General features: G+C 50.4%; 10 protein-coding genes across 53 annotated transcripts; 6 read left to right on the forward strand and 4 right to left on the reverse strand.

The window, feature by feature from the left end:
• Positions 1-6,609: 6,609 nt before the first annotated feature.
• On the forward strand, positions 6,610-363,202 carry KIRREL3 (kirre like nephrin family adhesion molecule 3). 4 transcript variants are annotated; one of them, XM_074848917.1, is made up of 17 exons: positions 6,610-6,802; positions 227,893-227,970; positions 253,797-253,946; positions 256,379-256,528; positions 298,383-298,540; positions 302,731-302,881; positions 311,103-311,208; positions 333,337-333,485; positions 333,898-334,025; positions 337,710-337,836; positions 343,509-343,609; positions 343,712-343,910; positions 345,025-345,060; positions 349,050-349,157; positions 353,449-353,558; positions 361,641-361,727; positions 362,622-363,202. In XM_074848917.1, exons 1-17 carry the CDS (start codon positions 6,742-6,744, stop codon positions 363,063-363,065), a joined length of 2,343 nt encoding a protein of 780 aa, XP_074705018.1. In that variant the 5' UTR covers positions 6,610-6,741; the 3' UTR covers positions 363,066-363,202. The 4 variants fall into 4 exon arrangements, with proteins under 4 accessions (XP_074705018.1, XP_074705020.1, XP_074705022.1 ...); XM_074848921.1 differs by lacking the exon at positions 6,610-6,802 and adding an exon at positions 7,451-7,705; XM_074848920.1 differs by lacking the exon at positions 6,610-6,802 and adding an exon at positions 102,535-102,566.
• Positions 363,203-364,193: 991 nt separating this feature from the next.
• ST3GAL4 (ST3 beta-galactoside alpha-2,3-sialyltransferase 4) lies at positions 364,194-388,670 on the reverse strand. Of its 11 annotated transcripts, none has more exons than XM_074848748.1 (13): positions 388,602-388,668; positions 378,153-378,222; positions 369,526-369,657; positions 368,919-368,997; positions 368,313-368,394; positions 367,747-367,827; positions 367,532-367,629; positions 367,067-367,127; positions 366,722-366,817; positions 366,431-366,620; positions 366,185-366,328; positions 365,910-366,053; positions 364,194-365,031 (listed from the first exon to the last, which is right to left on the reverse strand). In XM_074848748.1, exons 3-13 carry the CDS (start codon positions 369,556-369,558, stop codon positions 364,945-364,947), a joined length of 1,095 nt encoding a protein of 364 aa, XP_074704849.1. In that variant the 5' UTR covers positions 369,559-369,657; positions 378,153-378,222; positions 388,602-388,668; the 3' UTR covers positions 364,194-364,944. The 11 variants fall into 11 exon arrangements, with proteins under 11 accessions (XP_074704849.1, XP_074704843.1, XP_074704842.1 ...); XM_074848742.1 differs by lacking the exon at positions 388,602-388,668 and adding an exon at positions 384,180-384,651 and having other exon boundaries at positions 368,325-368,394; XM_074848741.1 differs by lacking the exon at positions 388,602-388,668 and adding an exon at positions 384,180-384,651.
• A 4,457-nt stretch (positions 388,671-393,127) lies between these two features.
• DCPS (decapping enzyme, scavenger) lies at positions 393,128-414,718 on the reverse strand. Of its 5 annotated transcripts, none has more exons than XM_074848758.1 (7): positions 413,913-414,302; positions 412,317-412,485; positions 404,516-404,661; positions 400,257-400,370; positions 395,717-395,827; positions 394,031-394,307; positions 393,128-393,175 (listed from the first exon to the last, which is right to left on the reverse strand). In XM_074848758.1, exons 1-6 carry the CDS (start codon positions 414,075-414,077, stop codon positions 394,041-394,043), a joined length of 972 nt encoding a protein of 323 aa, XP_074704859.1. In that variant the 5' UTR covers positions 414,078-414,302; the 3' UTR covers positions 393,128-393,175; positions 394,031-394,040. The 5 variants fall into 5 exon arrangements, 4 of the variants coding, with proteins under 4 accessions (XP_074704859.1, XP_074704860.1, XP_074704858.1 ...); XR_012626210.1 differs by lacking the exon at positions 393,128-393,175 and adding an exon at positions 394,389-394,655 and having other exon boundaries at positions 394,188-394,307; XM_074848759.1 differs by lacking the exons at positions 393,128-393,175; positions 413,913-414,302 and adding an exon at positions 414,595-414,718 and having other exon boundaries at positions 393,841-394,307.
• On the reverse strand, positions 414,387-420,217 carry TIRAP (TIR domain containing adaptor protein). 22 transcript variants are annotated; one of them, XM_074848774.1, is made up of 8 exons: positions 420,130-420,217; positions 418,741-418,843; positions 418,002-418,122; positions 416,933-417,015; positions 416,427-416,513; positions 416,125-416,179; positions 415,232-415,837; positions 414,387-414,907 (listed from the first exon to the last, which is right to left on the reverse strand). In XM_074848774.1, the coding sequence occupies exons 4-8, from the start codon at positions 416,969-416,971 to the stop codon at positions 414,864-414,866; spliced, it is 831 nt and encodes a 276-aa protein (XP_074704875.1). In that variant the 5' UTR covers positions 416,972-417,015; positions 418,002-418,122; positions 418,741-418,843; positions 420,130-420,217; the 3' UTR covers positions 414,387-414,863. The 22 variants fall into 22 exon arrangements, with proteins under 22 accessions (XP_074704875.1, XP_074704874.1, XP_074704873.1 ...); XM_074848773.1 differs by lacking the exon at positions 420,130-420,217 and adding an exon at positions 419,306-419,329; XM_074848772.1 differs by lacking the exon at positions 420,130-420,217 and adding an exon at positions 419,274-419,323.
• On the forward strand, positions 419,520-430,966 carry FAM118B (family with sequence similarity 118 member B). Of its 4 annotated transcripts, none has more exons than XM_074848755.1 (9): positions 419,520-419,586; positions 419,962-420,007; positions 424,079-424,156; positions 426,254-426,506; positions 427,482-427,709; positions 428,990-429,118; positions 429,508-429,793; positions 430,363-430,422; positions 430,505-430,966. In XM_074848755.1, the coding sequence occupies exons 3-9, from the start codon at positions 424,086-424,088 to the stop codon at positions 430,516-430,518; spliced, it is 1,041 nt and encodes a 346-aa protein (XP_074704856.1). In that variant the 5' UTR covers positions 419,520-419,586; positions 419,962-420,007; positions 424,079-424,085; the 3' UTR covers positions 430,519-430,966. The 4 variants fall into 4 exon arrangements, with proteins under 4 accessions (XP_074704856.1, XP_074704854.1, XP_074704855.1 ...); XM_074848753.1 differs by having other exon boundaries at positions 419,535-419,586; positions 419,962-421,507; XM_074848754.1 differs by having other exon boundaries at positions 419,535-419,586; positions 419,962-421,507; positions 429,589-429,793.
• An 885-nt stretch (positions 430,967-431,851) lies between these two features.
• SRPRA (SRP receptor subunit alpha) lies at positions 431,852-437,932 on the reverse strand. Its single transcript, XM_074848740.1, has 14 exons — positions 437,755-437,932; positions 437,304-437,387; positions 435,957-436,120; positions 435,687-435,847; positions 435,402-435,555; positions 434,797-434,950; positions 434,401-434,507; positions 434,093-434,211; positions 433,749-433,835; positions 433,484-433,656; positions 432,914-433,127; positions 432,674-432,837; positions 432,448-432,546; positions 431,852-432,128 (listed from the first exon to the last, which is right to left on the reverse strand). The coding sequence occupies exons 1-14, from the start codon at positions 437,878-437,880 to the stop codon at positions 432,000-432,002; spliced, it is 1,935 nt and encodes a 644-aa protein (XP_074704841.1). The 5' UTR covers positions 437,881-437,932; the 3' UTR covers positions 431,852-431,999.
• A 189-nt stretch (positions 437,933-438,121) lies between these two features.
• Positions 438,122-442,173, forward strand: FOXRED1 (FAD dependent oxidoreductase domain containing 1). Its single transcript, XM_074848956.1, has 10 exons — positions 438,122-438,228; positions 439,005-439,243; positions 439,335-439,445; positions 439,526-439,644; positions 439,748-439,842; positions 440,076-440,177; positions 440,269-440,345; positions 440,452-440,600; positions 441,491-441,620; positions 441,700-442,173. The coding sequence occupies exons 2-10, from the start codon at positions 439,028-439,030 to the stop codon at positions 442,057-442,059; spliced, it is 1,359 nt and encodes a 452-aa protein (XP_074705057.1). The 5' UTR covers positions 438,122-438,228; positions 439,005-439,027; the 3' UTR covers positions 442,060-442,173.
• An 883-nt stretch (positions 442,174-443,056) lies between these two features.
• Positions 443,057-451,391, forward strand: EI24 (EI24 autophagy associated transmembrane protein). The gene is made up of 11 exons (XM_074848865.1): positions 443,057-443,151; positions 444,973-445,120; positions 446,547-446,692; positions 448,296-448,356; positions 448,912-448,978; positions 449,454-449,578; positions 449,832-449,951; positions 450,087-450,198; positions 450,368-450,479; positions 450,602-450,676; positions 450,776-451,391. The coding sequence occupies exons 2-11, from the start codon at positions 445,079-445,081 to the stop codon at positions 450,942-450,944; spliced, it is 1,029 nt and encodes a 342-aa protein (XP_074704966.1). The 5' UTR covers positions 443,057-443,151; positions 444,973-445,078; the 3' UTR covers positions 450,945-451,391.
• Positions 451,392-451,823: 432 nt separating this feature from the next.
• On the forward strand, positions 451,824-462,049 carry STT3A (STT3 oligosaccharyltransferase complex catalytic subunit A). 2 transcript variants are annotated; one of them, XM_074848855.1, is made up of 19 exons: positions 451,824-451,892; positions 453,230-453,317; positions 453,477-453,600; positions 453,908-453,968; positions 454,565-454,686; positions 454,954-455,099; positions 456,147-456,237; positions 456,943-457,049; positions 457,459-457,623; positions 458,181-458,361; positions 458,912-459,067; positions 459,268-459,359; positions 460,042-460,197; positions 460,296-460,484; positions 460,564-460,680; positions 460,762-460,864; positions 461,185-461,373; positions 461,492-461,607; positions 461,698-462,049. In XM_074848855.1, exons 3-19 carry the CDS (start codon positions 453,513-453,515, stop codon positions 461,734-461,736), a joined length of 2,118 nt encoding a protein of 705 aa, XP_074704956.1. In that variant the 5' UTR covers positions 451,824-451,892; positions 453,230-453,317; positions 453,477-453,512; the 3' UTR covers positions 461,737-462,049. The 2 variants fall into 2 exon arrangements, with proteins under 2 accessions (XP_074704956.1, XP_074704957.1); XM_074848856.1 differs by lacking the exon at positions 451,824-451,892 and adding an exon at positions 452,951-452,968.
• A 166-nt stretch (positions 462,050-462,215) lies between these two features.
• CHEK1 (checkpoint kinase 1) lies at positions 462,216-469,248 on the forward strand. Of its 2 annotated transcripts, XM_074848959.1 has the most exons (12): positions 462,216-462,352; positions 464,248-464,471; positions 464,579-464,643; positions 464,717-464,786; positions 465,788-465,976; positions 466,338-466,442; positions 466,537-466,632; positions 466,714-466,822; positions 467,457-467,634; positions 468,512-468,643; positions 468,777-468,878; positions 469,009-469,248. In XM_074848959.1, exons 1-12 carry the CDS (start codon positions 462,288-462,290, stop codon positions 469,102-469,104), a joined length of 1,431 nt encoding a protein of 476 aa, XP_074705060.1. In that variant the 5' UTR covers positions 462,216-462,287; the 3' UTR covers positions 469,105-469,248. The 2 variants fall into 2 exon arrangements, with proteins under 2 accessions (XP_074705060.1, XP_074705059.1); XM_074848958.1 differs by having other exon boundaries at positions 466,537-466,822.
• Positions 469,249-481,507: the final 12,259 nt, after the last annotated feature.

Below are 481,507 nucleotides of genomic sequence, written 5' to 3' on the forward strand. Positions count from 1 at the left end.
GCTTTTGCAAGCTTTCTGGGAAAAAAAAAGAAAAGATGGGGCTGAATATTGACTCACGGCTCTTGCTCATCCCCCTGTAACAGCAGCCAGCTCGGAGAGGTGGGAGGAAGGATTTGACTATATGTTGGTGAATGGTTTTTTTTTCCCCTATACTGCAGATTTTGGGGATTCATGGCATGGGAGAAAGGGAAGGAGCTGCAGGATTACCCAGAGCTTTTCCTTTTTACAGCTGAAAGCACCAAAAGCAGTGCAGAACAATCATGTTTTTTCAGTAATTTTTTTTTTCTCTTCTTCAGCAGATAAAATGACCCTTATTTCCCACAAAGAAGTAATTTTCCAAGAAGGTCAGGAACTGGAAATCTCCAGCATCCCATTTACCACCCTTTCGCTGGGCTTGGAGTTGTCGTTTATAGCTGGGTGTAAAACCCTGCTCAGTCCCATTTCTCTGCTCGTCTCATTTAAGTTTTCGGATGTAGCTAGATTTAGGTGTAGGCATTGTAATCTGGGCACATTATTTACCAGTAGCGCTTATCTGAAGCCAGTCTCGGGAGATTCACCGGGTGGCTGGGAGCTGCGAGCTGGAGCTACAGCCTCCATGCAGTGAAATAGAAGAAAAAGAGGGAAATTGCCTTATAAAAAACACAAGGACTTTTGGCTCTCTTCTTTTTGCTGGAGCTCTTAAATTCAAGGCTGGTTTTCGAGCCTGCTCAGTCCTTGTCTTGTTCCTGGCAGACTTGAGAGACAGAACTTTTCTTCCTTATTCTTCTTAGCATAACAATCCCTTGTTAACATAATAAGATTAATTCTTGTGCTGCAATCGGGAAGCCACACTTTCTCCAAGCCCTAAATAATATCATTCCCTTGCCATGTATATAAGGTAGTGGGGTTTTTTTTCTTTTTTTTTCCCTTTGCATTGAAAAAAAATGGAAATCTTGTAATCTTGAGATAAATATAACGGTGTGGAAGCTTCCCATTCTCCTCTAATCTGATTGCAGTGGCAGGAAAAGGACATGGGCCTAATTAAAGTGCCAATCAAGCAAAAATGGGATTCATTGTTTTTATACAAATGTTCTATTTAACCCTTTGAGACTCCTTCATAATTTTGTACATGCACCTTTTTATTCCTTAGCAAAAAAGTCCAAGTCAGATTTCATAAAGAGCCTGTGGGATGAAAAATCTCCAAAAAGGAGATTAAAAACCACGTAACTGATGAAGAGGACAGGGTCTGTCTGTGTCCAGCAGTCTCATCACATACTTTCCTTTACATTTTTCTGCAGCCAGCTCCTCTGTTGCAGACCACGGGAGGAGCTGTGGAGCTCTCTCCTTTCCTCCAAGGTCCCTGTTGAGCTGGAAAGTTTGATGAGACCTGGAAAAAATCAGGATCAGATGGCAATTCTTAGCAATCACTAACCCAGTCCAGTGTTTATCGTGTTCAGACACGTGAATAACACCCTAATCCAGAGGGCTGGTAGTTTTTCAGTGGATTGAGACAATTTGCCCAGCTCTGAATGCCCCATAGCACCTAAGGGCGAGTGATGGAGGGTGAAATCTGGTTCCAATTCTCCTGTAACACACACCAGCTCAACAGAAAGATGATTCCCAAACACATCTGGGCAGTGAAACAGGAGCTGAAAATTTTACAGGAATGGGTTTGCTTCAAGGTTCACCGGTGGTCCTTATACCTGTTCAGATCAACGAGCGCTCACATGGTGGCAACTGTCTCTTGATCCCAGGAAATACCTTGTGGAGCTTCACGCCAGAGTTTGGAATCAACAGTGCCCCACAAACCCCCTAACCTCCAGAGACAGGCTGAGATGCATCCAGCCCATCCATGCACTAAATTGCATCAGGTTGAACTCAGCTATTTTAACCTTGCGTCGCAGGGATGGCTGACATAAAAGCAGACAATCAGCTGAATGCAAAGCACAACATTAAAATAACTTAGCATTAAAAGACCTGCATGAAAGGCTGCATCAAAGCATCCATGGGATGGTTGGGGGACTGAGCTTGATCAAGTTAGGAAGGCCTAACGAGAAACCAATCAGTGATGGTGTTTGGCCATTTTTACAACTTTAATCCATCTCCATGGCAGTGTTCCCCCAGAAATACAGCCAGTTCTAGCTGCAATGGCACATGGCTATGAGCACCGAGCAGGGTGGCTATGTGAAACCACAGGAGGAACTGGGGAAGGGGTGTCTAATGAGGACTTGTGTACTAACCAGAGGCACTCTTCCAGTCTCGGGTTATTGCTTGGCAGCAGCGGTGCATGGCGGAGAGGTCCCAATTGCATCTCTGCTCCTGCCTGCTGCTTGACATCCAGCTCCAGCCTTCCCTTGGGGCTGGTCCCTTAGAAAAGGGGTTGCTGGGTTGGTGTAGAAAGCCAAGCTGCCTTGTTAGGCCCACCTGAAACCAAAATGGAGTCCAAGTGCTTTTATTTTTCATCTTTAACCCTTGAAGCCTCAATGCCTTTCTCCCCCCGCGGCTCTCTCCAGGCCCAGCCTATCTCTGCCCGTATTGCTCCCAGACCTGCTGTACAAGAGCTTTATCAAGTGCCACAAGCTGAGATTTTTTGGCAGCTGTCCATACAGCCGGGAGAAAAAGGAGATGAGGAGAAAAGAGAGCTGAGGCACTCCCCCCTGATCTGCTTCCCTGGCCTCTGCCTGGGTTGTTTTCAAAGAGGGTCCAGTGGGAGATGTGGAAAGGGATTGGCACTTTTTGGCTGGGGTTGCATTGAAAACCAGGGCAGCGTGAGAGCTGGAGTGCTGCAAATCCCCCTTGTGCCCCGGGTGGAGGAGCTGGCATAGCTGGTGGCTTTTTGAAGACATCTGACTTTACTTTTGCATGGGAAAGCAGTGGCGGCCATGCCTACCTGTTGCCAAACTCCCTGCGTTTTCTTGCAGGAAGCATCCCAGGAAGAGATCGGCTTCCTGCCCCGATGCCCCTGGCTTGCTGGTGGGAAAAAAGAGTCCCAAATGTCTCCCCAAAATCTCAGAGGCACCTCAACCAGCTTCACTGTATCCTGCCATCTCCAAGGATTCCCCTTGGCTTCTCCATGACATCTCTTGGCCCCAACCCCACAGCGAGGTTCCCCAATGTGTAACAAGCACTGTGCATCACTGCTATTATTTGAAGACACAACTGCTCCTTCCTCCATTTCATTATCTAAATAATTCTTCTTTCCAGTTAGGAGACAGCTCATGCTTTGAAGCATTTGTCTTGCAAACAGGCAAGAAAGGTGAGCGGCACTTCACAGAGGGGGAAACTGAGGCACCGCGGGATGAATTTCCCTAAGGCATTGGGGAAAACTCTGCAGCAAGAGCAAGAAAAGCCTCCGAGTCCCAGTTTAGTGTTTTTACAGCAGGACTGTACAGCTTTCACTTGTCATATGTATTTTTAAATGACAAGGAAAAGATTTTATAAACCAGGGAAACGTGTGGTTATTTTCCTCTCTCTCTCTTCCAGGTGCTTGGCTTAGCTTTGTAATACACAAGAATGAAATCCATCTGAGCTGCTGTTGTCCTGCTGTTTAAAACTCCATTTTCTGTCAATATTGCTTCATTTTTATCAGGTTGCTTACATGTTTTATATTATTCTCTTCCCCCCCCCCCCCCATTTTTCTGCAGCGTTTCAGAACATTTTGTTTCTTGCACTTCTGGGTAAATAGCCTGGAAGTAAGAGAGTCAAAGGCATGTGGAAAGTATTCGCTCTCATTGTTATGATGCTTCATATCTATTGCACTTGTCAATGTGAAATACCAAAAAAAAATAAGGGAAAAAAAGGGAAAAAAATAGAGAGAAAGGTGCCTGGTTTATCCCCCTTGCTTCAGAAGAAAGGGAGAAGTTTATCAGCTGGTCTTTCTAGATTCTAGCATTGCTCTTTGCTACTAAATATTGCACGGGGCAGGCATGCAAACCCCAAATTACACGGGGAGACGCAGTTGTGTTCCCACCAAAGTCAAAGTCTGGAAGCAGGGTGATGCAAAGGAACCCAGCGTGGGGTTCCCACCTGCAAACACAAACCTCTCCCGCAGACGAGGGTAGGTCCGCTCAGCATCGGCTTAATATTCCTCCCCAAAGGCCATTTCACCCAGCTCCATGATTTTCTCAGTTTTTTAATTGCAATGATTCATTTCCTTCCACAAAGCACAGCAGATTTAAATGAGATACCCAAGAAAAGCATTTAATAATCAGTTTGCACTTGATTTTGTCTCTTGTAATAACGCGGTCGTGCAGGTAGAGGAAAGATAGCCTTGCAGGACAATGCTCAGAGCTGCAGCCCTCCTTCAGCTCCAGCAAGCCAAAATTATGTCAGAAACCTGATTTTTTTTTACATGCACAGTACAACTGTCTAGTCCTCTAAATCAAATTTGACTACCAATGTAGTCAAAACCGCAGAGGTAATCAGTTAATAAAACTTCGCACTTACATGCTACTTTCATTCAAGGATTTAAAGCCCTTTGCAAAGGTCAGTATTACAATGATGAGAATTTTCCAGCTGAAATGTTTTCACAGGAAGGAGAAAAAATGTAAAATATTCCCTTTTCCTAGAAGTTAGAAAATTCTGCTGGTTTTAATGCAGGCAAGAAATAATATTCTTTGCAGGGAAAAAAAAAGAAAAGAAGAAATTGCATGAAAATGTTAATGGTGTTTTGAAGCTTCACAGAAAAGTCTTACTTGTGTAGCCGCTTTAATATACATTAGTACCCCTAGTCTGCAAGCAAACAACATTTTGCAGAATAAACTAAAACACAACGGGGAAGGTCTCCAAATTATTTAGAAATCTAATTCCCACTGAAATCAGGCATTGAGCATTTTATTCAATATGCATTTAAATCAGTGCTGCTGCCAGAAAAAATACACCACCTGTAACCTCTCCCCAGTCCTGCCTTGCAGGGTAGCCACAGAAATATCTTTGTGGCCGTGGCCACTACCAAGATGCCTCCAAGGGTGGGAGCTGATGTGACTTGCCCCGGGCAAGCTGGTGGCAGAGGGAAAATACAGTCCAGGAGTGTCACTGTCCCTTATAGCCCCAGCGGAAAATGCAGGAATATGATAATTGCAAGCCACTGTCCCCACTTTTGCACTGTTCTCTCCCAAATTGGTTGACAGGTACGCAAGCTGGTGAGGATGGGAAAACCAGCATGCACAGACAGAATCAAAAAAGCTTTGTTTCCTAAGGGATGCAAGCTAAAAATGAAAAAAAAAAAACCCCGCTCTTCATTTCTAGGGTGACTACCCCTCCGCAGAGAGCAAAGCATGCCTGCGCCAGCCTGAGACACTCGTGTTTCAGGCAATAAATCTCAGTCCACCATCAATCCTAAATCAGGTTTAACCCACCCGGCATTGGTTTAGCTTGTTAGCACAAGTACACCTGGGGGAGGTATCCCGCTTAGCTAAACCAGTGCAGTAGCCACGAAGCCAAGCTCCCGCCAAGGTGAGTAGGCACCTGCAGAAGCTGTAGCAGCCCCCTTTGAAGTTCACCTTTCTGCGCAGCAGTAAGTAATTAGAGTCCAGAGCTGTAATTACTTTGTAATGCTCCGTTTTATAATTGCGCTCAGCGGCCCCCACATGCCCCTTCGGACTCGGAGGTGAGGGAGTCCCTGGCCTTAGGGGCTGTGCGCAGTGTGGTGGCAAGAAATGCCTTTATTTTTATTTTTGGGTCCCTCTGGTCTGTCCCTAAACTCTCACTGGGCAAAAAGGAAACTGGAAGGGGGAAGAAAAAAAAAAAAAGTAACCCCAAAAGCTGAAAAAAAGAGCAGGCTGCACGGGGGTGCATCGGCCTGGCCAAATCGCGTGTTCCCGCCCTCTGCGCGCGGCGATGCTGGGCGGGAAGCGCTCGCGCAGGGGCCGCTCCCTCACCCCGCTCCCCTCCTCAAAAAAACTTTATTTATTTATAGTGGATTTTTCTCCTCCCGGGTCCGGAGGAGTTTTTTTAGGGGGGGTGGGTCTGTGAGGAGCCGCTGCCCCTCATGGAGGGGTGAGGCTGTAACTGGGGGGGCACTGGACGACACACACCCCCCACCCCCCACCCCCCCCCTTCAGGACCTGCGCGGGGCCGCCGGCTGTGAGGATGTAACTCACCCGGGGGACGGGAGGGGCGCGTTCATTTTTGCCCCCCTCCCCTGACTGAACTTCGGGGTGAAGCCCCTCCAAAATCCCGGAGAGCTGCGGGAGAGCGCGGGCCGCCCCGCGGGCGACGACGGTGCCTGAGGGTGGATGGCGGGCAGCAAGCTCTTCCCCCCCCCGCCCCGCAATTTAAGATATCTGAGGGGGGAAGCCATGCTTGTGACGCTCCATTTGCCCTGGGGGGGTGTGTGGGGGGGGCATCCCTTCCTTCCCAGGGACTGATGCAGAAGTGGCAGCGCCCAATCTCCCCCTATTCCCCCCCCCTTTTTTTGGCCGTGCGCCATGCGGGGGGGGTGGTATTTGTGCACCCCATCCCGCGCTGGCAGGCTGGGCCATCCCCCGGCTGCGCGCAAGTTACTCCCCCTTTAACCATCACTTTCCTTCTCTCCCTCCCCTTTCTCCCCCCCCCCCCCCCCCCCCCCCTCCTCAAAAAGCCAGGCTGCGCCGGCGAGGCTCGCTCCGCCAGTCAAGGCAGCGCTGCCGGGGGAGGAGCTGGGGGGGCGGCGGCGATGGAGCCGGGCGAGCGGAGCCGGCGGGCGGCGGCGGCGGCCTGAAGCCCCCCGCCGGCGGCGGCAGCGGAGCCCCCCTACCCCCGGCGCCGAGCCCACCCTGAGGAATGAGCGCTTTCCAGGCAGACCTCCTCCTCCTCCTCCTCGGGTGCTTCCTGCTCAGCCACGGTAGGACCCGGCGCCGCACTTAGTTTCCGAGCGGGGCGGACGGGAGGAGCTGGGGGGGGGGTGGATGGGGGGGAGGCTGCGTGTGCTTTTTGCTCCTTGCACAAGGGGGGGGGGAAAAGGTGGGGGGGAGAGAGAGAGGATTGCAGAGTTTTTCATGCATCTCTGGTGAGGCAGCTTGCCTTTTTTTTTTTTTTTTTAAAAAAAAATCTTTAGCATGCAAATGAGTTCTTTCAGCTCTGGCTCCGTTAATTAGATCGTGTTTGTGTGTAAACACGGCTTTGCTCAACAACAGCCCCCCCCCCCCTCCTCCCCTCAATCGCCGCCCGGTTCTTTCGCCGGTACTGGGGAGGCGATGGCTGGTTCAATTTTGGGGGGGGGGTGGGAGGTGAAGCCTCCCGGGCTGGCGGCAGAGGCCGGCTCCAGCCCGGGGGGGAGCCCGCTGCCTGCGCAGAGAAGCCTGCGGTTGCAGAGCCGGGGTAGGGAGCGATTTGCTCCTGGGGGGGTGGGGAAAGAGTTGCTTTGAATGCAGCCAGCCGAGGGGGGAGGTGGGGAGCCCCTGCGGTAGTGTTGGGGGGTGTCACAGCCGGATTCCCCCCACCCCCGACAGCACGGGAGCCGGGGCAGGAGCGTGGCAATCTGGAGGAATTTGCCTTGTAACTTTGCTACCTGCTTGTCTCCCCTCCTCAAATAAAAAATAAAGGAGGATTGGGGGGGTGGGGAGGGATTTAGGAGGCTGTGTTTGATATGCTGCTGTGTGTCTGGTCCCTGGACTGTCACCTGTGGAGGACGCTGAGCTCCAGCCAGACCCAAGCTTTGCCTATCTACTGCTCATCCCCTCGCAACGCCGGTGTCAAATACCATCTGTGTCACGCCGCCGTGGTCCCGAAGCCAGCTTTTGTGAGGGTAGGGCTTGGGGTTGCTTAAAAAAAAAAAAAAGGGAAAAAAAAAATCCAAACCCACGCAGCTAGTCCATCTGTTGATTAAATGAAGGATAAAACTTTTGGAGAGAGTAGTGCTTCTCAACGGGCAGCTGTTTTTTTGCTCAGCCAGACATTATTGCTGAACATCCCCCACCATACGCTGCGGTTCCACCTATTCCCCAAGCAGGGACGCCGTGTTTAGAGGTGGCTGCGCTTCTGGTTGCCCTTACCTCTCCTTTTCCTGGGCTCGCATGTGATGTTGGGCTCCCACGCCACCCTCCCTTCCCCTTTTCTCTTTCCCTCTCTCTGCTTGTACTAATATTCCTTCAGGGAGAAAGCTGTGTTTGCATTCGCCTTTGCTTCTGCACAAAAGAAACCCACTGTGTCTTCCGTGTAGATTTCTGGCTGAACAAATTTGAACTCTCCCTGGTGCAGCAGGGCAGCAGCGGGTCCGGGGATATCGGCGATTTGGGAGCTGATCCTGGCCTTCTCGCATCTCTCCCCGCTCCCACAAACCTCTCGCCTCCCTGCAGGTCAAATGGCAGTTTACTAGCAGAGCTGAATAAGTTTACGTCTGGGATCCAGCGGGGATTTGTTTCTTCCCCCTCCCTTTTGCAGCCATTATTTTTAATCAGGGCTAATGCACTTTTTAATAGCGCTTGTGTTCGAAAGCTGTCGTGGCTCCTCAGCTCTGCTGCGCGTAGCCTGAGCTCAGTTGATTTGTCTCCCCTGTCTGTACCGTCAGGAGTGTGCATCTGGTACCTTGCTTATTCATGCCGGGTTACGAGGCAGAGAGATAGTGTCTTGCAGAGCGTTTTCGGCTGTTTTCTCCCGTAGGATGAACTGAATGCGTTTCTGTGGAGCTGCTTGCTCACGGTACATGAGAAAGGGGCTGTTGGCAGCATCGTGGCCTTCCCCTTTGGGGTGAAACATTGCAAAGGATCCCTAATAGGATTTCATGCAAAGGATTCCTCAAACCACATGGTACTTTGGGGGAGGAAAGGCCTGGATGTAGGAACTGAAGCTTATTTTCCAGCATATGTTGTGTTTGCCTCCCGTCGAGCAGCTGCTGTGGTTGTTCTGGCGCGTGCAGATGCGGCGGTGTTTGCTTCCCATGGGTGAAGGTGCTCCTAAAGACTGGCGGGCCATGGGGATGGGGTGTTACGTGTGTGCCCAGAGGGCAGTCATCTTGCTCTGGAGGGGGCTGGTGGGCCAAAACTCACTTGAAGGAACAATTCAAATCACTTGACCCTGCCCGTCAGGAGTTTCAGTGGCTCCTTTTTGCAGGCAGAGGGGCAGGCAGGCTGCGTTTGCTTGCCTGCAGCACCAAAATGGCTTGAAGGGGTTTGCCATAATAAGGCAGGCAGAACTGAAATTTCCCTGAACCAAGGGATGGGAGGATCACCTCTGCTGAAAACCTCACTTGGGATCTGTGGTCTGGATTCTAGTTTTAAAAATAATAAAGCCCCCTTACACAAAAGCCTCACTGAAAAGGCACTTTCCATCGCCGGATCTGTACACCTATGCCCTTGGGTTTGTACTTGGTGGGCCCTGTGCCTCCTTGTGGCATGCTGGCGTCCTGCTGCTTCTGCAAACCGTGCAGGCTCAAACTTGGGCTCCCAGCTGAGCTTGCAGGAGGAGGGTGCTTGTTGCTCCCTGTCCGGGGCCACGCAGCACCTGGGTGCACGCAGGCGTTGCTCAGCCGAGGAGGAGGAGGATCTCTTGCAGCTGACTTCTGTGCTTCTCTTGAGGTGAACTAGGAAGAACAAATTGCCTTCCCTTGAGCATCCTCTGTCTTTCACCCTTGCAAATGGTCTGAAACAGCCTGCGTTTTCTCTTTCTGAAAGTCGATAGGTCAGTGTTTCCTCTTCAGGGCTGTTTTTCCCCTGGTATTGCGTCGCTCTTCCACCCGCCCCCTCGAAAGCTGTCAGGACCACAGCTCTGGTGGAAGGCGAGATAAAGTCGCAGCACGATTTGCCTCCCGCGGAGACTAGATGTGTGGTGCCCCTTGGTGGGAAGAAATTGATGCTGCCATGAAACTAGCTGCCTTTTCTGCCTGGTGAATAGCTTACCCCTCCCTCTTCTGCTCCAGTGTCAGACAAACTGGGTGAGGCTGGAAGCAACTGGGGAAAGTGCTTGGGGCTGTGGGAAGGAGCAGCACTGAAGATGTACCTACAACCGCTGCCTCCTCTTACTGGCCTGTAGTGTAACAACCTAGATAAATTTGGCAGGCTACGAAATTTACCTTGGATGGGAAGATTTCTGCTTGTCTGGGGCTCTCTTTCCAAAGGCATGTTTGCTTTCCCTCAGGGTGATGAATACCAAGTTCTCTGGGTGTCGCAGGGTATGTTTTTCTCCTTCACAGTTCACTTGGTTCCTCCCTGGAAGCAAATGCTTTGCAATCTTCTGTCAGAGGGGCCCGGTATTAGCTGCGGTGGCTCAACTTCCCGGTGGGGGAAGTTGAGCTGCTTGTCATCAGCCCCCAGGTGGGGAAGGGTGAAATTATGCTGATGAGAGAAACCAGGCCAATTCCACCCACCACCACTGGTTAGGACTGGAGGATGAGGATTTTGGCATCTCGGGGGAGGTTAGTGGGGGACAGGGAGCAAAAATGCAAGCTTACGGAGTGCTGGGAGGTGTGTGTACAGGGGCTGGTGACTCTTCTCCTCTTTGCCTCTCACCGGGTGCAAGGGGCACTTGTGGGTTGCTGCGTCTGGCAACCCTGAGCCTGCTAATGAGAAGCCTGAAAATCTGTGGTCATGATCCCTTTTGAAATTTAATTCCTCCTGCCATGTAGAGAGCAGGGTGTAGCTTTGCAAGAGAAACGTGTTGGGCTGTTTCCTAAACCCATCAGGTGAATCTCAGCACTGGGGAGCTGTTTGGGAAGTACGAGGAGTGCATATGGTGCTGCAAAATGAGCAAGTGTTAATGGGCTTTAAAAATTAAGCCAAGGAGAGTGCTAGCAGCACAAGAAGTTACAAGTAAAAATGGGTGAGTAGAAGACAGGAGTGGTTTGGACGGGTGCTTGGTGAAGATGGAAGGTGCTGCTGGTGGGAAGGTGTGGGTTTGGCAGGGACACAGGAGTTAACAACTGAGCTGCCTGGGAGGGAAACCGAAATAAACCTCCAGTTAGAGGTGGTGTTGTCCAGTCTGTGCTATCCTGGGGGAACAGTGCAGGATTGCCTCCTCCAACGTCTGTTTTAACACAATTTAGATTTCTGCATGCTTCCCCATCTTCAGTCAGGACCTCCTGCAGTGAGATCCTCATGAGGACCGAAGATGACTTTGCTCAAACTGGCTTGCAAGGTTTCAGTTCTTTGAGAAGAACAAGAGGGAGGAGCTGCAGTTTTGTTCAGGTGCCCTTTGCCAGAGGGAGGAAAGTGAGGAGAAACACCTGCCCTCATGCTAACGCTGCATCCCTGCCGGCCTCCCCCTTCCAAGGTTAGGCAGAGGTCCCTGGGCAGTTTATGCACAGCACATCTCGGGCAGATGTCGATTACTTCTGTGCTTTCCTCTTGTTTTAGGGGACGCCAACTGGAGTAGAAACGTGCACAGAAATCCCTGACAGGTTACCAGCAGTGTTACGAGCTCCCAGTCTCTAGTTGGACTGTGTATGTTAGAATAAAAAGACTCAATGCTCTTCTTTCTTTTGTAGCAGTAAATAAAGGGGAGAGGCCTATGTGCCCCTTCAGGTTGTGAATTCACTGAGGATCAAGGTCTTTAAATAACCCATTTTCCTATGAGCAGTCTGTGATGGAGAGTGCGGCTCACTTCAAACCTCCGATTTAATGATTGGTTTTGCAAGTTTGTATGGTGCTCCTAGCTTTCAGCTCCTCAGTGTGCTGGAGGGCACTTTATGAAAATGCTGCTTACATCATTTCCAGGATCCTTCCAGTAGGATTAACCAGCTTTTTTTTTTCCTTTCATTTATTTTAAAGACCAGCAAATTTATAACAACTTATGAAAGCCTTAATTTAGCTTCTGTTCAGGAGCAATACAAGTCCTTTCCTTCGACTTCATTGGGAGCTACCTCTGGCCAAAGAGAGAGACGGAGCCATAGTGACTGTGTACAAGCTTATTTTATAAATCAATAGGTAGTGAAACAAATTGGTTGTAAATCAGTCTCTTATTTGCTGAGATTTAAGGCAGTTGGTGGAGTTTTTAAGGCGGTCTGCCCTGCCTTCGGGGCTGGCAATTGTCCCAGCTCTTGCAGGGGGTGTGTGAATCCATTGCCTGCAGTATTAATTTCAAACATGCCAGGAAACGTGCAGGATTTCTTTTCTCTTGGCTGGGAAGAAATGAAGTTTAAAACCTTTGCTGCTTTTCCCAGGCAAGGGTTGAATAGCAGGATCCTGATGCTGCTCAAAACTCATGGGTTTCTATTCCTCTACTTCACTGCACCTCAGGGCACATCTATACTCCAGACTTTTTGAAGGGGGAAGAGGAAAATACTCATTTCTGAATTGTGCATTGTGGTAGGACAGAGCAAATGCTGGGTTCTGGTCTTGGAAACTGTGGCCTAACAGATGTCCTGGTTCAATATGCCTTTTGAGTATAGTCGAGGCTGTTTATTCATTGCCTCGCTGGCAAGACCCATGCTCGAGTGTTTGCCTTTCCCTGGTGGCAGCAGCAGCCTCCAAAGTGGAGCAGAAGGAGCTGTAGGTCACTTGGCTGTTGCGTGGCTCTTCCTTTTATTGAGTTGCATTAAACAGCTTAAAATCTAAATGTGCTTTGAGTGTACCTCTTAGCGATGGGCTCTGGGCGTCCTGCCTCTTCTAATGTCACATGCTATGTAAGTAGGAGGTGGAACGCTTGCGATTGTTAAATTCAGATGCTAACTTCAGGATAAGATCCTGTCTTAATGTGTTCATTCAACTCCCCCGCTCGCAACAAAAGCTACAGCAAGCTTTTGGTCTGCTGCGTTTTGGGCTCTCGGGGTGGAGCGGGATGTAATTGTTTTTTGAGGGCTCTGCCATAACTGCTGCTCATTAACCATTGATGCAAACACATCAGACTTTCAGCTAGAATAATAGATGCTTTCTTTTGTTTCCAGTTTGTGTTTGGTGGAATTGTTGCGCCAGTTTGATATGTATGTGGTCAGATGGTGGCTAATTCACCTCTTAAGTGCTAGTGGATTTATGTTCTTGGGTCTGTTGTTGTCATTTTCAATATGGCATGTGGCAAAGCTCTGTACTGTACACCCTGCCTGGGTGTGCCAGGGTCTGATTGGATGCTGCAGCACCTAAAAGCTGAAAATTTCAGGAGCCTTTTGGGTGAGCAACCGTGTCTTTGTGGGAGGGGCAATGCAGAAAATGTTTGATAATGTTTTTTTTCAGAAGCTCGCTGCCCGGTAGGATGCATGCTGCAGGCTGGAGGAGCCTTGCTAATTACAGATGAAATATGCACTGAGACTGGAAGGGATGGACTTTGTCAAGCTTCCTCTTGGATGAAGGATCAAAGCTTTGTGCTGTGGGTCCAATATTACTTTATTTTTCCTCGAGGAGGGAGTGAGTGTGAGAAGCCATTGGGTTTGGAGTCCCACCTTGCATTTTGGGCAGGTATTCACTGATGAACTTAATATTGTCTAACTCCTTCAGAGATCAGAAATTAAGGGCCTGAATCCTTCTCGGGTTTCCCCTCCCCCCCTCCACTAGCATAAATGAGTATTCAAGCTGTATGCTGCCAGTCAGTAAATGTCAATATTGGATAAGTGTTTCCTTTATATCACTGCAATTTAGCATAAGCTGCTTGGAAACAAATGTCTTCCATAAGCATGAGGTGTTTCAGTAAGTACACAGTCAACATTACTATGAGGATTAAATAAATGTCAGCCCCACTTGTATGCTCAGCATCGAGTTAAGACAGCCGAACTTGCATAATGGCCAGCGTGGCAGTAACAACAGGAGGGATTTTGCAAGTCTCTCTGCATAACGTGGGATGGAAGGAGCTGCTTTGGATGGAGGTACTTAGATCCTAAAGGGATGTGGAAACTGGGGGTGCACGAGCACCTTACGGCAGAGGGTAGCTGATGGTATGGGGTGCAAAGGGATTCATGGACCTTCCTTCCGGTGTAGCAGGTCTGCTCTTTCTTTGGTGCTGTCTGGCAACCCAGAAATGAAAACTTGATTCAACCAATGCTGGTTTGAGCATTGGTAGAGTTTGAGCATTGGTAGAGTTGCCGGCTCAGGATGAGCACCCTTCTGCAGATCTGCCCAGGCCACCAGCGCTCGGATGGATCTGCCTCTGCCTTTTCCAGTGCAAACTGGGAGTTGCTTGGGTGCTATTGGCGAGGCCTAGGGAATAGGCTTGGCCATCACCTGCTTTGTGGTGAGGAATGTGTGCTTTGAGAAGTGTCTGTAAGCCCTGAGCTTGCCTACAGCTTCCCAAAGCTGTGGTGATGCAGGCTGTTGTGAAAGAGTGATGTTGGTCCATGCTGGCAAGGCTTATGCACGTGAAGGTGGGCAAAGGGACCTTTGGCTGCTCTGCCTTCAGCTGTCTGAACGAGACTTTCTCTCTGCCAAACAGGCAAGGGCATCTGGCTTTTGTAAAGGGATCTAAATCCAGCCAGCACATCGAGGTGTTGCTCAGTTGTCAGCAGAGGCTTGAATCCTTTCCTCAAGCTGTGTCTGCAGGAAAACCCTGCTCTATACCACCCCTCTCTTTGCATCTTCACGAGTCACCCTGAGATGTTGCTGGGTGTTGTCTTGGTCAGCCCATGGCAAGCTCTGCCAGCGAGCAGAGAAAATCTGGGAGTGTGGTGGGGGGCTGAGCTGGATGTATTTCCATTCCCAACGATGCAAAACTGCTGCTTTCTCCCCAGCTGGCAAGTAGCTGACTGTAGCCACTTGTTCCCAGCTGCACAAAAATAACTGTAGACAAAATCGTTAGCAGTCAGATGAGCCTTATCAGCTCCTCTAATGCCTGTTCCTGCCTCTGGTCTTTGTGGAGTTGTTACCCTGCAGAGTGTGTATTTTAATGACTGGCCATTGCTGTTCCAGGTGACTTGAGCAGAGCATCCCAGTCGAGTCTAGCAGCCCCTGCGAGCAGTCAGAGGGTTTTGCAGCTCGTTTGTAGACCGGAGTCTAAGTGCGGCTCTCGCCTCGTTAGGCTGTGCATTTACAGCGCTGAAGAAACAGCTTGCGGACATGTGGGGTGTCTTAATAATTCAGACCGGAGAAAGGGAGCACTGGGGGTGCACGGGGGAAGGAATACCCGAGTATTTGGAATCTCAAACCAGGTCACCTGGCAGCGCTAATGCAGTTTTTCTCCTCACTTTTTCGGTTCAGCCTGGCGGTGGCAGCAGCAGCGCTTGCATGGAGCCGAGCGGTCCGCTCCCACCTGCCGGTGTCGGGCTCCTTTGGAGAGGCACACGGCGACCTGCTGGGCTCCAGCTCTGCGAGGAGTCTGGCAACACCAAGCCTGAGGTTTGGGGTTCAGCAACCAAGGCCGTTCCCCCTCCTGTGCTGCAGAGAGGTTGAGATGTGTGGAGAAGAGTTGGGGGCCTTCTGAAGTTCCCACCCCTCTCCTGAGAAGCAGGGGGTCACCCCATTGCATGGCTGGACACATCTCTAAGGCAGTGGGCAGATCTTGAGCTGACCTTGCCAGGGAGCACATCGCAGGGTGCAAATGCCATGGGCTTGCTCAGAAAGGGTGAGGGTGTAGGAGGGGAATGTGGGGCTGTGTCTGACCCACTGCTTCTCACCCCCCCAGTGATAAACGTGTGTAAGTTTGGCAGTGCCGTATGCAAAGGTGATGAACCCCTTGCGGGGCGCGGGGTAACTTGCAGCAGGGAATGGATGCATTGCTGGGCAGCGGTGCCTCGCTGGGTTGTTTCTTGCTCTCTCCCACAAGCTAATCCCTGGAGTGTGATTTAACACTCCTCTCTATTGCTTCTGGCTGTGTCTTTAATAAGCTGGGAGTGATGGGGCCACCCCCCCACCACCCGCAAGTGCTGAAGAAACAGAACCACCAGATGCTAAAATTAGGCACAGCTGTTTGCAGTGTTTTGTCCTCACGATCACAGAGTCTGACACTGTCTATGCTTATTCTTCATCTTGTCCAGAGACTGAAAAGGTTTAAGATATCAAAGCTTTGAGTGGCTGTAAATTAACTCCTTCTGTCTAAGCTGAAGCTTGACTTGCAGATGGCAGATTTCTTGTGATTTCCTTTATTTCCACTTATAATAATTGCCAGGTAATCTCAAGACAGGCATCTTCTTTCTGTAATTGGGAGACAATACTGCTTGTTTTCCTTTGCTCATGAACTTCCCCACCAGAGACCAAGGGAAACATCTTCAGCCCTGCTGTCCCTCAGCCTTTATGTGCCTAAACCCAGTTCTGAAGCACAGCTTAGGTAACCTCTGCAGTCCATCTCAGTCTCTGCATGCCTAAAGTTGTCCTGATCCAGCACCACGTCCTGGATATTGCGATCTGCTCTCGCTTTGGCGAGGTGGAAGATTTACTGAGTGCTTTTGCTTGCTTAGTATTCAGACTTAGCATTCGTGGTTTGCTCATTGGGGTGGGTATCACCCCATGCGGCTGCTCTTCCTCCTCTGTCTGGGGTGTGTTTGCTCCTGGCAGTGAAGGTAGGAGGCTTTTTAAGAGTTGATGGCTGTCTCCGTTGCCTGCCACCCCTTAGAAAACGTTCATTCCCCTTCACTTGGGTTGCAGCATAGGGGCTGGGTGTCAATGATGTGGAGATGTACACTTCAGAAAGGGCAGAGGGGGAAACTTCATGGGAGAGCAGAAGTGCCTTTTGCTGTCAAGCCCAAACCAGTGTAAATGTCGCCTCCTGACAGATCTGCGATGATAGCAGCAGCAGTGCTGTTGGGCTGGATGTGAGTCAGGGTCTTGCGTGGTGTTGTAAGTCTGAGTGATCTTTTTTTTTTTTTTCTTTGCCTCTTGTGCGAGTGTCTATCTCCTGCGGCAGGAACAGTTTCTGAAGATTCCTCTTGCTCCGGTCATGCTTAAAAGGATAATATTGGTTTAAGATAGACACTTGCGATAAACTAGGAAACACGACGCCCTTTGAAATCTTCAAAGCTCTCTTCCATCAAATGGGCTGGCTAGAAAGGCAACTGCCAGGGCATTCAGATTGCCACGCTTCGGATGCTAACCTCCTCCTAAGGTTGCGTTGTCTTTTAAGGAGCTGATGCCTCTCACCTTCCTCCCCTTCTTCTCTGGGAGGTGCTGACTGCATCAAGGTGGTACCCGCTAACACTTGTTCAGCATCTTTGAACAGCTTTTTGTGTACTACCTGTGATCTCCCAAATTTGTGGTTTTTTTTTTTTTTTAGCCTTTCTGTGATGGAAGCAAACCAGAAGGGGAAGTGCTAACCAGGCAAAGCAGGTTTTTCCTGGGAGTAGGGATGGGGGGGAGGAGAGTGGGGGAAGAGTGAAATGTCTTTTCTCAAGAAAGAGTAAGGACTGTGTGCAGTTGCCATATGGCTGATGTCCCTTGATGTCTTTACCGTGGTGGTTGTAGCAAACTTTTCATCCAGCATACTGATTTTCTTCTGCAGCAGGTAGGTTTCTCTCCATGGTTTGGCTTTTGCCCAAGCATATACAGAAATCTGTGTAGTGCTCTTAACCTGTGCAAGTTGCTGCTGACTTGAGCAGATCAGAGTTGCTGTCCCAGTGGAAGCATATTGTTCAAAATCAGGAAGAAAAGTTGAACTTTTGAAACTTGTTGTGGAGCAGGAAGCATCCAAGAATTATGAATTGGAAACTTTGAAGTGAACTTGCCAAAACAGCATATTTTGATAATTTGCAGTTTTTAACATTGAGTTCAGGAGGGTGGGTTTTTTTGCGCACGGAGGATAGCAAGTACCACTGTCCTCTGGTGGATGGGGGGCTGCTGGGAAGCTGTTGTAGAAGCTGACTATCAGTTGTGGGTCATCCTTCTCTGGGGCTTGGAAACGGGATGCAGATCTCTTCCTGCCTTTAACCTGGCTGATGAAATCACCATGATGGCTCTCGCAGTGTGCCAATTTGTCACAGTATATTTAATTCTAAAACGGTGTTAACCTCATCTATGTGTCCGTAAAGCATCCTGTGGTAGGTTCGATGCAATTATGTTATATTGTCTAACACACAGTTTGTTTCTCTTGGTCTGGTTGTATGCTTTTATTACCTGTTCTCCTGTACACCATGAGAACACAGTATGCCAGCGTGCATCTTACTTTTCCCTGAAAGCACCCTTAAAATTGGCTTATAATTATTGGAAAATATGGAAAGATTATAAAGGTGCCAATGATATTCATCTGGCTCTGGTGCATCGAGCAGGTAAAGAAGGGACTTAAGAGGCAATTGAAGAGATTGATGGGCAGTAATGGGTATAATAGTAATTTTTGTCCTGTGTTTTTAATAAAGTGATTAATGACAAATGCAGCTGGAGCCCCCGTGCGGAGACCAAGAGATGCAGTTAAATTACAGAGGCTTCTTAACTTAATGAGGCCGTGTAATAAAAATGAGGCATAATGAGCAAAGTATAATAGTACTATTATGCTTGCGAGTGCTCTAGCAGAGGGCTGAGCAGGCAGTGCCTAGATGTGCTTGGGGGATGATCTCGTGATCTCTCTGGGAGGAAGCACTTTCCTGATTGGGATGAAGATGAGGAGTCTGGGACACATTTGGGACACTTAGGAAAATTATTGGCTAACCAAGTGACATGTTTACCCGTTACCTGATGGGAACGAACGAGTGGTTGGAACACCAGACATGGTTGATTCCCCATGCTTTTGGTTTTGTTTGTAAGGTTTTGGGCAAGTCTCTGCTCTGGGTTTTATTCATTTTATGTAACCTTGGGGAAGTCCCTGCGAGCCTCCTTGCTACACAGATGAAATTGTGAGGGGGTCAGATTTTGTGATACGAAGGTAAAGCAATAGGATTTTTTAACAGCCTGGAGGCAGGACGTGCAGGGAATTGATGGGCAGGCTCTGAGAGGTCGGCCAGGGCTGCAGCAGGTTTGTGTGCCAGCACCTTGATTTGGAGACTGGGTGCTGAGCTGCGTTAGCTGGATTGGGGCCTTTGTGGGGGTGGAGGTGGGAAGTGGATTAGTGTCTGCAGAACAGTAACATCTCTGCTGCTGTTAAATGTAGTTAAACTTGAGCGACTTCTAATCTAATAATGAAAGGAAGAGAAATAAGTGTTCTCAGTGATGCATGCCCCTCACGGTAAGTACTAATTGAAAACAGATATTTACTTTAAAATGAAAATGTAATACAATAAATGGTGGGTTGTGAATTTTGTGCACGTAGGAGGGAGGAGTGAACGCACACAGCCTCGCATCTCCTCTGCCCAAGCTTTGTGTCCAACTAGGAGCAGGATCTCCCATGCCATGGGGCTGGTGGGCCAGGAAGCCTGGGGAAAGGACCTGGGGCTTGTGTTGGAGCAGAGCTCAGAGCCTTAGTTTGCTAAAATCGGGTGCATTGGGATTCTCTTTGTCTGACCTTAGTCTGCAAAGGACCTTCCAAGCTGGGTTTGTTTTTCCTCCCATACCTTGCAGATCTTTCCCAGGCAAAGTTCCATGGGAAGGAGAGGTTAAGCCTTTTAAGACTGAGGAAGCGTCACCTCCCTTGTCACTAAGATGGTGGGGCCGGACAGTGGTGGTGACCCTCTTGCTGGTGGTCTGTGCTGCTTGAGACCTGCCTTGCTGTGCTGAGCTGGATGCCCTGGCTTGATAGGCGAATTGGCCACTGCTGGAGAAATGCTGGCCAATGCTGCCTTTGGGGGCTGCCGGAGGAGCATTGTGGGTATCTCTGGTCCCCTCGGGCCAATCCGAATGGGTGTTGATTCCCTGGGGGGACCCTTGGCTGCAAGTGCCGAGGTTATAGCACCCCTTCCCTACTGGCCTCGGTTTGTCCATCCTCCTCCTGCTTCTGCAACCTGTCTCAAACAAGTCATCGCTTCAGGAGCTGAAGCCAGAGTCACAGCTTTTTTTAAAGTAGTTTGTAGGCAAAGCTCAGTGCTGCATGACTGGTGACCATTAAAGGATGCTCCCTGACAAAGCCCCCCCCCTGCCCCAGCACTGTAATCTTCGGAGGGAAGCAGCCTGGCCCTAATCCCTTTGTGCAGAGTTCCTGCTTGTTTCTTCATATGGGTGCATTTGTATAATTTGCATTTTGCACTCTGATCGTATGCATAGAATTCAAATTGAAATGGGGGCTTGAATAGATTTGCATGCTAATAAGGCAGTGGCTTTATTTATTTATTTGGAGCCCTCTCAAGCAGGCAGCAGTCTGTTGGAAAGCAACTCGGGCAGCTCAGTTGATGACAGAGCTCTCCGGCGTCACAAGGACCCTCGCTTTTCCCCGAGACCCACTTGCCCCCTGTGCGTAAGTGGTTGAAACTGGTGGTCTCTGTTCCAGCAGCTCTTGGCTCAGTCCTGAACCCTCTTCGAGTCAACTATCTGTGGAGATCAAAGGATACTTTCAGCCCACCTTAACTAACCAGAGATGCCTCTTTGAGGTTATACTGGTGCTAACTGAGTCTGGATGTGGATTTGCCACATGGAGAAGTGAAAACCCTACTGTGTTAGAGCTGGTTAGAGCCAGTATGAGCCACTTCATGCTGAATGCAGCGGTCCGTGGGCAAAATAATCAGAGCGTGCCCCCATTCTCTCCTTGACTTTGCGTGGCATCTTGCTGGACGCAGCTACCTGCGTCCCTCATCAGACCACGACCCTTCCCTTCATCGTGGGGCTGCTATTTCTGGTGCCTTTCAGCAGCTGACCTTGGGACGTTGCATGTGGGCTTTGGTTGTGATGCCCATCAATCCTGCTCTGCCGCAGCATGCGGTGTTGCTGAGGCCAGCTTCCTTTGGTGCTGCTGTGGTCTACCCATGCTGTTTTCCCTCGACGGGAGCCTTTTGGCCTCTTTCAAAGTCATGAATAGAGAAGAAAGTTTGGAAATGCTGAGAAAGTGTCAGATAGAGAAGGGGAAGCCAAGGGCTGGGAGAAAACCTGTTCCCAAAACTCTGCGCCGTTACTGGCAAGGAAAAAAAAGACACCGAAGCCCAGGTGCTTCATTGAATTGCAGCACCATATCCCTTTGCATTCATGCTCCCTGCCCCATATCTACAGCAGATACACCCAGCATATAGCTTAATGCTCAGTCCTTCCTTGCCAGCTCTCCCTCCCCAGATGACTTCTGCTGCAGCTGAGTTCATTGCTGGCGTGCTGAAAAACGGCCAAGTGAGGGCTTCTGAAATGGCAGCAGGAATTGGGTCACATCGCACTGCCCCGGGAGAGCGAGTTTCTCTCAGCAGTCTGGCTTCCAGTTATTATTTTACAGGGGATGTTAGAGGTTGATAAGGGAGCTGTTCTGACTGCCAGTGGGGCTTATTTGGGGCTTATTGTATGCTCCAGTTTATATTTTAATATAGTCAAAGGTGACTTACAACTTTAATATTAATTTTAAAACTGATTGCTCAAGGTTTTTTTTATCTATGTGAAACCAGATTAATCTCAGCCTTCCTTGATCCTGCTGGTAGCTTTTCTTTCCCTGGCTGGAGACACATGTGGTCTGTGTTGCACCAACAAAAGACGAGAAGGAAGATGTTTGCGTGGTGATAAATAATTGTCACGGGGTCTGCTTTTCTTCCAGAGAAATCTTTGCTCTACAAGCTCGACAATGGCATCAGTGGGAGCTCTTGCTTTTGTACGAGGTTCTCCGCTTGGCTTGCGGAGTGGGGCTTTGCTGAACAATGTCCGGCTTTGTGCTTCCCATAGAAACCTCATTTTTTGTTGTTGTGTTTCTCCCCGGTTTTGCAGGCTCTCCATAATACATCTCCTTCCTCACCGCTTTGTGCTGCTGGCATTACAATTTCTCGCATGCTCACTGTGCTGCTTGCAAGATGTTTTGTGCCCAAGGCGACAGTATTTCGTGGGGTGAGAAGGTGGCCTTGTGGCAGGGTGGGCCACGGGGAGATGGAGTTGAATCGTTGTCCTGCTTCTGGCTCCTTGAGCATCCTTGGGCGGGTATGCTAGGCTGGAGGATCCAACAGCTGCCAGAGCCTGGCGATGCTTCTGCCTCTGGGCACCTCATTCATGGTGTTTCAAGCCACCTTTAATGCTGGGTGTTTGCCCGATACTTTGAGTAAACAGCCTGCCTTCTAAGATGACCAAAGTTGAGTACCCAAAACTGAGATGCTTTTGGCAAAATCCAGCATTAATGCTAGGCTGCTGGGTTGCCTCTGGAAGTGGAGACTGGTGCTCTCTAACGCTTTCATATGTAATGATCTCAAATCTTGTGGTTTAAGTGAATTCCCTTGGCTTAGCTCTAGGACATCAGTGGCTAGTTGTGTTGCTGTAGATGCTCTGAGTCTCGGAGCAGCCTTGCTGGTGCTGCCGGTCTGAAGCATCAGTGGGTGGTTGGTTTAGGTAATCGGAAGAAAAGGATCAGAGTTGTGGCTCTGGAGACCTGTGGTCATGAATCTTCTTGTCTTGAGCATGGGTCAGCCTGTATACCAGTGGTACTTGTTAAATTTACCCCAAATAATGAGTTTACGATGTGCTGTACTGGGAGGATTCTCTGTACCTCAGTGAATGATTGTTAGAGTCAAATGCTCTGTAACCAGCCTTTAGTTTTTCTCTATTTTGTGTGTGGGATAGCATTTCACTGATGGTCCATGTTCTCCAAAATACCTCCCAGAGGCTGCCCGTAGCTTTTCTCATCCCAGCCTTATGAATAAGTGCTTTTCAGAGCTTGCTATTCCATGCACGGTGCAACTTGCTGTCTATAAATATGCTGGATTGATGGGCTGAGGGCTGGGGCTTGCATAAGCTGTGTGAATTTGACAGTGGCAGATGAGGGGAACTGAGGCACAGAAGTCTGCAGCAGAAACCTGTGCTAGTTGGTATCACAACCTGGGAGGGGTGGGGGGAGGAAATAGGAGGGTTTGCTTGCTAGAGCTACCCCCTGTCTGTATTTTCACCACATCGTATTTCAGCCTGGGGTGGGAAACCATCAGGTATTGTGTTGGCTCAGAAGCCAAAGGGAAGCGATCTTAAGACAGTGATGAGACCGAAGAGCCATTAAAGGCAAGACTTGACATTGTGCAAGTGAATGCCAAACAGCAGCCACATAAATCCCATTTGTTTTACATTTCAGAGCTTAATGAGACAGAAATCGCATGGCAATTGTCATATGTGAAGGCAGAGATTGCTAGTTTGCGTTTAACTAAAGCAACTGCCGTATGCGGCACCAGCGCCTGAAACTAAGCCGTGACACCGGCTCGCTGCATTGCTGCTGGGATGGGGAGGGTGCCTCGGGTAGCTGCTGGGTGCCCTGGAAGTCAGCACCCATCGTGTGTGCATATAAACCCCCAGCAGCCACACCACGTTGTCTTGTAGTCTTGGAGGCGTGCAGTAATCAAGTCCAGGAACCCAATTTTTGCCTGATTTCACTAGGACAGGGGTATTAAAAACCTGTGGGATGGCTTTTGGAGTGATTTGTAGGAAGTTGCAAGGAGCGTTGCTCTGGGACAGCTGAATACTGTGGGTCCAGGAGTAGGCTGAAGCCCTGACGTCTGAGCCATCCTGCAGCAATACAAACTATCTGAACTATTTCCAAAGCTCTGCATGCCACTGACTTCTCTGAATATTGCTCTCGGCGGTCTGCACACCAGGTGGAGAGAGATTACAGTGGTACCTTGTGAGACTGCGGCAGTACTTACAGCCACAGCTTTGCACCCTGCTCGGGAGTTGTAAGATCATGCCTGCTTTTCCTAAAGCAGTTGTTTTTTGTAGGAGCGGTGTTTTTTGCCTTGGGCACCTACTCCTGGCAGCCCTGGTTTGAAAAATGCCATGTTAAAATTACCAAAGTAGCACCTTTAGCACAGACTTGTGCCTTGCCCACCAAGGGGTGGAAACACTTCTGGGAATCATCTCAAACGTGTGTAAACCATCAAGTTTTCCTCCATTTTTTTCAGTGTAAACCTATATCTATTTAGGATTAGTTGAACAATAGAAAGATATTAATGTCAAAATGCATTATCTTGGGTAACTTGCTTAATCTCTGCTACTTTGTGCCTTAGCTTTCCAGATAATGTTCATAAATTGCAAAAGCAGTGTTTTAATATTAACATAAGCTACAGTCTTTGACAACTGTTACGAATGGGCTGCGTATGGAGCTCTGAAATTGATATTTTTTTTTCCCCTTGTCTGTCTGAACTGAAAAACTGAAGAAGAAATGCTATATTGGGTTAACTGAAAACAAGACTGAAAATATTTGTTTCAGGTCAAATAAAACATTTCATCTGATGTGCTCTTTGTTCAGACTTAAAAAAACTGTTTTAAAGTAAATTAACTTCAGAGATGTCTTGGGGGAAAAAAAGTCTAAATGTTTCATGTAGAGGGGAAAATGTCTAAATAAAACACTTTCACTTTTGACACCCACTCCCCCCCTTTCAGTCCAAACCACTGAATGGGTTTGATGGGAGTTCATGAATAGCATCTGTTGACCCACATCTGCGTGTTGGAAGTATTATGCCGAAGATGCAGGGGGAAGAGCTAATGAGTCATTTTTCTAATGGGTATCTCGGTAGGTGAGAGAAGTACCGAAATTACATATTTGAAGGAATAATGGCACCCTAGTTAGATGACTAAATCTTATTCTTAATCATCCTGGGGGCGATGAAGAGGGGAAATTGTGAGTTGGATCATCCTGATTAGAGAAGTTGTGGGTGAATAGTATTTTGTGGCTAGCCTAGAGATTTTCAGGGGGAAGAGGGGGAACCAAAACCAAGCTGACAGCCAGCCCCTGCTGCGTGCATGGCAACAAATCCAGCTGGGTCATCCCTGACATTGAACCTGGGACTTGAGTAGTCTTTTCTGATCAAGAGACATCCCCTTGATGGTACGATTCAGTGACATGCTGGGTCACCGAATCTGCTCTCTGCTGTTGATCATGTTTCACTGTCAGTTCCCTCAAAAGATTAAGTGCCTCCTAGTCCTACAGGCACTGGAGCATTTGGCTTCCTGATGAATTCTTACTAGGATATTTGAGACCTTCTCTGTGCGATGAGAAACTCTCCAGGTCCTTTGTTGCTACTCTAAAGCACTTGGAGAAAGTCCTCTGGAGATCTACTGCCTGTTGCTGTGGTGTCTTAAAGGTGGAGTGAGCAAAGGCTTGCTGGAAAATAATTCAGGTAGGACCTCTGTACTGGTCCAGGTCTTCTTCAGAAGTGATGTGTCTCTGGGCACGTAGGTCTGGATGCATCTCATCTGAGTTTGTGCCTGGGGCGCTGGGAAGGGTGCTATCTGTTTTAGTGGAGTAATTGAGCAATCGCATTGTCCTGGACATAGCAACTAATGATTTTTTCTGTATGATAATGCGTCTTCATTACTCTGGGGAAATCATTTGCTCCTGTGAAGACAGGCCTCTCATTCCTGGGTTAAGGGGGAAGAGACTAATGGCTTAATTAAAAGGTTGGAGAGAAAAATCTGTCTTAACCCTTTTTTTTTTTTTTTTTGTATTTTAAAGAGTGCTGTGGGTAGGAAGATTACACATGAAGGCACGGCACAGCCCAGCCGTGTCTAGTGGAGCTATTTGGTGCCATTGCATCAAACGAGGGACACAAATGTCAGGTCTTCAATCCGTCACCCGTGTCTCCTGTAAGCCATCTGCCCACTGGAGTAGACTGGCGTAGGCATGTGCTGCGTTTCTTTGTGAAAAGCGCTGAGATTTATTCTGTGTGAAAGGGGAACGTTATTTAAATCTGCACATTTTGCAGGATGTGAAAGCAGCTCCACGTAATATACAGCCTTCCTCTCCGCTGGGACCACTCTATTAACATCTTTCATTTGTGTAGTTGGATGCTTTGCAGTGCCTTTTAGCGGTGATAATCCAGCAAAGACCTCTGTGTTGTTCACACTGCAATATTTATGGAGCCAGCCTTCCTTTTAATTTCCATGCCGAGTTTGGCCATATGCAGAGATATAATACAAACAGCGGCTTTAGTCACACAATAGTTCAGGCTTTTCCCTTGGTGGGATGTAGGGCTTTTCAGTGACTCATTTGGAGCCGACTGAGTATCCTTTTGGAAAAGGAATAGAAAGGTTTGAGTGTGTCTGACAGCGATTGTGCTCTCCCAGGCTGCCTCCAAAGACAAATAGTGGTGGAAAGCCCTTTATTGGGAATGGGTAAACAACTTTAAGTAGAGTCAGCAGGACCAATGGGTCAACCACTGGGATTTTTAGGGTGGCGGGGACCTGCCTGTATGTATCCTTCCATCCAAGCCTTTGAACAAAGGAGTGCAGGACATCTCTCTGTGAATGAGAAAAGCCAACCTGCAAATGAGCAGTGCTGTACCTCCTTTACAAGCCAAACGTTTTTGCGTAATACAGAGGGGGAAGGAGTGCTGATGCTTATGAGTGTTTCTGTGCTGGGATTTGGATGCCAATAGTTTTCTTATACATGAGGTTGGATGGAGCCTGTGGCTTGGTTGAGGCAGCCTAGGTCCCACGAAGCTGGATTTTCACATATGTGTCTCCATGACTGCTGCACGTGGTGCCTTTCCCTTTGCCTGCTCTGCCTGCAGTGCGTCCCTCCACGTTGTGCTCTCTCAAAGCAGAGGAGAGACTACATCCTCCTCTGCTGGGGAGGAGAGCAGGAGGGAGCCTGGCAGCAGTCAGTGTGATGGGTGCAGCTAAGCCGGGCCTCTCAAGGTTGGTACTTTGGCTCGTTTAGGTGCTCGGCTTGGCATGGAGGCACCAGAGCACCCGGCACGCATGTGCACCTCTATCTGCAGCTCTGATTCCCCAGCTTCTTGCTCTTCATTTTGCACAATTAAATATTAAAGCCAGTAAACACTTTAGTTTGTCTGCACGGCACTGGCTGCCCAGTTATCCTGCAGGGCTGTCATCTTGTGCCAGTTCCTTCCCTGGGTGCTGGCAGCCTTTACCCTACATGCCAGTCATTGCTACGAGGATAACCCCTGCTCTCCAAACCTTCTGCCCACCTCTGTCTGCAGCTCTTCACTGCCTTGGGGTTACCTTGGTGTGAGATCCCAAGGCAGCATTGGACTGTCTGAGTCTTTGCACAGGGCCAGAAAGAGCTGTTTGTTCTTCTAAAGCTGTTTTGCAGGTATTGACTAGGGCAGGGATTCTCAACCTTCCCTTCACCATGGATCCCCTTTAAATATCTTTTGTGGCCACGGACCACCAAGACTTAATTCAAGATTTAAAGCACTGGACTGCATCAAATGTTTATTTCAACTTTCTCACGAAGGGTCTTCAAATTTGGAGAGAAAGGGAAATAAGTTAATCTGTTAATGCACACACTCCTATTATAATATCTTTATTGCAGTGATTCCATATGAATTTAAAATAATAGCATCAACACTCTTCTTGCTCAAATGGCCCATTTTATGGTATTTTAACGTGCTAATTCTGAATTTTATGTGAATTTTTACCTTAAAATTTGATGAAAATTTTTTACATTTCTTCTCATCTCCCCCCTTGTTTCTCTGTGTCCAGCCACCAGATATTTTTGTTCACGGGTCCAGGGCCACCACTTGGAGGAACAGACTTCAGCCCCAGTGTGGCCCTAAAGAGGGCCTTTGGGTTAAGAAAATGTCTTTAAGAGAAAAACCACCTAGTTAAAGTGGGTCCCACCAGCTAGATTAGCACTGAATATACTAGCTTGTCAGGGCGGGGGGCTTGAGTTTGAGGGGAGGGGACTGTGGGAGAAGGAGGTGCAGTGCTTGCCACGGGACAGACCAAATGTTTCAGGGCTGGATGTTCCCCACCCCTGCTTTAAGCCTTCGTGGACCCTGTGTGATGACATCACAGCCCCCGGAACACAGGTTAGAACCGCTGGACTAGGTAATAAAGGGAGAGTTTAGGTGATGGCTACCTAGAAACCTGTAAACATAGGTCAGACCTGTTGTACCGCAAAGCACAGAAGCGGCTCTTCACTCCCCAGAGCTACAGGACGGCACCTCTGCGCTTTGGTCCCGGCAGGCGTCGGCGCTTTGTGTGGGTCTGCAGCACCTCGGCAATCCTTGCTGCTTCCCTGAAGCAGCGAGCGTGGTTGAAGGTGAGATTTTGCTGCTTCCAAAATACGGGAGTTAAGGCATTGGCTTCTCAACTTTAGAAATGTGGTGTTGAATTTCTCCTCAGTCCCTATCCCAATATTGAGGATGCCATTCTGGTAACTTAAACCCCTTTTTGTATTTTTATACAGCCAGTGAAGTGAGATTCTGCTGACAAAAAAGGGGAAATTGCTGCAACCAACTCTCCCAGCCTCAGTCAAGCAGAGCTGGTTTTTTGTTGTTTTCTTTTCTTGGTCTTGCCTTTCAGGGCCTTGATATTTAGTGGAGTCCATTTCCAAGAGGGATGGGACACCATGATTTTACTGTGGTTTCAAAAGACATTTTAAGCGCTTGAACTCCTGCCATCACTGAGTTACATGCCTGAATCTGGCCTTGACTGTGCGGGCTGAATTTCTTGCTATGATTTTCAAGGTAGTCTGTATTAGCAGCTTGTCCTCTGCCAGACAGATCAGTGTTAACAGCTAATAGGGTTTCTCTTTTCATTCACTCAGCGGTGATGTGCTGTCCCAGACCTTGGCATCTGAGATGGTCAGTGTGAATAATAGTGAGGAGTCTCTGGCTTGCTCCTGGGCTGTGGTAATCAGCATGTGCAGATTTTTGCCGCAGAACAAAATTCAGATTGGAATTTTTTCCAATCTCCATTAAAACTTATTACCCATTGGAACTGCTATCAACTAGGCTCTCTTGTCAGTTAGTATTTCCTTCCTGGATCGATAAATCTTGGTATTGATTTCAAAATAAGTTGGTATCTTAGAAGTACAGTGGTGCTGGCTCCAGCAGGCAGCTCGGGGCTCCACTGCTGCTTGAGATCTGAATCTCAGTTCCCTGCAGGTTATATTTGTGGGTTGCCACTTCTGCTACAGTCAGCTGTAGGATTTTGTGTCTGTATCTCAAACCCAACCTCTCCCTCCGGAGATGAGACTTGGAAGTACTTTAGCTGAAGAGAACAGTCCTTTTGGATGGCTGCATTTTGTCTCGCAGGTCAAGGACTCCCGTTTACTCTTTAAAGTCCCCTACGGTGCAATCCCATCTCTGCACGGCACCAGCTTGCAGTGCTGGCTGCTGGAGGTAACCACAGTGCTGTGCATCTTCCTCGCGTTTTTTGGGATGGGTCCCAGCCCTCCTGGCTGTTGGAGGATGCTGCCTGCCGGGGTGCCAGCTGCAGGCTCTTTGGAGCAGGGAAGAAAAACTGTTCCTTCAGTCTTCTGTAAATCTTTCATGGCACGTTACAGCTGTACAAACACCTTCAGGGTTCCTCAGGTCTTTGGAAACCTAGTGCTACTTTTTGTGTCTTTCTGTAATGCTACTCTGACTGTAGCCATCCTCAGTTATTTCTTTTTCCCCAGATGTCTGGCAGGGCAGAAGCTGTTCTTCTCTGTGCAGCGCATGTTGTTCTCACCTATCCCTGGTTTGTAGAGCTGTTGAACTGACCAGCAACTCTGGCCGTCCTCGTCCCCTTTACATGCTTCATTCCCCAGCACCTTGGTTTCCAGCCCAAGGAGACTTCTTGGAAAGCCAGTTAGTAATGCATGAATTTCTCTAGGCTTGATGAACTTGTCCCTGTGGTGGCTTCTGTCCTGTATGAGATGTTTCCGAAGAAGCTTTGCTGTTTTATACCAGCACCAGATCTTCCAGGCTTAGCTGGCTTAGAAGCAGCTGAGGCATCAGGCAGGATCCCTTATGAAATCTGTTGGGAGTAATGAACCACAGATGACTCTGTTTTCTGAATCGATATTGAGCTGCTGTTTCTAGAAAGCTGCCAACCACACGAATGTGAGGTTAGCAATGGAAGAGCGCTTTCACGGGGGAGTCGGGAAAGCTGTTGGTACTATCAAATGTCTGTGCTTTCCACCCAAGAGGCTTCTGTATTTCTGTCTTGGGCGAAGTGTCTGTTTCTGTTTTCTGCCTTGTTCCTTCCAGATACTGTGAGGCTTAGTGCAGTTTGTGCTTGCAGAGCACTTGGATAAAGCATGCTTGAAAAGTGCAAAGTATTTATTATTATTTGCATAGCAGCCCCTGACCTGCTGTGAAGAAGCAGCCTTTCAGCTCCGCTGAGTAAATATACCTTCATTAAAAAAACTGCCTGTACTGCATTGAACCACTCTGTCTCATGTTCATCTGCTTTTTCATGTGTAAAAGTCTTGGGAGTATTTGACTTTAATGAATTTTGAGCATGCAAAGTGCCTACTTGGACCCACACAGTGCAGCATCTTGACCCTGACAACGCTGGTGACAGATATGAATAGCATCCAGGTGGACCGCTGAGAAATTATTTACTTAAGGAGTACCTCTGCAGGCAGTTTCAAAGTTGCCTTATGGCTGGAAACCTGCAGGCTTCTGTTGAAGCCCAAGTACCAGTTTAGGGTGGTGTGTGGGTGATTCCCAGCTTGGTTTGCTGGAAAGGTGCGTATAGTTGCAGAGCTCCTTGTTGAAAATGCTGCCAGCTCTAGCCCTGCTTCTGGAGCATCACACCCACACTTAAAAGCTACTGTAGTCCTGCTAGTGCAAAGCTGTTTGGATTGCAAATGGGATGCCAAGGTTTTAGATGCTCTCAGTGGCCCATAAAATCTTCTTGAGCTTTACATGACGTTAAAGCTTGAAGAGTCACTGTTTAAAGCAGAGTGTTTTCACAAGTGCTTGAGGTTGGCTTAGAGCTGCTGTTGTTGCTGTTGATTCAAGTCTAGTTCAAACAAACTTTGTTCGACACTGAGCACTCTGAAAATATTTCCCCCTCCTTCCCCCCAGAGGAAGGCAGGCAGATAGCTGTATTAGAAGAGTATTTGGAAAGCTCTGGGTCTTGCTTTATAACACAGCAGGCTACAGCCATTTTCAGTCTGACTGCTGGAGATGTGGAGGACAGAAAACATTGGCCATGATCCTTCAGGTTCCTGGCCTTGGCAGATTTGGTAATTCAGATGCTAGGTAATATTGGGTGTTAAAGGGAGGGGTTATTTCTGCTTTATATTTCACTGATCATCATACAGGTTCAAGTGGGAAGCTGCTTTACCTTCAGCATCTTTCTTAAAGTTGCACAGCTCAACAGATTTCCTTGATAAATTCCTGGAGCGTACCCTAATCCTTCCCTCTTGTCATCTGACAAATGAGGGTTTTGTGTAGCATTCCTTATTGACTTATTTGCTTTTAATAGAATTGTGTCACAGAGAACAAAGAACCCAGGCAGCAGGAGTGTCTTACTTGTAACTTGGGGGTCTTATTTTTAATTTAGGAACAGGGGTGCTTTCTTGTGGTTCTTCACAGTGCCGGTTTCATTTGGGGCTTTGTTGCAGATTAAAAGCTCAATTTGCAAAAGATGCCCACTTGTCTTCCTCATCAGTCAACTCGTGGTGCCTACGGTCACACTTCTGGACCCAGACTTGTGTGCCTGTACCCATTGACCTTTGCTTCCCTCTATTCAAGTGCTTTATAACTGTGAAAGCCAGATTGGGACCATGAGGACTGTGTTCATAGCTGTTGTAGGTAGAGAGTCTGGTGAAGCTTCCTCAAACCCCAAGAATATGCAAGTGATAGAGAATAAACAGCAGATGCTGCAGCATCAGTAATAAAACTGAAAAAGCATAATCCAGCTATATATGCAAGATGCATCCCATCTGCATTTTCCTTCCCATGGTGGTCAGCAGTAGTCTTGAGGGCTGTGCAGCTACACATGCAAGTTCTTGGTACTTCTACCCAAAATGGGATGCCATGAAGGATTTGTGCTTCTGCTTGGCTTTCTCATTAATCTGCCAAAACTGGCATTTGCCAAAAGACCTAAAGTTCAGCTGGCTTGCAATAAGATTAGAGCTCCTAAAGAGGCGAGGATTTTAAAAAGCTGGTGTTACCATCACCTCTGTCTTGGAGCAGGCAGTCTAGGTGTCTGTTGGAGTAATTTGGATGTAGGTCCATTTCCTTTTTGTTTTCCTTTTTGGTGTCCCAGTGTGTCTCATACTGAACCACCTTTAAGAGAAGATAACTTCGTTTGTTCATATGGAGCACAGCAACTGTCATCCTCGCATCCTGCCACATCTCTTACCAGTTTATGACAGGTGGAGAAGAATTAAAACCCAGGAGGATTATAAGCAAGCAAAATGCAATTACTTAGGGAGAAATCCACTAGGATTTTGCTGAATACCATGTCTTAAAGGGACTTTTGGGGCTGCTTAGCTGTCTGGAAGCTTTGGGATCTGCTAAGACTGTACTTTGAGAAAAGTAGTCTTAAGTCTGCAGCACCAGGGAGAAGCTTGCTGCATTGGAGGTGATGTCATGAGCGTTCTTCATTTGGACGTGAAGTTCAGACACTGAAATTCAGGGCAGTCCGTGTTGCCATGATGGCTTTGGTGGCTTTCTACACCAGGGGAACACTGTCGAGCCAATGCTTGAGTGTGTTGTAGCCCGCCTGACTCTAACCCACTCTGTGGGGGGGAGTTTGTCCCCCTGGAGAAGTGTATACCTTCCAGGGTAGGGGAGAGATGGGCTGTGCCTTTGTTCCACCATGTGCTAGCACATCTGCGCGTGGCTGGTGGCCACCCAGGGTCTGCTGACTGCAAAGTAGGGGGCTGGAATAGAGGTGCAAAGCAGGATCAGCCTTTCCTGTTAGAGAAACCCTCAAAAGGTGCAATTTCCTCTGGCAAACAACTAGCTACTGGGGGTGAGTTGAAGGAACTGAAGAGTGTAGTGGACCAACTTTCTCCAGGAGCATCCTTTTCAGCAGCATCCTTCACTGTCCAGTCTTCTTCCATGACCTTCCCTAGCATTTTGCCTGGTTGCTAACTGTATTGCTTTTCCGTCTTCCTCCTGCTTGAGCGATGTTCCCTCCCCCAAGTCCCAGCACCATATGTCATTAAAATGCTTAGACATGTGGAAAAGGCCTTGACAGAGATTCAAGGAGACAAGGGAGACGTGGACGAGCGGAGACTTTGTCAGATGGAATGATTCTGACATTAGCGACGCTAACCCGAAGAGAAAGATATAGCTATAGGAGGGGGATGAATGGGTCGGGGGACACGAATTGACAGAGGCATGGAGACGGGCGTCGTGGGTGAGGGAGACTGAGACAGAGGAAAAACCAGAGCAATTTCCAGTAGCAAATGAAGTGAAAAGTGGTGGGGATGGAGGACTTGAGCATCGTCTCAGTTTCATTGTACAGGGCAGTTTGAGACCCTGCCTTACCTTAAGTTTGGGAATGTTTAGGTCTGAGATCAGCAGAGCAGGATTTTTTTTTTTTTTTCCTTCTCCACCCTTTGGCATGCCAGGAGCTTGTTCGGGAGCCTTTCCTCCCTGGCTGTTGTCCCACAGCCCTGTGAGTAAAGCTGTTTGCTAGCTCCAGCCTCCACCCATACCAGGTGAAGGTGGAAAAATAACCCTGTGAGCATCTCAGAAAGCTCTTTACGTTAGTTCTGTCTTGGGTGAGTCCATCTTCTTCTGTCACCTGCTGCTCTTTGCCCAGGTGTAGGGTGCAGGATTCCCCCTGCTATCTGCCGCTTGCATGGATCCTCCTTAAAAAGACAAGGCAGTGCTGTTTTGCTGGTTGTTTATCATGTTTTGAAGGTAATTTTTGCCTGCAGAGAACACCTCTGAATTTCTTTGTGATCCTGGAAAGAAAACAAATGAAACTAAGCCTACCCCGCTCCCATTAATAGGAAGAATTCAAGCATCCATGTAGGTGGCAAGCGTGGATGTACGGCCCTGTGCATTTGATATTCAGGGCAGGAAGCTGGTGGGGAAAACCCAGCAAAGAATTCCTTGTATTGTTAATGCAAATATGCCTATGGTTCAGAAAAACCAAACAAATGAAACACTTAAAGCTGGGAGAGGAGAAAAAAGCAATTCCCAAACTATGTTCAACCTGCAACAAAAACACAGCTTCTGTTGTTTAAACAGACTTGGCTAGAAAGTGCCAGGAGGAATACCATCTGCAGCGGGGAGGGGAACAAAGGATCTGACTCCAGGTGATGCAAGTCATTAGTGAGCCAGGGAAGGCAACTGTATTGTAGGGGAAGCTCCTGCATATCCCTCCTCACCATCCCCATGCTGCGTGCTTGGGAGAGGCGATTTTGATTTATTTTTTAAGAGCTGGAGGCCAGGAGTCTCCAACCAGCAAGGGTTAGCTCCAGCTGCGGTTCCGGTGCCCTTTGTGGAAGGACTGGGAGGCTGCTCACCACATCCCTCACTGGAAAACTTTCTTCTCAGATTACCTACTTGGGGAAGGTTATTATGTCCTCTCGGGTGGCTGAATTACAGCATGTCTGAAGATGGGGCATTTCCACTGGTTCCCAAACGCCGTAGTAGTCTCCTGTCCTTATTTTTTTGAGTTTTTACTGTGTTCCTTGAGGGATGTGGTGATCTGCCTTTAAATGTAAGGGCAGATATTTGCTTCTGGGCAGGTGATGCTTTTATAGAGGCTGGGCAATGACAGCTTATATGATTTTCTCTGGTACCTGGACATGATTAACTTTGGTTTAGCAGAGCTTTATAGGGTCTCCCTGATTTCTGGTCTGGTGGCTGGGTTTTTTGAGTGTATTTCTCCTCCTCCTTGTCTTTCAGCACAGTGGTATTTCCTTAGATGAGTCACTCCACAGACAGCCTGTTATTTTTTTTGCAAGTAGCCTATATAGAGCAAAGTTTGTACTCTTAAGTAAGAAGGGAAGCGTTCTTAGGGGAGACGGGCTCAATTTGTTTAACACTGTAATTCACTGTTAGAAATCTCTCTCTTTTGTCACAGACAGTCACAGGATGCGTCAGCCTTTGATCTCAGTGGCTGATCTTCTGCGTCTAAGAAATTTCAGTAACACTTTAAATTATGTGTCTAAGATACCCATTACCAACATGTTGCGCTTAGATTTAGGAAGACTGTTGAGTAGTAGATAAATACTAGATGAGGTGCTTTTTTTAAAATAGTTTGTTTTATTACACCAGTATTTTTCCCTGCGAGATGCTCTTAGGAACTTGAAACTGCATTTCCTCTCCTGCCATTTTAAAAAATGCTCCACAAGCATGAGTTTATGGTACTCTGCCTAATTTGATAGATGTTGATAAATGGCATGTCTTATAACTAGTGGCTTTGGGGCTAAGTAAGCTTTGTGGTTGGATTAAGGTTTGCTTCTTGCTCTGCAATTAATTCCTTAGGTGACCTTGAGCATATTGCTTCAGATCTGTCTCATTTTACTGTATTATCTAGAAATGAAGTCCTTCCATTTAGAGAGTAAAGTCTAAATGAAATCTCTGTTGGCAGCTGGGAGATCACCTGGTTGTGTGCAATGGGTTGCAAAACGGGGTTGCATTTCACCCTCCGGTAACGTGTTGCGGTCTGTTGTGTTACATTGGAGTTAAATCTAGCATTTTGCACTCATCTGTCAGGCTTCTGCGCTAAGGAGATTCACCTTGTTGCTTTTACACAGCTTCAGGTCCCTGTGCTTCACTTAATGGGATTGTCTGTCCAGGAAACAGCTTGGGGAAAATTTAAAGATGTGCTTTCTTCTGCCTCCTGTGTTCTGGCTGTTGCCTACCTAGGAAAATCTATGGGAGAAAATCTCGCAGGGCGCAGCAGGGAGTGCTTAGGAAACACATACTGAGACTTTTAAATCTCCTCTGGAAGTGTCCACCCGAGCGCCAAACGCGTTTTAAAATTGAGTTCCAGACTGAGAGGTTCAAACTTCTCTTCTGTGCATGCGTAAGCTGGAAAAGAGGTGAATCACCAAGATTTTGAAGTAATATTGCCATTGGAGGCATTAAACAAGTACCCCTGGGGCTGGGAGAGGTGGTGGCCAGTTTGGCAAGGCACAGCACTCCAACTCTGAGCTGTCTGAGGACAGGCTGACAACTCCCCTCTCCCTGGTGCCCCAGACTGGGAGCTTTTGGGTCTTGTTCCAGCTGATGACCTGAGATAGCAAGTGGCGGCAGGCAACGCTGTGGGAACAGCTGCTGGTCCTGGAGCCCTTTCTTCTGCACCCACATCTTGGGATGGCTGGAGATGTGGTCGTGGTGGTCGAACCCATTTAATAAACCGCAGCAGCAGAAGGGACTGGTCTCCATTCCTTGACAAATCTGATGGTGTGACAACAGAATGCCGACATTTTTCCAGGGCTAACAGTCTATAGCTGTTGCTAATAGCATAATTTCCAAGCTGGTGTTCTCTTTTGAAATCCTGTGAATGGGATGGGAAGGGTCAAATTTGGAGCTTTTAGCTATTTGACCTCCCACTTTTATTTTAAACAGACTGTGCATGTGTTTTTGTTAGTGGCCAACTGCAAGGGAGAGTGTTAGAAGGCAGCACACGGGAGCATGTGCCTGCACTACTGATATCTCACAAATGGATTTATAGTCAGAGACACTGGTTGCTGTTGTTTAACAGGTGACTGAGTCATTGCTGAATATACTGACTTCAGTACAATGAAGTAAATTTATAAAAAGGTGGGTTGTTTTCTTAAACATGAACTTTTGCTCTGAGCATATTGTATTTTTTTGATCAGAGGAAGGCTGTATGCTTCTGTAGGCAGAGACATATGTAGAAGGGAAAAAAAGAATTTCCTCAGGTGGGCGTTAAGAGCAAAGACACATTGATTGTTGGAAGCAGTGAGGTCTGGTTGGCCACCTACCTGCCTGGGGCCAGTGGTTTTCTACTAGCCTTTGCCTTCTGCATTGAGTTTTCCCCTTTTTGCAGCATGGGCGTAGGAAAGCTTGCTTCCATTTGAAGTGTTTGGAGAGCTGCGGGAGAAAAACAAAAATAGGTGCAAGAATCTTTTCCTGTGGATTCCTATTTGGTGTGTCTAGAAATGCGTCAAGGGGGGATTCAAACCAGACCTTAAGATCTGGGAGCTGATTGTTGGGTGTGATGAGCATACCTGTGTCCAGAATACCTGTAACCATGGCTGCTCTTTAAAGTTTATTATGGATTTATTGCTATTCCCTGCAGCTAACGTAGGGGAATAGCTGCTGGAGCTAGTAATATATTTGAGATAGTGAACTTTTTTAAGTGCAGCTGCTGTACTGTGTCAAGACAGTGCTGCACAGTGCAGGTTAGCAGAGGTCCCTGCGAGGCTTCGTAATGAAACACAGAACCTTTCACCCTTAGCCAAAGCTTCTGTAAATTGCAAACGGGGATTAAAATGGTAGCAAGAGCCCAGGGCCCCGTTTCTTATGGTGCAAGACACATAGTGAATTTTGCTCAAGCTGAATTGAAAAAAAAAAAACCACGGCTAAGAAAACAAGTGTTATGGGGCAAAGGGGAAAGTCTAATGAAACTAACTCTGACCGCATTCCCCAAATTAAATCCAGAGCAGTTGGTTTGCAGAGAACTCATGGCCCCAGTTACTTTTTTATTCTTATTTAATAAAGCAGTCATGTAGTATCTGAAAGAATTGCAGAGATGGAGAATCATTAGGAGGGAGGCGTGCAGGAGGAGGAGATCAAAATGGGTTTGTCAGTGCAAAAATTGCATAGTGCACGACAAAGAGACAGGGAGAAGCAGATCGCGCGGAGGAAAATGAGACTGAGAAACAGCGAAGGTGTCAAAGCAGGTTTGTTGCTGATGGAGCCAACTGGAAGTGAAAGCGTCACAGAGAACTAGAGGCAGATCGAGACTGTCAGGGAGATTTAATTTGTCTGAGGACTGAAAACACTCACAGCCCCATTGTGATTGGAGTGGACAGCAGGGAGAGGCCTGTGGATGCTGGAGATGGTGGAGGGTGGAGGTCCCTGATGAGGTGCCCAGCTTGGGAAGATCATGTGCAGCACCACTGCTGTGGTGCCAGTTGTGATGGCCAAGAGGAGGGAGAATGATTGTGCCCTCTGGCTAGCTTGAGGGTCTTTTGGTATAGTTTCTAATGAACACTCAATTGAAGTCTCAAAAAATAACCTTCTCTCAAACTGAGTAGGAATTGGGGGAAAATTGGTGGCATGTGAGGGACTGGTGGCTGTCTCCATCTGGAGTTTGACTGGGTTCTGAAGGGGGAGCGGTGTGCCCCACCACAGAGTTGCTCTTCTCCCTGCCTCCACTTGCTGGCAAATTCCCTTTTAATATTCCTCCCAGATCCTTTTAATATGACAGCCAGGGCATGCTGCTGTGCTTTATTGCCACCACATTAATGAGAAGGCCATTGTTACTGAGCCTCTTTTTGTGACTTGAAGAAGGATTTCCTCTTAAGGTGGGTCAAATGAGCCATCCTCATCCGCATGTACATAAGAAATGGTGAAAGATGGCTGGGGCTGGAGCATATTTTGCTGGGTGGCTGCCATTCCTCTGCCTGACGACTTCTTTAAAATCCCAAAGACAGCCCCTTCTTGTCAAGCGCTGGTATGGATGGCACAGGATGGATATGGATTCTTGAGAGTCAGGGCACTAAGGACCTCATTAAAGATGGGGAGGAACAAACCCTTTGCTGTTGGGGATCCAGAAGAAGGTCTCTTTCTGATGCCACGGATGCTGAAACCTGTGCCCACGATTGCATCGTCTCCCCTGGTCCTCATGCAGGCAGGGCTGCTACACCTCCCAATGGCACTGAATGAGGTGATTAAGCCTTGCAAGCTGAGGAGCTCTGCAGACTTCTGCTTCCCAATGCATTGCTGGGGATGTAAATATTGCGGAGGAGACACTGGTGCCAGAGCGTGTCTCATCATGGTGCTGGGGAGCCCTGGGTTGCTGCCATCCACATCTGTGATAAAGCCACAACTCTCGTGCCTCCTTCCACCCAGATCTAGGTGTTGGGGCAGCTCTCCAACCAGAGTTTGTGGCAGTTTTTCCTCTCCAGCTTTTCCAGTATGGTTTTCTTTCCTTCTGGCTCTTCCAGCATGTATCTGAAGTGTCCCAGACCACTGGGCAGACAATACTCCATGGGGATCGTTAGGTGACATTTTGCAGCATAAGCAAAAAAGAAACTAGTACGATGTGTAGCAGTGCACTCTCTCCCTTTTAATACCAGGGAGAGGAGCTTCAAAAAGATGCAGGGGAATGATGCTGTGGCAGCGTTTAAGCAAATGAAGGGTCAGTCAAGGAGGCCTCTGAATATTATGCGTTTCCCAGGTTTCAGTATAAGGTGGCAAGTTTGGGGTCACAGTGCGATCAAATATAGGGCAGAGACTTGGGAAGAAGTTGAAGCGGCGTTGAGTCCAAGAGAGATGTGCCTGCCAAGAGTTTGGCCCCTTACTACTGGATTTGATGCATCTTTTTCATTTTTGCACATTTCTACTGCAGAGAAGCTGGGTTTAAAAAATAGGGAGGGGGAAAGTTTCCTATCTGTTTTAAATTAAAATAAATCCAGAGCAGAGAAGGCCTTTTGTAAGGTCTGCTGAGTTAATGGATTCATAATGACTTTTAAAGCTTCACTTGGGTAAGAAATACTGTTCATTTCATAATTGCATATAAATATACTTTCTCATAATCCAGGACAGCATAGCAAAAAGAAATCTACTGGCTTAATTATAAATCTTTTTATTAGCTGGAACCCCGCTGGAATAAAAAAAAAAGCCACATATTGTTTTTATCTATGAGGAAAAGCATGGGGAAAGGCGGGGGGGGAGTGTCTTGGAAATGAGTTATGAGGAATTAAACAGGAAAGAAAACAACTCAGAGTACTGAGGACTGTAGGGTAGCAATGCAGCTACCAAGGGCTTATGTGAGCACTTCTCTCTGTATCGATCTGTGGGCATTCAGCGTGCCTACCCCGGGTTCCCCGGGTGTTTGGAGCTAGCACAGAGGATCAATTCAATATCCAGTCGGTGGCTTCTCAAACATGTATTTTTTATCACTTTGACCTACCATGACCTGAGCTGAAGCAGATTTGTCTCCTTAGCTCCCATCCACCTTGCTGGCACAGGCAGATTTCTCTTTTAAAGCTGAGACCTGAGGGCCGGAGCAGAAAGCTTAGGTGGAGGAGTGTCTGGGACGCTGTGGGGCATTTTGTGTAGCCGGGGGAGAGAAGCGGGGGAGATGCCTCCAGTGATGTGCTTTGTTTGGAGGCAGGGTGCCACATCTGTGCTGCGTATGGCACTGGCCGTGAGCAGGGGGATGCTGCGGATGCCTGGGACCAGTTGGTCACTCTAGGGAGTAGTAGAGACAAAGTCCAGTTGTTTGGGGCTCTGCCACCAGTGCAGAGCTCTGGAACCAGAAATTATCTCAGCATGCCTGCGGCTCCTGCCTGCTGGCTGTTCGAGGCTGAAGGATGGGGCTGCTGTGCCCACGCACGCAGCCCATCCATCATGCCCTGCTCCCCGGTTCCAGGGGAATGCAGCACCCAAATGTTGCTTTTAAAAACAAAAAGAAACTAATTAAGTGCTTAAAGGTTGAGCAGCCCATTTGCACCTGATGGAGATGAAGGAGACTACCTCTGTGCCCAGGAAATCTGGCACTCTTCTCCTGCTCCCAGGTGGCTGCTTGCAATTACAGGCTGGCTGCAAACCCCTGGCAGTGCCAGGCACCTGCCTGCTGCTTCCTCTGTTTGCAGGGCCGCCGTGGCCGTGCTGCGCCCGGCATCTGCCTGCTTGACAAATGTGGTGGGAGCAGTCCCTGGGCATCTCTATAAATCCTCCTCACCATGCTTGTGCAGCCCTGGCACCCCACTGCTCTCCTCCGAACAGGCTTCCCCCAACCCAGCTATGATGGTGGTTCATGCACCAAGCAGGCAGCTCCTCACGGCCTGTCCATGGGCTGGTGAGCGCTGCGTTCTTCCCATGCACCTCACAGACATGCATTTCTCTGGTTTAAAGGACCACAAGCAGATCACACCAAGTCTATTTTTTTTTTTTTTTTTTTTTTGGCTATAGGAAGGCCTGGAGCTGCATGGCTGTATGAAAATCCACCCAAGCACCTTCAGCTTGGTGACTGGCTGTATTTCCCTCTAACAGCCCTAAGGTGTTTTTTTCCTCCCAGGCATTTCCAATCCTTCCTTGAACCTGCACAGACTTTGCAGCCGGTGTCCAGTAAGTCTCTCACCTCAGTCACGCCTTGACACACATTTCCTCTTAGATCAGCTGTATAAGGCTTGGTTTTCTCCTTGCAAAATACGAAATTCCCAGCTAGACTGTCCAGTTTATGGCTCCTGACTATTCTTCTTCCCTCTGACTGCATTTGGGGAGAACATGTTTATGACACTTTAATCTGCACAACCCAAGAGAAGCACAAGAGCCTCCCACTAGTCCTCCTTGTCTTGCTCCTCTCCTGAATTTGGGTGCTGGCACTCTCTGAGTTGTGTCTAGGGTGAAATACAACTGGCAAGTGTGAATTCTGAGGGGCTACAAGTAATTTCAGCTGAAGGAATATGTAAAACTCTCCCTGTGTCTGGATGTAGCACAGTTCTTTGGGAGGATTTAAAATACCAGGATGGCTGGGCAAATAATTTCCCTGTTTATTTTGCCTTGTGTGTTGAGAGATCTGATGTTAATTTGTTCCTTCTTAGGGAAACCCAGGAATGTCTTATCCAAGCTAAATTGTCAACAGTTTTAGCTAGATCTTCCGTGGGTCCTGTATGTATTGATGGAGGTGAGAGGGAAAGAGAAAGCTACAACAAAACCAGAGAATTAAAGGAAAGCAGAGCAGATCAGGACAGTAATTTGCTTTTGGATTTTTATTTCATGTTTTGAAAAGGAAATAATGGGGTGGGGGGGAAATCTCCCACCCTTCCCTCCAGACCATGGAATTAAATCTATAACTATTAGAGAAACATTTCGACCCAGACATCTTTTTTTTCTCTCCACTCTTTCTCTGTATTCAAAAGCCTCCAAAGTGTCAGCATGTTTCCATGCAGGCGAGATGTGCATAGCATCTAAACAACATAATGTCAGTGTGGTAGAGAAAATTCCCACTGAGGGCCCTGCAGGTCAAAGCAAGCTAATGTATGATGCCCTCCCTTGCACTATTGAGCGTGAGTGGTGCTGATAAGACTCTGTACACTCTGTCTATTGAATCTTGTCTACTGTATAAGCAATGCAGATGTGGAGTTACTTATTTTTTCTGCCTTCCTCCCCCCTTAAATTGTCGTCCTCAAGCAGGGGGGACCTGCTCAGCCACAGGAACTGGCGGTAGCCATCCTATTTGTTTTTATTTTTATTCTATGTTTCTTTTTCACTCTGTGTGACACTGGTAACTTGTGTCTGGTTGCTTTATGCGCTGCTGTGACTTAGCTCTAGGGCCTGTCCTCACGTAGTACCAAGTGGTTCCTCTCTTCCCTGCTGTCAAGGGTGTGAGGTGAGTGCTGGATCCCCTTCGGCTGCTTTGGAAAGTGGCCACAGTAAGCAGCTGATATTTCACTGCTGTTTGAAGGTTTTGACGTGGAACATTTTTCAGGAGAGGTCTGCTTGTTGTGGAGCTGCTGCCCCTTACCCCTGCCTTCCCCATCTTGCAATTGCTCTGTGCCAACAGGGTACCCAGTAGCTGTTTTTCACATTGCTACTGCTCAGCACAGGCATTTTGGTGCGGTTCCTCCATCTTCTGAGTCTTTCCTTATCCCAATTTTGGGGATTACCTGGTCTAGTGACAAATGCATCCTCTCCTCCAGATTGCAACAGAAATGCTTTCAGTTCCAGTCCAAGCCCATTAACCAAGTTTGCACCAGCTTGTTCAGCAAGGAGGGAGAGAGGTCAAACTGTGAAAGCTGCTAAAGTGGGGCTTTTGTAGGAAACTGTTGGAGCCTCTTAGAAAAGAGGCCCTGGGGACTCATTATCTGCTGCCGATGTTGCAGGGAGTGAATTGGCTGTGGATCTACTTTGAAATGTAGAGAGACGCACAGGTCCAGCCTCGTGGGTCTCGTTGTGCCTGCTGCAACTCACCAAGACTGGGGGGTGCTCTGGGAGCAGAAGGGTGGGTGGCCACAGGGAACCTGTAGCTTTTTGGGTGGGAAGGGTTAAGAGCGAGTGAAGAGGGTCCTCTTTTCCATATTTTCCAGGGAACCTGCTGTTCCCTGGGCAAAGAGGATGACTGTGCAGTGAGAGATTTTCACTGCTTGTGCTGTGGGGATAAGGACATGTCTTAGTGGGGTGATGGAGGGTGCCTGTCGTGGAGGAAGAGCAAAAGAAACAGGGGAAGGCAGTGAGATAGACACCTTTAATCCTTCACATTAACTGAGTCTTTTTGCCTGCGGATTTGGGGAAAGCAGCTGGCTCCTGTAGAGCCAGGCTGACGAATGAAAAAAGGGATGATGGGAGATCTCTGATGCTGAGAGTGGATAATGCTTGTAGGGGAGAGTGTTGGGGTGGGGATGAGCAGTGTGGGGGAAATCACCGACATCTGCTCTCACACTCAGCCTTCACACTGATCCCTCCTCAAAATCTGACAATCCGCTCCCCCTAATCCTTAAATCCCAGCGATCTGCTGCAGCCACCCGCCCTAACACTTTGATCTCTGCAATCTGCCTGCCTGCCCAAGCTCTGCTGGCTGGTGGGTTGTCTCTCTGCAGTAGGGCGAGGGAGGCAGCTGCTTTGCATGACACAGTCCAAATGAGACCCTGGCCTTGTTGTCAAACACTGATGACTTTCCCCACCTGGCTGATAGAGGCATAGGCATGAATTAATCAAACAAGCATCAGCTGCTGTGAGGAATAACTCCCATGGCTGCCTGAGAGACAGTGGGCTTCAGCTGGTTTTAGGGTGGTGAGTGGTCAGCCTGCAAATCCAGCCTTCTGTTCCATTGGTAACTACAAAACATACGAGTCAAAATATGGGGAAACCTCTTCCCTGTGGTACTGGTGGTCCAAACACTGTGCTGGGGCTTGACCTGTGCTCTTCTGCAGGTCTTGACCCAGGTTTATGTGGCTTCATCTTTGCTTTCTCAATTACGATACAGTTATTGCTGCTGTGCCTTTTTTAGTAGGCAATGCTGCTTTCTCCTTTGGGAAACAGCAGTCTCTCGAAATCCAAACTTTGAGCAGACACAAAGATTTTGCAAGCAGCCTTTGTCCTTCTGTGCAGGGGTGTGCCACAGGGATGCTGGAGGCTTGTCTTCATCTCCCTGCATCAGGCAGAACAGGAGAATAACGCAGGTTTCCTGCTTGGTAGAAGAGTGCCATTACCCAGAGGAGAGGCATATCTGTGGTTGCTGCAAGGCTGTTTCCATCCCAAGGAACACACATATAATTTCTTGTAAGGTTATAAGCATTTTTGTTTTCAAATGCACACGTGCCACTCTGTGGCTTGCTTAGGTTCCTCAAGACAGTACTTGGAAGCTACCAAGCAAATCACAGGTCAAGGCAGCAGTGCTCAGTGATGGACTGATTTATAGTATATTTCCCCATCTCCCTTAAGGAAATGAGAAGTCTTTTGGGAGGAGGAAAAAAAAAAAAAGCCTCGACTGTCTTTCCATTGAAACCAGACCTGTTGGCTTGGGAAACATGCTGAGATGTCACCCATCATCTCTTTAGCACCTTGTCAGTGATTGAGACCGTATAGCCAACTGAACTGGCTATTACAAAACATCAACTATTTTTTATATTATATCTAGGTTTCTTGGGTGTGATTTCTTTTTTTTTTCCTTAAGATCTTCTCCCCCTTTGTCCTCCTAAAATTAGCTGACTTTGCAGTGTTTAACACAAAAAAAAAAAAAAGATTGGAAAAATACTGCTCAGAGAGGCCTTTTTTAAACCCTTCATGACTACTGGAAACGTGTCCCTGTGCCAAGGAAAGATGGCTACGCTGTCTCTGGGAGCGAAACTAATGTTCATTCCCACTGCTTGTGGACATGTTTATGGTGTTTCAGGCTGGCAGCAATTCTGCTGTTGGGGAAGCACGTAGATGTAGCCTGTCCTGTCCCCTATAAAGGTGTGATCTGGCACCAGTGGAAACCTTCGTGTGCTCTGGGAGTTATACTGATCCTGTCCAGTGCAACAAGAAAAGTGCTCCTGAACTGCATTGGCTTGCCAGATGGAGCAAAGCAGGGTTTGTTTTTTTTGGGGCCATGTCCTAGCTGTTTGCTGGCGTTCTCTTGCACAGGCAGTATGATTTATTGCTGTGGCAAGAGCTGGGAAAAACTTGCCCCAGAACTGATGGTCATTAACTCAGGACATCCTGCACCACAGGTGTCCTGTAGATCCTTGGCTAGCAGGCTGACATCTAGGGATGTGTCACTAATTACTCTAATTACTGTTGCCCAAGACTGCCAAGGTCATGTCTCAGTTGTAGTTCCAGGCTTTGCTGTTCAGGCACAGCCCTGCCAGTTTAGCGGGAGTGATTTAAATGACACTCAAAGACTGCAGGCAGTCAAATGGGATGGGGAGGGAGAGAAAAAAATATGGTCCATGTGTTGCAGAACTGTGCTACCAGAATGCCAAAATTTGGCACTTGCATAATGATGCTCCTTTGGTCTCCAACAGCTTTCTTGGGAGGGAATAGAGGGACTAAAGAGGCATTAGAGCTGAGACTGACCATGCTCATGCTTGCTGTTGGGGTGGCTGTGCTGTGCCCCCCAGCCAGGCAGCCAGAGCCAGAAATAAGTCAGAAATAACGAAAGTGCTGGCTGGCGTCCCAGCCTTGGAGCCAAAGGAAAGATGTCCCTGAGGTGGGCAGCAGGAGCTTGCAACAAAGATGGCATTAAGTGCCAAAGATGGATGCGTACCTTTGTAACCTTGTACCTCGCCTGCTCAAAACATTGGTCAGGACCGAGACGGCAGCGTCGGAGCCTGGATTGCAGGGTTGAGCTTGCAGACGGGAAAGCAGCGAGTGACCAGCTCTGCCCAGCGTGAGCTGCCTGGCTGGGAGCGCCTGCGTGGCACGCTGCCTTGTGCTCGCTGCTTGGAGGTGGCTGAGGAATAGATGACTCTTGTAGATTTTTTGAGGATGGAGGGGTAAAAAAAAAATGTCGCTGACACCAGAATCTTTCCTGAATTTGGCTGTCTGGTTTAAATAAATCATGTTTACAGATGTTACCTCGTCTGTACTTCTCAGCTCTGCTTTGGCTGTGTAGCAGTGAGGCCACAGGTTCTTGCCAAGTCTGGGGAAATCTGAGTCAGTCTTGGTTACGAGGAGCTGTGTGGAGTGGGGTTATCTCATCCCTGCCACTACTTCTTATACAGTTGAAAAGGGGAAAAGGCAACAGGTACCTTTTCCTCTCTCCTCCTTGCCAACAAAAATTGAGGCTCTTCCTTGCTTTGTTGTAGCTTAAATTAGCTTAAGCCTTTCTTTTTGTTTAGGTAACATCCTCTTGTTTTAAGCATATACCCAGCAAGCCGGATTCATCACTTATTAATTTCCAAAGTGGTAAATTTCAAAGCTGTCATAATGCTGAAGTCATGTTCACTTTAGTTATTCTGCATAATTAATTACAAAGTAATAATTTGTACATCATGATATTTTCATTCCAACATGAAAGCGAAAGACGCAGAGCCGTAACAGCCTCGGGCACGAAAGAGGGAAGAAGGAGGCTTACAGACGTGCCTGTGCTGAGGGGAATCTCAATTCAGCCTCACTGACCGCAGTGTTTTGGGGGAGGCTCTTCTTCCTTCTCATTGGAGCGACCTCCTTCTCCGTGCTCCCTTCTGGGCCTGGAGGTAGCTCTCCAAAAAGGTCAGCGTTACTGTGGGCAGGAGTGGAGGTTCACATTTCCCAAAGCTTCCCCTGCACCTTGCTGGCACAACTGGTTTGCACAACTGTTGCGAAGGCTCTCAAATAAACAAGCAACCACCAAAAATTAAAAATTTATTGTCAGCACAATCGGCTAGCCCTCTGCAAATTATGGGTTTGAACGTCAGTGAGAGGAGAACAGAACAACTTCCTAGGGTTTAACAACAATCCAAAACGCAGAACAAAGAACAACTCCTTAGGGTTTAACAACAACCCAAAATGCAGAACAAAGCACCACTCCCTAAGGTTTAGTGACAACCCCAACGCTCTATCACTCACCTAACAAGTGAGGGCTCTCAACCTCGAGGACCTGCTCAGGGCAACGTCCTCAAGGAGTTTCCTTGGGCAGCGTCCCCACCCAAGGGGGGAAGAGTCCTTGACTGCAGCGTGCTCCCCCAGGGGACTCCATTTATACCCAGGCCAAATCTGATCTGTAGTCAATAGTGGCTCCCAACTACCGTGAAGCTCCGGGAACAGAGGCAATCAGTATCTGCTACACTTCAGTAGCCAAGAAGCCCTGTTTTCGTTGGGCGGGTGCACCTGCCACAACCACGCTGCTGCTTAACCTGGTGCTGATCATGACTTGCTGTGCGTTGTGGAGAGCTTTTCGGTCCTCTCTTCGCGGTGGTGCTGTGCTCAGTGGGCTGAACCTGCTGTGATGGTGGCCCAGCCCCTGCCCTAATGCTGCTGCAATGTGAACCTCTGGGCCCCTCTAGAGACAGTGCTACGTGCTGGTGAAGGAGAGCAGGGCGAGTGATGGAGTGGGGTGAGCATATTGCAGAGCGCTGTCGTTTTAGCCAGGATGCTGAAGAAATAAATGTTGATCTGGGTGGGAAGAAATGCCAGTGTCAGAAGAGCTCCACAGGGAACAAACCCCATGATTTTATTGATTTATTCTTTTGATGCTCTTTTTGTTTATAAACAAAAGGAGAAATGGATTCTGTCTGAAATGGCCCAAGACCTGAGCCCTAAGATGCTGAATGCATGTATATAAACATGTCTCCAGGGATGGAACAAGAGCTATTTCCCCTTTGTACAAAACCACACATAAGCTCAGGTTTACATGCGATACTTAGCCCACACCAAGGGTGCTCTTAGTCTTCCTTTCTCCCGATGTTGCTTTGGAGGGGGTTGATTGCATTTCCAAACTCTTCAGCCATGAGAATTAAAACTTCTAAATGACAGCCGAGAGGACTGCACTCGCCTGACCTATGGGTAGAACTTCAAGAGTTCCTAGCAAAACTCCCCGTAAGCTCAGTGGCATTGATTTCACTCCAGACGTAATGAGCCTTAGCAGCTCTGTCAGTTGCACATCTTTGATCTCCATTTTACTACTAGTTTCCTTATCTCTCCAAAAAGCTCTGACTTTTGGTTCCCTGTCAGTTGATTCCTCTGATTTTTAGGTATTCCTGAGAGAAGCATGCCGGTTTTTGAATTGTGCATTTGTAGCTCTCCTGCCCCTTGAGGAGACTTCTGTTGTTAGTCCCCGATCCAGAGACTCTCAGAATGGTTTGGGTTGGAAGGGACCTTAAAGATCGTCTAGTTCCAACCCCCTGCCATCCAGTGCCCCTTTGCAGGCCTGAATGTTTTCACGCCTCCCCACCTTGGTGCTGTTGATCGGTGAGGTCCCAGAGATGAAGTCACCTCAACAGTTTGGATGCACGAGGCTCTGAAGGCCCTTCAGGCAAGAGAACGTGCAAAGGAGGACTTGTACAATATACGTAATGAAAATCCCTTAGCCCTGGGTGCACACCACTGGCAAAAGTTGAATGTGCAACTACAGAAAACACCATGCATGCTCAAGGGCAGTCTGTACTTGCGTTTAATTGCCTGGCAAGCAGTGATGAATGGATCACTTTGGACTTGAACCTTCCCGTGGGAAGCAGGCTTCAGTCCGATGTCACCATCCCGCCAGCCAGATCTTCAGCGGACGATAGGTCACTCGTGTTTTATTGCATGTCTGCCACGTGCCTGGTGGACACCCTCCTCTGCGGAGGAGAGCCTCCGAAGGAAAGGGTAAGGTCATAACTCTCCCACAGCTGAATCACTCCTCTGTGGTTGGAACTGGCTCTGTCGGGAGCGTCACTTACCAATCTTATCATGGAAAAAATATTCCTTCTGACAAGTCTAATTCATTAATTGTGGTTGATGATGTCACACGCAATTGCAACAGCAAGCGACGAAGGGGATGATAACAGTAATGTTGTGAGGATTTCTCAACCGCCGTGCACTTCGTGTCCTTCACCATAGCCAGTTTTGACATCCCATTAGCAGCGAATTGCATTCCTACCGATACAGTAAAGGCTTTTCAACCCTCTGGAAACAGGACTGCAATTTTTATGAAGTCTGCCTATGTTTATTTCGTGAGAAAACAAAAACAAGATATTGAAAGCAAACAGCTTTCAAAAATTGAGTGGTGTGAGGGTAAACTTGTAATTTGGGAATGGTTGTTATACTTACCATTGCAAAGATCAATCTATAGCTTTTGTGAGCTGGTTATTTTGCCCAGTCTGGAGAACTTATTTTAATCACTGGAAGCTAATCTCATTTCCAAGCCTGAAAATGGTCCCAAACATTGAAATTATATGTTAATATACAGAGATTGACAAAAGGAAGCTGGTTGTATCGACTTGGAATTAATGAAGCAATTCAGCGATGAACAATAATGCTGGCAGGAGGTGTTAAGGAGAATTGTTGCAGTTGTTAAATTTTGGCACTGAGAGGTCTCATTGCTCTGAGGAGACGGTCAGATCACAGCAAAATGAAAATTACCTAGGAACTTCGAAGTTATTTAGCTAGCCTGAGTCATTTCACAAAGAGTACAGGAAACAGGAAAATGCTAGTGGAGAGACTCCTATTTATTCACAAGTACTTTACCAAGTTGATGAGGGAAGAGTCCTGTCTGTGTTTCTATGAAATAGTAGAAATAAGCTATTCCTCATCTAGGTCGGGCTGTACCCTACTGCAGCCTGTGATGATTAGCTAAATCTTACTCCGTGTTACAGCAAAGACAACTCTCGAGCAGAATGGTCCTGGCAGTTATTCGTCGTTTGCTGCTATGGATTTGCGCATCCTGAGATAAGGCCCTCGCAAAGCGAAGGCGTCCGTTTATCAGCTGGTTGTGGGTCAGGTGTGTAACCACAGACGGCAGCAAGACCCTGCACAATTTTGCAGGATGGCTGAAAACTTTGCTGTTGCTGTGGATTTTCCCTTTTTGTGGGACGCTTGCTAACCCAAATTGGTTTGGGGCTTCTTGCACGCAGTATACAGCCTATTTTCTAGTTCTGGCTCGGTGCGAAGTGGTGCATGTTTTGTTCGGGCTGCTGACAGCCCGAAAGTGTTTCTTCTTCCTCAGGATCAAATTTGTAAGCAGCTCTGTGATGCTTGGTGGTCAGCAGCATGAGGGCTTGGAAGTGCCTGAACCAGGCTTTGATTCTTCGACCGGCAATCAAGATCAGCCAAGAGACACAAAGCGTAAAGCTTCATGTCAGTAGAAAAGGAAAAGTTGTTAAGAAATAGTTTCTGTTCTTTTTTTGAATAAAATTCTCAAGTAAGACTACAGAAAGATGCCAAGATGTGTTGCTGCTGTTAACATCTCCAGTCTTTGAACTCATACATGCAATACTTGAGAGACCAATTTGAAGAAACTGAATTCAAGGCACAGCAAAAATGCTTTAGAAGCTGCTTACTGACAGTGATAAACATGTGAAAGAGTGAAGTAGTTGCCCAGTGGATTTTGAAGTAGCTGCTAGTGAAACTGTTCCTTCAAGGAAGCCATAGTTGAAAGTTGAAGCATGTTTACCAATTATTGACTTGTTGATTGATGGCTTAGTAAGACAAGCGAGACATAAAAACATCAACACCAGTTTCCTTACAGATGAGGGAGATTCTGCGCACCACTGCAAAAGCAGAACAGAACCGTCAATGGGAGACACAGTCCTCTCTTTTTCTCAGCACCGTGGCTGGAAAACGCATTTTGTTTGTGAACGTGCATCTTCCTAAGCGTCTCAGGAGCAGAGGAATTGATGTCTGTGTCCAGGCTTTTTGCTCATCAGTCTTCAACTTCAAATGGGATTTCACCTTCCCTGGAGTTAACGCATGCTTCACGGCTCTTCTTGTCTGGTAGCAAACCTCATGTGCTACTTCCGTGCATGTTTAGGCTGCAGTGTGCTGGTTTAGGTGAGAAGAAGACTGTCAGAAGTCCTCAGTTTCCCCCCCCCCCCCCCCCCCCCCCCCTCTTTCCTTTACAGGAGGAAGGCTAGGACTGTTTGTGTACCCTGCTGGTAGTTTTTCCCTGAGCACTAAGTGTTAGCGATGGACTTTTCTTGAGGTAAAATGCAGAGCTCTCTGAAATTACAGCCTTTTCCATTTTGGTAGCTGGTTGAGGGTCCCAGAGAGCAGGGGGATCTATTTTGGTTGGATATTAAATATAGGTGGTTTATTTTCACCAAAGCAAAGTGAAGTTTCATGTTATTCTGTCTTGAGTATAATGCAAACAAAATGTTTATTTTTACTATCACAAAGTAACTAAAAATGCAGACAATTTTTTTTTATCTTGCAATAAAAAGAAAAATGCTTGCTGATGGTTGAAAATACTTCCATTTCACGAGCTGAAGAGGTTCTCTGAATGTAACTCAGATTTGCCAAATTACTTCAGCCCTCTCTCTGCCTTTTTATCTGCCAACCCCCCCTCAAAAACCTGATCTCTATGAAAATGTCAGTTTGGGGCAGCACTGCTTTGAATTTCAGGCTGGAGCAAATTCGAAGTCTCCACGTGCGAGGTCCTGATATGCTCCTTTGTCACTGTTCTGGACCTTTGGATTTGGCAAATGTCTCTGCATTCCCTGGATACAAGGTAGCATTATTGTGGTCTTAATGATGGAAAATAATGTGTCTGAGGTCATTGAGTGAATCTGTGACTCAGGTAGGACTTCAGAGCAGCTGTGTTCAAGCCTTGAGTTTTAACAATGAGACCACCTTTCTGCCCTAAGAATTAAGTGAGTTTGGGATCAGAGATGTAACATGGGTTTAAGGTCTACTATAAGGTGTCATTTTTGGTGTAAGGTTTGCCATGGCATCGAAACCTTCACCTAGGGCTTGTTCCCAAGCCCTGGTGTGCTTTCCAGGTGCTGCAGGGCCTGTGGCCAGGAGCAGCATCTCTGCTTCTTGAAAAATTGATATTCTGCACTTTTTTTCTGCTTTGGTATCTGAAAACTCAGCAGGCAGGAGATTTGGATGTCACCAAGATAAAATGCCACATTAAATGCAGATCCATGCCACTGTAGATGTTCTACAAGGTGCAGCTATACCCTGGGAGACGGATGGCTTGCATTGTTTTATTACAATGAGTATTTCTGGTCCTAACAGGCTATCCATTCAGAGGGTGTGACACTGCCCTCTGAAAGGCAAGCTGGTAATTAGTTAAAGCTATGTCAGCACATCAAAGCCTGTGAAGAGGGGGAAAATATGCTCTTAAAGCCAGCCCCAACCTTGGGTGCATAAAAGCAGCCCCACAACTTGCTGGTATCAGGTGCAGTAGTCCAAAAATTGTTTACCCCATGTGCTGGTGAAATAGGTGCCTCTTGGCTGGAGCTGTTGTAATAGATTTCTCTTAATTCAAAACCTTTTGCCAAATCAGTGACAAAGGGCCTGGGTCTTGCTGAGAGCCTGGAGTTTAATCCTGTCCCTATTAGCCCCTCGAGTGGGTTCTGTTGTCTCTTAATTCCGAGCCTCTCAGCTGGCGGGGCTGCTGGCACAGGCTTTCTGCTGAGATCTCGGTGATGGTGAAGATGAGGTTGCTGCATCCGTGCTGGCCCACCTGCGGGGTGCTGCGGGGTGCCTGCAGCGAGGGCGGGACGGCGTGCTCTGGCAGGGCTGCCCACATGCCAGCCTCTCCAGGGAGCCAGCGGTTGGGCTGCGCTCGGATCTCTGAATGGCGTTTCCATCTCTACTGGCACTTAATAGACGTAGCGTGGCCGGGCGAGCCAAAGCGATGGGATTCCCGTTGGATCTGTTGTCCTGCTCCTCGAGCCGGGTGCTAACAGATCTCCTCGGGTGGTGGTGGTGTTGCTGTGCGTGCACATCAGCTTTTGGCTGGGGAGCTCTTGAGCATTGCAAGGCTTCATTTATGAGGAAAGAGATTGTATCTCATGTCTACCATCAGATTTGAAATGGCCTTATCTTATTTTTTTCCTTTCTGTTTTTTTTTTTGTACTAAAAAATAAGTACTGTTAGGGAAAAGGAACAAGAGTCTTAAAAAACTCCAGCAGCTGACAGTGAGGATTAAAAATGGATACAGTTGTGCAACAAGAAGTAATAGGGTCCAAGGTAAGGACAGAGACTGCTAGAAACAGGATATTTTTATTTGCAGTGCCTGTTTGAAACTAATGAAACAGGGAGGGAGGAAACACATTGTTTATTTTTCTTCTCCACAGAAGTTTGCATGTTTAATAACAGTGAGGTGCTGAAATACTTTAGCCAACCCCCCAAACATTGATGTTCTGGGGGCATGTCTGTGTGGTTTTGGAGCTGCACATCTTCCATACATCTTGTATTGTACGTGGAGGGAGCATCACGTGGTTTTGGAGTACAGACCCTTTCCACAGCAGTCACTATTTTGGGGTCAGATTTTGTGCTGGCCTTCAAAATCTCCTTTGCTGTCCAATCTGCTTGCTCATAAATCAGTCCTGAGAGATGCTTTGTTCCTCTCCCCAGGCAGCCCCAGCACAAGATAGCCAGTCTGAGCTGTCTTGGTGCTTTTTTCTCTTCTACTGTGATACTCAGTTCCCCATTTTCTAAGCTTTTTCTTGCTTTTATTTTCAAGTACATAGGCACAACATTGGGCAAGTGTCTTAGCTAGCCTAAAGGTAACAGGTAGTGGATGGAAGATAAAGCTTTTAGGAGTCCTGGGGATAAAATAGAGCAGCTTATCAAAATATCTCTCTCTGGCTAAATGGTTGAGGATTTTTCTGCCTCTTTGACAAAACGAAGTCCAACTAACTTGTCAATGTTTTCATTCTGATGATTCTTTTTTTTGGTGAAAAAAGCCAATCCCTTTCTTTCATGAAAAGCCTGCTTTTCACTCAAAGGCCGGTTTTCAGCAGAAAATGCTAAGAAATTGATCATCCCTATCGAAAACCTGCCTCTGCAGCTTTCTGTCACCAAGGCTCAAATGCATGCGAAGCAGCAGTTGCCCTTCTGTGCTCCCTCAGCCGCTCCAGCGAGATCTTGTTTGCCCCAGGCAGGCACATCACAGCCAAGCGTAATCCGTGTCTCTGCAGCAAAGGATGAGAAATGCCCCCAGTGTCCAGCTGTGATATCTTTGGGTGTTGCTCGGAGTGGTCTTCTGCTGTCAGAAGGGGGAATAGGGTTTGGGCTGGTTGGGGTGAGGAGCTCCAATTATTTGTCAGCTAAGAATCCAGCCTTCTCTACTCACTGCTTAATTAGGCTGTCCAGAAGCTGGGATTAAAGACTTTGCATTATTGGCTGAAGAAAAATAAAGATGGTTTAACGTGACTTCATCAAGCAACCTTCAACAGCATCTGTTATACTGCCCCAAATCCTGTGTGTGTTTTGAACCCGTGGCCCTGAAGCATGGCAGTGAGTTAGTACTTAGAGATTTCTCCTGAACATCTATTCTGAGCGTTCAAGTTGATGGCCGTGAACCTGACTACTGGGGATGCTTTTTCTGTGTCGGGCTTAATCGGTTTGATAGACTGTCCATCATTTATTTTTATTTATTTGTATTTAGGAGAGGGGAAATTTGTTGCACGGACTCTGTTGGACAGCTGAGCGCGGTGGCAGAAAACAGCATCTGTCTTGGAGCTTGCAGGCTCGCAGCAGCCGAAAATAAACCGAGGGGTGTTTAGCACACGGGGTGGGCATGAAGCAAAGCAAAAAGGGCGAGGTGTTTTCCTGTCCCAGCTCAGGCACTGCTCTGTGTTCAACATGGGTCATGCTATGCAGGAAATTTCTCCTGGTTTTAGTGGGGTTTCTGGAGAAAGCGTTCTGCAGGCAAAGACCCCAGTGACTTGTATCCCAGGAGCTGAGACTTGGAAAACACTCTCCTGACTTGAGGTTTAGAGGAACTTCTACCATCTCGAGTGAACCCAAGGCTTCTGCTGCAGGTAAACAACCCTCAGCTGCAAAAGTGCCTGACAGTTGTCTGGTGGGATGGCATCCTGGGGTGGGCACATAATGGATTTGTTCAGCTGCTTCCGAATGGCTGTTGTTCACATAAAGGCTTTTATTGTGATTTTTTTTTTTTTTTTTTAATATATATATATATATATTGGATTTTCAGAACAGGATATTCATAAACAGTTAAGTCAGAGTGGGGTGAACTGGTGGTTTTCTTTCTCACGGTGATTTGCAGGTTACAGTCAGGGCAAAGAGGAGAAAAGCCTCTTCTGTAGCATAGTAATAATAAATAGGAAGCAAGTGTCTAGAGATGTTCAGCATGTTATTGTGCTCCTTAAAATACATATGCCTTGAAGTCTGCCAGGCGTTTTGTTCTACAAAGCATATGGTTTAACAGATAAAATGATTTCTGACCTGGAGACCTGAACTGACAACTTTGGAGACAAACAAAAACCAGGATGGCTCCATCTGTCAGGCCTGTTTCATCTCCATGCTGCTTACTGACATTTATGTGTTTGCATCAGGAAACTGCTTCAGTGCCCCTTTCTCTCCCTTCCCCAGAAATCAGTCAGCATCCACCCTCATGTGTCTTGGCTTGGTGCATCCATTCAACTCCAGGCTTCTGGCCATGACCTCTCCCTTGAAAGGCTTTGCCATCTCTGTGGCTTCCTGCTTTGGCAGTTGCTTGCTGAGGGAGTGGGTTGGTTGCTGAATTCAGTCTGAAGCTTTGAGCAGGATCTGTTCTCAGTCTTGCTGGGGTTCAGGAGCTTGCCACAAGTCTTCACAAGTCAAGTTAGCTCCATCTCCATCTTCATGCCAAAGAGTAATTTGTAGAAGTCATTCTAGTCACGTATTCTTTTGGGTGCTGGGCCTTGTGCTCTGCTTCCATTCCAGTTTGTCCAATCCAAGATCCCCTCTCAGCTTCCTGGCAGTGTTTTGTTTGACAGGACTACCTGGCCATATACTCATAGAGTGTATATCCTAGCAATTTCCTGTCTCATGCAAAGGTTTGTATCCCTTGCAGAGGTGCTTGCTGGATTAACTACTTACATCATTGTTGAATTCAGAAACTGAATGATAGTTTAGAAAGTCCACCTGGCTGCCTCTTGCAGACAATAGTCATTCATCAGCCTTGGCATGGGCACTGCATTTGGGCTTTGATTGCAGTAGGGAGTGCCAGTGCCCAGAATTGGGTAGTGCTCAAAATTGCTTATCTGCCTTCATTCCCTTGGGAGAGAGTAGTGCTCCCTGGGACCAGGCTTCATGCATCCACAACAGCTTTACCTCTGGAGAGGGAGACTGGAAGATAGGACAGTGAGATTGGGGATGTCCCACATACACATGCACGTGCTTTCTAGGTGGGAATGGGTAGCAAGGAGTGGGTGCTGCCAGCTCCGCCATGCTTTGGATGATGAACTTTTCCCGTGTTGCCTTCTAGAACAAACTTTGACTTTCTCCTCCTTGTCTCCTTATTCTCTCAATGTCCCCAGTCTCCCTGTGTACGTTCAGTGGTGGAACAGATGATGGCTTAGGAGAGGGGGATTATTTCTGTTCTTACCAGCAAATACATACCCATGTAGTTATTTAAAGATGAAACTAAAAAGCCAGTAGTGTCTGAGAACAGAAGCTCTGCTAAGAAGTTTTAAGCAAACGTTATTAGATATGACCTCTTATTTATGAAAGACTTTGCAAACGAAAGTCTGTTACCCTCTTATTGCCTCAGCGAAAGACCTATTTCCCAGTCGTCACATCCCCGCCAGCAATCAGTCTGATTAGAGTTTAGGATGATGCAGTAAATATACGAAAGCTCAATTTAACCAACGGCACAGAAGCAAATAATAGTAAGTTGGGGCCTTTGGCAATAAAAATGCAGACGTTTACCTTGAATGTTGACTTAAACCATTTCAATTTTGTGCCAAATGAGGCTTGAAATGTATCACCCAATGTACAGTGTCCAACCAATAAAAATCACCTTAAATATTGTACCTTCCTGCTGGCAGCACGCTACAGAAGTTAAACATCTCTCTCTTTGTTGGGGCTCCCTGGAAGCACTGCAGTAACGGATGGGGTTTGTTTGTTTGTTTATTTTGGGATCTCTGAGCAAACTGTGAATATTCACTGATGCCGTGGAGGCTTTCTGCCGTCACCTGGGCTGTGTGGCAAAGTAAAGCTTTGGTGTTTTTCTGCTGTAAAGTATCCAAGCCTGCAGTTTTAGGTTGAAGGAGCAGGATATGACGAAGGAGGAGTACAGATAAATAAAGCAAAGCCACCGAAATCTTCATCTCTTCGCTTTACTAAGCTTCCTGATTCATTAGCAGGCCTGATTATCCAGTTCCTTGGCTTTAATCTCTAATTAAACACCACCACAGATAGCGTGTTTGTGCCAAGCTGAACATAAGTGGCCTCTTCTTAATAAATGTGTAACTATGATCTCTGTGCTGTTAACCAGAAAAATGTGAGAGCCTGAAGTTCTCGGGGAATGGTAATTGCCAAAGAGCTTCCCCCCGCCCCTTTAAATGCACAGTAGATGACCGTTAGGTTTTCAGTATCTTTTAAATGGTAATTTCTTAAATCAAAAGCTTATTTTAAAAAAATGGAGGGGAGGCCTCTGTATGTGACCATCAGGCAGCCAGGTGGTAATTAATCTGTCTGGAGAAGAGTCCAGGAGCTGGAGGTGCTATCTTTTGTTTCCAGCTCTTGGTCTTTCCCCTGCAGGCTTTCTGTGGGGACCGAAGGATGCTCCAGCAGGTGCCAGTTCCTGACTGCACTGAAATGTTTTGTTGTCTTGGTAATGGATTAAAGTTGTTCAGCGCTGTTTGAATTGCTGTTCTGGTTTTGGGTCAAGCCTGTGTTCGGGTTGTCCATGTGGGAAAATTATTTGGGGGAAGAAATGAGGGTGTGTTTAGGATGGAGTAAGTATCGTATGGTGTATTATTTTACTGGTTTAGCAGCAAACACCTTAGACAGGATCTCACCATCTCTGGAATGGCAGTAGCATCTCAACACCTCAAACCTAATTGCAAAATCACAACACCTCACCACTATGTATGTACAGGCATTTTCTTCAACCTCTTCTAGCACTCTGCCTAAAATGAGAACAACTTTTTACAGAAGAAGGGGACAAAGGTTTGCAGGCGGTACATTGACGCTTACGCATGACACAGGACTAAACCAGTCCTATGTTTTTGTTTACAAAATGTGCATTAGCTAGGAAGCTTTTGGCCAAAACTTTGAAGGCCGTGGTTTAGAGAGGCTGAGGGGTGCGGATGAGGATGCATGTGCAGGTCAAGGTTGCATCCATATGGAGTAGCGTTTGGAAAACTCTGCCATGTGCACAGCTATGCCTGCCTCTATCCATGTTGGCTCTTCCCCTTGTGCTTTTAGCTCTTGCCTCTTAAATACGTGCTTCCTTTCCCTTTTGATAAGTTGTAAAGTTGGGCTTGGGCAGTGGCCAGGAGCCAGACCCCCTGAATCCCTCAGGGCAAGGGGCTGTGGGGTCTAGGTGGAGAAAGGGGGATTGTAACTGCAGAACAAACAGAGGGTATTTTCTCTCTCTTTACTGTGAACCTGCTCCTTTAAAGTCACAGAGGACTCTTCTTTCTCCACACCCCTGGAGCAGTAGTTCAGCTGTGGAGGCTGCAGCAGATGGAGAGGCTGCCCCTGTCGCTGGAGGCATTGCTATAAATTCCCCGTGTCCTCAGAGCTTGATGCTGCACGGTGGACGTCTCCTTCTGGTGCTCCGTGGTGGGGGGACAGGGCTCTGGGTCCAGCCTTTTGCCGCCTCCACGGCGAGATGCAGCACTTGCTCTTCGGGGCTTGGATGGGGAAGGGTGATGCTCTGATTTTTGCAACCTAGTTCCCAGATGTGCTCTGTAGAAGTGCCAATACCTGCAGTTGAAGGGGCCACCTGAGCCCATGCCCCCCCAATTTAGATGAGTCGGTGTGAGGTGAGATCACCCTGCCCGTTTGAGCGCAGTGTGGTACCTCTCAGGCGTTGGGTTTCATAAGGGCTGGGCTTTTTTTAATTAGACATGAGCAATCTGAAGCCTCCCCCCAGCACCACCTCTTTTTTTTTTTTTTTTTTTTCCCTGAGCAGATGTGAAGATGATGCTTTTGTCAGCTTTCCTCCTGCTCAAAAGAGGGAAGAAGAATTTGAAAAGAATATTAAATTCAGGAAGGGTGTGCAGAAGGCATGAGAGCAAGTTTTCCTATTGCACATCAGAGCCGCGTGTCCCACATTCCCCTCCTCAAGGCAGATCTTTTGCCTTGATTTCTCTTCTTTACCTTTTTCTTTTCTTCTGTCATGACTCCTGGAATAATTAGTTACTAGCAACTGTGCATGTGTGGTTTTAAAGGCATCTTTTATATCAGCAGCATGGGTTCCCTTTGCCACAGGTCTCTGCAGTGGCTCATCCCCTTGAAGATATGCAATCAATACTTCTCCTGAACCCACTGATATACTTGGCCATCACTTAAATATCATTACAGGAAAGATTTCAGCGAGATCACTGCACATTATACTTTAAAGTTTGACTTTAAAAGAATGTCTGGACTTTGCTAAAAGGCAGTAGTAATGGGATTCTCTATCTTTGAGCTTAATTTATTCTGAAGAGAAAAAAAGCCATTATCTTAAATCTTTTTTTCCCCTTTTCCTCCTCTTACAAAAAAGAAAAAAGGAAAAAGGAGGCCTCTGAAGTCCAGTACTTACGGCAAAATCATTGTTTAATTACTCTTTTAACCCATTGGAGGAAGGCAAAGTTAAGGGGAGGTGGGAGCCAACCGCATTTTGGTGTCACGTCTCCTGTTGCTCCACTAACAATGCTGGGGTTGGTATATTTGCTAACCCCTCCTTCTCTTTGACCTGCTTTGCTCCAGGATTAGCAAGTTGTGGGCTAATCTCGAGCTATTCATGTTACACAGTGTCATAGCTTTTCTGTGGGCAAAATCCTGGGTTTTTTCAGTGTTAGCCAACAATTGCACGATGGGAACCTCCATCTGAAAGACTTCCTCATGACAGACAAATCCTCCTTTGCAGAGTTCTTGTTAGCTAGGCCAGAAATGAGGCCAGAGGTGAGTACTTGGCTGTGGATGTATTTTATGTGCAGAGACTGTTGGGAACAGCTGTTGGGTTCTTGGGGATTTGATTTCCACCAATACTACCAGAGCAGAGAGTTAGTAACGCTCCTCCTGTTAGTAACGCTCAGCCAACCTTGAATTTTTTTGGTGTGTCCAAAGCCTGCATTATGCTTGTTCTTCAAAACTGAGCAAAAAGCCTTGCCTTGGGTTTAATTCTACCTGAGGATAGATCTTGCCTTGGATTAAAACATACAGAACTCTTGGATTAGGCCAGAACCAGAACCCAAACTCGGCTTTCAGCAGCAGAAGGGTTTTTTGTGAGACTGAGGAGCAAAACCCGGGAAAGCTTATTTTCAATTCAAAGCAAAATGTGGTTCCTGAGCATGCTGGGGTGTGAGCCTTCATTCACATTAGTGTACTTAACTGGGAAATCTGTGGGGCGCTGGAGGAGAGGCTTTGCCCCAGGGCTGTGGGAAGTGTATTAACTCCAGTTGTCCTGCATCTTGGGCTGTGACTCTCCCGTTTTGATTGAATTGGTTTCTGCTGTCTGGGGCCCTTCTGGGTGGAGGCAGGACTCTGTCCCTCAGAGCTATAGCTGCCAGTGCCTGAGTTATCATACGAGCTAAGGATCAATTATACATTAGAGACCTGGTAATGATGAGAATTAAATGAGCTTTTGCTGAAGTGTGCCATGCTTATGTTCACCTTCAAATAGAAACTGCTCCAAAGAGCACCAACATCTGCACAAATAACCTGTCTTCTGGAAAGCGCATTGATCTCCTGTTTACATATGGGAGTGCTCTCCTGTTGTCTCTCCTGGGACAACGAGCTCCACAGGCAAGAATGCGGGATATGATGGTTTTCCAAAGGAGCGTGCCTCGTATATGCACATCATCTCGAGGTCCCAGTTTGGGGAGCATGGAGGCAGCAGGGTCCTGTGCCCAGGGCTCAGCCTCCTTCTAGGCTGCAAGGCTTTGCCATGTAGCAGTGTGGAACACCTATTTGGGTACCTGTGGATGCTCCAGCTGCTCCTTCACAGATCCGTAGGGAGTTGCCAGCTTTTGCCAAAGGTGCAAAATGGTCTTTCTTCTACTGCTTGGTGAACCCAGGAACCGGCCTCCCAGGATCATGGTTTGAGCACCTTTTGTGTTGGCATTTGTCTGTTGTTCCTTCTTTCTCCAACACTTGGGTTAAGTCAACCAAGCTGGCTTTGGCATTTTGCTTGTCCTAGGCCTGGGTGGTTTTAAACGAGGCCATAACTTTGGTCCTAACTCAAGGGTGTGTTGAGTCATTCAAGGTTTCTAGTGCTTTGGATGTTTTCTTATGGTCTTGGTCTTAAGCACGACTTAAATCTAGGTTTCCTGACTTAGACAAGTGTCCCTGGTCATCTGTAGCATACCCTTTAATTTGTGCAACTTGTATAGATTGATGTAGAGTCCTCATGACAGTCCAGTCCAGTGGTTAAAGCAGCATCAGGTACTTTTATTCTGCTATTTGAATCCCTTTGCCTCAGTTTCTTCCTACGTTAAAGCTGTATTAATGATGCTTACCTATTTCAATGCAGTTCTGAAGGTTAATTTATTTTTTCCAAAGCACTTAGCAAACATTAAGTGTTACATAAATCTCAAGTATTATTATCCACAAGATGCATTGATTTGCAGAGTGTGGTCATATTGTCTGGATTTCTTTTTTCCTTTAAAAATTTCAATCCATTAGAAAGAGGGAAGAAAACCCCAAACCAACCCATAGCTCTTATACAAGACCAAATAGTTACATAAACAAAGAGCACAAAATGTCTAATCAATGATAAGGCAAATGGGGCCAATTATGTATCAGCTCCAGCCTCCAATTATGGTTCGTGTGGACTGCGCTGGAGAGTCGGGGCTTGCTGGGATCGATGCTGCTGTGCACAAGTGCGGTGACAAGCTTGCAGTGCCAGTGCTGGGTGGCAGCTCACCAGCTGTGCGCTGCCATATGACATTTTCCCACTTTTTCCTTATTTCCATGCACCGTATGCTACTCTGCTGCCTCCAGTTGCCCTTGGTTATTAAAAGGAGCGGCTCATGCGTCACTGGGAAAATCAAATTCTTCCTGCAGAAAGCAGTATTATTTACACCCATGCCGCTTTTATCTCTCTCAGGACAGGGCAATACAGACTGTCATTTTTGGGGGTACTGAATGCAACTACAGGGAATAAATCATCAGGGAGCAGCAGTGAAGAGCAGGGTTGCTCCTGAGGCTCCTTGATGATGCTGTAATTTACCCTATCAGGAACAGCCGGACAGGAGAGAGAACTAAATACTTCCTGTTAGGGTGGGAGAGCTGACAGAAACGGTGGGGTTTTATTTTTTGGCTGAGTGGTAATGTAATGGCAAGTGTGTTTTTCTCCATTTTTACTTAGAAAGCTGAGCTGGAGTAAGCAGAGACTATCTGTTTTTTAGCCTCTTCAGTGCCATGAAAGGTGTCCCCTCCCCAGCTCCAAATCAATCATAACTCTCTTAGACTCATTGATTTACAGACAGCACGAAACCACCTGCTCCCTACATCTCCAGGTTGGTTTCTTTCTGAATTTTGCATTAGTGCGAGGTAGCAAGAGGCAGGACGGTTGTAAGCAGGGTCTGAGCTGAGCGAGTTGCACCTACCTTGACCTGTTCCTGTGGCTTGCAGAGCCTGGCTCTGGTGTTCCCAACTCACTACTCACATGTGGGCTGAGACCAAGCAAACTTGTTTCATGCAAGCCTATAAAATCGCGTGTATTTGAGTCAATGAGACGGGAGTTGCCGATCCTGGGGGAACCAGCTCTTGCTGGTGGTCTCTAATGCTGGGTCTTCCTTGGGGCAGAGTCGTGCCAGCTCCTGCTTAATCCTCTTAGATGGCTTATTTTCACTGGAGAAAGGGGATGTGTGGTGGTTGCATCAGGCTCTTGGGCTTCTCTGCTGTCGCTTCTTTCGTGTAGGGTAAGCACTTGAATTTTGCCATGGTTTCTCAGACGTGAAAAAGTGAAGAAGCTATTGCTTTTCAGCAAGCCAAGAAGCAAGGCGTTTTTAATTTTGTTTGCTACTGGATGGGATTCATGTTTGCAGAAGTGCTTTGACATTCTAGGCAGATGGACCCGACAGAAGCGCAAAGCACTGCTGTTCTCCTCCAGTGACAAGATGTGGAAGCTGAAGATGCACTTGTAACAAACTTCCCCCAAATCTGAAGCGTGCCACGGGTTTCAAGGCTGATCTGCTCGGCGCCTCTGCTCTTCAGAAGAGTGGTCCTTCTGAGACAGTAGATTACAGCAGTAAGTGTGTACTGCTGAATGGGATCTCTCTCCTGCAGTACACGCTTTCATTGTCCCAACCACATTTTGGTATTTGCCATAAGCCATGCGCTCTTATGAAAAACCATTTGCAAGATAAGTAAAGGAAAATGTAATCCCTGAGTGGAATGAAGGGTGCTTTGAAATGAATGGGGGATAATCCTTTTGTTGTCTGTTACAAATGCACTTTATTTCTGCATTATCTGAGCATGAGAATAGACTGTTCGCTCAGCCAACAAATCCACTGCAGCACCCTCTCCCCAATGCGTCAGACCCAATGGCAGGCGGCAGAGCAGCCTCTAAACTTCCTCAGGTCCGCGGCTTGCAAAAAGGTTTCTTTTGAATTTCAAAATCCTGCTGGCATGACTAGTTTGGCGCTTGTGATGTGCAGAGTCTTGGCTTAAGTCACGCTAAAAGACGTAGGTTGAGATTCACAAAGCGGTCTGAGGGATTTAGCTGTGTACCTGCCCTTGATTTTCCATCAAGATGGGTAGGGAAATCTGCCTAAATTGCTTTTAAAATCACAAAGCCCAATCTCTGCCCTGGGGAGCTTGTAGGCAGGATAAAAGCATTTCTTCCTTCTGCTTTCAGTGTGTTTTGCTTCCTCTTGTTGGCAAATTTCTCATAGCAAGTTCAAGCCCATTGACTTATGCAAGGAGATGCCTCCAGCTTTTGCAGAGCGTGGACGTTTTGACCCGTGTGGCCAGCAGCCAGGTGTGATCCATCCGGCCACACCGGCAAAAAGTAAAGCTCAGAGCTGAGAGAATAAATGCTGCATAGTCTCGAACGGTAGCAGCTATTTTCAGCTAACGTTAAAGTCCTTTAGTTACTGCAGGCATTGATTCTTGGGGCCTGTAAAATGAGTCACAGCATGGCTTCTCCTTGGTTTTTTTTAGCGAGTAACCTAAGTTCAGTAGATATGTCATGAGATATATTTGTTCACTCTGATTTTATTGCCTGCCATACCCAGCCTCCAGCCAGCAATTCAAAACTTCCTTGTATTCTCCCTCCCTCCTAGTTTGATGCATAGTTTCCCATCGTGTCTCCATGGTGTGCCAAAGACAGGATGTGGATTGTGTCAGTTTTGGTTTTGCCTGAGAAAAGTCCTTGGAAGCGAGGGCTGTCCTGGCTTGAACGGTGTTGTTCACCTTGCACCCTGGGCACTGTCTTTTCCAGGGTAAATTGCCATCAGCAGCACTCGATGCTCCAAAGCATGAGATGTAATGAGGTCCCATCAAAACCCAGCTGTGCAGGGACTGTCGTGGTTTTCCCTAATCAGCAGGTCCAAGCCTGAGCTCCCAGCAGTCCCACAGCCTTTAACGTGGATGGTATCAGTCTTGGACTAATCCAGTTGCTTTTAGTAAAACAATTATAGCTGGTAGAATTTGTCTTTGCAGGCATAGTGATTAGGGGAGAATAGGAAATTAATTAAAAAGCTAATTATAAAGCCCATGAATGTTGTTTTTGAATCTTTAAACGAATTTACTTTTGCTAAATGCCACCTTTTCTGATTTATTCGGCTCTGGTGGTGATAGTAGGCGGGGAAACTGAGGGAAACAAAACATTGGTTCTTGACGCGGCGTGATGCCGTGCTGTCTTCTAAGGAGATTATGCCATATATGATCGAAAAGACACAGGAACAGCACTAAGCTGACTGTAAGCCTGTTGTCTTCCAGCTTTTTCCATTATGAAGCACAAAGGAAATTCAAGTTTTCTGCCTCCCGGAGTCTCATGCCATTCTAATCTAAAGCTAATCCCTTCCAACAGGCGTGCCGTCTGCCCTTGGAGCAGGTTTGCCATGGGGTCTTGCTTTCTTGGGAGCTACGAAGCACTGCAATTAATCTGAGTGTTTAGGTGGCTTCTTCTAGACCACGTTGTGCTCGGCAGCAATTTAAACCAAGTGTCCACTGGTAAATGGTAAAAACTACCCAGGGAAAACACGTGATGTTCCCATGCATAGCAAATGCATTCATTAGCATCAAAGCTATTACGCAGAATACCAAAATGACCTTGCAGTCATTAGAAGCTAGGTATGTTATGACTTAAGTTTAGAGGGACTTGCATTACAATGTAAAATCTAATTAGTGTTACCTCTACTAATTGCTGCATATTGCTGAGGTATATAAAAATAAATGCATGATTGATACCAGCTACCATCAATGCCAACGCTAGCGCCCATTTTTAAACAAGAAGAGAAATTTACTGTGATAATGAGGATCAGCAATTTAGTTACCTTCATTGGCACCTTGTTAATGTGTCTCTTCTTGTTGGCCTGAACGTAAAGAAGGTTTTTGTCTGTGAGTTGTGACCGTAGGGTTGGCCAGTGCCCTTCGTAAGGCTGAATCAGACGGCTGGAGTCTGTGGGTAGAGGCAGTGGAGTGAGATGGTGGGGAAGCGTTAGCAGTAATTGGTGGTGGTAGATTTGCCAAAAAGCTGGTCCAAGTGCCTTGCACGAGGCTGTGGCCGTGGATTTGGGGTCAGTGTGCTGCAGACATTAAGTAAAGGGAAATGCTGAAGTTTCTATCCCCAAGTGCCCGTGTGTGTCTTCTCCCGAAAGTTAAAACTTTTGTTCTTGGGGCTAAAGGTCTTGGTATGAAGTCTCTGTGAATAAGCTGAGAATAAGTGATGGGTTGACCAAGGAATAATTTTTGTAGGAGGCTGTGCTCTGTGCAGGCAATGGCTGTATTTCCATGTATACAGGTAATCAATTACTCTTTTAATAAAGAGAACAATTTGCCCTTTGACCTGCCTTGCTGGTGAACAGTACACGTAAGGTAAGGCAAGCTTGGAGTTAAGTGAACAGACCCAACCATAAAGGTGTCAGAAATAGAGTTGATGTGGCCAGGATAGTGCCTTTGTGCACCGGTTGTTTTGTTTCTACCATAATTACAAGTAAAGGGGTGGGTGGGGGGTCAAACACTGGGGGAAGCAACTTGTGAGTATGTTAGAAACAAAACAGCAACCATGAGCAACCGGAGACGCGAGAGCTTCCTGTTGGAAAGGGCTGTGCGCACCTGAATTGCTGACTTCTGAACACTTTTGTTTCTCAGCTTCACAACACTTTTGTTTCCCAGCTGCCTTGGTGGGGTTTTTTAGGTTTTTTTGTTGGTGGTTGTTTTGTGATAACTGGGTTAGGAAAAATTGAACTGCTGATAATTAAAATGAAATCTTTGTTCCGTGTGGTCTCTAGTCCTAGGAAGTCATCATCAGAGCGAGACAGTGATATTTTGATATTCTAGACTTTTTTTTTTGATATCTGGAGGAAAGTTACAAAGCAGGGAAGGACGGCAGGCCTAGCAGTTTTATAATTGCTCTTTCTAATGTGCAGTATCATGGGACGCCTCTTAGATGTCTCCACAGTGGTTTCTGTGTGCTTCAAACACGTGTGCTGTTAAATGCAGAAACCAGCTACTGAATTAATGAATGTGGCTTCAAAGGACCCACCCCCCTTTCCCAAGCTGGAGATCTGAAGGCGATCTCGAAGTGGGTGACATGCCTTTGAAAATTATGCAGCGCAAACAATAAACCTCATTAAATAAAGTCAGCAAAAGCAGCACAGAAATCCAACGTGGAGAACGGACACGGGAGGACTGACGTGGGGCTTCCTAACCAGGTCCAAGGCAGGCAGTAGCAAAAAATGTGTGCGTGCGACTTGGGGAGCTGGAGCGGAGCAGAGTGCATCCGAGAGCCCATCGCTATCAGGTTGTACCATTCCCTCTGACGAGCTTTTGGATGCAGAAGCCAAGCGGAAGGGGCCCGCGTATGATGCCCAGTGGGTCTTGGTCTTGGTCGCAGGAGACACCAGCAGTGCGTGGAGGAGGTTGGATGGGTTTCTTGTCTCCTCTCTACTGAGAAGAAGTTGGGCAGTGCAAGGTGGAGCTGCTTACCTGCTCCTTTTTCACATTGGTGAAGGAAGGGTTTTTCTAAGCAGGATGAAATCAGAGCCTTGATAAGCTGTGGTCGCATTTATACCTGAATGTCTACTAAAGTCTGGTCTACCTCCAATGCGAAGAGCACTCAGCTCCACCACTGCTATCTCCACAGAGGACCCACCCTCCTGCTGGGCATGGGGCCAGCTTGCCTGTCCCGATGCTTTCCCCGTTCTGAAATGAGGATTAATGAGTTCTTCCATCTGATACTTGTTTGAGATTTGCCATTTGGGTTCATTTTAAGCTAATTTTATTCTCCACGTCGCTGGCAATTTATGCAGCAAATGCAATTATTGGAGATGAACGCCTGCCACAGCTGAAGGCTAGAAGTGCCACTTCCTTGGATGCGTGAGGAGCGGAGAGCTGGGGAATTTGGGCGAGGGGGGAGGGAAAGAGAATATTAGAAAAATAATCTTTCCCCACAATACTCTCAGAGCTGATAGGCACACCTTCATAAAAAAGTAATTTAATTTTCCCAGTGCAGCACGAAAAGGAGATCTAATTATCCACTTCTAAATTGCTTTCTTAATTTTTCAAAACACGGCTTTTTGTTTATGCCTTTCCCTGAGCCCTGCTTAGAGGCTGCTGCGCAGCTCACCTCCATATGGAGGTCAGCGATAAAGCCACCTGGAAATGTACTTTCTCATGATAGCAGGTGTCAGAGCTCCTAATGCGCCACGTGGGCCTTTTGTTCGTGGTAACGGTGCTTCTCTGCGGGAGATGTCCTCCATGCGACGGTGCAAAAGGCAGGGCCACGCTGGTAATTTGGGAAGCAGCCCCAGAGCTTGGCTGGCAATGTGCATCAAACTCACAGCGATTATTTTCTCCGGGTTTGCAGGACTTTTGCTGCCTCAAAGCTCTGTGCTTTCGCTGGTTTCTACATTTCTGGGTCTTGTTCGGAAGCGTTTGTACGTCCTTGTTGTGCGTCTCTATCAAAGACTGTAATCCTCTGTAATGAAATTTCTGGCGTCTCCTAGAGATTCCTGCAGGCGCTGCCTTTTAGGCTGTTTATTTACCTTGTACCTGGACAATACCTTCTGAGTCCCCAAAGGCCCGTGCTTCTGTAGGAAGCTCTTGTAAAAATCATCAGCTGGTGTTAGAGCAAGGAGAAGTGTTTGAAAAAAACCAAAACACAACCACTTTGGTTTTGATCATATTGCTTAGCGCCCCTCTCCATGCTTCGTGTGTTCTTCACATGGATTTCCCTAAAGTTCAGCGAACAGGCTTGCCTTCTGAATTTAAAATGATGTACACACACACCTTCTCTAATATTTATAGGATAAATGCTAAGCTGTGCTTTAGTGATTATCATGAGTTCCTGAAAAACAGATTTCAGACGTTGGAGATGACATGACACCTTCAATTATTTACCGGTAACTGTTTCAAACTGCCGGCTACAATTTGTCGGTGTTAAGTTATTCAGAGGCTGGTAAAACCATTCAGATGTTGTCCACATTTTGAGCTTTTTTTTGTGGTGTATCCCACTGTTAAATTCTTCCTGTGTGTGCTCCCCTGCGTTGCTGGGACTGGGCAATAGGTTTTGCACAGAAAGCCACAGGGTGGTTTTTTTAATTCTCTGTTTGTCTCACTGGTGCTGGTGGGGTTTAATTTTTTTTTTTTTACCTCAATTTTTTTCCCAAATGTTAATGGCAGCAAACCACAGCATTTTAGGTTAGCTTGCATCTTACCAGTTTGGGTGTAGCTGGTTGCAACAGGGGATGCACATCTACAGGGTCAGAATTGGTCCCTGCCCTCCCCGGCCGGATGCGTGCAGGTCAAGGACTACCTGGGACCGAGCCATCAGCTGGTTGTGAAGCTCGCCTGCAGAGCCTGCCTGTTCAATAATGCTCTAATTAACTACTGCAAACTTCAGAGGACCCAGCTAACTATAATTGAGACATCAACAGAGGCTGCAATGAAGTTAGATGTGCATACTAATTACTGAATTATCTAACACCTGCTTTTGAGAGCAGCACCAAAATATAAATACATTTTGCATTGTAAGGCCCTTGCTATAAGGAATGCAAGATCTTGTGCGAGCGAGAGATGAAGTGCCTTGTCAGACAGATCTTAGATCCTTTTTAGTGTCTGCAGCTTCCTAGAGGCGGCTGCAAGACCTCATTTGACAAATCTCTATCCTTTATTTTTAGTTAGGGTATTGAGGCTGTCATGTTGCAGGCTCAACCTGCAAGGAGCCAATTAAGCAGTATTCCAAACATTAAATCAGATGCTCCCAAGGTGGTGGTGAAGATGATGATGATGACGTACTTCGCAAGGCCCCGGTGAATTCTTTCGGCACTGCAAGTTTCATGTCAGTGTCCAAATGACACTCAATTTGCTGCCAGCTCCCAAAGCCTCGGGGGGGGGGGGGGGGGAAGTAAAAAAATTAGGATTCATTTTTCAGCTGCTAAAGTGACAAATATAAAGGTTAAATATCCTGGACATTAGTGCAGTGGTCTACTGAAGGTCTGTCACCAATCATTCTTGGCATGGGGAGGAGAAACAAGTGAGAGGAGAGCAAAAGCTGCTTTTTTTTTTTTTTTTTAATTCCTTCTTATTCCATTCTGGTTTTTTTTAATACTGATCTAAGGTGCGATTTCCACATCATCAGCTCAATCAGTCATCACCATCAGCCCTCTGAAGGCAATAATTTTCTGCTAAGCAATTTTGTCACTGTGCTGGAAGGAAAATGAAACTGTTTCAGTGCTTTGTCCAATCTGAAATCAGCATGGGGCACAGTTCACCATCTCCCCCTCAACAAGTGGTTATTCACTTTTCCTCTGCTGAGGATTAAGCCACTTATCATGGAAAATACTTGAGCTTTGCTGTTTTCTTCCCCCCCTCACCACTTTTTTTTTTTTTTCCGGAGTATCATACTTGCTCAAGTGTCATAAGGCTCACTGGCTGTTTTGATGGTTTCTGGTAGTATTGTTTAGGTTTGTTACAGGGCTGGTTGCATGCTTTGCTGTTGATGAGTAAGTATTCCATCCCTCCTGAAATCAGGAGCTCTCCTGAAGCCTCCTGCTCTTGAAACAATGCTTTTAGTCATGATTGTTGTGATGTACAAAGCCTTGAAATCCAGAACTCTTGCATGTATTGAGCTAAAGCCAGGTAGGTGAGCAGGTTGGCAGGGTGATTTTTTTTTCCTTCACAGATGCATGCTTGCAGAGCAATTAATCTCTTCTTTGGAGTCCCATCCTAAACATGATGCTCTTTTTGTTGACCTCCTGGAAAGACAGAGACAACTTGCCCATCACTGCCTTGTCCCAGTGACTCTCTCCTCTTGCTTCTGATCAAACGGCCTCGCGTGGATCCATGCTAGGTGTCTGCGGTATTTAGGAGAAGGGGGTTGTTAGAAATTCTTCTCTCGCTCCTCTTATCAGAAGCAAACCTGGGATTATTGACTGCTTGTGATGCTAAACTTCTCATACGCTGGCCTCAGCCTACTGCTTACTTTGAAAATCTTTTTGTAACCACAGTTGCCAAGCAACTGTCAGCTGTATTTCTAAGATGCTTACCGCCTTCGAGATGTTGGGACCCAAATGCTGCCGTTGTGCTCTCCAAGATTACTGTTTTTCCCCAGGCAGTAGGCTTTGTGAAGGCCAGGTAGTGTTCTTCCAATTTTGTCCTTATCTCCGCTGGCTTTATTAGCGTGCTTTCACAAAGCTCTCTGTCCACCTACCCCACTGATTATCTTGCTGGTTAGGCTCCAAGGGAATGTCTGCCTCTCCCCGTTTGTCCTTCCACCATGTGCTTTGATACCTGGCGTGGTATCGAGTGTGTGGGAGTTGGAAATCCAGGTGTTGCCCCTTATAACTCGTAAAAGCATTCCAGTTGTCATGGTTTTTTTTTTTTAATTCTTACAGAAAAAACCCTGTATTTTTGGTAGGAGCTAAGATAAGAATTTTTCAAAAAAGAGAAGCTGAGTGCATTGTGTCTTGGAGTTGATGCCTGCAGTGCCTCACGGACGATGTAGCTGGGGGTGCTGTTGCCTCTTGATGTGCTGTCGGCTCTTCGGCCAGGCTCCGCTCCTCGCACAGGGAAGCAGGTGCTCCGGGTTGTTTTTGCAGCAGCAGAAGCCTGGTAGCATCTCTTGTGGTCTGCGCAGAATGAGAGGGCCAAGGGGAAATTAGAAGCCCATCAAACTTTGCCTACAGAAGTGCTCATTAACAGACTCCCTCTGTACATGGATATGCATGGTTTATTTCATTTTAGTGCCAGCCTATTCCATTTGGGTTAATAAAAGAAATATCCGTTCTATTAGGTGCATTACAGTGACAAAGCACCAAGGGAGAGAGAAGCTGCGTGCTTGTCAGCCGCCTGAGTATCGGGCTGTCAGTTGTGCCATCAAGCCTTCTTGCTTATTTGCAATTTTATTTTCAGATGTGATTGACATCTGGAGGCTCTGACATTCTCGGCACAAACATACAGCCTGTTATTATGCTTGCATTAACATTTTGATAAACACACAGTGCAGCATTGAAAAAGTAATTACATGTCATCACATCTCTGCCTCATCAAAGAAAACTTTGCTGTGTAATTGCTCCAAGATTTACCCAGGTACAATGTGCTGCTTTCAGTAAAGGCTCCTTTCTATTGAAGAGTTTACATTTACCTTTTAAGATGCACAATATCTTTTCCCCATGGGGCTTTCTTGGGCTAAAATAAACTTGGTGATATAATTTAGCTTTCCATAAATATGCTTGGATATTAGAGTGCGGTACTCTTTGCATAATATTTATTTAATGCTTGATGTAAATATGCTGTGTATTATATGGGCTAAGCTCTCAAGGTAAGTTTCTGACGACTGGGAAAAATAGCACATTGTTAGGTTGGTTTCTGCATTAGCAGAAGGGCCCTTTTGCACTTATATTTATATCGGTACTTCTCACAATGACATCTAATTTTACAATAAAGTGAGCCTAGCTGAAGCGCCTCACTGCAGATTCTAAAATATTGGCTATTTCCTCGCTTGTAAAGGACTTTTCTGATGTGTCTCTGAAAGGAGTATTATATGGAAGAATACAAATAATTTCAAGGTTTTTTTTTTTTCCCCCCTTTCCTTCAGAGTCAAGTAAGGAAGAGAAAATCTCATTGATGTTCAGTCAATAAATCTTGCAAGATAGATACTGAAAGATCTGAATGAAAGGTAGAAAGAAAAAACCAGTGTATGATGATAAAACAGGTGAAAGTGGTCAATTGGACAATTGCTAGCCACAGAGGGTTTTCAGGTTATTTTGTTTAAGATGCTATGTGCTGGACAAGTCAAGATAGTTCCTTGCTGGGTAGCCTGGATAATACAAGCCTGTTTCTACTGCTGGCTGATGGGATTTCAATCCCTTTGCTCAAATAGTGCTCATCTGGACTCAAGAATTACAAGTTTTAAGTTGTGGCCCCGGTGCTGGTGGCATAACGTACTTAACCCTGATATTTCCTACCAGCGGGCAATGTGTTGAATATTTTGTCTGTGCGCTTTAATTCTTACATTGCAAGCTTGTTTTGTTGTCTGTGGCTTGCTGGGGAGATGTGGAGCCTTGTGTCTCACAAAGTGGTTGGTCTGATGCGTCTTCTGGAGTGGAGGATAATTCTCAGGGTTGTTCATGAGAGGAACTTTATGAATAAATCCTTTGAGATGCCTTTTCTCTCTTACTGTATATAGCAGTAGGGACAATAAGTGAGGAATGGCCTTAACAGGCCATTTCTTCTGTCCTCTGCCTTTCATCAGGGCTTCTGTTTTCCAAAGGAGAACATCCCCTTTCCTTCTGCAGGAACAAATTTTCTCTGCTTTCTTCTGGAGATGTGAAGGCAATGATGTCAAGCTTTACCTCCTTGGCCAGCCTGCCTCCAAAGGGGCTCTGAGCCCATCACTGCCATGTAGGATGGGAATTGTGCCAACCTTATGGCTGTCACCACCTGAGCACGTTAGCTTTTCCCAAAAAACAATTCCTTTTTTTCCCAGGACTGGTGCTGACTCTAACAGAGGTGCCTCGCCATTCTGAAGCAAGTCAGCACCTCCTAGGGTCAGGATCTCCCCAAACCCTTCCCCCTCTGGGGAGGGGGATTCTTCCTCCGGGAGATGTCAGCAAGTCGTGGATGGCAAGAGGTGTGTGGGCTCCTGCTCAGGAGCAGCTCGTCGCATGCTCCAGGCAAGAGTGCTGCCATGCGTGTTGGCGAGGAGATCAGCATCGCTGACCTTGTTGGGAGGGTGACTCTTATAATAAGAAGCATTAAAGGCGGGCAGAATGGCGCGCGGTTCCAAGTGTGTTTAATGGTTTGATAATGCGATGTTAGTGTCTACTAATTCTCTAAGGAGATTGGTATTAGCTCAGCTTTATCACTAGACTGAATAAATACGCTAACAGGATGCACCCAAGCTTGTGCCTGGAACATCTGTATCCAACATCTGTATTATTATGATTATAGGCTTGTGGCCTATATACAGTATCTATGAAATTAGATCTGGTATTATACCTTCAGAGCAGCTGGGATAGGTTAATTCCCTCCACTTGCCACCAATGACAGCAGAAATGCTGGAGGAGCAACGCTGGGACTCATGGGGAGGTGTAGGACAGCGCTGGATTAGTCCCACAGGTTTTGCAGCAGCTGGTGGGGAGACAGCAGGCGCTGACCTGCATCTGTTGAAGGCCAAAAACTCTCTGGGCAAGTGAAGTTAAGCAATTACAGCACAGAGAGGTCTTTTTGGCATCGTATTTAACCTTCTGCTTTCTTGCCTTTTGTGGGGAGCGGCTCCCTGGATTTGAATCTTTTCCATCCCAATGGATGCCGTGAGCAAAGAGCCAGGCTGCTTTGTCCAGAAGCTTCAAAGTGTTGTCCCCTAACATGCAGCTTCGTAGCTGTGAGGAGCTGAGGGATTTGGTCAGCTTTGGACCCTGGCTGTGGTTTTCCAAGGGGCTTTGAGCAGGAAGGCAGCCACTCCTACGTATGAACTCTGGAGCGGGGAGGTCCCATGCGTCGTCCCGCCCTATCACAGTTTGTTGCGTTACTTATCCCAAGGAGCCATTGCAAGTGGCTCATGATTCCTATTCATCTTTTCAGCCCTTACCCATTTACTTTCAGAACATTTACATTTAAATGTGTGTTTCTGCAGAAGCTTTACAGGAAAGTAACACTGGACCACAAAAAAAAAAAGTTTAAAATGCATTTTTCATGCTCTTTCATACTCTATTGATTTTGTTTTTCTCATTTTTTTCTTATAAAGAGAAGGTTTTCTAATACATTTTTCAGAACCAAAGGAGTCAGCAGTTCTACCCTCCTAAAGCAATACTTATTCACCTAGATTATAAACAGAATTTGTGAGGGAGGGCTATTTATATAAATTTCCTTTTTCAATAAAATGAATATTGTGAAAAAGCAGGCAGCTCGCAGAGCATGGTTCCCAAGGGGAGAGTTTGGTTGCTGAATTTCTCCCTTGCCTGGACCGCTGGTGATGGGCAACGTGCTTCGCTTTGCCCCCGCGCAAGGAGGGAGCTGGGAGACACTTCTCCCTTCCCTGTGCAAGCACCTTGTAGGCAAAAATCAGTTTCCTCTTATCACAAGGCAAGACTTTTTTGTAAGCGCTGGATTGCTGCGATTTGACACTGTTGATGTCCAGAATTCCAGTTCTCACTTTGAAATGGCTGTTTTCAAATGCTGTTTGTGTTGGTCTTTTCGAAGAAGGCGGGGGGGGGGGGGGGAGAAGACATGCAGCATGTCAAAATTATTGAGAAGAATTGCTGTTGCAGACTTGATTGTCTAGTCTTCCAGGTTTTTTTCCAGTTTTGGACTACTTCTGAAATATCGATAGGGCTGGGGTTGTTTTTTGCATTTTTGAGCATGACTTTCTTGATACCTCAAAAAAAATCATAGAAACTCTCTCGCTGTGTTTTGATGTAGACAACCATGTATCTTGGTTAAGGCCCTAGAGTTTGTGAGAAGCTGCCAATGATAGTCAATAATATGCCCTTTTATATAAAATCTGCCTTCTCGGTTTGGTGGAAAACAAATGGGACCACATATACTAAATGACAAACTTTGGCTCAGAGGCTTAGCACTCTTTTTTTTTTTTTTTTTTTTTTTGTTTGGCTCTGCAAAATTTGAGCCAAGTGGCTGTCAAGTCTCCGTCAGACAAGGGAAGACTGTCTTGCTCTTATGCTCCCACCTCAGGCACTTGCAACTGCAGAGGTTTGGGCAAATAGCACAAAGTTTGAATTAAATCTCTTGTTTTGTGTTTTTTCTCATTTCCCTGCTGTTTCTTCTTTATTAATATTAATTATTACTAATAACAGTATTGCTGCTATTATTATTATTATTATTATTATTGCTTGCTGTGTGACTCGGGAATGTCATCCCTCTTCCTTGCTCTGAACCTCTGCAGTCTCTCACTATTTACTGCAGATGAGCTCTGCCTTCCTGGCTTCTTGCTTAGGGTTATTTCCTCCTCCCCCACTTTTGTGGACCAAAATGTCCTTGCTGGCTGCGGGAACCTCCCCCTTCTATTTATGCTTGTTCTTTGTAATCTCATACAGTGTAGCTTAATCAACCTACTGGTGCTCTGCTGAATCCTGTCTGGGAGACACAAAAGAATTAAAGCATCGGGTGTTGAAAAGCTTTTGCCCTGCCTCTGCAGTTAGCTCTGTGAGAGCAACCCTTGTGCTGAGCGCTGCTGGGGCAGAGCAAGCTGCCCTTGTTGGGTAACCACACCAGCCCAGCCAGAGGGGCTCTGCAAGCCTGCGTTCCTGTATTTCAGATTTCTAGCCCCTAAAATGTGCTCATCAAGCAGCGGCCACCGTGAACCAGAGCTCCTGCAGACCACCAGACTCTCACAGTGAAGAGGAGTGTCTCTCTACCCTGGTTTGTGCAGAGGGCTTGCAGAGAAGGCTGGTGCTGCTTCTGGGCACCTCAGGTGTTTCAGACATAGTGTTGCTTAAGACAGCCCTCCAGAGATGTTCTTCCTGCATGCACTGCTTTCCATCTGTCACTGGGGGAATTATTGGTTTAATTTCATTTCCATCTCCCCTTCCTCCCCTCTTGGTGCTGATCTCAAAGCCTGCCATGCTTTATAATAACTCGTAGTGAAGGGCGTGGAGGTGCCCCATGGGAATATCGCTTTCCTACGTCCCATTGGATTCATTAATAACAACATTATGCTATGATGTTTTCCCCTTGTATTATTCTATAGATCATTTTTATTATGTAGATACAAACCCTTTGATATTGTAATTGTGAAGTACACGTTATGAAGACAAATGTGTTTGGCTTAATGAGAATGGATTGCCAATAAAAGCTGAAATAGAGGAAAGCATTTTTTTTTTTAGTATTAACCCTCATGGAAAGCACTGTCAGACTGAGCATTCAGGAGGAGAGACCCTCAGACGCAAAGAGTATTTTTAGTCTGTTGATAAAGCATTGAATTCCAGAGCATTGTAATTATCTGATTAAAAAGGAAAAGAAAAAACGCCACCTCAGATAGCTGTAAGGCTGTGAAAATTGGTGAAAGGAGGAAGTGTAGCATGGTGTGCAGAGCAGAGGTGGAGCTGGAGCAGTCCTGGTGACCTGCAGGGTAGGAAGTCATTTAGGAGACTCATGGGTACCCCAGCAGAAATGCAGCCGACCGCAGGCTGTATTTGCAGGTCTGTCTAAAGAGGGCTGGGGTTAGAGGGATGTACAGGAAACCAGCAAGCTTGGAGGGTCAGAAGCATGGTCCTGCCACCCCCTCTTGCCAGGGCTGCTGTCTCTCTGCCCTTGTTGACAGTGATTTCAGAGGTAGGCACAGGTAAGAGGAAAACATATTGCTTTGTTCCCAGCGCTGTCTGGCTTTTTGGGACTCCCCCTGTGGTTACCAGGAGGTACGTTTCCTTCCCAAGCCCATAGGGAGGAGAAATGCAGCGCTGCTTATCCCACCGAAACATTTTTTAATGGCACTCAGACCTCTATTGAATCACTGTGCAGTGGGGAGGGGAGCATCCCTATTCCTCCTGCTTTGCTGATGGAAATGGAAACTCTCCTCACATTAAAGGAAGGACCCAGGGTTTCCAAATGTGAAAGGCCTTGCCTCGGTATGGTTTGTACAGCGCAGGTGAGAAACCATCTCATGGCCAGCTGGAGAGGGATCCAGGGATCTCAGCACCCCGAGCTGGGATCAGCATGCTTTTCTACCCCTCCGTTCCTGAGCTCACTGGATAAGAGCTGTTTGCACAGAGGAAGAAGGTATGCCCAAATGCACGTGTCCGGGCACCGGCATGCCTCCCCAAACACGCATCTTCGAGACACTCTCTGCTAACCTGTGGCTGCCAAAGTGAGATAACTCGGTGATACCAGCCAAGGGATTTGCTGGTGAGCTAACAGATGGAAGGAGCCCTCTCCCCATCTGATGCGAGCACAGATTTAATCAGCTCACACTTTCCTTTTCCACCTGGCATAGATGCTGGGAAATGTATCTTGATTTGCGTCCTCCCAGCTCTCCCCATAGACTCTTGACATCTTTGTTTTTTTGCGACTTAACAGCAGCAATTGCAACTGAGGACTTTGCCACCTGTCGCAGGGACAGGCCCGCTCCCTCCCTGGCTGTTGCAAACTGCTTTGTATTTCGGGCTCTGACGGACGGTGGGGAGCAAGGGGAGGCAAGATGGGGATAAAACAGGATGGCAGAGAGAGCTGGTCCAGTGCTGGGGCTGTTTGCTTTTTATGTTGGGTGCCTGGTTCATTTCTGTGCTCCCTGTGTCTTCCCAGCTTTAGAGAAACATTTGGGTTCAACTTTGTTCTAGATACTGCTAAAAGTGGGGCTGTTTCATGCTTGTAGGTGTTGCTGTTGCTTGCAAGTTTCTTAATATTTAATGTCTTGCGTTCTTGAAATCTACCTCTTGGAACTGGTTACTGAATGCAAATCTGTTTTCAGTAAGAGAACGGAAGCAAAAAAAAAAAAAAACCACCAAACCCCAGATGCCCTCAAGCACTGTATTAAAGCTTAAAAAGATTATTTTTTTTTTCTTTGAGATGGGAAAATGAATGAAAGCCCCAGCAAAGGAGTTTTGTTACACGGAAAGAAAGACTCCTGCAAAGCTGTTGGCTACTTCCTTGAACAGATCTCACCAAGGGTCTGTGAGGAGAGAAGTTCTGTTTGTATGGACGGGGAAACTGAGACACAAAAGCAAGTTGATTGAGGAGGAGAGAATCCAAGTCCATCTGCTGTACATGTCAGCCTTTGCACACGCTGTCTGCCTGTTAGAAAGTAGAATAGTTCATGTTGCCTGTACTGAATAAAATGCTAAAAAAAACCAACATGAAAAGTGAGGAGGGGAAGAAGTCACTCCCTGACTGTGATATGTGAGGTATTTGTGTGTCTCAGCAGAGCTGTCAGAGTTAAATCCCAAACACAACCATTGGAGGCGAGTAAACTGAGAAGTGAAAAGTATTTTATTAGTATTCAGGTATTGATTTCTTAATGGCTTTTCTTCCTGGAAACCAGGAAAATATTTACTCTGCTTGTAAGTTGCTTGGGGCAGGGGCTGTCTGCGGGGCAGCAGGGGTCTGGTGTGCGTGAAGGGTGTCTGAGCCTGAGCCCCAACCTGCCACTGGAAAGGAGATGCCCAAAGAAGAAAGTATAGAAACTTTAGCAAGACTGGATTCAGCTTCCATCCTCTGTATGCTCATTCTCCCTTGCACATTTCTATTATTTTAAGCTTTCAGTGCAGCCAGGGAAGAAAAAGGAAAAAAAGACAATCACTTTCCACCTGCAACTGATTATATAAAACACATCACTGCTGTAATGCGAGGTGAGGAATCTGGGATAATAAGAAAAACCTGTAAGGAGGCTCATCAGTTTGCTTTGCCTACCCACAGTCAGTGGGAAAGTGATGCATTAGATGTTGGTCTGTTCGGTCTTGGTTGATACACAGAGCAACTGAGATGCCTGGAAAGCTAAATACCTTGTTTGATCTGCTCTTGACTTCTTATTCTTTTCTCTCTCCACCTAATTTTTTTTTTTTTTTTTCCCGGGACTGTGTTGTATGAATATCCTTGGCTTAATTTGCATTGCATTAGAGTAAAACATTTTAAATTTCTTCACAGCAGAAGTAAATCTGACAGACTTTATGAAGCCATTATACCTGCAGGTATTTTATACTTTTAAAATACATTCTTGTCAAGCTATCTTAATTATATTATTATATGTACTTTTGAACTCAGATCCACTCTTGGGTGATATATTACACTTCTGACAGTGCAGTCCTAAAAAGCTACAATTTATATCAAAGCTCCGTGGCTGAACAAAGATGTATCTATTATGGATTCAGGGGAATTTATTAATTTACTGTTTTGGAACACTTATTCATTGACAAAGCTTGCCAGCTTTACATTTCTAGCGGGTGATTATTATGTGCAGCGTTTACGTGGCTTTTGGGGCTGTTGGGATTGCAATTGAGAATACTGGAGAGCACCTGTAGGTAGTGAACACTGCAGACTTTGCTTGGCGTTTACTGGGGGTCAAAGCTTACAGCATTATCTCATCCCTGCGTGTGTGTCCACATTACGATCCGCTTAGGGTCATCGCCAGCGCTCTTAAAGAGGACCTGCTCCGGCAAAAATGTCTTCAGAGAGTACTCAAGCAAAGCCATTCGGTGCTCGAAATCAATGGGAGTTAAGAACGTGCAAGTTAAGTGCTTTGCTGAATCACAAACCTTGTTTGCAAGAGTGTTTTTGCTCACAGAAATGGGCCCCGTTGGCTGGAGTCGTTTATTTGGCTGTCCCAAGGACTGGGCATCGGGAGGGGACGCGGAGCTGCACATGGAGTTGTTTATCCCCGTGACCGAAGAGCAAAGACCCTGCTCTTCCCGGGCCTCGGTTTTATGGCCTGAAAAAGAGGTTGGTAGTAAATGTTTACCAATTAGTGATTTCCTTGTGGAGCAGGTTGCGCATTACTCTGAACACTTCTTGAATGGTTTTGCTGCAAAGGGAAGCCAGATGCTTGTTTTAAATACCATTGGCTAGCAAAATAGCTCACGGGCATGGAAGGGCTGCATTTCTTGCTGATGTCTGCAAAGAGCAGGGCCAGTGGCCTGGAGAGGTGAAGCTCCCCTCCATCCTTCCTCTTCAAATTCCTCACTGACTCCATGCTGAAGCAAAGGTTTAGTGCTGGCAACAGCAGCATCTCTTCGGGCTCCCCCGGTCTTTTTCCCTCCATTTAACAGCAAGAGACATATGGATCAGCAACACTTCATACCCTCATTAAATTGCTGTCAACTTTTCTGGCTGATCGGCTCCAATAGATGGGAGGTCGTTAGCTAAACTGGCAGCAAGGTGAGGGAAACATCTGCCTCCCTTGTCCGCATTGGCACGTAAGGGTCTCAGCAGCTCCAGAAGAGCTGGCAGTGGAGATGCAGTCAGCCAGGAGTGGTTTCTTCCGTGAACTTCCTCCTCCAGCAACTGTTCTCTTCCCGCCTCTCCTCGGATTAAGAATATGAAGAGAATTGGAGGAGCAGTGTTAGACTTTCTATTCTCAGCTAGCAGTCACTGAAATCCATTCAGAAAGTTTAATTGCTGCAAGTAAAACTTGTAAATACTGACATGGCATAAAGCACAGTCGAGCAGGCAATTTTTTCCTTTGCCTTCTGAGAATTCAGATGATTTTTTTTTTTTAATTCCTTATTGTTGTTTTAGAGGTTTGGAATAGCACTGATTTTTTTTTTTTTTAACATTTTTTTTCCTCTTAAAACCCTGCACTTCCCTCCAAAAACATGTTCCAGCCGGGCTCACTGAAAACATCTTGGTATTGTCAGAAAAATCAGTTTGACTGCTTCATCTTGTAAAACTTTCAAAGCTAAAAATTAACTGACATTTCCAAGTGAAATGTCATTTTGCTCCAAATAAATAAATAAATAAATCAAATGTTTTGACATTTTAAAAGCACTTCTCCCTTGCAAAAGGGAAAGAAGTTCTCTAAATGAAAATTGTGTCAAAACTGACTTTTTTTTTTTTTTCCCTGGGAGAAATTTTGACTTTTATGGATTTCTTTCTGTGAGACAAAATTCAGTGGCTCACCCCTGGGGACTGGCTGGCCCCAAGAGCGACTGGTGGTGGGATTCCATGGGGATCCAGCCAGCATGATGAGGCACCGCAGAACGTCTTGGCTGGTCAACACCACTGGATGGTTATGCATGCCTGGCTGCATATATCACAGGATCATCTCGGTTGGAAAGGACCTTGAAGATCATCTAGTCCAACCGTTAACCCAGCACTGACAGATCCCAACTACACCAGATCCCTCAGTGCTATGTCGACCCGACTCTTAAACCCCTCCAGGGATGGGGACTCCACCACCTCCCTGGGCAGCCCATTCCAACGCCCAACAACCTGTTCTGTAAAGAAATACTTCTTAATATCTAGTCTAATATCTATATATCTATATATGTATTTTTTTAATCTCTAATTTGTGCTGGCTTGGCTGCTCATTTGGAAGCCTTGAGACAAATCTGCAAAGCGGTTGAGCAGCACTATGATTTCGTATGGTGGCCTGGGACACGGCCCCCAGGAAGCATCTCTGTTCTTCCACCAGACTGTAGAAAACGGAAGATGTTTGGTGTTTGGGTCAGCTTTGGAAACAGCAGCTCTTCCCCCTCGCTTTGTTTTGTCTTGTTATGTGGTTGTTAGGATAAAGAACAGCAGCTGAGTTAAAAGCTGGTCTCAACTCCAGCTTGCCCCAAGAGCAGTGCTGTGAAGCAGGCGAGTGTGGGTTTAGCTTGCATTCACCCAGTCCCGTTGGATTTAAGATGTCCCACTTAGAGCTGTACAGGGTGTTTTTTATTATTTTTACATCGATTGATGTGCTACCTGCCTTCAGTGGAAATGGCATGCCTTGCTCAGTAAAGCAGATCTAAGTGTATGAATTCAGACACGTTGTGTGACTCGGAGGGCTCCGGGAAGCACTGCATAGGAGCACAGGTTTAAAGAGGGTGGGCAGGGCTCTCTATAAACAGCAAAGTCTCTGGGATGGGATCCTCAGCTATGGGTTAGCTGCTCCCTTTTGCCTGGAGCGGGCCAGGTCACTTGTGGTAGCTCAGGGCAGGGTTGGGAGATGCCTCTTGGAGAAATTGAGAATAAAAACATCTGTAGCTGTTTCTCTTGCTTTCATATTAGGGAGTTAAATTGATGTTGGTAAATAGCTGCAGTATGTTGTAAATGATGTATGGGGAAACTGATGTATGGAAGGGGAAGAGGGAAAAAAAATAATCCCTTCTTAATGCAGAGAAATGTTCTTTGTTAGGGGGAATTTTTTGCAGACGTTTCCTGTAACAACAGGGCAGAGAAAGCTCTGGGACCAGAAACCTTTGACTCTAAAGCGTTGAAAAAAACACCACCTCTCTTTATTTCCATCTTATTTTCTTTTTAATATATTATTTCCCTGCAAACTGACCCCCCAGATATTCATGGGCCCTCCCCAACCCACCCTTGGGTCAGCCAGACCCTTCAGACACAACCAGTGGTTTTATGCCCCATTTTCCCTGCTGATGAGATTTTCTGAGAGGCTTTAAAGCCAAGCTCCTTTCCTCTCTGGTGGTTTTTTTTTTGGTTTTTGTTTGGTTTTTTTAGAGGGATGGTGGTGTCGGGGGGGGGGGGGTGGGTTTGTTTTGCTTTTTTGCAAGTCCCTGTAGTTCCCGTGCTTGTAACACCTTCCTTCATACCTTTTCTGCGTTGGTCTACAAGCGGTTGAGTATGGAGAGTGGGGGGACGGCGTCAGCAGCCTTTGCAGACACCAAAAGCTGCTGCAAAGCAGAGGGGAATTGTGAGCGAACATGGTGGGGAAGTGTAGTACTCATGTATTTAAATTACAGCGGGGGAGATTTAGCTTGAGCATCAGGAAAATCCTTTTCTCCGTGAGGAGAGTGAAGCCCTGGGGACATATTATGTGGGGAGGATGTGAGCCCTCCATCCCTGGAGGGTTTTAGGGCAGCTTAGACACACATCAGCTGTTTTTATTGGAGGCACGGTTCCTCCCAGTCCTGGAGAAACACAAATAAAAAAAGTGGCTTGAGAGGAGCCAGAGGGATCATGTAACCCATCTTGCTGTAAGTCCTGAGTCAGGCATCACCACACTGGCTTTATCAAGGATCAGAGACCATCAGAGGTCTCATCTGCAGGAGCAGGTTTCTGTAGTTGGTGGAGATGTTCATCCGGGATGCTGGTGAAAGGGTGCTCAAACATTTTGCTGGGCAGGTGCTGTTATTTCTTGCATGAATCCCAACTAGTGCCTGTGAAAGTCCCTCCACTGCTTTTTCAAGGACAAGTTTTGAGGATGGATTGTGCCAAAGGGATGGAGTCTGCCCTGCTGTGAGATGCAGTAGCAGCAGCTAGCTAATGCTGAGAGTAGACTGGCTCATGTTTGTGTCTTGTCTGAATTGCAGCTTGGTATATAAAGTCTTTATATCTCCATACACTTTTAATTGACAGCAACAATCTTTCTTGCTTTCTGCCTTCGTGAGTTGTTGCTTTCCTACAGCCTTGGGTGTTCCTGCCTTGGACTGACTGGTTGCTAGCAACAGGTGAAATGTTTTTCCCATGCAATGTGTACCTGCCACGGGTGTCAGCACTGGAGCTTCTTCTCCCTCTTGTAACTTGGTTATGCAAAAAGTGACCCTCTGGGCTGCTCTTGAGGTCAATGTAGGAAGATACAGGCTGCACAGTGAATTGCAAACCAAAATCTAGGTGGGTGATGTTGCAAACTGCAAATTTGGGGTGCTGGCATCCTTGGTTTAGGAATATACAACTGGTTTCTGCATCTGGCTTTTGTCTCCCACCCGCCCTTGTCTGTGTCCTCCTTCCAGCAGCAACCAGCAGTGGGCTGGCCGGTGCCTGTGTTTCAGGGCAGTGATCGGCAACCCTTTAGCAGTTGTTTCAGAAAAAAAGGAAAGGGCTTTGACTGTTCCTTGGCTGGCATTCAGATCATCTGAGATTGGCCAAAGTGCGAGCTGAAGCCCAGACACAGCCTCAGGCCCGCGGTGAAAACCTGCTATTTTGGGAGGCGTATGAATGCAAGTGGCTATTGGTTATCTGTCAGTGCAGGCGAGCCGGTAAATGAGAGGTAGTCAATGACATAAGAGATGTCAGGTTTTATTTCCAGTAAGAGCCGGTGAAGCTGGGAAAATTGCTCATTAATGCTTTATTGATATTCATGTTACTATTGAAGAAGTCTGGGGTGGGAGGTGGAGGGGGGTGTCCGTGCCCATGTTAATGGGGCCAGGCTGAAAATAGGTTCTTTTATGCCTGGGCAAAGGGTATGCACTGACCACGGGAGGTTTGACTATGTCAGTCTCTCTAAATAGAGAATAGATCAGTTCTGTGGCTGAGCCAAAAGCTTTGGAGGAAAAAACTAATAACGCAGGTCAAACTGTGCCAGAAGCATTGGAGTACTCTCTTCTTCTTTTCACGAAGCAAAATTTAAAGCAGATTGTTGTAAAACTATGCAAAATGTTCATCTGTGGGTTTGGGGACTATTTAACCCTCATGTTTGCTTTAGCATTCTGCTTTTAGAGTAATTTGAATTTAAAATGCTCTATCAAAAGGAATTTATTTCTAAAACGTCAAATTACTTTATTTCAGAAGCGCTGATGCTAAAATGTTTGGATTTTAAAAAACAAAGCAAACTCCATTAGTCGTTTGGCAGTGTTCACATTCACAAATATTTTTTGTGTCTCTGAAACTCCTTAGCCCATGCTTTTTCTCTATCCTGCCTGGTTTTGTAGCTGGGAATCGGGCTGAGCACTGCAGCTCCACAGGGAAAGAGGCCAAACCAGTCAGTTCCCAGCACAGCCCCTGCTCCTGGAGCTGTGGCTGGTTCTCATCCCCTGCACACTCATCCTCCTAGTGTCCTCTCGTAGTGCTCTTTGTGTCAAAAATGAGAAGTAAAGCAAGTTACGCATGTTTGGGAGAGTAGCATTTCCTTTAGGATCGCACAGGATTAGGGTAAAACTCTCCCTGCCTCAGTCTACCTGTGCACTAAAGCAGGAGCCATGGTGCCTTTCCCTGTGATGAATAAATCATGTGAAGGCTTCAAGCTAGGCTGCCAAAACTGCTTCCCGAGCCCGTCCCTGTTTGCTCTGGTTTTGCAGAAAAGCCTCGTGTGTGGCTTGAGCAGGGAGTCCTTGCGGGAGCCTGGCCGGAGGGAAAGCCAGCACCACTCTGCATCTGCGCTCTGCTTGGCCAGAGCAAACCTGCAGTAACTCAATAATTGAGATAGTTTAGAAGGTAAAATACCTCCCGGTATCATGTTTAATAAAGCTCTGCTTCTCATCTGTCATCATGCAGCCTAATTTCCTGGGCTGCAGATCAGCAGGGAGGCAGCCGATTGATGAAGCCCCGTTGGCGCAGCATATCCGTCTCGGAGGTTCTCTGTGCATTATTCCCCCATTTTGTGGAGGTCTGGTGCTTTCTTTTTTTTTTTTTTTTCCCCTGTTCCCATGTGTGTTCACATGCACAGGGATTGTTTGATCCGGGTAGGAGTAGTGGAAGGGCAGGATGTAACAACCTGAAGGCTGAGCTTGGCGCAAGACTCCTTGCTGAACCATGAACCACTCCTTTTGGATGTTATTTTAAGCTCAATATGTTCCCTGGTCTCCTGCATTCGGTCTGATCCTTCTGTCTGCTGGGGCATTGTCTTAATGGAGCATTGGGCATCCCACAGTTGTTAAGAAGCTTATCCTTGTTGTTCCTGGCATATAAAAGCAGAATCGCTCTTCTTGCTTTATCGGTAGAAAAAATCTTCCCTGGTGACATCTCCTGCCAGTCTGCTTTCCCCAGGCAGGAAGGTTTCCCATTAAAGCTGTGTTTCCAGGAACAGTTGCTGGTGAAGGGCTGGGTGTTCCCTTCTTGCAAGACATTGGTGGGGCGCTCAGCAAGATGGAAAGCTGCTTGCAAATACATTTCCCCCATCCCTCAATATGAAGAGAGGGGACTAATCAATGTTTATAGGTGCTGAGGTGACAAAAGATGCTCTAGTGAGGGTTACGGCACTGCTGCTCCTAGACCTAAGCAGAGCATGAGGCCATGGAAGCAATAACACGCAGGATATCACTCTCCATTATTTTATGATCCTTTTCATCACCAGAAAGTTGGTTTGGCTGGAAGTTGATTAAACTTGCAGGGAAAGATAGTGATTTATGCCAAACCAGTCCTCCCAATCACTCTGTGGCCATGGTGTGAATTAAGGCTGATTAAAATCGAGGGCAGGCTCCCTTCTGCCTCGTGTAGGTTTTTTGGATTGGGCTGTCGGGAGCATCCCTCTCTGCTTCTGCTCCACTGGGTCCCTGGCTGCCAGACAGTGATGGGAGAGGAGGGCATGGGCCAAAACACAGGAGCACGGCAGTTATTATTCTAAATGAAAAGCATCTCTTCTCATTAAAGCTGAAAATTATGGTCCGCAGATAACTCTGATGGTGGTTCATGGAATCAATAAAACCCCAGTTTGTTTTGAAAGCCAAGTTGCCGATATGCCAAAATACATATTTTGCAAATTGCTTAATTTACATTTGAAAAGATCAAACCTTACTTCTTCTGAAAGCCGAGAGGTGGGGTGGGGGAAGCGACATGCGCACAGCAATTTAAATCTCCAGTTTGCTATCCTGCAAGATAAATAATTTGGTTGAAATCGATAGCAGTTGAGAAACTTTTATTTTTTTTAAACAACAATAATGCAGGGAAGCTGATGGTCTAAGTTTTCAGGGAGTTTTTACTAATTCTGAAGCAGCCATAGCTAATTTTTCAAAGCAACATTTCTAGCTATGCAGGGTGCCTTCATTTGCAGTGTCTGTCTTTTGGAGGCATCACGTACTCTTGGGGATGCTGATTACTTCTGTCTCAAGTTCTTTACTCTTTCCTAGAAACTTCGTTGACACTGGAAACGCAGGATATAAAAGACTCTCTTAGGTGCAGCAGAGATGCACACTGACAGCAGCGCTGCGACGTGAAGTCATTAAAACCTGCTCAGCAGAGATGAGGTGGAGCTGCAGGCTTGGATGGGGACCCGAAGTGCTGAGCCTGTTGCTTGTTGAGGAGTTTGGTCCCCAGCCGAGTGCACAGACAGGCATCAGCGATGCAGTTGGCATCTGGAGCCTATTTTAGCCCAGCTGTGGGATAGGTGGAGCTGAGCATCCTATCAGCCCCTGTAGCACGTCAATAAAATTTAATTGAATTACCCGCTAACTTGCTCAGAAAGCAGGAGGAAATGTGCTGGGTTAAAGAAGTGGTCTGTAGAAAACAACCCTTTGGTGGTGTTTCCTTAAGCACGGCTCTGGTAAACTCTTCCTTACTGTGGGAAGTAGTGTTTCCATGGATGGCTTGGTAAGGGCGAGGGCTGGTCCCTAAGATGTTTAGGAAGTCTGATAAACTAAACCTGCTGCAAGCTCCTGCTGCAGCTCCGCTCCTCCGTAAAGCCCTGGAGATGTCCCTTCCCTCCTTAGCTTGTGATAATTTACCTGCTGGGTGCCCGCACCCTCCTGATAGATGCCTGTGGCATGCACACACCCTTCTGCCCTGTGCTTCCCCACCCAGGGACTTTTCTTTTTTTCATAACCAGCCTCCCTACCCACTTGAAAAATAAAGATGTATGACTCCCACTTGGGAAGAATAGATTGTTGTTTTCGATTGCTATTCATCTATTATTTTAGAAAGTAAAATGAATAAAACTTATGCAGGTCACAGACATTAAAGAGCGTTTTTATATCAGTTTGTGAGCACTTGTCAGCTTTGATTTATTAAGTAAAGTTCCTAGACTGGCTACTAGTACGTATTGTCAGTCTCTTGATAATGGATAGACCTCACAGCTGAGTGCTCTGTGATTAGACTTCTCAACTATATATTTTTAAATAAAGGCATTGCTTTTTTGGGTTTGCTCATTTCCCTCTCTTAGGCAATTTCATTCATCTTCCCCTGCCCTCCCTCCCTCTGCTGTAAATTTGTTTTTGTTGGAAGCTGTGAGGAAGGTAAATGGGATGCATCTTTAAGGGTTTGGTTTTTTTGTTTTGTTTTGTTTTTTCCCCCCTCCCAAGCTTGCTCCCAAGTTAGCTTGATTGATTAAATGTCATGGGGGGGACAAAACTGGATAAGCAGAAGCTATCTAAACAGCTTTCCAGAGAGACCCATTGCACACTCTGCTCTGCCACGCGCTGCTCTTTTACTACAACTGCATCAGCATTTTTACTATCAAACTGCTCTTCCTTGGGGCTTAGGGATGGAAATTACCAGAGCTGCACAGCGAGGTGGCTGCCTGAGCCCGTGACCTCTCCAAAGAGAGTGTACCAGCCCTGGTACCTCCTTGGTCAGGTTGCTGATTGCTAATGGGGAATGTGAAGCCTTGCATGCCTGAGGAGTGACTCACAGGAAAGTTCAGAGGCACAGTTGTATCTCTGCTAACCACAACACTTTGTTTTCCCTTTAGAGGATGGACCTGTGCTGCCAGGCTGAGCTCAAATCCTGCTTGCTGCAGGAGCCTCTCCGAGGATGTCTCGGCAGCTGCTCGGTCGCAAAGCGCAGGGGATTTGCAGTGCTGGCTTTGAGCTACTGTTACCAGGCATGTGCTGTGATCTTCTCGCAGGGATGGCACCAAACGGGTACTGAAGAAGAGTATCCTGGGCTAAAATCCCCAGCTCGAACTTTAATTATGCTTTCGTAAAGAACTGAGCTGGAACAAGGATGAGATTGTTTCCCCAGGGGCTGAAGGAGCACTGGGACTAATTCATTAGTGTGGAATTGAAACAGTGCAGGTGGGAGGCCACCAAGTACCTTTGGTAAATGAGTCTTGCAGCTCCTTCAGGAAGGGCAAAACTACAACTTTCCCAGGATGCTGGACTGAGACAGCAGCCTCTGTTTTTGTTGTCCAGTGCCTCAGTGTTGGACCAAAGCATGTGAAAATGCAGAATGCACTGAAAAGAAGAAAAGCGCATCCAATCGCACCAATTTCATAAGCCTTTTTGCTCTCATATGACTCTAAAAATCGCTTTTGATTTAAAGGTTAAGATCTGACAAGTCAACAGACCTTAAAGAAAGGTCTTTTCTTCCCCCTCCTCTTTTCCTCACAGTTTCTTTCAGAACTTGAAAGATGGGAACATCTGTATGGGAAGGGAGGGAAGGAATTAATTTGGGAAGCGCTTTCTGCTGCCCCTCCGATACCGTTTCAGGACACGGTAGTTGCACAAGGACTTGGTTTCCCCAGTCTGCATCAGTCCCTGCTCCCTCCTGCAGCAAGATCCCTGCACCTTGATAAGGGGATGAGTGTCCCCTTGGGTAAAGGGTTGGTGGGATGAGGAAGAGGAGTGCAAAGAAAGGACAGTGCAGGGTTTGAAGTCATGGTTTTGGAAGGGCAAGCGCATGTCTGTGGTTATTTGATGTGATTGTTTACTGCTGGCTGCTGGTCCTGTCTCTGGAGCTGGGGTATGCTTGGAGTGATGTCTTCTGCAGTTCATTATGTGTCTCTGTGTTGCTGTTTCTCAGCCTGAAATGGCGTTAGTTGCTTTGCACGTTCCAGTGCCACTGCCATTATCTCCTAATAACACATGCATTAATTATTAAGCCAGCTTATTGTACACCTTTAAATGATAACCCTGCCATACGTGCTTGCATTATATGGAACCCCAGTGTGTTTTGAAATGGCTCATTAGGGGTGTTTTTAGCTTGTCCCTACTAACTATTGTTTCTTAAACTGTCACAGTGACAGGCAGGCGGGAATATCACAGGCAAATAAATGCCAGAGGCTCACCTGCTAGTGGGGTGCCTGCTGCTGGGAAAGGTGGGTTTGCCATCAGGGAGAGGGATCGGCCACCAGACCCTCCACAGGCGCAAAGTGAAGGGTCTGCGCTGAGATGGGGTGACAGGTTGGGGCCAGCCAAACTCCCTTGAAGTCAGCGGAGCTAGTGGGGAGACACCCACCGAGTCCCACTGGCGTGCCCTGACCTTGGCACTGCTGGAGGAAGCTCCTCTCCTAGCCCTTGGCATCAGCAGCTCGTTTCATTGTGCCCACCTTTGGCTGGATGAGGTCCCTGGCCAGGCTTGTAGGTGATGGTGCTTGCTGTTGGGAGATGGTGCTGTGTTTTAGGTGGGAGCTGGGCTGAAGTCTCCCAGAGCTATTTCATAAATGCCTGAGGGCCAACAGTTTGAGCCCTTAATTGCTTTAGACCCAACATGAATACAGGTAAACCTCCATGTCCTACAGCAGAATCCACCTCACCAGGTCCTTCATTCCTTCTTTTTAAAATTTTTTTCCCCTTTCCCAAATAACATTGGCTACGCTTTCTCCAAGGTACCAGGGAAAAACCTGGAGCATTTCTCCCTTTGTCATTTCCTGAGAATGTGTAAAACAGTATTGTTCTGTTTCTCTGTGGAAAGTTGATGGCTCAGTGGTGGTTCTCTCACCACCTGAACGTTGCAAGTTGGTTTTTTGTCCTCTGCCTGCCCATCTCTATCCTTTGAGCCCTATGGGGATTTCATGGGTCATCAGGAGGAGTTAAGACTTCCAGGTTAAAGACAGTGAAGGAATATAGACACGTGCTAGAAGATATTAGTAAATGAAAGCTGCTGTCTGGACCCCCAGCCCTCGTGTTTCCCCCACAACTCCTGCTGGAGCACCAGATGGGGTTTAATCAGGACCGCCACAGTGCCGGAGGGATATTATTAAGAGACATCTAGTTCTGGATGAGAGAAGATTATCCTGGGTTTATTTCCAGCTGATAACACTCTGCCCTTCCATAACACCTTTTATCTGAGGATCTCGGAGCTCTTTACAGACTTCAGTTAATTAAGCCTCCCATTGCCCCCTGGTGTCGTGGGTGAGACCAGGGCTAAGCATCAGCAGAGGAGCAATTAGGAGGGATCTGTCTCTGGCAGGGAGATAAGATAGATGATCTCCTGGCTCTTCTTTGCTATCTTATTTGCATGTTTATCTTCCCTGCGCAGTTGAGAAAAGTGAACCCAGAGATTGCACTGCCCACCCAAAGTCCTCGTTCAGCACCACACCAGGCTATAAACCCGTGGGTCCCCTTTTCCAACCCCACAACATGCTGGATGCAGAAGCACATCAGTGGTGCACAATGCTGACTGCCCTCAAAGTCTCCTTCTTCTCCTTTCCCTCAGTTGGTTTTCCACTGGGCTCCACGCCTTGGCTCCGCTCGACTTTCCTTCCTGCAAACCCTATCTCAAAGTCTGCCTTTGGTAGAAAATAACAGCAAAAAACCGCCTCACAGGCCTCCAGAAAAAGAGCTTTTACTGCCTCTCCCTACAAGGCCAGATTTCTCAATAATGATTTCCCTAGAGAATAGCTGGGCCTGAGGTTTCCTTCCCTTCCTCTTTTCTTTTCTTTACTTTCCCCTAACTAAAAATCAGGAAGCTCTAAAATCCTCTTTGAAGTAACACTGTATGAAGAGGATTTATCCTTGTCCACTTAAATATTCATGACAGCTTGCATTTCTGTTCAAAAAGACACTTGTTTATTTAGATAAGATTTAATTTATTCATAATTTACCTAAATTTGCAGGAGCGTGCATGTACATTTTAGCTTATAAGCAGCGTAATACATAAAACATTATTGAGGCATGCAAATTACACAAATACAGCATTTGAAACTGCCTGCTTGTTTTAGGCAGATAACTAATTTCTTACCCTGAGTAGAGACACAAACACAATTGTATGGGCTTGTTGCCTGGGATTCAGCGTCTCTGAATTATGCTGCCCTTAATGGAAGAGGCACAGCTTTTTAGCAGGGCCGTGGCAAAGCCCACTTTTCTTGGAGCGTGAGCTGTAGTAACGCCGAAGCCCTTTGCTGGCAGCGTTTTTGCAGTCCTCTCCGCAGGGGCTCGAATTGGGTTGGTTGAAGTCTCCAAGTTACTCTTTGTTTCCCCGGGATGGGGTTAGGATTCTTAGCGGGGCATCATTTGTAGCGGGGTCTTGCCAGTGCCTGCGGGCTGGGATGGTGGAGCGAGCAGACGTCCCTGCTCCCACACCATCGATCCGGCCGTGTGGGATCTGCTCTCGCAGTGCATCGAACGGTGGAGTTGCTTGCCCCTAATTAACCTCTGCATCGCTCAGGGTGATATGGCCACTTGTTGCTTTCCTTAGAGCAGCCTCGTAGCCCCAAAACATCCCATTTTCCACTTGCTTCCAGATAATTGCACAAATTGGCATCCACAGAATGTGCTAGGCCATGGAAACCAGGTTTGGCTTCTTCCCAAATCTCGAACACCACGTGCCATAAGGATGGCAGCACAAGGGCTGGAGGCATAGCAGAGGTTTTTTTGCATTTGGCAGCTGGGCATCCGGCACTGACTTAGCACCATGAGAGCTCTCAGCACTGTTAGAGGTTGTTTCTAACAGGTCCCAGTCAGGAATCAGATGTTTGCAGTTGTATATACAAAATCTAGGGTATGTGGATATGAAACTTGTAGCAGGAATATTGTGCAAATCTCCCTGTGTACGGCTGTGTTACCCCACAACCTGCATTAAGATTGTCTGACGCTTCCCATAAGATTCTGCTTTCCCTTGCCTGTAACTGTGCCAAGCTGAAACTTCCGTGGCCAGATGTCCTCCCCAGGCTCGGGGGCTTTGTTTGTTCTGCAGGGAGTGGTGGACAAGGAGGGGTGGGGTCAGCAGAGCTGTTTGGTGCTTTGGGTTTTTGCTATCTGAAATCATAGCCGACATTTTTGATCGTTTCCAAGATTGGGGCTAGTGGGGAAAATACATCTTCCCTGGTTTTGCCTGGTGCAAAAGTGACCTATGAGTAGCTCCAGAGCATGAACACTTCAGGACAGCGCCTGGTGCTCTTGCTGGGGTCATGAAAATACCTTTCTGACCTTGGAAAAAAATCCCTTTCCTGCCTGGGCAGAGTGTTGAGCGTGTGCTGCACTGCGGGTTGATCGGTAGGATAGAAACTGGGAAATCCCTCCACGAGGAGGCAGCTCCTACCGGCTGTGTCCCGTGTGTCCCTTGTCCTCGCAGCCTTAAGGCTGCCAAGTAAACCAGAGCAGGGTCTGCCTTTTTTCCACAGTATCTGCTGGGTCATGCAGTGAGGAGGAGGAGGTGGCCATGACTGAATGCAGTCTGTATTTGTATTAGAAGAGACTTTAATTACAGAGGCTTAATTGTATGATCACAGTGTATTTGTTTTTTCTGCTGGACCATGCCCTCGCTGAGTGCAGCAGGTGGACAGTGTTCAATTAATGAGTTGCTTGACGGAGGCGCTGCAGTGATGAGCACCATAGGAGAGCCCAGGAGAAAACTTAATACACCGTCTCAGAACAGTGCAGCAAAATAAGGCCTGGGGCCACCCATAGAGCAGCAAGGAGAAACCACAATATTAAATGTTTCCTTATTAAAGGAGCTTTGCCTATTGTGTGCACGGTGTAGATCCTGAAATGAAATGGAGTAACAAGTACGCACAGGGAGGGCTCTAGTAGTCTTAGCTTTGGCGATGCTTAATTTAGTATGAATGATCATGTTATCAGACCACAATCTTTCAATTTACGCATCTGTGTCTGCATAAAGGTTTGCATAGGGGGATCAGAGGTATTCTTTATATAGAATTAATCACCGTATTGTCCTTTTTTTTCCACCTGGCCTTGGCTGGCATTCATGCACAGACAGTATTTTTAGGTGGGAATATTGTGGCGGAGCGTGCAGACTCAAAAGAGTTTCGTTATCAGGTGGGGCCTGTTGGAGCTACAGAAATGCAGAAAAATTATATATGTGGTGCTAGGCTATCGCTAATGCCGTATAAATGAAGAAAAACACACCTCAAAAATGAGTGCTAGAGAAGCAGCTGGCTTCACCCATGATTTTGGGAGGGAGCTGAGCTGAGGGAGTGTGTGTGTAGGAGCATGTGTGCGGAGGAGAGTCTCTGAATAAAAACTCGAGGTTTCAAATCATTTCACTTAAATAGCTCATAATTGTGAGCGTTTGAATGACACGATGCTTGCACGGCGCCGAACGGGAAATGCAGTGCTTTGGTACGCACGCGCGCACATTAATAATGTGGAGAGCTGAATATTTACTAACTATCACCGAGCATGGTGTATTGGAAAAGAATAAGCTATTGATCAGAGTTAAAAATAAATAAATAAATAAAAAATCTCGCCTCCCCACCACCTGTAGATGTATTAGGAGAAAATATTGAACTGGGCTCTCCTGGCTCCCATGCAATTGATGCAATTTGTTTTCAATTTGTCAAACGTGGCATTGGAGCAGCAATTGTTTTTGGTGATTTATTAGGAATTTTCTAACCAGGGCACTCTGTCATTGGAGTTACTTCACTTGTGTCCCAGTAGATTTTTGTCTTTCTACAAGAAAAAGCTGTGAACGCAAGAAGGTGGGTTTTTCTTCTTTTTTTTTCTTTCTTTTTTTGTTTTTTTTGAAAACTAAAAGAAAGCCAAAAAGGGAAATGGGGAAAAAGTAGCAGAATTGACATATTTTAAACATGATGACAGGATCGGCTGTTTAAATTGCCTCTGTGAATTGATTTAAAACATGTTGGTAGGCATCTCTATTTCATTAACTGTCTTCCTCCTTCATTTCAGTCACTGGAGCCATTGCCTCTTATTACCTTCCAGGCTCATGATATCCATCCACATGGTTATTTTAGTTATTACTATCTGTATACAGAAAATATAAGAGGCAATTTTGGGACAGAAGCAGCTTGGGAGGGATGTTGGGATAGTGAAATAAATAATTTGAATTCTGTATGACACCCATGATGTAAAGCCATCAGGATAACGATAGCGTTAGTGCTAGGGTGTGCATTTTGGTCAGAACCTGTGGGAAAAGCGAATGGCTTTGTGGTGTCAAATCTGCACCTGGTAATGAAGCATTTTCCCACCTTGAATCACTAATAATGACCCCAAACCAAATTTTCTCCTGGGAATCAGGCGCTCCAATGTGCGCATGGTATTTCTGACCGCTGTGGCGTCAGGAGTATGGGGAGTGCAAAGTGCATTTTCACTTGCCTCCCACTTTGAGATAGAGCGTGGGGAGCAGGAAGACCCTATCGGTGTCCTCAGGGATATTAATGATCTTGTCCCTCCAATACACTGGGAATATTGATGCTCTCCTGAAGTGACAGGGATGGTGTGAGAAGGCGTATGCGATGCACGTAGAGGCTGCTGATTGTTACGGGGTGCACCCTGTGAAGGTCTGCCTGCTAGGACTGGCCGGGAAAAGAAAAAGAGGAAAACTTTTTGGGATGTCTTTCCCAAAGCTCAGCAGCCCAGAATCGAGACATTTCCATTGCTTCTTTTCACACTGAAAAAACCCAGAGTTCCAGATTATTTTCACAGTTTCAAAAATGCTGTAGTTTACAATATTTTTCTCCAGCGCTCTGCAGAGTCATTAGCTTGCTTACAGCACTTAAAAGAAAAATGTGGTGCTTAGGAGACTTAGCTTCTGTTTGCTGTCTTTACCACCAACTAATTGGTTGGATAACGAGCAAATATTTTTCCTCTGTTCCTCAATTTCCCAGCTTTTTGGTTGGATAACGAGCAAATATTTTTCCTCTGTTCCTCAATTTCCTAGCTTTTTGACTTGCAAGTAGGAAGAGAAAAAGCTGCTAGTGGTTGGCAGATAGCAAAGGGAAGCATGTTGTGGTGAGGCAACCAGAGTCACGCTCGAGATGTGATTGCAGCTCTTGCTTCCAGCAGTTGCTCATGCTGCCCCCTCGTTTTGTGCCTCTTCTCCTTTGCTTTTGCATCCTATAGACCTGGTCTTACTCATCATATGGACCTTCAAAGCAGGCGCCCGGAGGGGAAGGGAAGGGGCGAAGCTGTGCAGGAGCCGCGTGGGGGGAACAGCGCGGTGTGACCGGTGGTTACTGTTTGGAAAGGGTCAGAACAAAGCATCCCGGAGGCTTGATAAGAGCACTCAAATGATCCTATTATCAGGGTAACTGCGGTGGGAAGAGACAGCTCCTGGCTGCACATACGAGCATTACCTTGATTTAAAGGCGGTGTTTATGGCTTTAAACTCTGAATTCCCTGGCTTGGCTTGGTTTAATTCAGACCCGAACAAAGCGTGCTTGGTGTGTTGCAAGAGGATGCTATTCACCCGGCTCCCTGTTAAAAAGCGATGTCGCTCCACACGCACGGGCACAATGAAATACACTAGTGGGCTTAATAAAGCACGTTGTAAAGGCGCCGGCTTATTGAAAACGTGGACATCCTGAGCGGCGGGAGGAGAATAGAGAGCTGACCTGACAAGCGAGAGCCGACCTCTTCAAGGAATTGATCCATTGCACGAGGACGCTCTCGCCGTAAACAGCAAAGCTTCCTGAAAACCGTGGACACGAGTTGCAAATCGCTCCTCCAGCCTGAAACCATCACCCGAGCTCTGGGCCTTGGGGAAAGGCGGCCTCTCGCTTGGCTCTTTGCTAACGACGCAGCATCCAGACCCAGCTCCTAGGAGCATCTGGTGCCGAGGTTTTAACCCATCCTCTTTTGCTGCTGAAGTGAACCCACCCCAAAGCGAAGTCTGGTCCTCCCGGCAGCCTGGGAGCTCCCTCCTGCCCTTTTAGTATGTTAAATCACGATGCGTGTTCAGGCCAGCGGTACAATGACGGCTTGGCAGGAGGTTCAGTCTGAGAGCAGCAGCTTGGTACCATCTCTCCTGCCCTTCAGACATCGTTTTGGGAATGGCAGAGGGAGCATGTTCTGTTCTTGTTTATCTCACTGTAGTTGCTTGATAAATTTGGGATAGTTTGTTTATGTTTTAGTAACTCCTCTTTGTCTCTGTATGAAAGGAATACCTATCTTTCTGAGTTTGCAGGACCAGTCTGAAGCTGCAGGAATGCAGAGGTCGCTCTGCTCGAAGAGAGGGCCACGGCTGCTGTTTGCTGGCAGGCAGGAGTCTCTCAGACTTCATTCCTTACCTCTGCATCCACCACCAGTGGCAGCAGACGTGAACCCATTGCCCTGACACCTGTGGAAGGGCTCCAGGAGAAGCCCCCTCCCATTAATTGTGAACGCATCCCTCGCAGCATCCAATTTCCAAGGCCCATCACTTAGAAATGTTAATGCTGTTTACTGTAGCATGTGCCGGATAATGGCATTTCTCAACATCTGTTTTCATTTAAAATTTCCCAGCATTTTTTTGCATGCAGCTTTTGGTAACGATGCCGTCTCGTACTTACTGGGTGGCAGGATGGGAAGCAACGGTCTCCAGCCCAAACAAAGCAGACCCAAAAATTTTATTAATGAAGATTTGCAGCTGCTCCTGGGACTTGGCAACTGCCTGCAAAAGCTGGTGACAGGATTCATCTTGTGAAATGTACCCGTGATAAATATCAAGTGGGAGTGATTAGCAAGAGGTGGTTAATTCATGAGCGGTTTTTGCGTGTTGGCTGGGGAATAATTTGGTTTCCAGTGGCAGCAGAATGTATTATTTTTCATCTCTCTCCCCTAACCTCCTTAAGACGCTGCAGGCCTGACCTTGTAAAGCAGAGACTGTTGCAGCTACTCACCTCATTTACAAGTTAAGGTTGATCAGTTTGGAAAGGAGAAGGACCTGGTGAAGCCTGAAAAACTGGGATGTGCTTGGGGAGGAGAGGGAAGGGTTAAAACCAGGCAGATTTTTTTTTTTTTTTCCCAGGTGAAGGCAGCAGTGATAGTTATGGTAGATAATCATCCTGCTCCATCTGGGCTGAAAAATTTGCTAATTGAGGCAGCACTCATTTCCTGTGGGAGAAATAGCCTCCCTGTTTTCAGGGCATTAACTGCCCCTTACTGCGAGGGTCAGGGCAGACGTCCCTTTGGAGATGCTCCCCGCCTCATCCTAAGACTGGTTTAGCTGAAATAATGTCAACTATTTTCCTCCATCCCTGGCACTTTCCATCTCCACCTTATTACAAGCTTGGCAGGGGGAAGAGGTGGGGGGAAAAGAATACGAAAAAAAATCTTTAATTTCCATTTCCAAAGCTGCGTTTCGACTCCCGAAGAGCAGGCGCGCAGGACTGATGCTCACGGAGCCACCTCTGACAGCTCGATGCCGGGGGAAAACCTGTGCTTCCATTTCCAGCCCTGTCCCCCGCGGGCAGAGCGAGCCGAGCCGAGGAGTTCACGGCGATCAGCGGGGAGAAGGAAAACAATTTGATCAAGGGGCCCTGGAGTCAGGCACATGGAGAAACTGGTCTGGTGGGGTTTTTCAGCTTTAATCAGTGTCAAGTTGATTTTATTTTTAGAGAAATGATGATATTAAAAATAAAAGGAGGGGGAGTGAGTAAAGCACCTACAGGTATATGGGGCAGAGCCCCCATCAGCTATTCAGCTGGCCCTTCCTACGAAGCTCAAAGCTTTTTAGAGCTAATTACATGAGATGTGCATGATGTGTGGGGTTGCAGGTACAATATTTTACCTCCCATCAGCAGTATGCTTCTGGTTTGCAGTATTGGGGCAGGGGGGATCATTTTATGCCATGACCAGCGTGGCTTTGGGGATGGAAAAAATCCCTGGGAAAGCTGTTTCACTCTGTCAATATATTGGGACTGGACTCGGTGCCGGGAGCAGGGCGGACGGTGGTGCTGGTCCCCTCAGCCCTCTCTGCTAAGCTGCCAGGGAGGAGGATGGCAATTAGAGTCAGTTGTGGTACTCTCGAGGAGCTGCCTCTGTGTCCTGTCACTGCCCGTGGCCAGCATTAGGTATTTATAAGAAAGATTGAAGAAAATCCTGCAGCAGGCAGATATGAGGGTCATCTACCCTCCAGACAGGTCCTGTCCTAACTCTTAATTGCTAGAAACTGCTTTAAGACCTGGAGCCTGAAGTTTTTATTGTCTGTCCCAAACTGTTCCTCCCTTTTAGCATCAACTGCCCTCACTCACCCCCATCACCCATATAAACCTTTGATTCTTTCCAAAACCATCCAAAGTCATGTTCTTGCTGACACAGACGCGCTGATAGAAATGAGCTGGTGTTTTGGGGAGATGTGGCCCCTTTTTATAGGCAGTGAATGGAGACTGTCTCCAAACGTGTCCCTCAGGTTTTCGAAACATTTTTCATCTGTGCAGAGAAGGTAAGGAAAACCTGTGGGTGGCAGGCTGTTGCCTGGAGAAGTGCTGCTGTCTTCATCTGCTTTCACTCAGCCCCAAATTCTTCCCTGTTAATGATTGTCATATACGTATATATAGATATGACCATCATGTATATATTTTTTAATTTTTTTTTTTTAGTGATCTGAATTGCCCCCATCAAAGCAATCCTAAAACCAATGTTGAGAGAAGCTGAAAGTTCACTTCTTTCCCTGCCAAAGCACATGTGAAAACGAGAGTTTTCAAACTTCTCTGACTCTTTCCTTTTCTTCTGAGTGAATGGTAGTAGGAAAACAACAAACTAAGGCTCCCAGCCCAGACTCCAGCTGCCAACGGAATTCTTAGGCTTTTTTCAGCCTTGTCTCAATGAGGGCTTTTTTTACATCCCAAGCCAGGAAGGTGAGATGAAACGCTGATGCTTGATGGTGCATAGGCAGGCCTGTCTAAACGCGCAGCTGCAGCCAGCAGTGAAGAGGTCAAGTCATAGGATGCTGTCTTTCCTCCCAGCCTCGCATCAGGCAAAGCAATGAATTTCCATAATTTTACTCCAAGTGCGAAAAAGCGCCTTTGTTGCGGAGATCGCGCTGTTCTTGCAAAGACAATGAGTCTGTGCAGCATAATTGTGACCCTGTGCTGGCAGAAATGCCAGTGTGGTTTAATGAAGAATCCTAAGCAGGGGAAAAAAAAAAAAAACCACCACATTAATGCTTGCTCACAAGCCTGCAGAGGTGAGCATTTCCTCTTGATAGAAGAATGGGTAAAAATTGGTCCATACAGCTCTTATCCTACCTCAGTTAATCAAGATAATGGTCCACTTGCAGTGAGCCACTTTTGCCTTGCTACTTCCCGTGACCTCTTTGAATTTCGTGGCATCGGTGGTGATACAATCATGTGAGTCCTGTGCCTGGAAAGCCCAGGTCTGTGCTGAAAAACAGGAGAGAGTGACCACAGCCATAGCTTTGTGGTCATCCTGGCCAGTTGACGGTGGTGGTGGGCAACAGGTGGCTTAGCCTGATCTTAGCAATCAACAGCTTATTCCTCCTGGCTTCCAGTGTCATGCTCTAGTAAGCAGGCAGCTCTTGTTGCTCATCTAGAAATCCCAATCGAATGCCTTCATTATCACACAGCAGCGTTTCCTTTGTGGATAACAAGTCATACTGCGAGCATTAATGTAACGTCGTATGGATTTGTGTTGTGGGACTGTTGTAAGCTCTGATTGAAGCTTTTCCTGTGATTAGGGTATATATTCAGGTGTGAGAGAGGGAGCCTCTGTTGTCTGGTAAGATCTGAGTTTGCAGTGCATCTCTGAGGGATGTTTATAGGGGCGTACCTCACAAAGTCAAGTTAATAAGCTGCATGTGTGAGATCTCCATCTTCCTTTATCCCATCGTGCGCCTGTCACTGGCATTGCCATCGTCTCTCTGGAGTTTATACACCACCTGTGCAGGAAACCATCATCTAGACACTGCCTGGCATTTTAGCAGCTATCTAAAGGGGGTTGTGGTTGGAGCATCGTCCTCTCTGCAGGGTGTAGAGATCTTCCTGCAGAGGTGGGCTTGTAGATGCACCACAGGAAGGGGAAGGGCATGAGCTCAGCTTCTTGTCCATCCAAGAACAAGAAGGTTCCGTGGGGGCATGAGAAATGGTCTTTCCTTGTTGTGTGGAAGAAACAGGACATCAGGTGGGGTAAGGGCTTCTGGTCCAGCAGCTGCAGGAGTTGAAAGGCAAAGTTGCTCCATCCTAGCTGAAAACAGTGATGCTTTCATTCCTTGAGGAGATCAGTTGCAACTCCTTAATTGGGATGAATGTGTAATTGGGGGAGAGGCTGACTGCACAATCTATCAGTTCTACCAATGAAAAATGATAGGAAGTGGCATCCTCCCACTGTCTGGCAGGCTCCCAGCCTCCTCCACTGCACACCTCATTATCCCCTTTGACTGCTTCATCTGCATAGCATTCATCCTTAATGATGGCGGAGCGATATTAAGTTTCCGCAGTGTTATTTGATTATCACCTACCCACTCCCTGTTCCTTCTGGAGTAGCACGGGGGCATATTTCCAAGACATCGTGGGTTGCTAGATCTGGTTGCAAGATGCGGGAGAAGGATGTCCATACTTAGGGTCCTGCCTGGTATACATAATAGTTCAAATTCAGCCTTTGCATCAGTGTTTTTGGCCAGATTTCTGTTTTCTTGGCTCCAGGAGAAGTTTTAGCTGTGATACCAGCAGCAGGAAGGTGCTCAGTCCTGCCAGGGAGTCGTAGAGCTGAGTTGTGGGTTAGACAGAAAGCCTGGAGGTACAATAAAATGGGCAAAACTTGGTGTTGCAGTACAAATGTGCATTCAGGCCAGACGATAAAGCAGTTAAATTATCCTGTGAGGTGTGGACTATATAAAACCTGCTCCTTCTCCCCTGCCTCCTAGTGAGCCCCATGTAGTATCTCAGAGACAGTCCCTGACCCTGTGAGATGTCCTTGTGGATCTTTTCTTGCACCTGACTTGCTCACTTTCTTTCTCACCATTAGTATTATCCTCATGGGCTGAACTTTGTCAAATACTCCCTGTCCATCTGAGAGATGCATGCCAATTGCAGCTTGCTTGTCCACCGAGTCAAGTAATCTCTTCAAAGACTTCTAACAAGTTAATAAGGATTGATCTGCTTTTCATGAGATCATGTTGACTGTTCTTAATGAACCTGGGCATTTTCAAGCCTTTCATTCCCCTTAAAAATTAACTTCCAAATAAATACTCGTCTTCCAGTCGATGGGCAGCTGATTCTTTCTACATATCCCCAACATGAATTAAGATTTTGATTGAAGGAGGCAGCTCTAGCTTTTGTGATGGTCACATGTTGGTTTTGAAGGGGGTTTTCAGTTAAACAAAAGCTTACACTTGGTCCTAAATAAAGATGGATTTAATTAAAGTTAACTGTCCCACTGAGCGACGGCTTGAGAAAGCAGGTTCAGGCCTGATTTTTCTGAAAGATGTATAAGATATAGTTGCTAGCCATCTGAAAACAGCCAGATCTTGATTTTCTTTTGGAGAGGTGAAGCCTCGAATAGTACAAATAAAGATGGGAAGAGCATTTCAAGAAAAGCCCTCAGAGGAATGACGTTAGTGACTTTTCCCACCAAAACCCCCATTGCTGTTAGCAACTTAGATAATCCACCCTACTGTCTGTAGCAAGGCCAGGAAAGAGATGTCAGAGTAATGGGGTCTTTGAGAGATCACTGGTTCTTCTTGTATAAATGTCCAACTATTTGCACTCTCTGTTCCCTGTCTTACCCGTTTTAAGGGAAATCCGTAGGAGTGAAGGCCTGCTTTGTCATTGCTTCCCCTGTTTGATAAATTCCCTGTGTGCATGTTACCATCTGGTCCCTAATGCTTTGTGTCAGTTTTAAGTTCCCCTAAGCTTTTATTGACCATTTCCTGTGTTATCTGCACACTCCCTAATTCCTCTTCTCCTCTCCCTGGGGATCTGATCCCTGACTTAGGCAAATCCTCATCCTCTTCATTTGCGAACACAGATGCAAAAGTAAATATTCTAAGTGTCAGTGTCAGCTTCTTATCCTCTTCTGCCTCCAATTTCCCTCTGTCACTCTTATCTGCACTGTATCCACTTATCTCCTGTGTATATATAATGGTATTTTCCTTTACTGTTTTCGTAAAAGCCGGGAGATTCTCCATCGTTAACTGTCTTTGCTCCTTTAATTATATACATGTGTGTTTACCTTCCCGAACTGATGCCCCCTACTTCTAACACATCCCTACTTCTAAGCAGGTGAGTTTTCTTTGTATGCCGCTTTGATTAAAGATAGGAACGTACTAAAAATCCCGTGTTTTGAAAACTCAAAACCTTGCGCTGTTTGAAGCTGAACCTGAATTCTGCGTCGAGCCAACGTTCCGCTCTCTGCTTTGAATGCTGCTGTGGCTCTTAGGGTGGTGCGTGTGCAAGATGTGGAATATAACACCATCGCAGCCCTCGTGGCGATGCGCTGTGTGAAATCAAGAATGGGTTTTAGGTCTGCGTGTCTTGATTCTCCTGTCTGGGAGAGGAAGATAGTATTTCCTACAAAGAGAAGAGGAAAGAGTTGTGCGGGTGAAAGCTGCTGCAGAGGGCAGCCGCTGGCAGAAGTGGGAGCTGAGCTGTGCTTTCTGTTGTGATTTTTTTTTTTGTGTGTGGATGCAGGAGTATTTTGGGAGAGACTATAGCTATAGGGCACGTGCAGTTTAAGCCAGAACATGAACGGCAAAACCCCAAAATGTTTTGGAGCATCTTCCTCTTCGGAGAGCTGCGGCCCTGGTGGACGGTCCCTGTTTGTGCTAACATCCATCCCAAGCCTCATGATTTGTGGTGTGATCATCGCTGATGTTATAACCTGCTATGAATCGATTTTTTAACCTGCAAATGCCACACAATAGCGTTTATTACATAACAGTTCCCATCAGGAAAATGTCTTGCTGTATGATGTACAGCAATACTAAACGTTGGCGTTGCGTAAGTGCTCAGCTTTTTGCAAGATGCAGCAGTTTGTAATTTCAAGATCAATATGATGATGTGTTTTTTGAATTTTAATGAATAAACTACACTGGTGTTTGTTGTTTACCTGCTTTCTGATTTTTTAACAAGTGGCTCTAGTGATAATTACTAAAATTCTGTAGTCACAGAAGGAGGGGGGAGTGGGGGGGGGAAACCTGGATCCTTCATAACTATCCAACTGGGCAATTATCTCCATACTGTATGTGCTGCTTTTCTATAAATGTTGAAATTCAGTAATTACCACTAGAGCCAGCCGTGACATTTCGAAAGCAGATACATAACAAATAGGGATGCCATGGAGTCATTAAAATTCAGATATCAAAACAGCACTCCCTATTCTTCTTTGCATGAATCCATCTCTTTGTTTCATGAGGAATTCAGTTGCCAATTAAATACCTTTTCTTTTGCTTCTTTTCTTTTTCTTTTTTTTTTCCTTTTCTCTTTTCCTTTTACAAATGAATTCTAATCTCCATGAAAGGAGCTGAATTGACAGTCGTGACAGTTGGTGCATTAGGAGAAAACATGGCTGAGTTTAGTCCTTCCCAAGGAGCCCAGCCAGCATCTCCCCAGCTTTGGAAATGGTGAGGTTGTACTGAAAATCTAGGGGGGAAGGACTTTTTCTCAAGGATTCCCCTTGTCTGCTTTTGGCACCATTTTTTCTTCTCATCCTGTAAGGGAAAACATTTTTTAGGGTTGCTAATAACTTTGGGAAATCTTTTTTGCCTGTCCCGCCCGGTTTCATCTCCAACAGGAATAGCTCAATTATTTCCCAAATTGTTATTTGCGCTGCGGTCTCATAGCAATCTCTGGCATCTGGCAGTTTGTTTTTTGTGGGTTTGTTTTTGGTTGGTTTCTTTTTTTTTTTTTTTTAAACAATGTTGTCTTGTTTACGGGTTTGACTCTTGGAAGACAGGATTTGATGCCTCCCAATCAGTCCCTAATGAAATGGAGGGATTGACAGCGTGGAATTGATCCTTCCTTTGTAATCCTGTAACAGCGAGACATGTTTGTTTCTGAATCTGTCAGTGGGTTGTATGTAAACCAGGTGTGATGAGCAACCCATGCGCTGAAAACAAGGAGAACAGCGGTTTCATAAACCTCACAAGGAGAAAAACCTGTAGGGTTTCTACGCCTCCTCTCTTCCCATATCTGAGTGCTGCTCGGATATTTTTCCGTGAACGTCTTTTAGAGACAGCAGGATGAATCTGTTCTGAGAGGGGCTGACGTACACAGAGGTAAGCCTGATCCTTAAGCATGGGTAAACACCACGAGCCTAAATAGCGATAACGAAGGGGCTTGGAGAGACCCATGCTCCTCAAGACCCACGGATTTTGTCTTTTATGGCTTTACTTTACACTTTATCTGTATTTTGCCGGTAGCAAAGGTCTCCTCATTTCTTGGACAACACCCTGACCTCTCTATTTCAGGCAGGTTATTTATTGCATCCTTCTTCTAAAAACTAATTCTACTGAGACAGAAAGATTTAATTTCGCCTTACACTAAAGGAGGAGCTGATTAGATTGTACAGTTTTAAGAGGCCTTGAGTCCATCCTTTGGTTACCCAGTAGAGGACAGCTTCATTTACTCCTCCATCAACTCTTCCCTGGGAGCAAAGCCTTCAGTGAAGCCCACTGAAGGAGAGCTTGTCTAAGGTTTATTCTTGAGCCGTATGTGTTAAGGTGAACAGGAATTATATTCACTTCAAGGAGAGATGAGGCCCTTGTGTTGACTACATTATCATTTATACTAACAAAAAGAGCTTAAAATGTTAGCATATTCTTTTGAAAACGGAGCTTTGCATCCTATTACGAGGAAGGAAACACAACCCGCGGCGCATTATATTTCCAAGTGCCTGTCAAGAGACGCTTACGGCTGTCGCCTGCTCACTGAGCATCCAACTATAGGAATAAATTGGGAAGCGCTACCCGTGCACTGATCCCCTAACCAAGAGACAGGAGACACCTTTCAATTAAAATCCAGCCAAACACAAATCTTGGATCTGCGTCGGTCAGAAACTCAGGGAAATGGGGGTTTGAGAACTGCAAAAGTTTGCTCGTGTGGATGGCGCGAGTAGAAACACGTCTTCAGCTTGGTGGTGGAGGGTGGGGGAATTTGCAGCACTGCAGATTTTGGCAGAGTGATTTCTAGCCTGGCTGGAATAGGGAGGAAAACCAAACTTAATTTAGCCTCTTTGATTTGGGAAAAGCACGAAAACATCAAGATTGCATTCTGCTGGTATCAGATGGTTGGTTTAGGTGCAAAGGAGTAAGCTGAAAGTTTTCAGTTCCAGGTGGATGAAAGTTTGATATATATATATATATATATATATATAGCATGTGGCTCTCTTGCAGGTATGTCTGGCGCTAAACTGGCCATGGGGATGGTGCCTCCCATTCCCTAAAGCTGCTCATCCACCCCCTGAGGAAAAGGCAGTAACTTGTGCTGACATCAGTGCAAGCAGAGTCTTTGTTTTAAGGAAAAATGAGAGAAAACCCTAAATCCCAAATGGAAAAGCTCAAAAAGCCCTTCCCCAAGCAGGGCTTTCAGAGATAAGCTGCTGCTTGGCAATTTGCTAACTTGAACTTTTAACACCACTGGTAGTCTTTCTAGAACCAAAATCCACCTTGAGGGGAGGAAACAAGATTGTTAAGCGAGCTGCGTGCAGGAGGTACAGGGTTGCTTCATCGGGCTGCTGAGCCTGACGCTGTGAGTCTTTTACAATTGCATCCTCTGGTTTGGAAGGAAATCGCTCGTGTACCCTTCCCGCTCTTTGCCATCTCTGCCGAGTTGCACAAGGAGATGTGTGCAGCTCCCGTACCAGCTCAAGCTCATTTTTTGAGTGAGAGTGGATGTTTTCATTTGGGCAGGGGCTCAGCACAGCATCCTCGAAGAGCAGCTTTCCTGCGCTGGAAAACCAGAGACAGTTTTTAAAAGGCAACATTTTTATTTCTGTAGAGGTCCCGCAGCTAAATGCGTGTATACGACTGTCTGCTGATGAGCACGTCTGTAAGTTGAGATCTTCAGTTGCTGTAAAGTGTTGCAGATTTGCTTTAGCCAACAGCAAACACAACAAACAGGGTTTGTGTACTGGGCGAAGCACTGGGCATGGCCACATCCTTCCAGAGCTCCGTCATGCACGAGCTGCAGGAGATGAGGCAAGAAATGACATCAGGCAGGCTTTGCTAACAGCCTGGGTGCATCTTTATTGGCATTTGTGTTACCTCAGTGCACGTCCGTACACGCTGACGCGTGCTGCGTCTGTCTCCGCGCGCAGGAGCAGGTGAAATGAAGATGTCTTGCCGTCCTTTCTCATCAACAGGGGTGCACCCAGGAGCCCTCTGATAGGCAGAGCACTGTTCTCTTCCCTGTCCACCTTGATTAATTTGGTGCCTCATTTCTGGAGTCTGTGAATTTGATTTGGTTTTGCTCATCCCCTTGATGCAGAATTTTCTCCCCCTCCTTTTAACCACCATTCTGCTACAAAGCTCTACCCTATCTAGGCTGGCCTGACACAGTGAGACTGGCAGGAGATGATGTGCTAAGTCCCTGGGCGTTACAGAGCACAAAATCCAGCCGTGAATCCTCTTTACAAGACTCCAGAAACCGCTGCTAACACCAGTGCTCCGGCCAGAGAACCGGCAAAATCGCTGCTGCTTTCAGACCCTTCAAACCCCGCGATATCAGGAGGGCTTTGGGCATGCACAAAGTACTTTCAGCTTTAACACAGAGGAGGGAATAAAAGCTCAGCCACACTGAAGTCCGTTGGAAAGGTTTCTTATGTGTGCAGTAAGATAATATATGGTAATGAGGACAGCACCAAGTTGCTGTAAGTTACAAGAACTTATCACTGCTCTCTGCTGTTGCGGCACATTCCCGGGATTCGGTCTCGCCAAAGTAGCATGAATAGATTTATTTTGTATTGTTAGACTGTCAAGCCACTGCAGAGCAACAACTTCCAAATGATAACTTCTCCAGCGTGCAGAAGTTGTGAATTACATGCTTTTAGTCCCCGGCAATCAACTGGGCTGGGTTGACAGCTGCTCTGCAGAACCTTCCTCCCACTCCCTCTCTGTGCTCGCCACGTATGGTCAGCGGCTCAGCATTAGCTCCCTCCTACCAGACCCGGTGAGGCTGTTATTAAGAATTAGATCAATTTATTTCTAGCGGCAGAACATGCCAGAGCAACCGAGCATGTAATCAAGAAGAGGGAAGCGCTTTCTTACTGATCCCTAATGTGATGTTAGTTGGGTTGGTCTGAAGGAGCTGGGTTTGAAGGAGGGGAGGTGGCCCAGGCAAGGAGATGTGTCATAGTGGGACATCTCCTTTTCTTTCTTGATGGATTGACATCTCTTTTCTAGGGCTTTGGCCCCTGTGGCTGTCCCTGGCAATGGAGATGTGAGTTTAGAGCTGTTTGGGGGTGACTTCAGCATGGCAACCATCTAGCTCTGTCCACCACAACCAGGCCACGTGGAGCTGGAGGATGTATGGCAGCAGGCGGGGTTTAACGGTGTCACTCTCTGTAGCTGTAGGTGACACCATGAAAATATACCCATCAAAGGGTACTCTGCAGCGGGCTGGGTAGCTCAGACTTTACACAAGCTGTGTGGGCACAGATAACTCTTGTAAGAGCAGGACCTCCTCTTGGATGTGGAATAAAAGGGAGGGATGGAGAATTGGAGCCACAGAGATGAAACATGTAAGGAGGCTGAGGGGAGAGCCCAGGCTTTGGTATAATTGTTCTCAAGCTTTCATTTAGTCCTGAAAAGGTAAAAATAATGGCTGGTCCTTGGTGTTCACGATTGAATTGCCTTTTTTCCTTTTTTTTTGGCTTTTTTGAGTATCTACAGAAGTTTATTTCTTCTTGTGGTGGGTGTTGCACATGTAGGTCTGGTCCGTGTGCCTTTTTCTGGATGAATACAATTATTGGGTAGGAGTATAACTTCACAGAAACTGGTATTGCAGTGCCGCCTGCCTCGTGGTACAGAGGTGCAGGCACTGGCTTGGGAACACAGAGCACCGTGCAGTAGCGTTCAGGCTGGAAAGTTTTGCTATTGTTTTTTTCATATTCCAGTAGAGCTTGAGACTGTATCAGGAAACTTCTTTGAAAAGGAAATAAACCTGTAAATTATAGCACAGTCTTTGCAGAAAGGCAAAAGGAATACAAGGTTTTTAAATGTATTATTTGCTGACCTTGACAGTTTACTTGTAATGTTATTTAAACATTTGGTTTTGCAGGGCGGTGTTCTTACTTATTTATTTAATAAGCTGCCAGCTTACAAATTGCAAAACTTTTGCAGTTCCTCTTATCTTCTGCAGAACCACTGAGATGGCAAAATATATTCTCTGTCTCAACAATTCAGTCTATATTTGCATGAGGAAATTGGAAAGCAAGTTGTTTTTCTTCGTTTGCATGACAATACCCACAGCGCAATACAATTCACCGTTTAATTTGTGATAGTTAGTGTGCGAGAAGAATGGGCCCAGCAGTTTGGCTCCGTTTTGTTGCTGATGTCGTCGTCGTCGTAATTAAAATTGATTTATAAGTAAAGGCAAAGGAATCTAAACTACCTGTTTATTCAGCATATTGTCGACCTGCAGAGCACAATAGTTGGGGTCACTGAGTTCAGATCTCCTACCGGGGACGCTGGAGGAGTTCTGCTGAATTAAGTTTTCAGGGTTGAGCTTCTAATTAGTCAAATATTTCCAAGTGGATGATGGCGGAAAATATCAGACTCAAAATCGGAGCAGGCAGCAGCAACAGCAGCAGCTGGACCTCCACTGGCTTTGCAGGAGCATGACCCAGGAGTCCGCTGGGACATCCTTACCAGGATGCACGCGCAGGTTTTATAGCATGAAATTTAACGTACCAGGAGTGACTTAATCCTTGACTCATTGCATTCATTTGTCTAGAGCAATACATCTCTGCTGCTAAGAGCTCAGGGCAGTTTTGAAGCACTTGGTTGGATTGGGGAATCCCTTGAATGCAGGAAAAACATCTGAAGTAAAGCTCTGATGTGAGGCATCCCCTGCAGTTTGTTAGTATTTTCTGTCATGCTGATATTACTGAAGACGGTTTAATGTTTCAGGTGAGGTCTAAAATGGTGAGCTGTGAAGCTTGTACTCCCAGGTTTGGTTTTTTTAGTCAATGGAGAGAAACAGGCAACTTCAGCAGATGATTTGTCTCAGCTGAAAATAGGCATTTGAGGAGACTTGCCTGCTAAAAGTGCTCATTTCTCTCTTTTGACTGTAAAAGAAATCTCAGGTGACTGATTCATTCTTCAGTGCCTGACTTGAGATATCTGTCCTGCTTGCTTCAAACAACTTTGAAGCTTTTTGGTGCTTTCTGAGTATTTGAAGAGGAATTGAATTTCCTGACTTTTGCTGTACGTCACTAGATTAATCCTTGAGCTGGAAGCAATCTGTTTCAAGTGAGACAGCGTGATCATAATTATGAAGCTGTTGAGACAACAAGAAGTGTTTTGGACAACTGGTTTGGTCACGAAGGAGTTTTGAAAGGCAGATTTAGGCCGATGCCAAATAGACTTTGAAAATCCCACTATTTACTCTTCAGAATATGCAGACACAGAGATTTTATGAGTAATCCCTGTACTACTTCAACACAAAGAAATATTAACATTAGATAGTGATCATCTGACTTTGTAAAAGAATAAATAAGGCCAGAAAGATTGCTTGGAGAAAACTGTGTAGCAAATGAAAATCCATTTCGCTTACCCTCTACAAGCACAGGCCAAGGTTGGAAAAAGGCTGAAGTATTGGTCTTTTTTAAATATGGGTCACTGTGGAGGAGCTAGAGGAAATACGCATACAAATCCTTGATGACTGTAGTTATTTGAGTGGGGTTTTTAACTTGTGTTCAGGTACTAGGGGTGTCATGGATTGAAAGCTATGTTTTGGGGGGTGAAGCTTATGATGGGAAAGAGAAAAAATAGAATGGCCTAAGAATAAAACACTCTTTTGTGCTGCTTCAGGATGTGAGGCTCAGAGATGCTGTCGTAAGGCTCATAAAAATATTACTAATCTGTGATAAGAGTTCCCCTAAAAGAAGGAATTTCTCCAACAATAGTGCAGCTACTACCAGAAGGACTGCAAGACATGTATTTTATGTTTCCATTAAAAAGCCACCTGTAAGGGTGTCGGAAGTGTCGGGAAGTCGTGGCCACCTCCTCCCCTCCATCCTACAGAAGGGAACTGCCCATCAGACCCAGCTCAAAAAGGGGAGCTCCCAGTGGAGGGAAGGTAGCGAAAAAGCCAAAAGTTTTTTGCATATCTGTACGTAGCAAGCAATGTTTGCCATTTATGATATTTCAGGGGAGACCTGACTTTATAAAGCATTCATGAGCTTGGCCTCCCGCTATGCATTTTTTTTTTTCCCTGGTTATTAGGAAATATTCAAATACTGCAAACAAATGTCAGTCTGTAGAATATTCATGAAGTCTCCTGTTCAAGTTGGTCCCCCAAGTCACTGCTGGCTGGAATACATCAAGCTAATGCTGATTGCGTACATTTAGGGTTGAATAAAGATATTCCACTAAATCAGTGCAGAACTGCTTTTTCTAGTTTTGAGACTCTGGGAATTGAAAAGGCTCAGACAAGTCCCAGTGCCAGAGAGCTACTAATGGATGTTGTTTTTCTATGTGCTTGACCATCTCTTGATATCAGGGGTGAAATTTATCTCTTCTAACTCTGGCCATCTGAAATTCCTCTCGCAACATTTTATCTGGGCTCCCCTCTTTAGTCAAGAACAACAATTACATCCTTGAAACATGACAAAATGCCAACATTTTGAAACACTGTGAAAACATCAGTTAAAAACCAAACCAAAAAAACCCCATCCACCCAAACAAACCACTTCAGCTTGCTTATATTACTTCATTTCAACATATGCAAACCATGCTGTAATGATTCTTGCTTAGTTTGGAAACAACATTTCATTTCAAAAGAAGACAGCCCAAGTTTCTGATATGAAATTGCCAGAAGAGGATGTGCCACCACTTTGAAAATAACTTTGTAAATGCTTTCTGTTTTGGTCAAGCTGGAAATAGTTTTGTAAATGAAGTAAGTGCCTCAGACAAAATAACGTTTCACGGTGGGGAATTATTTGGACCAAAAAAGAAAAAGGAAGAGTTTAGCGCTTGGCCTCCCCAGCTTTTTCTTCCTGCTTCTGACTTTGGATAATATACAGCAGAGATGAGAGAAAGGGACAACTTGATCCCAGGAGAGCAACCCTGGGAAGATGAGTGTTTTGGTTTGGCCGTCAGAGATGTAATAAAACCCAGGAGATGGAAGGTGAAGCTTCCAAAGAAATTCAGGCTAGAAACTAAGTAATACCTTTAATAGGGAGGCTAATTAGTACTCGCACAACATGCCAGGGGTTATGGTAGATTCTTTGTTATTGGCAAAGTTTCAGTGGAAACCAGATGTTTTGCTAACATCCCGGTATTGTAGTTCAAGCAGGCATTAACACGGGGAAGCTCTCATGTGCTGTTGAGGCCAGAGGTCAAAGTAGCTGATCACAGCAGTCCCACAAACCTCAAAAATCTGTGGATCCGGTCTCAGGTAGTTTGTGGACGCTGCTGCAGCGCCCGTTTATGAGAAGAGCTTTGCCATCCCTTTCTGTAACAGCCACTTGCTTTTTAGTAACAGTCTTTAGCATGCAAGCCGCAGGGAGAAATAATTACATTTAATAGAAACGGTGGGTTCCCAATGAAGATGTACGGTGCCTGTACACAGTGTGCTCCTAATGAACAGAAATGTCAGGCCAAAATAATAGATGAGGAGGATTATATTCTCGGAGGTGTATTGTATTATTACCCAGCCTTTTTGTTAGGTTGTCGGGAGATGCCGCACTACAGCTAGAGGCAGGTGTTGGATGGGAAAGACCAATGAGTTGATTGAAAAGAAGGGAATCCCACAATGCTTTTAAGAGCTCCTAATTAAAGGGTTTAATCTAGGTCTGTTTGCTAAGCATCCCAAAGAGGCATCCGGAGTGGCTGGGAGGGGAAGATGCCTTTGTTTGGCCGCCACAATCCGCAAGTGGCGATGGGGAGAACAAGCTCTCCTGGGGCTGATGTGAGACCGTCAGGTGGTGGGAAGGCAGGGCAGGTCTCTGGTGCCATACAGCCCACCTCCCCTTTTTATTGCCCTGGTGTCCCTCGGCTGTGGGAGCTCTCTGGAGCCTGCAGTGGGACTGCGAGCAGCTCTGTGCTTTCTGCAAGGCAGCTCTTCGCAGTCCCTGTGTTTCCTCCTGCTGCCCCCAGATACTGAAGTGCTTCACGTACTCTTCAGCTTATGACCCCGTCTTGCTGAATTTTCATGAGATGCTTTGCGAGCTGCTGTTCTTCAGCCAGTGCACCTTCTCAGAATAAAATGCAAGAGACCTTAAACCTTGCTCCTAATTTTTCATTCCCTGTTAAAATTGCTGCATAAGGATATTTGAAGAAGTCATTGCCCCCTGTGGATGTATTTTTTTTTTTTTCCTCTTAATAAAAGCTGGGCATGAAAGTCACTAGCTGAAAACAACTGTGTCTCGTGCTGCTGGTGTCTCACAACAGTATATTTTAAGATCATAGCTTATAACCACAGGGAGAGGTCTCTGTGGAGGGAGTGAGAAGTAACTTTCTGTTTATAGCCATTTACCTTCGACTGTAATGTATTTAAGAAGGAAAATTGCCACTTACACTTGCAAAGCAAATTGGCTTGTGCTCAGTAATAGCTTTCTAGCGTCTGTCTAGGAAAGGTCATCCTGGAGACTTCTGTGCTCTGCAGAACTTGGTCTTGATGGCAAAGAGGGAAATCATGTGGCCGCAAGCTGTAGTTTCTTCCATATATGAAGACCTCAGCACCACCACACCCAGGTTTGGCGGGTTTCTCCATCATGGTTGCATCCTGGCTGGGATGCAGATTTGTCCTTGGTGTCTCCTTATTAGAGCAGGAGCCCCCCAACACAAAAACCCCCAGCTTGTGTCAGAGACCCAGTGGTCAGCGTTTTTCCCTTCCCTCCATCATCTCCCACTTTGCAGATGCATCAGCCTGGCTGTCCTGCAAAAAGGGCCCATGTTCCATTTTAATGTTATTAGCCATCGCCTTGGCAACAAATATAGATGTTGTGTTTGCAATAGCACCGTTTCACAGGTCCCTGAGGAGTCTTTACCCTTGAGTGCATTTAGTTGATAGCGAAACCAAAGCGAACGTAAAACAAGCAGGTTGGAAAAGAGGCAGTGGCCTTTTTCACTCCAGTCGGGCTTCCGAGTGCAAATTATCAGGTTGGATAATGTAGCCGACTGTCATCCTGTGTGTAAATCTCACCCACTTATCTGTCCTCCAAACTCTAAAACAAGCAGCGTTACCAGCTAGTAAAAGCCACTATTGTGGCAAAGCTGGCAAAGCAATTATCCTAATAACTTAATCAAATAGCAGCAACAGTAATAATACAACTATGTGTGTGTTTGTAAGTATTGTCACCTTTATCAAGGCATCAATTTGGGGGAGCAGCAGGAGGCAGGAGAAGAGGTTTTTGCTTTCAGTGCATGAAGAAAAGCCATCTCCGATAATTGGGGTTTGGAGCGTGGGCATCCGGCCTCCAAATGCAATCCTGAAATCGCTGCTGGCTGCCGGGGCACCTGGTGCAGGGATGTTGAACACCTTGGAAAAGAGACTAAAACACCCCTGAGAGCTGTAAGGCAAGGACAGGAAGGTGATGAGGGTGCTCAAAAACAGACTCTGGCAGATATAATCTTGAGAACAGGGACCAAGTCACGACGGAAGTGGGAAGAGCTCAGATTTAACAGGAGGGCTTGTATTACCATATTAATTGGACAGGAGAAACTTGCTTCCAATGGTCCAGCAATTCATCTCTGCCTTGGGAGAGAGCAGTCTGCTTGTATTTCTCCCTTGTCTTAATGCTGCTTTGCATCTTCCCAGTCCCTTGCTGATTTCCTCTTGTCCCGTGCCATCTACTTCAACCTGGTGAAGCAAAACCTGGCGTTACCTTTTATTTCCATAGTTTCCCTTGCAGTGATGCCCTGATTTTGTCTGCCTGTCTCAGCCCAAACACCAGCCAAAGTGCATTTCCCAAAGCGTGCACTGGCAAACCGTGGGATGGCACCTTCCTTTAGGTGTTTTCTTCCATCAGTGACAGTGCAACAAAAAGATCTCCCTGGTCCTTTGGAGCCCATTGCATCGTTAAACTTGAGCACGACCAGGCCTGTGCAGCCAGAGGCTGGGAAGGAGACCTTCCTGGATGATCCCTGCAAAGCACTGAGGAAATGCCCTTGTCATCAGCCGGAGGAATGAGTGTCACACCAAAGGTTTGCTAATGGACCCTGCTAAAAATATGCCTGGGGCTCATTATAGTAGAAGTAAAACTTGAAGGTCAAAGTGGCACGGAGGGATGTTTTAGGGCTTAAGGAAGAAAAGAAGAAATAAAATGTATCGGAATTGTTTTTCGTCTGTTTTGAGATTCTGGGCACGGCAGGCTCAGAGGGCAGGCTTCTCATAGGAGGCATGTTTCTGATACTCCACCGCAGCTGAATCTTAATCGAGATGATGTTTGTTCCCCCTGGCAGATCTTCCCTATCTGTATTATATTTTCCAAACAAACATCCTAATGAAATTTCTCCATTTATTTCAGTTAAACTTTCTTTTTTGCTGCCCTGTGGCCTATGCTGTGCTTTTGTTGTGAGAAGAACGCTGCCATCTCTCTTCTAATGGGGCGCAGGAATAAGAAAGTTGTACTGAGATGGGGCATATTTTATTTTCTTCAGCTGCAGAGAGAGGGGTCGCTTTCCATCACCCAGTCTCTTTTTATGTCTTGCTTTGTTGTTGTTGATGTTGTGGGGTTTTTTCTTATTTCTTTTTTTCCCTTAATGGTGAGTGTCATCATCCCTTGTCAGGTTTGGTTGAGATTCACCAAGATATTCCAAAGTACTTACGAGACACTGATTGATGGACCAGCAAGGCTGTCAAAACAGCTTTAAGAAAATGAGCCTAAACTTAATGATAATAATTAGTGAAATCGATAAGAAGGAAAGAGGCTCTAAGGCTTTCCAGCTGCGAGACCTAGTAGGGATCATAAAGGCAGTCTGGCACCTGGAGTAAAGACTTAGAAAATGAGCTGAGAGGTCTTCTGCTGAAAACTTTGAGGCAGACAAAGTTTGACATTGTTTTCATCATATGCCAAATACTGTGGGGGGGGAAAAAGGCAGAATATTCCCCTAGAAAAATGCTTTGATTGATGTACCTTGAGAGGTGTCATTCAAATGTACCATACCTCCATTTTCTTCTGTATACGGGTCTTCGGTGCTGGCTTCTCTCTTCTGTAATGCACAGGCTGTCGGTGCTGTTAGGGAGGTAACGCAGAGGCTGAGGGAGCCCCAAATCACCCGGGGATGTGCGGAGTGACGTGTGACTCTGACAGGTACGTTCCTGAGGATGGTTAAAAGGAAAGGTGGTTTTATGTCAGATTTTTTTTCCACCAATTGATTATCTTCTGATCAAGGGATGAAGGAATATGAGATAGCCAAAGGCAATACAGGTTGTTACATCCCCTGCAAGCTGATGTATCTGTGGTTTGTAAAGACCTGGGGAGCCTGCAGCAGATCTGAGCCACGCTTATTCCAGCAAATTTCTTTCTTGGCCAGCTGAGTGTCTCCTGCTCCGTGTGGATGGATAGCAAAAGTCTGCACCTGTCTCATAGATCTGCAAGGTTAAAAGGAATCCAGTAAATGGTACGTGGCCCGAGGGGTGTGAAGTAAGGACCGTTGTAAGCAAAGACAGAGGTGAACTGGCAGTGATAATTAAACGTATGCAGGAGTAAGGATGGACTGGGTGGGGATGGGGTAGCAACATGCCAAAACCAGGAGAGCCCAAAGCCAGGTTTGAGGCCCCGATGCACAGGCAGGGGTCTGCGCAGGCTATTTTGGCATCGCTTCTCCCCTGCAGCACTGATTAATTATTTTGGTTTCTGTGAGCGCTGGACGTGAATACTAAATTCTTGGCAAAGTTTTGTGGGAGGAGCTGCTTCTGCTGTCACGGTGCTGCACGACTCTCACTGGTGGTGGGCACAGGGAAGTAGGTAATGAGTGTGATGGAGTGCCTTTAGGTTTGACACCCGTGTTTATAAATATGTATCTACATGCAGAGGAATTGTCTCAAGCTGGTCAAAACACAATTATTTCATTTTCCTCCTCATTCAGGATTGTTGTTGTTTAGGAATAAATTGCTGCTGCTGATTTACAGGGGCAGGAATGACGGCATGAAATGGGCTCAGTGAAGTGATTCTGAATTTCCACTACAATTACTCTTCTCTTCAACCATATGATTCCCTTTTTCTCGCATGCACCAGCCAGGTCCTGGTTTTGTTTTGCTCACTGCTGTGCGCTGCTGCCCTGGGAGGTTTGCCTGCCCTTACAGCACAGCAAGCCCTGGGGCTGAGCATGCAGAAACTAACTTGAAGTGCTAAATTGTGCTTTATTAAAGGAAGCAGGCAGAGAAGGTACGTCCCAAAATCCCACTGCACTGCACCAAGGGATGTTGATGCTCTCTGGTTTCAGTGGTGCAGTCAAGACCCTGGATTTGTGTATACCTGTGTTATATATACCTGCTAACTACTGGGTGAATTCAGTCTCTTCTTGGTACCTCAATTTGTCCACCATTACACTCTGGATAAGGTCTTCTGGCTCCAGACTGGACTCCTCAACATGATTACACGCTCCTCTTGGTAATCCTCTGAGGAGGCTTTTCAAGTTCAGACAGACGGGTGAGACTTTGTGTGTCAGTATTAAAGCTCTTCATGGCCTGAAGGGCAACTTAGTTATTAAAAAAGGGGCTGTAGGCTTGGTAGAAGTTCATCTCCTGGTGTCTCTTGTGATCTTTTCTGGCTCATTCAGCTTCCCCAGGGTCACATCTGTAAATGGGCTAAAAATCTCATGTTCAGGTTGGCAGGTGGGAGATACTCTCATGGGTACGTACAGTACTGGAAGGGGCAGTTTAAGTGAGCAGAGAAATAATTTGGAGGAATTCAGCTTTCTCTGCTAGTTCTTGGCTTAGTTTGGTGTTGGAGGAGAAGCGTAAAGTGTGACCTTCAGGCTGCGTGTGTCCCTTTGCATCAGCTCCCACCTCCCCCAAGTCTTTCTTTCTCCTTTACCAGTGTCTGCAGGAGCTCTGTAGCCCAAAGCCACCCTCCTGACCCTTCCAGGACACTGAGATTTTTGGATTACATTACTAATTCAGGGCTATTTTCTCCATCTTGCGTTGTTTTATGAAAGGTATGTGCTGGGGACTCCAAAGTTATTAACAAAAACCTGAGCTCTGGTAACATAGTGCTAATACAAAATCACGCCAGCTACGCTGAGCTCTAAATAGTATAATAAATGTGAACATCTTGGGTAATGTGATTTATTATTGGCAGCATGAATAGGAAAATCATAAAACAATATAATGATTCTGCAAGAAAAATGAGGTTTTTTTATTATTATTCATACTTCGAAGCTTGTTTACAAGACAGGAATGAGGTCAGACTCTTAAACAGAGCCACTGATGCCAGATCCTCAACTTTGTGCATATCAGGAGATATAATCCGCTTTCCCCCAAGTTCATTTGCGTGGGGAATTAGGCTCCCCAGTTTCATTATCGCTAATAGACATTGCCTGTTTCCAAGTGGCGCAGTGTATTGGAGTGCCGAATTGATAACTGATGCTGCACAGCTCGACGAGCAAGACGTTTCTCCACGCCTGGTAAAAGGGAGCGATGGTGTTTGGAAGTGGGATTTGTTGGTTTAGCTCAGTAGGGCGGAAGCCTGGGCTTAAGAGATGGGGTTTGGTGGGGAGAGCCAGAGGTAGGAAACGAGGGATATCCGAAATGCCGTAGCACTTGGAATTATTTTGCTGAGAGGGAAACCGAGGCACAAAGGGTTGATGCAGCCGGGCTGTCGGCAGGACCTCGGGCTCCATCCAGGAGTGGTCCATCAGGATGCACAGCCTGGCATGGGTGTTAGTAGGGCAGAGCTGTTGACACTGGCACCCCCGACACCCCCTTTTTCTTTCCCCACCAGTTACCTCAGCCAGTTTTCTAAGATCCTCCTGTTTTCCCAGGGATAAATGAACCCATTTTCTTCCCTCTCTAGTGCACGTTGCATCCTGCAACTTCCCCAAAAAGGCTTCATCTATCTTTTTATTTTGCATTCCACTTCTTGCCCAACACAGCAACATTTAGTGGAGACAGGGCTAAGCAACACTTATTTTCCTCTTTATTTTGCATCAGCCTAGCTGCACTCAAGACCAATTGGATTTTCCATTACTGTGGCAGGTTACGATCCTTTGGTTACTTTTCCTGTAATTTTCATGTTTGCCTTTTAATATTTCTTATGAGATTGAAAGCTTCGGATAAGAGGTGGTAAGCTTTTGCTCAGCATGTTACAGAGGAACTACTTGAATTTGAATGAGGTGCGAGGAGGGTTGAGAGATACCAGGGCTGGCGTCTGCTCTAAGGCTGTACAGATGAAGGGAGGTGATGGAGCTGAGCGCGGGGAGGCTCAGCACACGAAGCAGCATCTAAGAAAAAGCATTTCTTAAGGCCCAGCAGTGCTAAATCTCTGCACCTTTATAATGACAGCTCCTGCTACCATCAACATCTCCCATGTTTTTCGGTAAAGTAATTCTTTTAGGTGCTTCATATATAGACAGATTTTTATATAGAGAGATTTTTTTTTATTTATATAAAAATATATATCTATATCTATTGTCAGCTGGTATTACAAAGAGCATAAAGCACATCTCTGGCTTCTGCGGGTTCAGCTCGGTTAGGATCACATAGCAGGTATGAGAACAGAAATGAGCCCAAACCCACCATTTTCCCTTCATGGGGAGGACTTCTAGGGCACCGGTACAGATCCATTGCTGTTTGAATGGCTGTGGGATACTGCTGGTATCTATGGGATTTCAGGGAATTCCTGGGTGCTTTGCTAGAGAATATGTGTAGCTGAGCATTTATGGCACCTTATTTTCCTCCACATGGGGAAAAAAAAAAAAAAAAAAAAAGAGAGCACTCTGGGCTTTTTTCTTGAATAACTTTTGCTGGAGACTGACAGCTTCCCTGCCTGCACCCCTCTGGAAAACAGGGGCTTGTGGAACTCCTTTTTATCAGAAAGTTAGATAATGCCAATTATCTTACTTCAATGTCATTAAATGCTGCCGATGACACTCAGCTAAACCCACCTCCTGTGGCGTTTCACAGGTGGTGGCAGAGAGCAGCATTTCACTTGCCTGGAGAGACCAAGCCACAGAGAGGTACGGTGCTGGTCTGTAGGAAATCTCTGCCGTGGGACCCAGATGCTGCATTTAGATGTAGTTGCTTTCATTAGCTCCCTACTTTATAGCACTCATCAGTCTTTTTTCCCCTGCCAGGAAGTCTCAAATGTGCTGAGGAATATTCAGGCCTCTTTTGGCAAGCGTCAGAGATAAGTGGATAATAAAACACACCTTGAAAATATTCTCCATCCTATTATTAGCCACTTTCTTATTATACTTGCAAAGAAAAAAAAATGCCACTTATAAAGCAGGACACTTTTCTATATTGTTAGTCCATCGTGTCCAGACGCTTGCAAAGACAGTATTTCAATAATATTCACACTATTGTTTGTTGATTGGCTCCATTAATCAGTTGTTCATAGCCTCAGCTACGTATTTCCATGAGCGTGTGCCGTTTAAATCCCCCTCCCTCCCCGCAGCCTCCTTTTATGCTCCCATGAAACTTTGAAAACGCCTAAACCACCGCTTCAGCAGGAATGAGAGGAGACAGATCTGCAAAGATACCTGCTCTCCTTTTAGAGAGAACAAAAGCTCCCTGGAATAGCAGCTGTTATTTACTCATCTCTCATCAGCAGATTTGACCTAATTTTGGTCTCCCCTAGCCTTTGTTTCAAACACCTGGTTGCGGCATCGCCGGCGGATCCAACTCCTTTATAGTGGCTGGTTTTATTTGATGGGGGAGGTGGGGGGAGACAGGCAGCTCGTGAAAGCAGAGCTGCTGCGATTGCCGTGCGGCTGCTTGTTGGGCTGAAGGAGCGTTGCAGAACAGACCCCACCATTTAGCTTTTGGGGAACTCTGCAAGAGGCTTTCTTTAGCATGTTGGCATGCACGCTTTGCATGTTATAACAGGCAGGTGGCATACATATTTGCCAGTCAGAGAGGGACCTGCGGGGGGGTTGATCGATAGTCGGCTGAACAGGAGCCAGCAGTGTGCCCAGGTGGACAAGAAGGCCAATGGTACCCTGGCTTGTATCAGCACTAGCGTGGCCAGCAGGGACAGGGAAGGGATCTTATCCCTGTGCTCGGCACTGGTGAGGCCGCCACTCGATGAGTGGGTTCAGTTTTGGGCAAAACCTCACTCCGAAAAGGCCATTGAATGACTCGAGCATGTCCAGAGAAGGGCAACGGAGCTGGTGCAGGGTCTGGAGCACAGGTCTGATGGGGAGCGGCTGAGGGAACTGGGGGGGTTTAGTCTGGAGAAGAGGAGGCTGAGGGGAGACCTCCTGGCCCTCTCCAACTCCCTGAAAGGAGGGTGCAGAGAGGGGGGATGAGTCTCTTGAGCCAAGGAACCAGCGCCAGGCCAAGAGGGAATGGCCTCAAGCTGCGCCAGGGCAGGGTCAGACTGGCTCTTAGGAAGGATTTCTTTGCAGAAGGGGTTGTTGGGTGTTGGAATGGGCTGCCCAGGGCAGGGGGGGAGTCCCCATCCCTGGAGGGGTTGAAGAGTCGGGTTGACCCAGTGCTGAGGGATCTGGTGGAGTGAGAACGGTCAGTGTGAGGTTCATGGTTGGACTGGAGGAGCTTCAAGGTCTTTTCCAACCGAGATGATTCTGTGATATGATCGGCTGGTTACTGGTGACAACATCACCTTTTGATATGTCTCATCAAGCTCAGTCTGTCTTAGGTGATGGCACCTTGCTGGCCATCAGCTCCTAAAAAATATCCCCAGAGCACTGTCTCTAGCAAGGCTGGCTAACATAAGAGCTCCATGCCCGCTGCTCCAGCATCAGCTTTTTATCAGCTCACTTGGTAGGACCTATTACTTCACCTCGGAAGCTGACCGGCTCTCTCCAGCACTGCCTGGATGAATGCAGCCACGGGTTTGTTATGGCTTTCCATTTAAAATAGCCTACAGCCCTCCCGTGCTGGTGAGGAGGCAGCCACTAAGGTAGATGCACTGATGAGAAATACAGGGCCCCAAAATTCATTTTTCAAAGATGGCAAGCAAAGCCGGTGATTTATCTGCTGTCACTCCGGTCCCAGCAAACCTTCCCTACCAGGTGAGTGACGTAGGAAGGGTAACTCACCAAACACAAAATACAGTGAAGCCCTGTCAAGCTTCCTCACCTAGAGCTGACTTTTATTTCGAGCCCTGAAAACAACTAACAGCACTGACTTGAAAAAAAATAGAAAGAACCTTCCACCCACGCAGTTTCTTGGGTCTGTTAACCAACTTTCCTACCTGTTTGCCTCGTGCGTTGCCTGTGAGTTTTCATGCTGGTGGCTCCCTCTGTCATCTCTGATTTATTGCCTTCAGAGTGGGACCTTCATCCCCAGGGCTCAGCAGCTCTGAGCTGGCTTTAGAGAGACCTTCAGTGTCATTGGGAAAGACCCACTATCTGGCACAGCGTTGCAGTTTTTGGAAGTATTGGGCCCCGTTGGACTCACCTTCTCCGAGGCAGCCTTCTCCAGAGGTGGCTGGTCGCAAACATTTGTGGCAGACATTTCAGCTGTTTCAGTAGAGTTGCGTGCTGTGGAAGCCACCTCTCCCTTCATCTGTTTGGGAACCGTGTGATATTGTAGTTGGCGCCACCAGGCAATAACTGAGCTTCACCTCTCATTTACGTGGGTCAGCGAGCAGCCCTGCGTGCCCTCGACCACGATATGGGATCAACCTCAAAAGCAGCAAAGCTGGGCTAAGATCCGCAGTCTGCGCAGAGAGGAGGCGCTTTCCTCTCAAATCAGAGGTTTTTTTGGGGGTTACAAAGCCAGGCAAGCATCACGCCATTTGGGAGGCTTAAAAAAGGAGGTTTACAGAAAGGGAGTGCAACAGAAGCAAAACAATGTCTTGTTATGATGCAGATATAGATTGGAGAGGGACTAAAAGGTCCACAGCATGTGCATGCACTTAAGTCTTGTGGCGCAGAGAAATCTGACCTTCTTGGAGGCTTAATTGTGCTTCAACCTTGTTAGATCTGCAGAGGTTGTGCTAATGGCATGCAGAGCGCGGGGTACGGCCTTCCCTCCCCATAGTCCCTCCAGCAGCACTAAAGCTTTTTGCAAGCCGTCCTTGGGCATGATGTGTAAGGAGGGTGAGCCACATCTGGGTGGAGGTTAGCACATTTAATGCACAGCATTTCTGTCCAGCGCTGGTGAGAAGGGAAGGATTAAGGTGTGACTGCACTCTTGTCTAGTTGTAACACTGAATTATGAAGGGATACAGGGTGTTTGGAGGTCATGGCCAATGTACGGGACTTTTAATATTAAAGGGTCTTTTCCAGTTGGTCCCCTGTGCTGGAATTAAGCTCTGACACCCAGTGCCTGGGTGCTTCAGGTTGGGGTCTCCTGTCGGCTTCATTTTCTTAGAGCAATGCAGATAGACCAACTGAGTATCTAGCTGGAAAATAAATGAATAGCTAGCACACACCCAAATAAAACGAGGGGTCTTTGCTCCAACACCGTTACTGTTTTCCAATAAAGCTGCAAACAAACTGTGCTGCCTCCCGGGTCGCTCTTCGTGTACGGAGATCACTCTTTCTTCAGGCAGATTGGATGGGAGCTGCAGGAGCCGGGGCTGCAGCCCTCACTGGGTCACCCCTGGTCAACAGCTTAGCTGGGAAATCAATCAGAAAACTCAAGGTGCTGTCAAACAGGGCTGGTAATTCTCTTATGTCTGTGTTACCTAGCAAATAACGGGAGTTTTTATACATACGTGGTTGGGTTTTTTCAACCAAAAATGAGTTGTGTATGGTGGATGTTTGTGTATGGTTTGAAGGAACCCCTTCCAGAAGATTGAAGATGGTGGCCATGGGCTCTGGTCAAACTTAAAATTATTTTAACTGCATCGCTTTTCCCTAAATCCCTTTTCTTTTTTTGGTGGTTTCAGATGGCTGAGTCGTTCTTGACCTCCTGCCTTGAATTCTCATGGTTTGTTACTGCTCATCGTTAAAGAGCTGCTGTGCTCTACACCAGAATCAATGCAGTTCAGGCCTAGGTAAATGAATCCTGTAGATAGTCAATTATAAGCACTTTGGGACCCTTCTGAGTGTAAAGAAGTTATATAAATGCAGGCAGTTAGCTTGTCATTTAGATAGTGAGATGAATAGGCTATTTAGAAGTACCCAATAGGTATGGATAGTCGTTGCTATTGAAAACCTTCCACCTGATGCTTGGTTTAATTATCAAAATTATTTCAGAAGCAAGTTCCCGAAGACCTCCTTCCTTCCTCCTTAATGGCAACACAACCTGGAATTGGGTTGTGCCGTTACAGCTGAACGCCAGAAATCTTGCTATTCAGTATCATTACATCTGCTGAGAAGGCGACCTGGTGGTACCTATGGGAGGAGCAGCCACGTGTACACCGCATTTGCCCAGATTTAATGGAAATTACAGTTATGAGACCTGATTCTCTCCGCTTTCCCCTTTTCTTGTTGCGTTGGGTACAAAGCCTGCACTACAGTTCGGGTTTCCAAAGCTGATTTTTTTGTCTTTATTACCCCACTCAGTCAAATGTCTTGAACAACCTGCAATTTCTCATTACCTGTAACATAATGAAGTGTGTGAGTTACTTGCTCGTTTATTAATGCTCAGATCACTTCTATTAATGCTTTTAATGTGCCAGCGATGGAGCTAGGACTTTGGGAGAGGGGATTGTTTTTAGATAAAAGGAAGGCGATATTTTACTCTGAAATGAAACACAAACCACTGCGAGACTCGTGATAAATCATGTGCTCAACATCACTGCAGCTGTGATTGAAATTAATGGGAGTTGCAAGGCGAAATTCCTCGTCATCTCTTGCAAATCTCAACTGGAGTTTGTGTTCTCAACCGCCAGCTTCGTGCATTGCTGCGTTGAGTCCATGCTCCTGCGCTCGTTCTTCATGTAAAAAGGGCCCTCCAGCAGGCTGTAAACTTTACTATGTGATGGAACAATCCGGAGCTAAAATGTAAGCTTTTTGTCATCACCAAACGCAGCCACTTCGAGGGCTCGGCAGGGACGATCAACTGCAAAAGGGAAGGAAAGAAAAAGCAGCGAGGTCTTCAGTTACAAAATATGCAGAGCAGCAGAGTCGGTTTGGAGCGAGGCAATAACCTCGGAGTTGCTCTCCTGACTCTAATAACCCAAATGTTCAAGGCACTGGGTTGTATCTCATCAGACACGGAGCTCCTCCAGCAGCACAGCGTGCTCACCACTGTGCTGATGCACTGGAGTCAGTAAAGGTCCTTAATGAAGCATTATTTCATACAGCACTGCTTGCAGAGTCTCCTGGTTGTAAATGAGACAACACGGCATCTATCTAGTTGGAGGACCTTTTTTTTCCCCTTCCTTTTTCTTCTTCTTTTTTCTTTCAGGATGGTACCTTCTTTGCAGGTAACAAATTGATCGCAGGTGGCAAATTGCCAGATCGTGCCATGCCCATGGCTGCTGTAAAAAATTTAAGACGTCAAGTTGCAGAAAACTACCTGTAATGAAACATCCTCACTGTTACCTGCGAGGAATGAGATGCAGGAAGAAGCTTTTTCTCTCTTGCATGCATGTGCATTCCCTTTTTTTGAATTATTCCACAGCATCATTGGGGTTTTTAAGACCGCTTTGATTGTACCTTTCAGAACACGGCTTCTGCTCAGATTTCTTAAAATTTGAAGCAGGCATTGGGTCTCTTACCCAAAGAAACGCCAGCCCTCAAAAGCCATGGAGGTGTGTGAAGCAACATTATATTTTCTCATTGGCTTCTGAAGCCCTTGTAAGGCCAAGCAAAAAGGACTACAAATACAGCAAGAAGAAGTCAGTGGGGAGAGACGTAGGGTCTCAGCCACACATCTTCTCTGCTCAGTTTCTGTAATTGAAAGCAGTTTGGAGGGGAACTAGGTTTCTCTTTTCTGAGATTTCTTTTCACATCTCTCTCTTCTGTAAGTATACTCCGTCTGTACATGGTTGAGTAAACTGCAGCATATGGGATTAGGATTTTTTCCCCCATAGTTGAGTTGATAGCAGATCTTTTTTTTTTTTTTTTCCCCCTCTCCCACAGAAAATAAGTTGGGTTTTTTTTAGCACGGGCTTTTCAGCAGGAACTGTCTGTTTTCGATCAACCATTTGAGCATATCAAAGAAAGAACATATTGCTAATTTTGACCAAAATTTGATGGTTTGTATTTAAACCAAGCATTCCTTGCTCTTGAGACCTACCAGCTTGCAGCAAAACACTTGCAGAAAAAAATGTCGATGTAGTGAAATCCTCAGCGCCTTCATTGCTTTTTGCTGAGCTTTCTCGTGGAAGCACATTTCCCAACTAGCTGTAAACGTTCATTCCTCTTCCCCGTTCATGAATTATCCAGCGCTATTCCAGTGCCTCGTGGCAGAGCTCACTCAGTGAATAGGCACTGTCATGAAACACTCCAGAACTGTAATTAATAGCTCAACCTGCAGAAGGAGCTTAAATTTAGAGCTGCAAACTCTTGTGCACTCCTCTGATGCTCTGCCCGAAGCCCAGACTTCATCTCCTCCACCATCTCTTCTGGGTGACCTGTGCAGTGCAGATTTGCTTTTCTTCCTGGGCAGGATACAGATAAACATTTATACCAACTCACAGCCTGAAAATAGCAAGGGTTTCTATTCAAATTCAAGGAATACAAGGAGTTTGCGCGAGGAGCAGCCAGGGAATAGGATTGAAGTGCTTCCAGGGCCGAAGTTTAGGAGCATCAGGGAATACGGTAGAGCCTTTTGCCGTGGTCTTTTGGGAAAATAAACTGTTTTTCCTAAAAGCTGGGAAGGGGACACACTGGGAAGTGCCCGTAGGCTTCCCAGTTACCTTCACCTTGCAAAATGCCCCTCCCAGACCCCCGTTAGAGGATGAGACCAGTTTGTCAAGCACACGGGGCTGCACCTTTGGAGGTCGGGGTGCCTCTCTCCCTCCCCTCGCCCCGCTGTGCCTTGGCGTGGGAGAACGTGCACTTAATTCAACCAGAGCTGTCCTTGCCAGAGCAGCATCAGCACGTCAGTGTGACAGCACCGGCGCTGGTAACGCATCGTCTGCTGCAGTTTCCCACTGTTTGCAGCTATCCCAAGAGCAGGCGGGATGGAGAAAAGCCTAGGAGAGGGGGTGGAGGTGTTGAGGAGGGACAGGCAGAGGACGACGTCAGCATTTCTCTGAGCTGGCAGTGTCCCGTCCCACGCAACACAGAGGCAGGGCATCCCTCTCCTTCCTCTCCTTCCCTCTCACAGAAGATTCTCCTGTCTCTCTTAAGCCATGGTTCTTGTAATACCCCGTCCATGGTGTCTCAGCAACACTGTACCTCCATCTGGCTTTGTCTTTTGCAGCGTGATGGCTTGGCTGATAGCAGCAAGGAGATAAAACTACACATGGCTTTTTCTTGGGGGGTGGCACCTGGAGACCAAAGACCTAAACATATACTAAATCCCATCTCTGGGAAACTTGCTGTAGCACACCTGGTTTGCTGTCCCCTCCTCATCCTTTGCACTGGCCCCGTCCCCGTTATCTGCTCATCATAAATTGCACCGAAAACATACGGGTGGGGAAATAATCCTTTCACCAGGCCAGCTGAGAAAAACAGCTATAATTAAAAACAATGATGCATTGGGTTTCTAGCATTTGTCTTTATTCCCTGTCAGGCTGCCGAAGACCAGGCCAATTAATCTGTTACAGGTGGGAGTTGGTTTTAATATTGTGTCGCAAGTCAACCGAGCTGTTTGGCTTCTTTTTCCACCATCTGACTTGGTCTTCCTGCCCTCTTGCCTTCATTAGTGAGAGACAGTAAAGAAAATTACAGTATAGCCCACTCAAGGCAGCTGTATGGGAAGGTTTTTTTAAAAAAACAGAAGTAAATAACAGTGACCTGGCAATTACTGGAGCATTGTTTATTCCAGTGCTAAATGCAGAAGCTGCAAACCTGTTAAACTGTAGGAATGGGGAAACCTATTATAAAGAAGATTAAAACCAGCTAGCCTTAGAAATAAGAGTTTGGGGTTTTTAAAGGTGATGCACACAGGATTGTTTCTTCCTTACTGATGCTTTTAACTTTCCCCTCTATAGTATCATACGTGGTTTACATGGAGGGAAAGGGATGCCTGATCTGTGGAGGGACATACCCAGACAATTAGCTTGAAATAACCTTTTCTTTCTGCAACCTCAGGTTGAAATACGCTGAACTGAATAATATTATTAAGTTCTACAAAGCAATTCATTAATGGGCAAATACAGGCTGATGGTGGCTTCTGGTGGCTGGGAGAGGTGGACCGAGGAGCAGGTATGTAGGTTGTGGCTGCCTGTTAAATTTCCTTCAACTGTGGGAGCAGGAGGTGAATCCTGGAAAATACCAAAGTGGAATTTATTCTGACTTAAGTACCTTTTTAATGCTTAAATGCATGAATTATCTTCCCGTTAATTGGAGGATTTGAAATATCAGTGAGCATATGCACAGCTTTACCTTGGTTTTCCCTGGGAAAGGGTAGAGGCAGAAAGGCCCTTGCAGGGAGATGGGGGGATGCAGGGATGGAGGCGGCGCAGGTCAGCTGGAAACGGCGAGGGCTGCGGCGCAGTGCCCGGGCCGGGAGGTGCAGACACCGCGATGGGCGGCAGTGCTCATGCTCTCGGCCTCCCCAGCATCTCTCCGCCGGCCCTGGCTGGCCTCCGAGGCTGGGGAGATGCCTTGGAAAAGTCACCCTTTCCTCCGGGGGCTGCTGATATGGGGAGGTGGGTGAGTAAGGGACCTTGCTGTCTTCTGCAAGCTCTGCGGCTTGAAACTACAGCTTCAGCAGCGTAACTGCAAGAAAAACTCATCTGCAGATTGAAGGGGACTCATTTCCAAGAAGGGAAACCAGGATTTGTCTGACCCTTACATTACCTTCGTGTAGCAACCCTTTTATTCAAGCTCCTGCTAAGGCTTTATTGCTTTGTCTGCTAGGAGGAAAGGAAGACCTCGGTTCCTCCCTTTCCATCCTCCTCACAAAACCCTGCTCCTCCTCCTTGCTGAAAGGAGATGGTTCCTGTGGCCAGAGCAGATGATTTTCCTCTGTTCCCTTTGCTGTGGATGTGTAGCACTACTGGCTTCCCCTGATCTGGGGACGCCCCAGGAGCATTTCCCCATCCACTCCGCTTTCATTACTTGATGTTTCTGCTCAGCAGCTGCAGTGAAAATCAGTTATTAGCAGCACCGTAATCCTTAGTAGCTCACTTGGTTTTACTGGAGTCAGGGCCAGATTTTAATCTTGGTTTTAGTGGTGTAACTCCTCAGTTGGCTTCAGCGGAGTTGATCCAGGCTTTATAATAGTGTGAGCGGGATAAGAGTCCTCTGCTGTCCCTTCCTCCACCCGTGCGCCCAAGCCCTTGGAGAGCCTGAGTCAATATATACTCCCACCCTTGTAAATCTATATATGAACTTGACTGGTATTCCTCTAGGGTAATGCAAATCAATACGGCTTTCCCCGCCCCCACCTGTTCCATTTAACAGGACTCTCAGGAAAATATGAATCTAAGTATTAACTTGAGTTGCCAACCCAGAGGGTATCATATAATCAGGGAGAACGGTCCTGGCGTGCCCTGTTAACCAGGAACGCGCCCCAAAGATCAGGGGAAGCTGAGGTTGGAGGCGGGGAATCAGCTGGCGGTGGTGGTAAGGCTCTGCCGGAGCCAGGCGTTTGCAGATGCACCTACTGCCGCTGAAGCTGGCAGGAGAGTCTTACTTAAAATGCTGATTTAACCAGCGTGAGGGATGCTGTGCACCGGCTCTTTCCTGCGCAGCTCCGAAGAGTGCAGGAAACAGATGCCTGTGGCACATGGATGTGTCACGGGAGAGGTGTGGGGTGGGATAACGCCTCTGTGTGGGGTGGCCTTGCAAAGGGAAATGCACCCAAGGTGGTGGTGGTGTTGGTGATCGTTGGTGAACGTGCTGGAGCCCGGAGGAGGCACAGCGTGATGCTCCTGGTACCTCCTGAGAGAGGCAACCACGAGCCAGGCAGATCTTGGGCTTTGCACTGAGATGGTCAATATTAATTTGCCATCCCAGCTCAGCTGGAGGTCCCAGTGCAGAAAGCAGGATGCCTTAAGATAGGCAGCTCACGACCTGCATGGAGCAAAGAGAGGGGAAGAGACCATTGACACCAAAGATTTCCATCAGTAGCCCTTCCAGTGAACGGCTGCTGTCGTAAAAATCAGAACAGCTCCGATCAGCTCAATTAGGTCGTGCCACCGTCCCTGTTTGGAGTTAGTACAGCAGGAATCAGCACGGCCGAGGAAGGCACTGAAAAGTATGTTTATTTGTTTATTAAAGAACCCATTTCTCCCTTCTTTTGCATGGATTAATGGTTGAACAAAGACCTTGAAAGGTTAAGCGCTTGTATCCCCGTTCATATTTTCTTGCTGTTTAAAAAAAATACCCAGTTCATTCAAGTCGCGGCTTTTTCTGCAGCTAAAGCAGTTTCCCGGAAGAAGTTGTCACACAGGCTCACAGTTATGTAAATGTGATAGTTATTTCTGACACCAGTAAATAATAGTTCTGTATGCACTGACACTGCTTTCTTACCTTATCATACTAGGTCTCAAGCCATGATTTAGATGTTTGCAGCTTATTAGCATTTTTTGGACTGTAGCAAGCAATTTGTACAGTGTGTTTCAATCTTATTTTATGCACACGAAAGGGGAAAAAAGTGATTAGTGCTGTTTGGAAAGAAATGTCTGCTAAATTGCTGTTCTGATCAAGGTAAATCAAGCCATCCGGTGTAATGATCTGGTGTCATCTGTAAGCCAATCATGCCCGAAGCTACCGCACGTTCACAGGAGAATTAAGACCTTGTGGTTTTTGTTTGTTGGGTGTGCTTTTTCATTCCCTTTCTGCTATAGAAAGATCTTTTTCCTGTGAAACACGTTACCTTTCAGCAGGTGATTTCAATGGATGTTAGGGTGCTGAAGTAAGGCTTTGGAGAGAAGTGTCATGTCTCTGCCATGTTCAGATGAAATATAATCCTGGGCTAAGATAAGCTTCGCTCAGTAACACCCGGCACAGGTGAGGTACAGGGCCGAGGAGCCGTGAAGCCTATGCCATTTATTTGGTCTCTTTGCGGTGCTGCCTTTCCAGTGGATGCTCATTTATGCCAAGTTTTTCATGGTTGCACATGGTGGTGGTTCAAGTGAGCAGCAAACACATCGCTGAGTCCATCTGCCTGCTCCAAGGCCAGGACTTCTACACTTTTGCCACCCCTGAAATATTTTTAAGCGGTACTTAACAGCCTGCAGTGATGGAGCCTGTGCAAAGCTATTTTTTAATTTTTTTTTTCAGGAAGTTTTTTCTAATGTCTTTCCTAACTTTTTCTTGCTGCAGTTTAAGCTCATTATTTTTTATCCTATCTGCTGTGGACATGGAGAGTAGCTTTTCTCCCTCCTGCCACTGGCTTTTTATGTGTTTGAAGGTTATTCCTGTAGCTCTCCTCAGTCATCTCTTCTGCAGACAAAACAGCCCCCGTTTGCTCACTTAGTCCGCTTTGGTGGTGTTTCCTCCTCCTCCGGGCGTTGTCACCGCTGTCACCTGGACACTTATCCCCGTCTCCTTTCATGCGCGGTGTTGCAAACCAGGCTGCTGCTTTATCAGAGCTGAGCAGAGGGCAAGGATGGCTTTGAGTCTCTTACAGGTTACTTGGCTGTGTGCAGAGAAAAAGCAAAGTCTTCGTGGCAGGGGAAGATACACTTAATCTATTTCCAGCTTGCACTGGAAAGCATCACGTGCACGGGAGATGGGCGTGAGATTACACAGGCACAGCGCTGGGAAAGACCCCTTGGGGCACATGCGGTCCTCTCCTCTCACAGGCAGCCACAGCTCACGGCTGAGTTTGAGTACTTACCAGTGTTTGGACTACAGCTAATTAAATTCTTCGCTAGCATCACCCGACAGTACTCTCGAGATGCTCTTCCACCACTTCACCCTTGTCACACTTTAAACGCTCTTACAGTTTTCAGCCAAAATTCATTCACGTGGCAGGATAAATCCAGCCGGGGCTGGCTCATGAGCCCCATTGCTTTGCTGAAATTAAAAGACAGTGTGATGGTAATTAAGTACAAGGACTTCTACATCCTATAGCTATATGATCATGCTGATAGACAGGAATGTAAAATTGACTTGTAGCTCTGGCTTGGGCTCATCTCCGGCTCTGCGAGACTCCTCTCCAGCTGGAAAGGAGGAGCTTGGCAGCAATTGTTTGAGATGAGAGCTATTCATGCAACCTGGCTGTCCTGTGAAGTTCAGCTCCCATCCTCTGTCTCCCTTCAAAGCACCCCCACCAGCTTTTTTGTTCATGTTTAGAGCCACCTTGCTCTGACCTCGAGGCAGTTTGCTCAGCTGGCAGCAGAGCTGCCTATTGAAATCGCTACCCTCCGTGCCTCGGGTGCTTGCATGCCCGGCACCCTTTTTGTAATTATCTCCAATCTGACTGCTCATTTCCACCAGAACTTTAAACATTGTTCCTTTTTATGTAGCACGGCTTTTTAATTTCCCTCCCTAACAGAAGCGATTGTTTATGTTGTAAATGCCACATTAGTCCCTGTGAAATGGAGATGGAATTGATTTTCATTTCAGAGATTTCACAGCTTGCCCCAGAACTTTTCTGCTTGATTGCCGGTGCTCAGAGAGGCACAGGGCTCTGAGAGAGTCAGAAACGGCGTGTGCAATGTGGTATATACAAATAGGAGAGTCTTGCTTGAAACGTAGATCCCCCTGCTTTGCTTGCCTGTAACTTGACAGCCATCTCAAAGAGTTTGCATCTTCAAGTCCGCCATATACTGCTCGCCTTTGCAAGCGGTGGTTCAACCCGTGGCTGTCACTGAGTTTTCAGGACTCGTTATCCCACCAGCGGGCAACTCGAGAGGTCAAGGAGCTGCCTGGTGATTTCTTTGTTCTTGAGGGAGATGCTTGGATCAACCTCTCCCTTCCCAACTGTGTTTTTCTGTAACCTGTGAAAATTAAAGTGAGGTGAGCCCAAGTCCATGTGACAACCAGTTCTGCGTGATGCTCACTTAGGCTGTTGTTTTGCTTGGCATACCCAGGACCAAGGGCTTGGTACATTCCATCTATGTGAGTAAGTCTGAAGGAGGATAAGTCTTTTCTTTTTTTTTGCTAGTGGTGTGATGGAAACTCATAGTTCCTTCCACAGAATCACAGAATCACAGAATCATCTTGGTTGGAAAGGACCTTGAAGATCATCTAGTCCAACCGTTAACCCAACACTGACATATCCCAACTCCACCAGATCCCTCAGCGCTGGGTCAACCCGACTCTTGAACACCTCCAGGGATGGGGACTCCACCTGGGCAGCCCATTCCAACGCCCAACAACCCGTTCTGCAAAGAAATGCTTCCTAATATCTAGTCTAAACCTTCCCTGGCACAACTTGAGGCCATTACCTCTTGTCCTATCACTTATTGGTTAAAGAGGCTCATCCCCCCTCTCTGCACCCTCCTTTCAGGGAGTTGGAGAGGGCCAGGAGGTCTCCCCTCAGCCTCCTCTTCTCCACACTAAACCCCCCCAGTTCCCTCAGCCGCTCCCCATCAGACCTGTGCTCCAGACCCTGCACCAGCTCCGTTGCCCTTCTCTGGACACGCTCGAGTCATTCAATGGCCTTTTTGGAGTGAGGGGCCCAAAACTGAACCCACTCATCGAGGGGTGGCCTCACCAGGGCTGAGCACAGGGGAAAGATCCCTTCCCTGTCCCTGCTGGCCACGCTAGTGCTGCTACAAGCCAGGATGCCATTGGCCTTCTTGTCCACCTGGGCACACTGCTGGCTCCTGTTCAGAGAGCTGGCAATCAACCCCCCCAGGTCCCTCTCTGACTGGCAGCTCTCCAGCCAGCTCAGCTCACCTGTGCTTGCAGGATCAGAACAAGTTTTGAGGAAAAAGAAACAGTGGTGTGGTCTCCTTCCTGCTAGGTATCATACAGATGGGATCAGTCCCTATCATTTAGCTGGTGTCACCCAAGCTTGTGAAGACATCTTGGAAGATCCTTGGGGAGGTGGAAGTCACCCATGTAGGGAGCAGGAGGAGCACTACCTGATTTTTACAGGGCTGCAGAGACACTTTTCCCTCTTGTATATTAGCCAGAGTAGTGGGAGTTGTGTGAGGTTGTGGGTGTTTTCTGGTAAGCTGGTCCCCAAGCTGCATGGAAGCTCCTCTCTGTCTGCTGCCATGGCTCTTTCTCCTAATGAAGCACTCATGTTTAATCACTCTGAGCCCATGTATCAAAAGCAGACTCGTTTTGCAAAGGGAACGTGTGTGCCTTCAGCGATATCACAGTGAATCATTTGCGAGCAACCCAAAGGCTGAAATATGTTTGCATCAAACATTTCTCAAAGAATGCTACATAAAAAATCAGTTCATAAATAACTAGGCTTGAGCGCAGAAAGTTCATAAACATCAGAGCCATCAGAACAATTTGCTGCCAATAATTCACTATTTTGGGGTTTTATAGAAGGCAAAGGGGAAAAAAATGCAGAGTTCTCCTCCCTATCACCTTATAAATGAATTAAAAGAAGCTGGAGAATAATCTGTCCTCTTCCTGAAACGTATTTTTGGAGCAGACTTCCTCAATTCCTCTGCAAATGTGAACTCCCCTCTAGGCGATGGAGCAGGATAGAGCTCTGTGCATGCAGAAGGGAGGCAGAGGAGGGTTGCGAGCAAGTGGCATGGAGACAATTTGCTTGGACCGGGGAGGAAGATGCACTCTGACAAGGATGGATGGAATGAGGCTGTTGCCAGAGAAAATCTCGAGGAATTATGAGCCAAGTTGGGGGGGAGCCTTGGATGCAGCGAGCATGCAAATCTTCTTGTGTTTTTTTTTGTTTTGAAGCAGTAGAGGAGCAGGGGAGCCGGGGGGGGGGGGGGGGGGGGAGAAAAATCCAAAGAAGCTTTGTCAAGTCTGACATTCCTTTTGCATCCAAAAGTGGGTATTGATTTTCCACCCGTGACTGCTATAAATGAGAATTTCTGTGTCGCAGCTAAGGCCTGCGCTAGTTGTGTTTCTTATCTCTTTAAATATGATTACCTGCTCTTCATGGTTTCATGGTTAAAATCGTAATGAACTTTGCCAGCCAAGTCAGCCCATCGTCTCGGGCGCGTTTGTGTGCGTGATCAAATGTGTTCTCTCGCCGGTTACTCACAGCTCTATCTCCAGGCTACAGGTTTATTGACTTACCGCTAATTTTCTTGTCAGGATAATTCTTCCAATCAAGATTTAAAACAAACTGGGAGGTTACGAAAGTGCTGAAAATTCAAGCCCTAATGCTTTTTGATTTGATTAAGATACCTCTGAGCGTGGGTATTTATTTTAGGGGGGCAGGAGAGGGAAGTGGACGGGGCTGTGTGTACTTGATTTTGGTTTGGTGCAAAGCTTTTCTTGGAGGGACTGGGTTGTTTGTTTAGAGCAAATCCCTTCTTCCATGCCAACATCTGCTGCTCTGTATTTGCTCGCAGGGGAAACTTTAAAAAAAAAAAAAAAAGAAAGAAAGAAAAAGAAAGAAAGAAATAGATTATTCCCACTGCATCAACCTACAGGCGGCTGCTGGCTGCAATTTTCTTCAATTTCTTGCCGTGAAAGGCAAGACCGTTCATTTTGTAAGTGCTGCTTTTGTGTGTGACCTATATTTTGAAAACTGATGGGGTCACCACCTCCCTCCTCCCAACCTGTTGAACCTAAGTGTGTTTGAGATCTGTCCTAGATTGTATTTATCTCTAAGATTATTTAAAAAGCAAGGTAGCTATTACTAATAAGACAGTGTTCTTCTGGTGGTTTTTGATTTTTTTTTTCCCCCCTTCTCCTTTGCTTTCCTTTGGAAATGAAAATCCTAGCCTGGCTCCACCTGACCAAGAAAGTGCTTTCCTTCATGTCTCTGTCCTTCAAACCTGATTTCGAAAGCACATAATCTTTCTCCATTCATCATCTTCTGACCCTTTTTTATTTTTTTCCCCTGTTGGTCGCTCTTAGGCTAGCTGACAAGTTTAAGGAGATGTCACAGATTGTCAGGTAGTTTTGAAGACATCATATTTGTGCATATGGATACACACAATTTCGGCGCTTGAGTTGTTTAATGACACGTCTCGTTCCCATTTGATTGGAGGTTGAAACCAGTGCAGACAGAGCCAGGTGAGATACAGCAGCCCAGATTCATCCATGTTCAGCACTTCCTTTGGTCTTTATTGAGTTTGGGGTCTTTTTTTTCCCCATCAGAAGTTCCTTTTTTTTTCTCTTCCCTCCCCTTTAATCTCACTTTCTATTAAAAGTCTTCCCAGAGCTAATGTAATAAATTTAGATCCAAAGCCAGATGCATAGCAAAACTTTTGGCAGAGAATACCCTATCAGAAGACATTGCAAATGAAATATGCTTTCCCTTGGGGATTATTCTACAGTTTAATTTAATTTGATATTTCAAATTAAATTAATTCAAATGGTTATGCAGTTTCCAGGGAAAACAGACTTCATTTATGATGTTCTGCCACCAAATTGTTTTGCTCGTATCGTATATCTTATATTGTTAACCAGGAATGATAAGTAATGATAATGTGGGATTTTTTTGTGCCCTTTGTTTTGCAATTCCCATCCTAAAGGGAAGGGAAACATTTCCTCGTGTATGGGCTTCTCTGTGTGGTTAGCCCAACATTTGCACTGAAACCTTTTTTTTGGCTGAAAATTAGATTTTCATCAAAATGTGTTTTAAAAAAAATAATGTCTTTGCTTTGAGAAGGTTTTATTTTTATGGAACTCCTACTTCTTGCTGTTTTTCAATTTGCAGATGAAAAAATAGCAATGCTTTGTTTGGGATTGAGATTTTGATGTACCAGGCTTTATAGCACAGGGAGGACAGACGTCAGGAAATAAACACAGCCTGAGCTGGGTTGCTGGTTTATTCTTTTGGTTTGGGATTCTCAGTTTTTCAGCAGGAAGTAATTTTTTTTTTTTTTTTTTTTGCAAGGACACTGTGGGAGAAATTTCTGCACTGTCCAACCAGGCACAGCTTTTGCCATACACAGAATTGAGGTGGTTGTGTTGCATTTGGAGGGGCTCCCTTACCTTTCATCCTTAATCTGCAGTAGGGAACTTGCTAAATAAAAAAAAAACAAACCCAAAACCTGCATAGTTCTGCTTTTGGTGTGCCCCCATTGCATGGGATTACTGATGTTGTAACAGCCCTAAAATAACTGCTTCCCAAGACCTGTGTGGACTCCCATGGGATTTCTTTATCATCATCTTATACCACTTTTGATGTGACTGATTTATTTAACATGGCTTTTCTCCACTGGCTCTTATTATCCAGAGTCATCAAGGAACTTGCACCAAACTCTGAAGTACATTAAGACAAGGTAATTCAGGGAAGTGTTTGCATCTAGAAATATATGTAAGCACTTTCCTATCTGCTGGCCTGTAGAAAAGCCATTATTCTCGACAGGGGGAAAAAATATTGGTAATATCACAAGAGGCTTTGGAAGAGAACATAAAACTAGTTTCATTTTCCAGTCAACCGAGATCTAATATTTCCTATACAAGATGTTTAGATGTTTTAGAAAAAGGAGCAATGTTTATTTGTCTAAAGCGACACACACACAAAAGTTCTATATTGCGCTTGTGGCTTTTTTCCATTGTAAATGGATTTGTAGGGGGAAATCTTTGTCATCCATCACAGCCAATAGATTAGAGAAATATAAATATCATCTAAAGAGAATGGAGCTGAGTCTACAAACAAATGCATGGGAGAAAAATGAGAAATGTTGCATTCCTGATGGGTTAGGCTGAGTGCTGAGTCAGAGATAGCCTTGTTGTCTCCCCAGCTTCTGGGGATTTATTTGCTTAGACCATCCTAGGACAAGGGTTCCAGTGTGATATTTCTTCTCAGATGTGTGTTTTGGGCTGGTCTAAAACCATTTCATTGAAGCAGTCCATCATCAGCAAAGGAAGATTGGTCAAAACATTATTTTTTTTTTTTTCCTCCCCTGGAAGTGCATTGGGTTTTTTTCAGAATATTTTTCAAGTCCAGCAAGACTTTGTTCCAGAATTACATGTAGCCCTAAAGCACTCCAGGGAGTGTGAGATTTAGATGCCCCCATGGTCTTATTCACAGCCAGGAGCCTGGCAGCCAGGCAGCCTTTTGAGCCATGGCCATTCCCCAACCAGTTTTAGGCATGACGGAGGCAAGTCTTTGCCCTGGAGAGCTCGTGGACAGACAGACTCTGTGTGTGATGGGGACAAAACAAGCAGCTACAGGGCCAGGGCTTGGAGTAAGAGTTGAGCCTCCCCCATCCATTTTGCAGGCTCAGCCCCACCGCTGGGAGCATTGGCATGTCTGACTGCGCTTTGAAGGTTTTAAGTGTCAAGATTTTAATTTTTTTTTCCTTTTTTAACTCTTGTTTATTATTATTTGGGAGCAATTTCCTCCTCAGCGCTTCGCCGGCAGCGAGGAAGGCAGCCAGGAATTCTTAACCTTGAAGCTTCAGTGCTTCGGTTTGATCACGTGCTGCCAGTGGTTTCAGTGCGGAAACCCTGCTAGAGCTGAAGTGACTCTTTGGACATAATCAGGGAAGCAAACCCCAGCTGAATTAGTGCAAGGTTTAACGGGGTGCAGAGCACGCCGCAGCGCCTGATGCTCCGTTGCGTCTCGCCGCTGCCGCTCTTCACGCCGAGACCAAACCCACCTCCCAGCACAGATTTTGCTGTTCTCATCTCGGTGATTTACCTTGCGATCCATCTTCCCTCCCCCCAAAACCACTCTGTCCCCCAGAACGCATCCGAGAGGCTAAACACGTTCTCGCCGGCGCAATGACCTGAGTACGTGTGAGGGGAGAGGACCAGGCAGCCGTGGAAAGCCTCACCGATGGGCGACGGCTGCCGTCTTTTGGCTTGGTTTCCTCTCCTTACAAGCCTTTTCTCTGGCAGTGAGGTGCTGCGTGGACCTGTGGTCTCCTGGGCCACATTTGCAGGGTCAAGCCTTTGGAAAGTAATTGCTGTAAGAGGTCCCTGTTACCCAGCGTTCACGCTGTGAGCAGATGTGCCCATCACCTGTTCTACTGCCACGCACCGGGAAAAACAGGTGCTGGAAATCAAAATGTGCAAGCGACTGCAGGCAGATGCCCTTCTTCAGCCAGCCCTGATCCTACAACCCGTTCGTTTTCTTTGCCCCCTCTTCAGAAAGTTTCTCAGGACACAGTATGCTCTACGATGCCTCTACTTTTATTTTTTTATTTCTTCTGCAGCAGTGTTTTGTCTCTCAACAAAGTCATCGTGTCGAAAAAGAGATTGTTTGAGCCTGATTCTGCTTTTGGCTGGTTTGTTTTCCTCATGTGCCTAAGTAGCATCCGCAAGCAGCCCGCCGCGAGGGGCCGGAGCCCTCCCTGGGTCACCGTGGCAGTGAGCAACGATCTTGGAAGAGCTGATGCTCGTGGGCAGAGAGAAACAGATGAAGGGGCTGTGTTTGGGGGTTTATAGATGGGAAATGGAGTCACAGGCTGCTGGAGGTTTTTCTCAAAGTCATACAGGTGTGCTGGCTGGACTCAAGGCAAGGAGAGATAGCTGTTGTCTGCACGTACCTGCAGAAAAACTATTATGGGATGGGTTTCCCAGGACATCTCTGCTCCAGGGGGTGGACTGGAGTAGGTATCCCTGGGGAACGGCCATTGGGGTGAGAATATTGCTGCCTGATGCCCGTGGTCCAAGCAGCCCACGGTGCTTTTCTTCTTATCTCAGCTGTGGTACAGACTTTCCCTCCTTGCTTTTGGGGTGAATTTTGTCGTGTGTTATTGGGGGTGCATGCTTTGCTCCAAAACGAGCTGTTTGCCACTGAGGTTAATGACCACTGAAAGTAAAGCCTTCAGCTCAGGGCAATGAAGAGTATTTGTCCTGAGCATCCTGGAGTGAGATGCAGCCAAGAGGAAAGGCCCTTGTGCACACCCAAGTCCCCAGAGATGGTTGAGCGGCTGCGTGGGTGGCTGTGGGGAAACCCTGCCCCAAGTGGAGTGTGGTCCCACTGCCCTGACCTCAGGAGCATTGTCTCTTTTTGCTTAAATACATTAGTGCAGCTAAAACCTGCAATCTAGGAGGCCGTTTCATTGCGGCTTCAAAAGTCCTTTGGGGATGATGCTGCTGCCCTTAAGATAGTTTGGGAGTTATTGATGGAGTAACCTTTGGGGACCAAGTCTCGGTTTTCACAGAGGCGAGGGAGAAATTGTTTAAATAACCCCCTGGGGACTGGAACTGGTGGTGACCCAGAAACAGTTTATTTTTTTTATTGCTTTCCATAACTTCCCCAGGCTAAAGCTGTCTCCAGTAAAGGAAAAGCAGGTTGTTACTGGGGGAGTAAGCAAATTAGCAGACAAGGGCAAAAGCTTAACAGAATCGAGCATCCAGGAGGCAGGAGCTGTGACAGCTGAACAGCACTTGTGTCTGTCTCCTTTGTTTTTAATGTCCCACTAATCTGAAGCCCCTTTCCCAAATAATGCATTTATTGTTTAATTTTTCATACCTTTGTTTCAGTAACTCAGGGTAAAAATACGTGTTGACTCTTCACCAGATGGCAATTCCAGTTTCAGCTGATGAGATGCTTGGTGGAAGCCAAACTGATTTCCCCACCCACTGAAGGATGTTATCAGGAGCTTTATTATTCTGTATTATTTTGGCCACTGTGTGGTTGCTCACTGGCCATGCAGGTATCTCCCAGCCCAGGTACCTGCTACTGCTGGGAACTGTTGGAGGTAGGAGTGAGAAGGGGTAAATATGCTCTTATTTACTCATCACTTGACATAAGTAGAGACCGCCACCATCTCTAATTATCACAGGGTTGAATTTGGGGTTGCATTGAATTTGGGGGCATCAATCTGCCCATTAGCCTCTGGACCAAGACCTTCATGCTTGTTTTGCTGGAGCTGCTCATCACCCGTGGGATGTACCAACTCCCAGCCCGACCCTGCTGGTAGCTTGGCCAGCACAAAGGGGTTTGTTCACTCGTTTTGCTAATTGGATTTTGCACCGAAGTTTGCTGTTTCGACTCCACGTAACTGCCCCCCCTGCCCCAGCCAAAATCATCAGCGTGGAGTTGACCCTGGGCTATCAGTACTAAAAGCACAAGCCGTAGCTTGGCGGGCTCCGGGAGAAACCTTGTCATATCCTATCAGTATGAGCCCTCACACTCTCCTGAGCACCAGCCACAAGCACAAAACGTGACAAATGCAGTAGTAGCACAGATGTAGAGAATAAACAAGCCTTTGCCCACATTATTGGATTGCTAATGAGGAGAGACCTCATCAACAGCCCAGCCATCTAATTTCTCTTGGCTACTATTACAGCCGGTCAGGAACCACACGAGGCACAACATTTTCTGACACAAAACAGTTCAGGGAGAGAGACAATTCCAATGGGAAAATGGCCAATTCCCCCTTTCCCCGCCTCGACTTTGATACTGGAAATTTCCCTTGAACTCCACGTTTTCTGGTGAAAGAAAAAAAGTGCAATCCTGCTGCTTGTCTCAATCGAGCTCCTGAATTTCCCAGCACCTCCCACGGCTGCAGCACCGTGTGCCTCCAGCAGCGTGCCAAGCCGCCGTGGGATGGGAAGCCGGAGAGACTTAAATCCTCACCCTGCAGTCCTCGTTTCAAGCACCGCACGATCAAACCCAGAGCATTTGGGTTGTTTTTTTCACAGTGACCTCACCTCTGTCTGAACAGAGTTGTCTCGGAGTTCGGCCACGGAGCTGAATTCGCCACAGCCCCTTCCAAAACTCGAACAGCAGCTCCATCCCTCTTCCAGGAGTTTTCCTCCTCCCTCCACCACCTTGCAAAATCCGAGGTGTCCCATGCTACAAACTGGCTGCAGCCCCCACGGCTTTGCATGTGCTTCCGGCACCGGTTGTGTTGCATGGAGATCTATTGCTTGCCCAGCGGTGTCTCGACTCACAAACTAATTAAAGTTCATGTCACACCGGGAAGATGCAAAATGCTCTCTGAGTGCTAGATGTTATTATTTTAAGCTTCTCTTCTTTTTCCTGAGGCGCAGCAACTCCCCGAATCCCAGCTGGCACACCACATCCAGCCACAAAACACCGCTAATTGGGTGTTTCTCCTGTTGACCTCATTTCTCAAGCAGGCTTTGGCTGGGTTTATTTCCGTGGGTTTTTTATTTTTTTTGCCAAGAGGGCTCAGAAACTAGATAAACAGAAGCCAGCCACTTGATGAACGTCATGGCCAATCTTTGGTCGTACCTGTCCTCAAGACTCTGCTCTGTTTCAGGGCATGATAATGCTGCTCTTCCCCCATTGTCATCCATTTTACACATCTAAGGAAATAAGGGCTGGAGGGAGATGGGAAGGGATCAAGGGTGGAGTGATGTTTCTGGAAGAGGTTTCATTTGGAAGAGGTCTCAGACAGGCAGGACCTAGACTGTTGCTCCTTCCCATCAGCAAGGTGTTATCAGGTCTACTATCCTTAATGTTTTACTGCAACAAGATTCGGATGCTGAAGGGTGTCTTTTCTTGCCGATTCTCCTTCAAAAGATGAGGTGACTTGTGCTATTAACAATGTAAAGCTCAGCCAGTCTCTCCTGGTACGACTCCCGCTGCCTGACGAATGCACCAGGTTCATTAGAGCCAGCTTTGTTCAAGTCTCCCCGACCTGGTTCGCCTCCCAAAGAATCAAGTAGCATCCCATTAATTCCCTAATTGCCTGACGTCATTGGGAAGGTGCCTCCTCCAGCAAAGGCTTGGTGTCACCTTGCAGAGGTGACAGGTGGAAACGTCTCCCTGATGTTCTTGAGGTGGCTTCTTTTTTTCTTTTGCACTGGTATTTATGAAAATATATTTTACTCTGTGTCTTGGATTCTGCCCCATCTGCCTTCCCTGGCATTAATCAGTTGTGCTGTTTCCCCCGTACCGTTCATTACCTCCTTAAAAATGAATGCAGAAAGAAAACACAATTAGATGCTGCTTTGGTTAAATAATACCTTGAAAAAAGCAGAACAATGGCCTTAAAAATAAGGAGAGAGTGAAGATCGCACAGTTTGAACTAATGATGGAAATTACCTCAGGTTAAGTTGGATTTTAAATCAGAGGTTTGGGGGGATTTTATTTTTTTCTTTTCTTTCCAGTGAATTATGACAAATATAGAGGCCTGCTGGATGGATGATTAGATTTTTTTTTCCTCTCCCATCCACATTGAAAAATGAAATATTTCTGTAATATTAAATCCGTCAAATTGATCAAAGTGCGGTGTCAAAAAATGTTGTAAGCGCTTCTTCTCATCCAATCCCCTCAGCAACTGCAAACCAGAGACCTTTTCATATCCCTCTCTGGAGGAGGCTGGAGGTTACCTCTACTGAAAGAGTCTGTGCAAGAAATGAGTCTGTATTTCTCCATCTAATTCCCACAGTGGGGACTCACAAAGGGCTGTGGATTTGGCACACGAAACTAAAACATGTGGTCCTCAGCTTTGTGGTTTTGTCTCTACGTCCGTCCGTAATCTGTCCTAATACCGTACTTTCCCTCCTGCATAATGATGGGGTCAGGACTAGGGTGTGTACGGCCAGAAAAGGGGGTGATAGAGGGAAGTTTTTACTTCTCTGGTACAGCTTAATGTCTAAATGCTGGGAGATTTATTGGTATTTCCCTTCCCTTCATATTTTTCTTTCCCCTGCTTACTTCTGTTGGAGAACAAGAAACCCAAACAAACCAGAAACCTCAAGTATTTGGTAACTGTTTGAGGAAGCTAACACGGAGTGTATCCAAACATTTGGAGAGGTGGTGGTCTGGGGCATTGCCGGCAGGATAAATGCAAAGCGTGTCCAGAAAAGAAACGTTTTTTGGAATGCTGTCAACGAAGAGAAGCTGAGAGGGTTGGGGGTTGCTAAGTCGAAGAAATAAGGGATGGTCTTCTTCAAGGAAAGAGGCTGTTATAGGTAAAATGCTGAACAGTTGTCTCCCGTTCAGAGCAGTGAATAGATGAGAAGAAATCAGCTTGGTTTCAGCAAGAAGGCTGGGAGAGGAATAAAAAACCCACCTTCTGCTGGGGTATGGGAACAGGTAATTTGGGGTGATTTGGACTCTCCTTCATTGGCAGACAAATATCTGGCGAGGTTGCTTACGTGCCCTTGACATGTCCCTGGGGAGGCGTGGGGCAGAGAGTGACCTGACATCCCTTTTATTTCTATAAAGCTGCTTTCACAAGCGTGTGCCAGCTGCTTCTATCGCTGTTAGTTCTGCTGTGCCGTTCAACATGAAACTCCTGTCATCTTCAAAGAAGAACACCAGGAAATAAAAGGACACGGCTCTTGCATATGCTTGCGTATAGGGGAAGCGTGTTGGCTCGCTCTGGGAGGACGTATTTATTTCTGGGGCTGCATGGAGATGTGCTCTGAACTTCCATAAAAATGTGCAAAGAGCAGCAAGTTTTGTCTCATCTCTCGATGAATAGGCAGCGCTTTCGATGTGCAAAGCAAGGAGTGAAAGGCTCCCATTCTCTTCCTGGGTCCTTTTACTGCATTGTGCCTCTGTCCCTCAGCTTCTTCTGTATGTGCATTTGAGATCAAAAGATGAAAATCTCCGCTCTCCCAGACATTGATTACTTTGCTTTAGGAGCTCTTTGTGCTATCGAATAACCCTCTCAAGGGAAAATAAGCATTTTCCTTACGTACACAAATGGAGAAACAGGTGTAAAAGAGATGAAGTCATTTTTCAGAAAGTCACCAAGAGCAATGAGAGAAAGTTAGAGCCCTCCTTCCCTGGCACAGCCTCTGGTGAGTAGATGCTCTGGTTAACCCAGAGGAGGGTCTCAAACAACCCTACAGAAATGCAGCAAAGAGATGGATTGCTGCAACTCTGCTGCTTACCAAATTAGAAACAATTTAAGGATTTAAGGATTAAGTACCATTAATTACTGCCCAACAAATGCTGAACTACAATGGAGCACTTGTGGAAATGGAGAGAGAAGTTCTGCGTGAATACTAAATGGCTTCATTAATGCTCAGTGCAATTTCATTGAGTGATAAATTAATTCGCTTGATGCTTCAAGAATTGCTGAGCGGGACCGTGGGCACATGTGGTGCAGGGAGAGCATGAGCCCAGCTTCCCCCTGCCTCTGCAGAGCAAGTCTGCAGGTGTGGGACGCTCCAGAACCCTCGAGTAAAGAGAAAGTGAGGAAATTGGTTTAATGAGTGTGGAAAAACCCAAAATGCTGCTCTGCCCTCATCTGGAAAACACTAGAGGATTTGGAGATTAGGATGAGAGCAGGGAGGTCAAGGTCATTATCTTCCTCTTGCCTGTGGAGATGATGCTACACCCTCCTGCTCTTCTGCCGACGGTGGGCCAGCTGGACATCAGCCCTGGTTTGCTGTAATGCTCCTTGTATTTCTGTTCCCTCCTTCCTTTCCGCTGCAGCTGCAGCCATGGGGCTGAATAGACTTTTCCAGCCCATGGTTTTCCTTTGGCCTCTGGCTCTGTGGCTCATGCTAGGTGGTCCTCCCGTCCAGTACTGGATGAGCGAGCTTGGACTTTGCATCCTCTTTATCTGATGCTTATAGCGTGTTTACCTGGGCCTGGAGAAAATCTTTGTGTTTCTAAAATCTGGGGGAGCCACGTCTGGCGTGGCAGCCCAGCAAAGCAGTGACAGCTTGAAATGGAGTCTGCTTCCCTGGCAGCAATTTCCCCCAGAAGAAGTGGAGAAAGGAGGAGGGAGAAGCATCCAGCCAGGATGTCTTGCGGTGAGTAATTCCAGTTTCTCTTCTGGCTGTCATGGCATGACAGCTGCCTGGGCAGAGCCTCGCCGCCTCCCTTTAGTACATGTTACCTGGAGTTCAGCATCGGTTTTCTGTCCCTCAAGACTTTTTAGCCTTCCGTTGCGTTGCAGCGTTATTGATTGCTCACCCGGCCGTGGCCTGGAGCCTGTATTAGGTATGAACAAAGCGCTGCCCCCACAGGCCTGCAGTACAGGGCAGGAGGTTCTGAGGTTTGTTTTGCCATTGGTCTTTTTTAAGCTCTTTTCTGCGTTGTCCTTTGGTTGCCTCCTGGGCCTTGCTCTTTCCGAGCAAATTTACAGTGACTGTAGAGGACGGGTGGTTTCGTGGCTCGACGCAGGTTCCTTTTTGCCCCGTGGTTTAGGGTCCCTCAGATCATTTGGTTTGCAGTCTCACTGCTGAAGGCGGAGAGTGGGAAATGGCAGAGGGAGACTATTCCCTCCCTGCCAAGGGGAGATTTAACAGTGAGGGCATCTCTGCCCCACGGATGACACCACAGCTCTCCACTTCCCTCTGCATTTTTCCTCTCCCAACCCCTGCAAGACAGCCCATCTTGAGGGCACCAGGGCTCATCTCTTCCTATCATGAGACATTAGGACCCTTGTCTTGGTGCAGCTAAATGAGCCTTCAAGATATAACCCAAATATGCCAGATCTGCCTTGGCCAAGAGCGATGGGTGTCCAGCATGCCTACGTGGAGGAACACAGCTGGATGTGGAGACTTCTACCTGCTCTCCGAGACAGGCAGGTTTCCTCCACCCCGCCAGCGCAGTGCTCTGCCTGAGCACACTTACGGGCCCTGCGTGGCTCCCAGTCCAGCCCTGGCTCACATCTGGGCGGCTCAGAAATGAGTGGAGATACTTGCATCCCCCCCGCACCTGCCCATGAAGACGCGTCCTAGATTGGCCATTAAAGAACGGAGGAAGAATATCTAATTAACAACCCTAATGCTAGCAACCCAGACCAAAGTTTTCCTAGCGTAATGAGCTGATATAAAAGCAGCCAGAGGGAGACATCGTCAGCTTTATTGGGCTGGCAAACCCAGGCAACAGAGCTGCGCATTCTTGAGTGCCATCTTCTGGCACCTTGTATGTGAACTAGTTGCATGTCTGTGTGGCTGGAGCAATCTGGGAACGCAGAGCTGCTGCCAGGCACAAGGAGCGAAGCAGATTTTCTGCATTTCCCAATGCATCCTTGAAAGATGCATGGGGAGTAGACGCTTTTTTTTTTTTTTCTTGCATCCTACCATCCCTTTGGCTGTTGAGTACCTGCCTCTGCCAGCACAAGGAGCCGTGCATCTGCCAGTCGGCCTCTGCGTGTAGTTGATATCAGCTCCGCACGCCAGCTTGGGAAGCATCTGTTTACTGGTTTATTTATCCCCTCTGCAATCACCACGGGAGGATAATCTCAGTGACATGCCACATCTCGTTTATAGCCGGCCCCTGAAAAGTTAGAAGTACAAGTTGTGGGGTGGGGAGAAGGCGGGGGAAGACGTGGAGTCATGCACACTGGGGACAGAAAGAGGAGTTGGGGAAATGTATAAAATATTAAACGACATCGTGGCAAGACACAGACAGGGGTAGAACAATAATTAAAGTAAACAGCACATCAAAAGCCTGGCTAAAATTCGCATTTAAATTGCAAGTCAGTGCAGAAACAGCTCATGTAGCCATGTATAAATGTGTTTCCAGGAACCTTTTAAGAATATTAATGATGATGGAAGCAGAACAGCAATGATTCAGACTTTATGGTATGTGACAATCCAGGAGGCCACCAGACTCGTGCTTGGCTGTTAGCATAAGGAGGCTGATGAGAGCTTGGATCTTGCCAGAAGAGCAGGTTTCTTTCCAGGGAGATTTTAGGAGGGAGAGATCCTGAAGTGAGCAAGGATGGAGCCTTTTCTCTTGCCAGGGCTGCGTAGGGTTTTCCTTTCGCCCCGCAGTGGGACGGCACCCCTGTAAAGTCGGTGGCAGGGGCTTCCAAGATTTCCTTCCCTACAGCCGATCCGAGGTTGTCTCCTGCTGTTTCCTTCCCCAGGCTTTGCCCTAATTAGTTTTAAATGACCCAGGTCAGGTTCTCGTGTGTTCTTGCTTGGGATCCTCCAGCACATGTCACCGTTGGCACCGCCTTCTTGGTCTTCCTTTTGCATGCAGCTGCCTGCTGCTCCATTTCTAGTCTGGAGCACGCTCGCTCCCCCCCGTGCCATCACCACGCCCAGCGCCTGAATAGAGCAGAGAACCCATCGCATAATTGGAAAACTCAGGTCAGGACTGAGGCCGTGCAAAACAAGCTGAGCAGCAGCATCGTGGGTGCCTCGCTCCTTCCCCGAGATGGGAGATGACACAGCACCTTCCCTCCCCGGCTCTGCTCGCCGTCAGCAGAACAGCACGGTTTGAATTAAGGGCCAGAAATCAGTGTCAGATTTGTCTTGACTCCCACGCTGAACACCTTTGGGCTATAGAGCAAATCTCTTAATTATTCCCCGTGCCATTTGCCCTCTCCTGTACAAGGACTACAATAGCTCTGTCCTTGGGGAGGGCGAATTCTCCTTAGTCCTGATAATACTGTGATTTAGAGGATTTCCCTGACTAGCCTTCAGGGCACAGTGTTACCTAATGGAAGCAATTAAAAAGCATTGGGAAGTGACCCCCTGAAAGTTCAGGCAGCTACAGATGAAACGGGGGAATTAAGAGGAGGACTGTGCAGAGATACAAGAGCGTGTGGTTGCCTTCACCCCGCGCCGCAGCGGGTACGTGTGGTCGGAGTGGGGTGTCCTGGTGGGCACCAGGAAGGGGGATGCAGCCTGAGGGGCTGAACAGGAAAATTGCAGGTGGAGTATTTTTTCACTTGCCTGTGTATTTTCATAAGGGGCTTTTTGGATATTTCAAGCTTGAGAGGTCCTTCCCAGGGGACTGCATGAAGGTTTAACTTCCCACAAGGTTCAATTTTCCAGAAGTTTAAGTTTCCAGATTTTCCAGTTGTCTCGTAACAGTCGTGAATTCTTTTGCATCCTTCCAGGCTGCAGCTCTTAAGCTGCTGTTTAAAGGAGAGCATTAAGCCCTGCTTTATATATGAGGAAACTGAGGCACGGCAACAAGTCTAAAGGGGACAGTGCCCAAGCCCAGGGTCTCCCAGGCTGGGCAGGGAGTCCTGCTGCTCTCTAAGCAGGCAAGAAACACCCTGGGCAGCAGTGCTGGCAGCAGGGGTCAGCCTCACGGCGGCTTTACCAGTGGAATATCTGTATTGCTGCTCCTTCCCAGGGCAGTCGAGAGCAGCCGGCAATCAGAGACCTCCGTCTCCAGCGCCAGACGGACAGCCCTAACAGTTTCCAAGTGCGATTGCCTTCAAAATATTCCAGTCACTCCTGGGCAATTTGCAGCCTTGGCAGCCCGATGGTGTTTTGTCCCTGTCAAAGTGATGACGGCTGCGCCGGAGTCGAGGGCCGCCAAGGCAGGGTCTGACCTTCCACTTGGGAGGGTCCGGGGACACCGTCCATCAGCGGCCACGTAGAGCAACCCTAGTTCAAGGGAGGGTGGTCCCATCTCCCAAGGACAAGTGTCACCTGGACCAAAGACCTCTCCCCATTGCTGCACATTTACCACCCCAACAAGAGCAGCATTTTAAACACAACTGGGATCTTCGGGGATGGGCAAGACCCACTCACAAGCTATCCTGAAATATCGCTGGTGCAAACATTTGGGAGGGTGACAGGGTTTCCCTCTTCTCCCCCTCACAAATAGAGTGGCTGAAAGCCTCCTATCAGGATTTTCCCAGCATGCAGATGTTGTTTTGACCTAAATGTTTATGCATTCGATAACTGCTGAAGTTTTGCATTTAGAGGTCTTAAGAGTTTGTATCATGGGCTGTGTGGAAAGCTCTGAAAGGGAAAAAAATACTGAGGGCAGCTCACGAGTTGCGAAGGAAAACCGATTTGACGTTATTATGCTTCCGTTTATTGGCAGCCCACAATGAGCTGTAAAGAAATGTCAAAAAATCCCATGTGCACGTTGGTTTGGTTCAGGAAAAAATTGCTGTTTGCCTCTGCCCAGAGGCTACGAGTCACTCTGCTAATGCAGAAGGCACTAAAATGACCCCTTTGTTTTTCTTATGATCACTTCTGATAGCGCGCTCTGCCAGAGATATCATATCTTTGATCTCTCAGTGCTGATGTTAAGTCTCTCTTGAGTTCAGTAGCATCTCCTTGAGATTAATACTTCATGGCATTCTCAGCACCAAGCTGTCCTAACCCATACATCACAAGATGTCACGCTTCGCACTCGCCTCCTGCCTCAATGACTTCATGCTGGCACAATAAATAACCCTTGGCCAGCTCCGCTCTCCCTGGTTTGTTGTGTACAGAGAGTTTAACGAGGAATCCTCTGGAAGCGAGGAGGGACGGGGTGCTCCTGCGGTTGGAGCGGGCACAGGGACGGCCCTGCTTCCCTCTCTGGAGGGAGGAGGCTGCTGAGGTTTTGCGAGGGTTATTCCTCTTCCCTCTCCTGGGTGGAGGGAGGGAAGATGCACGGCGGTTTCTCTGCGACGCCTTATAGGGAGTGACAAACCGATGTACCCGTAGGGTACCCATCTGCCAGCTAGCTCGTTTCACATCCCGGCCGTTAGGCAAATGAGTTAGGAAAATCACTTTCTGCTTTGGCTTTTACTTTGACGCCTGCCTCTTCGTTTGCTCGCTTGTTTTCCAAGGCAAGCAGACCGGGCTCCTTTTGCAGGATGGGCCAGGTGTAAAAACACCTTCCGTTTTCTTTTGTGGGGTGAGTGAAGCCGGCTGTCAAACCACGATGCTGCAACCTTGCGTGAGGACCGCAAAATTCCGACGGGGCTGACTTTCAGAGCCCTCTGCATCCCCCTGACCCAGGGGGCTGCTACTGGGTGCAAAGCCCCCACTTTGCCCAGGGGAAGAGGGAGTTTTAAGGGAACTTAAAACATTACGTCCATCGGGAGTTGAGTTTGTGCAGGTGAACATCCACACCCATCAATCACTGTTTAATCCTGAAACGTCCGATGCTGAGCAGATACCGGCAACGCAGGGCAGGGTCCAGGCTGCTGTGGCCTTGATGTTCTCAGGCTTGAAACAAGGTCACGTCTGTGCTGCAGCCAGGGAGCAATGGAAGTCCTGGTCTTGGAGATGCTTGAACATGAGCTTTAGATGTTCCCAGGGGATTCAATCTGCTGTTGTCTGCGTGGTTCGGAGTGAAGAGGACTTCACAAGATATTTTTTTTTTCGTTAGGCAGGGGTCCAGCACTTACATCTTGAGCATTTCTGTGGTTTTGCTGGTGCTGCTGAAGCATAATGCACCTTTCACATTGCAAACCACCTTGGGCTTCATGTCTTCTACCTCAGAGGCACTCTGCAAACTCAAAGGGAAGAAAGATCCCCCGTTAAGTCGCACCCGCACAGCCTCCCTCCTCTCCCTCGGTGCATTTGGCCGGGGGAAATGAACCTGAAGGACCTACCCAAGCGTTGCATTAACGCCGCGCCTGCCTGGCAGCGCTGCGGGCGCGATGCGGCGCTGCACCACGGCTGATGCGCTGGGCCGAGGGCCGAGCTGCTGACCGACCTTGAGTCCCCCGCTCGAGGAGGGCGTCCCTGTCGTTTTTGCACAGCACGGGGTTACTGAGGAAAAAAATCCTTCAGCTCCCTCGCTGCTGATTTTATGAAGATAATTGAAAGGAAGAAGTTAAACTCTCAGGGGAAGCAGTGAAAACCCCAACGCTAGACAGTGCTAAAATGAGGTGTCCTGCAGTCTGTGACCCTCCTGTTTGCAGGCAGATGGGCTGTGCATCCCTTCCCGCTGCTCAGGGTCCCCCCAGGGTGCCAGTTGCAGCTCCCCTATTGACAAAGGGGCTGTTTCCTCTCATTTCTGCTATAATCTTTAATGCACATTTAAGGCTTGGAGCACCACCTGCTCAGAGCCAAAAGGTACCTGGCCCGAAGAGCACCCACCAAATAGATGCAAGAAGGGATGCTTTCCCAAAAGAAGAGGATGAGGACACGCTGCAAGGTGTTTTCTCAAAAAAAAAAAAAAAAAAGGGCTATGGGGGGGGGGGGGAGTGCAATTGGCTGGATTAGCCATTTCTGCATCAAAGTGCAGATGCAAAGCACAGACTGTGCTGAATCTCTGCTGCTCCGTCCAGTACTAACGTCCAGTACTAACCCACAAATACCCTTGCGCTGATAAACCCGCCTCTAATGAGAGTGTGATGCTAGTGGGGTCCAGCAGACTGGGGAGCGCAGGTATGGCATGTGCCTTGCGGGCTGGGTGGCTGGTAACGAGAAGGGATGATGCAATTAGAGAAACCCCCTTCTCTTCTTTTTTTTTTCCACAGGCCTCTGGGAAAAAGGGTTTCAATTTTTTAAGTTTTGTCACAACAGGTTAGGGTATTAGCAATCATGGTTCACTGCCATCTGTATTTGTTCCATTTGTGGCATTTATGATGGTTATCCACATTAATTATTTCGCTGCTAAAGTCCCTTCTAATTTCAGAACACTGTTATTTCTAAGAAAGATGGATATTAAATATGCCACACATCAGCACGGGGTGGCATTACACCATGCTATTAAGTTCTGATGCGAAGGCTTGGCAAAAAATAACTTTGCTATTTGTAATCACCGTGAAGTGTTTTAGTGTTGCAGCTTGGAATAAGAAATAAAGATGATGACAGGAACTGATTTCTTATTAGGACACGGTGCAGGAGTTTACATAAATCAGGAAGGAAATAACAAGGTAACCCTTGGCTGGCCAAATCCACGTGGGTACCTGTTGCCCACAGTCTGATGGGGAGTCGGCTGGGTACAAAGTTTTTGAGGGCATCTCCACCCAGCACCCAGGTGCCCCGGGGAGGAGGAGGTGAGATCCTGGCTGGGTGGAGTGAACCATCACTCTGGGAAGGATGGACAGATCCCTCAATCCCAAGGAGGGAGCTGAAGCCCCCAGGGTGTTTCGGGGCTGGCGTGTGATGATGCAGAGACTTGGCTGCGCTTTTCCTTGGGCAGAAGGAGCCTTTCACATGCACATGGGGCTACATTTTGCGTGCACAACCCTTTTGCCCTCTCTATTGTTGCTTATAGATACGTCAGGCTTTTTGGAAGCCGCTGCATTCCCATGGCTGACAGGTGCTACCCGCTTTCTAACGCAAGAGTGAAGCCCTTGTAGACCATCCTGCAAGGGTCATGCGCTCCTGGGAGAGCAAAGGAGAGGGGCTTTTTACCCATGAGGAGGAAATGAATCCCCCCATCACCCCTGTGTCTCTTAAGGATGCTGTATCTGCGCCCGAGCGATGCGGGGGGACAGCTGGAGGGCCGGGTCAGACGCGGGTTGTAGCTGGCATTAAACATCCGAGTTCTGCAGCGGCAGCAGGCCGTGTTGCACGCTCTTGCCAAAGCAGCCCTCTAAATAGGGCTTGGTCCACAAAATGACCCTCCGTTATCCCGCCAGCGAGGGAGGAAGGAGGTGATGCACTCCCATTTTTGGCAGTGGTGTTGAACCCCGGGTGAATTTGGCTTCAGCCAAACGAGGTGTAGAGGTAAAGGTCAAGGGCACCTAGGAAAAGGGAAAAGGAATTGCATGAGTAACTGCTTTGCAGGTTGCTAGAGGTTGTAGCAACAGCTGGGGATGAGGTTAGGGAGCAATTTGCCTTGGGTTGAGCCTAAGGAAAATTCTTTGTGATTTTCAGCAAACTAGTCAAAAAAAAAAAAAAAAAAGAGGTTGAGATCAAATGCAACATTTTGCTCAACTCCCGGATGAAATGTTCCCTCTTAGCAACGCTTGTTTGTGTACAGTTCTTGCTAAGAGTGAGGGATAATTTGAAATGAAAAGTAAACTAAAGGGGGAGAAAGCCCCCGTTATTTTTTCTTCAAGTGTCAAAACAAATCTCTCTCATTCCTTGGGGGTTTTTGTTTATTTTTGGCTGCTGTGGTTTTAGTTCCTCAAGCCCTGGAAAATTTGGCAAGGCTCTGATGAGCATTCCAACATCTCCAGAGAATTGTCTGTGCCCTGGAGAGGTGCTGCAGAGTGCAGAAACTTGAGCTGCATCCACTCGGGTACCTTGGCTCCCAGGAGCGCTTCAGACCATCCTTCTGCCCTGAGTTTGGCGGCAGTAGCAGGTGCCCGGCAGCTTGCAGACCGAGATGTTGAAAGCAAATCTTTCCACCCCAGACAGGTCCTGAGTCCCGCTCTGCTTTGTGTCTCAGCTCCCCAGCAGCTCGTGCCGATACAGAAGGCTGCACCAACCTTTCTCAACTTGTTATTGTCTATTAATTAAATGCAAATTAATTATTAAAAGGGTATTTATTGAGATTTAACAAGTCTGCAGCTAAAAAATAAGAAAAAAAACCTGGTGGTGACAGGTGTTACATTCCAGTAATTAGGTTCTTAATAATCAATTGGCATTTGTTTGACTTAGAATAACATTCTTATTAAATCTAAATCAACTCTTTACTTGAGACACTTAATTACATGTGGTTATTTTTTTTTCCCGACGCATTTCCTTGGCGCGGTGGGAGTTCCCAGCCCGCGTCTCCAGGCGTAGATGGAGGAGGCTGTGCCTTAATAAATATGAAAGGTGATGGTTATTCATCGAGAGTGCCACTTAAGGAACGATTTCCCTGGGCTCCTATCCACACTCATGCTAACAGGAGCTTTAAGGGCTCATTCGCTTTTCATTAGGAAAGCTGGCGCGCTCGCGAGAGCTGCTTGAGTTGTACCAGCCCCGTGTCCATCCCAGGGCAGCCGCTGCCACCGAGCACCCTCCTCCCCCGAGGTAGAGAGGGAATTACCAGCCTCACCTTTCTCTTGATTATTTATTGGAAATCACACTTAGCATTGAGAAAAGTTGCTAGTATAGCTGGAAACCCACAGGAGGGGAAAAATAAAAATCCCTCCAAGCATCTGTGTGACCATGGTACCCTGTGGAGAAGCAAGAGCCTCGCAGAAAGCCACGGCAATTGCTCTGGCTGAAGTTTTGTGTCGCTGATGCGAAGGCGAAAGGCTCTCTACTCCATTATCCAGACAGTTCGGTTCCTCCAGGGTCAGCGTCGTCTTTTAAAATGTCGTCGCTGGGTACATTTTCGGCTTGCAAGGAAATGGGAGGCCGGGCAGGGGAGCAACTGCTGGCTTTAATCGAAATTTAATTACTTCCCCTTTTAATGCGTCTTCTAAAAAGGAAACAAGGATCCCAACCGGGTGCTCTTTTAGCACAAACAACAACAGGAGAAAAAAAACAGAAAAAGTAACCGACAGCAACAAACAATCTGTGCTATTAGAGGATCATTATTCTGATATTATTTATTTCAGACTTTTTGATACTCTCCAATGCTTGACTTCACAGACTCATTTAGTTCCTTTCAAAAGCAAGGCAGCGCTGCAATTTGCCAGGAAAAAATGTGATAAACATTATCAAGGGGGGAAGGCAAAAACCCAGCAACTGTAGGGATAAATATATATATTTATGGGCTGGGGAGACGTGTGGGCACATGGAGAGCGTCATTCATGGCTTCAGAGCCACAGGATGGGGCACACCACCTGGGGCAGAGGATGCAGAGGTTCAAGTGATGGTCATTCCAGCTGCCTCTCAAGATTAAAAAGTGCTTCCCTGCGTCTTGCCTGGGAAGACAGTGGCGGGCATGAATATTTTTCTCCATCTCCTTCGACGCATTTGCAGTTGTGAAACCCTCGCATCGGCGGGATGAGCTCTGAGGCTCCGTTTGAGAAGTGCTGGGCACTGAACGAATGGGGCAGGTTGCTCTCAGGGTGCTGGCAAGGGGGAAGAAATGCTGCAATCCCCATATCTCCAACCCAACTGAAAAATTACCTGTTACCCTGGTGTAAAATCCACTTTATTTCCCCCGTGCCCAACTCGGTGTGCCAGGGTGATGTGTATTACTGTTTACACAAGGACTGCTCTAGGAGATTGAAAATATCCACGTGTAATTTATATCTCAGAGGCTGGTTTGCTTTGCACGAGCAGCATGGCGGAGCTGCACAGAGGGATGCTAAAGCGCATCAAGGCAGTGGTAGGTTAACGGGTCCCCTCAGCCCCTGGCGAGAGAGTTGGGAGGTAGATGATGTTTTGTGAGGTTATCCAAAAATGAGAGAGCTGGGGTCTATCCCAGCTTCATGGGAGCGCAGGTCAAGGGGAGGAATAAGCTGCTGTGTCTAGAAAGAGTCTTGAGCATCCCTGAAAGTTTGGGAGCTCCTGGGCGTTGCTGCCAGAAAGAGTTAGATCATGGTATCATTAAATCACTAGACTCTGCCTGGGTTATTATTGATAGTCAGTGAGAGCTGTTGCATCCAATTAGTTGTATGGATGAAGAGATGCCCTTCTGAAGTTTGCTATCCCAGGAAAAAAAAAAAAAAAAAAAAAAAAAGAAAAAAGCCTGAATAAACTGGTTAAGATGTAAAGAAAGCCCAGTCATAGTGGGGGGGACTCTGTCAAGTCATTGTGGGAGTGCAGTCACCTTCGAAGGTAAAATGAGTGGATTCTGGAAGACTTCAGTTAAAGCCAAGTTGGTAAAAAATGTATTTTCTTCCAGTCCTGCTATTTTCCTGGACATCTTCAAACCGACTTACTGCCATGCTTTATTCCCCACTTGCAACACAGCAGCCAGAATATTATTGCATTGATTTAGCCAAGTCAGTTTGGGGAAAAAGAGACCAGATTTTGGCACACACCTACCTATTGATCGCAGAGCCCTGATGGGAGATGGTCCTGCCCTGTGGGAAGGTGCACTGTGGGGCTACCACTGCTCAGTTTGTGCTTGCCAAATTGGGTTTGAAGCAATCCTTCATCACCCCGGCTGGTTTGCCCTGATGACTCAAACTAATAGTGGGTTTTGTCCACAGCCTAATTTCAAGCGGAATTTGCCTTTCCTAGGCTCTTTTTTCCTTCTTTTTTCCTGGAATGCAGGTGTGTTGCACGATGACAACTTGGTGTTTGGGTGGATAGGCGGGTGGATAACTTTTGTCATGCATCATCCAGAAATTCCTCTTGAAAGGGAGTCTAGAAAAAAACCCACCCCAAATCATTTATCGTCAAAAGGACCATGATATTGAAAAATGAGCCTTGATGTTGCAAAATGATTGAAATGCATGGAGATAATTTAACTTTAGCTACCTTGTTCAAACAGCCCTTTTATGCTCAGTGCAGTGTGGGTTTATATATATGTATGTATTTTTATTTTTTTATTTGCAAAGAGACACCCTGACACACACCACTGCTTTCAAAGGCTCTTTCAGGATGCATGTGGCCTTTGTTGGGTTATCTCTAACCGTGGCCGACCTGAACCCTCTCTGCTGGGATTTGTCAGAAGTTTGTGGGTTGCAAAGCTGCATCGAGCCCCACAGTTTCCCACCTCACCTGGATTTCCCATGGGAAGGGGACTAGAGGGAACTCCGCGGTGCCAAACCTCCCCTGTTAGATCATCCTCACCTGCTTATCGTTGGAAAGGGGCAGGAGAAGGGGGAAAAATCAACCCAGCCACACCATACCTGCAAAGTAACCCTCCTGGACTCTCTGCCTTACACCTACAAAGTGCTAACACTCCCATGGGTGTTTTTATCTCAGCTCACGCAACAGCCAGTGGCGCGTAGCTGTTGTAGAGCAGCCAAATTTACTGGGAATGAATTAAGAAAGGAGGATTTCCTAAAGAAAAAACAAAACCAAACCCTAAAGCAACAGCAAACTGATGAAAACAAACCAGACCCCTCCGCTCCTCCTGCTTTGGCACCGTAACGGAGCTCGTAGCCATTATATGACTTTTTTTTTTAATAGAGTCTGAGCCGGCCTGGGAGAGGGATTTGCTCTCCCCAGGGCCTTGGCTTTGGGACGCGTGTCAGAAGCATCCTTAAATCTTAAAAAAAAACCCCAACTCTCGTCTGGCTGCGAGGATGAGAGCCCGGCTGCCATAAGGAGCTGTAAAAAACCTGCTGATAGACAGATGGAGCGGTGTAATTATACACGGGGAGGGGTGTGGGGGGGAAGTGCTTGCTGAAATTATTAGTGTGGGCAGACAATTAGAGGCTTTTCCAGAAGATTACCCTCTCCCTCCCATCTGCGCTCTGTGGAGGAGTTTTTACGCTGGCGAGGCTGTTTCCATCCTCAGCCATTTGCCGTTTTGCCCAAATTACAGCTTCGCGTTTGTTCGGACTTTACCAGCATCGCTAAAGCATCCCCCTATTTTTAGGAGGAGGGAGAGATGCTGATGGGGCTTTTGCAGGGGTTCTGGTGGGGGTGCAAGCTCTCCCCACGTGGGTGGGGATACCCAGGGGGGCACTGCGGGTTTCCCAGGACATCAGCACTCAGGAGGCTGATCCTGGGTGAGATTTGGCAATTTCTGGGCTTCTCCAGCTCACCAGGGACATTTTCAAGTGTGTTTGCTAGCAGGGGGGAGCACGGACGACAGCAGCAAAGGGAATGGCTAATTGTAACCCAATTTCACAGAATCACAGAATCGTCTAGGTTGGAAAACACCTTGAAGATCATCCAGTCCAACCATATTTCAACTAAAATCATTATTTTCACGTTGATTGGGGGTTTATTTTCAATATTTGATGTGCTGAGGAGTAAAACAGGAATTATTTTGGGTGGCTCACACCTTTTTTTTTCCCCTTTTTTTTTTACAAACCAAGTTAGCACATTTCATTTCAGCGTTGAGGGGTTATTTCTCAACAGTTTATTTTTCACATTACAGTCGCTTCGTTTTGAAAACATTGCCACTGGCCATTTGTTGAGTTTTCTGAATTAGGAAAAAAAACATATATATCTGAAAACAGAGTACTGTGATGATTCACGAAGTCCTGCGTCAGCTTTTATTTTCCTCGGAAAGAAGAAGATAAATTGGATGAAAACTTTCACCCAGCTCCCATGATAACACTGGAGATGGTGCTAGTGGGGAGCACGAGCCAGTCTGAACCGATAACCGAGTATTTCCTAAGGTACCGCATCCTCCTTTCTCTCTCCCTGGCTCTTTACAAACTCACAGCAAGGTGGGATGGCAGCACCTTTTGAATGAAAATCACTTTTGACGCACAAGCCTGGGTTTGGGGTTATATGTATATATGTTGATTTTCCCTCCTACTGTTCCTTAAAAGCCCTGTCAAAATCCTTTGCTTCAACCCCAGCCAGACTTTAAGAAGCGACCTGAAGCCTGAGGACTCCTTTCTATCCCCTAAATATGAATATGCAGAGAGACGCACAAATAAGAATTCAGTAAACTGCATGGTCTAAATTAACACCAAAATACACGGGCTGCAAGCAAAATATGGAAAGTGGGAGCAATAAGTAAGACATGGGAAGGGAATTAAATAATTTCTGAACATCGCTTGATTAAATCCCCTACAAAGGCTGTTTGCAGGGTAGGGGCAACCTTTTACCCTTCACAGTGAGCTGCTGCTGCTGCAAGGGACCCTCATATTTCTTTTGCTCCTTCCTTTACAGATCAGAGGAACCAAACCGCCACTTTTCAGGGCAGGATTTGCTGTTTGGGGGTGCTCGGGCTCCTGGAGGTCAGAATTATGTAGCGGTACCAAAAATTGACGTCTCTCCATTGCATCCTCCATTTTGTTTTCCACCTTCTTGGTTGGGAAACTCCTGAGCGAGTCGCTGTCTGCAAACCCCCTGGGCGCAAAACCCCCATCGCTCTGCCCCTCGCCGTGGAGGGGATGCCCTGAGCATCGTGGGGCTGGCGGGGGAAGAAGCACCGGGGGTTTAACCGACTCCGTCTCCCAAGCTGGTTTTCTAAGGTGCTGCCCCTGTTTGCAGTTAAGGGCTGTCTTTCTCCTCACCCTACCTGCTGAAGGGACGGGGGATGCACAGGAAAAACTGGGAGACGATGCCCTTGGTGCTTTCCCTGCCAGTCCCGGGGTTACAAAGGCAAAAAGTGGGTGGCTGCGCTGATGCCCAGCAGTGAGGGGTGCCACCAGCAGTGGCTCAGCCTCACAAAACCTCTCCCATCCTCCCTGGTCTGCTTCGACACGTTGGCATCATTTTGAGGCCGCGATGAGCGCGCACTGGTGTATCTGACGTTCTGGGGACAGCAGCGTGGACGTGGGCAGCTCTCAGACCTCGCCAAGCCGTTCGCATCTCCTCTCCTCACAAAAGATGCCCTCCAAGCGAGCGGAGAAACGGCCATCCGCATCTTATTTCAGAGCTGGCTTGTTTTGGCGTGATCTGCTCTGGCACCGCTCAGCTCCCGTTCGCATCCAAGCCGTGCAGAGGGAACGTGGGAGGGTGTGTTTGTTTATTTGCTCTGCGCGGCAGACTGCAGCGCCCGCTGGGAAGAAGATGCTCGCGCACCAACCCCGATGCTCTTTAAGCGGTCCTTGATGGAAAAAAGCTTTGGAGGCTGTGAAGGGGGATTTAGTGCCACTTCCCACCCCTCCTCTCGCCGCTGGGAGCCCTGGCAGGAGTTCCCCCGGCAGCGATCTCCTCTCACCTCCCTGCTTCAGCCTCCCGGTGCCAACACTGCCGGCAGCTCCGGGAGCATCGCGGTGCTCGTCCCCCCACCCCCTCACCTGCCCCCCAGCCACTTACATTCTCACTTCTTTCTTTCAGAGCTGAATTACAACCTCTCTCTGCAATTTAATTGCGATTAAATGCATGAGTGGTGCTGCCAGATAAGGCTAGAGAGGCAGTCAAAGATGTGTTCACCCCACCGATCATTTCAACCGCAGTTTGTTTATATTTTTTTTCTCCTGTTTAATTTTTTCCCCTCCTTTCTATTTTTTTCCCTCCCTGCTTGTTGTCATTTCCCCCAACGCCACCATAAATGAGCTGTTGACAGCAGGAGAAAGATCCCCCACAAAATTGCTACTTCCAGATAAATCCACGAGGCTCTTTGTTTTCATTTTTCTGAATATATTTCCCCACCCTTGCCCCTGGTTCCACTCCCTCCTCTTTTTTCCCCATTTTCCTCATTCCACCTGAGCATTGCCAACCTTTAGCAGTTGATACCCTTTACGTCATGTCACATTAGAAATGGGAAAAGGAGAATTTATTGAAGATCTTTAAATGGGGAGAGGGATTTTCTCTGAGAAAGAAAAAGCGCAGCTTGCAGCCTGAGTTTGGAAGAACTTTGACAAGGCAGCTCAGAAGGTGGAGAGAGGGGTATGAACGATTTCTCCCCGCTCCCCTAATTTACAGATGTGACAATACAATGCTGTTAGTGCGCATCCATCTTCATGTATAAAGGGGAAAAAAAAATCAAAATAATAAAAAAAAAGTCATTACGTGCCTTTCAGCATTGACCAGCCCGAGGAGACGGGAGTTATTCTTGAGAAAGTCATGTATCTTCTTTACTTTGGCATCAACATAAATAAAATTATATATCTCTCAAATTTAAATGCTCTGCACCTTTAGCAGGCAATAAATTCTTCTCTCCTGTCCCTTTATGTATTTATTTCTCACTCCATCCTTCACTGCTGAATATGAAACTGCAGCTTCCCTCCGCGCTCAGGGCAGGGGGAGGACCCCGAAGTTTCCTCCATCCCTCCCACGCGCGTTGGCCTCGGGGAAGGATGAGCGATACCGGAGCGATGCGTGGTCCCTCCCCGCATCCAGCCGCGCTTTTCCCCACCGCCATGAGCCCCGCTGGGGCTGACAGGTCTGTTAACTTCCCTGTGCGATGGGTCAGCCCTGACATTTCATCATTTGAGTATTAATTGCTGCTCGGGATGGCAGCTGACAGCATGCGATGCCCGGCCTGGGGTTGGGGGGGGGACCCTATTGATGCTGTTGATGCTCCTGGTCTGCTGTCAGCACTTTTCTCTTGCCTGACATCTTTAATCAGAAGGGTTGATGGCGTGCCAGGGTTGACAGCGGAGAGGCATGGGAAGCAGGGAACACACACAAAAAAAGACAGACCTCATAAACATTGCATCCCATCTTGCTTTCTGCTTCTCTCTCTCCTTGGTGCTTTATATGGCACGATCAACTTCTGCTTCACTTTGCTTTCACTCCTGGATTTAAAACGGAAATAAAACAGTAATAATAATCATCGTCTTGCAAATCAATGTGTATTCTTGCAACGGCGAAATCATAAAGATTTTAATAGCAACCTCGATATTACTGTCTGTCTTGCGTAGCGCTGTGAGTTACGATGGCTATTACGTGCCGGGTGCCTGAGTGGGCTCGTGGTCAGTGCTGCAGCTGAGAGGCGAGATGGCAGGACAGGCTCCCTGCTTGGCTCTGCAAGACCTTGGGCAATGTCAAGCGACTCTAGGGGGGACAGGCATCCAGGGGTCTTCTGGACATCGTGATGGGGCAGCGAGGGATGGCTGAGATAACCCCTAAGCCAAGCTTACTATGTGTGATGTGGCTAGTTACTCTTCGGACCCAACTTTGTGCCGCAGGCTGATGCCAACTGTTGTGTAGGAACTCTTTGTAGACTTGGCCTTCAAGCCCTCGGTTGGGTCTACAGTGCTGCAGGCAAAAGAGGTGGTGAAGGGCTCAGAAAGCTGGATGGGGAGCTGTGCCAGCACCACAGGGAGGCATTGCAGGAGTGTCAAGGGTGCCCAGACCTGTTTTTGGGGGAGAAGATCCAAGATGCTCCTTCAAGGTGAAGTTGTTTCCACAGGAACTGCCCAGGAATGGCTCAGATCTGCACCAAGAGCGGGCAAACAGCGTCCCCATATGGGGCATCCCATCAGCACCCCCCTGGTTTTTAGCAGGCAAAATAAATCCAGCTGAAAACCCCACATTCTCCCCAGAAGAAACTTCAAGCAGAAGAATCTTAGTCCCAGGATGTCTTTTGGTGGGAAGATTTTTGCTCTTGCTGTGGGAAATCTGAAGGGGTTTGGGATGAATGGTTTTGTCTCAGGATCATATGTAAAAATACGATAGCAAACAGTCACTTCACCTGGACTTATTTTTTTAAATTTAGAGTCCATGTTTTCCAAAGCTTTCTCTCTCTTCCCCAACCAAAAATAACCTAGCAGCAATGACATTTTAACAGGAAATTAAATGAAAACATTTATTTTGAATTGACATTTTGACTTGAAATGTTGATTTGTTCTGGCTTTTTAAGCCAGAGAGCAGCATCACACTGTTGTTGCAAATGAGGAAAAAATGAGATTGTCTTGAAAAATAGCCATAGACTCTCGGGACATGGTGGGGATGGAGAGGGGACGCTTTGCTCCTGGCGAGTCGCAAGGTCTCTGCATCAGCTCTGTGGAGAGGGACACAGGAGCCAGCTACTCAGCTTCTGCAAGTGAGGAGTTACTTTGGCATCTTATTAAAACCAAGCAAAAAAAAAAGGCAGTTTTCTGTTTTCACGAGAAAGCTAGAAATTTTTGCAAGGCGGGGAGAGGGAGAATCAATTTTTCCCATCAGCCGTTCTTTGCCACCGTTAGGAGGATACTTTAGATGCGTTGAGGTTTCACCTTCTTTAAATATCACTGGTATTTATTTTCATTGCTCGCTCTTAATTGTAATGAAGCTGAAGTCTCCTCTGTGCCCTGGTGGGGAATTTATCCCAAAAAGCATCTAGAAACATTCCGTTTCTTGGTCTGCAAACATCCTTTCATCTCTCCAGCATCCCATCTGTCTGTCTCGCTGCTCCTCCACCACTTCCTCCCCATTCCTTGTGATCACAGCCACCAAGACCTGTTAAATGAACATTTTCACAAAATCTTCGTTTGCATTTCAAACGAGACAAAGGCACAAAAACCCACAGGGAAGGAGGGGGAAAAGCCAACTTTGCTTTCCTGATTCCTCCCCATTTCTCACATCTGAAGAAATTATTAAACTTGTCTAAAGGTAAAAATCTCAACCCTTCCCCATGTGCCTCCAAAGGAAATTATTTCCCTTGGTTGTTCTCTTCCTGCCATCCTCTTTTGGTGTGGGTTGGGTGGGTTTTTTTGATGTTACGATGAATTTGTGCGATGTTGCCCTCTAATGGCTGAAGAACGGGAAAGCTATGAGACCTGCCCAGGAAATCGTCCTTTATTATTCCCTGGGAGAAATGGGGTTATTTTGGGAGATAAAGGGTCAGGGGGGTTTGCTCTGTACCCAACAGAGGGGAATGAGAAATGCATCCTAAGCTCTCATAATGTTGCCTCTCCAAACCCCTTGTCATTCATCCTTCTATCCCCTATATAGAAATAACCAGAATTAAGTATTTGTGAAGGTGTTTTTTTCCCCAAAAAGCCCTTTCTTGGCTGCCTCCACCCTGCAGGAGATGCCTTGAGGACCTCAGCAAATAGCTCCCCAGCATCGCAGCCTCGCAGATGGGAGCTCCTCCAGTCATTTACTTTTTTGAACGAGTGAAAACATTTTGACTTGAACTTTCATACATAATGATGAGGGTTAGTTACCAAAATCCACACATTTTCTTTAGTCATTTTCATTTACTACTGTTTTAAATTATTTCACAGCCTTGCAAATCTCCTTCTGACAGCCAGAGCCCAGGCAGGGAAAGCAAAAGAGAGAAAAAAAAAAAACCCTACTGAGTGTTCATTTTTCACATAATATATTCCAATCCTGTTAGGTCGTGCTGGTGAAGGTAATATTTCTGGCATTCATTTAATGAAATTGACAGTGATGAATGGTTAATTATACAAATTACATTCTTATTAAATCCCCTGGAATCACTGCCTTAGAAAGTCTTAGCTATGGACTTCTCGCGCTATATACATATTTTTTTAGGAGCATCTTTACTGCTGGCTGCTGCAAAACCGTCTTCCAGAAAACCTTGAAAAGCATTAAAAATCCCCTAGTTAAGTCAATTACTGCAGATAAGTTAATCTTAATGGGATGCTTAAACCCCTGTCCTTGCATAAGTTTACTTTTCATCCCTCTCTCTCAGCTCTAGAGGCGCTGGAGAGAAAAGTTTTCCGGCAATTGTTGTGACAAATGGATTAAGAGTGGATAAATAGGGTTGGATGCAAAATTTCCATCAAAACCGGTTTTCAGCAGAATTTTGTCCTTGAGTTTGCGCAGAAATTTCCCATTTTGGGGTGGGAGGCAGCAGGATGCCCGTGTGTCCCCCAACCTGCATCAGTTGCTGGGGGAGGAAGCAATGACCCAGGGAAGTGTGGTGCAGTTATATCAGCACCGAACTCCCCACCGTGGCGCGATCCCTCTGTAATGGGGGGAAAAAAACCAGCAACGGACAAACATCATTTTCTAAGCAGCGCTGTTGGGAAGGGTAAGCGCTGCCCGGGGCCTTGTGGCACCAGCCTTTAACCTCTGCTGATTCCTGGGGCGTTAAACCCCGCTCCCAACTGTGCCAGGTCCTCCCGCTGCAAGCACAGTGCAGTAGTTTTAATTGCCCAGCACGGGATGAACTTGCAGATATTAGCCAGGCCATGTATGCTCAGGGAATAAATGTAATAAATAGACTATTAAGTTAAGCAAGTTTTCAGCTTCAGCAGTGAAAGTGCCCATCTATCTTGCGTGGCTTTCTGCATGCTTCATTACCGCATGTAACCACATTGAAAAAATATGCTTTATCCTTTATAATTAGATGATAAGTTCCCTAAGATATACGATAGCGCTGCCAACCACCTGACACTCCGCAGCAGCGCAGAGTTGCCCGCTTCCAGCAGCTTCTAATGAAATTTATTACCGAGCCTCATATTAGACTAAGTTAACATCACTTAATCTTCTTACTTGACAGAGTTATGTACGAGGCACTCCAGGATATATTGGCCGGGATTTAGGGACTGTGAAGGGAGTGAGCTGTGCCAGGGGGGTAGAGGTGGGTGCAAGGAGGGGTTGAGGGCCCTGGCAGGTGATCCTGTGGGATCAGGCTGCCCTTATTTCCCCATCCCGTTATTTCAGCTGATACCCCGAAGGGACAGAGCATCTTCTGTAGCTTCTCTTCATTTTTTTTAACTAAACTGCAGGCAGGTTTTGCCTTGCTTAATACAGATAACAGCAGCAGTTAATGATTAAGACACGAGCACGACCTCTTCAAACAGGGAGGAGGGCATGCAGTGCTGTTTGACACAGGCAGAGTGTCACCAAAAATCAAAAATACTTCCCTCTAATGATGTAGGCTGGAGGAAAGTGTCCGCTGGGTGCAAAAATTGTCACCTCATCACTATCTGGTCATAGCGTCTCTGTGCCATGGTCCTGGTGTAGTCCTAAGTGCTGCAAGTCTTTCAGCCAAGGGCAGAAGGGGGTTTGTTTTCTTTCCAAATTCTTTCTCCTAATTTTCAAGGGAGGTTGGAGTTACACAGACGTTGCAGGGAGTTTTCACAAATGAACTACTTGTTTGGCTTTGGATTTGGGGCTTCATCCATCTCTTCCCTCCCTTCTCCCCAGCTTCTTTGTCTTGACAGAAAAATGTTGAACCCCTGGTGCCTGCTAGAGCCTTGAATAAGCCAAAGGCAGGAGAAATTGTAGAGCTGCCATCACATCTCCCTCTTTTTACTCAATAAGCTTCATAATCTCTGTATAACTACCTATATCACAAAAAGACAGGAGAAGCAGGGGGAACTTTATGAGCTGGTTAGAGCAAGCAACTCCATCACTAGCCGTGACTATTATTATAAAATATTCTGGAAGTTAACTCAATAAAAAAACTAATAATGAGAGGAACCATCTCTGCCTTTGTTTATAGCTTCTTTAAGCGTATAAATGAGCATGAGGTGATTAATGAGGGTGATCTGAGAGAGAAAGATTTGCATGCACAGTGCTTGAATTATTTCCTTATTGCATGTGCTTCCCGGTCCCTCTGTTTATTGTGCTGCTCGACGCTATTTAATACAGAATGACTAAAGTTATGAGATCCTATTTATTCCACCTGACATTGTCCCCTCTGCCAGCTCAGCCCCTGGGACAGATAGCGCATGCACAATGAATTCAGAAAATATATTAAAAAGCAATTATAAACTCCCTGCCTTCAGTGTCCTGGTCTTATTCTTCACAGTGCTCCCTGAGAATTAGCATAATGTCTACAGGCTCTCATGGAGTTATCAAAACATGATGATTCTCTATCTTATTTTCAAGAGCTGATGGATTTAGGAGTTAAAGGTTGCCAAAGGTGCATTCGTATGCTCCTCCTCCGCGCCCTGGTAAGTGTTACTGGTGCCAGTAGCACGTTTCCCCAGCCACCAGCCTCCCCAGGAGATGGTGACAGCCTAAATCTTGCCAGCTCAGCACATGTTTCTTGCATTAAGCATTATGCTTTGCTCTTCCCACCATGGTGGCTCTGATATTAGAATTTCATTATGTTTCTGGGCTGCTTTCCCCACCGTTTCCTGGTTTATAGACTTCTAAAAGCCTCTCCGAGGGATGGGAAAGATATCAGAACGAGCCATTCTTGCCTCTCAGACATTGCAGGGTCAGATCACATTGACTGCAAGCTGGATTTCACCATTTCTCCTCTCTCACGCTTTCTGCAGAGCTCTTAACCCAGATATTGGATGTGCTCTCAGCCAGGAGGGTGTTGATGTGGCAGTGGGAGCATCCTGCTTGCCCAGGGCCAGTGGGCTGCCACGCCGAGGCATGAACCCACCAGGTCAAACACCATTTACCCTGGTCAGCCCTGCAAGGGTGACAGACATCAAATGGCCAGGCAGGTGAAAAAAAGCATAATTTAGGGGCTTTTTGAAATTGCAACAGCACCTCGGGTAGCTTACGTGTAATTTTGGGTTAAAATGCCAGTGAAACTGGGCTGTTTCACCACTTCATAACTGGAGAGAACCAGCAAAGCCACGACAAAATCTATGCAACTTTGTCAGGTTGCACTGGAAAAAGCTTCTCACCTGGATATTGCACTGTTTTATTATTTATGTCTTCTCTTATGCATAATAATACATATATATGTTGCAAATCCGAGGTAGCGTTGAACCGGCTGGCACCGTGCGTCTCCATCTAGATACAGTCTTTTGGGTTTCGTTCCAGCTCTGCCATAATTCTCTCCCGCAAACCTCGCGCAGGATTTTAACTCACTCCTGGCACAAAACGCTTCATCTTTGTTAAAAGCGGGGGTGCGTAGAAATACATTCGCATTTCAGGAAGTACTTGAAGGCTTTCATAGCCTGTCTTTACCCAGCAACTGTTTATCAAGCATCTTAATACAGACCAATTTGTATACCTCAAAAATACATTTATTCTGTAAATTGTTTATAGAAAACCAACAGAGGGAATGGGCTTTGCTGCTATTGAATTCATTAGTAGCATACTGCCTGATTGCTTTTATTCCTTTTAGCCTCCTGTTGGATTTTTTATTCACTTGGAATATTTTATATACCTCAGCGTTGTGCTAAGCTGGACGGATTCTGTGCTGGGGGTTTCAGGGCTGTCCAGGGGGGTTGAATCATCCCCAAATGGAGAGGAATCAGACGGCGTTGCTGCTTTTTACCCCCCATGCTGGTTTTGTTCGAATAGGTAAGAGAAGTCAGTGCCAAATTAAATTATCTTGTTTATCTCATCTCGGGTTGCTCTGAGCGGTCACAGAAAAAAACTATGATCCCCCCCAGGCTTTCCAGGTAAGGGCTGGGAGTGCTGATCGCCTTAAAACGAAGGGCTTGAGGGCTGTCAATCACCTCTCTTGGTGAGGGAATTGGGGTTTCTAGGAGTGTCTTTGCTGCTTTTCCCATGGGGAAACACACCTCAGGAAACGTTAGAGCCCCATGCAAGCGCCGGCCGAGGAGCACCGCTGTTTTATTGGAGTCTTCCCCGACCTGCCCTGGGTGCTTTGCCGGTGTGGTTCATCACATGTGTTCGGCGCTGTGGTGGGGACAAGCCACAGAGGGGTGACAGGACCCTTTCTTATTGATGGAGGTTTCGTGTCGCTGTAGGTTTGCCTCGTGGAGCGCTCCTAAAATCCCTTAATCCTGCCTAGCTGCTCAGACTTCTATTGCTTTTTCAGAAGAGGGGGGAAAAAGCCCTGAGAAAAAACTTCCAAAAGAATTAATTAGAAGAAACTCGTGTCTCCTTGCATCAGCCAGATAGGACCGTTGCCAGAGCAGACGTCGGCGCTGAAGTTGCAGGCACTTGTGGAAGAGCAGAGCTGCGAGGTGCTGTGATGTGCTGATCTAAATTGCCCTAAACAACTGGGTCATTAATGGAAAACTTACTGAAGAAATGCAGCTGCCATTTGATTTCACTGCAGGCTGGCTTTGGGCTTTGCTGAGTATTCTCAGCCCTGTTAATTCCCCACCTCATCACCTTGTCTCGCACGCACCCATACCCAAAGTGGCACTTGCAGAATATCTTTGAGCAGAAATCCTGTGTTTTTACCCACTTATGACAGGTGCTGTGGCTGAATGCCTTGCTCATCTCTGCCCAAAGTCACCCGATCCTTGTCTTAAATACTGTGATCACCTTCTCTCCAGAGCAGTTTCCTTGCAAGCAGCCTTTTCTGGAGAGTGGTTCCAAATCTAAATCACAGAATCACTCAGGTTGGAAAAGACCCTTGGGATCATCGAGTCCAATCATCAGCCCGACTCTGCAAAGTTCTCCCCTACACCATATAAATGCCGCTCTTGGCTACCAGTGGTCGGTGTTTATAAGAAACACACTGGTTTTATGAGCTTAAATGTTGCACACTGTTAAACCGTGCTGAGTAGTTTGTGATAGGGTTTGCCTGCTGGTTAGGATGCTCTTACCTCCAGGGTGTAAGAAGTTAAGGCTCCCTAGAGCTTTGTAGGTAAGAGTCCCCGGAGCCTTATTCTGCTGTCTTGCATTGGGGAATCTAAGGAAGAGATGAGCATAACTGAGTCCCTGGGCTGGAAATGAGCCTAAACCCCCATTTTTGGTGATTCTATAGGAATCCTGGTGCCGCAAAAGAGTAAGCACAGGACCCGCTTTGACCCAGGAGCTGCTCCATCCCTCCTGTGTGTTGGAGCATCTCAGTTCTCGCTCCACGTCTCCTCCATGCCACGCACGCTGGCTTCCCCGGTGTGAAACCTGCGTCGCTCACCCCACGCCGCCGGGCTGGTTTTTAACGTCGTAGACAGGCGTGCTTCTTTTTGATCGCGGCGCTGTGCATCTTTCATCGCACGCAGCAACACCTAGTCTGTGCTGTGCGTGCAAAGGAACAGTTTTAGGAGGAGATCGATGGCTTTGAGTCCGAGAGTCAAAGGAGTCTTTCACCTCCGGGGTCTCCTGAGCAAAGCACCTGGAAAGTCGATCAATCAATTACTTGCATTTCCCCTCGCTTCACTGTACACTTCTCTTTATTTTCTTCTCCTCCGAGGCGTTAAGCTTGGATTTTAGAGCGTGAATAAATAAAATATATACATTCAGCTCCAAAACGTTTTGTGCATAATGTTGAAGGGATGCAGGACAGGGGCAATGCGGTGCGTCCCTTGGCACCTGGCAATTTCCCAATGCAAAGGAGCAGAGAGAGCACCGGGGCGAGATCACGCCCAAAGATCAACAATGCCATAGAAGTGATCCTTCACTCCGACACATCCGAGGGACCCTCAGCTTCTTCCCTCAGCTGCAGAAGCACAGTCCTTCCTTGCAATGGGAGCTGCTTCCCCGTGCTCCTCGTTGGTCCTTTTGGCCTCTTTCTGTGATCAACTTTTGCTGCCGTGGCTGCGGGTTTGGGGGAGGAGAAATGACATGGGGAGAGGGTGCGTTCTCCCTCGATAGGAGACAGCCAGGAGCCACGTTCAAGGGGAGGATGTTGGCTACAGGTTGATGTCGCTGATGCAGGTTTAACGTAATGGAGCCTGTGTGTTTTCCTGATCACACAGACTGCCACGTGCACTTTCATATAGTCCCCCAAATACCAAGTCATCTGCACGCACATGGCCATTATCCCTGCCCACGTCCTGGGTGAGGGGGGTCCGTAGCTCCGGGCTCAGGTATGATCCTTTGCAACATCTTTACCCTCCTTGCAAAAAAATAAGTGGAGAAAGCAGCAGGGAGAGGAGGGAGCGGCCGGGACAGGCTGGTTTCAAAAAAGAAGAAGAGGGAATGAAAGGGAGCAGGATGACTGGGGGGGTGGCATTTCTCAGCAAGTCAGTTTGCATAAAAACAAACAAAGCGTTTGCCAGACCATGAGTCTCCAGTGAGCCCAGGCATTTAGCACTTTGGCAGAACTTATTTGGAAGCCTCCATGTGACCCACTTCGGAGAGCAGTAGCCAGCAGGAGCTTTTTTCCCCTTTCAATAGAAGTAAATGGGAGAAGAAAATAAAAAGGGAAGAAAGAGGGGACCTTGCTTGGGAGGGAGTTTTGACACTGGGAAAAAATATCTCCCTGAAAGGGACTAATTCTCTTTCTTTTTTCCATCCCTTTTATCAAAAAAGCCTCCTCAGCCCTGCCAAACCTGCGCTGCTCCAAAGGGGGGTATGGGCAGAGTGTTTGCACCTGCCTGTTGGTTTGTTGTTCTGCCTCCATCCCTCCTGCACTGTGTCTAGCAAAAACGCAGGTTTTCTGCTCCTCCTCCTTCATTCAAATCCTGAAATGTTCCTGGGGGTCTGGGGCATTTGCTGGGGGTGAGCGGGGGAACCTGGCTGCAAGCAAACCCCTTATTTCCTTCATCCCTGTGTGTAGGGCAAGGCACACCTGTGATTTCACAATCCTACCCAGCAGTGGAACAGCTGAAAGATGTAGGCATGGGGCTTTTTTTCTTTTATACCCCCGTTTCTCCACTCTTTGCATGCTGAGGGCGGAGGGGAGACATAGCAAAGAAAAAGGGTGGATCCACCCTAAAGCTGTGGTCTTGTTTCCCGTCGGGGAGAGACAAAACTTTCTGCTGAGCTCCACTTCAAAGGCAAACGTCGAGCCTTAAGATATTCATTTTAGTAATTCATGTACAGCTGCATTAGTTAGGGGCTTCACAATGTTTTATCCACTTGTCACGATTAGACATTATTATTATTACTGAAAACAGAGATGGCTGAGAGATAATAATTCTTTATGAACCTCCCGTCACAATTAATGTAGGCTCCATACTTGCCCATTTTACTGAGTTTCAGCTAATCATTCCTTATATGTGTTTCAAGCCTTTAGTGAAGTACAAATAATTTGAACTAATTAGCTTATTAAAAGAAGAGAATGAAAACAAATGGCACATGAATGAATTGTGGGATTTCATATGGAATTAATATCTCACTAATACATGTGGATTTGGTAAATTCATTATGCATTCATAATCAGACCTGATGAATCACCTAGCTAATTCAGGAGTAATTAGGCATGAACTACTGACACTTATTTTAAAGTGCGACCAAACTAGTTGGCTTTATCCTAAGGATTCACTTATGGTCTCGGAGGCACAGGGAAGCACTATTGTGTGTCTTGTAAAATCGGCCACTGTTAAACAGGGCTGCGGCGAGCCCCGCTATGATTTCTGATTGTGCTTAAGGAGATCAGAAGTGAGGGCGTCCAGCTTCCAGCCCGGTCGGATGCTGACAGGCCACTGCACCCCGGCCTTGGGAGCAGCAGCCTTGCCAGGCTGCTCACACCAGGAGATCCCTCACGGGAGATATCTGTGGACCCCCTCCCTGAGTTAACAGCTGCCATTGCTACCCTTGTGACTGGCTAATTTTCACCGCTTGGCAGCTCGAGTGCATTAATAAGTCTCGTAATTATTTATTTTTGTATTACCATAATGGCTCACGCAGCACAACATCGTCCTTGTCCAGCATCCCGCTGAACGAGGCGCTGATGCAGAAGCAAAGCAGCCCGCTGGCCCAAACAGCCTCTGAGAGAGGATGGGGGGGATGCAGGCACACGGGGAGACACGAGGATTGAAAGAGGTGACGTGCGGGGGGAATAGTCCCAGCCAGCTGGCATGTCTTGGAGGTGTTGAGACATAAGGGAGAGCTGGAGGAGGCTTTGCTGAGATTTACAGGGAGTGGGAGGGGTGGAAGAAAGCACCAAGGTGTGTTCAAGGGTGTAACAGGAGGGTGGTGCTGGCTGGCATGAAGGAGAGGAGGAACTGGACGTGCATTATGAGGAGAGCAGAGCCTGGCAAGACAGTGATCTTTGCGATAGGATTCAGGCTGGACACCAGCAAAGAGAGTTTGCATTTGCAAAGGCAGAGGAAAGGACCTTGTGGCAATCAGAGAAGGACCTGGGGGTGTTGATCAATAGCGGACTGAACATGAGCCAGCAGTGTGTCCAGGTGGCCAAGAAGGCCAATGGTATCCTGGCTTGTATCAGCACTAGCGTGGCCAGCAGGGACAGGGAGGGGATCTTACCCCTGTACTCAGCACTGGTGAGGCCGCCCCTCGATGAGTGGGTTCAGTTTTGGGCCCCTCACTCCAAAAAGGCCATTGAATGACTCGAGCGTGTCCAGAGAAGGGCAACGGAGCTGGTGCAGGGTCTGGAGCACAGGTCTGATGGGGAGCGGCTGAGGGAACTGGGGGGGTTTAGTCTGGAGAAGAGGAGGCTGAGGGGAGACCTCCTGGCCCTCTCCAACTCCCTGAAAGGAGGGTGCAGAGAGGGGGGGTGAGTCTCTTGAGCCAAGGAACCAGCGGCAGGACAAGAGGGAATGGCCTCAAGCTGCGCCAGGGCAGGGTCAGACTGGCTCTTAGGAAGGATTTCTTTGCAGAAGGGGTTGTTGGGCGTTGGAATGGGCTGCCCAGGGCAGGGGGGGAGTCCCCATCCCTGGAGGGGTTGAAGAGTCGGGTTGAGCCAGCGCTGAGGGATCTGGTGGAGTTGGGAACGGTCAGGGTGAGGTTCATGGTTGGACTGGAGGAGCTTCAAGGTCCTTTCCAGCCGAGATGATTCTGGGATTCTGTGAAGGCTCAGAGCCTGGCTGAGTGCTTGAGCTGGGTGGGTGAAGGAGAAGGAAGGGGAGGATGATGCAAAAAGGCTTTGGGGTAAGAGGACCAGGATGAAGCCGATGCCTGGGTTGCAGCGCGGTGGTGTTGTGCTTGTGGATAGAGAAATGGCCCAAACAAGGTGTGCAACAGCCAGGTTGGGCTTGACCTGATGGTGAGACATCTCCAAGGAGAGGCTGGACAGCAGCTGGGGCTTCTGCTCAGCCAGGTGGGACGGTCCCCACCGCTCCCTCTGTGCCAGATATCTTCCCATCTCTAAACTGAACCTCTGCTGCAGATCTGTGACTCATCTACCTCCAGGTACCGAATTTGTGTTTGCGGATAAGATCATCCAGGGATTAATTGTAGAGGGAGAAGAGAAATGTAGATTAGTCATCCCTTGAGAATAGACATAGATCAACAGCATTTAGAATTACCTTTGGGTGTTTAACAGCCACGGATCACCAGAGTACCTGAATACCTACAATGTAAAATCAACAGTCTCGTTAATTATGAAAAATAATTCATGTCACACCAATCTAAACCCACTAAAATCTCTGCATTCGTTCCAGAGGCAGCTGTATCGCTCCTGCGCTCGCCCCAGGGCCAGAGGCCAGCAGAGTGTCTTTTTTCCGTTTCTTCCCACGCTTTCTCCAAAAAGCCGGGGTGGGAAGGTCTGGGCGGCAGCAAATGCCTCTCCAGCATATTTCTGTGGTGCATTTACCTGCAGCCACCTTCCCTCTTTGCATCAGAGCTGCCCCTGGTCCCACTGCAGCGAGAGAGGCTGGATTTGCCCCCACAAATGGGTGTGTGTCCGCGGCGCTGGCTGATGCTCAGCCCCTGGAGAGGGACCAGAGCTCCGCACCTCCGACGATTCACCCCCCTATTAACGCATAACGAAATCCAGGGACCAGGCTACATAAATTGAGAGCTTTGGTTACGCTTTCCAGAGCACGTGCGTGACAATGCAGTCTTTCCTTACCATGTGCCAACTGGCTTAGGAGCAGAAAAACAAAGTGAGAAATCATATTCTGTGCACGCCGAGAGCTCGAGCTGGCTGCCTGGATCCACCAAGCAGTAGGGCCGGGACCCGCTCCGCTCTTCACTAGGTACTTGCGATGCTGCACGCAGATCCAAAGTGCAGTGCAATCACAAAGAATAAACAGTAGCAATTACTTAATACTTCATGGTGATGGAGTATTGAAAATTAGCACCGGAGTTAAGCACTAATAAGACGCATAACACTCCGTAAGCCTGCAGAATTTTATATAGTAGAATCAAGAGTAAATAAAATTACAATTTAAACAAAGGCAGATAATTTAATTATCTTGTAGGCACAGTACTAAAATTTGGAGTGATTGGCTAATCAATACACTATTACAAAATGCAACAATGCAACCCACCTGTGAGGTTGTAGGCGATGGGTGCTTGGGGCTGACAGTGAGTTGCTGGGCTTGGGTAGCTGGAGCCGACAGCGCCGGTCGCTGGGCAGGTCGCTCTGGCAGGGCTGTCTGGAGGAGCATCCTTAACATTCAGACGGTATTTGTTGCAGCAGAGATGAACCAAACTCCAGAGGCTCGGAGTTGCAGAAAGCAGTAACATCAGGTGCTTTCACAGTTCCCTTCGTGTGGTTTTCTGACTCTCAACTTTCACTGCTTTTGTTATTTAAATTGGATTTCCTGGAAATGAGTAAAATGCGGGAAATGGGCACAGCTCTAAGAGCAGCGAAGGAACAGCCACCTACAAATACGTGTGGAAAACCCTTCCCCAGGGCAGCAACTCAGACTCGATGCAGGACCCTGTGCAGCCATTGTCTATCCAATGCAAAACTGCCCTGAAAGGTCTAATGCTGACCTTCGCGATCAAAACTTTTGCAAGATATTTGGAGCTCTCAAGTCTGGCTCCTGCCTGGGCTGGCCTTCCAGATTAGGGGACAAGTCGTGTTTTCTCTGGCTGTTCCTTTGTATTAAGCCTTGAGGTCTGTTCTCCATCCCTGACATCTTCCAGGGGCGATGAGGAAGTGCCGCTTCTCAAGACCATCTGAGCTCACAACCCTTTTACCTTTTACACCCAGAGATTTCAACCTCTCGCGCTCCCAAATACCCGTCTATAGAGGAGATAAGCAGGGCAGCGTTGTTCCCTCCCAGGGACACATCTCCCCCATTAGCAATTTGCACGACGAGTGCTTTGCTGGACGGATCCTCAGCTGGCAGGAGCTGGCATCACCATGCTGGGGGGGGGGGGGCGGGGGGGGGGCCACGCCAAGTTGCACCACCTGAGGATTTGGCCACTGCACGCAGCCGACTGAGATTGGTGACGAGCAATAGTCTGCTGCATCCCAGCGTGAAATGCCCTCCTTTGGTTCCACACCGATGCCAATCTTCTAAGGAAAAGCAGATCTTCTTTCCAGCCCATTGTATTTCGCTAATTTAATTCCATTCTGTACGTCAAATCGCATTATATATTCACACCAACAGAAGATCTGTTTTTTTCTTTATTAATATTAAGACATTTATTTGTCATTTTTTAACAAAATTGAAAAGGAATCAAAACCTCATTTTCTGGAAAAGCGGCGTTCTTGGCGTGCGTGTGCGATTGCAGCTGTCTCTCTGTGTGCCAGCTTGGGTTTCTCTGCATTTTTTTTTCTCCCATTTGCAAAAACCAGCTTTTGCACGTAACTCCCCTACCCCTCACCGGGCCTCGGCGGGACTTCACGTAGCAAAACCCCCTCCTCTATGGGGCACGAGCCCCGATTCAGAGGGACCAGCGAGGAGTGCAGTGGGCAGCCAGGGTGCAAATGTTGCTTTCTGCTGCCAGCCCTGCTGCAGGTTGGGGGGCAGCCCCTCGCCCCACGGCACGGAGGTCTTTAGCCATGAGGGACGATGCTGAGCGGAGCGACTAGCAGAGGGGAGGTGGGTTGTCCCATGAAAATCAGGTTGTTCCCTCCTGCAGCTCTGCCGCAGGCGGCTGCGGCACTTGGTGCTGGTGCAGCAGCAAGATGCAAATCCCACCTCTCACAAGGACATGAGATCCCACCGTTTGTTTTGTAACTTGCCCTCCTAGGAATTCCACTCCAGGCTGCAGAGAGGGGGTTCAGAGCGAGCGATGGGAGCCCGGGGGTCCTTGCAGCCTCTGCAGCGCTCAACTCTTTGTTAGGATTGTCCCTGGGATTCAGTAAACGGGAGCAGGAGATGGGCTGGGTATGCAACGAGGTGGTGAGCTCTGCATTTGGAAATTACAGTTTGAAAAGTGTTTTGGTCCAGCAAGACTTGAGTTACAGGGAGTATAGTGCACTCCTCGTACTTGTTTTACTGAGACGAGCCTGAGACAGCACGGAAAACTTCCTTCAGTGACCTTGGTGCGAAGCAGATGGCTTCTCTAGCTGCTGTAAAACAATTTTAATGGTGTTTCAGGGAGAGGATTATGATTTGAGCTGCCAAAGGACTGAGAAACTCTCGTATTTTGTGGAAGACTCCATTTTTCTGTAAAAGCCCTTTGATCGGCAGTTGGAGAAATGGAGTGAGAAGTGGTAGCGGCCATCTGAAGTGCACAGGAGCTGGAGCTGGGAGCGTTATCCCTCCAGCTGCCTGCCTGGTGCTTTGTTCCCCTTTGCCCAAGCAGCATTGTCCCCGTCATCTCTGGTTTTCTTCTACCTTTGAGCTGAACTCAAACAGGTTGTCGGTTTGGGGTTTTTTTTTTTTGAAGTACAATTATTCCACGCCATGGCCAGGGGGGAGCTCATCATGTTGTACAAGGTGCTGAGCTCCTCTTTCTACTCTGGCATCCAAGAGCTGCACGATTTGGGGTTTTTTTTCTTTCTGTTTTGAAGCTCTTTGAGGGCAGGTTCTTTAGAGAATCAAATCGCTTGAAAAAACCTTGTTCAGCTCAGGCTGCCATGGACCTGAGCTGTGGGTTTGTCACTCATCCTCCAACACGAGGGTTGATGGATTTAAGCACTTAAACCAGAATTAAAGCTGGTGTGGAAGGGACACGCCTGCCCTGTCCGTGCAGGTTCATATAGCACGGTGGCCGGCTATAAAGAGGTCGGGTGAGTTTATGGCATCTTTGGCTAATGAAGCACGTATCTGCATTGCAGTAATTGCCGTGAGGGGTGGAGATATCAGAGGTGGTTTTGCAGGGAGCGGTAGCGGAGCCGAGGCAGAAGAGGGAGCACCACGGGGACACTTGCCTAGGCTGAGTCTCTTGGACCCGAGCTGTACCAGCGCTGATAACTCTGTAGCCCCGCAGCAGTCGGCTGCCCAGCGAGTGGAGGCTCAGGCAAGGCTGTCGCTCCCTGGCCCTGTGTGGCTTCTGTCACGTCCCACTCAGATGAGGGAGACGAGTGACTCAGATTCGCAAATCCCCAACGGAGCGGACAACGGTGAGACAAGTCTCAAAGTCCAAACATTTGTTAACTACCCACAATGTACTAATTGTACACACTGTAATTGGCTAAGTATGTAGCGAGTGTGGCAAGCAATACAGTGTGCCTGGCATTGCTTAATGGTAGTGAAGGACAAAGGGGAAAAAGGAAATGAGGGAGGTAGAGGGAATAAGGGAATAGAGATCACCGGTCTGGGTTTCTGCATTGATCCCACCAGTGAGGGTTCCAGGAGGCATCTCTCTTCTCCACTTCACTGCACTCTCTCTGGGCCTCCCACCCCACTTTCCACCCCCCTCTTTCCCCCCCCTCGATTTATACACACTTTCCTTGGGTCCATCCCCTAGGTCAACCCACATATCCCCTGTATGGGGTAGGGTAAGGTGTTTCATGGGATGATGTAATTAACATGATCATGTTAGTCTTCGTTAGCATATTGAGGGATGTTAACTTTAATATGCGTTTCGTGGATAATGAAGCAAAGGTCATTCACCAGACAGATGCTCTTGGAACTTGACCAGGTGCCCCAGAGCAGAACCATCCTGTCCCCACAGGGCTCCCCCCTCCAGCTGAACCCTGTGTTATTGGGGCAGCCTTATCAGCTTCGACCTCCACACCATCCACCCCATGACTAGAGTTTCATCTTGCGAGTGTTTGAGGCATTCCTTAGCTTGGAGGCCCTCAACTTTTATGTCTTTCTCAGGCTGTTTTTCTCAGTCCGTGTTTCTCGCAGGCCTGGTTTTTCGTCTCTCACAGCTTCCCAGCAGCAGCCGTGGTCAGTTGTACACTCCTCCATCACGCGCTGCCTTGGGCATGATCCCAGAGGGCTTGTGCTTGGCTCCCCTGAGTCTCTCAGCCGATAACCCTTTGTGATCTCCAAACTTTGCTTCACTCTTGCAAGAGAGATGGTGCCAGTGAGGCGCAGCCACTCCCCGTGTTGTTCTCTCCCCACCAGTTTTTCTTCATCCTTTCTGCTGGTTTGTGGAGCAGCCCATCAGCTCTGCCCACCGGTGAGGTGCCACCACTTGTCTTCTTCCCGGAGCTCAGTCGACCAGCTGGAGCAAGCAACTGGCATTTATTTTTCTATAGGATACTCCAACACAGCACAGTTCACCTGAGCGGGGTGGGCGTGTTGATCTGCTCGAGGGTAGGGAGGCTCTGCAGAGAGATCTGGCCAGGCTGGAGCGATGGGCTGAGGCCAACTGTAGGAGTTTCAATAAGGCCAAATGCCGGGTGCTGCCCTTGGGCCACAACAACCCCCAGCAGCGCTCCAGGCTTGGGGAGGAGTGGCTGGAGAGCTGCCAGTCAGAGAGGGACCTGGGGGGGGGGGATTGATAATGAGCCAGCAGTGTGCCCAAGTAGCCTAGAAGGCCAATGGCATCCTGGCTTGTAGCAGCACTAGCGTGGCCAGCAGGGACAGGGAAGGGATCTCACCCCTGGACTCGGCACTGGTGAGGCCGCCCCTCGATGAGTGGGTTCAGTTTTGGGCAAAACCTCACTCCAAAAAGGCCATTGAATGACTCGAGCGTGTCCAGAGAAGGGCAACGGAGCTGGTGCAGGGTCTGGAGCACAGGTCTGATGGGGAGCGGCTGAGGGAACTGGGGGGGTTTAGTCTGGAGAAGAGGAGGCTGAGGGGAGACCTCCTGGCCCTCTGCAACTCCCTGAAAGGAGGGTGCAGAGAGGGGGGAGGAGTCTCTTGAGCCAAGGAACCAGCGGCAGGCCAAGAGGGAATGGCCTCAAGCTGCGCCAGGGCAGGGTCAGACTGGCTCTTAGGAAGGATTTCTTTGCAGAAGGGGTTGTTGGGCGTTGGAATGGGCTGCCCAGGGCAGGGGGGGAGTCCCCATCCCTGGAGGGGTTGAAGAGTCGGGTTGACCCAGCGCTGAGGGATCTGGTGTGGTTGGGAACTGTCATTGTTAGGTTAATGGTTGGACTGGATGATCTTCAAGGGCTTTTCCAACCGAGATGATTCTGTGATTCTGTGAGCTGCAAGGAAAGCCAGCATTTCTTGCAAAACCAAATAGTTTTTAGAAGAAAGAGAAAACAACCCAATCCCACAGTTGTTTTCCTGCTGTATCAACAGCCCCTGATAGAAACCCGTTCCTTTGATGAGGTCTGTGTGTTTCCTTTCTGGTTTATAGTATCATATGATTATAAAGTTGAAACAATAAAAGCAAATCAAAGCCCTTTGATATCATGAAAATGAAATGTTTGAGGTTTGGCTAAAATGAAATATATTGCTGAAGCTGCATTGAAGTGCTTGGATTTTAAGGACCTTCTTGTGGAGCTTTCTGAAAAAAAGCTTTACATTAAATTTAGGTAAATTTTAAAAGCAACCATCATTTCAAACAAGAGAAAAAAGTCCTAATGTTTTGCTTTGAGAAAGCAGAGACAAAATCTTCCTAATTTTCCCATGGAAGAAGAGTGAGTATTTCCAATTAGAAGTGTTTCAAGCTGGTTGCCAACAATTTTGGGGCATTATCTGACTCTTCAGTTTTCAGCAAATGAGGTTTCTGATTGGAAGGAACTTGCCCATCTGTAGGAGAGTGTCCTATATACAGGACTAATAATGTTGGCATGAATAATTCATTGATCTTTATTACATAGAAAGGTATGTGTGGAGTGTGATGCACACACGCTTTCATCAAAGAAAAGCATATTCAGTTAAAAAATAATCAGTGTTACTGTAGATTTTTAGAGTGCTTGCATTAGACTCTGTCTTTGCAGATTAACTCCTGTCCAGCAAATCAGCCTCCAAACTTGACTTTTGTTTGTCTCTACCCGATCTGTAGGGAGATTATTAATATCATGTAACATTCAGTTAATAGGTCAGATGTGAGACCTTATTACAGATCTAGGATAAATTGCCTCTCCGGTAGCATATAGCTTGACCTTCACGGACTTCAGAGTTCAGTATTCAGCCTTCATACATTCAGCCTTAATTACTGTGTGCACGGGCATTAGCACCACCACAAAAGGTCCAAGTTCATTTAGCTGGGACCCTGCTCTGCATCATCACTTTGCGCGCTGCCGGGCCAGGAAAGGACACGGCAGCGTCTTTTTCAAGGGGCAGGTCTAGACCCAGGGTCTTGTTCATGTCTAGTCCCTCTTTTAGTTGTTTTTCACCCAGGAGCTGGAGCTGGGGTCTGCGGGATTGAGGGAATATGGTACCTTTCTGCCCTGTTGCCCTGAATTTTAGGGATGCATTTGCAGGGTCTTTTTTTTAACGCTCCCCAAAGCACCCAGGAGCAGGTTCTCAGCTCTGCAGAGCAGCAGTTGCACAAGACAACTGTAAAGGCAGAGCTGGTTTCCCCCAGAATCCCAGCAGGGCTGGAGGAACATCAGGGATTTGCACAGGAGGGCTATTGGGCTTTTCCTTCTCCTAGGAGCAGCAGGGATTATTTGCGGTGGTGTCTCTAATTGAGGACGGATGAGAGTGAGGGTGGTTGTTGGCCAAGAAACATGGGTGTGGAGACAGATTTGATGATCCAACCTGTGTCCTTCCCTGGTCCAGCAGTGTGAATGGAGAGCAACCAGCGTGGTTGGAGGGTGGTCCCCAAGAAAAAGCTTCAGAGAGTCCTCAGAGATACCTTCCCTGGAAATGCACCTTTTCAGTTTTACTAAATTCTGCTCGTTTCTCTGGGGGAAAGTCAATGGCCTTCATTACGAGTCAGAGCAGGTGACATAATTCTCCTTCTGCGCTTTCAAATCTATGAACACATGAACTTAATATTAGCAACACAGATACAAATAGCATTTTAACACAGTATTTATCACCGCTCTTTCTCAGGAGAAAATCTATCAAAGCTTTAAATCTAAAACTCTCCCATTCTTCTCGAGCAACAAGATCAATTCATTAATATTTGGAAAGCTCTCAGTGTTATTAATCATGTGTTATTATTTTATTTATGTACCTCTTAGTAAGAAAAAGCGGACGAACCAAGGCTGGTCTCACTGATTACATTTTTTAGCTTGGGAGAATGGAGGGGAGAGGGATGGGAGCGATTTTATTGGGTGAAAAAATATTCTTCGTGTTTGCGTTTGCATGGCAGAGGTAATAAAAGATGCTGCAAGTCATCTAAAGGCTAAGAAAGGTAGTAGGTTAATTGTCTTACCATTATGAATTCGCTTCATATTCATGGTCACAGTACAGAACATAGATGAATTTATTCAGTATTCACGCAGACAGCACAGCACCTTCCTTCCGTAGGTGGTGTGTTGCAATATAATAAACACCCGTATCACCGGGGTGGCAGTTCGGGAGGTGGTTTTAGCCCGGGCTGGAGTGGACGGACCAGAGGAGTTATTAAACCGTTCTGCCGATCAGCTAGGCAGAGAGGTCAACCCCCTAAATGAGTTTAGCTCCTTCCCTGAGTCTATCTCATAAGAGCGCCCACAGCTCGAAAATAAGTTTCTAATTGACTGATCCAGACAGATGAGTTTGGGAAGAGGTGATTGATGTCAGCAATATATTTGAATGCAATCAGCCTGGCCGAGAATACTAATTTTACAGCCTTTAGAAGCACAGACCTGCTGCTCAAACACACTTTGGGTAAGTAGATCAGGTTGCTGGTGTCCAACCCAACTATCGCCCTGGGCTTCTGGTTTTTTATGCCTCGAGAAGCGGTGTGGGATCGGGACTTGCAAAGTCTGTTGTGTTTTATTGGCACTAATCTGCATTTAGCTCTTGAGGTCTAGATGCCCCCGAGCTTTTCAGCATGTGCTTACCTTTAAGCTTGTGAGTAGTTGGGCTGATCTCAGAAGGAGTAATCCGCCCCAAAATGTCAGGAACGTGCGAGGACTGTGCTAAATCAGGCCAGATGCAGGACTGGGAAGTTAAGCGTGCGCTGGGAAGCTGGAGGCAGTGGGGCCTGCAAGCTTAAGGGATTTAGACAGACTCGTGCAGAATAACAGCCTTCTGCGCACCTCGGTCGTGGGAAGCCTTTTGCTAAGCCGCACGTTTAAATGGCAGAGAGACAAACTCCAGGATTATCACCAAGGTTGTTATCGGTATCAGGACATGGACTGTCGATGCTTTCCATGGAATAGGGCTGTGAGCAGCAACCTCTTGGTCACCGGAGCTGCGTCCAACCAGGGCTCCTCTGCAGCGGCTGAACCTCAGGTCCCCAGGTGGATCCCCAGGGGCTGCCACCCTCTCCGGGTCACAGCAGGCTTGGGAAAGGTCTGGGAAGTCAAGGTGGCTCAACTAAAGCAAAGCCTCCTGTTCCCTGGGGCCTGGAAAGGGGTGAATGGCAACGGTAGGATGGATAAACAAGAAAATCCGTGTTTCGCCACTCTTGTGCTTTTCATAACCACAGCAATAACTCAGACAAAATCACGGTTTAGTTGCTGTGCTGCAAGACCAAAATTAAGTGCTGGTGATTCTTCACCTTGAGAAGCAGCGTAAAGGAGCCTTTCCCTTTATATTTTCTGGATAATTAGATTAATGGTGCACTCTGGGTGAGTTTTAATGTATGAAGGCTATGTTAGATCACTGTAATTCGTTGCTTTGCCAGCTAAAGTGCTGCGAGCCTGGGATGCATGTGGGTAAGTTCAGGGCTATAGCCTGTCTCCCTTGAATAAAAGTGGCAAAGGTCTTTATACAGCAGTTGCTAGAAGATGCATAAATGCCATGGGCAACGCCTACACGAGCTCCCTCGGCAGGACAAAGCCCACCCAGCTAAAACCTAGCCAAGAGGGTTCGTTGCCCCGTGATGCAGCGCGGTGGCACGGTGACAAAACACACTCAGGCAGCACCGTTGGGAGTTCGGTGCAGATCCTGAGATGGGGGCATCGCTTAAGGGCTTAGTTTTGCCTTTCTTTTCTTTTAAAAAGCTAAGCGATAAAGCATCTGGCATGGAGGGGGGATTTTCAGAGTTAACCACTCACTTCCCATTCAAACTGGTACTAAACCCCTTGCCCGGAATGGAAATCTCTGCCTCTGCATTGACTCTGAACGCCAACCAGTGCCTGCAGAGGCACTTACTGGATGTCTGAGTTACTAGAAAGCTCGTCTGTAGAGAAGGCACATCTGAAGATTTACAAAATGCCATTTTTTTTTTCTTTTTCTCCTCCTGATAAATACAGGAGGTTGATAATTGGCATCTACTCGAGCCAGGAGTCAGCACAGGTTTGTTCTGTGTAGCAGGATGCCAGCAGACAGAGATCTTCGCCGGTTGCCATCTTGTAGGGGCAAACTCCTTGGTGCTGTTTGGGTCTCTGTGCTAGCTCAAATCCGAGTTAATTTTTGGATAGTTTCCCACTTATGTCCAATGGAAATGATCATGGCATTTCTCCCAGACCTTATGTTGTTTGGAAACACCTTATTTCTCTGCGTTACCCTACAAAAGAACCCGCAGGAGCAGCAGAAAGCAGGGTCGGCTCCGCAGGGAGGCTTGCAGGGGGTCGGGGTACAGGGGGACGGGGTTTCCCCCCCTTCCCCAGCCTGTTGCAGTTGCAGTGTAGCATCTCGCCTCTGCCTCGCCCAGCGCCCTGGCTGACATGCCCGAGTGATGAGCAGTGTCGTGCTGAGCTGCCTTCATCTGTCCACAGCCTGAAAACGCCGGTTTTATGGCTCCGTTGCCCGTGGTAATGGCCTCGCTGAGCAGCATCAATCGGTGCGACGGCTGTCGGGGGAGATGAGCATTTTTATTTCTTTATCAACTACTTCATTGCTAACCTTCGGCTGACACGGGATCTTTGAATCGTGTGTGCGGGTAACGCCTGTTGTCTCATTTCTTCTCCCACCTCCGTGTCCTGCTTCGGGCCGGGGCTGGGATGTCCCCGGGACACCAGGCACAAGCTGTCAGGCGTCGCTCGCGCCGTGACCGGCTGTCCCAGGCACGTGCTTTTCCATCGGCGATGTGTTTCGTCGACGAGCTGACCTTCCCAGGGCGTAATTACCACCCCAGATCCTGGTGCAGGAAGGCAGTTTCCTTCCCCTGCCCTCTTGGTCCTTCCCAGCTCGGCAGCCGGGACAGGTCCCTCCTGCCTGTCCTACCCGCTCCGAGCTCTCAAATCCTCTGCAGTGTTTGCAGTCCCTCCAAGCCTATCTCCACCCAAAGGGGCTGGTGCTACCTTCATCTCTGCACCTCTTTAACTCTTCACTCTTTATGCCTTGTCTTCCTTGCTGGCAGGATATGAAAAAGCCACAGAAATCGAATCCCATTTAAAGGCATCCACCAAGAGAGGATTTTTTTTTTTTTTTTAATCCTCCTTCCCCTTCTCTCCTCCTTGAAATGAAGTTTCTTACACTGCTCATTAGATGATAAGTGAATGTAGAAAAACCTTTGAGCGAAGGTAATTCCTGGCGTGCGGAAGAGGGCTGTGGTGCTGGCTGCACATTTATGAATGCAAACGAGTCCGGGCGTCCTGTGGGGATGCTTTGTCAGTGCTTTTATCTCCAAAACCAAAGTTCAAACCGACTTCCTGAGTCAAGAACCATAAAATTATTCTGCTGAAAGAATTCTCAAATGCCATCTGCGGAGGGAGGGGGCAGACCTTCATTTATCAGCCTCTGAACTGGTCTGTGCATGCGCGGGGGAAATGAAAGAGCCCCTCATTATCAGGGTCCTATTCAGCTTCGTGCTGCTCTCCTATAATTGATGGAATATATTATGCTCCAACAGGGAAGGTCCTGGTGACTCAAATGGAAATCCATAATAACCCAGTGTACTCCTGTAGCCCATTTTGTCTCCAGATCTCAATGTACTTTTGAGACAATTAACCAAGACCCACCAAAATCCTTGTGAAACCGGGAAGCCTTTAACACAAAATTTGCCTTTATTGTAGATCGAATGTGAGTTGTAACTTGAGGGTTGTGCCTTCACCAGAGCACCGTCAGCACCCCAAGTCCATGTAGTGTGGGAACACGTGTAACTCCTAACAGATTCATGCTTATCGGCTGAAATTCAAGTGAGTGGTATGTATTAGGTGCCAAGACAACCATGACATGGGCTAAAGCTGCCCAGGTGCCTGCTCATGCTTCTCTGGGGTATTTTGGGGAGCGTTTCCAGGAACTGCCATTAAAGAGCTGCAAATGTAGGACTGGGGCACTTGCATGTGATTTTGGAGTGGTTAATCTCTGGGCTGACCCTGGAGCACCGTCCCTGTGCCCGGGGCTGAGCTTCCTTCGGGGTACAGGCGACCCCAAAAGCAGTCGCACGTGCCGCATCGGAGATAAACCCATTATACAGGTCGCGTGTTTCGGCTGGGATGGGTAAAGACGTGTAAAAACACGTGCACAGAAATACCAAAGCCTGGATAAATAAAACAGAGGAGACCACGCGGCAGGGAAACGACACCAGAGAAGGAGAAATACAACTCGTGTGACTGCCAACACACCCGTCCCAGTTACTTCCCACCAAGGAGAAACAACAACGCCACATTGCTGACACCTTCCTTGTTACAAGCTACTCTGCCAAATATTGTGAGTGTTCTGGAGGTTTGAATTTAATTGCAGCACCAATTAATAATCCGGTTTACAGGCAGTTTGCTGGATATTTTTTTTTTTTTTTGTGGGTTTTAAATTTCATCATGTTTTTAGTAGCTCTTCCTGCAGAGACAAATTGCTGCGGTGGTGTTGGGGACCAGAATAGCTGTGTGTGCCGTACTCCTGATGCCTATTTAGCTGAGTGCCAGAGTGACAAAGACATCTTTGCCCGCACGGTTCAGCTGTGATCTAAATCCCACTGGTGTCAACGCAATGCTCAAGCTCAGCTCCTGAATACGGCTCACCTGGAGCAGATGGAAACCTTCTGGGGGCTGAAAGAAGAGCTCTGTTCCCTTTTAATCTGTGGTTCTTTGTGTTGCCAAGCAGGATGCGGCCAGGGTAGGGCACTGGGCAATCCAAGATGAAGCTGAGAGGTCCACATTGCTTTGACAGCTCCATGCCAATGTGGAGCAAGAACTCCTCTTCCCGTCCAACCCTCCCTCCAGCTGGTCTCTTCCACCATCTCCCAGCACTGCCTAAAGGTGGAGGACCCAATTTAATTAAGTAATGAGAATTGAATATGATAGCTACAAGCATCGGCTAATTAAAAGGAGGGAAACTGCAAATGAGAAGTGCCATGAATTCAGTAAAAATCAATCAAATTAGAGCGTCTCATCATCCCTTCAAATGGGCCTGATCTTCTCCCTCCTTTTCACTGCTTAACCCTTTGTACCACCTGATTTTGCTTGGTGTTAGGGAAGGATGCTGAAGAGACACACGATGGGGGACAAAGTGGCATTTGGCACTCCAAAGGCACATGGCCACTCTGGTGTCTTAATCTTCTTACAAGCACGGCTGGCCCTGTGTTTTCCTTTCTGCTCTGCAGGTACTCACCTGACGACTGGCAGGGCCCTTCTTCCTTTAAATCTTTACCAAAGAGTACGATGGCAGCACCCACCAGAAGAGGAGGAAGAAAAATCCAACTTAATCAAAGAGAATATTAAAGCTGAGCTTTTTGTACAGCAATGGGCCTCAGATTGAGAAATCCCCTCCCTCAGCGGGGGGAAGAGCATGGGAGAGGGAAGGAGATAAAAAGGCATCAGAGTTTTAATTAAAAAGCTGCATCCGGCTTCAGTTGTGGCTTGTTTCCGGATCCCTTCATTAGGCTTCACTCTTTAAATGCTCGTTATCAAAGATGTATAAATTCCATTGCCTCGGTGCATGCGTTTGCTTGAAAATGCCCCTTCCCCTGCGGGTTGGGTTCCCAATGTGACAAACCAGCCCCGCCGGGTGGGACAGCGGCTGCTCGCTGGGCCAGCAGCAGAAGGAAGAAGCAGAAATCGTTGTCTCGGGGGGAGAAGCATCCTGACCCCAGTGATTTTCTTCCATCGGTTTTGCTGCCAAGCTGGCTAACGACCTTCGAAACTGCCACGACACGCGCTCCAGCGAGGCGGTTTCTATGTGGGGTTGCTCGTGAGCTTGCAGGAGACAAAAAGCTAAAATAAGGTGTGTGCTCATTAAATGCATGTTTGTTGGAGAGGGCTAATTTGGCCACCCAGTTCTTGCTAGGGTCTCTCAGGGACTGCAGCTCCCATCACGCGTTGCTCTGACAGGAGGGAGTGTTTCCAGTGGAGCTTTAGGGCTGCTTAGTTTTGGCTGAGCCCGTGAGCATCTTGCAGTGAATATCCTTGTCCATGCTCCTGGCGTTGCAAGGAGCTCCGTGCCTGATCCCCACAAACTGCGGCAGGGCGGGCTTTGGCCAGTGCCACGGTCCCAAAACCACCTTCTTCTAAGTGCCACGGGACCTTTCGCGGCCACCGGTCCGTGCTTTAGTTTCAATTAAGTGCTAATGATCCCTTCCTAATTGGGCTGCATAGAAGCATGCTGTTTTCAACCCAAGGAAGCCAGATGCACTTTAGGATCCCAAATAAAAAGAGAGCCTATAATGTGGGTTAAAAAAAAATCCCTCATTCCCTGCCTTTCCCCCCTTTTGGCTGCTTTTTGCAGGGGGCTGGCTGTGGCGCTGGGCTGGGGAGGGGTACATGGCAGCTCGAGCCGGGGGCCAGCAGCCGGGCTGCGTACAACCGCGGTCTCCAGCAGTGCTAAATGTTTAATCCCAAGAAGAGCCAAGAGGCCAGGACACCTGGGTTCGACGCTCGTGCTTGCCAAGCTGTCTTGCCTAATAATTAGCGGAGCGGCAGGAGTCAGGCTGCACAAGTTCGGTTCCTGAATGCGTCAAACCTCTTTCCTTTTGTGCCCGATGCTGGGGACCAAAAACTCGGAGCCTCCGGGGTGACGGGTGACCTTGAGCCAGATTCCTCCTCCCATCTCAGAGGAGCTTTCTCCATCCCTGGTGCAGGGCTGCCGGGGGACCTAAATTTCATTTCTATTCGCAAAGCACTCGGCTGCCTCTGCTCTGAGAGCGCGTTGCTCTGAAGCTCAGCTGCCGAACGAGCACAGGATGCTGCTTTTGTCTTGTTGCAAGATGAGGATGAGATGGCAAAACTTGCTTTCCTCTTGCCACCCAGCCCTTGTGCTAGGAGCCCAGGTGGCCACCAGGGTCAAAGCCACCGTCATCTTGCAGTCCTGAATTTAGGACCATGCTCTGTCCTTTCCCCCTTAAATAAAATCTTCAATATAGAGACTTGCTGCCTAACCAGGCGGCCCCGGTCCCTCTGCTGGGTCCCAGTGACAGCTGCTGGAAGCGTGTTACTGCAGCCAACTGCCGGACCTGACAAGATGCGTTAATTAGGATGTGATGTACCACGATATGACACATCTAAAGCACAGCAGAATTGGCAGCGTCAGTCACAGCACGGAGAGGGGGGCACGCACGCCGCTTTTAATTAAAGGGAAGCGTGTGCTGACAGCGAGGTGTCAGCGCCAGCGCCGAGGCCCTGCTCACTCCGGTGAGGGTCTGGCTTGTTCAAGGTCTGCGGCTGTTGTCCCCAGGCTGGTCCAGAGGGACCTTCCCTGCCTGGGAGCAAACTTAGACATCGGGTTTCTGCTTTCTGTCTTTCCTGTAGGAAGGGCAAAGCCAGACACCAGCTTATAGGGCGACTTTGGCGTTGCTCAGACATGGGTATCTCATTTAGGTCCAGCATCTCCTGAGGTGGGAGGGTTTGGCTTATAGCAGTGTCACGTCCTCTGCCTTCACCTAGGACATGCTTTTGGCCGTCCTTGGATCCTCTGCCTCGATAGGAACCTGTGCTGAGGTGGGGACTTGGGTGATCTGGAGAAAACATGGGCTGCAGACCCACGCATCTACTCGCAGCTCCTGCCATCCCTGGCCATGCGGGAGGACCCCACTGTGACGCCCGGACATGAGGGGTCAGGTCCCCCTTGGTAGGGTGGCTGCCATCAACCCAAGCTGTGAGTGTCCTACAGGCCATGAAGAGCTGGGGCAGGAGACCTGTGAGGACCACTCGCTGCTCCATGCTGCGTGCATCACCTCGTTACTCACAACCTCATCAAGGGACTAGTAAAGCTTTTAGGGTGACTTAACTAACACCTTCAGTAGTTTATCTCTGGGGAAAACTACTGCCTTAGCCCTGGACATGGGGCTCCTTTTCCTGATTTTAAGCCAGGTTGTTTCTGGATTTACACTGGAAACATCTTCGTCTTCGGCGTAACTGCACCCAAGTAAATTGGGGAAGAATCGGGCTCTTTTTTGGTGCAGCTATGAAACCCTGGGTCTGGTCCCAATGCAATATCTGTCTCCTTGACTCCTGGTAGCAATGTGCTTCTGAATCGATGGAAGTTATTTCCCAGTACGCCCCAGACGATACACACGGGCCCAGTTAGACAGGTGAATGGTATAGCTTGTACGTTGTTGTGCTATAATTGTCATTGCTCTACAAGGGCGCTTCAGATGTATCTCAAGTGGAAATAATAACCCTAGTTTTATAGGAATGTAGAAATATATACCCAGGCCTAATTCCATACAAGGGCAGAGCAGCCTCCCCCACCTACCATGTATGTGATTGCTTTTTTCAGCTCCAAGGGAGCTTTTCTTGAACAAATGATACATATTCCCATTTCCGTGCAATGGGCTTCAGGGAAAAGGCAAAAGAAAGACCCAGGTTTTCATGAGTCATCAGTGAAGCCTTTCCAGGGGAAATCTCTCCAAGGTGTAGTGCTTGGCATGTCTTCATTTGTCTCCTGTTGGCTCTCCAGACCCATGAGACCCCTGGAAGGTGTACTTGAGAAAGGGGCCTAGTTCTTAGTATTTTATTTTCCATGTTTATATGGAAGTAAAGACCCCAAAAGAGACCACTGCTACGCTTTGGGTCAGAAACTGTGCACATGCATATGAAAACACTCAGCCTGACAGACTTAATGATCCTTATAGAAGACACGGTCTCAAGCAGTTTGGAGATGCTTCCCCGGTGAGATTAGTGGTTAAAACATGAGTTGGATCCACATTTGGAAGAGCCAAGGGGGAGGTTTCTCCTGGAGAGCCTGGCCCCTGCTTTACCCCAAGCCCTGTCCGTCTTGGCTCCATGCCCCCACTCTGATTGATGGCATGTGGATCTCTGGGCTCCGCTTTCTGTGCATTGCCCTTGGATTTCCCTGATTCCTTGGATTTCCTCCCAAAATACCAAGGTGGTGTTTGGGACTTTGGACCTGGTGTGTCCTTCCTGTATCCCGTGCTGGACCTCAATGAATTGATGACACTTTCTGGTCTTCATGCAGGCTTGTGCCCATCACTGATTGAAAAACTTCGGTGTCAGCTCTCTCCTCCCACTTCTCACCTCGTCCTTTGCCTACCCATGGTCTCTTCCACATCCTACAAATGTCCCTGTTGCCTACCTCTCCACCCCAGTGTTCGTGGACCACCTTCCATCAAACAAAAGCAGAGGATGGTAGTAGCTGGGGCTTCCTCCTTTCGTTGCCAATGCATTTAAAAATAAAAAATAAAAGACTCTTGTGATTTGGGCTAGGAAATAAAATGTGGGGGGGAGAGAGAAAAAGTATTTCTCAACATAATGAAAACACAAATGGACAAGATAATTATCTTCATAAGGGTTTGGATCCATGACAGTACATCTCATTTTATAAAGCCCATTAGAGTTGGAATTTTATGCAAAACGCTAAAAGAAATCTAAAAATATAAGGCAATAGAGTCAAAGCAATGGGGATTATTAAAGGGGGGGGGAGTGTTATATTGGAGGCAATAAACCCTGGAAGAACCAGGAAAACAATGTTCTAGTAAAACCATAATAAATGACTGTGGTTTAATCACTTGGTAAATAACTAAGATATTTCTGCAGGTTTTATAGTGTCACTAAAAAAAAAATCCCAAACCCTTGAACATTAAGGATTCAGCCAAGATGATTTTTCTGGAGACAGAATTGCAGAAGAGTGTCATTTTAGCAATTCACTTTTTTAAATAATAGTATATTATTTTCTGCATGGATCCACTTTTTCAGCCTCTCTCATGCTTTTAAGATATCATTTACCATTAGTTGGTTCTTTTCCCTTTCCCCACTCAGCATACTCTTGAGTCTTTGAACACACAAAATTATATTATTCTGAGCAATCTTCCCCACCACAGCAAAAAGCAAACACTTAGGGAAACTCCTGGAGGGTCTCAATTTTAATAATGATCTTTCATGTTCTTGGACCCTAATTGCAAGATATTATATGGGTGGTTTAGGAAATATAAGCACATTTTGCATGACTTTCTCTTTACCTATTAAATAGCTGGAATCAAAAGAGTGGCTGTTCTTCCTCCTCCCCCCCCCTCCAAGTAGTGCATTATATTAAAATGAAGTGCTTTAATTTAATAACCTTTTCTTTCTTCTAAATCACTCCCATGAAGCTGAATGAAACCCAGATCTCAATTTAATTTTTAAGTAGGTGGGTTAAGTGCGGGGAGGAGGTGCCCAAATCACGTGCCTGCCCCTATCACCGGCGTGCTGCCCGCCAGCCCCGCGTGCTGATACCACTCCTGGGCAAAATCTACCCGTCCGTGGCAGCAAACACCTCGCTCGTGATCTCATGAGCTTTACCCAGTCCTTGCTGCTGCAGTGCCGAAGGTGGGGAGCTGAAGTGAAACCCTCCCTGGCAGAGGCAGACATCCACCCCCTGCGGTGACGGGCGCTGCCCGACGCTGGGATACATGAGCTGACGTGGGGTTTTGCCTTTGAACATCTCAATTCCCTTCCCGCGGGACTGACATCTTTAGGGCCTAACCTTCATGCTGGAGTCTCTTTAATTCCCCTGTAATATTTCCTCAGCCTTCAGCGCTCAAGCCTTTGCAAGGAGAGCTGTGATCAAAAGCCCCCCGCCGCATTTTCTAAACAGCCTATTAATGCAGTAAAACTGTAACGGGGCGTCGCTGTAAGAAACTCAAAGCTGTGTTCATCAGGAAAACCAGCCACGCATTTTACTCCCTCTTACTCGTTCCGTGTCTCGCAGCGAGCAGACCCCTGTGCCATTGTGTGGTTTTAATCCTCCTGGCAACGTTGGTGCTCTCGGGACACACACACCAGCTCCGTCAGCGTCACCGGGAGATGCAGTAGGGGAGCTCGGACAAGGGAGACTGAGAAATCAGCCAGCAGGTCACCCCAACTCCTGCTGAAAAGTAAACAGGGTGATTATTTGGTGTAAACCAAGCAGCTTTTTGTCTCATTTATTATTAAGCATGGAGCTAAATGTACCCAACATACCGTGCTGTGCTTTGCTGCGCTGACTGCCACCGTGACGGGGCTTCGCTGAGATCGGTGCTGGGAGAGGCTGAATTTAAGACCCAACATACGTGTGCATCAGACCCAAGACTGATGCGGTTCCTATGTGGCCCCAGGGAAATTTGCATCAGGCTAGAGGTATAATTGCAAAAGCTTTGAGTGTCTCCACACCTCAATTCCTCCTGTGCATTCAGTTTAGCTAGAGGAGCCCTTGCTGCGTTGCCTGTTTTGGGGGAGAGCGTTGCTCTGAGCTGTGAAACACCCGTCTGTCCTACCCCAGACCTGGCTGCACTTCCATGGTGCTCAAGCAGTGCAACGTCCACTCTGCAAAAAAAACTGTAGCCCGTTTGCTGCAGAGATTCAGCTTGAGAGTATCTGTGCAATTAAAAAGAGCTTGTTTGCCTGGAAGTGGCATGATAAAGGGAGATTTATGAACACCCCAGGCCTCGTGGTTTTGGCATCCTCCTTAAATATTAATTCTGCTGCGAGCAGCTGTTAATCATTCCTGGTGCTGGGACCCAGGGTGACCTTGTAGACAGGAGCAGGCCCAGAGGTGGCCTTAGAGCAGGGGCTTGATGGGCTTTTCCGTGTGACCCCGCTTCTGCCACGTCCCATCTGTAAAACGAGGCGTTTGGGCTGATGTTTTGGTCTGTCCCCACAGGTCACACCTCCAGGAGATGGGGTCAACCTGCATCTTCCCATTGGTGGACCCACCTTTCCCATCAGGAAAAGCCCCATCAGCCCCTACCTGCCATCATCTGAAAATCCCCGGAGCTGTGTAAATAAGAGGGATAAGCGTCATCCTCAAAAGTTTTGGTCTCCCACAGTTGCAGAGAGAAGGCTTTAAAATATGACCCCTTAAAAGCTCAAGGCTCAGAAGGGAAATAGAAAGAAAACACTAAAATTTACTTGTTTTAAAAGTGCCCGGGCTTTTTTATTTTTTATTTTTAAGCTGGTCCCATGAGGTGGAGCATAAATCATGGTTTTATTTGAACTCTTGGGTTGGGAAATGCTTCTCTTTCTTTCTCCTCGGAGCCATAGAGCAATGGATGCTTAAAGCTTGTAAAGTCCCTTAAAATGTACTTCTCCATCTAACATAGTGCGGCTCATAGAGTCTAGATCCAAGCAGCCCTTGCAGGAGTCTGGCCATTGCCTAAATTCCCATAATTTTCTCTTTTCTTCGAGCAGCCTGACCCCTTCCGTACCAGCCCCTGCATTTCCAGCAGCAGAACACACTCTGTTTCCTGCACGGACCTTATTCTGCAAAAAAAAAAAAAGGATCTCTGCCGTAAATCAAAAGCCGAAAGCAGTTCTTAAAAGCAAATTTAAAGTCCTGAACACAGGCCTTTTAAAAAAAAAATTTAAAATCAAACCTACTATGTTTACTCCCTAGCTGGCAGGGAAGGGAAATAAATATATAAAGGCTTGAATTAAAATTCCAGGGAAGTCATCCAAAATAAATACGCAATATTTTCCTGCAAAAGACCATAATATTATTTTTATTTTTCACTCCCAATATGATCAGACTACTTTAAATTTTAATAAATGCATAGTTTTGAAGGGGAAAATAGTATTGCTTTGATACGGCAAAGATTATTTGATCAAATAACATATTAGAACTTTTCAGGACTGCATTATGAAGGGAAAATGTTTGTTTCTTTGCAGTATTCGTCTATCTAATGGGCAACGATTGCAAACAAATAATTATATGCTGGAACAAATGGGGAAAAATTAAGGTTATCTGGCATGGAACAGCACAAAAAAAATCCAGTAAGATAACAATAAGGGAGTAATGTATAGCTAAGTGTTTTGGAGATAATTGCATATCAATTGGCTGATTGCAGAGTGGGTTGCAAAATTATGACGGCTGATTGTGTGGCAGACGAGGTCTCCGTCCTCTTGCTCGCACGACAAAAACATCACCCGCCATGTCCTGCTGGGCGGCTTCTCCTCCTCCAGAGCAGCCCGAAATCTGCAGGAGAAGCTCTTGATTGCAGCGATAGCCTCTTCCTGCCAAATTTTCCCCTGTGGTCCCACTCAGCTTAGGAGCCGGGGTGCAGCGATGCAGAGAGGATGGGTATTTTGTGTGGTTTGTGTATTTTATGTCATCCTCCAGCCGTCTCGTTCCCAGGGATGCTCAGCTGGGGAGCGCCTCGATTTATCTTGTCAAAGATATGAAGCGAGAAGATCGCCAAAACCGTGGTGAGCATCCCTTGGAGATGCCTTGTCTAAACTCTTTGGCCACTGCTGAGGGTCAAGGGCAGGTAGAGGTTGCAGGTTCCTAATGAATACCGTGTGTAATGAATCTCTTTTGCTTTAGTGAGGAGCGAAAGAACAAAAATAATGATTGCAATTGCTCTTTGCCTGCTTTTCCAAAGTGTGCCCAGCTGGTTACATGCGCCGGGCTCGGTGTGAACCCAGCTCTTGTAAATAGCCTGTGAAACTGCCAGGTTTACAGCTCCTCCAGGGCAGCCAGGGAAGGGGAAATGGCTGGGATGAAGTCCCAAAATCATTAAAATCACAAGCACTGAAATATATAGAGGCAAGATACAGAGTAATAACTGGCATTCAGCTGTGCAGCCCAGCGGGTGAGGAGGTCACCCCAGGCGGGCTGCAGGGCTGTCCCTCCCGATGGCAACTATTGGGGGTCACCAAGAGCAGATTTTTTTTGTTGCTTCATCTCCCTCATCACATTGCTGAAGGCCTGAGGGCAGGGAATGAGTCCGCTTCCCTTTGCTGCCATCTCTGTGCACACACCGGGCTCCGAGGAAGCATCACAAGCATCAGGGACAACTCGACGCCGCTGTTTTTCGCCGCCGACGTGTGCGTGCAGGGCTGTGCGTGAGATCAAGGCTCCTTCTAGCTGGAAGCGGGAGGAAAAGCAACCCAGCAAGCGCTCGGCAGGTACCCGGGCTCCTTCTCATCACCAGGCAGAGGTGCTAAGAGCGGGATGAAGATGAAAGCGTGAACAGCGTTGCTGATTTTAATGAGCTCACCCATGGGTTGATAGCTATGAGCTGGTAGGAAGACACGTCTGTACTTCAGGGGGAGGGAGAGAAAAACCCTGTGTCTGATTCTCCTGCTTTTTGTTGATCCTGGATGAAAATACGTCAGGTCTCCTCACAGGGTGCTGTGGAAATGACATCGGTGGGTTTGACTACACTGATTTAAGACTCCCCTCAGCAAACGTGGTGCATCTTCATGGACTTTACTACGAGGCCGACATTTATCCCACCTAAATTTTGCTGCCCATCTGTCGTAGGTAGGATGCGTCACCTGACAGAGGCACTGCTCTGTCTGTGTTGAGGAGAAAGAGCCTGGACAAGCCCATGAGACGTAGACAGTCACCTATTCAACAACTGAAATTATACAGAGCGAAGCGCATCCCAGCGTACTTATTCTGCCACCCGAAGCTCCTCTTTCCCACCATCCAACCCCCCTCTCACATGCCGTGTGTGAACAGCCTTTTCCTGCACGGCACAGAGCAATTCTCGCTTTCCCTTTGCAGCCTGCCTTCCATAATCCACTTAGAATTTGCAGCTTTTTTCTTTTTTGTAAGCCTCCCTTTAAACTCTTGATGTAGCTCTTTTTCCATCTGTTTCTGCCTATGCATCTTTTCTGCGCTCTGCCTAATGACTTACTCTCGCTAGGAAGAGACTGTATATTAATATTATCATTATAATTCTTCTTTCCACCACTTCAGATCTTGTGAGGAATGTAATTGCTAAAGCAGATTTTAAGTTACATCATGATAACCGAGCAAGTTACGGGGGAGGTTAGACTATCACTTTGCTCAGTAGTTTCAATTTCCCTTCAGTGTTACTTTCTGAAGGACCCCAATTGCACAGTGAAGGCAAATCCCACACTAGCGAATTCATTATTAACATTGTTATTACTGACATTATTAAGTTAGTGCCTGGCAGTCCCAATTACGGGCTGAGGTCCTGTTGTGCTAGGGGGCTTGTTTCCCATATAACTCCTCTTCTGTCGGGTGTGTTGCAGGTCCTTTAGCTAATTCCACATCCCAGAATTTTTCTCTTGTTTCAGTCCACGTGTTCCCAGGGAGAGTATTTTCCTCTGCCTATTGCTCTTTCCCCAGAGGACCAGAGGATGAGGTTCCTGTGCAGATAATGTGCACTGAGATGTTTATTCCACTCCATTGCGATGGAGTTAATAGTCTCGGTGGGTTTAATACCTGCCTAAAATTAATCTTCATTTTGCGCTAGGGTGAGGAAACCTAGGGAAGTGGCTTTGCTTTCACCCTCAGAGCGGGTTCCTGCAGGTTCGAAGTTAATGGGATGCGAACGAGGCAACACACCCGGTGCAGGACTTTGCACCATCCCAGCCTTCAGCGTGAGCTTCTCCGGTGCCACCCACTGCCTAATCTCTCTGTACCCGCCATAGCAGGGCTCCCATCTTCCCAGGGGCCACGCTCACAGCGGGAACACACGTAAATAACACGAGTAATCGCGCTGTCGGGGGACTTGGTGAGTACTCTGGAGAGGCTGGGGTTAATTTGGAGATGGACAGGAGGAAAGGATGCTCTCCTCTGCCCATCTCATGGTTTACCTCCAGGCTGCTAATGCATCTGCCCCCTCAGCTGCCTTTCCACTAACGAGCTTCCCCGGTGCTGACGGGGTCACCTGCGTCGGAGCGCTAAGCCTGCCCAGCGCTGCTGCCGAAAACCCCCGTGTTAGGTAGATTGATGGCTTGGGAGTGCATTGTACTTATTAAGTGGAACAGACTATTTTCATTAAGAGACGCTGACATTATTAAGGCCAGTTAAATGTCTCCTGGAGATGGTGTGCCCAGTGTGTGCTCAGTACAGTGTGTTCTCCAGTTTGGCTGGGACACCCGAAATTCATCCATCAGCCCTTGACTCGTTTCTGCCCGTTATCCCTCAGCTGCTGAGTTTCGTTTGGACAGTCCTGCTCTCTTCCTCCTCTAATGCAGTTCCAGGGACTCAGGTGGATTGAGAGCTGGGGACTGAGAGACTTTCATTATTCACATTGCGTGCACCTGAAAATTGCATTGCCTGCTGGCTTCCAAATTGAGTACATTAAATACAATGCATTAAACCTCCGAAATATGGAAATATCCAGGGAGGGCCTCAGATTTAAGACATTACCCGGCGGAGTCCCAATTTTAGAGACTAGCGAGCTCAGTTAATAGACGGGCGCGTTGTTGGTGTGGAGCCAGGGAGGAGAGGAGGGGAAGCTGGCTGCAGCGGGGTGGAAGGAGGTGAGCCAGCTGGGGTCCTGGTCAAAGAGGAGATGCTGCATGGGAACCTGGCGAAGAGGAAGAGTCGGGCTGGATTAAAATGCAGCAAAAACCAGGCTTCATCCCCTGCCCAGCCGTATGTTCAGTTGGCTTTTGTGTTGGCCATTACCTGTGATGTTAGGTGTTACTGAGAGTGGGCTGAGGGGGTCTGAGCTGTGCGAAGTCCTCAACTAACCCTGTGTATCAGAGCTGCTGGTGAGATGCTTGGCTGGGCATGCAGAAGACCCACTTTTTCCTCACTGCTCTGCTTGGGCACCGCATTAAGTTCATGTGTGAAAAGTGGAGCTGGTTACTCTGGCTGAGGAATGCTCAGGGAGTGCTAAACACGGTCCCTTTGGCCCTTCTCCGTGCCTATGAAAGGGCTTCACCATCATTCAGCAATTAAATGTTGACAATGGGAGGTTGTTGCTGTTTGTTTTGTAGGTGGGGAAACAGGCAGAGCAAGGAAAATAATTCCTTGTCCAAGGTCAAGAGCCTCAGTAGCAGAGCATGGAGCAAAACCCAGGCATCTTGCGTTCCCCACATGGAAATCAGGTTGGGCTTTATACCCACCACTCATCTGACCCAGTTATCTCAGCATTATTCACTCTGTTACTCTTAATGACATGCCAGTATCTCCCTGAAACACATATTTTTTCATTAAAGACGGCAAAAATGAAGCAGGAGCGCTGCTATTCAGATAAGATGTTCAAACTGCCTTTGGATTTATGTAGCCCATTTCACCGCTCCCTTGTGATGGATCTCTCCGTGCCTCACAAGCTTCACGAATGGATTTCACAGCCACCACACACACAGACCCACGTGCAGTCCCTTGGAGAAGCTTCCTGCCCACGTCCCACACTGAGGTTTTCTCCGGACCACATTGTACAACAGCGCAGCCGTGCAGGTCAGGAAATGAATAAGGTGAAAATATTGAGTTTCAACTGGGAATTTAATTAACTGGGATTTGATTTAGATAGTGGATTTCCACTTCTGTGATTAGAAAAGCACTGCGGGGTCTTCGGTGACCAATAGTGATCGAGACTTTGATTGAAGATTTCATCTTGAGGGAGGAGCCCTTGATAATTTAGCAGCCCTTAGCAAGAGGCACCGTTCAGAAGAGGACAGCCGTTTCCAGCAGCACTGAGAGAGGCTCCCATTATAAAAATAACATCTAACCTCTGTCTTGTTGACAAAATCTGTCTGCTTCTTGCTTGACCTCCACCACAGGGCCCCTAAGCAAAGTGGAAAGGCACCTCTGCTTCTAAACAGACCCTTTTCATCAAGGGAAAAGCCTCCTGTTCCCAATGCTTCTGGTTTAGAGAGAGGCCAAACCCAAATCCAGATTTTCTCCTCATCTCCAGGTTGTTCCAGTCTTGGGTTTTGCTTTCGCTGTCTCTGGCTGAGCTGCCAAGTTTCACCTCCGTTAAAGCCAGTCCCGGTCAGCGTGTTTCCCATCTCCTGGCTGGAAGGGCATCGTGCAGCGCCGCCTCCCACTCCCCCACGCCGCCCTGGGCTCCCACATTAATTGAATAGTATATTTTAACGCCAGGCCTGGCAGCTTGCTCTAAGTGATTGTAAACAGGGAGTCTTACATAAAAGGAGAGACTGCAAACATAAAATTTTATGGCTTAATACTAGCAATTAGAGGGGGACACAGATATATTTTGGAGCAAAGGTTCCTGCTCCCTCTCTTTAGAGGGTCTTCTTTATTTGCACGGCATTTCTGGATGCCTCTCCTCCCTCGGCGGCGTTATTCCCGCCTCGTCGCACGCCTGGATCCAGCCCCGGGGATGCCCGGGGCAGCGCAGGTGGCGGCGGCCGGGCGCACCTGGCTGCGAGGGAGGACGAGCCCGGCGTGGCGGCTGCCGGGAGCTTGGCAGGAGGAGGCGAGCGGCAGCAGATGCAGACTGTCAAAAGGAGCAGATGCCTCATTAGCCACAGCGCCATGCAGCAACAACCCAGCAACAGCCCAGCTGTGCGGAGGGGGCGGCCGGCAGCCCTCATGCACAAAATGAAGTTGTTGAGTGCTTGCTCTTGCTCGCCTCTCTCCACTTCTCTCATATCCTTCTCCTGCTTTCCCCACACTGCTGTCCTCGGCTTGTACAACAGCTTCTTGCACCCTTCCTCTCCATTCTCATCCCATCCCTGTTGCAACCATCCTGATTTACCCCCCGAGCATCATCCCTTGTTGCATAAAGGGGAAAATATACGGAGAAATGTGTCAAATTCCTGCCAGCACCCAACAAAGTGGGTCCCCCCAGGAGGGGGAGCAGCTTTTCGGGAGCAGTGTTGGGTGGCCAGGGGGGTTTGGCACTGAACTTGTCGTCTCCGACCTTATTTCACTGTGAGCTGGATAGTCAAGTGAGAGCCATCGCTCATCGGCTTAAACAAAGTGTAGTACAAGACAATTCAATTAACTGCGAGCGGAAGTCAATAGCGCGGCACGGTTTGCACGGTGTTTCCCGAGCCAGGGGAAATCAAACCGCTGCGCTGACGCCTCTTAGCCAAGGGATGCGATCCTGGTGTGGGGGAAAGGGATGCTGGAGGGAAAATCGCCGCCTGGAGCATCCCCTGGAGTCAAGAGACAGGCTTGCTTGCGGAGGAATGCTGGAGCCTGGGTTTCTCCATCTGCATCCCAGGTCGTCTCCTGGGATAAAACAGAGGAAAGGGGAAGATCTGGATGATGTTACTAATGAGGGAGAACCAGGTGGAGAGTCAAAACTGAATTTGTGGTAAAGATACACCTCGATGACTGGGTTCAGTTTTGGGCCCCTCACTACCAAAAGGCCATTGAATGACTCGAGCATGTCCAGAGATGGAGCTGGTGCAGGGTCTGGAGCACAGGTGTGATGGGGAGCGGCTGAGGGAACTGGGGGGGTTTAGTCTGGAGAAGAGGAGGCTGAGGGGAGACCTCCTGGCCCTCTGCAACTCCCTGAAAGGAGGGTGCAGAGAGGGGGGATGAGTCTCTTGAGCCAAGGAACCAGCGGCAGGCCAAGAGGGAATGGCCTCAAGCTGCGCCAGGGCAGGGTCAGACTGGCTCTTAGGAAGGATTTCTTTGCAGAAGGGGTTGTTGGGCGTTGGAATGGGCTGCCCAGGGCAGGGGGGGAGTCCCCATCCCTGGAGGGGTTGAAGAGTCGGGTTGAGCCAGCGCTGAGGGATCTGGTGGAGTTGGGAACGGTCAGTGTGAGGTTCATGGCTGGATTGGAGGATCTTTAAGGTGTTTTCCAACCGAGATGATTCTGTGATATGTAGGAAGGGTGGTGGCAGTGGGATTTTGTGGAGAAACAGCTCCTTATTTCCCAACAGCAGGCCCAGGACAGATCCTTGCTGAGCTGGTATTATCCGTGGGGACCTCACAGCCTTGGCAGCTGGCACTGCTCTTCATTGCTGCTCATTAGCTGATGCCAGCCAGCAAGCAGGCTGGGGCTCTCCACACTTTGTCCACCTTGCTTTTGAGCACAATCTGCCTTCTCTCTTTACAGACCCACTTCTCTTATCAAACCACTGGAAATATGCAGGGAGCCTCTGCTTTCGCATCTCTGCCCATACTTGTATTCTCCCGCATCTCCCCTGAGCTTCGCTAACGATTCCCCCTCCGATGTACTTGTAATGCTATTCCCGTGTTTCCTGGGGTTTGCTTGTGTTTGACGAAAAGACCTCATCATTCCAGATTTGTCTTGCGTGAGCTATCACAGGATTAGCGAACTGGAAATCTTTCAGAGTTTTCTTTCAGAAGCTAGTCCCTCGGGAGCATCGCTTTAGTAAGTGATTTTTCTGTTCTAGCCCAAGGAATTGGATCCGCATCCGGTAGCCAAATTGAATTCATTCGGGCAAGGTTAAGAGCCATTTGATACACTTTTAGATTAGGTGAAGGCAGCCATATATATTTCATATTCTGCACTAACTGCTGCACAGTTACCAGGGATGGGCCAGCATAGTGCTTATTGACTGCTCCCCAGTGATCCCGCTGTTACAAATGGATGTTGCTAAACAAGGGAATAGATCCTAAATCTTTCCCTGCTGAAAGGTAGTGGAAACAAGACAGAGTGATAGGCAAAGGGAATGGCTCGACACCTAATAACAGGTTGGTGTGCCTGTCGGGTTGGTTGTGGGCAGCCAGCAAGAGCTTTCGCCTCGGGTGAGGGGCGTCTGTTTGCGTTTCTCCCGTTGGCTTGAGCTCTTTCCAAGAGCTGTGCAGGACTGCGTGGGACCCTTATAGAAAAGTATTGCTGTAGTCAACAGCGTGGTACCGAGCGGCGCTGCTGTGTTACCGTAGTAACACGGCGGTGTTTGGGATCCTTTGTGCTGTACACTCACCTTCCTGGGCTTGCAGATAGCTGAAGTGAAGCAACGTAGGTTTGTCGGGAAGGCTGATTTGTGTCAGCCAAGAGCATAGACATGGGTTTGAATAGTAGGACAAATGAGTTTCTCTGTTTTCTTAAGGTGAGCCCATCCATAATCGTAGCGATGCCTGAAATGCTCATGTGCAGTCGCCATCTGCTCCCCACTGGAACGATCTCAGGAATGGTATTCCCTGGGGCTGGAGCCCTTCTTCTGTGCACTTGGCCTGTTGCAGGAAAAAAAGGGAAAAGAAATTGCTCTGAGGTCTGCAGAGAGTTACTGCTCAGGCTGTGAGACATGTACGAAGGCACAGGGGTCTGGGTGTCTCTGAGGTAGCACCCCGATGCATCGATCCACAGCCAGGGAAAGCCGGGGGAGAAATCTCTCATCAGTGCAGGAGAGCAGTGCCTGTGGCACAAGCCACGCTGAGCCTGACTGATGAAACAGGACTTTGAAAAGGAAGCAAGTTATATTTAGGATAACTAAAAGTCCCTTTTGAAGGATCCTAAGGCAAAGGACAGTAAAGGCCCATAAAATTCTGTGCTTATTCATAAATCTTGCCAGTACTCAAGAACATCAGTCCCACGACGTTTATTTATATTTTCTAAAGGCCCCAGCTCCTGGGGTCATGACATGAATTGAGGAGCTCAGCTTCTCTTGCCTTTTGACTGTTTGGTCTTTACTGTAGCAGGGAAAATTTGGAAAACATAACCTTTATATTCTGCAGAGCCAGGGAGCAAATAAAAAGGACATCAAAGTAGTTTGCTATTTATTTCTATTTCTGAAAAATCTCGTAGTTTCTTTTTTTTGAAAGCACCTTGGTCTCTCACGCCTTTTTTAACTGCTTGGAGTGGAGATGTGTAAATAATGACAGGGTTTAGGCCTTTTTCTGCATCTTCTGAGCTGCTCCTTATCTGTTAGAAACAAGGCAAACAAGAACTAGGGAAAGGAAAAGATGCCTAGAGATCTGACAGAGCGTGAGGTGAGCACAGGTCCTCTCCTAGGAGTGAAGGGAACCGGTGTGAAGTGAGAATGCTTGAACCGAACCCTCGTGTCACACAAAGAGAGCTCTTCAAAGCAGGAGATAGCAGAGAAGTGCTCTTCACCTTTGTGGCAGCAGAAGTGGTTCTAGAAACAGTGTTCGGTAGCAGAAGTGGTTCTAGAAACAGTGTTCGGTGTCAATTCCCACTCCACCTTGTCCACAGGACGTTTGTCGAGGCTCCTTCTGGGTGGTTTTGTTAACCAGAGTCCCGGGAGTCGGGGACCTGTGACTGTGTGAAGGTGGCATCAAGAGCCAAAGCAGGGGCAGGCCCTCACGGCAGGACACAGGGCACTGCCACAAGTGCCTGTGGGTTGCTGCAGGAGATGATGTGACGTTTTATCACCCGTTTATCTGTCTTTTGTCAGTAGAAGCCTTCCTCCACCTCCTTCTCCTCCACCCGTGTTCATCACCCAAAGCACCACTGTGAAATTTAGGGTTTCTTTGATCCTTCCCCTGTGACTACCATCACCTTACAGGCTTTGCTGTGCCTCCCGTTCCCTGTGCTAAGTCCATGATGCCTCCTCCCATGAGGCTTTCACATCTTGTTTTCCTCACCATAAACCTGTTTCTCCCCATTTTCCCCATGTATTTACCCTCGTGTAAAAATAGCCATAGGACTGGCAGGGAACATGGGCAGTCTTCTTCTTGTTTGAATGAGGGAAAAAACGTACTCCCGATTCAAAATCCCTCCTCAAAAAATTCCTCTGTCATCATTGTTTGGTTTGTTTTTCTAATAAAACAGTTCAAAACTACAAGGGTTTTTTTTATTATTTTGGTTAGAAATGAGCGCAATCCAGGTAGAAATGTTTTAGCTTGGGGGATTTTCCAACCTAAAAAGAAAAAGCAGAGAAGGAAGCGTGGAGGAAACAAAGCTCAAATAACACAGCGCTATGAATCCCACTGAACTGGGAATTAAACACTGTTCCTTTTCAATCGTTTCCTCAGAGAAGACCAGCCACTGTGAACAGTTTTGACAAATGTGTTTATATTGTTTGATGGAAATCTTCTAGTCAGTACTAAAATATAATATTGCAGGGCAGGATGGGGAGGGAAAGCTGTACATTTATCTGTCCTGAAAGCGAACAGCACACGTTAGGATTTACATGGATACGGGTGTATCAGGACTTATTGGACAGTAGCCGCAGGTCTTTAATTTAGGATATTTGATGGCTGTGTATCCAGTAGTGTAAATGCAAGGGAGAGCATTTCCCTGTCGGCATCTGCATAGACCACGGCGATAAATTCACGATGAAACATGGCACTCATCACTGCGATATCCTAAAGGGACGGCCGGGGACAGAGATGGAGAATGGTGTCTCACCAGGCAGGGCTCTGTGCTCCTCACCCCTGCCTGCAGCAGCGGAGGCATAGGCAGGAGCTGAGCCTGGCAGGAAGGAGCCTTGCTTCCTCCCAGAGCCGACCTGGACTCAGAAAAAAACCAGTTTTGCTCCTCTTCAGAATTCATCCTTTTTTCCAGGGTCCCAATTTCATATCATTTGGAGGAGGAGGCAGGCTTTGGTGCTGACTCTGGATGTCTCCCTAGGCCAGCTTCAGAGGAGGCTGTGTCATCTCCAACCTTTCAAGGAACCCACAAGGGCTTAATTAAAAACTAAACTCGAGCACCGTTATTCAGATGAGACTGTCGGCTCCTCTGCTGATGGCAGCTCAAACTTGTCACTTCGCTCGTGCAGGCAGATCTGTGCTGTAAGGTAGGAAATTTCAGCTGAGAGACAGACCCTGGGCTGGCGTGGGCTGAACCCTTCTGCCGTAATCCTCAGGCTGGCAAGAGCAAGTTGGGGTGACAGCAGCATCCCTGTAAGGGCAGGGAGCAATCAATCAATGAGACTTCATTAAAAGAAGCATTGAAGGCAGTTGCTTGACAGAGCTAGTCTGCAGAGGTGACACAGACCTGACTCCAGTCACTAGTACTTCAGGGAGAAGAAAAATCTGCATTTCCTAATCACGTTACTTTGGTCAGAAGTCTCTTGTTTTCGGCTCCATTCTGGGCAATTGCACGCTTGGAAGGGAAAATGTAATATTAACCATCGCCTCCATCACTGAAGAGTCAGTGGTGACATAAAGAGGAGCAACTAGAGAGGGAGATGGGTTTGGGGGGATGTGAGAGACCCAGAGGTATGTGAAGTCAGAGAATGGCTTAAAAGCAGTATGGAAAATACAGCACATCAGTACAATAATAACTTGTGATTTCCAGCAAAACCAGAAACCAGGTACTGAAAAGGGGTGTTATTTGTGAAATATGCTTAGTCCTGTGTGTGGCTAGACCATGCAAGCTTCTTGTCTGCGTGTAGAGCGTGGTAGGTGTGTTCATGGAGGTACCACGCCTGTATGATAGGCAGTGTCACGTCTGCACACCAGGAACATGTGTAGGAGGTATATCTCTGTGTGTGCTCACATCCATGTCTGAACGTGGAATTGTACCAGCACTAGCGTGGCCAGCAGGGACAGGGAAGGGATCTTAACCCTGTGCTCGGCACTGGTGAGGCCACACCTCGATGACTGGGTTCAGTTTTGGGCCCCTCACTCCAAAAAGGCCGTTGAATGACTCGAGCGTGTCCAGAGAAGGGCAGCGGAGCTGGTGCAGGGTCTGGAGCACAGGTCTGATGGGGAGCGGCTGAGGGAACTGGGGGGGTTTAGTCTGGAGAAGAGAAGGCTGAGGGGAGACCTCCTGGCCCTCTCCAACTCCCTGAAAGGAGGGTGCAGAGAGGGGGGATGAGTCTCTTGAGCCAAGGAACCAGCGCCAGGCCAAGAGGGAATGGCCTCAAGCTGCGCCAGGGCAGGGTCAGACTGGCTCTTAGGAAGGATTTCTTTGCAGAAGGGGTTGTTGGGCGTTGGAATGGGCTGCCCAGGGCAGGGGGGGAGTCCCCATCCCTGGAGGGGTTGAAAAGTCGGGTTGAGCCAGCGCTGAGGGATCTGGTGGAGTTGGGAATGGTCAGTGTGAGGTTCATGGTTGGACTGGAGGAGCTTCAAGGGCTTTTCCAACCCAGATGATTCTGTGATTCTGTGGCAGTGATGCAGTGTGTGTTGTCCTGCAGGCATGCGCTGTGCAGGCACGGGGACATAATGTGGCATAGAGCCATGCTCTTGCTGTTTGCACAGCAGAAGCTACGCTGTGGAAGAAGTGGTCATCGCCTGTCTCCTGGAAGAGGGGGAGCAGTTTAGGAACCATGATCTGAGTCGTAGCCACCATCCTAGAGATCATGGAGAGGCTGTAGAGACCACGGTGAGGTTGGTCGCCCTCTTGGCCCCATAAACCCCCTGGATCTCTGCTTTGCAGAAGGATTCTTGTTCCCAGGAGTGTGCAAACAATACTGTCCACACCCTCAAGGCTTTTATTTGCAAACTCTGGAACCTGTAGAGCAATGGGCAAAAGACACTGAGCTAAGTGTAAAGTGACAGCTAAATTTAGACTGTCTCAGGGAGGAAATAAGAAAGAAAACACACCAAAAAATAAAACCTTTGTGAAAAAATCACTGTCCTTAAAAAATGAGAGCGAGAGAAGAAAGGCCAAGAAAGAGATGAAACAGCTAAGGCAGAGAAAATAAAGTGAGAGTTTTATTTACTCCCTCAAAGAGCTGAGACCTGCCAGAGGAGCTTTTGAGTAACTGATCTCAGTTTTTCCATTTTGTGGCTGCTCATAGCCAGAGTTGAGTGCCACACTGTCCTGAGGCACCCTTGGGTGATGCTGGCGTAGGCCAGCCGTGCTGGCACCGCCACTGATGTTGGCAAGGGACAAAGGGCTTTGTGAGACTGTGCTCAGACAGAGAGACACTCAGATGGGCAAACTCGTTCCAGATTGAATTAGGACCAGGAAGGTGGATGCTGGGCAGGTTGCAGAGCTGCCAGCAGGAATCCCCCGTAAATGCAGGACGAAGGCATGGGGATGGTGTACCACTTCTGCCTGGGGTCCTCAGGAGATGCTGTCGGAGCTGGTCCCATCAAGAGGCCACCAGCAGTTCCCACATCCCTCTGATTTCCAACAGTGCCCCTGTGCCACACAGATCCCACGATCACTTGCACTGGGGAGTAGCTGTAGGTATTTTCTACACTGTTGCTCAAATGGTGGAAAATAGGTTGGACCTTGCTCAGGTGCTTCAGGAACAAGGGTGATAAAGAGCATCCAGTACCACATCCTGGTGAACGTGATGGACAAAATGGACACCCAGAGCAGGAAAATGAGCACTCCTGCCTTGGTGGGTCCTGTCCAGGGTGATGCAGTGTGTGCGCACACATCCTTGCCCCTCCAGCCTGCTGCTACTCCATCTCTTTCCAAGGAGATCCCAGCTGCTCTCAGCGCTCCATCTGCAGCCTTCAAACAGTCGCTGCGAGGGGGAAAAAATAAAAATAAAAAATTGAGTTTTGAGGGGGGAGTGAAAAACAATTTAAAAATAAAAATAATCAGTTCTTCTGGCATCCCATAAATCTCAATTTACTTGTCCCTTTCTTTTTATACAAGCGTGAAGGGAAGCAAAGCCAACGTGTCTCTGCTGAGGGTGGCGGTGTGTGGAGAGCCTCCCTGGGAACCCTCACAACATGGCAGGGGACATTCAAGGCAAGATGCCTTCAGCCCCCAGCCACCTGCAACAAGAGGAAGGGAAGTTGTTGATTTTAATTTCATTTTTTTCCTCAGGTGTTTTTATGGTGTTGTTATTCAGAGGTGACTTTTGCCTCCGGAGCGGAAGGTGCTGGAATGTGCCCAGTGGATGTGGGGGTGCCCAGGATGCTAATTAGGGCCCCGAGGGAGCTCCTTCTGCCAGCTCCTCCTGTCATTCTCCTCTGCTTTGCTGAGGGAGAAGTTGCTCGGGGTGGTTGTGGCCGTGTTGGGGGTGATATTTTGGTGAGACAAGGAGATAAGATGGGCACTCTGGTGAGGAGACAAGATGGCTGCTGCAGCGGGAAGCCCAGAGCGTGTGACAGAGGACAGGTACTGCTCTCCCGCCTGGCTGCAAAATACTGTGTGGAAATAGTGAGTGTTCTCCCTTTAAAAGCCCTCAAGGAAGGGTATTAATGGGTATTTTAGTGCAAAAGTCATGTGGTCTCTCTGGTTTCCAAGTCCTGAGGTGTGGTGGTTGGGGTGATGCTGCCTCATGGCTGCCTTTCCTCAGGGGGGTATTTCAGCGCACCCCCACCCCGGGCCTTGCTTGCAGGCTGCCAGAGTGGAAACACCTCTTGCGAGTCAACATCTCTTTTTGTGGCTTGTTGCTGAAACTGCAGTGGAGGGGTTTTAGGGTTGTTTGGCGTTGGTTGGGAGTGGGGGGGTGTTTGCTGCTCAGAGGCGATGGCTCTGATTTTCCAGAGCTCTCAGCAGGATTTGCTTAGGAGTTTGCCCTCCACAGCCCCTGGATTTGATACGCCGTGTACCCGCAGAGAGGTGGGCTTCGGGTCGCTTCCAACATCGGGTTGTCTTGCAGGATCGCAAGGGTTTGCTGCAGTCAGCTCTGTAATCTCTCAAAAGCTCTTGTTGAACCTTGCTGGAGCTGCTTAGGCTGCACAGAGAAGGTTCAAGAAGGGCATTGCAGGTCCGTGTGAGCACAGCCGAGAGCAGGCAACGGGCGCTGCTTCCCATAACCACGAGGACACCAGCGCTTCAGCTGTTGTGCAGCATCTCCCATGCGCAGGTGATGGTCATAGCCTGGTAACTTTTCCCTCCACATAGTGGGAGGTGGTAAGGACTGTTTGACATCCCTCCTTCCCTCTCTTCCCACAGCACTTGTATCTAAGTCTTCATTTTTCCTGGGCTAGGACATTTGCAACTTGTGAGCAGTAGTACAGCAGTAATTACACTCTTCATCACTTTCCCATCAAGAAATAAATGGAAGAAAATCACTTCCCAAAGTACCAGCACTGACCTTCATTTCAGAAGGTTAGTCACAGTCAGCTGGGCTATAATCTAGCCCTAAATTTACCCGAGACCTTGCTGTTCCCTCGGGCTTATCACGTGCTGGAACGTGGGGCAGCTGCTAGAACTCGCAAGGCTGACAGGGGAAGCACAAGTGCTGGGGCAGCCATTTTCTGTAGGAGAAGGTGTCTGTGAGGAGAGGCTCGGGGTGGCTTTTTGGGGACGCAGGGAGGGGAGAAGCACGCCATCTGCAACAGATGTCAACACAGGTACCTGCCCATGTTCTTCACTCTGTTAGTGGCTTAGAGAGCTCCAATACCTTTATTGGGGTCCCCCTGAGGTCAGACATTTGAAGTTCATTAAACCTGTTCTCTTCTGTGGCCCAGCAGAGCTGTGACGCTGCCTGTATCTCCCTGAAATGTCATCTTCTCCTTATGTGAACTGATAAATTTCTTTTCTAAGACTTTCCCTAAGGTGTGATGCTTGACGTTGCTTTAAAAGAATATATTCTTCCTTCCCTCAGTGCCACGTAGCTCTGAACGATGAAAATCTTCTGCCAGGGTTGGCAGTACCGAGATGAACCTCAGGAAAGGCCAGCACGTCTGTCTGGTCCCTCCAACCTCTTTGTTGTTACGTGTGCTGCTGGATCATGCCCTGACAAGTCTCACCATCCTGCTGCTGGCATATTCATAGAATCACAGGATGGTTTGGGTTGGAAGGGACCTTAAAGATCACTCAGTCCCATCCCCCTGCCCCGGGCAAGGACACCTTGCACTAGCCCAGGTTGCCCAAAGCCCCGTCCAACCTGGCCTTGAACCCTTCCAGCCACAGATTCTTTGGGCAACCTGTGCCAGGGCCTCACCACCCTCACAGGGAAAAATTTCCTAGTTCCCCTGCCTGTAGCATGCCAGTGGGACCTCCAGGAATGTGGTCACCCATTTGTTTCCCACCCTGTCACCTTTAAATTTATTTAAAGACAGCTTGGGGGATATCTGGTTTAAGGTTATAGAGTTCAGGATGCCACGGTGTAGTGTCCTGTAGCCCAGGGCAAGCCTTCTCCTTCTCTGGTCTGCTATGATGCTGTGATGGGGCGTGATCCAATGTTGCTGAATATTCCTTAGGGAAACTACCAGCCCTCCTGTTACAAAGCATCTCTGTCTCCTCCCTTCCAAAGCTGTCCTGGTGTTGTGCTGCCCAAGAGGGCGGCTGTGGGGTCTGTGTGGAGGGGACAGCCATCCTCTGTACCCCTGTCTTTGGTAAGCTGTCCTGCGGGTGAGGGGACATCTCCCCGTGCTGTAGAAGAGGGGCTTCTCTGGGAGGATGTTTAAGGAACACTGTGGGGAAAGAAAATGTCTTCATCCCTGGGATCTACAGCTGCGTTCCTGGGCCTCAGCTGCCCTTACACAAGATGCAGAGCAAGAACTGAACCCTGCTGTCTTTATTCTTCCTCTAGACTTGCTCTACGCCTCCCACTTGCTGTCTTGCGTTCGAAAGACAAGAGGGAGAAAATAGATGGCAATAAGAATTGTGTTCAGCTATTTTATTTAAGTCATAATAATTTCTAATCTAAATGTTCAGGAACTGTATTACATAGCCTAATCAGTCACATATATTGTACTGCGTTTTCAGTTTAGTTAAAAGTAAAAGCCATCTAGAAGGCAGCAATATGTTAAATGAGCATCTCTGAGGCTGTGCACCTTTTTTAATGGATGGAACAGCCCGGGTATCTTAGTTTCCGTGGTTTATGCAAACCAGTCCTGCAGGGTAGGGATGCATGCCTGGGGCACGAATGGTGGAGGGAACAGACTGGTGTGTGGAGTACCGACTTGCTCCGAGTCTAGATGGAGGTGGGCAACCTCCTGTCCTTGGTGCAGGCAGGGGGTGACAGTACAGTCCCCCATGGGGTACCACACAGCTGGAGGAGTTTCCTCAGGCAGCAAGTGTCCCTCAGACAAGGGTATTTTATGTGGGCAGATTGAAGTGTGTGTGCGTGGCCTGAAAAGCTGCTTTTCTCTTCCCGTGTGAGCCCCACAGCAGCGCCAGGTGCAGCAGCATCAGTGGGATCCATTCACAGAATCCCAGAATCATCTCAGATGGAAAAGACCTTGAAGCTCCTCCAGTCCAACCATGAACCTCACCCTGACCGTTCCCAACTCCACCAGATCCCTCAGCGCTGGGTCAACCTGACTCTTCAACCCCTCCAGGGATGGGGACTCCCCCCCTGCCCTGGGCAGCCCATTCCAATGCCCAACAGCCCCTTCTGCAAAGAAATCCTTCCTAAGAGCCAGTCTGACCCTGCCCTGGCGCAGCTTGAGGCCATTCCCTCTTGGCCTGGCACTGGTTCCTTGGCTCAAGAGACTCATCCCCCCTCTCTGCACCCTCCTTTCAGGGAGTTGTAGAGGGCCAGGAGGTCTCCCCTCAGCCTCCTCTTCTCCAGACTAAACCCCCCCAGTTCCCTCAGCTGCTCCCCATCAGACCTGTGCTCCAGATCCTGCACCAGCTCCGTTGCCCTTCTCTGGACGCGCTCGAGTCATTCAATGGCCTTTTTGGAGTGAGGTTTTGCCCAAAACTGAACGCAGTCATGGAGGTGCAGCCTCACCAGTGCCGAGCACAGGGGTCAGATGCTTTCCCTGTCCCTGCTGGCCATGCTAGTGCTGATACAATTCCTCATCATTTAGAGCAGGACTGAGGAAATTGGGGCAGCAGGTTTTCCAGTTGTGCCCTTGAGCCTCTGCATGCTTGTCTCATACTTTAATACAGATTGTTGTCTCTCTTCCCACCCCAGGAGGGCTGAGTCCCCTCAGTGAGGGGATTTACATGCCCCAAGAGTCTGCCGGGTGTGATATGAGAGGCCTGATGTGCTGCAGGACTCTCCTGTGGGAAGTCCCTGAGCTGGCGAAAGGGAGGGACGCTATTAGGGAAGCTGGAACCCCTCCAGCTTCTCTGATCGTATCATGTTTGTTCCCTCCATGTTTGCCAAAAGCACCCTTATTTATTTCATCAGCTAAATGCTGAAAACCAGATGCCTGGCTTCCATCAAGGCATTTAATGATGATGATCATCGCTTCCTCTAATGTGGTGTCTTCTAGTGAGGGACGATGCCAAAGCAGCGCACAGCTGTTGACCAATGGGTGCCTGTCTGTTTTCTTCAGTATTTTAGGGTACTTATTTATTTTTGTGCTAGGGCTCTTTTTTTTTTTTTCTCTTTTTGGGTTTTTTGCTGAATTGCAGGAAGTGCTGAGGTGGAACATGGCAGCTGTTTAATAGCACGCAGGATCCTGGTTGAGGCAGATGAGCTCAGGGAGCGAGGAGAATCTCCTGCTCCTCTGTAGTACTTCACAATGCCTTGTGCGTGCTAAAAACGTGGTCCCTGCATCCTCTCAGAAGCAGGCAATAGATGCTGATGCTCTTTCCCAGCTAAGCTATGAGTAGATAACACAGATGAGGAGGTTTGGGCAGAACCAGGAGGAAAGATGCTTGCCTCAGAGGTTTGTTTGTGGTGCAGAGCCATGTTTTCCCTTTTCTTGAAACGGAAGTACCAAGTTGAGCTTGAGAGGACACTAGGGAGGGTGCACATGTTAGGAAAGGCACGGGCACCGGCCATGCTGGGATAACCTGGCAGAGGAAAGCTGCTCAGACCTTGTATTTACACAGGCGTGTACCTGAATGTTCTTCTAAACTGCTCCACCCGTTAAGAATATGGATCAAGAACTTGGCTTGAAAAAGTTCTCGGCTTGAACAAGCCAAGTTGCTTCATTTTGTCTGGTGCCCTGCTCCCACCTTCCAGGTGAAGCCCACGTCCTCGCGTCCCAAGGTGTTTCAGGATGAACATGCTGCAGGCGGCTGTCGAGACAGGCAAAGGCGCTTCGGTGGTGCTGTTCTGAAAGGTGTCAGGAGACCTTTAGGCTGTCACCATCCTATAGAAAGCGTACGGGATTGTTAGATTTAACTGTGGTGGTGCTTTCCTTCTGGGAAGCGCTATGCAACTTCTGGAGGTATGCTAAGATCTTTTAAGAGACAATTCTGAATTTCAGTATTGTTTTGATATTTGTTGAACAAAATGTTGACACAACACACCAGGCCTCTCAGACTTGTTCTAACTTGCAGTTTAGACTTAAAAAAAAAAGAGTATGAAATGAATTAGCAAATTATTTTGATTGCTTTGTTCCTTTTTCTAGCAAGAAAGCTACCCACCTGGAAAATACTGGCTGGCTGCAGGCAGGAGAATTTATTTCCTGAGATAAATGGATCTGGGATAAAAGTCCTCTTTATTTTTTCATTTTAGCTGCAAAGGTTGATATGCTTCTGTTCTGCTCTTTGTGCTGAAGATCAAATAAGAAGGAACTTTGCATAGGTGTGCCAATGCCTTTCAAGGAAAAGTTTCTTCCCCCACCCCAACCTTTTCCTCCTAGAAGCAGCACCTCGGACTTGAGATGAGAGCAATATTTAATGTTCCTTTCACAATAATGCCGGCATGACTCTGAATCCCAGTGCTGACATTCTTATTCTGTTTTCTGTTCCATGTGCACAGTCTCTGATCTCTCTACCTTGGCCTTGTTTTATTCTTTCTTTCTTTCTTTTCTTTCTTTCTTTCTTTCTTTCTTTCTTTCTTTCTTTCTTTCTTTCTTTCTTTCTTTCTTTCTTTCTTTCTTTCTTTCTTTCTTTCTTTCTTTCTTTCTTTTCTTTCTTTTCTTTCTTTCTTTTTCTTTTTCTTTCTTTCTTTCTTTCTTTCTTTCTTTCTTTCTTTCTTTCTTTCTTTCTTTCTTTCTTTCTTTCTTTCTTTCTTCCTTTTTCCTTCCTTCCTTCCTTCCTTCCTTCCTTCCTTCCTTCCTTCCTTCCTTCCTTCCTTCCTTCCTTCCTTCCTTCCTTCCTTCCTTCCTTCCTTCCTTTCCTTCCTTTCTTCCTTTCCTTCCTTTCTTTCCTTTCTTTCCTTTCTTTCCTTTCTTTCCTTCCCTTTCCTCTTTCTTTCCCCATTTCTCTCATGAAGATAGCTTTCTGGAGGAAGCATTGTTTCATTTTCCTGGAGGACAGCTGGCAGATCTCACATGCACTGTCTCAGCTACATTAAATGAACACACTCAGGTCACAGTAAATCCCTATTTACACATAATAAACATGAGGATATAAAACATAGAAGAAATAATACATTATTGATTACAACAATGGCGTGTAGTGTCCTTTGAAAGGCAGGTGGTGCATGCCCATCCATCAGCACTCTAATGCGGAGCTTCTTGCTCCTTGGCAATGCTCTGCCACACTCTGACTTAAGTGTGGGGAGAGGAGGGGCAGACCCCCATGGTTGGTGAAAGGTGGATTACAGCCTGATGTTATCAGAAGACGTCTGGAGATAGAATAGCAGCATGGGATATTTCTTTGGGTGACCTGAAGCCCCTGTTGGGCATGTTTGGATTTTTGTTAAGCAAGCAAATGCTCAAGAGAAATTTTTCTATGAGTGGAACCAGAGCATTCAAATATCCTTGGCTTTTCCTCAAAGAGCAGGTGGATCTCTTCCATTCTGTTTAGGCTGCACCAAAAGGAGCATTTTGTGTGCAGGATCCCCTAGTCACATCTTTTATGTGAGCAAAACTAAAGCGTGGTGTGACATTTGAGGGGTGCAAAGTCAGTGAGCTATTTTTCGTGTGCACGGGCGGAGAAGAGGACCTGTAGCGGTTGAGAAGGATGGCTTACAAGCCCTAACAATACTGTTCTGGCTATAAGTAGGATGCACTCCAAAACAAAGTGTGTGGGGTTTTATTCTGTGTGGGGTTTTTCTGGTTTGGTTTGGTTTTTGCTTTTTTAAAAAATGGTGATCTAAAATGCTTGTCATCTGAGGTGCCTTATCGGCAACACCGGCCAGGTACTTGTGTTGCCGTGATGAAGAACAATGTTTTGATGGTTGCTGAACTTGTAGCTGATGATTTCTTCTCTTTCTCAACAGCAGGCACCATCCCTAATTTCCCGTGCAATACATGAAATTCATTCCCTTGTTTTATCTCCAGCTCAGGTTGCAGGAAAGTCAGGTCCCTGAGGCTTGACAGGCAATTGGAATAGGTTTTGTTTGGTTTAAATGAGTTGAGAGCTCAAACCCAGCCAGGTAATGGAGCGGTTCTCCCCCCCTTGTTCACTTTTAGGAGATTGCAGATCTGGCTGCTCCTCGCAGTGTTGGCTCGAAGGCCAACTGCCTGGGTCATAAGAATTTCAAGGTACAGCCAGCTAACAAGAAAGAGCATCTTTGTGAAAACTGGATAACTTGAATCGGCACATGGGGAAAGCTCCGCACCCCCCCAGCCGCCCCTGACCTCGAATCTGAGCTGTTTGCTCACTCGTGTGAACTCTGCAGTGAAAACATATTAAAGTTCCCTTTTCCTGCGGCTTTTTTCCTCCAGGTATTTAATCTTAGTTTACAGATGAAATGTGCAGTGGAGAAAAAGATGCTAATCACACAGTAGCTGCACTCTGCTCCAGCCACTGAAAAATTTATTACCATCTGTCCTGGATTGGACAGGGCTGTGAGCATCAAGACGTTAACGTTTTTGAAGCAGCGGCAGATCGACTCGGCGTTGCAGCGGGGCACGGCATCGAGTCCAGGGAGGCCACGCGCGGAGCTTGCAGGGGTTTGGTACAGGAGACGGGCGCTTTGTAGTCTCTTTGCTAAGGTCAGAGGCAAGAAAAGTCTCTGTTGCGCTCAAAACTTCCATCACTTGGCTGTAAGTGTCATCTCAGCAACTTTCTGGTGTTTTATAGTGGGGGGAGTTTTCTCTTTTTCTCAACCATTTAACTAGTCAGCTCTTCCCAACTGTTTTTTGGCCAGGTATTGAGATGACTGCTGTTATTTCATTGTCCTTATGTCATTATGTGCATGGGTCCCTTCCCTAGCTGTAAGTGGGGCACATGGCTTTATATGGTCAAGTTCTGCCAGGCTTTTATGAAACCAGAGCAGAAGGTGAGGTCAGAAATCAGACCAGAATCGGAATTTCTCAAGCTCCCATGGAAAGGTGTTCGGCTGCGCGGCTTTCTGAGCATGTCGTAATATCAAACTGCCTTGGAAGCTAAGTGGTTTGATTTTTGGCTTCTCTCTGCCCTCGGTATATTATTGGACTTACAGTTCAGAAGTACTTAAACTACAGCTCCTGTGATGCATCTTAAATATATGATTTGATATATGATTTGTGCTTGGCTTTCTGCAAGAGCTGTGTTTCTCCCCGGCAAGCTCTTCCTACAACTGTACTTTCCCTCCAGCACCAGCAAGACCAGCTGAATCTTGGAACACGCAACGGTTTCATAAAGTACCTCTCCCGTGGCTGTTTGCATATGTTTCTTCTTTTTTGAAAGAACTTAGACTATTTTTGTAAAACCTCACCCCTTGAAAAACCAAAAATTGCTGAGCAAGGAAATAATTGTCCGTGGTGCAAGGAGTACTTGTGTCTCTCCTGCAGCAATTAGCAATCCTAAAGCAGGCTTGGCTGTCTTTCCAATTAAACTCTGGCAAGCTGGAATACATGATGTGATAATGAAGCAGAGAGTTTTGGAGCTACTCTGCTTGCTATTTTGAGGATATGGGAGCTTTAGGCTGTCTGGCTCAAACTAAGCCGTTGAAAGTAATGGGCTGGACAATCTCACCCCATTACTTTTAATGGGATTGAGAGAGCGCGCGCTCGGGAGCAGCCGCTGACACTGGGGGAAGCAGGGGAGCTGTTTTCACATATCATTCAAGTTATGGCCAACACTGGGAAAACGGCCCCCTGGCAGTGGAAGCCAAGCTGCTTGCAATAAGTTGTAGGGTTTGGCAGCAGATAGGAGGAGGAGTAGCAGGGAAGGTACATAAAGGCCATATCTTGGCATCAGCTGTGAGCTGGGGCTTAATTTGGTCAAGGCATGTCGTGGGGGGTTTATAAGAGATCCCTGCTGCCTGTGTGTAAGGGCAAGAGCCCGGTGCCAAGTCCCTCCCTTATACGGATCTTCCCTGGTTTATCTTCCTACCTCTCACCTGTGATAACTGCATCTGTGGAGGTGGAGGAAGTATTTAACGTTGTGTGAGCTACTAGCCTGGTTTTGCTGAAGCTGGTGAGCACCGCTAGCAAAGCGTGAAGATCCAACCAGTTGCAGAAATTGTGAGTTTTCAGGTCAAACAGGAAACCAGTAATGCTCTAAAAGGGGAGTGGGGATGGTCAGGAAGCAAAATATTGCAGGATTAAAGATTTCGGCTCAATGCTGCAACCGGTGTTGTGGATGCTGGGTGTCTTCTCTGGCCCCGGGCGAGGTGGCTGGCGCCGACTCGAACAGAAGTACCACAGCGCTGCTGTAGCGGGATGCCTGCATGGCCTAACAGTCTGGGGGGTGGATTTATTCCTCATGGTGGGACCAAATCTGCTGCCACATTGAAGGAACGTGGTCCAGACAGGGCAGCAATCAGCCTCCCGCTGCCTGAAATGTGCCCACTCACTTTCCTTTCTCCTACTGCTGAGCATGGCCAAAGCCCTCCCTGCCAGTGCACTGTAAAGCTTCAATACCTCAATCAAAGCAGACTTCCTGCAAAAAGGGATGGAAATGTAATGATTAGATAATCCCTTAAATCTTGTGGCTTTCTCCCCTTTCCTGTAATTGGTGCCTTGTTCGTTGGCGGAGGGTAGGGACCTCTTTTCCTGCTGCCCCTTCCATCTTAGCACTGTGCGCTCTTCAAGCAAGTTTTAACAGAAGGGAAAGAGCAGGGACTGCTAGGTTAACGGTTGGACTAGATGATCTTCAAGGTCCTTTCCAACCTAGATGATTCTGTGATTCTGTGAAACACACCTCTGGCCAGGGTTAATCTTGAATTGCTGCTCCCTTGGCCACGTTAGTCATCCATGAGGGTTTGGTAACACTACCATAAGTGAGATTCCACAAGCTATTTAGGTACCTTCACTCCCATTCCAGTTGCTGGGAGGTTTAATATCTAAGGAGAAAATAGAGATTAACCTGTGTACGTGGGTCTGGGCCAAGAGAACTTGTCCACATCCCTGGTCTCCTTCATCTTGGGACTGGGGGGTGACCCAAGAGGACAGGCCTAGCGTGGAGTGGTGCTGCACAGCAGGTCTCCTACCCACCCCTCACCTCGCAAGCGGGAAGGCAGCTTAAAGAGTTTTCTGAAATTGCTGAGAGTTGGTGAGGAGGGGAAAAATAAAATAGAAGCTGAAGATCAGAAATTTAAAAAAAAAAACAACCTCAGATGCACAAGAATTGCAGCCGTGCTGTGAGGTAACCGGCAAATACAATTTAATTATAAGATACAAAGAAGTAATGGCGTCTGCGAGGCTGGAGCGTGATTTCCCAGTAATAGAAGGACCGCAGGGTTCCCTGCCGCTGGCTGTCGTGTCATCTTCAAATGAGAGCACACGACTGTGCTTCAGTGCTTTCCCTGCCTTCCGAGGGGATTAAAGGGCCACAGCTACGTGGGTCTTGGAGGAGCCAGGGCAGTTGCCGAGGGTGTCCAGCACGGGAAGGATTTGGAGCAGCTTGGCAATGGGCTTTGCAGGATTTGAGGCAGGAGGAGCTGATGGATCTGGGGCAGATGGGCCTGAAGACAGTGACAGTGATTTCCTAGGTCAGGAGGAGGATGCTGGATGTTTCCAAGGGTAGAAGTGGTTTGTGATTTCTTGTACTGTCCCCTGCCTTGCTAGACTTGTAAAATGGATGGCTTAACCAGAAACACTTACAAGGCAAGAGGTGTGAGAAGCCGTTGTTGATCCAGAGCGCTCCAATAGATGTGACCTTTACAGTGCTGTGGGTTTATTTTTATTACATTTTTTTTTTCCTCCAGTGTGTCCACAATCAGTCAGAGTAGTGTGGGGACTTCCAGGGCTCATGGCACGGTGTTCCCATTGCCACGTTCTCCTCATAGTTGAGCAGAGGTGTTACAGGGTAGTCTGAGTGGGGTCTGAGGCTGGTACTACTCCTACTTTATGCATTGCCCAGACCTGCATGTACATGTGGCACTCTGTGTGCCAGGGGAGCACAGAATGTGTTATTTATTCCAACATGAGATGCTCCCACCAGGCTTCAGGATAATGTCACTCTGTGTGTGTGGCTAATGTTGCTTGGCTTGCGAGGGGATGTGCAGGGCTCCTACAAGCAGGAGCAAGGGACCGTGCAGTGGCTTCTGAGGAAATGAGAAACCAGAGTGTTTGGTGATGAACTCCGGACTTGAGAGAAACCACTGTGTTCTTAAGGAATCAAAATACGTGGATCTATTATCTTTTCCTCTCTGTTTTGTTCTGAGCTTTTTCATTCAGATTTTAGAGCATCTTAGAGCCTAACAATTCCTCCTGTAGAAAGCCCTCCTGGTATGTATGATGCCAGTGGATCACTGGAGATGGAGCAGGAAGGCTTGCCCCAGCTTAGACTGGCCCAATCCATCTTCCAACCCCCCCTCCCCTTGCAGCCCCCCTCCCCATTTCACACAGACCCCATGTGCTGTGGTATCTGGGGCTTTTCCAGTCTCTGGGGCATGTCTTCATAAAGGCATTTTGGTTCCCTGGAGAACTTGTTTCATCAAGTGCCGTGGAAGAGGTGCTGCAGAAAGGTGTGCTGGGTTTCATACGTGTCCTCCACCCTTTCCTCTCTGGTGGGACAGTGTTATTTTTCTGCTATATGAGTTAAATACGCAGCTCCTGGTTTGGGGAAGGGTAGAAGGGGAGATGGCGGGACGGGGAGACACAAGTAATGCAGCGTCGGTGCCACCGCAGACCTTGTCAGGCAGCTCCCCAAGCGACTGCAAGTTTGGGTCTGAGCTGCCAAGCGGAGTGTGGGGTAAGTGACAGACAGCCCAGGGCCATCCAAGCCCTCGGCTTGCGAGAGGAAATTCCTGGGGGAGGCAGAGTGGACAGCCAAAGCGAGGGACAAGGCTCAGAGTGCCTGTTAGCCTCGCCTGCCCTCGCCGTTCATGCCCCGGTGGACACGAGAAGCTCCGTAGGGTACGTGTAGGCTGTGTCGGCTGGTGCAGCGCAACAACTGGAGTGGACCAAGACAGATGTGCCCATCACCTGGTTGTCCTGGCCCTGGCTGCCCTGCCGACTCCTCGGAGTTGGCAAAGATGGTCTCATCAGTGCACGATGGGATGATGTGGACAGGGATGTGTCACGGTGTCGGGGGCTGACCTGGGGAAGCATCAAGGAGAGACTGGGGGATGCACGGGGAGGTACTCGCATTTTGCTTAAATTTCTCTCAAAGCCTTGTTCCTGACCTTCCCGCAGCAGCTTGCTGCTTTGAAACAGGAGATGCATTTTGTGGTTTGAATGGAGCAGCACGTACAATGGGCTGTAGTCAAAGGCAGATTAAATCCCCAGGAAGTCCTTGAAGTGCAGGTCAAATCCACCAGCGAGGTGAATTGGCCGTAGCCCCACCGAACAATACAAACGTCCTCCCAGGGAGGGTCCGAGCTCCAGGGCTGTAGGAATCCGAGGAGCTTCAGAGGGTCAGAGCTAAGCGAGATGAACAGCAGCAACAGCTCTTGCAAAATACTGTCGAAATCATGTAAATTGGGGAGAAATGCTTGAGCTATGCCTGCATGCTGTGAGACTGTAAAATGAAACGTAGACCCTGCAGGGGTGGAGAGGGCCTGGAGGTGTTGCTGTGGCCAGTCGGCTGCACATCTCTTCTTGGTGAAACCTTCAGAAGTAGGGTGTGGAGAGAGCAAGTGGTGACCTGAAGTTGCAGGTGTGTTTCTTGCCAATACTGCCCAAGGATTTGTGATTGTGGGCAGCCCCGCCAGCCTTTCCCAGTGCCTGTGTGTGTTTTTGGCAAGATTCTGTGGAAGTGTCTGGTTGTGTGGTGAAGAGAACAGACTCTGTTTCTGCATAAGCTTTTATTTGTTTTTCTTTCAAATAAAACATTGTGTGAAAGTTATGACTTTTACAACAGGAAATACAGGAAAAATACTTTTCCCTGCATGGGAGGTGTAGTTAAGCTGTGGAACTTGATGCCATAAGACCGTAGCAAAGCATTTCAGATGATTTGACCAGTGTAAACACGTACCTGTGCATACAAAGGTATGAAAGGTTCAAGTACTGAAGGCCACCTTACTCTGGGGTAAATTGTTTTTCCCATAGCAGCTCCTTCAGACTTCTTTACTTCAAGGGAAAGAAAAAAAAAATTGACTGGAGGTTTGTGAGGATTCTCCTTCACTTGCTGGATGTTCCCCAAACAGAACATGTTTGTAAGAGGTTCAGAAAAAGTGCACCAGCCGTGAAGGGCTGGGGAGGGGCGTGGGGAATGCAGGCAGATTCATAGTAAACTTTAGGGACCAAAGGCTCTGTGTTGCCACTAGAGAAAAAAAGTTCTTCAAAACACTTCAGTGCTGAGTTACAACTTAGAGGTGCCTCTTTTCCCCTCATTAGCCAGGGAACACAGGGAAGTCATTCTCTTTGCTCAGCAGCATGAATCCCTCTTCTTTCCCTTTCCGCCAGTTGTGTTTCCTGACAAGAAGCAACTTTCATTGTCTGGTACCAGGGCAGAGCTCATTCTTGGGGAGAGCTGCTTACTGCACAGTTGCTCCAGTCTTCCCTTGAAGCTTTTGGTGCTGATGCCTTTCAAGGCATCTTGAAGAGCTGGATGCCAGTGTACTACGATATTTCAAGGCATGTGCCTGTCCAAGTCTGTTTATCCTGGAGAACCTCCTCCTGGGTCATGGGTTTTTTCACTGGGTTGAAACGGGCTCAGTGAAAATAAGCACACCCAAGCTTTCCTGTCATTTTCCATTATGGTTTTTAACCCAAAAGAAGGTTTGGTAGAAGTTTTAAGGACCTCCAGACCTTCACCCTTCAGCACCAGAAACTACCCTCAGGGAAAACAGCGCTGGGGCTGGCTTGTTTTGGTGATGCTGGTGTTTCCAAGCTGCAGATACGTGCCTCTCCAGCATCATTTAAGGCAAATTTAGGTCTTAACAGAGGTACTTCACAAGGTTTCAATTTCAGGGAATTCTCCGTTGCCATGCAGAGTTGAGCTGTCCTCCCCAAGGTGGGCTTCACCCCTGTGCGGCGGCAAAGGAGGAGACTTTGCTGCTCTGAAGTCTTCAAGCAGAACTGTCTCCTGAACGGGGGCCTGCTGTCTGCAAGCTCTGGTGTATGGGGCTTCTCTCTTTAATACGAACAGGACTTCCAGGTCTGTGAGCCGTCAGAGAATAGCCCTTCTGCACAGTTGCGTTTTACATCTCGGAGCAATGAGCTGGCAAACACCTCTGCTCCATCTGTTTTCCTTCATTGATGGATTCTTTAAAGTCAGATTGTGGTCCCACAGGAGCCCACTCAACTAATCCTCTGCTTTTAAGATTTTATTTGTGCAATAAATGGATGACAAGGTGGTTTGCAAGTACATAACACAATAAATGGGTTTTATAAATGCAACTTTTCTGCAGAGCGCTATAGAATAAAATACAATATCACTACAGCATTTAACACTGATCTCTGGTTCATTCATATTTCAAACAGTAATGTGCCCATTTTCTCATCTGGGAAGCCTCTTAGGTTTTTTAATACATTTTTATAAATTAACCGGGCACAGATTTAATAATAACTTGCATTTGTATTGCTTTTTTCATCTCCGAGGATCTTAGATTGCTCTGCAGACTTAACGGTGTAATATAGAAATGACGTGCCGAAGGATCCATTTGCTCTCTGCCGAAATGCGGCAGTGCTTTGGATCGCTCAGCAACGCTCCTGGATGCAAACGACATCGAGGGAGGAAGCTTGAATCCAGCGCTCATGGCAGAAGGAGAACCTGGAGGGGAAGGATGCAGAGCAACATCCTCTGAAGAAGAGGTCACAGGGATGTTTAGGAAATCTGCATGAGAAAAGCAAGAAGATTACTGAGTCTGGAAACCAGGATGCTGAAAAACAAAGAAAATGCTCCTTCGTGCATTTCTTGTAACTTTTGGGCTAGACATGGTGAAGCCAAGAGCATGGAAAGACTCAGGAGACTGGGCTTTTCTGTCCGTAATGAGCTTCTTTAGCAAGATATCCAACAGCAGACAGCGTTATCCATCAGGACAAGGAACTTCTAAGCAGAAGCATTAGGTTTCTCAATCCAAGTGTTCAATTGATCAAAACCTCTTGCATTTGGTGACGTAGGATCTTCTCATATCACCCTTGCTGGCCAACTTGGAAACAAAGCAGAAGGTGTTGAGCGTCTTTCATTGAGACTTTCATGCTCTTCCAAGAACTCCCACTCAAGTGCTTTGTTTCTGAGATCCCCAGTGAGATGGGGCTTTTCCAACCCTCTCTCTTCCCCAGGCAGCACGTTTTGGTGTCGCTGACGCTAGGATGTCTGGCGTAGACGTCACCCATTCCCCATCCCGGAAAGAAAAAGTAGAATGAAGTTCATGCATGTAACATGCAATTGGAAAAAAATATTTACAGATAGCAAATTGCCATCTCTGTAGAAGGAAAACACGAGAAAATGGAAACGTGATATTTATGTTAATACAAAGTTTTTAAAATTTTTAATTTAAGAGACCAGCTGTTTCTGCTTCTCTTATAAGAGCTTAATTGGTATATAATAGCATAGTTAATTAAATACAAATCAATAGTTTAAAACATCTAATTGATATTTAATATGTATGGGAAAATATAACTTAGTTGTAATATAATTAACTCAATATTAAATAAGCAATGGAATTGCAATTATGCCTTTACAACGATTATAAAGTTTATCGTTCTTTAATAAACTTGCAATTAGACAGGATGAGCTGAAAAATTATTAAACAGGTATTATTGGGCGATTAAACATTTATTATCATTCCTGGTGGAATACAGCTACACAATAGTACACATTATGATTGCGTTAATAAACCTTTATTACTGCTTTGCAGCTTTAGCCTTTACTGCACCGGTTGATCGGAAATTTAGTTCCCTCCCTGAGTCATCAGTGGAGGCATTGCCTTGAAAAATTGAGTAAGGAGATCCCAAACGATGGGAGAATAGTTTGGGCAAGCAAAGAGAAATCTCTTTCAAAGGAAACTCGCTCAGTCTGTGCATAAAGATCCCTTTCTGGAAGACCCTGAACTCTTGTTTCTTTTAATTGGCTTTTGCTTCGTTGTCACGGGCTGCCACTAATGCTGGCAACGAGCGGTTTGAACTTGCTTATGCTTTGAGTGGCTCTTCTGCCAGATGTGAATTAATGCAGGTACTTTTGAGCGAGTCAAAACATGCTGCTGCCATGTATTTTCCAAACAAGCTACTTACGTTCACACTTCTTCAAAGCGCCTGGGATGATAAACTTCAACTGTAACTAGTTTTGCTCTGCTGGGAAAAATCAGTTGCGGTTGCAAGGAAATGGATGGGATTTGTTTTGGGGGTGGGGGACACGTATGGGTTAAAATGTTCTGGTTTCAGTGGTATGTCAGCAGCCCCCCTAAAGCCAAAACATTTAAATGCTGGGTATCTGCTTAACTATTTTAGCTTTAGGTAGCCACTAAAAGCCATGAAGTGGTGAGAGATCCTTAGGCATCAGAGTCATCTTGAAGTATTTTACCCTTTTAAAAGCCCTCTCAAGTGTTTAAAGGCGCCTTTAGCTATAAAGAATTTTGCATGTTCTCACAAAATTATGGTATGAATTATTATAATGTAGTGCTGTTGTATAGCTCCTTTCATCATGGGATATCAAAGTGGTTTATAAGCATTAATTATAGCACCCCTCAGGGAGGCAAATGGAAGATAGACACCCATACCGGTGTGCACTGATCCAGCCTCTAGACGGGTAATAACCCCGATCTCATCTGGATCCAGCCCATGTGGCTCAGCCCTGACAATCCCTCCCTCCTCTCGGGGATAAGTTGTGACCGGGACCTCTTGGGTAGCAGAGTCGTTGCCTTGCCGCAGACTTTCTTCTTGGGAGGATTTTGCTCCCTGCGACTGGGAGATGAAAGCTGGGTGTCTGCGTGGTGGGACATTGATCCCCCAAGAAGGCTGCAGCTCTCGCTGCCTCCATCACTGCTCGGTTCAGGATGCTCTTGGTCGTGGTCCGTGGAGAACATGGCAGCCCCTGTCACGCCAGGACCATGTGTTCAGGAAAAACCCAGCCAGCACCCACAAACAGGCCCACGTGTGCGTGCGGGGATGTACCATGCGGGTCTGAATTAGTAAGACAGGAACACTGGCTTGCTCAACTCCGCTGTGGGCTGCGCTGCCTTGTGTGATGCTAATCTAATTGTGTTGGTTTAATTACTCTTTGATACCTTGGTGCTTGTTGAAGGCTCAGTAGGAATCGATGCAGTTTTGCTTTCCTATCAATAAAGACATAAATGCCTCTTGCCTGCTTTGCAGGCTCAGTGTAAACAGCCCCGGAGGCTTGGGAGGCTACCGGCAGGCTCACAGCCGTCCGGCCACGTGCACCGTGTCTGCCTTCACAAGCGTCATGGAAACCACTCAAAGTTCAGCAAGGTCTTGCTGGTACTAGTTATCAGACAGTGCGAAAGGAGGCAACCTGTGCTGAATGTCGCGTGGCCAGCAGGGACAGGGAAGGGATCTTACCCCTGTACTCGGCACTGGTGAGGCCGCTCCTTGATGACTGGGTTCAGTTTTGGGCAAAACCTCACTCCAAAAAGGCCATTGAATGACTCGACCGTGTCCAGAGAAGGACAAAGGAGCTGGTGCAGGGTCTGGAGCACAGGTCTGATGGGGAGCGGCTGAGGGAACTGGGGGGGTTTAGTCTGGAGAAGAGGAGGCTGAGGGGAGACCTCCTGGCCCTCTCCAACTCCCTGAAAGGAGGGTGCAGAGAGGGGGGATGAGTCTCTTGAGCCAAGGAACCAGCGGCAGGCCAAGAGGGAATGGCCTCAAGCTGCGCCAGGGCAGGGTCAGACTGGCTCTTAGGAAGGATTTCTTTGCAGAAGGGGTTGTTGGGCGTTGGAATGGGCTGCCCAGGGCAGGGGGGGAGTCCCCATCCCTGGAGGGGTTGAAGAGTCGGGTTGAGCCAGCGCTGAGGGATCTGGTGGAGTTGGGAACGGTCAGTGTGAGGTTCATGGTTGGACTGGAGGATCTTCAAGGGCTTTTCCAACCGAGATGATTCTGTGATTCTATGATTCTGTGAATGTTCTTCAGCTAAAACCAGCAGCAGTCAGGAGTATTAGAGGCATCTAGTGCTCTGCAAGTCAGCCCCTTTTTCAGTGTATTTGCGGTGGTTGTGTACTTTGTGGAGGTCACAGTAGATCATGGTGCCTCTCTACTGTGGAGCAAGAGGGCTGGTTTGTTTTGCATCAGAGAAGGGAGATGGTTGCTGTTTACCTCTTCCTCTTAATTAGGACTCTGATTCAAGAAACCTCTGAGGTTGAGTCATCTGCCCTGATTTGTCTAATCTTTAGACATCTACATCTGAGTTAGTCACCACCTTTTATGGCCAGCGAGAGAGTTGCAAGCACCCCCAAAGTCATGCCGGGTAGGTGAAGTCACTTTCTGGAGATGCCGATTTCTCCCTGGGGCATTACCTAAGGGTAGCAATGTGGATTTAGGGGAGCAATTAAATTTTAGCTTACTCTAAGCATCTCAAGAAACTTAGTTTTGTCTGAGCATCAACTTCAGTGGGATTACACGTGATTTATTTTGGATAGATGGTGATGTCCTCCCTGCTGGGAGCCTTAGGACCAGGAGCCTCTTGCAAGGTGGAGCCCTGTTTAATGTTAACGAAAGTGCTTTAATTAGTCTTGTGTGTACCCTGTGTGTCCTGGGGTCAAAAGTTGTGATTTTTTCTGGATTTAGGCTCTGATTCTGCTTCACACTGTGCGCAAGAGGAGGATGCTAATCCCTCTGCTAGCAGCATTAGGGAGGGAACCTGTATATCTGGGTATAGGCCTGTAGAAATCTGGGTGTCTTCCCTGCACATCACCTCACACTGCAGTGAGTGACTTTCCTCTTCCTCTGGGCACGGTCCGGATCTGCCATTCAAACCCAAGTTTGCATCATGGCACTAAAAGCCAAGGCTGCCGGGCAGTGCTCGCTCTGCTCTAAAGCTGTCACTGTGCTCTCACCCCTCCTGCTTCGCTGCCTTCCCCTCTCGCATGCAGCACAACTTCATGACAATCCCGAGCGCTCCTTCCTCAGCAGAGGGGGGCTCTAAAGAGTCCACAGCCACATTAAGTAAACATCAAAGGGGCTTTGATCAGCAGGGCTCTGCAGAGCACAGAAGCCCCCGAGGAGCTCTGCAGGTCCGCAGGCAGCATCGGGGACATGGTACCTTAATTTTCTCCACTGTGACACAGGAGAATTTGTTTGAAGAACTAGAGCTTTTTGCTGCTCTGCGATGCGCACAGGGAGAGCACGCATGCACGCAGCCTACTTCTGGAAAAACCCGTGTTCAGATCTCCCTCTGTTTGTTACCAATAGTCAGAAAGCCCCATTAAGAAATCGAGGCATCAAAGGCGTGCGCCTCCTCAGACTCTGGCACTTTACTGCTTGTAGGGTCACTTGCTTCTGAAAGAGCAAGACGCCTCAAGTCAGACTCATCTTCCCTTCTGAGGGCCGTTTCCCATTTTACTCTGCTGCTGCTAAGGGAGAAAGGGATAAAAGAGTCCATATGGTTGCAACACGCTGATGTGGAGGATGATGCAGCTTGTTCCCTCTGCTTGGTATAGAGGAGCGCTTCAGAAACAGGCAAGGGAGGGAACGGTGACCCTCCCGTCTCTCCATGTACAGAGCAGCACAGCAGCAGCTGGAAGCAGTTGGTTTGGGACCCCCAGCAAAGCTCAGCTCAGTGAGGCTGACCAAAGACTTCAGCTCCATGCCTGCCTCGCTGGCGCTTTACCTGACCAGTGTAACCGGCAGGATTTGCTCCCTGCGGCATCCCCGTGTGTTTGCTCTTGTCCCCAGCCTGGTCTTCTAACATCGCTCTCTCTTCTCTTGCAGAACTGGGGCTCCCAGGAAGAGGATGCTGCCTAGTACTGGGGTTCATGTACAAGGAGAAGTACCGCAGGATGACTGAAGGTGAGCAGTTCCCTCACCTCCCATTCTTCCTTCCTCTTTAGCAATCTCGTTACAAGGGATGTGGATGCGCTACTGCTAGGAATGTGCTAGGTTCTTGGTCACACTGAGGAGAAAATCCTGCTTCCCTTGGGATCTCTGAAACATCTTAGTGGGCATGGATGGGGGAAGTCCCCTGCATGAAGCTGCAGGAGAAGAGCAGGAAGTTATTAGTTCCACGCATCCAAAATCGGCTGTCTTTTCCTCTGGAAAGGATTTGTCACATGGGAAGCTCTTTCAGCAATTGCTGTGTCTAGTCTTTTTATTCTAGTTGGGTGGTAGTGCCTTACCGTGACACTTCCAGAGTACCAGTTTTCAGTGTCTTTGCACCTCTCAGAGGCACCGTTCTGTTGCTCATCAAACCCCTACGCTCCGGCAGAGATTTTGCGAAATTTTCCCTCTTTTATATTCCAGTCATCCCCCAAGTACTTTACGAGCATTGATTAACCCATAGAAATATCATAAATAATTATGAAGCATAATAACTAAACAAAAACTATTTATGCTCGGAAGATTTGGCATCCTTGCTTCTGGTAGCTTCGTCGCTTGGCTTCTCTTTCTGGAGCAGACCCTGGTGCAGCACTGTCTCTGATGGAGGCTGGATGAGAGAAGGATTAAAGGTTCTGGAGCGCTGCGAGATGGGAGGGTCCTGAGGGTGTGTCAGGGAGAGCTTGGCTGCTGTGAGGTTGGGGAGCGCAAACTTGCTCCAAACATGGATTTAATCCCTTTCGGGGGCTTTGGTTGGAACTGATCGGATGAAGGGTGCGATCGCTTGCCCCGCTGCACTTCCTTTTGCTTGCGTGGGATGGTGCATTGCCCAGCCGTTAGCCACGACCCTTGCAGGAAGCCTTGTCTTCACGGGAGTAAAAGGTGCATTAGCTTCCTTGGGGTAAAACTCTCCTGAAGGCAAGTTTATGGCTCAGATATCAACTAGAAGATCAAAGGTTCCTTCAGGTTCCCAGGAGTCCTGATACTGAGCTGATAACATGGGGAAAGTACTTCACAAGACTTCACCTCGTGCTTGTTAATTACCACATGCTTTTTAAACATTGATTAGAGTACGTTTTTAACGGGAAGGGGGTGCCCTTTGGGAGAATGGATGGCAGAGTCTCGTCCGAGTGCTGTGAGAAGGTGCAGTCTCTCTCACAATACCTTCTTGTCCCTCAAGCCTCTTGGAGAGGCTGCCTGTGGCTGTGCTCGGACGGGCAGGAGCACCCTGGGGATGCTCGCGGGGTGTCTGAGGGCCGGCAGGACTGTGGGCACACCTGGACATCCTACAAATCCCAAAGGATCGTCCACAGAAGCTCCTGTCCCCAGGTGGATTCAAAGCCTGCCTCTGCCTACGAAGTGAGCCCCCTTTTCAGGCTGAACATGGCTTTGTGTGGAGAGAACAAAGAAACATGAAAGGCCAAGAGTAAAGCTTTTGTGTGGGAAAGAGAACAAAGTGTGCCTGCCTGATGCTGTGCAGCCAGCGAGTTGCTGGCCCCCGCAGGCTGCAGGACCATTACGTTTAAAGGTACAATCTGCCAAAAAACACAGTTAGGGGATTTCCATGGCTACAAAGACCGCCTAGGACCCGTGTTTTCACTGGAGGCGGTTCCAGATGACAATCGCAGGCCTCCAACCTCCTGGGTTTTTGGTGGATTTCAGTGCAGATCCACGCTGTATGGCGTGTGAGCCAAGTGGGGTTTCAGATGTCTGGTCATCTACAGAGGTACAGCGAAGGTATTTCCTGCCCAAAGTGCCTGAGCCAGGCTCTTTGGGCCAGTTACCTTGCAGGGATAAGGAGAGAGACAGCTTCCCTTTTATAGTTTTGCCAAGTGAGAACTTTTCCTCTCTTTATTGCATGATGGTGCTAATGAATAGCCCTATTAATAATTACAGGGTAGCTGAAGGAACTGAAAGCAGAGGTAGGTAGTGGGGCAATGGGATAATTATGAGGTGTGGGGTCTCCATCGTAGTGGAAATGGGTAATTACAGGGATCATTAGAACCTTGCTGTCACTTAACAGAGACATCTACGAAATGCGCTTGGAGGTAGAGAAGCGCAAGAGGACTTAGATGGAGGACGGAGGCCTTGTCAGCGTGGAGGAATCACTTTGTGGTGGGAAAGCGTTTCTCTTGGTTATCCCCATGAAGAAGATCTAGGCTGGGCACTTGCAGACCAGCGTGGCAACCTCTCCCAGCAGGGTAAAATAAATGTTGTGGCTTACAGATGCTCTGTGGCCATGCCCAGCAAGGGTCTTTGGTAGCATTATGTTGTTTGTTTACCAGCTGGCAAGGGATGGATGTCCCTTAACACAACGGACTGCAGATGCGGGCTCTTCTGGATGAGCTGGTCTCCAGAAATAAGCGTCCAAGAACTTGCCTCTGTCAGTGTTAGTTAACAAATACCAGTTCCTCATATATATCAACCCACGTCACAAAAAAACAGGTCTGGGTGAGGTGTTGGTGTCTCTCCCAGCTGTAAGCCCGGGCTGCTGCTGGCACCGCTGGTGATGTGCAAGGCAAAAATGATTTGGACTCTCTCCTTGCAGCTGGCGTTGCCACAGCGGGTGCGATTGCCTCTTGCTCCGTTGCCGCTGTGGAGCCCGCGCCAGGAAAGGTGCTGGATTTGGGCACCGTTTGGGCGTGTGTATGGGCTGGGGAGCGGGGAGACGCTGCTCCAGCGCGGCAGCTAGATGCTTATCCCGTTGCTGTGATTGACAATTGCCTTGTCTGTGTGCTGGGATCGCTGTTCGGCGTGCGGCTGGGAGTTGTAGGGTGAAATTAAGCTGCTGACAGTTGTAGACAGAGGGAGAGAGAGGTAGAGCTGTCTGTAATGACGGCCTTGCAATAAAGACTCTTTAGAGTTAATCCTCCACCATCTGTCTTCATTCTGCTAATAACCCACTCAATCAGATGCTGCCGACTGTTTGTTAACATTCAGAAACAGATACATAATCAGGAGGAGCATGCTGTTTTCTCACCAGGGGCTGGATTTCATTTTGGGAACAACTCTCCCCCGGCAACGGCGAGGGTCCGGTGGGAGCCACGGCTTGTGGAGTGGGTGTCCCACGGCACGTGCCGTGTGGTGGCAGTGATGCTGAGGCTGGCGGTGAGCTGAGTTACCCTGCTTTCCCCAGGGCTTGTGCTGCCCTGGCTCAACGTGATTTTGGAGTAGGAAGATGGTATCTGTGAGCTGGGTCACCTTCATCCTCCAAGAACAAGGATCTTGAACTAACCTGAAAATTGGGGCTTGTTTTTCTATTCCCTCTTCCCCTTCACATTCAGTTCTCTTCCCTCCCCAAGAGCTATGCTGTAAAATCCCTCCCTGCTCACCTATCGTGCTTGGTCCCTGCCTGTCAATAGCTGCAGGTCCCAAGCTGGGCTTGCTCCGCTCTCCTCTGTGGTGGTCAAAGGCAGATGTCAGTCCTGCTATTTTTCTTCTTCTCTCCTGCCTTTGACTTTTTGCCAGATCTAACTCGAGTCATTAGCAAGCGTCACTGCAGCAATTATGGCACTTTCTGGCTGCCATTCATAAAGCTACTAACGGGAACGATTAAGCTCTGAGAGGTGTCAGCCTTCTCCTTCACCACCTGTTCGCGCCAGCCGTCGGCTGCTGGAAGGTGCCTACAACGACCTCCCCGTGCGCAGGGTAGCGGGGCAGGGCAGCTCCCTTCCCTCCTCTCGCCTCCCTTCCCGGGCACTTCGCTGGCTCTCGTCTCCTCGCGTGAAGCGGGCAGGAGGCATCTCTGCGGGACGGACCCGGCACTCAGCTTTGTCACTGCGTGGGGGGGAAGGGTGGGCTTCACCCTCGTGTCCAAGATCGTGTGGTCAAAGTAGGAACGGCTGGGAAAAGGGACAGGAGAAGGACTCGGTGCAGCATCCTTCGCCTGGACCAGCTAATGGTTAATGATCTGTGCTCAAGGAAGGCCAGACGCCCCCTCTGCAGCTCTCTGCTTGGCTTCTAGCCCTGCTTTCTGCTTCGCTCGCATCCACGCCGTCAGTTAGGGACGGGCACGAGGCTAAAATCTGTACCTTAATCTGCAGTCTCCTCGGTATCGGCTGCTGTAGATGCAAACACAGGCTGGTGTGCCAGGAGAGGGGCTTGTGCCGGAGTTATCTCTGGCAGCAGCCGCCTCCATTTGCGTCGTGGCTGGAAGCAGAACCTGGTCTCTGTAGTTTTTCTGCATTCAAGGTGTCTCCATCCACTCCACAAAGCACAGCGATACCAGCAGCCATTACTGCAGAGCTGCAGCTCCACATAGCAACGAGCGCTGCTCTGGGTTTAATTGGGAGAGGGTGTTGCTTAGCAAATCATATTTGCTGGGTAATGACTGTAGAAATCTGCTCAGATAAGGGCTGTCCGAATCTGAGGCAGGAGATTGTTCTCTAAATGCCACGTGGATATTGTGGGGCTGTTGGTCAGCGTAAGACAAACCTTGAGTTTTGGGAGTATAAATGATGAGAACTTAGAAGTTTTGTGGTCTGAGCTGTGAATCTCATCGTGAAGGTTTGGGATCTTATTTAAAGGCACTAGACTAACGCAAAGCTCTGCTGTCTCTTGTTGGGGGAAGATGGAGTTCCCAAAAGGGACCTCAACCTACCTCAAATGCAGACAATTCACCCGCCTACCTCAGAGGTGGAAAACAGGCCAGGGTTGGCCCAGAGGGGCAGTGACAGAGGTGGCCTGAGTTGAAGGAGAGCCACCAGCCTGCTCTCTTTGCGATGGTTGCTGCATCCATGCAGCCCTCACAGGCTGCAGATAGTAGGGATGATCCAGATCAGCCCCTGCTGGCCTGGCAGAGCCGGGCAGCTGCCTGTCTCTGGCTTGTGCTATCAGCTGTGGCTTTGCGCTCATCGACTGCAAGCAGCGTAGCTCTGGATGGGGGTTTTTTTTTCTTCAACTTGAGCGTATCTCTAGTCTGCAGATAGGTTTCAGTTCTGCTAGACGTGGGGAAAGAATTGTGTATGCATATGAAAGCTGTTTTTATGGCTTATAATTATCTCGTACCCATCCTTAGAATAATTATAGCTCCTCCATTATTAATAATTGGAATTCCAGTTCTTGTCATAGATCACAAAATGGAGAGGAAGCTCAACCCAGGGTTTGCATAATGTACCTTGGTCTAAATTGAATAATTGGTAAAATGGTGAAAATCGTTATTTTTTTCCCCCATTTCTTGGTGCTGGAATTAGTGAGATATTAGTGCAATTAGCCAGTGCTTCCATTTGAGGCTGCAATCATTTGGTTTGTAATTTAGAATAAATGTAAAAGCCCACTTGTGCTTCTGAAAGGATTATTTGTCCTGTTTAAAAGTATCTAATGGGGTGGCTGTCATCTAAGCAAGATACATTTGACCCATTTCAATTTGTTTCCCTTTTAATCTGCTATCTGTTTTCCTGGATCTTTTTTTAATAAAAACATAAAGAAGTGGGCGAGAGAGACCAAAGAGGGAGAGAATAGAAGCGTTATAGATCTGGAGTTTATCATAAGCCAAAATAACTTGAAATCAAGGCTGCTAAACTGCAGAAAGCAATAAAAAGAAAACACTATTCGGAGATCGTTTAAAGGGCCGAGCGACTTGTCAATGAAAGGTTGCTCTATTCGACCGCTTCTTAATAGCTTCTCAAAGGGAATCTGCAGCTCTTGCAAGAACGAAGGCTGCGGGTGCTTTTGCAGCAGCTCTCCGCTGCGGGAGGGAGATTTAGGCGAGCAGGGTGCTGGGGTGCTGTGGCAGCAGTGCCGAGGCAGGTAAAATCCAACACCAGGAAGGACAGAGCGCAGAGGAGGAAAGGAGAGGGATTTAAACTCAAAGCTGGGTTTAAGCTTTAAAACACGTCCTAAATCCTGAAGTCTTGGATATCCTGGTAGGCACAGAGGCTGGATACATCGCTCTTCTTTGGGCTGCAGACAGATCTGTGCCCAGTTCAGTCCCACCCTGCTTCAGCCACCCCACCGTGCCCTCCTGCTTCTTCAGTGGAGAACAGAGGGACTCTGCCTTTCCCTCCCAAGGGCTGAGCAGCCTTTCTACAACAGTCTGATTCAAGGCTCTTCTCTGTGTCAGGCCCCGTCTTACTGCCTGGAAAGAAGCCAGCTGGGACTCTGGGATGGAGTCCCTGCTGTTTTGGGAAAAATGGCTTGTTCAGAGAAGCTGGCTGTGTCTCTGCTCCAAATGTCTCGCTGCTTGAACACCCCTTCTGCTGCCTGCCGTAGTTCAAAGTGGGTTCAGTGAATGATTCCTGCCAGGAAAACGTCCTATTAGAGTGTGGGACTGAGACGCAGTGACGTATTCATGCCACCCATTAGCAGCCCAGCAAGGCAGTTGCTGCCTCAGAATTGCTTGGATTTATGGGGACACTTAATCTGGATCTTGCAAGTGACTTTTTTACATCTGCAGCAGCACAGGCTGCGCATGAATCTTCCTCGGTCTCAAGGATAAACTGGAGCCAGCCCCTCTTATCCCTGTAAAAAGTGACCTTCCTCCTCTACCAGATGCCAACAGCCTGTGTGCTGCTGGGTGCAGCCTGTGCTGCTGCTGCAGCCTGTGCTGCTGCTGCAGAAGCTCAGCTTCACTCAGTTCTCAGGCCTGACAGTGGAAAGGGTCTGTCCTTTGGGACCAGACCTGTAACATGGTATTTGGTTTAGCTCAAACAGCGTTGGCTCTGCTCAGGCTGCTTCTGCACACAGCAGGGCTCAACAGCCCATAAACGACTTGAGCCTCTTCTCGAGCATCCCAGCATCTTCTTAGTTTGCCCTCTGAGGCGTCGCATCAGTCTGCAACCTGGGAATGAGATTGCTGCAAAGCTTTGCTCAAAGAGACCAGGATCCATGGCACAAAACCTACTGGGCCCTGCTACAGCGGTGAGTCGGTTCTTAGGTGATCTCCAAAGCTTCCCGCGGGATGCGCTGCAAACGCCGCCGCGTTCCTGACTGCTGTCAGCACCAATAAAGGTGCCGCCTCCTCCGGGCCTTGGCAGCTCTTACAGGGAAGCTCGTCTGGCCCCGGGCGTTGTCACTCGTGTCTCCTCGCAAAGACACAATCACAATTGATTAGGGAAGGCATCTCCCATATAAGCTGCATTGAGCCTTTTGTTCTTTATCTGACACACGCGTTTGAGAAGGAAGAGGCGAGTGGATGGAGCAAGCTCCGGAGAAGTTGTTAAAGATGCATTGTTATCAGCAGAGGTCTCATTGATATTTCTGTGATGCTTTGTGTGTCTGTTAGCTAAACAAGGCAGGGACATAAGTGAAACCTGAGGAAAAACCAGCAAACAAGCTGTCTTTTTGTTTAGTGTCAAGGGGAGACTTTGCCTGGGTTGGGTCAGCTGGAAAACTGGGTAAAATGCAGGACCTTGCTGCTGTGAGCCAAGTCCTCGCGGGTGGGTCACACACATTTATCAGGATGCTCCTGAGGGAAGGATCCCGTGTGCTCTGCCCTTCAGGCAGGGTAGGAAACACCTCCCCAGCTTACTACCCCTCTCTGCTCCTTTGGAGAGGGGGAGCAGAGTTTCATCCTTGGTGCTCCAGTAGCCTGCAGAGGTTGCAGTGTGGCTGAGCAACTCTGCTGGTCATAAATCTGATACAAAGCTTGCGAGTTTTATGGTAACGGTGTTGTTGTAGCAGTTAATGGTCTAAGGGTGTAATTTTATCTATTGATTTGAGTAGCGGTCCCCTGTGGAAAGCTATTGCTGCGTGGTCTTAAATAAATGAATACAATACTTCCTCGCTCCTCGAGTACTGGCGTAAGATAATTCAGGAGCTGCTTCTCCTGCTGTTCAGCCTGTGGGAGCGTATGGGAGAACCTGGGATCACGTGGAATCTGCGAACCGTCCCTTTGCAGGGACTGGAGGGCCTGCTAAAGACCCTTCAGGAATCTTAGGCATTCATAAACATGGATCAGTATCTAGAATTTAGACATTTAGAATGTCTTGGCTACTTGAATTCCATTGCCCCTGCACTCCCCGTTAGGACCTTAATGGCAACTGAAATGGGATGTGCACCTAAGGAACAAGCTGTTGGGGAAACTTGTCCCGTAAAATGCACCTGTGGGAGAGTGGAGGTCAGGTTATATACATCACCTTACCCCAGCTGGCCATCTTCTGGTGTTGCTGGCTCTCTTGGGTTTGGGCTGGTTTATTTTTCAAGTGTATCAGGAGGCAGGGGGAACATGAATTAAAGTTGATGCAAGAAGGCTTCTCTCTGAAGACAGTGACTCCGGCTTTCTCATCTCTGCGCTGCCTCCAGGCTACCCTGAGTTTACCTTCAAGCGTGTGTATCTGTTGATAATTTTCCCCTCTCTGCAGAGCTGTTACTGCAGCCCGGGGGTCTGTTATTTAGCTTTCCTCCCTCCGTGAGGACCCTGCCAGGGAGGTTGCTGGCAGGCAGTATTTCATTAGCAGTACAGGTCACACTGCTGACATGGTGTCCACCAGACCAGAACCTGGACATGCATGTCTGGCTGGGCCATTAAGTCAGGTTCTGATGATGCCATAAATCCTCCTGGCATGGACACGATGGCATGATTGTGTGGAAACTTCCAGCTTTTCAAAGTATTTGGAAGTCATTGCTTCCAAGAATATGATCCAGACCTTGTTTCAGGAAGGGGGCAGGAGGGTGATGGCATCTCCCTGCCCAAGGCTGGAGAAAGGAAGAACATCTCTTCTGCCATTTTTGGGGTGATCCTGGGGCACAGCCACCGCAACGCAGTGCTGCTTTTTACAAAGCACTGCAGGCCTACCCACTGCTGCAAGGAAAGACACGGTGTTCCTGCCTGCTCCAGGTCTCTGACCTGCCCCTCCTCAAGGCATCCTCAACCCATGCACCTTTCTGCAGGCGTAACCAGAGTTGGAGCTTCACGGACCGGAGCAGTGGAGCTGTACCAAGTTACCATCACTTAGAATATCAATTAAAGCCTTGTAAATCCCACCCCGAGACACATGCTCTCAATTGATAAACAGCCAGGCTTGCCATTAAAATGGCTCTCAAGCCAGCAGAAATAAATCTACCGTGCGACTGTGAGCAGAAACTTGCCGCAGCTCGAGCGCTTCCAACTATAGCCAGGCTGTGGGGTGGGAGCTGACTAAGATTGTTGTGATGATGAAACCCTTCTGGTGTTACAGGCACAAGAGAGCCTGTGGCTTTGGTATGCTGTGAAAAGGCTTAAATAAATAATTTTGAAGCTCCGCTCCCCACTGGTTTCCCTGTGTGTCATTAGGTCACATAACGTCATCTCTGCTCTGCAGTCCCAACCTGTAACACGAAGGCCCTTACGGGAGCGGTGCAAGACAGCTGTATTTCACAGCTATCATGACAAATCAGAAGAAATTGTGTGTTTCAGGGCAACAAAATGAACCTGTTCCCATTTCTCAGTGAAGTGGGACTTTGCTGGATTTGACTGAAAGATACTGCAAACCACCCAGCAAAGTATCTTGCTTTGTTTGGGCTGGCTTTTTTTAAATCCTTCTAAAAATCCATTCTCATTGTAAGGAAATGGTGAAATATCGTGGTAAAGTATCAAGCTGAACGCTGCAAGTCCTGTTCTTTTTCTTCGCAAGTTATTTGCTGTATCTGGCCAAACCCTGCCATCTGTATTCACTAAATAAAACTGAAGTCCATTAGCAGCCTTCAGGTTGAGGTTGATGAAGACAGAAGGAACAGGCATGGTCAAAAACCTGAAGGATAGGTAGGGAGCATGTGTGAGGGGGAGTGTGAGTGAAATTCCCCTTGGCCAGGCAGCCGATGCAACGGTTATTTAGTAGACAGGGCTGCTACTGTGATCCTTCACAAAAGCAGTGAGCTCAAACCACAAACCTAACAGCTACCTCCAGTGCAGCAGCAGTCTCAGGGCCTGTATATACATGTGCTTTTATGCCCAGTATTTGCTCTCATAGGTATTTACTCAATCTATAAATGTATTAATGGGGCTAATCTTAAAACACATCCAGAGATGTAACTTGAGATGGATTTTTTTTTTTTTCCTTTAACAAAGATGAAGGTTTTATATAGATGGGGGAAAGAGAAGGGAAGTGAAATGTTCAGTGACTAATGATCCTCATCAATATTCATGAGAGACGGTATGCATTTTGAGATTTAAAATAAAGGAAGGAAGAAAGAAAGAAAGGAATTGACTTCTTTAGAAGCTAAATGAAATATTTAGGTTGACCTGGAGATAAGTATGCCAGGTCTTTGTTGCCATCAGCTTAGACCAGCATTCAATCGAGGAGCTTTCAAAGAGAAGCAGGGGGAGCTGAGCTGGTGGTGGAGGTTTCTGGAGATGGCGTGGCAGGGAGCTGCAAGGGTGTTGGCTCCTGTAGCAGCTGAGGGTGAAATCCGTGTTGTGCTCGGTGCTGTACAAACGAGGAGGGAAGCAATCCGTGCCCTGGGAACCGGCACCCTCAGCCAAGCGAAGCGGGGCTGTGGAATAGCAGCGAGGGGGGTTGTCCGCAGCCAGCCAGCGGTGGGGCTGGGATCAGGCTTGGGCTGTCCTGGGGGGTCAGTCCTAGTCTGCGCTGTCGCCAGAAGAGCTTCTGTCTCTGCCACTCCCTGCTGCAAGGCTGCTCTCTCTGGGAAGGGGCAGTTCTAGAGGGGTGGCTTGGAGGACACAGCAGACATTGATGGAGGCAAGGGTTCTGTAGGACTAAGCTGTCCGGCAAGAACTGGCCCTTGCACGAACAAGTGGCTCTATCTATGAATGTCTGTTGATAATGGAGGAGCTGTTTTATTTTTGTGGAAGAGATCTCTTTATCCGTTGTACTGTTCCTACCTGAGCGTTTTCCTTCTTTCCTTCCCTTCCTACCTCTATGTCCCTCCCTGCCCGTGTCTTTGCTACAGTAGAAAATCATCCCAGGTGTACCTAACTTCAAGGGGAAACTTTAACCCCCCACAAATACTTGAAAATAGATGGGGGAGCTCAGAGATGGGATCTCGGACAAGCTCTCATGGCGAGATCCTTCCCCATTTCAGCCTTTTGTTAGCTGGGGTGGGAAGGAGAAGGAAAGTCTCTGCAAAGAAAATACCTGAAATACCATTTTGTCAGAATGATGTTGCTCTAGATGTGGTACTGGAGGACGGAAGGAATGCCAGGATTTTCATAACCAGGTTTAATCGCTGAAAGAGTGTATCAGGCCTGGAAGAAAGGCTTCCCCCCAACCTTCTGCATTTCTCCTCTTCTAAATCTTTTTCCTTTCTTCTTCTGCAAGTTGCCCTTGTCTCCTTCTGCTTCCAAGGATGCTCCTTTTCATTTCCGTGCCATCCCTTCCCTCCTCCGAGTGACAGCTGTCCCACCCCTGCCAAGGTCGTTTGCCCTTGAGACCATCTTTGATCTGTGCCCTGATAGAAGGGCTGAGTATTGACTTTGGCTTCGGCTTCATTAAGAGGCAGCCTCATTTGTCAACTTGTTTGTTTCGATAGCTGCTTGAGAGCCAGCGAGGCACGCAACCCCTCCTCGCCGAGCCGCGGCATTATTCCAGCATTAACTCCCTTTTCAAGGGTTTGTAGGCAAGGTCGTTGTAGGTGGCCCTGCACAGTTCTCTCCTTCTCATTAATCGATGTCACAGAGGTTTTAAGCAAGGTTAGATCCACTGAGTTCGTGGACGGAGACTTCTGCCGAGGCTCTGGGTGCTGCGAGAAGCTGTGTGTAGGTGCATTAATCCGCAGCTGGAAGCACAGGGGTCCCGTCTGCTCGTAGGGAGCTCGGAGACGGGGTCTCGGACAAGCTCTCGTGGTGAGATCCCTGCAGGAGGTTCCCTGGGACTGGCTGCATAAGGATTCCAAGTAATGAAGATTAATTTCTCTTGTCGGTTGTCATCAGGTAACATGTCTGCCCATAATAGGTTCTGGTTTTAATCCAGATGAGGTCAGATGAGGTTAATCAAATAAGTTACCCAAGCTTTTTTTTTCTTTCGTGTTGGTCGGTGAATAATGCATTGACAGGCGATTGCTTGTAGTGTTTGACCTCTCTAGGAATTATCTCCCTGTGCTGCACATCCCCAGGGCGACTGTCCTGTCCCCTGGCAGGGCTGCGACCTCGGTGGTAGGGTGCAGAGATGGCCAAGTGACAGATGCTCTCCATCTGCTGGGCCTCAGAGAGTTTTGATGAAAATACTCTTTTCTTAAAGTCACGTGAAATGACTGAAACTCTAGACATGGGCATTCCCAGGGTTGTTTAGGGATTTGGAGTGGGTTGGCACAACAGCCTTGTGTTCATGGCAATGCAGGAGGAACACCCCTGCCTTAGCTTAGGTTCAGACCGAAGGAAGAAGCTGCGCTGCTGAGGACAGATGGCTGTGGCACAAGGCATTGCCAGACCTGTCTGACCTTGTGCAGGAGAAGCAGATGAAGACAAAAAACCAAAATTCACTGAACTGACAGCTGGGGTCCAGTTTCCTGGAGACCTTAAATTCTCACTGCCCTGGTGGGGAAGGAGCCAGCGATGCTTTTTCTTTACTCCGGAGAAATGCAGTAGCACATACCAAGCCTGTGATGGCCGGGAGGTGTGGAAGCACCAACCCGACCATACAGTTACATGAAGCAGCTCAAAAACCAGAGGTGCTGAGTCTGGATTGTGCTGCAGGGGTTAAAGCTGCTTTTGGTGCTGGCTGCCCTGGGTACCTCTGCACTCCTGACAGCAAGGAGGGAGCTTAGGGAAAGATGTTCCTGGCTATTGCCACGGGCATTTTGCTTCAGCAGATCCTGAGGTAATAAGGCATCACTAATTGTGCAGCTCCACGGGGGCTGTGATGTGACTGGCACCGGAGCCTTGAGTGTGGCACTGGACCTTGCAGCCTGGGGAGCGTGGAGCAGAGCTGGGGAGAATACTAACTGTGGTGGCAGGAATGGCCCAGGGATTAGAGAGCAGGTTGTAAGAGGAGAGACTGGAGGAGGTAAATTTATATAGTCTGGAGGAGGCTCAAGGGGAGACACGACCAGAGTCTATAAATACACACAGCAATAGAAACCAAGGGGGGAAATGAATCAGAAGAAGGGAGGACAAGGAGCAGTGCTGGAAGCGAAAGCAAGAAAAGTTTATGCTGGGCTTTGCGTGGAGGGAGAACGGCCTTCAGCATCAGGCATCTGGCTGAGATGGGGCACGACCGCTGCCAAGCCACCCTGCTGCCTCTCTGCACTCCCCATCCCCTTCTGATGCCTCACGAAGCCGGTTCCTCTCTCTCCTACCCAGCTCTGCTTTGTTTTACAGCAGCCCCACCTCGTTTCTTCCCTGCCAGCCGTTTCACAGGGGTATCTTGCACCGAGCCGCCCCAGCATGCCTTAGAAGGTTTAATAAAACAGATTGAGATGCATTTGGGCTTATGGCTTGACAACTAGTTCCCCTTGGACAGGAACATTTGCCTGCGCTGGGTGACAGTGCTTTGAGCCCGTAGCCTTAGGCGCTGTGGCTCATTGCTAGTCATCTCTCCAATGAATAATACACAGGCCTGAATATCTGCCTGCATACATCTTCCTTTCCTATAGGGTAATTTAATGTTATCTTTGGGCCTCCTGCTCCTGAGATGAAGAGATTACTTCAAACCTGCAGCCCACAACCGCAGCCATTGGTTTCAAACGTCATTAAGTTTCATTATAACAAATAAACACTGCAATGACATTTATAAGTTACCAGAGAGCACAGAAACACAAATATGAAGCAGATAAACTACATTTGATCCAAATAATTACTGCAGGCAATATCGAGCTTAGGCTGAGCTGGCAGCCGCGTGCCGAGTAATTTATAGGAGTCCGTAAGGCACTGTGTTGCACATTGCTTCTTAAAAATTATGATGATGGTTATGTGTCTCTCTATAAAGCCTTAAACAGGTTATGTTCCTGCCTCGCTGAAGGCAGGAAGCTTTTCCTCAAGTCAGAAACAGAGGTGGCACAGGCTAAATGTGCAGTTGCTACTAGTTTGGGGACTTTGCTATACCCATTCCTCAGGATTTTAGCATGAGAAGGGACCTGCATTTGGGGTTTGCTCTGCTTAAGGCTGCAAAAGGGATTTTTTTTTTTAATTTCTTTTTTTTTCCCCCTTGGGGGTTTCTATCCCCAACTGTGGACCCACAAGGTTTCAGGAGGGGGGAATCCTTGGAGAGAGAGATCCTCTGTAAGAGAGTGTAATACTGTAATAAAATTCCTTTCATTTTGACTCCCAGCTTTACACTACCTGCTCTTAACCCTGGGCAAGGAATCCTCTACCAGCAAACCAGATGCATCTCCCCCAGCTGCCCCCCCCAAAACCTGGATGAAGAGGGGTTTTGTTGCTGTGCTGGGTGTGTGAACTCTAACAAATCTTTGCCTCCCTGTGTAGAGCCAGGGGTTTGCCTGCTCGGGTGTGAGAGCACATCATCTCCTAAGTGAGCCCCATGGAGCTTGTCAGGGGATGGAAAGCTTCCTATGTCCTGCAGGCATGGAGGCTCGACCCAGGAGGGGGTTCACAAACAGCTGAGTTTATTGATGAGCATCTCTCATTACCTGCTAATTAACTCAGCAGGCTGGAATGTGCTAATCTTCTCTTGGACTGGGGTTTCGCACAGGCAAGTCATTGACTCTGCAGTGGGGACCATTGAGAAGGAGCGAGTAGCAAAACAAACAGCAAAGTCTTGTGTTTAAATACATTTGAGGCCCCTTCTGACGCCGTCCCTTCTCCTCCAGCAATAAAGCAGAGAAGTCGCTGGCTCTGCTGGCAGCAGTAAGGCACAGCCACATCCCCGTGGCTTCTCCCAAGGGTGCACATGGGCTGATAAAGCAGTTGCAGGGCTATAAATATTGACCGAGTTCCCATTTCCTCTTAGTTTTCATGACTCTTGGATTTATTGGGTAAAATCCAGTGAAAAAGCAGGAGCCAGTTGTTGTAGGCAATGGTGCAGGTCACTGGCCTCCTCAGTAATGGCTGAATACACTTTCTAGACATTTCCTTGGGTCTGTGGATATTGTAGCAGCATTGGTTTTCAGGGGAGAGGAACTTTTATTATGCCTTCGTGTATAGATGGAAAAGTACATGAGTTTTTAAGCGCCTTCCTCAGGTAACGAGGATGGGCATGTGTGTGAAACGGTTCCTGCTCAACCAGTGATCAGCTCCCTGTCTGTTCATCTTAGCATCTCTTACCTCCTCCTGTCTTTTCCCTGCCGCTTCCTTTTTGTGTATTGCATGTGCTTAACTTTAGGCTGTTCTTCAGACTAATTTTTTTTAACTCTAAATATGAATCTTGCATGTAAAAAAAAAAAAGTGAACATATTTACAATAATTTCCACTTGGAAAAATCCAAACAAACAATAATTATAGCAGAAACCTGCTAATTCTCATTCCACTTCATCTTCAGAGTTGATAATTCACGCAACACAACCTGAAGCAATCTCGCCCGGCTTCCCAGCTCGGCTAAACAGCAGGGAGCTGGAGCGAGTCCTCAGCCGCGGCGAGGTCTCGGTGCATCTGTAATATCACGCAGCTGATCTGGCCGGGAGCTCCCCCAGAAGCAACACGGTTGATGTTTCGTGCACACGGTGGCCTCTCAACGTTTCAGGGCAACAGTAAGATTTGTTCCTCCATTTTCCTACCTCGATACGTGCGGTTTGGTGCCCCACCGAGGCGTTTCCCACTTGGGGAAGGTATCTGTTGGAGGGCATCTTGCGTGGTGGCAATTCATGTATCTGCAAAGTTGGAAATAAAGTTCTCTAGAGAGACTTCTTCAACCACTCTTTGTGTGGATTCTCCAGTCTGTACGGTGGGCATGATGTCTCACCAACCAGTAGTGAGACTATTTAAACTCCAAATTATTTTGAGAAGGAGCAGAACTTTCAGTATAGTATTAAATATCTGCATTTTCTGTTCTGAAATGAATCTCCATTTTGATTTCTCTCTGTGACTCAAAGCATGCGATAACAGATTTTGAAAAACGAGGATGGAAGTGAAACATGGCATGACCCAAGGCGAGCTCCTTCGTCTAATTTTCCACCCTGTAGACTGCACAACTTCCAGTTGCCACTCTTCCTGGGAGCAGAGCCAGAACTTTGAAATCTCCAAATCGTTTGTGAAATGGATTATTCATCCTTCTCATTTTCCTACGGATGAGTGTCCTGTGTGCCCTGTAACTCAAAGATGAGCTGAGATTTATAGGACTATATTTCAAAAGAGCAGCCCCGATCTGGGAACGAAGGGTGTGTTGATGCATCCAGACTGAATGTAATCCAGGGCTGTGGGGGATCACCAGAGAGATTTCAGAGAGTCACAAGGGATAAAATCCTTAAGGATTCTATCTGGGAGACTTTGTGGGGGGCAGACTGCTGCGCACTAGTTTGAGCATCAGCCATTGTTTTAGAAAGAAATGTTCCTTGTCCTCTTTTGTGGATTAAAGTGGGTGGTTTTAGGTCCCAGGAGTGTCTGTGCAAGACTCCTGCAGCTGAGGACCCGCCGACCCCTTTCCTAGTGCTGTTTGTCAGCTACAAATAGTTAGCAGGGGAAAAACATCTGTAGTTGCCACGCAGAAAGCTGCCTTGGCTGGAGTTACCGAAGCATCCCCTCTTCTTCCCTCGCGAGCCCGGCAGTCCGGCCGCTGTGGAGCCGTGCCAGGAGAGCTCCGCCTTGACAGACAACCAAATGGTAATTTATTATTCTGCGACAGGTTCCTCGGGAGTGCTGATAACAAAATATTTCTTAAGAGTCATTGGCAATTTTCAGGGGGAGCTGGGGCCTCCAGGTGGATCAATGTGAGGAAATCTCTTCCCCTCTGCTCACGAGAGTGAAGCATCTCCTGTCTCGAGCGAGGGATGCTGCTCAGCGCCATGCCCAGGGTTTCCAGTGCCTTTGAAATAGTTTGTGGTGCTGCTGCCCTCCCTTTCTAGCAAGAACAGGCATCATCCCTGTGCCCCAGGCAGCCCTGGCAGGAGGCTCGGAGCCCGATCACGGGGTAACTGCGGCAGTCCAGGCTTTGGGCCGAGGCCCTGGCCCTTGCCCAGGGTGCAGGGAGGTGCACACACCTCTTCTATCTGCCGTTAGCTTTAGTAACACACTGAGCTTTGCCTCCTGCTGACCCTTCCATTCTGCTGCTGCTCCCCTGCAAAGCCTCGCCTGCTTCTCTGCCGCGGGAGCAGACCCTCATGTGCTGGCTCCTGTGGCAAAACACCACTTAATTCAGTTTGCTGCTTCTATTTCCAACCCAGGAAAAGTCCTGTGAGCCCCAAAGCTCATCTGTTGTTTTTTTTTCTGGCTCTGTCACCTTGTCTAATAAAAGATAATGCTGCTTCCTACGAGCTCGGCTTTATCTGGGCAGCAGGTACACACGAGGTTGTTAAAGCAGAACGGCCAGGAGCCATCCATTGAGTCTGAATATTCAGTGCAGTCCAGTCCGTAAGGTCACTGAAACGCTGCTTTTTGGGGACAGCTTATTTTTTATTTTTGATTCCTTGATGCAGTACATTAGTTTGTTTTCTATCAGTGCAGCTACCGAGAACAGGCATTTAATCTCACAAGAGGTAATTCTCGAAGCTGGTGCTGGGAGGAGGTTGCTAATAAATATCCCACGGTAAGTATACTCTTACACCTTTCCCAATTGGTAGCTAATAACAGAGCAGACGATGACATTTAAGCCCTTTCTGCATGGCTGATCAAACTACTCACAGTGACTTTGAAAGCAGTGCTGGGATTTCGTGTGGGTATCAAAGCAAGTGGAATACTCGATAGTTCAGATCTCTCGCCTGTGTGACTAATAGACAAAAAGATTTCGAAAAGGTCTAATATCTTATTCAAAATTTCCCTGTCTCCCCTTTGAAGCTACTTAGTGGACACAGTGGGATGCTGATGTTTCTTCTCTAAGCAGCGTTAGGAAAATGTCTGACATCACTGTGGGATGAGCTCAGGCGTGCATTGCTCGGAGCCTGTGCGTGGCTGGGAGGCAAAGGGTTATGCAGAGGCCAAGCTTACACTCAGCTCTGACTGTGGGCGCTGCCTTTCTTGGGGTGGTCCCTGCGCCCAGGATCATTTTGGCTTTGGTTTCACTTAAACGCAGCCCACTTCTTCCCCTCCGTAGCTGTGCAGCTGGCTGGAGTTGATAGGGACTGCCAGGCTTCACTTGTTGGGGTGCTTCAAGGGGAAGGTGGGTCCCATCTCCCTCGGTGTTTGTCATGAGCAAGGTACGAGCTCAGCTCCCTGCCTCGCACTAGGAGGGGGGACGCATCCGAGGCCGGGTCACACAGCTAGCTGGTCAGTGAGAAGTAGGCTGCTGCTTGCCTTTCCATACAGCTGATTCATTCCTTGACTGAAGGGTGTTGTGCTTTTTTTGCTTTCAAATTGAATAATTCAGCAGCATCAAGCATACAGAAGCCATGTGAGCTGGACTTACGTAGTCAAACTAAAAAAGGCCAACCTGACATTTTTGTTCAAACAGATATTTTTTTTCCCCCCAAGGAAACAAAATAAAATAATGGAAAGCTTATGCAAGGGACGAACTCAAGCTACCTTTTGTTTTTTCTTCCATGAAGCTGAAAGGAGGTACACGACATGGCTCTGGCCATCACCAACCAGTGACCCTCCCCTGGGGATGCTGCTCCGTGTGGACATCGCTGGTCCAATTCATCTGCTCCTGTCTGGGGAGCCACAGGTCTCTTGCTTCTCCGAAGTGCAAGAAAAGCTTGTCCTTGCCTGGGGAAATCCTTGCTGTGCCCCTGGGGACACTTGGGTGTCCCTTTCCTTTCTGCCTCATGGGCGCTGTGCTCAGCCAGAGCTGGCACATGACCTCAGGGTTGGTCTGGGTGGCATCTCTCGCCGGGGAGGTCATTGGGAGGGAGGCAGGTAATGAGCAGCTGTGCCGCCCGCACGGCTCTTCCCTGCTCCCCCTGTTTGCACTGTGCTTCCCCATGACTGACAATTCCAGAGAGCTTTGTAAATAATGTAACGCTTTTGTCTGCTTGCTTTTCCTAGTCATCTAAAAATCAATGCGGGCGTGTGTTTTCAAGTGCGATGGGCCTTATGCAGGGAGCTCGTTGTCCTTGGCTCAGAGAAGAGGACCCATTTGAATGAGCGCTGAGAACCAGCCCATTTGTCACGGGATCGATAGCAGAAGCTGCGCGGGGTGGTGCGGAAACTAGCCCTCGTCTGTCGGGAAAGTGTGGGCACGCAGCCATCCCTACCCTCCCTTCCCGGTCCTTTCCATGGTCAAGAGATGGCTCCATCTCCAGGCGTCACCTAACGAGAAACCAAGCCTGAGCTGGGCTGAATTGCCATGAGTCACCATCCCTGGGTGTGTTTAAGGGTCGTTTGGATGAGATGTTGGGTGATATGGTGTAGGGGAGAACTTTGTAGAGTAGGGCTGAAGGTTGGACTCGATGATCCCAAGGGTCTTTTTCAACCTGAATGAATGATTCTGTGATTTCACAGCAGGGCTCTTGGTGGTGCGACCTGTTGGTCTGAAGAGGAGCCCTTCTGGAGCGGTGCATAGGCTTAGGTTATCACGCAGCAGCCCCTTGATCATCCTCCTACCCCATGTCATGCCGGCTCCGAGTCGAGGGAAGCATTAGCTCTCTGCATTGAGGGACAAGGAAAATGTCCCACCGCTCTTAATCACTGGGCCTTTCATTTCTGAACAGTAATATTTTTACGAGGAGCTTCATAGTCCTTCTTCGCCACTTCTATCCTCTCCTCGACAAAAAGGACTAATTCTTTTCAGAACACAATGGAAATTCAAAGCTCCACTTACATAAAAGGAGCCACAGTGTCTCCATTTCTAATGAGTCATTGTTCCCTCTGTAAGTCCCTTGCTTCTTACTACAATACTCACTTCTCTTGGGTAATGAAAATTTAACTATCTGCTGTTCCCGGTTGCCTCTTCTCTTCTTGCAGCAAGTTGTCTGCAGGCAGGCTGGTTTTTACACAGGAGGATGCAAGCTGAAATAATTCAGACAAGAACTCATGCAAACACATTTCAGTCTTCAGAGAGCTTAGAAAGCCGGTCGCCGATTCAGGCTTTGGCGATGGAAGGACCGTCAAGGTCCTGCTGCATCGCAGACACCCTGCGTGACCTTGGCAACATTGGCATGTAGGGGCCCTCCCTCCGTTTTCGGGTTGTAAAATGGGGGTTTTGGTCCTTCTCACCATGTGTGGGTGTTGGGACTTCTCTGAAAAGGAATGCTACGGCACTGGCGGCGTGATTTCCCTTGGAAGTCACAAACATAGCAGAGTCTCTGCCTTTGTTTGAAAGAACAAGGCAACATTACAGAGAAACACTGAAAAACTGGAGCCACAGGTGCAAAATCCATTAAGGAAATAAAAAGAGTTCTAAAGTGGTTCTCTCTTTCTTCCTCTTTTTTTTTTCTTAAGCTTTTATGACATGCTTGTGACTTCATAAGGATCCTGCCTGTGATTTTTGAAAGCAGGGTTAGCGTTATTGCCTGCTCGCTGTTCACGGTGGATCCTTTTTTCTCCCATTTTGTTCCTGCCGTTTCGGATTTTAATAGCTGTGAGAAATGCCCCCCACTTTTGTTTTAGAGAGACTTCCTCCAGGACGACAGGAAATCGCAGGGCCAGAAAACAGGTCACGCAGTCGCCTGGCAGTGTAAATAGCTCCTCAGGGAGCGAAGCAAAGCCAGCAACCAGGAGAAGATGAGGCTCTGAGATCAAGAGCCTCTCGCGCCTTCTCTGACACCAACGCCCCCATCTCCAGTAGCAGGTCGACCCGCGGCTGACAACCTGCATTCAGCAGAAGGGCAGCTTGAGAGTGCAGCTAGGACTTTGCCATCGCGCTGGAACATGGCCAAGAGGCATGGTTAGCATCTCATTTGCATAGCCATTTGCTTTTTTTAAATCAACAATGAATTCAGAGTCCTAATATTTGCTTCTGCTTGGTGCGTCTTCCTCTCTGCCAGATGAATCGCGGAAGATGCTCACACGGATGCTCTTGGGGGGACGGAGTTGGTGCCGAGCGGCTCCCAGCGACGCTTGTGAGAAGCCAAGCATCAATTGGGTTATTTCTTTGAAAGTATGCCAAGTCTTGACGCTTGAAAAAAAGGAAAAACGGGGTGTAGAAGTATAAGAGAACTACACTTGGGGAAGGAACGGGACTTGTACGCGGTGCTGCATCTCCCCACCGTTCACGATTGCTGCCACAGGGCAGGGGAACACTTCCCAAAACCAGACCGTGGGTTCCCTTCCTGGGGCTGTGGGAGACGAGAGGAAGGTGGTGGGTGGCTGATGGCTGCTGTGGCTACCTTGCCTGGACTCTTGGCTGGGCTCATGTGGGCTGAACTCTGATCTCTGCAAGGAGTGTTGATCTGCTCAAGGATAGGGAAGCTCTGCAGAGAGACCTGGACAGGCTGGAGCGATGGGCTGAGGCCAACTGTATGAGCTTCACTAAGGCCAAATGCCGGGTGCTGCCCTTGGGCCACAACAACCCCCAGCAGCGCTCCAGGCTTGGGGAGGAGTGGCTGGAGAGCTGCCAGTCAGAGAGGGACCTGGGGGGGTTGAAGGTCAGCCGACTGAACAGGAGCCAGCAGTGTGCCCCAGGTGGACAAGAAGGCCAATGGCATCCTGGCTTGCATCAGCAATAGTGTGGCCAGCAGGGACGGGAAAGGGATCTTACCCCTGGACTCGGCACTGGTGAGGCCGACCCTCGATGAGTGGGTTCAGTTTTGGGCAAAACCTCACTCCAAAAAGGCCATTGAATGACTCGAGCGTGTCCAGAGAAGGGCAACGGAGCTGGTGCAGGGTCTGGAGCACAGGTCTGATGGGGAGCGGCTGAGGGAACTGGGGGGGTTTAGTCTGGAGAAGAGGAGGCTGAGGGGAGACCTCCTGGCCCTCTGCAACTCCCTGAAAGGAGGGTGCAGAGAGGGGGGATGAGTCTCTTGAGCCAAGGAACCAGCGGCAGGCCAAGAGGGAATGGCCTCAAGCTGTGCCAGGGCAGGGTCAGACTGGCTCTTAGGAAGGATTTCTTTGCAGAAGGGGTTGTTGGGCGTTGGAATGGGCTGCCCAGGGCAGGGGGGGAGTCCCCATCCCTGGAGGGGTTGAAGAGTTGGGTTGACCCAGCGCTGAGGGATCTGGTGGAGTGAGAACGGTCAGTGCTGGGTTAACGGTTGGACTAGATGATCTTCAAGGTCCTTTCCAACATAGATGATTCTGTGATTCTGTGATTTGGATTTGGGAAGGCAGGTTATAGTTAAAACTGGATTTTCGGGGGGCTAATACCCTATTTAATGGAAGGGGAGAGAAAAATTCCAGTTGATCGACAATATCTTGTGTGATCATTGAAGTGCTTGTTTTGTTTTGTCCTTGGAGTCAAACCACCCTGCTTTGAAACCAAAGCACCATTTTGTAATGCTGTTGTAAACGTTCATGGGAAAAGTAGCCAATTGATGTGTTTCAGCCCATTTTCTTGTAGCTGAAACCACTCAACCTGCATTTGTAAATCGCTCTCTCCCAATCTCCCTATTTTCAGTTATTTTCTGTCAAGTATCTTATCTCCCTTAAAACTTTTCTGCAAATTACTTGTTACTTTGACATTAAGACATAAGACAGCTGAAAGCTGTAACGTGGACGGGCCTCTGATCTTCCAAACCCAGTTAAACCCAGTAATCAGACTTTAAGCTGATTTGAAAGCTAGTTGAGCTCTGCCTTCAGTACCTTTTTTTTTTTTTTTTTGCTTCTTTTTTATCTGTGATTTAAGGAAAGATGATCCTACCATGGAGCAGGGACTGGGCCAGGTAATGCTCTTAAGGTCCTTACCCCTGTCTCTCCTCTCCTGTGACTGAGTCTGAGCTGTTTGTAGCTGAGATGGAGCCTTGGACAAAAAAAAAACTTGTTTCAAGTGACAATTTTTCACACTGAACAAACAGAGGGAAGGAAAAGACAGGAGACATATGCCATGTTTCTGCTCTGATTTTCCACGGCCATCAACTGCTCTCTAAAACAAATCAAGAAACAAAAAAACAAAAAAACAACTAAAAAAGGGCTTCATTTCCAACAGCAATTACCAAATGAAGCCTCTGCTTAATGGACATTTTCAGAGGGCATGGACACCACTTTGTGCTTCTGCTTTCTCATTACGACTCTTGCAGCTCCCAGCTGACAACCTGATAATTCTCGCCGATAAAACAATCTTTTTGGGTTATTGCCGTGTTCCAGCGCTGTCCCAGCTTGCCTTGAGAATTGTCAAGATTACGGAGTGAGCCGTGAAAACATAGTTAGCGGGTGGAAAATATATATATAAAATAAAATTTAAAAAAAAAAAAAAAAGAAACCCAAGCAAAATGCTCACTTTTTTTTGCTTCCTTTCCTAATTGTCTTTCTCATTGTTTCCCTAGTATCCTAGTAGCGCTTGTCCCTTATGAGTCCAGATAAAATACAGAGCTGATTAATATTCCCTTTGAAACCAAATTTCTGAATCTTAATTCAGCATTGCAAGGGTTTCTGCTGGTATCAGAGGCCACAGGGGCTTCCAGCGAGTCTCTCCCAGCAGAAAGAGCTGGAATCTCCTGGAATAAACGTGTCCTGTTGGGCACACAGCGCCTCACCAAGAGCCATCGCCATGGCCTTGGGGAGCACCTGGGATGAAAATCAGATTTCCTTGCAAGTATGTGGGTGCTGGGAGAGTCAGGACCTCTGAAATACCCGGGAATATGGTGCTCGAGGTGCGCCTGGGTGCTGCAGGGAGATCTGTAAAAATTTCAGCAGGGCTTTTTACCGTGATGTATGTAAACCAGTAGAAATCTAGAAAGGATAGCTCTGCTCTTCCCTGTGCATCTTTAGCTGGATAAGAGCAAATTTAGGTTAAGCTATAATAAATTAAATTGAAATATAAGTGTTCACATGGGGGCATACATTGGTTTAACTGCACAGGTTAGAAAATGATTGAGCTTTGTAGCTTTGCCCTGTAGGCAAGGCCCAACAACTCATTCAGAAACAAGTTTAGTTGCGAGAACTTGTGTCACACTTAACCTTGGTTTAGGATTAATCATCAGTCAATGATTAAATTGAGTTAATGTAAATTAGGATTGAATTGATTTAGGGTGGTTCACCTGGAAACTGTCCTGGTTTAACAAATTGATTTTAAAGAGAAACTTTTTCTTCAGCCCAGTACAATTCTGTGTATTGAGCTGACATTCAGCTGAGGGGTGTGGGCTTTTAATTCTGTGCCTGTTGCAGGGCGATAATTCACACACAGCAAGACTCCTGATCTTTAAATCCCTCAGGTAATATAGCCAGGCACAATCCAGTCGTTCTGCCTTTCTCCCAACTTCTCTCTTTCAGATCTCTCCTATATCCAGAGTAAGAGCAAGACTTTTAAGTGCTGGCAAAGCGATAGCACTATTGAGATGCTCTACAAATAACTAACACAAAGGACCGTTCTCACAAGGTGTCCAGGTATCAGCAGATCAGCCTGAACTGGGACAAGAGGGAATGGCCTCAAGCTGCGCCAGGGCAGGGTCAGACTGGCTCTTAGGAAGGATTTCTTTGCAGAAGGGGTTGTTGGGCGTTGGAATGGGCTGCCCAGGGCAGGGGGGGAGTCCCCATCCCTGGGGGGGTTGAAGAGTTGGGTTGACCCAGCGCTGAGGGATCTGGTGGAGGTGGGAATGGTCAGGGGGAGGTTCATGGTTGGACTGGAGGAGCTTCAAGAGCTTTTCCAACCCAGATGATTCTGTGATTCTGTGACCTTCCAGCATTAGACTGTGGCACTATGAATGTGTGCTCACTTGTAGCACAACGAGCCATCTCTCTCAGATACCCCAGAGGTATATTTGGTTTCGGGGTGCTTTGTCAGCATTTGTTCTTGCTTTTCTATTTTCCTTACAAGCTCAAATCCGAGAGAAGGGAGCAAACTGGCACCACTGAACCCCGGGGACATGCTATATGGGCATCCCAGATTCCCACCGTGCCTGATTGCAAACCAGAGCACACATTTTGGAAAGGGAAAAAAAAAAAAATAGAAGGATTTAACCCTTTGCATGTTTTTCAATCATGGCAAAGCCAAGGAATGATGATGTATTTCAAAGAGTGAAATTAAGACGTAATTCCAGCTCTTGGCAAACTCTGACGTGAAAGAGGTTATACTGCATCAGAGTACTTTCTGTTGGAAATGAGAAGTTTCATCTCACACCTGAGGTGTGAGACATCTCACCATGGCAGGAGATGACCCGAGGGCTTTGAATTGTTATCGTTCAGGGTGGGGAAGGGTGAGGAGAGAGATGAATCACCTCCCTTGGTCCCCCTGTGTCAACCAAGGTGGTAGGTGTCATGCTTAAGAGCTTGGCTCATTAGGGCTGGGTGGCTTGTGAGTTTGATGATGGAATTTGGACAAAAGGCAGTGAGGAACCAGGGCTGTTGCTTCCTTTCATCCCCAGATGTGCGTGAAGCTCCCAGAAAATACCGGTAAGTTACACTCTGGGAGAAAAGAGAAGAGCAGCAGTCAGGTTTTTTCCTGTGTGTTTTGTAGCAGGTTCTTACCTGTGTGTCCTGATTTGAGACTCAGAAGCAGAGGACCAGCATCCTCTTGTATTAGGTATAATACAAAATATTACTGTTTCCTGAGAGCCTGCTGCTTTTCCATCCGTTGATCGTGATGGGTAAAACACTAACAACGCAATTTAGAATAAAATATTTAGAGGAAATGCCTGGCACCTCTTTGCTGTATCATTTTTTTTCCCCAGGGAGGAAAAACGTTGCAAATTTTTGTCTTGAGTGTATGAGGAGGCTGCAAAAAGCTGCACAATTCAGCCTCAGGTTTGTGCCGTGGCAGGAACGGTTTGGGCTGTTGCATCCCAAGGCGCTGCATCGTGCAGAAAACCGCCTGAGGACTGACAGCCTCCTCTTCCTCTCTTCTTCTTCCCCTCTCCAGGTCAAGCATCCTCCTTCACGCAGCAGCCCCAGGACCAGGTGGTGATCGCTGGGCAGCCCGTGACGCTGCTGTGCGCCATCCCCGAGTATAATGGCATTGTGCTGTGGATTAAAGACGGGCTCGCCCTCGGTGTCGGACGGGATCTCTCAAGTAAGTCGTGCTACTGCCCAACCCAACCGAGGAAAACAGGAGCTCTCCCTGCCCAACAGTGCAGGTGCAGCCACAATATTTATTTTTGAGAATAATATTTTCATTTCAACTACAAAACCTTCCAGCCAGCTCAAACATAAGCATTGAAACTTGGAATAAACAGCACCTTTTTTTCACTCTGACTTGAAACAAAACAGTTGGTTTCCCACAGGTGTGACCTGACCCTTTGGAAAGCCTTGCTTTTGTTTCAGCTGACTTTTGGAAACAAATGTCATGTTTCCAAGATGCAGGCTGAAATGTTTTGTAAATGTTGAAAGTGCCTGTTTTGACATTCTCAAAAAAAACCTAAACAAACAAACAAAAAAAACCCAGAAAGTCTCTGTGTGCTTTGGATAAACGTGTTTATTGCGATCCAGCAGAGCCCACAAGTACTTGTGGCTTCCTTAAGCTGCACTTCTGGCAAATTATAGTTTGGTAAGAAAATTCCTCAGACTTCTCGTTACTTAATCCCCGGCACGTATTGTGATTGAGGGTTTATTGCAACTGGTGAAGACTCTGGAACAATAGTGAAGTTGCACAGTTTTATTCTATATATTTTGCTGGGAAATACTGATTTTTTAGTGAAACATTTCACATGACGAAGGGAGGGTGTTTCCTTGAAAGCCAGAAACCCAGGAGGGCACCGAACCCTTCCAGGAGCTGCAGCCCTGTCCCCCCCAGCACAGCAGAGGTTGCACACGTGGGACGGGGCCACTGCTCGACTTGTGCAGAGCACAGGAGGCCTGAGGGGGCTTTTCTCCAAGTCAAGCAGCAGCATTCAGAAACCAGGGGAGGATTCATGTTTCTCGGTCTCCAGGGACCCCGCTCTTCTCTAAAGTGCAATGCCTGCTTTTTCTTTTCCTCTTTCATTTTTAATACATATAATTTCTCATTTCTCAGGCTCACCTGAGTGAGCAGTCCCCTCCTCAGCTGTTTTTCAAAGCTCTGTGCCACAACTTTTACATATATTAGAGAGGTGAGCTTTCCATACAAGACCCTGCAACACGAGCGGGTAACAACAGCTCCACTGAAGTATGTAGCTTATGCGAATGACTTCCACAATTAACGGAGCTGGGGCTGCTTTAAGCAAGAGGAACTGCCAGCTCGCATGATACCAGCTCAGCCAGTCATCTAATTAGCTAACTACAAACAAACCCATCATTTGTATTTCTTGCGGTTCAGGAGAGCAAATCCTGCTGTTGATAGCTTGCGAAACAACAAAAACACAAGAGTGTGCCAGGCTGCCTGTGTTACATAGTGCATTAATCACCAGTGCGGGGAGGGATGCACTGATGGCAGCCTTCCTTCTGTGGTGCATCAGATGTCTCAAAAGAGAGGGCAGGCTGAGCAGGGCTGTCGGTACCCCCGCAGATCCCTGCCCAACCCTTACGCAGACCTTAGAGTGGAGGTATTCCAGGATTTCACCACAAGAATGTGCACTTAAGGAGTTAAGGAAATCCTGTGACTGGTCTTAGAGGAGCCAGAGGTGGTGGAGTTCCTGATGGAAGGGCTTATCCCTTCTAGGGATTTCACAGAATCATCTGGGTTGGAAAAGCCCTTGAAGCTCCTCCAGTCCAACCATGAACCTCACCCTGACCGTTCCCAACTCCATCAGATCCCTCAGCGCTGGGTCAACCCGACTCTTCAACCCCTCCAGGGATGGGGACTCCCCCCCTGCCCTGGGCAGCCCATTCCAACGCCCAACAACCCCTTCTGCAAAGAAATCCTTCCTAAGAGCCAGTCTGACCCTGCCCTGGCACAGCTTGAGGCCATTCCCTCTTGTTCTATCGCTTATTACTTGGCTCAAGAGACTCATCCCCCCTCTCTGCACCCTCCTTTCAGGGAGTTGTAGAGGGCCATGAGGTCTCCCCTCAGCCTCCTCTTCTCCAGACTAAACCCCCCCAGTTCCCTCAGCCGCTCCCCATCAGACCTGTGCTCCAGACCCTGCACCAGCTCCGTTGCCCTTCTCTGGACACGCTCAAGTCATTCAATGACCTTTTTGGAGTGAGGTTTTGCCCAAAACTGAACGCAGTCATGGAGGTGCAGCCTCACCAGTGCCGAGTCCAGGGGTAAGATCCCTTCCCTGTCCCTACTGGCCACGCTATTGCTGATAGAAGCCAGGATACCATTGGCCTTCTTGGCCTCCTGGACACACTGCTAATGCCAATGCTAATTTCAGCTAATGCTCCTTCATCAGCACTTCGTTTTTGAACTCTTAGGGCAGTCTCCTCCATGAATTTGTAAGGCCTCTCTCTGCCAAGGAGGGGAAGAAGCTGCCCTGGCTCCTGGGCATTTGCCGAGGGCTGACTGGGGCTCTGAATCCAAGCTCTATACTCGTCCTCCTCAGGCTCGTGGCTCTAGCTGCCTCCTGACTCGTGTTTTACATTCTGCAGGTTATCCACGTTATCTGGTCGTAGGAGACCACCTGTCTGGAGAACATCACTTGAAAATCCTGAGAGCTGATCTCCAAGATGACGCCGTCTACGAATGTCAGGCCATTCAAGCAGCCATCCGATCCAGACCTGCCCGGCTGACTGTTCTCGGTAAGTCCCATCTCCCCGTCATATTGGATGTTGTTTGCTTCTTTTCTTTTTGTCCTCACGGTCGCACTGAGAGGCTTTTTGACAAAATGTTTTGTTGCTAAATCAAGAGGACTGGCAATTAATCCATCGTGAGAGTGACGGGGGTGCATCTTGATCCTGAGAACGGTAGCAAAGGAAGCTGTTTAGGGAGTACAGCAATTCTGGGATCAGTAACACAGGCACAGAATGTTTGGTACTTCAGCTCTACAAATACACATGCCAATTCAAGAGTGTATGTGCATAAATTTAAGGATATGAAGAGTGTTGGTGCCATCAGTGCGATACACGTTACCCTTGCTGCAGTGCTGTTCTGCAGCAGGACCGGGAGGGCTACACCACTTGAGAAAAAACTGATTTTCATACTGTCTTCATACTCTTTTCAGACATATCTTTTAGTATCGTGCGTTTCTCAGGAATTGATCTTTCCCACACGCAGCACAGGAGGATGCTGCGTGGGACGGCAAACAGGGGACGGCTCCCAACATCTTGTGAAGACCCTTTTTGTGGGAGAGATGGGAGAATGGAAAGGGCTTTGTTGCCAGGCTGGCAAAGAGGTTGTAAATGCTTATTGGGAGCGCTGGGAAAAGGCAGGCTGCCTCAGTGAGACTTCCCTGAATGGGTGTGGCTTCAGAGAAGTCAATCAAAATGGCATTTTTCTTGAAAAGCTCAGACAAAAAACAGTCTGTATTGCTCCCAAATACATCCTGATTATTCAGCCCCCGAAGCGAAGCTATTTACATCTTCAAGTTTGTTTAAATTGAAGTTTGGATTTGTTTTTTCCTTGTTGGGTTTTTTCCTGCTCAATTTTTAGGGAAAACAAGTTCTTAAAAAAAGTTCCAAACCAAGAGTTTTAGTGCTTTTAGTCAGATCAATGCTAATTAGCCTTAAGCAGCCAAGAAAAGTGAATGAAGGTACTAGTTGTGGTTGAAGGTGCACCTCATTGGAGTCTGCACACCACTGCCAAAATGAGTCTCAATTTCCAGCTTGTCATCTCTCCTGCATTTGTTTTCCTCTCCACAACCCTACAAAGTACCCTACCCCCAAACTTACACAACTGCCATCTCTTCCTTCCCTGACCCCGAAGATAATGATGATTTTCTTTTGATCCATCCTTCTGCTCAATCAACCCTTTGCAGCAGCTCAGAGCTCTGACATGTGCCCACACATGAAAGAAGCCTGCAAATGAATCGGAAAGCAGAGCGTGGCTGTCAGGGGGGCTCCCTCGCTTACCGACAACCTCTGCAAGCTGTGTCGCCTTCCCTTCCTTTGCCTGGGCTCCCTCCTTCTGTTGTGAAGGCAGAATATGTTGCTGGAGCCAGACAAAAGAAATAATGTTATTTAATTAGAGCTAAAGATTTCAAAACTAATTTAGTCCCAGGGCGCACGGGCGTACGTCAGAGCTCAGAGCTGCTGCAAAGCGTTGATTGAACAGAGTGATGTTTTTATGGATCAAAAGGAAATCATTATTATCTTTGGGGTTATGGAATGTGTTGAATAGATGGTAGTTAATGTTTATGTGAATATACATGGTAGTTGCTAATTGGTACATTTACCTAAGATGTTCAGCAAGTTATATTTACAGAGTGTTTTCCTTTTAAAAAAAATAAAGTTATAGCGCGTTCAACTTAAACCCGATCGATAAGAAAATGGGTCTTTGCAACCCATCAGTGGCACATCTTTCACTTCCGATGTATTTATGCAGATGTCCTGGGGAAATTTCAGGCTGGTTGGGGAGGAGTGAGTGATAATCCACACCCTGGGAAAGGGGCTGGGAGGTCATTAGCAGTCAGCAGCTCGCACTTTGATACTCTGCAGCAGGATGGTGTGTCCTGCCACACCGGCACCGTAGGCCGATGTTGCCGTGGATGGTCCGTGGCCTGCGTTTTAACCAGCCCAATGGAGGGGAGTAGAAATGGCACGTGAAGAGTAGAAGCCTCCAACACCCCGTGTGTTAAAAGCTAGCACTGGCTCCTGACAGCCGCTTACGGCGTGCAGTGCATCAAGCTAAACTTGGTGTGCGTTAGGGAGGCAGAGCGCGTGTTTGTACAGGAAAATGGAGAGACATCTTCCGTGGTTACAGATGTGTGTTGCCACCAGCTGTGCAAATGTTTCTCCTCTTTGGATCAGTGCGTGCCAACGCAACGAGCCTGCTTTAGTCCTGAGCTAAGCCGCCGTCTCCGGAGGGATGTGGATCTCCCAAATTTCATCTTGCTGGGTTAGGAGGGGATGTGACCGGCCACCTGAGCCACCTCATTTGGAGAATGTGGGGTGTTCCTTCACCCCAGTCTGCCCAGCTTCACCTGAGGCTGCAGGCCTCGCCTAGGCAGGAGAGGATCCCTAAGCTGTGCCCGGATCTGTGTGCAAACCCCGCAGCTCTCGAGGAAACAATTTGTCACAGCCGGAGCAGAGCTGGGAGGCTCTCGTGGCTGGGAGCCCATTGTCTGCTGCTGGGTGTGCCAATGACTCAAGGAGCTCGTCAGCCAGCCGGGGATGTTGGAGGCAGTTCTGGGGAACCTCATCCCACTCTATCACACCCCAGCCTTGTCTCTGGAAAATACCTTGCCTGGCTTCTTATTGCATGAGTCTGTGCTGCCTTGTCTGTTCTTGCCAACTTTTCCACTTCCTTGGTATCAAGAAATCCCCTAATGCCTCCCAATTCAGTTTCCAACTGCTGTCATTCATGTCTGACAACAGCTTTATGGGGCTGATGCCTCCTTCTTCCCTGCTCAGATGCAGAGCTACACCATATTTTAATTAAATATTTAAGGTTTTGTCACATTGTTTTCAAATCTACATGGTTAAATGTAGTGGAACAGATCATTCCATAGCCTTGGAAGTCCAAACATTCAAACAGATGAGCCTATTAGTGTCATCAGTTTTGGGGAAAATCTTTGCTTTGTGGAGTCTCAGGGACAGATACTGCTCAAGAACCTGGCTAACTCATCCCAAAGCTGAAGGACCTTCCTCCAGGTCTCCCTCACCTTCTCTCCTACCACTGCCCAAATTGTCCAGGGAAGGAGCCGCTGCTCTCTCTCCAAGGGTCGTCTGCCCCAGCAGGGAAGGCAGCGGCTGATAAAGGTGATGAGATGGGATTTGGGAGATACAGAGCATCCACGTTTTCTGCAAGCAAAGGATGTCAGGGCAGCAGTTTGGCAGGGGAGCCCAAGCCAGGCAGGCTTTGGGAAACCACTGGAGGGCTATTTACTACCTGATACATCTTTAGTGGCAGGGCTTCTTAATTTATGATCTATTTAACTAAGCCGGGATATTAATTAAATAAAGTAAGAGCCTGATTAGGACTTGGAGAAATTTAAAAATAAAATCAGACAGCAATCGAGTGAAATTGCAAAGCAAACACTTTGGCTGTAACCACTGGAGAGTTCCCTCCAGTCTTCCATCAAAGCTCGGAGCAGGGAGGGCAAATACAAGAGATTATATAGCCAACAGATGTGTGTTGTTAAAATATGCATCTGCCAGCCGTGTAGTTTAAGGAGCCAGAGGGCTAGCTTGTGGATCCTCCTGCACTCGGGGGACCGTGAGTGAATTCGAGGCCCCGCCAGACGAGCTGGGATTTGCAGACACGTTAATTAGTGTTGAGTTCCCAGATCTCGAAGGCAGCCGAGCGAGGAGCAACTTTGAAGAGAGCGTTGGCTTCCCTGGGAGGGAGTGGAGGGGAGGGGAAGGGGGAGACCCGCCTCGCCGAGCTCATCTGGCAGCGGTGGCGTTGCAAAGCTTCAACCCGGGATGGCTGGGGGCAGGCAGGACCCACGGGGCCAGGAGGGGGATCAAGATGGATGGCGAGGTCTCGGGGAAGCTGGGTGGTAGCGTGGTTGCTCCTTCCGTCTTGGCAGGAGCATCCCAAGCCTGTCCTGGTCTGTGGCCCTCCCCAGCATGAGGTGCGATGCCTCCAGCCCCGCCTTGTGCCACGGGCTGTCCCGGCAAGCTCCTGCACACCACTAGCTCTGCAGCTTGGCACAGGGAAAGGGTTGGTCCCAGAGAGATGCTGGTGAGAGCTTGGTGACGACCACAACAAGGGGACCGTGGGGGTGGGAGGGGGGAGGCAGAGGAGCTACTTCCAGAGACTTAAGGTGAATAATTGATAGGCAATTAACTTGTACGTTCACCTTTTATCGTCTAATTCCCTGTCTCCTCCCCCTCCACGGCTTCCTCTAATATTAAGTCTGCCTTCATGTGTGTCCCATTAGAAATAAAGCTTTCTTAAATCAACATGAATTATTTAACACTATAGATTAAGTTAATTTGAAGTGAGAGCTCCTGTCTTTTAAGATGGCAGAAGTCAGGGACAGGAGAAGAGGAGGATCACCTAGGTGTCAAGTGTGTTCACATTCAATCACGACCCTTTTCCTATTTTTATTTGTTTTAATTCCAATGTCTCTTTCTAGCTGAGTCTTTCCAGTCCTCCCCTGCAGAGCAGAGTAAGCTATTTCCATTACCAAAATGATCACTGGCAGCTTGAGACATCTGCATTTCCCAGCTTTCCTGCTCTTTAGCGAAGTTTGATCAGAAAATAAAAAGGCTGTAGCCTGGGAAAGGCCATTTTTCAATATTTGTTTGTAATGCTGAGCTGCAATGAGAAAATGTGGACTAGGTGATGTTTCAAAACCAGAAACAGTTCAGCTTGGAACCATCTCAAGTATTTTTCCCTACTTTTTACAAAATTCAATTCTCTGAATGCAAAATTCAGCCTAAACCAGCCTGTAGAGTCAGGATGTCAATTCAGAACACAAAAAAAAAAAAAGAAAAAGAAGTGATGAAAATGTGATCATTTTCTTCCAGACAGTCTCTTCTCCTTGAAAAAGTTTGGGTCTCCACGAAGCTGCATTTTCTGCTGGGAATATATTCAGTGGCAAAATAGCAACCGAGTCTACTGAGAATGAAACAGAAACATCAAACAATCGAGCACAAATCCCAAATAACCTAAATATTTGATGTCATGTCTGAGCAGCTTAAGTTTACAGCGCTCTGAGCCGGTTCCTTTTGATAGCAGAGGGTGGACGGGTTTCCTTGCTGGCATCCCTGCGTGGCTCCCGGGCTGGGAAGGCGTCTCCGCAGGCTCGACCGTCCCCAGCCAGGTAAACCCGGGGTCTCAGAGGTACTTGGTGCTGTACAAATTCATTGTAAAAGTCAAACTCTGCCTCGTGCGGTCTATAGCTGGAAAAACAGGTCAAAGAGAGGTACCGCGTGCTAAAAACCCAGCTCTGGGCATGGGGCTTCCCACCCCACGGGCGTTGGGAAGTGCTGCTCTTCCCCCATTTCGGAGGGGTTTGCACCTTGCTGTCTGGAGGAGGATGGCAGGGCAGCATCCGCCGGGCTCCGCTCTCCTTACTTGGAAGGAGACAAGCAAAATTGATTCACTTACATCCCCATTAAGCACATCTTAGCTGGCTGCGTGGCGCTGGGGTGAAATCCTGTACGGGACGTGTCCACTGGCCTCAGGCTCTGCTGTAGAATAACGACTTGCTGATGACACAAATGCGGGGAGGGGAAAGGGCTGTGTTTCACATGACAGATATACCTGCTGTTCTGCTGCTTTAGCCGTGCCGTTGTAGAGCTGCTAAGATAAAGTGTAGCTCAGTGTGACCAGTCACCCTGAAAATGTGAACAGCCCCTTCCCTAAGGATCCTGGAGGGAATTTCCCGCTGGTCACTGGAAAACCTGGAGCCTTTGCAAAGGGCAGCCCAGTTCGCACGCTGCTCGTGACAGCACCCTGATGGGCATAAAGCCTGTCCCAGTCCAATAGGCACAGTTAACACGCTACTGTGTGACCAGGAAATTTAAAAATATATGTGTATATTCATCAAATGCATTAAAAATGGTAAATATCCTTCCTAGCAAAACCGGGCTGTACCTGAACAATGTCTGGTGTTTAACCACACGGAGGGAAGTTCATCTGGGCCAGGCCAGCACTGAGCAGATGCTGCCTCTGCTCCCTCAAACCCAGGTCCGGTGTTATCAGCTCACCACTTTATGAGTAGTCTTGCAATATTCGTGTTTTCTTAAAGCCCTGGGCCCCAGGGTTAGGTGATACCACAAGAGTTTTCTTGTTCTGTACGTAAATTAATGGCTAGCCTTCGGCACTGCAGAGCCGGGCTTGAATACTGAAGGAAGATTTGTGTGCCTGGAAGCACATCTGTTTTCTTTGAACTGTATCACTTGGTCTACCAGCAGATACCACCTCTCCCATCAAACTTCACCTTGCTTCTATCCTCAGAGCCGCAACAGCATTCCTGCCTGAATGCTGAAGACTGAAGGACCACAGTGTAAATAGGAAGAGACACGGTTAGAAATGATTAATGTTCGGATTCTTGCACCAATCTGTGATTTCTTGTCTTGATGTGGGGAGGGCCTGACCCGTATTTTTATCAAACAGGAAGCACTTGGCTTCTCTATGCAGAGTCTGCTGGTCTGTACCGAACTGATGGATGCAAAGCACATAGAGCTGATAAAAAGCCTTCCTGATTCTCTGTCATCCCTTCAGATGCAGTGGTGGCTGCATCCCTTCACCCTCTTCCCAGCTCCTCTTGCTGGCTCTGCCCCTCGCACAGGAGCTGTGAGCAATTACTCCTGGCTACGATGGCCGCGAAGTCACCATGAAATGGTGGGGGGGTGCTTGCCGTGTGTCAAAATCCCTCCATCCCGCTGTGCTCATCGCTCGCACCACTGCGTCTGCGCCGCCTCCCGCTCCGGGCACAAACCTCTCTCTGCACGTCGCCCCCAAATCCTCCCTGGTTTGCACGAGGCGGCCGGGAGCCAGCGCTCCCTCCGCATCACACCAGCCTTTCCCCTTCGCATCGTACACTGCATCGAACGGCTCCAGCTCCGCGCAGGGCCTGCGGACGGGGGAGATTATTCTGCTTGATGCCCTTTCGGATCACTGACACCTTGCATTCTGCATCCCACCAACAAACCCCACGCACGTGCAAATCTCTCTTTGCTTTGCACACCTACGCGCGTTTCTCCCTCGTGCCAGTCAAGACAAAACTCCCCCATCTGTATCCTACCCGCGCTTCTCTGTGTCCGCATTGTGCAGCTCCTTTTGTGCCTCTCAGGCACGCGCGCACGAGGCCGTATGGATCGCAGCGCTCTGCGTTGGGGCTGCGCTCGGGGGCTGCTCAGCCGAGGGATCTGTCACCACTGGAAACTTGGTGGGTTGTTAGTGACCTGACAAAAGTATTGACTCCCTCTCCCCTTGTCAGCTGGCAGAGAAGAATGAGGCCCTCGAAGCGTGACATCACCTGAGCGACAGCCCCCGCTTTCTTATCGATCCCCCCTAATGAAAAATGAACCTGAGACTCGGCAGGGGCAGGGCCGGCCACAAAAGCAGAGAAAACGCTTTGGGAGAGGATGCAAAAAGCGGCTGTTGAGGTTTTCAGCTGGAGGCTGCCCACCCACCCCAGCTCTCTGCTTGTGGCCAGCCCGGAGGGATGTGTTTGCTTGGGTCTGAGAGCTTTGCCAGCCCTATCCTGGGTTGTTTTCTTCATGTCTTGCATTTCCCCACCGTCCTTTAAGTGTTGTCCAGCGTTGCACCCGCTGGGCCCGTTTCTGCCAGTCATGATAGAGTTCAGGCTTCCTAGGACAGCTCCCAGCTGCGACCACCGTCCTCCGCAGGTCATGGCAGAGAAAGGCTTGGTGAACCCTGGGCTGAATCTCTCTTCCCGTTACAAATCCATCACAATGCTGGCTGTTCCTGGCGTTCCCGAGCAGCGTTTGCTTTTGAAGCATCTTTCAGCATGTCTGACAAGTGTCATCTTCCCATCCAATGGTAGGACAGGGGTGGCTTTGGGGCTGTGGCATTCCTTTTAGCTCAACGTGGGCTTCAAAACTGGAGAGCCACATCTTAATGACTGACCTGTGGGTGTCCTTTGTAATTGATAGGCAAATAGCCTCCCCTGCCCCAGGACATTCAGCTCATGCTGAGGTGGAGGTTGGACAGATGGCCCTCTGGAAGAGGCTATTACTCTTTTTTGATGTTAAAAGGTGCCTGGCCACGCTCAAATTAGGAGTTGACATCTTAAGTGTGTCTGGGATGACAGCAACCACCCTGCTGCTTCCCAAGAGCCTGTTTTGGGCCGGTGCTTCCTTGCTGGGATGTGCAAAGAGTTCTGGCTGCAGGGTCCATGCGGTCCCTGCCCAGGCTGGTGTTAGAAGCTGCCGGGAGATGAGTATTTCCATAATTCACTAGTCAGTGGCCTGGTTTCGCAGGACTAGGCCATGATGGGGGTGCTGAGCTACGACGGGGTGTGGGAGGCAGTACCCCAGACACTGCCGTAAATGCACAGTACCTAAAGGGATCACTTAGGTGATAAATCACAAACAAAGGACCAGTTTATGTGGCAAAGAGAGGTGGCAAGCATGGACATGGCGTTGAATGAGCCATCCAGGACTCCTCTCTCCAGCCTCCCCCCTGCTCCTGGACATGAGGCTGAGGCTCTCCCCTGGGGACAGGCATGAAGCCGCACTATCGGGTTCCTCTAACATGCTCAACTCTGACCTCCGCGGGGAGAGACAGGGGATTCATGGCAAATTATGGATTTAACACCTATGATGAATCTCCATTACCACGTGAAATGAGAAAGGAAAATGTAGCTAAATGGAAGATCTCCCCTGGGCAGCAAGAGATTGCAACTTATGAGAGGCTGGGGAAAAATGGAAAAAAAAAAAAAAAAAAAAGGAAAAAAAAAGCAGGAGCTAGGAAAAACCTTGTTTCTTTAAATATTGCAAAACCTTTATAAGCCACTGCTTGCAGGCTAGTAGGGACATGGATTAAAGGCAAGGGCTCAGACCTGTGACACATCAGAGGTTTCCAACTCTATCCCTTCCCCTTCTCATGATGAGTGGAAATAAAATATCATTGGGTACTGTTCCTCAGGAGCTCAGGACTGCTGGTCCCCAGCACCTGGGCCCAAGACCCACCCTTCATCACAGCACTGAAGGTAGCCTGGCCCTGCATCAGTTATCTCCCTTCGGGAAACACCAATAGAACATCCTTCCCTGGCAAGCGCACCAGTGCCTTCCACCTTAGACGCGGGCCCTGACTCCCAAACATGTGGCTCCTGGGGTCCCCACGACCGTAGCATCCACCCCTTGCTGCCCACCACTTCAGTGGCTGCTTCCACGGAGTTAATCCCTCTCTTGGGGCACCAGAGCAACCGGCTCTCTGGTAGTGGCAGTGACCCAAGGAGTGACTGATAGTTCCGAGGCTCCTCTTGAGCTGGGTGTGGGAAGCAGAAACTGAAGTGGAAACGTCACACTGGGGATAAAGGAGCTGGAGATGAATTCCCACAGGGAGGAGCTGTCAGTACCTGGTGGCCAGGTGGCTTTGATAGAGATGCAGGAAAGAAGATGGGGTTTAGTGACACAATCTGGGCTTAGCACTGGTGGGAAAACCAGGGAAGGGGCACCCAGCGTGCCACCTGCTTGGCTTGTCCTCCTGGCTGTATGGGCGGGAAGGGAATCCGGTGATTTATGGCCTGGATGGAAACACGAGTCCCAGGTGCTGCCAAAGCCTCCGTGTGCGACCTTGAGCAAGTCCTTCAGGCTCAGATCCCTCCCTTAAAGAAACGGAAAAAGGACCGGGGTGAAGCAGAAACAGGAAACTTTGGGTTATGGACACGATCTGCCTTGTAGCCTGAGTTCGTTGCGGTTACGGCTGTGATGGGGATGACATCCAGGAGGTTTTGTGCAGTCGGTTATTTCTGGGGTTGGGCAGCAGCCAAGCAGAAATGCTGCAGAGTCATAGTTTTGGGGAAAAGTGTCTATATTCTCCTTTGAGTCATAAATCATGTAGGAACTGAACTCTCCTCCCTGTGACCCAGCAGCACACAAGGGATCCTCTTATTGTCCTTAAGTCCAGGCAGCACAGCGGGGATGTACGCCGGACAGCTCGCGATGGGTTCGGATAATCCGGGGAGCATCCGCATGCCCGAGGTGGCTGTTTCTTATTCAGGTTGTTGCTAAGGAAGTCTGCAGAGATTTCTCGTAGTGGGTGAGAAGTGACTTTCAAATCAGAGGCAGCATGAAAAATTGCAATGGGAAAATACGGTCTTTCATGATATCACATTTAATTGCAAACAAAGACAAAAATCCCACCTCTCGCATTTGGTTCACCAGCGAAAGCCCAGATACCAGCTGCCCCGTTATGTGTTTGATTCCAACTGGTAGGTTTAAAAGATGCAGAAGGTATTTAATGATAATGATAATGATTTACATTTATATAGTGCCTTGTATCTACTGGGATCACAAAGTGCTTTATATATCTATGGATAAAAATATACTGGATAACAAGCACTCCATCCATCACCAAATCACAGCCACTTCCCCAGCTAGGCAGCAAGCTGTTCAGGAAAGAGCTGCTGCATTTCCAGAGCCGCTCTCCCTCCTCGCTGCTACGGCACTCGGGGTGCTGTACGGTAATTTTGTAATAAAACCAGGTGATAAAAACACTTTAAAAACAACAGTGTCATAAAAAGAAGAACCCTCGCTGTCATAAAACAGTACGCAGCAGAACAGAGGGGAAACTTGAAAGGGAGAAGGTTATAAATAGGGACTGTCGCTGTCATGGAAATCGGCTCTGGAGGGGAGATGTCTTACAGCTTGGCCAGCAGCGGCAGCTCCAAAGGGCAGGTGGAGTCAGAGCTGGGTGGAGAGGGACCTCCCAAGCTTAGTTTGGAGGTGACAATGCAGGGAAAATTCCTGACACAGGCTTGAAGGATGCTTCTGCCTGCCTGCCCTGCTTCATCCTGCTGCGGAGCAGGTCTCCTGTGGGTTGGGTGTGATCCAGCCGCCGTCCTCCTCCGGCTTCCTGAGCGAGCGAGCTCTGCCGGAGGCACCGGCTGAACACTGGCGTCTCTCCTAGGAGGCGTCGAGCCTCGCTAGCCCAACATCCACCCCCTGAAAGGAGTCGCTTGGTCGAGACCCTTTGGTGGCAGCATCTCGCTCAGCTGGGTCTTGGGAGGCAGGCGAGGGGAGGGGAGGAAGGAAGGGAGAGAGAAATTGAGGCTCTTAGAGATATTCATTCAAAATTCATAGGCGCAAAATTGCAGTCTGCATGGATTTGTTTCCTTTTGGAAATTACAGGAAACTACAGGCACCAACAACTGTTATTCAAATAGCCACTTTAGATGATTAGGGTGGCAGGAGGCTGTACTTACACATGCAGACCCAATATAATCAGACGCGAGGCAGGGTGGGAAGGCAGGGCCAGGCAGAGGGAAGCTGAAGGAGCTTATAAGCGTAAGCAGGCAGCAGGGCGGCTCTGCAGGAAGAGGCACGGGGCCGAATCCAGCTCCGCCGCTGTGGTCTGAAGCAGGAGCATCCCATTAGCTTCCCTGGGTTGGAGAGCTGGCAGGTTGGGGATGATGAGGGAGAGCGCAGAGCTGGGTGATGATTCCTGGAGGAAGTTTCTCCCCCGTCGTGAGCCGGCAGGCTGCAGGCAGGTAGTGCACAGGTCACCACCCTTCCCTCCTGCCTGCAGGCAGGGCTCTCCTCTCCCCTGCACGTGCTCGTGGCCCCGAAATGCACGCTCCTCATCCCCTAGTCCCTCGTCTTCTTGCACAAGCGTGCAGGATGACTCCTCAGCCTGTTATAAATCAAGAGGGAAAGTTTTTACCCACTCTGTATTTATTCAGAAAATAAATAAATAAAACCGCGCGCGCGCGCAAAACCCAGAGCAAATATTGTTTTGAGGATTGGCCTGAGGGTCAGCAACGAAACACAGGCAAAACATCTGAGCCACTGAAGGGTGGAAATTGTATAATAAAAATAGACTCTGCAGCACAAGCGGAGAGGAGAGACTCCCAGCTTTTTATCTGGAGAGCTGTTTCGTTTACTTTTACAATGTTTCTCTGGGATACCAGTGGTGTCGTGCGGTGCAGAGCCGCCAAGAGCATCTCATCCTCTCCCTCGCCGCTCGCGGCAGCATCTCCCGCTCAACCAACCCCTCTCTCCATGAGGCTGAGCCTCCTTCCTGCGGATGGACGGCTTCCAGCAACCTGCCGCGTCTTCGCGAGTCGCTCAAGGTGTTTGTAAATGTTTGCACACAGGCGAGCGTCCCATCTGCGGGTGTGTTGGGCACGCGTTGGCAGCCGCGAAACACGTGGCTTGGCAAGGTTTTAGCTGGAAGCGCCTGCAGCGAGCGGCAGGCACGCGGCACCCAGCGCGTCGCTGCAGGGCTGGACCCGAATACGATCCCTCCGGGGCCCTGGGCTGGCCAGACCCACATCCTCGGCGATGCAAGAGCCCTTCTCTGTGCCCAGCTCCTTTCCCTGGCTACAAGGTCACAGAGGACTCGATGTACTATCAAGCTCTCCTGGCTCATCCTGGCAGGCGAGCCTTGTTCTGAAGCACCTGGGTGCTGGACAAAGGTGGATGGGCATGTCTTGGAAGGGAGGGCGACCTAAAAACCAGAGCAGGAGGTCTTGAAGGGGCTAATTTCCAAGCACAGCCAACTCAGAAGGAAGCTTTGACACCTTCCATGGGTAAGGAGACCTTTGCAAAACCTCTAGGCTCTCCTTAAACGCGGGCAGCAATCAGCTGGACCCCTGCTTCTCCCTCCCTGGTGCTTTTTGGGGTGACCTTGAGAGTGTATTGGCCGGACGCAGATGCTGATGAGCTGCTTTGCACACGCTAGCTTCCCCTTCTTGTCTTTACAAGTGCTTTTCTCTTATCTGGTAGTATTTTGCAAAACTTCACAAGCTTTTAGTGGCAAGACTTTTGCTAAGAGGCTGTTGATAAATCTGGAGTAGACGGCAGGAAGGCTTTAGTGCAGTATTCTCTTCCTTTCCATTGGAAAAAGCCGCTTATCTGCTTTGGAGAATACAGGTTCTTCCTCCTTATCCACGCTGAAATCTTATCTAAACTGGTTCAGGTGGCGGAGCTGAGAGAAGGAAATAATTAAGCAAGAGACGGGTGAAATGCTGACATTATTATTACTTAAATGGCCTAAACCTTTTACCTCGTGTATTTTTTTTTTATTTTACTTTTTTTTACTGCTGGTGACACATAACAAGGAAGAAATCTGTTTTTCCAGGTTATCTTACCCATACACACACATGCAACTTGGCCCCCCTCCTCCCCACCCAAATATAAATCTCGTTTAACTGGTTCTGTTGGCAAGACAGAGAAATAATTAAGGCGAAGGTGGCTGAAATGTTGATGTTATTACTGTAATGCAGAAGCCTGTTTAGTTTCTTTGCCGATGAAATGCAACCAGGGGAAAATCAGTTTTAAAGATTACCTCCCAGAGATGCAAATTGAGGAGCGGAAACCATGTAGTCAGGAAGAAATGGTCTCAAACTAGGAAACATTTCAAAGTCTGTGACAGTCTCTTAGGGGCTTTTAAGACCACAATTTACCTTTTGACTGCATTCTATTTTCTCTGAAATCCTTTATTTCCCTCTTATTTATTGACTGGAGAGACAGCACAAAAACGAGAAAGTGATTCTCCAGCCGCTGGTCTTAAAAATCCATAGAAGAAAATTATTCTCACAAGGGCGGTTTTTTGGTTGTTGTTGGGCTCTTTTTTTTTTTTTTTCGCCTCCACCCACCCGTCTTTTTTAGCACTCTCTGTGAACCAGGGCTTAATTGAATCACTTCGCCACAGAGGGGCCTCAAACTGGAAGGCAGCAAGGTCAGCGCTGTCTGGGAGCGAGAAGCCCTGATTAGAGAGGTGGGAACTGTGGCAATAACGCGGCGGGACGCGCAGTGCGATGAAGGTGGAGGGTCTTCCTCCATCCGCACACGACCAACGTGTCCGGAGCCGGCGGCTGAGTCGCAGTGATGTGCTCGGCTGGGCTTGCTCTCCTTGGGGACAGCACTCTGGATTAAGAAAATGTGTGTCTACGCTGCTTGGATTAGTGTCGCGCTCTTGGATTAGCATCTCTCTCTCTCACGGCAGGAGGGGATTGATGAGCCTCCGTGCCTTGCTGTGCGGTTCGCGCTGTTCATACGCTCTCCCCTTCCACCCGTACGTGTCACAGGGTAGTGATTGAGTCGCTCGCTTGGTGCTGGCAGGGGGAAGCAGGAGCTTCGCCGTGGGACGGGGAGCCAGGCTGGCTCCTAGCAGGGCCGCTCAGGGATCTGCCAAGCACTGGTTCCATAAGAGATGCTTTTCATCAACCCTCGAGCTTACCACGGAATCCCAGAATCATTCAGGTTGGAAAAGACCCTTGGGATCATTGAGTCCAACCCTCAGCCCGACTCTACAAAGTTCTCCCCTACCCCACATCCCCCCACAGCTCATCCAAACGACCCTTAAACACACCCAGGGATGGGGACTCCACCCCATCCCTGGGCAGCCTATTCCACTCTCTGACCACTCTTTCTGGGAAACATTTTTTCCTCATGTCCAGTCTGAACCTCCCCTGTTGCAGTTTAAAGCCATTAAACCATACCAACCAACTGTCCTTCACCCACCCCTTCCCGGGTCTCTCCAAAGCCTCCACCTTCCTCCCAGGAGCACGCACATCTCCATCCTTGCCTCTCTTCCAGCTGGCCTTAGTTGCAAGGCCAGAGCCTGGTCCCAGTCTGGTCTCAGCATCAGATCCCCTTGGCCTTGCCCCTGTCCTGGTGACATCCTGCTCCCTCTTGCTCCTCAACATGGTGGTTCCCCCCCACCACACACCCACGGGTGTCACGCACACGTTTCTGTCTGTGTGTGTTCCCTGCCAGAAATAATACTGAGATGTGCAGGAAAAAAAAAAATCATGAAGAAGTCCCGCAGTGCTGGCCTAGTTAGACTGTACCCAGCTGTGAGCTAACTCTGCTGCCCAAGCGAGCCCCCTGGAGACAGCTCTGCTTGGGAGGAAATAACTAGATTAAAAAATAGTGCATCAGTTTAGGCTAATATGGGCCAGAATCGGTGCAGCCCAGTAATTACAGCCTGGGTTTCAGAGGTGAAATCCTTCTAGGCCATCCAGTCCATCTTTCAGCTAGCTGTCTTTAATTACTCCCAGCTTCTCTTGGCCCTGCCTTCGCAGAAGGGACCACGTTAGGACATCTCCCACTCCTCCATCACTAAGGTTGCCCACTTGTCAACACTTCTTCTGCTTTGTTTCTGAGGTTGCACCAAAAAAGATACAGGCAGATCTGCAGCAAAGTCGCGCCTGACCATGCTGCAAAGGTCGAGCAGCGCGTCGCCTCCTTCCTTCCTTCCTTCCTCCGAAGCACTTTGGGTGCTTCAGTCCTCGACAGGCAGCACGAGGATGTCCGCAGCGGGATGGCGGTGGGGTGGGGAGGACAGAGAGCACCCACTGTTCTGGGTGATGCCTCTGGGAGAGCTGGAAGAGGGATTACAGGCTCGGGAAACCTCCCATTAGATCTGGAGTAAGGATTTTTGTGCACAGGCTCCTCAGCTTGGGCTGCTCCATTTTCTATCTGTGGCTTTCTGTCTCAGCTCCCCAGGCAGGACTGGGAGGTACTTTACTTCCTAGTGCTGTTCAAAGGTACCTTTGACTGGTGCGAAGGCAGCAAGAAGGATGGAAGAGTAAAATTGCAGAGGTTTGAAAAGTTTCCCTTTCAGAATGAAGGATTTTGCTACAACTGAACTGAAAAAAGACTGAGTTGGGCAAGACCTCCACTGGAATGAAACTGTTTCTTTCAAGCCCACCTGCCTTGAAAATTGTCACCCTGGGTGTGCATGTCCCCATTAGCCCCCCTAGACTTAGACATCTCCTGTGCTGCCATGTGGCATCTCCCCTGACGTGCTGCGGTGTGTCTCGGTGGTCGGGAGCCCCGGGCTGTCTCCTGGAGGCAGGAGCTGTATCACAGGAGAGGTCTGGGGGGTTGTGTCCATTAACACGACTGAAGAATGAAATCGGAGCCATTACCACTCATCTCCCAGCTTTCTGTGTAGCCTGTCTCCTATTCTTCCCATCTCCTGTAAACCTTTTCTGATTTCTGCTGCCGTTGCAAACTCCGGGAGGAGGAGCATCCCTGGGGATGTGGGTCCAGGCAGCAGCACCCCTCACCCTGCAAATCCCCCCCCGCCCCCCCAGCACTAGGACACCCCGCTTCCCTCCATTGCTGCGGCGAGAGCACCCTCTCCTGTCTCAGCTCTGCCTCACTGCATTTTTCCCTGCTCCCTTCCCTCACGGAGAAACCAGCGCTGAGTCTTTCCCTCACGTACTGGGGTGAGGACCCAGCAGCCCGGGTGCCAGGCTGGGCACCCCCACCTTGTCCCAGCACCGCGGCGGCGTGCGACCCAGTGTACTCCTGACAGCAGCACCGCGTCTGTTTAGGAGAACTGGGGGAATATTTAAGTGAAAAACAATTTCTAGGAGAGGTCTGTTATAATTACTAATTAGATCTGCTTATAACTATCTCTTTTTGCAATCCCATACCTGCCGCAGAATAGCTCCAGTTCCTCCTAACAATTAACAGAGAAAGTCTTTTATGATACACTGGGTGATTGCATTGCAATTGCAGCTTCCGTGGCTAATGCTGAGTTATTAAAGAAGGGCCGATATTTACAGAAGAACATTGTGATCAAATTAGGCTAAAATTAACTGGAGTAAATTAAGAATACCAGTTTTTTTCATCTGCTTCCCTTTATTTTCTGCCACAGAGTTGCCTCTGGGTTGTTTCATAATGCTCTGTGTTGATTGCGGTACTTGACTGGGCAAAAAGATACAGAAAGCGCCGACAACCCATTTCTCTGGTTTGCCTCTGCGTGAAATCTGCATTCACATCTCCCTCACGCTCATCCACCTCCTCCTGCTCTTATAATGCCGAGCCACAAAACTACAGGGCAAGACCCAAACCTCTGGCGTTCGCAGCCACCCCCAGCTTTAATAAGCTTGCTAAAGGCTCTGCCTGCAAAGCCTCTGCTGCGCTGAAAGCGGCTCAGAGCTCTCATCGTGCGCTTCCTGTTCAGGGCATGGGTTTTCTCAAAGCAATAGCAAGAGGGGTGGATTTCCCCCAGCGATCCTAAACCCAACACTCGCGTGCGCTTCAGGCGCGCCTTAATAAGTCCAAAGCGAAGGCTGGCGCTCAGCGTTAGGAAGAATCACGCAACAAGGACTTTGGAGATTTTTTTAACAGCACTGGGCCAAACAAAATAATCATCAGGTGGTTTGAGGTTTTTTTCTTTCTTTTTTTCAGCACAAACTGAATGACTGGTGAGCGGAGTGTGGTTTCTGGAAGGGCTGACTCTATCTGTAGGTATCCAGAGAGCAGTTGCTGCAGACAAACTTCTGACTGTGGCACTGTGGGGTGGGTTACGTGGACTCTTGCTTTGCTTCTCCCAAGTACGAGGTTCAATCCTAAATAATAGTGTAGCAGAGGATGGTGGAGGTAATAAATGATATAGTCTCCGGGCCAAGTCTTTGGATGTATTATCCTTCCAGTTAAAATTCATTAAGTTGACAGGCTTTGCAAATTGCATCTTATTATGGACTCACCAGCTTCTCCACCGTTACCTGATTGCCTCTTCCCTAATCCTCCAGATCAAAGTCACACGGAACATGGGGTCCCTTATTGCATCTTTAGCAGCTCCTGGTTTTTCCCCTAATCCAGGAGCTCCACCCTAGTTCTGATTTAATGCTCAGTGCCTGCAGGCTGAACCTCCCTCCCGGCAGCTCCAATTTGCACTTAAATTCCCAGTTGGCCCCTAAATCTGCAAAAATTGGCCAAGTGCGGTGACCGGTAGTACTTCTGCAGTGGCCAAGGGTACCACTAATACAGATCATACCATCAGCGTTGGAGGGAGGTGAACACGGGGGTTACTCCAGATGGGCTTTGGGAAGATGCTTTTTAAATATGCAGTGGTTGGGATGAAAGCTTTTGCAATGAACAGGTCAAGGCACACTCTCCTTCCTCCTTTGTTTTGGTGGAAGAAGCTCACATGAAGTCTTTGATAAGGTTTTAGGTTTTGTCCTTTCTTCCACTTCTTTCCTTCAGAGAGGAAGAAGAGAAGTGAGTCAAAACCAGGGGAAAAGCCAAAAGTCTTCTTTTTGCAGGTTTCTCATCATTGGAAAACTGAAAAAAAAAATCCATATTTTCTGCCCAAAATGAAATGTTGGAGTTTATTGTCCTTTCTACGAAAGCACAGTGATCTCCACTGAGCTCTTTTGCCTGCTCTTTCCAGCGACTGCAGAGCTCGCGAGGGGGGTTCCTACCCGCCACTCGCGGGGCCACAGGACAGCAGTGCTGGTCGCTGTGCCCCGTGGTGGCACCTCTGGTCCCTCGGTACGTGCCAGGGTGGAGGTACACGTACCGGAATAGAGAGGTGGAAAGGGCAGAACCCACCCTCTAAGGGTGTCTGTGCTGCTCCATACCTGCACCCCAAGCATTTCCCTGCCCATGGCTCCAGCTTTTCAGAGATGGGGCTGGCGATGGCCGTGTTAGAGGGTTTTCCTCCTGCAGGTCCTACCCTGGGGAATCAGAGAAGGAAAGTGCATGTTTGCTATTCACATCCCACCAGAATATTCACCAGAGCTGTGAATTAGCCAGGGTTGGGACAACAGGGTTGGAACAACAGGGTTGGGACAACATCACCCGGGCTGGGACATCCTTCTGGAGTCCTACCTCATTCCTCCAGCAGCCTTGTTGCAGTGAAGGGGAAAATTATCGATGCTTTTTGCTTGGGGGACAATTTTTTCATGCCAAATCACTTTTGGAAACTGGCAATTGTTGGGGGGAGTTTATTTGCAAAAAGGACGCAGGGGGTTGGGAAGAGGAGGCCATCTCAAGCCAGGTTTCTAAACTGATTTGTACCATCCCAGGCACCACCGGAGGTCTAAAAGAGGAGAAATCAAACCCTCTCCAGGCATGGCAGAGCCGAACCCCTGTGTGAGGTTTTCTCCCTGCCCTGTTTCTCACCCTGCCTTTACATTAGTGCAGCACAACAGAGAGTTAATTGAATTGGTAAAAAAATAAGCCGAGGGCAGAAGCAGCAGCATCCTTTTCTCCATTGTAATGAGTCATATGTTTTCTTAACGTATTCCTGCTCCTTTCGCCGCTCTCCTGACCTCTCCACGTTGCTGCACACCCTGTTCCTGGTTAGGATCTCCAGCCAGTCTTTGTAGTGCATTGTCAGCCTTAATTGCTTTCTGCTTGGGCCTGTAACACGTACGGTTCAGCGAGGCTGCAAGAACAGAGCAAAGGAGGACAGAGGAATCGGTGTTTTAATCCCTGGCTTTGCTGCGGCGCTCGCAGCACTGGGCATCCCCACAGAGTTCACTGACACTCGGCCGCTCCTTGCAAACAAATGGGGACAGCAAAGAGCGGTCAGGGTACACCAGTCCCTTTCTCTTTGGGGATGCAAGACCACGATTTCGTTGGAGGTGAAATCACCAGAGAAAAAGTGACAGGCCAATTACTGACTCGGGTGAAGTGGCAAATCGCAATGTCACGCTGTGGTCCTAATCAGCTCGTGCACAAGTCCCCCAGAGAGGGGCTGGCGGGATCCTGCATGCCCAGGGTGAGCCACGGCCTGGGAAACCACAGGGTAATGCTGGGGGGGCTGCCAGACAGCTTGCCAGGGAGGTGCAGGGGGGACACGGCACATGGGAGGGACCCTGCCAGGACAACTTGTGCATGTGGAGGAAAGGCAGAGGCTTAGAAGGATGCTCTTGTGTTTTCTGTGCTGTAAGCTGACACGGTGCTTGATTCAGCCCTGGAGGGCTGGAGCGTAGTGACCAAATCACAGAATCATCTCAGTTGGAAGAGACCTCGAAGCTCCTCCAGTCCAACCATGAACCTCACACTGACCGTTCCCAACTCCACCAGATCCCTCAGCGCTGGCTCAACACGACTCTTCAACCCCTCCAAGGATGGGGACTCCCCCCCTGCCCTGGGCAGCCCATTCCAACGCCCAACAACCCCTTCTGCAAAGAAATCCTTCCTAAGAGCCAGTCTGACCCTGCCCTGGCGCAGCTTGAGGCCATTCCCTCTTGGCCTGCCGCTGGTTCCTTGGCTCAAGAGACTCACCCCCCCTCTCTGCACCCTCCTTTCAGGGAGTTGGAGAGGGCCAGGAGGTCTCCCCTCAGCCTCCTCTTCTCCAGACTAAACCCCCCCAGTTCCCTCAGCCGCTCCCCATCAGACCTGTGCTCCAGACCCTGCACCAGCTCCGTTGCCCTTCTCTGGACACGCTCGAGTCATTCAATGGCCTTTTTGGGGTGAGGGACCCAAAACTGAACCCACTCATCGAGGTGCGGCCTCACCAGTGCCAAGTCCGGGGGTCAGATCCCTTCCCTGTCCCTGCTGGCCACGCTAGTGCTGATACAAGCCAGGATACCATTGGCCTTCTTAGATGATTTCTTCTGACCAAAATCAGGGCTAAGATGGCAGCTGGCACTGGGTAATATCTCTCCAGCAGGTGAAAGTGGCACATGTTGCCTCAGCATGGTCTGGATATGTGGGTGACTTGTGGCTGTGCCCGTGAGTCCATCGTTCCCGTCCTCTCCCAGGACAGCCCTACTCATACGAACTTGCAGCATAGTCCTGCCCACGGCTCCTCCCAGAGTTGTGCTCCCCAAAATCCAGTGGCAGTCCAAGATTTCCCATGCAGATTAGGCTTTTTCCTCGCTTGGGTGGCTGCAGATGGTGTGAATTTGCCACGTGCCACGGAGCGGTACCTGGGCTGGGATGCGGTGGGGGTAGCAGGCTGAGCAGATGCAGAGACCCTGCAGGCAGCCTCACGTCGGTGACTGCAGTGAGGACATGCCCTAGCCTACAGCTGGGCAGCCCGAAATGAAAAGCTCCTTGGGATTTTTTTTTTTTTTTGTCACAAACAATTCCCCAAACAAGCTCTGATGCAACTAGGGCTGTTTGCAGATGTGTATATATCCCCCTTTTTATTTGAGGCTAGGGTTTGTTTGTGAACCTGCTGCTTCAAGGCACCAGGATGAATGCTGTCACAGGGAGGCTTAGAAACAGCTGCGATGCACAAGAGGCACTCCAGAATCAGATGTCAGGTCCCCAAAGCCTTGAGACTGCGTGAAGAAGTGAAGGAATTTCGAGTGAAAATAAAAAATGCTTTGCTTTTGTTATTGGTGGAGCATGCCAGGGTCATGTTCTGAAGCTTTGCAGTACTGAGGACTAGAAATGTGTTGGTTTTTCTGGGATGAAAGGCTCTGCTCCTCCTCTCTTTGAAAGGATTTAGGATCTGGGCTGTAAGAAAAGTGAGAAATGATGCGACAAGCACACTGCAGCTCCTACGGATTTGGTAATGCTGAGATAGCTGGCAGATGTTTGCTGCCCAGTCCTTCCACCCTGCAGAAGCCAAGCGAGGCACTTCCTCTCTCAAAAGCAATCCAAGACCTCTGGGATATCTTCTGGCAATGCCACAGACCCCATTTCTGGGCAGGGGATGCCTTGTTGGGCGGGCAGCTGTACCCCGCACTTGCTGACCCCTCTCTGGAGTGGGAGGCAGAGCTCAAGGCGGAGGGATCTCCTTGTTTGAGGTCATTTCGCCCAAACTGCGATGCCCAGCATCTGCCAGGTGCCACCAGGCTGGGACCGGCACGGGGCTCCTGCCCACAGGCAATTCAAGAGCCTGTGGTGAGTCAAGCCACCTTCCCCGCCGCAGCCCCCTCCTTTCCATCTGCCCTTCCATGGTCCCCCTCCTCTGGTGTCAACACAAGCTTAATGAAAAAGCAGCAGATGTTCCTTTGATTTCAATTTACTCAAGATTTTAACCTAATGCAAATGGTATTTTGCATCCAGCTGTGACAAGGCAGTTTGGGCTGAGGCCCCGCATCCCTGCTTGCAGACTTCCTACCTGTCTCATCGGCTTGATGGCAGCGACTGACTTTCAGAAATCTTCTACAGGAGGTTGTCTCTGCCAGGTCTTGGGAGCAGCTCTGCCCTGATTCAGGCTGTGCACAAGGATTCACAGACGCACAGCAGCTCCTGCATGCTGGCGGTGGGATCTGCAAGAGAGCATCTTTTTGGCCCAGGTGGAAATTTTTGTGTGTGTTTTGGAGGTGTCTCGTGAAATGGAGTAATAATTGAGAAGGAGAACAGTCAATAGTGAGTAATTCATCTGCCAGATTTAGCTTTACTTTCCCCTTTAGGATTGCCGCAAGCCAACTGTGATTTCCTGACCTTATCTCCTCTCTGAGTGGGTAAACAGCAAACTAACACTTTTGTCTCTGCCTGGAGTGGCTTGAAGATATTCACAAGCAGAGCTGGTTTGTTTGTCACCAGATGGGAAAGACGGGGCTTTCTCCTCTCCCTTGTGTTTTCTCCACTCGAATTCCTCCGTGTGTGGACACAGTTCTCGCAGACTCTCATATGCCGGGGCGTTGCTGTTGCACCGTTGGGTCTGTGACCACCCTCCTAGATGATGCGATGCCGTAGCCACCACCCATGTTGGACACTCAGCAGGTTCTCTGTGCCTAGAGAGCACCAGCAGCTCGCTCCCACCACCGGCTCAGGCAACCCCTCCATCGCCAGCACCACTCGCTCGGCCACCCTCCAACAACCCCCTGCATGGCTACCGGCTCGGGGAGGTGTGGCTGGAGCTGTCTGGAAGAGAAGGATCTGAGGGTTCTAATTGACAAGCAACTGAACATGAGCCAGCAGTGTGCCCAGGTGGCCAAGAAAGCCAACGGCATCCTGGCTTGGATTAGAAATAGTGTGACCAGCAGAAACAGGGAGGTGACAGTCTCCCTGTGCTCTGCACTGGTGAGGCCACACCTGGAGTGTTGTGTCCAGTTTTGGGCACCTCAATACGAGAGAGATCTCGAGGGGCTGGAGCGAGGGCAGAGGAGGGCAACGAGGCTGGGGAAGGGCCTGGAGAATAAATCCTGTGAGGAGAGATTGAAGGAGCTGGGACTGTTCAGTGTGAGGAGGAGAAGGTGAGGGGAGACCTCATCACTCTCTACAGCTCCCTGAAAGGACGTTGTAGAGAGGTTGGTGCTGGTCTCTTCTCCCAGGGGATTAGTGACAGAACAAGAGGGAACGGCTTTAAACTGCAACAGGGGAGGTTCAGACTGGACATGAGGGAAAAATGTTTCCCAGAAAGAGTGGTCAGAGAGTGGAATAGGCTGCCCAGGGAGGGGGTGGAGTCACCATCCTGGGTGTGTTTAAGGGTGGTTTGGATGAGCTGTGGGGGGATGTGGGGTAGGGGAGAACTTTGTAGAGTCAGGCTGAGGGTTGGACTCGATGATCCCGAGGGTCTTTTCCAACCTGAGTGATTCTGTGATTCCCAGCCATCGGGACTAAAGATCTTCAGAGTGGGAGGAATGAGCTCAGGGAAAGCACAAACACATTTCCCGGTCTTTACCTAGGCAAGGCAGGAGGGAAAAAACCCAATTTTTTTCCTGCATAACATGACTATGTGCTCTGCAGAGCCAAAACTATAATTTGCCTCTGCCTGAGCTATTTTTCAGACTGTTATGGTGGTCTGCAGACCAAAAAAGCAGTGGCACTCCAGCCTGCAAATGGTGCTAGTCCATACATCTCCTATTCATGCCTCCCTTCCACTGGAGTCCCGCAAGCCAGTAATGGGATGAGGATGGGCAGGAGAGGAAGGAAAACCCTCACTCACTGGAAAAACACCCCCAAATCCCCCCTGGGGCAAAGCAGGGGAGGAAGAAGCGTGTACGGCGTAGAGCTCATCAGAACCCTCAGCCTCTCCGACACTCAGCCTCATTACGAACGGTGATCCCCTGACATGGAGCGGCAATTTACAGGCACCATTAGCCTACGCCCGAGACAGAGAGACGCTGAGAATGTCCTATTTCCCGCACCTCCTGTATGCCGCACGATTTGCAAAGGATAAAAATAATTAGCTGGAGTGTCTCAGGGATGATTGGCAAGTGCCCGGGGGCTGGGAGTTTCCCTGATGTGCCATCCTCGTCTCCATTGCTTCGAAAGCGAAGGAGGAAACTTTGCTGAGAAGCCAGCTCTGAGCGGCGAGATGCTGCGGGGTCGGTGGGAGCAGGCTGGGCAGAAGGGAGCTCTGCCTGTCACTCCTGCCAAGGAGCTCACTGGGAATTTGTGCGGGGCCCCTGCCTGCACCTATGGGGCTGTTGTGGGATGCTGCCCCTAAACCTGCTGCTGCCGGGGCGGGCTGGTCTTGTGGGGACAAGCCAGGCTTTGGGTCTTCCCACTTGCAACAGGCTCCTGCCATCTCTTCCCTCCACAGCCCTCCCTCATCCACCTCTGAGCAGTCTCTCTGCTTTTGAACCTCATGAATTTTTCAGTTAATTATTAGGCTCGTTAAATTGCACCATCGGGCTGTCATTAATAACAGAGAGGGTCCAGGGATGGGGCTCAGCAGCAGTGCAGTGGGACGGGGACGAGTGGGGAGCGAAGGAAGGAGCTTTGCATCACTCCCCTGCCTCCCGAGCCCACGCACCCAGCCAGGGCCCCATCATTCCCAGCCAGTTTCCCCACCAGCCACCACTTGGGTCCCCCTTTCCCCAGCCTTCTGCCTTTTCTTGCTCTCTCTCCACCATTTAACCCGCCGCCTCTGGGCCATCAGGCCCTGCCTGTCTCTCTGCTCATTAAGGCACAGCTAATCTCAGAATGAGAGCTCATAAATTGATGGAGCCAGTGGCTTTCCAGCACAGCCCTCTTTGGGTCCAGAGCTGGGTGACTTTTTTTCCACCGTTAATAAGTTCACTGGGAGTTATTTGTTGTGTGAGTCAAAGCTGGCAAAGCGTTTCAGCTGGGAAAGGGCAGCAGAGGGATTTGTGTTCCTGAAAGCATTCACACGTGAACCTTTCCAAAATGAAAGGTTAAGCATGGGAAAACCCAAAACGTCCGTTTTGATGTCTTCCAAACACCCCTTTTTGTGCTAACTCAGCACTTCTTATTTAACAAAACCGGCCTAAATTCCTAAGAAACATTCCATTCCCATCCAGCACAGCCTGAGCTTCTCTCCTGCCTTCTCCCTTCAGCCGCCGAGCAGCCATCGCAACAAAACCCTGCACGCCGCGGCTGCTGCCCCTCGGACAAACTGACTTTGTGCTTTCTTATCACTCTCTTCCCTTTCTCTTTCCTTTCTCCCCGTCATCCGACGGCAGCCGGGACCTGAGTGATTAAAACCTCAGAAGGCAGGAGGGGGACTTTGATGGATGCTTTTGGTAATGCCGGTAGCATCTCTATCTGTACACCCTGGCGCGGAAATCCATCTTCTGCCACGCAAGAGCTATTGCGGTGTAACGCGGGGGCTCCCGGCAGCCCTCGGCGTGTGTCCGGCCCTAAGAGGGTTGGTGCCGATGGGACATGCTGAGCATTTTAAGCAGCCTCCCCGCTGCGGTAGGAGGCAGATCCAGCCTTCCTCGCGGCGACGCTGCAATGGGACAGCTCGTGTTCTGTCCCACGGGAGCAGCGTGCACCGGGAATGTCCGACTGCCAGGGGTCCAGGAACACCTCCCAACCCCTCCAGCTCTGCACCAGGCAGTTTCTGCCACCAGAAAAATTAGCTGTGGCCAAAAATGGCCAGGCAGCACCTAGGGCAGCTCGTGCTGCCTTTGGCTGTGTCAGGAAGAGATCCAAACCAGCTCAGAGTCGAGGGGGCTGTAGCATCCCGTGAGCATTGCCCTGGGACTCCAGGCAGGGGTCTGATGCTTGTGTTTATTTTTCTGTTAGCATTTTGTGGTTTTATTGTATGGTTTTATTCTATACTGTTATTAATGCCTTTGGGATCCATTTGTGGTTCAAACTGAATGAGAGCTCCTCACACACCCAGTGGTTTTGGACAGTGGGAATAATGGGAAAGATCTGATAGAGCCCCTCAAAACAGGTCCCCCCCCAAGGAATGAAAAGCTGATATCCCATTAACAAAAATAGCATCGCCTCACAGCTTGTTCTGTGCTCTGGGAGACTTCTTTGCTGTGGCTGACCGGGGTCATTTCTGCTCGGACCTGTGATAAAACCAAGCACAGGCTTGGTGAGAAGATACTGGGTCTGGTGGGAGTTGAGATGTCCTGGCTGGGTTGCTCTGTGCAGGTGTTATCAGGGAATAAACAGTCACGTCTCCGGTCTAAGGAGGACAGACTTAGGGGAGTTGCTGCTTTTCAGCCTATAATGTTTCAGAGACATTAGATGGAGGAAGAATATCTAGAACTGCAAGAAAAGAAATAAAATTAAATTAACCAAAAAATCAGAATTAAATGCACCTATTTCTGCCGCAGTAACTCCTGGGAGTTGTCACTCAGACTCCTTGCGCTCACTCCCCTTCTCTTTCCTCGCCTCATTTCCCAGGTCAGGCCAAACCTGCTCGGATGCACCATCACCCTCATCCTCCAAGAGGAACAAGAGTCCCTGACCAAAATATTTCCCCTGTTGACATGTTGTTGCCTTTTTCACTATTGATTCCTTAATTAAAAAAGAATAAAATTCCACCGAAGCAGACATTTCTCTGAAACACTCCATCAGTCAAAAAAAAAAAAAAAAAGAAAAAGAAAAAAATCAATATCCTATTTAGAAAAAAAAAAAACAACAAACATTTGGGAGCAGATTTTGGAGCAGCCGTAGGTAGTACATCCCCAAGAGTAGCAGCAAAAGAAAGAAACGCCGTGTCCTGCAGCGAGCAGAGGGCTCCTGTACCTAATGAATTGTACATCCTCACCCCAACGAGCCTACGAGCACCTCCTGCATCTCAGTATTTTGCTATTAACAGTTGCCGAGCTGTAAACTGCTCATAAAGCAAAGCATCTTTCACAAGCAATTTATCAGGGGTTGGTAGGAAACCATAACATACCTTTTTCTTCCATGAGCATCAGGGTCTGGCTCGCAGGACGGGCTGGGAGGAGACTGGGTGCTGCAGGGAAGGTGCAATTAGCTCAAGTCTACTCCCTTCTTCTAGCTCAGCTTGATTTGTTAGCTTTCTTCCCATGCTCTCCAGTCCCTTTTCACTGTCTTCCTTTCATCTGGTCTTCTCCCACAAACCCAACCATTTCTATTAAGGGTGTCACCATTTTTAGAGAGCTGGAGCCCAGGGAACCCACCCACTGCCTTGCAAGGTGCCGTACACAGGCATCCCCCTCCCTAAGGATCGGCTGACACCCGTATCTTTGTGCTCCTCGCAGAGAGGAACCCTTGCAAAAACACCAGGACGTAGCAAAATCAAAGCCATTATTCTCAGGATCCCTGTGCCATGGCTTTAAGCAGGCACCAGGAAGGATTCCTGCCATTGCAACCCGATTTTTCTACTACTATATGCAATTTGCAGGCTATCAGGGCACGCTGGATTAATGGCTCTGGCTCTGTGGGGATGCCTTCAAAGAGGGGACCTGAGAGTGAACAGCAGCCTGGGGGAATTCCCTCTGAACAGACATTTAAAGATTTGGGTAATTTATCTTAAAAAGGGGATCTGCTAACGGTTTATGCAAGGATGAATGGTCTCAGGAAAGGCTGCGGGACGGGAGGGCAGACAAGGACATTCAAAGTTTGCGCCTGCAAGGCTGAACCTTTTCCACAGGGCGTGCGATGGAGCTGTGCCACTGCCTGATAACCGGATTCAGGCCGAACCCAGACATGTGTCAATGCTGGGAACATTGTGATTGATCGTGCTCCCTCCTGGAAGGGCTGCTTTTGGTTTCCTTTGAAACATCTGGCCCCGGCCAGCATCAGAGATAAGGCGTTGCAGCACATTGATCAGCCCCCTTCTGATGGTTGCCAGATTCCTCCGTAATGATTTCTCCACCCTTATTGCTGCCACGGCTGAAGGAAGGTCTGCAGAGCCCGTGACCTCTGCGACTTCAGGACACATGTCCCTGGCATTCGACAAGCCCCATCATCTAGATAACGTCATCGGTGGGTCAGCTTGCTTGATTTTTACATGCACAGCACTTAAAATATAGCTGGAGGGGGAATGTTTCTTCTTTGCTGGAGCAGAATATCTGGCTGCAATTACACTTTTACACAAGGAAAGCTGCAACAGGGCTGACCTAGCAGCCGGTTAGCGTGGTGTGCCACGCCACAGCAGTCCTGCAGGTTAGGACCTTCTCCGGCACAGCAGCGGGAGGATTTGGGGTGCGAGAGGCTGCGTAAGAGGCTCAGGCCAGTCTTGTCAAGCAAGAAGTGTATTCTAACATGCTAGAACCCCCGTGCTGGATGCCACAGTGGTTTTGAGTCCAGCTACTTTGCACGGCCGCAGTACTGAGGAGATGGGAGTGAAGAATAGCGCTGACAGATCTGGGACATGGCAGGGGATTAGTCTCTTTCTAAGGCCTTCATTTATTATTTCTGATGGCATCTTACACCCAGGAGAGTTCAGCTGGTACCCAGATCAAAGCTCTCCGCTCCCAGCTTACCCCTGCGTGTGCCGTCCTTTCTCGGTGCTACCACAAGGCAACCATTACGCACCGTATTTCCATCTCCCCAGTGGGTCTCCCTGGCGTGAGCTGCCCTGGATTCCTCCGCAGCAGCACAGCCAGGGATCTGAGCCGGAATCTCCCCTGACAGAGGCGGCAAAGAGCATTGCTCAACACGCTGCGCGGCCCCTTCCCACCTAGGGAGGAGGGATCTCCAAGGGCTTGCAATTGCTGACCTGCGGACAGGGGTATTGCGCTGGTCCGGGCTGGTAGGCGCTGGAAAGGGTTAGATCAGACCTGGCTGTACGTCGGTTCCAACAGCCACAGTGTAGAGATGAGCTGTAGGCCACATCCCACATCCTCATCTGATCCCACGTTAGCCCGTTTCCATCACAGACAGCCGTGCTTTAAGGTCCTGGAAACCTCTCCATCCCTCCAGACTCAATCTGTGCTGAAGTCAGGTGCTCAGCGTTGGGAGCAAGTATTGGTAGCCCAAATACAGAGGGTTGAATCAACCGAGCTTCTCTCAATCTTCTTGTCATTGCTGCCAAGCTGCAAAGGTGAGATAGGAGCGTTGCCGGCGGCTGTTGGGTCTAACCCAACATGTCCATGGAGAGCAGCATGGGCAGCGCTGCCTTCACAGCCCAGACAACAGCTTAAAATCCTTCACGCTACCCTTCCCAGTCACCCCAAGTTAACGGGGGTGAAACATCTTTGTCCTTTCCCTCGGTTTGATTCATTTGCTGTGCGAACAGCAGGGAGGGAGACCACAGGAACAGATGAACAGGCGTCATGCGTCCCTGAAACGGCACTAACAGCTCGCATCCGAGGCTCGAGCAGTGCCAGGGGGATTTTTTCCCAGCCTGGCCTAAGGTCTTGTCTTTTCTCACCCCATTCCTGTTCCCAGTTTCTTCAGTGACAGATCCCAGCAGCCAGATCCAGGCTTTCTGCCTCCTTCTCCAGGCCTGGGCTGGAGCTGAGAAAAGCAGTAATAGCCAACTGCTTTGGGGGGTTGGCATGGCTTAAAGGGGAGCATGTGATAAAGCTGTGGCCTTTAAGGAAAAGAGGAGGAAACAAAGAAAAATCATCCTTTTGCCTTTAAAAAAAAAAAATCAATCCTCCCAGACCCAAAGTAGAAAAAAAAACTTCTTCAAATGGCAGCCTCGGCCTGACAAGGCACACCTGTGATTTCTCAATCAAGTGAGAGAGTGCCCGGCGTGGGTGGGAGCAGGCAGGGCTCCTCTCTGCCATCCAAGGCCAGCTCAGCCAGCTGAAACCAGGTACCTGCAAACCCCAGCTGGGCAAGGCTGAGAAATACCACCTGGGACAGCCCCCAGGACCCAGCGATGGCATCAGCGCCGGGGCCCCGACAGTGAAAATCAGCTACTGAGCTGGAAACCAGGCGGGAGCCTGGAGGATTGAGGCTGGAGATGCAGCAAGGCTCGAAAAACAAACCTCCCCTCACTATCCTCACCTTGCAGGGGGTGAGGAAGGGCTGTGCCCATCCCTGGGGGATCTCCCACCCACCGTCTTTCCTGGATGTAGACTGAGATGGGGAGTTTTTCCTGGTGCTGAGCAGTGGGAGGTGATACCGGGGGAGAGGGATGAGTCCTTCCCCTTCCAGCTCGTTATCTCACACATCTGTTGCTTTGCCGGCGCGCCGGGCTCCCAGCAAAGCCCACCTGAAGGGAAATACAGGATTCAGCTGTGCTGGGTCTCCTGTCCCTGGTAGGGCTCAGCACTTGCTGTTAGGACAGTACGTACCTGTGGCTAATTAACCGAAGAGGCGTTGGCTAATGGAGGTCAAGGCATTTGCAGCCTCAAGATGGATCCAGATAATTAAGCCCCTAATCTTAACGACTGAGTCCCAATCTCCCATTTCTTCCAGCTGTGCTCTGCATCACAGAATTTTTGTGGTACCTCCTGGTTTCTACAGGACCAGCAGCACCCAGGCATCGGGGACACACGCCCAGCAAGCGCGCCAGGACGAGCGCCCAGCGGGCATTTATTTCCAATTTGCTTGAGCACCGTACATTTGCACGGAGCACGGCAGGGACCCTGCGCTCCACAGATGAGACCTGCTCTCGGTAATAGGCGAGCACCCCACGCACAGGTGAGAAGCGGGCAGCGCAGCTCCTCGGATGAGGCTCGGGCCTTTGAACCTCGCCGGAGCAGGCAGAATTTCTCCCATCCCATCCTGCAGAAGATGAGATCTAAGAGCAGCTCCCACCAGCAGCAGCTGGCTGAAGGAGGGGGCCAGCTCATGGGGTTTGCTCCAGAGCGTACTTTCTTCCCTTTATTCTTTCTTTTTTTTTTTTTTTTTAATGAACAGTAATAATCCTCTTCTCTTTTTTTAAACAATTTGAAAATATCTGACATACGAGAAAAATAATGAATTCCATGTTTCGCCTGCATTCTCTGATCTGTCAGTCTGCACCCAGGAGCTGTGCGCAGAGGGGGAGGAGGAGGAGGCAGGGGGTGCTGGCCTACATTGGGTAGATAATTATTTTCCTGCCTATCCCCCCTTCCAGGAGAAGGTTCGGGCATGTCCTACAGTTGAGGGGAGACAGGAGACAGGCTGTGCCACCAGGCCTTTTTGCAGTCTTTTGTTTTGTTTTGGATTTCTGTTTGGGGGAGGGTATCTGAGGTGGCTTGTGGCTGCAGTCAAAGGGATGCACTCAGAGGACCCTTCTGCGGTTTGGCTCTTCCCTGGTGCCCCTGGGGTTGGGGACTTGACCCACCGGGTCCCTGGGCCTTCTCCGTGCCTGTTGGCTGACAAGCCGAGCAGTGTTTGTTGGCTCCGAGACAGATTAACACCAGGCTGTGCCCTTTACTTTTAGCATCGCCCCCAAAAGTATCTTAAACCATAGCTCGGTGTGGGATGACTGAGGATGCTGCAGCTTCCATGGAGTCACGCATGCCCGTGCGGGATGCCCAAACCGCAGCCCCCTGCCCTCCCTCGGAAGAGGAGGGGGGTGGTGCCCAGCTCCCAGCCGCAGGTCTCCGTGCAGGGCAGCTGGGCAGAGCAGTGGGGGTTGCAGGGGAGCAGGGCCAAGGGGCTGATCCAGCTGGGAAAGCCTGGGGTTCACAGTGACTCCCCTTTAAGCAGACCCCGTAGCCTATTTGTGCCTCAGTTTCCCCTCTTTGATACACGCACAGCTCCCTGCATGAATGTGGTTACGGTGGTAGCAAGGCCAGTTGGGCAGATACTTTTTCCTCCCTTCCTATCCCATCCCTCCTGACACATCTGGGAAGCTTTGCCCTGACCTTCCTCCATCCCCTGACAGGCAGAATTGGAGCCATTACTCATGATTGCCACGGGTCACGCGGACGCCTCTTTCCTTAACCGTCAGCAATACCCTTCAGTTTAAGGAGAGCCAGGGCAACTTATCATAGACACAAGCAAAGCAAAACAGCTCCCTCTGAAGACTTCAGCACCAGAATTAGGGCTTGGCAATAGCTGTTGACATGATCCATCCAAACACCTACTTGATTGGGAGAATTAAATGAGGAACTGGCAAAAGCAATATGTTTGCTGGGGTTGTATTTCCCTTTCAAGTGAAAGGGGAAATTTTAAGTTTCTTACTCTTTGCAGAGAGAATATTTCAAGTAAACAATCAATACCTGGCCAGCTACCTGTCCGCGTGCATGCACAGCATCTGGCTGTTTATTAAAGCTTGGAGGGGTTTGCCAAAACTTTTTTTTTTCCCCTTGTATGAAAGGCTTTTCAGTAGAATACAAATGCTCACTTATCCTGTGTCAGATCTGCTCATGTTTTCTCCAAAAATGGATGCTGCCCAGAGCCAGGTCTCACAAAGGATTTCAGAACTTTGAAATGTGGTTTAATCCAATCCAACATGAAAATCAAATATTTAAAGCACTTTCTAGGAAAGAATCTGGGACCAAACCCCCGCTCAGCTTGAAAAAGCAAAGAGTATTACAGTGGTAGTCCTCCACATGACCTGGAGAGGGATTTGGTGGAGGAAGATCAGCCCCTCCTGGGCAGAGAGTGGGAAAGCAGAGCTGAGCTGGCGAGTTGAGGCAGAGCTTTGCTGCAATTAAATGAAACCATCTCTGCAAAGCTTTTCTGGGTGTGAGGAATCTGTATTCTCCAGCAGGACACCATTCCACTGGAGAAATCCAGCCTGCTGACCCAAAGAACCCTAGAACATGTGGGACTTTGGGTGGCTGGATGAAAACAGAGATAAATCATTTGGGGGGGGGGGGGGGGGGGGGGGGGGGGAGATTTTGGGAAATATTAGCAGTTTGCTTCCCGTGAGCTTCTTAATGTGCGGAGGGTCTGTGCATGGTGCTTAGCTGCAGAGACAGACGGACAGGAGGGAAACGGGGATGCGGGTTGCTTTGGGTGCTGAGCCGTCACCCTCCCTGGCTGCCAGGGCAGCATCGCCGTGTCCGCTGAGGATGAAGAGGAGGCCTCATTGCTGGCAACCCACCCGCCCACTCTCCCGCTCAGACACACACACTGAAGTGCCACAAGACAAATAGCACTGAGAAAGAGATGCACTATTTAAACTTTCATCACTATTTTTCTCCCTGCTCCCCTTGTTTCTTTTGATTTATTTTTTAGCATGTTTTCCCCAGGCTGTGCTGTTCGCCTGCATCTGTTTCCTCTCCTTCTTCACTCGGCAGCAGTCAGGCGCCTTTCCGAGGGCACCCGCAGCTGCCCTGCATTTTTCAGGCTGCCCAGGCTCAGCTCCCTTGGGTCAGCGAGAAGAAGGAGGAGGCAGAGCTCCAGCAGCCGAGTGCGATAGATGTAGGCTGGGCGCAGAGGGACAACAGAGGACCTCTAGACATGCCATCCTCCTTCTGCTACCCATCCCTGGCCAAGCAAGAACTCCAGGGCCGTTCGTTAAGACTTGTCTGGAATCCACAGACCGTGCAATTACCGTGCAAGGGCCCCATCTGTCACGGTCCACTCGGTGGACTCGTGATGGTTCATTTACTGCGATCTTGAAAGTGCAAAATTAAGGCGACCAACACCAAAGGGGATAGCATCAATCGAACAGTGAAACTTTATTGTGTTGCTCGTGAAGCGGCAGATGGGTGAAAGAAAGGGGAAAAGTAACATTAAGTTTAGAAAGAAGAGAAAGAGAGGTTATAGCTACCACGGCTGATCTCAAGACGTCCTAATGGTCCCGGGTCCAGCCAGTGCTCTGTCGTCGGTTGTCGTGGTCCTTGGTGGGAAAGATTCAAATGTTCGTTGCCCAGAAGTCATCTTTTATGCTTAGTGACACACCTTGCTCCTCCTCTGCCTCGGGGATCTCCACCCTTCTCCAGTGAGGCTACCACACATGCACAAGGGGGAGTGTCCAAGGCGTGGTTGGTCTTAGAGGCGGGCAGCCTTCAACCAGGAGGTGTGTTTTGGTATTATAATGCAGCAAAGTTTGTCTAAAGTTGATGATTTCTTCATCGTTGTTATGGCAGCAGTTGCGATCCATCTTTTTTGACAGTAGCTATGTGGTCATCTCTAACGGCTGCGGTTAGGCTCAGGTGCTGAACAGCCCTGCACTCTTTGTACCACACAGTTCTGTATTCAGGAGCCTTTGCGTCGCGTTCCGCTCTTGGGATCAGCAACTGTGTTCCAAACAGGCCGTTGGCGGGTACCGTACTGTCCACGTCCCTCATGACAGTGTTGAGACAATCACAGAATCATTCAGGTTGGAAAAGACCCTCGGGATCATCGAGTCCAACCCTCAGCCCGACTCTACAAAGTTCTCCCCTACCCCACATCCCCCCACAGCTCATCCAAACGACCCTCAAACACACCCAGGGATGGGGACTCCACCCCCTCCCTGGGCAGCCTATTCCACACAATGCTGATCTTCTGACCCACTTTTACACCATCCCATTGCCACCCTTCCCAGGGGGGGTGACCCTGCCAGGGCTTGGCATGGGAGCGATGCAGGAAGGGCGCCAGTCGTGCAGGCATCCTCCAAACCACCAGCCCTCCATCCCTCACCAACGTCAGCAGGGCCAGAGGCTGGCAGCACACGGGTGGGGGGCTGCAGGCTCTGAAGCTGTGCCAGAGTCGGCGCCGTAGCCAGCGTGGCCTCTGTAAATTGACAGTGCACAACACAGAATGAATTCTTTTCAGCCTGGCTTATGTAGGGAAGGAGGACACAGGCAGCTTCGCTGATTGTTTTCCTTGCAGAAGAGCTGAGCCTCATCCTGCTGAGCAGCCTGCAGACAGAAATGGTCTCCAGGTTTCAGATGTAGGAGGCAAAGGAAAATCTGGTCAGTCATGCTTGGAGGGGAGAATATTACGAGCTGGAGTCGGGACTCTCAGCCCTGTGACTTGACCCCATTTGCAAATTCAGACCACTTGCTCTGTATTGTCCCTTTTTCCTTACCCGCCACAGCTCCTCATCTGCAGAGGGATTGCAGCAGGAAGGGGAGAGGTAGAACAGCTGCATGTCAGGGGCTTGAGGAGAAGATGCAATCACAGTCCAGAATTAGGTTTCCTCCAGAGCTCAGGTCACTGAACCCCACAGATTTGCCATAAGTCTCCAGTTAGTGCTGCCCTGAAAAACATAACCTGTGACAGCACCCAGGCACAGCAAAATCCCAGCCTTTAAAGTCTTGGACAAAACCTAAGAGCTTGTTTATATCCTTCCTAGCTCTGAAGAACTGCTGGAAATCTGAATCCTAAATGTGTAAAGTCCTGATAAAGAAAAGCTGAACATTCATGGAGCTGTAAGCTGCTCTGCAGTGGTTTAGGCCCTCACAATTTGTAGCCTTCAGGCTTGGTAATACAGTGAGACCCTAGGCAGTCTGCTGGAAAACTACTGCCAGAAACACAATCTCCATAAGGGGATTCTCTTATCCAGTGTAGCAAGCTCCATCCTAAAAGCAGTTTTGTTTTCTAGCCCCTTTTCCTCCTCTTGGGAAGCTATCCTAGATACTTGGTGGAACAGAGAACGTTCTTTCTTCCCCAGTGTCCAAATTTTCCTGCTTTGTTCCCCTTTTCTTCTCCCAACCTTCCCCCAGTTCTTTCACTGCAACCAGTTGTGATCTCCCAGCCTTCATTTTGCCAAATTAAACAAGCCAATCTCTTCTGATCTCACCTGGTAGGAAAGCTGCTCTTTTCCTTTGGTCACAGCCTCTCTCCGAGCCTATCCCCAACTGAGTTCGACATCCGTGAGTGCGACCAGACTCCCCCAAGATCTCAAGAGCATCTCACAGAGCAACACCACGGGCCTCTGCAAAACACCCCCAAAGCTGGCGGGGGAAGCAGATGTTGGCTGCAAAGAGGAGGCAGTTCCCTGCAGTTATCAAGCAGAGAAAAGGATGTGCCAGTCCCAAGTGGAGCACAGAAATGATACAGCAGCTAATTAACTCGTCATTCTGCTGAACATCATTAACACCAAGCTTACTGTCAAAGTTACACCCCACCAGTCTTGCTACATTAACCACTTGCAGAGGGCAAATGCCTGCTCGTTTTTAGAGCAGGACAGGATCTTCCTGGAAAGGTAAGGAGACCTCAGAGGCTGCAGGTTGCATCCTGCTTCTCTCACGAGAAGCCAGCCAGCAAACCTGGACTCAAAACGCCCCAGCGCGGAGCAGAGATTGGATTTTGCAAAGGAAAACGCTTTTTGCAGGGTTTGTATTACAAAAACCTCCACACGGCAATCAGCCCTACGCAGGTCAGGGCAGCTCCTGGGTACAGTCACCCGGAGCAAGTGTACTATGATGCCCTCATAAGCTCGACTCGTCTACGAGAGGCAAACATGCCTCTTTGACAAGCCTGCGATGCAATGGCTGAATACACAAACACTCCGCCGCACCAGAGCACAGCTTCCAGATCCGTCCTCGCTGCTTGAGAGGGTCAGCTGAGCCAGCTGAATCCCTCCAGGCTCTCTCCCTGGGGTTCCCTGCGCTTTCCTTAGTGTAGAGACTAAATACGGGAGCAAACATACCCTTGTTCGACTTGGCTTCATTGTCTCCGTGGGGCCTTGTGTTTGCAGAGAGCTGTCGTGCTGGAAGGTGGCTGGTGCAGCAAATACTGTTAGCAAACTGCTGTAGAGATGCTTTTAGTCTATGCTTAGACTCAGCTTTGGGGGTAGGAAACCTCCCAGCGGTTTGTGATCACCAAGATCTGGTCTTTGCGTTTCCTTAACACCCATGTACGATGAAGCCAGAGCCTTGAGTGCCACGGATCCCGCAGGGAAGATGAGCAGTGCCTCAGCAATGCCTTACCCAGGGGATCTCATTCCTTGGGGGACACTTGGGCCAAGTCTCCCCTCAGCTGGACAGTACTTACAGATACATGGCTCAGAGCGATCCCCGGGGGCTGTTCAGCATCTGCATCATGAGAGAGATCTCGAGGGGCTGGAGCGAGGGCAGAGGAGGGCAACGAGGCTGGGGAAGGGCCTGGAGAATAAATCCTGTGAGGAGAGATTGAAGGAGCTGGGACTGTTCAGTGTGAGGAGGAGAAGGGGAGGGGAGACCTCATCACTCTCTGCAGCTCCCTGAAAGGACGTTGTGGAGAGGTTGGTGCTGGTCTCTTCTCCCAGGGAATTAGTGACAGAACAAGAGGGAACGGCTTTAAACTGCAACAGGGGAGGGTCAGACTGGACATGAGGAAAAACGTTTCCGAGAAAGAGTGGTCAGAGAGTGGAATAGGCTGCCCAGGGAGGGGGTGGAGTCCCCATCCCTGGGTGTGTTTAAGGGCCGTTTGGATGAGCTGTGGGGGGATGTGGGGTAGGGGAGAACTTTGTAGAGTCGGGCTGAGGGTTGGACTCGATGATCCCAAGGGTCTTTTCCAACCTGAACGACTCTGTGATTCTGTGATTCTGCCTCTCCAGCCCAGCAGCTGGGTGGCCCTTCTTCACCCATGACCATTTGGGGTTGAACCTGTTAACACCATCCTGAGAAGATGAGGCTTGTTACACAAACCCAACAGCAAGGAAGCACCAGCCACATCAACAGAGAAAAAAAAAAAAAAAAAAAAAAGCAGTCAGCGTTAATTAGCAAGAAGTGCTGGTGACTGGAGGGCTTTTTGCTTTCTCCACTTCCAGGAGCTGACTCCTGCCTGGAGGATCCTGTTATCTCAATAAATATTGCTAATAATTGAGCCTCTGTCTGCTCACCACAACGCCGTCCAGCTGCTGGGAGCATTTAGAGACATCTATGTTATTTTTTAGCTGCAGTGTTAGCCTGGGGTATTAGTTCAGCGCTGAATAATTCTTCATGGTCTCATTGATTAATCATACAGTTAAGTCTTGCAGCATGGGACCGTATGAAGGAAAGCCTCTAACTAGCCAACTAATTTAAGAAGTTGCTGAATGCACAGCCCAAGAGCAACAGTCATTTATTTGTATTTCTTTATGCTGATGTGCTGTAAAATGTGCTTTTCCCAAAGCACTCCAAAGGGCAAGGAGCAGAGACCCCAAGCTGTCCTTACTCGTCCAAGCAGCCCACAGCTATAGAGAACAGATTAATGCCTGACCAAGGCTGGTTTAAAAATATTCAGCAAGCCCTGTGTTTTGACAGAAAATCAGGGGTTTGATGGGGAGAAGCTTGTCATTGTTTTGTCTGCAGTGAAGTTCTCCAGCTGAGGCCCTGAGCGCAGGGCGAGGAACAGGAGACCTGCTGGGGCGTTCCACCCCCCACCCCAGAAGGTCTCAGTGCGATGTTCATTTGGGGATAATCTGTCTGGATTTCCACCCCATAAGCAGCTGCCTGTCATCCATCTCCCTGGCTTGTTCCTCCTCTTGTGGACTTGAGCCATCATGGATCCCTTCTCTTTCATTCTCTTTTTAAACTTTCCAGGCATGTTAAGGTTAACTCCATTTTCTTGCTGTCAGGAATAAACTACCCCCCCGCCCCAAACAACTCTTCCTATTTATATCCCTGTACTAATCAGAAAGGCTAGTACTTCTACATCTACATGATTAAAAATTAGGAGACCGGATTCTGCAATGGTGCCTTATAATAATAGCCAATCCTGGGAGCACAGGGGATGAATAATGGATCGTGGCTCTATGCTACTGGCTTCTTGCTTTCCCTTCTTCCTTCTTCTCCCCTTTTTATCTTTCATTCTTCTCTTCCTCCTCCTCCTCTCCCAGGCTGGAGTTGGAGTGGGGAAGGAATACATCCATCCTTCATTTTGCAGAAGTTAGAGCTGTTGAGGGACAGCACTGATTCCTATTCATCAGACCTTCTCCTCCCCAACCAGATCCCTGGTCGGTGAGCCTGGAGACCATCAATAATTCATGGCTACGTGAATAACCCGGGGATGATAACCACTTACTTGGGAAGACGTAATCAGGACCCATTCTCTCTCCTTCTCACCTCCTTAAGCAGCTCCCCCAGTCTTGCTGCTAATCCAACAGAGGGAAACAGGAGCAAAACAGTAGGTTAGAAAACAAGATTTTCTGGCGCAGGGAAGACGAGCGCTTCCATGTTTGTCTGCATTAGGTGGTCCCCTGTCCCATGATGTCCCCTAGGTTTCATGGGCAGCTAAGGGACAGGCTGGACTGCTTTGAGGGGATGACGTTAAGCCAGTGGCTGCAAAAAAAAAAAGTCTTCAGATGTCAGCCAGCAGGACCAGCCATTTATAGGACATCAGTCAGGAATATTAAACATCCCACCGTAAAAGTCCCTTCATTTCATTCCAAGATGCTCTTCAGAGAAAGGCTTCTGGGTTGGTTTTTTCCCTGCTCCACAAGATGAATTTCCAATATTTTACAAGCTGAGGTCAAATTCAATTAATAGCTTCAGTGAGGGGGAAAAAAACTATCGAAAAGTATCTGGGTTTTTTAAAAAAAAAAAAAAAACAAACAGTATAAACTCATCCAATGAATGGGTGTTTTTAAAAAAGTGAAAAGAAATACTTCCTTAATAGTTAAATAGCATCAGAATGAAGCAGAATTTTCTACATTTTCATATTTCAGGGGCTGATGCATTTCAACTAACCCATACCACAGATTTTCACGTTTTTTTCACTCTTGTAGCCTGAAAAAAATGTACATTTTGGATCCATGTAGAAAAGCTTTTTTCCCCCAGTCCCTGGGTTCCACCTACTGAGCTGAAAAATCCCATTACTCACAGCGTTTGGCAGATGTGTATGTGACCAGTGTTGTGTGCAACCAGCACATCTGCCTTGCCTACAAATCCTGTGCCGATGCAAGCAGCCACCTTTGAATTGTCAGAGAACATAATCCCTTTCCATCTCCTGAATTCAGCCCAGTGCTGGAGGAGCCAGTGAGGAGTTTTTAAATATTTCTCAGCCAGCTAAAATGTTGGGGCAGCTCAGGAGCAGAAGTGGAGACATACTTGGGGATTTCAGAGAGGGCTTTGGCCAACTTTGACATTCACTTTGCATGGCTCAGCCTGGTGCCAGCCAGCTTGGGGAGGGGGAAACAGCACTGACTTGTAACAAAAGCAGCTCCACTTTGATGGAAAAATTGGCAGGTTTTCCCCAGCTGCATCCCCTTAGTAAGGATGCTGAAGGGTCGGAGGCTTTTGCTACCTGCTTCTGAGCTACGTGTGAAGCAGCAATTTCTTCCTATGTCCTTTCAAGCATGAGCTCTTCTGCTTGGGGAAGAGGGGTGCAACAGGGATGCCTTCTGCTGTGTCCTCTACATTCCTGCTGGCTTCCCGATGCTGCGTGGGCCCCCGGGGCTCCTGAGATGGGATGGCCATGAGATGGGTGGGTGACACATCTATCTGTAGCAAGACCAGCGTTTGGTTTCCCGAAGGATCTGGTTGGGAAGAGCGAGACTGACAGAACTAGCGTGGCCAGCAGGGACAGGGAAGGGATCTGACCCCTGGACTCGGCACTGGTGAGGCCGCACCTCGATGACTGGGTTCAGTTTTGGGCAAAACCTCACCCTAAAAAGGCCATTGAATGACTCGAGCGTGTCCAGAGAAGGGCAACGGAGCTGGTGCAGGGTCTGGAGCACAGGTCTGATGGGGAGCGGCTGAGGGAACTGGGGGGGTTTAGTCTGGAGAAGAGGAGGCTGAGGGGAGACCTCCTGGCCCTCTCCAACTCCCTGAAAGGAGGGTGCAGAGAGGGGGGGTGAGTCTCTTGAGCCAAGGAACCAGCGCCAGGCCAAGAGGGAATGGCCTCAAGCTGCGCCAGGGCAGGGTCAGACTGGCTCTTAGGAAGGATTTCTTTGCAGAAGGGGTTGTTGGGCGTTGGAATGGGCTGCCCAGGGCAGGGGGGGAGTCCCCATCCCTGGAGGGGTTGAAGAGTCGGGTTGAGCCAGCGCTGAGGGATCTGGTGGAGTTGAGAAGGGTCAGTGTGAGGTTCATGGTTGGACTTGGAGGATCTTCAAGAGCTTTTCCAACCGAGATGATTCTGGGATTCTGTGTGACAGCTGGAGAGACCTCTCCACCTTCAGAACAGGTTTTGGCTAGAGCAGACCCAGTCAGGGTAGCAGAGATGAAAGGTCCTCTCTGCAGGATAAAAGGCCAGCCCCCTCTCCAGCTGAATTTGCCATCCCTTACCATGCTGGGGGTTGTTTAGATATGCCAGGCTTCAAGAGCTAGTCACAAAAGAGGAGCCCATGCCCCTTATCTCCCGCTTCCCAGCTTCCATCCCTCCTTCTCTCTGGCATGAAGTGCTTCCCAGCATGAGAAACAGAGATGCCCAGGGGCTGTGTGATACCAGCAAAGCCGCATCCTGTAATGAGGATGCAGCCTCACACAGGCTGTCAGGCTGAGGTGGTTTCAAAGGAAGGTTGAGATCTTAAAGGTCTCCTTGACACCCCCAGCAAAATCTGCTTTCACAGAGGGAGACGCTTAAAAGACTCACCGTGGTAAGAGGGAGTCTGACCGAATGAGAGGCGTTTCGCAACCTTTTGTGCGGCGAGACAGCGGCACAGAGGATGAGTGAAAGCGACAGGGAAATCAAAGCCGAGCAAGGAAGTGCTCAAGGGTTCCTCCATCCCTCCGTGACGAAGGGCTGGTGAGGGAGCCCTCTTCAAAGGCAGGCATCTGGAAACCACACTCCTGATGCCCATAATAAGCTATTTCCCCTGAGTGCAATAGGTCCAAATCCAGCTCCCCTGACCTTCTCCTCCAAATCGCCCTCCCCTACCTTCCAATTTGCAGTCAGAGGAACAGGGGTCAGACCAAAGCCCCTTCAAGCCCCGTGTCCTGTGTCCAGCAACAGCCAGTTATAGTTGCCTGGGGAGGAATAAGAGAGCAGGGCCAGCAAGCAGGGATATTTCTTTCAAATACTCACCATCCTCCCACAGTTTGCAGCTCAGGGACATCCTGGGCCAGGGGTGTTTCTAAGTATTTAGTAGCCCTTGGTGGATTTCTGTACCACCTTCATATTACTGCAGAGCTCAGGCAGCCACCTGGCCCGTGTCCCCTCTAAAACTTCAGCCAGTTTCTGCCGCTGTAGTTCAAATGCGGGGCAGAGCTTTCACACGAGCCGGCTCAAACGTGGTGAGATGAGGTTGCGCGCTGCCGCAGCCACGTCAAAGCCAGCTGCAGAGGTTTGAGAGGTCACAGTCCAGTCCTGGCAGCCCAGACCCCACAGGTAACTCCAGGAGGGTTGGTTTAATGCTAGCAAGTGACATTGTCTCCTCTGTGCTATTCCCTTGCAGTTCCTCCAGATGATCCTGTCATTATGGGGGGGCCCATCATCAGCCTGAGAGCAGGAGACCCCCTCAACTTGACCTGCCACGCGGACAACGCCAAGCCAGCAGCCTCCATCATCTGGATGCGGAGAGGAGAGGTCATCAATGGAGCCACCTACTCCAAGGTGAGGCAGGATGGGGCTGGGAACAAAGGCTGTGCTCTCCCTTGCTTCAAAAAGGGGGGCTAGGCCTTATGCTGCTCTTCACACAGCCCCAAAACACGTAGGGCAGCACCTTCAGCTCTGCAGAGCTGAGACTCTCACCCCACATCACCCCATACAGCCTTCCTGATCGAGACGCTGGGAGGAAAACAGTTAGGAGGGTGCAAGTGAGAAACCACTAACTGTCACCAGAATGGGCTGTGCTCTGAATTTGGCTGGCTTTTTGTACCCTCTCACAGCTGGCATGTCCAATTCTCCCCCCAAAATCCTGCCTGGGTGAGGTGTTAATCTTGTGTACAGCACCACACAGCCAACGCTGACCCGGCCTTGGTTGTAGCAAAACCTCTGGATCAAAAGTTGGTTGTGGTGACATATGTCCCCTTCTCCCAACTGCAATTTTCCATGAAAAATTGTCAGAGTTGTTGGCATTTTTTAATTTAAATGGAAAGACTTTATTGGGTCGTAAAGGAAAACATCAAAGAGCAATCAACAGTGTACTCAGAATGGGTACCCACATGTTCTCCTGTTTATAGATGCCTGATGTCTGGTAAGTGCTAAAGATTCAGTAACACTTGACATTTCTGATGAAAATGTCTAAAGAACAAAATTCGAGACGTAAAATGGGTCAGTTTGCAGCCATTTGTAATGCAAGCGAACTTCAAAGTCAGGAGTCAAAGGCATTCCTCTCAAGCTCCTGAAGATCTTTTAATAAACATTTCACTCTCTGCTGCTGTTGTGAAGCCTCCATCCGTCCAGCCTTTTTCCAGCAACATCCCGAGCCGCTTGGAAAAGCAGAGGAGCCAAAACGCTCCTCTCCTCCCTGTCACTCCGTGGAGCACACCGACACCTCAGCTGACACCGAGCTGCTTCCTTGTAGCTGATGGGTGTGAACAGAGGGGGAAATTGCCCCATCTCAATGCAAGAGGCAGCACTAATTAAAGCCAGAGAGAACTGACCTCTCCCTCTCTCAAATCAAGTGGAATTAATTAAAATCCAGGCCATTGACATGCAGTTGTTTATAACTTCCTCCGTTCACCCCAAGCCTTCCTCTCCGCTGCAGACTGCTGGGGCCTGGCCCTGGGGAGGCAGCATTTAAGTCCTCTCCCTTTCAGAGCCACAAGTAGTGAGTCATGGAGAAGGAAGAATGCCCCTCCTTTATTTTACTTCAAAATATTAAAAAAAAACCCACCTTCCGAAGCAGAGCTTTTCAGGCTGCAGCTCCATCTCACGTGCTGTACAGAGATTTCTGTGGCATTTTAAGCAGCTGTCAGGGATGGTCTGGGGGGGGAAAGCATCTCCCCCTCCTCCTGGGGTCGGGAGAACCTCAGTTTCTGAGGCTGAACCTCAGTTTCTTCTTACTGGAGGTTTCTGCGAGGCCCTTCCAGGAGCACATCCCTGCCACGAGCAGGGAAAAGCGATGCTCCGGGGCCTGGCACGCCCAGGGGGGGTCAGCCAGCACCAGCTGCAACAGCGCTTGTCACCTCAAGTGCCATGGTCCCCATGCATGCACAGGAAACCATAACTTGGTCATTTTTGGGTCTGTCTTAACTTTGTTATATTAAAAAAGAAAAGCAGCCTTCAGAAAAACTTACCAGCCAATTTCAGACATTTTTGGAATGGGAGGTTTTGATTTCTGGGGTCTGAGAAACCTTTCCCTTTTGAAGCTCCCTTTAAGATCATTCCTCAACTTTCCTCTTTTTGCTTTTTCAATAAAACTAAAACCCAGCCCAGATTTCATTTGATCCAGATCTTCCAGCCAACCAAGAAGAAACCCTGTTCAGGTTACTGATTGCCTGAGACCATTTATACCGAGTGATAATTTCTTTGTTTCTCTGAATTTCCAATCCAGCAACTGATTAATATGCAGCCCCCCTGCAGTCACAGCCAGGCAGTATAAAATAGCCAGAGTTGACTGAAAACCCCCATACTTAACCCTGATCCCTATCGAAGGGGACGGGGTATGGTCCCTATAGCCATTGGGGGAATTATAGGATCCTGCAGGGTTTGGAGCCAACCCAGAGGTCAGGGGACTGCTGGGGGGAAGGTCCTGCACAGGCTTAGGGTTCACCACGTCCTCAGAACCAAAAGTGAGGCTGTTTCCCAAGGGAAGGGCACACAGGGTGACAATAAAGCATGCACAGGGCAGCATCCTTCCACCAAGGGCACAGCACCAGCACAGCAGAGCAGGTTTGGTGGTCATAGAAGGGTCAACCACAGCGCAGCAATTTCTGGGATGTCCACAGTGAGGAGGCAGCTCTGAAGTCAAGCCGGGAAATCCAGTCCTCACCACCCCACCCAGAGCAGGCCTTAAGCTAGAGACGGAGCTTAAATACAGCTCCTGGGCCTACGGATGAAGAGCTCTTTGGTGGAGTCCCCAGACGAAGTTTGTCAGGGAAATTAAATACTGTTGGTGCACTCAGGCCCTGACAAATCACATACTAATTGGCCCCTCACTCCAAAAAGGCCATTGAATGACTCGAGCGTGTCCAGAGAAGGGCAACGGAGCTGGTGCAGGGTCTGGAGCACAGGTCTGATGGGGAGCGGCTGAGGGAACTGGGGGGGTTTAGTCTGGAGAAGAGGAGGCTGAGGGGGGACCTCCTGGCCCTCTCCAACTCCCTGAAAGGAGGGTGCAGAGAGGGGGGATGAGTCTCTTGAGCCAAGGAACCAGCGGCAGGCCAAGAGGGAATGGCCTCAAGCTGCGCCAGGGCAGGGTCAGACTGGCTCTTAGGAAGGATTTCTTTGCAGAAGGGGTTGTTGGGCGTTGGAATGGGCTGCCCAGGGCAGGGGGGGAGTCCCCATCCCTGGAGGGGTTGAAGAGTCGGGTTGACCCAGCTCTGAGGGATCTGGTGGAGTTGGGAACGGTCAGGGTGAGGTTCATGGTTGGACTGGAGGAGCTTCAAGGGCTTTTCCAACTGGGATGATTCTGTGATTCTGTGATAGGTCTTGGTCCTGCTTCTCCTCAGCTTTTGAGCTGATTGTAGTGACAATTTCTCAGCATCATTCCTTGCCTGGTGTGCTTGAGAGGCACAAACCTGTACGCATGAACGCAGTGTCACGAACCCAGGTGGGTTGTCTTACACCGTGAGGAGGAAACTTGAAGGATACAGACTTAGAGAGAAAAACTGCCTGGCAGGGTCCAAAGTCCATAGTTACAGGATGAGTGTATCCGTGGACATTTACCACTGTTATCAACGGCTGGGAGAAGCTGTGTTTCTGGCATTTCTGGTCTCTGACTGATGTTGATAAACCAGAGAAAGGTCAGAGGAAAGCCCAGAGAGTGATTAAAAGATTGAAAACCGTGCAACATCTCTGAGGGCTCAATCGGTTTAGTTTACCAAAGACAGGGCTACAGGGTGACGTGACTGTGGTCCGTAAGAACTCCCAGGAGGGTTGGCAGTTTGATAAGGCAGTTTGATAAGGCAGGGCTCCCCAGGGCTCACCAGTACAGGCATGGCAGGGCACCACGGCTGGAAGTCAAAGATAAGTCCAGGGAAGAAACAAGGTGCCAAGGCTGAGCAGATAGAGCTCGTTAACCACTGCTGTAAACCAGGCTCAAGGTTTTGGATCTCCAGCATCCTCAGGTCCCCATCACGGCGATCACCAGCACGGGACAAGCCAGAGTGGTGATGATTTACCTTGGGCTGCTCTGGACCACTGCACAGCAACCAGGGACCCGTGGCCAGGACTGGTCCCGTGATGCTGGCAGCCAGCTTCACCACTTATTGCTACATAAAGTGGCCCAGGCAGCTTTTTTGTGGTCACCTGGCATAGGAACAGAAGGTGACAGCAGGTTCAGGAAGGTGGTTGCCCTGTCTGTCCCCCGGCTCCCTCTTTCCTGGGACGGTGGGTGACGTGTGTCTCGCTGGAGCTGTGATTCCCAGGTCTAGGCACAGCAGGGCTGGAGGGAAGCAGATGGGAGTTAAGTGCCTAATTCCCAGGTAAGTGCAGTGAAATTTGTCTGTGCTATTCCCCTAAGGCTTCTTGGCAGATTCCAGCCAGAGGAACTGTTCTTGCAGAGAGCACTGCTTGGCTGAGAAGCTCGGAGGAGCGAGGGCTAGCTGTGTGTGTGCAGAGCCTGACATGACTCGGCCCGAGGAAGGGGCCCCTCTCCTGTAGGAAACTGCCTTTTCTCATCTCTGTTTCTCACCCCACAGACACTTCTCCGTGATGGCAAGAGGGAGAGTATCATGAGCACCCTTTTCATCGCCCCTTCCGACATTGAGAACGGGGAGAGCATTGTCTGCCGCGCCACCAACAAAGCCATTCCCAGCGGGAAGGAGACCTCCGTCACCATTGATATCCAGCGTGAGTACCCGGCCGGCTGAGCCACCTCTGGGTGCTGTCTGATCCCAGCCTCCCTGCTCTCTCCATCGCTGCCCCACAGCTGCCCACATGCATCTGACTCCAGTCAGGATCAGGATGCTGGGATTTGGGGGTTTCCCATTACTGGGATTTACTGGTACATTGATACAGTGAAGGCAGAGACAGGAGATCTCGTCCTCCCTGATCTCCCTGGGGCACCAGGACACGAGCACCCACGGGGACAGGCTGTTTCCCAGATTTTGTGTTTTGTGTCCGTGGTTTTGAGCAAAGGCATCACCAGCTGCTGTGGGCACTGCACGTGGCCCCACTGTGTGCCCTGATCCAGGCCCTTTGGGGTCTCTCGACCAGGGATTGATCCTAAATGGTTTCAGCTGAGCAAGCAGCGTCTCTTTACGCAGCCAGTAGCAGAGATAAGGCCTGTTAAGATTTCTGCTACCAAAATGCATGTTTCCAGTCTTACAGGCCATTCAGCAGGGAGTTTTTTGCGTTGTTCTGCACTGAGATAGCGTGTTAGACACCTAATGGGCGGGCAGTCTCCCTCCTGTGAAATACAGCTAGTGTCAGTCACCATCTGATGGGGACAGGCGTGTGTCCAGAGCCATATCATCCACCCTTTACCGTAAATCCATGAAGCAAAATCTTCCTTCCTCAAAAATTCATGTTTCACAGATCTCTTCCCTCCTCCTCTGCAATCGCTGTTGATCTCAGGCTCATCCTGACCTCCCTCCAGCCGGGCTTCATTTGCACATACAATTCCTGCAGCTGTATTTACCAACAATTTGCAAATGCAGGTTGTTCAATATTAGCATGCCAGCTGCTTTCCAGAGTCCAATTAAAACTGGCTGAACAAACTCAAGCACAGCAGAAAATTCACCATTTAAGACTTCCAGCTTTTGCTGCCGGAAGATTAACAGGCTCTTGGGTCTCTGGATAGCATGTCCTGACAGAACCGGCCAGATAAAATGAGATAATAGCATGGGTTATTTCACAGCCGGCAAACAGTTACAATAGCTGGAGACACACACGCGTTCTCACAAACAACGCGAAGCCGGAGACATCATTACACTGTGCTGTACAGTGCGGGGCAGGAGACGTGAGCTGAATCCCTGAGCCTGGTGGAATCTGCTTTGAAAAGAGAAAGACCCAATAAAGAACACCAATTTCCACTCCGAGCCATTAAATACTCCATGCTGTGAAAGTAATAATAATAATATCCTATCCAGCTATTAAAAGTATGTTGTTCTTAATGGGGTCTAATGAGGATATCAATTTCCCAGTGCTGGATGGGTGATGGAGGGATAGAAAAATACCAGGATGGATTAACCAGCCTGCGTTGGGGTGGATTTTGTGCCACGTGCTCTAGCTGCTGCCCAGTCCATTAGTTTTCACTCCCAACCTGGTAGGCAATTGGCTGCTTTCACTTTGCAAAGAGCTAAAGGTACTTTTGTTAAGCAAAAATGATCTGGGCCGCTCATTTCTCCTGGGGAACTGTCCTGGGCAAGGTAGGCTGCACCCCCAGCAATGAAAGAGGGTCCTTCCCGTGGGGCTTCTTCCAGCATCTAGCAGAGAAGCAGCACCTTGTGAGGGGGGGAAAAAAAAAAAAAAAAGTGATTTCTGCAAGAATAAGGAAGGAAGCAGCAGTTGTTGGCTGGTGAGTTTTCCCCAGCTTGGCACAACCTGCTGCGTTTCGCCGCACATCTCCACCTCCGCTGTTCACACCGCAGCAAACGTTGCCCAGCTGCACCGTTTGAAAGAGACGGCCTTGCAAAATAATCCCAGAGAACCAAAAATAATCCCTCCCAGGAAGCCACAGCCTGGTAGATCACTCCTCCTGCTTTCATTTTCTTTTGCAACTGAAAAGAACATCAGAAATGCTCACAGGCAGCAAAGAAACGCCAGGGTGGGGGTTATTTCCTATGCAGGGTGTATGCACATGGTGGGAGAGAATATTCTCTTTCAGCTGATGCAAAGTTGAAGTTTGGCTCCCATCAATCTCACGCAGGCGCTGCCTGCCCATCTTAGCAGCAATGAAATAGCTGAGTCATAAAACCCTCCCCTTCCAAAAAAAAAAAAAAAAAAGGGGGGAGGGGGGGAAGGAACTGAGAGAAAAAAAAACCCAGAGCAGGGTCTGTAATGGAAACACTAAGCGACTCCAGCTGGAACATCTGTTCAATGTGATTTCCGTTCCACCAGCCACATCAAAGTCAGCCTCCTGTGAGTTATGCGCCGAACATCACAAGTGGGATTAAAATCATGTTTAATAGTTTGATATGCCATAAACTATTTATACTGCCAGAGCCCAGTGGCTCTATGGAAATGCACATCCAGCGTGCCGGGATGGGGAGGAGCAGGGTTATTGCTTATCCAAAGCCATTCGCTCCAAGCCTCTGCATACACATGTGCAGTTGCTCATTTTTACACCTTTTTTTTTTTTTCATGGCAAGAAGGTATTTGACTGCATCTGTATTTTTGCAGGAGGTGGGAGTAGGAGAAGGAAAGTGGAGGGTCTGTGGACCAGGGCGAAGAGCAAAATGAGGGCTACATCACTATGTTGGAGGGTGTCCTGCTGTGCTTATCCACATAGCGTTGGAGTGTTTGATTCCCTTTTGTGCTTCCCACTGGGGAGTGTGAAAGCCCAGAGCTGAAGAGGCATCTTGAGTCTGCTTCCAGCTCCTCATTCCTCCTCATTTGGCCCACAAGCTGCTTTTGGATTCTGGGCAGAGGTTCGGAAGGGCTTGTCTGGGCATCCGGAGGGGAGAGGAGCACGGAGAGGGGTCTGCACCTGGCAGTGCAAGAGCCTGCAGCCCGGGGAGCTCAGCCCGTGACCCCAGCGATGGTTTCCCAGGGGCTAATTTAAAATAGCGGGAGCGGAGGGGTGTGCTCAGGCGCCTCAGCGGCTGCACGGCCGGCGAGGAGCGACGCTGGTCCCCCGGAGCGAGCGTGCTCACGGGGGTACCTGCGCGTGCGAGCGGTTGCATGCACGCTCTCCTCCCGGCCGCCTGTAGGCTGGCTCTGTCTGATACCATCATTCAAATTAATTACAAGAAGCCAGGCAGGAATTATAATTGTAACCGAGTGGAATTACATTCTGATGAGTTACAATTTGTGTCTTTTTTTTTTTTTTTCTTCAAAATACCCCAAAACACACTCGCACACACTATCCACGGCACCCGCCGCCTCGCGGGGAAGCTCCCGCAATATTAGAAAGCCCGATCCCATTTGTGAAAGGCAAGATCAAAGACTTTAATTCATTTCCTTTGCTCTTTTTTTTTTTTTTCCTTTTTAATCTCCTTTTTTTTTTTTATTTTGAGTGCAGGAGGGAGCCGGGCTGATTTTAATACAAAGAGGCTCCTCTGTAAATCGTAGGCACAGCTACTAAACCATCAAACAATGGGGACGCTACTAAAGAGAAGTGTGATTCATACTTAACAAAGGAAGGTGATTAGCTGTTGTTGTATAACAATAGGGAAGTGTCAGGATGCCTGCAAATGAATTAGGAGCCCACTATATATCTCTGGGCTGTTATGTTGGGGAAGCTCATTTATATTCCCAACTGCGCCCATCTTTATTGTCATTTGAATTGCACATTTTAAAATGAAATTAGGGTAAATTGAAAATACCTATAATTTCCCCGTCATAATTTCCCATCAAGAAGGCAGGTGGCTTTGCTCGCAACAAAGCCTGGGTAAATATCACGGGGCCGGCTGAGGTGGGGACGCAGCGGCAGAGGAGGCACCGCAGCGTGCCAGGGCATGGCAACACAGCGCCTTTCCCTCTCCTGTCTCCCCTGGGCTGCACCCAGCCACGGTCACTGCCGAGGCCACCTCCGAGACACCCCTTTCATCCCCAGCCCCTTGCTGCAAGGGTGACCCCAACCCCTCCTGCACCTCGCAGGCTGGGATAACGCAGGGTTGCTTTGGTTGCTCTCCTGCTTTCTCAGCACACAACAGACTTTCTGCTTTCCTTCCTTCCCCTGCAATTCTGCCCGTGCCAGCCCTTCCCGTGCCTTTGCAGGCAGCGTCGCTTTTTCCTCCTCAGCTCCTCACGCCTGTGGGGTTTCACTGGTCGCCGTTACCTTTGCAAAGTGGTACCCAGCAGAGGGGTGCCAGTCAGGCTGTTCCTGCAGCCCATACCCTCGAGCAGAGGCGCTGAGCAGTTGCCAGAGAGCCAGGTCTCTGCAGCAGGACCCTGACCTGGGTGTGATTAGGGATACATAGTGCTGAGGGATCTGGTGGAGCTGAGAACAGTCAGTGTGAGGTTAATGGTTGGACTGGATGATCTTCAAGGTCTTTTTCAACTGAGATGATTCTGTGGTGGAGGAAGCTGGTGAAGAGAGAAGCCGTCAGGGAAGCTTTCATCCCCGTGAGATGCAACAGCACTCCTTGGGCTTGCCTTCGAGCCACGGCTTCACTGCATCTGAGCAGTAAACCCCTGGGACGCTGACCCCCTTCTCCAGTGCTGGGCTCCCGGTTGCCCACCCACATGTGATGATGCCAAGGGAGGTTCCCCTGAGTCGGTGGGTACCAAACAGCTTCGCTTCCCTCAGTTCAGCAGCGCTGACCCCAAGCTCTGCTCGGGCGCTGAGCAGGAGGGAGGCAGCTCAACTGCAGCCTTTCCTGTTCTCCAGCTGGGAAGGATTACAGGCTGGGGAAGGAGTGGCTGGAGAGCTGCCAGTCAGAGAGGGACCTAGGGCGGTTGATTGATAATGAGCCAGCAGTGTGCCCAGGTGGACAAGAAGGCCAATGGTATCCTGGCTTGTAGCAGCACTAGCGTGGCCAGCAGGGACAGGGAAGGGATCTTACCCCTGGACTCGGCACTGGTGAGGCCGCCCCTCGATTCCTGGGTTCAGTTTTGGGCCCCTCACTCCAAAAAGGCCATTGAATGACTCGAGCGTGTCCAGAGAAGGGCAACGGAGCTGGTGCAGGGTCTGGAGCACAGTTCTGATGGGGAGCGGCTGAGGGAACTGGGGGGGTTTAGTCTGGAGAAGAGGAGGCTGAGGGGAGACCTCATGGCCCTCTCCAACTCCCTGAAAGGAGGGTGCAGGGAGGGGGATGAATCTCTTGAGCCAAGGAACCAGCGGCAGGCCAAGAGGGAATGGCCTCAAGCTGCGCCAGGGCAGGGTCAGACTGGCTCTTAGGAAGGATTTCTTTGCAGAAGGGGTTGTTGGGCGTTGGAATGGGCTGCCCAGGGCAGGGGGGGAGTCCCCATCCCTGGAGGGGTTGAAGAGTCGGGTTGAGCCAGCGCTGAGGGATCTGGTGGAGTTGGGAACGGTCAGGGTGAGGTTCATGGTTGGACTGGAGGATCTTCAAGGTCTTTTCCAACCTTGGTGATTCTGGGATTCTGTGATGTTGCTGAGACATTTAGGAAGAGGAGAGAGGCAGCAGGTACAGGTTAACGCATAACATGTTCTATTTTAGGATGTATTTTTGCATATGTTGCATCAGACTCCCACCTTAAGGCCCCTCAGTTGGATCATGAGGTGGCCTCAGCTCCTCTCTGCAGGCCCAACACAGTCTGCAACAGGACAGCTGGTTCTTCAGGCACCTAGAAAACTTCTCCACAAGGCCATTTCTTTCTGCTTTCTCCCTTGAATGAGGTTCCAATCCTTAAAGTCTAAAGCTGGAGGTCTAACACCCCCTCTCAGACATCATGAAAAATTAAAACCATTCTGGATATTCTTATTCCCCATCTAAACATTGCAGCCTTTTCTCACATGCTTTCATCAGTTCTCTCCTAAATGTTTTTTTGCTGCTGAAGCATTTAGATGCTTATCATGTAAAAAGAAGAAGAGAAAGCGAGCACCAGTTGGAAAGGCCTGTGACACCAATAAGGGCTTGGCAGAGATGATTAGACTGATGAAAGAGCAGAAATGCCACTTTCAAGTTAGTGGATAGACAAAAGATCATCATTACACAGCGAGATATTAAATGGGAGCTTTTCAAAGCAGGCAAGTTTATTTCCTTAAACGGGAATCAGAGCTGGCATTAATGTTTTTGAAGTGAAATGTTACATTGAATGGTGTGCGTGGCTTCCCTTTCTGTCTTATTTACTGAAGCTCTCCAAGACAAGAGCAGTGTTCATGACATGAGCCTGTCTTACAGAGCCCTAAACATTATATCACAGCATCAAGGAGTCTCAGGGATTTTGCCATGTTTTCTTACAACCAAATTTTGCTTTCCAGACTCAGAAGTTTGGCAGACAGCAGGCAAGGGGATGCTGCAGCATGTCCTCAGGTTGCTCATGGGCTTGCTGTCCCAATCCAATGCTGGGGGAGGTTTCCATATGATCCCAAGAGCGAGATCAAGACACAAACGAGGTCAAATGCCATACACCCAAAAGGGGTTTTATTATTAAAAGTGAAGGGGGGTAGCGATAGGGCAGAATGGAAGGAAAAGAGAAATCAAGCAAGCATCTGGAATAGAGTCACAAGAATAGTCACCACCATGGATCCAGCAGCGTCCCCTTGGTCCTCAGTCTTCAGTTCTCTGGTGGTGGGTGCACACACAGCTAAGTGTTGCCTGTTAAGCTCATCTTATCAGCTGACTTGCATGTGTTGCACGAACTCATATCCATGAGAGACGAGGAAAAAGGTGGAGCGTGGGTTCTGTGCATACATTGAGGGGGAATGGGGTGCACCACTGAGTTGGTGGTTGTGCTCACCCTGACCACCTTTGTTTTTGCCTCAGTTCCCACAGATCTGGTGACTTCCTGCTTCTTGAGCAACCATCCAGCTTCTGGGGCAAAAATGATCACCTCTTATCAGTTTTTACCACCTCCTCACTGGTGAAGTCACAAAGCCGTTTGCAAGGCTTGCATGGCATCTGGCATACACAGTAGAGCCACAAAGTGTGGTGAATGGGGTTAAATCCAGTTGGTGGCTGGTCATGAGTGGTGTCCCCCAGGGCTCAGTTTTGGGGCCACTCTTGTTTAAGATCTTTATTGATGATCTAGACGAGGGGATCGAGTGCACCCTCAGTCAGTTTGCAGATGACACCAAGTTGGGTGGGAGTGTTGATCGGCTCGAGGGTAGGGAGGCTCTGCAGAGAGACCTGGCCAGGCTGGAGCGATGGGCTGAGGCCAACTGGGGGAGTTTCACTAAGGCCAAATCCTGGGTGCTGCCCTTGGGCCACAACAACCCCCAGCAGCGCTACAGGCTTGGGGAGGAGTGGCTGGAGAGCTGCCAGTCAGAGAGGGACCTGGGGGTGTTGATTGACAGCCAGTTAAACAGGAGCCAGCAGTGTGCCCAGGTGGACAAGAAGGCCAATGGCATCCTGGCTTGTATCAGAAATAACGTGGCCAGCAGGGACAGGGAAGGGATCTTACCCCTGTGCTCAGCACTGGTGAGGCCGCCCCTCGATGAGTGGGTTCAGTTTTGGGCCCCTCACTCCAAAAAGGCCATTGAATGACTCGAGCGTGTCCAGAGAAGGGCAACGGAGCTGGTGCAGGGTCTGGAGCACAGGTCTGATGGGGAGCGGCTGAGGGACCTGGGGGGGTTTAGTCTGGAGAAGAGGAGGCTGAGGGGGGACCTCCTGGCCCTCTCCAACTCCCTGAAAGGAGGGTGCAGAGAGGGGGGATGAGTCTCTTGAGCCAAGGAACCAGCGGCAGGCCAAGAGGGAATGGCCTCAAGCTGCGCCAGGGCAGGGTCAGACTGGCTCTTAGGAAGGATTTCTTTGCAGAAGGGGTTGTTGGGCGTTGGAATGGGCTGCCCAGGGCAGGGGGGGAGTCCCCATCCCTGGAGGGGTTGAAGAGTCGGGTTGACCCAGTGCTGAGGGATCTGGTGGAGTTGGGAACGGTCAGGGTGAGGTTCATGGTTGGACTGGAGGAGCTTCAAGGGTTTTTCCAACCGAGATGATTCTGTGATTCTGCGAAAGCATCGGGCTCACACAATGGAGCCAGTGATCAGTGATCCTTGTGCTGGATGAGAGACAGACACCTGGTTTCACTCATTCCACGTTTCCCCTCTTTGAGGCTTATCAAGGAGTTTGTCAATACAACTGCAAGGGATGGGAGGGTGCATCCTTCCATACAATCCTGCTTCCTTGGGGAACATTCCTTAGACTAATTCCAAAGGCCACAGCTGGTCCTTGATGAATGTTTGAGGCATTACTGACACCACCCCGTGAATCAAAGCACACACACAAGCAAGCTTTGAGACAACCATTTGACATTTCAGTCTCTCACACTTGCCTCTGTCTCTTTGCAGACCCACCCCTGGTGAACTTGTCCGTGGAGCCGCAGCCCGTCCTGGAGGATAACACTGTGAAGTTCCACTGCTCCGCCAAGGCCAACCCTGCCGTCACCCAGTACAGGTAAGGCGGCCGCCCCGCTCGCCAGCCCCCCACATCTCACTTCAGCCCCCTGCTGAGAGCTTCTCATGTTCCCCTCTCCGTGGAAAGTTACTTCCTTCGGGTCACCCGAGAGCGTTCAGCAGCTCTGGCTGCAGTTTCTGGTGCCTGTTCCACTTGCTCCCGTGTTTATCACGGCTGCAGCATGGGCTTCTTCCCAGCATCCTGGCTCTGATGGCTCCCTGACGCTGCTCTTGCCTCGATGATGTTGTTACACGTTGAGAGGCTCCGATTGCCTCCGCATTAGGCCGTCTGCTACGTTTTGCTGCATGCAGCAAGTCCTCGGTCAGAGATTCATTGGCGCTTTGGAGTGGATTAAGAGGCCTGGCACCGAGCTGGCGGAGCCATCTGTTTGGGGACATAACGAGCAAAGCGCACTGAGTGAAAAGTCTATTATGGGAAAATTCCTTTTTTTTTTTTTTTTTGCATACTCTTTATGATTTGAACAATACGACTCCACTGCTGTCTCCGTGTAACCCTTAAGCAACTGCCATAAGCCTCTCTAACCCCAGCAGCCTGGAGCAGAGCTCAGAAGGGGCCAGAGCAGAGGTGCCCGAGCTGGAAATGTGGGGGTGCAGAGGGGATGGGCCCTCCTTGAGTGGGACATGAGCCTTGAGTGGGTAGGATTGTCGTGGGATCTTCAATCAGGGCACGAGCAGTTGAGGGGCTCAGTTTGGCACTGATGAGGAGGAGAAATTGCATCATTTGCAGCTGCAGTAGGTCAGGGCAGAAGGCCGTGCAGGGGGGTCCCTGCCTGCCCCCCCGACGCTGAGGCAGCACCAACCCTCCCATGGTCACTAGTCACGGGGTTGGATGAGCAAGACAGCAAGCAGGGCCATACCCTGCAGTAGCGAGGCTCGTTGCTCACTGCATTGCATTCAGTCGCTCTCGTTTGCTGCAGAAGGAGAGCAGATGGCTCTGCACCAAGCAAAGTGCCTGCCGTGGGCTCTTGGGTATGGGTATGAGGGCTGCTCGCATCAGAAAACACCCCTTCTCTCAAAGATTTCACAGGCTAAGCAGACAAAAATAGGGGTATGGAAAGCAGGGTGGGTTGTCATCACACTTCGGGAGAAGAGAGGATGGTGCTCAGCCTCCTGGCTCCAGCTCTTGGCCAGGAGGGCCCGTGTCTGAGCCAGCGCTGAGACGTTTCACAGCAACCAGGTACACCCCTGTGCCACTGCTGCAATCAGCCGCTCATCACTCCAGCCTTGAAGTTACGAGTGTGCACGCACAGGCATGCAATCAGTTCTGTTTTTGCAACAGTGTCAGTTGATAATAACAGAGGAGGCACCTCCGGGGACAGGTTACCATGACCCGCCTCCTGTTAGGCTCGTACAGCTTAATTAGTACAATCGAGTTTGCTGGTAGGAATGATTCCTTCCGGCTGGATATCTGCTATCAGCACAACAAAGCAATAATTGCGTTCCTAGTTACACAGAAGAGTTATTAATTTGAGAAGTCAATTAATGTCAAAGATACAAATAGCCCTGTTTTCATATTTACAGTTAGGAGGAAAACGAAGTGCGTGACAAGCTGGGGAAGGATCTGGGCGAACGTCCCACGTGGGTCTTAGGCCGCGATTGATTCTGGTACAGTTGAAGGCAAAACAACCACTTTTGGCCAAGGAACCAGACAGTGGCAAGAGCCTGGCAAAATTTCTGCTCCAAAGACGGGGCATCCAGCCTGCGCCTCATCAACAGCAGCTTTCCCATCGTCCCTGAACTCCCCCTGGGCCCATCCCCTGTACAATGGAGCAGACTTGAAGGCTCCAGTTGGGTTTTCTCCTTCCTCTTGGCTGTTTCCACCCTCTGGGTACGTGGCCAAAGCAATGCTGGATTTCTTTTCTCCACCAAATAGCAGATGGACCCGCCACACTTCTCCCATCTTCAGCACCATCTCGTTAGCGCAGGGTTTTCACTGTCCCCTGTAGCAGCAAATGCCACCCGCAGCCCTTTTCTGTCCTTCTCACCCATCCCAAAGCCACGTGTCTTGTCACCTTTCCTGTTGCCTGAGCATTGGGATTTCTGTTTCGCTGCAAAGTGCTTCGCAACTCATTTGATGATGGACTTTACCATCAAAACTAATTCCACTTTTTTCCAAGTTATGCTTTCTCATAAAAGGGATTGGGGGGGGGGGGGGGGGCAAAAAAAGCATGAAAAATTCAGTCACTTTAGTTTTTTAATTTCTTAAGTTCCCTTAACGTGCTAACATCACAAAGGTTTTTTCCCTACCACCGTGACAAGCAAACAGGATTCAGCAGCGCTCGGTGGGGCTTCCTTCAACTTAATGGCTCTGATTGATTGCGGGGGGGATTCATTTCCCTTCCAAATGATCCCAAAGCTCTTCACTAACCCTGAAAAGGCAGCAGATGTCTCAGCACCAAAGCTTGGAGTCCTCCAGAGCGGGACATCCGAGCAAGGAGCCCCCTGCACCTTGCCTCTGCCTAGGAGGGAAGGTGGGTAAAGGAGTGGGATGGGTAAAGCCCCAGGACTGAGATACTTGGAGGTGTGAAAAGGCAGAACGTGAGCTCAGTGTCATCGCCAGGGCCACTCAGGACCCTGTCACTGGTGAAAATGAACTTATTCTGCCTTAAAAACAAATAATAGAGAGAAAATGTGATTTTTTTTTTTTTCTGTCCAGAGAGAGAACCTTTCTAGTGTATCTCCTATGGCTTCCCTCATCCTCAGATAGAGACACCAGATCTTGGTCTTCAGCCGACATTTATTTTTAATACCTCCCAATGTTTGTCAGTAAACAGCTCTGAACACAAAGGAAAAATGTCTCAACAATATAAATCCCCTTTTCTGGGGATAAATCCACAGCCAGCTCCACAGGGCCATCCTTGCTTCAAATACACGAGCAAGCTGTCACCTTGCTTGAATTTCCAAGGGGTGATAAGTTTTGCATCGGGTTTGCACCCCGGGTTTTTCTGGCTGGGAAAAGCAAGCGAGGTCGAGCATCTCACCCAGAGATTTCACCCAAAGATGCTCAGCTGGGAAGCATCCGTGACCCATTGGCTGCTCGTTAGCAAGACGCTGCTAAGCCAGCCCTGACCTGGGGTTTTAAGCACAGACCCCTCACGCTCTTCATTAGGGTGGTAAGGGAAAAGAATCAAAATTCAACATAATTTCCCAAGAGGCAAAAATCCCCCTCTGCCCCTACCCAAACCCCCCATAGAGAATATAGTTTTGATTAAATCAAAGCAGCTGCTTTTTCCTTAAGAGGTTTTCTTCGTGCTCTCTTATATAATTCATCATATACGTGTGGTTTTTAATGCAAGGAAAACCTGGTTAGAAAGGAGACCTTGGAGCAATCTGCTCCCAGAGCCAGAGTGGAAAGTTACAGCCTGCACTGCATCTTCTCTTCTGGGGGGTGTTTAATGACATTTTGTCAAAATTGACAGGTTTCCATAAAATGTTTGGCCTCAGCGGCATTTTCTAATGGGAGAAAAAGCCAGAACCCTTCTGCCTTAAAATTCACTGGTATGTGATGATGCTGGGGGGCAGGCGGGGCTGGGGCAGGGGCAGGGTATCCTTTGCTGCAGACACAGTTCCTCTGCTCCTTTCCTTCGCTGAGGACACCCTGCAGCTGAAGCTGGAGCTGAAATCCCAACCCTCCTCCCTCCACGGCAGCAACGGTTCCTTGACGAGGAGCATCTTTTTCCCCAGGGAGGTTTGTTCACCCACGATGTCACCTGGGCTGTCACTCGCTTTCGGACATGGGACAGGCCAGTGTCACCAAAAGCAAGCAGAGGGAGTCGGGCGGAGGGCTGGCGAGGCGTCGCAGTGGTGCGTGAGCAGGGTTTTTGTGGCACAGGGATGAATTAAACCTGGCAGCAGGGGTTTTGCTCATTTTCATGTTTTCCCTCTCACGATATAGAGCCATCTTGGCGCAGAGCTATCCTATGTCCTCTATAGGGTTTTATCCCCCACCTAGCCTGGGTTTATCCCACCTCCATGTTCCCTTTGCAGCTAAAGAGCAGCTCAGCCCACCGAAACGCTGCTCCGTGACTCGAGAAAGACTCGGGGGCATCTGCTTTAGCACCGTGGACACGGGGCTGAAAGCCCAAAGAGGCTTCCCGGTGTCCCAGCGATGGCGGGGAGAAGCCATCTCCCTCTCCCCCTTGCCTCGAGCTGCCTGCCCGTGCCAGCTTGTTTGCAGGCAGAGCATCACGCAGCCCCGGTGCCCGGCTGGAGGAGCAGCAGCAGCAAACGGTTCCAGCAGGCAGCGAGCATATGTGCGGGCAAATTGCACCCACCTTGTCTTCCTCTAATAACGTGCTTCCCGTGCGCCTCTGCCTCTCGGTGGACAATTCTGGGATGGGGAGGGGGGAATTTGGGAATTTACTGACTTTCTTTTGCTGCAAGCAAACAGGCAAGAAAGGAAAAGGGAGAGAGAGTAATTAGCTGTCGCCGTTGTTCTGCCACCTGTGATGGCGGGTAAAATTAATGGAAAGCAACAGAAGTCGGGGCTACGTGAACCGACTCACAACCAGGCCTCCTCTTTGCTCACTTCAGATCTCTCTATTTGCCAATCTTCTCTTGGCTTTTGATGTCTGTTGTGTGTCTGTGGGGTGTTTTTTTGCTGTTATTATTTATCACTCGCGGTAAGAAAGGGAATCTTTAAAGTGGCAGAAGAAAATGGGAAAGTTTAATATTGCAAGAGGCAGAGTCCCTCAGCCTTTTGGGCTCCTCTGATGATGATTATTTTTGCAGAGTGATGGGGAGTTGGTACAGGCAGGGCAATAATGCATATCTCACTCTCGCGCATTGATACAGTGCTCTCGCCCCCAAGGCTAGCAGAGACCTTTGCAAATAATGTTATCTTTGTAGTCACGGAGGAGGGACATTTCGAGCCCCCCTGCAGCATCAGCTGCGGTTCTGGGGACTGTTGCGCTTCCAGAACAAGGCGTGGGACTGACAGACAGACAAACATAGATGGAACGAGAGGGCTGTCCCTCCCCAGCTGCTGCAAGGCGTCTGGCTCTGATGTCGAGTCTCTCTAATTGTGTGGGACACAGCAGAAGATCCAGCTGATGCTGCAGCAGAAACAGAAGTCAGGAGGAGCTGGGAGGGATTTATTTAACAGCCACCCAGGGAATGGTGCTACACCACTTCTTCCCCATCCTATAACAGAAGGGCGATTGCGTTGTGTGCGGCCCAAGCAAGCTCCACATGCCCCTGGTGGGCTAAAGCCATAGGTGCCACCTGCCCAAATATTGGGGAAGATCTTCCTGCATCAACGAGCTGCAGGGCAGGGCTTGAGTCATACCATCTTCCCAGACCCCAGGGTGCTTGGGCTGTGCCGGAGCTCGGAGCCAGCCCACAGCATCCCACTATCCTCAGGCCCACTGTCATCGCCGACGCACTGCGTGGCTCGGCTTGCGGTAGGAGCGTTGTTTGTTTGTTCACTCAGTGGGCTCCGGTCTGTCGAAAAGACCTTGTGTGGCAACCACTGTTTTATCTTTGAACTGACAACATGCTCATCAAATATTAATCCAGACTCAACTGCTTCTTGAAGAGATTTTCTTTAAAGGCGGTGGGGCTCGAACACACCTGATGGGAGACAGTGTCCTAGGCTCCCTCTGCCTTTGCGCAGGGGAAAACAAAAAGATGCGACTTGTTGCTGTTGCAAAGGAGCAACAACAGGGAAGAGATCCAGTGCTGGGCCCATTCCTCAAGCCTGCTCCACAGGGCCTTGGCTCTGGTTGGGATGCAGGGTGGGCATTTCCCACCCAGCCTCAGGGAGACGTGTGGATGAAGAGCCCAAGCGCCTTCGGTAGATCTGCTGTCTCCAAGAATCGTACATCGTGCCCAAGTACAGGTCTGTGAGTATTTTGGTGGCTGGTCTTGGGAGAGAAAGTGGCAGGTTTGTTGGGGTTCGGGTAGATATGGAGAAATTGCACCTAATACCAAGGAGCTCTGAGAAGAGAAGGAGAAAATAACAAAACACATCAGCTGTGCTTTGGCCTGCTTGTCTTCCACTGTGCCATCTCAGAGGCATCCATTCCATGGAGACGCATTCCCTCATTTTGTTATAATGAACCCAGAGGAGAAGTTCAAACTCCACAGAGTATTGCTGTTCTTCTTACTTCGGGTCTCGTCATCAGAGTTCTGGGCCCTGCCAGCATCTTACCAGATCTATTCATGAGATGCTTCAGGCTGCCACAGAGAAGTTGTGTGCTCCAAGAGCGCGTGCCCCATGTCCTGCTGGAAACAGCACCGCCACGGCTTGGAAGTTTGCTCAGACACTTGAACCGGCTGCCTCGTGGCTTGGCATTTGCTACATGGCAAAGAGCCCGTGAATAAAATGGGCTGCCCAGGGCAGGGGGGGAGTCCCCATCCCTGGAGGGGTTGAAGAGTCGGGTTGACCCAGCACTGAGGGATCTGGTGGAGTTGGGAACGGTCAGGGTGAGGTTCATGGTTGGGCTGGAGGAGCTTCAGGGTCTTTTCCAACCGAGATGATTCTGTGTGAATAAGTGTGTGCTCATGGGTGATGCTGGGTAGAAGAGAAAGCCAGGAGTATTAGAAGACTGGGAGAGCCTTATCAAAGGGATGGGGACTAGAGGAGGGGATGAGCAGATGGCCAGCCCTCACTTGGCTTGCGTGAATCGTCGCACTTTCGCTTCCCCATTAAACATGTCTGGCTGGGCCCACTGGTAGAAGCACATCCACCACTGGTCAATCAGTCATGGGCTCAGCATGTAGACCCAGCTTCTCCAAAACAAAGCCCCAAGTCAAGAGAAGAGAGCCCCTGCCCTAGCCGTGTGGTTATAGCAGAGGAGGAAGCTCAGAGTGACGGTCAGTGAGTCACTGCTTTGTGTGAGGTACCCAGAGATTCCCATCCCTAAGTCCTCATGCTCACTCCTCAGGGATCCAACCTGTTCCGATGGGGTCCCCCCATGCCAGAGGGCTGCCCCGAGGATGTGTCCAAAGCAGGATTCAAGTGAAAGGAGCCAACCCCCATGTCCAGGTAGTGAGGAGAGCTGGGCTGATAAATGGACACACCCTGCTTCATCTGACCACGATGAAGCCACGTGCTTCATCTGCAGAGCCGAGGAATTCAGGTCTTAGGGAAGGAAGAGTCTTGGGAATTGTTTCCTGCTGCCAGGACCATTGAGCAGAAGGCACTGGGAGCAGATGTCTCCCTTCCAGGTAGCTCTCCATGGCTCCTTCACTTGGTCAGCTGGGCTTCTGGATGTGCACAACGTCTCTGTTCCCAGGTGAAAGGCCAGGGGAAGGCATATTTGAAGTTCACAGAATCGCAGAATCATCAAGGTTGGAAAAGACCTTGAAACTCCTCCAGTCCAACCATGAACCTCACACTGACCATTTCAACTCCACCAGATCCCTCAGCGCTGGGTCAACCCAACTCTTCAACCCCTCCAGGGATGGGGACTCCACCACTGCCCTGGGCAGCCCATTCCAACGCCTCACAAGTTGAATGCTCTTGCATGACATCAAAGTTGTCCCTGCCTCTTCCATTTAGCTGCTGCAGAATGCGTTCACAGATCCATAGGCTGTAAAGTCCAGAAGGAATTATTGGATCATGGAAAGCTGATGAAGAGATTTAGGGCGATGCATTTCATTGGCAACTTTTAACGGAAAAGTGGCAAATGATCCATTTAATGGGCACGCCTGGCGCTCCCTGCAGCTGAGCCATAGCAGTGGCCATTTTCCCTATTCTGGCACTGTAATTCCTGAATATGTATTAATATGAAATTCAGATGGCTTTGAAAAATGTCTCCTGGGAGTTGGTGTGTTTGGTATGTTGCTTGCTTTCTTCTGCCTGTTCATAAAAGGGCCAGAATAAAAGTGAACATCCCCCCCATACTCTGCTTTCCCCAGAGCTTCTGATCACTGAGACCACTACATAATTGGCACTTTTTTTTGTCTCCCCAGCAGTCTCTGCCAAGGAAAGGGGATCTGCAATATTAAGCTCTTATTAAATGACAATCACATCTCTATTAATATTTAAAAGGGCCTGTCAAGGGTTTGAAACTCACTGCAGAGCAGCCAGTGACTGCAGACAAGGTGTGAAGTCCATGGGCACACTCCCCCACGTCCATCAGGCTCGGTGTTACAGGAGAAAAATACCTGGACATCTCCACCGGGGACTGCAAAGGGACCGGCAGCAGCCCCGCAGGGTCCTGCAGAGCCTCGGGGTCACTGCTGGCCCGGGGGCTGCAGAGGGATGATGTGGGCAGCAGCTCACCAGACATGTGGTCCAGGCAAGAGGCATCTCAGCATCTTCAGGCGGAACAGTCATTCTGGTTTTTCAGCCATTTCTTGGCACACTTAGGACCTTCTCCCCCCGAACCAGCTCCCTCCTTCAGTCCAGCTTGGGGAAGAGGCTCGTTTACGCCAGTGTGCAGGCTCTCCTTGGTTTCACTGCCTTCCTCCCCCCTGCTCCCATCTGCTGCCTCCTCCTCCGACGGCCGAGGCTGCCGTCTGTCCAGCGGCAGGATGCTGCGAGTCCATATGCCGTCCCCTGGCAGGGCTGTCACCTCTCCCGCTGCCTCCCGCAGCCAAACTCGGCGAGGGAGGCAAGAGAAGCCGGAGCAGGGAAGGGGCCTGCAGGCATTTCACAGCAGCAACGGAATAAATCTAATTTATAGACATAGCAAAATGCAGCTAAAGCGGGAGTTGAAATGAATGCAAAGCACACAGAGGTCTCAAGTTATCGGCACTGTAACATTTTTCCTGACTATCTCTGTTTTCCTGCCTGGGTTTGTCTTTGTAGCTTCCTCCCAGACAACTGGACCTTTGCTCTGAAGTGAAAATGAAAGCTGAGGAAAGAAAAAAAATAACGGGAAATGAATTCTTCAGATCTCCTTCATGATGCATCAGCCCCATCTGCCAGCTCCCTCTGACAGGGAGCGAAGCGTGGCTGGGTGGCAGGCGGAGAGGGAAAGACAAGCTTTAACAAAAAAAAAAAAAAGTAAATAAAAGGCACAAATATCCCTGCAGCTGGGAAGCGAGGCTGGGCTGCCAGGGGGGCTCCGCCAAGGCACGTGGCTTTGGATGAGACCAGGAAGATGAAGTTCAAAGATCCTCCCTTCGCTCATGGAGTTGTGAGGACGGGGAGGTTTGTCTTCCCGTTCCCTGGCTCATCAGGGTAATGGGAACAAGCGGGTGGGAGATGTTTGGAGGCAGCTTGAACTAATTAGGAGAGAGCATAGAGGAGAGAGAGTCCGATGGCTGGAAAGGGGGAAAAAAATGGGGAGGGAGGAAAGTGCTTTGTACTCTTGAGCGCCGCTCCTTGATTTAGAAATGATTGAAGGTACCAAATTAAATGAGTGATGAAGCAGCCAATCCCAATCCACTCTCCAGTGGAGGGGAGTGGCAGAGGGGTTTTGCTGTCATGTTTCAGGAGGGTTCACTGAAACATGGGGCACACCACGGTTGTGGCCATCCCCATCCTGGGCAGGACCACCAGCATCCCGTTGGGCAGGAGTTGGCAGCCTCACAAGTCTCCCAGACTTTGCTCGTGCACTGCAGTTCCCCAGCGTTGGAGTGAACATGTCCAGAGCATCTCACTTCCAGCAAACTGCACCCAAATCTCCGGGTGCTAGCAAACACTTCACAGTGTTTTCTTCTTTTAAATATCCAGAGGGTTCAGAGAGATCTGAGGGGTGTGTTATCCCAGCCTCACTGGTCACCTCTCCAAGACATGCTCCTGAAGACTGGGAAGGGAACATCACTGACTCCTCTGGCCAGATCTCCTCTCCCTTTGCAAGGAGAGGTGGCAGCTTTTCAAGCCTAATTTAGCAGTCTTTAATCTGAGTTATTCCAAACCACACTTGCCACTTCCTTCATGCATTCCCGCAGGATGATGGGCTGATTTCACAGAAAGAACAGCCTTAAGCAAATCTTGTCACACAAGAAAATTGATTTTTCAAAACTGACTTTTACAAGATTACTGGCGGTTTTTTCCCCTCATCTTTCTTCTATATCGTTCCTTTCCAGTCTCACGAGGTGGCTTCAGATCTAAGGAAATTAGAGATGCTGTGACTAAATTGAAAATGTAAAAAGAGGGAGAAGGAAAAAAAAAAAAAAGACAGCAAACACTCAGCACCTCCTCTCCTGCTGCCTCTGAAGGATACGGCTGCATGTGCTTGTGCTTGTGAAGTAGCAGAGATGCCTCCTTCACCTCTACTACTGCCATAACCTCCTTGAGATGTCAGGGAAGAGTCTGTCAAAGTGTTATGCCAGCATCTCACAGGGAACATCCCCTGATGGACATTCCTTGGTGATCCCAAACTGGATCACAGGGGTTTTTTTCTTTCTCTCCCTCAATCCCTCCATTTTATTTTCTTTCTCAGAAGAAAAAGAGAGTTTTCTCCCACTGCTCATTTCGGAGACATCTCAATGTGTTTTGTTAAAAAAAAAAAGAAGAGAGAGGAAGAGTTGCCTTGAAGTCGTTTCAGACAGCTTAAAATATGCTAAGCTTTTGTGTTTCTGCGATATAAATAATGAATCCTCTTACAGCTTCTGAGTCAGGAAAGACATTGATTTAAGAGGCCTTCAGCTCTGTTTGAGGTTTTTCTGCTTTCACGCCAGAGGGTGGGGAACGTGACCAGGGACAAGCAAGGCATGACTGATGAATCGGCAGGGTGTGCAAGAAGGACCCAGGACGGGGACGGGGACTGCATCCACCTCAGCCCTGGAGGTGCTTTGCTAAAGGATCTCACTTTCTGATTCCCTCTTTGCTCCTTTATTGCAGTTTTCAGGGGTTAGAGGGGGGTATGAATGGAGGACAAAGTTGTTAGTATCTACTTCTCTCCCTGTCATCTTCTCTCCTCCGGTAAACCAGTTGTGATTTGGTGATTGCAGTCAGCATCAGTTATTGTTCATTTGACTGATTCCCCAAGCAGCATCCTTGGAAATGTCTCTGCTTAAAAGACCTGTCAGGATAGCTGCAAAATGTAGGCCAACATGCATGGTGTGAGTTTGAGAAAACCCAGTGGAATTTATGTTCCAAAATAAAGCCATCGGGTCCCATCGCCGCCCAGGAACACGTGTCCCGGTAATTTTCCCAGTACACATGACTGGTCTTGGGCACCGGCAGTCAGAGGGCTCATCCTGCCATATGTAGGCTGTTGGCGTGTGGATCCGCTGCTGAGCTTGGACAAATGTCACACAGGCTTGCTCAGCTGGGAATTCAGGATGGGTTCATCACTGGGAAACAGTAAATCTAGGGGAAAGCAAGGGAAAAGTTGGCACAAGTTGCTGGCAGGAGAATCTTTCCTCCGCAAACCTGGATGACTTTGGTAGCTGTGGTGAGGACGTGCTGTGCATCCTGAGCCTGCTCTCTGCCTGGCATGAAGCTGTCTTGGCATGCTTGTTTGGTGTAGACAGCACCTAGCCTTGCAAAGCCCATCCCAGACAGACCTAAAAGGGATTCTGGTCTCATCCAGCATCAGATCATGGAGTAACTCTGTTAACTTCAGGTCTTGAAGTTCTCCTTGGGTTTCTGTTCCTCTGCAAACTCTCGGGAAGCTGTTGGCAAATACTAAAGCAAAGGAAAAACGCAAGCTGTTGTCTCTGGATTATAAGGCCATTTGTCTCTAAAGCATCGAGCAACGCTTATTGCTCCATTCGGCTTTGCTATTGAAGTGTGTAATTAAGGGCTTAATGGTTTTTACTTTTGGAGACTTCTTTTTTTTTAAATGCTGTTTCTTGCTCTTTTATACAGAAGTCGATAGATAATCGCAAAGCTCTTGCGGGTCAGTCTATTGTACCAGTATGCAACCATGTTTGATTATTTTCTCATCACAGAATCCCAGCATCATCTCAGTTGGAAAAGCCCTTGAAGATCCTCCAGTCCAACCATGAACCTCACACTGACCGTTCCCAACTCCACCAGATCCCTCAGCGCTGGCTCAACCCGACTCTTCAACCCCTCCAGGGATGGGGACTCCCCCCCTGCCCTGGGCAGCCCATTCCAACGCCCAACAACCCCTTCTGCAAAGAAATCCTTCCTAAGAGCCAGTCTGACCCTGCCCTGGCGCAGCTTGAGGCCATTCCCTCTTGTCCTGGCACTGGTTCCTTGATTAAATGACGTGGCTCAGAAGAGCAGTGTTGTTACCAGGGTGGTCTAAGGGGATTCAAGAGGTTTGGCCATGAACAGCGACTTGTTCATGTCTGGGGAGGGAGGGAGGAGTGGATGGTTGGTTGGATTGATGAATGGATTAAAGATGAACAGATCTTTCAGTGAACTTGCAACTTTATTCTACTCCAGCTGTATGCTGTCTGTATTATCTTTGCATCAACGCAACGGGAATGCGTTCCTGGATATGTCATTTATTATTCCTCCTTATGAATTGCCAGATCCTGAAGTTATTTGCCGTTCAGCCAGCAGGAGCCCATGTTGCATTACACAGAAATCACTGCCCTTGGCATCTTCTGCGAGAAGATTCCCACATAATTAGGACTCAACCCATCTTCACCTGGGGTGCACGCCTCTGAGCACAGTTGCCTCCATTGATAATCCTATCGTGAATCATTTGATCTAGACACAGTTCAGCCCTGAATAATTAACTGTTCTGGCAGGACCGGCCAAGGAACCTGCCAGAGAAGGAGCTGTGCCTCACACCAACCTGAGGACATGCCAAAATTCAGACAGATAGAGCCTAAAAAGCGAGCCTGAACAATGGGATGGCAACAGCAACTGTCATGGGGAAGGAAGGGCTTTGGCGGGGGACTTGGTGAGTTTGCTCTGAGCTAGGGCTGGAGTGTTGAAGGGAATTGGCTCAGGTTGGTGGGCACCGTGTCCAAATCAGGGAGCATGGCCTGACTGTTTGGCACGTCCAAGGTTGGTCACGCTCCTTGAAGAGTTAATATAAACCTCTCCCGAGGTTGGTCTCCTTTCCCCATGCCAGCGAGAGGTCAGCCTGGTGTGTGCCCTCTCACACAACAGAAATCAAACCACAAAGCTCTTGAAAACTTCCCAATCCCAAGCCCAGGTCCAAAACTCGGAGGAGCTTTAAGAGTCAGCCAAGAAAGGGAAAACCCTTTGAAAAGCCCCAGCCCCAGCCATTCATGAATCCCGTGTGCCAGAAGGCAGGAGCCATTTCTGCCCTCTGTGCCCATCATTTCTGCCCTGAAGCGTGCGGATTGGGTAGCTTCAGTGATCCAAAACATGCAGTCCCAGCCCAGCATCGGCTTCGGGATCCCCCTGGCTGCAGATTTCTTATGCTGATGAAGAGCTGGGGGTAGCTGTCTCCATTGACAACTGATGGGTTTTTTCCTGCAAACCCCAAAGGAATTGCATGGCGAGGTGTAAAGTTGCAAAGGCCACAAGCACGTGTGGTGGGTTTTAGGTGAAAAATAAGAGCTGTAGTAGAGGAAAAGGCGAGTTTGAACAGCGTCACAGCACAGATTCACTTTGTGCTAAGCAGGAGGATAAACACGTCAGAGAATTAGCGCTTCCCCATGCCAGCATCCACAAATCTGGCTAAAAAAGTTCCGTTATGGGGGTGGAGGGGGGTAGGAAGACCCTAGAAAGGACTAATCCTGTTAAACGATTTGACAAAACACAAACCACGTGATGAAATTGGATTACCCGATCCACGCAAGAAATAATAGTTAAGCTATTAGTCATGTCTATTGTGTGGCAGGATAAGTCAGGACGATGTAGGCAGGAGAAATGAAATGCAGCATCGCCGCCGAAGGGGTAAAATCACCCCGGGAGAGGTGACACCTCCAAGTTCATCCAGGACTAAGGGGTGACTCACATCCCCAGTATTTCCCCAGGATAAGCAGTTTTGGCAGCTGGCTGTCGTAGCCTGCTTCTTCAGACCCATCTGAATGGTTTTAAGCTTCCTCTGCGCTTAGAACAGTCAGGAATTTAATTTCAGTAATTTAACTTGGGAAAAAAAAGTAAAATTTTCATATGATCCCATGACTCCAGAGCAGAGGATTTAAGGAGGGGAGTAATTGCAAAAGAGGGTGGGCTTGTGAAAGGGGATGGGCAGAAAAGCATCCATCCCAGCAAGAGAAGTGCCAAAAGAGGGATTAATGGGGACAGGATTGGTGCACAGCCCTCTTGTGCGAGGGGGTGGAGGAGGAGGGGGGATTTTAAACAGCGGGATTAAAAGAGCGCCAGATCTAAAGCGTCTGCGTTTTGTTTTGATCTGTCAAGAAAACAGCTCGATTTGCAGAAGGAATCACCCAGCCCGCCAAGTTTTGTGCTTTTCCTTTGAAATAGTAATAGCTTTTCCGTCAGCGCGTCTCCAGTTTCCTTCTGGGGGGGGTGAGCAACCTTACCAGCCCCTTGTGCAGGGAAGGAGCCAGCGGTCACAGGTGGGCTGTGCTTTGGCCAACACCTCCCTGCTGCAAAAGCCGATGCCCGTAATCCTCTATGGTCTGCACCGCAGCGCTGAGAGTATGGACAACCTGGGATGTCCCAGCATCCCCCAGGCAAGCCAATCCACGGGGTCCGTGGCCACCTCACATCTCTGGCGTGCACAGAGGTCCACAGAGCACCAGCTGCAAAATGGTCGTGCCCACTCGCAGGGCTGCAGTGCGTAGTGTTACTCCATTGATTATCTGCATGGCTCATCAGCCAGCTTCAACTATTTACTACGGTTGATCAGTCAAGTCATTGACCAAGTTAACAGCTTTGTTTACTTCTCCCCCTCCGCTTCTGCCGCCAATTTGTTCTGATCGCTGTGCTAACTGAAAGGCTATTTTGATTGTTTTCTCACCAAAATGAACCGCAGCTTGTGACACGGCTTTAATTGTGCTGTCTGGGAGAGAAAAACCTTCTCACCCTGGTTTTTACAGGCTCCCGCGCCATGGGCAGGACAGACCTGGCCGCGGGGCGTTCCTGCTCATCTCTGCCCCGGCACCTCAATGCTCTCCGCAAGAGCTGGAGTCCCATTGCACAACTTCAGGAGTGATTTGGGGAGCTCTAAGTAGCCCCTCACTGGTTTTTTCCACCTATGGGACCTGCTGATGGCAAGGAGATGCAAAACCCATGTCCTGAAGACAGTCACCTCCCTTGAAGACTGCAGTTTGATGAGCAATCAGGCTCATCATCAGCCTCATGGCTTAGCAGGAGGGGGAATGCCAAAGCTGAGATTAGATAGGAAATCAAGCCAGAGGTTTCTCCTGCACAGCGAGGTATTATTATTATCATCAAAACCCCAGAGTGTTTAAAAACAATCAAACCCCAGTAGCGGCAACCGGTGTGTCGCAACGAGCGCAATCAGACACCAAACATGTCCTTGTCTGGGATTCAAGTCTGAACTCTTGGAATTCGGGAAAAAGTTGCAATCTTTCTTGCTGTCTGTTTCTGAAGAGAAGCCACGTGGGAAAACAAAATAGGCAGAGAGAGATCAGCAAAGTTGGCATCTCTGCTCCGAGGTGCAGCATCTCCACCGTTAGGACCTGGGGTTCGCTTCGTGGTGGAGCTGAGATGGCCACGTTGGGGATGGAGAGGTTTGGGAAGAGGCCGTTGCTGCAGCAGCCGTGTGGGGATGGAGGTTTGGAAGCTTTTCCTTGAGTATGTTGGGTACCATGGTCTTTGCTCCCCAAGCCTGCGTGCTCGAGGACCGGCCCACCATCGGCAAGGATGCTCAGCGCTTTGCTCAGGGCTCTGCCCTCCTGAACTTGATTAAACCCCAAGCTGGAAGGCCCAGCCTTGTAATTTAGATAGTGGAGAGATTACCTATTGCCTGTGCTGGCTGATAAATGAATCTGCTGCATCAACACGGAGGGAGGACGGCAGACGTGCGGCTGAGGAACCACACAGGGCCCACACATCTTCATTAGGGAGGGAGCAGGCAGGAGAAGAGGAACAATCCCATAGATCACCATTATGGAAATTTACTCTTAATAAAGAAATAATTTGCACGATGCATCATGGCAGAGCCACGCAGGGGGTTAGTGGGACACTGCTCGGGCTGCGTTGCTCGCTCAATCATTTCTCAAAGGATTGTCACTCACAGGAGATGTTCCTGCAAACATGGAGCTGCCAACACGAGCCATCCGCAGTCCTGGCCTGTCTCGGATCTCCAGGGGATGCCAGCACATAATCCGTGAAACACTGTCCTTCTCCATCAGCTCCTCCCCATGGAGGGTGCCAGGGTTATGGGGCAGCGGAGGGGCACGGGGCGGTGCTCGCAGCATCCCGCTGGCAGCCGTCGTGCCTGGGGACGGCTCTCTTCTGAGGATGAGCGCGGGCTGCCACATTACGACACTAGGAATCGAAGGTACTGCTGGCAATAAAGCAGCAAAACCCATTCTCTGAGCAATTTGTAGCAATTAATAGCCATTCCCAGGAATGAAATGTTAATTAATTCATTCCCTGAGCCATGCATTTATTTAAGGTATTTGTGGATGTTCTTGGTACTTTTATTAAGCAATTAAAACGCATCCAAGAAAATATTTATCTATTTTAAGTCATTCTTAGTAAACACAATTTATATGGCAAGCAACTGCTTTATTTTGCATTGTTAATTAAAAATAACGATACACTCCACTTCCCTGGGTTACACGCCATGAGAGCAGTCGATCTGCCGGGAGGTCTGGTTCAAGGAGCGCGCGTGCTGCTGGCAACTGCAAGAAACCTCCTTAGCAAGGATCCACATAGCCTGCAATATGGATTTAAGTAGTGCTTGACGGGACATGACAGATTTCAGAGAGCCCCAGCATCCCTGTGCTGTGGGGCAGGTGCTGGTGATGCCCTCCAGTTGTTCCTGTGCTGCTGGGAGATGCCGGAGACAGCCAAGGCCTGATGAGGAGCTTTACATCAGCACTAGCGTGGCCAGCAGGGACAGGGAAGGGATCTTACCCCTGGACTCGGCACTGGTGAGGCCGCCCCTCGATGACTGGGTTCAGTTTTGGGCCCCTCACTCCAAAAAGGCCATTGAATGACTTGAGCGTGTCCAGAGAAGGGCAACGAAGCTGGTGCAGGGTCTGGAGCACAGGTCTGATGGGGAGCAGCTGAGGGAACTGGGGGGGTTTAGTCTGGAGAAGAGGAGGCTGAGGGGAGACCTCATGGCCCTCTCCAACTCCCTGAAAGGAGGGTGCAGAGAGGGGGGATGAGTCTCTTGAGCCAAGGAACCAGTGCCAGGCCAAGAGGGAATGGCCTCAAGCTGCGCCAGGGCAGGGTCAGACTGGCTCTTAGGAAGGATTTCTTTGCAGAAGGGGCTGTTGGGCGTTGGAATGGGCTGCCCAGGGCAGGGGGGGAGTCCCCATCCCTGGAGGGGTTGAAGAGTCGGGTTGAGCCAGCGCTGAGGGATCTGGTGGAGTTGGGAACGGTCAGGGTGAGGTTCATGGTTGGACTGGAGGAGCTTCAAGGGCTTTTCCAACCGAGATGATTCTGTGATTCTGTGATTCTGTGAGTCCTACAGCCTTCCCAGGGCTGTGAAGTCAATAGCTTGTTCACACACGCTGTTTGTTGAGGAATTACAAGTCCTTGTACCACAGACGGAGGAATTTATTTGTTACGGCAAGCTTGGGCAGCGCTCAGGCAGATGAAGTGCTTGCTAGCGATGCTCTTCTGCGTACCGACACTCTCTAGGCCATGTCATGCTCTTGTTGCAAACATGGTTAGGTCTTTGTGGGCTCCACCAGCCTGGAAGCCCAGAAACAGGGTCCTCAGGGTGGAGCTGATGGGTTTTTACCCCTTTTGGAGAAGACTCAGCTGAGCATTTTCCACCAAGACCCTGGGAGCAATCACGGGCGCTTCATCCCGGCTCTCAGCAGCTTTCCTTTGGAAACCAGAGCAGGTCACTGAAGAAATACTGATGTACGAAAACTGAAACAAAGCCACGGCATTGCTTGTGAGCTAACACATCCCAAACTGTCCTTTCTTATTTGCCTTGTATGAACTCTCAACTGGGAAGCGATCGATGGAGTCAGAAAACTACTATTTCCCTGAAGAATGTCTCCTTAGAAAAGTCCCCCCCTCCCTCTTATCTTTAAGTGTTAAAAGTACCCAGTACAGGTTGGGGTTTTTTTATTCTTTAATCAGTTTTTTCCATGGTTGTCTGTAATAACCTCTTTGAAGCTTGGATCGAAATATCTGTTTCCTGGTTGAAATTTGTTTTCCTCCATTGCCCAGGCCAATTCAATTTCCAGAAGATACTGAATTGGGAGGCACTGGGCACTCCCTCCAGAGAGGCCAGAGAAAAACAAATGCAGGTTAGAAATATGGGGAAAGAAATAACAAAATGAAACTCAGCCCGGGGTGGAAGAAATGCCCATCTGGAGCAACAGGCTGAGACGGTGCGTGGTAAAGAGAAAGGAAGATGAGAAAATGTGCAAAGCCCAAGGATATGAGGGACAGCAGCAGATAGGTCTGCGCTGGCCATACGACATGGATAGCAGGGAGAAATGGTGAATTTGGAGCTGGGTCCTCAAAAGGTGCCTATCAGCAGTAAAGAGCGGGCAGTGAAGGCATCTCACGGCGATGCTGCCACTGTCACCCTACAGAGACCACCCGAGAAGTGCAGGGAGGCTGGGATGGGTCCCATGGTGTCCCCACTCTGCTGTTCCAACCTTTGAGTCCTTCCCCGCGGCGTGGCAAGCCCAAGAAAAACACAGAAACAGGTTCTTTGGGCAGGATGCCCAAGGACAGACCCTCACCCCTCTCCTGGGGCAGGCCCAGCTTGGGGGGGACACAACGATGCTGTGCTCCCCCTGCCCAGACCTGTCCCTACAGCCCCTGCGATATAGTTTGGTTTAGGAAGAAAACCAGCAGTGAAAAATGACAGGTGAGTTAGCGGCTAAGTCATACGAGGAGAGACTAAAAGAGGTAAATTTATATAGTCTGGAAAAGACCCTGGGCGACACGTTTGCGATCTATAAATAGCTTCAAGGTAACAATATAAATGAAAGAAGCCCCTGCTCTCAAGGGTGGTAGGACAAGGAAAGCTGGCTGGGAGCCAGGCTCAATGTAATAAGGCTGGTGAGACATTAGGAAGAAATCATGAAGAGCCAAAGCCGTGGAGGTGGTGGATGTTGCTGCTGGAGCATCCTCCGCCTCTTCTTGGCTCCATTTCATTCGGATTCCGTTTACAAATAATTACTGAAAGGTTAATAGGGGAGTAAGTCATGTTACGGGCTTGTTAAAAACATGAGTAACTTGCCTTCTGGCTGTCCATGAGCACATCACGGGAAGCTTTACAAGAACGTTATCAGCTGTCGTTATTAAAAACCAATTTGACATTATAAAAGATCTATACTGCTTGTTCAGCCACATTGATTTAGCAGTGTTAAGCCTTGGAAAACTGGAGCAAGAACCTTGATCTCTGCTGAAGCACGAAAAATTGCTGTTTGTGACACATCTCCGTGCTCGGGAAATCCAGTTTTGCAGAAGCGATCGGTTACGAACAAATACATAAAGCACCGTGCCACGGTTGTTGGTGTGTGTTTTCCCAAGCCACTGCAAAGTCAGACAACTCTTGGAGACCTTGCCCACCGTTTTGCTTTCTTTTGCAATGTCCAGGAGGATCTCACCTGAAGGCTGCCCAGCTCAAACCCACCTCTGGACACTTCTCCATCTGATTTCCAAGCTCTGGTGCTCAACATGTCTCTTCTGGGAGGAGGAGCTGCAGGCAGGCTGCAAGGACACGACCCACGGAGCTCACAAGTCACTTTTATCTCATCTTGAAACCTCCTTCTTGTCCTTTGCAGAGCAGAGAAGGTGGTTTTGTGCAAAATAACCAGGAAAGCGCCAGGCATAAGAGAAGCGCTGGGTTCCCCCACAGGTTTGGTGTTGCCCTCACCCTGTTGACTGCTGCAAGGAAATGGCTTCATGTACCTGGTGCCTCCCTTGAGCACCTGAGTAGCAGAACAAGACCCTTCAGAGGCTGGAAATCTGCTTGTGATTGGGAGCCTTTATGGGGACAAAGTTGTAAAGGGAGCTTAACCGAGCTCCTGACAAAAAGCACAGGGTATTTCCACATTCACCAGCTGAAGTTTCCCTGTCCCTCTAGCTTTCTGCCTGCCTTTCTTCCTTGTTTTCTTCTATCAAAAGTTGCTGAGATTTGGCTTCGGGCCTTTTTGACCAGCAAACCAAACAATGAGCACGTGTTTCATCTGCACCCCACAACCTGTGCAAAGTTTCAGGGATGAGATCTCGGGGCTCTGGCAGATCCCTCCAGATCTCTCCTGCCGCAGCCAGGGGAGGAGGAGGAGCGTCCCCAAGGGACAAGCTGCTGCCACAGCGCTGGCAGATGCTCTCCACAATGGGCAGCGTCTTTCCTGTGGATCAGGATCCCATCAGGAAGGCAGATCCCATCAGGAAGCAGGGAAATGTGATGCTGAGACCAACCTTGGTGGCCAACCTCTCACAAGCCCCTTGGCTTGGGTTGCAATTCCCTCTGGAAGGAGAAAGGCGTCACCAAAGCGTCACTGACCATTCTAAACCTTCGGAGCAGCATCTGGAAGGTGTCGCTTGTGCTGGTTTTTCCGTACGAGGAAACTCCCTCATTAACACACGAAGCGCAGCCCTGGAAATAAAAGCAGCATCTCCTGATTAATTATTGAAGGGGGGAGTCCAGGGAGGAAGGGAGGGTAGGGAAGCTGAAGTGGCTAGTCAGCATCTGTTAGAGGTGCAAAGATAAATGAAATGAGAGAGCGGGTAAGTGCATACAAATCAGCTCACATCTGTACCACTAATACATCTCCTTCAAAACGCTTGTGTCATCAGATGGTGGGTGAAGCCTTGCAGGTCAGCCATCCTGATTCAATTAGGTTCACGTTAGCAGGCGCTGGGGGGATTTGCTCTAGCAGCACTGTCAGAGCATTTTTCAGCCTGCCGTGGACCGGTGTTTCGCTCTCGCTCCAGCCCCACAGAGGCGCTTGGAAGCCGTCTGTGCCTGCAGCCCTCCTTTGCCTATATGAGTCCGGCGCAGCTCCAGTTGTCTTTGGTTGTCCGCGGGGCAACGTGAGTCTGACATTAAAGCAAGGGGAACCCTGCACGACCCCAGAGCAGGGTCGCAGGGAGCAGCAAAGTCCGCAGCAGGAGACCCGTGGGAGGACCATGAGTAGATGCTGTTCTCCTTGAAGGGGACAACTTCCCCAAAACCACCCCACTGACCCCGTGTGGGAAGCAGCATCATCCCTCTAGAGCCTGGTGGGGCACGTCCAGCTCCCAGCACCTTCCTCTTTCCCCAACCCACCCCATCTTCTCCAAACACCCCAACCCATCCAGTGCAACCAGGACCACAGGGGCAGAGATTCCTCAGGGAAATCCCCTTCCCTCTAGTTTACCTGTCAGTTGTTTTGGGAGGATTATTATTATTTTTTTCCCCAGGCTGCTGCCTGCGCTTTCTTTCCCTTCCCCCAAAGAGCGGCTGGAGTTTCACGCTGCCTGACAGCATCTCCTGTCTTTCCCACCCGTTCCAGAGTGGCAGGTTGCCAGATGGTGCCCCATTAGGTCACATTTGCTCATTGTTTGGCAAACAGCGGCTTAATTCAAGTGCTGAGTTGACAGCTTGTTCTCCAAGACAATTTGCAAGTTGCAGTGTTGCAAATGCCAGCTTGGCTTTTCAGGGTAATGTTATTTCAGCTGCCTTAAAGGGATAAATTTCTCTTTGATTGGAAAAAAAAAAAAAAAAAAAAAAGAAGAAAAGGGTGAAAGTTGGGGGAAGCTGAAAAGGTTTTTAGTGGCTTTGAGTTGGAAGGGCCAGCAGTGTTGGTTGGCAAGTGTTCGGAAAGTCACCATGGTTCTCCACCAGCAGAGACTCCTCATGTCCCATCCCTCCTATCACTGAGGTCTTCCACCCATGCCCCACAATCCTAAGGAATGAGGTGTATTTCCAGTGAAACAGGCTTTCACAGGGAAATAGCAATTTTGATTTATTTCGGAAAGGTTCGGTCGGGTTATACATACACGTCGCTGTGGTGTCGCCTCCACAGCCTGCGGTTATAACCCTGGGGGGTGATGTAGGGATGATGCAGACGCTGCTGAGGATATGTGCACATCCTTCCCAAAGTCACGGGCAGCAGCAGACACCCCATGACCTGCTGCCCCCCAGCACTATGACCTGTGCGCTGAGCGAGCGAGTCTCCACCATCACACGCGTGCGCGACACAGAACAGCACCACCACAATGCTCTTTCTTCTTCGACAGGTGGGCAAAAAAAGGCCAGGTTATAAAGGAAGCATCCGGTGACTTCTACGAAACCATCGTGGACCACACCTTCTTCTTCGAGCCCGTCTCCTGCGAAGTCACTAACGCTCTGGGCAGCACAAACATCAGCAGGACCGTGGACGTCTACTGTAAGTAATCTGTCAGCTTGAGACTGACCTCCCAGGGCTCAGCAGGGCCTGCAGAGCTGCTGAAAATTAACGGTTGGGGGACACAGCTAGATTTGACATGCCCGGGGTGACCAGGACTTGCTGGGCTCTCCTACAGCTCAGACTTTGTAAATGTTCTGATGGTGGGACTCCTGATTTCCTCCTGCCTTCTGAGTGCACAGCTCATGGTGGTGGTCCTTGGGGAGCTGGTCATTCTGAGGTTGGAGCAGGCACCTGTCTCAGGCTTTTCTTTATTCGGGGGTCTTCTGTGGTTGTGACCCATCGGTCCATCAGGACCTACCGCTGCTTCCTCTGACACAGTGACCTCTTTGGTTTGAGGGTTTCTGGTTGACACAGCCTATCTCCGGGAGTAACTCCAGTCTCCTCTGTGCAGTTGGGCCCAGGATGGCAACAGAACCGCAGTCCCTCCTCGTTGACCTGGGCTCAGACGCGGTCTTCAACTGTGCCTGGACTGGGAACCCGTCTCTCACCATCGTCTGGATGAAGAGAGGCTCAGGCGTGGTAAGAATCTCTGCCGGGGCGGTGGGGAATGGCACATTCAGGGCATGAGGTGCTGTGTGATGCTCCCCATGGAGCAAATCCCAGGGCTGGGAGCTCCTGGCTGGACAAATTCTGGACCTATGAGACTCCTCCTAATGCAGGGGACAGCGTGGCGTTGTAGAGCAGTGGTGAGTGTCTCGTTAGTTCAGAGAAGCGCATGAAGCAGTAAAGGCTTCTTTCCCTTTGTAATATTTTGGGTGAAAGTGTGTGTGAAGCCACGAGGCATTTGGATGGCAGACTGGAAAGTCAGGCCTGGAGTCCTGCTTGGGAAAGGCAAAGGGAAAACCAGACTGCTGAAAATCAGAGCCATCGCTGCTGCAGAGGCTGTCTGACCCTGCCCCATCGAGCCACCTTCCAGAGCCCACGCAGCTGTCGCCCACGGGAGGTGTTTGCAAAGGAGGCCTAAGAGAAGGAGAATGGATTCCCATGATGATTCAGGGCATAAGGGTTGAACAGAGGCCAGAGCCTCTTAACCTCTTAACCTCTCTCTCTTAATCATGTAACCTCTGGCTGACGGGTAGCGCTTCTGCAAATCGCCTGTGTTGGCCTTCGTGGGATGGTCCCTTCTGGCCTCCAGACCTGCGAGCTCACATCCCGACGCATTCACCCCAGCTCTCCTCAGCTGTGGCCTGGAGCCTCCTCGAGTGAGGGGAGGCTGGATCTGGCCCAGCAGACTTCTCCACGTCTCTTTTGTCCTGAAAAGCATAAGGAGCTTTGCAAACATTAATCGTGGCTCAGTCAGCCCAGGAAGGCGCGAGATACTTGATCCCCTCTTTACAGACAGGAGGGCTGAGCAAAGCCACATTAAGAAGCTAAAGGAGGGCCCAGACGTGAAACTCATCCAGAAGGCACACGCAGGTTTGGGTTTGAAAAGCATCTTTTGGCTTCGTCTGGGCAGATGTGTCCTGAAGTCGATGAGGCAACGCTGACTTACGCAGCTCTAAGTATTATCTGAGAGCTGGACTTACAGGGGAGTGAGATGGACGGGCTGAGTCGCTCTCCTCACCTCTGCTCCCCAGGCACAGACCGAGGAGGGGAGCAGACATTGAGGCATTAACTGTTGGAGTATTTTTTCCAAACCATAATGACCTCAGTGAAGGCCATCTCCTGTGAAGTAATTATAGACTTGGGAGAGCTGATGGCTCGAATCAGCTACAGAATCCCAGTGGGTCAATAATCCCTGGGTGGTTTCCCATCCCTGCGGTGGTTGTTTCTCTGGGTTATTAGACTGCTGTTTCATTTTCTCAAAGCCGCTGGAGTGTGCAGGGTGGCTGAAAGGAGCCATGTGCAGCGAGGACGAGGGTTCCCTGCCCCTTGTGGTCCAGCCCCAGCCACGCATCAGGGCTTGCCTTCCCTAATCTGCAGCGCGCAGGCTGAGCAGCTTTCTCCATTTTTATTTGGCTCTCTCTAGCTTAGAGCTTGGAGCATCTCAGGGCTCGGGACAGACCTACCAGCTGGTTTAACTGGGCAGAGATGCTTGCACTGGTCAGCAGAGCTGCCTCCATCTTCCCAGAGGGGTGCTGGTTTGTGAACCCAGACCCTGCTTTGTGAAGCCCATCGGTGCCCAGCCGTCACGGTGGGATGTGGGATGAGGGCTGCTTTTTTCTCAGTCTCTCCGCTTCCAGAGCCAGGTCCGGATCCCACAAGATTGCCTTCTTCGCTCCTACTTTCCCAGAAGGAAATCATCAGTATCATCAGTATTGTATCATCAGTAAGTTTGCAGATGACACCAAGCAGGAGTGTTGATCTGCATGAAGACAGGGAGGCTCTACAGAGAGACTTGGATAGATTGGATCGGTGGCCAACGTCGACGGGATGAGCTTCAACAAGGCCAAGTGCCAAGTCCTGCACTTGGGCCACAACAACCCCCTGCATGGCTACAGGCTTGGGGACGTGTGGCTGGAGCTGTCTGGAAGAAAAGGATCTGGGGGTTCTAATTGACAAGCAGCTGAACATGAGCCAGCAGTGTGCCCAGGTGGCCAAGAAAGCCAACGGCATCCTGACTTGTGTTAGAAATAGTGTGACCAGCAGAAGCAGGGAGGTGACAGTCCCCCTGTGCTCTGCACTGGTGAGGCCACACCTGGAGGGTTGTGTCCAGCTTTGGGCACCTCAATCCGAGAGAGATCTCGAGGGGCTGGAGCGAGGGCAGAGGAGGGCAACGAGCTGGGGAAGGGCCTGGAGAATAAATCCTGTGAGGAGAGATTGAAGGAGCTGGGACTGTTCAGTGTGAGGAGGAGAAGGTGAGGGGAGACCTCATCACTCTCTACAGCTCCCTGAAAGGACGTTGTGGAGAGGTTGGTGCTGGTCTCTTCTCCCAGGGGATTAGTGACAGAACAAGAGGGAACGGCTTTAAACTGCAACAGGGGAGGTTCAGACTGGACGTGAGGGGAAAATGTTTCCCAGAAAGAGTGGTCAGAGAGTGGAATAGGCTGCCCAGGGAGAGGGTGGAGTCCCCATCCCTGGGTGTGTTTAAGGGCCGTTTGGATGAGCTGTGGGGGGATGTGGGGTAGGGGAGAACTTTGCAGAGTCGGGCTGAGGGTTGGACTCGATGATCCCGAGGGTCTTTTCCAACCTGAATGATTCTGTGATTCTGTGAAATAAATCAGAGCCTGAAGAGAGGGTGAGGCCAAGTAACCACAGGCATTTGAGTGGATATCTCTGTAATCAGTGCTAAAACAGTGGGTTTAAAAGGGATCTGCAACTCTGTGACTCTGCCTCATGCCAGATTAGGGGTGAGACCCCCCCAATCTTCTTGCTACAGGGAGACCCAGATCCAGGCCTCCAGGGCTTTGCATAAGCACCAATTCCTGGAGGCATCATCTGTGGGAGCAGCAACCAGCAGAGCCAGGGGCTCACGGAGCAAGGAGGAGAGGTGATGGGCTGGCCCCAGCCTGCAAAGTCCTGGGGCAGAGAGGCGAGGGCAGCTGGGGGGAGGTAGCCCCCAGGCATGTGTTTCCAACACAGTAACACATCGCTCCAAAAGCTGCTGTTTGTTTTAGACCTGCCGTGATTTTTTTTAAATACCACCAGTGCCAAGATTCTGCTGACAGCCTCAGCCAGATCCCTCTGCTTCAGCAAATTTTCAAAGTTTAATAAAGCTGCTAATTGCACTGCCGGGGCAGGAGGGCAGCGTGGCTGATGGCCACGTTGCAGCCGGTCTAGAGGGAGGGCTTGCCAAAAGCCGCTGAGATTTCCCTGGCTATCCAGACCCCGTTCCCAGGGGGGCTGCCAGCTCTCCAGGTTGGTCTCCCACCACTTTTGGGTTTGAAATCCCCGAGTCAATCCTGGCAGCCTCCGTGAAGGTAGAAATGCAAGTGTGGGGCGTGGTTCTCTCAATGGCTTTTCTGCTCCGGGTTATAAGGCGGTTGTGTTGCTGCAGCCACCAAAATTTTTCTCTTGTGTCTTGAACTTCTTGAAAACTGGTGTCTGTAAAAATTCAAATGAATAGGAACGGGACTTATATTCCACCCCCCACCACAAAACTGGGTCATTTCTTTATTCCTTGGTCAACAGCAATAAGTGATATTTCCATGCCACATAAGACTTTGGGCTCATCTGCTTTATTTTCTCAGGAGCTTCTAACTCACATCTCTTGTTCTACTTCACATCGCCCCCCCCTGAAAGCAACCCCCTCCTCTCTTCCAGGTCTTGAGCAACGAGAACAAGCTGACCCTGAAGTCCGTCCGCCAGGAAGATGCTGGGAAATACGTGTGCCGAGCTGTGGTCCCGCGGGTCGGTGCAGGGGAGCGGGAGGTGACGCTCACTGTCAATGGTACCTCTTGCTTTCCTGTTGCTATTCCCTCCTGCCATATCACTGCTTTGTTCCAGTTGCTCTGACAGCTTGTGTTGCTGAGTTATCTCCTCAGATATTTGCTTTCAGAGCAAATCCCACCCATGTTTGGATCAGGGATGGTCCTGCCCTGCAGGCAATACGAGTAAATTGGATTTTGCATTCATTTGCCTGGAGAGGCATGGGTTAAAGCAAAAAAAAAAAACCCAAAACCAACATAATCTAAGACCAGCTTGATTCCTTATTATCAACAGAGGTTTATTGAGTAGTTGGGAGCTGGTGTCTTTAAATCTTTAATAGGTTTATCTTGCAAAACCCTTGCAAGGTCGGAGAGCACTGTTGTCTCTGTTGCACAGCCAGAGAGCTGGGAATTGAGCCTGGATCCGAGACCAACAGCCTAATCACTCGCTCCGAGCCCATGTGGGGATACCTGGGAGAGGCAGCACTGCTATATAGCTCCTCCACAGCTGCAGAGGGCTCACCCAGCACCGCCTCAGGATGTGGCCCGGACCCACACCCAAGCTCAGGAGCACTCCAGAGCCCTGGAATTTAATGATGACCTGGCCAGGACCCCGCAGCAGCCGATAACAAATCTCAGTCTAAACAGGGAAGGGAAAAAGCCAGGCAGGCTGCAGATGTATGAATTTTGTCTCTCACCTGCGTGACAAACTGGCAGGAGTCAGTCCCTGCTCACTGTCACAAAGAGAAGAAAAGAAGCGGGAAAGCAGCACAGGCAGCAACAAGCGTTAATTTTAAATGCAGATAATGCAGATGGGTAGATCCTGGAAACATTCAGTGTCAGGTTGCACAGGGCTCTGAGCAACTTGATCTAGTTGAGGATGTCCTTGCTCGTGGCAGGGGGGTTGGAACTAGATGACTTTTAAAGTCATCTTCCAACCCAAACTATTCTGATTCTGTAATGCTAGAAAGGGAAGCCAAGGGCAACACAGCAGGGCACTGAAAACCAACCACTCCCTCGACTTCGACTCAGCTCCTTGGTGCCTGTATGCTCCTTCCCTGGCGGCTGCTGGGTTTTAATTACAATTAAACTAGCTCACAGAAAGCAAAGCAACAAATTAGCACAAAGAACCTGCTCCTTTCCTGACATCTACCAGGCACGCAGCTGCCCTGAACGCAGAGCAAAGCGCTCGCAGGCTCAGGGCCGTTTGGAGCGTGCGGCGTGGAAAAGCTTCTCTCGAGAGCTTTGCAGTTTACTCCGCCTCTGAGCTTTTCACCTCACAGAACTGACAGGGGAGCAAATGAGATCCATGCTGTGAGTTTCGCCGCTCAGCTTTGAATACCTCTTGGGACCCAACCGTCTGCAGCATCCCATCCCTCTTGGCTGTGCTGCGGCGGGGCTCCGCCGCCGGGGTGTGGTGCAACCCTGAGGTGACAACGCTGGGACACGCCGTCGCAGGCATCAGACCCTACACCAAGGCAGAATCCCACACCTCCAGGTCGAGGTGGCCCTCCAAGGTGGGCAAGCCCCCGAGCAGCGTCCACAGGTCCAAGAGCCACCAGGCACCGAGGCTTGGCAACCCATCCTGCAGCTGGAGCCGCGCTCCGACTCCAGGAGCATGGCACGGTGTGTCTAATCCAGCTAATGAATTCTGCTGAAAGCTTTTTCTGCTGTAATTTGAGAGGGAAGTTGAACACCTCGTATTTTCAAGTGATTTTAAATCCAGAGGGCGATACAATTGTCTTGATATTACCAGGTGCCTTTCTCCATGGTTTAGGATTTGTCACAGTAAAATTAGGCGTTTAGAAGTGTCTGTCCTGGGCTGGCTGCATAAACTCTGATCGGTGCACGTGGGCTTCGGGCGGGCTGATCCATCCCACCGCAAGCACAGGGACCCCAACTGAGGGATCTTCATCTGGCCCCGTCTGAGCCTGCAGTCCCACCTGGAGTAGCCCTCCACTCTCAAAACAGTCAGAAATGGCAGCAGCACGATGCTGGGGTGGGGTGGGAGAGCATCCTCCTGCCTTCATGCCATCCGGTCTCGCTGCCCTCCCCACCGGCAGCCTCGCCAGTCAGCTCTGCAGTTGCGGAGCAGGGGGCTGGCAGCCCATCCCCGAGCCGGAGCACGAGGCCACCAGCCTGAAAGGAAGCAGATATGATTCAGAGTCTGGTTAATGGGAAGGAGGATTATGCAAACGAGCAGCATTTGGCAGGGCCGGAGCAGCAGAGGCAAGAAGGAACCGAGGAACTGTTTGTGCCATCATAAATCAGCAGCAGTTGGATTTATGGCCCCCGTGTGAGCAAAGCCTCTCAATGCTCGCAACTGCACGCAAGCCTGATTGCAGCTCCCACCCGAGTAGGAGAAGCACCCCAAGATCACCTTCACAGCACCATTGCCTGCAGTTGACAGGGGCTGCTGAGCAGACACCACCACCGCTGTCCATCTCTCTTGGTGAGAAAAGATTTGTTAGAAGGCCTGGACAGCCCCAGGTGGCTAATTCAGGATTTAATTTGCCTGGGATTCACCCCAACAACCAAGCCAAGCCTGCCAGAGAGCAGGGAGCACGGGAGGGACTAACCTGCCACACTGCTTGATCAGAAGAACATCTTTGTGTCCCCTCAGCCCGCTGAAGGCTTCACCAAGCGGGTCTCCACCGCTCCTTGTGGATGGGGACCTTGGGATGGTCCCTTGTAACAGGGAGCATGAGCCAGCCCAGGGCTTCTGCAGGAAGCAAGGAGTTAAACGAATCTCTCCTGCCAAACCATCTCCAGTGTTGGGAGAGCTTGGGAGGCAAGCTTCAGCTGGACTGGAGCAGGCTGGAGAAGTCAAGGCCATCCTTTCATTCCTCCAAGGCTCCCAAGTCAGCAAGCAGCCTTCCCTTTTGTGCGAGCCGCCAGGACAGCACAAATAAATGGGCACCGCGCGCTAAAAATAACCGCAACCAATAGCTCCATCATTTATATCCATAGCAACATTGTTTAAAGCCCTTTTCCTGCCTGTGGGCTGTCTCACACTTAGCGCTGAATGCCAAGCCGGAGATTGGCAGCTTTCATAAGGAGCCAGAGCCTGGTGGAGAATCAAACGCCGGCCACAAATGTGAAGAGGCTGCAACTTCATGCTATTATTTCTGGGCATGTTCATCTCACAAATGGTCTTTAGTCATACGCTATTATCATGATGATAAGCCTTCGACTCTGAACCCCTGAAGCAATAATAAAACCCAAAGCCGTTGGCATTTGTGCCATTTAAAATCCACTCGCCTTGGGGAAAATGATCCTTTTAATGATTATTAAGCCATTTTTCTCTAGCGTCACCCAGTCTTGGAGCACTTCCAGAATTTGTAAGTAACGTACAACTGTTGAAACAGAAAGAAGATAGTGCTTTTTTTGTATCATTTAGGCCTAGCCTACAGATCCCATCGCTGCATTTGCCTCCATTGGCTTTGGGTTCATCAGTGATCAGGGCAGGCAAGCAGGAGGACCACCTAGCACATGTTTAGCTAGCCAAGAAGCTCATCCTGCATGCCTTGTGCCATCCTTGGAGGAACCAAACAGGTCCCATCCAGGAGGAAAACACCCCAGCACGCGTTTAGGGCCATTTGCCCGTCACCCTTGGCGGTTGGCACAGTTCTGCTCTTGCACCAGACGTGGGGAGGGAAGGCCAAGGCTAGCTGGCGTTGCCACCTTGGGCACGCTTGCAGAGAGCCGTTTCATGAAGGCGAGGTGCCATTTACATCCTCCTGAGACCCCGGCCAGCACTTCTGAAAGATGGGCTCTCAGCAATGGATGAATGAGAATGCACGCCTTCAGAGCATGACTAGAGCATCTCGAAGAAGAGCATTTGGGCACAAAACCACAGCAAAATGTTTTTTTGTCTTTTCCACTAACATACCAGCTATGACCATCACATCAAAACAAATCCTGACTTTCTCCTTCCCGCACAGCTCCTGCTATTACCAATTTTGACGGCGGCTCCCTTTCAGCAGTAATTTTCTGAACTGCTAGAACCATGTGTCTGGTCGCTGGGCAGTGAAACGCACTTCACTGAGCTGATTTTCTGTGCATCTCACCTTGGAATATCACAGGGAAGGAAGGACAGGGCTGTATCTCGGCAGGAAGTCTTTGGGGAATGTGAAAGTTTGATGCAGGAAGGTGTTGCTGGGATAATTCCAATAGGCTACTGTGTGTATGTATGCACCAGGGTGAAGAATTTAGCCTTTTGGTACATTTTTGTGCGTTCTGCAAATTCATAAATGGGTGATTTGGATGAGAATCAGTCAGCAATACCCAGGTAAATCTGTTTCTCCCCACTTTACCCCAAAACCCTGAGATTTTTCTTACAAGGAACACATCAGCTGCAGGGGGAAAAGAAAGAAATGGGAAATGTTTCTCAAATCTGCAGAGGATGAATCAATGGGAGAGAGGATGAGCACAGCAAGCTCTCCCACTCCAACCATCCCCGAGACCTGGGCTCAAGACCCAGCTGAGGTTGTCCCCAGCAGTACGTTGGCCTCTTGTAGCAACTCCTGTTGCAGCTCTTCCACCTTGCACGGCTACTACGGAGCCTGACGGTGTTTGTAGCCTGTTTGCACATCGCTCCGCACACGTGCGCGCGGTGGGGCGTGATGACAGGGCTGTATTATTTTTTGACAAACCTGGTGACAGACTCAAAACCAGGAGTGACAAGCCATCTGAAATAGCCGAGCTGGGGCAGGGGGAGATCTGCCAGCCCCTGCCTCCTCCCTCTCCCTGCCCTGCATTGCCTGCTTACATCCCGCTGCCTGCTGTTTTCTTTTCTGCCAGCAGCAAGCCACTCATAGAAATGCAAATCTGCTTTAATTAAGGAGGCTAATAAACAGCAATTAGGATCCCAGCTCTTGTGCTGCTCCCTTGGGGTGATCCCCTCCTCAGGGGGAGGTGTACCCCCTGCACGGCTGTTGGAAGAGTGGGGAACGAACTGATCCCACCAAGCCATGCTCTCCTCTCCCAGCCGTGTCTTCAGGATGTCCACCAAGGCAAGACAAGGACATTTCCCTCCACAGGCTGGCTCAGCTGGTGCGTTCGGCCTCATATGGCTCAGGGAGAGCTTTTCCCAGCCAGGCTGGGCTCCTTTCGGCATCCGAATGGTGCAGGAGAGCCCAGTTAATGCAGTCCCAAGGCTTTTCCAGCAGAAATTTCTCCCCCGCATCAGGCAGGCTGATTGCAGGTGGCTTTGCAGGTAGCAGCTGCCCGTCAGTGCCTCCTTCTGCCCTCCTACCGCTTCCTTAAGCCCCTGGGGAGCAATTAGTGTAAGGGTTGCTTAACAAATCCAGGAGAGAGCAGAAGAGGAACACCCGGTGGGCTGGGCTTTTGCTTTGCTTCTGGAGCAAACAGCCCTTCTCAGAGGCCAGGTTCACCAAGGTGATTTCTGCCGGGTGATTTAATCACCGTTCCAACACGGGGGATGTGGGAGCAGAGATGGGGAGACTCTGGTGTTTTGGGGGGGGGGGGGGGAGCTTTGCAGAAAACCAGTAAAAAGAAAAGTCTCCACTCTGTGTCCCTCTGCGTCACAGGAGGCAAAGGAGCTATTGCTCCATCCCTCCCCCTCAAAGGGGAAGCCTGATGTCCTTCCGTGGCTCCAATGATGCCCTCCCACATCACCCCCAGTACCTTCAGCCAACATGAGACGCCAGCAGCCCTCTCCTCTCTCTTGCAGGGCCACCCATCATCTCCAGCACCCAGACGCAGCACGCCCTGCATGGCCAGAAAGGGCAGATCAAGTGCTTCATCCGCAGCACCCCACCACCAGACCGAATTGTGAGTAGCATCCCACGGGGGGCACGGTGAGTGCCTCGTCCCCCTTCGGGTGCCCTACGGTGGGCAAACCTACCCCCGGATGACCCCTCTTTTGCTTGGCAGGCTTGGTCCTGGAAGGAGAACGTCCTGGAGTCTGGGACCTCTGGGCGCTACACGGTGGAGACAGTCAGCACGGATGAAGGTGTCATCTCCACGTTGACCATCAGCAACATTGTCCGGGCCGATTTCCAAACCATTTACAACTGCACCGCCTGGAACAGCTTCGGCTCCGACACGGAGATCATCCGGCTCAAAGAGCAAGGTGGGCATTGCTGAGGCAGCGGTGTGGGCTCTTGGGCGGTGGGAATTAGCACCTGGCTGGGCTGTAAGAGCGGGGAGATGCTGTGAGAGGCAGGAGGTGCTCAGAAAAGCTCTTGGGATGTCAAAGAGGAAATGAGGAAGGATGGTGAAAATGCTCCAGCCATGCTAGCTGTGGGATTGCATCCTTAGGTTACCTGGTCCTGGCCAGGAGGTGGGACAAGCTCTGCAAAGTCTCTCCTTGATACGGTATTGCCCTGTTTTCCCTGTCCTGCTGGAGTTGGAGGGTGCAGGCTGATCCTTCACCCCTCACTCCCCACCCCACAGCACAAGGTGCTACCGCTGCCACAGGCTGGAGGATCATTTATAACCTTAGAGAAGCAGGAACGGCTGCTCCTCCCAGACCCCACTGCTCCGTGGTGATGGGAGTGAGCGGGAGGAAGGCGTCTGGGCTGGTGGCAACCCTCCACCCCAGCCACCAGCCATGATGCCAGCACGTGCTTACCTGCCCAGCCTCAAAGGCACCTCGAGCAATTCTCAAGGCATGGCCAGGGGATTTCCACTCTCGGGGCTCTCCATAGCAAGGGAGGGAGATGGCTTTTGTGAGGAACGCTTAGCTCCTGGAGGGACTCCAGTTCTCTTCTATTTTATTAAATGCCAGGGCAGGCAGGTGGATTGTTCTCATTAAGCCGTGATTTATAGGCAAGGCTGCCGTCCAGATTAAATCAGAGCTAAATGAACCCCTTAAAATTAGCCTTGGGCTTCTTCCAATGCAAACAGAGCCAGTGGTTTTTCCAGGTCGTCTGCCAGTCAGCGGGAGCGCTCAGCGGCGAGCCGGCGTCCCAGCAGAGGGTGGCCGGGCAGCCGGGTCCACGGCCAGCTCCACGTCCCAGATGCGCTCGCATCCCTGCTAGGCGATGCAAGGGGACATCCCTGCCCTGGGCAGGGGGACACCGTAGGGTGGCTGAGGATGCCGTAGGGTGGCGGAGGACATCCCCTTCACGGGGACATCCCTGCGCTCGTAGCAGAGAGCGGAGCAGAGGGCTGAGCGCTCAGGAAGGCTGACGTGTGCGCTTGGGCTGTGCAAGGCTGTGGACACTTGCTTTATTTTCAAACAGGTACGGAAATGAAATCAGGAGCTGGTATTCAAGCAGGTATGGAAATCATGAGCTGACGGTGAATGTGAATTGTCCCCAGCCATTACCACACCTGAGGACCTGGCGTCCTCCTCCTGGCCCAGCAGCTTTCCAGCAGGGCCGGGCAGGGCAGGAAAGGGCAGGAAGGGGTGTAGGAAAGCTGCAGAGCGGTGACTGGGGCATGGACTGGGAAGCTGGAGCAGTCCAGACCCTGCTCTGCAAACCAGCAGCGCCTTTCTGTGCCCCAGCAACCCAGCCACTGAGAGGGGGATGGTATTACACAGCCATGTTTTAAAGTGCTGCAAAAGGGACCGCTTAAGTGCTATTATGGGGCAAAAAAAGAGAGAGAAGTACAAGTTTCCAGGGTCGTTTGCAGACATCAGCTTGTCTCAGCATCTTGGGAGAGTGCTGGCCAGCAGCCATTGCAGCCAGAGCAGGGCTGAGTGATATCTGGGCAGATGCTGCAGGATGTGTTGCCCTTGTGCCTTCCTCATCCACCGCACCAGAGCAGGGTTCATGGGGGAGCGCGCAGCCAGCAAACTGCTCCTCGTCAGCTCGCCCTTGTCTTCAGGACACAGTTTGCCATCCCAGCCGCTGGTTCCTGTCACTGCCCTTTTGCAGTTAGGGGTTTTTTTCAGCCCAGGAGAGCCCTGGCCACTTTCCCCACCCTGTTCCCTGCATGATTCTCCATCACCTTCATCACCATCACTACCTGCTTCTCACTGAGATCTGCATTGCAGATCCCACTCCCCCGAAGCTGAGAGCCAGCAAGCACTCCCAGGGACCCTGGGCTCCTGTCTCCTCATCCTATTGCTCCACATTCCCCTGGGAGAGCCAAAAAAATATCCCATAACGAGTTACCACCACTGGCAGGAGCACTCAGGCCACCCGGAGAAGAAAATCCCAGTTTCTTCTTCACAGAATCACAGAATCATCCCAGTTGGAAAAGCCCTTGAAGCTCCTCCAGTCCAACCATGAACCTCACCCTGACCGTTCCCAACTCCACCAGATCCCTCAGCGCTGGCTCAACCCGACTCTTCAACCCCTCCAGGGATGGGGACTCCCCCCCTGCCCTGGGCAGCCCATTCCAACGCCCAACAACCCCTTCTGCAAAGAAATCCTTCCTAAGAGCCAGTCTGACCCTGCCCTGGCGCAGCTTGAGGCCATTCCCTCTTGGCCTGGCGCTGGTTCCTTGGCTCAAGAGACTCATCCCCCCTCTCTGCACCCTCCTTTCAGGGAGTTGGAGAGGGCCAGGAGGTCCCCCCTCAGCCTCCTCTTCTCCAGACTAAACCCCCCCAGTTCCCTCAGCCGCTCCCCATCAGACCTGTGCTCCAGACCCTGCACCAGCTCCGTTGCCCTTCTCTGGACACGCTCGAGTCATTCAATGGCCTTTTTGGAGTGAGGTTTTGCCCAAAACTGAACCCACTCATCGAGGTGCGGCCTCACCAGTGCTGAGTCCAGGGGTGAGATCCCTTCCCTGTCCCTGCTGGCCACGCTAGTGCTGGTACAAGCCAGGATACCATTGGCCTTCTTGGACACCTGGGCAAGGTGGTTCATCTGGCGTACTGGAGGATGCTGGTTTTAGAATGAGTTCCCTGGTGCAGCTGGAAGCGGCTCCAGCATCTGCTACCTAAGCTCCAGCTGGAGGCTGCAGAGCACCCAAGGACTTGCCTTTTCACTGGAGGCCCTGGGGAAACTCTTGCACCACCGTGGTGAGCACTCTCAGCCGTTTTGGCCATCTCCTCAGTGCCGTGCAAGTCATGTCACCAGTGGCCCAGCTCGAGTGACAAGTGACACATCAAGGGACCAGCAGGCCCAGGCAGAAAATGCATGAACAAGACAGAAACTGAAAAGCATCAGCATAAACCACCAACCGAATCACTTGAAACAACAAGCTAAGCAAGGAAGATTAAAGGCTCTTTCTAGATCAAGTGTAAGCAGAAGAGGCTAAACTGAACAAGCATCATTTTTTTTATCACCCTGCAGTTCTCAAAGTAGGGCTCAGGACCCATGAGGCCCCCTGGCCGCTGCCAAAGGGTAACATGAAGTGGCTTTGTAACTCCCCTGTTGCAGCTGGGATTAGATAACAATGAAGAAACCCTTTGCTGACTACACTGGGAAGATGCTGGTGGAACTACAGCTCCCCCAAGTCCCACCGCTAAGGATGTGTGCCCTTTAGGAAGGCTGAAAGGCACAGGCAGGATTTCACAGAATCATCTCGGTTGGAAAAGCCCTTGAAGCTCCTCCAGTCCAACCATGAACCTCACACTGACCGTTCCCAACTCCACCAGATCCCTCAGCGCTGGGTCAACCCGACTCTTCAACCCCTCCAGGGATGGGGACTCCCCCCCTGCCCTGGGCAGCCCATTCCAACGCCCAACAACCCCTTCTGCAAAGAAATCCTTCCTAAGAGCCAGTCTGACCCTGCCCTGGATCTGTGATCTCAGGTCCAGGATGAAATAGGTGGTCACCACCAGCTCCACCCCAGTGGATGATGAGAAATGGTTTCTTTATCACCCAGTCAAGTGGCAGCCATCAGGCTGCCAGGCTTTGCTCAATCACCCATGTGTCCCCATGGTCCAGCATCATTCATCTGCACAGACAAGGAGGAGAGAGGACCACTTCTCTGCATCCGTTTTTCCCTAAATTCATCCCAACCATTTGCAAGGCAGGAGCCCCAAGGAGAAAACATGCATTGGAGGTGTCCAGGAAAGCGGTGGGGACACACTCACCCGGCTTAGCCAGCCATCCTGGAAGGGGTTGCCCCTCTTCTGGCCCACTGTGGGTTCACAAGAGCCTGTGGGATGCTTGGAAAGACCAGGAATGGGGACCTATAGATACCTGCTGCTCTTGGGGAGAGGGTCTTCAGGATGTAGTTTATCATCCCAGCCAGCAAAGGCAGTTTGTGGTACCCACAGCTTTGGTGTCCTGTGAGTGGGAGGTGCTGCCTGTCGCTGCCTGGCAATAATCCAGAGAGCAGGCGCCGACCCAACACTTGCCGTTAAGTAGGAGCTGTGCTTTGAGGGACCGGAGGAACTGAGCAGGGAGATAACAAGGCTCTTGGGCTGCAAATCTGACCCTCTCACCATAAATGTGATTTCATATTCCACCCTCCCCGCACCTCACAAGCTGCTGCCTGGATCTGTGCAAATAAATCAGCTTTGCCGGCTGAGCTGCGGTCTGAAATCCCCGCCGGGAACCCAACTACAAAGTTATTGTAGGCAGAAGGATGTGAGCATGTAACCCCTGCTCTGCGGCGGGCTCTGCTCCTCCCGCAGACCCCTGCCTGCACATCCCCACCCACAGGCCTCGCCCACCGCAGCCGCCCGGCCTCTGCTCATCCCCAGCACGGGCCATCCCTCCTGTCCCAGTCCTTGTAGCACCCTCAGGGGTTCAGGGAAGGATGACAGAGTTGATAAGCCAAGGGAGACGGCAGGAGATTGGGATATAAAACAGGCAGAGGCTGTGAATGATGGCTCTTGGGTTAATTCATCCATATATACTTAACAGCGCCTGCTAAGACAGCTGAGCTACAGCCTCTGGCAGGCAGGCTCAGTGCCTGACTCCATCCCGTCATCCCAGCTCTAACCTCTCTCCCAGACTGCTCTGATGCCATTTCTCTTTGTTAATAATATTAACATGCCGTCTTCTTTCGCACTTTTCATCCTTTAGAGATCCTCGTTCATTAAGCCGCAGGGTGCTATGGAGAGCAGTTGTTAACCTGCTCTCCTGGCTCCCTCCTCTTCTCTCCCTCCCAGGGGAAACTGAGGCACAGGGAGATCAGGGCTTGCACAAATCACAGTGTGCACCAGCGTCCCACGGGCAGCCTGTGCCAGCATCACCTGCTCAGGGACGAGGCAGTGGAGAAGGAGGTCCATTTGGCCCCAAAACCCTCCCCAGGCTCATCACCGAGTCGCTTTCCAGTAGCCGGGGGTGGGTCCCTTGGGGGAAAAGCCACCTCTCCAACCTTCATCCCGGCTTCATGCTCCCTCTCCTTCCTCTTGCAGAGTCGGTGCCGATGGCGGTGATCATCGGAGTGGCCGTGGGGGCCGGCGTGGCGTTCCTGGTGTTGATGGCCACCATCGTCGCCTTCTGCTGCGCCCGCTCCCAGAGGAGTAAGTGTCTCCCCCAGCCCTGCTGCATCCCTTCGGGCAGGGCTGGGGCTTCAAGCCTTGCTGGGGGAGCAAATAGAGCGGGTGACAAAGAAATTAAAGAGTCTGGAATTTACTGACACAGCACCAGCACAATCTGCTCCTCGTCTTGGCCTACCAAATGTTCAGTGCCACTCGGCTGCGAACGGCGGCCCTGCGGGGAGAGGAGAGGGTTTTGGAGCACGTGGGAAAACGTGCCAGGGTAAATGCTAATCCCCGCTGGCAGCCCGGGAGGCAGGCAAGGTGTCCTCAGCAAAGGAACCTGCTCTTAACCCTTCCCTTGGAGAAATCCTGATGTCCAAAAGGGAGAAGCATCCTCGCCGTGCCACGCTGGTGCTTAAAAGCCCCCCTCGGTCTGTGCTTTCTGTTTTAATTTCATTTTTCTTGACATAAAATGCATATTTCCTAGTGGGAAATTACAGCCGGATGAGGGGTTTTACATGGAATGTGGGTTTTGAAGCCTGGCTGCGGTGGGAATACAAGTTAAAACGACGTTAGACACAGGTAGAGGAGAAGGAGGGATAAACAGGGTGGCATCGTGTTGCCTCATTGAAAAGACACCGGGAAATTAAAGGAGGGTTGGTGGCTTCATGAAAAGGCATCAAACCAGGAGGGAGAAGAGCGTGATTGTCTGGAGCATCTCAGGCCACGGGGGAGAAGAGGAGCTAGTCGACGGTGCTCCCTGCTCGGGAGGCACGTGGTATGGATGCTGGGATGCCAAGCTCTCTGTGTGTGTGCCAGAAAACCCAGTTGTTTTTCTTTTCTTTTTATTTTTCCCCCTCTTGATCATTTGCAAAGCAATCAAAGACACCAGGCTCCTCCTGGATTTGGGTATGAACGCGCGGCCTCCCGCAGTAGAAATGTGTTTAATTTTGAGAGCGATAATAATGCCTCTCCCTGTTTTATCCCACGGTTTTTTGAACTCTTGCAGCCTCCATTAGCAAGCGTTAACGAATTCAATGAGGGGCGGTCATTAATCTTGCTTTTTGAGGAAGGATTGCTGATGGACAGGACCCAAAACCAGGCCAATTTGATGTTGTGGAGATCATTCAGCAGTGATGGACGACTCAAGCACCTGAAGAAAACAGGGGCCGAGCCGTGTTAACGTGTCAATGGTTGGACGTAGTCAGCCGTGCTTTCCCCACACCGCATCCTTCGGAGCAGGGAAGAGCATGTGGTTCATTATCCTCCTCTTATTTGATGTAAACAGATGGTGCGGGGTTCTTTACAAGGACATACGATTGAACACTAACGCCATGACAACAGATCAAAGCCTTGGTGCAAGTGCCAGGTTTTAGAGTCCCGCACAAGCTGGAAGCGTGCAGAGGGTGGGCAGGTCTTTGAGGGGGAAAAGCCGGGCTTTTTGGGGGGAAAAAAGCAGGATGCTGTGGTGTTAATGCAGCAAATCCTGGGTGCAGGTGGGATTCCCCAGCCTGAGATTCGAGCAGGGGGTGCTGGTGGTAGTGGGGCTGCTTGGTTCCCCCATCACATGGCTCTAAGAGCCACTTGGAGCTGCCAAAACAAGGTCCCTCCTTGCTTTGGGGGGGAGCTGGGACTATTAGCAGCTAAACCAGCCCCCGAGGGACACTCATGGTGCAAAACCCTGCAGGGGAAGACTTAGCTGGCCCAGGGCAAAGGGCTTTTATCCCAACTTCACAGGTGCTGATGCAAACTGGATGCTGTGGCCACTATCTATCTCCAGTGGCAGGTGAGCGTTAGGAAGGCAGAAACACCAGGCTGAGAAGGTGAGGAAAGGACTTTCATCATGGTTAGCGGTGTGAAATCAGCAGAGGTATTACAGAGATCAGCTCAGGAGTGATGGGACCAGCAGAGCACTTTGATATCAGGAGAGGGACTCATTTCCTACCAGGATGACTGCAGATTCCTCTCCCAGGACAAATACCAGAGCTTTGTTGCATCATTTAAAACAACAGCCTGCAAACAAAACCCATCGGCAGGCTGCTGGGATGGCTCCACAGGGCTCCCAGAGGAGGGGACAAGGTGACCCAGCAGCAACTCTGGAGAAGGCATCTCCTGATGGCTACAACCGGCCACAGCTAATGGCACTGCGGGAGGCAATTCCTGGCCTTGCTTTGGGGAGATGCTGCAAAAAAAATGCACCGGGTGCAGACACACCAAGCCTGGAGGCTCTGGAAAAATTAAAAAAAAAAAAAAAAAAAAAGACTTTACTGCACATCTGTTGTTGTATCTTCGGTGACTTTACGGCCCAGAGTTATTTAATGGGGAACACTCCTGGGAGAGGATGTGCAAGACAGTAATTAGCTTCTCCTTGTGATTAAAGACAGAGACTTCAGCACCAGGAACGTGGGCTCAGCAAGAGAAAAAAAAAAAAAGAAAGAGCAGTAGTAACTCCCCAGCGAACCCCTTTGCCTTGCACCCTGCGACTTGGAGACGTCTGCGGGTGACAGCAGGGCTGCAGATATCAAGAGCACGGGATGCTGAGATGGATTAATTCAAGGCTGGAGCTTCAAGCTGGTCTCAGTTGTGTGATCCGGTTTGGTTTACAGATAAAGTCGTCTCCTCCTGCGTGGTCCAGCCTTTGCTGGACTGACTTGGTACAGTCCTGGCTTGGCAGGGCGCTGCCGGTTCCTTCAGCTGGAGGTAGATCTGACAAGCCCAGCAATTCAAGGCAGTTTTGGGTCCAGGAGGGTTGGCGCAGCCACCCTGGGAGGTGAGAGCCAGCTAAAGCCTGGCTTCAAAGCTGGGAGCTGTTTAGATCTCGCTGTTCAGATTTGCATCCATCTCTGCTTTTCATCTTGGATTCGCCCAGCCGTTTCTGCTCCTGCTGCTCAGTGTCTTTGGTTTAATTTTGCTAAAATGACTTCTTCAAAGCGTGCCTGACACCTTCAGGGAAGGCGGAGAGTCTCTCCAGAAATGTTTCTCTCTGCCCTGCATGAGAACAGGCTGCTTGGAGCAGCAGCCAGGGATGATTTTGTTGTTCCCAAAGCCCTGGCTACGTCTTTTCTCATTGCTCAGCCTTTTCCATATGTGTCTGCCCCCCAAACCTGGGGAAGGCTTTTCTCAGGGGCTCCCCAGTGCCAGGGGAGAGCTAGTACATCCCTCAGGAGCAACATTTCACGTGCTCCCTGAGCAGACGCTGTAGATCAGCAGTCTGGACAAACATCCCACCGTCTGTTCCAGCAGTCCTGCTGCAGCCCAGGCCCTGCGAATAGCACCATGAGTGTGGCAGAGACTTACCAAGCTCCCGAAGAAATGAAAATGGAAATCTGAGCTCCCCAGAGGCAAAGGTTTCACATGCCCATACCTTATGCAATGCAAATATTACAGAATCACAGAATCACTCAGGTTGGAAAAGACCCTCGGGATCATCGAGTCCAACCCTCAGCCCGACTCTACAAAGTTCTCCCCTACCCCACATCCCCCCACAGCTCATCCAAACGACCCTTAAACACACCCAGGATGGGGACTCCACCCCCTCCCTGGGCAGCCTATTCCACTCTCTGACCACTCTTTTTGGGAAAATTTTTTCCTAATGTCCAGTCTGAACCTCCCCTGTTGCAGTTTAAAGCCGTTCCCTCTTGTTCTGTCACTAATCCCCTGTGAGAAGAGACCAGCACCAACCTCTCCACAACGTCCTTTCAGGGAGCTGTAGAGAGTGATGAGGTCTCCCCTCCCCTTCTCCTCCTCACACTGAACAGTCCCAGCTCCTTCAATCTCTCCTCACAGGATTTATTCTCCAGGCCCTTCCCCAGCTCGTTGCCCTCCTCTGCCCTCGCTCCAGCCCCTCGAGATCTCTCTCGTATTGAGGTGCCCAAAACTGGACACAACACTCCAGGTGTGGCCTCACCAGTGCAGAGCACAGGGGGACTGTCACCTCCCTGCTTCTGCTGGTCACACTATTTCTAATCCAAGCCAGGATGCCGTTGGCTTTCTTGGCCACCTGGGCACACTGCTGGCTCATGGTCAGCTGCTTGTCAATGAGAACCCCCAGATCCTTCTCTTCCAGACAGCTCCAGCCACACCTCCCCAAGCCTGTAGCCATGCAGGGGGTTGTTGTGGCCCAAGTGCAGGACCTGGCACTTGGACTCGTTGAAGCTCATCCCGTTGACATTGGCCCACCGATCCAATCTATCCAAGTCATATCCCCCAGTTCTTGCTGAGCCAGGGTTAATTGTACCCGGCGCTGCTGGACATCCTCAGCCATCATCAGGTCCCTGAGGATGCTCCACGGTCACCTTCAGCTAACCCCTTCTCCATCTCGCTCTTTGCCCAGATCTCAAAGGTGTGGTTTCTGCCAAGAACGATATCCGCGTGGAGATCGTACACAAGGAGCCAGCCTCGGGCAGGGAGACGGAAGAGCACCCAACCATCAAGCAGCTGATGGTAAGGATTTACTTCTTCTCCCCCTAAGCAATTACTCTGGGTAAGTGTTTGACGGTAATGAGCCCAGGCACATGGAGCTCAGTGCCGTAATCCCCACTCAAGGCAAAGATGCTCTTCCAAAAATCTTACTCTTGAGATACACATTCTCCTGCCATAAAAGCTCCTCGAGTGAAACTTTGCTAATGAGGAAGGAGAGCTGGGAGAGGTTTATTGCAGTAGCCCAGCTGCCCGCCGGGCTAATTGCAAAGCAAATTTGCCACCTCGTGTGGGGAAAGAGCTGCAAACTGCAAGTAGACACACAATAGGTGAGCACAATATAATAATGAGCTAATTAGCCAGCGAGAACAGCGCTTTCCTGGACGTGCTTTAGAGAGTTATATGTGCAAAAATAATGTCTGTGCACACAGTTGGTTGCAGATTGCTTAACGCTGGGGGTGTGGGGCCAGCCTGGACCTGGGTCTGTAATAACCTGGGAGGTGTCACCTTCCTGAGGCTGCTGCCTTCACTCGAGGGGACCAAACGACGTGGGCAGGGCACGATGCTGATGACTGAGATCCTGGGAAATTCAGCTTCAGCCCCTGGAGTGGCGCATCCGTGCGGCCCGGCCATGGGCTGCTCCTCTCGCTGGTGTCACTGTTCTCAGTGTCTCAGCCCCGACGTGCCTTCGCTTTTTCTTGCTGGTGTCACGTCGTCGGTGACAAATAGAAGCCGAACAAACACAAAGAAAGGCGAGTGGCCGTAAAAGGTGAGAGAAAAGAGCGGATAGGAAAGGGAGAAGGGATTGAAGAGGCTGCTTTCTAGGCTGCTGGGTGGTTTTTTCCTGCTCTAACCCTCCGTTTTTTGGGCAGACCTGTAAGCGTCAGTACGCCCTGCCTGCAAAAGCTGTACGATGAATTACTGGTGGAAAGGCAAGGCTGAGCACTCTAGGGTGGGCAGAACCGATGGCTGCCCGTGCACTTAGACAGCGAGGGAGCCTCAAAATGAGAAGGCAGGAGGAGATGGAGATCTGGAGTGTTATCCCAGCACCAAGCTTTACCCTGAGCAGTCTGCAGATCCACGGTGGGATTTACAAGGCTTCTCTCAGTGGAAGGACAGAGGAGGCCGGGACTCAGGTTTGGAGCAATCTGCTGAGATGAAGGGGAACGAGGAGCTTCCTCTCCGTAGGACCCATCTGTATAGATGGCAATCACCAGCACCAAGCCCAGAGCTGGCTTCCAGAGGAGGGACTGCCCTGAGATGAGCCCAAATGCCGCTCAAGACCGTAACCACCAAGCTGGACGCAGGCACAGAGCCTCAGCGGAGGACAGATACAAGGAACATCTACCCCTGACGAGTTAATGAGGAAGAGGATGGCAGCGGGAGGCCAGGCACAAGATCTTGCAAGACATTGTGGGGACTTTCTTGGGTTATTTGCCAGAGCCAGAAGGTGATTTCACATCGTGTGCCCTTGATGAGGCTGGTACTGGAGCAGAGCTGTGCTGTGCACGTTTCAGTAAGGATGCTGGCAGGATGGGAATGGTGCAGAAAAAAATTACAACATTTATTCGATAGCCGGAAAAAAAATGCCTTACGGGAAGAGGTTACAGAGCTCATGTGTGTTAGCTCATCAGCAAGGCTTCTGAGAGGTGTTTTGGTTACAGCATGGTATAAAGGGGCTATTTAAGTGCAAACAGGGTAGGCAAAGTCGAGCCCTTTCAGATACATGACAGAGGGTCACACGTCAGTTGGAAATAACATCGTTGGGTCAACACTACTCAAGAGGTTGGAAGAGATGGTCCGCAGTTCCTGGCCGGTGCCAAATCCACCCAGCAACCCAGTCAGAGACTATGGACCATCTCTTCCAACCTCCTGAGAAGTGTTGACCCAACGATGTTATTACGATCTCCTATCTGGCAGGGAGGAGACATTAAAGTCCCCTCCCCTGCCCGGACCGGAGCCTCCCCATCCCCATCTGCCCTTGGCAAGAGCATTCCCAGCAAATACTTCTCGATTTCTTCTCTGCTCAGGGTCCCCAGGGACACCAGCTCTCCCTCGTCCCCCTCCTTGCTGTTTCCAACAGCCGGTGTGAGCATCCTCCACCGGCCGTTAGAGCCCCAGGCTCCGGACGCTGAACAGATTCCTAAGAAGAGGCTCCGAGTTTGTCAGCGAAATGATGGATCAAGTTAAAAAAATTCATCCTTGCTAGTGAGCGGTGATGAGCCCTCTCCGGCAGGAGCAGGGGGGCCACGCACAGCACCCTTTGCTTGCTCCCCACCTTCACCCCAAGACTTTCATAGAATCACAGAATCATTCAGGTTGGAAAAGACCCTTGAGATCGTCGAGTCCAACCATCAGCCCGATTCTACAAAGTTCTCCCCTAAAGTTCTCTTTCCTGCTCTCCCTCCTCCCCATACCAGCATTATTTCCCCCGCTGCTTCTTCGTTTGCCTTCCTTAAGCTTCTTGTGATACTTCCAGCCCAGGCTCAACCTCGATGGCATCCTTTGAAACGATCTCCTTGCCCTCAACAATGTTCATAACACCTTGCAGTTTAACATCAACTGTGAATTTCATTAACATGCTGGGGGCTTGCGCGGAGAGATCATTAATGCAGACGTTAACGAAAAGCAGACCGCGCTCGCAAACCCTCTGCTCAACACTTTGCTGCTTCTCACCAGCTTTTTCGCTCCCCAGCCTGGACCCTTGGCCGAGTCCCTGAGGTCCAGCACAGCCCGACCTGCTCCTGCCGAGCTTCGGGAACGGAGATCCACCCTCTGCACCACAGATGGTGCCTTTGCTCCTCGGTTTCCCACGGTGTCTGTGCCTTGCCGGAGCGTTTCTGGCTGCAGAGTGCCAGCATGACTCTTCTTTTCCCCCCGTAAATGCTATTGCATTTGTTATTCTCCAGCCATCTGTGACCTCCGCAGCTCTCCGTGCTTTTCACAAATAATTATTCATGCATCTATAAATTCATTAACACCTTAGGATACACGTCATGCTGTCTGATTTGCATATGTTCACATTGCTCAGCACCGTCTCTCCCCCCCGCCCCCGTTAGCTGTTCTGCCAGGCGCTGCCCTACGGGCAGGGGAAAGGCTGCCAGCCCGCAGGGGCCAGAGAGCAAACAGCAGCCAGTGGCTGGAGGCAAAAGAGCCCGTTAAAGGGTCTGATCCCGGAAAAAAGAAATCACAACAGCAGTTTTCTCTCTCCTGCTGGGTTGCATCGCATCGGCATGTCAGTTTGGCTGAGCCTGGTCTGTGATCAGTGGGTTAAAGAGCATCATCAGCTCAGATGTGGCATAACCTCCTCTGTTGGGTGGCTGGGCTTTATTCCTGGCTGATTAGAGTCCGTGCCTCAGTTTCCTCATCTGTGAAATGGGGCTGATAAGCCTAAAGGAGCCATCCCCGCTGCCAGGAGCAATTGTGATAGAGACTGTCCCAAAGTGATCAGCAGACGGGAGCATCCCAAGTCAAAGGGGGTCCAGTGTGGCTGGGTAGACCCAAGCATCACCTGCGGTTCATATTTAGGATGGAACAGTCAAAATAACCCATCCAGTAGACAGGTTGATGATCTTTTCCTTGCTCACCTTTCTTTCTTGTCCCTGTCTTGAAACCCACCCCTCTGCTCCAAGGGATGTTCCCAGTTTGCCCACAGATCAACACTGGACACATTTTCCACTCAGGAGCGCAGCTCAGATCCCCATGGAAGAGAAAAAATAAAAAAAGCAGAGGTGAAATTCAGGGTGAGGCTCATTTCTACTCGCAGCCCAGCTGTCACAGCATCATTTTCTCTGCCTTTCTCCCTGAGAAATACTCCAAGTGCCCAGCGGCCAGTGCCACTGCAGCCCTGGGAAGCACCAGCCACCCCTGAGCTGGCAGATCCAGGCTTATCTCCACTTACCCCAGGGAAAGTCTCGCTGCGCAAGGTCTGGATCAGAGCTGGGCTGCGCCTCCACGACACCCGACCTGGCCTGGGAGGCTCAGGGCACGTCCCTCCTGCGCAGCCGACACCTTCCACGGGCACCAGCCCTGGCAGCTTGGGCACCAGGCCAGCGCGCCTGTGCTTCCTCCAGCCAGGGAGAAGAATCACAGAATCAGAGAATTATCTCAGTTGGAAAAGCCCTTGAAGCTCCTCCAGTCCAACCATGAACCTCCCCCTGACCGTTCCCAACTCCACCAGATCCCTCAGCGCTGGCTCAACCCGACTCTTCAACCCCTCCAGGGATGGGGACTCCCCCCCTGCCCTGGGCAGCCCATTCCAACGCCCAACAACCCCTTCTGCAAAGAAATCCTTCCTAAGAGCCAGTCTGACCCTGCCCTGGCGCAGCTTGAGGCCATTCCCTCTTGGCCTGCCGCTGGTTCCTTGGCTCAAGAGACTCATCCCCCCTCTCTGCACCCTCCTTTCAGGGAGTTGGAGAGGGCCAGGAGGTCTCCCCTCAAGAATCATTCAGGTTGGAAAAGACCCTTGGGATCATCGAGTCCAAGAAGAGCCACTATGTAAAAAAAAAAATCACCATATAAGTGTTGGTGAGCTTTGCAAGGTCATGGCTTGGGCTTTTCGGGGTCACGGTGAAGCTGGACCAGCAGGAGGTTTGGACATTGCCCAGGACTGAGCTGTCTCAAGGCAGGTAACAGCTTTAGGGGTAACTGGTGCTGGGGTACATCAAGCCAGGCGCTGTTGGAGCACAGAGGAGCTGGCGTCTGCCACAGCAAGCTCCCAAGAAAGGAAGAAGGACGCGAGAAGTACGGCCGGACATACCACAGGCTGGCGTCGCCCCGCCACCGCCTTTGCCCATGCGACAAGCAACGTTTTTGGGGAGAGGTGGGACAAGGGGATGCCGCTTTATCATCAACATTTTGGGGAGAGGTGGGCTGGGCAGCGCAGGCGCTCGGCGGGAGCTCACGTGGCTGGGAGGTGGAGGCAGGAGCTGGCGTTTGAGGGTGATAAACCCTCGGCCGGCTGGGAAAGCCCAGTGGGGTTTTTTTTTATTTGTGTGCTTGTTTCCTCACCGGCAGCCGGTCCCTGCTGGGAGCAGAGGAAGCCGCTGTCTCAGGAATCTATTAAACAACATCTCTCATCCCTGGTAGGGTTTGACCCACACGAGTTTCAAAGTGCTGCTGAGTGGCATCCAATTACCCAACAAGCGGGAAACGTTATAATTAAACACGGTGCGAGGGAGGGGGGGAGGCACCTCGCCCAGGGTGAGGGTCTCGCTCTCAAACCTGCCAGGTCTGGACGGATGCTCAGGGACCTGGCCAGGGGCTCCGGAGAGAGCAGCGTTTTAAAAAACATATTGTCTCCGCTAATGAAAGCAAAGAATTTAATATCCGGTCTGTCGGATTCGACATCCCAGCTGAAAGAGGCTTCATTTGGCGGCGCTAAATCAGGGAGTGCTCCAGCAGGCAGGGGATTAGGAGGCACGGCGCTGGAGCTGGCCGCTATTTTCATAATTTAAACACCGTTTCCTTGCCTTGAGTGACCTTGAGAAGTCACTTTGCTGCGCAGGGATGCGCTGCCTTGGTGGTAGGAGCCAGCACGGTAAAATTGATGCGGTGCTTCGTCATATGAAGGGGGTCACTGCCTTTTGCAGTGGGGGAAACGGAGGCAAGAAGCGGCGGCAATCAATCGGGGATGCGGTTCATCGCGTCCCTTAGCCACATTGAGCCAGGAGGGACCGGCGAGGTTTGGCCACGGGGACCAGGGATGGCTTTTACACAGCCCCGAGGCCCAACTGCAGCATGCACCGGTCCTGGGATGGCACAGGCTGCCCGTGCCCGGCACTGCCAGGCAGGATTAAGTCCTGGCACGACGTTCCCAACATCAGGCCGTGCCCTTGGATCCGGCGGCGCTGGCAGGAGGGGAACGGTGGGCACGCGGCAATAACGGGGCGGCTTTCTCATGGGCCATCTGCATGGCAGCAACGAGGTCGAAGGACTGAAGCGTATTGGTGGTGGAGCCCAAAAAAGCTGTGCACGGTGCTGGAGCATCCCCTGCCTGTGCCAGCATCTGCAAGCGCATCACCTGCTTGTGGCCGCATGCTCGGACATTTTCTGCTCTTTTTTCATGTATTTCCCTCTCCTCCCCTCTCCCCTGCTGCGTCCACATTCATAATCCCCATTAATATTGGTAATGGAGTTAACTTTTGTTAACTTTCATTAGCGCGCTCGTGCTTACCCAGCGATGGCAGAGAGAGGAAGGCGAGCTAACGAGCGTCCCGCCGCCCGCTAATTAACGGCGAAAGATCGCACCGAGGCTCAGCCGCCGCGCAAACTTTAATAAAGGTCGCGTTAATGACCGGCTGTAATGCGGGGCTTGGGAATTAAGCGCGATGGCGCTTTATGGACTGTGCTCTTCGCTTGCGCGGGGGCTCGGTGCCCTCTGACGGCACGTGGGCTCATTGCAGCCCCCAAATCCGCGGGGTGCGGCCCCAAAATCCGCGGGGTGCAGCCGAATCCGCAGCGTCCTGCCAGCCCTGGGGAACAGCAGGGTCCCCCACGGGCCTTGAGGAGCATCCTGGTGCCTGGACCACCCCAATCATCATTGCAAGAGGCGCCATAAAATGCCTTAAAATACCCCATCAAACCCAATTTACTAATTCTAAGGAGGTTTTGCCCCCGGTGGGGCTGTCCCCTTGCTTTTCACCCACTCGTGTCCCCTCTCCAGCTCCAGATCCTGGGTCACCCACATCAAAACTCAGCCAAGGCCAAGGAGAAGTGGTTTCTCCTTTCTGACCCATGAAACCCTTCTGATGGGTTTTACACCACGTGCATCCCCACGCCGTGCCTCTGCAGCGAGGTTTTAGGGGATTTAGGGTGTCGCTGGGGCTGGTGTGCAGCTGGCAAAGAAAGAAAAAAAACAAAAAAACCCCTTCACGTACCATTTTAGCTGTGCTGAATTTAATCCTCGGTGACACTTGTATTTACCCTGGTAAATCAATGGCTGTTACAGGCGGTTTTTTTTCCTAGGAAAACTCAGGTACTTTAATTTATTGCATTTAATAGCCATATCAAAGGCTTTCAGGAGATGAACAGAAAGTGCTGCAGGGTGAATTTCCACAACCACTTACCATTTTAAAAAGGAGAAGAGAACTTGGGCGATAAAAGGGGATTTTCAGGCTGATTTGGGGCTGTGATCAGGGCGGCTGCGATCCCAGCGCCGGGGCAGAGAGCCCACAATCAATACAGGAGAAGATAAAAAAAGCAGCTGAGAATTTAGTTGATAATTATTCTGCTTCTGTACAACCCCACCTTGCTGAAGGAAGGGTAATTAAAGCTGTGGTCTAATTAATGTGTACCTTGTCCCCCCCCCCCGCCACCAATCACAGTCAGCCTTCAAAGGAAAACTAATGAGGCGGAGAGAGATGGGTGAAGGCAGCACGTCGAGGCAGGAGCATCCATCTCCAGGGGTCCACAAAGGAGCAGTGGGAGCAAAAATTGATTCAAATCAAATCAAAAAGAGCTTCTCCAGCCCGTCCATCCCGCCCTGACCCGCTGGGACAGCCCAAGTCCCAGCCACACTGGCAGGGCCGGGTGGGTAAAGCCTCCAGGGTTCAAATCTTCTGAGGAGAGCCAGCATTGAAGGGGGAAAAAAAAATAAAAATAAGGTGTTCATGGTAATTACAGCATCATGGCAATGCCAGAACCTAGCTGGGATTTTGAGATGTTAATGGCCAAGTTCAGCTTAGGAGGAAAGGATGAAAAGAAAGAAGGGAAAAACAAATGAAAAAGGAAATTTGGGGGGTTTGTTTTGGGAAGTTGGGGTGCAGGCCCCAAGAGTCGCCACAGTAGATGTACATAATTTGCTTTCCCCACTATTAAACCCAGCCTTTTTAGTCCTAAACAGCAGGAAAAAACAATTTGTAACCCAGCAACTCGCGGCTTTCGGGCAGCTGCCTGTTCCGCCGCTCTCCGACACTGCCCCGCAGGGTTGTCCCTTGGCAAGTCCTTTAATCCCGCTCATGGCTGAGACTGTCTCCAGGCCATGGGGCTGACAGCGGGCGTGGGGCTCACCCCCCGCAGCGTGGGGCCACGCAACCCTGGGGCGGGGGGACAGGAGGGGGACAGCGGGCGCTCGGGGCGCTGACACCCGCCTGCGTCCTTCCCTAGATGGACCGCGGGGAGTTCCAGCAGGACTCGGTGCTGAAGCAGCTCGAGGTGCTCAAGGAGGAGGAGAAGGAGTTTCAAAACCTGAAGGTGAGCCAGACCCTGGGGACGCGACCCCCTCCATCCCCAGCCCCCGTGGGCAGATGTGGCTCGAAGCCGCCCCCCTGGGTCGCTCCTGCAAGAGGGGCTGTGGCACAGGGGGAGGGATGCTCTGGTACCCCAGTGCTGGTTTTTTTTGTCCCAGCACCTTTTGGGGGATTAAAAAAAAAAGGGGGGGCTGTGGCAGGACAGTGGGGTGCAAGGTGGCTCCCTCTGCCCTGATTTCGGGGGGGGGGGGGTTGAGCTGCACAGGGTGTGCTGCTGGCACAAGGGGAGGGATGCTCTGGTACCCCAGTGCTGTTTTTTTTTTGTCCCAGCGCCTTTTGGGGGGTTAAAAAAAAAAAAAAAAAAGGGCTGGCAGGATAGTGAGGTGCAAGGTGGCTCCCTCTGCCCCAATTTGGGGGGAGGCTGAGCTGCACAAGGGGCTGTGGCACGGGGGGAGGGATGCTCTGGTACCCCAGTGCTGGTTTTTTTGTCCCAGCGCCTTTTGGGGGATTAAAAAAAAAAGGGGGGGGCTTGGCAGGACAGTGGGGTGCAAGGTGGCTCCCTCTGACCTGGTTGGGGGGGCGCTGAGCTGCACAGGGTGTGCTGGTGGCACGAGGGGAGGGATGCTCTGGTACCCCGGTGCTGTTTTTTTTGTCCCAGCGCCTTTTGGGGGGGTTAAAAAAGAAAGGGGGGGTGGCAGGACACTGCCTGATTGGGGGGGGCTGAGCTGCGTGGGGTGCACTGGTGGCCCGAGAGGCTGCTGCGGGCAGGCAGGGTTGGGGTCAAGGGTGTCGTCCCGGGTGGCCAAGCTGGGTGGGTGCCCCCAACACCAGGGCGCGCGGGGCGGGGTGGGCAGCACCAACCTGCCCCCCCTTCCCGGCTTTCCCACTCCCCCCCCAGGACCCCACCAACGGCTACTACAGCGTGAACACCTTCAAGGAGCACCACTCCACCCCCACCATCTCGCTGTCGGGCTGCCCGGCGGACCTGCGCCCCGCCGGCAAGCAGCGGGTGCCCACGGGCATGTCCTTCACCAACATCTACAGCACGTTGAGCGGGCAGAGCCGCCTCTACGACTACAGCCAGCGCTTCGTGCTGGGCATGGGCAGCAGCTCCATCGAGCTGTGCGAGCGCGAGTTCCAGCGCGGCTCCATGAGCGACAGCAGCTCCTTCCTCGACACCCAGTGCGACAGCAGCATCAGCAGCAGCGGCAAGCAGGACGGCTACGTGCAGTTCGACAAGGCCAGCAAGGCCTCGGCCTCCTCTTCCCACCATTCCCAATCTTCTTCCCAAAACTCGGACCCCAGCCGGCCCCTGCAGAGGCGGATGCAGACGCACGTTTGAACCCCGGCGCTGGGGGGACACACACACACACACACACACACACACACACACACACACATGCTCGGGACCCTCCGGGCGGGCGCCGTGGCTTCGTGCCAGGACGGTGGCACCCGCCGGGAGCGGAGATGGGGAGAGGCCGGAGCCAGACCCCCTCCCTTCACCCCCCCTCCAGAGCAGGGCTGCGGGGCAGGGGACCGGCCGAGCATCGCCCCCCACCCCGGTACACACTAAGCACAACCCCGCCGAGGACGCACGGGGCTGGGGACCCCCCCGGCCTTGACCACGCACCCCCGTGTGTGTGTCCCCCCCTTCCTCAGCCGCTCGCCTCTGCTTCTCCTTCCCTTCCTTCTTGGTGTTCAGTGTCCATACTTATAGAGTCCGTTTGGGGGGGGGTTTGGGGGGGTCCCGCCGCGTGGGACAGGACTGGGGGCTGGGGGGGACATCGGTGAGACGGGGACACGCACCCCCCCCCCACCCTGCCCCAGGAAGGGCCTCTCGGCGCTGTACGGCGGGGTCAATACAAGAGGTGTTTCTCGTGGCACGCCTGGGCTGATGGCCGCCCCCCCCCCCCCCGCCCCAGGACACCGGTGGCTCTCGGGGTGACGCTTTGCGCCGCCGTGGACCCAGCATCAGAGTTTCAGGGGTGCCAGGGAGGCTGCAGGGGGAAGGGGTCCCCACCTTGGGGACATGGGGAGCAGAGGGGAAACTGAGGCATGGGGCAGCCTCCGCACGCCCCCCCCTACCCCCCCAGCGCCGGAGCTGAGGTGTCACGCCGGGGAGACGGCAGGTAAGGGCCATCCGCGGGGACACTGGGGGACGTGGGGGTGCAGACTCAGCCCCTTCCCACACTCCCCCCAGTGCTCGCTCACACTCACTCCCCCTCCCCGCACACTCATCCCTTCGCACCCCCAGGCTCACTCACACACACCCCCCCCCCCGCCCCGAGCACCCAGCCCAGCCTCACCAGGACCTTTATTGGGTGCCCACAGGTGCCCCCCACACCCCCACCCACCCTCGTCGTGGGGGACCCAAGACACCCCAAAGCCCCCCTTGGAGATGAGCACCCCCGACCCCCCACCCAAGGTCACTTGTCCCCAACACTAGTGGCACACAGGCCGCGGGGGAGGCTCCACGATAAATAAAACGTTTAAATTAATTAAATTAAACCGCCCCAGCGAACCCCAAGGCCGGGCACCCTGGGGTACCCCCACCCGGGGGGGCTGCAGGGACAAGCCCCCACACCAGCGCTAAGGCACAGGACGGGGCTGCCAAGTAAAAAGAAAATTAAAAAAAAAAAAAAAGGAGGGGCGGGGGGGAATTAAATATTTGGGGGGGGGGGGGGGGGGACACCAGGGCAGGGAGGAGGTGACATGGGCCCCGGAAGGCTCCTGCTTCCTGGGGGGGGGGGGGGGGGGGGCGTGTCCTGGGACCCCCAAGATCAGCCCCTCCATGGGGCCTTCGTCCAAATGTGAGGGAATTAAGGAGAAAGGGAAAGCCCAGGGTAAAGGCTCCTGCCCCCCCCACTTTACCCCCCCCAGGCCCGCTGGGAAGGGAAAACCCCCCACCCCAAAAATCCCCCCCAGGTCCTCTGTAGCTTCAGTGCGTCGGTAGGAAAAGGCACCGGCCGCGATGTCACGGCCCATCCCCGTGGGGCTCCCTGCGCCCCCCCAAGAGCCACCCCCCGGCCAGGGGCCCCACGGTCCAGCGCGGCCACCCCCAGACCCCGGCCCCGCTCCCTCCCGAGAGTCCCAGGGCGAGGGGGCGGCAGTGACAAGGATGCTCTGCCCTCGGCCAGCTCCGGACGTGCCAGCACGGAGTGTCCCCCCCAATCTGTGCGGGGCGGGGGGGACGACGCTGTCCCTGCGCAGCCCCAGTGGCCTCAGAAGTAGGTGAGGTTCCTGACGAGACCCAGCTCCAGCATCCGCTTGATGGCCACCGCCTCGTGCGAGACGTTGTGCTCCGACGCCTGAGGGAGATGGGGAGTGGGGGGTGACACAGGAGCCTTTTCCTTCTGCCCCCACCCCGGCCTTGTCCACCCCACTAGCGTTGAGTTGACCTTGACCTTTAGCTGAAGCCAGGAAGCCCCCCAAAAAGAGGTCACCCCACCCAAGCCCTGAGCCCTTCTGCTCACACATAAACCAGACCCAACTCTCCACCCTGACTACAAAGACGTTGGGCTACAGGGGGAAGTTGGACGATGACCGTCCAAACTCAACACCCACCGTGGAAGGGGGGTGAGGGGTGCCCGTGGGGAGAGCCTCCCACAGAATCATCCCGGTTGGAAAAGCCCTTGAAGCTCCTCCAGTCCAACCATGAACCTCCCCCTGACCGTTCCCAACTCCACCAGATCCCTCAGCGCTGGCTCAACCCGACTCTTCAACCCCTCCAGGGATGGGGACTCCCCCCCTGCCCTGGGCAGCCCATTCCAACGCCCAACAACCCCTTCTGCAAAGAAATCCTTCCTAAGAGCCAGTCTGACCCTGCCCTGGCGCAGCTTGAGGCCATTCCCTCTTGGCCTGGCGCTGGGTCCTTGGGTCAAGAGACTCATCCCCCCTCTCTGCACCCTCCTTTCAGGGAGTTGGAGAGGGCCAGGAGGTCTCCCCTCAGCCTCCTCTTCTCCAGACTAAACCCCCCCAGTTCCCTCAGCCGCTCCCCATCAGACCTGTGCTCCAGACCCTGCACCAGCTCCGTTGCCCTTCTCTGGACACTCGAATCATTCAGTTTTGTAGTCAGGGGCCCAAAACTGGCGTCACCGAACGGAGCAGGGCACCAAGATCCCCCATCCCGGGGGGAAAAATGGAGGGAGGGAACACGGACAAAAAGTGGGGGTAGATAGATCCTTACCGCCATGGACTTGAGCGTGATCTGTTCATAGTAGTGGATGGTTTGCTTCTTGTTGGCCGAGTCAGGGTAGCCAAAGCCCGCGATGTGCACCAGGTCACAGAAGTGCAGTGCCAAGGTGATGGCCAACAACCCCGTGGTGGGCTTCTGGAGGGAGAGGGGGGAGGAGAAGACTTACAAGGAGCCACGGCCTTCAGCGAGCTGCACGGGGACAGCCAGGGGGGAGGACATCACCTCTCAGGGGGGTGCAGGGTGACCGGCCATCCCCCTCCCTTTACCTGTTTGACCTTCCGTGGTTGCTTCATGGGGAGGTTGAGCAGTTTAGCAGCAGTTACTTCCATGTAGTAAGGGTTGAGGATGCGCACACGCTCTGGGTTAGCGTCCCAGATCAACGGGGGCTGTTTCCAAAACCCTTTCCGAACCTGCAAGAGGACAGAGGTGTCCGATGGTGCCCCAGTAAGAAGCCCCAAGGGTGGGGGGGGGATGAGGGTTGGACCCCAGACCCGGTTCCCCCCAACTCGTACCCTCTTCTTGTCATTGAGGATGGCCTCCATCCACTGGAAGTCCATGGGCTTGAAGGGCACCAGCACCAGCAACGTGTCTGCGTTGTTCTCGGTCCTGGGGTTGAAGTGGGCCGACTCCGGGTAGAAGAGGCGCATGGTGGTCTTGGAGCCCACATCCTGCTCGTAACCGTGGACCGGGGCGTTGTTCAACCTTGGAAGGGGTGGGGGTGGAGATGGGGACATCACCCCTGTCAACCCCGTCTGCAGGTGGCACCAGGGAGGGGGGTCAAGGGGACGGCCCCAGGGCTGTACCTGATCACAACGTCGTACGTGTCGATGGTCTCCCCCATGGAGCTGTTGCGGAGCCGGTGGCCGTTGCCCACCACCACACACCTCCGGCACTTCAGGCTGTGAGAGAAAAGCCCCGTCTCAACCAGATCTGCTCTAAACCAAGGTGGTTTTAACCCCCACCGGGGAGGCGGGAGGGGGCGGTGTTTAACCCTGCGTTGTCCACTCTACAAAGCTCCATCCACCATTCCTGGGTTGCAGAGATTCGCTTGGTCAAATCTGGGGCCCACAAGGTGCAAATTTCCCCCACCCAAGAGAGCAACGATGAAGAGAAAGACAGAAAAGCCCCCAAACCCACCCCGGCGTTACCTCTGGATGCTCTCGGGCAGCGAGTAGTGGGTGATCGACAGCAAGCGCAGGAGGACGTCTTCTGCAAAGCGAGGGCGAGGAGAAGGTGAGCAAGGCAGCTCCTGCCTGCTACAACATCCTGGGTGCTGCCCCATCCCTGCCAGATCTCCTCCAGCCGTTAATCCCAGCTCCCCCAAGATCTGGGCAGATAATCCTTGGCTGGGGCTTAGTAAAGCCTGGCCCACCCTAAACCATTTTAGAAGGACCACACGCACCCAGGGCAAGTAGATACACGCCGCGAAGTCTAAAAATCAAGCAAACAACTTGCTAGGGAGGAGAAAAAAAGAAATAGTGTCCCCCCCCAAAAAATAACCCAAAATCAGTGCAGATGTTTTTAATAAGAGGGAAGCTGAAACTCCTGGGGAGCGGCAGCAGGACGGACAGATGGATGGAGGGAACCCCACAGCGAGCGCTGCCGAGGCTTACCGCTTCCTTTCGTGCCGTAGGGCAGCTCGTAGAGCGACGGCGTCTTCACCCAAAAATAGTCCTTCAGCTGCAAGAAGAGCGGGTGGTCCCTCGTGTAGCTGCCGAGGAGCAAAGGGCCGGTGAGACTGGGATGGGGGGACGGCACGGCACGGGGGGGTGGTCCTGGTTTGCGTGTGTGTCCCCCACCCCTCCTTGCTCCCAACCCCGCTACTCACTTCCCGATGAGCTGTGCCGCTTTCTTTTCCACCTCCCCAAGGGGACACGTCGTCTTGTTTTCTTGCACGGGGAAATAAAAGCTGTAAGGAAAGAGGTTTAAAAAAAAAAAAAAAAGTGATGCCTGCTCCTTTGCATCCCCGTCCCAGCGAAGGGGGCTCTGGGGATGTTGCCAGCCAGATTTAAAGCTCTGCTTTGGGTATTTGCTGGGCTTGCAGCCTCGCATCAGAAGAGGTCTCTCTTGCCTTGCTCACAGACCTCACGCTCTCTCCGCTTTCCCTGTTTCCATCAGCATTGCCAGGACTGGGAAGAGAGCGGGGTTTTCCCTCCCTCCCGGGCTCAGAAAAACCCTGGCATTAGCCAAAAAACCCCACAGAGCCCGACCGCCAACACACGCCGAGGGGGAACCGTGTATCGTGTCCCCCCCCTCCTCCAGCAGCAGCACCTCCCCGGTCCCCCAGGATCCAGCGGGAGGATGCTCCCTGTGAAGGACGGGCGGGAGGATGCCGCCTCCAGAGAGCGAAGAAGAGGGCAGGAGGTCCTTTAAATTTTAATAAAAGCCACTCACAGCTGTATGTACCTGTCTTCCCGGTAGATCGAGTACCAAACCATCACCAGAAACAACGCCAGCACCCCGAGTATCTTCCCTCCTGCGTGCCCAGAGAGCAGGGGAAAAGAAAAACACCGTCAAGCCGGTACCCGGAGTTTGGATACCGGGGACCTGCAGCCCCCTGGGGATGTCCTGGGAGATCCAGGATGGCAGAGCTGTCCCCGGCAAAGCCACCTCCCCAGGGAGCAGCGGGGGACTCGCAGTCCCCCCCCACCGACCCAGGAGGAGCAGCTCCAAGATGGAGCCAGGTTGATTTTGTCCCGGGTCCAAAAGCCACTGTGCCGTTTCCTCCCATCCGCCTCGCGTCAAAGCCTGCACAAACATCCCTCATTCCACCTGCCTCCACCCCATTTTTCTACCACAAAGCCCGAGGGCTACCAGGTGCCCGATCCCGGAGGATCAGGGACCCCAAAAATCACCCTCCCCGTTGCAACTTGGCCCGTGATGCCCCAATACTCCATCACCCAGCTGAAGCCGCATCCTACCCCCAAAGCCAGATTTCCAGGATCCCCATCCCTGCTTGGAAAGAGGGAGACGAGACCCCCCCCCACCGTGGGGACTCACGAGACTTGTTGATCATTTTTATCAGCAGGAGAGGCATCAGGCGAGGGCCGGAGCTCTCATCGCGGCTGCCGCTGGTCACCTGGAGCAGGAAAAGAGGGAAAAGCATCGGGATGAGGTTAAAACCCATCGGAGCCATCCCCAAAAACCCTGCCTGAGAGGCATCACCCCCCTGCCTGCCCCATCCACGCCTCCGGACGAGCGGGTGCGAGGGTTCCCCAAGGGATTTATTTCCATTTACATTCACGTTTCACTGCCCCGCAGCCACCAAAGGTTGGGTTTATACAGAGTTTATAAAAGCCAGGCAAGCAGCCGCAGTTCCCCAGGAGCCTCGGCCACGCAGGTTGAACGCCGAAATTCAAAAGGAAACAAATTTAAGAGGAAAAAAATAAGCCCCCAGTGGGGTTTCAACCACAAAAGCCCGAAGCGCCCAAATCGATGCCCGTGGCGATGACTTGGGGGGGGATTTTTAAACCCAGCCCTGGCTCAAGCATCCAACTGGCACCGGCCACCGCAGGTCCGAAGCCAAACGTGCCGAAGCCACCACCACCAAGCCAGGCAGAAAGGAGAGGAGCAGCCGAGTGGGATCAAAGCAAAAAGCATCACGTACTTGGGGAACCTCCAACACCTTCGATTCAACCATCCCGGCCCGGGGAAAGGGGGATGCCACGAGCTTAATGCGCGCGCAAACGCCGACCACGGAAGCGGGGCGACTTTTTTCTTCCTCCGAAACCTCTCGCTCCTGGAATAAGGCAGCAAAGAGCCGTGGTCAGAGTCACCCCGGGACCAGCTCAACCCCATCCCACCACGACACGGCAAGGATGGAAAATTAACTTACCAGGTGGGAGAAGTTTTGGGGTACATGGGAGACTTTGCTCCCTGATAAACTGCTCCCCGAGGATGAATCCTACTCTAAGCCTGGCTCAAAGGCTGGGCTTGGCTTTGCCACCCCACAACCGAGCTGCTCCCCGCTCAGGACTGGCCATGTTTTGGAAGAGGAGAGGATTGAGGAGGTGTTAAATGCCCAGCCAAGAGGAAAGGTGCACGTCCGGGCTGGGCAATGGAAATCCTGTTCTGAAGGGATTAGTCACGTTGTTGGGGAGGAGGAGGGGGGGTGCATCTCAGCACTCCACCCTGCCTAACGAAGTGCTGTTAATGAACCTGCCGTTTTGTGGGTTTGAGGGGAAAAAATATCAAAAATGAGGGGAAATGGGACCAAAGATGGTCCCATGAGAGCCAGGCTCTTCCCTTCCTCATCACCGGCTCCTGAAATTAAAAGGGCAGGAAGGGCAATTAATTAAAAAGGGAATTAAGAACAATTAAACTGCTGCAGGCAACTGGATGGGATACGAAGCAAAGAAAACTGTGTCCGTTTGACAGCAAAGCAGAGGGACGGGGACAGGGACGGGGGAGGTGGTACTGTGGGAAAGGGCCTGCCCCCTGAACCACTTCTCTTCCATAAAACACAGGTATTAAACCCCCTCCCAGTGAATCGAGCCTGGGTTCGGCCCCACCATCACCTGGGGACCCCAGGAAGGGGAAGCACAAGCCCCCCACCCCCCCAATTTACACCCTGGCTCTCACCCTGCATTAGCATTTCTGGCTCTAGGAGTCCCTTCTGGCTTGGGAGGGAAAGGGAAGATTAAACCCAGAACTGCATCTTCAAGGGTCAGAGCAAGCAGGGACGAGGAGCTGGGGGGATCTTGCCCCTTTAGATGTAACATTTGCTTGAAAAAAATAAAATTGTGGGAAGTAAAAAGCAGCTTGTGTTTTCTTGGGGCTGGAGGGGGGGTTCTGAGCAAAACCAGGCACAAAAGTCCCCGAGGGGAAATCTGCCACCGCAGCTGGAGGCTGGCGATGCCCCTTGGGGGCCTGAGCACCCCCATTTGCCCAGGGCTGGGGTGCTGCTGGGCATCGGGACCCGAATTTAGCATCAAATTCCGCCCCCAGCTCTCTCCTTCGGTGCCAAATGACCCAGCAGAGCTTCCCACCGAGCGCGCTTCACCCCTCCCGCTAGCTTAAGACACTGGGAAAATCCGCTCTCACCCCCGGTGTTTGCTTTTACATACCAACTTTTTTTAAATACTTTTTTTTTTTTTTTTAAAGGCTTTATGATCTTTTCCCAGGCTTGTACGCACAAGCTGGGCCTGATGCAAAACTTATCTAAAACAAACAGAGTTAATAATCCCTGAGGAAAACAAACGCTGTTTAGTGAAGCGTTCGGGGAATGTGGAGCAAAACAGAGCACACCCAGGCTGCCCCGTGCCCAAGCCAAGGCAGAGGTGATTTTGGAATAAATTCAAGCTCCCCCCAGCCCTTGTGCTACCAGATCTGCAGCCCAAACCAGCGCGGGTGCTTAAAGCAGGAAGATCTGAGTGCTCCGAGCCATCCTGGGGAAGCAGAGCTGGTAGAGGGAGCGATGTGAAAGGGTCCCTGCAGTGTCCCTGGTCCCACAGCATCCTCAGATCGTGCAGCATCCCTGGTCCCCCGCTGCATCTGCCGGTACCCCAATGCGGCACCCCCCAGCACAGCATCCCCCCGGTGCCCCCCACCACAGCATCCCCAGCTGGGAGGCTGAGATTCATCACTTGCCCCTCTCGTGGAAGGGATCATCAAATCACAGACTGGTTTGGGTTGGAAGGGACCTTAAAGGTCGCTCAGTTCCACCCCCTCCCCCATGCAGGGCCACCTTCCACTAGCCCAGGTTGCCCAAAGCCCCGTCCAACCTGGCCTTGAACCCTTCCAGGGAGGGGGCAGCCACAGCTTCTCTGGGCAACCTGTGCCAGGGCCTCACCCCCCTCACAGGGGAGAATTTCTTCCTCAGATCTCATCTAAATCTCCCCTCTGACAGTTTAAAACTGTCACCCCTCATCCTATCCCCACACCCCTGATCAAGAGTCCCTCCCCCCTTTCCTGTAGCCCCTTTCAGTCCTGGGAGGCCGCTCTAAGGTCTCCCCGGAGCCTTCTCTTCTCCAGCTGAACCCCCCCAACTCTCTCAGCCTGTCCTCACAGGGGGGTGCTCCAGCCCCCCCCAAGCATCTTCGTGGCCTCCTCTGGCCCCGCTCGAGCAGGTCCGTGTCCTTCTGCTGTTGGTGCCCCCAGAGCTGGACCCAGCCCTGCAGGGGGGTCTCCCCAGAGCGGAGCAGAGGGGCAGAAGGGATGCAGGTGCACCTCGACCACCACTCCCGTGGGTTCAGGCCAGGGCATCGTCTCCCCCGCCAAGCCCCGGAGCTGGGGGGAAAGTCCCGGGTGGATTCGGCTCCCCACGCTTGGAAGAAGCAACCAAGAAAGCCCCTCTCTTTGATGTCTGAGCGACGCACCTCCAAAGCACCCCCGGGCTGAATATTATCACTGCATAAATGACTTAAAAGCCCCACCACCACCCCATCTTCACAGCCAGGTCTCCCCTTCCCCAGCCCAGTCCTACAAGAAAGCCCCGTCCGTGGGATGCTGCAAAGGCATCTCATGGTGAAGCTCCTCAACGAGTTTCCCCATCTCCCTCAGAGCCGGAGCAGGGTTCCACCTCCCAGTTTTGCCATGTCCCACCCAGGAAAGCCCCCGGGAGATGCCAGCAACAACCACGGGGACCAACCCTGTGTGGGTGACCTCAGAGGAGCTCGTCCGTACATCTCCATCCACCCCCATCTCCCCACCATGGCCAAGCTCTGGCCAGATCCAGCATCTCCAAATTTAAGTCCTGTGAATCCATAAAGCGGCAGCAGGCACCGGCCAAGCTGCTCCCAGCCCACGTTTGGGGAAAAAAAAAGTGTTTAAAGCCATGGAGCAAGCACAAAAGTGGGAAGTGATTATAAATCCCCCCACCCCATCCCAGCATGGGTGGACAGTGATCCCAGCCACCCACCGCCATCCCGGCAAAGCATCCGCAGACCAGCAGGCCACACAGCAAAAGCTCTTGTACTTTTATGTTTCCATGGTAACCCGTGGATCTGGAAAACGAAGCGTGACACGAGGCGAGGACACCTCTCCTGTGCTCCCACCATCCCCATCCCACGTGTCCGTGGGGGTCCAGCCTCCCCAGGTGAGAATGAGCATCTCTGACAGTTCACCCCCCAAAAAACATGCGTTTATTTTTAACTGAGCTGGATTTGAAGGATCACACCCAAGGAAAGGACGCACCAGCGATCCCTGGGGATTCACTCCCAGCAGTGGGAACCAAAGGGAGACAGAGACGGCCGGGACAGCACAGACCCCTTCGACCCCAGCCAGACCATCTCTCCTGAGCCTTCAAGGCCCACTGAGCCTTGCAGGGCCCGGCAGGACAGATCCTGCGCTCCAGTTTGAGGCCCACAACCAAGATCGACCCCCAAGGAAGCAGTTTACAATCCTGGGATCTTCCAAGCCCCCATCCCACGGGTTTTCTCCACGTGGGAGGGCTGGGATCGCCGGAGGAGCCTGGCAGATGCCAGTTTACCCCCCACGCCGGCTCGGCCGCATCCTGCCTCGGCAAAACCATCGCGTGCTGGAGCCTGAACGCGACCTGGGAGGCGGCCGGGGGCAATCCTCCAGGGAAAGGATCCTGCCAACTTGAGGCACTGCCTGGGCTTGGCAGAGCATCAAAGGTAGCCAGATCCTCAGCCTGGCATCCCAAAGCTTCCTCGCCCTGGCTGCTGCGAGCTCCAGGTGCTCAGGGATTTTATTTTTTTTTTTCCAAGCTGGGAAGGAAATCGAGACCCACAGCAGGGAGAAAAACCTTGCAGGATTGCAAACCATTGCCATCGCAAGCTCACACAGCACCACAAAAATCAATCCTGTGCGACAGCAGACATCGCCCCATCGAGGGCACAGAGAGCCAGTCCGTGCTGCCCATACCCACATTTATCCTATTTTAAGAGCCCTGCGAGTCACTTTAAAGGAATCTTAATTGCCTCTTAATCACAGAACCATAGATTCGTTTAGGTTGGAGAAGACCTGTAAGATCATTGAGTCCAACCGTTAACCCAACACTGCCAAGTCCACCACTAAACCAGGTCCCTAAGTGCCACGTCTACACGTCTTGTAAATACCTCCCGGGATGGTGACTCAACTCCTGCCCTGGGCAGCCTCTTCCAGTGCTTGATAACCCTTCTGGTGAAGAAATTTTTCCTCATATCTAATCTAACCCTGCCCTGGCACAACTTGAGGCCATTCCCTCTTGGCCTGGCGCTGCTTCCTTGGCTCAAGAGACTCATCCCCCCTCTCTGCACCCTCCTTTCAGGGAGTTGGAGAGGGCCAGGAGGTCTCCCCTCAGCCTCCTCTTCTCCAGACTAAACCCCCCCAGGTCCCTCAGCCGCTCCCCATCAGACCTGTGCTCCAGACCCTGCACCAGCTCCGTTGCCCTTCTCTGGACACGCTCGAGTCATTCAATGGCCTTTTTGGAGTGAGGGGCCCAAAACTGAACCCACTCATCGAGGGGCGGCCTCACCAGTGCCGAGTACAGGGGTCAGATCCCTTCCCTGTCCCTGCTGGCCACGCTAGTGCTGCTACAAGCCAGGATACCATTGGCCTTCTTGGCCACCTGGGCACACTGCTGGCTCATATTCCACTGGCTGTCGACCAACACCCCCAGGTCCTTTTCCACCGGGCAGCTCTCCAGCCACTCTTCCCCGAGCCTGTAGCACTGCTGGGGGTTGTTGTGACCCAAGCACAGGACCCGGCACTCAGCCTTGCTGAACCTCATACAATTGGCCTCGGCCCATCGATCCAGCCTGTCCAGATCCCTCTGTAGAGCCTTTCTACCCTCCAGCAGATCAACGCTCTCACCAACTTGGTCTGCAAACTTACTGAGGGTGCCTCGATCCCCTCCTCTAGACCATTGATTAATAAATACAAAACAGAACCTGCCCCAGTACTGAGCCCTGGGGACACCACTCGTGACCGGCCACCAACTAGATTTAACTCTCTTCACCACAATCCTTTGGGCCCAGCCACCCAGCCAGTTTTTTACCTCACGAAGAGTACGCCCTCCAAGCCACGAGCAGGCAGTTTCTCCAGGAGAATGCTGTGAGAAACGGTGTCAAAGGCTTTGCTAAAGTCCAGGTAGACAACATCCACAGCCTTTCCCTCATCCACTACCGGGGTCACCTCGTCATAGACGGAGATCAGGTTTGTCAAGCAGGACCTGCCTTTCATAAACCCACGCTGACTGGGCCTGATCACCTGGTTGTCCTGTACGTGCCACGTGATGACACTCAAGATGATCTGCTCCGTAACCTTCCCCAGCACCGAGGTCAGGCTGACGGGCCTGTAGTTCCCCGGATCCTCTCCCTCTTGTAGATGGGCGTCACATTTGTCAACCTCCAGTCAAGCGGGATCTCCCTGCTTAGCCAGGATGGCTGATAAATGACTGGAAGTGGCTCGGTGAGCACCTCCATCAGCTCCCTCAGCACCCTTGGGTGGATCCCATCCAGCCCCGTAGACCTGTGTGCGTCTAAGTGGTGTAGCAGGTCACTGACCATTTCCCCTGGGATTAAGAGGGCTTCATTCCACTCCCCATCCCTGCCTTCCAGCTCAGGGGGGTGGGTACCCCGAGAACAACTGGTCTTACTATTAAAGACTGAGGCAAAGAAGCCATAAAGTACCTCAGCCTTTTCCTCAGCCTTTGTCACTATGATTCCCCCTGCATCCAATAAAGGATGAAGATTCTCCTTAGCCCTCCTTTTGCTGCTAATGTATTTAGAGAAACTTTTTTTTAATTGTCTTTTACAGCAGTAGCCAGATTAAATTCTAGTTGAGCTTGGGCCCTTCTAATTTTCTCCTTGCATAACCTCACAACATCCTTGTAGTCCTCCTGAGTTGCCTGCCCCTTCTTCCAAAGGTGATAAATTCTTTTTTTCCTGAGTTCCAGCCAAAACTCTGCTCAGCCAGGCCAGTCTTATTCCCCACCGGCTTATCTTTTGGCACACAGGGACGGCCTGCTTCTGTGCTTTGAAGCGTTCCTTCCTGAAGAATGTCCAGCCTTCCTGGACTCCTCTGCCCTTCAAGACTGCCTCCCAACGGCCTCTGTCAACCAGGCCCCTAAACAGGCCAAAGTCTACCCTCCAGAAGCCCAGAGGTTGTTCTGCTGACCCCCCTCTTTACTTCTCCAAGAATCAAAAACTCCACCATTGCGTGATCACTGGGCCCAAGCGATCCATCCAACCATCACATCACCCACAAGTCCTCTGCTCACAAACAACAGGCCCAGCCGCCTTCCCTAGTTGGCTCCCTCTTGCCAAATCCTCTTCCACACACTCCAGGAACCTCCTAGACCGTTTCCTCTCTGCTGTATTGTATTTCCAGCAGACATCTGCTAAGTTGAAGTCCCCCACGAGAACAAGGGCTAGCAATCATGAGACTTCCCCCAGCTGCTTACAGACGATTTCATCTGCCTCTTCACCCTGGTTGGGTGGTCTATAACAGACTCCCACCACAACATCCGCCTTGTTGGCCTTCCCCCTGATTCTTACCCATAAACACTCGACCCTATCAACACCATCATTAAGCTCTAGACAATCAAAACACTCCCTAATATACAGGGAGTGTGGAGAGGCACAGTAGGAGAGGCAGCGCTGTTTCCTGAGCCCATGGTATCCCAGGCATACAACAACCCGGCCAAAGATTTATGATAGGGAAAAAAAACAATCCCGTTGGCATGTAAGCCTTAACAAAACATTTACCCGTGATGAGGGTGCAATTTTGGAGATGGCAACAGCAAATAAACTCAGGTAAGATGACTATTTCCACGGCGGCAGGTCCCCAGAATAAATCCGGGCTGCTCCTGCCCTTCCACGGCGCTGACGGTTTTAACGTGCTCGGGAGCTGAAACCTGACTCAAGCCAGTGCTGTCACCATCCTCTCCTCTCCCACTATTTTTTTTAATCCTTGTAGCAGGAAAAACACAGGGACGGGACCCAAATATTTTCCTACAGCCCTGAAATGCTGGCTGCATGGGTATACCTGAGCATCCCACGCCTCTGGGGTGCCATCAAAGGAGCTACAGGGCTCCTCCTTGGTGGGTTAGGCTACATTATTATAGGTTATACATTATTATTTACATTCTATAGGTTTAATCACTCTTTTCCTGTTTAAAAAAAATAAAATAAAGACCTTTTCTTGTCAGATGTGCCAACCTGGAGGTTATAGCCGAGCCGCCAACCAAGAGCTAAGCCACCCGTGAGGGGACAACCCCACGCTAACGAGACGAGGGCGGGCACCCACCGGTGACAATTTTATACCCATGGGATTTCATCCCTGAGCCCCAGCGTCGCTCCAGCCACCCCCTTCCTCCTACCTGCCCCAGCCAGTCCCCGTTTGTCGCCACGGTCACCCCGTTGCCGTGTTTACTCACTGGCACCTGCATCCTTGGAGACCGTCCAGGGATGCGGGCGGCAACTGCGAGAGCGGCTTTGGCAACACGCTGCAGTCCAACGCCCCCAAAAAGCAGCAGAAAGGGGAAAGCAGCAAGCTAAGGGTGCAGGCAGGGTGAAGGCAGCCTTTCCCTGCTGCCTGCTCCCCCGGGAGCAGCAGGCAAAGCATCCACAGGGAGCACCCGCTCCCTTATAGCAGGGATGTGAACAGTCCAAGGAGGTAAAAAAACAGATCACAGGGATGCTCCAGCCCATCTCCAACCCAAACTCAAGCAATTCCTAGACTCAACCCCAGCTCTCCAGGGGAAAAGGGATGGAAAATTAAGGGATCTCAAGTCCTGGGGCTGAGTTATCCCACAGGCAGCTACTGTCTCCAGTGGCTTCTGACTACAGGGGTTCCCTTTTGGGGGCTCAAAAACCAACAGCTCAGCCACCGTCCCCTCTGCAAGGCTTCAAGTGCCTCCTTAATCCGCCCCCGCCCTGGCAGCCCTGTGGTTTCCCCACCATTTCCTCCTGTTTTGCACCAACGAACGGCCTGGTTTTGGGGCAGCGTAACCCCCAGGTAACCCCACCCAAGTCCTCCAGCCCCAAAGCCTCCAGGATAAAGCAACTGGATGGATTTACCCCCGTGCCCCTATGCCAACACGCTCACGCCACCTCCCCTGATCTTTTGGCCCACGTTAACGGCCACAGAGGAAAACACCTGGAAGACAAACCTGCTTCATCACTTTGCACCCCCGACATGGCCTTGATGCTCTGTTAACCCCATCAGCCACGCTGGGAGGAGGATGTTCATCTCGGCAAAGACCTTTTCCAGCATCCCCAGCAGCAGGAGAGGCTGAAGCTGGTCCCCATCAGGGTGGTGATAAGGGAGGAGGTCATGGCTACTTACGGTCCGTCCTCTTGGTCCAGGCAGAGCAGGCAGGAGCTCGGCGGGATCTACGAGGCCATCCTCTCTTCCCCTAGCAAAGGGAAAAGGAAGAACATCCTTAGGGCTACAGCAACACCCACCAGCAGCGCATGAGGGACGCTTGGCTTAGCAGCCATCCGCCTTCAGAGGATCCACTGGATCCCTCACTGATCCCCGCCCAGGGCAGCTCCGAGCACCGATAAGGAACCAGCCCCAGGGGACCGACAGAAGGGCCCTGACAAGCCATCATATGTCGCAGAGGATGTCTGCGCTCTGCACAAAGCCACTCACCTCTTCCGGCACCAGCAGCACCCGCCACCGGGTTCCAGCCGCTTTTAAGGAGGAGGCGTGGTGGTTCAGAGCCCAGACCTCGCCGCAGGTTTCCCCAACATCTCTTGGCCTTTCCCACCGAAATCCCCTTCCATGACTCAATTTTTAGGAAGTGGGTGATGGATGCCCTTTCCCAGGGAAAGGGGATGCAGCCCTGCTCACCCTGGGATGATCTTCCCACGTGGAGGATGCTCCTTAATCCCACATCTCCAGCATGTCTTCCCCCAAAACTTTCAAAAATTACGCATCCTCGCCTGGTGCTGCAATATCCTTACGATTTGGGGAAGGAAAAACCCTGCTGAGAAGCTGCCGCACACAGAAACCCTTCTGGCATGCTGCTTCCCAAAGAAAAGCCTCTCTGCAGGAATAGCTGCTCTGCATCCAGCTTAATTACTCCAGCTAATGAGCAGCAAGGTGGGGTGAAGTGAACCCACTGCTATCTCAGTTAGCAGTCAGGAGCCAGCTTGGCTCTTCTCCCTGTGCCGGTGGGATGGATGGGGGATGGTGGGAGTCGTGGCTCTCCCCCAAAAAAACATGCAAGGAACAATTTCAGCCCAGTTTGGTGCAAGGAAGGGCGATGCAGATGGGGAAGGGTGGCCCAGCACCACAGTTGGTATTCAAGTCCTGGTAGAGAATCCCAGAATCATCTCGGTTGGAAAAGACCTTGAAGATCCTCCAGTCCAACCATTAAACTCACACTGACCATTCTCAGCTCCACCAGATCCCTCAGCGCTGTGCCAACCCTAAAGAAGAAGCTTCAAAGAAGAAACTTTGAAGGGCAGGAGGTTTCCTTACCTTTCTCCATCTCCTCCAGCTAGGAAAAGGAAAGCTGAGAGATGCTGAGGGCCATCAAGCCGCTGCAAGCCCTCCCCAAAGCACACTTCACTCTTAATGCCCTATTAATGTTAACAAAGAGGGTACGTCCCCATGCAAGGGATGGGGAAGGAAACCACCAAGCGTCTCCAAGATGGTTTCTCTTATCATCGAGGCTGGGCACTTCTCCCCAGGGACCAGGATTTCTGCAGATGCCCTGGGATGACAAGGGATGGCTCCATCCCAGTGCCACACCTTCCCCCTCCAGCCAAAGCAATTCTGCTTTCTTCCACCTCCACCGTTTCCTGAGGGGACCGATTAGACCAGAGGGCTTGGGGCAATCAACAGCCAAACCAGATGCACTTGAGGCCACTTTGCAAGTGCCCAAAAATTCACCTTCCTGCAGCAGGATCTTTCCAGCAGCCCTGAATCCACGGAGCATCCAACGTTGCTGCCGACAAGAAGCCTTTTTATTTAGAGCCATGAATTATAGGATCCTCTAACGAGGTTAAACTCTCCCCGGGGAGCTCGTGCTCAAGCGCTTCGTGGCCGAGCATCAGCCCCTGCCTGTGTAGATGATGAGGATGCCCAGAGCTTCCCCGGGGGTGGGCAAGGGGATGCCTCCTTCCCCACAGCACCCTCCCGGGAGGATGCTGCAGCCCTGGATCAGCAGGACACTACGATTCCTTAAAGCGCATCGGCTTGCCAGGGAGGAGGATCCAAGGTCTTGCCCGAAGCTGGTCTGTCCAGCTCGACCGGGAGAGCCAGGAGCGGGATCGCTGCGGGTCTCCCCAGGATTGTTTTCCAGCCTCCCGAGCTGTCCCCCACCATCCAGCCCAAGGTACAGAAAAAAACCCTATCATGGTTCAGGCGTCTGCCTCCACCACTTGCCACGGGTGGCTCAACCCATCTGGCAACTGATCCTGGCATGAAATGAACATCCCATACCCCAAAGCCCTCAAAACCCCCTTAAACAAGCTGAATTTTGCTCTTTTTCCTCCCCAGGCTCCCAGCCTCAGTTTCCCCTCCTGCCCTATCAGGCTGCATTTAAATAACAATTTCCAAATTTGAGGGGGGAAAAAGGCACCTTGTGCTCACTCCCCGCCGTCCCCCTTCCAGGCTTCAGGTGGAAGAAAACTAAAACCCATCCCTTCCCCTAGTAAAGATTAAAGCCAGCTGGGGTCAGTCCTTTGAGGGGTTCAGCCCCGGTGCAGGAGCACCCCCGGGGAGGGGCATGGGCATTTTTGGGACTTGCATAAGCAAGAGGGGACACGTGCAGGGCAGGGATGAGCCACTGAATCCCTCCCTTCTCCATCATCCTCCCCTTCGAGGACCAGACCCCCCCGGGCAGCTGTTAAAAAAGAGGAGGGGGAGACAGAGACGGTGTTTCTCCTCCTTCCACCAGCCAGACCTGAAGCAAGGCAGCCGTCCGTCCAGCCGTCCGTTGGCGCTCCATCGCAGGCGCCAGTCTCCCTCAATTAAAACTACCTCCCGAGGGAGGGAGAGAGCAAAAGCCGGGCTGGGAGGGGAATAAAATGTAGGGGAGCTCATACTGCTGCTCCTCCTCCAGAGAAAACGCCTCTACTTGGCACGAGCGAGGTGTTTCTGAGCCCGGCACATCCCTCACGTCACCCCAATTGCTACTGCCCCAGGACCAGGAGCTTATTCATTCAGCAGGTATTTAGCAGGAGATAATCCAGCTGCTTCCCCACCATCCTTCGGCCAAGCCGAAGGTGTAATTCCGATGTGGGATGAGATTTTTCGGTAGAGGTTTCCCTGCTGATCCTGACCCCAGCACCCCAGCAGATGCTCACTGGCCAGGAGAGCACGGAAGGAAAAAAAACCAAACCCATCCTCCACTCCAACTTTTAAAAAATCGTATTAATAATTTATTACATTTATTAAATTATTTTATTAAAAAATAAAAATTTCATAAACCTGTTTCTATTAAATCCTCGAGAATGGGAAGAAAAGCAAAGCTGCCCAGCCAAGCCGGATTATCTGAAGCAGCGACCGACCTAAAAATAAACGACCACTATTTAAGGATGAGCCTCCCACAGTAAACACACGCACACACGCACCCCCAAAAAATAAAAGGAAAAAATACACATGAGAAATCGCCGCTGTTTCCAAGCTGGGCTGTTTAGAATCACCCATCAAACCAAAAAAAAGGCCTATTTTGGGTTTATTTCTTAGCAAAACTCTGTGCTTCCAAGAGAAAAGCATCCCCGGGCTTAAAGCTGCTGATTTACAGACACCCCACGCATTTAGGCGAGCCAGGCAAATAAATAATTAAGATTTAAATATGCGTTTGCATAATACATATAATCTGTCAATTTAACTTGTAAATGCAGTCGGAATTAAGCAGCGACTTTGTTAATTAGGTAGCAAAAGGGCCTGGGAAGCCCCAGCTCTGCAGCAGATGCTGAAGGACTATAAGGATGCTAAAGGAAGCTAAAGGCAAATTTGGTTTTATCCTCCCCTCACCCTTACACGGTGCCGGGGCACCAAACCCTTGGGTTCACCCCTATTTTTACTGCAAAAGCCCCCCCAGCTCCTCCAGCCCTTCATCCGGAGCTGCCTGTACCTTCCCGCCCTGCCCGTACCAGCCGGCACCAAAAGCCGCAAGGGCCGCCTTCACCCCACAATAACAAAAAAGCAGCAGAAAAAGAGCCCGGGGTAATATTTTTGAGAGCATATCACATTTTTTTTGTTGCGTAAATAGCATGCTTTGAGAGCCGGGCTCTTGGAAAGCCAGGCTTTTGGCCACCCTTGGCTCTCCCCACCCCAAATACCAGAGCTCGCTACCCAGACCCCGCCTGGGAGGGAACCTGTTGAGCCCATATGTGCATGAACAGACAGTTCTTTGTGATCTTTTTTTTTTTTTTATTTCTATTTTTGTTTTGAAGCAGCACTGGTTATCATACAGGGACGGGCCCAAGGACTTCCCAACCCTTGGCGTGGTTCCTGATGCCTCTTTATCTGCTTTAACACCCTTGTTCTCTGCTCTGCCCCTGCTCCGGGAAGGCACATCGCATTTAACCCCTAAAGCCCTTCGCTCCCTTTCATTTCTGTCACCAGCCCCACATCCCACACCCTGGTCCTCCTTCATCCCCCCAATCCACCTGCATCCCTTCTCTCTGCACTCTTCCCTTATTTCTCACTTTCCACCCCATTTTTCCCCACCGTGCCCCCATGCTCTCCTCTATCCCCAACCCAGGCGGGTCCGGATCCATCCTCACCCCACAAACCCCACACCAGGAGGGTCGGACGAGTCCAACGGCCACGGAGCTGCCGGGACGGAGCTTTAATACCCAGACAGGGATGTTTTATTTTCTGCCGTGGGGACGCTCGGCTGGCGGCGTGCACACAGCATCAGCAAAGCCCCAGAGCAGCAGCTTTGCAGCCTTAAAGCATCCTCAACTCTCACTCAGCACTCTTCTGCCTCAGTTTCCCCCCCGTTTCAGGGAAACTCTGCCCAGTTGGCAGCACAGGCAGGGGATGCGGCAGGGACCCCAGGCCCCAAACTCCAGCCTGGCTTGTATATATAATTTTTTTTTAAAGGAAATTAAAAAACCACCCGATGGAAATGTCGCAAGTGGCTCAAAACCTGACACAGGATGCGACCCGGGGGCTCCGGTTTGTGCAAGGCCACAGGGCGAGTCGCAACCTCTCGCCGCTGGCGTCGCACTCTGGTTAAAAAAAAAAACTGAGGCTTGGCTGACTCAGCCCGGCCGGATATTGGGATGTCAAATCCAGCCGGGAAAACTTCTGCGAGGCTGCCGGGGAGCTGGGGAGACATTTTGCAAGGGGGAAGAGCCGAAGCAGGAACGGCATCTGGAAGCGATCGGAGGCGAGGAGCCTCTCCCAGGCGCAGCGGGGAATTCCAACGTCGTGAGCTCAGGTTAAAGCCTCCTTCACAGACCCAGGATTAAAAAAAAAATTAAAAAATCCAAGCTTCAGCATATATATTTTAAAACTTGCAAATAACGAAGGAAAGGAAGCCAGCTCTCCACGCAGTCCTACCTGGACACGGCTTTGTGATTTAGGTTGATGCTGATTTGCAATAAGAAAAACCCAAACGGCTCCAAAGAAAGGGAGAAATCTCTCCGTACGTTTGTTGATATAATTTTACAGGCATGGTGTCGGGAAGAGACTCCTCTGGCGCTGAGTTGTTTAAAACAGCCTTGCTCACGTTACGCCGCACCCCTGCACCATCCATCCCGGGGGAACCGCCGTACCCCCCCTCCGAGCATCCCTCGCTGCATCCCACACCGGTCCTTGCAATCCCAGGAGCATCCCAGCATCCTTGGGCATGGCACTGAAGAGCTGATGGACGATGCCACCCTAGCTTAGACAGAGTGGTCCTCCGCTGGGGAGACCCCCAGCCCCCTCCAGCCACCCTCCGAGGCTGTGGCACAGGGACCAGCAGCGGAACACCCCGGCAGAGCACGTGCCATGGTGGCACAGGCAAGGCTGCCAATGCCCCCCCCCGCCCCGCTCAGCTCCGCCGTGCCCTTTCGTGTGGCCAACACGTAAATACGCACCTTAAAACCAAAACTACCTGACTGCACGTTAACACCCACATTGATATTATATATATAACTCGCCCATAATTGACATAAACCACCTGCACGGCAGCTTGTGCGCTCAAGAAGTCCCAAGCATCCTGCCAAAGCGACGCTGGCAAACCCGCACCCCGCCTCTCCTCGTGCCAGAGCCATTTATCCACGGGGGATGTGCAGAATCCGGCCCCGACTGCCAGCACCCATCAAATCCCGCTCGCCCAAAATCGCCGCTTCTGCACCGAACGCCCCGAAGCCAGCGCTCGCCCGCTTCCTTCCCACCTCCGTTGCTCCCACCCACCTTCCCGGCGGCTCGGCCGTCACCATCCCGCGCCGAGCACGGCGGAGCTGGGCCAGCCGGGAGCAGCGTCCAGCGGCGATGCCGGCGCTGCAGCTCGCCGGCCTGCGGCAGACGGCAAAACACATCCTGGAGAGAAGCCGCAGCCCGCGCCAGCCCGAAACCGCTCCGAGCATCTGCCAGTCCAAAGCAAAACCAGGATGGAGGGTGGCTCCTTCTCCGGTTTCGCCGTTCCTCACGGGCCAAATCCCTTTCTCCTTCCTCCGAGGAAACTTTCCAGTCCAACCCCAGTCACATGCAAGGGGTCAGCAGCTGGAAACGCAAGAGATTAGCAAGAACTGGGCTTTTTTTCTTTTTTTTTTTCCTCTTTTCCCTCCCAAGAAGACGCAGGGTTTTCCTAGAAAAAGCTCAATAAACACGGGGATCGCAGCCAGAGGAGGGAGAAGCTGCCGGTGTCCAAGTGCACAAGGAGATTAAAAAGAAACATCAAAAAAAGAGAACCAGAAGTTGCAAACAACAGCGTGAAACAGTCAAATCATTTCCTTTTCTCGCTGCAAAATCAAATCTGCTCGTGCAAGTTCCCCGACGGTGCTGTACAGGGGTCACCAGCCCCGGCCCGGGGTCCCCACAGGGATGTGGGCAAAGACAGGATGCCAACCTCTGCAGGAGGAGGACCACGTCCCTACTCCTTACACAGCCAACACGCTACGCCCAGAGAAAACCACCAAAAGGGGAAAAAAAATTAAATAAAATCAATTATTTTTTAAAAAAACCCTGATAGGAAAAGCTGTTGAGAACAAGACTCCCAGTCTGAACCGGTTCCGAAATACTCAGGACTAAAGCAACAGGACCGTCACCTTATACAAGAAAATAAGCAACAGAATACGTTGGATTTAGAGATATCGCCAAATAATTAGTTTTAATTAGTGGGATTCAACCTGAGAATCACTGTCAGCCAAAATGCCCCGAAAACAGGAGTGGGGAGGGCCCTGGTCTTGTGGGGGCCGGGCTTGGCCTTCCCACATCCTGCAGCCTGGCACCCACCTCAGAAGTTGGTTTCGAGCAGAGGGATGACACAAGCTATAAAAATCCAGGCTTGGAGACGTAAGTATGGTTGCTCCAGAGTTTAAAATGGATTTAAATAGATGTTCTCACTCCACAGGTGGGTTTTCAGTCCATGGGTGGGGCTAGGGACCAGGAGGATGTTCCAGTCACCACCGCAGTCCCAGCTCTGGAAGACGCCCAACAGAGATCTCCACGGGGACAACCCTTAAAATTAGTGTCAACAGACAGTTCCTCCTCTCGTATTTACACCTGCAGAGCGCCCAGCCCCCGTCCTCGTGGGAGTTGGTGTCTCGCTGTAGCATAAATTGTTGCCCAAGCAAGCAGCCCTCTAATGACGCTGATAATTAAGCACAGGGGTTAGATCCCATTCTGTGGCTTCTAACGATTCATTGTAGGAGTTCGTTACGGTGTCGGTAGGAGCCAGGGTGGGAAGAGGAGATCTCGTGCCTGCAGGACAGGCAGCACCGGAGCTGGAGGCGGCATCTCCTGTGATGAGTCCACTTCTGAGTCCTCCGCTCAAGATCCTGGCTCTTCCCGGGCTGGGATCCGGCACGTGCTACGGAGAGCTGCGGTGCAACGGGAACCACGACACAACGGGAATCGCAATGGAACAGGCATCACAATTCAACGGGAACCACGACACAACGGGAATCGCAATGGAACAGGCATCACAATTCAACGGGAACCACGACACAACGGGAATCGCAATGGAACAGGCATCACAATTCAACGGGAACCATGACACAACGGGTACCACAATGCAACGGGAACCGTGGTGCAACAGAAATTACAATTCATTGGGAATCATGATGCAATGGGAACCACGATGCAACAGGAACCACGACACAACAGGAATCACAATGGAACAGGCATCACAGTTCAAAGGGAACCACGACACAACGGGAATCGCAATGGAACAGGCATCACAATTCAATGGGAACCACGACACAATGGGAATCGCAATGCAACAGGCATCACAATTCAACGGGCACCACGATGCAACAGGAATTGCAGTTCAACTGGAACCATGATGCAATGGGAAGAGTGACACAACAGGCACCGTGATGGAACAGGCATCGCAACTCAACAGGAACTGCAATGCAACAGGAACCGCGATGCAACGGGCACCGCGGTGCAACGGGCATCACAATTCAACGGGAACCGTGATGCAACGGGAATCACAATGGAACAGGCATCGAGATTCAATGGGCACCGAGATGCAACAGGCATTGCAATTCAACTGGAACCATGATGCAACGGGAACAGCGATGGAACAGGCATCGCAACTCAACAGGAACCGCGATGCAACAGGAACCACAATGCAACGGGCACCGCGGTGCAACGGGCACCACAACAGGAACTGTGATGCAACAGACGCTGCGATGCAACAGGAATCACAATTCAACGGGAACCATGATGCAACGGGCACCACGATGCAACAGGAATTGCAATTCAACTGGAACCACGATGCAACGGGAACCGCGATGCAACAGGTACCACAATGGAACAGGCATCACAACTCAACGGGAACCACGATGCAATAGGCACCACAATGGAACAGGCATCGCAATTCAGCAGGAACCGTGACGCAACAGGCACCGTGATGCGCTTTACAGAATTGAAATGCAAGTGGACTGCAGTCACCGGTCCCAGTGCATCCCCCCGCACGGCTGATCCCTGACCCCAGAGCTCCAGCCCAAGAGCCGTGACCAGCGTGGCCCCCCCACCTGCTCCAGCCCCTTCGCTAAGCAAAGGTAGAAGGTTCTCTGTGCACACTTAAAATCATCAGCTCCTTCACCAATCCAGGCTTCTGCCCTGCCTGGGATGTCCGTCCCGCGTCACTCTGCCGTGTCGTTCGCCACGGAAAGCCCCAGCGGAGGCAGCTGGCAAAACCTGGGTAATCCCTCTGCTCCGCCGCCAGCCCTTTCATCTCCACGAGTGGTCGGAGGGAGAGCCCGGCAGAGAAGACAGGCAAATTCAGCAGGGCTTTCCCAAAAGCTCCGCTGCAAGACTTTAATTAGCTCATCTCACTAAGAGACAGAGACCGGAGTCGCTGAGCAGCCCAGCACCAACCCACCGGCCATCGGGACTGTGTGGGCATTGCTCTATTAACCCAATGAGGAAAGATACATCCCGTGCCCGATGTTCAAGCTGAGAAGCACAAAAAAGCCCTGGGAAAAACCTTTTCCTTTGTTCTCAGATCCCCAGAACAATAAAATCCCATCAGCTCACCCTGTGAAAGACCTGACGTTGAAAGTCCTTTTTCTGCTGCCTTGAGGCAAGCATCCTCATCTCCCTCCACCGGGATCAAGCCCATCCCGTGGGAGAAGAGAGCTCCAGGCGCCCATGATGGGGTGGGATGGGATTTATCCTGCACCAGGATGCCCGGATCCCGCTCCCGGCAGCTCCATCCACACCGGGATCTGTCCCTCCTACCCCTTTGGGATCACCAGGCTAATGGAGCGCATCCGTCAACCGGTCGGAGGATGCTCAGGGACGGCAAGAAAAAGCTCAGACCACATAAATAAATCCCCCTCAGCCCGCGCCGCTGCGAGAGCGACACTGTCCCGAGCCGCACACGGGGCACGTCCTCCCCTCCCCAGGGCCTCCAGAAGGATTTTCCCTTCCTTACGCCGGCGCCCAGGCGTTAATATCGCACGTACCCATGGAAAGAAGCGCCCCGCACGCTACCGGGAGATGCCAGAAACTCTCTTGCCGGGGCTCCCGGGGTGGGCTCGCCTTCCTCAGGGGTGGCCGTGGGCAGGAGCGATGCCAAAGGCCGGTTTTTTCCCGGCGAGACGCAGGGGTTTTGTTTTGCCGGGGACCGGGCGGCAGCAGCCGGAAGGGCATCGCAAGAGCGGGGGCTTTCCTCTTGCCTGCGCACGCTTGGCCACCTGGAAGCTCAACCACGCTCAGGCACTAATTAATTACATTAATTAGAAAAATATTAATTAAAAAAAAAAAAAAACAACAACCACAGAAATAAAGCCTCTTTCTCACTTTCCGTTGTGTCGCGCTTGCCAGGGCGTCGATGACCGATGGCGGGGATGCAGCAGTGGGGGTCCAAGCTTGGGTTAACAGTGAGGGGGGATCCCCCCATCCCCAATTTTCACCCCCCCATGCAAACCCTGCCTGCGCTGCCCTCCCAGCTGGGACCCCCCATTGCAACCCCTCCACCACCACCACACCACCCCCCCCCAGAAAAAGCTACCGGGCTTTTGCTCGCCTCTTCCCGCCCCCCCCCCCCCCTTTTTTTTGCTGAACCCCAGCGGCTCGCAAACCTGTTTTACTGGATTTGTAGCGGAGAGGCGGAGGGGGGGACACGGACACGGGGGGACCCCCCCCACACTGCAGACTCACCATGGGGCGGGTGCGGGGGGGCCGCAGCGGCGGGAGAAGGCGGAGGGGGGGCCGGTGCGGGATGCCGGAGCCAGCCCGGGGATGGGCGGGCGGCGAGACACGCTTGCGCACAGCGCCGGGATGGGAGGGAGGGAGGGAGGGGAAGAGCATCCCGGGAGCTGGAGGCACCCGGGTCCCCCCCCTCCTCCATCCCCCGGCAGCGGAGAGGTGGGGGAGGACAACTAACCCCCCCCAATACCCAGTGGACCCCCCAAAATCACAGCGCTGGGGGCAGCCCCCTCCCCAGGCAAACTGAAGGTGGACTCAGTCCCCCCTTCTCAGCGCAAATCTCCCCAAAATCCCCCCCAAATAAGAGCAGCTCACAGGAAACTTTGGCGGGGGGGTGAGGGGGGCAATGCTTTCCCCACCGAGGCCGGGGAGGGCGGGTTCGCACCGTTCCCCCATCAAATCCAACGGCCAAAACACCCCAAGGTGATGCGCGGAGGATGGGGGGTGGCTTTGCTTAAAATCATCAACTCAATATCGGTTGGGTTTGGGGTTTTTTTCTGCAAATTCCCACCGCGGAAATGCCCCATACCCGGCCACCTCGGTCTCCCAAGGGATTTATTTCCATCCCATCACCACGATACACAAAATCAGCAAGCCGACCCCTCGAGGGTTTTATTTCTACAGTCCCAAATCCATCCCTCCGGTGCGGGGGTGGGGTTTGGCCAATCCCGGAGATAATGAGCGATATTAATGCTGATTTTTACAGGGGAAATAACGTGAATTAGCAGCGCTGGGAGCAAGCAGCCTGTTGCTGAAGGCAAACGAAGTTTATTCCCCTTCACCAGGCTGGAAAGCAAGAGCTAACGGGAACCTGGAGGGCACCAGCCCCATTTGAAGACCAACGTATCCAGCGCCAACGATATTAATTGATAAAATATCTGTTGAGCTGGTGGCTCCAGTATTGCCAAGGCTAACTGAGCAACCACATCAATATTTGAAGAGCATCCGTGTTTCATCCCTCAGCCTAGGTAGGATGGGGTTTCCTCGCTGGCGAGATGCGAGGTAACGGGGCAAAGAGTTTTACCTGTGGTGACAGGCCAGCCTGCCGTAATTAGGCTTTAATTACCACCGGCTCATAGACAATCCTAAGGTAATTATTAGGGTCGCAGCTCAGCAGGGGGCAGCTGGGATTTGCTTGAAGGATATTTAGACCCTTTGGTCTCTCAGGTTCCCCTACTAGCTTTATTGCATCTGAAAACAATAAACAGTGTTCAATAAAACAACAGCGATAATAATGCATCCCAAATGTCTCTTTTTACCATGCCCCCAAGACAGAATATTAAAAGAGGCTGCAAAGCTTCACTTCCCAGGATCTTCTTAGACTAGATATTAGGAAGTATTTCTTTGCAGAAGGGGTTGTTGGGCATCAGAATGGGCTGCCCAGGGCAGGGGGGGAGTCCCCATCCCTGGAGGTGTTCAAGAGTAGGGTTGACATAGCGCTTAGGGATATGGTGTAGTTGGGAACTGTTAATGTTGGGTTAATGGTTGGACTGGAAAATGTTCAAGGTCTCTTCCAACCTAGATGATTCTGTGATTCTTGGTCCCCAGCTCCCTCCCACCGGTGATGGTGGGATGGGCTTGTTTTGGGGTGATCCCAGAGCATCCCCCCACGGCCACGGTGTGGGGCAGCATCAACAGGACCAAGAGCAGAATAAAAACCCTCGCAGAGATGCAAACCCAGCCTTGGGGAACTGCTCCAGCTCCACGTCTCCCGCAGGAGCTGCCTTGCCCAGGTCTCCATGGCAAGAGGTCTGCGTGCTGGGGCTTGAGCTTCACCGAAGGATCACAGAATCATCCAGGTTGGAAAAGCCCTTGAAGCTCCTCCAGTCCAACCATGAACCTCACCCTGACCGTTCCCAACTCCACCAGATCCCTCAGCGCTGGCTCAACCCGACTCTTCAACCCCTCCAGGGATGGGGACTCCCCCCCTGCCCTGGGCAGCCCATTCCAACGCCCAACAACCCCTTCTGCAAAGAAATCCTTCCTAAGAGCCAGTCTGACCCTGCCCTGGCGCAGCTTGAGGCCATTCCCTCTTGTCCTGCCGCTGGTTCCTTGGCTCAAGAGACTCATCCCCCCTCTCTGCACCCTTTCAGGGAGTTGCAGAGGGCCAGGAGGTCTCCCCTCAGCCTCCTCTTCTCCACACTAAACCCCCCCAGGTCCCTCAGCCGCTCCCCATCAGACCTGTGCTCCAGACCCTGCACCAGCTCCGTTGCCCTTCTCTGGACACGCTCGAGTCATTCAATGGCCTTTTTGGAGTGAGGGGCCCAAAACTGAACCCACTCATCGAGGTGCAGCCTCACCAGTGCCGAGTACAGGGGTAAGATCCCTTCCCTGTCCCTGCTGGCCACGCTATGGCTGATACAAGCCAGGATGCCATTGGCCTTCTTGGTCACCTGGGCACACTGCTGGCTCCTGTTCAGCTGGCTGTCAACCAACATCCCCAGGTCCCTCTCTGACCAGTTCAGGGAAACGATGGTGACCCCACACCAAGAGGCAAACACCAGTTGTGTCCATCCCGTAGGAGCCTCAGGACATCTGATCGGACCAGTCACGCACTCGCGGGGCAGGCTTGGGGCGCCTGCCTTGCCTCCTCACATCATCTTGGGTGACCCATCTCCCAAGGGTGGACGGACCCAAAGACCAGCAAAGAGCTTCCAGCGACCACCAGCTCCAGGAGACATGCGCTGTTAAAACCCACCGGAAAATACCGCGCTTTGGAAACATTATTTGCTGCCTTAGCAGAATGCCACGAGTGTTTGCTGGATAGTTAGTCATTGCTAATGACTACACCCTGCCCTAATATTTAATTTACAAAGGATAAATTGCCAGTTAGATTAATTCAGCATGATGAGCGCCAAGTAATTTGGAGAAGAAAAGGGGGGGGGGGAAACCTCGCTGTTTGATAAGTGAATTTGTAACAAGCTCTGTCATCCCCCAGTCCAAAGCTGTTTGGAAATCACACCAATAAAATGGTTTAGAAAACACCCCGGCTGCAGCGGTGAGGAACGGGACTGTTTTCTTGCCCCACGAGTCCACAGGCAGGGGTTCTGCCATCCCAGGACGGCCTCGCGCCATCGCGCCGCAGCCAAAACACTCCCGAAAGGGTGATGGGGACAAATCAGGAGCTGGGCAAGAAGCATCTATTAATAAAGGAGGAGGGGGATGCCCTTGGCCGGGCTCACAGCATCTGCTCGAGAGGGACAAGAATGGGGCGATTCATGCCCAGCACAAGCTGGCTTTGTCCTGCCGACCACCTCGGGCTCACCCTTCCTCAACCCATAGCCTAGAAACGCCGCCTGGCTTTGCAAAGCCAGCCCCAGGACCTCAATAAATCCTTTGAAGGCTCCAGCCATCAAAATGCATCCCCCTGACCTCTCCTCTCAGGGCAGGCAGGGACAGCTCCCATCCTGGGTGCCACGTACCCCCCCCCCACCGCCGCTCCCAAGGGAGATGGGTGAGGGCCAGGCAGCGCGTTTCCTCGTCTCCCAGGAGAAACGATTCCTCCAGCGGGAGCAGACAGATGGTCTGAGGAAGATGTGCTGCTTGGTCGTCTGTCACAGCCCTCAAAAAGTCTATTTTTCAAGATAGGGTTGGGTTTTTATTTTAATACCTGAAGAACAGGGAAGCTTCCTGTGTGACAGGAGGGTCCCATCTGTTGTTTAACCATCTCCATTCCGGGGCTGGCCCAGGCGGGTACAGAAAACCGTGATGTTCCCTCACCCAGGGAGACCAAGCTCCCTCTTGGCACAGAAAACGCTCTGGTATCGAAAAAAAATTCATCCGTTTCCTTTAGTAACTTAAAACCTAGGGATGCAAAGAGCCAGGGGACAGCCAATCACACTGATCATCTCCAGATCCACTCGGACAGCAGCTCCTGAATCAACTCTGGCCCCAGATGGGTAGATCTGAAACAAGACTTTCCCCAGATCACCCCAGCTTTCTTACCACGTATCGCATTTTTGCGGAGAAATAAGAAAAGGTGGCTGCATCCAGATGCTCTGTCTCTCCCTGCTGCTAAAAGGTACCAGGGAGCTGCCTGCCCTGACTATTTATCAATCAGATGAGCCGAACAAAGCCCCGGGCATCTCTGATGGTGCTACCCGCAATCCAGCCAGCTCTGGACCGCTCCATGGCAAGGCAGTGCTGCGGCACACCGAGCAGCCCTGCAAACAAAGCACATCTGTTTTTCTCCCCCTCATCAGCAAAAAAAACCCACCCTCTTAAAGCCCAGTGTGTTGAAAGGAGTAAATAACTGGGGTAGCCGGCAAGACGATTCCTGCAATTACATCCCTGGTTACTGGCTGACCAGAAACCAGAGCCCTTTTGGGCAGCAAGAACTCATGAAGTTTTCAGAGGTTGGTGTCCAGTGGAGAAGATGCAGGGGAAGCTATGGCTGTGTTGGCAGATTAAACCTCTCTCTGTACACAGAAATCTGTTTTTCCCATCACAACGGGCAGCTCTCACCAGGTCACGGCGCGATGACCATTTAAACAGAGTCAAGCAGTGAGGAAGAAGTTGGTATCGTGCTGAAAGAGGAAGAAAAAGCTCAGCAGAGGTAGAAAGTGGCAACAAAGTCAGCCAGAGGCTCGGGAGGCTCCTCTGTCAGGACCTCCAGCTGCAGGAAGGTATTTACTGCCCTGCCCTACCACCCCCTTGGCAGAAGGAAGAGCATTATTATTTATGTGTGTTTTTTTTTTTTGTTTTTTTTTTTTTAACAGGCACACCAAGGAATCCTTGCAAAACTTGGAGAAGCCTGTGTCAGGGAGGGGCTGCCCTTTTAAACGAGCTCATTTAAGCCGGATATATGACTAATTAGCAGGGTAGAAGTGATGGCTCTCAGGCTGGGGATCAGGCACAGTCACATTTGCCTCGGCAGAGCCCACGGCGGCTGGTTGGCCGGGAGGAGTGAGGACTCGGGTTAGTCATTCCGTTTCTTTGGAGCAAGAAACCCCTCCCTTCCCCAGGAAAGCTGCAATCCCTCTCCCAGGGGCATAGCTGTAGGAAATAAGTGAAAATTTCTGAGGGTGACGGGTTTTCTTGGACCCCTCCGGCTGCCTGCTCCCTGGTTTGGGCGGACATTTGGTGGCAGGGGTTGTTTTTTGGGTGGAGAAGATGGATCCACATGGATCCTCCTGCCCAAACCCCCACTCTGGTGCTACGACCCTGGTAAAGACCAGCACGCTAAAAGGGGTTACTCAATCAACATTTTAATTGACTTGAACAGAAGACATGGTTTCCATAGCAATGGGCTGCCAGCCCCAATTTGTACAAAAACAGTTAAAAAAATTAAAAGCACCAAAACCCTTTTTTTTTTTTAAAAAAAAAAAAACAAACACCCTGAAAACGGGCATTTATTAAAAATAAAAAGATACAAAAAGCACCTCTGCCAGCTCACACTCTTCCTGCCTCCTGGAATTTCTTCAGCAGAAGTTCATCAGCCCGAAGGGCGAAGGTCAAAGCCCGTTTCTGGTAGTACATGGAGTCCATGGCCAGGTTGTCGATCACATCTGCCAGGAGATGGGCTCTCTCCACGGAGCTGCCCGGGGCGTCGTAGCCCAGGGCGGTGAAATGCACGTGCAGGTGGTAGTAGGAGGGTTGGTAATGCAGGTAGATTCGCAGCTGGGATCCGGGCACACCGAAGCGCTTCGCTACGGCCTCCTAAGGAGATAAAAAAAACCCCGCACAGGTCAGGAGTAGCAAAGCCCAGCGAGACCACGGGGCGGCTGGGGGCAGACAGACCTTGCGGCGGACGGAAGGGAGCATCCCCGGATGGTGTGAAAGGCAGAGAGAAGGGCAGAAGTGATTTCTGCTTCCTCCATCCTCACAGAAGGGAGGGGAAGTTGGGAAGGACAGAGCTCTTCCCCATCCTGCGTCTCAGCCTCGCAGGGATGCAGCGATGCCTCCGGCTGCCCCATTTTTCTCCCTCCGTGACGGGACGTGCTCTCCACTCGTATCGTTTTCCTCGCCACCCTTATCGCTCCGCTCACTCGGCAAGTTACGGGGATCCTGTTACCAGCCGGTGTAATTAAAGCTATAAACAGCAACAGCGAACTCCGGCACGCTGGCTTGGTTCACTGCTCAGCACGCTGCAATCCCCTGACTAATCTCTTAATTAATCTCCGCTTTCTCCAGTGCAATTACTTTCCAAATTTCTAACAGTGAAGGAAACAGACGCTATCGCGCATCCATCTACCAAGCATGCCCTGTCATGGGGCTGGAAAAAACTCGTCAGCCGGTAAAAACAGTCAAGGGGTTGGGAAGGAAGTTTGCAGGGGAGGACAGGGCTCGACTCAGAGTCACAGAGTCATCTCGGTTGGAAAAGCCCTTGAAGCTCCTCCAGTCCAACCATGAACCTCACCCTGACCGTTCCCAACTCCACCAGATCCCTCAGCGCTGGCTCAACCCGACTCTTCAACGCCTCCAGGGATGGGGACTCCCCCCCTGCCCTGGGCAGCCCATTCCAACGCCCAACAGCCCCTTCTGCAAAGAAATCCTTCCTAAGAGCCAGTCTGACCCTGCCCTGGCGCAGCTTGAGGCCATTCCCTCTTGGCCTGGCACTTGTTCTTTGGGTCATGCCCCCTCACCTCTGGTGGGTGATGCCACTGATGGGTGCACCCTCCTTTCAGGGAGTTGCAGAGGGCCATGAGGTCTCCCCTCAGCCTCCTCTTCTCCAGACTAAACCCCCCCAGTTCCCTCAGCCGCTCCCCATCAGACCTGTGCTCCAGACCCTGCACCAGCTTTGTTGTCCTTCTTTGGACACGCTCGAGTAAATCCTCCTGCAGCTCACTGCTAACAGAGAAATGTCGAGCACCCCTGAAACCCCTCGAACGTGGTTTCCTGATGCCCCGGCGGAAGGTGCCAACAGAGCAGCAGGGATCAGGGTCTCCGGGCAGAGACACAGCCCCCAGTTCGTGACGCCATCAGCATCTCTCGGTTACCAGTCCCCAGGCAGATGCTGTGCACGAGTTGGTCAGGCAGCTGCCAGAGAACACAGGCAGCAATCGTGCAGCAGGCAGGCCGTGCTCTCCCTTGCCAGGAGAGCTGCGTGGGCCCAGCCTTGCCCTTACCGTGCCTTCTTGCAAGATGTTCCTCAGAAGCGGGAGGTGCTCAGCGGTGAGGTCCCGAAGCGACTTGACGTCCCGGCGGTGAACGAGGGCTATCAAGTAGAGGTCATCCAGCTGCAGAGAGAGAGGTGGAGAACAGTGACAAAGGTGACCACAGAAAGAGTAGATGAAAGCATGAGCCCTTTGGACCTGACACACCAACCACAGCTTTCCAGGCTGCGTTATAAGGGGCTGCCCACTGTTGTGTTTAACACACGCCTGAGCTGGGTTGAATTCAGTATCAATCTCCCAGTACAAGATGTGCTCACCCACCGCCCCTCAAAGTGCCATTTCTAGAGAAACTGGGTTTTCACAGAATCATCTCGGTTGGAAAAGCCCTTGAAGCTCCTCCAGTCCAACCATGAACCTCACCCTGACCGTTCCCAACTCCACCAGATCCCTCAGCGCTGGCTCAACCCGACTCTTCAACCCCTCCAGGGATGGGGACTCCCCCCCTGCCCTGGGCAGCCCATTCCAACGCCCAACAACCCCTTCTGCAAAGAAATCCTTCCTAAGAGCCAGTCTGACCCTGCCCTGGTGCAGCTTGAGGCCATTCCCTCTTGGCCTGGCGCTGGTTCCTTGGCTCAAGAGACTCATCCCCCCTCTCTGCACCCTCCTTTCAGGGAGTTGGAGAGGGCCAGGAGGTCTCCCCTCAGCCTCCTCTTCTCCAGACTAAACCCCCCCAGTTCCCTCAGCCGCTCCCCATCAGACCTGTGCTCCAGACCCTGCACCAGCTTTGTTGTCCTTCTCTGGACACGCTCGAGTCATTCAGTGGCCTTTTTGGAGTGAGGTTTTGTCCAGGAATGACCAAAAGAGGACAGCTTCACCCCCATCAATCAACAGCGGGATCACAAATATCTTCTCAGCAGATCGATCCATCAGCTCCTCTGTACCACAAACACAGCACTTGCTGCTGCTTTTTCACATTCACATCATCTCCCTGAGCATCTCAAAAACGCGCAGACTGAGGCTGGCAAAAGGGGTGCAGGCACCCACCCTGCTACGCGAGGGAAACTGAGGCCCAGGAGGCCGCGGGGTCTGCCAGCAACCCCCACGTGCAGACACCACACCGAGCACGGCCCTTTCTGCAGAGCAAGCGAATGGTTTATCTCCAAGCTCAGACGAGGATTTACAGTGAATCGCAGCAGCCAAAACTGCAACTGTAGATTTTTCCGAGTGAAAAGCTTCCTATATTTCCACCGTGCAAATAGCCGGCCACTTTCCAGTCGTGCCAGTTCTATAAATAACTATTTTCAAGACCCAATCGGTCACCGGAGAACCCCAGTGCAGTAAAATACGGCCATTCAGCAGCTCTCAGCCAGACCTTTGGCATCTCCCGAAGCACTTACAGAATTCAATATTTAACAAGACGTAAGGTTGCGGATCATTACACTTTAAAAAAAAAAATTAAAATCCCCACCTCCTCCAGCTCTGTTAGCTGCTTTCTAATATAAACACTGCAAAGTAAAGGCTTTAGATATTTGAGATCCAGCAGATCTTTTAAGGGCTCTAAGAAACCCATCTGGCTATTTGGAAACTGATGCTTGTGCCAAAAGATGCTCACAGGACCCTGTCTCAGGGCTCTCAAAATATGAAGCTGCTACTCGCACTCCGTCAGCACAGTGATCATGGCTCAGTTTGGTTCCCAAAGCAGCCTGGGCACAAATCTGGAAAAAGATGGTGTATCAGCCTGTTCCCTTTGGATCATGGTTGGCTGGCAGAAGGAAAAGCAAACATCTCTTCTGCTTAGAACAACATCTGCATGTTGCTGTTTGAAACAAATAAGCCTGTTGCTAAAAAGGCCCTGAATGATGTCATGCCGGGCATTGTTTCAGGCAACGCCTCGAGGCTCCTGCGGGTTTGAAATCAACTCAAAAGTAGTGGGGAGAAGAAAAAAAAACACAAGAAAATTTTTTAAAATAATAATAATAAAAAAAAAACCCCTGAAGAAACCAACTCAAACCATTGCCAAGGTTGGGCAGCAGGAGCTGATGCAGTGCCCAGGAGGGTGAGGCCGGCACCAGGCGTGCAAACTTCACAATGCAAAGGAGAAATCTTCCTCCCGTCCATCAGCCTGAAATAATTAAAGGTGAATTCTCAGCATCGGGTGCTAAGCTAGCACAAGGCAACGCTGCCGAAGGGACTTTTAAGGGGAGGATTGAAGAGTCCTGCTGGGAGCTCTGTCTTGCTCCCCTCGTTTAATTTAGTAGCCTCACCTGTTTGGTGGGATGTGGCAGAAGGAACCAGTGCTCGCGGGCAGCCCCGGGGCTGCCAGGATCAGCTCTGGCTCAGCATCACCCACAGCCAAGGAGAAATTCCTTGGCTCAAAGGCAGAAGTCAACAGCCCTTGCTAGGATGCTGGCTCGCCAGCCTGGGAAAGACACAGGCAACCCGGACAGCCCCAGGGATGACGGCTCTCTCTTGTTGCAGACAGCCATTGGGAAGAAATCAAGAAGATCTTGTTCAGCAATACCAGGAGGTGACAGCAGCATGGGGAAGCCTCCCCTAAAGACAAATCCTACCATTGAAGCACTCCCTGACCATGCTAGCTGCAAGATGCAGATACAACATGTCTCTAGAAAAAGATAAAGCAAAATTTTTAGCCCATCCGTCTCCAATCCTGATGCAAGTTCTGAAGCTTGGCTGCGGCAAGCAAGGATATACAGAATTCAGATTCATCCAGGTGGGAAAAGCCCTTGAAGCTCCTCCAGTCCAACCATGAACCTCCCCCTGACCGTTCCCAACTCCACCAGATCCCTCAGCGCTGGCTCAACCCGACTCTTCAACCCCTCCAGGGATGGGGACTCCCCCCCTGCCCTGGGCAGCCCATTCCAACGCCCAACAGCCCCTTCTGCAAAGAAATCCTTCCTAAGAGCCAGTCTGACCCTGCCCTGGCACAGCTTGAGGCCATTCCCTCTTGGCCTGGCGCTGGTTCCTTGGCTCAAGAGACTCATCCCCCCTCTCTGCACCCTCCTTTCAGGCAGTTGCAGAGGGCCATGAGGTCTCCCCTCAGCCTCCTCTTCTCCAGACTAAACCCCCCCAGTTCCCTCAGCCGCTCCCCATCAGACCTGTGCTCCAGACCCTGCACCAGCTCCGTTGCCCTTCTCTGGACACACTCGAGTCATTCAATGGCCTCTTTGGAGGGGCCCAAAACTGAACCCACTCATCGAGGGGTGGCCTCACCAGTGCCGAGCACAGGGGTAAGATCCCTTCCCTGTCCCTGCTGGCCACACTAGTGCTGCTACAAGCCAGGATGCCATTGGCCTTCTGGGCCACCTGGGCACACTGCTGTTCAGCCAGCTGGCCATCAACACCCCCAGGTCCCTCTCTGACTGCCAAGGCTTTGCTCAAATCAAGGAAAGAGGCCATGTGCTGCACTTTTTAGGATCCCTAAATAGTCCCACCCTGAAAGTAAAGGGCATTGAACAAGACACAGTGGTGTAAGCACGAGGGCAAGCTTGCCGGGTGTCACCCGCTTTGCAAAGTCTTTCCAGGAAGAAGGTTGTGCCTCCCAGTGAACAAGTGGAAATTGAAGCTTGGTTACCCTGTGGCAGCTGACGAGGGATTTTTAAAGTAGTTGACGTGCAAGGAATTCACGGTGACCGCAGACAACCCTGCAGTGACGTACTCACCCGTCCTCCCCATGTCATTTTCCAGGTGACTTGGCATCAGACCAAAAGCAGGTACCCCCTCGCACAGAAATACAGAACTGTGTGGCCCACGAGCTGGCTTGCGTTCCCATTTTTTTAGTTTCTAGTTCCCATTTCGAAGTTTTAATCATATAAAACTTTCCCTCCCCGCCCCCTGCATTTTGAGGATCAGAAACATGAAGGGGACTTTCTTTTGACTCCACTGACTTCAAGGGGTACACGCACGGAGTTTCACCTCCCCAGGCACATCCCCAGAAGCACAACACGAAAAAGAGCTGGAACCCAAGGAAATAATGAGCCACTCAGTTTAGGATTACAGCCTGGGCTTAAAAACCTCTGTGTTTCAATGAGTGGCCACTCCCACGAGGGGTTAAGCAGCTGCTCATAAGCTAAGGACCATCTGTTTAATCCTGTGTGGAGGAGAGCTAATTGCAACAACCAAAGGACAACACATCTGCCTGGTTTGAGCCTAAAGTTGAGGCTTGCAAAAAAAAAAAAAACCCAAACAACAACACAAAACAAAAAACCCAAACAAGTTCAGCAGGAACAAACAGGCAGCTGGATTTAGGTTCAAACACATCACAACAACGTTTGGGCTAATACAGGAAAGAGAAAGCAAAGCTAATGAATAAATCACCCAGCAGCAGTGAGAACAGCCTGTGTTTTGCAACGTCCACAATTAGCACGTGATAAAAGGCCCTGACAATATCATCACTTGATGTCACTGTGAACAGGAAGGACACATTCCCCTACTAAAACTTTCATCAGCGTGCTATTAGCACAGAAGTGGACATTTCCTCTGGGTTACCTTCAGACAAGCAGCTTCCCTTCAAAGGTAAGAGGAGCAAACGAACCTGGTTTTGATTCCATTTAAAATCTGGAACTAGAACAAAGCCATTGCAAGGATCTGGGTTTTCATGGATGATTCGATCAGCCTCAGCTTTCTTCTCCAGGATATTATACACCCACTGAAAAAAGAAACAAGCAATTTATAAACCAGCAGAGAAAAAAATCCCAACACCTCAGGCACATCTAGCACAAGCTTATGGATTAGTGCACATTCCCTGCAACTAGAATATAAAAAAAAAAAAACACCAAAACCCAGTGACTTGATTTTAAGATGACCAAATAATTTCACGGCTGGTAACATTTGTAGTTAATTATCCACAAACCACTCCAACAACAAACTCCAGGCTATTATGAGCACTTCAGTGAAAAGGTACCCCCTGACCCCACTGCATGGCACTGCTAGCTAAATTATTCAGGGATTTTTGTTTTCCTCTCAAGCATTAAGAACTGGCCACAGCTGGAGATGAGGTATTGAACAGAGATGGTTTAGCCCAGTGTAGAAATAGTTGCATTTGTTCGTAAGAGGATTTGGAGATAATTCTCCCCGATGGGGTCTAGCAGACGGGATTGGAGATGGAGCTGCTGGAAGCACAAAAAAAACCCTGAGGGGCAGCAGCATCCTTCCTCCATGCCCCCACCGGCTGGCAAGGGACAGGTACAGGCATTCAGAGGGATCAGCCATCAACACCAGCAACTCTGAGCGCAGCAGACCCTGGCGAGGTGGGCAGCTGCAGAAGTCAGCTCTTCTGGGGCTCAGCAGATGCCTCTCGCAGCACCGCAGGGCTGTTTGCACCTTTTTCCCCTCCCAGGCTGCACTGAAACTTTTATAACTAGGTTTGGGAGAGGAACTCCAGCAGTGCTACAGGCTTGGGGAGTGTCACGGTCCACTCGGTGGACTCATGATGGTTCATTTGCTACAGGAGTGGCTGGAGAGCTGCCAGTCAGAGAGGGACCTGGGGGTGTTGATTGCCAGCTGGCTGAACAGGAGCCAGCAGTGTGCCCAGGTGGCCAAGAAGGCCAATGGCATCCTGGCTTGTATCAGCCATAGCATGGCCAGCAGGGACAGGGAAGGGATCTCACCCCTGTGCTCAGCACTGGTGAGGCCGCCCCTCGATGACTGGGTTCAGTTTTGGGCCCCTCACTCCAAAAAGGCCATTGAATGACTCGAGCGTGTCCAGAGAAGGGCAACGAAGCTGGTGGGGGTCTGGAGCACAGGTCTGATGGGGAGCGGCTGAGGGAACTGGGGGGGTTTAGTCTGGAGAAGAGGAGGCTGAGGGGAGACCTCATCACCTTCTACAACTCCCTGAAAGGAGGGTGCAGAGAGGGGGGATGAGTCTCTTGAGCCAAGGACCCAGCGGCAGGCCAAGAGGGAATGGCCTCAAGCTGCGCCAGGGCAGGGTCAGACTGGCTCTTAGGAAGGATTTCTTTGCAGAAGGGGCTGTTGGGCGTTGGAATGGGCTGCCCAGGGCAGGGGGGGAGTCCCCATCCCTGGAGGGGTTGAAGAGTCGGGTTGACCCAGCGCTGAGGGATCTGGTGGAGTTGGGAACGGTCAGGGGGAGGTTCATGGTTGGACTGGAGGAGCTTCAAGGTCTTTTCCAACCGAGATGATTCTGGGATTCTGTAACTCGGCTGATTTCCCCCCCCACCCTGTTCAAAAAGGAAAAGAGCAGATTGCTTGCCAGCCTGAGGTTGGATATGGCTCTGGCTGCTGGCAGCCAGTACTTGCTGGGCAAATATGAAAAGCCTGTGTTTTCTTGGGCAATGCATGTCTCTTGATTTCCTGGCTGATTAGAAAACAGCTTGCCACTCTTCTATACTTAAAGCTTCAGCCTCCAGACTGGCTGTAATCCTAGCTCTGGTTACCCGCCTCATGCTCCTCCTTCGAAGCAAAGCACCATCCAGAGAAGAGTTTTGGCTATGAAATGGAACCAGGGATAAGTAACGGAGTAAGTCAAGCAAAAAGCATCTTTGCTTTTCCTGGCTTCCAACCTGAGCTCAAGCATCCTTCTTTACACTCTAGCTTAAGTACTGGACTGCCAAGCGAGTCCCCAGCCAGGCCCCTAGAAGATAAGGCAGCAAGAACATGGCTAGGGCTTGGAAGCTGAAAACATTTTGAAACATCATTTTCCCCATCAAGTTTAGGTATGAAACATTTTGGTTGCCCCAGTTGGGTAGGGAAGATGCAGCCAGCCTTGCAGACACACCCAGCGAGCTGCGTCAGCGGATGCTGCGCACGCCAGACACTCAAGGTAAAAAGACAGCCCTTTTGGGGAACTCTGTCAAGAGTTTAATTAATCCAATCAAAACTTAGCATCATTGTGAACTGACCTGAACATATCCCTGGGGACAAACAAACCTCTCCTCCCTTGATCTGTTTTTTCTTTTTTTGCTTAAATTTCTGGTCTTTTCTTCCTAGCAACATCTTAGAGAAGATTAGATTCTCAAAGTGATTTTGGAAAGCACCGCTGTGCTCTGTGACCCTGGAAGAAAAGCAGGGCCAGAAGCTCAGCAGGAAATGAAAGTTTGCCCTTTGGGGTTTTTTTTTCTGCCTACTCTTATCACAAGTGCCAAGCTATCAGTGCCCTAAATAAGTTCACCGATCAGATGAGCTGAATTTTAAACCCAACGCTGCCTCATGTGATGGGCAGCTCATCAGCTGACTGCTCTTGCTGTTTCCAGCACAAGCCCAGTGAGGACGACACATGTCCAGAGACTGGCACCACAATAAAACTATTGTACTGAAAGCATCCACGCTTTGCATCCTCCAGCAGAAAACAGAGACGCCTCTGTAGTCCCCCGATATTTCTGTTACCCTTCCCATTTCCCCTTCCGCTCGTCAAAAAGCGGTTCAATAAAGACAAGAAACGGCATTATCAAATCACAGAGGTCAAGGACTGACTGTGCTGACCGTGATGTCTCAGCAGATGCTCCCGATGGTCACCGGGAACATGTTTCCATGTATAGAAATCAGCTCGCAAGCATGTGGTGGGAGAGACTGAGAGCTCAAGCAACTTCTGAAGGCATCTGCTACAGCAGGAAACTTCAGAGCAAAAGCATAGAGAAAACATTCGTGCAGGTTTCTGACTGGTGGAAACACGCTCTTTGACTTTCTCCAGCTAATAAATGCTGCCTCGGTGTTGGAGCAAAGACAAGCAGGCGGGTGAGGAGTAATCGAGCGCACACCGCAGCTTGCAAGGTGCCTTCTGGTACGAGATGCAGAAAACAGGATTCACGTTCATCTGCAAGCGATTAGAAAACAGACGTTGCAACAGTGAACCCTGTTAACTGTTCTGCTGCTGTTCAAGGCAGAAGGGAGGTGTGGGGGATACCCAGGGCCTGTGGTTGGTTGGGTTTGGGGGGTTATTTTTAACGGGTAGACTCAGCAGATCCAGGACTTGTTTTATTCCCCCTTCTCCACAGGCTGGCATGAATTGGTCCCTACAGACTTGTGCTCCTTTAGTCTCTAAAGGAGAAAGACAGAAAGAGGAATGGTCAGAAAGATGTAAAACAGGCAAAAAGTCCATTGCTGCTGCCTGGGGCAAGGAGGACACTGAAAGTACAGCTTCACCAGGTGGGACAGGGACTGCTTAACAGCCGAGGAGCTGCAGGCAAAGCCTGAGAAGGGAGTTGTGATGCAGGAATCCAAGAGCAATCTGTGCTTTGCCATTTCCACACCCAAGAGACTCCTAAAAAGCCCAGCAAACAGCACCAACACCCAGGGAGCCACCCTCGGAAAGGAGGAGGAACACCCCAGCACAGAAAGTCTCCAGAAACCTCGGGAAAGGTGCCTTTGGGTACATCTCCAAGGCAAATGTTTGTAAAGATGGAGAAGGGTGGCCCAGAGGACAGAAGCATGGGGACACTGGGGGAGTTTAGGGGAAAGAGAGCCCTGTTTAGCATCGCTGAGCTTAGCCCAAAGGTCAGACTGTTACCGTAAAAACGTTTTGGCTTACGAGACAGCCTCGAGAAAACACAATAGATAAGGGGATGCATTCAGCAAAACAGGCAGCACCACAACCCGGGACCTGCTGAAATAATCTGCAGCCAGCTGTGTTTGAGAAGCAGACTGCCTGGCAGATGAGGGGGTGCAGTACCCATTGAGGACAACATACTGATGGAACAACCAACAGGAAGAGGGGGGCAGAGCGCTCCCGACTCTTCTGCCTCCAACCTGGGCTTCTGAGGAGACATTTGACAGCCCAGCATGTTGAAGAAGGGACCAAAGACATCTGTGTCTGCGGAGGGGAAGCAGTGGTACCCATACCTGGATGCTGAAGCTCTGGGACTGGATGAAGGGCAGCGTTATGTTCTTGTAATCCTCCCAGGTTTCGCGGATGAGGTGCACTTCTTGACGGAGGTATTTCTGAAGGTGTTTCTCCGTGGCAGGGTACACCACTGTGGTTTTTATCTCTAGAAACAAACATGTTTACTGAGTTATCACAGACGAAACCCACGTTACTTCCTTCAGCATGCAATAAATCTGTTTTCCTTTCCAATAAATGCCACACTAACACATTTTGAGAAGATACTGCTAGAATAGCAGGATGGGGGAGAACGGACATGGAAAGCAAAGAAGTGCTCTAACCTCCCAGGCTGCCGCTGCTTTTCTTGAGGAAGGACAAGCTGACAACACAGCCATGGCCTGTCTTTCCAGTTCAGGTGGAGGAGTTTGCTGTCTGAAAGGGTTTTTTCCCACACTCGCTCTTTCAGGCATATCAGCAACATTGGGGCAGAGCTGGGGCTCCCAGGGAAGAGTTTATGTGCAGTCAACAACCAGGACAGAAACACAACCCCAGGGGCAGAGACGCATCCTCCTCTTCCTCAGACTTAGATCCAAATCTCACGGGATGTTACCAAGCGAGCACCCAGGAACTTTCTCCAGCCACGTGAGCTGCAAGCAGCGGGGCCAGCGTGAGGAGCAGCTCCTCCCCAAAGCTCTCAGCTGTCCGGATGCTTGGCCTCAAGCCCCGAGCGCAGGAGGCAAAGGGGTCAAGGGCACAGGGACAGATCCAGAGAAAACAACACGGGCTGATGGGTTAACACGGCACAGGATGAGCTGAGGGAAGAGGGGTGATTCCCCTGCACCAGCCGACAAACAAAGAGCTGTTTACTCTAGCAAAAGGAAAACAATTTCTGTTTACCCCTTGCTGCGTAATTCCTGTGGCATTAAACAGGATGCGAGTGTGCACCTTGTCAATCTGGCAGCTTTGACCTCAGCAGCACTAAATCTTACCCACAGCAGTAAAACGCTCAGAAAATATCCCTCTTTGGCTGAGATTAGAGGCACGATACAGAGCCTGCCACAACTCCAAGGGCACCAGCAGCGCCTCCGCTTTCCCAGCTAACGGAGAGCTGCTACAAAACTTAACGCAGGCAGGAGAAAAACCCCACGAGTCTGGATAAATCCTGGGCAGACTGGACCAAAACAAGTAGCTGGGGCACTGCAAACACTGCAGCTTGTGCCCAAGGTCGCCACGGCCACAAAAACCATGGGCTGCACACTCACCAGGGTAACGAACAGTCATGCCTCATGCTTTACACACATATACATGCTAGCCAGACACTGAATATAAATATCTATTTGTTCCTAAAGCCAGGATTTAGGGTGGTTTTGGGTTTTTTTTAGTTTTCTGGTTTCTGTTTTTTCTACGGTCGGCACTGCACAAGCCAGGAGACTCTGCCTTTTCATTGCATGCCAAACCCAGCTTAATGAAATCCACAGGAAAATGCTGGTAACATGAAATATGAAAATGCAAACCACAAGGGCAGTCTGGTCTGATTCCCACCGTACACATGTTCAAACAAGGTTGTTTTCCAGGACTCGATTAGCACTTCTAGCAGGATGATGTAATAGCAAAAACCAAAAAAAAGACAAGGCTGTAGCTCCTCTGCTTCTCACTTAAAAAGACCAAAGCACAGGGGAGAAAACAAAAAGGCAAAAGATAAGAAAATACCACGTGCAGCCTCAGGCTGAAGCTTCCACAATTTAATTTTAGATGCTAAAATGAGAGTGGGGACTGCAGCAGAAACCCCTCCGTGCTGGGGGTGGTGATAACCACAGTCCGTGCGCCGGCTGGGATGGGGCTGCAGAGGACCCTTCACGGATTCCTCAGCACCTCCCCAGTTTGGGTGGTGGCTGCTCGTGGTGGGGAGAGCCACTTAGGAAAAGCCTAGTGCAAGATCAGAGAAATCCTTAATGTGCAGCTGCGGTTGAGCAGCAGATGTTTGGAAGAGGAGAGCAGGGGGAGAGGCTGTGGTTCGCTAATGATTATTTCCCTTCTAGAGGTCTCATCAACTCTGAAACGCCCCAGCAATGCTAATCAGCATAAATCACTATGGCCAGAGAAGCTGTTTTATCAACGCTTAGAGCCTGACTACATTAGGAGCCCTTGCATGGGACGCAAAGCCCTGGCTAAGGCTGGGCTCAGCCGCAGGAAACAGCCACGGCGAGATGGGGCTCGCCATGAAATCTTTCCATTGCTGGCGACCGGCCGCGTTTGTGCTCCATTTTAAAAGCCGCCCTGCTCCTGGCAAACTCCACGTGTGTTAAAGCATCACGTACGCCGTGGGGCGGCTGAAACCCACCCTGGCCTGCAAATGGGGGGTAAAGACTCACTGGACATGTGATGTGGGTTTTTAAGCTCACTGAAGGGTCAAGGATTGTCTCCACTTGCATCTGAGTCACATCAACCAGGCTGTTCCTGAACGCCAGCCCAGGGACACCATGAAACGCCTGTGGTTTATTCTGGAAATCAGGACTGACTGTCCAATTAACTGGAGGTTATAAAAAAGGAGGTTTCATTGAATGAGCAGGAGGCAGAGGTGCTGTGACAGCAGAGAACAACCCATCAGGCAGTTCACCCTTCGAAGGGCGTTTGAGGGGATACACCTCACCCCTGTTTCCCTGCCCAGGAGAAAAGGAAGCTTGCATTGACCAGAATCAAAATGATTTCTCCCCTCTCCTGCTAAGAACAAGAGGGAGGGGGGGAAAGAAAACAACCAAAGACACAAAAAAACCGCTCAAACCAAAGCTCAATTTGGGGAACTTATGGAAAAAAAGGCCAAAGGCAGCTGTCACCAAGAGGAGAGGATGAAACACGTTACCCCATGCTCCCTACGGCGCCGGAGAGCTGCACGTCGCAGATGGGAAGGAGGCAGAGCGAGCTCATGCACGTAGGAAAGTGCACTCCAGGCTCACTTTGGCTCTGCCAAAATCCCCCTCCAGCTCAGCATGTCAAACCTCAACCCAATGCGAACGGCAAGGAGAGGCCAGGGTGACCCGCTGAGATGCCTTGCGCTCGCTTCTCACATCCCACTCAGCAACACTAAAACGGACCACGGTAGTTTTGATTTAAATAGACTTAAACATGCCGGGGAGACAAAAAAAAAAAGCATGCAGGGCAGGAACAACCTGTTTCTACTTTTGGGCAGTGGTGCTTTTTGTCTCCCTTTGCTAGCAGGAAGCTGAGTTTTAGCTTATAATCTGCCTAATCAACTCAACTGTCAGATGCAGGAAGGTGCCAAGCCCAGGAAACCACTGAGAAAGACATTTACACTCTTGCAAGTTTTCTCTTCCTCTGCAAAGCCTCTTCCCTGCTGCATACAGCTCTGCTCTGCCTTCCCATCACCAGGTATCTCCTTCAATGCAGCCCTAACTAAACTGTAACGATGCACAACCTTCCCCTCCTGCGTTAACACAGTTTATTTAGTTTTACAGTCACAACCGCACAGCAGTCACAGGGGAACTCCTAATTTTCACCCACCCCCAACCAAGCACAACCAGCCTCAGACATCTGGGGCTCTCGTTATTGAATAAAAAGGATAAAGCTTTGCAAGAGCTCACAGTCTCCAAGGCCAGCACATGCCAGGGCAAGCCAAGCATGCTGTGGGGGACTCCTGCCAAGGCTGTCTGGGCCCTGGTTCTCATCCAAGGTGGGCTCTAGCTGCAGCAGCCACGGCAAAGAGGAAATTTGCAGGTTACCAGCCCCCAAAAAAACCAAGAGCAAAGCACAGCGCTATCTCTCACCTTCCCCCAAACCACCCCACGCGCTCCCGCTGCTTCAGGCTCCAGCTTTTTATTTAAGTGTAAATGCAAAGTTTTCTTCGCTGGGCAGGCCCCACAGGCAGGCGGAGCATGGAAACGCCGGGAGACCAACCAGCCCTCCCAGTGCAGCTCGTGCGAGTTCCTCCAGCTCCTCGCCGCCTGAAACCAGACGCTTTTTGGGCTTGGGAAGGGAGGGAAACGTATCGCTTCCTGCATGACTGAATACTTTCCTTCCACGCTCTCCCATTTCTCCCACAATTTCTCCATCCCGTGTCGGAGAGATGGAGCCGGAGCGTCTCCCTGTGTGCTCGTTTTTAGACATTTTTAAAAAGCTTCAGCCTGCAGCACAGCAATGAGCTGTGCCCAGTGAGTAAATACTTTTTAAAGGACTGATAAGAGCCCTTAAATTACGCCGGCACTGCTTTGGTGCTGTGAAACACAACATCCCTCAGCAGCCAGGCACGAGGAAGCCGCTTTTTGCTGGGAACAGCAAGCTCTCCTTGCTAAATGGGTGTGAGCACCACCAGGAGCTGGATGTTGTTATCGGGGAACGTGTTGATTGAACCATCTGGCTTTTGCAATCAAGCCTTTGGCAGCAGGAAAGAAAAAAAAAAAATCTTTCCCCTGCTATGAAAACAGCCCTTGCAAGGGAGAGTCCCAGAGCTGGGGTTTCCTCCACCAGTATCTCACACCTCTGGACATACACTGCCTCTTAAATCTATGCAACATCCAGCAACTGGCCTTAAAATAAGTTCCACACGCCTGCCTTTGCCGGTAGCAGAGCTGTTACATGCTCTCCGACACCGCTCCTCCTCGCAAACTCGCTCACAAATTTCCTTTTCCTTAGTCGGATGGGTTTGGTTTGCCCTTCTGATGAACTCTTGACTATTATTAAGCTGTTTTACAAAATGTTTTTTCTCATTTTAGCCTTGACACGTCTCTCCTAGTGACCAGTTAAACTGAGCTGAGCAAGACACGGATGATGTCCTCCTTCTGACCGGCACCATCTTCATACATCCTCATGCCAGTGTGCTCCCCAACCCTAAAAATCTCATCTTTAAGTAGCAGCAGAGTGAAATTCTTCTTCCCAGGACTGAGGGGAGTCATTTGCTCAGGTAATGTGCTTCTTTTGGCCTCCCTTTCTCTGCCTTCACCACACAGACAAAGCAACTGGCCAAGCCTTGCGGGGCTATTTTACCACCAAGACAAAACAAGCTTTCATCGTCCGGGGCCTGCGTTAGCTTGACTCCACGGAGCGAACAGCATCCGACTCGCTTAAACGAGGAGGCGGAGAGAGGGTGAAGAAAATACCCACTTTCAGCTATCAAGAAACTCCAGCTGAATGAAGAGCCCCGCGGGGACTTGGGACCACAAAGGCAGCATTGAGAAACGCACCTCGAAAGAGCGGAGGGACCCGGAGGCAGCTCCTCACGCCGTCAACATGCCCAGTCACCTGTGGTCGTGATTTCCTCAGTCTGGAGGTTTATCCTACCTTTAGAAAGCATGAAGCTGAGCACTGGGGGAGCTCAGCTGCCCAGGATGCTGTGAAATCCCCAGGGTGAATTCTTCTGTGTGACACCGCAACCTAGGACTTTACAGAGGAATTGCTTAATGCCAAAGTTTGACCTTTTCTGCAAAATATTTTTACTGCATCATGTTAACCAGGTGTAAACTTGCAAGTGCCAAGAGATAAAACCCTGTATCTGTATCTCTCCAACCCTGCAACCGAGAGGCCAAAATAGAACCTGCTGCAAAGGTTCACCAAGTCTCAATCACTTGACATCCCGGGATTTCTCACAAGCCCTGACATTGTCTGCAGCCTTACAGGAAATACCTTCTTTCTTTTTTAGGTTTATAAGCTGCATTCTTTGCATCGACTCTCTCCTTGGGCCATGACCCAGCTCAAAAGGGCAATTTCCTTCCCCTTCTGACACACACGACCATTTCCTCCGGTGCCAGCCCAGCTGCCCGCCAGCAGGTCACGCAACATGCCCACAAAAAAAAAAAAGCTATTCAGCACTGAATTGCTTCGAAGAAAGAAACGCAGAGCTGGGGAGTCTGGAGAGCAGCGCCAGGGTCCACAGTCCTCTCCTGATCTTCTCCTTGGGGCTGCCCGACATTGAGAGCAAGCACAGCAGTGCTAAGGAGACAGGTGGGAAGCAAAGATGCACCACTGGGTAACGTTTCTGCAAAAGCCTACTTTTAAAATTGCCTCTAAAAGGCAATTAAAATTATACACCTCAGCAGAAGGAAGCCAGAGGCTTTTTCCCCATTCAAACCTGCAAGAGGAATGGCACAAACACTCATCTGAGAGCGCAGCAGGTTTGGTCCAGCCTTACGTGAAACAAACAGCGTGGCTACACAGGGCAGAGTCACGGCACAGAACAGGCCGAGCAGAAACAACCCGAGCGAGGATTTAGTTTAACGAAGGCCCAGAAACAGGATGTGAGAAGACCCAGATTGACCTGGTTTTGTTCCAGCCTCTCAGAAAAAGCAGGATCCAGCACATCACTGACAGAGACCAGCAACCCCTTAACAGCCTTTTTACCCCAGTGAGGAGTTTCACACCTAGCAAATCTTAAATTAAATAAAAAAATTTTGCTATCGGTGTTAAGGCTGGAGTTATACAGCGCCGCAGCAAAGTGCTACAAGGAAGTCAAATGCCAGCCCCAGTGGCAGGGCTGCAGCTGGAGAGAGGCCCAGGGGATTTTAGTCTTGGAATGCCACCTCGTGGGAATCGCTGCAAGTGGCTGCCAGCCTCGAACACAGGAGGAGTCTTTCCAGCTGAAGCAGCACAGCTTTGTCATCTTCCCACGGAGGGCATCCGCAAAAAACGCGGTGGTGTGGTGATTTCCTGCCACTGAAACAGGGCGTTGTAATGCTGAAAACCTCTGACTGAGTCCTCGACAGGACAAGAGGAGCTCTGCACAACTTGCAAGCTCCCAAAGCTAAACAGTGCTAAAATAGGGGCATTTTCAGGGAGGCCCATCAAACATCCTGAAAATATAAGTCAGGACTGCAACAACAACTTACTTAAGGCCATCATGCTGATTAATCTTGACTGTTAAAAACGGTTTGGCTATCACTGTGCTTATGGAAGCGTTGACACGTAATTAATCACTGCACTTCCAGAATTTAAACACGTATCAGCATTAAATCGAAGCGCCCGGCCTGCCCAAAGAGCAGCCCCCTTCCCACAGACGACTGCGGAGCGCTGCTGTTGCAGGGCACCCTTCACTGTGACAAGAGTCCACCTCGCAGGATGACAGCCTGCCACCGAAACTCTCAGACTCGTCATACTCTGTTTTTAGTTGGGTTTTGTAACACACAATGGGTGAAATCAGCAGGGAGAGGCTTGAAAGGCAGAGGCCAGGTGCCCGTCAGCCCCAGGCACTTGGGATTACCTGCATTTAAATCCCTCCTGCAAGCACACTAGCTGTCTGTCCTTACCCGGGGACATTGGGCAACAAAAATAAAGCACATGAGATGATACCCTGGAATGAGGAGATGACATGTGCTCTGCAGAGATTGTTTCCAAGGTAAACCTTACAGGGAGAGACAATATCTTAACAGATTGACTGACATCACTGAAAAAAACAGAAGGAAAGCTTTCAGACCCACAAGTCCTTCACCTTTAAGTCAATGCAGATGATTGCAAGTAATCAAGCGATGGCCATTTAATGGCCAGTGACTCATCAGCTGAGCTAGGAGTCCGACAGCACAGGGAAAAGGGGGTGAAACAAGGCAGCATCCAAAGCCTCAGGAGTAAGATGTTGCCTTCAGAGCAGCAACGATCCACCGATCTCCCCACCTCAGCCAGGTCTACTGCTGTCAGCCAAACCACGACTGGGCTGGCGTGGTCGCATCTGGCAGCGGCACTTGCAGGTCTCGCTGCGTCCTCCCCTCCTGAGCCAGCAGGATCAGGCCAACCAGCATCTGAGCCACAACCACTGGTCCACAGCCAAGCCACAGAGCGAGCCACCCTCCCAGGACCCCCCCAAACGAGACCAAGAGCACTCACCACTCAGCTCCGGGGGAGGATAGAGGTGGTACGTGCTGTAAATGTCGTTGCGCATCTGCAGCTCCAGCTTCGTGTGCTTCTTCAGCAGCTCCGATACCTTCTCCTCCTGGAAAGGAGTCTTTTCCAGGATGACTACAGCATCTGTCCCGTCTCCCGACGGGCTGGTCACCTGGAATAAGAACAGATAAAGCTGTTGGCAAACACGGATCCAGTGCTGGGTGGAGAGTTTGAGGCCAGGACCTGAACGCCTCCACCCAGTGACCACCTTGCAGCCCCTCAATTCTTGTGTGCAAACCCCTTCCTTAGTCCAGCCCCACGCTGGGCAGCACCCATCCAAAAATAAAGACACATTTGCCCTAAAGCACAGCAGGAATCTGCTCCCCATGAGGAACACAGGTGGTTTTTTTGGGGGGGAGCACAGGATGTGGATAATGTCTCAGCCCATCTGCACCTCCCCAGACACTCCCAGCGCCCACAGTTGCATTCCCACTGACCCACGTCACTGATTCCATCTCCGATACCCTCAAGTTGACATGGGGCCATCGACCGGACAGTCAGAGGGTCAGGAAGAAGGTAGAGGCAGGTGCAGGAGTTTGCATCGTGGTCAAGGAGCAAACCTAGGCTGTTTCGGGGCAGGGAGAGCTTCTGCCCTGCTCCGAGGAACCACAACCCAGATCTGGACGTGGCTTGAGCATGCGGGTTTTGGGAGGCACGAAGAACACTCCCACTGAGGCAAGGCCTCAGTCAACTCTGCTTGGGGAGAGCAAAGGGGTTGACCTGGGGCTCCCAACCTGGTGGAGCAGCAGGTCTGCGCCCAGTTCAGTTACCCACTGACCATCAACCCATCACCCCGAGACTGAAGCAGCAGCTTGAAACTTCCCCGTCCTCATCGGCCTGCTTGGATATCCACCTCCGAGAGAGAGGAACCGAGGCGGCTGCACTGCTCCCACACCACGGCCAGCCTCTGCAGCCATCAAACTTAGAGAGTTATTACAAATTACCTTTTTATGGGACCTGATTGACACGCCTATCCTATTTACAGCCCCACAGTTCGCATCCTCCTTGCAATTCAACACCACTTTACCCGTCAAACGTGAAAAACCTGCTCTCCGGGCCAAAAGCAACAGCTATACTAAGAAGAAATAACCTGAGGCTGGAAATAAGGTTTCCAGCGCGCTGCCGCCGAGAGCAGCCACCTCCTGCTCCTCGCTTGACCGGATTCGGGCAGCACCGGGCTGGAAAAGCGAGTCTGGGGCCACAGTTTGTGGAATCAAGAAGGGCCGGGCCGCAGCCCTGCGGGGGGACGAGCCCGGGCTGGGAGCGGGGCAGCCCCCGGCCATGCCGAACCCGACATGTTGCGCCGGGGGGCGTGGCCTCCGCGGGGGGAGGGCGGGGCTTGCTTGTGGGGGCGTGAACTCCGCGGGGAGGGCGGGGTTTGCTTGTGGGGGCGTGAACTCCGCGGGGAGGGCGGGGTTCGCTTGTGGGGGCGTGGCCTGCCTGGCGCGGGCCGCCGCGGGGCGGGGTTAGCCCTCAGCGGGGAAAATGGCGCCGGGCCTGAGCGAGCCTGGGGGGCCCCCCCCCCCCCCCACCCCGTACCTCCCCGTGCAGGAACACGGCCTTGTCCCGCGCCGACTCCCGCAGCACACGCCGCAGGCGCAGCTCTGCCAGCGGGAAGGGGTCGGTGGCGGCCGCCCCGTCGTGAGCAGCGGCCCCGTCCTCCTCCTCCTCCCTCTTCCTCTTCGACCGCGGGGCCTCCGCCATCGCGGCCCCCCGCCCCCGCACTGCGCCTGCGCGGCTCCGCCAACAGAGGCGCGAGGTGGGCGCCGCGCTTCCAGCGCGCCCCCTGGCGGCTTGGCGGGGCCGCGGGGTCCCCCCCTCCCCCGGGAGCACGAGGACGGGTGCGAAACCGACCCCCTCCGCGGCTAAAAGGGGTCCCCCCAAGCCCAGCAGAGCCCACACCCAGATCAAGGATCAACCCCCCCACCATCTGGGGGGGTCACTTATCCCCGGGGCTCCTTCCTGATGACACAGAAACCCACAAGCCAGGGAATTAAAAGAGAAACCAAAACCGAAATGTAAAACTTCCGCATTTTCATAGTCCCAACAAACTCGTGCAAAGCCTCAGCCGGCACCTGCCCCTCCTCCTCCTGCCTGAAGTCCAACACCACAGGGCAAGGCACCATGTCAGCTTCCTGGGGGTCCAGAGGGGTCTGAGGCCCCAGGGAGGGGGACACACACACCCCACCATAAGAAGCTTCGAAGACCCCCCCAGACCCACCTGACACCAGGGTTTAGTGTTTGTGATGAGCCATGGGGACCCGCTGGAGGACACCCCCAACCCCACCGAGGGGATTTTGGCCACCATTGGTGGTAACGTCGCCGGGACCCCCATGGGTGTGAGGACTTTCCCCCCAGCCGCCTCCAGCTCCCAGGTCTGGCTCGAGCAGCTCAGCTTCGCCCCCAAGGTCCATGGGGATATGGCCGCATCCAGATCTGGTGGTGGCAGCACCAGAACGCCCACAGAGACACCTCATCCTGCTCCTGGCACTACTCAGTCCAGCTCGTGGAGCTCCGGCACAGCTCCTGGAGGTCTGCAGAGGCAGCAGAGGAGACCCATTAGCAACCAATTCATCTAAAAAAACAATTATTTCACAGAATCCCAGAATCATCTCGGTTGGAAAAGACCTTGAAGCTCCTCCAGTCCAACCATGAACCTCACACTGACTGTTCCCAACTCCACCAGATCCCTCAGCGCTGGCTCAACCCGACTCTTCAACTCCTCCAGGGATGGGGACTCCCCCCCTGCCCTGGGCAGCCCATTCCAACACCCAACAACCCCTTCTGCAAAGAAACACTTCTTTATTTAAATAAATCTAGAGTCCAGCCCCTTCCCGTGGTACCCACAGCACACTCACAGCGCATGATGGTGTCTCTGATCTGCCGGAAGCTGTTCTCCTTCAGCGCCATGTAGATGTAGTAGAGGTTTCGCAGCTCCTTGGGATAATCCTTCCGATCCACATCCTTCAACACCGGGATGGTGCGTCCGTTGGTCATGGGAGCTTCAGCCAATGCTTGATGCATCTGGTACTTGCACCAAGGATCCCGGAGGAAGCCGGGGGTGATGAGCATGACCCAGCAGTGGCTGTTCTGCACGGCGTCGCACAGTTCCGTCACCACCGCGCTTCCCGGCGTCGCGTCCCGCAGTTGGAGGAAGCAACGGAAGCTTTCGGGTTGACCCTCCAGGTAGGACACCAGCTCCTCCACCAGCTCCAGGTCGGCCTCGCTGTGGCAGATGCAGACGTCGTAGCTCTTGGCCCACCGGGCGCTGCCCGAGGCATTAATGACCGACAATGAGACCGGTGACAGGCGAACGGACCTGGCCAGGCTCGTCTCGGAAGAGGAGTTGGAGCTCATGGCAGAGGATGAGGAAGATGAAGGCGAGGATGAAGCAGAGCGGCCAGCGTTGAGGCTGCTCTCCGCCGAGCTGTGCTTGGGCTTGTGTAGGAGCCGCCTAAACCAGCCTAGGGAGTCAGAGAGACCACGGTGAGGTTTGGGGGGCTCAGCACCCCACCCCAGGCTTCCCAAGGGGCTTGTGCAGCATCACCAGCTCACAGCAGGACAGAGATGGAGATGAGCTGGGCAGGACATCACCCTGCCCCCCCAAAAACCACTCCAGACCCTAAAACCTTGGCTACCGCATCATGGCTAGCAGTTTGTGGGTGTGTTTCAGTGGGGAGGGGATGCCAGTGAAGGAGGGGACAGAGCCAGAGGCTTTATCCTGCCCGGCACTGACCAAACCTGCACTCACCGGCCATAGCGGGCAGCGCGCTGCTCAGCCTCTGATCGCCAGTGTGAAAGCTCTCCTGTCAGCATAAAAAAAGGGATAAAAAAAGAAATTAGGCAAGCAGGAACCAGCCCTGCAGTAGGTCCAGCCCCAGGAGCTCAGTGGGGTTTATTCCAGGGACACACAGCTCTGGGGTGCTCACCTGCAGCCCCAAAAATCACCCCCAGCAGTGTTTTCCACATCTGCCTTGCCAAAATTTGCCAGAAAGGAGAGTTTTGACCTCAAGCAGGGCTGGAAGCTGCAGCTCAAGCAGCCCTCCTGCCTACCTTTTCTGTCCGCCAACACCTGCAGCGAGCGAGGCCGAGAGCCGATGGGCAGGAGAGACCCTCATTCCCAGCGGCGGGGAAAGGATCCTGCGGACAGGAGAAGCGGGGATCAGCAGGGATCACCGGAGATCGACCGGCTGCTGTGCAAATTAAAGATGGATTGGGTGATGCCCACCCTGGCATTGGGCTCCCGGCACAGTTTGGGGTGCCTGGACCCTCCCTGAGGGTACCCAGGAGCGGCAACAGGGGAAACAAGCCCCAGGAGCGCATGTGACTGCTGTTTTCCACTGCTTGCATCACCCCTTCCGAAATAAAGCCACGCTGAAGCCTTTGCCCTACTCTGAAAATGGCACAGGACCGCGGCAAACGTCGGCAAAACCCCGGCGCACCCACGGAAACCACAGTGCCCAAGCGAGCCACTGCTTAGCAATAGCAAAAAGCTTGAGCGTGGCTTGAACAACAAGCAGGGACGGTGAAGGGTGGGGGGAAATTTGGGAGACACCTACCTGGGATGCAGGAGTCAGACACCAGAGCAGGGAAAGCATCAGCCCCCCTGGGTTCGGCACGGAGGAAGATCTTCCAGGATCACCTAGGTGGTAAAGGAAAGATAGGATACACCATGTTCACTCTGGAGCCTAATGGGATCCACAGAGAATGACAAGGCTGATTCATCCTTACAGCTTCCCCATCTGTGAGCAGTTCCCAACAGAGCAGCCCTAGGGTGGAGGGAAGGACAGGGGCACCCACCAGCTTCTGCAGGGACAGAGCAGAGAAGCTGCCCTGTCCCTCCGCTGCCTGATCCCCCTGAGGCCCCCCCCGGTTGCCGGCAGGTCCGGGCTCCGCGTGGGCATGCGGAAGCGCAGGCAGGGGAAGTCAGCCGTGAACCTGCGGGCCTGGGAAGCCAGCCCTCCCGGGGGCCTCCCTCCCACATCCGCCACTGGCCAGACACCGTCGCCAGCCGGGCGTCACCATGCCCAGCCCTCACCAGCAAGCCCAGACCTGTTTCCCTCCCTCGGGTGGGGGGTCCCACACCCCCTACGACACCAAGAGGGCGGTGCCTGGCGCCATCCCTCGGGGTACGGGGGATCCAGCTCCGGTGCCAAGCATGCCCCTCCCTCTCCCACCCCAGAGTCCTCACCCTGAACATTGGCAAAGCCCCCCGACCTACAAGCGCCTGCGGAGCCTCCCGGCATCCCTCAGACCCCTGGAGAAGCCAGCCCTGGCGCTCACACGGGAGCACCTCCAGAGTAAGGACGGGGTGGACTTGGGGGGTAGAGCACAAAGCTGGGTCAGCGTCTCCCTCACTGTTCACCGTGGAGCGGAGTGATGGCCATCACACCCCCACCATGCATGGCGCCCCAGGCTGCAGGGCCCCCACCTTGGAGGAGCTGGGCTCAGCGTGGTCATGGAGAGGACAGTGAGTGTTTGGCACCCATCACCCTAATTTCAGGGCTGCTTTGCCTCCCCACATCCCAAAATATGTGTCCCCCTCATCCAAGTCTTGCCTGCAGCTTCAAGAAGCCCAAGATGGAGCCCACTTCACTGAGCCCCAGCACCACCATCCTCAGCCCCTACCTCAAATTCGATCCACAAATTCGATCCTGTCGATCCACACCTTCTGGCGGGGGCTGGACAAGGTCTACCAGGGGTGAGGCAGCATTTTTGGGGTGGGGGACAGAGGGGGAGCCAGAAAGACCTGGCAGAAGGGTTGGGGGGCTGGAGAAGACAGAGGCCAGCCCAGCCAGAGGGGTTGATCCTGCCTTCACCAGCACTCCTGGCCTGAGCTCCTTCCGCACCCAGCCGCCACCCCAGCTGCCTTCCTCTCCTCCAGGCACTGAGCAGTAGCCACCGGGCAGCCCCTCTGTGGCCAAATCACAAAGCAAGAAGCCCAAAGCCGAGCAGCACTGAGCCCCACAAGGACCCCCAGGCAGCTGCCAGCTGTGAGTCAGGCACCACTTCTCCTGTGCTTTGACCCCTTTCGCTCAATCGCCTCACATTAATCCCTTCCCCTCTCCCACCCTGAAAACCAGTGACTTCGCTGCTGTCACCACCCCAAAAAAAAAAAATCAACTCCCCACCCAAAGATGTGCCCCAAAGGAGGGTGAGTCACCCACTTATGTGAGTCAGCCCCACCTGGAAACCCCAGAGCTGCTGGACCGTGCCCTAAGAGGGTGAAAACAGCCCCACAAACCCGAGTCCCTGAGGGGCAACACCCCACTGGATCAGCCTGCACCTTAGCTATAATATAATCATTATTAAAGGGAGCAGAGTAATTAAGAAAGCACAGCTTGATTCACAACATGCCTTGACCCACCAGCAGCAGCACCACGTTGAAATCCTCCGGCAGCACAAACACATTTTGGCTACGGTGTCACCGGGCCGGTCATCGCAGGGAAGCCTGTCGCTTACTCGATTGTCTGCAGAAAGTATTAGGAAATTGTTGGAGGAGAGGCCGAGCACAAGGCAGGGTCAAAGCCAGCCCCAGAAAGGTGCTCAGGTGAGAAAACAAGGCTACTTCTGCCTCTGAATACACCCATCACCAACACACTTCACTTATGGTGCTAATACAAAACAATACGCAGCTACCCCAAAAGCCAGAGAACAGCTACTCTTCCTGAAAAGCTCTAAATATACGCACACTCCTTTACACGGAAAGCACTACGGCAGCCAGCCAGGGCCCAGCACTGCTCTTACTACCTCACAGGGCTGGAGACGCTGCCACACAGACACGAACCCCAGCGGAGAGGCAGCTCGCGGAAGAAAAATCCCCTGATACAGAGCCCGGTAACACCCACAGGCCTACAACAGCGCCCGCGAACAGATGGCACCAACACCCCAGACTCTCACACCGCAACCCGACAGGCCCAAGCCGCGCAGACCTCCCCAACCGCACACAAGCCACGACTGGCAAGCGCATGCGCCCGCCACCTTTTATACTCCTCAAAGTATCGCGAGAACAGCGGTGAATTATCGCGCGGGCGCCCGGCAAGACTGCGATCGTCCCGCCTCTTCCGCTAACCAGCCAATGGGAGGGGGGATCGGAAGGGGGCGGGCCAATCCCTGCCGGTCGCCCCGCCAAGGGGGCGGGGCGGGGCGCGAGGCGCCTGCGCGGGGAGCGGCGGCCGGGCGTCTCCTCATGGGGCCGGGCGCGCGGCGCCAGGTGCGTGCGGGGCGCGGGAGCGCGGGAAGGACGGGGGGTCGTTGCCCTGGCGACGGCGGGCCGGGGTCGCGCGCGCGCTGTGGGGAGGCAGCCGCCATGAGGAGAGCCCCGAGGGCCGCCGTGGCGGTGGGAAGCGGCAGGTCCATTCGTCCCCCCCCACAGCCCGGAGGGGGCTGCGGGGCTGCTCCGGGGAGTGACCGCCTTATGGCGGCGGGAGGTGCTGGGGCCCAGGCTCACCTCAGCGGCGCCGGTCTGTGACACCCGCCGCGCCGACGCTCTGTCTAAAAGCCATTTTCTTGGACGTCCCCCCCCCCGAGAAGGAGCCTCGGCCTCCTCCCTGCCCGCTGAAATACTGTGTTCTTGCTTTTCCCTCAGGTTTAGTGTGAGAGGGGGCGAGGAGGGGGCGCAGCGGAGAGGAAAGGTAAGGCCTCCAGGCGCCGGGCATCCCTGAAGGTGTGAAACCGCCCCTCCCCCAGCAGCATGTCCGGCCCGCTTTGCTTTCCAGAAATGCTCTCAGAAAGCCAACCTTGCATGCAGAAATACCTGCTTGAGGGCTCTCCCGCAGCCTCGTGTTCTGGGGCTTAAATCAAGCAGGCCGAAGCAAGCCTACGTCTGAATGCATTGGCCCGGCTCCTGTGTGAGTTTGTTGGGATACAGACCTCTTCCAGGCTTTGCTTGTCACTCCCTCTCATTTCTCATGAAGCGGGTGGGAGCCTGAAGCACGTGGAGAACCACAGTGTTAAATAAAAACCTCTGCTATATTTTAACTCGCATCTGAGCAGGCTGAATCTTGTGTTCGTAACGGCGGCGCAAACAGAAGCAGGGTGTGTTTTCCTGGCGCTGCCAATCCCTGTTATTGCTGAGGCCTGTCCCTTTCTAGGATGGTTTTGACAAGCTGTGCGGGCCTGCTCCAATTTTGACTCCCACGTGGAGGGACACAGCTTGGGAATCGGCCAGGGATGACTCATTAATATCCTTTCAGATTCTTCTATCTGAAACGTGGCAGGTTTTAAACTATAACGTGACGTTTTGTCTTACCCAACATCTTAAAGCCACTTAATTTTAAAAAGGAGATCTGAATTACGCCCTCACTGGTGGTAGTTCTTCCCAGCACTCAAAGAAGCTAAAAATAATTGATGAGCAATGAATTTGTGCTTGCTTTATATAATTTGAGGGGGCTGTGCCAGAGGAGCCCCTCTTTCAGCACTGAGCTGGACACATGTGGTTTTTACTTTGCTTAAATTTTGCGTTCAGGTCTAGCGTGCAGGTGTAGCTTTACTTGTGCATTAGCTGCTGAGCTGGGAGACAGCCAGAGAGCGTCCGCAGTGACTTCCCCATCTCCTTTGGGGATGAGTTGGTGGAGAAAATGTCTCATTAATTTCCCGCGGTGGTTCTGCAGGTCGGGGTCTGATGTTGACTGAGCGGCGTAGTCGTGTTTCGCAGCGTTACGGCAAGGTTTTTGTAAATATACTCAGTGTGTGAGCGTCAGCGTTGCTTTGACATATGCTTTGTTTAGGTGTTTGGTTTTAACTGGGATACATCTTTGTATTTTGGGTGTTTTTGCAGCTGGATGTGTCTGTATTACATACGGAATTGCGTGATTAGGTTTATTCAGCGTTGGCAACTTGGGCATCGTTTAAAGGCAATAGTCCCTTGCTGAAATCTCTACCTCAAAGGCTTTAGGATAAATTAAGTGATTTCTTCAGTGTGGAGGGGAAAGGAGAACACTGCAAACCTATGCAGGGAGCGTAGTGCCAATAATAAAGGTGATGAGAGACCACACTGTGACAGGAGAACAGGGCGGCCGAGCCAGAAACCTGCGGAGTTTGATGTTTACGCTCTCTCTGACTCCTTGTAGTCTAAATAGCTGGAAAGTTCCCGACAGCTCGAGGAGGAAGACGGGAGAGACGCTTCTTATCTTGTAAGTGCCCGTTGTTCCCTCTCCTTCATGGCACCTGCGGCGGCGGCATGGCCAGGGTCCCCTTGGTGGTTTTTTCCCTGCGGCGCTGGTGCCACGCTTTGAGGTAATGCTATTTAATTTTGGTGACCTTGACTGTGCCGGCGTGATCTGTCCCCCTGGAGAGCAGAGCTTCTCCCCAGGCCTAAAATCTGGAGGTTTATGTTTCTTGACTGAATCTCTGAGACTTGTTCTTAAGAGAAATAAGAATTTTTTTGGAGACAGGCAAAGCCCAGACATTGAGTTTGTTCCTTTTTGGCTACCTGCATTAAATAGAAATGAAGATTGAAGTTTGTGATACTAGACAACCGTCTTTTGGTAATGATAATTATAAAAGGTGCTTTTTCCTAAGTTCAGAATGACTTTTGAAACGGTTTAAAGTCACCTAAAAATCGAATTGATGTCTCCATTTCTGCTGTTTAAAGTAACACGAAAGTGTAGGATGAGGAAAACAGGAGCAGCGCTCAGGCAAGTGAACAAGCTAAACAGGGGAAGGCCTAAGTAGGAGTTTATAAACAGGCTTGATATTTGAGACGTAGCAAGTAATTTGCAACCTAAAGCTAATATAAACTTAAATTAGATCTGTAAACGAAGCTGGTGGAGAAAGTGGGAAAAGTTTTACCTTCGGCTGTTAGGTGTGCTGCCTCGGAGGAGTTGAGGGCAGACCTGGCAGCAGCGGGAGCTCAGTGTGTTGCTTTACACAAACTTCCCTCTTGGATATTCCAGTTAACGAAGGCTGCGTGCTTTAGTCCCTAGCTCGCCTGGAGTGCCTTTGCACCGTTAATTAAGATTTGGCTGGCTTTGTGGAAGCAGCCTGCTCTTCCAGAAGAATCAGCTAATCTGAAATGAGAGATCTTACCCTACTGGAAAGGAAAAAAAAGGGGGATTTTTTTTTCCCCTTGATGTTTTCCATCCTGACTGTGCTTGGCTGTATTCCCTAAAGGCGAGTCTGATGTTACCGCCTGACTGATCATGTGTCCGGCAGGTCCTCCTGCCTCCCCGAGAGTCACCACTTCGGAGTGGGTGTTTTTTCTGCTGGTTTAACTCCCCAGAACATTTCACCCTGTGGCCTGACAGTTGCAGGCGTTCGGGGGGGGGGGGGGGCATGAAGCCCCGGAGGTTTGTTGTCAGAACAGCTTCGAAATGCTGGACGGAGGGTTGGACAAACGCGGGGTACAACGTCCCAGCGGGTGTGCAGTGGAGGAGGCTCAGCCTTGCACCGAGGGTGTAGAACCGGGAGGTGCAAGCAGTCGGCTGGAGCCTGGTTCCTCGCTTCCTAAACGCATTTGAAACTTTTGTCTGAAGTCGGGGCTCTACAGTAAAATAAATCTGATTATTTGAGGTAGTGGGGAGCATATGCTAAGTGGTGTTTCAGGAGGCAGGTTGTGAAGACCAGCTCTCTGAGGTGTTACAATATTATTATATTAGTGTTATAATAATATGTTACTGTTTTAATGATAGTTCTAAAGTTTTCAGGAGAGGTCAGAAACAAAAGACTGGCAAACCTACTGTATCTGAGCATCTGTGAGAGTCGGTGTGCCCTGTTTTCATCCCCCAGCATGGGGAAGGATGATGGTTATCTAGATTATTGGGACAATAAATGATCCCTGACAACGTTTGTAGCACAGCCGAGGTTTCACACCTGCAAAGAGTCGTCCTGTGGATCCCCTGTCAGTGCTGCTGCTTTGCTGCAGTGAAGCAGTCGCAGGCATCTCATTTGTAAAACAAACGCTCAGAGCTCACTGAGGCTGTGAAACCTGTGAAAAAACTGTGATTTTGGGCCAGTGTTTCCTTTTGGCAAAAGCCTGCCAGAATTTTTGCTGGACTCTTCATTACAATTGGCAAGAAAAAAATGGATAAGGGTGAGCAGTTCTGTCTGCTTTCTTTCCCTTTTAATAGTCTGATTTTGGAGAAGCAGAGAGGGGGAGAGGACAGTGTGCTGGCAGACCTTTTGTATTCTATATCACAGGCTGTTGAAAGAGTTTGCAGACATAAAACTTCATTTCCACGGGCTTTAAGGTCATATCCCCCTGCCTGTAGACGTATGGCGGGCTGGATAACCCTTCTGTCATCACCAGAGAATTAAATGCTCTCGGTGGCTTTTTGTAGAACAAAAATCTTTTTGTCTTTCTTCCCTCCCGCTGTTTCCCAAGCAGCGGGTTTGCTAACGGGCATCGCCTTGGAAGCGGGGAGCTCCCAGATAATGGGCTCTCGGGCAAAGATGAACGGCCGAGGGGAAACGAAGGGACTGGCAAGCAGTGGTCTGCCAGTGGCAACCGCAACCTGGTTTTACAAAACAGCCCTACGATTTTATTAAGCTTTGTTGTAAAGGAAGTTAAGGAGGTGGATGAGAGCCGCGGGGCAAAGTACAGAAACAAAAAAGTGCAATTCTCAGCCCGAAGGTGATCTCATAAAGATAACAAACCCCAGTATTTATCTGCCTGTGAAAAGCTGCCTCGACAAAAGCCTGTGGTCTGTTCCACGTCGTATTGCGTACATGTAGTGACTTTGCTTGTGGTGATTTGTCTACTATAGAAACTGGATGGCTTCTACCGTGAGCCTGGGTAAAGAAACATTGTTGGAAGATGGAATACCACCTGCAAAAAAGCCCAGGTAAATTTAATTATACTCCAGTGAATGTCTTCTAATAAGAGCTTTTTCTGTAACCTTGCATTGTTCTTTAAAGAGCACGACACTCGGCGCCAAGCCCCTGCAGTCGTTTCAGTTGCTGATCCAAGAAAAGCGCGGGGTCTCTAGCCGTGTTTTCCTGCCGTGCATGGAACAAAGGCCTTAAGACTGTACTTTGCTGCTGGTTTTTTTTAACCCCTAAGCCAGGTTGCACGGAAAGCTGGTTTTTACTGTGCTGTCTCCACGGTTTTAGCTTAGGTCCTGTCCACATGTAGGGTCCATCAGGTGCGGTTGGCGTGCTCCTTCGCTTGAGTTGGACAGCCGTTCCTAGGAGGACAGGCAATTACTCAAATCCGTGTGATTTTGCTGCCTGTAAAGGCAAAATAATTCCACTCTGGAGGCTCCCCATACTAATAAGTAGGTTGTCTTGCAGTTCTCCAAGCAGGGACGTGAGCGTGATGCTACCTTGGGGCATACCCACCCTTGTGTCCATCCAGGGTTGGGACTGTGGCTGCTGCGACAGCACGGGCTCAGAAATTAAGGCATCGCCGTCTGCAAACGAGCAGCTAATTCATCTAGGGAGCTGTCTTCCACTAATCTGATTTATTTAAGAGTTATGGAGGGCTGGAGAATAGTTTCTGTGAGGGAACTGTGGTCTCAAGGTTGACCCAGTGACTGTGGGATGAGCAGAAAAGAGGCTGGGAGGTTATTTTCTCCTTGCTCTAGGATATCAGGGTAGAAAAAAGCGCATTTATCAGCGTGGGAACAGAATGCCTCTTTCAGAGATGTCGCACAGGATGTTAAGACTTACGTATTTGTTATTATTTTGGATTTCAGTCCCTAGGTTGCTGGTTGTGTTTTTATACTAGCTCATTAGCATGAATACTAATTTATTCTTTGTGGGTGAGGTTTGCGGTCCCAAAATTAAAACGTGTTTATCGCCACTAACGGTGAAGACCTCCTCAAGAAAAGGGTTAACTCATCTGTTTTCGTAGGCAGTAATAGAGGGAAGGCGAAGCTCCATCTGTGTGGTATCGGTTTCCTTTCCCCTTCTCGCAAAATATCACGTGTTTGCAGATAAAAAACATTCCTTCCGAATGAGCTGCCTCCCCGGGTGACTGCTTCCATCCTCTGGGAAGCCGCAGCTGGTCTCCTGCTTCAGAAAAGCAGCTTGTCACCAGGCAAGGCATGATGAGGAGAAACCCATCTACTTAATAAATAATAAACATCAAATTTAAAAGAACTGTGCGGGTAGAAAGCTAGGAGATAAGTAAGAGGGGAGGAGGAGGACGGAGAATATAGCCACGCAGCTCTTCCCTGAGACTCTTTTGTATCATCTGGGCTTCCAAAAGGTTGGCCTCGAGCATCCCGCTCACGCTGCAGGCGGTACAATTTCTGGTACAACGTCCCGCTGAGGGGGCTTCTCCGCAAAGAGGGGCCGGCAGGTGGGAAGGTCGTCTCCAGGGCAGAGCTGGGAGGAAGCCTCCGCTTCCCTCCTTTTGTGCTGGGCTACACGGGGCTGCTGCCTTCAGGCCCTTGGTTGGCACCTTAGTTAAACCAGGAGCAGTCACGGTTGTGTTTAGTCCCTGCGCGGGGGTCTGACGCGTGGTCTCGGGATGTATAGAGTGTGTATGTCTCTGCAGCCAGTGATAACACATTCCGTATGGCTCACCGCACCATCTCCACTGTCTCCAGCCTTTCTGCTAGCTTCCAGTTAACTATTATTAACAAGACCTCCCTTATTCCAAACTTTAATTTAATTAGTTTTGCTTCAGAAGTATTCCTGGGCGGCATTGACTTCCCCAGTAACCGTCTCGGTAACAGACTCGATTGCGGAATGCGTTGTAATTACGTATGTTGTAATTGTGGTCATTTGTGATGTTGCTCCGTGGAGCTGCGCGCTGTCTTTAAGGGGTGCTGAGCTGCTCCGCTCGTCCTCTGTTTATCAGAGGACCCTAATGGACACGTTGACTCAAAATTTAGGCAGAGGGTACCTCCCTTGTCCTCCGTCTGCATGTTCCACGGCCCGAGACATCCTTCCATCTACGACGGTACCAGCTGTGCTACTTTCTGCTCTTGCAGGAAGCTGTTGCCAAGCCTCAAAACCAAGAAGCCTCAGGAACTTGTTCTGGTGATCGGGACAGGAATCAGCGCAGCAGTTGCTCCCCAGGTCCCAGCGCTGAAGTCGTGGAAGGGGTTAATCCAGGCCCTCCTGGATGCTGCTATTGACTTTGATCTCCTGGAAGATGAAGAGAGCAAACGGTTTCAAAAGTGTCTTCATGAAGACAAGAACTTGGTTCACCTTGCCCACGACCTTATCCAGAAGCTGTCTCCGGTGAGTCTGCTAAGCCAACAGCATCCTGGCTTGTATCAGAAATAGTGTGACCAGCAGAAGCAGGGAGGTGACAGTCCCCCTGTGCTCTGCACTGGTGAGGCCACACCTGGAGTGTTGTGTCCAGTTTTGGGCACCTCAATCCGAGAGAGATCTCGAGGGGCTGGAGCGAGGGCAGAGGAGGGCAACGAGCTGGGGAAGGGCCTGGAGAATAAATCCTGTGAGGAGCGATGGAAGGAGCTGGGACTGTTCAGTGTGAGGAGGAGAAGGGGAGGGGAGACCTCATCACTCTCTACAGCTCCCTGAAAGGACGTTGTGGAGAGGTTGGTGCTGGTCTCTTCTCACAGGGGATTAGTGACAGAACAAGAGGGAACGGCTTTAAACTGCAACAGGGGAGGTTCAGACTGGACATGAGGGAAAAATGTTTCCCAGAAAGAGTGGTCAGAGAGTGGAATAGGCTGCCCAGGGAGGGGGTGGAGTCCCCATCCCTGGGTGTGTTTAAGGGCCGTTTGGATGAGCTGTGGGGGGATGTGGGGTAGGGGAGAACTTTGTAGAGTCGGGCTGAGGGTTGGACTCGAGGGTCTTTTCCAACCTGAATGACTCTGGGATTCTGCTTGTAGCACTGCATGGAAATATTCGGGACCCCACCCTGAGCGTAGGGTTTGGCGTTTGGAAGTAGCTAAATTGGTTCTCCAGGATGCCCCCATCTCCCAACGATTCCTCTTTCCAGGAGGAACCCCGAGTGCAGTTACTGTGCTGGGTTCCTGAGGCATAATTCTGCCGTAAACACCAGCTTTTGGGCATTTCACTCGGGGTATGCTGGGGTGGGGAGGACAGTAAGCTCTGTGTTTGTCTTGCAAGGCCCTAAGAGCTTTGCAGAGGTCTTGGAGAAGCCTGTGGGTAGTTTCTCATCGAGTCGTTTGACACGAAGCATTAAAAGAAGCCCGGCTCTGATCTTAATCTGTCTCCCCTTCTCAGCGCACAAGCAACGTTCGCTCAACATTTTTCAAAGACTGTTTATACGAGGTGTTTGATGACCTGGAATCTAAAATGGAAGATTCTGGGAAGCAGCTGCTTCAGTCTGTGCTTCACTTAATGGAAAACGGGGCACTTGTGTTAACCACAAACTTTGATAACCTGCTGGAACTGTACGCAGCACACCAGGGGAAGCATCTGGAGTCTCTCGACCTGACTGATGAAAAGAAGGTAAACGATGATGATTTTTTGTTTTTCTCAGGGCTGAGCTGGGACAACGCAGGACAGTGGCGGCTGCGGGATGTGCCCTCACGCCTGCGTAAGGGGATTGTACTGTTCATGGTAATCTAAACGGTGTTAGACAACCTCCAAGCACAGGCTCTGACCATTTGGGGCAGTGAGCAGAGGAATGAAGACGAGTGCTCGTTTCTGAAACGCTGTGCTTGCTGGCTGACGTCCGTTGCTCAGGAGGAGCCCTTAAGCCTGGTATTTCTTTGATCTCTGTCCTTCTGGCTTCAAATTCTGGCTTAGCCTCACTGAAGTACCGCAAGCCTCGCTTCCACATAAGGCTTGGGTTGACGTTTCTAACCAACATGGGAAGCTCCATGCGAGACACAAAGCTGACCTTTCTATTTTTAGAGCGTGCTGCGAAGTGCTTTTTGTGACAGAGCGTTTTCGGGGCCGTAGCCTTCGAGGCTTCCATGTCCTTTTTCTGAAATGGCTGGATGGCTCCTGCTGGGTCACTCTCTGTGTTCCGGCTTCTTCTGCCCTGCTCTTGTCTCTGTAGCCGCTCGCTGCATGCAAGCTTCCCTCCTTTTGCCCCACTTCTTCAGTCAGGCAGAAAATCGGACTGTGAAACCCTGAGCTCTTCACCACCTGCCCACCTCATCTTCCCATCGTGGGTTTTACTGCTGGGGAGCATCTTGTCCTTCTGTTTGCTTGTTAAACACACGCCGCGTGTAGGTGCCGTGCAGTACTTGGTCTCTTTTCGTTCTGACTCATTTCTGTGCTTCACGTTTCCTGCATGACCTCTTAATCTACATGGCTGGAAGTACTTACAGTGTTACAAATAAACAGTCTAATTATTGCAAGCTTAAATGAGCTAAGGTCTGCAGGAGTAAACAGAGAGCCTCAGAAGTGGCTTTCTGAAATGAAGGTCAGCTGTTGAGCTCCCTCAGAGCTTCCCAGAGCCTAGAGGGGCCAAGAAATAAAACTTTGTGGGCTTGAGAAACACACTGACAATATTTATAGAGTTTTTCTCCTTTTTCTGCCAAGTCCGTTGTATTGATTCAGTCTCTTCCCATCGCATTCGCCGTTCAGCTGAAGCGTTGGCCCAAACAAGCACCGTGGGCTGTGATGTAGAGGCCAATGGACTCGTGACCTCTCGAGGAGACGAGGAAGAAGCCGCCTCTTTGAACTGCTTCCCCAAAATGGTATTTTTTAACAGCCCCGTGGAAGGAAGCGCAGGTGATGCGCTCGCTAACATTTCTGGAGGGGTTTGTTTTGCGCAGGTGCTGGAGTGGGCGCAAGAGAAGAGGAAGCTTAGTGTCCTGCACATCCACGGCGTTTACACCAACCCCAGCGGCATAGTGCTCCACCCGGCCGGCTACCAGAACGTGCTGCGCAACACGGAGGTCATGGTGAGGCAGCCCTGCCTTCTCTCCGCGGGGCGTACGGCGGGGTCCCCCACGTTGTGTCTATGCATCTCCCACTTCCCTGGCAAGCCCGTACATTAACCGTAGGCTCAGCTGAGTTTAAAGACTGAGTTTAAAAAACGTGAGCCATAGGCTCGGCTGAGTTTAGAGACTGAGCTTCACACAGGGTGGTGGGACAGTCCTTAATTTTTGTGAAATAGAAGAGGAGGGATGGATTCTCCAGCCCGCTAAGCTGCAAAAACACCTCACCACGCTTGTGTTGAGGATGACTGAACGTTGGCACTCCTGCAGAGCCTCATCAGGCAGATGCTGTCTCTTGTGCCTTGTGAAGATAAAGCTTGCCTTGACTAAGAACGTCTTTCCCTTTTTTAAAGCGAGAGATTCAGAAGCTGTATGAAAATAAGTCATTCCTGTTCTTGGGCTGTGGTTGGACTGTTGATGACACCACGTTTCAGGCCCTGTTTTTAGAGGCTGTGAAGCACAAGTCAGACCTGGAGCACTTCATGCTTGTACGGAGGGGAGACGTGGACGAGTTCAAGAAGCTCCGTGAGAACATGCTGGACAAAGGGATTAAAGTGATTTCCTACGGAGACGAATACACAGACTTGCCCGAGTACCTTGAGAGGCTGACAAGCGAGATCGCCACGCGGGGCCGAGCAGGTACGGGGCTCACGGGCTGTGCGGGGTGGCCGGCTGTGTGCGTCCACCATCTCAGGGATCCTGTCGCACGCAACGTGGTTCTTGACTGTCACCGTGCGCTTTGGAGCGTAGGCAGCATTAATAGCCCCTCTTTATGCTTTATTATTCCTTAAGCTTTTTTTTTCTCCAAAAAAAATCACCAGCGTAGCTGAATTTGGGGTATGTTCTTATAGTTTAAACAGCTCTGCTGCTTCCCACACATCCAAACGTTATCTTTAACATGCAGCTGCAGTTATTCCCTTTCTAGCGAAACGGCGTTTCAGTCTCACTGACCGTTGTGCTGCTCAGCTTGAGCAAACGCTTTAACAACCGAGAGATCTCGCTCGTAAATCACAAAAAATGGGGCAAAGAAGTGAGTTTGCTAGCCAGAGCCTTGCTGGCACGTGTCAAACCCAGCCAGGAAGGCCTGTCGCGTGCAAAACCGCCGCACGTGGGCCGGAGGCAGCGCCCTGACGGCAGCACCGAGCGCTCGCAGGGGCTCCCCTCGGGGCCACCTTTCCACCCGGCCGCTGCTCTCTGCTCTCTCCTAGGTGTGCCTAAGGAGGGACAACACCTCAACGGCTCCGCCGCTGCCCGCCCCGAGATAAAAGGTAAGACTCTCCTGAGCTGAGTGAGGCTTCGCCCCTTTCTGGCCCCTCTCAGCAGCCTCTCAGGAGTTTTACTTTCCTGCAGGATGCAGCACTTGAGCATCAGCCTGGGCCCAGCACCTGTGCCGCGGCGCAGGACTCCCTAGGACGGGCCTAAGCCCGAGCCGGCAGCTCTCAGGGAGGCCTGCGCGGTTTAAGGCCAGCCCAAGGGAGGAGGGAAGCCCACTGCTGTCGAGCTGCTGCCCACACGTGCCGAGCCGAGCCGCTTTAGGCAGCAAACAGAGGCCGGGGCAGAGCCTGATGCCTGGTTTAATGTAGTAATTGTCTTTTTATCAAGGTTGTGTGCGCCTGGGGAGCGTGGGCTCCCCGAGGGAGCTGCAGCCTCCTCTAATTTCATACCTAGTGCTTTTGTATTCTGTACTTTCAATTAAAAACATGAAACTTGAGCTTTTTTTTTTTTTACTTGAAGCTCTAGTTTTCTAGTCCTGTCTTTATACTGTACAGTATTTTGTATGTCAAAGCTCGTATTAAAGGCCTGTTCACTCAACTTTTGGCTGGTGTGTGACTTACACGCCCTCTCAAACACCTCACACAGGCAGGAGTTTGTCTCCCCAGCTCCAGGAGGAAATAGGTCCTGGCTGGAGGCAAGTTATTTATACACGGAGAACAAATTATGAAGTTTATTTTATATAAATTATGTCTCTTAGCAGACAGCATTCAATTTATTGCACTATAGCACATCTGCGATACAGAGCTACAAGACATCGTAAGAGAGTTTTGTATTATTCAGTGTAGCACTTCAGACCGGGATCAAGAGGCACTCGAAGGGGGGAAGAAAGGGTGCAGGAAAGCAGCAAGCAGCCACCATTATCTTCCAGTATTTTTTTTTTTTCCGTTTTGCTAGCAAATAACGCTGAGGCCAGCAGGCAGGAGAGAGGTAGGGGCACACTGCCTTCCTTCTCCGGCCACGATTAGCACTACCAGGCTGCTGCAGCTCTCCGACTCCTGCCCCAAAACGTGGGGTCCGGGTACCCTCCTCCAGAGTCCCAGTGACAACAGAAATGGGGACCTTTAAGGCAATTTAGCATCTCCTCTCCAGCCCAGCGCAGGCCATCGCCATTTTTGGTTTATCAGCTTGGGTAGAGCTGCCACTAGCAGCAACCGTAACAGCCAGATTTTCTACCGCAGCACCGATCCTGCTCCCCCCTAGCAATAGTCACCCCTGCGTCCTCCCTAAGCTGGTCTAAAAATCAAAAGCAGCTCAAAACAAAAACACCTTCAAACCCCCCAAAAAGCACAGCAGGTCCTTGCGCTGCCCACCCCCCCCGCGCCCCGCCGTGCAGCACAAACAATACAAAGCTCTGGGTTCAGCCTCCCCGCGAGGGAGCCTGCATCACTTGAAACAGAACGAAGGAACCCAGGGGAAGGGGGCTTGCTGGATAAAAGGGGTTTTAATCCAAAAAAAAATAAGCCCCCCTCCCACCAGTATCCCTTCGCTCTGTTCCACACTACACGGGAAAGACTAGTCGGTAACGGGGTAAAGCATGTTCTTCTCTGCAAAACAGCGATTTGGTGGTTTTTTAGGCCTTCATGAGCGCTGCGACCACGGCCTTGGCGTTAAGGCTTCGCAGATCACAGTAAGTTTGTCCGGTACCAACGAAAACGATGGGTTTGCTCGTGATGTAGGTCATGGAGATGGCGGCGCCCACCTGCCCGGGACAAGAAGTGACCGTTAGCCTGAGAATCCAGCGCTTCCCCCTCAGGGGAACACGTGGAAAAGCTTGTCAAAAATTCAACCTCCTCCAACTTTTCAATCCGTACGGTCCCTGCAGTTACACCAAGAGACCCCACGGCCCCGTTTTCCACACGCGCGGAAATTGGGCTGCGAAATTTTGTTTAAATGGCTCGAAATGGAAGAGGAAGGCAGGGGACAGTGTCAGGGACAGCACAGAAGTTTGGTAATTTCCGTCTCTCCCCTCTGGTCTCCAAGGGGAAGCTCCACCAGAATCATCTCAAGGGCCTCCTTACCTTGTCGTCGATGGTATCGAACTTGGTGAGGACAATCCCGTCGATGAGCCGCGGTGTCTGCGCCATGGAGTGATCAGCCAGGGCCTTGTTGAACTTGACCTGAGGGAAAGAACGGATCCAAGAAACACATCTGTGATGCTACCGCTGTTCAAATCTCCGCCAAAACCTGCAGAAGTGGGTTTTTTCAACCCCCCCCCAACCCCAATCTTTCAGCCTCAACACTCACCAGCTGATCCACAGCTTCATTTCCCACCAGCGCTTCCCCAACGAACAGGACCAGGTCGGGAGCGTTGACAGCGATGAGTTTGGCCAACGCTGTCATCAAGGGAGCGTTGTCCTGCATGCGGCCCGCTGTGTCCACCAGGACCACATCAAAGCCCTGGTTCCGAGCTGGCGAGACGAGGAAATAACCTTTAAGAGGACGCTCCCCTGAAACGGCGTCTCCCAGCACCAGTCTTCCACCTACCGTAGGAGATGGCCTCCATCGCGATCCCCGCGGCGTCCTTGCCGTAGCCCTTCTCGTAGAGCTGCACCATCGTCCGCCCGCCGTGGCTCTCCGGAGGGTGCAGGGTGTTGAGGCGACGGGTGTGAGTGCGGAGCTGCTCCACTGCTCCCGCGCGGAACGTGTCACAGGCGGCGATGAGGACGCTGAAACCGTTCTCGATGAGCCAGAACGAGATCTGGAGGTAGGAGGAGGGGAGAGAAAAGGAAGGAGGGGAGAGAAAAGGAAGGAGGGGAGAGAAAAGGAAGGAGGGGAGAGAAAAGGAAGGAGGGGAGAGAAAAGGAAGGAGGGGAGAGAAAAGGAAGGAGGGGAGAGAAAAGGAAGGAGGGGAGAGAAAAGGAAGGAGGGGAGAGAAAAGGAAGGAGGGGAGAGAAAAGGAAGGAGGGGAGAGAAAAGGAAGGAGGGGAGAGAAAAGGAAGGAGGGGAGAGAAAAGGAAGGAGGGGAGAGAAAAGGAAAAAAAGAAAAAAAACCCGCTAGCAGCCACAGTCCGACCTCAGCGCTGGTCCCAGAGAGCCAGGAGGATCGTGTCCTACCTTGGCCAGGTTCGTGGACTTCCCAACACCGTTGACACCACAGAAAGTGACCACGTAGGGTCGGTGATGGCGCTGGGCATCCATGACGTCGCGGAGGACGTCCACGCGGCGCTGGGGCTGCAGGATCTGCACCAGGGCTTCCTGCAGGGCCTGCTTCACTGTCGAGGTCACCGCTGGGAAGAAGGAGATGGAAAAAGAACCCTGTGACGCTTGGGGAACGCTCCCGAGCCCCAAAGCGCAAGCAGGAGGCCACGTGGCCACTTACTGGTGAACGTGCCCATCACCTTCCCTTCCAGTTTCTTAGCCACCGACTCACAGAGCTGGACCGCAATCTCAGCTGCCACGTTTTTTGCTTCGAGAAAGAGATGGAGAGAGGGGCGTTAGCCCTGCTGAGGAGGTTACACAACGCCAGACGTCAGCATCAAGGCAAGGACGGAGCCAGCGTGCAGGAGCCCCCCACTTTTGCTGCGCTGTCGAGGGCTCCCCAGAGGCGAGACAGGAACTGACCCTATTTCCCGTGGGCAAGAACCCAACCCACAGGTGCTACCCCACACCGAGAGCGCAGGGAACCCCCTCAAACTAACCCGCTCCCAGCAGATCCAGACGTACCAATCAAGTGATCCTTCATCTTCTCCAGGACGGGGTCCATGTCCTCTCTTGTCAAGCTCTTGGAGCCCACCAGGCCTTTCAGCATGCCAAACATGCCCCCCAGGCCACCCTTCTTCGCGCTGCGGAGAAGCGGAGGAGTTACCTTTAGGTTTGAGGAGGAAGCTGCACAGGGCACGCAACAGCCAGATGCAAGAAGAGCCCACCACACACCAGTTTGTCCCCAACTGCACTACTGGTTAGACTGGAAGATGAGTTATGGGAGAGAAATCAAGAAACCTGCAGCAAGTGAGTGCTGCAGGAGCCTCTACCTGGGTTTTGAAGGGTTCTGAATAACCTTCTCCTCTTCAGCTTCATCATCGCTCTCATACTCAAGGTCGTAGAGGCGGCCGGGCTCCCGATTTCGATCCCCCAGGGCCTGCGAGGGGGGGAAAAAAAACCACACACCTTGAAAATCATCACCCGCTTACCGCCATCCCGCCCTGCCCCCTTCCGTGGTCACAGGCAGCGACAAGAGTTCTTGTCAGCAGCAGAAGCAGCTCTGCAGAGACCTTTGCTGCAGGTTCACCCCGTCTACCACCAGAAAATATCCTTTAGGCAGCAGCTTTACGGGCTGGGCGCTGCGATCCCCGTTTGTGGGTTTGCAACGCCCAGCTGATCCCAGAACAATACATGAAAGCAGACACGGTGACCTGACTTTTCCTTACTGTATCAGGGTCAAATTCCTCCACAGGACAAGCCTCCGCGCTTCCGTTGGTAGCGGAGTTACTGTAATCGAGTACTTTGGCATTAGAGTTCCCCAGGTCCCACACTCGGGGCTTCTTTCCCTTCTCCTTCTGTGCCTCGGGCTTTGGAGATTTGCTGAAATAAAAAAAAAAACAGAAACACGTGTTGTTCAGTACAGTGAAGCAGCAGCAATCGCCTCCTTAGAAGGTGTGAAAATTAAAAGCCCGCATTACCCAAAAAGGCAGAAATAAAGGCTGATTCAGTCTCCAGGGTTTATTTATCTGAACTTTAACCCTGTATCAGACCTTGAGCCAGGCATTGATGCACCGCTGCCCTTTGCTCACAGCGGGAAAGCCTCACTAAAACGAGGTCTAGACCTCTCCCAGGCACACGCCGGGTCTCTGGGTCTCCCAGGGAAGGGATCAGGCTCTATTACCCCTCCAGCGTGCCCTCTCCCAGTCTTTCCAGCAAGCAGGGAAATAAGGAAAAGGGAAATAAGGTCCAGGAAAGCAAGGTTTGACTTCCAGGGGTCACTGCAGAAAGGCAGGACTCAGCCACAGGTACTGACCGTGTCCTCGTTACCCACCTGGACTTCTCCCCTGCTTTCATGTGTCTCTTGAAGAATTCCTCCCGGTTCTTTTGCAGGATTTCATCCTTGGTCAGTTCCTCCCTGTCACCGGCCGTGGAGAGCTGCTTGTCACCCGCAGATGCTTTACCAGGCGCCGCGACAGCTTCAGTTCCTGACAGAAAGAGCCCCGACACAAGCTCAGCCCAGCCTTTGGGTGCTACGAGAGGACTGGGAAAACACACGCTGGGACACGGAGCTCCGGAATATTTATTTTCCCCCCTTGTATCTTTCCCAGCAACTCACCCTCTTTTTTAGAACCTTTGTTCTTCTTGTTCTTGACTTTCTCCTTTGGTTTCTCCCCTCGGGTTTCTATCATACACTTGACAGTCTTCTGGGACTTGAGAGACTGCTCAAACGTCTTCATTACCGTGGGAGCTCGGACTTTACTGCTCTCCTCTGCATCCCTGTGGGGAGGTGGCCCGTTAGCCTGAATTTCAGTTCCGCCCCTCCCTCCTCCCCATCTATCTCTGTTCTAAATGGAAACTTGAGAGAAAAAAAATCAGGCTCTGCTACCGGAGAAGGCGCATGAAGTCATCTTTAAAATCAAAGGTGCCATTTAGGAGGCCCAGGGTGCCTTTCTGCTGGAACTCGTTGCGATATTTATCTCTGAACTCCTTGTGAACGTCGTCTATCAACTTGTCGACGTAGGTTAGAGTCAGGATCTTCTGAAACCCCACCTGCAAGAAAGCACAGCGAAAAGATGTTGCTTTTTCAGCTAATTGAATCGCTGCATCTAGCTGGCAAGGAAGCAAAAACCTCTCCGCTTGATACTTTAATTCTTTAATTTTGGCAGGCTTCAGGCTATGTTTTTCAGTCTGAGTTTCCAAGCTTTTAATACGCTTTCAAAAAGGAAAAAAAAAATAAAAATGGCACAACCCAGAACTTCACTTTAAAAGGCGACGCCAATAAAAATGGGTTAACTGTTTCACGGCAACAAAGACACGTAGCGAAAGACCAGAAAAGCGTTTTGCTTATCTTCAGGTACACAACGAAGGTTGTGTGGATTTACAGAGATAAGGCACGGGCAGACTGAAAGGGAGAGCGTTAAAAGATTTGCTAAAGTAAAGGGGGTGACACATTTCTGGCTTTTAAAAATAGATCTGGTCGAAGTAAAATGTTTGATTAGGATGTAGCAGCCTGCACGGCTTCTATTTGAGGTTTAATGAGTTTTAATCCTACCGCAGATGATTAAAATAAGCTGCTACCACAGCGGTGTGTGACCGAGAGACACCCCCATCCACCCACTGAGCTCCCCCGGGAGGGAGCACACAGGAGCGGGCAGCCCGGCTACGCTGGGATCGCCGCTCCACCCCGGGAGGCTCCTCTGGAGCCAGCCACAGCGAGACCTACGTTGTACATCCTCACCCCAAAACATCCCACAGCCAGAAGGAGCTGACCCAGCTCTGGGAGCCACGGCAGAGCCCTACGCATTAAAGCATTCATTTGCTCAAACCACAACAAGCTGATAATTGCTCTCGGTTTCCAGAGCAGATCAGCACTAATGTGCTGATTTTTCCTCACTCGAGGCTGATGGGTCCCAGTTTCCCCACGCTGACGGGGGCAGCTGCTGGCACCAGGACGAGGAAGAAAGCAACGCGCCAGGAAAAGCCTTCACGTTCTCAGCACACAAGCTGCCCGTTTTCCCGAGCGGCATCGATGAAGCCTCCTCGCCACGCCAGCCGCTGCTCTCCGTGAGGTTTTAGGAAGGCAACGGAAAGCCTCACCCCTTCGGGAAGGCGTTAAACAGCTTTTTTTCCAGCCAATCCACACACGAGCACCCCCCTTTTCTGGGGCAACGCCCCTCCCTCGGGGTTTCAGGGTACGGCAGGGGGCTGAAGAGCCACCCCAGGGGTCACTTACCACAAACACCAGCTCAAACTGGTTGTCCAGTTTGTACTTGAGCGTGAGGGCTTCATGGGTGAAGGAGTTGTTGCCGCCTCGCTCCTAGGGGGAAAGAGCCGTTAGAAGGGGGGGCCAGCAGTGAGGAGAGCCCCCTCCCATCATCCCCGTCCCCCCTGCTCCCCCAAAAATGGTCCAGCCCACCCCCCTGGGCAGCTGGTCTCATCCTTCCCCTCCAAAGGGGTCAGTTGTCCCCCCCCAGGGCAGGTGGTCCCAGCCGCCCCCTCCCATCCCGGGTAGATGGTCTGAACCACGTCCCCTCCCTCAGGTAGGTGGGTCCACCCATTCCCACCTTCCCAGGGGGGTGACCCCCACCCAACAGCGTCTGTGCCTCCCCCCCGCCGCAGCAGATGGTCCCGCCCAATCGCGTGTGTGTGTGTGTGTCCCGTGCCCCCCCCCGCCCCGCGCGGACCTGGAGGAGGACGGAGCGGATGAGGGCGTTGACGGGAGCGGTGGCGGCGGCGGCGGGCCCACGGACGCCCTGGAAGCACCAGAGGACGAGGCCGCCCTTGCTGAAGATGGTGAAGAAGTCGAGCATGGCGGCGGCGGCGGCGCCGGGCCCGGCTCCGCGCACACGTCGCACTGCCCCCGCGCTTCCGCCGGAAGTCGCCGCCCCGCCGCGCGCGCCCATTGGCGGAGAAGACGGAAGGGGCGGGACGGCGGCGGGCGAATGACGGGAGGGGGCGGGAGGGGATGGGGCGGGGCTAAGGGGGGGCGTGGCCGGGGGTGTGGCCAAGCGGCATGCTGCGCTGGGGGCGCGCGCTGCGCCTTTCGGGGCGGGGGGGGGGCCCCCCGAGGGGGCTCCCGGGGGGGGCTCCGGCACCGGGGGGGATTCCGGGCCGCCCGCTCCGCACCGCCGCCCCGCTCAGCGCCGACATCTTACGCGGTGAGACCCGGGAGGCCGTGGGGATTTGGGGGGTCACGGGGGGCGTTGGGGGGTGTCGGGAGGAAGAGGGTGAGGGTGGGGTCGGGGGGGGGAATCACTGGGGTGGGGGGGGTGTTAAAGGGGTGTGGGGGTCGCTGGGGGGACTGGGAGGGGGGTCATAGGGGATCCCAGACGAGCTTGGGTGCGTCCCAGGGGACTGGGGTGGGCTCGGGAGGGGTCTCGGAGGAGACTGGGGGGGTCCCAAGGGACTTGGGGGAAATCATGGGGGGTCCAAAGGGGACTGGGGGGGGTCCCAGGGGACTGAGGTGGGCTCGGGGGGGGCTCGGATGGGACTGGAGGGGTCCCAGGGGACTGGGGTGGGCTCGGGGGGGGCTCGGAGGGGACTGGAGGGGTCCCAGGGGACTTGGGGGAGGTCATGGGGCGTCCCAAAGGGGACTGGGGGGGGTCCCAGGGGACTTGGGGGAGGTCATGGGGGGTCCCAAAGGGGACTGGGGGGTTCCCAGGGGACTGTGGTGGGCTCTGGGGGGTCTCGGAGGGGACTGGAGGGATCCCAGGGGACTTGGGGGAGGTCATGGGGGGTCCTAAGGGGACTGGGGGGACCCAGAAGGGACTGGGGGGCTGTCCCAGGGGACTGGGGGAGGGCCTAGGGAGGTCCCAGGGGATGCAGAGGTGACTGGGACGTCACAGAGGGGACTGGGGGGGTCCTGAGAGGTCCCCGGGGGACTGCCAGCTGTCCCCCCCCAGGCCTGGCAGCCCCCCACCCAATATACCGACAGAGCTGGGGCTGGGGCTGGAGCGCATGGGTCAGACTCTGAAGGAGCAGCTGCCGACCTTGGGGAGCATCGGGGGGGGCTGGACCCCTCCTGGGACCCCCCCGGGTCCACGCCCCCCCGAAGAAGCCGACGTGGTGGTGGTGGGGGGCGGCGTGGTGGGCTGGTCCGTGGCGTATTGGCTGAAGGCGCTGGAGGGCCGCCGGCACGGCATGAAGGTGCTGGTGGTGGAGCGGGACCCCACGGTAAGACCCCCCCTCCCGGGGCGGGGTGTGGCTTTGGAGAACCACCTGAACCCCATTTTTTGGCGGGGGGGACACACATCTTCTCCTTCAGTATTCCCGAGCCTCCACGGTGCTGTCGGTGGGGGGGATCCGGCAGCAGTTTTCCCTCCCGGAAAATATCCGGATGTCCCGCTTTTCCGCCAGCTTCCTCCGCAACATCAACGTATGTGGGGTTATTTTGGGGGGGGGTGTTATTTGGGGGGGCGTCCAGCCCTGCTCACTGGGGTGCCCCTCCCCTTACAGGAGCACCTTGGGGTGCCGAATGAGCCCCCCATCGACATCCAGTTCCAGCCCTCGGGGTACCTCTTCCTCGCCTCCCCGCAGGCCGCCGCCAGGCTGGAGGCCACCGTCCAGCTCCAGAGGTGGGGGACACACACAATCGCCCCCCTCCCCTCGGGGGGGGAGGATTTTTTTGCGGGCGGGGGTATCATCCTGACCCCCCCACCGCATGGTGGCCGTCCCCAGGGAGGAAGGGGCACAGGTGGCCCTGCTGTCCCCCACACAGCTGAAGGCAAAATTCCCCTGGATAGACACGGAGGATGTGGCTGTGGCATCCTACGGTACGCGGGGGGGGGCGGGCGGGGGGGGGGGGGCGTGGGGACCCACCCCTCGACCCCCATCCTCATCCTCATCCCCATCCTCCTCTCCATCCCCATCCCTGCTGGGTCCATCCTTCATCCTGGTTTTCTTTAGGGAAAGGGGGATTCATCCCCCCAAAACTGTTGGGTTTTTTTGGGGGGGGGTCATGCTGTGGTGCCCCCCCCCCCCCCCCATGTTTTTCCCCCTCACCCAGGTCTGGAAGACGAAGGCTGGTTCGACCCCTGGACCCTCCTCACCGCATTCCGCCGCAAAGCCATATCCCTGGGGGTCCACAGCTGCTCCGGGGAGGTGCGAGGTGAGGCCGGGGGGGGGTCAACAGTGGGGTACACCCCCCCCTCCACCCCCAGGACCTCCCATCTCACACCCTCCCCCCCCAAAACCTCCAGGTTTCATCATCTCAGATGAACACAGGGTGCCACTGCGGGGACCAGCATCGGCGACCGCACGCATCAAACACGTCCACGTGAGTGCCTCTGTGTGTGTGTGTGTGTCCCACCTCGCGTGGGGGGGTCCCCACGAGTGTCCGTGACCTCCCCCCCCCTTTTGTGTCCCCCCCGCCACCTCCCCAGATCCACATGCCGGACAGCCTGGAGTATCAGCCGGTCACCTGCGCCATCGTCATCAACGCCGCCGGCGCCTGGGCCGGGCAACTGCTGGAGGCAGCCGGGTTGCCGGGGCAGCTGTGCCAGCCCCCCCTGCCCATCCAGCCCAGAAAAAGGTGGGGGGGGGGCACATTTTGGGGGGTTCACAGTGTATGTGGGGTGGGGGCACATCCTGGCATCACCTCTCTGTTGTGGGTGAACCCCTCAGTGCTTTTCTGGGAAGGTCACAGTGGGGGGGACATATCCCAGCACCTCTTTTTCTTCCGGGGGGGTGTGAACCCCTTGCTGCTATTTTGGGGGGGGGGGTGTGTGCTATAGAGAGGGGGGCGCATCCCACCACCCCACTGTCATGGGGTGCCCTTGGTGCTTTTTTGGGGGGGTAGCAGTGAGATGGGGGGGCACATCCTGGTACCTGCTGTCCCTCCATCTTAAAGGTGTGGGGCATGAACCCCTTGGTGTTTTTTTTTGGGGGGGGTGTCAGAGTGGGGGGGGACACATCCTGGCACCCTCCATCTGCAGGGGTGTGTGGGGTGAATCACTTGGTGCTTTATTTGGGGGGGGGGGGGGGGGTGTGTGTGCATCCCAGCACCCATCACACCTCCATCTTCAAGGGTGGGGGGGTGAAACCCTTGGTGCTTTCTTTTGGGGGGCACCCCAGCACCTGCCAGCCCCCCCATCTGCAAGGAGGGGGGTGTGAACCCCTCCGTGCTGTTTCTTTGGGGTGCACAGCATGGAGGGGATACATCCCAGCACCCAGCACCCCTCCATCTTACAAGGAAGGAGATGAACCCCTTGGTGCTTTTTTTTGGGGTGTGGGGGGGTCGCATCCAGTACCCACCACCCCTCCAATCTGTCAGGGAGCAATGCGAACCCCTCAATGCTTTTTTTTGGGGGGGGAGTTGGCACACATCCCACCCCCTACCACCCCACATTTTGGCAGGGGGGGCGGGCAGCCTGAACCTCTCATCCCTATTTTTTGGGGGGATGTGTGTGTCCCCCCCCATAGGTACGTGTACTCCTGGCACTGCCCCGACGGCCCCGGCTTCTCCTGCCCCTTCCTCATCGACACCACCGGGGCTTATTTTCGCCGCGACGGCATCGCTGGCAACTACCTGGGCGGCATGAGCCCACCCGAGGTGAGCCCAGAGGAGTGTCCCCTATATTATTTACCCCCCCTTTTTTTTTTTTACCCCCCCAATTTTATTTTTTTTCCAGGAGGAAGAGCCAGATCCGGGCGACCTCTCGGTGGATGATGATTTTTTCCAGGAGCAGGTCTGGCCTCGACTGGCTCGGCGAGTACCGGCCTTTGAATCCCTCCGTCCCCGGGGGGCTTGGGCGGGCTACTACGACTATAACACCTTCGACCGTAACGGGGTGCTGGGTCCTCACCCCAAATTAGAAAATCTATTTTTAGCCGCTGGTTTTAGCGGCCACGGGTTACAACACGCGCCCGCCGCCGGCAGAGCCCTGGCCGAGCTGGTGGTGAAGGGACAGTACAAGAGCCTGGACCTGCAGCGGTTGGGGTGCAGGAGGTTGGTGGAGGGGGAACCGCTGGAGGAGGATGGGGTGGTCTGATGGAGGCGGGGGGGAGGGGAAACTGAGTCACGGCGTTGGGGACCCCCTCCCCAGTCTGGAAGTTGGTGGGGGATTGGTGTTGTAGCCTGAAGAAATAAAAGGGATGGATGATGAGTGTGCTGGGGGTTCAGTGGGGGGGGAGGTTGGTGACCCCCCCACACTGGGGCTGCCCCCTAACTTGTGCCAACCCACCCATTACCCCCAGCTCTATCCTGTCCACAGCTGCCACTCGCCCCGCACCAGTGCCCCCAGTACCTGCCCCCCCCCCCCCGGCTCAGGATCCCCATTATCCCTCAGCCCCAGGATCCACTCTCCCCCCACCAGTGCCCCCAGTATCCCCCCCAGTACCCCCAGTACCTGCCCCCCCAGTCTCAGGATCCCCATTATCCCTCAGCCCCAGGATCCACTCTCCCCCCACCAGTGCCCCCAGTATCCCCCCCAGTACCCCCAGTACCTGCCCCCCCAGTCTCAGGATCCCCATTATCCCTCAGCCCCAGGATCCACTCTCCCCCCACCAGTGCCCCCAGTATCCCCCCCAGTACCCCCAGTACCTGCCCCCCCAGTCTCAGGATCCCCATTATCCCTCAGCCCCAGGATCCACTCTCCCCCCACCAGTGCCCCCAGTATCTCCTCCAGTACCCCCAGTACCTGCCCCCCCAGTCTCAGGATCCCCACTATGTGCCCACACCCCCAGTCCCACTGTCCCCATTATCCCCCCAGGTCCCTTATTGCCCCCTCCCAGTGCCCCCCAGCCCCGCTGTCCCCAATCCCAGTGTCCCCACTCCCCCCATTCCCCCCCATTAGGTTCCAGTGTCCCCATCATCCCCTCAGACACCCCCCCAGCGCTCCCATTGTCCCTCCCGTGCCCTCAGCCCCAGTACCCCCACTGTCGTCCCCCCCCCCCAGTGTCCCCCATTACCCCCCCATTTGGCGCCCCCTGGCGGCGCGGCGGGGCCGGCGCACGCGCAGCAGGGCCGGGGCGGGCTCAGGGCCTGCGCAGCGGCGGGCGGGCGGCGCATGCGCGGTGCGTGGCGGCCGGGCCGCCGGGAGCTGGGCCCCGCCGTGCCGTGCGCCCCCGGCCTGCAGCCGCCGGTGAGTGAGCGTGGGCACGGAGGCGGGGGGAACCCTCGGGGAGCCGTGAGGGGCAGCCCTGAGGTAACTGTGAGACCCTCGGCGGAGAGCGGGGGGGTCTCCCTCGGGAAACGCGGGTGGAGTCCTGAGGTAACTGTGGGCCTCAAGGGGCTCCTGGAGCAGCCCTGAGGTAATCTGGGGTCCGGAGGGAGCCGTGGGGGGACCCTGAGGTAATTTTGGGCCCCGGGCCCAGCCCTGAGGTAAATCAACCTCGGGTGGACCGTGGGGGCAGCCCTGAGGTAACCGTGGGCCTCGGGGGCACCGTGGGGCAGCCCTGAGGTAACTATCCCCCCCCCCATTTCACGGGGAGACTGTGGGAACAGCCCTGAGGTAAAATAGGGCCCTCTGCGTGTAAACTGTAGGGGTCACACCTCCCACTCCCCACCCCCAGTAACCCCGGGGGTAGCTCTGCGGTAAGTTTGACCCCCCCAGGTGACCACGGAGGTCACCTCGCGTTAACAGTGGGGGGAGAGGATGCCCCCGCCCCCAGCGTAACTGTGGGGCAGGCCTGGGCTCCCCTCCCAGGCACTGCTGGGGTGCTGCGAGGGTCCGCCCCTTGCACAGTGACCCCCGACCCTGGGGGGCCTCCCAGGAATACCCCTGGGTAAAAATAAATCCAGCAGGGCTTTCTGCAGAAGCCCTGACAATACGGCAGTCGGGTCTCGCCGTGTTTAACACGTACATTTCCGAGCCCGAAGGGTGGCGAGGCGCAGCTGCCTGGAACAAAGAAAACCTTCGTTTCTGCCTTTTGTTTCTGCCGCGGCTCTGCCAGCGTGACCCAGACTTTGGACACCTGCCTAACGCCAGAAGACGCCGCGCGTGGGGCTGAGCGCGTCCGCCTCCGAAGGCTTGATTTTAGTGTGAAGGTGCCTGGGATTAACTTGATGTTAATAAAGCTGGAGGCCAGTTCTGCTTCAGCAGTTTCATCTGAACTGGCGTTTGCTGCTTCGCAGGAGTGCCGTTCAAACCCTGGCGGGTTTTGTCTCAGAATAACCAAAATAAAAACCTTTTTTTTTTTTTAAATTATTTTTAATTGTTTGTATCCCGCGCTGCGCATTATAGAGCAACAGCAACGCTGACATGTCGGGGTTTGTGACACCAGCCTGCGCCAGAGCTGCCGGTAGCTCCTGCCTAGGAGAAGCGAGCGGTTTGAATCCTGGTGGGAAATCTCCACGAGTTTTATTAGCTGGTGATTTTATAAATCTTTTTTCTTAATTCAGACACTGTCTGTATTTCTGTGGTGCTCTACAAGAAGCTGAAGACTCAGCGCAACATTTTTGGCAGAGGGCTGGTTGGAGTAATTAGTGCTTTGGGCAAAAGCTTATGGGACAGGTCAAGAGGAGCCCTCGTTTTGTCAGGCTGCTAATTGTAGACCTTGAGCTTCTGACCTGGCATGCGAGGAAGAGGAGGCGCGGAGCTGTGAAGTGTTAAATTAGTGTTGGATTTAGCAGAGGAGATGTTTCCACACCTCTCTGGGCTGGCTCTGACAGGTTTTCTCTTCCGAAAGCGAGCGGCACAGCGTGTTGTTCGGAGAGATGTTCTGCTGCTTAGAAATACAGGCTCTGCTGTTCCTGAAACCCCAAGTTGTTACACGAGATACCGTGGAATTAACAGGACAGGTCCTTTCTCCGCCCGTACGTTTGAGGATGGTCGCCTGACGGGAAGCCAGCGAGGGCAGGGAATCCCGTTGAAAACCGCCGGGTTGTGATTTAACCTGTAATCACCCTGCTCAGGCCGATGTTGTCAACGCCTGCCGTGGTCCTGTGTTTTCTCTCTCCGCAGGCTCCATCCGTTTCCCATCTCTCCAGGATGAGAGAGGTTTGGGTTCGGCTTTTCCCCTCTCCCCGTAGTTGATAGTTTCGGAACCAGAGGTGATGCTGGAGTCGAGATGGCAGACAGTGTGAAAACCTTCCTTCATGACCTCGTTAGGGTAAGTCTCCGCATTCCAGGCCCTCTGTTGTAGGGACTGGTCTTGTTTGCTTCAGTGATGCTGGGTCCTGGTGGGGAGCACCCTCCTTCCTACATCATCAAGGGTGGATTAAAAAATTTGAAAGAAAAGGGCCTCCAGGTGTATTTTAATCAAAAATGTTGATTTTGTAAAGCAGAGATACCCGTAGGCGAGCTTTCCGCTCGCCGATGACGGGTTTGATGTGGCTGTGTGGGATGCGTTGGTCCCCGAGAGTTTTCCAGAATGATTTCCTCCCGAGTTGGCCGTCGTGCAGCGTGTCTTGCGAAGGGCTCCGTGTTCATCCAGGGCGCTGCTGAACCTCTGACAGATTTCCTTTGGGCAAAAGTTAATTTATAGCCCATGTGAACGTGGCAGTTGTGTCATGGTGTTTAGGCTTCGTGGGAACTCAGCGCTCCCACACTGTCTCGTATCATCCAGGTGTAAATACAGGCTTGAAAACATTTGTGACGTGATGCTGAGAAATAACTCGTGTTCAAAAATAACTTGTGTTGAAAAATTTGCTGAGTTTGATCTTCAGATCGTGCTGGCCATGATCTGAAGCGGGAGGACTTGCGTTGCTTCACAAAGCTTGCACACAGCAGTGGGTAGAGCAGCCTGTGTAATTAATTTGCACCTCGTCAGGTGCCAGTGGCAGCACACTTTGCCATTTCAGACATGCCTTTGGTGTCCAAATTTATCCCGTTTGGTCGAGAACTCCATATACCAAACTCTTGCGTGGGTCACCTCAGTATGACGCTGTCCTGGCTCCCAGTAGTGTCCTTGTGGTCTTTATTTTGAACTGAAATTTTAGTAATGATGGTTACGATGTTATCTGGAGCTGGAAATAACTGCTTGTGGAGTACTAGGAGGTGACACTAGAAGTCTTTTAAACTATGAGTAAGGCAAAGACTTCTGGGCACCTTCCTATTAATGGGCTTGCATGGATGTGGATGATGTTTCCAGGACAAGCGATGATGCTTTTATTTGTAAAGGAATAAGCGTCAAGCTCATACATACGGTCAGGCCACAAGGACTTTGTGCTTCCTAAATATTTTGTATAATTCTATTTTATGGGCTTTAGAAATGCTGGCAGGGGATGAAGGGCTTTCTGCCAGACTGAAGAAACGGCCTGAGACAGATGCGACTCTGGCTTTGCCAGGGTTATAAATAGTGGAGACTGGACAAGAAATCACACCTTCTAAAAAAAAATACTGCTAAAGATGCTGGGAGGTGCAGCGATTTAGGTCACCAGGCCACGGAAAATAAGTGGTGGTGCTGCTTCAAACCTTGGCTCCGGCTGAGCCTGGCTCTGGCATCCCTTGCTAGCCGGGGCGCGAGGTCGGCCGCATCCCGATCCTCCTCCTCACTCCATGGGGTGGAGTGCGACGGCCTCTCCTCGTGTCCGCAGGGAATCAAGGACTCCATCTGGGGCATCTGCACCATCTCCAAGCTGGACGCCCGGATCCAGCAGAAGAGGGAAGAGCAGAGGCGACGGAGAGCAAACAGCGCGCTCGCCCAGAGGAGGTTTCACATGGAAGAGAAGAAGCAGGAGAAGTGAGTACAGGCTCTGATGGGTCATAAATCAGATCATTTGCTTCTTTTAGTCTATTGAGGGCAGGGAGAGAGAGCATCTCTGCCCAGAGCTTTGAAGAGCCCCATGAGTTGCAAAACCTCTGCAAGTCATAGTGATTTGGCAGTGCTTGTGCTTTTTTTTTTTCCTCCTAAATATCTGCCGTATCACAGTAGTCTGGCGAAAAGGGAAGTTGGGGTAAGTGAGGTTTAAGAAATAAAGCCATTATTGTTGCCTGCACTTGCAAAGATCTCCATAAAAACACTGTCAGAACCGTCAGAGAGCCAGGTGTCAGCGAAAGCAGAACTCGTGGTGTACGGTTGCAAATGGTCCCTAAACCCAACAGCGCTGCAGCGCAGAGCCAATAAATATGAAAAACATGACACGAAACACCCTTTTCCCACTCTGTAATGAAACTGGAACTGTTATCATGAGATAAGAAACCAGACCTTTATGTTGTTTGACAAGATTATGCAATTAGTTTGAAATAATAGAAGATATTGAGCTATAGAGGCTGAAAAATCGTGGATTTCTGAGTTTCTTTTCTTCCTGAATATTCGTGTTGTCTCTCAAAAGATACATCGCTGTTGGTAGCCATGGGATTGCAGCTCAGATCTGATTTATATGTCTGGGGCAGATCAAGTATCTTTTTTTTCCCCAGCCTTGCTGTGTTCTGCAGCCATCTATAGCAGTTGCATCCACTAAGGCTGGGAATGCCAGAATTATATCCACGTGGGAGCAAAACAGCATCTGTTCTTGTGTCTGACTCCCAAACCGCGCCGAGATGTTTTTCCGCTGCCCTAATTACAGTCGGGCTGGCACTTAACGTGGTGACGTTTAGTCAATAATACACCTTTTAAGACATCTTTACAAATTATTCTGACTAGCTCAGTGGTAGCCTGACTTTATCTCAAGATGGTAGAAGTCTCCCGCATCCCATGATCCTGATCCTCCCCAGAGGTTCCTGCAGCTTTGCACATTCCCTTGAGGAATAATACATATTTTGCGGGGACTAAACGGTCGTATTTTGCTGGTTTTCTGTGTAACAAAGTCCCTTTGGTAGCAGAAGCTGACTGGAAAAGTGCTACAGGGTCCCACAGAGCTGCTCTCTTGTGTGTCCGTAGATACGCTGCGAAGAGAGAGAAGCCAAAACCACCCAGAGCTGAAACAGCCTCTTCTGAGGACAAAAAACACCTAAAAAGCCCTAATTTTATTATGGCGAGAGTTTGAGGAGAACAAAGCCTGAGATCTCTAATAAATGCTTCAAATTTTGGAAGAAAGCTTTGCTTTTCTTCCATTTCAGTGCAGATATGGGGAATTAATAAAGGTTGAAAGAGTCTCCCTGATGTAAATCTTCTAGAGACCGTGCGCTGGCTGAAACCTGGCGCGAGTCTGTGCAGGGGTTTCTTCCAGGATTCTCGCGTTCAGATAAAACCAGGTGCGTCACTGGCCTTGAGCTGGTTATCTGTGACATTTCTAAGGTGTCCAAACTGTGGGACAGAAGCAGTTGTCACTTTTTTGGGGCCGTTTGTCCAGGCTCTGGGACCTTGAACACATCTGACCCATCTCTCTCCTACTTACCTGCAGCGAACCCCGGATAGTGAGCCGGATATTTCAGTGTTGTGCCTGGAACGGAGGTGTATTCTGGGTAAGTGGATGTTTTTGTTATTTTCTACGTTAAAAACCCCTTGAAAACCAGTGCCCCGCTCCAGCCCTCGTCCGCTGTCGGTGGGAGCCGTCAGCGTGGCTGCGGGAATTGACAGGAGCCACGAAGTTCCCAGTCCCGACGCTGCACGTTAAGGGAAACACGTGCATTAAACCCGAGCTGCTTTTCCAAGTCTTTTAAGCTGCTTTTCGCCTGAATATTCCAATTCCTGCTCTGCTGCAGCCTGGGATATTGCTTTACCAAATTTAATATTGATATCTTAAAGACATTTCCTCAGCTCTGACCTTACCACGGCTGCTCCATGAGACTAATCCTTTATGGAACAGACACTTTGCTGCCTAATAAATCACCGGCTTCATTTTTCCGTTAGACTGTGGCCGGGTACGAGGAATCGGTGTGGAAATGTGACAAGGAAAGTGCTCAGATGTAGATTTTGGCTGTATTTAAACAGAGATCCTTGACCGGGAGTTAGCGGAGCACAAAAAATGACCGTGCAGCGCCTCACCACAAACTCTTGTTGTTTCTTTTTCCCTGTAGCTTAGTCTCTTCTTGTTTTACCGAGTATTCATACCTGTCCTTCAGTCAGTCACGGCACAAATCATTGGTGAGTACCTTTCCTCTGTGTGTTACAGGGCACTAAGCAATCTGTGGGATGGATCAGGGGGGTCCTGATGCCCGCCACGAACTGCTGAGGCTTTGTCCTGCTGAGCTGTTCCTTGCACCTCTGCCTCCTCGCCTTATTTTTCTCTTCCTCCCTGTACTAATCAAGGCTCGTTAGCTGTTTAATAGAAAAAGAGATGGATAACCCCACTAACAGTCTGCGCGTGTCAGGGATCTAGCCCATGGGTTTTATGACCCCGAACACGCAGTCGTCGGAATATTTTTGCAAGTAAATAAAAAAGCGAGTGGGTGGAAATGTTCTTTTAAAGAGCAAAGGTTGGGGTCGGAGATTTCTCCTGTCCTCGAGCGCTACGGTCGGGAGAAGTTCCCCGTGGCCGTGCCAGGAAATGTTTGTGATGTGAAACGAGGAGGTTCCTACGCCGGTTCCTGACGCGTTTCTCCCCGTCCGTCTCTCGAAGGTGACCCTTCCTTACACGGCGATGTCTGGTCTTGGCTGGAGTTCATCCTCACCTCCATTTTCAGCGCCCTCTGGGTCCTCCCCCTCTTCGTGCTCAGTAAGGTTGTCAATGCCATCTGGTTTCAGGTAGGTGAGGGGAACCTGGACCATGAATCCAGTAAATGAGGCGGGGAATTGCCTCATTAAGGCTCGACTGGTGGTGGAGGGGTGGTGTCTCGGCGCAAGGTGAAATCCCATCCCCAAAACAGGCTCTGGGTGTATTCCAGGAGCTCGGTAACACCATCCCAGCTGCTTTGGGATTTAATTTCCCTGAAGCCCCCGTTTCTCTTTTGAATTTCATTTCCCTCAAGCCCTTTTATCTTTTTTTTTTTTTTTTCAGGACATTGCAGACCTAGCGTTTGAAGTTTCCGGCAGAAAGCCTCATCCCTTTCCTAGTGTCAGTAAAATCATCGCCGACATGTTGTTTAACCTCTTGTTGCAGGCGCTGTTCCTCATCCAGGTGAGATTTAGAGTCACACGCCAAAAACCCACCGTCTTGCCAGCCCGCATCGCCCCGCATCTTGCTCTCAAGTGATGTCCTCCCACAAATCCCGAGTGTCCCTCACTCGCTTGCTCCTTTTTTTTTTACCCCCAGGGGATGATAGTGAGCCTCTTCCCCATCGATATCATCGGCCAGCTCATCAGCCTCCTCCACATGTCGCTGCTCTATTCGCTCTACTGCTTCGAGTACCGCTGGTTTAACAAAGGTGAGAGCCTGACAGGCTGGAAATAATTCCAGATCAAGGGTTTCTTGACTCGAGGGGGATCCAGTTGGGCCGCCTGAGGCTGATTTTCCTTCGGTTTTACGCGGGTTGAAGGGTAACGAAGGTGTCTCCTCCCCGTGGGTTCATTTCCGTGGGGTTTTCTTCTCGCCAGGAATCGAAATGCACCAACGGTTATCCAACATCGAGAGAAACTGGCCCTATTACTTCGGCTTCGGCTTACCGCTGGCTTTTCTGACGGCGATGCAATCCTCTTACATCATCAGGTGAGTCGCCGCGAGGGTGGGCAGCCATTTCAGACCCTGTCCTCCTCCTCCGCCGCCCGAGGACGTGCCACCAAACCCAACCGAGTGCCTTTTGATTTTTTTATTTTTTATTTTTTTTCCAGCGGTTGCCTCTTTTCCATCCTTTTCCCTCTCTTCATCATCAGCGCCAATGAAGCGAGAACCCCCAGCAAAACCTAGTGAGTATCCCCCTCCGCCCTTCCAACCCAAAAACTCCCCCCCCGATCCCACCGGGGGGGTCCCGGCATCAGGAGCTGACGGGCTCTCTTCCCTTTCAGCCACTTCCAGCTCCGGCTCTTCTCCTTGGTGGTTTTCCTCAGCAACAGACTCTTTCACAAGACCGTTTACCTTCAGTCTGCCCTGAGCGGTGCTTCCTCCTCCTCCTCCGACCGCCTCCTCTCCCCCCAGCCCTCTCCCGCCAAACACACGGCTGCTCCGGGGCACTGAGCCGCCCCCAAACCCCGGAGAGAAGGGGGGGGACACACACAAAGGGGACCTCTGCTCCGCCCCTGGAAGTGTCCCCAGGCCCCCAGGGAGGGGCAGGACCCAGCCCGCCCAGGCGTTGGTGTCGGTTCTTGATGGAAATTTGGGGGGGGGTGGGCGGGAAATCTGGATTTTTAACACCTTTGTGAGTTTCAGAGCCGGCTGGTGCCCTGCGCTTGTTTTCTAGCGGACTCTTTTGTACGCTCTTCCCGTGCCATTTTTGGGGAGTTCCTGCTGCAGTCGAGCACAGTGTTCCCCCCCCCCCCCCCCCCCCCGTGCATGTACCGTTTCTGTAGGGTCGGGGAAGGAACTGGTGACGTACAAAAACCCTTTGTTTTTTTGGGGCCGGTTTATCGACTTTTCTCTAGTATTTTCACACTGAAACATTAAATGGAGAAATCATGATTTGCAGCCTGCGCCTGCCCCTGTCTTTAAGCTTAGGGGGGTGGGGGGGTTCCCGTCGGCGGGTTCATATCGTGACAGCACGGTCGGTACCACCGGAGGCGAGTCCCGCCGCCCCCCCCTCCCCGGCGCTGCCGCCTTCCCCTGGGCACCGCCCACGTGGCGCCACCCACGTGGCGGGGACGGCGCCGCTTCCGCATCCGCCCACGTGACCCGGTGCGCCCCGCCCCCCGGGTGCCCCAAGCCCTGACGGACACGTCACAGCTCGTTCTCCGCCAGCCCCGCCCACCTCACGCTCCGCCAATGGGAGGGCGCCGTACGTAGCCCGCCTCATCCCGCCTTCGGCTGAGTGCTCGCCGTCGCGGCCAATAAGAGGCGCCGGAAGTGGAGTGGCGTAGGTGAGGACCAATGGCAGGTGGACGGGGCGTGGCGGGGGCGGGCCGCGGCGGCGGGCAAGGGCGGCTGCGCGGGGCGGATGGCCGGGGCGGCGGGGCCGAGCGCGGCGCCCGGGTGAGGGCCGCGGCCCGGGGAGGGGGCCTGGTGCCAGGGGTGGGGGGGAGTCTGTCTTGTGCCGAGGGGCGCTGTGGGGCGAGGGAGTTGTGGGGTGTCCGGGGCTGTGGGGTGGGGGCCTGTGGGATGAGGGAGCCGTGGGGTTACGGGGTGCCCAGGGCTGTGGGATGAGGGAGCCGTGGGGTTACGGGGTGCCAAGATCTGTAGCATTGTGGGTTTTGGGGTGGGTGATGCTGCGGGGTGCCCCGGTGTGTGAGGTGAGGCACTGCTGGTTGTCAGCGGCTGGAGCCTTTAGGATGCGGATCTGTGGGGTTTAGGGGTGCTTGGGCCTGCGGGGTGCCCAGGAGTGGTGGAGTGATGGGGTGCAGGGTGTGGTGTGCAGCACAGGGGCGCTTGTGGGATACTGACAAGCTCAGAGGGGCTGGTGGCAAGAGCCAGGCTGTAGTCTGTAGCCCAGGGACAGCGTTTCCTCCTTCCCACCCCAGTATTTGGGGACTGGCCAGGGGCTGCTGCTTCCCCCAGTAGCTGTGGCATTACGGGGTGGCGAATGTCCCCCCAGCACCCCGTGAGTCATCTGCCGGAGCTGTGGAGATCGGGGTACCCCGGTGGTACCCTGGTGGCAGAGCCACTCGTGCCTGGGAGGCATCTGTGTTCTGTCATTGTTAGCTGCTGCTTATTATCCCCAGGGAAACCAGGAAATAATTACAACACGGGGTTATTTCTGTAACAATTAGTGACAAGTGTGTGCAAGTTGGAATCGCTTCTAGGTTACAGAATGATTTTTTTCAGGCCCTGTTGTATTTTATTTTTAAATCTCTGCCTGCCCAAATCTTCTCTCCCCAGTGTTGTAGCTTAGAGATGTGAACTGAGGATTTATGCACCAGTTCTGAGACTGAACCTGCAGGGCGTGGTGGGAGGGTTTTTTTCCGGACTGATTAGGTAAAGAAGTATTTTAAAGTGTTTTCAGTAGAAAGATGTTATTTTCTGGCCACAGTTTCACTTCCTTGGTCTCTAATACCAGGATTTCACTGGCTCTTCCTCCACCCAGGGAGGTTGAATTAGACGAATTGTCCAGAGTAAGTAAAGCTGATTTACTCTGCTGGTCTGTGCTAGCAAACCACTGGGATGTATATGTTTAATGTAAATAATTCAAAGTAGGAGCAGCCAGGAGCTGTTTGGACCTGCTATATGTGAGAAAACAGCACCGATTTCTTGTGTTTTCCATGGATTATTTTTCTGTGCATTGTTTACAGGTGGTGGTTGAACTCCAGAGACCAGCCAGGGAAAATTTAGTGGTTTTGCTGAAAGTTTACACTTGGGTTTTGTTTTGTATGCAGAGAAACAGATCCATCCTCTGCCCCGAAGAAGTTCTCGTCTCTCTAAAAGAAAGAAAAACCTCAACCAAGGCTTGGGGCAGCTGATCAGGTGAGGATGGGAGGCAGGGATTTGGGAAGGGAGACACAGATCAGTGAAAGCTCCGGGCAGGAGTTGGGTATTTAGGGTCCTATTTCATGGTACATTTAGAGATATCGTGGGGCTGCGAGCCAGCTTGCTCTTTGACCATCTTCCCTCTTTGTTTTTCAGGTGTTCAAGTGTCCTCAACCTGCCTTTGATGTGAAAATGACCAAGTTAGGGTTTCTCCGGCTGTCCTACGAGAAGCAAGACACGCTGCTCAAGCTCCTCATCTTGTCGATGGCAGCTGTGCTGTGTAAGTCTGCGTCCTGCCGCGCCGGCCTGGCTGCTGGTGCCCTCAGCAGGGGACCCTGGGATGGAGCCTTCTCTGCTCCTTCTTTTCTATAGGTTGCAAAGTTCTCATCTGTCTTTAAAGCACGTCTTCAGTGAACGCTCTTATTCCTTCTGTACCTTTTCTTTTGAAAACTGCATCTTTTTTTATCTTCCCAATGACCAGTTTAAGACAGAAACAATTTTAATCCAGCAAAGAGGTAGATAAACCTAACATAACTCTGGCTCGGTGAGTGCTGTAGATTCACTCTGCCCTTTTTCTGCGTTTGCAGCTTTCTCCACGAGGCTTTTTTCCGTCTTAAGATTCGAAAGCGTCATCCATGAATTTGACCCGTAAGTGTCGTCGTCTCATTTCATGGAGCCTGCTGGGTTTTTCTCTTCTGGAGCACACAAAATTGGGGTGGTGTATGCCAGGCTGAAGTTAATCCCCACTGAGGATGAGGGATTGGGAGGGCAGTTTCTGCAGCCTGGATGGAAGTAATCGCCCGCCACCGCTTCCGTGCTGGGATGTGGTTATTCTCTGCCTGAGCAGGGTGCAGCAGGAGAGAGGGCTCCTAGTACAACTTGTGTCCACAATCCAGGCTTGTTGCCAATTAAATCGGCGCAAGGGAGAACATTACCTTTGCAAACCCACTTTTAAACCCCTTGGGAGGAGGGATGAACCTTTGCAGCCGAGGTTTGCGACAATCTAGCGAAATTGGCCTCGTTCCCTCCACGTGGAAAACACGCGGTCAGCCTTTATGGTGCTGTCGTAGCCCTAAACCTCAGATAAGAGTATCAGGCACACAACTTGGTACTTAACTGCCTGTCAAAAGCTGCCTCGTTTCCTGAACGCGCATGGCAGGCTGCAGCCGTGACCCGAGGAGTGGTGAGCAGTCGATATCTCTATCTCTGGATGCGGAGATGTTTAGTGCTTGTCACCATTCCAGGTACTTTAACTACCGCACGACCCGCTTTCTGGCAGAGGAGGGCTTCTATAAATTCCACAACTGGTTTGATGACCGAGCGTGGTACCCCTTGGGCAGGATTATCGGTGGGACCATTTATCCAGGTGAGCTCTTGACTTCTGCAGAGCCAAAAACGTGCCTTGTGTGAGGGAAAATGGGGAGAGGGGCAGGTAGTGTACATGGAGCAGAGCTGTGAGTGCCCGCTGGGAGGGGAGGGGAGCTCCAGAGATGCCCTTCATTGAGGCATCGTGGGCAGCAGCTCCTTCCTGGAGAGGCTTTTGGCTGTCTTGCTGTTAATTGCAAGCTAACGACCCCAGGTGCTGCGAGCAGAGTGAGAGCACCCTGAGAACGGTGTCGTTTCTGTCCCTCAGGCCTGATGATCACATCGGCAGCAATTTACCACGTGCTGCACTTCTTCCACATCACCATCGACATCCGAAATGTCTGTGTGTTCCTGGCTCCCCTCTTCTCCTCTTTCACCACCATAGTGACTTACCACCTCACCAAAGAGCTCAAGGTGAGGGGACACTCGGGACATTCACAGAATCGCAGAATCATCTTGGTAGGAAAAGCCCTTGAAGCTCCTCCAGTCCAACCATGAACCTCACCCTGAACGTTCCCAACTCTACCAGATCCCTCAGCGCTGGCTCAACCCGACTCTTCAACCCCTCCAGGGATGGGGACTCCCCCCCTGCCCTGGGCAGCCCATTCCAACGCCCAACAGCCCCTTCTGCAAAGAAATCCTTCCTAAGAGCCAGTCTGACCCTGCCCTGGCGCAGCTTGAGGCCATTCCCTCTTGGCCTGCCGCTGGTTCCTTGGCTCAAGAGACTCATCCCCCCTCTCTGCACCCTCCTTTCAGGGAGTTGCAGAGGGCCAGGAGGTCTCCCCTCAGCCTCCTCTTCTCCAGACTAAACCCCCCCAGTTCCCTCAGCCGCTCCCCATCAGACCTGTGCTCCAGACCCTGCACCAGCTCCGTTGCCCTTCTCTGGACACGCTCGAGTCATTCAGTGGCCTTTTTGGAGTGAGATTTTGCCCAAAACTGAACACAGTTATCAAGGGGCGGCCTCACCAGTGCCGAGCACAGGGGCAAGATCACTTCCCTGTCCCTGCTGGCCATGCTAGTGCTGCTACAAGCCAGGATGCCATTGGCCTTCTTGGCCACCTGGGCACACTGCTGGCTCATGTTCAGCCGGCTGGCCATCAACCCCCCCAGGTCCCTCTCTGACTGGCAGCTCTCCAGCCACTCCTCCCCAAGCCTGTAGCGCTGCTGGGGGTTGTTGTGGCCCAAGTGCAGCACCCGGCATTTGGCCTTGCAGGCTTTGCTTTGCGGAGGAGGACGGGCTGTGTCCCTTTTGGAGAGGCAGCTCGTGGCTGTGTCAGAGCTTTGGAGGTGACCACCACGCTGCTCAAAACCCAGAACTTCGGGGAAATGGGAGATCTGTTTCAAAATTTAATTTCAACACTCAATTTTTAGTCTTTTGAGGCATATCCATGTGTAGGGATAATAAAAGCCCTAAAAACTGATGGCTCTTTCCACCCTCTGGCTGTGATTTTTATTTCCCAGGACGCAGGGGCAGGACTCCTCGCTGCTGCCATGATTGCAGTTGTGCCCGGGTACATCTCTCGGTCTGTTGCCGGCTCCTACGATAACGAAGGTGAGTTTGCAGCACTTGGAACAAGGAAACCTTTAATTTGGGGGCTGAAAAATGATGGTAAAGATGATGCAGGACATGATAGAGGAACTGTCCTTTCCTGGCGAGCCCCGCCACGTCCCTGGGGTTTACTACCCCAACTGCTTCGAGATGGGTGGTTGTTCTCGCCTGCGTGGCTGAGAAGATGGAGTGTTTCCCGACTCCGGCTGCGAGCGCACCCCTATGCCTGAGTATCCTTTTTTGCAAATCAAAAAGAGTTTTGCCACCTGCACAAACTCTGCTTGGGATCGGAGCGTCTGCGTGGCTCCCCTGTGCTATTATCCCTGTTCCGGCGGTGACTTTGGGAGTGGCAAGGGCAGCAAGTTTGTTCTTGATGCTCAGGGCACAAGAGGATCCAGTTTCCTCTCCCGTAGCTGGGCTATCAGGGGCCACTTAAGGAGTCGCTGTGTCCAGAAGGGCTAGCTGGTGTGGCTGGAAGAAGCCACGTGAGCTGTTATCTCCATGAGACACAAACATCAGTGCTTCAATCTAGAAATCAGATCTGAAACCCTTGGCCTGGCTCTTTGAGGTGCTCTTCCACCTTCTGATGAAGCAGCAAAAGCATTTATATCTATACTTTTAGTGCAATTGAGTGCTCTGGTGCACCCGAGATGATAATTTCTGGGCTGATGTGAGCTTGCTTTGACCCTTCTGTGTCCTTTCACCCAGGTATCGCCATATTCTGCATGCTGTTAACTTATTACATGTGGATCAAAGCTGTCAAAACCGGCTCCATCTATTGGGCAGCGATGTGTGCTCTCGCCTATTTCTACATGGTAGGTGCTCCTTCCCCCGGCGCTGAGGTTTTTCTGACTCCACTCTGGATGTACTGCCCAAAAATACACAGTGTGCCGTTCCTGCGGCCTTGTTTTTGGGGAGCTAGAACCTCCGTAAAGGGCTTGGTGGGAAAATGGAATGAATGATTTCTTCATTCGCTTCCACTTATCAAAACTAGCGCTTTTATACGTGCAGTTTTATTACAGTGTTGAAAAAATCTTGTTTTCTGGCAGCTGTGAGCGTTGAGGCTGCCCTTAGAGAGAGCACATCTCAGCTGGCTTTGCCGCTGGGTGAAAATCCCGCGCAAGATCCCAGGAAAAATCAAACCTGCCGCGTTTGACCTCTGCTGTTCAACCTCTTCAGTCCTGGAACCTGCGGGGTTTTTTTGTCTGTTTTCTCTCTCGGCAGGTCTCCTCGTGGGGTGGCTACGTCTTTCTGATTAACCTCATCCCCTTGCACGTTCTTGTGCTGATGCTGACCGGCCGCTTCTCCCACAGGATCTACGTAGCTTATTGCACAGTCTACTGCTTGGGAACCATCCTCTCGATGCAGATCTCCTTTGTTGGCTTCCAGGTGGGGACCAGAAGGATTTGCAGACTCAAGGATGGTCATTTTATGGGTCATTTCATGGATTGTAGCAGAACAACAGCGAGGTGGCACCTGGTTTCTCCTCTTGCCTTCGCTGTTGACATTATAAGTGGCTTCTGGTTCTAGCTCCTGTTACGCTGATTCGTTGTGACCTTTGGCAAGATCAGTTTTGGAGGTGCTGGATGACTTTCAAAGCTGCTAATAACCTTCATGGCACTGGTTGCCTTTTGTGAAAATATTTCTGGTTTCGGTGAAGGAAATGCTTGCGCCAGCGTGCGTCTTGGTATAGCAGGAAAAACGCCCGCTTAGCTCACGTTTTCAAGAGAATCAGTTAAATTTTCCACATGAATTCCTATCTGGGAATCGAAGCTGATGTAAAAAAGTAACTCACGGCAGCTGCTGTCCGTGGGGAGGGGACTGTTTGCCATGACTTTGGCAGCGATTTTGCTGAGAAGGGATTTGTAAAAAAAAAAAAGCTGATATCGGGCCCAACACAGCTCTTGTTCTCCTCCGTGTCTGATCACGCTCTCCCCTGCTCGCAGCCCGTCCTCTCCTCAGAGCACATGGCTGCCCTCGGAGTCTTCGGCTTGTGTCAGATCCACGCCTTCGTAGACTACCTTCGGAGCAAGCTGAACCCGCAGCAATTCGAAATCCTCTTCCGGAGCGTCATTTCCCTGGTTGGCTTTGTCCTCCTCACCATCGGGGCCGTGCTGATGCTGACAGGTAGCCCGAGATGGTGGCGATGAGCATGTTTCACCGCTGGCTTTCCCTCCTTTCCTTTTTTTTTTTGCCTTTTCCTCCTCTGAAGAGCACATAATTTGTCAGTCCTAACTCTGCCTTCCTGCCCACGCTGTGGTTTCGGTGCTTGCGAGTCCCCCTCCCAGGGGAGGCTGGGACCTGCCCTAATTTGTGCCTTAACAGGAAAATATTTCACAAGCAGCTGTGTAAAATCTGGGCTCCGGGTGATACAGGGTGCAGAGACAAACCTGCCGTGACTCAGCGGGGACGCTGAGCTGGTGCTTCAGAAACTGCACGTCGATCTGTAGTAGCGAAGAGATGCTAAAAATAAGGTCGGGTGGGGGAGAAGTCTTTTTAGGGTAAAATTGCGCTGTATTTCCTTTCTAAAATGGTCGTTTTGAGTAATAGAGATGTTAAACGAGGCCCAGGATTGCTCGCTCAGCCTTGTACGTGCATCCTGTGTGAGAGAACGTATCAGCGTTGCTGGTTACTCTGATGGAACTGAATATGATTATTTTTTTTTCCTCTTTCCTAGGGAAAATCTCCCCGTGGACGGGGCGTTTCTACTCCCTGCTGGATCCTTCCTATGCAAAGAACAACATCCCCATCATCGCCTCCGTCTCCGAGCACCAGCCCACCACTTGGTCCTCCTATTACTTTGACCTGCAGCTTCTCGTTTTCATGTTCCCGGGTGAGCCCAGCGCAGACGTTGTCAGATTTATTCAATCACCGCGTGACACCGGAAGGGTTTTATTCCGCCGGCCGCGACGGCAGCCTGCCCTCTCCTCACGGTGCTGAGTCTGCAGAGGCTGTGTGCCTCGGCGGCTGGTTTTTATTTCAGGCAACAGCTGCTAAGGTGAACCTGACCCTTTTTCTCTTTCCTCTTCGCAGTTGGTCTGTATTACTGCTTCAGTAACCTCTCGGACGCCCGCATTTTTATCATCATGTACGGCGTGACCAGCATGTACTTCTCCGCTGTGATGGTGAGGGCTGCTGCCTGCTGGGCGTGAGCACCATGACAAAATGGTCTTAACCTGAATTTAATCTATCTTTCTGAACTTGTTGATGATGGTTCTTCCACCCTGAGCCGGCTGAAATGTTCATGAGGCTTTTCTCCCTTCCTTAAAACCAGTTTATTCGCCCCTTTGTGCAGTGAGGGAACGTGACGTTGCAAAACTTTCTGGTTTTGGTGTTATTTGCTTCCTTACGGCCACCGCTGTCCGCCCCTGGGTCTCTGTTCCTGGTCTCCCATAGCTGAGTTGCAAACCCAAATAAATTCTCCAGGTATCTGAGCAGGGACCGATGACAACCGGCTGCTTAGGAGCCCGTTTCCATTCTTGCTCTAGCACCCCGAGCCCTAAATGCGGGTTGATTTCTGATGTGGAGGCACCTACTAGTTCTTGCTCCACCTTGGAGTTAAAGGGTGTTCAGTTGAGGCCCACTGGCCAATTTTGAGGTCTTCAGAGAACTCCCCTCGGCGGCATCTGAGATGGTGGCAACTGCCCCTCTAAGCTAAAAAAATCAGCTCCAGGTTTATCTTGAGGCTGATGTTTCCGCTGAATTCGAGATGCTGAATTAGGGATGGCATTTAATTTCTCTCGTTTCTCAGATTTCTGCCCGGATTTCTGCTCTGACCGGCACCGACAATTCTGCTCTTGCCTGTAGGTGCGTCTCATGCTGGTGCTGGCCCCGGTGATGTGCATCCTCTCCGGCATCGGGGTTTCTCAGGTGTTGTCCACCTACATGAAGAACCTGGATATCAGCCGGCCGGACAAGAAGAGCAAAAAGCAACAAGATTCCACCTATCCCATCAAAAACGAAGTGAGTGTTGGGCCGGCTTGGGCCTAGTCCTGGTGGGGCCAAGTGTGAGAGGCTGATGGCCTCTTCCCTCCAGTGTTGACCCCGATTTGTTCCCCCAGGTTGCCAGTGGCATGATCCTGGTCATGGCTTTCTTCCTCATCACCTACACCTTCCATTCCACCTGGGTAACCAGCGAGGCGTACTCCTCCCCCTCCATCGTGCTGTCTGCCCGGGGCGGCGACGGCAGCAGGATCATCTTCGATGACTTCAGAGAAGCTTATTATTGGCTGCGTCACAACACGCCAGAGGTAAACGGGGCAGGGAAGTTCAGGTGTTGGGGACCCACCATTGTCCACTGAGGTGCTGACGTCTGGTGTTTGGCCGCAGGACGCGAAGGTGATGTCCTGGTGGGACTACGGGTACCAGATCACCGCCATGGCCAACCGGACCATCCTGGTGGACAACAACACCTGGAACAACACGCACATCTCCCGCGTTGGTCAGGTAGGTCATTCCCTCACCTGCTGCCTTGCCCTGCCCTGTCTGGGGCACCACATGGCGTGGCTGACCCTGTGTCTGCTCCAGGCGATGGCATCCACAGAGGAGAAAGCCTATGAGATCATGAGGGAGCTGGACGTCAGCTATGTGCTGGTCATCTTCGGAGGCCTCACCGGGTATTCCTCTGACGGTAAGATCTTGCTCTCAGCTGGGTCAAACCCATCCATGGGGTGCTGGTGGTGAAGGCTTCTCCAAAAGAGCTCTTGGAGGAGCCAGGTCCCACCTTCAGCTGAGGCTGCAAATGGTACCAAAATGCTCCTCTTGGAAGCTGCACGTACCTTTTTTGCTCTCGCCCAACCCCACCCCTCACCTTGGCTCTCCAACCCAACCCAACTCAACCCCTCGCTCTTGGCTCTCCAACCCAACCCAACTCAACCCCTCGCTCTTGGCTCCCCAACCCAACTCAACCCCTCGCTCCTTCACTCCAACTCTTTGCTCCCCACCTTTCAGATATCAACAAATTCCTGTGGATGGTGCGGATCGGGGGCAGCACAGACACGGGGCGCCACATCAAGGAGCACGACTACTACACCCCCACGGGGGAGTTTCGGGTCGACCGTGAGGGCTCCCCAGTGCTCCTCAACTGCCTCATGTACAAGATGTGCTACTACCGCTTCGGCCAGGTCTACACAGAGGCCAGTAAGTCCCCAAAACCACCCTTGGGGGGGGGTGACACCATTTTTGGGGTGCCCCGCTGTACCCCCACTGCCTTTGGGGTGCAATGTGGCAGCGCTGCCTGGACTCTGCCCTCTCCTAGAGCGACCGCCGGGCTACGACCGGGTGAGGAACGCTGAAATCGGCAACAAGGACTTTGAGCTGGACGTGCTGGAGGAGGCGTACACTACAGAGCACTGGCTGGTCCGAATATACAAGGTATGGCCCCAAAACGACCCCAAACCCCCCAGATTTAGAAAAAATTATTGAATTTCACCTAACCTAGAGGGGTTTTTTTTTACCACCCAGGTGAAAGATTTGGATAACCGCGGCTTGTCAAGAACGTAGAGGAGCCACTGCCGGCCGCGCCGCGCACCGCACTGACCCAGCCTTTGCCTGTGAAACAGAAATATTTTGGGTTGTTTTGGTTTTTTTGGGGGGGTTGGGGGGGTGTTTTATTTTTGTTTTATACCGTTTGTAAGCGCAGGCAGCAGTGGGACATCCCTGCCTGTCCCTGCCTGCAGGGGAGTGATTTTTTATATACACACACGGAGCATTCGCCAAATCAGAAGTAACGGCTTTAACCGGGGGTTGATTAATGGGGAATTACAAATAATAATAATAATTAAAAAAAAATATTTTGGTGGGCTTTTTTCCCCGATTCTGTTGGGGTTTTTGGTTGAGTTTTTTTTTTCCCCCCTCGTCAGATTTTGGGGGCGTTCAGCTGCTTTTCACCGGGAGCTGGGTGGGTGGGGTCATGCTGCGGGCGGGGGCGGGGGCGTGGCCTGGCGGCTGCGCGCGCAGGGCGGGGCGGGGCGCGGCGCGTGGCGCCGGCGGGAACGGGCGGTGTGGTGGGAGCGGGCCCGGGGCCCGGGGCCCGCGGCGGGGCCGGCCCGGGGATGGCGGTGCCGTTCGTGGAGGACTGGGACCTGGTGCAGACGCTGGGGGAAGGCGCCTACGGGGAGTGAGTGGGGGCCGGGGGGGTGTGGGGGGGTCGGGGTTGCTGCGAGCCCCTTGCACGCCCACTGCCCCCTCCCCGGCCCGGCCCGGCCCGCCCCAAGGGCCTTCGCCGCCGGGTGCCACCTGCAGGCCTCTCCATGGCCACTGCTTGGCCGTTGCGTGCCCCTTGTGTGGCCACTGCTTGGCCGTCGCATGCCCCTTGTGTGGCCACTGCTTGGCCGTCGCATGCCCCTTGTGTGGCCACTGCTTGCCCACTGCTTGCCCGTTGCGTGCTCCTTGTGTGGCCACTGCTTGCCCGTTGCGTGCCGCTTGCGTGGCTACTGCTTGCCCACTGCTTGCCTACTTGCATGCCCTTACATACCTGCTGTTTGCCCACTGCTTGCCCGTTGCGTGCCCCTTGTGTGGCCACTGCTTGCCCGTTGCGTGCCCCTTGTGTGGCCACTGCTTGCCCGTTGTGTGCCCCTTGTGTGGCCACTGCTTGCCCGTTGCGTGCTGCTTGTGTGGCTACTGCTTGCCCTCTGCTTGCCCACTGCTTGCCTACTTGCATGCCCTTACGTACCTGCTGTTTGCCCACTGCTTGCCCGTTGCGTGCCGCTTGTGTGGCCACTGCTTGCCCGTTGCGTGCCCCTTGTGTGGCCACTGCTTGCCCGTTGCGTGCCGCTTGTGTGGCTACTGCTTGCCCTCTGCTTGCCCACTGCTTGCCCTGTGTATGCCCACTGCTTCCCTACTTGCATGCCCTTACGTACCTACTGCTTGGCCGTTGCATGCCCTTAGGTGGCTACTGCTTGCCCACTGCTTGCTTATTGCTTGGCCATTGCGTGCCCTTTATGTGCCCACTGCTTGCCATGTGTATGCTCTCTGCTTGCCCACTGCTTGGCTATTGCATGCCCCTTATGTGGCCACTGCTTGGCTGTTGCTTGCCTTTTATGTGTCCATTGCTTGCCCTGTGTATGCCCTCTGCTTGGCCACTGCATGCCCTTGTGTGCCCCTTATGTGGCCACTGCTTGCCCACTGCTCGGTGGTTGCATGACTCTTATGTGGCCACTGCATGACCCTTACATGGCCACTGCTTGGCCACTGCTTGCCCTGTGTATGCCCTCTGCTTGGCCACTGCTTAGCCACTCCATGCCCTTACGTGCCCACTGCTTGGCTAGTGTGTGCCTCTTATGTGGCCACTGCTTGCCCACTGTTTGGCCATTGTGTTCCCATTACGTGCCCACTGCTTGCCCACTGCTTGGCTGTTACATGCCCCGTACGTGACCACTGCTTGCCCGTTGCACGCCCCTTATGTGGCCACTGCTTGGCCATTGCATACACCTTATGTGGCCACTGCTTGCCCACTACTTGGCCATTGCATGCCCCTTATGTGCCTGCTGCTTGCCCACTGCTTGGCTGTTGCATACCCCTTACGTGGCCACTGCTTGGCTATTGCACACGCCTTATGTGGCCACTGCTTGCCCACTGCTTGGCTATTGCACACGCCTTATGTGGCCACTGCTTGCCCACTGCTTGGCCACTGCCCACTGCTTGGCCATTGCACACCCCTTATGTGGCCACTGCTTGCCCACTGCTTGGCCATTGCACACCCCTTATGTGGCCACTGCTTGCCCACTGCTTGGCCATTGCATACCCCTTATGTGGCCACTGCTTGCCTGCTGCTTGCCCACTGCTTGCCCACTGCTTGGCCATTGCATGCCCCTTATGTGCCCACTGCTCGCTCCCAGCTTGGCTATCCCATGCCCGCTGCATGGCCACTGCTCGCCCTGCGTTTGCCCGCTGCTTGGCGGTTGCGGGGCCGTTGCACACCCAGCGTACACCCGCTGCCTGCATTCCCTGCCTGTTCCCTGCCCGTCTCCGTGGCAGCGTTTCGTGCCCATTTTGTGCCGCTGTGCGCCCCAGGGTGCAGCTGGCCGTCAACCGCCGCACCGAGGAAGCCGTGGCCGTCAAAATCGTGGACATGAAGCGAGCGGCCGACTGCCCTGAGAACATCAAGAAGGAAATCTGCATCAACAAGATGCTCAACCACGAGAACGTCGTCAAATTTTACGGGCACCGGCGGGAGGGTGCCACGCAATACCTCTTCCTGGAGTACTGCAGCGGTGGCGAGCTCTTCGACCGCATCGGTACGCCACTTCAAAATACTTTTTTTTTATTTTATCTAAAACCACACCTTAAAAAATGAATCCTTAAACGGTTGAGAGTTGCTCTTCCCCTTATTCCTCTTGCGCAGAGCCGGATATCGGGATGCCGGAGCCGGAGGCGCAACGTTTCTTCCAGCAGCTGATCGCTGGTGTGGTGAGTGCGGCGGCGCTGCCGGGGACACCGGCGACAGGCCCTGCGCGGCGCTGACCCCCCTCTTCACCCCCAGGTCTATCTGCACAGCATCGGCATCACCCACCGCGACCTGAAGCCAGAGAACCTGCTGCTGGACGAGCGAGGTGGGGAGGGCGGCGCGTCCCTCTGCGTCCCCCATTTAAGTTGACTGTTGGGTTGGACTGTTGGGTTGGACTGTTGGGTTTGATGAGCTTGAATTTAGCATTTGAGTTTGTTGAGCTTGAGTTTGTTGAGTTTGAACTTAGCGCTTGAGTTTGTTGAGTTTGAATTTAGCGTTGGACTGTTGAGCTTGAATTTAGCGTTGGACTGTTGAGCTTGAATTTAGCGTTGGACTGTTGAGCTTGAATTTAGCGTTTGAGTTTGACGAGCTTGAGCTTGTTGAGCTTGAATTTAGCGTTTGAGTTTGACGAGCTTGAGCTTGTTGAGCTTGAGTTTAGCGTTTGAGTTTGCTGAGCTTGAGTTTAGCCTTGGACTGTTGAGCTTGAATTTAGCGCTTGAGCTTGTTGAGCTTGAATTTAGCGCTTGAGCTTGTTGAGCTTGAGCTTGTTGAGCTTGAGTTTAGTGTTTGAGTTTGACGAGTTTGAATTTAGCGTTTGAGTTTGTTGAGCTTGAGTTTGTGAGCTTGAATTTAGCCTTGGACTGTTGAGCTTGAATTTAGCGTTTGAGCTTGTTGAGCTTGAGTTTAGCGTTTGAGCTTGCTGAGCTTGAGTTTAGCCTTGGACTGTTGAGCTTGAATTTAGCGCTTGAGCTTGTTGAGCTTGAATTTAGCGCTTGAGCTTGTTGAGCTTGAGCTTGTTGAGCTTGAGTTTAGTGTTTGAGTTTGACGAGTTTGAATTTAGCGTTTGAGTTTGTTGAGCTTGAGTTTGTGAGCTTGAATTTAGCCTTGGACTGTTGAGCTTGAATTTAGCGTTTGAGCTTGTTGAGCTTGAGTTTAGCGTTTGAGCTTGTTGAGCTTGAGTTTAGCGTTTGAGCTTGTTGAGCTTGAGTTTAGCGTTTGAGTTTGACGAGCTTGAGTTTGTTGAGCTTGGGTTTAGTGTTTGACAAGTTTGTTGAGTTTGACTGTTGAGTGAGACTGATGACTTTTGAATTTTGAATTTGGGCCCAGATAACCTGAAAATCTCCGATTTCGGCTTGGCCACCGTCTTCAAGCACAACGGCCGGGAGCGGCTGCTCAACAAGATGTGCGGCACCCTGCCCTACGTGGCTCCCGAGCTGCTGCGGCGCCCCGAGTTCAGGGCCGAGCCTGTCGACGTCTGGGCTTGCGGCGTGGTGCTGACCGCCATGCTGGCCGGAGGTGGGCCGCCTGCCGTGTCTAGGGGACCTATATGCAGAAGGGGGTGTATGAGGTGTGTAAGGGGGGTAGGGGGTGCGTGGGGGGGATGCATGAGACACAGAGCAGACCCCTGGCACTCGAACCCGCTGCGGTCGTTGCCGCCAGGCTCTTGCACGCCGCGAGGCCTCACGTCGCGCCGCCTTCGCGCCCTTTTGCCCGTGGCCCGCTTTTAAAACCACACAGAACCGGTTTTTGTCGGCCCTCCTCGCAAACACTCATCCCTGCAAATCCTGCTGTGCCCCCTCCTTGGCTGCGGTTTTTCCCTCTCTCCGTTCTCCCCCCGCCCCGGTGCAGTAACGCGGTGGGTTTTCCCCTCCGGTAGAACTGCCCTGGGACCAGCCCAGCGATAGCTGCCAGGAGTACAGCGACTGGAAGGAGAGGAAAACCTACCTCCCGCCCTGGAAAAAGATCGATTCGGCACCTTTAGGTAAGCACGTGGCAGCCAGCGGCGCCCCATTCCGTGCGGGCGGGTGCCATTTTCCCCCCCGTTTTTTTTCCCTCGCTATTTTTCCCTCCTTCAGCTTTGCTGCACAAGATCCTGACGGAGAGCCCGACGGCGAGGATCACCATCCCTGACATCAAGAAGGACCGGTGGTACAGCAAACCCCTCAAAAAGGGTAAGTGGCCACCGGGGAACGCGCTCGTCCCCCCAGATTTGTGGGGGGGGGGCGGTTATTGGGTGTCTTGTCCCTTTGCAGGCGTCAAGCGGGCTCGTGTCTCCTCCGGAGGGGTCACCGACTCCCCCGGCGGCTTCTCCAAGCACGTCCGATCCGATACGGACTTCTCGCCAGTGAAGAGTGCGCTGGGGTGAGCCTCTGCTTCCTGCGCCCCCCCTGCTGCGCGCTCCGGCTCGCGAGTGCACGCTTGGGCTCTGCGAGTCGCCTCCTCGCTGTTTGCGCTGCCGGGGCGGGGGGTGCAAGTAGGAGCTTTCCTGGACGTTTGCACGGGGTTTTTCATGCTGCGGGGCTTTGCAGGTCGCAGGGGTTTGCGTGCTGAGGGGCTTTCCCTGTGTTTTCACCGGGAGGTGGTTTGGTGGGAGCCGCGCGCCGGCCTGTGTTCCCCCCGCAAAAATCCCCGTGCGGTGCAAGTCACCTGCTCGAACGCCGCCCGCCTTCGGGGTCCCTCCTTCGTGGCAGCACCCCTAACGCCCCGTCTCAAGCCATAGGACAAGAGGGAACAGCCTCAAGCTGCGCCAGGGCAGGGTCAGACTGGCTCTTAGGAAGGATTTCTTTGCAGAAGGGGCTGTTGGGCGTTGGAATGGGCTGCCCAGGGCAGGGGGGGAGTCCCCATCCCTGGAGGGGTTGAAGAGTCGGGTTGAGCCAGCGCTGAGGGATCTGGTGGAGTTGGGAACGGTCAGGGGGAGGTTCATGGTTGGGCTGGAGGAGCTTCAAGGGCTTTTCCAACCTGGATGATTCTGGGATTCTCTCCCCTTACGCCGCAGCGAGGAGAAGGCGAGCTACTCCACGTCGCAGCCGGAGCCCGGCACTGGTGGGGCGCTCTGGGAGAGCGGCGCGGCCACCATCGACAAACTGGTGCAGGGCATCAGCTTCTCCCAGCCCGCCTGCCCCGAGCACATGCTGGTCAACAGCCAGCTCCTCGGCACCCCCGGCTCCTCCCAGGTGCGTCGCCGTCGTTGGGGTGCAGCTTTTAGAGCAGATTTGGGGGGGTCGGGCTGCAACTTTGTGGCGTTTAGAATAGCAGCAGGCACCTTCGCAGCCCGGGGGACGCGGTCTCGCAGTGTTTTGCGTCTCAGGATGCAGCTTCACGAGGTTTATCACCTCAGGGCACAACCTTGTGATGTTTAGGGGGTAACTGCAGTATATAGGGAGCAGCCCCACAATACCAGGGATGTGGCTTTGCAGTGTTTATATCCTCTCAGGGTGCAACTCTGCATCGTTTATGGCATCACGATGCCACTTCGCAGTGTCTGAGATGCTGCTTCGTGACCTTTATGATGCCGGGATGCAGCGCTGCAGTATTTGGGATGCAGCTTTGCATCTAATTTGTAACATCAGGGTCCAACTTTGCAGCATTTATTATATCAGGGATGCAACTTTGCTTTATAGATATAAGATTAAGAAGCAGCGTCTCAATATTTATAATATTGCAATAATATATTTATAATTTGCAATATTGGGGATGCAGCTGTGCAGCGTTTTGCGTCTCAGGACGTGGCTTCATGATGTTTATCACCTCAGGGCAAAACCTGGCGATATTTGGGGGGCAGCTCCAGTGTGTAGAATATCAGGATGCGATTTTGCAGGGTTGGGGCTGCTGCTTTGCCGTATTTATAATATTTGGGGTGCAGCTTCGCGGTGTGTCTCGCGCAGCCTTGCAGCCTGGGAGGTGCAGCTCGCAGCCGTCACCATCAGGGGGTGCAGCTTTGCAATATTTACCCTCTTTAAGGGATTTTTGCAGAGCTGGGGCTGCACCTTGGCGGGATTTACCACCTTTGCCGGATTTGTAACTTTTGCCACCGTTTTTGGGGGCCGGCAGAGCCCGTGGCAGCGGCTGGTGAAGCGGATGACGCGCTTCTTCACCAAACTGGACGCCGACGGCTCTTACCGCGCCCTGAAGGAGGTCTGTGAGAAGATGGGGTACGGCTGGAAGAAGAGCTGCACGAACCAGGTGGAGATCGGGGTGCAAAACCGTGGGGTTTGGGGTGCAAAATCGTATCGTGGGGTGGGGGGTGCTGTTGCATCTGTCAATAATTCGGGGATTTCCGCCCCCCCCCGCCCCGGCTTTGCTGCCGTTTTGCCAGGTCACCATCTCGACCACGGACAGGAGGAACAACAAACTCATCTTCAAGGTGAACCTGGTGGAGATGGAGAGCAAGATTCTGGTGGATTTTCGCCTCTCCAAGGTGAGGTGGAGGGGGCTCAGGGTGGGCGCAGCACCCGCTGGGTGCACAGGGACTGTGGGGCGATGCAAGACGCTGTCTGGGGCGGTGCAAGGAGATGCAAAAACACCCCCCCGGCCTCTCCCCTCCGCAGGGCGACGGCCTGGAGTTCAAGAGGCATTTTCTGAAAATCAAGGGCAAGCTCAGCGACGTCGTCAGCACCCAGAAAGTCTGGCTGCCCACCACCTGAGCCCCCCCCACCTGCCTCCTCCCCTTCTTCCTCTTCCTCTCCCTCCTCCTGGCGGGGCTCCTGCAGCAGCACCCGAACGCTGTGACAGCGACCGACCGCGCGCTTCAGACTTTAAAGCTTCAATAAAGCCCTGGGCAGGATGAAGCGGTGCCGCTGGCTGCAAGGGGGAGGTTGCGATGGGTCCCATCCTGCTGCGGCCCATGGAGGGTGCTGGGCTGGCTTCGTGAGTGCACCCAGGGTGCTGGGGGGGGCCCTGATGCAAACTGGGGGCCCTGGGGTGCTCCACAAACCAGCGATTTGGGATCAATCCCCCAGCCCCCATGTTATTTTCATCACTAAAAGGGGCGCTGGCCCCATTTTGCCTTGTTACACCCAATTAACCCTGTTTGGTCCAGCCCAGCCCTCCACCTGCAGCAGCGTTTTGCCCCAAACCCTGAGATTTGCGGCCAAAAATCCTCCTGAGGGATGCGAGGAGCTGCTCTGCATCGGTGTGATATAACCCGTTTTATTTCATATGTTGGGGGGTGTTCTAGTTGCAAGTACAGCATTTTTATTTTTTTTAAAATTTTGGGGGGATCTTGACAAGCACGGGGCTCGTTCACTCTGAAACCTACTGGTGTCATTCACTCTGAAACCTGCTGATGGCGCAGCATTGCTCAGCCAGCATAAATCCCACTCCAGGCTCTCTGTCGAGCTGTGCAGCCCTAAACCAGCCCGTTACACCCCACCAGGGTTTAGGGGCTGACCCCCCCCCTCCTGCCCCCCCTTCCTGCCCTGTCTCAGGGCATCAGCTGCCCTCATTTTCCAGCCTCTCTAATTGCTTTTCGGAAGGACTAACAAGCCGAGAGCTGCCAGGGGTTGTTAGTGCTGGAGAGGGAGAAGAGCCAGGGATTAACCCCTTCCCCCCCCCCCCAAAAAAGAGCATCCCCCCCCAAAAAAACCCACCCCAGAGTGCAAACCCTGAGACATCTCTACAATTTCTCCCCAAAGCAGCATCAACGTTTAATTATGGGGTAGAAAAGACTTTTTACTCGTCTTCCCCTTTTTTTTTTTTTAGATTTTTTAATATCCCTTTCCCTGGCTTCTTTTTTTTTTTTTTTTTTTTTTTCTGTGGGAACCCCTCTTCGGCAAAGCAATTAGTGGCGATCTTTTAATTGCATATTTATATTGCAGCCGGGGAGCAAGACCCCGGCAGCGGGCGAGGGGGAAGCAGGAAGACGCCGCCTCCGACCTTGTTTGCTTTTCAACTGGGATTAACCGCTTTTAATTGTCCTGGAGATCACAGATTGCGGCCGGGGGGGGGGATAATTAGGCTGAATACAGGGTTTTCTGGTTCACTCCCTTCAGGAATTTATATTTCTAAGGGGCAAAAAAAAAAAAAAAACATAAAAGCTGTGGGAATGCTTTGGGAATTAAGGTTTTTTGAGGGGGGGTGTGAGGCTGGACACAACTCGTTGCATGAGTGGGTCTCACCTGTGCAGGCTGTGAGGGGAAAGCCTCCACTTTAGCAACATTTTTTTTTTTTTTTCACCTATTACCTGCTGTAAAGAGGTTATTTGGGGAGGTCACGGGGCACGTTTCCCCCCCGGGATGCTCCGGCAGAGGCCGCGCCCCGCTCACGCTCCGCCTCGGTCTCGTGTGCCGTTATCCCACGGGAATTATTTTCAACTCCCAATTTTATTTTTTTTTTGCTCGGAGGGGGGATTATTTTCCACTTTCGGGGTTTGAGGGGGGAAATTCTAGGGGGATAAAAGGTTTATTTTAAAATCTCTCCGGGTAAAAAGGGGGTTGCGCAGAGCCGGGTCCCTGAAAGCGCCCATTGTGCGGCCCCGCTGGGGACAAGGCGCTCTCAGAGAGGCACCGGAGCGTGCAAAATGCCTTAAACCAACATTATCGGCGGCGCGGGCAGCCGGGCCGGGGCAGCTTCTCACCCCACCTCATCACAAATTCATGGTGCTCCGGCGGGCGCAGGTTGTTTCGCCGTCCCTCGGCCTCCTTGCGGCATCCTGGGTGCGGGGTTGGGGGGGGCGGTGATGGGGGATGTGGGCCGGAGGATTCGGGGTGCCGAGGAGGGATGGGGGGGTTTAGGATGCAGATATGGGATGGAGGATTTTAAGATAAAGCTGCGGGATGGAGGATTTAGGATGTCGAAGCAGAATGGGGGATGGAGGATTTAGGGTGCAGGTGCAAGGTGCTGGGTGCAGAAGCAGGATTTAGGATGCAAGAGGATGATTTAGGATGCAGGAGGGAGGATTTGGGATGCAGGAGGGAGGATTTAGGATGCAGAAGCAGGATTTAGGATGCAGGAGGGAGGATTTAGGATGCAGAAGCAGGATTTAGGATGCAGAAGCAGGATTTAGGATGCAGGAGGGAGGATTTAGGATGCAGGAGCAGGATTTAGGCTGCAGAAGGATTTAGGCTGTAGGAGGGAGGATTTAGGATGCAGAAGCAGGGTTTAGGATGCAGGAGAGAGGATTTAGGCTGCAGACATGTGTTCCCAGATGGAGGATACAGGACACAGCTCAGAACACAGGATCGGGGATGCAGAAGTGGGGTGGAAGATTTAGGATGCAGGATGGGGGAGGGAGGGTTGAGGAAGCAGAACGGAGGGTTCCGGATGCAGGTGGGACGGAGGATTTAGGATGGGGATGGAGGATTTAGGGTTGGAGGGTTTAGGACGCAGAGTCCCAGATATAGGGCAGGACCTGGATGCAGGACACAGGCGAGGGGCTGAAGCAGGATTTTGGTGCAGATGCAGATGTGGGGCACAGGACGGGGCACGAGATAAATGAACAGATGCAGGATTTAGGCTGCAGGTGCAGGACACAGGATGGGGGATGCAGAAGCAGAATTCAGGCTGCAGAAGCAGGATTTAGGGTGCAGATATGGGATGGTTCATCCCCAGAGCATCATGGCGCAGGCCTGGCCGTGCACAGGGATCTTGCGGCACGCCCGGGGGTGGGGAGTGCGTGCAACGAGCCGGGAAATGCAGATTTCCAAGGAAAAATTATAGCTTTCGAATGCCGTGGAGGGATTTCGCTGCTCGTCCCCCATCTGGGAGGCAGAGCCCGGCCGCGTGGCCACATCTGCCCACCAGATGTGCCGGGACGGCAATTCGGGGAGGGGAACGGAGCCCCCGCGGGTGGAGAAGTCTCCCCGCTCCCGCCCTGCATGGGCCAGTTTGGGAATTCCGTGTCCCACCTGCTCTGGAGCAAGGCCCAGCTGGGACTGGGAATGAGCTGGAGGGAAGGGTTGGATGGGGCCAATCCGGCCTCGCACGTTATTTTAATTGCAATTAAGCTTTTGTCCTGTGCTTGGGGTGGGGATGGTGGGGATGAGGCACAGCCAGGATGCAGCTATAGGGTTCACAGACCAGTATGGCCCAGCAAGGAGACTGGGCTGAGCTTGTCTAGGGTCCCTGTGTGAGTGGGGGGGTCCCTGGAGAGACCAGTCAGACCGGTCTAGGGTCCCTGTGTGGGTGGGGGGGTCCCTGGAGAGACCAGTCGGACCGTCAGGATTTGTTAGCGCCCTCGGGGTCCCGGCAGCGGGACGGGGGCGCGGATGTGGGACGCAGAGGCAGGGTTTGGGGTGCGGGTGCAGGATGTGGGATGAAGGGTGCAGGTGCAGGATTTGGGATGCGAGAACTGGGCTGTAGGATGCAGCTGCAGGGTGCAGCTCCAGGAGATGTGGGATGAATCGGGGTGCAGATGCTGCAGGGTTGGGGATGTGGATCTGGGATACAGGTGCAGGACGCAGATGTGGGATGCAAAAGTGAGATGCAGCTGCAGGGTGCAAATCCAGCGTGCAAGATGGGTGCAGGGTGCAAGATGGGTGCTGGGTGCAGCTACGGGGCGCAGGGTTGCAGCTGCAAGTGCAGGACGCAGATGCAGCTCCAGGATGGTGCTGCACCACTTTGAGCAGAGAAAAAGGGTAGAAATATTTCCCCATCTGTTTTTTAGGAGTGTATCTGGAATTTTCCCGCTAACATCAGCCTTTTTGGGAACTGCCAGTCCAACAGGTTTACTCCTTGTAGCAGCATTTCTATTTTCTGAACTGCCCCCATCAGCTCAGTGTCTCCAGGACAGCAGATATTAATTCAAGAAAAAAAAAAAAAAAAAGGAAAGCAATTTCATCTGAAAAGACCCAAATCCAGCATTTCCCTTTCTAAATCAGCGTCTCCCTCCTTTCTCCTCAGCGTTTCCCACTGTGGAGGTGCCGGAGGGGCTGGATTTTTAACTCAGGAGATGTTTTCACTCTTGCAAAACCATCGCAGCAGCCTTGGGAAGGCCGCCACGTTAATAAAAGCAAAAATGCAGAGGAGTCTGTTAAGGAAACTCTTGCAAAAACTCCTTCCAGAAAACATCACGGGCAGCGTCGGCTTTTTGTTCGGGCTTTTTTCCTCCTCTTATTTCACCGGGGACATGAATTTTGCAGGTTTTCGAGTATCCAGAAAATGGTGCAAGGTGGCTTTTTGTGGCAGGTTTGGCCCCCGGATCCCCCTGTCAGTGGCAGGGAGGGGTTTTGCCGGGGGAAAACCTGGAATTTGCAGGTTAAAACTGGAATTTGCAGGTTAAAACCTTCAACTATCCACCAAAATTTGGGGGATTGGCACCACAGATGCAGCCCAGCAGCGAGCCTGGGGCCATGGGTGAGAGGCCCCATCGGTGCCTCTCACCCGGCAGGCAGGAGAGGGAGAAAAATGCTTTAAAAAGGTAAAAAAAAAAAGCTCCAAACCAGGGAGGCTGAGGTCATTTTTTTGGCGAGGAAGTTGGCTCCTTTGAAATGCCTCCGGGTCGGGTTTAATATCAGCAGAAACATTCTTGGGCTGGGTGGGGAGAAAGCGCCGCTCTCGCCGTTGAAAGCGAACCCCAAAAAACCTAAAATGCCCTAAAAAAAAACCCGAACACACCCCTCCCCCCCCCAAAAAAAAAACCCTCTGCTGCTTTGCAACTCCCAGGCATGGAGCAAGCTGAGCATTCTGCGAGGAGAAGAGTGAAACCAGCCCATGAAGGGGAAAAAATACCCCCTGGGAGCAGGGAAATGAACCTTTAAGCAGCTTTCGAGCATCATTTGGCCCCTGACAGGAATTTGGGGATGTGGAGAGGAGGAAAGCGAGGGGGTCTGGCAGGGAAAATGCAGTTTTTCCCCTCATCCTGGAGGGTTTTATCTCATTGCTTCATTCCCTCCTTGCTTTAGCATCGTCTTGCCTGGCTCAGCACCCACCAACACCCTCCTTGGGCAAAGGGACCCAGGTGCAAGGACCATCCCCTGCTGGAAAATATATCAAAAAGGAGGGCAAAAAATTAAATTGATTGCATCTGCCGTGCTTTGCTTGGAGGGCTGAGAAGCTCAGGGGCCTTTTGGTGCTTCGCCGCGAGCCCTGGGCCGCCCTGTGAAGCTGTTCTGGCTTTTCTAGCGATTTAGCACATTAGGAGGGTTATGGTTTGGCTGTGTTTATTTTGCTAAACCCCACAAAGCCATAATAGAGTTTAGGGGGGGAAGGAGGAGGCGGGGAGATGCACTGGAAGGTTATTAAAAAAACAAAAGGGGGGGGAAATAAAAAAAAAAAAAGCCCAGCAGCTGAAGAGGGAAAATGAGTTTGGGATTGGAGCGGGGCTCAGCATCTGCAGAGCAGCTGCGGCGGCTCGCGGGGATGCGGCGGCTCGCGGGGATGCTGCACCTTGCTGGGGATGCACACCCCAGAGAAATAAAGGTGGGGGAAAAAAAAAAGAAAAAATTGCCCGGGAGGATTGGAGGGGGGGAGAAAAAGCATCTGGAGGGTTTCTGATCCCCGCTGCGAGGGAGGAGCGAGGCGATGCTCCGGCTGGGGCTGGGGATTTCTCCTCCGTGCTTGCACATTCCTCCCGTCAGTGGTATTTACACGACGGCACCGGGAGAAATCCCAGGTCGGCTGGGCCAGCTCCCGCCGGTTATCGCCCGCGTGCCGTGGCCTTGCTGCTTAGTTCTAGTTTTTTCTCCCCGATCCCTTCAGTTTGGTCCTTTCTGTGCCCTATAGCTGCCATCCTTCCCATGTAAAAGTCTGGCTCGTGACCCTCCAGAACATTCCCCAAAATTTTTGCCAGCCCAGCACCCCTAGGTGCCCACTCGGCCTTTTTTAGGGGTCGGGCTGCTGGGGGGGTGGTACCTGCCCTTCGGGGGCGCAGGGTTTGGGGTGGACTCTGCGCCATGGGGGTTGCTGCATCTCCGGGCAGCGCTGGGGAGACCCAGACCCAGCAGCGACGTCTCCTCCTGGCAGGAGGTGTCAGGAGGTGTCGCAGGGGCACAGCGGGACACGAGGGGGTTTGCAGGACGCAGCGACGCTCACAACACCCAGGGCAACGCGCGGGGATGTTTGCGGCACACAGGGATGCGCGAAGCTGCTTTGAGGGAGCTGGGGATGCCCGTAGCAGCTTTTCGGGCTTTCCGTGCCTTGGTTTCCCCTTCTCTGAGAGCGAGCGCAGCGCGAGGGCCCGTCGGTTTGCTCGCGGCTCAGCCTCGCGGGACGCTGCGGTGCTGGTTGTGCCGCGGCAGCTTGGCTGGCGGCTCCGCGTTCGGCGCTTGGAGGGAGGCCAGGGAGAGCACTGGGGCCCGCTGCTCACCAGATGCGATAAGGAAAGGTTCGGCTGAGGCTGGAAAAAGAAAGAAAAAAGGAGGGGGGGGGGGGTAAAAAAAAAAAAAAGGCGAAAAAAAAAAAAGCAACAGCAAAGCAAATTCCTTGGCGAATCAAAGCGAAATGTTTGTGGAGTGAGCGCGCGGCCTTGCATCCAGCCATCCGTCTTGATAAGGGGCTCAGGGGAGGAGGAGGAGGAGGAGGAGGAGGCGAGACGAAGCCAGGGACCCGCCAGCAATCACACTTCACTGCAAAAACCCATCGGAGTCCCCACCACTGGGTGACGAGGGGACGGGGACCCACCGTGCCTCAGTTTCCCCACCCTGTGCATGCACCAAGGTGGGGGACAGGGGTTAAAACCGTGCGGTTAAAGTGCCTTGGAGGGGTTAAACAGGGCGATTTTCTGCCAGGTTTTATCCAAAACATATGTTTTCGCCACTATTCGAGTTATCTGGGATATTTCCTGCGTGTTTGCTCCTATGGCAACCGGCCCAGCATGAAAGACCTATTTACTGGGCCTGGGGATAGGGAACAGCCATATGGTGTCAATTTTGAAGGCGCTCCATCCCCTCCGCCTGTCTCCAGTTCTCCCTCCACCATGGTCTTGGCCCCTCAAGGGGTGTCCACCACGAGATGGGTCCAGCTGGGGTCGAGGATGGGTGCTGTCGGCAGGGTGATGTGGTGGGTTGGGTTTGGGAAGCTCGGAGAAGGTGGTGATGGGCTGCAGCAGCAGTCTGAGGTTTTTGAGGAGATAGGGATGGAGAGAAGGTACCTGCAGCGTCAGTCTGAGGTTCTTCAGTGAGGTAGGGATGGAGGCAAGATGCTTCCATCAGTCTGAAGTCCATTAGGGAGCTAGTGGTGGAGACAAGATACCTACAGCATTGATCAGGGCTTCTTCAAGAAGATAGAGATGGAGACAAGGAACCTGCAACATTGGTCTGAGGTCCTCCAGGAGGATAGGGATGGAGACAATGAAACTACAACATTGATTATGGTCCTTCAGGAAGGTAGGGTTGGAGACAAGGAACCTACAGCATTGGTCTGAGATCCTTCATGAAAATAGGGATGGAGACAAGGAAACCGTAACATTGGTCTGAGGTCCTTCAGGAAGATGGGGATGGAGACAAGGAACCTACAACATTGGTCTGAGGTCTAGCCAAGACACTGTGCTGGAGATGGTGTTGGGGACAAGCTAAAGACAGCGTAGGTCTGACGTCCAACCAGGAGATAAGGCTGGAAGCAGGGCTGGAGACAAGCTACCTGCAATGTAGGGTCAGGGTCGATCCAGGAGATGGGGCTAGGGACAGGGCTGGAGATGAGCTACCTGTAACGTTGACCTGAGGTCCATCCAGGAGATGGGTCTGGAAACAGCAGGGAGAAGCTACCTACGTCGGTCGGTCTGAGGTCCACCCAGGAGATAAGGCTTGGAATAGGACTGGAGATAAGCTAGGTGCAACACCAGTCAGAGGTTCATCCAGATCACGGGGCTGGAGATGTGACCAGGGAGCAGCTACCTGCAACATTGGCCCAAGGTCCATCCAGGAGACAAGGCTGGGGACAAGCTACCTGCACCACGGGTCCAAGGTCCATCCAGGATGGAGGGTTGAGGACAAGATACCTACATCATGGCCCAAGGTCCATCCAGGAGACAAGGCTGGGGACAAGTTACCTGCACCACGGGTCCAAGGTCCATCCAGGAGACATGGCTGGAGACAAGCTACCTACATCATGGCCCAAGGTATGGACCAAGCTACCTGTAGTGGCATCCTGAGGTCCATCCAGGGGACAGGGTTGGAGACAGCCTGCAGTGAGGCTCAACCCAGCTCTGGCCCAGGATAGAAGGATGGTGGGGAGGTCCTGGGGACCACGAAGACCTCTTATCACCCCCAGAACCTGCCAAGGGGGTGCAGTGAGGTCTGTCCCACCCCCAGCAGGTCCAGGCTCCTCTTGCAGGTAACCCCAATGCCCCGAGGAACCCAAAAAATACTGCACGGAACTGTTGTTTGCTCCTTCCTAAAGACTGGGGCAGTTGTTGGACTCAGCACCAGAGTGGCTACGGGGGGTTAAATGACCAAAATACAGAAAAAATGAGGCAAAAATGTCCTCTAGTCTACTGTAAAAAAAGTTAAAGAAAAAAGAGTATTTTCTAATAATTCTAATTTTTTTTCCTTGTCTCTAAGCATTTGCTGCAGGGAGAAATGATAAAGGCGGGCAGGACCAGGCACGGCATGGGACAGGGGATTTTGGGAATGATTCACTCCCAAAGCCTCCCGCAGAGGTATTTCTGATGAAAAAAAGCCAAAATAGATTTTTTTTTTTAAGAAAAAAAATGTTTTACAGAAGTGACCCTTCCCACCAGTCTTACCATTTTTCTTTTTAATAAGAATTTAAAAAAAAAAAAAAAAGGCTTTCAGCCAAAGTAAACCTTTGCTATGAAAATGTGTGTTTGGGTCAAAAAGCCACTTTTCACCGGGGGAAAAATAAACCAACAAAAAAATCTGTCCAACCCCTGAAGTGATGGGTTGGCAAAGCTCACAGGGAGATACGTCTTCTCTGGAGCCAACAGGTCTTCTCCTCCTCTAGTTCTCCTCCTTCTACTTCTTCTCCTCCTTCTCCTTCTCTTTTCCTCCTCCTCTCCTCTTCCTTCTTCTTTTCCTTCTCTTTCTCCTTCTCCTTGTCCTTCTCCTTGTTCTTCTACTCGTCCTTCTCCTTCTTCTTCTTCTCCTCTTCCTCTCCTTGTCCTCCTCCTCCTTGTTTCCTCTTGTGTTGTCTCATCTCTTTTCTCTTCATCTTCTCTCTTCTCATCATCATCTTCTTATCTTGCCTCTTCTCATCTCTTCATCTTCATCTTCATCTTCATCTTCATCTTCATCTTCATCTTCATCTTCATCTTCTCTTCCCAGGTGATGCGTGTACCCACCAGCCTTTGCGCTCACATGTGTTGCCACCAGCTCCCCACCGGCTCTTGCTCCGTGCCTCAGTTTCCCCCCTCACACAAGCGCCCGCCGCACTGCAGAGCATGTTCAGTAGCTGATGCCACCCGACACCACCTCCACCAAGGGTGGGGGGCACCAGGCAGCCAGCTGGCACCTGCTGTCCCCTTCCCAGAAGGGACCCCCCAAATTTTCCCTCCCTGGAGATCCTCAGGCATTGATGGGCCACGGGGGCAGCCTGGCCCCATGGCAGGGGCGCGATGGTGAGATGAGGTGTCTGCTGGGGACAGGATGGGGGGATGGGGACCAGGGTGAGGTACCCAGTGGGGACTGGGACCAGGTGGGTGATGGGGACCAGGACAAGTGGTGAGGACTGGGATGGGGTGATGGGGACCAGGACAAGGTGGTGAGGTCTGGGATGGGGTGATGGGGACTGGGATGGGGTGATGGGGACCAGAACAAGGTGGTGGTGTCTGGGATGGGGTGACGGGGACCAGGACAAGGTGGTGGGGACTGGGACCAGGCACCTGATGGGGACAGATGGGGTGATGGGGACCAGGACAAGGTGGTGGGGACTGGGACCAGGCACCTGATGGGGACAGATGGGGTGATGGGGACCAGGACAAGGTGGTGGGGACTGGGATGGGGTGATGGGGACCAGGACAAGGTGGTGGGGACTGGGATGAGGCACCTGATGGCTACTGGGATGGGGTGAAGGGGACTGGGATGAGGGACCTGATGGGGATGGAGATGGGGTGATGGGACCTGGACAAGGTACCTGCTGGGGACGGGGCAATGGGGACTGGGATGAGGTACCTGCTGGGGATGGGGTGATGGGGAGGATGATGTGGAACCTTCTGGGGATGGGGTGATGGGGACCAGGACAAGGTACCTGCTGGGGACAGAGCAACGGGGACATGGATGAGGAACCCGCTGGAGCCCAGCACGGGGTGCTGGTGACCAGTCCATGGCAATGGGGAGCATCTCCCACCCTCAGCAACCCCAGAGCAGCCCCGAGCTCCGCACCCACAACCTTCCCCCTCCCCAAATGCGCAGCGGGGGGTGGGGGGGGGAGGACCGCGGTCCCCACCTCGCTCACCCCCAGAGACGCGGCGGCGGCCGATGGCTCCCGCGGGGTTGGGAGCGCCGAAGGCCGGAGCGCGGGGAGCTGCCGGCTCAATGCCGGGGCCTCGCTCCCACGAGCGGATGAAAGGCTCCCTGTCCCAGCGGCATTCGACGCGCTGCGAAGGCTCATTCCCGATCGGTCACGCTCCGAGGCGCAGCTGCAAAACCCCCTCCGGGAGCTGGGGATGCTCCGGGGGCTTTGTTCGGAGCAGCCCCGCTTCCCGGGGAACCGTGACAAGACGATGGGATTACGGGGCAGGAGAAATAAAAAAAAAAAAAAAATAAACCCCACTCTCGCTGCGATGGAGAAACAAAGGAGATCCTCGAATCCCCGTGCTCCTGCCCCGCGAATGACGGCCTCGGGGGTGCACCGGCCCCGCGGCGCTTGGGGAAGGGGCACGGGGGGGTTTGAGGGTCCCCAAGGAGGGAGGGTGGCTTTTTGGGGGTGTCCCCCCCCCCGCCATTTCTGCTCCCAAATCCCAGCAGCGAGCGAGCAAGCAAAAGCGGGAAAACCTTGCAAGGAAGCAAAGCTTAAAGGAGGAAAAACCTGGCGAGGAAGGAAACTTTGTGGGGAAGGAAATGTTGTGGGGAAGGAAATGTTGTGGGGAGGGAAATCTTGTGGGGAAGGAAACCCGCCATCACCAAGCAGATCCCCAGGAGAAGGCCGAAGTGACGGCTCGGTGTGAGCCTGGCCAGGCCAGGCCTGTCGGTGCACGCGCCCAAGCGCGCCCAAGCGAGCGGGTCGCAGCGAGCGGCTCTGCACCTTCTGGCTCGGGCAGGAGCCCGGGGCCGGCCAAAACCGAGGTTAATTGGGTTAGTGCGCGGCTAAAGGGCGTAGCTTGTCCGGGCGCCTGCTCCCTAATGAGCATCTCATTTGAATCTATGCAAAATAGCAGGGAGCATGGAGACATGCTAATTAAAGTGATTGCTGTTCTCTAATTAAGCAGCAATTCCCCCCCCCAAGACGGTATTCTCATGCAAATAGCGCCCGAGGAGGGGATTCCGAGGGGAAAAAAAAACCCGAAAATTGCATGGGGAGGAAACGCAATTTGGCAGCATCCCCACGCTGCGAAGGACCATCATTATAATCTCGATTTTGACTGTTTTTACCTTAAAAAACCAGGCTTGGCCATCTCACTTCTGCACTGAAAACGATCCTCAAGACCTCGGCTTTTCTGATGGCCGCCACAAATCAGGCGATTTAATTCGCCAACTGAGCCAACCCTGCTTTTGTTTTGTTTTGGGGCGTTTTCTTTGGATTATGGGATTTTTAATTGGCCAAAGACTTTTCTAGACTTCATTTTCTTTATTTTTTTTCCCTTTTACACTTGTGGAAATAATGACGTCCTACAGGAAACCTCCTGAGGGATAAAATTAGGGCTGGTAAACACAGGGTAGCGCAGCCCGTTGGTCTCGCAGGTTTGCCCGAAAACCAAGAAACTTTGTTCCAAGTTTGGTTGCTTTTTTTTTTTTTTTTAAAAAAAGCCTATTTCTCTTTTATTTTTAAACATAGGAGCTATGTTTCTCTCCGGCCTGCTCCACATGCTGCTAAAGTCTTTCCACGCAAAACCCTCCTTGGGATAAATCCCTTTCCAGCTCAGACCTCAGCCACCAGACGCAGATGTGACCAAAATTGAGTAAATTCAAAAAAAATGAGGCATTTTGGGCCTACCTTGGGCCTTTCGGAAAGGGCCAAGGGTTTGGGTGCAGGATGAGGCCTTAACGCCGGTTTGCT

The sequence above is a fragment of the Strix aluco genome, chromosome 23 (genome assembly GCF_031877795.1).
Source record: "Strix aluco isolate bStrAlu1 chromosome 23, bStrAlu1.hap1, whole genome shotgun sequence".
Taxonomy (NCBI): Eukaryota; Metazoa; Chordata; class Aves; order Strigiformes; family Strigidae; genus Strix; species Strix aluco.

Coding starts and splice junctions, on each gene's coding strand:
- TIRAP (XM_074848774.1), bottom strand. CDS start 416,971: ATGCTTTCCCTGCTCTGGTGTCTGACTCCTGCATCCCAG. Junction 416,514..416,932: donor GTCTGACTCCTGCATCCCAG/GTAGGTGTCTCC, acceptor TCCTGTCCGCAG/GATCCTTTCCCCGCCGCTGG. Junction 416,180..416,426: donor GGTGTTGGCGGACAGAAAAG/GTAGGCAGGAGG, acceptor TTATGCTGACAG/GAGAGCTTTCACACTGGCGA.
- FAM118B (XM_074848753.1), top strand. CDS start 421,356: ATGAGAGACCACACTGTGACAGGAGAACAGGGCGGCCGAGCCAGAAAC. Junction 424,157..426,253: donor CCACCTGCAAAAAAGCCCAG/GTAAATTTAATT, acceptor CTGCTCTTGCAG/GAAGCTGTTGCCAAGCCTCA. Junction 427,710..428,989: donor ACCTGACTGATGAAAAGAAG/GTAAACGATGAT, acceptor TGTTTTGCGCAG/GTGCTGGAGTGGGCGCAAGA.
- FOXRED1 (XM_074848956.1), top strand. CDS start 439,028: ATGGGTCAGACTCTGAAGGAGCAGCTGCCGACCTTGGGGAGCATCGGG. Junction 439,843..440,075: donor TGTGGCTGTGGCATCCTACG/GTACGCGGGGGG, acceptor CCCCTCACCCAG/GTCTGGAAGACGAAGGCTGG. Junction 440,178..440,268: donor CTGCTCCGGGGAGGTGCGAG/GTGAGGCCGGGG, acceptor CAAAACCTCCAG/GTTTCATCATCTCAGATGAA.
- EI24 (XM_074848865.1), top strand. CDS start 445,079: ATGGCAGACAGTGTGAAAACCTTCCTTCATGACCTCGTTAGG. Junction 445,121..446,546: donor TCCTTCATGACCTCGTTAGG/GTAAGTCTCCGC, acceptor TCGTGTCCGCAG/GGAATCAAGGACTCCATCTG. Junction 450,480..450,601: donor CAATCCTCTTACATCATCAG/GTGAGTCGCCGC, acceptor TTTTTTTTCCAG/CGGTTGCCTCTTTTCCATCC.
- ST3GAL4 (XM_074848741.1), bottom strand. CDS start 384,352: ATGCTCGGAGCGGTTTCGGGCTGGCGCGGGCTGCGGCTTCTCTCCAGG. Junction 367,630..367,746: donor GCGGCACAGCTCATCGGGAA/GTGAGTAGCGGG, acceptor GCTCCTCGGCAG/CTACACGAGGGACCACCCGC. Junction 366,329..366,430: donor TCCTCAATGACAAGAAGAGG/GTACGAGTTGGG, acceptor GTCCTCTTGCAG/GTTCGGAAAGGGTTTTGGAA.
- SRPRA (XM_074848740.1), bottom strand. CDS start 437,880: ATGCTCGACTTCTTCACCATCTTCAGCAAGGGCGGCCTCGTCCTCTGG. Junction 436,121..437,303: donor AGTTTGAGCTGGTGTTTGTG/GTAAGTGACCCC, acceptor GCTTTCTTGCAG/GTGGGGTTTCAGAAGATCCT. Junction 432,129..432,447: donor TCGATACCATCGACGACAAG/GTAAGGAGGCCC, acceptor TGTCCCGGGCAG/GTGGGCGCCGCCATCTCCAT.
- CHEK1 (XM_074848958.1), top strand. CDS start 462,288: ATGGCGGTGCCGTTCGTGGAGGACTGGGACCTGGTGCAGACGCTGGGG. Junction 465,977..466,337: donor GACCGCCATGCTGGCCGGAG/GTGGGCCGCCTG, acceptor CCCCTCCGGTAG/AACTGCCCTGGGACCAGCCC. Junction 467,635..468,511: donor GCACCCCCGGCTCCTCCCAG/GTGCGTCGCCGT, acceptor GGGGGCCGGCAG/AGCCCGTGGCAGCGGCTGGT.
- DCPS (XM_074848758.1), bottom strand. CDS start 414,077: ATGGCGGAGGCCCCGCGGTCGAAGAGGAAGAGGGAGGAGGAGGAGGAC. Junction 400,371..404,515: donor CCCAGAGCTTCAGCATCCAG/GTATGGGTACCA, acceptor TTCTTTTTTCAG/TGGGTGTATAATATCCTGGA. Junction 394,308..395,716: donor ACATCTTGCAAGAAGGCACG/GTAAGGGCAAGG, acceptor TTATCTCCTTAG/GAGGCCGTAGCGAAGCGCTT.
- KIRREL3 (XM_074848917.1), top strand. CDS start 6,742: ATGAGCGCTTTCCAGGCAGACCTCCTCCTCCTCCTCCTCGGGTGCTTC. Junction 343,610..343,711: donor CCCCACCACCAGACCGAATT/GTGAGTAGCATC, acceptor TTTGCTTGGCAG/GCTTGGTCCTGGAAGGAGAA. Junction 349,158..353,448: donor CTGCGCCCGCTCCCAGAGGA/GTAAGTGTCTCC, acceptor CTCTTTGCCCAG/ATCTCAAAGGTGTGGTTTCT.
- STT3A (XM_074848855.1), top strand. CDS start 453,513: ATGACCAAGTTAGGGTTTCTCCGGCTGTCCTACGAGAAGCAAGACACG. Junction 453,969..454,564: donor GTCATCCATGAATTTGACCC/GTAAGTGTCGTC, acceptor TCACCATTCCAG/GTACTTTAACTACCGCACGA. Junction 457,050..457,458: donor CTCTCGCCTATTTCTACATG/GTAGGTGCTCCT, acceptor CTCTCTCGGCAG/GTCTCCTCGTGGGGTGGCTA.